The sequence below is a fragment of the Panthera tigris genome, chromosome F3 (assembly GCF_018350195.1).
Source record: "Panthera tigris isolate Pti1 chromosome F3, P.tigris_Pti1_mat1.1, whole genome shotgun sequence".
Lineage (NCBI taxonomy): Eukaryota > Metazoa > Chordata > Mammalia > Carnivora > Felidae > Panthera > Panthera tigris.
Window position 1 is genome coordinate 55,155,294 of NC_056678.1, and position 576,716 is coordinate 55,732,009.

A 576,716-nucleotide genomic window follows, 5' to 3' on the forward strand; every position below is an offset into this window, starting at 1 on the left:
GTAAAGAGTGGAAAGGGAAAATCACCCAAAATTTCACCGTCCTGTGGTAAGCATCAATATAAAAGTGATCAGCAGAATAAAGTAAACATGAAGACCCAGGAAAATGTGCCTCAATCATCATATCCCTCTCTCAGGAACAGCATTTGGCATTTGTTCATGGACAAAGGTGACTTTTGGGGAGCTGTAGGATCCAGGACCACACCTAAGGGACTCAGGGGGAGTCTCCCAAAACTGTTGGGCAACAGACCTACACACCAGCTGTAGGTCCTGAGATGGCCTCTGATCCAGCCCCAGTCCCTCTCATCTGTGGTCCAGGAGGCCCTGGAGAACAGTCTTAGACAATCACCCATGACGAGAGAGCCTTTGGAGAAGTCCAGATTTCCAGAGAAGAACCGGCACACTGTTAGAACAAAAACATATCAGTTTGGGTGCACTGGACAGAGTAAGAGGAACAGTTTGACTTTGCCTTTTACCTCCTCCAAAGCACACAGCTCCGTGCCAAGAGGGACCTTCATGGCCCATGATTTCTCCTACAGGGTAAAGTGAGAGCACGTGAGTGGGCACCTGGCTTCCTCGGCTATGCAGGATGCTGCCAGAAAGGCCCAGCCAGAGTACTGGGTCATGAGCTGCACTACTAAAGGGCAGGAAGCTGCTGGGAGAACCGCAGACACGACTCTTGGAAGGCATTAAAGCACATGAATCTTACTAATTAGATAGGCTCCAGTAAGACTTCTCACAAGCTGCTGGGGGATGCCTCACCCCTGGATTCCCCCAACTGGCCCATGAGCACCCCAAATGTCCTACACACCCCCCACACACACCATGTGGTGGTCAGCTTCGTGTGTGCTCCCAGTGGCAATAAGAACATACTTTGACAGATGGCCAGTGAGCACTTGCAGAAAGCTGGCCCAAATCTGCGGGCCAGGGAGAAACCAGAAACTTCAGCTTTGGTACTACCATTGGGAAAGCAAGAGACACCGTCAGCACCTGGACTAGTGCACTGCAAGGTCAAGAGAGAGCATACCAATGTAAGAATTCTGCCACAAGAGGGACAGAAAAGGGTGGAGCAGGTGTATTCATAGATCCGGGGAAGGAAGAAGCTCTAGCAGGCTGCTGGAAGGCACTTTTCTTCTGAAGTCAGTCCACCAGAAGAGATTTGCTATTTCACGTGTAAGACAAGAACATGAGACTTTCAGGAGCACTAAAAACCAAGGAAGCATGACACCACAAACGGTTCACAACAATTGGTGACCAATCCCAAACATATGGAGATCTGTGATTTACTGGATAAAGAATTCAAAATAGTTGTTTTAAGGAAGCTCAGCAAATTACAAGAAAACACAGAAAGATGATTCAATGAAATAAAAAAAATGACACACAAAGTGAGAAGTTAATGAAGAGAAATCACAAAAAAGAACTAAACAAATTCTGGAGCTCAAAAATACAATGAATGAAATGGAAAACAAACAAACAAACAAAACCCCCCAAAACCCCAGCAAGACTGAACATCAGCTGAATAAAACGATTGCAAGAAAGAATCTGTGAATTGGAAAACAGGACCCTTGAAATTATCCAGTCAGAGGAAAACAAACGGAAAAAACAAAGAAAAGCATACCTGATCTATGAGATGCCATCACAACAAACAATCTGCAAATTATTGGAATCCCAGAAGGAGAAGAGAGGGAGAAATGAGCAGAAAGATTATTTAAGGAAGTAATGGCTGAGGACTTGTACACCTTAAGTTTGTACAATGTTACATGTCAATTATAGCTCAATAAAGCTGGAAAATAAAATAAATTCCAAATTGTTTTAAATTAAAAATATCTAGTAATCATCCCTTTATGTACACATTTCTCTGTGTGTATGTGTGTGTGTGTGTTTTACTTTATAACCAGCACAGTGTTCTTCATTAGAAGAATGTAACTCATTCACCTTTTTATTTTTATTTATTTTTATTTTTTTAGAGAGAAAGGGAGAGAGAGCAGAGCCAGGGCAGAGACAGAAGGAGAGAGAATCCCAAGCAGGCTCCGTGCTATGAGCACAGAGCCCGATAAGGGGCTTGGTCTCATGAACCGTGAAATCATGACCAGAGCTGAAATCAAGAGCCTAACCGACTGAACCACCCAGGCATCCCTTGCCCATTCATCTTAGTGTTGACAACTATCTTTGATATTACTGATACCATCATATTTCTCTTTGATAGTTATTTACTTCATTTTCTTTTTTTCTTTATCTTTTTTTCTGGTTTGATCAAATTGCTGTTCATTGCTCTTTCCACCATTTTTAATTTACAAGTTCTATTTTCACTTTTATAATTCTACTAGTGGTCACTTTTCCATTGCTAATAGTGATAATGAACCACATATTTCTGTACTCCTTTATGAGAACAACATGCCTATTACTTTACCTTCTATTTTTCCTTCCATTGCTCCTGCCCATCCCAATAAGATGAAACTTTCAGAAGGGTTTCTTCCTACCCAGTCCACAACACACGTACACATATACAGCACCCTCCATAAATATAATATTTATATTTATATTATAAATATAAATATAAATATAATTTATTTATATTACACCTCCTACACCTACAGTTCCTGTTTTGCTTCAATAGTTTAATTTTTTTTTCGTTTTAGATAATTCTTGGGTTTTCCTTTATAGACTGTCATTTCTATTTTAGAAATCATAATTTAGCATTTATTTCACACATTACTGCTCACTCTATCATTAATCATTTAGATATAACTGTTAGGTATTGCAGTGTTAACTGTTCATCACTTGATTTGTCTTTTCTTTATCTTCTACCTGAAAATCTCTTCTCCGATTCATTTGCTATTTGACTATAGCCTTTTTGTGAGTACTCTCTTCAGGAAGAGTGCATGGAGGGAAAATTCTCTGAGCCCTCGCATAATCTACAAATTTCCTTCTTTCATGCTGATAGGTAAATATTATCTCAGCCGGGAATAATTTTACTGAGTCACAGTCTTTACACATCGTAGTCCTGAGCTATAATTCAGAAAATCTTCTAGTTTCCAATGCTGCAGCTGAGAAGTCTTTTGCTCGCCTGATTCCTCTTCTTCTCATTATCTTCCTCCTCCCCCTTCTTCTTTGTAAGTGACTTGTTTTATTCACTCTGAAATATTTAGAAGTTTCCCTTGGAGTTTTAAGAATTTTACCATACACTAAATAGGTGTTTTATCATCAAGCCTGTCTAGAATTTCATGAACACTCTTGATATGTAGACTGGTCTTCTCTTCCTTCCATTTTGTGCTTGGTTTTTGCCTCTTGTCCATCTATTCCTGTTTCCCCTCCTGAAACTCCTTTTATTTCTATATTAGGGTTCCTGAACTACTGAATTTTAAAAATTTGTTAAATACTCTTTCCAGAAAGCATTTTATGCTATAATTAAGTTTTTATGTGTTTTTATATACATATACTATATATACAAATGTGTGTATGTATATTTATGTACATATGTATGCGTGTATACATTTATGTGTATTATATCTTTTGTGGCTATTCAAGTTGTTATCTGTCTCCCCCAAAAGTTCTAGTTTATATTCTGGGTATTCTGCTTATTTTTCCTCTCTTGGACTACCAAACCCCATAAATGAGTTATATTTCTCTTTGTGTGGTCATTGTTGAATTTATCCTTGAAGCTCAGCTCTTGATGCTCAGGTAGCTTAAGCATTAGCAATTCCATATAGGTTGGAAAAACAGCAGCAACTGCCCTTTGAGTCAATGATATACCAGCTGACAAATGGCCAGTTCGCTATTGAGATATGGTTTCCTATTCTTCCAGCTTCAAAAGCTTGTGCTCTCCCCTCTTTGGGGGTGTAGGACTCAGGGTACTTGTTCAATAACCCCTCCGTGTGTCTTGCAAGAACACTAATTCAGCCCAGAATTTCCTTTCTCTCTGGTCCATCAATGTCTATAGGCCAAGCGTTACCCAGCTTTCAGCACCCTCCAGGCCCTGTCTGTCTGTGAATATCAGGAGTGATGTTTGATTCCAGAGGGTGGGGGAGAGTGGATATATTGAAGATACTCTCCATTCCCAGAATTACCTACATAAAATCTTGCTTAAATCAGATGAGATTCTCCTGCTACCATTTATCCTGTAGCCATTGATAATAAAAATTGTTGTAATGTTTTATATAGGGGTTTAAAAGTTAGAAGCCTTGATCTGAACCATGTCTACTTGGGAACTCACTTTCCTCTACTTTTTTACTATTGACTTTTGTGTATCTTTTACTATCTATAATTTTCAACTCAGTCTGTCTTATTTTGAGTATATATTAACTTTATAAATTATTGAATTGAATATTGTCATTTTTTCTTGTTCTTTCACAAATAGGCTGGTATCTGTAAGTCTTTGAGGATATTTCTTTAGAATGTTTACTGATCTAGCTTCTTCATTCATTGCAAAAATATAGACTTAGATAATGATCATTTACTAAGGCATCAAGCATTCACATGGTCGGACATCAAGCCTCCTTTTCCCATCTTCATTGGCCATTTCTAGGGAAGGATGTTTAATTATTTTTTCAAATGTGACGACACCTTTGTTAAGAGTCTGATGAACTATGGATGAAGAGTTACCCTCCTTTGGCTTTTGCTGGTACAGATCCATTCACTTGGACTGTGTCTGAGAGTTGATTTAAAGCACTGCCCTCCGGACTGGAGAGAGGAAAATCAGTTTGTGTGCTCATTTGGTTTGGGGACAAAATTCTGACAGCTCTGTCAAAGGTGTGAATATTTTGTAAGCAAGTAACAAATCCTGACAAGTTGGACTTCATCATCCTCTGCAGCCTTGGGTGAGAGTGAAGCCTGTGGTGAGAACAAAGATGAGTCAGAATTAGACATGGAACTTTCTGGAAGACGGGGGAGTCTGGGCATAACTACAGCATTTATATAAATACATACATACAGAGAGCTTTTTGAGGCTGTGTATAATTCAGAACGTTGGATTTTCCACTCTCCTCATGTCGAAATTATCAAAGAAATCCCAACGTCAGATGCTTTTTCAACATCACCCAACTGATGCACTTAATCTTACATGAAATCAACAAGCATGCATTTTCTGAGGAAATATGCTGTGTGCAAACCAGGTCAAAACACTGGAAAATACCAACATTTGTAACACCTCCTGTGTTCAGAAATGAATACTGTTAGACAACATTTCAAGAGAAACATGGGTTAAGCCACAAATGGTGGGAATAGAATATAAACATTACAGGAGTCCAGAATCAGGAGAAATTAGCAAATTCTGGAGTTACACAGAAAAACTCCATGACATAAGTGTAGCTTGAGTCAAATCTGTTTTTTTTTTTTAATTTTATTTATTTTGAGAGAGAGGGAGAGCACAAGTGGGATAGAGGCAGAGAGAGAGAGGGAGAGAGAATCCCAAGCAGGCTTTGCACTGTTGGCACAGAACCCAATGTGGGGCTCAGTCTCACAAACCACGGGATCATGACCTGAGCTGAAATCAAGAGTCAACCGACTGAGTCACCCAGGTGCCCCTTGAGTTGAACCTTAATGGATGTGATTTGGGTTTGAGGAAAGGAGAAAGAACACTTACAAAACCACAGAAGCAGAAATAAACATGGTGGGTATAGTGGATGACGAGGAAATCTTTCTACTTCTGAGATGACAGAAAAGTATACTAAAGAGTGTTGTGATTTGGGGGCACCTGGGTGGTCCAGTCGGTTGAGTGTCTGACTTCAGCTCAGGTCATGATCTTGTGGTTCATGAGTTCTAGCCCCACATCGGGCTGCTCTGTGCTGACAGCTCGGAGCCTGGAGCCTGCTTCAGATCCTGTGTCTCCTTCTCTTTTTCTGCCCACCCCCCCCCCACCTCATGCTCTGTCTCTGTCTCTGTCTATTTCAAAAATAAAATAAACATTACAAAAAATTTGAAGAAAAGAGTGTTGTAATTTCTTCCCGCTACACTCAAATAATCTTTAAAAAAAATTTTTTTTTTAATGTTTATTTATTTTTGAGACAGAGAGAGACAGAGCATGAACAGGGGAGGGGCAGAGAGAGAGGGAGACACAGAATCTGAAGCAGGCTCCAGGCTCTGAGCCGTCAGCACAGAGCCCGACGCGGGGCTCGAACTCACAGACTGTGAGATCATGACCTGAGCCGAAGTCGGACGCTTAACTGACTGAGCCACCCAGGCGCCCCTACACTCAAATAATCTTGAAGTTCAAAAAAATGTATTAGCCTACACGGTTATTGTTATTATTTTTCAAGAGAACAGATACTAGAGACCCTGGTGACTTGAAAGAGCAGGCAAATGGAGAAACTAAAGCAGATGCTTGGGGGCAGAGTGGTGGCAAAGATGAGGTTGTCTGTGAGGCCTGGGGTATAGGGACGTGACCAACATTGGTGTTTTATTTCCTATCTTGAAAAGCCACTTTTATGTTCGATGTTGCCATTTATATTATGTTTTAGCTAATTTTGACATTCTGCCACTTTGGATACGAGTTGGAACTTTCTGTTGCGCCAGTGTGGGGGGAAAGGGAAGAACATACTACAGAGAGAGTATATGTTTGGCTGTGAAGCAGCGTGGGCCTAGGGATGAGTGCTAAGATCCCTGCTACCTGCTAGCTGAAGGGGACTTGCATTCATTCATTCCATAGTTAGCAGGTGTTTGAACACATGCAATGTCCCAAATGCTGAGGGAAATGCAACCAGATAACTGCTTCTATCATCATAAAGCTTACAGGTCCTTAAAGTGCCTAGTGGCCTCTGGAGTCCCTGAACACACCCTTGTCTCAAAGGGTAAATCTTCCTTTAATGTTTAGCCACTGCTCAGACATTTCCAATAAGGAAAGGCTTACTTCCCCCACAGGGCAGACTAATTTCAGGTTCTGCTTTGAAACAGTAGAAACTGTTAGAGAATTAGTTTTCACGTCACAGTGAAATTTACCTCCTTAGAGTGGTTCTCAAACCAAGGTGAACACCATTCCCCCTAAAATATTTTCAAAACCACGGGTTACCAAGCCCCACCCAATAGCCACTGAATCAGAATCAATAGGAATGAGGCTCAGGAACCCTGATCATAAAAACTTTACAGATGATTCTGGGGGGCAGCCAGGGTTAAGGGCTGCTGTCATGTATCTCTTTAGTATTGTTTCTTGTTCTGTTCCCTACAATTACATTAAACCATTTCACGGAGGCTGATCCATCCTTTACTCCTAGTTCATCAACTACTTGAAGCCAACTGTCTTCTCCAACTTCCTCAAACCCCTCTCACTCCTCTAGTTACCTTGTCCACAGGCTGAAGACATCCTCTTGGTTCATCAGTTTCTTACATGATGTGATTATCTGCACTCTTCACCACCACCACCATCTTTCATTAAATGGATTCTATTTGGGGGTGTCTGGGTGGCTCAGTAGGTTAAGTGACTCCTGATTCCGGCTCAGGTCGTAATCTCACGGTTCATGAGTTTGAGCCCCGCAGCAGGCTCCATGCTGACAGTGGGAGCCTGCTTGGGATTCTGTCTTCCTCCCTCTCTCCCTGCCCCTACCCCACTTTCTCTTTCTCTCTCAAAATAAATAAATAAACTTAAAAAAAATGGATTCCATTTTGTCAATATTTTATGCTGTCAGGATGCATCTAAAATCCAGGTGTGGTCTGGCCAAATGAACACTTGACTCCCCTTGGTCCAGACACTGTGCTTCCATGAATGAAACTTGTTTCTTGGCGGCATCTAATTGCTTCCCAATGCTATTAGCCCATTTAGAGTTTAGGCCAATTAATCTCCCCCACCAAATATTTTTCGTATAAACAGTACCAAGCCAAGACTGCATTGCTGCATTTATGCCCCCTGATCTTTGAATTTCAATGTAAGACTTTGCCTTTATCCCCATACATTTTAATTTCGGTTTGGATTATTTTTAATCTTTTTTCTGTTAGCAACATATTTGCTTCCCATCAGTGTTTGGGTCAAACATTAAAATAGTCCAGAAGTAAATTGGAATTGTGCATACTCGCCAGTTTCTGTTTCTTGAGCTCCCTTTTTAGCGATAGTATAGACTAACTTAAACAACAAAATGGAAAAATGAAGGTCCAGATTAGAATGCTAAATTGATTAGTTCTTTATTACTAATGGTGTTGTACATACTGTGAAGATACACAGCACAGAGATCTGGTATATGCTGTGAGGGGCTAATTGCAGTGATTAAACAGTACGAACCGAATAATGTGTTTCACATCTCATAGAAAGCCTAGTTGTTTGGGGTTAATAAATAAATCCTTCCCACTCAGAAACAACTGTTACAGATATGTAAATTTTAGACAATAAAACAGTGCTCCTTGAAAAACAAACATAGATGAACTTAATATCCCTAATGCAGAGAGAGAGAAAGAGAGAGAGAGAGGGAGAGAGATGAAGAAGAAGAAAGGAGGCTGAAGTAATGAAGCAGAGCTGGTCTTTGAACATTTTAAGAAGCAGGTAAATTTCCACCTGCAGGCCTCACATTAAACAAGTGAATGCCAAATGTCTATTTCTCATCAGGCTATTCACACATATGCACTCAAATGTAGAAGATGTAAGAGAGCAAATCTAATGAGAGTTTCATGGGCAGGCAGTTACATGAATGATAAAAAACTTCTTAAAGTATCTCGACACAAATTAGAGTGGTGCACACTTTATAATAAGGGCAATGATAATCAGGATGATTTAGAGCCACTTTAATCAAAGGCTATATTAGAACGTGGATCCCAGAGGTGAGAAGGCAGTTAGTTCACTGAACCACCCCAATCCCTAGGCATTCATAGCTCAACTCACACTGAAGGATTTCAGTGTCTTTGTAAAAGAAAATCCCCTTCTGAAATTATCTGGCCTGTGAGGAGTAGGGATGGTCTAGTAAAAATAAGAGGAGTAAGGAAAAGAATTTGATGTTTAAATGGAAAAAGAATGGGTTGGAAGTTGAATGGGAAATAAACATATTTACTTCAAAGTCGGGATGGGAGAGTCTAGGTGCCTGCGAATGTTTCATAATGTTTTTGGCCACATTTAAGTTTGATTTAAGCACCTAGAAATATACATTAGCAAAATAGTCAAGCAGTAAATATTTTTTAAACTATGATTTAGGAAACTTATAAAGCATTCAAAAATCACTTATTTGTATTCTGATACATTCCAGATTCATATCTCCATGCTTGACTTCTTTCATGAGCTCCAGACTGACAGTCCCACTTGGATGTCTAAAAGGAAAATCACACTATGTCTTAAACAGAATCTTTGATTCATGTTCCCACCCCAAAATCATCCTACTTTCCAGTCTTCTTTTTTTAAACCTCTGTAAATACTAGTATTTCATTTTTTCAGACCAAAAAAAAAAAAAAAAACCCTCCAAAAACCAAAAAACTAGTCATCCTTGATTCCCTCATTTCCCTCTTACCCCTGTCCAGTGTATCACCAAGTACTATATTTCTTCTCCTTTCTCCATGGTCCTCCCATAGCCTGACTCAACAGCCTCTGTCTCATGGGTGACTACACACTTCCCCCAGCTAGTCCCCATCTTCTAAACTTGCTCCTTCCAGTTCATTTTCCACGTATGGCCAAGAGAGATCCTTTTAAAATATAAATAAGATCACACCACTCTCCTGCTTGGTAACTCCAAGAGCTTTTTGGTACACTTGAAATAAAATCCAGGCTCCTCACCATGATCCGTAAGGCCCCACGCCATCTGGAGCCTGGCCATCTCTTCAACCTCATCTGCTACCAGTCTCTGCTTCACTCAACTGCCCTTGCACCTCCCCGAGCTCCTTGCTATTCTTCATAGTAAGCACGCTTCATCTCGTCTCAAGACCTCCGTACTTGTGGTACCTTCTAGACACTCCCAGACATGGGCAAGGCTTGCTTTCTCGCTTCAGTCAAGTGACACACTATTCAAACAACACCCTCTCTCCAGCAAACCCTGTTCTTGTTCCTGTCTTTAGTCTTCTTCATTACATTATCATTGTCTGACATTATGTCATGAGGGAGCAAGCGAAAGAGAGAGAGAGAGAGAGAGAGAGAGAGAGAGAGAGAGAGAGACACTGGGCATCAGGATTCTTTAAAGCTCCCCAGGTGACTGCAGTGTGCAGCCAAGGTTGAGAATCGCAGGACTGGAGGGCAAGAGCTAAATACATAAGACATCCAGACGCTAGAATGAGACTAGAATGTATGTTTACTGCCGACCAATTTGGTTTTGTGATACTGAAAAAATATCTCAGAACTCCCTTTATCTCCACTGTAGTTTGGATAAATGTTCAAAACCAAAGGAGGCTGAGTTCAAAAGTTGTTTTCTCTTTCATGAAGCCAATTTCCTAAGGCAGAAGAACATGGTTTATTAAAGCAAGACCTCTGTGGCCGGACAGCCTAGCTTTGCATCATGGCTCCACCACCTGGGCAAGTGACTCTTCTCTGTGGCTCAGTTTTCTCATCTGTAAACTCAGAATAACAACAATAATTTCACTCATGGAGTTGCTGAGGGATTAAATTAATTCGATGTAGAGGGCTGGAGCAGTATCTGACACAAAGAAAGTGCTCTGGAAGTGTTATTATCTTTGAGAGAATGGCTCTCAAGCAGAGAGTGTACGTGGAAAATTCCTTTGGCCAATGGTTTTGAAAGTAGCTACAGGGATTGAGACAGACTGTTTTCTCTGACACTCTAACTCTACTCAAGAACAGAGTTGGTTAATGATTAGACCCTATAAAATTTTCCATGTCATGTGCCTTTTCCCCACTAGGCAATAGAAAGTAATTAAGAATTATGGGAAGCGGGTTCAGTGAGAGGGAAGGCATGCCTTTCTAGGGACAAGCTCCAAACCCTAACGAGGTTATTGGCACAGGTGTCTCCTGCAAATAAATTAATGGGGAGGCAGATCCAATCATTAATCTGTCATCCAAACTTGGTGTTTAGAGTCATTTGGGGAGATGGGGTTTCCTTTGCCCAACCTTGGTGGTGTCTGGAGCAAAGATTAGGAAGCAGAGTGATTTCATTAGGATAACAAGGCTGTTAAAGAACAATCTGGCTCTTTAGATGGTATTTATAAAGCATTTCAAAGAAACTGTGTTCTGACAGCTGCTGTCAGTCTCTCACATCAGAACTGTGGTGATTTATTGATACAGCAGGGGAGCTGTTATTATCCTTATTTGTAAAAGTTTTACACATACTAGGAATCCATCTTGACTAGTTGCGATCTTCCCAAAGACAAATGCACATAATTGAATGTGTAAGTACCCTAGTGCGAGGATGTGATTGAACGGAATATGATGGCTTCTCAATTACATGGCGTCGTGTGTAGTTTTGTAAGCTGCTCCACGTTCTTTTCGATGAAAGACGGTTGATAAAATTACATTCTCAATTATCTATCTGTGGATGACCTATTGCCATTTCTTGGCTAGTGTCCTCCAGCTTGAGTTCTTTTTTTTTTTTTTTTGATGCAATGTGTATCAATGGAATATAGAAATGCATAATTTTTTTCAAAAGAAGAAGATATAATTATACAGAAATCAGCTCTCCACCAAAAGTGCAACAGCACCAAAACTAAATATGAATGCTTTTTAATTAATTGTAATATGAACTTACCCATGCCATTTTATCCCCCGGAGGAGCTAATTGAGAATTGACTGTACATATGTCAACTAATGAAGTTCGTTCTTTTCACTCTTGAGTAGTGTAGAGAATGTAGAATTAGTTTAGGCCAGTGAGGTGATTTGGTTAGTTGGGCTGTCATTAGTAGTTAGCAGAGGGCAGGTGGAGTCTTTGTGTCATTGTTAGGAATAGGCTTATCTATTCACTACCTGTGCTTAGAAGAATGAGATTTCCTGAAACATTTTCATCAGCTCTGATGCTGGTAGAGTCACAGGATCGTTGACTTTGCCTCAGCTGGAAGGGATCTTAGAAACTGTCTAGCCCTCGCTCATTCATTTTACAACTGAGTTAACTGAAGCCCAGGGAGATGAAATGTCACATAGTTACTGTTGAGCCAAGACAAGAAAATGAATAAGTGTTAAGTCTTAAATGTTTGTACTCAATTGGTTATGCTGTTACCACTCGTTTCTGTAGTCAAGTAGTCAGGGCATTGTCAGAAAAGAAACGTGGGCAAGGGCAGGAAAGAAACACTGATGAAGAAGGCAAGCAGGATTGATGTTTTGGTGTGGGGGCATTTTTTAAAAATAATAGAGACTTAAACTCTTTTTCCTTTCGGGATGGGAATGCCAGAATCACTAGGAATAGGCAGAATATCAGAGTGGGGCAGAGCCACTACATGCCTTTTCCTCACAAACTAACTAGAATGAGCCAAAGTTTATTCACTTTGGCCTAGAACACCATGTAACTGAAAGGAGAGGCTCTTGAAACTTGACAGAGATAAATTTTGGACAACTACAGCAAGTATTAATTTATATAGTAAGTAATAAATTTTCATCGCACCAAGAGATAGTTTGAAGATTGAGTAGCTTCAAAACCTAGCTTCAATAAATTAATATATACATAGGCCATATAGGTTAGTACCAACAGCTAAGATGTTTTGGGATAGACTTTTCAGGTTTTCATTAGGGAAACGATCCACGTCTTTGGTAAATATCTCTTGCCATAGTCAAAGTCTATTGGATCATAATCCTGGCCATACATTGCTGTTATTCTGGGCAAAATTTTGCCTCCACAATTTCCAATATGAAAGGTATTAAGTATGGAGAGTTTACTTTCTACTTTTGGTTATTCAGGAACTGACACACACACAGTCTTTGCTTCTTCCTCTTCTGATGGCCGGCTTTTTGATCACTTCATCAGATATTATTTTTTTTATGCACCCCTAAAAATGAAAAGTAGCTCAATTTCTGAGGTAGTAGGCATTGTTGCCACCAACAATATATCCTCAACTTCTCTATCAAACTAATAGAACCTTTATTTTCAGTCGGACATATTGGCACCTTCACTTAAAACTACATTTCCCTGCTTCTCATGGCATCGTGTTGCTCACTTTATTTAAAGGGGACTGTCATGTGAGATTTCTGGGAAGTCTCTAAAAACGGGGGTAAAGTTCTATTCCTCCTGTCTTCCGTCCTGGCATTTGATGGGCGCATAGCCATCTCAGACACGAGCACACTGGCCACACCCTAGGGATACTGCGATACTGCTTCTCAATGAAGGCTGGGTCCTGATGACTGGAGCTGCCATGTCACTCCTAGACTGGAAATCTGCAGATTGTATGTGACAGAGAAATTAATTATTTCACTCACAATTTGGGGAGTATCCTTTAACACGGCTGAACATAATTATCACTAACACAATATTTAATTTTCCTTCTTCTTAGTAGAGCTCGGAAAAAAAATTTTTTTCTGACAAAAAAAATGAAACTACTAGTTGAAATTAAAAATTTAGTATTCATTACAGGCTTCAGTTATGCACCCAATTCCTGTCCCCTATTATCTTAGTTAGTCAAGAGTTGACTATGTTTTCTTTTTCCTAGCCATGACTGGTTTCAATCCTAAAGAACACCTCATCCTTGAATGCTAATCTTGTGGTTCTAATGGCAGGCAATTTGGGTAAGGAAATTGGCAGAGTATTTGAAATTTAAAATAGAAGTTCCCATTGCTCTCCTGCAAAACAATAAGGCCCTTGAAAACACTTCCTTGGAATATGAATGAAGAATCAATGTCATCAGAAACATATTTATCCCATGTAATTAATAGGAAACTTTTTAAAAAATATGGCCACACTTTATATCCATGTTTGACATAGAACAGAGAGAGCTTTTTATTTGGAGTCAAAAGATATAAGTTCTAATCTTGGCTCTGTGAATTATTATCTATATAACCTTGGGAAAATCATTTAATCTTCTTAAGCTTACCCATTGAACTTAAAAAATGATAATGGTAATAATAATTCATATGGTTGATATGAGTATGAAATAATAGAAATGAAAATATTTAGCCCAGTGCTTTACACTTGGTAGTTGTTTGATAAATGTCAGTCTAATTTAATTAATGTTGTGTTCATGACAGTTTGATGAAGACATGAGTTAGTACTCAAGTTCCACTTAAAAATTCACAGGGTGTCTTTTGTCCATAACTTTGTGGGAGCAGTGGGGCCGACAACCACTGCTCCTGAAAAACCAGCTTAAGAAAAAAAATCAATGATCATAAGCTCTCCAAGGATACATTGCAGCTAATCTGTTCACCCTTTGGGGTATAAAACCATCCAACACCAGCAACATTTTCATTTTTGATAAGCTGCAGAGCAAAATACATTTATCAAAAGTTTGGTTGAGATTTTTCTGTAACAAAAATATCCTTAAGAAACGTTTGTGTATTTGTCTTACAAAAAGTAAATACAAAGGAGACATAATTTGCCCTCAGTATCAATTCACTTTCACACCTTTTGGTGTTTTGTGAGTCTGGACTTTCAAATGGTTTATGCCATTGGGGCTAGCAAAATTGCACCACAAAGAACTGGACTTTATGGGTTCAATAAGGCTCAGAAGAATTGAATTCAGGATAAGAGTAGTCTGGGGTAGTTATGGGAAAAGTATGGAGTAGGGTAGGAATTGTGTTTCTGTCTTAACCACAGTCATATTCAATCCACAGTATTCAACACAGAAATATACATTGAGGGGGGGAGACAAAAACAAAACTAAAATTAAGATTAATCTCCCATCCAAAGCACCTTGTCCCCTATAGGCACCAACTTTTTTTATATGACACAGCTGGTCTGAGCAGTCTCCAACTGTCTCTTGGCCTGGCCCCAGATGTCTCTGATGTTCAGTATAACCTTTTGTTAAAGAAGTTTAAAGTTCTCACCAATGAAGAATGGAATATACTTAAATATTTGGCGATGAGCATAGGCAATCTGTCTCAGTGATTTGTGGAGCTTAAGAAAAGCTTCTTTGCTTAAAGAAAATATGTTTCTGTTCAATTTCCACAAGGGGGTGGGGTATGATGAGAAAGGAAACTAATTGAGTATGAATTATAAATTTTATATGTGTGTGTGTGTGTATGTGTAAAGATACTTAACCTATACTATATATATAATTTTTATTTATATTTTATGTATATTATACTTTATATATGTAAAAATATAGAGTAAAATATAAATATAAATATTGTATATAAAGTATAATATATATAAAAATATAAATATAATAAAATATAAGTATAAAGTATATATACAAATAGTATAGGTTAGGTATCTTTACACATTTCTTTTTGGATCCTAAAAGAGTTCTATGAAATAAGTGATTTTATTCCAGTTTGACAAATAAGAAAAAAATGAAAATCAGAGATATTAAGTGTCATGAATAAAATCACAATAATGCCGGTAGTTGAACAAAGCCAGTTATGTCAGACCCTAAATGTTTAAAAAAAAAAAGTTTTAGTGTTTTGGTCCTGGGAGTAAGTTTTAACAGCCCAAGTGTGTTTATTTCAAATTTCCTGAGACGGTAGAACTTGTTTTCTGGCACACCTGGGCGGTAATGTGCCCCTAATCTGGAGAGGCAGTACTACATAGTGATTAAAGGTATGGAAAAACAGCAGAATGATCTGATTCAAATCTCTGTTCTAGAACATTATGTGTTCTTACACAGTAACTCTGTAAATCTTAGTTTTCTTGTCTCTTAAACACATAAGGAATGTGATGCCTACTTTATCCATTTACCCTAGTGTAGTCAGCAGCCATCATTCAAGATGGCCCTGGATGGTTTTTACCTCATGGTATTCAACTTTTGTGTTATCCCCTCTCCATGAACGTGGGCTAGACCTAGTGATTCACTTTTGACAAAAGCTATGGGATGTCACATCCGAGACTAAGTTAAAAAGACCATGACATCCATCCCAAGTTCTTGCTGGCTCACTTATTCCCAGGAAAGCCAGTTGTCATATTGTGAGCTGACATATGGAGAAACCCATGTAAAGAACTGAGGTCTCCACCAACAGCCAGTAAGGATCTGAGGTCAGCCAACCACCACGTGAATGAACTTGGAAGTAGAGCTTCCCCCAGTTGTCGCCTTGAGCACGTCCACATGAGACACCCTGACTGACATCTTGATTGCAAATCTCTAAGAAATCCTGAGCAAAGGTATCCACTAAACTTCATCAGGATTACTGACCACAGAAATTGATTTATAATGCGTGTTTATTTAAATCTGCCAAATTGGGAATAGTTCGTAACACAGCAATAGATAATGAAGATTTTGGGGGCATTAACACCAAGAGCAAAGGCAACAAAAGCAAAAATAGCCAAGTGGGAGTACATCAAACTGAAAACCTCTTCACAGAAAGGAAAATCATCAATAAAATGAAAAGACAACCTATCAAATAGAAGAAAATATTTGTGAGTCATATATCTCATAAGGCGTTAATACCCACAGTATATAGGAATTCACACAACTCAGCAGCAAAGAAGCCAAACAATCTGTTTAAAAACTGGGCAGAGGATCTGAATAGACATTTTTTTCAAAGAAATACAAATGGACAACAGGTACATAAAAAGATGCTCAACATCACTAACAATTAAGGAAATGTAAGTTAAAACTACAGTGAAATATCACCTTAAACTCAGAATGGCTATTATCAAAAAGACAGGATATAACAAATTTTGGGGAGGATGTGGAATAAAGGAAACCCTTGTGAACTGTTGGTGCAGATGTAAATTGGTGCAGCTGTTATGGAAAACAGTATGGAAGTTCCTCAAAAAAATAAAAATAGAACTACCATATGATCCAGCAACTCCACCTCTGGGAACATGCCCAAAGAAAATGGAAACACTAATTTGAAAAAATATATTCACCCCCATGTTCATTGCACCAGTATTTACAATAGCCAAGACTTGAAAACAACCAAAATGTCCACTGATGGATGAATGGAAAAGAACATATGCTACACACACACACACACACACACACACACACACACACCGGAATACTACTCAGCCATAAAAAAGAATGAAATCGTTCCATTTTCAGCAACATAGATGGATCTAGAGGATGTTATGCTAAGTGAAACAACAGACAGAAAAAGATAAATACTGCATTATCTGGCTTACATGTGGAATAAAAACAAAACAGAACAGAACCCAACCCCTCAAAACAAACAACTGAGCTCATGGACATGGAGAACAGATTGGTGGTTACCAAAGGCAAGGAGCGGAGGTGGGCAAAATGGGTAAAGGGAGACAAAAGTTACAAATTTCCAGTCATAAAATGAAAAAGTTCTAAGGATGTAATGCACAGCATGGTAACTACAATTAATCATACTATATTGCATATTTGAAAGTAGCTAGGAGAGTGAATCTTAAAGTTTCTCATTATAAGAAAAAAAATGGGGGGCGCCTGGGTGGCTCAGTCGGTTAAGGGTCCGACTTCAGCTCAGGTCGCGATCTCGCGGTCCGTGAGTTTGAGCCCCGCGACAGGCTCTGGGCTGATGGCTCAGAGCCTGGAGCCTGTCTCCGATTCTGTGTCTCCCTCTCTCTCTGCCCCTCCCCCGTTCATGCTCTGTCTCTCTCTGTCTCAAAAATAAATAAACGTTAAAAAAAAAAAAAGAAAAGAAAAAAAATGGGGGGCACCTGGGTGGCTCAGTAGGTTAAGTGTCCAACTTCAGTTCAGGTCATGATCTCGCGGTTTGTAGTTTCCAGCTCCGCCCTGGGCTCTGTGTTGACAGCTCGGAGCCTGGAGCCTGCTTCGGATTCTGTGTCTCTCTCCCTGCTCCTCCCCTGCTTGTGCTCTGTCTCTCAAAAATGAATAAATGTTTAAAAGGAATTAAAAAATAATAAAATAAGTTAAAAAAAGAAACAAATGTAATTATATAAGGTGGTGAATGTTAACTGGACGAGTGTGATGATTTTGCAATAATACAACTATTGAATCATTATGTTGTACACCTGAAACTAATATAATGTTGTATGTCAGTCATACCTCAGTAAAAAATTGATAATGAGTACGCTTGAGAATAAAAAGAAATAAACGACGCAAAGAATCTGGTAGAATGTGACCGACCCCCCCCCCAAAGAAAATAAATCGTAAATTGAATCATTTAAAAAGTTATTAATGGAGGAAATAGTGCAGAAAGAAGCAGATATGGGTGCTGAAAGACAACCTTTTCTACATCAAAATATTTCCGATAGCTTGCAATGACATTAGGAAGCCATGGCTTTCCTTTTGACAGCTCACTTCCCTACGCCCCCATAATTGGAGAAAGAAAATTGACTCAACAATAATTATAATAATAAATGGCAAAATTCACTTGAGCTTTTGCCTATCAGTCATATGTCACATTTGTCAGTGGGCTTCTAGACATTGATGTGACCAGTGTCTTAGATCAATGGACAGATGACGAGAATATGAATGATCGTAACCACAAATGTCAACTTTATCCCTTTAAATGCACTCAGTGTCCTGTAGATAACCTGAAAGGTCACATCGATAGTTGCCACCTGCTATGTCTCCCGTTCCAAACACTATCAGAAGACATGGCGTTTCTGGAGCAGGGAAAGCAGTTGAACGCAACAGCAGCCTGACATTTGATAATGGATCAGGACACATCATTGTCCTGTTAAGCAGTGGCATTTTTTCTCTGTCTTTGAAAGACAGACGAGGGCAGTCTTCCTGTTTCTCCCAGTCCGTGGGGCAATCAGGCTCCTCCCATCCACGTGAGTCGTTCAGTTACCAGGTATGAGCTGAACAACTACATTTTTTTTCCCCTGAAGTCAAAGAACTCGTGATGCTTTGTGTTAGTGGTTCTCAGCAATGCAATCTCCCCCCAGCTACCAAAGGCAAGAGTCTAAGCTCATTCTTTCACACTATGTAATGGGGAAAGTCTGAATTAGTGAGAAGTCTAAATTTATAGTACACTTTAAGAGAAATGCAGTTTAGTGCTTGTTAATACATAGAGTAACTTCATCTAATTGCCAAAATAAAGTTTGCTCCCTCTGGCTTTAATGAACAGATTAGCAGGACTAGCATTAGCAGCACCATTTGCATAAAATTAATTTGCTAGGGCCCTTAAAAATAGTGTTCAAAGTGGCTTAAACATGCTCGCTGCCTATTTACACTATTAATTTGCTAAGTAAACCTTTCTTTTTAAGTAGGGCAAAAGTGAATCACCAGTCCAGCTGAAGTTGAATTACCACAAAATCCTAAAGTAAGTGAAGTCTAGATTAATATGTTTTTCCCATACAATGATGGTAGAAAAGAAAGAAAAGAAAAGAAAAGAAAAGAAAAGAAAAGAAAAGAAAAGAAAAGAAAAAGCATGCCTATGAGGTTAACATTCAGTAAACTGATATTGCAAATATTTTTTTAAGCACTGGGGCAACAAGAAAAAGATAGTTTTGAAGCTGATTTGGCCCTCCCTTTGCTAAAAATGCCTGTTTTCTAAGACTGATTTCTAATTGAAAATAAAGTTTCATTATTACTGAATCCTACTCAGTGGATATCAGGGGTAAGAAGCTGTAAAACTGAGCTGGAAAGTTTATTGAAAGATGGAGTGCCAAATGCAAGAAAGCAAATAAAAGCCTAGTTACACATTTTCTTCAACCAGTATGGAAGTTCTTCACCCATACTCTTAAGAATTATGATTATATGGAATAGTTTATTGCTTAAATGCTAACAATACTCTCCGAATTATGCCTTAAATTCTAAGCAAACCCAATTAATATATAAACAGAGTTTGTAAAATATTTGATAAGTTCACTCTATAACCCATATGAAAAAAATGAAAACGCAAAAGAAAAACCGGGAATTTTTTTTAAGCAAACTACTTCAGAAGTAAGGACCGTAGCTTCTCCTACCAGATTTCAGAAAATGTTTTAAAAACTCAGTAATGAAAACACCATAGTATTGGTGGAGTATAAAGTAGATCAACCAAACAGCAGGGCAAACTTAGAAACAGAGTCAAGTAAGCATGGGGATTTCTTACATGATATGGTAGAATTTTAGGTCAATGTGGAAAGACTGTATCAATAAATTATGTTGGAAGGTTAATTGTCCACTTAAAAAATAAAAAGATCACTATCTCAGGGCGCCTGGGTGGCTCAGTTGGTTGAGCATCTGACTCCTGATTTCGGCTCAGGTCATGATCTCACGGTTCATGAGATCGAGCCCCACGTTGGGCTTAGTGCTGACAGTGCAGGCCTGCTTGGGATTCTCTCTCTTTCTCCCTCTCTCTGTGCCCCTCCTCCACTCATGTGTATATTCTCTCTGTCCCTCTCTCAGAATAAATAAATAAACATTAAAACAAGAATTAAAAGACCACTATCTCACACAATTCACAAAAATAAATTACAAATGGATTGAAGGGTTAAAGGTTAAAAATAAAAGTTAGAAGTAAGAAGTAACTATGGGAGAGGAAACTACAGAAGATATTCTTAAACAAGACAAAATACAAGAGCTGTAAAGGAGGAAAAAATGGATAAACTTAACTAAATAAAAGTTTAAAACTTCTATGCCACAAAAAGCCTAAAGCTGGGCAAACATATTTAAAATGTATATAGAATAAAGAGTAATAATAGCCAGAATATGTAAAGAATTTCTATGAAGCAATAAAAAAAATAACTCAATAAAACTAAATCTAACCCTAACCCTAACAAATTTTTCTAAAGCAATATTCATACATTTATACTGACAACTATGTGGAAAGATATCTTTAGAGCACTTATATAATAATAAGATATTACAATTTACTAAATATCAGTAGAAGAATGGATGCATTAAAAATCCTGGCGCCTCTAAGAATTTTTATTCACATCTGCAACATTGTAATTTCAAGAAAATTCAATGAAATGTTACTGGTTATAGAAGAAGACCAGAAACACCACACATGTTCATTCATTGGGAGAGAGTAGAATACATTTGTATATGTCCATATGAAAATATCATGCAGTTGCAGAAAAGAATGAGATGTATCCATGTGTGCTAAAATGGAATAAGTTACAAGATACACTGTTAATGAAAGAAGCAAAACTCTGAGAGTGTAATGTATACTTCCAGTTTTAAAAACTATTATATATAATTTTTACATAATAATCTATACTGTATATTATATCATATACCCACACACTACACAAACAAAAGGAAGTCAACCACAAATATAATACTATATAAAAAGCATCTGATATCCATTTATGTGTATATATGTACTTATATGTATGCATGTGTATTTTTTATTATATATTCATGGAAAACCTTTGAAAGTCTGCACAGGGAACTGATATGAAAGACTATAAAACAATAAGGAATTGCAGTCAGAGGAAGACTTAATTCCCACCATATATTCTTATACTGTCTGAATTTTCTATCATATTCATATACTAGTTTCTCAAATAAAACCAGTCACAAACAAAAAGTGTGATACTATCTACACTATAATAAACTATACGTTGTTAAAAAAGAATGAGAGAAATCTGTGTAGGGACAGAAATATGTACACAATACATTGTTCACAGTAAAAGCGTGTTGAGTAACAATGCACCAGTTCAATACTATTGATGTTAAAAGAAATAAACAACAGGCTTACGTGCGTACTTGTACAAATGTGTATATCTATGTACAAAGAAGTTTAAAAGTACATATATGTTAAACAATAATGCACACATACAAACATTCAAAAATGCGGTGAGTGATCTAGGATGTTAGTCACCTCTTACTGGTGGTAGCTTCTTGAATATATTCAAGATTATTCTAATAATTACATTCTGATTTTAAAAAAAGTTAAAATACTATTATTGATTACTTGTCTAGTACTAAGATGTATACCTAAAGCTCCCCAAGGCAAAACTAAATTTCTTGATAACCATGGGTTTTAAAACAGCCTATTAGCAACTCTGTAGCTTTTTGCCTTTATGTACTCAGTATTTAACTGACTTAAATACCCAACCTTGCAGAGCCCAGAAATTCAAAAACTTCTGAGTTATTTACTCTCTAAAAAGCTAGGCCTATCAATTTCTTCCTTACGAAGGAGATTAATGCTATATCATATGTAGCTTCCTAAATGAAAGGTAACGGCCTCCCAGGATATAAAACTAGACTGCTTTCCATATTGCCTTAACGTTGGCTTACTTAGGATTCTTCAAAAAGAATGCAGAGTTTAGTCCTAAGTATTATTTTAGTGATAGATAAAGCAGAAGCAAATTGATGTGATTAATGAGATAGCAATTTAGATTCCCCTCTCTCTCCATTCCCCACACCTGCCGTCTGTTTCTTTCTCTCTTTCCCATCTCCCGTAAAAAACCCTAGGAACTCAGCTCTCTATTAGGGTCCACCTCTTGCAGAATGTCATAAAAATAAACTCTGCCTGTATTTGCTTTGAGTCTGGCTTCCTTCACTTAGTATAATTCATTTGAAATTCTTGTACAGCAATTCTTTCCTTTTTATAATAGAGTAGTATTCTATCGTATGGATATACCACAGTTTATCTGCTTACCAGACGATGAACAATAGTGTTGATTTTTGTCTGCTACGAATAGAGCCGCTACAAACATTCAAATACATGTTTTCACAGAGACTTGTGTTTCTAATTCTCTTGGTAAAATACGTAGTTGTGGACTTGATAAGTCATACAGTAAGAATGTTTACTTTTATATAATGTTATATAATGTTTAATTTTACATAAAACTTTTTACATAAAACTATTGATACTGTTAGGTCTTTTACAAACTGTAGTCATCTTAATAGGGGGGTAGTGATATCTTATGGGGTTTTAATCTCCATTTCCCTAGTGACTAATGAGCTTAAGCATCTTCATGTGTTTCCAATTTTATTCTAAAATTTAAAATATTCTCAGAGCAGGGCTCCTGGGTGGCTCAATCGGTTAAGCTCAGGTCATGATCTCACAGTTCGTGAGTTCGAATCCCGCGTCAGGCTCTGTGCTGATGGCTCAGAGCCTGGAGCCTACTTCGGATTCTGTGTCTCCCTCTCTCTGTGCCCCTCCCCTGTTCACACTCTGTCTTTCTCTCTCTAAAAAATAAATAAACATAAAAAAAATTTAAAATATTCTCAGAGGAATCTCAAATATACGTTGCTCAATCACAGGAGTGAGGGAAGTCTCAATGTCAACCGATAATGCTAACCAAACAGCATATAAATCTTATCCACCTTCATACCTCTAGCATCCAGCACTGGGGCTAAACATTCAAGAAGCCTGCTGTTTCAGTAGCCAAATTAACTCGCGTCCCCTACTTCCCTATAAATATGCTGATTGTTGCCCACCGCACACCATCATCTTGAAGGTGTGGGTCTCCCAGGAGAGAAGGGTTAAGGGTCTTTGATATGGCTGAGCATCTGTGACGCTCCCAGTTGAGTAGAATGTTTAAAGAGAGTCAGTTGTGTCTGTTCCCAAAGCTGTGTTATGCAAGTTGTACTTGATATTGTAAATATAAATTAAAGTATTATGAAAGCTGTTTAAATGTTAGTGAGAAAAATAGTTCTAAGAAAAATAAATTAATTCTTTGGGAAACTTAATAAGTGCAAATCACAGGGCACCTGGGTGGCTCAGTTAACTGTCCAACTTTGGCTCAGGTCATGATCTTATGGTTTGTGAGTTCAAGCCTGCATCGGGCTCTGTGCTGTCAGTGCAGAGCCTTCTTCTGATCCTCTGTCGTCCCTCTCTCTCTGCCCCTCCCTCGCTCACACACTCTCTCTCTCTCAAAAATAAATAAAAACATTTAAAAATTTTTTAGAAATAAAGGCAAATCACTAAAAATGTTGTAGAATGAAAAGGAGGAAAGATAACATTGAGTTTTCTACACTCAGACTGCATGACAAGTGTCTTTAAGTTTTTGTAGCAATTTTAATGAAACCTAAGTCTTGATGAGCAATTTGTGCAGGAAAGACAATGCCAAACAGTGGATTACTACCCAAAGGAAGGTTTTAAAATGATAATATAAAGTTCACTTATTAGTATTCAATTATGAATGTTAAACATGTTTGCAATAGAGTATTTGAAAAATAAAGTAACAAAGATAAGTGTACATCAATAGTCTTATCATCCAAACAGTACACATTATCATCCAAACATTATACAAACATTAAACCACAGTCAGCATTTTGACACATTTGTTATTATAGTTATGAATATTTATATCATATATACAATATTATACAGCAATATTTACTAACATTAATATATATTGCTCATCTTGTTAAAAGCTCACAAAATTATAATTTTATTATCTTCCTAATATTTTATGATGTAACTATTGCAATTTTCTTATTTAACCTACTATCAGACACTTAAGAAATTTCCATATTTTGACATTAGCAATCATCGTAAATAATGATTTATAAAAATATTTTGGAGTATATCTTTAAGATAGAGTCTCGGGTGTGGAATTAAGAGATCAATAGCGAAGAACTTAACTAATTTCTAATTATAGAAATAATTCAGGGGCTCCTGGGTGGCTCCGTTGGTTAAGTGTCTGACTTCGGCCCAGGTCGTGATCTCACGGTTGGTGAGTTCAAGCCCCACGTCGGGCTCTGTGCTGACAGCTCAGAACCTGGAGCCTGCTTTGGATTCTGTCTGTCTGTCTCTCTCTCTGTGCCCCTCCCCCACTTGTGCTCTGTCTCTCTCTGTCTCTCAAAAATAAACAAATGTTAAAAAAAAAAAAGAATTCAGACCCTTACAGAAAACTTGGAAAAATATAGAACAATACGAAGAGAGACAACACAGGGACAATATTTTAAGTGATGTAATAATTTTTCACCATTTTAAAACAAAAATGATAATATTATATATATAAATATAGTCTTCTAGCCTATTTTTAAATCTAACTTCAAATCATAAGCATTTTTTCTTATTATTAAATTTACCTAACAGTATCTTTTTACAATATGCATTTAATATTTTTATGAATATATCATTGTTAATTTAAGCACTCTCCCATCAATGGACATTTAAGAGCATATTTCTATTTTTAAAATCATAAATAACAACAAAACGAACATCTTTATCCACATCACATGACATTTTTAGGTTGGCTTCCTAGAGGTAAAGTAAGTGAAATGCTGTCAGTATTTTTACATACATTGCCACATTATACTGCAGAAAGACGGAATTAATATACTCTCTCACCAGTAGCCAGTGCATGAGTGCACATCTGTAAAATGCAAATGTTCACCAGACTAATTATGTAGAAAAGTAGTCACACCTGAAACTGCTTATGCAAATGACCTAATTCCTTGGCGATGTACCCCAGGTGGATGGATTTACAACTGGAACCTCTTAGGAAACTGTTCTTTAGTATTCACAAAGTCAGTTTGTGTTGCCATTGTGTAAAGGTGCTTTGGAGAACAGTGCAAACGACGCAAGGTTCCTCCACAGAGGTGTTTATCATTTCAGTCCATCTATCATTATAGACTACCTTGGCTAAACTTTCTGGCTGAGGCTTGAAGACCCCAATGGGTCATTGTCATATACCTGTAGGATTCTCTGACTGCTTCAGTATTGATTTACCCATTTCAGAATTCCTTTCCGTTGATTTATTAGGCCTATACATCTTCTTGGTGGCCAGCTTCTGTCTATAAAAGGTGGCTGAAAGAACTATTTCACTATCGTGTATTTTACAGCTCACTGACATTCATTTACTGACTCTCTTATTTATCCAATGTTAGTATTCACGCTAATGGATGTTGCAAGACTGGCCTCGGTCTTGGTGCATTTTTGGCCCTGCTAAGTACAATAGATAAATGATAATAGGATATAATTATCAAACTTGCACCAGAGGCGAGAACATTGTAAGCAATACAGGTTCCATGTCACTTAAAACAAAGGAAGAACAGGAATAGGAATAGATTCATACAAAAGAGAAACGCAATACATTTCTCAAAACTGCTCGCCATACAAAACATCCCAAACTGTCTTTGCTAAGACAATAGGAAATCTGGAGTAGGGAATGGGGGCCAGAGGAGGAGGATACTACAGAGTGTCCACAGACTGTGTCTCATTTTTATTGCCTCCAGTTAAATGCTTGGCACTATCACTCATTGCATCAGGAATGGAGGAGCAGCACCACCCTTAGGTTTAGGTAAAAGGATCCTGCCCTGTCCACACCTCACCCTGGGTGAGGAGTCCATGAGACCACCGTGAGTTCATGCTCCTCCCTCTAGACCATGCTCCAGGTACTGATGACCCTCAAATTGTGCACCCAAACGGTCTTGAGTCAACTTTCGGGCCCTGCATAGGCTTCTTCCTAGGGTCCAACCCCCTGAGTGTGAATTGTAGCACTAATGTACTCAATCAGGCACTGAAGAAATGCTGTTTGTGGATGAGTTGTCATGGAGTCTGGATATAGGGCTGTCCTTGCGGGTGCTCCTGAGGTCATACATAGTGAGGGTCTAAGCCATGATAGGAGAGAGGGGGGGACAGGCCATAGGCTGGGCCCAGGGGCTAGGGCCAGCCCTTTCCATATTTCCAAGATCTGACTGGGATTTTAAGAAGCCTGAGAATGCTACCTTTGAAATTTCCCTTTCTATTTGTTATGAAGAGATACTTGTGAAAAAGAAGAAAATGCATTATTTTTCAATAATCTTAGGTTGATTTATAACGTTTTTATTAATTGATTTTTAAATGTTTTAGACATATGGTACATGAGCTTCCTTTTTATTAAAACTATTTTTAAATTTATTTATTGATTTTGAAAGAGACAGAGACCACACAAGCTGAGGAGGGGCAGAGAAAAAGGGAGAGAGAGAGAATTCCAAGCAGGCTCTGTGCTGCCAGCACAGAGCCCGATGTGGGGCTCAAAGCTGTGAAGCCGTGATACCATGATGTGAACCGAAACCAAGAGTCGGATACTTAGCCAACTAAGACACCCAGGTGCCCAAGCTTCCGCTTGTATTCTTGCTTCTGGACCAACAAAAGTAAGAGAGGGTTGCTACAAATCACATAACAAGTCAAAGCAGTGGTTCTCAGACTTTACTGTGCATAAAGGTCACCTGGGATGCCTGTTAAAAATCTAATTCCAGACTCCAACCCCCCAGACATTCAGGTTCAACTGGCCTGAGTTGAGGCTCAGGAAAGTGCATTTTTACCAATTTTCCAAATGGTTTTAGTAGAGATGGTCCAATGACCACTCCCAGAGAGTCAGACAGAGCTTTCCCGTGGAGTTAATGATTTCACTGACAAAACACACCCAAGAGAAACTGCCAAAGAGCAATTTTGAGGCATGATCTGAGAAAGGTAAAACATCAACTTTTATACAAAACCAGAATTAAACTATCTAAAGTAGTGTCCCCTACACAGTAGTCCCCTCGGAGGTTAGGCACTTAGCCTAAGCAGACAGCTATTGCTCAAAACATTTTGACACTGATTTTTTTAAATTGCCTTTGGAGGTGGGTTATGAGCCACATCAGAAAGCCAATCTCATTATTTCACATCACAGTTTGCATTTGACAAAAAACAGCATTACCCAGAAGGATGATGCATATTACTTAGAAGATTTAGTTCCTATGTTTTCCAAGTCAAATATGTAATAAAAGAAGATCTATTATATAAGCACACCTGTTTATTTCAGCCTCCTTCTAAAACTATACTAAAGTGACAATGAAGAAAGAAAAGGGGCATAAATCTCTAAAGACAAAGAAACTGAGAGAGAAGTTTCAGGAGGAAATAGGAATCAGTGCTTTGGAAAATGGAAAATGGGTCGGGAAGTGGCCATTGACTTAGCAAACCCCAGAAAACTGAAACTTGAGCCCCGTCATTATGATGGTTAAAAGACAGGCTGATTTTACTTGAGAATCTTGCCTCAGGAATTAGAGTGAAATGTAACTCACAGAGGGGGGCCTGGGTGGCTCAGTCAGTTAAGCATCTGACTCTTGGTTTCAGCTCAGGTTATGATCTCACGGTTTGTGAGTTCTAGCCCTGCATTGGACTCTTGTGCTGACAGTGCAGAGCTTGCTTTGGATCCTCTGACTTCCTCTCTCTCTGCCCCTCCCCTGCCCTTACACACACACACACACACACTCTCTCTCTCAAAAATAAACATTAAAAAAAAAAGTAACTCACAGAGTGAGGAGTAACAGGTGGGGATGATAAAAAGGATTTGCTGAAAATTCCCTTACGGAGCAATTAGACCCCAGATCCCTTTCCCCTACTCAGATAGCAACTCCAGAAAAGGACATGAGGACTATTCTCTGGAATACCTACCCAAGAGACTGCATTCTGGAACAGCAGTCTTCCAGGCAAGGATGGGAGTCCTTACTAAAATTAGGCCATTAAGTTAAAGTGAGGTAAACACTTAGATCCCAGCTCCCTTCTTCCTAATAACCAAAAGGCAGACTTAGAGCCACCAGGCAGGAGATTTAGAAATATGAAAAATCCGAGAGACAAGAAAAAAATAAAATATCAAAATATCTGTGATTGAGGATCTCCTAGTGAAATGACTTAGTCTCCACTAGGTCACCCTGTGGTAAGACTTACCAGCAAACAAGCCCCATGAGGCTTCCAGTGAGCTTCCTAGTGACTCATTCTGAAACATAAACAGACAGCTAAGGGGTCACCAGACACGTGGGGAAAGTCTCTACCAGGAAAGGCAGAGAATAATAACAAGGAAAGTGGAGAGAAAAAAGGCAAAGCAGGAAATGAATAAAACCTGTAAAACAGATGAAAACACTTTTTTAAATCCTAGTTAATGTCTTCAGAAAGATTAGAGAAGATATTGAAGCCACACACACACACACACACACACCACACACACACACACACACACTCACACACACATGCGCACACACACGAGTAGGATGCTATCGAAAGAAAAGAAAAACAACTTCTGAAAATATCAGAGAAATTAAAAAATCTGACAGAATAACTATAAGATAAAGTAAAGCATATCTTCCAGGTAGCTTACTTAGTATGTTCTAAGACAGGAGCATACTTGTTTTTTAAGGTATCTCTTAGCCATGCAAGAGGAGATGTCAAGAAAGCTGTTCAATATGTTGATCTGAAGTTTATAGGTGGCATACAAAGATAGGTGGCATGGAGATAGTCACCAAGAGAGTTAGTGAACATAGGAAAGAGAAAAGGTCTAAGGATTGAGTTCTGGGATATACCAATTTTAACAGGTCTGGGAAAAAAAAGCACTAGTAAACAAGTTTGCAAAGAAGTGACCAGCGAGGTTGGAGAGAAAGAATATCCTGGACACCAAGTAAAGAAAGGATAGTGATCAAGTATGTCAGATTCAGCTGATAGATCAAGTCAGATGACTTTAGGAGTTGTGCACTGACATTTCCAATTTGAGCTCTGATGGTCCTGCTGATTCATAGCACAATGAATTTTTAAAATAATCCACACTAATGCATGCCACTATACACTTCAGTACTCTTGGGTAAAGAAATCTTAAAACCTTCTAAAAGACAAATACAAAAGCTAAAATAAAACACAGGTGAAATACAGAGAATGAGGAGTTAGGATATCACAAGTTTTCTCAATAGCAACACTGGAAACCATAAAACAGAGGAAGAATGTCTTCAAAAGTCTAAAAGGCAATGATTTCCAAACTGGATTTTTGTTCCTAGCTAAACTATCAATCAAAGTGAGGGTAAATAAAGACATATTAGACAAGCAGGGCTTGAAAAAAAAATTACCTCCCATGTACCATTTCTTAGGAAACTATTGAAACATGTGCTCTGTAAAACCTAAAACTAAACTGGGTGCCTGGATGACTCAGTTAAGCATCCAACTCTTGATCTCAGCTGAAGTCTTGATTTCAGGGTCATGAGTTCAAGCCTCATGCTGGCCTCCATGTTGGGTATGAAGCCTACCTAACTAAAAACAAACAAATAAAAACAAAACAAAACAAAAACAAACAAACAAACAAAAAACTAAAAATAAACCATGAAAAAAGAAGGCATGGAATACAGAAGGCAAAGGATAAGAGCCAAAAGAGACATAAGAAGGATTTCTAGGATGATGGTCAAGGACAGTCTGCAGTACCATCTAAGCAGTAGCCTAGAGAGCTAATAGTACAAATTATTGTGGAAAAAAAAGAAGTTAATATAGACCCAATAATGTAAATACTATAAAATTCCTTAGCCAAAAACAATAGTATAACTATTTTGGAAAGATATAAGGAAAGCTGGTATGTGGATGTATTGAGCTGGTGGGGAGGTAGAGTTAAGGGGCAAAATGGAGTATAAGGTCAATGTATTTTTCCCATAGTAGGACATAAATACCTAAAACTGAAAAATCAAGAAAACCACATTATTTAGAAATACCTAAAAAGAATATGGAGGAGGATAAAGAAACATTTAGGAGGATTAAAAGTGGTTGCCTCAGAGAGGCAGGCATTGGGAGTGGAGATAAATGTGATAGCAATCACTTATTGAATGTTTTCTGTCTGCCAGATCCTGTCATATACTTAGCCTTTCAACAGGAAATAGGACATAATTCCTGCCCCTCTCAGTTTACTGTCTAATTAATGTCACATAGCTCACTGTTCTACTTCATACATAAATATGAAAGGATATTGGATATGAGGAGGTCACACAAAGATGGTGGGATATGGTAGGAGACAATCTTGGAGGCAGTTTTGAATGGATTGATTGGTTGATTGGTCGGTTGGTTAATTGAGGAATACTTTTGCATGGGCTTAAGAGAAAAAAGAGGTGCAGGAACAAAAAAAGACGTAAGCAAAATAAGTTGAGAGTAAATAATACATGGCTTGGATTGGATTGGATTGGATTGGATTGTAAGTCTCCATAGATAACAAGGAAATTTGGAGAAATTACGGGTCACTGCAGATAAAATAAGAAAAAGGATGTAAGAAGTGGTTATGAGCTGCTCGGGTTTAGAAAGAGAGGTCCTTGAGAAGGACAAATCTCCAAGCTGAGGCCGTATTTTAGGCCACTAATTCTAGAAGCTAAAAATGGTTAAAGTGGGCATGGAGAGTGAACAGTTGTATTAGGCAGAAAGACCAAATATGTCACTTATTCTGTAACAAAGACAAAGTGGCAGGGATCTGGATTAGAGCTGTGTTGGGTAAATTAAGAGAAAGATAGAATTTATGGTTAATGGACATTAGTAAATTTTTGGCTTTTGAGGAACCAGCCCTTTATATTCACTCCTTTCTATGAGGATTTGATCTCCCTTTTTAGGGGATCTCCTATTGTAGATGGTTTGGGTGGGTGGGTATCCATCCATCACTCTATCACCCACTACAAAGGCAAAGTTCCCCCTCTGGATACCACTGGATAGTAGGAGTAGGAGGACAGGGCCAGGGCATGAGACTTCAGTCTGACAAACGGACATTGAATCTTGAGTAGGTGGTAAAAGAATGTAGAGTGAGTCAAAGGTGAGTTATAGCAGGTGAAAAGACCTGACTCTTCGTCTGCTTGGGCTTCCAGCTCCCTTGCCTCTTGCTTGTTCTATAAGGCATCCATCAGTTCTTAGAGCCATCTATATGCTTTCAGTTGATTCTCATTGTGAAAGATTGCCAGATTCCTCTTCTGGTGACCGATGCATCAGAAGACAGAATAAAGGAAGAAACATTTGGTCAGATTAGCTAACTGGATGGGAGAGAGCAAGGGCAACTTTTAGGGGAACCATGAAATGCATGAGCATTACTCTTAGCGGAGATGGAAAAAATAAAGAAGCAGAATTTGTTTGGAGAAAGATAATACTTTGGCATCTTTCAGGCCTAAATTAAGCATCCTTTGAGCAGCTGGGGAAAGAGGACTACAGCAGCAAGATTCAGAATTGAACAGGTACACTTGGAAGCAATCTCATATGTGACAACATTCAAGAACAGATGTAATCCTGTGGAAGGGATTACAGGGGAGGAAAAGTTGAATCCTAAGATATAAGCCTTCCCAAAGAGATGCAACACATAGAAGGCTATATTTATTTTAGGGAGGAAGGAGTAAGGACTCACAGAGAACTGAATATATAGATGCTTATCTTATTTTAATGCTCTGTTTTTAATATAAATGCCTAGCTTCTTGTAAGGTCTCAGTGTCCTAGGTAATACCATATATCCTGATGTAAAGAAAGATAACTTCAGATGCCAGTACAAGAAGATGTTGACTCTACTTAAACCATAAAGGACCTTATTACCCTAGGACAAGAAATCCATAGGGCAGTGTCCACAGTGGTATGTCAGGGTTTTAGCTTTGCATCTCTGGGATTCCATGGGATGTGTCCTCCTCTGTGTGATGGATTGGACCTCTGGTCAATCCATTCATAGTGGCAAGAAGGCCTCCCTTCATAGTGGCAAGAAGGCCATATTAGTTCTAGATGTGACAAGGAGCAAAAAAGGACCACTCCTGATCATGTCTGTTAAAAGTAAGGAAGCATTCCTCAGAAGCTCCCTATTCTACTTTCCCTCATGTCGCATTGGCCAGAATTGTGTCACATTCTCATGCCTTCACCATGATTAACTTGGACCACTCAAAAGTCACCCTGTGGGGCTGGGGCCAGCCTGCCTGCAGCACATGGCTAGGCAAAGGAATAATAGTTTAGACCCTTTGCCAAAACAAGGGTGAACACAATGAGGCTAATATAATAAGAGCTGCGAACAGAAGGCAGAAATGAAGAATGAAGTCATGGAATCAACATTGTCTGCTTCATGGTGTTAGGCTGCTGTTGTACATGAAAATCCAACAATTAATTTAGCTTAATGTTTGATTTAAAGGCAATTTTTAGGATATGTTGTGCATTTTCGTGGGATTTAAAAAGACCCATCATTACACAATTCTAATTTGCACGATTCCTAAGCCATTGTTTTTCAGCCACTGCTCATTTGTAATTTTCTTTTTCTTCTGTCTCTATTCTTTCCTACCAAGGGTTTTCAAAATTCACATGTAGTACAGAGGCTAAACCTTTCTGAACTCCTATTTTGTCCACCACAATTCCACCAAAGCCAGTGATTTGTAGGCATAGGGACGGAATTGACAACGGATACTGGGGTCAGGAGTAATTAAAAAATGTCAATGGTCAAGGAGGTGGAAATCAGTTCAAGCCCAACTGAAGCATTTAGCTATTTTACTGCTGCATCCTTTTAGGCCTTTTCAGCTTATAAATATTAATTTAAAGACTACCAACAAGGACAGTAAACGGATTTAGGCATAAAACTTGCTGTCAGAGGTGATTTATATCCAATAAAAGGAGAGCAGGATAGAGAAAGCCTGCTTCGCTAAGTTTATGATAGACAGTGAAATAGTACCATCAAAATAAAAAAGGCTTTCAGTCTGTCGTCGGCTGTGTGGGTGTCTCCCTTCTTAATAAGCAGCATGCTAGAATTGTATTGTTTGCTTTTATCAGTGCCTTGCACTGTTGAGGAAAAGTTCTACCGCATTGCTAATTGAACTTGTACAGATTTATAGGCTCAAGGCCTGTGCATGAGAGAGATTATTAGGACTTAAAAGATAATAGCGCCAGCAAGAAAATTAAAACTGCTTTCACCACTTATATTTCAATAGTGCATAACTTCTACCCTTTATACATCCGGCAATGGACTAAGAATTTGTCTGAAAGGAGATCTGTCTCAGAGCCCATGCAGGAGTGATTAAATACCAGACAACTAGGTCGCCATCTTACCTTGCATGCAGCCCAGCGCCACAGGGGCCCTTCCTGTGTGAATCTGAAAGTGACATTCAGTAAAACTGCTTTCTAGGTAAAAGGTTAATGACTTGACGCATCTAGATGATCACTGTGAGGAGTCTTTCATACGTCTGTCTATCTGCAGGCAGAGGCACTCTGCCTTTGCTCCACACTGCATTTCATGGTGTGTGTATGAAAAACAGCTTTGGGATAGAGAAATGGGGTCCCCATCAGGAGCAAAGAGCAGGTTTGAAGCTCAGAATTCTTCTCTCATAACATAATCCACTATGTGTACAGATGGCACATGTCTGTCTTCATACTGCCTTGTAGAAATGGGGGGCTTGGGGCATGGGAGCACATGCTGATACTCTGGCTGCTGCTTTTGCCGTAGTAATACATCCCTTGTCTCTGACCCACAAGTTTTATGTCTTCTGTCAGCATCCATGAGCAGGCTACCTTAGCTTACAAATAGGTAAAACCTCAAACCCTTTAGAGTTTGTAAAAGGCACCAGGAATGTGGACTCAGAAAAGCAATTTGTCTAATTTTTCAAATAAAAAGGAACCTAGTACCAACCTTAAACCATAATGTCACTATTTCCTCAGATTTCCTCATCTAAGAGAATACAATTTTCCATTTGCCATAAGCAATGGAGAACTAGGACAGTGATGGTAGTTGGGGAAGGCTGTTGAGGAACTCTTCTTGAATCTCTGGGAGAAAGTTCTCAGCCTTCTGACAAAAGACAAGATAAACTAAATGATCAAGTGACCAATTAATGTCCCTTCCAGCTCTTAAATTCACAAGTTTACTTAAATATAAGAAATATTTATGAAAGGGTACCTGGGTGGCTCAATCATTAAGTATCTGACTTCATCTCAGGTCATGATCTCATGGTTCATGAGTTCAAGTCCCACATCAGGGGATCTGGAGCCCCTCTTCAGGTGAGCACGACCTTGAGTGAGCACGAGCCCTGCTCTGAGTGAACACAAGCCCCTCTTTGGGTGAACCCCGCTTCTCTTTCTCCCTCTTTCTCCCTCACTATTTCCCTCTGCCTTTCCTGAGATTCTCTCTCTCTCTTTCCCTCTGCCCCTCTCTCACTTGCACCCTCTCTCTCTCTAAAAAAAAAATATTCGTGATAAATAGAAATACCAACAGACTACTATATATAAAAATTTAGAAAAACACTTGTACATAGTAACTTTTAGGTCAAGAATACTTTTAATACAACATCCTGACATTTATGTACTTTCTAGCTAGCTAGAGAGAAGATCTCTGGTGATATCTTCTTTCTCTCTAATATTTCTTTGATTACTGTTACAAGGCACTGTTAAAGTGCTAGTGGATGGAGGAACAACAAGAAATAAAATACAATAATCTGTGCTCTCAACCTAGCTGACTATCTAGTCACAGGAAAGACCCACACACATGAACCAAATGAGTGAAGAAAGACAAGGGTAGAAGTGCCATGTGAGGGCTCAGTATAGGCATGGCTAGCCTCAGGATTTTTTTTTTACTTTACTTTTTATTTTATTATTTTATTTTGTTTTTTAAATGTTTATGTATTTTTGAGAGACTCAGTGACAGAGCGCAAGCGGGGAAGAGACAGAGAGAGAGAAACAGAAACACAGAATCTGAAGCAGGGTCCAAGCTCCAAGCTGTCAGCACAGAGCCTGATGCGGCGTTGGAACTCACCTCCCCCATGTGCAGTGAGATCATCACCTAAGAGGAAGTTGGATGCTTAACGAACTGAGCCACCCAGGCGCCCCCTGGCCTCGGGATTTTAAATGGAGATATCCATATTTCAAGTAATGGGACAATTACTCCAAAATTCTACTCCAGTGTCTGGTCAGGGCAGTGGCGTGAGGTCCAATATCTATGAAGCCATTTCTTTGTGTCTAGATGACCAGAAAAAAATGGATTTGTATGGAGCTCAGTTTTTTGTCTGTTAGAAATCACCAAACACCATTAGTTTCACTTTTATAACTTCCAACATTAACACAACTGAAAGTTTTTTAAAAACTATCATTGACTTGGTTTGTTATAAAAGTATAACGTTACTCTTGCTTCTCGTAATCTCATAATCTAACTTTGGCTTTGTCCTGAAATCCAGTGGGGCTATTAGGATCTAAGATGTTCAGCCCATCAAGAACTTTTTATTGTCTATTGATTGATTGATTACCTGGCCCCATCAAAGAAGCTGGAGGTCTATCAAAGGAATATACGAAGCATTATGTCCATTTTCCATTTGTCTCCAGGTAAATAGAGTGGACCTTTCCCCAGTCTTTTACTGCCCTCACCTCCAGATTATGCTTAAGGAAAGGTAAAGCCTTCACGCAAGTTTTCTCCCATTCACATCTTTAGAGATGACGATACTGTTCCTTTTAGATCATTAAGGGAAGAAATAAGCTGAACATTGTCTCTTTTAAATGGACAAGGATGGGATTTATATAAGGAGTGGGAGACTGAGAGAGCCCATGATAAAAAATGTTGAGGTGGCCTGAAGTTTCACATGGAGATTGCTCCAAGATTTAAAAATAATGGGGATATATGTGTGGAAGCAAGTCCTGAATGAAGATATACATTTCCTAAAGAGAACAGTATGGTTGAACAAAGCTTTGATGATGGAATTAACATGAAACAAAGGCCCTCTGAGGAAGATCAGTCTGAAAAGAAATGAAGAATACATAAAACTTTGTTTAATTTATGGAATTTATATGCTGCTGACCAGTAAGTATAAAGTTCCATTCCCTTGGCCCTCACTATCACTCATGTATTACTTGTCAGTAAATGCGATGCACTCAGAACATAACAGCTACGGTAATATTTCTGTTCCCACTGCAGCTTTACTACACCCATGAAACTCTGTAATCTTTAAATTCCCTCACTGTTAACATCTGCTGAAACATTATTGGTCCCAGCATAGCCAAGCTGCTCTGAAATTACATTTAGCAGAGTAGTTAATGCTAACAGTATAATTCTCGACGCAACCGTGTTTGAAAAGAGCTTTATAACTGGCACGATGATTGTGCTTCCTTTAGGTTTTATTTCTTTCTTTCATATCTGGTTTGTATCACAATCTCATTGGCTTGGAGCGTGCCTTTTGAAAAAGGGTGCATTTCATAGGTAGTGCTCAGTAAACACCACACTACATTCTTGTTTTGTTAAATTCCATAGCCGAAATTCACTTTTCTAGCACGTTTTCGACAAAATGAAATTCCATTGCAAGATACGATGATAAGCAGTTAGCAGTTTCAGGTAGGAAATTAATCAAGTTTCTGTAAAATGAAAATACTTTCTCAGCCCGTTAAGATGCTTTGAATGGTTTAAATGCAAATGATCCTATACAAAAGCAAAATAAACAGGTTGCTTATGGCTTTTGTTAATGGAGATACCATCATTGTACAATCATAAAGTAGTTAAGATATTTTTTAATAACACCTTTGCCCTGAAAAACTCCTTGTTAAAACCCAATAATATCAACATTCCATGGACACCACTTTAAAATTAATATTAAAATTTAAATAGTATTACTTTAAAGTTAATAAACATTAAACTTAATATATTTCATAGCAACATATTTTATTAGATATAATTATTAATACTTAGTATTATAGAACATGATATTTAAACATTCTTAAATGTTAGCAATTATCTGATCTAGTAAATGCTATACTAAATATTACAGGTTACGGTAAATATCACAGGCTTGGTAAGTATTACAGATTTCTCTTTGCCAGAGAATGTTCTTCCCCAAGATTAAAATACTAAAGTTTTATTGAATTTCACCATCAGATAAATATATATATTAATAATTTGATATTAAGAAAAGTCAGATGGATTTATCAAGTTCTAATCTTTTTTGAGGGCAGGAAACACGTATTACTAGCAAAGTGTAGACAGCAGTATTTTTAACAAGTTAGTCAAACATTGAACATACAAAGGAAGAAAGGCTGTACTCTAGAATGTTCAAGCCATTAACTTTAATAAGTTTTACAGTACTTTTCTCATATGAACAAGATATTTGCTAAAGTCAATGCCATAAGTACATTTTAACCAAAGGTCATAATTATATAAAATTTACTGCTAATGTTATTGTTTCTTGAACATTTCTATATTTGTGTCATATGTAATAATCTGTTGAGATCAGAGGGTACAGCATGTTCTTAGCTATCTCTATAAGACCTATGCCAGGCTATCAGTGAGATTAAGTCTTCCCTAATAAAAAGGTGTTGGATTTATATCTTCCTCCCTTTCCCACCCCCCAGGAATCCCCATCCTCTCTGGGTTTCTTTATTCCCCACGCCAACAGCAGTTACAAGCCATTATTCAGAAACCTTCGGGCCAGAAATTCTTTGCTTTGCACTAGTGCCCTCTACTTGCTGGCCAGACTCTTTGCTTGGGTTCCCTAATCCCTCTTTATTCAGTCTCTGGCCAGATTTCTGGGTGTCTGCTCCATGTCTGCCTGTGGTCCAGACCTATGGCTTGCATGTGATCTAAGAAGGTGTTCCATCTTGCCAGGCTCCTGCTTGCCAAGTACTGACCCTTAGAATCGCTATTTGCCCAACTGTGCTCTGTGTCCAGATTCTACATCTGGATCCCGATTCTGCTGTGATCATTGGCTTCCCACTCTGAGCCTAAAACACTCCCATGACAGCTTTTCTTCTCTCATTCTATTTCTTACGTTTAGCTTTCCAAATTCAAACCTCTTTCCTTGCATTGACTTTCCATGAGATCAAAATATTATTTCTTTTAGGGTATTTGGTTGCCTTCCAATGGTACACAAAAATTTATAATAAAGCCTCTATACAAAGGGAAGCAAAACAAACAAAAAAAAAATCCTAAGTTTTAAAACATGTTCACAAAGTAATTTACCAGACAATGCAAAACGTTATATTATCATTGAATGTTTGCCTTTATTATACTCATCTCCTAACCTTGTATAAGAATATGCATGTAGGAAATCTTATATTTGAGATCTAAGCGGTATCTGATTAATGAACAGCAGTAAATTATAACTTGCCAGCTGGTTTTCCAACATTCAACTATAGTAATAATCTGACTTCATATCTCCTTTTTCTCCTTTCCTTTCCTCATCATTACCATAAAACTAGAAGCATATGGAATAATATTTATTAAGGCAAGGTGAGATCTGTGGAAAACAGTTAGAAAAAGGAGACAGAAGGTTACTTAAAACCATTATCTTAGGGTGCGCATGTGTGCGAGTGTTTGGAAGAGAAAAGAGAAAGAGAGAAATTTCACCCTGTTTCCTTTTTGTCTTCTTTGAGACTTGTCATCCACAATGCATGAAGAAGGGGCTCTATCAAGTGACCTAAAGAGACACAGTAGAAACGATTATCACTGCCTTCAGCTGCTGCTTCCTTCTTTAAAATTCTTTCCCAGCCCCTAGACCCCACGGGTGGACTTAGGCAGCCCTGTTTTTGTGTCCCTCTGGTTTCCGCTCATTGGACTAGAGGTAAATACATGACCCTGAGGGTAACAGCTTAGCTTAGACTGGGAGCCAATAGGATTTTACCGTTTGTTTTCTTTTTCATTTCCTTCTCTTTCCCTTTCTCCAAGTAAGATACGTGGACACTGAAAGTAAAATGTCATTTTGGGTTGAGGTAACAACTAGAACAAATGAGAACATGGTAGGTTAAGTAAGCAGAAACCAGAGTCCTGTGGAAGAAATTAGTCACTAGAGAAATAATAACACAGATAAACAGAAAGAAGCAGAGATAATAAACCATGTGACTCTAGAGAAAAAGATGGATATAGTAGCTCTGGAGCAATTTTCCAGTCTCATGAAGTGTGGCTATGTCTCCTCCTGGGTAATATGTGCTTCTAGAGGGTTCTCTTCCACCTCTGAAATTAACTCCTCCCATGCCTTGCCCTTGAGTTTCTTTAGGTGAATTTCTGTTCCTTATAGCTAAATAAGCATTGACAAAGATGATGGAGGGTTACATTCTTCCTTCAAGGAGCACACAACCCAAGGCAGACACCAAAGAGCTGAAAGGGCAGATCAACAGTGTCAGCTCTGAACAAGCACCAATGACCAGTGATTCTGTGAGTCGTAGGCTTTTTTTTTTTTTTTTTTAATGTTCCTATTTTTGAGAGAGAAAGCGAAACAGAGCATGAGCAGGAGAGGGTCAGAGAGAGATGGAGACACATAACGTGAGGCAGGCTCCAGGCTCTGAGCTGTCAGCACGTGGGGCTCGAACCCGCAGACCTCAAGATCATGGCCTGAGCCGAAATCGGATGATTAACCAACTGAGCCACTCAGGTGCCCCATTCATAGGCTTTTTCATTGCTTTCATGAGCACTGTACCCCTTGGGCTACTTATTAAACTTTTTGTAATTTCTTTAGAGTTACAGAAAAACTGTATTTGAAAAAGATATCAGTTGCCTATATACAAATGGTAGAGAGAATAACAAATTATTAATATTTAATACATCATGTACATTACGGTTCATAATATTATACTAAATGAGTGTGACATCACCAAATGTTGACATGGAGTAAACAATATGGCCTGTAGAAAGACAGGCAATCCCCAGCAACAAAATTAACCTGAAATCTCGTTTCACATGGTCTTGAAGGCTATTTTCTCGTTAAATTCAGCAGACTTCAGGGAGAAGACTTGATTACCTTTGAGGGCACTGTTTTCTGACAAATAATATTTTACTATTATTTATATGAGTATTTTTCACCTTTATCTCTCCATATTTACTGGGGGGGGGGAAGTGCTTAGCTAATCCCCTGGGACATCTAACGTAAGTTTTAATTTACATACGTGAAAAAATAATTTGAAATTGTTAACTAACATAAAACATTTTAGTAATACTAATAGACACAACATATACATTTGTAACATTGAGAGATAAGCATTGTACTAGGAATCACAGGCCTTGGTTCTAGTCTCAGTTCAATCTACTTAATTACATGTGTCCTCCTGGGTATATCTCTATCTTTCTGAGCTTTTATTGTCAGCTGTATTAAGGCACAAGAACACCTACTCGATGAGCATCTTATCAAAATCAGAAATTTGAATGCCGAAGAGCTTTATAAATCACATGCCTTGGATTATTGTAATGTTAGTGGTGACAACAACTTCTGGCCAGATTTGAAGTTTCCTTCATGCTAAATGTTTTGCCTACTAGTGAGTCCCCATTGCCATTTTCCTCAATGATTAGCCAAAGTGTCTGTTTAATGAAAGAGAGTATTTATAAGTGGGGGTGGTGAGAGAAGGCTAGATTCTTGATATAAGGTAAAGTTAACACAATCCATGAAAGAACAAATGTGAGATGTGGAAAAAGAAAGGAATCGAGACTTCTCAAAATTAGTTGATAGTCATTCCTTCAATGACCATCTCAACTCAGTCTTTAGTAAATAAAATGCTGCCACAAGTTCCATTTGCTAACTTAATAAATATTTTTGGAACACCAAATTTGTACCCAGTACTCTACTAACCCTTGGGTACAAATCAGAAAATAAGCCAGAGTCCCAACAGTGGAGGATTTAAGTCTTACTGGAAGAGACAAACAACCCAGTGCAATCCAGTGAAAGATAACTCTATCAAACACAGGAGAAGGCACCTACCACAACTGTTCCTCACGAGAAAGTGATAGCAAAAGGAGAGAGGTGTGGTAGCCAGAGAAAGCGACTCAGAAGAGCTCTTCAGGGGAAAAGAATCGTGTATTCCCTTAAGACATGCAATATGTTCTGCTTTTTAGTGAAATTTGTATGCAATACATGGAAAATAATATAAGCAGCTAAAATGTAGTACAGTGTTGATTTTCTCTTGTGTATATATATATATATATACACACACATATATACACACACATATATATGTGTATATATATATAATGTGTATAAATGTGTATATATACACATATTTTTTTCCTGTTCTCAAATGTATTGAAGGGTTTTTGTAAGCCAAAGTCATATGCTTTTCTTATACATCCTTCATAATTTTTAATACTTTGCTGGGCACAGAATATTATAAAATTTTTTTTCTGTGTTTGTGTTTTTGTGTGCATTTTGAGTCTGAAAGTTTAGAACTTAGAAATGCTTGAACTCATTTTCTATATGGCAAAAGTCTAAAAAGTCAGAAAATTCCCAAGGTACAGCATCTGATGCTTACTCACTTGCTCCAAAGCAAGTATCTGTGATAACTTTGAGCAGCGTGTTCATAGATTAACTGTATTTGAATATTTTTTACTTACTCACTAGATTCATTGATAAATTTTTTGGATGCATGTCTTTAGCAGACCCTACGAATGAGTCTACTTACTCATGATGCAGTGGAAGTCAAATATTGAGTTGTACTGTGACCGTCTCAAAGTGTTTTTACATGTAATTCATTCATAGTTTATCACGGCTTAAAATAGGTAGCAGTGATAGAATTGGTGACCAAAGTATGAAACAAAATATGTGTTCCTGATAATATATCAAGAGTTAGAACTAATTGGGGCGCCTGGGTGGCTCAGTTGGTTAAGCGCCGACTTCAGCTCAGGTCACGATCTCGCGGTCCGTGATTTCGAGCCCTGCATCGGGCTCTGGGCTGATGGCTCAGAGCCTGGAGCCTGTTTCCATTCTGTGTCTCCCTCTCTCTCTGCCCCTCCCCCGTTCATACTCTGTCTCTCTCTGTCTCAAAAATAAATAAACGTTAAAAAAAATTAATAAAAAAAAGTTAGAACTAATAGAACAATTTAAATAAGACAAAGGAGAAGTGAATTCATCCAAGAACTTGATATAGGAGTATCTTCAATATACACAGAACATCTGAATATACTGTGAATATGTCTTATCAAGAAATTTCAGACTAAGCTACAAATACAATAGGAGTTTGATTCATTTGTTTCCATCAATACAATATAGTAACTTAGAATTTACCTGACAAAATGTCTACAAAGGATTACTTCACTTTTAAATTATTATGAATATGAAGGTAAGCGTATTATTAAACTTTGAGCTAATACCTACATTTTATCAGTAGTTGTTGGTTTAAAATGACACTGTATTGAATTCCATATAGTAGTGATAGTGAATACTCATTTTTAATGTTTATTTTTGAGAGAGAGACAGAGAGAGAGAATGCAAGAGAGAGTGAGTGTGAGTGGGGGAGGAACAGAGAAAGAGGAAGACAGAGAATCCGAAGCAGGCTCCGTACTGTCAGTGCAAAGTCCGATAGGGGACTTGATCCCACGAACTGTGAGATCATAACCTGAGCCAAAGTCTAACTCTCAACCAACTGAGTCATCCACATGCCCTGTGAATACTCTTTTAATATATAGGCCTCTTAAACTGAAAGCAGGATATATAAAATATTCTGGAATAGCCAACACAATATCTCAAATGACTCTGTAATTCAAAATCCAAACCATTTTTAACGCAACAATTTTAATACAGTAAAGTTATCTGGAAGGCATTAGAATTTAAATTCTGAACCTCATTTTGTCACCTATAAAATGAGAATAATAATCCCTACATTGTAAATCTGTGATTGGGATTAAATAAAATAATTTACACAAGACGCTATGACTAGGATTAAATAACTTACATAAAATGCCTGCTTCCTGTGAGGGCGCAGTATTGATTTGTTCTTTTTTTTAAGTTTATTTATTTATCTTGAGAGAGCGAGAGAGAGAGCAAGCATGCGATTGCGAGCAAGGGAGGGCCAGAGAGAGGGAGAGAGAGAATCCCAAGCTGTCTCCATACCATCAGTGCAGAGCCCAGCACAGGGCTGGATCTCATGAACCGTGAGATCATGACCTGGGTTGAAATCACAGGTTTGACACTGATCCACCCAGGTGCCCCGATTTGTTATTATTTTTAATAAAAGCTAATATGTTGGCAAACTGTGGGAATAGTGAAAAGAACAGTGGATACCAGGGGTTTGGGCAAAAGGAGGAATGACTACGTAGAGAATAGGATATTTCTAGGGCAGGGAAACTATTCTGTATGATACCATAGTGGTGGATACATGTCACTGTACATTTGTCGAAATCGATAGAATGTACCACACTAAGAGTGAACCCTAACATAGGTTATGGACTTTGGTTGATGCTAGTATGTTGATGTTGGTCCATTCACTGTTATAGAAATGCCACCCTGATAAGTACTGTATGTTCATGGCAGGGAAGGCTTGGGGAAGGAGGGTGTTTGTGGGAACTCTGTGTTTTCCACTCAGTTTTGCTGTGAACCTAAAACTGTTCTAAAAACATAGAGTCTATTAATTTTCTTGAATGGATTGCCCTGCCCTCCCACAAAGCTAATGTAAACAGGACATTTACCACCTCAAAAAAATTTTCTCCATGTTTATTTATTTTTTGAGAGAGAGAGGGAGACAGTGTGAGCAGGGGAGGGGCAGAGAGAGAGAGGGAGACACAGAATCCGAAGCAGGCTCCAGGCTCTGAGCTGTCAGCACAGAGCCCGACGCGGTGCTTAAACTCATGAACTGTGAGATCATGACCTGAGCCAAAGTTGACGCTTAACCCACTGGGCCACTCAAGTGCCCCAGAACATTTACTACTTTAAAGAGTGTATTCTAAGTGCTATATAGATAGGATTTATTTAATCCTCATATCAACCTTATGAGGAAACTAAAGCACAGGGTTCATGAATAACCTCACACAGCTAATAAGTGGTAAATAAGGGAAACTGGATTCAAACTACTACACTATACTGCTCATGAATTGAAACCTCTTTCAGTGAATAATGCATCAAAACATTAAATCATAAAAGCAATAGTGATATTAGGAATAACTGACTTACATCTATAGAATAATATCCAAAGATCCCCAAAATTGATACTTCTCCATTGTCCAGTCTAATTCAAAATGGATTATTGGCATTCTTATGAATACTATACCCCAGATTGGTGGATTCAGATAAAGAGGATCAATATGTAAAGGGTAAGGAAATCTGAAAACCACCTCTCAAAGCAGTACTTTTGTTGGGAGTTATTACTGCCATTTTACCAATGAGGAAATTGAGGCTTTCAGAGAGTCAGTAATTCTTGGCTAAAATCTTCTATGGATCGAGATAGAGTGTAAATAAAATAGGTAAGTAATTCCTGGAAGGATCCCCAGTTAGTAACTGCAGGGGCTGTGCTCCAGATCCAGAATTTCCTTGGGAAATTCTCTTTCTTAGACTGATCACCATGGGCTCCAAGCACAGTTTCATGTATTGAATTATCCTACATGGACTGTCCCTCTCCCAGGTAACATCAACTCCAATGCAAAATTGAAAGAATTAAAGAAATTATTCTCACTTCAACACAGCAGTCACATGAGGCATTTGTACGCATATCAGATTTTATAGAAGTTTGAAGGTATGGAGGGATTTTTGTTGTAGCAAAGCAGCAGTTGGAACTTGAATATTGACAAATCCCTCCTACTCACATTCCCTCAGTCATATCACCTCCACGGCTTGGCCTGCACTCGTAGCTTCTCATTCTCTCTATACCTTCTCAGACTCTTCTGCTATTTTTTAATCACCATCATTTGCCACTTTTTATGCAAAGTGATTTAGCTCTTTTCAGCCCCCACCCCCAGTTCTACACAGCTTCTCACAGACAAGGCATTGGCTGATGCTTTGAAATATGTTTTTATGAGTCCTCTCCTCTAACACAGGTCTAGGCAACAGTTTCCTCTGGTTTCTATTCTTGTAGTGCTTGTTATTTCTCCAGTTACCTATTCATCGAGATGTTTTACAAACAGTAGAGGAAAAACAGTCTAGTAAGTTTGTTTTCATTGTCTTTTACACTCCAGTTGTGGATTTTTTAAAGACTATGTCTTAGGCTGACAAAAGCACTTTCTGGAAAATATTTGGGGAACACAGATGAAAATTAAGTGGAAAGTTAAAGAACTATTCTGTGTGTGTACTAAAACGTGTCACTGTGAGGCATGTTTTAGGGGCCCATCAATATATGCAGCAAGTGGCTGAATGCATCAAGTTTTAATTCCACGACAAATATTAACGGAGTGCCCAGACATGCCCTGTTGCCTCCCAATGCTGAATTTCAGTGGGATGACATGTGCAATGTCACTTCAATTAAGTGAGGAGCTGAAGTTTGCAAAACATTGCAATTTGTTGATCGCAGATATCACATTCCATGGTCAAAATCTATTTTTTCATAAGGAGTAATAAAAATGGGCCCCAGCTCAAAATAATCCGATGGCACCCATCCTATACTGCCTCCATATTCAATACTAAATTAACAGAATTGAACATGAAGCCTATGAAGGGAAACACCCCACTGCAGTTTTGAAGAAATTATTTGGAATTATTTGACTCCCTTACCCAAGTGAGCATTTTATTTTATTTTTATTTATTTATTTATTTATTTATTTATTTATTTATTTATTGTGAGCATTTTATAAATAAGCAGAAAGCGACCATATTAAGCCAACCATGAAAAGAAATAATTTTAAAAGATGATGTTTGACTGGTTTCCTTAAAAATCAACATACTTATTTTAAAAAATTGTTCCCTGTAACGAATTTAATGGTTATCTTTGCTTTAATAATAAACAAACTGATGAATTACCAAATTCTACTCCTGAAACCAATATTACACTACATGTTGACTAACTAGAATTTAAATAAAAATTTGAAAAAAATAAATAAAACTAAAATGTGAATATAAAATACAAATGTAAAATAAGAAAATATCTAAGGCATTAGTTACACTTTAAGCTGCATCCACAAGACTGTAGCAGTACATAGTAGATAGTCAAATATTTGTTAAATGAAAAAATGATCAGATAAAAGAATATAGAGGTTAAGTGCTGACAGAATTACTTTTTTTCTTATCAATAGACATTTATTTTGCAGTCCCTGTATATAAACACTGTGTCCAGATGAAAACAGAAAGAATTATGGGATGTGGTTTCTCTCTTCAAGGAACGTAGAATCTTATTTGTGAGAAAAATGCAAAGATTTGATATTTTTAGAATTTTTTGAGTATGGCAGAGAGTTTGTAGAAAATGATACCCAAAAGAGTATGAATAATGACTACCCTGTGATGGTGATAACTTCAGTCAATCTGGAAAAATAATGACCACAGGCATCTGGGTTTCTACCACTAGCAAGTTCCGTGTATATGTCAGTGGCAGAGGAATTTTGTATTTGTGGAAAGACCCAGTTAGAAAGACACTAGTCACACTGCTATTGGTCTGCTCACACCTTGGATATTAACACTCTCCAAGGCCCATTTTGGAGATCTTCTTTCCTCTTTATGAGAAATCTCTTTCACTTCCATGATTTCCACCAGCACTTGTTGGCTGGAGATTCCCAGATTTCATTTTTGATACAGACTTCTCCCCAAGCTCCAGATCTAAACATCTTCTCAATGCTCCACAGATATCTCTATCTGTGCCCTACAGATATCTCTAATTAATATTCCCAAAGCAAGTTCGGTTTAAGGTATTGGATTCCCCAGGATGGGGGAATGGGGAGTGACTGCCAATGGGTACAGCATTTCCTTTCGGGGTGATTAAAATTTTCTGGAATTAGTGGTGATGGTTGTATCAGATGGCTCAACTTAGTGAATATGCTGAAAAATAGCCACTGTATTGCACATTTTGAAGATGTGGATTTTATGGCATGTGAAATATATCTCATTATAAAAAAGAAACAGTATCATCCAACCTGCCTCTAGGTCAAAATTCCCAGTTATAAGGAGAGGTGTCATCATTAACTATCCAGGCTGGAATCTTAGAGCAGGTACCAAGTCTGATGCTTCATTATATTCCCAGGGCCAGCTCTGTGCCTAACCAATGTCATCGGTAATAATAATAATAATAATGTACTAATAATAAACAGTATTAATGGGTAATCAGAACTCTTTGCTGAATAAATAAATCTTACAATTCAAGCCAAACTTACTCTCTTTTCTTCATCCTCCACGTTTAGTCAGTCACCACGTCCTACAGACATCATATCTGCAGAAAAATCCCACTTTTTTTCCCCGTCATCATCACTACTGTTGCCTTAGTTTCACATCCTGTCTTTGCTTCTTGGATTACTATTCCAGTACTCTATGAAACTTTCTCCAAGTTTGTAATATTACTAAAGTGAAAATAATTTTACTCTGGGATGCCAGTGTGGTTCAGTCGGTTAAGCATCTGACTCTTGATTTTGGCTCAGGTCATGATCTCACGACCATGAGTTTGAGCCCTGCAGTGGGCTCAGTGCTGGGCGTAGAGCCTGCTTCGGATTCTGTCTTTCCCTCTGCCCCTCCCTCTGTCTCTCTCTTCCAAAAATAATAATAGTTTTATCCAAAATAGACTTCTAGTTGGTTTCCTGTTGCTTAAGCCTTCTATTGTTCTAATCCCATCTCCACTGCTGCCCATGGGGTCTAAGATTCAAATATGGGTCATGTTTGTTTCTTACTTAAAGTTTTCAGTCATTTCCCATTGTCTACAGAAGGTGAAAGTATAATTCCTCAGGACACTTTGCCTTGACCCTCACAGTTCTTTGTACATCCACCTCCACCCAACTTCACGTCCTACATATGTTCCTGGTGCCCCTTTCTCCCAGGCAGTCTTGATAAGAATCTCCTGATGTTGCCCTCCATTGAGGGAAACTAGAAGACTCCTAGAAGACTCCATTGTACTTGTTAATTTCACTTCAGTCTCCATGGCCACACTTAAAACCATTTGAGGGCTGGGATCAGGTTTAACAGAGAATCTAAAGACCTATAGTATGTCCTGTGGAAATAGTGAATCTCAAAACTCTTAGAGATGGCATTCTGGTTCCATTGGCTCAACAGTTTAGTTCTTGAATCATTGCAAGGTTTATAGATATTACATATATGGTTTATGGATTATATAGGAATAACATTTGGAAAATGATCCAATGCCAATTACTTTCATTCTCCTCTTCCTGTGTTGCTTCCTTTTCCATATTTTACCCTAATTTTTCCCTTAGAGAATGAACTGTATCATAGAGGAAAATAGCAATCAGATGAGAGGGTTTTACCAACCTAACTGTATTGATGGAGTATAGAAAGGAAGTTATTTTAAGCTGATCATAATTCGGGGGTCACTTGTTGATTTGGGTTATTTATGTTATCTCCGAGTATAAATTATTTTTAGTTATTTGAAGTTAAACACATTTTTTACATCTTTATTTGACTCTTTAAAATTTGTCATTTAGGGCCACCTGGGTGGCTCAGTTGGCTAAGCGTCTGACTTTGGCTCAGGTCATGATCTCGTGGTTAGTGACTTTGAGCCCCACATTGGGCTTTCTGCTGAGCCTGCTTCTAATCCTATGTCCCCCACTTCTCTCTCTTCCCTTCCCCCACTCATGCGCTCTCTCAAAATAAATAAATAAACTTAAAAAATTATTTTAATAAACCCCTTTGTCATTTAGTGAAGTCGGCTTGGGACAAAATACAGAATCCAAACATCAATTAATAATCAAATACAAATACAATCAAGACAAAAATAGCACAGTGATAAAATACTGTGCTTAATGATAAGTTCTGTTGGTGAAGGTGACATTTAATAAAGAGAGTTAATGACACTCAGAGTTATAATAAAATTGGTTAGAAGTCAGTAGAGCTTCTGTGTGCACTATACAATCCCATTCAACAGGCACTTGATGTGAGTATTTCAGTGTACTTTCCAAATCAATATTTTGAATGGTATGAACAAGAGCATTTAATTTTAAGGCTGTTGCCTCAGTCGGTTGAGCGTCGGACTTCGGCTCAGTTCATGATCTCACAGTCTGTGGGTTCGAGCCCCGCATCGGGCTCCGTGCTGACAGCTCAGAGCCTGGAGCCTGTTTCGAATTCTGTGTGTCCCTCTCTCTCTGACCCTCCCCCGTTCATGCTCTGTCTCTGTCTCAAAAATAAATAAACGTTAATAAAAAAATATTTTTTTTAAATAAAAAAAAATTTTAAGGTTGTTGATTCTTTCTTAATTCACCGATTAAATAAATGCTTCCCAGGAGAAGAAACATTGTCAATTATCACTATCACTTTTATTTCGTTTTTTCACTTTTCTGTCTTTTCAGTTATTGACAGAATCCTCGATGGTATATTCTTTCATTCAAGAGATATTTATTTTGAGTACCTACTCAGGAAGAAAGAAAAGAGAGAGAGAGAAAGAGGAAGGAAGGAAGGAAGGAAGGAAGGAAGGAAGGAAGGAAGGAAAGGAAAGGAAGGAAGGAAGAAGAAGGGGAAAGGGAGGAAGGGAAAGAGGGAAAGGAAAGGAAAGGAAAGGAAAGGAAAGGAAAGGAAAGGAAAGGAAAAAGAAAAGGAAAGGGAGAGATGGAAGAAGGGAGGGAGGAAAGAAGGAAGGAACAAAGAAAGAAGGAAAGAAAGAGAGAGAAAGGAAGGAAGGAAGGAAGGAAAGAAGGAAGGAAGGAAGACGCAGACAGCTAAATAGAATATTTTCCTTGCATTCAAGAATCCCAGTCTGGTTGGTAAATGATCTTCCTTCAGTGGTTAAGATCAGCTTGACCCCTTGTCCCTGTATTGCCATAAACTTCACAGCTAGGAAAAGTAACTGCTCTTTTTGAGAATTTTGGAATAGTTGGGATGACTGCTGGTTTTGCTTAGACCTTATACCTCGTTGGACCCAAGAATGGAATCCTTGTCTTATTCCCCACATAAAAATTTCTGCTTTGACTTTATGTTCACTGATTCCCACTTTTTCCAGGGTTGTGGTTCTGACTCACTCTGAGGTCCCTTCAAACGGTGGAGCATGGGCCACCCCAGCCCCGACTTCAGGATCAGCAGCTCCCACGGCCAGTCCTCCTACAGGCTCGCCTCTCTTGACTGCTGCTCTTGTTTTCTGGGTCTTGGCATCGGCAAAGCCAGGCCACCTTCCTAAAGAACCTCCTCTGTCCTGCTTGCCTCTCCCTGGAACTTACCAGACTGGCACCCTCTTCCGGGTCCCTCTAGTCTGAGGGGTTGCAAAGCCAGGCCTTCCTTTGGTTGGGGAGAAAGCAAATAGTCCTACAAAGCACTTAAGGGAAACATCCAATCAAACTGGTCGGGGACAGCTGGAACTCTGTGCATGGTGTTTTACAGAGACACGGCTGGCTCCCTAGAAGAACAGGAATGCGAAATACCCATTTTCGTTCTTCAGGTTCCAGGGCTCTCTGCCTGCCTTGGGTTCCAAGGTCCCGGTCCCGGTATCCTGCGGCCACTGTAAGTGCGTGCGAGGGCGACCGAGAGAAAAATGGGTGACAAACAGAAAGAAACCATCTGACAAAGCTGGAGACCACTTGCTCCTCCAGAGCAGCTTCAATCTCCCTGCCTGGGCTGCCAAGGGAGGGTTGTGATTAATGAAGAGATGTCAGAGAGAGAATTCTTCTAGCTGGCAAGAGTGGGAGAGGATTTTTTTTAAAAAGAATTCTCAGACGTTGAGTGGAAGGAAAGCAAGAAAAAAGAGCTCGTCATGGATGTCAAGGTGCCAAAAAGAAATAGTTGTGGCACCACCGACCAACGTAGCAGCCCCACCCCACCCGCGCCTTTGGGCACCTACCCCTTGCTGCTCTTCCGGTGATGCTCTGAGCTCCCTCCCCTGTTATAAATAGCAGCACAGATGTTGACAGAAAAATGCTCCCTTAATTACCATACAAACTGCTTTACTTGAGTGAACCGTTTAAAGCAGCCTCCAAAGGAAGTTCACTCAAGCAATTCCGCAGATTACAGCTAATGAACAATATTTCCTCGCACCTATTTAGTGCTCATTAAAATGTAAAAGCCTTTCATTTTAAACAGACGCACAATAAATAATTCCTCTCTCCCTTCTCTGTCTCTGAGCAGCTTGGCTAAAAGCAGGGAGGTGAGGGAGCTGAAGGGGCAGGGCTGGACTGGGGGTGGGGGCAGGAGAGCAGAGAAGGAGGGGGGGAGGGGAAGGGGGGAGGGGAAAAGGGAGACCCAGTAAATAGCTGGGGGCTCATTAGTATCCCGGGAAGCCACAGCTTGTCTGGTAGGAGGGATGTCTGTGTTTGGAGTTCAGCAGACAGATCCCGGGGACCCACTCATCCAGCACAGGCAGCCAGCCATGAACGAGAACAGCAGACAAAAGCTACCACAGGCAACACCGGGAGGCAGAGAGAGGCCAAGGCGGGATAGAGCTGGGGGTGGGGAGAGCCCTTCCAAAGTGATACATGACGAGCGAGCGTTGGGTTTCTTTGGACTCTCCCGTGTTGATTTTTCGGTCCTTATTTCTTTTTAGGCCTGAGGTGAAAAGATGAATTATCAGATAAGCCATGAGAGTTACTTGTTGCAAGTGGGAACAGAGAGCATCTACAAAATGTTTTCTTGGTCCCACAGGGTCATACACCGCCACCTTTAGGACTTTGATCGCATAATGCATGTAGCACCAAAGACGGAGGCCTTCTTTGTGTGTTCGAGTGACTTGGAAGGGGAGACGGTGGCAAATAAGGTAGATTTCTGGAGGACTGTGTCTGTTCCTTTTGAGATAAACAGCAAAGGAAAAGTGGCCGGGGGACTTGGTGAGATATATGTCTTGAATGGATTGAAGACACCTCTGCCTTATACTAAAAAAAAATTCTTTTCCCCTTTAACAGAGCTGTTAATCCCAGAGATTGGTGGGACCAGAGTAATGGAAATGTTAGTGGTGATGCGTAAATAGCGAGGGGGAAAGCCCAAGAGGATCCAGTGTCACCAGATCAGCAGATGCGCATGAAATTGCACTAGAATGTCTCAGTCGTCCAGGATCAGGTGGGTAACACGGAGTTGGCTTAGTGGTCAGGACTCACCGAGATTCTTCCTTTTCTTTCTTTTTCTTTCTTTTTCTCTTCTTTAAAACGAACAGACGGGGGCGCCTGGGTGGCTCAGTCTGTGACTTCGGCTCAGGTCATGATCTTGTGGTTCGCGGGTTCGAGCCCCAGTCGGGCTCTGTGCTGACAGCTCGGAGCCTGGAGCCTGCTTCATGGATTCTGTGTCTCCCTCTCTCTCTCTGCCTCTCCTCCGCTTGTACTCTGTCTCTCTCTCTCTGTCTCTCAAAAATAAATAATATATTACAATTTTTTTAATAAAACAAAAAAACAATGAACAAGGGATCTTGATTCTATTAAGGACCATTGTCTTTCTGGCCAAAATAGACAATACTCCTTTTGACTTTATTGCATAGGCGTGAAAATGCAGAGAAATCGTCATTTCAAGTAGAAAAGATAACTGAAAACCACCATCTTTTGTTCTAGACAGCATGCATTTATTACACAAGTATCAAGTGCCAGATATTACGCCACGTGCAGAGGATACAGAGATGAATAAAAGATGTTCCTGTGAGGAGCCCACAGACGTATAAAAAGTCATTATGCTGTTATAGTAATACGGACAGAGTGCCGTAGACGCTGAGACAGAACGGGGGGAGGGGGGATCTGGGATATTACGTGAAAACTTGATATTTTATCCCTGTAACTGGCGTCACTGTATTCTTATCCCAGAGCTCAGCAAATACTTGTTGATTCCTGCAATGGTTTCATTCACAGAAACTGAATGTTTGTTGGGAGTGCCTGGCAGCCATAGGGAGGGAAGGTGAAAGTGTACATTTGAACCAGTTCCCCTGTGAACATGCAGAAGATAGTAGCAACGAAAAATTAGATCTGTGCTTAGCTTTTCACTAAGGTCATTTGAAAATGGTCCTCAACACCCATCTCATTTGCTTTTTTATGCCTGCCAATTTAGTGTTGTATTCAAAGTGATTAATTAGTTTGTAGTGGAGGTTTATTAGGTCGTCTTTCTGTCAATCAAAAATCACTAGAGTCTCAGGACAGAATAAAGAGCACCCAGAAATCTTATAAGGATGAGGAATACATCATTATTGTATTCAAAAATAGGCACGATCTTAAAACTTGAGAATATATAGAGGAGTTAAGGTGGATATTATTAAAGTTGACATGAGTTATTTGGCCGTCTTGAATATTTATGGCTTATTTTCTATTAGGATAAATTCATTTCCAAAGTATGAATCAATCCTTCATATTTTTCTGCACTACTGATTTAAACAGAGCATATTTTCACTTTTCTTCTCATTCAGACCCATAAAAATGTGGGGAACATATTGGAACAGAGTAAAATACTTGCTTAAAGTATGTTACACTTCAAACCAAGGTAAATCGAGAATAATAATATTTCTAGGAGTCGAAGATTTTTTCCCTAGTTAAGAGTACATTCTCATCGTGCTACTCTGGAAACAGACTCGGAAACCGCATATCCTAAATAGCAGGTCATTACTCGATATTAATTTTTCCTCACCTGTATATATAATTAATTCAAATTTATTCCCTTTAAATAAAATTTTAACTACCATATTTTGCTTCCTTTGTAATCCTTGAAAGTTCATGTCCTTTAAAGAATTGTAGGAAAATCAGTCGTAAATATCACTCCTTAATTTCTGTGTTTATACAAGAATAATTTTGTAGTCATAATAGGCACCGTAGGTAGTAAACAAAAGATGAAAACTTCTTTCTGCTTTTTCATTTGCACTGTTAGCCGTTTTCCTCTATCTAACACTCTGCCATTTACAAATTACTGTAAAGCAAAGGAACAGCAAAGGAAAATTCACTATTCACCAAATAGTGAGAACTCCATAAATATTAAATATTATTATTGTCTTAACTATTTCTTCTTGACAAGGCACAGGCGTCTTTAACCTGAAAGGATTTTTTAAATTAAATATCTGGGACACGTGGGTGGTCAGTTGGTTGGGTGTCTGACTCTTGATTTCAGTTCAGTGCGTGAACGCAGGGTCCCGGGATCAAATCTCGAGTCGGACTCCACATTGAGTGTGGAGACTGCTTAGGATTCTCTGTCTCTCCCTCTGCCCTCCCCCCTACTCACGTGCCCTCTTTCTGTCTCTGTCTCTCTTTCACACTCTCTCTCTCAAATAAAAAAAAAAAAACATATAAAAATTAAAAATTAAAATTAAATTGCAAACTGCAGTGGTGTATTGCTGATAACATTAGGAATGTGAAATTCTTTGATGCCAAGATGTTAATATTGCATTTTAGCATCATGTGTGCCTTTAACGTAATGTGTTGTTTTGCCTCTTTGAGTTATGAACATTTTTGTGGATGTTATGCATCAGATTATCTGAAATGTTGCACAAAATATTTCCTCAGAAGAAAGAGCTCGTAGGCTGACCATAGGAACAGAAAAAAAAAATGGTAAATGAGAAACGTATTTACATAAATATATAGACACATACACACACAAGTTGTTTACCTGATACAAATCAATAATCCATAGCCAGAATTTTGCTTTTAAATTTTCCAGGTAAGGACCTGGAACGGTAAGTGGCATTGTATCAGAAACTCTGGGATATAGCTTCAATCACTTTTAAATTCCTCCAAATGCTCATATTTTAAAAAGAAAATATATTTCATTGATTTACACAGGCCCATATAAATATAGATATGGTTTGGCCAGGGAATTGTAAATTTAGTCTCAGGTGGGCTTCATACTCAGCCTGAAATGAATCTGCAGAGAGAGTGAGAGTCTGAGTGTTACCAATTCGGTGGCTCTGGGGGAAATTTGTTAGAGATCATTCTGAAAATCAGCACTGCCTGAAAAATAAAACACAAAAAAGAACGGAGAAAGAAAGAGAGAAAGCAAGAAAGAAAGAAAGAAAGAAAGAAATAGAGAAAGAAAGAAAGAAAAAGAAAGAAACCCCAAAACAAAAGAACTCACCCCACATTGTGTTCACATGATTTTCCCCCCTCAAACAGCAACCCTTTAATTTAATATTTCTCTTATTTGCCCTTCCTTCTGTTACGTGGATTTTCAGAAGAGCAGCGTAGAGCCATTTAGAGTTACGATTTTATGTATGTGACGTGAAATGGCAATCCAGGCTGTCTTGGTGCTTTGAACGAAGAACGAGAAGCAAAAATTGAGCAGGCTGTCTCGCTTGTCTCATTTGCCAGGCCCCATCATAAAACAGCAAACGAGTTGTTTAGTTGAGATCCTTCCGAAAGATGTAATAACAGCTTTTGGTCCGTGGGCACGCGGGGGAGAGGCCACCCCTGGCGCCCCGCGCCAAATGGATGATACTGATGGCCGGCAAGCACACGTCCTGCCTGAATATGAACAACAGATTTGTCAGCGTGTGACAGGCTGACAGCCCAGCTCCCAGCTGCTTGTCCACTGTCGTTATATCAGTACCTTGTCTAAGTATTCAGCAAAGAGGCAATCTGCTTCCTCCGTTCGTGGGAGGCTGGTTGCCGGTCAAAAAACTGGTACTGGCTGCGGGCTGCGGTGCCAGAACGCATTGAAAAGATGCAATTTAAACCCTCGTGTGCTCCTGCGGCAACATATCACGGGCCTTGGAAGTTCGGTCCTCCAGATTAGATTTGTGAAACAAAGAAGATAACTCAAAATGAGATCTGTGCTGGCGACACATTGTAATTTGGCCTCCGTGAGTGTCTCCGCAGAACTGGGTTACGAAAGAAAAACATGCTCGACCTGAGCATCCTGTGGGGCCCAAGTGAAAGGCCGCTCAGCAGTTCACCGCTGCAACGCCACTGGGGGCAGTAGTTGAAAATGTGCCATCGAGGGTGTCCCATGGCTCATAAAGCCTCCAGAATTGATGAGGATCCAAAGTTTTGATTTTTTACTAGTTGGACTCTGTTGATATGGTTGACAACCAATCAGGAAGTTTTTAACAATGTCAATATTGTAGAAATACATTTTTCAGACTTCATTCCGGTCATTGTAAAGACTATGTAATAAGTATCCAAGACTTTCCACTGTACCCGAAAATCTATAGAAATGGATCAGAAAAATGAGAGATAAAGTTCCTAAGGGAATGTACACGCTCTCTTTAAATGTCTGAGAGAATGAATTACATACATTTATGTTAAACAGAGCAAAGTGGAGGAAGCAATGGATTTCAGAGGGAATTGCCAATTTGTTGTGGATACTGTGGATGTACCATTCGGGAGTTAGAGTATCAGAGCCTTCTGTGAGCAGCCTGATTCGGTGCACGCGTGGCAGTCTCCCACAGGTGGGGTCTAAGAAGTAAGAACTCAAAAGGATTTACACCATGGTCTTTAATGGCTCCTTCAGAGCTGTTAGGCCTGTCAAGTCATTAATAAGCAATATTTAAGAGTCCCTAAGCACACATTTGCACAACAGTCCCCAAGGACCTGGAGAAAGCTATTATAGTTTGTCGGATCAATAATTATCATCATTTCATTCCAGTCCACTGCGAAATGAAGAACTAACTATGGGGTCTTGTGACATCCTTGCCCCAGGTCACAGTGAGGTGGTGTAGGTCTTGGTAAAGTTCCAGTGACTTTGCTCTCTGGTATCCTCAGGGACCCAGGCCCCACATACCATCTGTATCCATTTGTTTTGCCTCGTGTAAGACTCAGGAGTCGCCAATATCCTCTGAAGTTTGAGACACCCTTACCAAATACAATCTTTTTTTTTTTTAATTTTTTTTTTTTAACGTTTATTTATTTTTTGAGACAGAGAGAGACAGAGCATGAACGGGGGAGGGGCAGAGAGAGAGGGAGACACAGAATCGGAAGCAGGCTCCAGGCTCTGAGCCATCAGCCCAGAGCCCGACGCGGGGCTCGAACTCGCGGACCGCGAGATCGTGACCTGAGCTGAAGTCGGACGCTTAACCGACTGAGCCACCCAGGCGCCCCCCAAATACAATCTTAAATCCCACTAAGTAAATTTATGTTTACCTTAAAAAAATGAAAAAGTAATAACACAAACTGTATTAAAAAGCATCAATGAAAATTTCGGTGGAAGCGTTGTGCATATTTTGTTTCTACTAAAACTTACCAAGCCGAATATTTAGTCGTAGAAAAGTAGCTGAATAAGTCATCATATATCTACTCAAAGGAATGTTCTGTGGCCAATAAAAATAGTATTGTAGGAAACACAAGAAAGTGTTCCTGATACACTCAAGTGAAATAGAAAAACATCTTATAAAGCTATATGTGAGTTTTTTATTTAAAAAATGATGTACAGTTGGGGCGCCTGGGTGGCTCAGTTGGTTAAATGTTCTGACTCTTGATTTTGGCTCAGGTCATGATCTCATGGTTCGTGTTGGGTTTTGCCCTGGCAACGCAGAGCCTGCCTAGAGTTCTCTCTCTTTTTCTCTGTGTGTCTCTCTCTCTCTCAAAATAAATAAACTTAAAAAACTGTGTACAAGTAACTAGATGATAGATAAATGGACCACTGGATGGATTCTTGGAAGGATTTTTACTACACTGTCAAAAAAAATGGATGTAGATAGATAATAGGATGCAGGACATTTTTGTGTTCTTCTTTGTGCTTTTCTGTGTTTCTGAGATTTTTCTCCACGATGATATGGTGCCTTTTCTACTAGGGGAAACACGCTGTTTAAATAAAAAGCTGTCAACAGTGGAGGTGCATATTTAAATGATGACATTTTCCCACCTAGTTCATGGTTACTCTTTTAAAATTTTTTGTGCTGACAGCACAGAGCCTGCTTGGGGTTCTCTTTCTCCCTCTCTCTGCCCTTCCCCTGCTCACTGTCTCTCTCTCTCTCTCTCTAAATAAATAAATAAATAAATAAATAAATAAATAAACATGAATAAAGTATGATGGATATTCTTTTATTTCTTTTTTAAAAATGTATCTTAGGTTACAAAAGTTAGCAAGTCATTGATGAAAAACCAAACAAGTCAATAGCGTCTCACCTTCTGTCTAGTTGTACCCACTTGAGATAATGGAGATAATGGGGGAACCATCGTCCCTTCATATTTTTCCCCATGTTCATTCAAATGTATATACAAATATAAAGTCTTTCTTCATAAAGCCCAAATAAGCTTCTAATAGGAATATTATGCTGCATAAGTGCTTTATTCACTCAATATATCATGCATGACTTTCTAAACCCAAACACATACATCCTTATATTACTTTCAAGAGATACTTAGTATTAAATGACCTATCTGAATGACAATTTATTCAACTGATGGGTATTCAAGTTGAAACCAGTTTATGCTTTTACAAAAAATTTTACAATACATCTTTGTACTTACATTAATATGTACCATTGCTTTTGTATCCCAGATGAGAAATTTGCCCATTTTGAATCTTAGAAGGTATTGCCATACTGCCTTCCCAAAATGTGATAGCTGTTCACCTACAGTGTGTGAGAAAGCCTGTTTCCCCTGATATTTGCCAGCAAGTGGGCTTTACAAGTTCTTTCCTTTTCCATTTATCTGTTGGATAAATAATGGTACTTAATTGTTTTGATTTGCATTCCCATAACTACCAGTAAGGCTGTCTTGGTCTTAAGAGTCTGTTTAACTTAAAAAGCTCTTATCTTCTATACAACTTAAGATGCACGTACTTAGTCTTGAGCTGGAAGCCAGGGGCCATGTCTACTCTGTGCGCCATTGGCTCTTCAGGGCCTGGCCCTGTTCTTGACCTTAGAAAACACGTAATAAGCATGTGTTCAGTTCCTAATGGAACACTAATCTGTGCATCATATATAACCTTAGAACTCCTTATATTGGCAAGAGAGGGTATAAAATGGTGTGAAAATATTTTTAATTATTCACTAAAAAAATATTTGAAAAGGCTCCTTGGGCCTATGTTCCCATTTAGATGTTCCAAGGATACTTTCATTTCAACATGTCTGAAATTTTCTGTCTTTTCAAACTGATCTAGTGATGCTACCTAACTAAGGGTCCAGTTTACACTCACATTCTTCTTGTATTTCCAACTCTCTGTCTCTACTTACTTTTCATATGTTACCAAGGACTGTCCATTCATGGTCCTAAATACCTCCTGATTTGGTTCCTTATTCTCGATCTAACGTGGTCTCTAACTTAATTTAGACATTTTCCATTTTTTAGACTATTCTATAATAATAACTCCAGGAGAAGAAGGATATTATTTTGTACATTATTTTGCTATTATCTCCAGCACTTAAATTAGAGACCCGTAGACTGTAGGTGCTTTATAGATTTATTGAATGAATGCATAGTCTCTTAAATGTGTTCATTCTCTTTTGTATTAAATCTATCCTCCAAACTACCGCCAGGTTTTTTTTAAAACAAAAGTGTGATGATGCATTATGGTCTAGTGGTTAGGAGTGTGGGCACTAGACGGCTGGGGTTAAATAGTAGCTCTACTATCCATAGTAACTTTCGGCAGTTTATTTCCATTTTCTGTGCCCCGGTTTTCCTATCTTTAAAATAGAAATATTGCGGTACTAACCATACGACATTGTTGTGGGGAGTCATCATAGGGATGAATCCTATTATAATGCATAGAGCATGTAGAATAATGCCTTGAGTACGTGCTTTGTGAGTGGTAGTCATTCCCACAGTCCTGATCGTCATCGTGATTAGCCTTCACCTTCTGCTGGAGAAGCTTTATTGACTCCCACTTCCCACTATCTACAGCTGAGAGGATGATATCTAGTCTTCCTACAATGGAAGACATAGTTTTTCTCTGGTTGGTCTCACTTGACCTCCATCATCATCTTATGCCACTGCTTCCCAGAATACTACATTCCAGTGTTACCAAACAATTTGTTCTTCCTAAAAATGCACCATGCTCTAACAGCTCTTTGCTATTGAAACAAGGAAACCCCAAGGACTCCATAAAAATCTGCTTTTTACTCTTTCCTGCTTCTGTTTTTGCTGGGACCTGCACCCCCTACTTTACACATGCCTCATAATGCAAATAGTGTATGTCTCTTTGTAAGGGACAAGGAGTTAATGATTTCTTCAGAATAGATAACAAGAAAAGAAGGACCGTGTAAGGATGGCGGGAGGAAGCCATCATATGCGTATTCCAGATCACCAGTGCTGCCCCTGTACCTCTGCCCCAAGTAATGAATATTCTTTCCCCTAGTTAACTGCTGTCAATAAAAGATAGAAACCAGCCCCCAGGGTGTGCACCTTTCTCTCTCTTTCTCTCCTGCCTACTTTCATTGCACAAAAGTGTACTTTTTGCTTTAATACACTTTCCTGCTTCTGTTACTTATCCGCTGTGCTGCCTGTCTGTCCTTGGATTTCTTCTCATGACAAGACCATGAATCTTTGGCAACTCCTTCAAGTCTGGCTGGATCAGATCACCCAAAAACAATGTCAGCATCAAATAAACTAGCAGATACTGTCACGAAGGTGACGAAAACCACTGAACATACATAACATTTTGAACTGTTTGCTGGCCATGATAAGGTCCCTTCTAAAGACCAAATAAAATAAATTCTTGTTTATACTGTGTTTTCTCTTGAGATGTCATTTTTAATTTAGAATTATCCTGTTTGCCTTAGCCTCAATGTTAGGAAGCCCCAGCCAACTGTTAGGAATTAACTCTATAATATACACATTAAAAATACAGTTGGAGCTGTCACATAGTATTTCTAACATGAGTATTTCCATTTGGAGGAGGGCTTAAAGAACTTGAAAGTTTATTTTAAAAGAGCCACTTCATACTTTCCTGCTTTTATTTTCATGACTCAATGGTCAAGAAGAAATAAATATTCTCTAGAATTAAAAAAAAAACAGTGGATAAATTGCAAAGCCTTCTATAAATATAAGAATACTATGAAAAGGAAGAGAAACATTTTCATTGTATAGCATTAACTTGGATTTTAGGGTAAGGTTGTATGTATCACACTTCAAGGCTACCTTGGTACACAGGTGCATATTTTACTTTAACCAAGAAAACTAAGCATTAGAAACATTACTGTTTTTAACATCCTAGATTTTAAGAAGATGTTCTGTAAGCAGATATGAAGCCTTTTGAAGCATATTTAAGATCTCTCGTTCAGAGTTAAATGGAAGAAGAAAAGGCAAAATTGTCTTTGCAGATGTTGGGAAGGAATTCATTGTAGGCACTCATCATTTAATATCCAGTGCTGACTTTCGGAACAAGTGCTTTCTTTAAATGATAAATCAAATGAGTTGGCACTAACAATAATCTCTTAGAATATGAATGAGAAAAACAAGAATATTAAAACAATAGAAACATTAACATAAAATATCAGCCATTATAGCAAAGAACAGCAAAGGAAATTGGGAAACGGCTTTGAATTTTTTATGGTTGGAGTTCTACTATGGGAAGTATTGTGTAAAAGAAGCTAAAATACAGATTGAGATGTAAATATTTACCCACTTATTTATTTTTTAATGTTTATTTATTTATTTTGATAGAGAGCTAGAGAGAGAGCTTGTGCACACGCAGGAGCAGGGAAGGGGCAGAAAGAGGGAGAGAATCACAAGCAGGCTCCACGCTGTCAGTGCAGGACCCGACTTGGGGCTCAATCCCACAAGCTGCGAGAAAATCAAAAGTCTGATGCTTAACTGACTGAGCCACCCAGGTGCCCCAATATTTACCCATTTAGATGTGACATCCGGGATATGAGTTGTTAGTATGGCTGTAACTAACATTTGGAATGAAAAGATAGGAAATTTTGCTATTTAAAATACAGACAGCAAAAGCAATTTTCTTAATACTATCTGTCCCATGTACTCCACAAATAAGATGACCTAAATTTTTAATAAGCCATGTATTCATTCTCCCACCCCATTTACACTCTGTTCCCTCCACCTACAACGTCCGCCTCCATCTCTGTGTTTGGAAGGCTTAATTTTCTTTAAAGTTCAATGGAAGAACTAATCTACTTTAATCGCCTCTATAGGCAGGTATCTTTAATTTTTGAACTTCTATGGCTTTATATAAAAATTTCAGTAGTTGTCATAAACTCTTCTGCACAGGGTTACATAACATTTCAACTTTCAAAATGTTTTCACTTGATGCTATTTCATTTGATTTTCACTAGAACTTTTTTAGAAAGTGTGGGGCACCCCGACAGCGTGGGGGCTGGTGGTTCAGGTGGTGAAAGAATTAACCTGAGGCAGAACGAAGGAGATAGAAGTTTATTGAATACACCGCAAGGGAGTAGGGGGCAGGAGAGCAAAGGAAAGATTATCTGCCAGGAGGCATTGGTGGGGGGCTGTGGTTAATGGGGGAAGGTGAAGAGGTATGGGAACATGGAATTTTCCTTTTTTGGTACTTGCGCCTGGGCATAATTGGTCTGCTCGGGGTTATGGATATTTTGAGGTGGGTTGCCTGATGAGCTGGTTTGTATTCAGCCCAGTGGCCACCCTGGGCCCTTTTACCTCACCTGGGTTTCCATTGCTTAAGTTGGTTGCCTAAACACAGCTTTTACAGAAAGCAGGAGCAGAAAAAGGAGAAAATAGAGCCTTCCAAAGATTCAGGCTGCCCAGGAAGATGCAGTGTACTGAGGCCAAGACCCTGACCGTGAACTGATGCTTTTTCTAGAATACACGTGGCATCTCAAAATCTTACTCTCATCTTTTCTGATTGGACAAAACATCGTGTGAGGGCAAAAACAAAAACAAAAACACAACAAAGTTAGCTGACTTCTCTCAAAATACTTAAATACTGTCAGGTTTTATGGTGATAGATGGCCCTAAATGTTGCCCACAGGTTTATAAATACACCAAATTTTACCAATTCTTGCTTGCATTGCACATGTATTCAAACCTTGTCATGGGTACTCAATGTTCCATACAAGTGGCCTCACTAAACAGACAGCTTGCTAAATTATAAAAGACTTAGGAAGGCAGTTAATAACAAAGCATTTTCATAACAAAATTCAATGAGGACTCAGCTTCCAGGCAGGGTCAGCATGGCTGTGCCTCCATAAAGAATGTGGTTCCATCAACATTTTTGTTATATGCTGATTCCTATACTGAAGGAAGAAATAGAAATAACTCTAAACCTACGCTGGCAGAGTATGTTAACATGAGGATTTAAAAAATACAGTGTTTTCTATTATCTAGGGGGTGTCAGAATGGTTTCTGATTTGGATGTTTCTTTCTTTTTTTCTCTTCTGCTACGGGGATGCATGAAACAGAAGTGGCTTTGATCCCTTTCTTTACATTAATTCTTTTTTTCTTCCAGAGATAAGCCTTTTTGTGCCCAGCTTTGGCTTTGTTTTTATTCCTATTATTAAAGTGGTCTTTTGCTACCAGCTGCTTCTTTTCAGCATTTATGAGGATTTGGCTGTTATTTATTTATTTTTCTTTCAGTGGTGGGGAGTCCAAAGTTCAACTGTAGCAAGGGGTCCATCAGACTGTATTTTGTGGGTTGATTATGCATGAGACAGACCCACACCTTGGCTCTGATTTCAGCTTTATGGGCTTCCTCTTGTCTCAGAGCCTGTGTCCCCAGTACCTCCCAGAGTGGGTGTAGATAGCAGGAGACGCTAAGGCTTTAGGCTAAATTGCCAAATCCTATATTTGTACACCAGCAGGCAATAAGTGAAGAAGCTTAAGCATTGCATTCCTACTGTCTGAAGCCTGCAGACCCTGCAATCAAACACAGAGACCCTATTCCAAAACAATTGTATCCGATGACAGCTTATTATGGAAAGAGTCAGTTTCACTAAGGATGCTTGCCAATGAAGCAAAGTGAAAAACAGGATCTCTTCATAATTTCGACTCAATGAGCCACAATTTCGGAGATGATAGTTGAGCTCTTATTCAGATTTCAAAAACCACTTTGGGGCCTTCTGGACCATTCATTCGCACAGGGCCCGAGATGGGGCCATCCTCTGCCGGCGGCCAGCAGCGCCAAGCAGAGAGCAAGCAGGGTGCTGTGTTTGCTAAGCCCATCCTGGAGCCTGCCCAGTGACCTCCACCCCAGCCACACCGGCGACCTGGTTAACACGAGGTCCAAACAGCGGCCAGCGCTAATGGTTTACCTCTTATTTTGGTGTTAAAGTTGGGATTTATCATTCTGCAGAATGATTTTACAGACGCCTCTGAGTCCATCCTTTATTTCGAAATCAGAACAACGTAGTTACCAGCAGGTTTGACAACAGGTAAACTTGTGTAAAATGCCAGCTGGCCTCACTAAGAAATGACACTTACTGGAGGGAATGTGAGTTCATGTTTTCTTGTCACCTCTGGCGGACATTTTGTTTACAGATTTCTGTGAACTTGTCCTCTTAGTGAAGGGATTCAGCCAGAGGTGGCCCTGTGTGAAATATTTACGCTCATTCCTACTGCATTTGCTTGGAAAGGTATCTTGCCTTAAATAGAATTGTGCAAACATCTATCCTGATTTTGGCATTCTCAAGAATTTGAGGCAATTTTAAACATCTGTAATTTCTGCATTTGGCTTTTGACCTGTATAATTTTTTTTTTTTCTTCATTGGTTCATCTATTTAGTCACTTAAATTTCAGTTACACTGTGTACAGTGTAACTAAAAGTGAATATAGACTTTCTGGGCCAAGGAGCTTGATGTGAAAATAAGGATACATGATAGGTACAAAGCAAATGATGAGAGAGCTATTAAAAAATAATCCCCGCTTTGGGGTGCCTGGGTGGCTCAGTCGGTTAAACGTCCAACTTTGGCTCAGGTCATGATCTCATAGTTTGTGAGTTTGAGCCTCATGTTGGGCTCTGTGCTGACAGCTCGGAGCCTGGAGCTTGCTTCGGATTCTACGTCTCCCTCTCTCTCTGTTCCTCCCCCACTCACACTGTCTCTCTCTCTCTCTCTTTCAAAAATAAATAAAGATTAAAAAAATAAATAAAGTAATAATCCCTGCTTCAAAGAAAGTTAAAAGTATTATTTTAACTGTGCTAATCAGTGCTCTAAGAAGGTGTATAAAAAGTTATAAGGGTACCCATCCAGGTAGAAAGAGATGAGGTTTAACCTGATTCTAAATGTGCAGAGAACACTGGGAAATCTTTTTAGCCAGACAAGAGGCTGAAGGAAAGGAAAGGAGATGGAGAAAAGCAGGATGTGCACATTTTTTTTTTTAATTTTTTTTAACGTTTATTTATTTTTGAGACGGAGAGAGACACAGCATGAACGGGGGAGGGGCAGAGAGAGAGGGAGACACAGAATCGGAAGCAAGCTCCAGGCTCTGAGCCATCAGCCCATAGCCCGACGCGGGGCTCGAACTCGCGGACCGCAAGATCGTGACCTGAGCTGAAGTCGGACGCTTAACCGACTGAGCCACCCAGGCGCCCCAGGATGTGCACATTTGAAGGAAGGGGAGATTCACTTGATGAAGCATAAGCAAGAAGTTTCTAAAAGGTATCAAGAAAGTATCATTGAAGGTTTGTATGGTTAAGTGTCTTGACATTATCCCCCTTCTGCGGCCAAAGTTTATGGCATCTATAAGGGACTGGAAATGGATTTTGTCTTAAGGGTTAACTCTGATCACCTTTGACTGCCGAGGACTGAACCTGGGTTCATCACGAAAGAGCACAATTGTTCATCAATACTGTCTGCCGTGGACAGGGAAGGGCCACATAGACACCGCTGGTGTTCCATCATGTACACTGGCATTTGGTTGTATCAATGATACATTTTAGGCATATTATTTTCCTCCAACTTAAAAAAAAAAATCAGATGTAAGCAGGGCTGGTATTCACCAAAACACACCTTATACCGTATCAATTATTTATAACGGGCATCTCTTCGGATAAGATGGGTATCCACTCTCACTGGCCAGTGACTGTGCTAGTCTCATTATAAATATTTAACTATCGTTCCTGAATACATGTTAGGTGTCTCTAAAAAGATTCTCAGTCTCTCGTGGGCAGTGAGACCACTATGAAATTCTTATGAATCCTCACAGTGATAAGCATATGGTAGACGCTCCATAAATAGTTAGCAAGTGTCATTTAATTAGATGGTAGGAAGTGGACACTGTCTACATTGGCCGAATATGACTATCATTGGTCTCATTTCACTCTGTAATGAGCAGTTTACCTAGCCTAATGACCTGTGAGGTACTTTGGTTATTTTCACAGCTGCAAAAGTCAGATTAAAGACAAGACCCAGAAAGGGTCCCAGCAAAACCCTATGCCACTCTTCAGCAACACAATGGACAGAATGCCTGGGCCCAGTGTGAAGATGCACCAAAAACCTTTCCTGGCTTAATCGAACTGCCACGGTGGTTTTGTAGTGGAGACGGGAGATTAGATTCTCAGATATATTAGAATATTTCTGCCTATCATCCGTGAGCTGGGTTGAACTGTTGCCTCCAATGGATTCACAAAGGGCTTCAATTAATTAAAAATAAGACTTCATAAGTTCTTTCTTTGATTACTGTAATGTTTTCCATTAAAATAGATGTCTTTCTGTTTTCCTTTTACTCAAACATCTTTTTTTTTTTTTTAATTTAAATCAGCCAATCTATATTTTTCTCATTCTAGGACTGAAGGCTGACTCTTGAAAGAACTCTATTCCTTCTGGATGTTGGTGTCTTTAAAATATTCTTGGAATTATTAAACCCTCTCTGTGGTCATTATTTAGCAAACTCTACATTATTCATTGCCTATATTTTTCTTAAAGTTAATCCCCTTAGCCTTTAATCATTTGTCTTGTTTTTTTCTGAACCTGTTCCAATTCTTCAAATTCTATATGGAGTTAAGGTCATTACCCTGGACCCTACTTCTTTAAAAAAAAAAAAAAAGCATTACTTTCTTCTTCATCCTTCTGGGAAATCATGGGCTTTTGACCAAGGTCATATTGTCAAGTTAGTGTTATCCTGTGTGAACAGAAACCTGACACATCATGAGATATATATCGAAGGATATTGTCAAATCTTAGTTATATGGACTTCACAAGTTTTGAATTTGTGGTCATTGAGACTTGGGCTGGGGTAGTATGCCTGTTCACCGCAATGACAGTTTTATCCAGTCAATTAACAGTCAATACGCACCACAGGAGAAATAAAGTCTTTAGGGAAAATAATTTCAAAACTCTTGATACATACAAATGCTGTTTGCATACAAACACTGATTTGAATATTAATTGTTTAAATACAATTTTATTCAATGTAATTTAAATGGTTGGTAATTTACCTGTAAACAGTAACATCACATGTCCTTAAATATTAAGTATTTGGACTTTCTGCTACTTTAGGAATAATTTTTTTTCCAGTTAGCCTGCATTATGAAAGTTAAGTGTTGTCTAATCTTCATGACTGAGAAAGACCCGTGAGAGGTAGTGATACCTTTCTGTGAAGTTCACAGGGAAATTATGTATGGTATCTCCAGCACAGAGTAGGCACTCAGAAGCATCAATTCCTTTTGCTGTGCAACCTCTTCATTTTATAAATGTGGATACAGAACCAGAACAGTCAGGTGAGTGCCCTAATGTTAACCCAACTTTACCAACTCCTGGCCTAGTGCTCCTTCTGCTGTAACATTGCCCCTGGGCCCCAGATATAAAAGAAGGGAAACCATGGGAGCTAACAGGGTGCTCTCTGTTCTCTGCCCCCCCTTTCTTGCTTGCTTGCTTGTTTGCTTGCTTCTTCTCCATAGAGGGGGTCCCGGAACTCCTGTCCGCAAGGCTAGAGGCAGGTGGTGAGCTGGATGGGGAAACGGGGCCAGCTGCTGATTTCAGGGGAAACATCTTACCAGTGACAGCCATTTTCCCTCAACAACCGGCAGCCGAACACAGTAGCCTAGGAGTGTGCTGTAAGGGGATGGTAGACTGCGGGAAGTGGCTTCTAATCACATTTCACAGATTTCCATGCCCTCCTTACTCTGCGACACATAAAAATTGTAAAACAGCTCAGGGAAAAATGTTCCATGTTATATATCCATTAACATATTTAAAAAGTAAAGTAACTAATATTCAGAATTCTTCAATCTTATGAGAGTCCTTTGCAATAATGGGCCTCTTCCACAGACAGGAACCACTGGGTTGGAATTTGATAGAGTTGGGCTCCCTTTAAAAGAGAAAAGGAAAATGAGGCCAAGTCATTTAAAATACTCCATTGGTACAAGGTGGAACTTTATTAAATCATTATAAGGCATAATAGCTCTTTTAAAACTATAAATTCGTAGGTGATTGCACAATCAGAAAAAATTCAGTTGGTCAAGTTATGGTATTACTTTTTGGTGTTTTATAGTACATTTATATATTAGCCAACATCCAGCAGAAAATGAGTACTATATGGAAATAACAGAAAGCTTAACTTGTACAAAAAAGGGACATTTATTATAAGATAAAGGGGTGTCTGAAGGGACTGAGGATAAGCCCTCAGAAAAGAATTATAACCACGGTAGAGTGCTCAAGAGTCTTGTATTAACCTGGACAGGCTGTTATTTTAGCTTCCTGTCTGCTAACATAAAAATCTAAAACCTAGACAATTAACTGTCATTATGATTTTAGATTTGCTTTATCTGAATCTACGGTGGATATTTAATAAATACTGGCTTAAGCACTTCAGCTTTTACTTTTTCCCTCTGTTAAGTATTTAATGATCTGTAAATAAGCACTTGAGAAAATGCTACCTAAAGGGACCCTGTGCTCTTTACAACATGAAAAATCTTTGTATAATGTGAATGATCCAGCCTCTGATTTATCTGTTTGCTAATAAGATATTTGCACCCACGTGGTAAGTATTCTGCCCAATGATGTGAAAGGCCAGTCCCGTGGAAAGAGATGTCATATTCTCATACAGAAAAGTGTTGCTTCCTCCACCTTCCCTGTCACGGACCTCTGGTCTTTTTTTGAAGAGGGCCTCTAGCAACCGTATGCCAGGCTCGAGGGGTGTGGGAGACCCGCCATTTTTCTTTCGTCTCCATGCTCTGCTCCGCTGCTCCATCCTTTAACTCATCGACCTACTGCCTTTCTCTGTTTCCCTGTTCATTGCTTCTCCATTCAAGAGATCCTTCACATCAAGGGCAGAGTAAAATATCCTAACTTTAAATTCCTGGGAATTGTCTCTGGGAAAGGGTGGAAAGGTGGTAGTGTTGAGAAGCGTTCCCAGGTTGAGAGTGGGGGCAGATGACCCAGTGGAATCCATCACAGGAGACTGGGCTTTGGGGATCATGTAATCTGGTTTTTCCAGGATAGTCTTTCTCTACTGCATACTCATGCTCAGATGCCTTTTTGGGGGTGCAGTTTGACAATCTCCATGTTTAAGTGTTTCCTTGGTGATTCTTATGCACTCTGAAGTTTGATGAGCCCTATTCTAGAATATATTCTCAAAAAGATTCTGTGAAAAGACAGTAGCCTATTCCAACTAAGCATCTTAAGCAAGCAACCTATCTGAGGAAGTTGTCAAAGCATTAGCTCTTCTTAGAGTCTTGGGCTTACCACTTCCTCAGTGGGTTCTGTGTCTCCCAGTTCTGGGAGACCAGTGGCATAATGAAAGCCATGGTGGTTACCAAAGGCCTTGATGGGCATGGCCAGAGGTTCCTGAATGATCTTCAATCAGGTAGTAAGAAATTATTGAGTGCCGGTGATTGAATTTTGTATTTTTATCATTTATAGGTTTTAGCTGGATGGATTTTTAAAAACTAATACTTGGAGTCATAGCCGAAGTTTATTATTAAGGGTATGTTCATCAATGGTTATGGAATTAGGAGGATTGTTGAGTATCACTGTCTTTACTGGGAACTGCCAGCAAAGTAAAAATGTGTCAATACTTCTCTCCAACCAGAAGAGTAAACAACAACAACAATAATTTATCGCTTCATCAGAGACAGAAAAACACACCAAGACACCATACTGGAGTATTTTATATGTATTATTACATTTAGGCTTCATAATTACATGAGGTTATTATTATTTCAAACTTGGGCATAGAACCCCCTTACTCATGAATTAGCCGCAAATCGTACGGAAGGCGTTCGGGCTGGGCATTGAATCCAGCTTGCAGTAACCCCTATGCCATTTCCATCATACACAGTGGCAGCTCGTCAGTAAAAACGAACCTTCCTTGTTTCTAAGCGAATCCTATCTTTCTTCAAGGAGCCTGTCTAATCCCACCTATCCATGTGACCTTCCCTGACACTCCTTAGGGTTTTTTCTTTGCACCATTCACTTGATACTTATGAACATGTTGTCCTATTTTCATAGTTTAGTGTTTCTTAAATTGGTATGCATCCTGCCACGGGTGGAGGGTTGTAGTTGGCCAGTGTTTTGTTTTCTTTCTTAGTGGTATGTAAAATTAAGGGGCGTCTTCAAATTGATGGCATCTTAGATCCAATAAAATATCGGAGATGCGGCTGCGACATTTAACAGTCTGGGCAAGTCACATTAAGACTAGGTGACAGAAATAGTGCCTACAAATATCTGGTCTCGGCAGCCTCCCTGATATCCAGCTGGGTCCATGTGACAAGTTCTGGCTGATGGATTCTGAACAGGAGTGACACGTGTTACCCCAGGGCGAAGGCAGTGAAGAGCTGGTGTGCCTCCTCTTTCCTGGTCACAGCAAACTTGGGAGCTGATAGATATTAGATACTCAGTTGATGGGTTTACAGGAAGATCTACTCATCTGACAGGTGGACCATGAACACTCCTTCTGCCGGGTTCCCACTAAGCAAAGACTCGTTACTTGACACACCAACACTTTCAGTAGGAATCCTGGGATGACGGCTCCCTTGTTCCTTTATATTTCCTTGCTTTTCATGATCTGTGTGTTCAGCTAGACTTGCACTGGCAACATTTATTGACAATAATGGGTCCTGGGGATGGGGAAAAAGTACTCTTAGGAAACAGACATGAGAAAAGCGTCGGATTTCTAGTCAAATGTTTGGTGAGACGGCAGAAGTGAGCAGGAGCCTGAGCATCAAAATGGAGGGCTCTTGCTCCAAGCTGGAAATGTTTCGGCACAGGCCCGACGTGCTTCTCCGGCAGCCTTTGTGACTGACTGACTGCCTGATGATGCTCACAACGAGATAAGTCTCTAGCTTCACTGAAAATTCTCATTCTTTTCAGAAGGCAATTCTGAATTCACTTTTTGTGTTGTCTCAGGAAAGTTGTGCCTGTGACAACGCTTTACGGTCGCTCCTTGAATTTCCTGGACCCGAAGAAGTGAAAAGACTATTTGCTTTTAGGTAATCAGATTCTCTGGAATTTAATCCTATATCCCATTTATGGCTGAGCTAGCCACTCAAAATTAAAATGAACCTTTCATCCGTGTGTATCATAAATGGGCATTTATCAGGATTATATGATTTTGCAATCCATCTGAATACGTAACCAGAATTTGTTTTCTTTCCGTTTCACCATGTAATTACCATGCAACAATAACAAAAGTGACATGTTTGAAGAACAGATAAAATGCTGCAAATTGGCCAGTAATGGTGATATTTCCTCATCTTCTGAAAAACCCATTTATTCTCTCTCTCAACAAATCAAGGCATTGTCAGCCCACACTCATCTTGTGGCCAGAGGGGCTCCACCGATTTCTGGATGCAAGTGAGTCTTGGAATGCAGATGAGGGCGTCTAACGAAGGCTTTCAGCACAGGCAGCTGGTCTTCGCCTGCCTCAATTTCTAAATCATCCATAATGGGGCCAAGACCTCCCAAGCACTAAAAAGAGCGAGCTGACATGCTGGACAAACTGTTAATTTTTTCCCGAAGAAGCTGCTATATTGCACATCTGTCACTGGAGCGCGGACAATTACTCACCGAGTGGGGGAAAAAAATCTGCTGCCTGTTTCTAGCTGAGTTGTTAAGGGACCTAATGGAGAAATACAATGGCACAGGAGTCAAAACATGCTGGTTCTCTGGGCGCTTAGCGACTGTTTCCTCATTTTGGAAGGCTGTCCGGTGAGATTAAAATATGTGAAGTGGGCGAAGGTGTGCGGAAAGGAGTCTGAAGTGGTACAATGAAAGGGTAACGCATATCAAGATGCGGAGGGGTCAAGAACCAAGCCTTAGAAATTACGGACCACCGTGCAGACTGCTGAGAACCGAGACACTACAGCCACTGTGTGAGAAATACTGTGGTCTTGCACTTCAAATTTCACACCCTTAATGTGTGCTCCCAGGTGCTGTGCACAACCACGTAAAAATTTGTGAGTTTCATACTTGGCGCATGCACCGTGGATGACCTACGGCTTCCATAATGAATCCGAGCCATCAGCAAAGAACTTTAGAATTACTGATTCGCCACACAGCCATCGGACAGACCCTAGTTCCCACCCTCATCCCAAGTTCATTTGCTCATCACAATTAGGAAATTCTAGCATTTGAAGAAATTTGCTTCAATAAGGGATATAAGAATTTGCTCTTTTAGGAAGCATATTTTAAGGATATGCTGAGTATAAGAACACTAATTCTTACTGTCTCTGCTTTTATTAAAGAATGCTGCCTTCGGGAAGAAATGCACATGTCTTGAGAAATTTAATAGGAAGATGAAAATAGGTAGAAAATAGTTGTGGGGGGGCTTTCTTGTCATCTGGGATACTATCACAATGCAGTCTTGTCTCCACCGTCTTATACCCGAGTAATCAAGGATCACGTACACACTTAGAATTCTTGTGATTTATTTTGAAAATAAAAACTCCAAAAAAAAAACCCCATGACTAAACAAACACAAAAACTGCCTTCAACTATATTCCCCAACTTCATCCTCGAGAGATCAAGGGGTAAACACAGGACATCCTGATAACGAAACAGGAGTGAGGCCTGTGAATCTGAGAATGATTTAAACTGTCTGACAATTCAAAGACAGAAGACAACTCTAATGTACAGATAAAACTAAAAGTGGCAATAGTAGATCATACTCTTGGCAGTTAATGGCACTGGCTCACTAGAGACAAATCTGGATCTACTTAAAATGTCAGGTGTGTAAAGTAATGAGTCTTTGCTTAGTAGGAACCCAGCAGAAGGAGCCTTCATGGTCCACTTGTCAGTTGAGTGTATATTACCGCAAGCCTGTTAAATAAATGAGTATTTAATACCTATTGGCTAAAAAAAAAAAAAAAAAAAAAAAAAAAAAATCTACTTACTGTAACAACTCTACGTAGTTTTTCAGGAGAAAAAGTTTAAAATTTTTATCAACACAGTGGGTGTTTCTTACAGCAAACAAAATGCAACACGTTAATGAGTATTATAGCATATTTCAAATATCCAGGCATGTTTATGAAAGGTACAATTTTCCAGGAGGAAATGGAGGGACTGTAACACATAGGATTCTTTTTTTTAATGTTTGATTAAAAAAAAGTATATTTATTTATTGAAAGAGAGAGAGAGAGAGCGCCCATGAGCAGGGGAGGACAGAGAGAGAGAGGGAAAGTGAGATTGAGAGCGAGAGAAAGAAAGAATCCCAAGCAGGCTCTGTACTGTCAGCACAGAGCCCAAAATAGGGCTTGAACAAACCGTGAGATCATGACCTGAGTGAAAACCAGGAGTCGGCCACTTAACTGAGCCACCCAGGCGTTCCAACACATCTGATTGTCATTGATATTCCAGGTGGCCAGAGAAAGAACTTGTACTAGCTACTTTAGAATCATAGAATGTTTGAGGGGAAAGAGACCTTGAGTCAGTTAGTCTGGCCCAACTTCAGAGAAAATAAACACATGCAGGAAAATAAGGTAGAACAGGTCACAATCAGCCGTGAATAAATGTGTGAGTCAAATATGTTTACCAATTTTTTCTCCAATTTTTTTTCAAAACATTGAAGTTTTCCAGGGCTTAAAAATTAACAATGAATTGAGCAGCTTGATCTTAATTGTCAAAGGGTAGTAATTAAAAAAAATTTTTTTAAAGCACTTTCAACTTTACTTTCAGGTTAAGAGGTGAATGTTTAAAGCACGAAGACAATGACTGCTTATAATCTTTTTAAATATTGTTTTATTCTTTCATTCTTTGTTGTCCTATTAATATAGATTTCTACCAAGAGGAAAAAAAAAAAAACCTAAAAAAAAAATCCAAAATAGTCTTTGTTAACCTACTTCATTTTACAATACTGATTTAGATCACTTTTTGTTTTTAGAAAGACAACATACAGGAAGAAATGATTTTCACTTCAAGGAAATCTGCTCAAAATGAAAATGTGTTGATGTAATCGTTAGTTCAATTACAAGAATATCAATTCACAATGTTAAAATAAACATATTAATAAAATGCAATATTTTGCAATCATGTCTGTTTATTGCACACATTATGTGCCCTGTAAACACACCTGTATGTATACACTATGAATATCTTTACCTCTACTGTCTTAACTCGTGTTTGGTAAGCACAGTAGGAGTCATAAAATCTATGTATCCAAATGTTGAGACCAATTAATTGGTAAATTTTAATCAGTTATGAATTTTCTTTTAAAGGGGTACCATGTAACTGAAAAATGAAAGCAAACAAATTTGAGGGGAACATAGCCTTAAAAATTATGTTTGGGGAGAAGGAAGGAAAGAAGGAAATGACTCGAGGACACAGTCTCACCAATATCAAGTATAACAAGTATACAAAGAAAAAAGTTCAATTGCTAAGGTAGGTCATGTTCAGCTTCTCTTGGCTACAGCTTAGGGATGGGTAATTTAGACAATAAAGGAAGAGACCTATGTATTCTCTAAATTTTTTAGCACAACCAATTAACTTGACATGGGGCTTTAGATACTGTAGAATAGAAAATGGCTTCCCAAATGAGCAGAGAAAAATGTTACCACCTTTTTTAAGGAGACATGAAGGATGCCTTCTAAATCATGAATTTCTTTGGATGGTTTGGGTTCTATGGGCACAGTAATGGGTAAAAATTAACTATATGTGAAACATAAATTAATGGGCTTCATATCTTAAATATTTGATTTATATTAAGAATTCAATATTTTGATTGTTTATTTCTCCAATTACATTCTGGTACAAATAGAACATCAGGTCTGCACTGATTTTTCTTGAAGACTGAATGGGGAAGGGATGTATGTACTTCCGATGTATGTTTGTGAGATAGCAGCGAAAGCTTAGGATATTGCCACTTCCCTACTTTGAGTATTGATTCATGTTTTGTCTAGTGAAATACACGGATACTTTGGATTGCAAGTAACTGGTTTTGCGAGTGTCCTGCAAGACGAGCAAACATTCCTAATAAATTTTAACTTGATAAACGAGAGATATCTTTCAATACTAGTAGTGTGGGAAGGCATATATCACATGATCACAACTGAGCCAATGGTTCTTCTCTCTCTCTTTCTCTCTGTCACTGTGGGATTGTGGGTGATTGCCTCCCATGCTCAGATGCTCAGTCTCAGGCCACGTTGTTTGACAGATCAGTTATTTTTGAGAACATGGGAAGGTGCCCACAACTGGCACTCATGTATTTTTTTATCACTTCAAAGCACCTATGGACAGTCCTTTGCTTTTCCATACAAGAGTAAGTTTAGGAATGCTTTGCTTCATTTTAGGTCATTGGATAGGTTCCTTGTTAAACTTTCACGAAAAGAAAAAGAATCCATTGAGCCAACAGATAGCAGTGATTCTGTCAGTGAGTGAGTGATAGTGAAATTTGTCCTACACAGTAACCCTTCTCCCTCTGGTCTCCCTCATACCAGCCACAAAGGTTTTCAAAGGTAATTTATTTTTCTTTATATTTTGTATTTTATCATTTTGTATCATATTACAGTATTATAATCATTTTTATATGAATATTTTTGGGTTGTGGAATAAATCATCCAGGTTTCCCTGGTTTCTTATGGGGAAATTTGCTTTGATCTACAAGTGCTTTGGATGACAAGCATGCTTCCAGAATGAATTATGCTCGCAAACCAAGGTTTTACGGTATTTCCATAACATAAAAAATATTTTAAGTCCTCTGAGAGACACATAAAGGGCTCTAGAGGTCAAGATTAAGACCTTTCTTCTGCTTGCTGAAAATGTAAACATGACCTTTTTAAGAGGGAGTGTTAGAGGAAAATACCCAAGGTAAGTGAGCATCTCAGAGGGGCTGCTTCAGATGACTAGGATCTCTCCAGATGGGAAACAACACAAAACGTTCATAAAGACTGCAATACTTAATTAAGGAGTTTCCCCATGTTGGTATGTTCTGCTTTTCCTCACTATGAGGGTTCGAACATTAGGAGTTTGGGACCAGTCTCACAAGAACCTTACTGTGTGTTATCAGTGGCTCCAAATTTGGCTTTTCAAAATTCTAGGCTTTTAGAAAATTCAGGCAATGGGTTTTTAAAGAAATCTTTTGAGTAGATCCTAGAGCACTAACTATACACAATCTAAGAAGTTTTAACCTGGTATATAGATGATCTCCTCCAGATTTCTCCCCTTACATAGCTAGAATGAGTATTTAAAACAAAGCACTTTTTTAAAAAAAGGCAAATTTCTATGAAACAAACTTATAGAAAATAATCATACAATAGGGTTACTCTATCCAATAAGAATTCCTCAAATGAACAATTCACCTGGTAGTCTATAATCCCTAAACCAAACTGTCCTCTTACCACAATACCCCTAGGAAAGAAGAGAATTCTTAAACATGTATGTTGGGCAAACCATAGAGACTCTCAAATAGCAGGCTGACTTTCTTTTCCCTAACTGGCAGTTAGGGCACCACCTGGGAAAGGTCTACGATAGGCATAAAGCTCTACTTCCTACTTTAAAAAACTCGGGGACTTACAAATTTTCTAAAACCTACTAAATGTAGTGAGGATTTTCAGGGCAGTGAAACTGCTGTGTGATACTATAATGCTAGAGTCATGTCATTATACATTGATCCAAACCTACAGAATGTACCAGACCAGAGTGAACTGTAATGTAAACTGTAGACTTTAGGTGATTATGACGTATCATGGAGGCTTACCACTTGTAACAAACGTCCCGCCCACGTGGTGGATGGTGATAATGGGGGAGGTTGTGCATGTTTGGGGGCAGAGGGCCTATGAGAAGTCTCAGTACCTTCTCTTTAATTTTTCTGTGAACCTAAAACTGCTCTTAAAAAAACTTAAAAAACTCCATTAGAAAGGTGATTCACACGTGTTACCCTGGCCTTTACTCAACCAATAAAAGCCATTATAAATATAATATCAGTCCTTAATAATGAAGGTCATCATCCTCTAAGCTAAGAGCAATTTAGAAGCCTTGGCATTATAAAGCAGATGATTCAAAAATAACAATAGAGGCATATAATAAAAATGACTTGTTTTTGCTTGGTTTTAAAGTAACTACTCAGATGTTAGAAAGGGCAAATCATTACCATTCATTCTCTTGTTCACCTTGTAAATGGGTTGGATCACTGCCAGAGATCTGAATTCTTGGGAGAGCCATTTAAATTTTCAAATAAATCGATTCAATAATTCAAACAGGTTACTCCAATGGTTAAAACTGAAAATTAGTTTACTACAGTTGCATTGATCTAAAAAAATATCAACCTTTGGGAAGACAGAGGTAGAAGTAAATCTAGATGAATAGAATTTACAGTTCGGTCATGGTGAATTGAAAAAATACATTTTTCTTTCAATAATTATTTGATGTTCTAAATGAGGTAAAATTGGTAAAATCCGCAAGTCATGTTGAGGGCACTCCGGTGATAACAATGATGAGGTTTGTTTTGGTCAACAATGTCAGAGGGAAACATTAATCACTGTTTGTCAACTGTGAACCTGATACTACCCTGTCCAAGGATAGATGAATGGGTACCACCCCATTACAGAATCCTCATGAAAAAGCCAGATTCAAGGAATGTGAAATTGGCAAGCCTTTCAAACAAAGATTTGCTTAGGACTTCATTGACATGATGATCGGTCTTTGAGTTCTGGGTGTGATAGGAAACAACATCCTTTCTGGCCTATCCCATTTGAGAAACACGTGGGTGTCTCATGTTTGCCTGGGCATTGCACACACAATGACTGAATCCAGCTAGAAATGACTGACCTATGAGATCAAAATAAATAGGGGCAACAAGCTGTTATTTATACCTAGAAATAACTGGAAGTTGCTGAAAAAATTTTTAAAGGTAAAGGTTTTCACTTTAGCACCAGTAACTGTGAGGGAACCCCATTTCTATCACTGTGGCAGGACCACTCGCAGGACGCTAGAGTGAGGAGTTTGAGGCAAGGTCAATTTCTGCTTCGAAAACGGAAGCTATGTTGTAATTTTAGGGCAATGGAATATATATATATATATATATATATATATACATACACACACACATATATACATACATACAATGGAATATATATATATACGTATGTATATATATACACATACACATATATAAATATGTACATACATATACACACACACACATATATGTGTACGTACATATGTATATATGTACGTACACATATATATGTGTACATATGTATGTACATATATATATATATTAAATAAAAATTGTAAAACATTTCTTCTTTGTTTTTCTTCTCAGGCGGATTTTCCTGAATTGGGAGTGGCAGGTGCAGGGGTGCTTTTTGGTAGAGGAAATCCAAGACCTAATCCTTTTGGCCTCTGCATGGCTTGGATGGGCTCCGCGATCCCCTTGCCGTCTCGTCCAAGGCCTGACCCAGGTGTCCAGCCCATATTCTGGAGCATTCGATTTCCAATGTTGCTTTCTAGGATTGGCTGGGCGTTTTCTCCTACAAATCCTGAAATTATAAAATGACAAAAAAAAAAAAACCAAAACCCCCCCCCGCCCCAAAACACATTAGTACAGACACAGGTGAAGATCTCCTCTCAAGCTAAGAAAATCATATTTTCATAAGTTTTTCTTTCAACAAGGTACTGGGGGTGGGGGTGGGGAAGGGGTGAGAGGGTCATTGTTTATTCATCTTGGGAGAAGGAGCTTGTAGTGGTAGAGGGATCCATGGAAGAAAGATCTTGTTTAGAGTTTTAGCTATACTACTTAGTAGTTGATTAAGTTATTTAACTTCTTGGGGCTTTTGTTTTCTCTTCTGTAAAGTAGGTATAACAACGTCCACTGCCTACCTCACAGCAAGTTGCCAGGGTCAGATGAGATCGTGCAGGCAAAGTATTCTCAGTAAATGATAAAATACAAAGAGATTTGATTTCATTGCTGTGTTAGTGTCAACGATAATTCTGAAGATCACCAACTTACGATCTAATACCTTATACTTCCTCGGGGCCTTGACATTCCATAAAACCAAAACTAAAACCAAACCAAATGAAAAGCACAACTGATGACATCCCTAATTCATAGAAATTGTTGACACTGTTCTAATCATCTTGTTATTTATTATTTGGACTATAACATATGCACCTTTTAATTCCTTTCTTCCCCTTTCTTCCATTTCTATGTTTTGATCACTATAGAAGGAGGCAAGAAGGGAAGAATAGAGAAAAAAGAATATTACTGTTATGTATAGCACTGTATATAAAGTAATCCTTCCCTTTTCCCTCCATCCCTGATCTCCTACCTACCCTCATTCCTTATTTTGGAAAAGGAGGTTGGGCAGTGCTTACCATGAGATTTAGAAATAGCTGTTATTTCCCCAATGTTCTTAGCAAAGACAATTGAGAGATGCACCCATCTTAAGCATTATCTATTTGATGACATTTTCCAAGATTGACTTTTTTTTTAAACAAAGTTTTTATTTATTTATTTATTTTGATAGCACAGAGACTGAGATCATGACCTGACTCGAAATCGAGTTGGATCCTCAACAGACAGAGCTACCCAGACTCCCCCCAAAGATTGACCTTTAACTTAAATTTTCTTGTAGGCTCTTATGGAAATAGTTGAGCATACGAACCGTACATCTGATTCTAGGGGAAAGCGCAGAAGTACCAAATCTCTAAATTCGAGGGATTGTGAAATGAACAAGTGTAAAAGTCAAGGAAGCACAAGAACCTGGGCTCCCTCCTTTGACGAAAGACTTGGCCTTGCTCTGTGTGCCCCAGCTGTAAAGTGCAGGCTGGCACCCTGAGAGTGGCCCATTTCTGCTTATCCTGTATCAGCAGCTGTGAGATTGTGGCGTATGAAAGGGGGCTATAGCAAATCTAGAGATAACCTGTTAAAAGTAATCAGGACTCTCAAATACAGAGCATTTCTTATGATACGCCCCTTGCAGAAGAAGGAAGTGGCGAGCAAATACTGGCGATTGTGTGGGAAAGGGGTTGAGGGCATCTTAAAACAGTCTTTATTTTAGTGAGAACATGTTTAGCCCAATCTCCTCTGTCAGAGCTTTCCGAGAAGTCTGTGGTAGAACTCTGGGCCACAAACTTGCAGGGATGCAGTGCTAGCTCGCCCTTCCCTCCTTAGTCCTCCATGGATAAAGTCTCACTTTTCAAAGATCTGAGTATGTCTCTGGTGTATATACCAGCTAAGCCCTGGGTCCGGCATATTTCTGGTCGGAAATGTGAGCTCTCTTCCTGGACAGTTTGAGGGTTGAAATGGGCAGCTGTTGACAAGATCACTCACTACTCTCGAAGGCTTGTGAATCAGATGTCTTTGGCATCGACCCACATCCCCCTCCGCACCTTTTCCACCATCATCAATTTTTCCTCCCTGACTTGGGGGTTATGAGGGTACCTTCTACTCCATCCCGCTCCCCAAGAAGGTTGGGACTCTCTGTCCTTTTCCTTCTCTAAGACTACATTTAAGATGGTAATACAAGGCACAGAAGGATCCTCCAGCACCAGTAATAACAACAAAAGTTATCTATGGGACTGGAAAGTGTAGTGCTCTATTTCTTCGCCTGGATGTCGGTAACAGAAATGGCCAGTGCATTATTGTTCTTTAGACTGTACCTATGCATTTCTGTGTATTCTTTGGTATATATATTTCACAGTAAAAAAAAAAATCATAATGAAAGAAATGCCAGAGTTGAACCAACAGTTTGTTTCACGTGGTACTTCATATCTGGCCTTCTCGGGGAAGAGCAAGTGGGTTGTTCCTCATGATTCTGACTTCTACAAGAATGGAAGTGCAAAGAGCTAGAAATAAGTTTTAATAACCGACACTCATTTACTATAATCAATTGATTTTCAAAGCCCTTTATTGGACATTGTGGTAGTCTCAATCTTCAGTACATTTTAGGACTGAGAATAGAATACATTATTGCCATTTGCTAAATTAATTACAGGGAGTAAGGAAAAACTAGGTTACTCCAATAATGAGTCAGTTTTGGATTTGTCAAATTGGGTCTCAGCTCACTGAAACAAGTACCTTAATGTGTAATGAAAAACCAAGCAGCTTGAATGGCAATGACTGTTGTCAAAGAAAAATTCATAATTAACATTATTTACTGCTAGAACAGGGCAATTATATATACATATATATATATATACACATATATATATATAAACTCTCTGTGCACATATGCGCACACACATACACACACACACGCATACATAAAACGTAAAAAATGGACCTCTTAGTTAACACACGCACATACACACACACCAAACAAAAGCCGTTTGTCAAAACTTTTCCCTAATATGACAACAAAAAAAGCAATTAGGTTTTTATTTTGAAATTATGATTATGGTGGCAACAAAGACAGACATCCGAGATATCTAATATTTTCTGAACAGCCGCTGAACAGGTATGTCAGGTTGAACAGTGAACTAGCGTTCTGTCCCACACCCCTGATTTTTCAGTGATTGCCACAAATTAGTTTAACTCCATCTCTAAGCTCCAATCAGGTCAGAGGTCTCCTGGTGCTCTGGCTGCACTTCTGTTTAATCATACCTTGGATGCAAGAGCTTGCAAAAGTTCAGGTTTAAAATCTGTTTCATATTTAAGAAAAAATATGAGGCCAATTTAATACACCTCTTCAAAAATTGCTAAATTGTGGTCAATTCTCAGATCTAAAGTGAACATCAAATGGTAATTGATTATCCTAATTTCAAATGTTGGTATTTGGTATTTCCCGGGAGTGACCACGCTAATTCTCCCCATGCTTGTTTTTTATACACATGGAAAAGAACCCACTCCTTCTCTGTATTTTAGGTGATTTCATTTCTCTTCTTCATGAAAATAAAACAAAGCATTATATTATACTTTGAAGTAAAACAATAAAAAGAAAGAATATTTAATTTCTCAAATGCTAAATCTTTCCACATAGAAACAGATTCCTGAAAAACAAACAAAAAAGCTTTTCTATACAACCTTAAAGAAAAGGTAACAGTTACTTCATTTTTCATGGACGATGATTCTGGAGTGAGATCTACTGTTGGTCTCTCATCCTTTTTATGAGATTAAGACTTGGGAGTGGAACAACTCTGTCTCTGAACAGCATCCTACAACCTTAATTTCCTTTCCTTTTGCTCCTGGCAGTGCTAAATCTTTTAAGTCCTTTCCTGGAAGGCTCTCCTCCTGTTTGGGCAATTTTAGCAACACGAAGCCTGCTAACTCTCCCGCATGCTCCCGTTCCCAGCCCCCTTTACTCGGGATTTCTTATGACAGCCTAGTCGCTCCTTTCCCCTCGAATCTTCCAGAGAGTATTGTGGATGGTAATTCACTTGCGTAATTGGCTCAAGAGATGAAAATCTTGTATCGGCCTCTCTTAGCTGCTAATCTGTCCAGCTGACTGCAAGCCTAATTGGCAGCTTGTTTAGTAATTTGGCTTCTCAAGTGTTGTATTGATGTTGGATAAACAGCCAATGGAAGGGGAGGTCATACATACTGCAGGTTCCTACATTAACAGCCCATGCACCCCACTTCAGACCCTCCCCTGTATTCAGAAGGCATTTGTGGTACGCATTCACTCTTTCTTACCATCCTCTTTTCCCTATTACTTTTCTAGCCAGCTTGGGGCCAAGACTATTATTATCATCATCATCATTATTATTTGTGGTTATTAAAATCATGAGTTATAATGCAGTCCTCTGTTCTCAATAACTAATTTTTAAGGACATGGGTTGTTTGATTACTATTAAGAAAAGAAACAGCATTTAGCACAGTTTGAGTTGTGAGAAAACGGTAGGTGTTCCTACTCATTGTCGGGTGTTTTAATTATTTCATTCTGAATATAGAAAAGCTTGATTCAGACCATTCTGCATTTTATCTGCAAAACTGTAGACATTTCTCATGTGAATTTTGTTAAATCAAATCAGTTTGAATCTTTAATGCCTAAAATACAAGGCACATGCTTTTAAAATAATAAATAATAAAAATTTAATGTAGAACTAATTTCCCTTTTTTTCTTAAGTGATGAAAACTTTGTAAAAAATGAAAGACGTAATCTATATTGACATGTTTGGAGAAGTGTTTTTATTAATAAATATTTTTATTATACGGAAATATATTTCTTATGGAATCATTATGTATCAAAGAATAGTCTTTTCAAAAAACTAAAAAAAAAAAATCTTAAAATTGTATTGGTTGTGAAGGCATACAGGGATGTTAATATTCAATAATATAATCCGGACCATGGTCTGCCTATTATGTACCATGCACATGGTTTACTTGTTAGGCATATGATATTCATCTCCGTTCCTCATAATAACTGTGCTAAGAAGGAATGATAAATGTCCTTGGAGACACGATGTCACTTAACCATGACTATGCAGTGAGTAAGCTCCGATTCAAACTTTGGTTAAGTTTACTCCAAAAGCCTACAACCTTTCCATGAAAATTAATGGCAAGTAAATAGTTTTAGTGATGATGATGCTTCAAATAACTAAAAAAAAAATGGGTTATAGGTGAATTGCAATAATATCTTCTCTCAATTTGCTTATGGGCAATATACAGCAAAAATATACTGGCATAGGTGGATAACAATATATAATGAAGTCTGTAGCTCTGCAGTTACAAATACTTCCATATACACTATTTCTTTTGACCTTCCTGGCCAATCTAAGGTATTATTGGTTTCATTTTGCAGATGACACTGAGGTTTGAAGAGGTAACACACCTGCCCAAAGTCAACTAGCTAGAAAGTCCCAGTTAAAATGTGAACTCTCATTTGAGTCCAAATGTTACTGACTCACTGACTGAACATTTAATTTAAAATACTCTACCACTAATATTTTCTATTATGTCATTTCTTCTGCCACATTCTCTCAAATGACTAAGATTTTACTCTATTCACAAATTTCAAACTCCTGAAAAATTTCTAGTCTAACCTAGCATAGCAAGTCTGTCTGAAAAGAGTGCTTCAACTCTCTTGAAATACTTAAAGAATTATTCATTTTGCTTGCTATAAATACAGCTTATCTGGCTTTCTTTTACAGATATTTAAGTTATAACTTAAGTTTTAGTTGTACTTACCATAAACAGCATTTACAGGGTTTTGTTTTTTGATCTATGATAATAATCCCTGAATTTAACTGATGCATATACTCCATTTACATTTATTGTGATTACTGGTATATCTGGATCTATTTTTCCTGTATTATTTAATGCTATTTGCCTCACGTTTCTCTATATTTTTGTGGACTTCTCTATATTTTTGTTTCTTCCTTTCTGGCATCTCTACATTTTTGTTTCCTCCTTTATGGTATCTATTGCTTGTTTACACTAGCTTGAAAATTATATTTTTATTCTTTTGGTTATTACCTTTAAGTGTCAACATGCATACTTATTATTTTTTCACACTTCCATATGGTTGTCCAGAGTTTTACTTCCATCTTACTTTTATACATCCAAATTAACCATCTTCATGGGCACTTCAACATCATTATTAACTTTTATATATTCAATATTTTAGCTTTATGGACACGTTTAACAATCTCTTTGCTCACAGTTCCTTCTTGATTTTGATTCTCTTTTTATGCATCCTATTTTCTTCTACATGAAGTGCTAAGTTTAGTAATAATTGGTCTTTACCTGGAATCGTCTTTATTTCATCCTCACTCTTGGGAAATAGTTTAACTGGATATAAAACTCTATGTTGACAATTATTTTGTCTCTATACTTTGAAAATCTTATCTCTTATGTTCTAGACTGTACTCATGTTTTTTTTTTTATTTTTTTATTTTATTTATTTATTTAAAAAAAATTTTTTTTTCAACGTTTTTTATTTATTTTTGGGACACAGAGAGACAGAGCATGAACGGGGGAGGGGCAGAGAGAGAGGGAGACACAGAATCGGAAACAGGCTCCAGGCTCCGAGCCATCAGCCCAGAGCCTGACGCGGGGCTCGAACTCACGGACCGTGAGATCGTGACCTGGCTGAAGTCGGACGCTTAACCGACTGCGCCACCCAGGCGCCCCTGTACTCATGTTTTTAAGTTTGCTACCAATGTGATGTCATTCCTACGTACGTTACATCTTTTATCCCTGGCTACTAAGTTCTTTTCTTTCTCTTTGGTGTTCTTAAGTTTTATTACAATGCGTCTAGGTATGACTAAATTTACATTTACTATTTTCTGATAAAGATTTGTGTACAGTTTGAATATGAAGATTCACATTTTCCTTCAGTTGTTTCATTGAATTCAGTCAATATGCCCCTGGAATAATGCACCTCTCTATTCTTTCTATCTCTTCTGGAAGTTCTATTAGATGTATGTGTGTTGAACTTGATTCTCCTCCAAGTCTTCCAGCCATTCTACCTTCCGTATTTTTACCTCAGTTCTTTTAGGTAGTCTCTTCAAATTGCTCTTTAAATCTGTTTACAACTTTTTTTTTTTTTAATTTTTGGCTCATAAGACCACTTTCAGTAGGTTTTCATTTGTAAAATAAAAAAGAATCATTTAGAGTTTAAGGCATGTACCACGAGAGTGGCTTTGCATTTGCTTCAAAGACCAGTTTTTTGTTAGGTTTTTGGCTTGGTGTAATTTTACAACAGAAATTCATGTGAGGATAAATTCTTGGTTACAAATCTTCAGAATCCTCTACTTGAAGCCCAGGTGGAAACGAGATTCTTTATTTTCCTGTGCCTATAGGCAGAGTTTTGTTTCCAGTCTGCCCTTTTCTGAGGATAGAGCTTTCCAGAGGTTCTGGCTTGATAGGATCTTTACTTACACCCAACTCCCCATCTTAGCTCCCTTCCCACAGGGGCACTCACCAATATACCTCAGTGGTCCTAGATTGGGACAGTCTAAACTGGGCGTGGGCATGGGAGGTGCTTAGGGTCATTTCTGGTCTTGACCATTTACTTTCCTTCAGTCTCAACTATACATCTAAAAAGATGGCTTTACATTTTGTTCAGCATGTCCAGATATTCTGTAGTTTGAGTCTTTTCTCATTATTTAGTCTTTTATATTGTCAGGAACACAACGGTTTTCTATCTAATTTGGATGCTTACCCTTTCCTTAAGTGTTCCTGATATGAAATGGAGAGCCATTTAAGGCTCTCCTAAAACAGGAAACTGAAAGGTAGTTTGGTGATGCGTGTATCAAGAGGATGACAGTGATATGTTTCCTAGGCTTTTGCTATTGTTCAGATATAGTCCGTTTTCAAATTCAATACCATTGATCTTCCCCCAAAGTCTGCCTGTTTTAAAATCCTGGAAGAGGTAAGATAAACTACAGTGGTCATATAGATCCAGCGGTAAAAGAAAATAAAAATGGAATTATTGATAAAGTAAATTTGGACAATTGAAGAGATATAGCACTTTAGAAGTGGGCTTGGTTATACCAACCATTTCTTGATTATGATCAGTGTGACTTTTAATTAAAAGCACACTTTCTAAAAATCTTTACCCATTATTAGGATTTACAACTCGCCTTTATTGCCTTAAATATTCACGGAGATTATTTTATTATTGAAGTATCAGTAGGATGCTGAGGAAAAAATCGACAAGTCACAACAAGCTGTAATGCAACCTCTTGCCAAGAAGTTGCATGTCCCAGAAGACAGTTACCCTGGAGTAATATCTATACCAAGATATTAAACTTCAATATGTGGGGCACCCGGGGGGCTCAGTTGGTTGGGCGTCCGACATCAGCTCAGGTCATGATCTCACGGTTCGTGAGTTCGAGCCCCATGTCGGGTTCTGTGCTGACAGCTCAGAGCCTGGAGCCTGCTTCAGATTCTGTTTCCCTTTCTCTCTGCCCCTTCCCCATTCACACTCTGTCTCTCTCTGTCTCAAAAATGAATAAACATTAAAAAAAAAAAAACTTCAATAGGCATCTCATTGCATAATTTAAAATGTATAGAAAAAAGGTTGACTCCTTATGATGACTATTTTCCTTATGATATTTGTTCAATAGAAAGCAAAATAATAACAACAAAAAAAGCAAAACAGTAATAGCAAATACTAATTGTGGATAGCAATGAATTTAGTAATGTATAGAGAACAAAGCATTTAAAAAAATGCGGTAGCCACAATATTTCAGAAAGCACACTTAAATCTTCTTACTCTCAAATCCTCAATAAGCTATGACTTCTACCAAAAACACAGACCATAACCAACATTGCTGACTGCCTTTTAAAAAATGCGTTAATAATATTCTTTCTATTTTGTTCACTGCTTTTCTTCACCTTTACAGATGACATTTTTCAAACTATAAAATGCATTCTGCTGGCAAACCTTCTTGCTTCAACAGTTCTCAATTTTATAATAGTAAATCTACATCCTTTGCTACTGAGACATCAACTATCTTTTGGTATGTGACTTTGAATGAGGCAGAGAACAAGCCATACATTTAAAAATCAATATCTAACCTTATCAATATTCATTTTACTTTGTCGATACAAAATACAAAGGTGAAAGAGCAGTAAATAAGCTAAAGCACTGAAATAAATTTGGTGTTCCTGTCACAATTAATAAATGTTCACCCGATAACACTGCTGGCTAGTCTATAGCCTTATAAAGTGAATGAAATTATGCTTCAGTGCCATCGCTAAAACAGGGTGAATAAAATTTTCAACACAATAGCAGGTAAAGATGATCAGATTTGGGGTTATTAATTTCATAGGGGACTTTTAAAAGTATATTATTTATTATGTATAAAACATATAACTGTTTATTTTTAGACTCTTAAATTGTCATATGAACCCTGTTCAGGATTATAAAGTTAAAGTGCCAAATTATAGTTTTCTGACAATGTTTTGGTACATGTTTTCTGAAGCTGCTGTTTGACCGCATAATATTTCACATACAAATCAGAGGGGATCATTAAACAATATTTGAGCTGTCTGCCTTTTAACTCTTATCCCCTATTTCGAAAGAGAGGCAGTTATCTTTACTTGCATTTTTCCAGCTTGGGCTGAACACTGACTAAAGGCAGAAGAAAACTGTGAGAATATACTTCCGTTCAATGCATTATTTGGTATGTCTGCAAGGGCCTATAAAATGGCAACAATATTCACTTTAAAATAGTTCTATGTGCTAACTCAACTTTGAAAACTTACAAATATAACTGACTATTAGGAGACTGAATATACTCCAGAATTTGAAAATTATAATTTTCAGAGACAAGATGATCTAGGATTCATAACCTCATTATCAAAGTGTATTTATGCAAAAGCATTTCTTACTTGAATTTGGATAATAATCTTCACCTTCGAGTTGATTCATTAGTATTAGAAGATATTCTTTTTAGAACTGAGGACTTTTAAATAACCTCATTCTCTTCCTCTTTGAGAGGAACAGTTATGCATGGATTTAAAAAATGCATTGGAAATGAATAACATAATTCTCTTACTCAACTACTGTGAGTAATTACAAAAATGCATTAAATTTCTATGAATTTTATTCTTTAAGCAAAAAAAAAAATCTAGTAATATAATCAAAATCCTGAATCTTAAGAGAATCACAACAGTTTTTAAATATAACATCTGGAATATGCTGGTATAAGCTTATGAATGTTTTAGGCTAAAGTTTAATGTTTATACCCATACTCCATATAAATGATTTCCTCTGATGCTATTGAGATGTAACATCAAAATCACCTTGTAGGAATAATTATATTATCCTCTCCTCAACCATTATGCCTTTTCCTTCTCACTTCACATATGTTCAGAGTGTTAGAACCTGACCCTCGTATTCTCTCTTCCTTATTGCTGGCACAAAGCTGCCTTAGTCATACTCCTAAGATTGCTCTTGTACTATTTCTGCCACTAATGTCTGAATCATTGAAAGATAAGAGAATTCAGGGACCATTCAACTGGAATGGGGCTATTAAAGAATCCTACACCTGCCTTATGAAAGATTTGAATTGAAGAACTTAAGACATGTATTTGATCTAAAAGTGGCTATATGTTCCTGCATAAAGAGAGATATTAGACGTATTCTCACGAAGGTTCTGTAACTCTACATTGCGATACTGAGATAAGTCTTCCATGAAACTTAAGACACAATAGCAGCCTCAAATAAACGTATGCAATGGAACAGTCTTTACAAATGCATTCTTACACAAAGGCTATAGTATGTTGTCATGGAAAGAGTAGGGATTTAGAAGTCCTGAAGGTGGATGTAGGCTTGAAACCTCGCTTGGCCATTCAGGAATTACGTCTTCTCCAGTAACAAAGAAAAAACCGAACACTGCTGTGTATCTTAAAGTTTATGGTGTAAAGTGATAATGCCACCAAGCTCACAGAATTGTTACAAAGATAAAAGAAAATAATCAAGTTTCTGTTACATACTAGGTACCCAACAAGTGGTAAACATTATTCTACATAAATATGAACACATTCCACACATAGGTGCTTCTTACTTCCAAATTCTGAAAACTCAATACAACTACAAGATGAAGATCAATATTATATCCACTCATAACCACATGCCTAATTCCATAATGTCACCCTTCATATAGAGGGGACAACTACATCATGAGTGCTTCAATCGTAAGGCATTCAATTTTTTTAGCCCTCAACTATAGGACAGGTGCCCTAAATAAAAAATTAAAGCTTCCCATCCTTTATTTCTTTGACATCACCACGTCAAGATTTTTCTCCCCCTTCTCACAGTTTCTTCTCCTGGTTGACGTGACTCTTGTTTTCGTATTGTACAATTCAGAATGGGAAAAAGAACTTTTCCTATACAAGGTTTCCCAAATGAAGAGAAAGTTTATGAATCTGAATGGGTTAAAGATCCCAGGCAACAGGCCAAAGCTATTATTCTTTGTAACTGACCAGGTAACTACACTGAAAACATTTCTTAGATTCAGTTTGCCGCGTCACAAATCCATGATGGTTAATTGTAGTTTATTCCGATGTGGGGGGGGGGGGGTCCAACACTTTAATGTCCCGTTGGCTTCCTCCTCTCATTGGTTTTTTATCTCTACCTTCCTTACCATTGTTCTTGCATGAGATTTTGTTATACATACTAGTGTTATTCCTATCCTTCACCACCAAGCTTGAGTCTTTTAGGAAGGCTTCTCGGGCCTAGTGACTTCCCTCTGCTCAGCACTTGTGTTTTTCCCTATTCCACACTCTTTAGAATGGCATGCTATTCGAAGGATGTGTCCTTTGAGGTGGAAATGATGAGAGACATTTTATTCTAATGCAGATTTTTTTTTTTTTTTTGGAGTAAACTCAATGCCCAATGTGGGGCTTGAACTCACGACCCTGAGATCAAGCGTCTCATGCCCTACCGATGGAATCAGACAGGTATGTCTGTTTAAATAAGGAAAGACAAACCAAGGATTGCTGCAGAGCTGGGGCTAGAAACCAGACGGACGCAATCATAGCTATAGCTTTCCGTCTTCCATAATATGGGGCCTTGTGTTTTGAGGCTACTCCTTACACTTTTGAATTGCTTCCTATTAATCTCTTCTGGGGTTATTTGTCTTTTCATCTATTTATCCCTTGTCTTCCCAACCAGTCTATAAATTTCTGGACACAGCCTTTGAAGATTTTGTATCCTTTAACACCTCACACAAAGTCTTGCGTTTGGGCAGGTGTGTGGCAAATATTTTGTTGACTGGCTGCCTGAAAAACCTGGGCAAGGAACACACAGTACCTCCTGACACCAAAGGCAAACGATTTAATAGTTGCTTGTAACTGTGCTTTTTTCTCCGTGCAAGTGATTTAGAATTATCTGTATTTTCCTCTTGATGGCTTACGAACTTTACATTTGTGTTCTGCCCCAACCCCTTCTTGCTTTACCTGCTGTGGTAGGTCCAGGCAAGGGTGCAGCTTTTCTTCTCCGCTTGATATCTCCAGTGCATAAGGATCCCAAATGCATGCTTGTTTGCCTACAAGTAATTATCAGAAAAAAACTATTAACAAAGGAGGAAAAAAATGACACATAAATACACAGCTTGGGTAATCTGAACCTAAATCAAAACATTCTCCACAAAGATGGAACAGCATAGTAAAACCACCAATCTTGTTTATATCGAAACATAATTACATTTGTTGACAAGCATTCAGCAGCTAAATGCGCCATCATAAATTGTTACTGGAATGAATAATATAAAAGGAATGCTTTTTAATTTTCAAAACTGGCAATCTTTCTAGCTCAACATAAAATCAAGCACTGTTGCTTCTGACAGGAAAAGAGCTAAGATTAATTATCTAAAGAGATCACAGTATTGTTGCTAGGTTATCAATTGGTTACTAATGCTTTACTGTCAGAGCAACGTTTATTACAGGAAAAGTATGATCAATTTCTTTTAGGATATTATGTGGCAGTGACTTCTCTTAAAACATTTTAAACAGATAGAAGGAAATAGTGATGTTTTCTCTTATAATTCATATGATCAGAATTCTTGGCTAATTGTTTATTAGCTAGGTGAGGAAATATAATTTGAATGCATTAATGCTGGTCTACTGCTACTGAACAGGCTAACAGGGTATTGGATTATATTTGTAAACACATGATACGTAACGACTGAGAAGTAGAACGATACGTAACGACTGAGAAGTAGAACTTCTGTTATTCTTGAAACTAGTTAGAACTGGATTATTCTGCCTAATCATGGACTCCTAAATTAGTAAGTTTTGGAAAAATTAGAAATGGCCCAATTAGAAGTCAAGAGAAAATAATACAAAGTTGAAAAAGACTGAAAAGTCTTTGGACATTTGAAGCTAGAGAGGGATGCTGTTCATTTCCCGGATCATAATCCCTGATGTGGGGTTGGGATCATGTCTGGGGATCATGAAGCAAAAATAAATGATGTATGTTTATTGTAGTACGTGTTTTTCTAGGAATTCATAGAGATATCTGGTAGTATCCTGAAGTTTTACAGCACCTGTAGGGAGGGGCCAAGGGCAGGCAGCCCCCAAATGGGGCACTTTGGCATGCAGATTGTATCAGGCTGAAAACAATCAAGGCCCAAAAGACTGAGGAAGAAACTTTATTACCCTCTCCCCCACCATAACTGACTAAAAGAATTTAGATAGAGGAGTTGCTTCAGGAAGAGACCCATCACCATTGATAACTACACTATAATATGAACTAAGTAGGACAGAAAAGGAGGAACCTAACAAGGCCTGTTGTATCAAAGTCCTCTCTATGTCCCATTGTTTCTGAATGGCCCAGCAAACATTTGTTCTTCCAACATTTGTTCTTTTTCATCTTCTTGTGCATTATATTCCTTCTCATTTAAGTCCCAGATTCCTATCCCCCTTCTCCTTAGTTTAGGATGACATATATACTCCTCTCGCTGGACCGTTTTTGGAATCTCACGTCTGTGTGGGTTCCCTGAACGTACAAAATTTAAGTTGATTTTCTCCTGTTAACTTGTCTCATGTCAATTTGATTCTTAGTCCAGGTAGAAGAATCTTGAATGACAAAGGAAAATTATTTTCTCCCCTACGCACCCAATTTGAAAACACCCAGATTACTAGAGAACATTTTAAAAGGGGAAAATTAATTCAGGTAAAAACCAAGATATATATTTATAGACATACACTCCGGCATTTAAATATAGTGAAAAATTGGAACTGGGGAGTTTAATTACTTTACATATAGGTTCTAGCCATATTGCACAAAGTAAAGTATAATAATGATCTGGTTGATCCACAGTCAAATAAATACACTGTGAAAATCTATCAGTATAGGTAATAGCAAATAGGCATTTGTCTTGTTTTCTCTTCCTTTTGTATTAAGTGCATACTGTTTCTCCATTAAATATTTACAATTATTTTTTAAAATGCTGATTTACTTATTTTGAGGGGGGGTGGGAGCAGAGGGGGTAGAGAGAGAGAGGGAGAGAGAGAGAGAAAATCCCAAGCAGGCTCTGCGCTGTCAGCACAGAGCCCAACGCCAGACCCGATCTCATGAACCGTGAGATCATCACCTGACCTGAGCTGAAATCAAGAGTCAGATGTTTAACTGACTAAGCCACCGAGGCACCCGTAAATATTTACAACTATTAAAATATTTAAAAGAAATTAGTTCAGGTAGTGACTAACTTTGCAGAAATACACACACACACACACACACACACACACACATATGTCAAAATGTTTATCGACATGCAAAATGGTAACATTTTTGTTGGATTTTGAGGTGTGGTCTTGGGCCCAATGCCAAGAAAAGCAAATTGTTTTGATCCTATGTATTTAAAAATTTTTTAAAATATCTATTTTTTTGATAGAGAAAGGCAGCGTGAGCAGGGGAGGGGCAGAGAGAGAGGGAGACACGGAATCCAAAGCAGGCTCCACGCTCTGAGTTGTCGGCACGGAGCCTGGCACAGGGCTTGAACTCATGAGAGCCGTGAGATGGTGACCTGAGCTGAAGTTGGACACTTAACCGACTGAGTCACCCAGGTGCCCCTGATCATATCTATTTTTTAAAACTATTAGAAATTTTTAAAGGCTACAATAATATCAGAGAAGACACATCCTTTCGATACAAAATTAATGAATTCACTTATTCAGCAGGCATTTATTAGTATCTACTACCGACTTAGCCTAAGCACCCAGAGGTGGTGACAATAAGGAGAGTAGGAAAGAAGAGGTGGCAGATGCAAAGGCCATGGAATGTTCCCGTCCTATTATTGGAGGAGTTTACAGTCTGAATGGGGAGACTACGTCATGATCACATGAAATAATTAAGAACACTGGCGGCAATGGCAGGGTCTGCAACTTTATTAAATATTACTAGAGATTGTATTATTTAGTCCTAATGACAATTCTTTCTTTTTTTAAGTTTATTTATTTATTTTGAGGGTGGGGAGGGGCACCCCCCTCCCATGGGGGGGGTGGGCGATGCAGGACTGTCTCACAAACCGTGCCTGATCCGAAATCTAGAGTCAGACACTTAACCAACCGAGCCACACAGGTGCCCTGGTCCTTATAACAATTCTAAACATGTTGTGTTGCATATGCCTTTCTTCCTTTGTAGGTAAATATTTGTACTTCAATGGAAAACTATACTTTTGGAGCATAGTCTTCTTGGCATCAGGTTCTGATTCTACAGGAGCTAGTTTACAATTCTATGTCCTAGGTACCGAAGCAATGGGAAATAATGCTTGTCTATAGAAATGCAAATGAATTGTCCCGAGGAAGGACAATCCTCCTTCCTGTGGAAAAGCCAGTTCTGCATCCATTTGCACATTTATGTCCCCATTCCTTACTCTTTATAAATTTGTGCTTCTCTGACTTCTCCCTTGAAGCCCTGATAAGATCTGCCTGGTTCCCTCGTTCACTCATGAGTTAAATAATATCTCAAACACACACTCTTTTTAATTTGTGAAAGAGTCACGATTTTATCTTTTTGTCCAAAATTATGCTTTAACATCTTTGATCCCTCCTGAGCACCGCCCCCAGCCCCTCCCCCCCTCCCCCCCCCCCCCCCCCACACACTCCAGCGAAAGACTGCAGTAAAACTGACCTTCTGCAGAGCATATACCAGACAGGCTCAGATATCAGGAATAGCTGAGAAGGAGGGGGAGGTACCATTCGGAAAATGGGAATAAAGTGGGAATCTGCATTCTGAGGCACAGCCCTTTTGTTGTCGAGTTGTGAAAACCAGCCCACGGACCATCTACTTCTGATCCTCTTGCTAAAACAGAATTATGCTAAGTGAAATAAGTCAGTCAGAGAAAGACAAATGCCACGTGATTTCACTCATACTTGTAATTTAAGAAACAAAACAAATGAACATATGGGAAGGGGCGGGGCAAGAGAGGAGGGAAGCAAACCACCAGAGGCTCTTAATGATAGAGAATAAACTGAGGGTTTATGGGAGGGAGGTGGGTGGGAGAGGGGCTAGATGGGTGATGGGTGCTAAAGAGGGCACTTGTGATGAGCGCTGGGTGTTGTATGTAAATGAGGAGTCAGTGAATTCGACTCCTGAAACCAATATTGCACTGTATGTTAACTAAAATTTAAATTAAAAAAAAAAAAGTAACCAAAAAGCACCCCCCCTCCCCACACCAAAAAAAACAAAAACAAACAATAACAACAACAACAAAACCCCCCAAAACATAAATAACCTTAGTTTAAGTAATTGCTGGTTAGGTTTCCTACACCTGTTGCTGAAAGTATTTTAAATGATAGTTTGTTCGGGTCAGAGATTTAGGAGTAGCTCAGGACGTCTGGGGAGCAGTGTTTCAAGAAGGGACTACATAATATGAAGGAAAAAGAACACTGGGGTTGGATCATGGGCCATATATATGGCACATATCCCCCATGGAGGCATCTGAATTTTATAGCTGATGTGGAGTCATCAAAGGTCATTTAGTAAGAGATTAGAATCCTGGGATGCTGGTAGGCAGCGGGGTTGGCCAGAGTTGAGACTGACGAGAGGGTTTGCAAAATCTAGACACACATTGCCTGCCAGGTCTCCCTTCTGTTACGACTGAGAATAACACCACGGAACTTCTTTGTGTTAGTCTATCTCAGAGAGGAGGTGGGCAGGGATGGGCAGGTGGTCCATGAGAAGTCCTGATTCTGGCATTAAAAAAACAAGCAAACAAAAACAAAAACAAAACAAATGAACAAAAAACAACTATGCCAGATTTCATTACTTTCAGATACATTTAAAGCTCAAACTGAGCTAAAGAAAATTAGCCAGGAGTGTCTCTCTTAAGAAATACATTTTTAGAAACAATTAGAAGAAATACTGGAGGGTCTAGACACATAGTAGCTGCTCACTGTGACTATTACCATTGCTGGCCTCCATTTACATTGTTCTCGCACTAATGCATGTAACAGGAGTCTTCCAATTGCTTGAAAATCATTCTCCGATGTCAGTATTGCCTTTAAACCTTTATCATTTTTTTTTTTTACACTATTAAAACTTATTAGGAAGGCCTGTTTACAAACGTGGTGGAAAACAAACCTCAGGAACAACTCCTTCTTTTAAACATTTCTCCTCATTGCTGGGCCCAAATTCCCTTTTGGGTATCTTTGCAGAAGAAATGGGAATTTTCCTTTAACTCCTCTTCCCCACCCTCAGCAGAGCTACATACAGGAGAAGAGACAGACAAACATTCAAGGAGAATAAAGTTAAAGTTAATAAAGTCAGTACATTGAACCTGAAGACCCGAACCATAAGAAAACAAGCTGGTTGCATTTCAGTAATTCTATCAGGAATTGACTATCTGTTACAACACATTCAGAGATCTGGATTATTGATCAGTAAGATTACCCCATTTAGGCTTGTCCGCCCCCCTTTTCCCTCAGACAGGTGCAATGAAGTTGCTACAAATAACACTAAGTAAGGTCTACTCTGTTATTTGGTTGTCACTCTTAATGTAAAACATAGCGGTTACCTTTTAATTTGAAATCAATGAATGTCTCAAAGGCAACCTTGTTGCTTTGGTCTAAATGAGTCATTTGGTTTTGCAAAGCAGAACACTTGGCTTACTACTCAAGGTGATAGTTGGCAATTTTTGTTTTTTGTGGTGGTGTTTTGAAGAATGATAATACACTTTTCCATGAAAAGACCCTAAGTTCTTAAGAATAATGTTAAGATTTTTTTGGTAAGGCGCTGCAAGGAAATTACCAATCAGCTATGTCTGTATATTTGTTTCCATTAACAGTATTTGGTTGCAGTGAAGAGAGGGGACAAATCAAAACCTGATAACTTTCTAACTACTGACACCTTCAACATTAGAGATAGACAAATATGTCTTTAAGTGGAAGGGACGAAGGAATAATGTTGTTTTGTTTTGGATTACTAAGTATCGTCACCTAGTTATGATCTGAAACATGGTTTCCCATGTACTAATTCTGGAAGTTTTCCTATTAAATATTAGAAAAGCAGAGCTCAGAAAGAGAGTCTTTGTTTTGTTTTGCTTTTGAAATGGACTTTATCTGGTTTATCCCAACATCCCTTTAAATGGTGTGGTGGTAGGAAACTGGACATTTTATCTGAAGGAAAAAAAAAAAAAACAAAACGTAAAAAACCAGGAAAAAAAAAAAAAGCAAAACCAAAAAAATCCCAGTGAAAACCACCTTGCCTGAAAGCTTGACTTTCGACCTGGGCTGACAGGGACGGAAGCAGGCAGTGTGAAACACAATAATATTAAAGAGAAAAGAGTAAGAACTTGTCTCTTCGTTGTATGCATTTACAAATAGAGGCTTTTCAGAGAATTAGGCCTAGTTAAAGCTGCCCTCTGGATAAGATGTGTTCCCAAGCAGCCTCAGACAAGCTGCGGAGGAGAGACAAACAGATGTGACTATGGGCCCTGGCATTTGGCAAGAACACTCACTGTCAGTTAGAAAAATATAAGCCTGGACAGGGCATCAGCTGCACACAAATGAAGCAGGTCTGCAGTGTCACCGGAGGAGTAATCTGGTGGCAGAGAGAAGTACGGGGCTGGAAAATCCCGCTCTCTGTGAGCTTCCTCTTCCAGATCCAAATTACCCTCTCCTCCCCTTTATTTGATGTCAAGATGTCTCAACAGATTAAACTGAAGGAGTTAACGTCAATATCTCTGTCTTCTGTACCAAAATGCACATTCAGTATCAACTACCATGAAGCATAAGTACTTCTTATCTACGAAGACTGCATTATATCCTTGTGTTTAATGGTGTTTTCTTTCCAAGCCCCTTCCTGCACAGGAAGCTCCCTTTTTATTTGGTATTGTCCATCACGCTCGACCACTTCTTGATTCTGCTGCCTTCTCTCTCTAAGGCTTTGGTCATTTGACTTCACCTTGTGCCTCAAGCCCCTTTCCCAATCCTGACTTTAGCAAAGGATGGTTGATGTTTTAAAACAGTGCGCTGAACTTGGTACTTGTGTCCCAGTAACTGGGCCCTCGCTTTCTTCTGGACTTAACCTACTCATCATAAAACGTCCGGTATCTTAGTTCTTATGGATTTAGGTCATGCCTGGATCTCCCCAGATGCTCCAAGTCTGGCCCTGAAATGCAACCTGGTGACTGAGGCCATCTCTAAGGCTGCTGGCAGACCCTTGCCCAAACCTCAGCTGCGCCTGGCCCCCGTCTCTGCTCACCTATTACCTGCTGGGACGGTTCTTGACCCTGTGTCCGATAACCTCCGATCACCTGTTGTCTGAGACGCTGCCCCTTGGACAGTGATCTGGCCTGCCAGTGTCTCTTCCCCCACGTCAGAGGTCAAGTCCAGACCCACTTCTTCCCTGTCTGCTTTACCCTGCTACAATAACTAGTGGCTGGTGGCTGCCACGGAGCTAAGGTTACTCTGAGCTTCTGATGGGCCTGGGTGCGGTGCTGGTGAGAAGCACTTCCCTCCCGTAGCTCCCAGCAGTGGCGGCAAGTGTGAGGGAGGGACGGCGGCGTCAGGAGGCTTCTGGGGGGCACAGGGACCGGCTGCAATGCCCAGCCAGTCGAGGGCTGTTCTGACTCCCACAGCAGTGCTCCAGTGGCTCAGCTGCCATGAGGGAGGAGGTGGTGGGAACCTGCAGGTGGTCCAGAAACCCTCTGAGGCCGCCATTTTCCCTCTCGCCTCTAGGTCTCTCAAAGAGCCTACTTGTCGCCCTATTTGTGAATGTTGGAGGAGCATTTTACCAATCTTTGGCGTGTTACTTAATCCCTCTTTGCCTCATTTTCTTTACCTTCAAGAATTGTGATTAAACTAGTACTTACCTCAAAGGTGTATCTGAAGATTTTACTTACAAATTATTTGTGCAAAACATGAGGCACAGTGCCTGCACAGACTAAGCCATCAATAAGTGTTAGCTGCTACATTTATTATTATTATTTTCATCCCCGCTTTACAGATAAGAAGCCCAGGGCACAGAAAAGTTAAATAATTTACCCAGGATCACACAGTAAAGGGAGACTGATGAGAGGACTTCATGGTGTAATATAGCCAGATGTTCCTCAACAGATACCAAATAAAGACATTATAAACTCATGACATTCAAACACTATCAATATGCTACAATGAGGATATAATTATTCATTTCTAATACACAAATAGGTTGTCTTGGTAGTTAATAGAAAAGTTAAATTTTTCTTTAGTGTTTGATTCTGTTTGCTTTAAATGTGCCATAGCATGTAAGACTATGTACTCATGTTTCATTTCAAAACTCAATAAAAACCCAGGAGAGTCTTGCAAATCTGAAGCCCAGTGTCTCAGATTTTCTCTTGGCTTGTACTTGGTATTTCCTACTTCATAGAAATCTTACTTCCTCCTTGTGGTATGTTCTGTGCTTTATCTAAAGCCCCGAGGGTCTGCTATTCTAATGAGATGGGTCCTGTGTGTATTAATAAATGCAACTTCCATATCCCTAAACAGCTCCTTGAAAAGCTTCTTCTTGTACCTCTTGTATCATTCTAAACAAAGGGTACCTTTGTTTAAAAGATGTTGGTGACTGTCTTACACAACTCAGGTAGCTATGAGGACATTCTGAGGGTACGTACGTGAGGATATTCTCACACCTACAGGAAAGCTAAAACTTTTCATAGAGCAAACCATTCAGTACGGTTTCTAAAAATCTTGTTGGGATAACTGCTGTTACATCTGGGCTTTCATGGTGCTGGCATTACGCTTCCCATATCTGTCAAAGTCCTACAGATATTTTTAAGGAACTGCGAGTCAACCAAGGCCAGGTATATGTGCTAACACTAAGGCAATGGATTCTACCCACTTGGAAAAATCTTCCTTTCCATGTTTCCTAATTCCACCCATTTTTAAGGGTATGATCTTTTTCCCTTCAGAGTTCTCCCAGGGCCCTTAAACCTAGACGTGCTTTCTTATTTCTAAACTTTCCCTACCTCAGTATCCTTCCAAGAGCTTTTCCTCTATATCTCATACAAATCTCTGCTTGTCTCTGCTGTTACACTTATCATAGGATGGCCTCAAATTGTTTTCGGATATTTAGGTTGTCCCTGCAGCTAAATATGCAGGGACAACCTGAGGCCAAGAAACAGGGGTAATTCACAGAACCTAACTTTGCTTCTGTCATATAGGAAAAGCACAATATTTACTGAACTAAAACAAATCCAACTACTGTAAAAACTTTTTCCTTAACACTTCACTTGGCAGTCAATCATGCATTTTTTTTTTTGTGATAACACTTCCACTTTCTTGAAGTGTTACTTAAATTTACTTAAAAACATTCATTTGACAATGAACGAAACTTGACTATGAATCAGGTATTCCACTAGATGCTAAAAAAAAACCCAGAGTAAGGTGTCTTCTACCCTCAAGGGGCTCACATCCTAATGCAGGAAACGCATGAACAAGAAATGACTATACAACGTATTAAGTCCACAGGGTTATGGGTAGCAGACTACCTCTTTGGGGAAACTGAGGAAAATTCATTTCTCCTGAGTTCAAATTTGGATATTGTCTCTCCAAGCAGAATCTAAGATATTTGAGGCATCTTGGAGTATTCTTTTATTCTTCACACCATAGTACCTAGGAAATAGTAGGCACTTAGTAAATGGATATTGATTTAATTTACTCATTTCCTAGCTACAAGTATACATTTTTGGAATCTGTTTATCTTTGACATTTAGTACAGAGTTTCAGCAATAAACTTATTCTAATTTCCTTAAAAAATGATACAACAAAGCTAGGGTTGACTCTTAGGAGAGATTAAAAGTTACTCAAAATACACATGATTCTTCCCTCTTTCTCTTTTTTAATTAAGTAGACTCCATGCCCAATGTGGAACTTGAACTCACAACCCTGAGATCGAGTCACATGATCTACTGACTGAGCCAGCCACGTGTCCCCCCCACATGATTCTTTTGAAAATCTCCATTAAATGCAAGAAGATATGTGTCTATATGTAAAAAATTGGCGTGTTGATCCTGATAACATCTTGCATCTTATATAAAAGAACTGGGAATTCAGACTATAGATTCAGATACAATCCCACATTCTTTCTCTGATTATGATACTATACAATGTTTCTTAAGATGTTATGGTTGTCATTTTTATATTAATAAAACTATAGCATATTCCTAATATTCTTAAGTTTTTTGAGTGAAGCCCATGCATTACTCATTTTTGTATTGACTTCATCAAGTGCAGTATGTAACACATGAATACGTTTGTTGAGTTGACTTCTTACTATATTCTCTTATTTGCTATTTCTGACTGTAAACCAGGCTTCAAATTCAGTTCTGAGGGAATATTCTGGACCAGACATCCTGAATTTCTTTCTTTCACCAGCTTCAGGGAATGATAGAGTTAAAAGGGCAGGCCAGAATATATTTTGTTATTTTTTTTTTTTTTTTTATTACTTTGAATACATGTTGGTTTCCTAAGTCTTAGAATTTATTACTGAATTACCAGGAACATCCAAACTTATTGAGTGCCAACTACATACGAGGTGTTATGCTAAATATTTTCACATACTTTATCTTCTTTAATCCTCACAAAAACCCATCATGGTCTGAGGCACCTGAGGTCCAGAGACACCGTTAGTTGTCAAAGATCACATAAACAGAAAATGAAGTCATTGTATTTGAACCAAGGCACGCATGCCTCAAAAGAATCATTTTCCCCCCTACACCATACTACCTCAGTCAACTTAGTTTATTATACTGTATTTAATAAAGGTCTACTGAAAATGTAATGCATGCCATGCCCTATGCCATAAAACAGGATTGAGAAATAAAAAAGATACGGCTTTCATTTTCTAGGGGTTAAAGTCTACCGATCATGTGGGAAAATGATTTCAACTCAATATTCAAAGAGAATTCCAAAGCTAGGCCTAGGCCCCTAGGTGAGAGAAGGCATCTAAAGAATACAGGGGCCCTGAAGTGCACACACCTTAGGCCATCTTCGGGGCTCTGTGAGCAATTCAACAAGATGGGGAGCTATGGAGGTGTGGGAGGTGATGACACATCCTTGCACACAACAAATTTGAATAAATTCAGTGAATCTGTCCATTCACAGTGATTTTAAATTCTCTAGGAAAAAAAAAAGAATGAAGCGGCCTGCTTGACCAAATTAATCACTTTATTATCTAACGTGATAGGTGAATTCAGTGGAAAAACACCTGTCTGTAATTCTCTGTACCCCTAGCTTTGGACTGTTTTGCAGCCACAGTCAGAAAGTTACTGCTCTGATGCAGAGTTGGAGTCAAATGTAGATCCATTTCCAAGGTAGTTTTTGAAGTTGAGGGGCTCTGCTCATTCAATAGAGCTTACAATTTACTTGTGTGGTTGAGTTGGCAGATACGGGCTCAAGACCGAGCTGTGCTTTGATGTTCTGGAAAGTGTGCCATGACTACTTGTTGAGAGGGGGCTTACAGGAATATCATGGTTCCAGGTGCTGTAAATGACATTTGAGGAGTAGGACCACTAAAGAGCAAAGGAAGATGTGGTTCCCACTTTTACCTCCATATTGAGGAGGTAATAAAGACTGGATATTTTAAGAACAGGCCAGAATGTTTGAAGCTTCTGAGATATATGGAGCTATTACTACTTTGGAAGATGGCAGAGAGCGTCACCATTTAATACAAACTTACTTGAATTTAGGTTACATTGTTGTTTATTTGTGGAATTCAACTGGGAATCTGTGACTCAGCTGAAATGGCACCTCCTTTATGCAGCCTTATCTGACTGCATTGCCAGAATGATCTCTCACGCCTTGGAGAAAATAATGTTTTCTATTTTAAGCTACAGCTATATATCTATATGAACCAATACTCAACTTAGACGGTATGTTCCTTGAATGCAGTGGGGCCCACATCTGATTTATATTTTTAAGTAAATTTCCCTTAGCACTTACAAGCCTTGCCAACATCAGGCATTTATTTAAATAATTATTGAATAAACTTTAACAAGGCATGCCAGAGTTTTGATAGTAACTTGTTTTTATGATACTCAATATTTTTATTGAAGTTCCAATTTCTCTAATAAATAAATGCTTACTTATGGGAATAGAAAAACCACAAAACTACACAGTCCCTATCTTGGACTTTGGGATATAAATATGTGAAAAATCAAGCCCATACGTGTAAGTCAGCTTTTTAAAGCACAGGCAGGTACCGTGATATAAAAGTGTTTCTGTTTTTACATAATTTTACATTTTGCTTAATTTGCTAAGTGTAACTTTATGAAAAGAATGCTTTGGGTTCCTTCTCTTCCATGATAGTTTTTGACAGATGAATGAACAATGTGGACATAAAAGTTTTACACACTTGTTAGCAAATGTTTACTGGACGGTGAAATATACTGTAATAGCTAGGTAAGGTACCAGGAGGCTTGTGCTGCTGTATGTATGTGAATATTCAATAATCAAGAGAAAGAGTACTTCAGGATTCACCTAATTCAATTCAATTCAATTCAATTCAATTCAATTCAATTCATTTCAGTTCAATTCAATTCAATTCAATGCAATTGAAATACTGTACTTGAAAAGTTGGGAGTGCATTAGCTTATATTCAGGATGAGTTATGCCATCAAGATCTTAGACCTTTCTCATTTTGGTAATTCAGATCTACTATCTTTAAATGCCAATGGGAACATACCCTAACAAAGATTAACTTTAAAAGAGAGCACTTTGTCAGTCCCCTGGCATTTGGCCTATGAAAAGTTATTTGACCCATTTCCTCACGTGTAAAATGCGAATACCAACAATATCTACTTAACAGGGTAATTTTGGAAATTAAATGAGATAAAATAAACGCTTTGTTAACACTCAGGAAATCTTAGCTATTACGGTAGTTAACTGTAAAAATGATGGGCAATTTGTTTTCTCCAATTTTAGGTAGTATGCTTTAAATTCTCTGTCTTTGGTCCTTATTACCCATATTATCCACTTATCATGAGAGGCAATACAGCACAGTGGTTAAGAGTGTGGGATTCGGGAGTCAAAAGAGATGAAGTTCAGTTGCTGTTTCCCCATTTAACAACCTGGGTGAACCTGGGTGGGTTACTTAATTTTTATGCCTTGCCTTTCCCATCTGAAAAAAAGGAGGTAACAATAGAACCAACCTCAAAGAGTTGATATGAGGGCCAAATGAGTGTGTGGCTCACAGTATGTTCTCAGTAAGTCTTAACTACAATTTCCCACAGACAAAGGGAATTTGCATATGGCGAACTGAACACTGTATTAATTCTGCACCTTTCCTCCCCCAATCATAAGCCTAAAGAAGTAGAGAAACTCCGTGGACCAGAACGTATTTAAATAAAGAAATATAATAGATTTATCATTAGCTAATAAGGTCTAAATATATTCTATAAACAAACATACAAATGTGTCATTTATGCTAATACAACAGAACACAGAATATCAAATCATAGGTTGTCAAGCTGATTTCCCACAGTACTTTGTATCCTTTGCATGGGTCTTAAATTCTACTGCAGACAGGGCATAGTTTATTTGAGGAACTAAAACAAGTCCACTGCAGCTGCTAAATAGTGTTCAAGGTGGGGAGTATTTGGAGATGAGGCTGGAATAGTGAGGGTGGTAGAACAAGAAAAGCCTTGCAAGTCACGTTTAGGACTTGATCCTAAAGGCAGTGGGAAGCCATCAGGGATCTGCGTGTGTGTGTTTCCATCTGTTTATTTGTGTGTGCATGTTTTTTTTTTTTTTTTTACGCTTTTATTGAGAAATAATTGACATACATAATTATATTAGTTTAAGGTATACAGCATGATAGTAGCTTCAGCTAACATCCAACTTTTCATGGTTACAATAAAAAGAAAACAAAAAAAAGAAAAAAGGAAAAAAAACTTTTCTCTTTGTGATGAGAATTCTTAGGATTTACTCTCTTAACAGCTTTCCTATATATCATACAGCTGTGTTAGCTGTGGTCATCATGTTGTACATTCTATCCCTAGAACTTAATTATCTTATAATTGGAAGTTTGTTATCTTTTGACCACCTTCCCCACCCTCTGCCTTTGGTAACTATAAGTCTGATCTCTTTCTCTATGAGTTCTCTTTTCTTTCTTTCTTTCTTTCTTTCTTTCTTTCTTTCTTTCTTTCTTTCTTTCTTTCTTTCTTTTAGTTTCACATTTAAGTGAGACCATACAGTATTTTTTGTCTGACTTATTTCAATTAGCATAATGGCTTTAAGGTCCATCCATCTTGGCAGGACTTGCTCTTTCCTTTCCCCCATGACTACATAATCCATTGTGCATACAGATGGACAATTATTTATCCATTCACTCATTGATGGGCATTTAGTTTGTTTCCATGTCTTTGCTATTATAAATAATGCTTCTACAAACAGGGCAGAGGATGCAGGTATCTTTTTGAGTCAGTGTTTTTGTTTCTTTTGGATATATTCCCAGAGGTGAAGTTGTGAGATTATATGGTAATTCTATTTTTAATTTTTTGAAGATCTTCCACACTCTTTTCCATAGTTGCTGCACCAATTAAAAACCTATGAACACTGTACAAGGAGTCATTAATAATTTTTAAGTACACACAAACAGATTTGGGTTTTCCAAATGTCATTCTGGCTACGTTATGAGAATGAATGAAGGGGACAAGAGTGAAAGAATACAAGGAATAATGGATGGTGTCCAGGGTTTCCTGACTAAGATGTAAGATCCTGGAATGCAGAGATTGTATCCAGTATGTGGGTTCCAAACACATTATCTAGACCAGTGCCTTTTATACATTTGGTAAAAAAACTCCTTAAATATGTGTGGAAGTAGTGCATGAAACCACATTTTTTTAAAGAAACATGGACAATACTATTCTAAAAGACTAGAAAAGCATGACCTGCTCAATGGATCTGCTAGAGAAATGCAGCCCCGACCACTTATCACTTCAATCACTTATTTGCCACTTAAAAATATGTATGTTATGAAGAAGTCCTGGAATCCTGTAATTCTAAGAAAAAAGTCATAATCAGGATATTCTAGAAATATGGTGGCAGGAACCCTATTTTTTTGAATTTACATAATAACATGCAGTATAACCATAACCCCTGACAACAAGACAGCTTCAAGAAAACAATTAGAAATCATTTCAGAAATGAAACTAGAACACAGGAGTGAATAAATAGGATGGGGGAGAATAGGAGAAAGTAATGAGAAATAGAAAATGCAAAGCATAAAAACACTGGCAATAAGAGAAGAGATAAAACGTTTCAGGTAAGTGATAACTACAGAAGATAGGCAAAGAAGATCCAATATATATGTAAGAGAAACTTTTGAAGCAAAGCCCAAGCAATGAAACAAAATAAATATGAAAAATTATAATTGGAGGAAATCTTAAAATTTATCTCAAGAATAACAACAACTACCTATGGGAAGAGCACACTTCATCCTTGGGAAAAACAGAACAAAACAAAAAAACACCTAGAATGACCAATATCAGAATACGGTCTAGTCAAACTCTTGGGCATTAAAGAAAAGGAAAGTATCATTGAGCACTGTACCTGTGGAAAAAAAAAAAAAAACAAAAACAGACTCTATCAAGCATTGAAAACTATGTTTTATATAGACAATGGGGCAACATGTTTATTAAGGAAAGAGGATCTGAACCATGGATTATAAATCTGGCCAAAGTGACCTTTACATATACAGGTCATGGACAACCCCTTAATAACTTGCAGGAGCTCAAGGAATATTGTTCCCATGAGCTCTTCCAGAGTAAAACAAAAAGAATAGAGAAACACTGACTTCCCATCTGATGAGGATCATTAACATTATATTTATTTGTAGAATTAATGCTAAATGAACTGAACTAGAACTAAAACTAAAATTGAAACTAAGGAGACAGCACAGGATCGAATGGTTGTATGTTTCAGGCAATGTACACGGAGCACACCCACTGAAAAACGGAAAGAAATGAAGAGTATATAGGAAAAATAGAAGGAATTTACTGACTGACTATAGGTATTAGCAGAGTATCATTTACTTCAAATCCAATGCTTGGGAGAGGAATGAGAAGGGCAGAAGAGGTTACTAGTCAACTTCAATAAAGGTCACAGTAGAGAACCAACAGCAAATAGCCTCCTCTGCCCAACGTATTAACGTAAATGTAAATACTAGGAAAAAAAAAACCTTCTGAGTTTCAAATGGTTTACCAGGGTGCGAGTAACAGCAAGGAAAAGGAAAAACAGAGAGAAGGAGCGAAGTATACTTGCTTATCCTAAAAGTGGAAAAAAACAAAGAGCCAATGGAAAGATAAACCATAAATAGAGAACAAAACAGAACAATAGCTACCCACCCCTGTTGAGGCCACAGGGTACAGGCTAGACTTCTTTGAAAATAATTTTGTGTGTGTGGAGATTTGATTACAGAACCTGTAACCATTTTTTGTCATGATAAAACAAAATTAAATATATTTAAAAAAGCAGTCTCAATATTAAAATGGAACAAAAGAAGCTAATTATACATTGGTGTATCTATACTTACAAACTATTTCAAGTGACTTTAAAAAACAGGAATTGACTATATATTCCTAGTGAAATATATACTAAGTACAAAACAAACAAACAAAAAAAAAGAATAAATTTAAACTCTCCTTACAGAGTATTTTATTTGGTGGTCATGATGATATGGTGATTTTGAGACTGCTATATGTGTATGAGGAGATAGATAAAATGAAGACAGCCGACCCTTGAATAACATGGGTTTGAACTGCATGGGTCCACTTATACGGGATTTTTTCCCAATAAACACAGTACAGTATTATAAATGTATTTTTCTCTGCCTTATGATTTTCTTAACATTTTTTCTTTAGCTTACATTATTATAGGAATATGGTATATATGATACATGGAGCATACCAAGTATGTGTTAAGCGACTGTTTCTGTCATCAGTAAGGCTTCTGGTCAACAGTAGACTGTAAGTAGTTAAGTTTTGGGGAGTCAAAACTTACTAAAGAATTTTTGGCTGCACAGGGTGTTGGTGCCCCTAACCTCCTCACATGGTTCAGGGCTCAAATGTAATTATTATGGTGTTATTGAGAGGTAGTATTTTCAATGTTGAAAAACAAGATTAAAATCAGTGATGGAAAGTACAAAAATACTGAAGTCTTGAATTTTACCCGGGACTATCAGAATGAGGCAATATGTTTTTTTTAAATTTTTATTTATTTGTTTATTTATTCATTTATTTATTTATTTTACTCCTAACTTATTTCACTGAAAAGGGCTAGAAATAATAATACCTCTAACATCCAGACTGTAGTTTCTGAATCTATTTCTGTTCTTAAAGAATTGGCTGATTCTTGGTGTAGGCCAGAAAAGGTCCAAGGTAGCCTTGAAAATGTAAACGTAGCAGATGGCAAAAAAGCAAAGACTAGTAGACAGGAAACAGACTCAGGAACTAGGATAAAGAATCTTCCATTGCTCAAAGATGGGCCAATTTTAACATCAATTAGGATAATAACTAATGAATTGAAACATATCAAATGTGCTTAAATAAATGAGTTAAAAACAAAACAGAACAAAGTTTCACTGGTCACTTTTAGAAAATGTAAGGAACCAATTAATTTTGAAAACTAATAACTAAAGGGAAGAGATCAAGTATTTATCTTGCATTTCCTGCATGATCTGTGCCTCAAAGTAATCAAGTAGTTGAAGGGGGGGTGGGGAGGCGGTTTTTAACAGAAGTAATCGAACCAATAAGCAAAAGTAAAATGACAGAATTAACATCTCACCATTCTGTAACCCTTAATGAATGGATCTGGGATCACTGTGGCTAATCAATCACAGAAAGAGACATGGAGTGAGAGAAGTTCTGAAACAGTCTTGTCCCAAACAAAACAAAACACACAAACAAAATAACCTGAATATAATCAATTCTCTAGATTTAAATGTCAATTACAGGAAACACAAGGGACAAGAATATGTGCAATGACACAACGTGGATGAAATCAACAACAGTCCTCAGAGGAGACGAACTTTGCAGAACAAACTGATTTCTGCAATGAAGAACTCTCAAGGAAAAAACAAATGCTGAGGGAGGGGATATTTACAAATCAAAGGGAACTTCAGAGATGTGTACCAACCAGTTACAAGAGATAGACCTCATTTTGATCCAAGTTTACACAATGTATAAGATAAAAGATTATAAAATAATTGGGGAAATGTGAATATCAACTGTGTATCTTCATATACATTAAGAAATTAGTGCTTTTACAATAGATGTGATATTGGTACTGTGGTTTCTTTTTGTTTAAAAGAGGTTGTTCTTTTTAGAGAAACATACTGATATATTTTGGTTGGAATAATATGATAGATGGGCTATGGGGTTGGAGGAAGGAGTGGGCAGGGATATAGACGAAACAAGATAAGCCACACAGAGAATTATCTAAGCCAGTTGAGAGAGACACACATTGAGTTTCTGTTTTTCTCTGTATTTCTGCATATGATAGATTTTCCACAATAAAATATTGTTAAAAACTGTTTTTACCATCCTCGCGTTGTAAGTGAAAGGCATTCTTTCAATTCTTAAAACTGCCAGTATGAAGTCATTCTAGTTTTTTTCAAATCTTAGTGACACTCTCCATAATTTTTAAGTGATCAAACTTGAAATTAAATTAAGTTACCCATGAAGTCTATGTCGTCTAGTCTGAGTACACCTCTGGACTGTAACTTGATGTAAAAAGATTACAGAAATCCCTATCTGAGGTTTATTGTCCTTAGAAAGGATAATGCATAGTTTTTATTCCATCTTTCTAATTAGTAATTTAAGCATATGTTCAGCATTTAACTCTAAATGTTTGCCTTTTCCCCAAGCTCAAAGACAGCTGTCCAAGATTTGAATGCCAGAAAACATTTAAATATCAACATCTGTTGAATTATGTTAATTTAGTGTAATATAATTGGGCATGAGTTGGAATTGATCAGAAGTATATGAAGTAAACAAAGGTAAATTCACAACAATATCTTGGCATACAAACAAATCACTACAGAGTGATGAAAAAATATTTCTGAAGAGAAAGGGCAAGGAAAAAATACTGATTATAAAGAAGGGGATTCTTTTGAAAACATAGATCTAACTCTATGAGACATTGTTTTGTGATTTTTGTATTTATTTTTAAGTTGCCTCATAATTGAAAGGTAGTTAAAATCAGCCAAAACAAGTGATAGTTAAATGTTTCATATTTGAATATTTTTATAGAACATTAAATAAAACATTCCAATTACTTATATATGCACTGACTTTTTTAGATTTCAGGATGATCCCTGTTATGTTATAAGCAGTTACATATATCACAATTCAAGAGTTGATATAATTTCTTTTCTATAGACATAAAGTATCATTAAAATTTTTTTTTTAAATGTTGACTCATTTTTTGAGAGAGAGATGGAGACGGAGTGTGAGTGGAGGAGGGGCAGAGAGAGAAGGAGACACAGAATCTGAAACAGGCTCCAGGCTCTGAGCTGTCAGCACACAGCCAAACGAGGGGCTTGAACCCATGAACTGAGAGATCATGACCTGAGCTGAAGTTGGACACTTAACCCACTGCGCCACCCAGGTGCTCCTGAAATAGCATTTTTAAATTCGCTGTGTTTTCAGTGTGGCAGATGAATCTACTAGGCTCATTCTGGAGGCTTGTAAGGTACGGATTATGAAGCAGTAGCTGTTGTTCATGGTATTGCTGATTTAAAATATTAACCTTCACAGTAATTCTTTTACTAATCAACTAGGAATACTTGTTGTTTTGGGTTGTATTCTGGCACATAGACACATCGGATGAGCAGATCCTCAAATGTACTCGTAATGAAGTTATAACCCATGCGGCAATAGAGATACAAATGGTTGTATCTTCATGATTTCCTAGGGGAACCATCTTTGGGAGTTAAAGGTTAGTTTTGTGTCCATGCCCATTTAATCACAGGACCAATTTGCAGAGTGCCAACTGTGAAACAGACACCTGTCTGAAGGAAACGGGACTCCACAAGACAAATTTATTTGTCCAGGTCATTGGAATGGTTTCACATGCTATTTTCCGTTATTAGTGACCATGGCCAAATTCAACTGTTGTTCTAGAGATGAGAGGCTGCATATACTTTTAGTCATTTGAAATTATCCAATTGATCTACCAGATTTCAAGAAAGAGGGGCCATTGTCATGCATGTTTTACCGGGAAGTACTTGATTGCTTTTTTATTTACCATACAGTGGACATATTACATATTTCCAAATGGCAAATCCCTTTTTTACCAGTGTGGATTACTCATATTACACTGAAAAGCAATCTCTCAAAATTCTAATTGGTTGATAAGTAACTTTATTTAGTATAATCACAATTTAAAATAATTATCCATAATCATTAGTGTAAAATTTTGGCAAGGAAGGTCAGAACTTCTAGATGCCAAAAGGACAGGAGGCATGAGAACTGGCAATTTAAGAATAGTGCCTTTTTTAATACAATATAATAATTTGACCATATAGCATAAAACGGATTAAATTCCTTAAAAATCATTTTATGTTGTATATGTGGTATATTTCCAATTATTCTACTATAAATATCTATACCTAAAAGCTATTAAAGATTTAAATTAGAACACATATGCAATTAAATATATTCCAATTGAACAACTTTGGAATGTATACATTCTTATTAAAGAGAATATGTAAAAATATTCTACCTGTTCATTCATGCATACATATGAATGAATTAACAATTCCAAAATACACTTCTAGGTGTAGGACTGGGTATACTTTTTTAAAACAATGAAATGTAATGTTAATTTTAGTTTGTAAAGAAAAAAATGATAACATAATAGACATTTTACTTTTAAAATTAGTATTTAAAAGCAGTTTCAAACCATTATTTTGGACATATAAACGTAAGGTACATCAAACCTGAAATGCTGAGTGATATAACTTGCTTCAAAATATGGTGTTGAATCATTGATTTAATATGACAAAGAAGGATTTGTTTTAAAATCCTAGATTTGTTAACATAGGATAGGCAACTTCTCATCTTAAAAATTAAAATGAAGCATCATTTACTTTTGTTAACGTATTTAATTTTGTCGATACATTTCTGTGAAGAGCACACTGAATAAATATAGTCCACGTCATTAACAAGCACTCTAATGAACAGTTATCCTGTCCCAATTTATTAACAGCTGCTCAAAAATGCAGGGATTAATAGTTTCATTTATTTTTGGCAAACCTGCAAAATGACAAATAGTTTTATATCTGTTGCAAATTAGATCTCCTTCTCCAATACCAGATGACATGATGGGGAAGACTGAGCAAACCCAATCCTTGAACATCTCTGGATCTTTAGAAGATCAAATAAAGAACAGCTATAATTCTATTTGTTACAGCTAGAACACAATACAGTGATCTGTATCATCATGGAAACATGAATATGCTCTGTATTAAAGTAAATAAGAATGTTCTTCTAACTTAATGGAAGACAGTTGACATGAATGTGTGTGTGTGTGTGTGTGTGTGTGTGTGTGTGTGACAGAGAGAGAGAGAGAGAGAGAGAGAGAGAGAGAGAGAGAGAGAGAATGTGATGGGATTTGTTGTTTTTCTGATAAAATCTATTGTCATTATTTTCATGTTAGGAGACTCTTTACTACTAATCAGGGGAGAGGACAGCAAAGAAAAAAAGGTTGATTTCTTTCTTCTCACTATTAGTTGCTAACATAAGAAATAGAACAACAGCATCCAGGGATTATCAAATTATTTGACACTAAGTAAATAAATAATGTAATGCTACTAAGAACTAAGTAAAAGTGAATTAACACATGTTTTTAAAAGGCATTTAAAGATATTAAGTAGAATTTAATAATAACAATAAGAATGCTTTTACTTAATTTCAAATTATACATCAGACAGTTGGATGATTTAGCCCTTTGTGCCTCAGAAGAATAAATGACAAAAATCATGTAAGTAAAGAATCAGAATAGATTAAAGAAAAAAAGATACCAGATCTAAAAGGAAAGGCCCTGATATGATCAAAATAATTCAATAAAATTGCTGATAATTTTTGTCTATCAATCCTTTTGTATGGAGTCTTAGAATTACAGGGGCACCTGGGTGGCTCAGTCGGTTGGGCAGACGACTTTGGCTCAGTTTATGATCTCACAGGTCGAAGGCTCATGAGTTCGAGACCTGCATCGAGCTCTGTGCTGACATCTCAGAGCCTGGAGCCTGCTTCCGATTCTGTGACTCCCTCTCTCTCTCTGCCCCTCCCCTGCTTGCGCTCTGTCTCTCCGTCTCTCTCTCAAAAATAAATAAACATTAATTTTTTTTAAAAGAATAATAAAGACTAATCATAAGCATAAAGAAGTATTTAAAAAAAGCAAGATATTTTCAAGAATGGTACATCATTTAGTATCAGGCATCACTTAATGTATGTTTTACTAACTTTTGTTTTGGGAAGCTTTAGAAACAATATGAAAATATGAAATTACTTAATTGGAGTTTTAAATGAGGTGAAAGCAGAGGAAAAGAACTTTCTAACTTTGAGAAGTATAAAATTATATTTGACTAATGAACTAAAAAAATGGAAGGCTTGGATACCAAGTCTGGAATTAAAGAGAAAGATATGGGTTGAAGCAATAAATCTAGATGTCACTAGTGTTTCTATAAAACACTTAGATGCACTGCCCCCAAGGTTGAGCTGAGTGTGTGAATGAGTGTGAATTTGTGTGAGTGTGTGTCTCATTTTGGCTAACAATCTACTGCAGGCAATGACCACTCAAAAACTATGCCTGTTAATTATTAAATATTGACAGTGATACGTAGTAAGTAGTGGTTTTAAAAAATTAAAATTGTGTCTGCTTTCATGTATTTATTTTTTAAAAAAAATTTGTGTTTCCCTAAGTTTTTATTTGTGTTTTCAAAGGTTTTAGGGTATGTAAAAATGACAACACAAAGAAGAGACTCAGACACTCATTCAACGTTAGATGAGGGATAATATACAATAAACTTAAGACTAAATGCCACAGTAAGAAAATGGATAGAGAACTTTTTTAAAGTTTATTTATTTATTTTGAGAGAGAGTATGAGTGGAGGAGGGGCAGAGAGAGCGAGAGAGAGAGAGGGAGAACGAGTATTCCAAACATACTCCTTGCTGTCAGCGCGGAGCCCAATGAGGGGCTCGACCTCACGCACCGTGACATCATGAAATGGGCCAAAACCAAGAGTCAGATGCTTAACTGATGGAGCCACCCAGGTGCCCCGTGAAAATGGACAGAGAACTCTTCAGAAATAGAAGCACGGCTAGAACTAATGAAACGGAAATGTCAGATGGGAATAATCAAAAATATATAAGAAACACAGATGAATGCAAGACAGGAAACCATTAACCTCAAGCACTGCGAGGCAAAATCTTGGTGGATCACAGCAAATGAATATAAGAGGAGAATGTTATGGTGAAAAATTTTCACACCACTCAGTGTCTGACACACCTGCTCCAGGATAAGGGCTTCCCCCCAGGGAATAAAAAATGGAAGCAGCAAACTAAAAGGAAGATGAGTGGCACTAATATTGCTTGAATCAATGAGATTATATCATACCTCTGTTTATAATTTGAGTTTAAGTTAGTTTACATTATATCTATGTTAAGAATGAGTCCAAAGTTTGATGCCAGGACCCATTAAGTATCATGACTGAGAAGATGGAGAATGTTAACGATGTTTACAACAAACATTTGTATTTCATTAATAACTGTGGATATGATTAATGGCATGTTATGCCGAGCACTGCTGATGGCGGCTGAAGCTCGGGAGCGATGGGTGAAGAGTGTGAAGCCAGTTGGGGAACCCAGAGGAACACTGCCCTTTCGGGAGGAAGAAGAGCAGGATACCGTGACAGAGTCCACTGCCGATGAGGTAGGGCTTCCTGAGAGAACTGACTGGAATTATTGAAGTACGTTGGTTGTTTAAAGGAGACTTTAATAGGTTGTCACCTCTGGGGTACTGTTAGCCATAAAAGAAGTCTCAGAGTTGGAAGAGACACAACTGCCCTGTGCCCATCACCGACTGAAAGAGCCTAGATGAACAGTAAAGTGGATGTGGCCAAAAAAAAAAAAAAAAGAGACATAGGGTAAACTGGATACCTGGAACACTACCGAATCGCATTATACCCCGCTATGGAGGTCTTGAAGATTCTCCTGCGGAGCTGAGGTTGAGAGGTAGTACACCCCACAGGCGACAGCCATCACTGCACGGCCCTGGATTCATTCAGAGCGTCCGCGAGGACTGCCCACCCCAGGAGCCTGCCTCAGAATCTCAGCTTTGAGTCATTAACGGCAGACCACTTGTGCATTTATCTTTTCGTACCTGCCTGCTATGTTTTGCAAGGAAATGATCCTAAAATTTATTGATTTAATGCCTTGCAGTTCTCTCTTCTAACCTTTATATTTTCCACAAGTTGAGAAAGGGAAGTGCAGTCAGTCATCCAAAAGGGGTAAGAAAAGTCAAGACGATATTAAAAATACTAGAAAGAAAATGGCTTTCAAGAAAGAAACGGAGAAAAACACATATAAATAAGGAAGGTGAAGAATTTTGTGCCTTGCGCTTAATAAAACTGGTAACAAAAATTAAACTTGAGTGAGTCTTTCTCTCCTTGGGCTGATTTCACCTTTACAAACTGCCCCGTGCCGAGCACAAATGTTACTCTTAGAGACACAAGAAAATATACCGCATCCACAAAACAAGACACGGAGGATATATGAAATGAATGTTCAAGGAAACAAGGTGAGCTCTTGGAAATGAAAAGCGTAAGGGAATTTTTTTTTTTTAATCAATAAAAGGTTTGGGATATAACATTGATAAAATTGCCCAGAAATCTTTGAAGACAACAATATATAAAAGAGAAGTTAAGAAAAATTGGAGGATCATTGGAGGGCACTCCAACATCCAAATCGCAAGAGAGCAGAGGAAATGGAAACCATCGAGAACTACAGGCACTAGAGTAATGCCTTCAAAATCCTGGGGCAAAAATGGTTCTCAAATCAGAATTCAATTACCAGCTGAATCAATCAGTGTAAGACTAGAATAAACAGATTTTTAGACACACAAAGTCCCACAGATTTAACCACGACTGTTCTCTTTTTCAGAAAGCTCAGGAGAAATCATGGCATGGGACCCAGGGAACAGGGAAATCCCATGTCGGAGAGTCGAGGGAAATCCCCAGGGCGGTAACGAAGAGAGATCACAGGATATCAGCTGTGCAGCAGGTCCAGACGGCAAACAGTTCAGAATCGATTGAGAAATGAACAGCTCCAAGAGGGATGCCACCACGAAAAAGAACTGAGAGGAGCCACACTGCTTTGTGGTGGTTGATGAACTGGGGTGAGGCACACAGAAAACAAAGCAATGAAAAACAAGACAGCTATCTCCGTGACAACAGGAAAATTATACATCTATGAATAATATTTACATACATAATCACATGAATGCAAACAGTGAATATTGATTTGCTCGGACGATTATGATATAGCTGCTAGAGAGAGAGAGAGAAATGAAGACACTGTGTGTGTGTGCGTGTGTGTGCGTGTGTAAGGCATACAGCAGGAAGTCAGTAGGTAGTATCAAACTAAGAACTTCAAGAAATAGTAATATAAGCATGTAATTTAGGTTGATACTAGAAGAAATGGCTAAAAGGGTTGGACGTGTTTTCTTCTGCAGGGTAAACTCGGACAACGGGGAGGGACAGGTCTCGGGCCTGCTGTCCGTTGTTATAGGTCTTATAGAAATGATTTGACATTCTAAACTAGGTACAAGAAAAATATAATAAAAACATAAAATTTAACAAGTGCTTAGGAAACACGCATGTGGAAGTAACAATACCACACTCGGAAAGAAAATGGCTTTCAAGAAAGAAACATGGAGGGGCGCCTGGGTGGCGCAGTCGGTTGAGCGTCCGACTTCAGCCAGGTCACGATCTCGCGGTCCGTGAGTTCGAGCCCCGCGTCAGGCTCTGGGCTGATGGCTCAGAGCCTGGAGCCTGCTTCCGATTCTGTGTCTCCCTCTCTCTCTGCCCCTCCCCCGTTCATGCTCTGCCTCTCTCTGTCCCAAAAATAAATAAAAAACGTTGAAAAAAAAAAAAAAAAAAAAAAAGAAAGAAACATGGAAAAATACATATAAATAAGCTAACATCTGAGCTCTTCCATTTTCAATGCCTTACAGGCATTGACTCAACTATTTCTCACAACAATGTTATGGGGCAGGTACTACCATCTTCTCTGTTTCACAGATAAGTAAACTGAGGGACAGAGAGGCTAAGGATTTTGCTCAGGATCACCCAGCTGGTGAGTGGAGAAGTGGGAACAAGAAGGCAGGCCCTCTAACTGTAGAGGCCCCTCCGTGGACTCCATCAGAGCACTTTACTGCTGCGGATTCAATTTTAAATTCATTCTACAAGTATTTTATGTAACGAATAATTTTTTTACATCATCTTCTTAGCTTGCTTCCATATATATTTTTTTAAGTTTATTTATTTATTTTTGAGACAGAGGGAGAGAGAGAGAGAGCACAAGTGGGGGAGGGACAGAGAGAGGGAGACAGAGAATCCGAAGCAGACTCCAGGCTCTGAGCTGTCAGCACACAGCCCAACGAGGGGCTCGAACCCATGAACCAGGGGATCATGACCTGAGCCGAAGTCGGACGCTTAACCGACTGAGCCACCTAGGCGCCCCTGTAACGAATATTTATTGTCCATGCATCAGGCATTGTTTTTGGTATTGGGGATACACCAGTATGAAAAGCAAAGGCCTGCCGTCATGAAGCTTAAAGAGAAGGGGAACAGGGACAATCAGGAGACAGATTAAGCAGAGTCTAATGGTCCCCGTGGACAGAGCTTTTTTCACACTGAGGAGACAGACTTGACGGAGATGGGAAGCTATAAAGATAGCTTCAGGGAGAGGGAACAAACAGCACGTGCTAGGGCCCTGAGGCTTGAGTGGGGTCCATGTGCTAGGGGAACAGGAAGCTGGGGGAACAGGATGAAGACCACCGTGCAGGAGTAGAAGAGTAAGACTAAGTAAAGTGGGAGAAGATGACAGGGAGGAAGCAACGAAGGGCTGGGCCTGATCACAGATGGCCTTGATGGCCAACATAAAGACTTTGAAATGATATGGAAAGCCAAGGGGGGATTTTATTTAAAATTTCTTAGAGAAGATCTTTGTTGAGGTGTAGTTGACATAAGCAAAATGCACAGTTAAATGTACAATTGGATAAGCTCTGACATAGGTATATACATGTGAAACCATCGTCACAGTCAAGACAACAAAGATACTCATCACCCCAACAGTTTCTTTATGCCCTCTGGTAACCTTCTCTCCAGTGCCTCCCTGGCCCTCGTCCCAGGCCCATGCAACGACTCATCTGCTTCCTGCCAGTTTAACATGCTCTTGATGCCCACTATTTTAGATCGTCTTTTGAAAAGCCTCATGAATCACACATCATTGTTATTATCACTTTATATAGACAAGGGTTGTTTACATTTACCTAAATCTTTACCAGTTTATTGGCTCTGCATTCATTCCTGCATCTCAGACTTTCCTGGGGAGATCCTTTTTTGGAAACACATCTTTTAAAAATTCTTCTAGCCAAGGTCTGTTGGTAGTAAATGTCCTTCGTTTTTGAACATCTGAAAATGTGTTTACTTCAAGTTCACACAGGAAAGGTGTTCTTCTAGGCTGCCAATCTATGTTCACTTAGTCCATTGTGTTCTAGTTTCATTGTTGCTGCCAAGACTCTGATTAAACATATCTTAGACTTTTTTTCTGGGTCTCTTAACCACTCTTTCATTTTTCCAACTCCTTGTGTTTTTATGCTATATTCTGGTCTATTTCGTGGACATATCTCCATTTCGCTGATCACCTCTTTAATAATCATATTTCTCATTTCTGATGATTATCTGGCTTTTATTAAACTTTGCCTATTAATGCCAATAGTGATCTGCTGCCTGCTCATTTTATTTCCATAAATATTTCATCCATAGTTATTTGTAATTGATACATGTACCTTTTATCCTGATTATGGTTACAATTTTAGGATCTCACATTCTTAGGGGTAAGTGTATTGGTTTTCCTTTGACTATCACTGATGGTCAACTTACATGTTTGACAGTTCTTGACTGCCTAACTTAGGCAAGCTAGTGGGTTCTCAGGTGAGTTTGATTTGTAGAACGTTGTACTTTAAAGCTGTATTGCTTGCTTGGGAATGTTAAACACAGCAGCTAGTGCACTAGCAATGGGAAGTCATGGAGGCAATGGTCTGCGGTCAGTTATCCTGTTAAAATTTGAGCAAGTGTAAATCTAAGGGCGGTAGTTCTGATCAATATTCCGATTGCCATTTTCATCTAAATAAAAATTAAGTCTTCAGAGACACCACATGCAAAATTTGAAAATGTACGTCTGAAACAATCAACTGAGAATAATAATAATTCTGTTAAAGGGGAAAAAAATAACACTGACTCAGCAATATAAAATGAACAAGAATCTAGAAGCACATCTTAAAAACAACATATTTTCTATATATTCATCTATATATTATTAGTATAAAAACACATGTTGCTTCTCAGAAGGTCTAAGTACCATTCAAGTTTGGGGAAAAAGACTAATTCTTCTTTTTTAAATTAAAAAATAAAATGATTGTTGTAAATCCTGACCTAATATTCATTAGTTATGAGAAACAGAAACTTTCTTTTCTTTTTAAAATTCATTCTTTATTTTTTACCAGCTTTAAAAAATATAGAAATAAAATGGTGTCTCTCTATTCATCACTAGTAATCTTGAAATATATTCTAATAAACGATGCATAAAATATTTCAAACTCTTTGGAACCAGAGTCAACCCAACTGTAATTCAGCCCATTCCTATTGGTATGCAAAACAAAACAAAACAAAACAAAAGAAAACAAAACAAGAGAGAGAGAGAGAGAGAGAGACATATAATCAGAAATAGAAGTGATTTTGAATTGCTTACCTGCTGGCTGTTTTCACAGAACAGTTTTTCTTGTGTCCTCTTTCAGCTCGGTTATCTCTCAGAAGCTGATGCTACATAAAGTGTCAAGACAAAGTTGTAGAAACAAAAATATTTTCATTATATTATTTTTAAGTAGAAAAAGTTCTCATTCAAAGGGACACTATTTGTTCACTTGCAGTGCTTTTCTCCTCCCCCCCCCCCCCCCCCCGGTTTCTCTCAAAACAAAGACCGTGATTTTTGCTAGGGACGCCATGGCCACTCTTGTAAAACTGTTAGTAAGAGTTGGCAGTCCAGTGCTTTCCTGGCAAAAAAATCGCTCTTACAGCCACTTCATTTACAGTCCACAAACAGAGGTTCTAGAAGTCAGCTCTAATCCTGGTTCTCTGGAGTTGTCTTGGTTAAAGGAACATAACCTCTCTTGCCAATGGCCTCTGTCATTGCGTTCAAGTGTGAATTTTTTGAGACTTTGTCATTTATGCTGACATAAAAGATCTAATACTATTTTCTCTGTATCTACTGGCCTAACATGGTAAAGAAACACACTTAAAACATTCTTTTTCAAAGAAATTATTGGCTTGGAAATATATAATTAGAAAGTATGTATATGTATTTGATCGCCTCCTCAAAATGCTTCACCATCCACTTCCTTTCACACTCGCTTTACCCTAACTAATTGGAAAGAAAAAAAAAAAAACAGAATAGTCAATACTCTTTACTATGTGTTCACTCAAACTGTAGCTTATCTTATTTATGCAGAAATATAATTATACACAAGGCTGGGCCAAAAAGAAGTTGCATAGCATATTAGAAATGAACCCTAACACACAACAGAAATCTTGGAAGTAATAATGCAGGAAAGGTCTACGTTCTAATCCCAGCTGTGCCAGTAACTAACAAGTTACCAGGTTTTAACAACAGATTTACCACCTACAAACTGTGTAATCTCAGGCAAAGTACTTAACCTCCACGTCCATCCATAAAATGGGAGATAATAATAGTATCTACCTGTAGGGCCACTGTGAATGTCAAACAAGATAAACCATGCGAAATGCTTCGCACCATGACCAAAACATAAGTGCTGAGAAAATGGTTCAAATGCTACCATTATGATTATGATTAATGAACCTGGGTGTCAGTGGGTATTGTCTGACCAGGATCAATACCTTTGGATAAAAAAATGCTGTGAACTATTTAATGGCATTATTTAGAATCAGTTATAAAGACATATAGCCATCTTCGAGAAGGAATATAACTTAATTAGATCACCAAGAACAGGAATGTCTTAACTAAGTGTATCTTAAAACTCTCTTAAATACCTACTTCTTTCCTTCCCCACTACCACCTTCCGAGTCCAGACTATCATTGTCTCTTGCTTGCAGCGGCCTCCCTGACTCCAGACTCGCTCCTATCCAATTCATTCTCCACACTGCAGCCAGTAATTCTAAAATTAGATCTGGCTACATTACTCTCTGCAGATAAACCCCCAAGTCTTGTACAAGGCTTCCATGGCCATTCATAATTTGATTACATTTCTAAACTCCTAATTTATCACGCTTCCTCCTACTTCCAACCTAACCCTCTTACTTCTTCTTTTTAAAAACTTTAATTCCAGCTAACACGCAGGTTAATTATTAGTATCGGGTGTGCAATATAGTGATTTGACAATTCTACGTGCTCATTGTGCTAAGTGTATTTACTCTTAATCCCCTGGTCTATTTCACCCAACCTTCCACCCACCTCTCCTCTGGTGATGGTCACTAACCCCCTTCTTTCGAAATTACATATCCTGGTCACCCTGAGCCTGTTAGACTGGGGTGTGTCCCACATTCTTGCTCACCTGTGGCCCTTGGCTTCCGTTATGCATTGTGCTTGCGCCTCCAAGGTCCAGCACAATGTCTGGAACATTTTTAGTGCTCAATAAATATTTGTTGAATGAATGAATGATTGAATAAGTGAGATAAAGATATAGGGAGTGAGATCTAGTATCTGATAGGTAGTGAAGCTAGAGCTCATTATTACTACTTACAGAAAATGGCAACCATTTATCTTAAGTCCATTAATCTGAAAGTGTTTCAATTTAGAAACACTTCGTACCATGAAAACTAAATTGCTTCTGAAAATAAAAATAATTAATTACTTTGGCATTTCTAAGTCTAGTGCCTTTAAAAATATATATATACAAACCAACATTTGTGACACAGATAGCTAGAGGTGAGATGATAAAATCTCTACCTCCACCTGGAATGAATAGTAGTTAACTAACTTTTCTAATTTTAAGATAGAAGACAGATATGCGCACACTGTTCCTGAAGTTTGTGTGAAAGCAGTGAAAACAAAGAACTCAAAATCCCCAGCACAACAGTCTGGAATAAGAAAAGAATGCTACGGTTTAGTTTTGAAAATGCAACAGTAATGGCCCAAATAAATATTAGACTGTCCCTAGTAGGTCTGGATAGTTCTCAGAGAGGCTGCCATCTGGATCAGCTTAAACAAGCTAGCACCTTCTGTGAACTCTGATGTTAGAGCTCTTTCTATGAGATTTCTGAGAATTTCTTTTCTTCCTCAAATGTATAGTTTTGAGGGGCTTTGTGTATAAAAAGAGACACATACTGGAATTATTTAGTACAATACTCCTATGTTAAAAAGCCATCACAAATTTTCTCACTGTATCAGCACAACTCTAATTCTGGGTATATCTTTTGCAACTTTAAAATCAATCTCAGATAGGGGTGCCTGGGTGGCTCAGTGGGGTTAAGCTTTGGCTTAGGCCATGATCTCGTGGTTTGTGGATTTGAGCCCCGCATTGGGTTCTGTGCTGACAGCTCGGAGCCTGGAGCCTGTTTTGGATTCTGTGTCTCCCTCTCTCTCTGCCCCTCCCCTGCTTGTGCTCTGTCTCTCTTCTCTCTCAAAAATAAACATTAAAAACATTTTTAAATCAAACTCAGATAAAAAAAATATAAACTCAGATCTATGGGTCACGAATCTCATAAGTGAATATGGGAGTCTAGATCTTTTAAGGGGCAAAGATGAAAAAATCCAGAATGTTATTAGAATAGAAAGCATATATTTGTATTTGAGAGCTTCTCAACACATTTCTGCTATGCCCCAAAGAACAAGAGAAAGGATGGAAGAGTGGGGTGGGCTAGGGGGCGGAATCAGGTCATGAATTCAAGATAAAAGACACAGGGTCCTTGAGCTCTAATAAGTAAGAGTAGATCCTCAGGGTTTTTTGAGAAATTCCTCCCTCTCCTTACTGATAATTCTTCTGTTTCCTTGGACTACTATCAGTGTCACAAGCGAGGTCAATTTTCAGGATTCTGACTCGACAACGTCAACTCTGATTAATAACAGAACTTCTGAATATGGTGCGAAGTGCTTCTTACCTTCCAACTTTCAGATTGCTGGACTTAGGCCAGACGGAGACACAATTCCCTGATTAGTGACCTGCAGATGTATATTAAAGAATGACTCGCATAAGAATTATGTTAAAATTCATTAACACAAAACCTAGTACAACGTGAGGTTTCCGAAAGGTGCACGATTTTTAAAACTGCTGAACTAAACCAGGAAGGCAAGTGTTCCTCGTGGATGATGGTTCTTATTGTGAGAAAGGGAGCTGGGAACTGCCGTGGCTATTCATGATATTTTTACGGGCTTCACTACAAATTTCAAATCTCTAGCACAAGAGAAGAAGCCAAGAGAAGAAGTCTTCTTCCACAGCAATACTCTTTACCACCTGATATTCAGAGGCACTCAAGAGCATGTGTGTTCCTTGTTAGCAGCCGCTTCTCAGTAATTTCTCAAATGTCTATAGAACGTCAAGTCTCGTCACACATGGGCTCTCAGTGTCCTCACCTTAAAAGGAGAACTAGTACCCAAACTGTGATCTGTGATTCTTTAAGATACTTGTAAATTCAGTCAAAATGTCAAATCATTATGTTCAAAGAGGAAAAATCAGGATTAAGTCAGATGAAGCAAAACAAACAAACAAAAAAATGATGCTTCATATAGCTGTCTCTCTCTCTCTTTCCTTCCATTTCTGAACCGACTTTCATATTTCTCTTGAGCCCTTTATAACTGCCCTCTCTGTGGTTTTCTCAAATATTTCACAACATACTGCCATTATTGCTTTCCTGCCCCAGATTAGAACCACCACAAGGGAAAAGCTATGTTGTTTTTCTAAACACCTTCTTTTGTAAGGAGAGAGAGTACCTGACAGATAATGGTTGACAGGTAATAGTCTTTTAGTGAATGTGTAATCAAAGAGTGAGAAGTACGCAAGGTGTTAATGATTATGGGATTTAGCCTTAAAGAACAGAAAGACGAATACTAAGACAGGGGAAGTAGAAAGGGGTGGGATTTAAAAAAAAAAAAGCGGGGTTAATGTTATCATTTCTGTAGGTTGAGAAGTTGATGTGGGAAAAATAAAAGGTGACCATGCCCGCTAACAGTAATTCATTCAACAGGGTGAAGGATTTTACCCTCTTTACGGTGTTGCATTTCATCACTCGCATCTAGGGTTAGCAAAGTTTCCTGCGCTAGAGTTAGATTTGAGTTGAATTAAGAGATTCTTACCCTCAAAATGTAAGTGGTCTGTATGTATATTTGTATATGTACACACAGGTACAGTCATTCCTCATTATTCATGGATTCCATATTTCTGAATTTGCCTATTTGCTAAAATTTATGTGTAATGCTAAGATCAATACTTCCGGCACTTTTGCAGTCCTTCACAAACATGTGCACGGTGGTAAAAATTTGGGTCCCCTGTCACACGTTCTCCACTGAGGTCTGACAAGCTGATGCACTGTCTTCTTGTTTCAGCTTTTAGAGTGTAAATGAGTGTCTTTGTTGCAGTCTATTTAGTGCCACGTTTTTTTTTTGCATTTTTCTGCTCTGGTTTTTGATTTTATCATAAAATGGTCCTCAGGCAGGGGGCACCTGGGTGGCTCAGTTGGTTAAGTGTCCAACTTCGCTCAGGTCATGATCTCACAGTTGGTGAGTTCGTGTCCTGGATCGGGCTCTAGGCCGACAGCTCAGAGCCTAGAGCCTGCTTCACATTCTGTGTCTCCCTCTCCCTCTGCCCCTCACCCACTCACACTCTGTCTCTCTCTCTCAATAATAAATAAACATTAAAAATAAATAAATAAAGAAATGGTCTTCAGGTATAGTACGGAAGTGTAGTCAAGTGCTCCCAAGTGCAAGGCTGCGAGGGAGCTTACAGAGGAAACACGGGCATTAAAGAAGCTTTCATCAGGTATTAAGAATCAATGATGGGGCGCCTGGGTGGCTCAGTCGGTTAAGCGTCCGACTTCAGCTCAGGTCATGATCTCACAGTTCGTGAGTTCGAGCCCCGCGTCAGACTCTGGGCTGATGGCTCAGAGCCTGGAGACTGCTTCCAATTCTGTGTCTCCCTCTCTCTCTGCCCCCCCCCCCCCCCCGTTCATGCTCTGTCTCTTTCTGTCTCAAAAATAAATAAATGTTAAAAAAAAATTAAAAAAAAATCAATGATACATATTAAATAAGGTATTGTTAAACACAGAACACACATGAAACAAGAAAAGGTCTTGATCAGTAACTGAAAATGTCCTGGCCTCTCATGAACCCAACCTTGTATTTTCCCTCCAGAGCAGTGTTTCGATATTTGCTACTTCTGTGTTCACATTGACTTTATAGAACATAGCTACTGCAGGTAATAAGAATCTACTGTGTTCATTAATTAATAACCTACATTCAATAATTAATAACCTGAAATTAATAACCTACATTAATTAACAACCTACATCAAAATGTGAAATGATGTATCAAAGTTTAAGCAAAAGGCTGATGCAAAAATTGGTAAAAAAAAACAAACCCAAAAACAAAAAACGTCAGGGAACTTTCTTCTCTATAGAGAAGGCAAGTTTCCTCTCTATTAGCTATTAGTTGATTCTTTAACTGCAGGAAAAAAAAAAGCTTGACTGGAAACAACCAGTTATACTGTGAAATAAAATACAACTTTATAACATCACTTTAGTATTTCTAAAGGGTAGAAAAGAAGCTTTAAAAATTGTATTTGGAGATAATCTATATCCTGATGCGACTTACTACCAGAAGCAGAATCTTCTTGTAAGCTTTGTACACAGAGGGACATGAACCATGCAGGAAAGCAGGAAGTCTAATTTTTACATTATGAATAATAAGATGAAAACGTCAAAGATATAACTTAGTTTGGTTAATTTCCAAATCTTTAGAAATACTGGTCCTTACTATACTATTAATGTGAGAAATATCTTTTAAAGGGGATAATTGCTCTCATGGAAAAGAGCAAGTTTACAAGCTACCTTTAAACTGAATTCACATGATATTTTTCTTTAATTAGGTTTCTGTGTATTAGGAAATAAGTATAGTTTATAATGAAGTATTTAGCAACCCCCTTTAAAAAAATTTTTTTTAATGTTTATTTATTTTTGAGACAGAGAGAGACAGAGCACGAGCAGGGAAGGGGCAGAGAGAGAGGGAGACACAGAATGTGAAGCAGGCTCCAGGCTCTGAGCTGTCAGCACAGAGCCTGATGTGGGGCTTGAACTCACGAACTGTGAGGTCATGACCCGAGCTGAAGTTGGATGCTTAACCGACTGAGCCACCCAGGCGCCCCTAAAATTTTTGTTAAAGGTGCTTAAAAAAATCTTTTTTGAGTTTATTTATTTTGAAAGAGACAGTGGGGGAGGGGCAAAGGGAGAGAGGAAGAGAGAGAGAATCCCAAACAGGTTCCTCACTGACAGCACAGAACCTAATGTAGGGCTTGAACTCACAAACCATGAGATCATGACCTGAGCTGAAGTCAGACGCATAATTGACTGAACCACCCAGGTGTCCTTATCATCCTCCTTTTATGAGCAAAAGGTTGTGTATATACAACCAACTGTGGACCTACTGCCCAGCTTAAGAAATAAAATATCACAAATACATTAATGTTGTCAATTATCATTACCAACTACAACCCCCTCTTTGTCTACCTACCACCTGTCACAGAAGATGATCCCTGTGGATGTGAGGTTTTTCATTCTCATGTATTTAAAGGTATTTTTTACATATCATGTTTTTGACCCACTTAAAAACAACTTTTATAATTCAGAATGAAAAAAAAAAAAAACTCAACAAGGATGCAAAGTCTAAAATGCATAAGCTTTAAAACTCATCAAAGCCTTAAGCCCTAAATTGCCTTAGCACACTGCAGAGAGAAGATGAATACATTCAAGGGAAAAAGAAAGTTAAGTACTTATTTTATATGTAAAGTTAACTGAAATGAATGCCAAGTTTTTTGTTATGGTGACCAATCGCTGTGCTGCCATGTTTTATTAAGCAATAAAAAAAGAAATCTCACTTAAAAATATGACATAAACTTGTAAGAAACTATCACGACTTTCTGAACTTCAAAAGTAAAAATATTCTCGTTTGCTGATCTTATGTTGGCTGCAAATCAACTTTTTAAGCATGTCTCTTGATACCTTAACTTCGTGAAAAACAAATATAAATGGTAGAGTCCTATAAACAAGCGAACCCCAGAGCCTTTCCATGGGGGGGGACATATGTGACTGAGGAACGTGGTGGTAAGCACTCTGATGGTTACCGAGCATCATTCATTTGGTCAGTGTCTTAAGCACTGGCACAATTAACTCCTTTTTAAATCAGCTGGGATTTATATCTTTTATTATAGAGCTGATCCACGACCTTGAAGGGAGATCTATAAATATTTGAAAGAGACTAAGTAACTTCTCTTTGGATTACAATGCTCCTTACCTGGCCATGCTCTGTCTTAGTGCCAGGGCTAAACCAATGGCTGTAGAGGAAAGAGAAAAGGAGTTAGCATGAACCTAACTACAAGCACATGCTCTCACATGATCAATCTGCATGTGCTTTAAGAAACGTATTCACCACCAACAACGGAGCCTTAAATATGCTTTATTTTAATGGATATTTCATGTAATTCTAGACTTACACCAATTTTGACAGAATTGTAAGAGTGCTCATAATCCAGTAATTTTCAATTTAATAAGCAAACTCAGTTAGAATTACATTTCCATTTAATTATGTTAACATAAACTGCTGGGACTGTATCCATTTTATGAATCAATTCTGGTTATAAAATCTTCAAATGCTATCATTTACCACAACTTAATTATAGCATCGTTACAACAAATTATGACTTCTGGATTGCTGGAGTTCTAAAAAACATTAAAAATACAAGAATATTATATCCTCTGGCTATGCCCCCAGGAACAATCACGCAAAGCCCTTGAATCATGTGAATTCTGGAGCATCAGCTGAAGGTACCTTGAACCTATTCCTTCCATTGTGATAACAACTTGGGCTCTGGCTGTTGTCAATGACAACATTCAAAATATAGGAGTCCCTGCACAGTTGAGCCTTCCCTTCTCCCGCTGTCCTTGCCCTGCATGGTCCACCTATATGATTTCGGCTGCTCCTTGGATCCTTAATACTTGACCCATCTGCTGACACCTTTTCAATGGGAGTGGTTATTAGCTATGTGCCCAGTCCTTTGGCAGTATTCAGCATCAAAACTACTTGTAAACACCAAGGAACAGGAAATCGAGAGAAATTTTAGTGGCAAATAAGCCACTAAAAGCCCACAGGGAACGACACCAATATTAATGCTATTTGTTTTTTTTCGAGAACAATAATATTGGGTGTTTTTATGTACCAAGTACTCTTTAGAAACATGACATGTATTATTTCTTACCCTCGTCAAAACCTTACAAGGTCATTCTCATGTTCCAGATGCAGAAATGAGACATTAGGCTATTTGCCCACAGTGTGCGTTCAGAGGACAAGACACTTCTATTACAAAGTCTATTTCCTTAGACTTCTATGTAATCTCTAGCCTCTGTGGTACTAACACCTGGGAATAAACAGCCTCTACATTCGTAGGAGTTGTCTATGCTCTTCCTGGAACACTTCTTAAGCTCTAAGACAGTGATGCTCTTTGGCAGGTCATTCTATTTTGACGAGGAAATGGACGCTCATTGGTATCTGTAAATGACATCTGGATTAATTACCAACTAGAAGCAAATTATTTATTGCAGTTATCTGGACAACTTGACTAATGCATTTCCCCTCTGTTATGGACTGTGCCTTTACATGACCAATGTATGATTTACTAAATCATGATGTGTAAGTGAATCCATTCAGAGTTCAAGACAGACCAACAGATTTAGCATAACAGAGCAAAACTATCCATCGATATGTTTTTCGATTACACACTATAATTAACTTTTGAGAAACAACCACTGTTTATGTTTTAGTATAGTATCAGAGAATATCCACAATGATCTGAAATGAAAAGGCTATTAAAATACTCCTTCCTTTTCCAACTAGTTATTATCCGTGAGGCTGGATTTGCTTCATGTGCTTCCACCGAAACAACAGATTACCACAAGCTGAAAGTGGAAGCAGCAACGAATCTAAACCGTCATCTATGAAGCCAGACATTAAAGTGATTTGTGCAAACAATGGCACATTCTCACTAATTTTTTTTTGTGGGGGAAGATCGTTAATTTTCATAAAAACATACTATTTGTATTATCATGTAATGGGCTTCCTGTATATATTTTTAAGTGTTTATTCATTTTTGTGAAAGAGAATGTCAGCAGGAGACGGGGAGAGAGAGAGGGGGACAGAGGATCCAAAGTGGGCTCTGAGCTGACAGCAGCGAGCCCTATGTGCGACTCAAACTCACGACCGCGAGATCGTGACCTGAGCCAAAGTCAGATGCTAATCCCCTTGAGCCACCCAGGCGCCCCTTTTAGTAAATACGTAAATACCTCAAATATTCCTTTTGTTACAAAGCAAGTCTTCATCTAGCTGGTTCACTAGCTCAGTGAACAGCAGTCCCATCCTTCCAGTGGACAACTCAATTCAGCTTGGATACCTTTCTCTTTCATATTCAGACCTTGCAGCAAGTTGCGAGTTTTCTTGTACCTACTAACTCTAATCCATTTATCATACTGAACAGCTAGAGTGATGCTGGAGCTAATTCTTGAATATTTAGTTATTCACACCCTTACCTCAAGCAAACAAATAAATAAACACAAGTGAACCAAAGTCTGAAGTGGCTTTGCACTGCTCCTAGGAGAAAGAATCCCTAAATGGCCCCCGATGCTTAGCATCGTGTCTTTGCCCAACGTTTCACTCAGTAATTCCTCCTTCTCTCACATTCTGTGCTCACTCGCTAGCCTTCCCTTACACTGCCTGAACAGACAGTAATTCTCTCTGCTTGAAATGCTCTTCTCATCCCCATTCACTTGGATCTTCGAGGTCTCATCTGAAGCTTGTGGCATGTAAGGAAGCCTTCCCTAGCTAGATGTCTAGTTGCAATTCGTTTTTATTTATTTAATAAAAAGCTTTAATGTTTATTTATTTTTGAGACAGAGAGAGACACAGAGCGTGAGCAGGGGAGGGGAAAAAAGAGAGGGAGACACAGAATCTCAAGCAGACTCCAGGCTCTGAGCTGTCAGCACAGAGCCCGATGTGGGGCTCAAACTCATGAACTGCAAGATCATGACCTGAGCTGAGTCGGATGTTTAACGGACTGAGCTGAGTCAGATGTTTACCTGACTGAGGCACTGACAGGTGCCCCTAAAATTATTTTTTAAAGTTATCTTTTAGAGTACTTAGCTCACTAACAATGTGTTTGTGTGTTAGTGTCTAGATACACATTTATGCATGTGCTTCCTGATTAATGTCTATTACCTCTATTAGGCTGTGCCAGGAGAACGGTGATGAGCACATAGTAGGCCCTCACAGATATTTTCTGAATGAATAAGTAAATGAATGACTTGAGATACAGGGCAGAGCTTTAACAACTAGAGGTACCATGTCACTCTATGAAACGGGAAGAATAACAGCACTGGCCTACATGGTCTTTAGGATTCTTTTGGGTTCTCATGTTTTGTGGACCAGATGACCAGGAAGTAAAAATATCCCTCATTCATATATTTTTCTCTGGAACTAAACGTCAATTGTAAAACAATGCCCAAGAGAGCCTTCTAGAACTTCATCTCTTTTATTAAACTACAAATGTAAATCCAGCCTGGTGTGGTTGCTAAATCATGGGTTTTAGAATCAGAAAGATCGAAGTTTGAATACTCTGGCACTTACCAGCTGGGTGAACTCTGACAAATTACTTTTATTTTTTGAGTCTTGGAGCAATAAATGATTTATAAGAGAACTATGCATTTGGTTATTCAGGTGATCTAAATGTATTTCTCATATATATTTGGTCTTCTTCCATGATTCCTGGCTCACAGCTCCCCAAACCCTTGGATTTTCCAAAGCATTGAGAGTGAAAAATTGTTATATTAATGAGGTGGCTTTTGGACCCTACCTAAGGATGGGAGCTAATTGTCAAGGGAACCAACCTTGGATTGGATCTTTCCAATCCAAGAAGTTGGATCTTTCAGTCCCAATTCCTGACCTCTGGGGCAGGGAGAAGGCTGGAGGTTGAATCCTTCCCCAAGGCCAATGATTCAATCAATCACGCCTACGTAATAAAGCCTCCATAAAAATCCCTAAAGGCAAGGTTTGGAGAGCTTCCAGATAGGGGAGCAGGTGAAGATGTGGGGAGAATGGCTTTCCTGGAGAGGGCATGGGAGCTCCACACCCCTACTCCGTACTTTGCCCTATGTATCTCTTCCATCTGGCTGTTCCTGAGTTAAGTTCTTTTATAATAAACTGGTAACCTAGTAAGTAAAACATTTCTCTGAATTCTGTGAGCAAATTAAATAAACCCAAGGAGGGTGCTGTGGGGACCTCTGATTTACAGCCAGTCGGAAGTACAGGTAACCACCTGGACTTGAAATTGGTGTCCTCAGTTGGAGGCGGTTGTTGGAACCTCCAATTTGCATCTGGTAGGTCAGAAGCATAGGTAACAGCCTAGGTTTGTGAGTGGAATCTGGAGATGTGGGAGGTTAGGGGGCAAGGCAGTCTCGCGGGACTGGACCCTTAACTTGTGGAATCTGATGCTATCTCCAAGTACCTAGTGTCAAAACCGAGTTGAAGCAGGACAGCCAGCTGATTTCCTGGAGATTGCTTGTTGTCGTGAGGAAAAGCCTCCCAACATTTGGTGACCAGAAGTGTCAGAGATGAAGTGTTCTGTATGAGTGTCAAAGAAGACGTAAGAGAAGAAAAGGTAGGAAGGAAAAATCTGAGTTTTTCCATTACATTTGTCTTCCTCATCTATGCAATAAAATGAAGCCCACCTCTCTTTACAGTATTGGAAGCTTAAACAAGGCTAGGAACCTGGCATAGAGGAGGTGTTTAAAACAAATATTAATTTTCTTCTCCTGTAGTACACAGTGGAATAGAGTAATATGTGAACTTTTATTCTCTGAATTTTTGTGAGAACTACCTATTTATTCCTAAATGTCAGTAGAGACAGCAGTGTTCATACGTAATATTTACAGGTTCCCCCAACAGGTTTAGCATGTTATCAAATACATAATAGATGCTGAACACATTGGTTTTTTTTAATTGACTTTTGGTTGAGCAGAGTATAGTGTGTGACTTTCCAAAGTCAAATTATCTATAAAATGGGGGTGTCATCACTGCTTCAGAGAGGCACTAAAAACACTGGAGAGACTGATGCATATGAAAATACTCAGAAAAATAAAATACACTATCCAGATAAAGCATTACCATCATCATCATCATCATCATCCTAAATGTTTTATACCCGGTTTAATAATTTGTCTGTAGTTTACATAAGTAGCTTGAATAATACCTTATATAAGAAGGACTGTTCTTATCCTTATTCCATAACTAAAAATTATGACACATGTAAGCTAAAATGACTTTCCAAGGGAAACACAGTAAATCAGAGGAGGAATTGATCGGGTATATTTTATTTATCTCAATCTGAAGTTAAAGCCATTTTTACTATGAAGCAATAGATGCTAAATTTCAAAGTATAAAAGTATTCCCAATGAACTAACCTTTAATCCAGGCAATCTTGCTTCAAGCAAACTTGATATTTATACAAAAGATAAGATAAAGTGTAAATATTTGCTTTATAAAGGAATTCATCATAGGATTATAGGTAGTTACCCACTTGCATTTAAAGTAAGTTTTGATTTACATATAATGCCTCAGGTAAATGTCCTATACTTTAAAATAAAATAAAAGCAAATATGGATATCATTTAAAAGTCAACTAATATTTCATATTCACTCTATTTATTAATTTTTTTAATGTTTGTTTATTTTTGAGAGAGAGAGACAGAGACAGAGAGCTAGCAGGGGAGCAGCAGAGAGAGAGGGACACACAAAATCCGAAGCAGGCTCCAGGCTCTGAGCTGTCAGCACAGAGCCTGATGCAGGGCTTGAACTCAAAACTGTGAGATCATGACCTGAACTGAAGTTGGATGGTTAACTTACTGAGTCACCCAGGCACCCCTTCATATTTACTCAACTTAAAAACAGGTATCTCATAAGTGAATGGAAAAAAGGAAAAAATTCTGGAACCATTTAGAGTTAGTCCAGAAAGGAAGGTAGAGTGAATAAAAAGTAACCCCACAAGAAGCCTTAAATATTTTTAAAGAATATGTAGTCATATATTTTTTCTGCATATTAATATTTGTATTTTCAGAAAGTCAACAGAATAATTAAATGTGAATTTCAAAACTTAACATGTTATTTTTTCTTAGAACCTAGATACAGATTTCTCTGCTTTATCTGGATTCAGGTTCTTTTTTTAAAAAAAAATTTTTTTTTTCTTTTTTAGTGTTCATTTACTTTTTGAGAGACAGAGAGAGGCAGAGTGTGAGCAGGGGAGGGGCAGAGACAGAGGGAGACACAGAATCCAAAGCAGGTTCCAGGCTCCGAGCTGTCAGTACAGAGCCTGATGTGGGGCTCAAACTCATGAACACTGAGATCATGACCTGTGCCAAAGTCAGAAGCTTAACTGACTGAGCCACCCAGGCATTCCTGGATTCAGGTTCTTGTTGCTTTTTGTGTACCTTTCTACGGTTATTTTAATGGCTGTTTCATTTATCTGGGCTAAATATTTTCTATTAAAAGAGACCTAAAGTATATTACCAACTGGACTATAAATACACAATGCATACACAATTATAAAGAGTTATGCAAAATATAAATATGTGACTAGTACAATGTTAAGCATTACTTTATTAAAACAATCAGACTTTCATAATGCTGCAAGGCTTCTCAAAAACCACACAGATACTTGTGTCAGTTTACCTTTAAGACTGAGATTTCCACATTCTGAGGGGTGCAGCAAAGTTGGCTGTTCACCAAATTTCTATAAGTAATTCTTTTTTACAATTGAAATTATTGCCAAATATAATTTTTATAGAAACTACCCAAACTTTTATTGGCCAACCTCCACTACTCTCATAAACTGAGCTGAAAACTTTGAGTGAGGTGCACTCTTGCATATTGAGCACCACGCTGGGCATTCCTTCTATTAAGGAAAAAACATCCTTTTTCACTTCCCAGCTCAGCAGCCCTTTTTCTTTTGAATGGTCATTTCTAGGCTGCTCTCCACTACCCTTTGTTGATCATGCGAGCCTATAACCACATAGTTTCAAAACTGAAGTTCCTAAACATTATTATGTTAGAGCCTGTAAAATAGTTTTTCCTTTACTCATTAGAATCTGTTAAGTCTGAAATTCTATGAAGTAAAATTAATTTAAGTACTCCTATTTCAGACTGTTTAGACGGTGATCTTCTAAAGCAAAACAAATATTGACTTAGACGAATCACAGTTAACTGAACGAAAGTAGTTTACTTCCAATTAAGAGTTCCTGAATATTTAGTAATTTAATGACCATTTCTAGCCATTCGTCCAGGTCAGTTATTACAGCTTGGAGGTAAACTGTAGAAGCGATCACACAAAACCACGGTTAATCTGTGCTTTCCCTATACTTTTGTGCCAGTGGCAGGAAGGGGTGAGTCTTCCCATCACTAGCCAGTAGTGGAACTGGGTAAACTTGACCCCAGAGCCTATGCTTTGATGTGTAAGGCATTCTGCTGTGTACTATAAGAATCTTAAAGAAGAATGAGACGAAGTCTCTAACTCATGGTCCACTAAGGTGAATGAAACATGTGTATAGCAACTATGTTCTAGAGAATAATGTGATAAATACTATAACCAAGTAGAGATAAAAAACTAAAGGGAGAATATAGAAGGTATAGAGAATTGCTGGTGGGAATTTTGTGGAAAATTCCAGGGATTCCTTAGAGGACATTGTGGCTGATGTTGCCTCCTCGATAGCCCTGGGACTGCCTACTTCTCCAGACTTCTGGTAATGTCGGTAAATTAAACTGCGATTTGTTTAAACCATTATTCGTAGAACATTCCATTACTTTTTTCTGAAAGTCTATACACACCGGTCTTCAACCATTTCTCAGTGCATGTTGTCTGATGCAGTTATGAAAATATCTTCACATATTTTCAGTAGATATCTAAAATTTTTCACCATAAATTTAAATATTTGCAAATATTAGTTTCTATCAATTACATATGTTAACATTCTAAAATAAAACCATCATGCCATTCTTAAATATACCCATTGGAGTCCAAATATCACTGTGGTTTGATATCCACCATCAATGCATTTAAAAACAAAACAAAACAAAACACCATGACAATCACTTCTTTAAAAGTTGAAAATTTTACACGGCTTATTTTTCTCCTTGAACTCCTTGAATTTCCAATACCATTGTTGCACAGAAGTTTATCCTAATGTAATATATTTTTATGTTGGAAAGCCATATATTAGTAACCCTGCCATATTCCTCTGCAACAATCATATGTGTCTTATCTATCTATCATCTATCTATCTATCTATCTATCTATCTAATTTTCTTAAATTTCTGTGACTATAACACTAGAGTTTTAAAATTATTTTGATGAAGTGATCAGCAATACTGATTAAGGTTAGTTGATAACAGTTATTTAAGATCTGAAAAAGTTGTCACTGGTATTTAATTAATGAAACTAACATAAGTGTGTTTTGATAGTTCCAAACAAAAATGAATACAATTTTATTAGGAATAGCATAATAAACTTTTCCCCAAACTAGTTCGTGTAGTCATTGATGAATATTACCTTTAACATCAATTCTATTCATATTTTTTATTTTTATCAATTTGAGTGCTCAGAAACCTTGTTCACATAACTTGGTAAATGGAAATAAAAAGAATCTGGTTAGAGCAGTTATTTGATTACTGAACTCCTTTAGAGATTTATACCAAAAATCACACAATGATTTTTAGATAAAGGAGTATTTTTAACAATCTACCAGCTGCTGAAAACAAAGAATTAGAAACAATCTACCTAATTTGCAAAAGGCTTTGTAATTTGGTCATTAGATTCAATCTGTCCACATCAATATCAGCTCAGTATTTGGAATGTCCCTCTGTTTGAAACCCAAAAGGATTTTATGCTGTGAAGCAAGGTGCCAAAGGGTAGGACTTGGGGGTGAGGGGTGTCTTTTTCTTCCAAAGTTGAAGAAAGGCAGTTGTGAAAAATAGGAATCAGCAAAATTGCAGGGGCTAATGATTTCAGAAAAGAAGGTGTGTGTGTGTGTGTGTGTGTGTGTGTGTACACATGCAAAGGAATCCGGAAATTGACTCCCTTAAAATTCTTGACCAGGATTCCCTAGGAAATTATTTGCATATCTTGAGGGTATAAATACCTTGTTTTTTCTACTATGAGACTGAATCAGTTTTATGTATCTGATTTTATCATAGGGAGTAGGTTGAATGAAAGTATGGACTTAATTTTCTGGGCAAGAAAGTATCTAAAACTACGTCTGGCCAACTTTGAACACTGACCATATACGTTCTCTTGTTAAAGGAAATGGTAGAAAATTTCACCTGTTGCGTTTCCTTCCCAGGACAATGAAACAGACAAACTGAAGCAAAGTGTGGTCGGTTTTGAAACTGACTAGAGAAAGAGACTAGTCCCCAGAAGGGTACCAATAGGTAATTCAGCTGGGGCTGTGTGTATCTATGTGTAGTACAAAGTGTGCCTGTGTACTTACTTATTTGTGTAAAATAAAATACTCATAATGCTGTATTCTGTGGTGTCACCCAAAACGAAACTTGTAGAACAAAGCCTACAAGGCACCTTGTTCATTTGCCCTACATAGTAAGGGGCAGGCCTGAAGAAACGGATGAAAATATAGATTCGTTGAAAGAGGTACTTTCAGCGTATAGATTACAATTCAATTTTAATGAGAGACTCATAATTAGGGAGCTGCAGGTGGGATGATCTGGTTTGGAATTCCTATGTGGAGGCAGGCAGTGGCATGGAGGTTAGACTTCACGGGGCCTTGACTACCATGACTAGGGCTCTGGTCTAGACCTTCCTCAGAGTGCCTCTCTGACAAAGAGGGTGAGCACGCTGACTAGAGGTTTCTTCAAGACTGGTACCTATCCTCTGGAGGTCACTGTTTCACATGGCGTCAGGGCAGAAGTCTTTAAGCTAAAAGCAAAGTAAGGATATAGGAAGAACATCAAGGCCAGTAGCATTTCCAGGCAAGGAATTGCAACCACAAACACAAGAGAACCTACTCCATTTTTGAAGGAACCCTAATGCCTAAACAAACAACTTGGCCACCTTTGACTTTAGTCTGTGACTTTAAATTCCTGCTGATGTCCACTAACCAGAAAGGGGCTGCTAGGAACTAAGATGGTGACAGAGGAGGCTACTGAACTCCTTTCTTCTATGAACACACCATTTTCTAGCTATACATGGAATAACTTCCTTGTGAGAAATCCAGAAACTAGTTGAGTGACTCCTATACATCGGGAAGATGAGAAAACACCCATGTCAAAGTGGGTAGGAAAGGCTGAACACACTCTCACCATAAATCCCACACTGGCACTAAGCCATACACTCAGGAGGGACCCTCCAACTCCCAACTTCTCCCTGAGGAGCAAATGTTTTGGAAGACACATTTAGTGTCCCAACTTTGAAGACTCCCATCCTTGGATGGGGCCCCAAAACACCTCACTCTGAAAGCCAACGGGGCTTGTGTTCATGACACTTACAGGACTATAGTAAACAAAGAAGCAGTTCTTAATGGGCACGTAAGCACTTACCACAGCAAAAGCAGTTCTAAGAGGGAAGTTTATAGTGACAAATGCCTATATTAGGGGGAAAAAAAAACCTCAGATAAACACCTTAACTTTACACCTCAAGGAACTATAAATAGAAGAAGAAACAAAGCTGAAAGCTAGCAGAAAGAGGAAAATACCAAAGGTTAGAATGGAAATAAATCAAATAGAAAAGACAATAGAAAAGATGTATGAGACTAAAAGCTAGATTTTGTAAAGATAAAACTGACAAAGTTTTATCTAGACTAAGAAAAAAAGAGAAAAGACCCAAATAAATAAAATATGAAATGAAGAGGAGACATTACAACTGATAACACAGAAATATTAAGAATCCTGAGAAACTACTATAAACAATTACACGCCAACATCTTAGAGACTATAGACACGGATAAATTCCTAGAAATATACAGTCTACCAATTTCAAATAATAATTAGAAAATCTGAACAGATCACGTACTAGTAAGGTGATTGAAGCAGTAATCAAAAAAACCCCAACAAAGAAAAGTCTAGGGTCATATGACTTCACTGGTGAATTCTACCAAACATTTAAAGAATTACTAGGCAGTCACTGCAGTTCATTGAGCTCCACAAAGTCAGTGCTGGGCAAGTGAGAGCCAGACAGTGACTGGGTGATTGTGTGCCTCACTGAAGAAAAATAAGTCAACACAAGCAAAGATGATCGCAAGAAGCTGTGTGGCAAAATTTCATCCTATCTTTCCTCGTGCGAATTTGCCAGGAGAAGCACGAGAAGCACCCAGATGCTTCAGTTAACTTCTCAGAGTTTTCTTGCTTTCTTTCCTTTTTTTTTTTTTTAATGCTTGTTTATTTTTGAGAGAGAGCACAAGCAGGGGAGAGACAAAGAGAGAAGGGGACAGAGGATCCAAAGTGGGCTAGCTCCGCACTGACAGCAGTGAGCCCGATGCGGGGCTTGAACTCACGAACTGTAAGATCACGACCTGAGTCGAAGTCAGATGCTCAACCAACTGAACCACCCAGGTGCCCCAACTTTTCAGAGTTTTCTAAGAAACATCAGAGAGGTGGAAGACCATGTCTGTTTAAAAGAAAAGAAAAGTGTTTGAAGACATGGCAAAGGGGGACAAGGGCCATTAAGAAAGAAAAATGACAGCTTCTATCCTTCCTACGGGGGAAACCAAAAAGAAGTTCAAGGATCCCAGTCAATGCACCCAAGAGTACTCTCTTGACATTTTTCTTATTTTGTTCTGAGTATCATCCCCAAATCAAAGGAAAGCATCCCAGCCTATCCACTGGTGATGTTGCAAAGAAATGGAGAGAGAAATATTATAATTCTGCTGCAGATGACAAGCAGCTTTATGAAGAAAGGCTACTGAGCTGAAGAAAAATACAAAAAGGAGGTTGCTGCATAGCGGGCTACGGGAGAGCCTGATGAGGCAAAAAAGGGAGTCATCAAAGGTGAAAAAAAGAAAAAAAAAGGCAAAAGAGGAAGAAGACGAGGAAGAGAAAGAGGATGAAGAAGAAGATGATGAATAGGTTGGTTATAGCCCAAGTTTGTTTTTTCTGGTCTGTAAAACGCTGAACTCCCCTATACACAACTCCTTTCCTTTTAAAGAAAAAATATTGAACTGTAATGGTGTGCAAGTTATGGTTGCAAAGTGTAGTGTCTTTTTTTGTATAGTTAACATACTACCAAATGTGTCTTTAGATAGCCTTGTCCTGGCAGTATTTTTAGTAGCCAGTAACTTTGCCTGGTACAGTAAGAGGGTTGTAGACCGGCATGGAAATTTACAGCAGGTTCTTACTGGTGCACACCACAAATTAGTTACAAATGGGCACTGTACTGAACTCATCTTCTCTTGTCTCTGAGGCAACTAATACAAGATAATTGTTCTGTTAACTAAATACCACTCTGTAACTGCAACAACAACAACAAAAAACACAAAACACAAAAAACAAAAAAAAATCCTGCAGCTGTTCTGTTGACATTCTAATGCTTCCAAGCAAATACAATTTTTATGTTGAAAATAAGTAAGAAAGAGCATGAATCCTTCTCAAGCTCTTCCAAAAAATAAAAGTGGAGGGATCACTCCCATACTATAGCACTGTGAGACCAGCATTATATTCTATATCAAAGCCAGATAAGGCCACTATAAGAAGATTATCGGCCAATATCTCCGATGAATATAGATGCAAAATTTTTCAACAAAATATTAGCAAACCAAATTCAACATTGCATTAAAAGGATCACAAATAATGACCAAGTGGAATTTATTCCAGGGATGCAAGGATGGTTTAACATCTGCAAATCAATAAATGTGACATACCACATTAACAACATGAAGGACAAAAATCATGTGATCATCTTAATGGCTGCAGAAAAAGAATCTGACAAAATTCAACATCCTTTCATGATAAAAACTCTCAACAAACTGGGCATAAAAGGAATGTACCTCAGCATAGCAAAGGCCTACAACTAGCACCATCCTAAATGGTGAAAAACTGAAAGCTTTTCGTCTAAGATCAGGAACAAGACAAGGATGCCCATTCTCGCTACTTCAGTTATTAAGTATTAGTATTAGTATTAGTATTAGTATTAGTATTAGTATTAGTATTAGTATTTCGCAACTTAGTATTGGAAATTCTATCCTGACCAGTTAGGCCTGGGGAAAAAAGGCATCCAAATCTGAAAGGAAAAGGTAAAATTGTATTTGCTTGCAAATAACTTGATGTTATAAACAGAAAACCTAAAGACTCTACCAAAAATCTGTTAGAATAAAGAAAATCAGCAAAGTTGCAGGATACAAAATCAAGAGACATCAATCAGTTGTTTCTAAAACAAACTATTAGAAAGAGGGATTATGAAAACAATGCCATATATAATGGCATCAAAAAGAATAAAATACTTAGAAATAAATTTAATGAAGGAGGTAAAACACCTGTACGCTGAAAAGTATAAAATATTAGTGAAGGAAATGGAAGAAGACACGAATAAATGGAGAGATAGTTTATGTTCATGGACTGGAAAAATCAATATTGTTAAAATGTCCATACTATCCAAATCAATCCACAGGTTCAATGCAATCGTTATAAAAATTGCAATGGCAGTTTTCACATAAATAGGGGAAAAAAAAATCCTAAAATTTGTATGGAGCCACAAAACACCCCAAATAACCAAAGCAGTTTTGATAAGGAATAAAGCTAGAGACATCACACTTCCTAATTTCGAGCTATATTACAAAGCCATAGTCATCGACACAGTATGTAACTGGCTAAAAACAGACACAAAAATCAGTGTCACAAAACAGCCCAGAAATAAACCCAAGCATTTATGAGCAATTAATTTTGACAAAAGAGTCAAGAATATACACTGGGGAAGGATCATCTGTCCAATAAATGGTCTTGGGAAAATTGAACAGCCACTTCCAAAAGAATGAAACTGGAGCTCTATAGTATATTATACACAAGTATCAATTTAAAATGGGTTAAGGACTTGCACACAAGATCTGAAATCTTAAGACTCCTAGAAGAAAACATAGGAAGTAATAAGCTCCTTGACACCAATCCTCACAATGAGTTTTTGGATTGACACCAAAGCAAAGGTAACAAAGCAAAAATAAACAAGTGGTACTACATCTAACTGAAAAGTTTCTGCATAGCAAAGGAAACCGTCAACAAGATGAAAAACAACCTATGGAATGGAAGAAAATATTTGCAAACCACATATCTGATACGGCGTTAATAGCCAAAATATACAGGGTACACGTACAACTCAATAGCAAAAATCCAATAGTCCAATTAGAAAATGGGCAAAGAACCCGGATGGATATTTTCCCAAAAAAGGCAAACAAACAGCCAACAGGTACATAAAATGGTGCACAACATAATTCATCATAAAGGAAAGGCAAATAAAAATCACAATAAGATTATCAATTCATACTTTTTAGAATGATTATTATCAAAAAGACAAGAAAGAAAAACTGCTGGTGGGAATGTAAACTGGTGCAGCCACCACGGAAAACAGTACGGAGCTTCCTCAAAAATTTAAGTCGAACAGCCATATATTGTCCAGTAATTCTGCTTCTGGATATATATCCAAAGGAAACAAAATCACTCTCTTGAAGAGATATCTGTACTTCACATTCATTGTGGCTTTATTCACAGTGGGAAAGATATGGAAACAACCTAAGTATCCCTCAATGAATGAATGGATAAAGAAGTTGTGATACACACACACACACACACACACACACACACACACACATTGGAATATTATTTAGCCTTAAAAAGAAGAGAATCCTGCCAGTTGCAACAACATGGACGGGCCTCCATGCTAAGGAGGGCATCATGCTAAGTGAAATAAGCCAGGCAAAGGTATGTACTGCATGGTATCATAGAAACAGAGTAGAATAGTGGTATTGTGGGGCTGGGCGTGGAGGTTCGAGGGGGAGGTGAATAAAAGGGCACAAAATTTCAGTTGTAAAATGAGTAAGATCTGAGGATCTCATGTATAGTATGGCAACTGTAATTGACAATACTGAATTGTATGCTTGAGACTTGTTAAGAGAGTAACACCTTCAGTGTTTTCTAAAAAAAGAAAAAAAAAAGGTAAATATGTGAGGTGAGGGATGTGTGAATTCAATGGTGGGAATCCTTTTACGATGTATATGTGTATCGAATCATCATGTAGTACACTTTAAGTATATTACAATTTGGGATGTTTGGGTGGCTCAGTTGGTTAAGCATCTGACTTCAGCTCAGGTCATGATCTCGAGGTTCGTGGGTTTGAGGCCCACGTTGGGCTCTGTGCTGACAGCTCAGAGCCTGGAGCCTGCTTCAGATTCTCTGTCTCCCTCTCTCTCTGCCCTTCCTGTGTTTGTGCTCTCTCAATCTCTCTCTCTCTCTCTCTCTCTCTGTCTCTCAAAAACAAACAAACAAACATTTAAATAAATAAATATATTACAATTTTATTTGTCAATTATATCTCAACTAAGCTGAGGAAGGAAAAACAAAACAAGCAAGCAATGGGCTGCTAGAACCGTGCACTAGCCTGGAAGTGCTCCTGGTGCAATGAACATGTCAGTCGTGATCTTAGAGTATAAATAATAAGCAAGGGCTTCCAAGAAAGTAGAAAAAGGAGAATCGCCTGCCACATTGGATACATGGGTTTTAGCAGGCTGAGTCCTGAGTGCCTCACTTCCCGAATGGGAGCTTCTGCTGAAATAGCCCGCCTTCTCCACAATTCTGTATTGTATCTACGGGTGCTTTAAATTTATGAGTCACTGTACTGCAAAGAGCCATAGCCAGGTCTGATTAAAACTCCATGCCACTCGGAGGTCTTGGAGGAGATTTTGAGATAACTGAAGTAAGTGGATGAGATTCTGAAGCGGGGTCCTTCGGGAAAGACAGGGAAGGTATTCCAAACACATGTATGTATGGAGAGAAGGGTTGTGTGTGCATGTTGAGGAGTCAATGATTTGCATGTGACAAGTCCTGTTAGGGAGCACTATGTGCCAGACCCAAGTAATCAATCATGACTGATCTAAAACTTTGCCAGATACTGGTTCCCTAAACTCCCTTGCAACTCTGGGTGACCAAATAACCCAGTTCTGGCCAATGAGAGCTAAGGAAAGGTGGGTGAGTGGTTTTGAAAGGAATTTTGCTTCTGGCGGAGAGCTCCTAGCACTGGTCCTTTCCTCTTCTTCTTGCCTTGAAAGCAGACATGACATGTGAAGTTATAGGCATGAGGCCATAACTATGAGGGCATAAGAAAGAAAGGCAAATATGGTATTATGTGTTGAATTGGTCCCCCAGAAAGATATGCTGGAGTCCTAACCCCTAGTAGCTCGGAATACGACCTTATTTTTGAGATAGATCTTGACAGAGGTAACCAAGTTCAAATGAGGTCATCTAGGGTAGGTTCTACTCTGACCTTATAAAGTGTCCTCATATTTCTGTCCCTGCGTCCTTATAAAAAGGAGAACTGTGGACACAGAGACAGATACACACACATGGAAAAGGCCCTAGGAAGATGGAGGCAGAGATTAGCGTGACACAGTAGGAGCCAATGAGCGGCAGAGGCTGGCAGAAACCACAGGTGTGGACAAAGGCCTGGAACAGCTTCTCCCTCCAGCCTCAGAACGAACCAGCCCTGCTGACACCTGACCTTCCAACCTTCAGAACTGCCAGACAGCACATTTCTGTTGTTTAAACCACCGAGTTTGTGGTGCTTTGTTACAGGAGCTCTAGGAACAGATGACGAAACAGAAAATCGGAAACAGTCTGGCCCGTGATAGTAATTTTACGCCACTGAGAAGCCTTAGGGCCACCTCCCTCCTGACTTCTTATGTGAGAAACAAAATAAAACCTTTCGGCTCAGGCTATTGTTCGTTTCGTATTGTATTCTGTTACTAGTATCTAGTACGTTCTGATAAAATGGTGGTTTTCAACCAGTCAAGACTGATTAAAGACAAATTGGATTTTTGAAAGATCCGGGTAGGAGAGAATCCAAGAGAAAAATCCTAGGGCAGTGATGCAGAGGTCATATTTAGGGAAGACAGGCAGACCAGGGAAGACAGTTGGGCCATTACCTAAGAAGGAGAAATAATGGGTCAGGCAGAAAGGTACTGGAGTCAGATCCTGAAGAGCTTTTAATAATATGCTAACGAGGTTTTTCCACTGTCAAGAGGCAATACTGGGGGTTTACAAGTAGGGGAATTAAAGAATCAGAATGGACTTTAGCAAAAGTAAGCACTATGTACTCAAAGAGTGAGAACACAGAGACAGAAAGATTCACTAGGATCCTGTACTAATATAAAAGATAGCAGTGCTTATTTAAAGGAATAGAGCAGGAAGTGGAAAAGATGGAGTCAGCATGAGATACTGAAGAGACTGGACCGGACTGGTAGCATGGAGGGTGCAAGGTGGTGAAATGACTCCATGTTAGTCCTGAGTATTGACAGAATGGTAATCAAGCACATTGGGTAACCTCGGAAACTCTAAAAATAGTGACATCTGAGTTCCACTCCTAGAGAATCTTATTTAATTGATTAAGAACCACTGGGGAGATTCGTGTGGAATGGATGTCAGGGGCACACAGTGAGGGTCATACCTGCTAACTGGAGAAGCAGTACTCAGTTGACATTATCCAATTTGCCCCATTTTACATTCACACTTTCATATCTGCATTCACTCAATCACTATTTTCTGTCTACTAGGCACTGTTAGCACCGGACTCCAATAGTGACAAAGAGATTTGTCTGCCCTCAGAGCATTTACAATCATTAACAAATGCAAGTTTTGGTTTAAAGATGGCTCCATATCTACTTGCTAGTGGTTTTGATTCATGTCGGAACAAAAAGTTAAGTTAATATGTATAAATAAATAGAGACGGCCGCCTGGGTGGCTCAGTCGGTTGAGCGTCTGACTTCAGCTCAGGTCACGATCTCGCGGTCTGCGAGTTCGAGCCCCGCGTCGGGCTCTGGGCTGACGGCTCAGAGCCTGGAGCTTGCTTCCGATTCTGTGTCTCCCTCTCTCTCTGCCCCTCCCCCGTTCATGCTGTGTCTCTGTCTCAAAAATAAATAAACGTTAAAAAAAAAAATAAATAGAGAAAAGGTCTTATAGGATAATAAAAATGAATGAAATAAACTATTTAAAGGAAATAAACTATTTAAAGGAAAGATTATGATATTGTAACCTGTAAAATAAATACTCCAGAAAATAATAATCTGTATAAATAATATTTTATATCATATAGATTACATTTTGTATTAATAATCTATATAAAATAAACTACAGATGAACAATAATTTGTTTTACATTGGTTAAGGAAGGGATTTAAAAGCTAGGATCTAATGGATCCTAATATGATTGCTTGCCAGAAAAAATTCATTCAATCATGAATCCATGTCTTTCCATATCTTATGGCCTTTTTCTTCAAGTTCAACCAATTTCCCAGGAGACACGGTACTGACCCAAAATATATATGTATTGAAGCTCTTCTGATAAAGATGTACTTAGGAACAGAACTAGCACCTAGAAATTCACCCAATAATTTACCAACGTTGAAGCTCAATTTTTAATTTTTGGAATTACTTAGTAAATTAGACTCTCCCTTTTGCTGCCAAATGAAAATACGTTCTGGTTCCTTCACGTCTCTTGCTGGGCCGGAGCAGAAAGCAGAGAAGTAATGAGTTAAGTAGTCACTTTGTGTTTTAGTGCTTTGGAAAGAGTAGGGAGGAAGACAGGAAGAGTAGGAGGAGAGCTTGATGCTACTTAATGTAATGAAAACTTAGAATTTCAAATTCTGTCCCAAAGAAAAGAATGATCGTATTCAAAAACCTTTATTTACATTTCTGCCACAGGTTGAAATTGTTCCTGCACAACTGTCAATGTCAGTGGTATAAAAAGTGCAAATTAAACCACCTTTACTAGCAACAGCTACCAGTTTTCCAAAAGAAAGATGGAGAATACCCCAAGATTATACAAATCAGTGCGTACTCACTCATGGTGATGTGAATCTGGGGAAAAGTGAACCATTCTCTTGTTACTGACAGGGCCCGGGGTGCCCACCTGAAAGGAGAGTGGAAACAAAAAATAAATCACGGATGAGTTTCTTAAAAAAAAAAAAAAGTCCCATGAATAATAAAGGGACGTTTCCGTTTGAGGACTTCCACTCTAAAATGGAGAATAAAATATTAATTCTCAAAAGCTAAACCACATTGCATGGACCAAAAGTGTAATTTCATTCTGGGTAAGAAGGGCCTCTTGTTTTGGTTTACTGTATAGTTCCTCTGCTAGAATTTTAAGACTAGTTAAAAAGTACTTTTATAATAAAAAAAACGTTAAGAACTAGACCACTGACTCTTGTTTCCAAATACTGCTCAATTATGCGTATATTTCATCATACACACAAAAAAAGAGGTTCGCTTAATTAGTGTTGAGCAAGTGATATTACCCAAAACCAACGGATTTGTGGTTAATTCCTAAACATAATGCACACATTTAAATGCATGCAAGAACTTGAGTCAAGGAAGTAGTCGCTAGTCCTTTTCATAGTTTTCCCATAAAGTTGGGGATAATCTACATATTTGCGCAGAACAACATATAATTTCACCTAAAAGAACAACATTTTATTCCTTTCTCAACAAAATTAAAAGTCTGACAGTCAAAGTTTCAAAACAATTTTTCATAATCTAAGCTACTCTCATTAAAAAAATTCACACCTTGTATTTTATAGAGGGTTTTCAAAGGCAAACGCAAGCAGCGCCATGCAAGCAAGAATGAATCTACAATCACAATCAACGAGACATATCTTACAACGAAAGGTCATAACTTAGGCTCTATCATCATCATAATAAAAAACCCCGCATAATTATAAACGTGCCACTTAAAGTATACCACCAAAGAAAGCACGATGAGGCAGGAAAATGCCTATGAAAAAAGCCTAACATTTCCAAAAATGTGTTTGTTCTTTTCTCACTTGGGTAACGAGGAGGCCCGCATACCCTCTGAAATTCCAAGAAATGCAAATACTGCACATGTGCGCAGATGATGACATTAATAACCCTATGGTTTGGGCACCACAGGTAAACATGTGGCTCAACTCCAGGACTACATCCTGCATTCATCTCAAAATGAGGTTTTCATGCTATTCCAGTGGGTATCCCAGGAATACAGTAATCCATTTTCTACACTGTGGCTATGAGAAAAGCCGACTGTGCCTATGTCATGCTTTGTTAGAGGTTCATGATCACATTATCTCATGGTGGACCTGACACTTTTATTCAGTTTACAGTATGTTCTATGTACAGGCAACTTATTTCCTTTGCCAGGGCTGCTGACAACCTTTTCCACACTATATTAATCTTGTTTACTGACTTTATCTTGGTACAAATATCAGAAAACTGAACTTTTTATCTCAGAGAAAGAATAAACAACGTGTTGACAGAAGCAGAAGCTATTTTCAGGGCTAAAATTGCTTGTTTACCTGAAGCTATACTTATGGAAAAATGTTTAAGTCTTGCTCTGGCTTGAAATACATAATCTGAAATTTAATAAATGAAGAAATTTCACATACCCCCATGTGATAAATTGCCTGATGAAAACAATGCAACTGAATACAATAAAACCGAATTTGTAACTAATTTATCCCACAATACAAATGTAAGCTTTCAATCTAGTCAGAAATAATCACACTGTGTATTTCTCAGAAATCATAGATGTATAAACTATAAGCTCAATTCAATTGTTGCAAATAACTCTCAAAAGATTTACAGTACCAAATGTAGATATTTAAATGACTTTCCATCTTTCCATAGGACATGGTCCTTTTTTAAAAAATAAAAGAGGTGAATACCCTTTCCTGTTCTTTCAAGTCCATTTTTGTTTTACTTTTGAAGATATGACAACAGCCATAATTTAGAATTTTTTCTTAATGAAATTATACGACACTGAGGTCGACACATGGTGATCTTCTCAGGGTTAATATCACTAGTCTGTGTCAGGAGTGAAATGTCTTTACTATGGAGACCTTTGCGACTTTGGGACTAGACACCCATTTTGAAAATCTGAGAGTAAGATCCTCATACAGAATTCACCCCATGGAAAACAGTGCTATACTAAAGTTTCCGTGTATTTTAAATTTGGAAGCGTGTATTTAATATGATTGATTATTAGTAGATACTTCAATGTTATAAAATATCAAGCAATATTCTTGCAAAATTCTTTCTAAAACTACAATTTAGGGTTAGATAGGAATCTTCATAAAAATAAATGAAGCAGTTTTAAACATCACGGCAAAGTAATAATTTCTACTAAACAAGTATGGCAATTACATTGTTATATTTTCCAAAAAATATGGCTTCCAGTTATTACAGAAATGTCTTAGAAAGAAATAACAAATTAAAAAAAAAAGCAAAAACATCTCTTTAAATATCAATAAAATATTCATATAGTAAAGTTTTTCTCTTAGGAAAAGTAGATTTTATTCCACAAGATCGGAGCAGGAGCAGGTATTCTGTTCTTCATGAGAAACAGTATTTCCACATTGTTAGACTCTTTGTTAAGACTCTGGAGATATTTATGTAATTGGGCAAAAGCTACTGATGACAATCGTAGACATCACACTGTATGTCCAGAATTCTTAAGATTCACGTTTAAGTGTTGTTATATCAATAGTGACTACAGTCCTAAGTAAGGTAGGTATATTTCTTCTCATTGACTATGTTTATTACGGAAGTTATTAAACAAACAAAAAAGACAACTCAAAGCTAGAAAGCAATGGATGGTCTCTAGATAACAAAGCAGTTGTCAACTTCTGGCCATTTTGGACTGTGAAATAAACTATAATGCTAAAAGACCACATGGGTTTGGTTTTTGCTATTGTTATTTACTATTACCAACCTCAGAAAATAGGAATGTAATAATGGCAGATGAAAACTGAGTAACGGTTGTACAAGGAAGTACCACTGTCAGTAAGGTCAGTAAGTAAGACTATGTGGGAAATTTAGCTGTATGACATCAGTGACAAAACATCCTCTCACTTTCATTAGCCACATTAAAATGGGTTCTTATTCTGGGGCGCCTGGGTGGCTCAGTCAGCTAAGCGTCCGACTTCGGCTCAGGTCACGATCTCCCGGTCCGTGGGTTCGAGCCCTGCGTCGGGCCCTGTGCTGACTGCTCAGAGCCTGGAGCCTGTTTCAGATTCTGTGTCTCCCTCTCTCTCTGACCCTCCCCCGTTCATGCTCTGTCTCTCTCTGTCTCAAAAATAAATAAACGTTAAAAAAATAAAATAAAATAAAATGGTTTCTTATTCTTTCTATCACTGATTTATTAATGCCAATTTCATAACTGTCCTCAAAAGGTAAAACACCACGCTTGTTTTTACATCTCATTTTCGTTTTGTTGTGAACAAATCTGCCACATTCCATCCTGTTCTTCTACAATTAGATAACTGAATCAATTACTTCCCAAATCAGGTAAACATATCTGAGACACAACGGTCTTACAGGATTCATGAAAAGCCTGTCCAACGTGGGATGACACCCCTACTCATACTTTCAAGGATCAAGATTCCTTCTGTAAATGAAGTGTTATGTCCCCAGGAAGTACAAGAGGCCATCATGCTTTCTTCTCTCCCTCCAATACAGTCCTTCTCCTTCCAACTTTGCTCTTATTTGCAATTACATTTTGTTTGCTTTCCAAATGCGATTCTGCTTCAGCGCCCACATTGACAAATACTTAGGGCAGGATGCCATCCGAAAGAAGGCCTTTCGATTTTGTGAGGACCGGTCAATCAAATCTGCCGGGCCTCCAGACTCCAGGGCGATGTTGCCTGAGCCTTCCTGCCCGCGTGTCAAGACTCGGAAGTTTTCTGCTTCTCTAAGGACCAGTGTTCATTTGACTCAACTTCTCTGAAGAGAGAAAGAAGCCCCTAAACTTTACCAGGCTCGGCATGAAGGCCCCATGCTACGTTCAACACGTGTGTCAGTCAAATATATGTGACAGATAATAAGGAACACAACTCAGCAAACCAAGGCTTAACAATAGGGCTTTAAGCCCTGAGGGTAGGAAGTAAGGGGAGCAGAGCAGAGATGGAAGGAAATGTATTAGGCTTGCTAGTGTACACATTTACACATTTATCTTCATTCAAAAACAATCACAAGAAATAATACCCTATATGCTTTGCAGTAACTGATTTCGATTAATTAGCTGTTAAAATGAAGGTACAGACTGCACATCTTTTGACCCCATACGGCAAAATAAACAAAACGGCTCTCCAAAAGTATTTCAAGTGAGTTTTATATCAAGTGTTCTAAAAAGTCCTGATACAAGATAGGTGGAGAATGAATAAAATATTTCATTGTGTCCTCTATTCTCATATATAATATTACAGAATGGTCACAATTCACAAAGGCACAATCTACTTGGGGATGGAAAACATTCAAGGAAATAACACTAGAATTACTTCGACAGCACCGTACAAAAAAATAAAAATTACTTTAGAATTACTTGTAAAGCAATACAAAGAAGGACAATTCAGGTAGTATAAATGGATATCATTTATAAGATTAAAGGGAAACAAAGTAGTTATCTGATTTATCAGGAAGAAGGGGAAAAAAAATCACCTGTGAGAAGGGAGTTGTATGCAATTATCTCTCCCTGCTCCAATCCATCTTACCAACTTGCCAAATTCAACTTTCTAACTCGCTGCTTTTCACATGTCACTTTTCTCATTCCAGAGCTATCCATAGCTCTGTGCTGAAAGTAAAATTAAAACTAATGAAAAATGCATTCAAAGCCCTCTCTAATCCGATCCTTATTTTCCAGCGTGATCCTTCCTTATGAGTAACTGACTTCTTCCCTTGTCAGCACCCAAAACTGCTCTACTTGATATAATTTAACAAATGTTTACTAGTTAACTACTCTGTATGTAAAATTATGCTTATATTTGCTATATGATAAGTGCTATATGGTTCCCATTCCATTGGGTGATTTTAGTTCTCTGTCACACTGAATATAATCTTTTTGATGTCATGATAAAGTCCTGAGTTTAAGGAACCCTTTTGATTCCAGGGTGTTTTTTTTTTTTTGTTTGTTTGTTTGTTTGTTTGTTTTGTGTGTTTTAAAGGATAAAAAATCAGCAAGTAATTCATGTGCTAATTCACATTTTACCTTCATTTGCCTCGATTTCTATTAAAGTAAAATGTGGATTTATACAGTAGACTAGCAAAAATCCTCTTTATGGCTATAAGACACTAAAAAATAGTAGGTGCGTGTGGAATACCTCATGTGTGCTTGGTGACGTGTTGGATATGAGGTAGAGGTCACTATAAGTCTTCACCTGTCAGAAGATTTAGCTTTAGACAATGTCCTCCTAGAAGGAACACTCAGTAGGGAAGATGGTCCATTTCTGAGGACAACTGAATTAGCTGAGATTTCAAAAAGTGTTGTACTAAATTACTAAATGCATACACTAGAACTTGATTTTCCAACTAAGAAAATGCCTTTGGAATTTTATAAAGTGTAGTAACATTACAGAAATGTGTGCCAGGTTTTCACTTTAAAATTTACCAATATTCACAATCAAAGCTTCCTCTTATCAGTGGATCTCACACTGGATCAATGTGTCATCTACCCCTCATAGCCTTCACGTCACCTGAATTATATTGTAGTGTATATAACAGTGATTTTGCCTCGTCGTCAAGGTATTGTTCCATTATATTTTCAGCAATTTTTAATCCTTCTTGGAAGGATGTAAACGTGAATAAATGAACAAAGAAAGTGTGATAATGACCACCATGGCACATCAAGAATTACTATCATTGTTAGTAATGATAACGACACGCCTAAGCTTTATAGCTCTTGCCTGCTTATAAGGTGTTTTCACGGGCAAGGTGGATGAGTAAATAAGCATCATTATTCTCAAATGTCAGATGAGGGCACATGCCCCAGATCACCAAGATTAAACAGAGCTAGATCTGAACCTAAATTGTCCTATTCCCAACCTATTACTTTTTCTCTTCCGGGACTACACAAAGGAGACAATACACCAAAACAAGTGTTTTCTGTATTTGGGGATTTGCTGTAGGAGATGCTTGCCTGAATCTAGAATACACTCTCAGAAAATCTTCGGCCAAGAATCATACCTCCAAGAATGATACTCTGGTCCTTACTTGTAAGTTCAGAGTAATCTATGTGGCTATTGTAAGTATAGGCAAGAAGAAGCATGGTAGTCCAAACAGGGAGGTTAGCATATGGTATGGATTTGCTAACGGGAATAAGAAACAGTTCTATGACCAGTCATTACAGCCAAAGTAGTAAAAAATTGTTTTTATTTATTTATTTATTTTTTAATTTTTTAAACATTTATTCACTTTTGAGAGATAGAGACAGAGCATGAGTGGGGAAGGAGCAGAGAGAGGGAGACACAGAATCTGAAGCACGCTTCGGCTCCGAGCTGTCAGCAGAGAGCCCGATGCGGGGCTTGAACTCAGGATCTGTGAGATCGTGACCAGAGCTGAAGCCGGACGCTCAACCGACTGAGCCACCCAGGAGCCCCAAGTAGTAAGAAATTTAAAAACTATACTAAAGAGGGGTAAGAACTCCATGATGAGAATATGCTTAGGAACTTGGAAAATTAGGGAACGTGGACCATTTTTTTTCCCCTTCAAAAGTAGGTATCAATGTAAATGTGAGATTACACCTTCAAACCAAAAAGGTTTTATAAAGAATCAAAAAATCACAGGAAATAAAGCACAGAGAAGCACAAGGCTTTCCTTTCAATTGCGGATTAGCCTTCCTAGCGGGAATCCTATGTGTCAAAGGGAAGATGCTAACCTTTCAGCTGCCAGCATCACGTGAAGTAGTGAATGAAGACAGGCTTCAGATAATCTGGAAGTAATCTTAGCATATGTTCAAGTAATAGTAGCACATAGATTTCTCTAAAAGAACTGTCAAAATGTGAATTATACTAAACTGGTGAAGGTTTAGAAATATACATACATATGTATACGTACATATACGACATTAGCAATTGTTACGTTTTTAATCTAAAACTAAACATCACAATTATTTGAAATCCTTAAAGTTTTTTTCCCTCGTTAAAATAAGTCAGCATTAATAATTAAGAATTTAGAAGGATTGGCCTATCAGAATAATAATACTTCTAATTATTAAGTGCATAAATTCTCATTCTGGTAAGCACTAATAATGAACGATCTAAATACTTTAATACAAAAGATTAATCACTACGTAATTAAAAAACAAATAGAGCAACAACTTTTGTTCATACTGCTCCACAGTAATTTTTTTTTTTTTTGAGTAAGAAACTAAAAATTAACCAGCTCAGAATGATGGCAAATAGTGATTAAAGAGGGAGTTCTGCTTTGCCGTCCAGTTTAGTAGCAAGCTGTGAGTGGCCTCTGCTGGCTGACCAAAGGCTTCCTAAATCATTCATTTACGATGCCTGCACTGGCTTCAGAAAATAAGGATGTGCCCACATATGTTTATACAAAATCCTCCGTGTGTAAAGACCTGCCTTTTGTAAAAGTGAATGCCAAATAATAAACAAAATGTGCATAAGATGATGTAAGAAAACTTTATAATTTCATCCAAATTCAACATAACTTAGATTATACTTAAAATCTATTACGTCTTCTAAAATTTTAGCTTATATACCATGACAGCATATGGATTATCTTATTCAATTTATATCACACAATCATATCCACATTTAAAAGTACATATTTTCTTGAGGTTCATTTGCATACACCCACATATACACCCAAACTTTTTCTCAAAATTAAGTGTCTATTTACGGACTTTTCAGGGAAATATAATGAAAGACTGAATGAAAAATCCTTTAAAGAATTACATTTTAAAAAGGGCATTAACACATTTTATATAATGGTTTATGCAGATACTGTCCTGGAAATTCAGTAAAGCAAAGCAATTTTAAAGATTTCTATATTATTGCACCTATGTTTGGGTAGAAGTAATTTTATATTCAAAACTTAAAATTGCAGTCAAGAAGTTGAAACATTACTACTATCAGGTAATATTAATTTAGTAATCATAAGAGAAGAAAAAAATGTTACCAGTTCTGCTCAGTACCTTTCTATCAATGAAAATCTTCTGTGCACGACAGAATTTATGATTTTTTATTTATCTATTTAAACATACAATTATATAGGATTCACTTCATCCTCTACCCAATCTATCCACTTAAAATATACCCCATTAAGCATTATTATCAAATATGCCTAATGATGTCAAAAGGTGACTACATTTATTTTTAAAAAGTTACTGTTCTCACATGTGACACTATTTCAGTATATTTCAACTCTCATTTCAGAATTCAGTCCCATTATCTTGCCTGCTCAAAATTGTTCACAGGGTTAGCCAGCTGACATATAAGATAACCTCCATCTCACTAGACACCGCTGGGATACGACACACTGACCTACAGTGAGCCCTTATTATTAGCCTGAAATATATAGCACGTAATGTAGCTCCTGCCAGGGAATTTGTTTATAAAAATCCTTTTATTTCTCTGGACATTCAAAATGCTTTTAAAAGTAATGTTCAACTGTTTAAAGGAATTTCAGACAATGAATAAAAATTCTAATGGGTGCTTTGAGGTCTTCTCTCCTGTCTCCCACTATTCTGCAGAAGTGAAAAAAAAAAAAAAAAGGAGTCACATATACAGAAAATAGAAGCTAGGAAATGTTTTCTCTTTGGAGTTTAGCATACACAGAGTCTATTATATGAAGGCTAGAACCTACAAAAGAAAAGGATATTCAATAGTTCTCATTCCTGATGAGAATTACAACATACTGAAAAGCTGGGTACATGTGAATTTTTTTTTTTTTTGTAGTTAGAGGAGGTCAGGAGGTAACAGCAGTAAAGATAATTATGACATTCAGCCAACCAGCATGATTGATAACATAAAAAAAATATTAAGATGGCTTTTTGTATGAAAAATTCTATCATGTGCATTAAAAAATGTACTTGAAGAATATAGGCAGACTAGGAGAAATCTTGAGTGCTTAGTTTTAAGTTACTTAAACTATACTTAAAACACTTGATTGACATTTTAGTTAAAACTAATATTATTCTTTCTACATTAATTATCTGATAATTTATCACAACATTATTAGTTGCGCATATACCTTTTTGAATTACATATTATTCTTCTTGTTTTTCAAAATGTTTTTATGAACTAGTCAATTTCTTTCCACCTTAAATTGATAGTGATATATGAAATCTTAATTTGCATTGAGAAAAAAAATTACGGGGTGGTTTTGATGTCTAAAAGATTGTTTCTAGGAATCTCAAGGATACATTGACAGTAATTTACTAAAAAAAATCCTGATAGTCTCCACATTTTAAAACTGATGAACTTAACATGGCTTATATTTAGCAAACAAAACACTTAAGATAACATTCTCTAAGCTGTTCTCCGGAAGCAAGCATGCTGGCAAACATTCAATCTTCTGTAATGTATTTCAAAACCTGATTATTATACTTTAAGGTGCACTAAAATGTTTGTGTAACTTAAAAAGAAAAAGAACAGAACAGTGACTTGAGAGGGGAAAGAAAGAGAGAGCAAGTTGGAACTTAGGCAAACTATTCCTTAAGGGACACATGAGTGAATGGGTTAATAAAAAGAAATCAAATATTAGTTAATAGATAACTATATAATCTTAGTATATTAAATACTAACCTTCTTCAATGATTGGTAACACAAATCCCAAATAATAACGTGTAACTTTTAATATCCTTTGGCCCAGGTATATTTCAAGTAAAAAAATAAAATCACACAGTAAAAAAATCTCCACATTTTGGGGATTCTTATCAGTAGAATTTGCTTGAAATACAAAGAAGTTACTATCTAGCTTAACTTAGGTTGCATGAATACATCAATCAAGAAAGTCAGTGGTGACTAGGCGAAGCAATTTATGGCCAATAAGAAGTATGCACTATCACTGGTGGAGCTTCTAAGGAAAGTTCTTTCAATGGGGTTTACTTCTCTGGCATGAGCCTCGTGTCCTTCTTTGTACTTAGGTTGCCTGAGATGTAGGCAACAGCATCCATTTTTTTTTGAGTAGGAACGAACGAGAATCAAAGGTTTCCACCCTTGATAATGAAGCCATCAAATGTCTTCTCACAACATGAGGGAAAAAACAATGGAACCCTTCTTGATCAAGCTACCATTATCTGGGTATCTTGTTACATGTGCCAAGCTCTGGCCCTAATTAATAATAATGATGACGATGATGCTATTATAGCAAGTGGAAGCATACACAAACTATTCCTTAAGGTATAAATGAGTGAATGAGTTAAAAAATTCTACCTTTATTCTTAAAAAGAGAAACCAAAAACATGCTATTAAGTGGGTCAAGAATCGAGTGAAAGAGAAGAAATACTAAACATCTAATTTATATGCCCAGCAGTCTGTTAGTTACTATAGGAAATTCTAAAGAACAGCATAATATGAATCCCTGCGAGCTAATACGCTGCAAACTTAAAAAATATGAAACTAATACCGATTAAACCACTGTTAAACTGTGTGCATTGAGTTCATAACTGCAACACTTAGCAAAACTTAGCAAAAGCCATTTTTTGGAGGCGACGGGGCTGATGCTGAGTGGGAGAGACCGGTAGGGTTTAAGGTGATGGAAGGAGGGGAATTGTATGCTAAACACAGACACAAGGTATGGATCAAAAGGGCGTATAGATTGGAAATGAAGAAATAAGCTTGACCAGACTAGAAGTCTGTCAGAAAAAAAAAAAAGTTGAATGGGTAATGCGGTTTCAGAAATCTAGGAATATGGTTCATTCTGTAAAATAATCTAGCAACATTTTGCTAGATAATCCACCTAGTTGATACTGTCTGACTCCAGAAGGAAAAGGGAGCCAGAAACCCAAATGAATAAAAACAAACAAAAACGGAGACAATATTTTCATTATTTTAAATCTCTGTATTTTCACCTTCACTAAATCTCTATCCTTCGGTGCTTTCGGGTTTCTGTATCAAGAGCCTGGGAGATGCACATACAGTTGCCTCTAACGACATACAGCGTGAAGAGGCAACCCCTTCTGTCTGGGGAGGCCAGGCCGAGGTGCTTCCTGACCCTCTCATTCCTGTGGAGCATGAAACAAGAGGTGAGGCTGAAGTAGGGGAAGGAAGTTAGAAACCAAAGTTCTAACTGCCCCCACTGGTCTGGGGCAAAGCAAGGTGCAAGATCAGAGAAGTGAGGAAATCTGAGGAATGTCTGCTTCCTGAGCATAGCTGATGAAGAGGCAAGCCTCTAGGAGAGGCCACATTTGAGTTGGCATCCTGCCCAAACTGTCACAGGAGGAAAAAACTGTCACATCTGTGGAAGGAGAGGGTTGGAGAGATAGCTTGAGAATGTTACTGGTCCCCGCCCCAGCATGGGTGTGACAGACAGGTGACCCAGGAGCTTCTGTAACCCTGGGGCGGGGGGTGGGGTGGGGGGAGACTCAAAGAAGCACAAGGACTTGGAGATTAGGGGCAAATGACTGGAATCCATGGGATTCAGTAATGGGTACCAGCATGATACCTCAAAAGACCAAAGAGAACCAAATTCATGTGTGTGAACGAGGCACCAGGGTTCATTCTAGACCAGACAGTCAGAGATCAGCAAGGACCAAAATATAGTGAACAGACCTAAGATGGTGCATGACTCTAAGGTAATCTCCACCATAACCTCCAGGGCACCTAAGCTCCCCACTGCCATCTTGGAGAGAAGTGGATGGGAGGTGGAGAAGAACTGCAAGACCGAGCATTTGTTAGAAAAAGGGTAAGCTACAGGGGTGCCTGGGTGGTTCAGTCAGTTAGGCAGCCGACTTCAGCTCAGGTCACGATCTCACAGTCTGTGAGTTCGAGCCCGGCGTCGGGCTCTGTGCTGACAGCTCAGGGCCTGGAGCCTGCTTCTGATTCTGTGTTTCCCCCTCTCTCTGCCCCTTCCCTGCTTGCTCTCTGTCTCTCTCTCTCTCTCTCTCTCTCTGTCTCTCTTTCTCTCTCTCTCAAATAATAAACATTAAAAGAAGAAGAAGAAGAAGAAGAAGAAGAAGAAGAAAAATGGTAAGCTGCCCAAGGAAATACGTTATACCAAGATGCAGTAATTGGCAAATCTGGGTCACTTCCCTGACCCCTGCTCCCCTACCCATGCACTCCGTCACCTCACTGTCCCTTCACCTACTAGTAATAAATGGAACTTCATGAGAAATATCAAATGTAGTAAATAAAAAAGCTACATTTTCTTTTGTCCAGGTATTAAATTCTTGCCCCACTACACTTACAAATGGACATCGACCCTTTAAATATTCATGAATAGAAGAAGTATCCTTACATTAGAATGATGAAAATCTTTCTGTGTGATCCACGCATAAGCAGCAAACCGTAAGTACTTGACTAGTTTAAGCTTTTTCACTGTTTTACAGCAAAATTCCACATAATGTATATCATATTTTTCAATCTGCAGGTTACAAAATCAACTGTGACAAAAACATACTTTGTATTTATTTTTAAAATTTTTTAAAAATGTTTATTTATTTATTTTGAGAGAGAGAGAGAGAGAGAGAGAGAGAGAGAACGAGCAGGGGAGGGGCAGAGAGACAGACAGACAAAGAATCCCAAGCAGGCTCTGCTCTGTCAGTGCAGAGACCCATGTGGGGCTTGAACGCATGAATCGTGAGCTCATGACCTGAGCTGAAATTGAGTTGAATGCTTACTCGACTGAGCCACTCAGGTGTCCCAACAAAATCATACTTTTATGATAAGATTAGAAAGCAAAGCAATAAGAAGTCTTAGCAGTCATTCTTGCTGCCCAAGGCATGATCACAATGGAATACACAATCCACCTGGTTTAACAAAATAAACTAGAATTTATGTATTTCATTCGCTGTGTCCTTTTCTCCAATATAAAGTGGTTCTTAGGAGGAAAACAGTACAGTGATTAAAAGTGTGGGCTCTGCGTCCAAATCTTGATTCTTCCACATTTCAGCTCTAGGACTGTCTCAATTCCCACAGCTACAAAATGGGGACGGAAATAGTATCTATTTTATAGAGTTACAATGTGAATGAAATGAGATAATCTGAACAGCACGTAGATCACTGTCTATTACTATTGGTTTTAATTGTCTCCACGTCTAACGCAAGATACAACTGCGATAATAAGATGACACAAGTAAGTATTACAGTAGATGTAAGCATTGACTAAGGAGTTTTTATAGGGTTGGAGGGAGTCGGGAATGAGGAGGGTGTGCACGCAGAGCAACGGTGCAATTGGAGATGTTTAGTATTGGGGCTGGCATCACTCTTTGCAGTGAGTTACTTGAAATAGTCTTAGTTCCGGTTGATAAAAATCAGATGAGCAACTGTTTCTCATGAACATGTTAGAAATGCAGATACAAGTTTAATATCTGAGAGGCACCACATTCTCAAGAAGAGTTACTTTACAAATTAATTTACAGCTACGTGGTGGCCAGTCTAAATCACAAAACTTAATTCAGTAGTTTCCACAAAGACATTGTTAGTGACTACATAGGCTGGTGCTTTTCTGATGCTTTTCAATTAGTGTAAAGGTCATGAGTTTAAATAAAATAGAGTTAAGTATCTTATCTATAATAATGGTCTCTAAATTGAATGTTTTACAGCTGGTTTGCTGTTCTTGGCCAATTCTAAGAGCCTGAAAGAAACCTGAACTGGCAGACCATTGGAATATATGCTACTGAAGTAATATAGCCAGTGCATCTCCTCCCATATTCAACTTCAAATGCACACACACACACACACACACACACACACACACACACACAATGAAAAAACCTTGAAGACTTCTCTGACCACACCCAACAGAATTTCGCTCCCCACTTTGAATTTGTATATTTCCTTGTATTTTATGTCACATAACAGCTGCCTCATGTTAAAACTGCAAATGCACATTTGTCTCCTCTATAAGCATATACATTTCTCAAAAGCAGTGGCTTTTGTCTAATTTACTGTTGTATTGCCAACAGAACGTGGTATACTGGCCTACACTGAGCCATGTGATAAAGTCATCCAAAGTACAAATATTATTCACTGCAGCTGATTAGCATTTTGTGATACCCATAAAACAACTCGGTATAGATTCTGAATATCTCACAATCAGGTTAAATACTTTAGTCTTTCAAAAATCTAGACATGCTGTCTCAGAGCCATGCTGCTCTGTGTATAAATAAACCCATTCTAACACCAGTTCCATAAAATTAAATAATACAAAAGATAAAACCTAGTAGGAAGTATATAGAGAATAAATGGAGTAAATGAATATAATTTACGAAGTGCTTTGCATAAGGAACAGTTCATAATTTTTAAAATACTCCTCGAACAATTTCATATAAGTTGGTCAAGTGTAATGAGGAAAAAAAGACTATAAGAGAGAAGAAAAAAAAAAAAACTGTTGAATTACCTTTCCAGAGTAGCACACTATTAAGAGAATCCACTGACAGAAAGAAGGCTGTCAAATACTAGCATATGCTGAGAAAATGGCAGAATACCACACGCTCTTAAAATCAATTCTAGAAGAAGCTATCCATAAAGCAGTGGTAGCATCTTAGGCATCGCTCTAACTAAGAGACTAGATAATCACCAATTATTCTAGAACTGTCCCATAGGTATTCACTATGAGCTCCATGGACATTAAGGCACACCATGGAATCAGAAACAATGAGATCTTCTAGCATGGTCAGTTTGTGAAACACTGACATGATGTCACGACAACCCAATTCTGTGAGACTGGGTATACAAACAGAATGCCAAGTAGCACAGTCCACTGGACCATGAACAACTCCAAGTGCAGAGATAACTGTTTTATTCCTTCCTTTTGTCCCCTGTGATGAACCCAGTATGTACTAAGTAAATAGTATCCATTATTATTGATTTTAACAAACATTGATCGAGCACTTCGTAGGTGGCACGGACTCTCAGAAGCAACATGCATTTGAAGTTATTACTACTGCTCACAACTCTGCAAGATTTTAATTCTTCTCTCTGTCTCACAAATGAGGCTCCAAGAGATTAAAACAACCCCCCTGAGGCCACCTACTTAACAAGGAGTAGAGCCCGTATTTTAGTCCAGAAATGTCTGGTTCATTTACTCAACAAGAAAATATTGAGCCTTTACTATGTGTCCTGGGAAAGGAAGAAGACACACGCTGACCAGGACCCTGCGTTTATGGGACCTGCATGTTAGCCTAGGGAAACACAATGAATTAAAAACAAACAAACATACAAGAATACTATAGACTGTGGTAAATTCTGGGAAGGAAATGAGTCGGGAGACGGTGGAGAAGTGGAAGCCAGCCGGGCTGAGTCGCGAGGGAGGAAATGGAGCAGCCAAGCCAAGGGTGGGAGGGGTGCAGACGTTCCTAGTTGAAGGAAGGAGCATAAGAAGGCATGGAAGCAGAAGGGTTTATGCCTCACAAGTGGCACGGAGGTCGGGGTGGGCAAGGGAAGACTGGTGCGCTGCAAGGTCAGAGAGCACCACGGAACCTCAACACGCAGGGTGACCTTAGTTCTAAAGAAGTTGTGCTCTTTTCTTTGTACCAGCACTTCTCAGACTTTATACTCTTGAAAATAATTGAGGACTCCAGAGAGCTTTTGTTTACATGGTTTATATGTACTGGCATTTGCCGTATTGCAAATTAAAACAGTGCTAATTTTAAACCCAAGAATGTCCAGGAGCGCTCAGTCGGGGGGGGGGGGAGTGGGGTGGGGGGGCTCAGTCAGTTAAGTGTCCGACTTCGGCTCAGGTCATGATCTCACAGTTTGTGAGTTCGAGCCCCGCATCGGGCTCTGTGCTGACAGCTCAAAGCCCGGAGCCTGCTTCGGATTCTGTGTCTCATTCTCTCCCTGCCACTCCCCTACTTGTGCTCTGTCTCTCTCTGTGTCTCAAAACTAAATTAAAAAAATTAAAATAAAATAATAAAAAAAAAGAATATCCAATACTTTCCCTGGAAACTCTGGAAAATACCAGCATATTCTCATGAAAAGTTGAGGTAAAAAAAAGGCAAATATCTTAGTACTATTATGAAAAGTTTTGCCCTTATGGACCCCCTGAAAGAGTCCTGGGGATTCTCTGCCGTCCCCAGACTACACTTTGAGAGCCACTGCTGTTTACCATGGTTGTCCAAGTGTGGTCCCCAGGCCAGCAGTACCAACATCACCTGGGATCATGTTAGAAACACAAATGCTCCGGCCTCATCCCAAACCTGCTGAATTAGAACCTCTGGGAGTGAAGAAGCCTCTCCATCTGTGTTTTAATAAGCCCTCCATGTGATTCTTTCTGATCCTCTCAAAAGTTTGAGGACCACTGTTCTAGACTTTACTGAAGAAGATACGACAAAGTGGGAAAACACCAGCAGGGAGGTCATAAGAAATGCTTTTAAAATATGCAAAAACTGGCTGTCACAGCACAAATACAAAGCTTGAAACCAAATGCAGGGTAAAAAAAAAAAAAAAAAATTAAAAACCCTGCAGCGAGGGGGAGAATCAATAGAAGGGTGACTTCTTTTTGAACAAAGGTTTCAGACTGAATGGAAATTGAAGAGGCAAAACTGGAAACACTGACAGATTCTGCAAATATGTATGGCAGCAAATCCAAATGTCAATCTTCATGGGTGAATAAAACCAAAAGGGCTGGTGTTAAAGTGTCAGTCTTAGGCATATGGAGACCCGGAGATGATAAATGATATCAAAGGTGCTAACCAAGATAATATATTTATGAAGGAAAAAAGAAAAGCTAATTTTGATTGAATCATATCTCGGTTCTCACAAATAATTCTTCTTAAATGGAAGAAGTCCACATAACTTGTCAAGCCTTGTTTAGCAACACAAAGGAACAAACAAATGAGTTTGTTTGGTGATGCATGTTAATAACTTAATCAACTCAATTTAAAAACTGTCACTGTATACACCAAATAATATTTTGTTTCCTTTCGCTGAATCTTACATAAGTCCTATAATATTGCTATGTTCTTGTATCCATAATGATATAATAATTATCCTTTGGGCTCCTAGAAACCTCTCTCTATCCTAATCATTGTACTTAAATATGATTTAGTACCCTGTATTTTAATTTGCATTGACTAATCTAACCCTCTCATAGACCATAAGCATCTAGAGACAAGGTACCATGTGTTACTTACTCAACTTCTGTTTCTCTCGACATTGCAGCGTCTGGCACATGGTAGATAGGAAATGGAAACAACGCTTAGTTATTGATTTAAGTATTTATACATTTTTTTTTAAGTAGGCTCCATGCCCAGCACGGAGACCAATGTGTGGCTTGAACTCATAACCCTGAGATCAAGACCTGAGCTGAGATCAAGAGCTGGATGCTTAACAGACTGAGACACTTAGGTGCCCCTACGTATTCGTGTTATCTTATCTTTTTTTTTTTTTTTTTTTTTTTTTTTTTTTTATTTATTTTTGGGACAGAGAGAGACAGAGCATGAACGGGGGAGGGGCAGAGAGAGAGGGAGACACAGAATCGGAAACAGGCTCCAGGCTCCGAGCCATCAGCCCAGAGCCTGACGCGGGGCTCGAACTCACGGACCGCGAGATCGTGACCTGGCTGAAGTCGGACGCTTAACCGACTGCGCCACCCAGGCGCCCCTCGTGTTATCTTATCTTGATAAGACATCTTATCTTGACATCTACATTGAAATCTCAACAAAGTCCAAGGCTGATATTTTGATTGCTTTGAAACACAAATAACAGAATCCTAGGTACATCTGTTTTCAGGAAGCCCTTGGTTATTGACGATAGATACAGATATATATCTCTTGTAAATGACAATGGGAAGAACAAATATAAAGTAGCAGGAAAACTCAATATGCTCCTTTAATTATGTGGAGAAATATTTCAATGAATACAAAATATGATCTATCAAAGAGATTCTTATAGATCTTACAGTTAATTGCCTTCACCCCACATTTAAAAAAAAATTCCATACCACTCACATTTTGAAGATATAGGAGCAACCATAAACTAGCCCGGCAATTATTATTTAATTCTCAATCAGAAGCCTTAGACTGCATTTTAAAATTATTATTAACTGGGTAAAATATTAGCTTTATAGCCAAAAAGTACCCATCTTCTTACTAGTCTTGATGGTTCAATACGAAACAAGGCCATACTTCACATTCAAAATGGAATTCTGCTTTCAACTGTTTCTTTTGTTTATTAAACTACTAATGGTCTGTGCAAAAATATTCAGGATGTCTAAAGATAGTAAGAGCTTATGAGTGGTACTCTATGGACCCACGACCACCTGGACTAAGCAGCCATCAATTGTCCTCTTTATATCTGGGCCCATTCAGGTCTCTCCCAATTCTCTAGGGTGACCAGATGTCATCCGATCACACAGCTCGCTAGGGTGCAGTATTTACTGTAACAGGAGCTGTAAAGTACTATCTGCATTCAACTTAGGATATTACAGACACCCGGCTCAGCTACTTACTTCAAGCTAGCATTAAGTAATTGGAGCTTAGTGTGGATTTTAAAATTATATTGTCTTGTTCATATTTATTCTCTCCCAATTTCTACCTGTACAAGTTATTTTGCTTCTTTTTACTTCTGTTGCCTTATGTGTAAAAGGGCAATGGGCAATAGTAGTAATGTCTACCTCATAGGTCTCTTACGAGAATTATAATATTTAGGACACATCCAATCCTTGGAAAAATGCCTAGCGCAGAGGAGGGCCTCAATAAATGCTAGCTATTATTACTAGTAGTACATCTGGACTTCATAGCCCCAATCTGCTTTACCAACGGGCTTGACATTTCACCTCAGACTTCGTTGGTAGAGCTATTCATTCCTTTGTTGCTGGTTTTTGGTTCCAATCATTTGACTTAATCAACCCAAACGATCATGGTTGGTTCCAATCATTTGACTTAATCAACCTACTTCCTCTGCATTAGATTGTTACCTCAATGTCACACATCTACCCATTCAATTTGAGTGGGTGAGTTCTTGACATTGAGGTAACAGTCTAGTAAGAAGGAAGTAATTATTTTCTTTTTTAAGTTAATGTATAAAATTAACTCAAGGCCAAAAAAAAAAAAACGTACCTTATTGAATCTAAATAGGACCTACAATATTTGTTGAATGAATGAAAGGACAGCCGACTCAGGTTTTAGGGAGGTGGTCAGTACATTTGGAATCGGAACTAAAAACCCACAAGGAAGGAATGAGCAAGTCCAGCAGCAGATTCATCACATCGCCTCTACTGAAATTAGATTTCATAGATGTTTTAAAATTTTTTATTCCTTATCAATTTACCCTCCCCTTTTTCTTCCCTAAATCACTTACATATCACTTTTGTATTCTCTCTTTGCCTGGTTTAATGAGAGTCCCCCAGAACTTTCTATTTATATGGTAAATCACTATGAATCCTTACACAATTAGCAAAAGTTCAAACTCACATGTGTATCATCATGCATGAAAAACTTTCTGGACTACCGAGGAAGGTAAACATAATTAAAGTATACATAAAATTTAGTAGTTCATCACCATGATGCATTAGTATAAAACAAAAGACAAAAAACAAAGAAAATCCTTCCAAACTGATGACAAAGCCATCGTATCCATCACACTTATTGATCTCTTCTAATTGAAACTATCTTTTCCAGTTTTCCAGAGTGATATCCTTTGCCTTTTGTTCGTTTCTCTACATATTGGCTTTTTGGGGAAGTATATTAACTCTCCTACCTTCAACCATCACCTTCTTTAAACAAAAATTTTTTTTAACGTTTTGTTTTTGAGAGAGAGAGACAGAGCATGAGTGTGGGAGGCGCGCAGAGAGAGACAGAGAGAGAGAGAGAGAGAGAGAAGGAGAGAGAGAAACACACAGAATTCAAAGCAGGCTCCAGGCTGTCAACACAGAGCCTGACGCGGGGCTCGAATTCACAAACCCCGAGATCATGACCTGAATCAAAGTTGGACGCTTAACCGACTGAGCCACCAAGGTGTCCCTCAACCATCACCTTTTTATTGACTGATCACATGTATACAGTCTTCTCATCTGAAGTTCCACACTTCCAACAACTAGTCCCATACTTCCAGGAACCCTTTTGGATGTCTTTCTGGAAATGTTAAGAATCATCTCAAACTCATTATATCCACAAAAATTCATTAAATTCCCTCTAAAATTAACTTCCCATCATGAAGTTCAATTCTTAATTTTTTAAAAAGTTTACTTATTTTGAGAGAGACAAATCTTTGACAAAGTAGGAAAGAACATCCAATGGAAAAAAGGCAGTTTCTTTAACAAATGGTGCTGGGAGAACTGAACAGCAACATGAAGAAGGTTGAAACTAGACCACTTTCTCACACCATTCACAAAAATAAACTCAAAATGGATAAAGGACCTGAATGTGAGACAGGAAACATCAAAACCCTAGAGGAGAAAGCAGGAAAAGACCTCTCTGACCTCAGCCGTAGCAATCTCTTACTCGACACATCCTCAAAGGCAAGGGAATTAAAAGCAAAAATGAATTACTGGGACCTTATGAAGATAAAAAGCTTCTGCACAGCAAAGGAAACAACCAACAAAACTAAAAGGCAACCAACGGAATGGGAAAAGATATTTGCAAATGACATATCGGACAAAGGGCTAGTATCCAAAATCTATAAAGAGCTCACCAAACTCCACAGCCGAAAAACAAATAACCCAGTGAAGAAATGGGCAGAAAACATGAATAGACACTTCTCTAAAGAAGACATCCGGATGGACAACAGGCACATGAAAAGATGCTCAACGTCGCTCCTCATCAGGGAAATACAAATCAAAACCACACTCAGATATCACCTCACGACAGTCAGAGTGGCTAAAATGAGCAAATCAGGAGACTATAGATGCTGGAGAGGATGTGGAGAAACGGGAACCCTCTTGCACTGTTGGTGGGAATGCAAATTGGTGCAGCCACTCTGGAAAACAGTGTGGAGGTTCCTCAGAAAATTAAAAATAGACCTACCCTACGACCCAGCAATAGCACTGCTAGGCATTTACCCAAGGGATACAGGAGTACTGATGCATAGGGGCACTTGTACCCCAATGTTTATAGCAGCACTCTCAACAATAGCCAAATTATGGAAAGAGCCTAAATGTCCATCAGCTGATGAATGGATAAAGAAATTGTGGTTTATATACACAATGGAGTACTACATGGCAATGAGAAAGAACGAAATATGGCCCTTTGTAGTAATGTGGATGGAACTGGAGAGTGTGATGTTAAGTGAAATAAGCCATACAGAGAAAGACAGATACCATATGGTTTCACTCTTATGTGGATCCTGAGAAGCTTAACAGAAACCCATGGGGGAGGGGAAGGAAAAAAAAAAAAAAGAGGTTAGAGTGGGAGAGAGCCAAAGCATAAGAGACTCTTAAAAACTGAGAACAAACTGAGGGTTGATGGGGGGTGGGAGGGAGGGGGGGGTGGGTGATGGGTATTGAGGAGGGCACCTTTTGGGATGAGCACTGGGTGTTGTATGGAAACCAATTTGACAATAAATTTCATATATTGAAAAAATAAAAAAAAAAAAAGAAAAAAAAGAAAAAAAGTTTATTTATTTTGAGAGAGAGAGTGGGGGAGGGGCGGAGACAGACGGGGAGAGAGCCCAACCTGGGGCCTGAACTCACAAACTGAGATCATGACCTGAGCTGAAACCAAGAGCTGGGCACTCAACCGACTGAGCTACACAGGCGCCCCTCAATTCTTAATTTTTTTATAAAAAATTATGAATATATGTACAGATGTATGCATTTATGGCTGTTGGTCAATGGCAGCATTTTTCTAGCCTCACAAATGAGAAAATTTGGGAGTCACCTAACTTGGAAAAATTTGGTTGTTATCCTCCATCACGAAATGGAAGAACAAGTGAGTACTTCGCAGTCAGAAGAAGTAATGTTGGCTTTGCCACATATTAATTACATAACCCAGCCATGTGAGCCAATTTCTCTCTGCCTCGATTAGTCTCATCTGTAGTTGGGCTTATTGGTGAGGTCACAGGCTTTCTGTAAGGGTTAAAAACAGAGAACATATAGGAAAAAAGGCAGCACATCTCTCTGACGCACAGCAGGCAAACACACACTGAATCTTTTATTAAGGCTTCTGTGTTGGGAATTCAAATTCAAATTCAAATTATATATACATATATATATACATATATATATGTATGTATAATTCAAATTCATTCCAGCTCCTTACTTCACTTTTATTTACACTGTGTCTCTAATACTCTCCACCTGTCCAGACCTCACCTACACAGAAGACCTAATTTGCTGACATTGTCTACCATGCATTTTGGGCTTAACTGCTCGCTCTCTAGTCATTAGGGACATTTTGCCTAATGGTAACCTCAATGAGAATACTAAATCCTTAATCAATGACGATGTGAAAGAAAAAACAAAAAACAAAAAACACCCAGATGTAGGAGCTTTGATAAGTCACTTCGTGTCGCTGGACCTCAAGTTTCTAGTCCGTTAAAGAAAATTCAATATTTTCTCTAAAGTCCTTTACATCAAAAGCATTCTGTGGCTCAAAGTTGAGTGCTTAGATCATTTTCATAAGGATTAGAAATCAAAGAAAAGGAGTCCTTTTTGGCTTTTTCCTTCTCTCTGAATTTCCTTAGCCCTTTGTTCATTCTACTAATAAAGCCCTTACCCTCCCACATTAGATTAAGTTCATGTCTATGCTGCTAGACAGTAGAGCCTTTTTCTATTAATCTTTGTACCTGGGGTTACTTAAGATAGCATCTGGCACATAGTAGGCATTTAATATATTATTCATTAAATTGAAATTAATTAGCTTAAGAGGCTTGAGATGGGCAAAGAACATATAAACATTTTGCTTTGTACTCAATACAAGTCGTCTCTACAAAACCTTATTCATCATCCCCTATCTTCTACTTCTATATCTTGACACTATTCAAAACATTAAAATATGACAAATGAAAGACTCAGTAAGTAAAACCACTTCAAACTTTATCTACTAAGGATGGTAAGACAGAAGAGTCAAACTCATCAAAGTACAATCCAACCATTTAGGACTTCAGTGCACATGTAAATTAAATAACAAAAAAAGAGAGAAATGCTTAGATTAATTTGGCAAATACAACTTTCCACCTAATTCGATAATTTGGATAATTCCAAGAATTTAAAACTGACCATGATATTCATCATTTTATCCTTCAAGATTTTGATACTGCAATTTAAAAATATTTTTAGATTTCAAAAAATAAAAAAAAAATCAAGGAATTTAAAGAAACATTAGTAATCAGCTTATAGTATCTAAATGCTTTATAATTTTTTTTTCAGACATAAAGCACTTAGTTTTAATTACATAAACTTTCTGTCTCTCTTACCAGGACCCTTTATTTTCAGGCTGTATAAAGAAATAAGTATAAAACTATTATCATAGACCTACCTTTTTATCACAAAACATGGATTTTTTTTTTTTTTTAACAGATGAATTCTGCCTTAGGTAGATTCATGTAGGTAGCAATAACTGGCAAGTCTACGTTCTTAAAAAAAAAAAAAAAGACCTAAAGAAATTTCATAATTTTATTTTATTTTTTTAAGTTTGTTTGTTTGTTTATTTATTTATTTTAGTAATCTCTACACCCGAAGTGGGGCTCAAACTCCTGACCCTGAGGTCAAGAATTGCATGCATCCCCTCACGAAAGAATTTATTCAAGAGCCCCAAAAGACATCTGAGACAGTCGCTTATGATTTCGTGGCAGTCCCAATGTGAACGGAGCAAGTTCATGACAAGAAAGCTGAGCATTCATATACTCACTGTTATCTCTAATGTCTTTACACCAGTATTGCTCACGATTTTCAGATGCTGTAAATTTGGGGTTAATGTTACTAAAATAATGTTGTTACGTGGTATGGAGTTTATTTTGGTGGCAGAATTTACTTTAATAGCTTTATAAATACTTTGGTCTTGTGTTGATAGAATCATTAATGGCCTGAAGGGTCACTTAATTTTCTTAGTTTTACTTTACTGGATTTTATGGGGAAAATAACATGCTATGTTACATTTTCCTATTTGCAGTACATGAATGTCTCAGGACAAATCTCTTGAAAATGTCAAAGGTCTCCTGTAATTGTTTCTAGTCTGCCCACTGAAACTTAGCAAATGGGTAATACCCTGGCCTCTCCATTCTGACAGTGACTTGGGTTGGAGGGTTAATCACCATGAAGAGCAGAGGAGCTGAACCTTCAGCGTTAAGATGGGCATAAATCCTAACCCACAATGTATGCTTTTTTACCAGTCGGCTCTGCAGGGTACTGTGGGCCAAGTTATGTCCATCACCACTATACTTAACATTGTTGCACCCTAATTTTTCACATTGTTATGAATGGCACGCTATCAAAAAGCACGGGTATCTAGGGAAAGATGCAAGCTGATGCCTTCTGCTGACTGCCATCACCTCTTTATCACATCACTTTCTAGAACTCTCTGCCCATCTAAAGGCGGATGAGGTTTGTCAACGTGGACAAGATACGTGATTTGGGAGGGGGGTGGATATCGGTACAGTGCATGGGGGTTCATTTTTAGAATTCTTTTTGTGGTGAAAACGGAACAGTTCAATAGCTGAAAGTTAATTAAATCTGTACTTTCACACAGGAAGACATTACAACCAATATGTTTTTCTTAGGAATTCAGAAAACAAAACAAAATGACAAATGTGAGTTCAAGTATACTATAAAGGCTAAGTGCAGAATGAGAAGCATCACAATATTCCTCCAAAATAGAACTTCCATGTTGAAGAAATGGTTATTTTCTCAGTAAAAGAAGGATCATTAATTTTAAATCAAAGCATGATTTATATTTTGAAACCAGTATATATTTGCTCACTTTAATATCTGGCGGTTCCATCAACAAGATTGAAACAGACTGACTACTTGAAATCTGAAAAGGGCAATGTCCACATTGTTCCCCTGGTACTATACAATGGCAGGTCAAACTTTTGTTCCTCTTGTCCTACAAACAATTTTCAAGCCCACGCTCAATAAATAAATTTGGTCTCAGCACTCCCAATCAGGGCTGCACAATCCCCTCAGTAGCAGACCTATGATAAATGGACTTATTTTCCCAAATCAAACACCTGAATTTAAATTCAGATGAGTTAATGCAAAGGTCAACATTGTAATCAGTTCTTTTGATCTTTATAGAATTTCTGGAGTAATACATAATAAATCTGAAACAAGGCAATTTGAAGCTCTGTATGTGTGGCTGGCAATAAAAATCTTAACGATCAGAGCCTTTATGTACTTAGGGAACGTTTTATAGTAATGGCTATGGTGAGGGCTTCAATGCATAGGAAACAATGGCAATAGATAACCCTGAAAGACCAGGTTTCTTGATTGTTTCTACAATTTATTTATATATGTATTTATATAGAAACTTACTGCATTCCCATCTAGGCCGACTGCATTTTTGAAACAGTCGCTACTTCTGCACCATCACCTAGTTTCAAGGTAATATGTTAAACATAAAATTGCTTAGGATAAAAATTCACATATCAGATTCAAACTCAAATTTTTCAATAACTGAATTACGATCACATGTCTTGGGAGTGTTTCTTTTTTTTTCTTTCATTAAAAAGTATCGGGAGGTTAAGCTATTTAATTAAATTGTATACTTCAATTTCACAACTGATAAGGAAGAACAATTGATTATGGTACAATCACAAAGGGGCTGCATGCTCTTTAAATTGAGATTTAAGGAAGGAAAGAACGAAGGAAAGAAGGGAGGAAGGGAGGAGGGAAAGAGGAAGAGAAGGACAGAAAGAAGAGCAGAAGGAAAAACAGACAGATGAACAGACAGTAAGCAGACTGACGTGCCCCTAAGGGCCACTCTGCAGCCAGCTGCCGGATGCTACTGGGTACACGGCTTCGGGCTGTTCCCTTCCTTTACGTGTCTTAGCATTCGTGCTCCGATAACAATTTATCCCAAAGCACCAGGCCCTCAGTTTTCAGCAACATACTACATGATTATGGGTGGGATAACATGAATTTTTATATTGGCAGCAGTTCATTTTTTTTAAAAAAAGCACAGAATCCTTTTTTTTTTTTTTCCCAGCAATACAGCCGTGATTACTTCTCTCTAAACAGCAAAAACATTTTGTCAACTTTATTACACCAAAAGGCACGGTGATGGCACAATGGTGTTTCTCTGATCAAGTCTGATTCTAGTTCATGAGAACACTCTGAGCCGTTCTGGTGGCAAATGGGTTTCAACAAGCACTTTACTTGACTTAACATTCAAGATAAGCCTTGGATGAAGTCAGTAATATGAAAAAACAAGAAAACATTCGGATTTATAGCAGGGAGGGATCCAGTGTCTACACATTCTGTAGTTGTTGTGCTGGGACTAAAAGTCCCCGTATCATCTGTAATCTGTGCTTCCACATCTCTTCCCAGACTTACCCCAGGGGTCATCACCCCCCCGTCTACCCTGGGTACTGGTTCTACCAATGAGGCTGAAATTGGTCTCCCGTCAAGATGTATCATAATTCGGTTTTCTGGAGACTCGATGAGAAAACCGGTATTTAGGAGACAGAAATATCCTGTACGCTTGGGGCATGACAGCGACGACTCTAACTGGATCCAAACACGGTGCAGGGTTTGGCCACAGAGCCAGACATTTTAGGACAAATCGGGAACAGATATATTATCTGTAACGTGTACACGAAGTTCTTTCCTTGAGAGGCAAATCTGACTCCGGTTCACATGAACTCCTTTCGCAACGTCGCTATGTTGATGGAGTTTTAATCATTCTAAGGTTTGATCTTTGAAGACAAAGAAAAGTGTGACTCATGGTGAAATGCCTGTCAATTTCTTCTAAACTGTGACTTAAATTCCCCAATAAGCCTGTGTTGCTTCGCAAATCTCTGACTCCACTGGACTCAAGACAATTCAGCAATCAGAAATAACTGGGTTCCTATACTTTCTAAAACAAATCAGCAACGCTCTTGTTTTTTTCCCCTGCAGTTTCAAATTTACGGTGTGCAGATGTCCTGTCATAGCAGTTGAAAAGTACAATCTTGTGAGTCACTAGGGGTCTGACAAGTCACTAGGGGTCTCAAAGCCTGACAATACAAAAAGTCCTTGATCTGAGGAAAGAGATCATCCCACTTTTTTCCAGCAAATTTCTACAACGTAGCCTACATGAAGAAAAGCAGCAAACAAAATCATAAAATTTAAGCTTCCATACTTCGTCCAGCCTCATCTGTGCCCTAGAAATTGGCAACAGTTAGACGTACACAGATAGAAAAAACTCCATTCTTTTTCTTAACCCATGCAAACATCACTACAACGTGCAGGGAAATGGGCTGAGTAACTTATTCCATCACACAATAATCCAATCTGCAAGTTCACAGCACAAATCTTCCAGGTAAGGAAGCTTAGAGCCCTCAAGTCTAGCTTGAATGAAGTGTTAAAACTTCTTTCATGAGTTGTATATTTTAGCTCTTCCTTCTGGGTAGAGTGAAGTGGCATTTCCCACATGACGACCAAACCTCTTGTTTTCTTAATAGCATGTCTTGTGGTCCAACTATATCACACATGCTCGAAGATGACAGTAAGAACTTTCTTTTTTGGTAAAAAAACATTCCAAAGTGCGCTAAAGACCCAGAGGTCAAGAAGTTCTTAGGCTGACTGTGCTGCACATCTGTTGGGTGGGTGAAATCCTCCTCCTCCTCCTCCTCCTCCTCCTTCTTCTTCTTTTAATGTTTATTTATGATTGAGAGACAAAGAGAGACAGGGCACGAGCATGGGAGGGGCAGAGAGAGGGGGAGAAACAGAATATGGAGCAGGCTCCAGGCTCTGAGCGGTCAGCACAGAGCCCGACGTGGGGCTTGAACACAAACCGTGAGATCATGACCTGAGCTGAAGTCGGACGCTCAACTCACTGAGCCACCCAGGCGCCCCTTCTATTCCTTCTTCTGATAATAGCACCCTGATTTGTGTCTCGAGTCCCTCCTTGGAGTCTGAGGTGCAGTCAAGCTGTCTCCATTCCCCTGGCCTATGTCTGAACGTTCCCAGCATGCCATCCCATGTTTACTGTAGCTGGTTCAGGGATGTGGATGTGGCCTAGCTAAAGTCATCAAAACCAATTCCAGGATATTTCTGGAACTATCGGGAAGGGAAAATTCTTTATTGGGGGGGTAGAAGGGACAGGAGGATTATAGAGATACGATAGAAGCTTCAAGTGCTCGCAGGCATTTTGCTTCCATAAGCTAGAAAGGCTGCCTGAGAACAAAGTTAACCTGGGGTGAGGAGAGCCAAGAGATAAAAGGAGAAAGATTAGCCCCGATGCCAGTGTTTGAGCCTGTGGTTCAGGGCTATGGTTCTTCAAGCCAGTAAGTATCTTTCCTTAAATTGCATAAGGAGCTGCACTGGCTTTCTACTTGCAACTGGAGAAGTCCCAAGGATTAACACGAATTCCGACACTGGAAATTCTGATGGTGCCTAGAGTCTAGGATTCTTCCCCAGATTTGCCAACGTGTTCTTTTCTTCTGGACGCTTTTCCACTTTCCCTTAACCTGCAAGTTTTTCTTCTACTTTCTCACTGGCAGCGCAGGGCAGAGGAGTGTAGCGAAGAGAAGCAGTCACCTACAGCTCACTGACAGTGTGACACCATTCCTGAGCTTAAAAATCTGGTGCAGGTGGCATGTGGGATTGGGAAAGAAAACCAAGATTGCAGAGCACCTGCCACCACGACCCAGAGACTGTTTTGCCTGCTTTACATACATCAGATCACTTCACCTTATTGCGTATCTGCACAGTATCTTGAAGGAGAGGGAGACACCTTACGAACTAAGAAACAGCTGGTCAGAGAAAACAACCGATCAAAATTCAGTACAGAACTTTGGAGTCAGTTTTAAATTGGTCTCCGGGTTTACATCATTGAAAAGCGTAATCATGTGAAAGTTGTTAAGCCCTTCTATGCCTCAGTTTTCCCACTTGTGATGGGAAATTTTCCTTTAACCTGAGTTACAGGGATAGTGTGAGGATGACTGAGATGTTACTCATCAAATGTTCTCTTCAGTACCTGGCATACTGTGAGTTGTAATAGCAAAGCCTAAAACAGAGCCATGGTAAATAGACATCTTAACATCTATATAAAAGCGTATTAAATGAAATGAGGAAGTTTCATGAGAGAAGAACAGGACAAAGAAGTCAAGAAGAGCTGCAGTTATAACTAAAGAAAAGAAACCAGATCAAGGACAATTCTCTTAGCTCATGTGGCTAAGATTGTATTGGTTCTGTAATGTAAATGGGCTGGAAGTTCATACTTAGGATGTTACTGTATCTTATTTACAATGTATAGTTACACCTGAGTTGCTATCTTTACTAAGTTCTGAAAACGTGAACTCCAAGGATTCTTATATTAGACATCTGGACTGAGATAACAAATTGCAATCAAAACTCTCTGGTCTAAACAGACACATGAAAAGATGCTCGGTGTCACTCATCATCACAGAAATATAAATCAAAACCACACTGAGATACCTCCTCACACCGGTCAGAGTGGCTAAAATTAACAACTCAGGAAACAACAGATGCTGGCGAGGATGTGGAGAAACGGGAACCCTCTTGCACTGTTGGTGGGAATGCAAACTGGTGCAGCCGCTCTGGAAAACAGTGTGGAGGTTCCTCAAAAAATTAAAAACCGAACTACTCTATGACCCAGCAATAGCACTGCTAGGAATTTACCCAACGGTTACAGGAGTGCTGATGCATAGGGGCGCTTGTACCCCAATGTTTACAACAGCGCTTTCAACAATAGCTAAATCATGGAAAGAGCCTAAATGTCCATCAACTGATGAATAGATAAAGAAGATGTGGTTTATATACACAACGGAATACTACTTGGCAATGAGAAAGAATGAAATCTGGCCATTTGCAGCAATGTGGATGGAACTAGAGGCTATTATGCTAAGTGAAAGAAGTCAGAAAAATACAGGTATCGTATGTTTTCACTCATATGTGGAACTTGAGAAACTTAACAGAAGACCATGGGGGAAGAGAAGGGGGAAAAATAGCTAAAAACAGAGAGGGAGGGAAGGAAACCATAAGAGACTCTTAAATACAGAGAACAAACTGAGGATTGGTGGGGGGCGGGGTAGAGGGGAAAGTGGGTGATGGGCATTGAGGAGGGCTCTTGTTGGGATGAGCACTGGGTGTTGTATGTAAGTGAAGAATCACAGGAATCTACCCCCAAACAAGGAACACACTGTACGTTAGCCAATTTGACCATAAATTATATTAAAAGCAAAACAAAACTCTTTGGCCTAGAAAAAACAGAAAGGCTAAGCGCACCCTGAATGCTTCCATGACTAGGCTTTCATGGGCTCCAGGTGAAGATGAAAATGAAACAAAATGCACATGAAAGTGCAATTGTATTTGAAGTTACATACATCTCACTCTGAGAAAAATTCTATCCTTTCCCATTCTTTTGAAAAAAAAAAAAAAAAAAAAAAAAGCTTAATTCCCTTTGTCAACTCCTCTTTTTCCAAATACCAGTTTAAATAAGTCCTGGTCATGGGCAAAGCTTTGCCACAACCCTGTACATCATCTGCGTCCCGTACCCAGGCAGGTAACTGCTCTTGGACAAAAAACACACTACAGTGATGAGTGGAACTTTATAAAGGTACGCTCAGGTGGGCAATCCCAATTCTCTCGAATTTGCTCTCTTCCATTCTTCACATAAGGCATATAAAACACTCTCAAGTTTCTTCAAACTTTTGGACCATTTCCCTTACCCCACACCCCATCTTAGCAAACAAATTTGGCTAGTATTTTACAAATAAAACAGAAATCCAAACACGTTCTCACTTCCTGCCCTGTAAACGCAACTTTAATCTACCCACCCCTTCTGTTCATCCTAATAAAATGGAAGAAATGTCTTCTCCCTGCTTAAGACTAATCTGTTGACTCATGCTGTCTCTGCCTTCTCACAGGTGACTAAAAATGTTCACTCTGGCTGGGGTGGCCCTCTACCCAGAAATGTGCATGGAAAGCAGCAGTAAAGCCACGTAGATTCCATTCGCAGTAGATTCCACCAGGGACCTAGGGGAGGCTTTGGGAAGAGGCTGGTAAGAACTTAGGGGGAGGTCATGGCCTCTGCAGTCCTGGTCACAGAGGGCACTCTGGGGCACACATAGTCTGGGGGGCGTAACGATGGATCCTTACTACGCTCTTCCTGCAGAAAGGGAAAGCCAAGGACAAGAGTCCTCCTACGAAAGCCAGATTTTCCCAATCAGAAATGATCTGTCCTTCACTGAATGTCTAAACACTTAACAAACAGTAATTTGATTTAATAGCTAACTGTCTAAAAACCTCACTCTCGATTATAGGCTTCTCGGTAGCAGAGTGCGCCCTAGTTTTCTCTGTGTTGTCCACGGCCCCAAGCACAGTTACAAAAACCAGCCAGAGAATCACAAGGCCAACTGGGATTTTGAGGGATTCTGACCTATCGATAAAGTGCGTAAAGTACATAAAAGGTATTATAAACTGTGAAGCACCGCAGACAAATATAAAATTATTTTACACCTAGCTGGACTGCAGTATGTATTTGCTGAGTACCTGGATAAGTGTTAATAGACTTCGGTTATCTTATAGAGCCAACAATGCCATTGCAATAATTTTCTCTGGTTGAAGAGCTGGACAAATGGGTGGAGTGAATGGTGGGTATGAATTTATGAGAACTCGTATGTTTTTAGTTGTGAAATAAGATTCTCCTGCCAGTGAGTTTTTACATCACAAAGAACAGTGAGTGATCACATGTGCGGCAAATACTAAGAGACACCTGCTTCTCTATCTATGCAAAATAAAAAAAAATCATCAATTGTAAAAAGAATACTTTGAATATTTACAGGCTTCATAAAACAGATTCAAGAACTTATTCATTTAATACATTTGTTATGGCACTTTTTTTTTGGCCTAGACCGGAGGAGTTCACAGTGTGGTGATAATGTTCCATTTTCTTTAAACGACAGTGAAAAAATCACTCCAAGAATGATTAACATGTGAGGAGGTTTAACTGCTAGATTCAAATAGGTATTTGTCTTTGTATACAATTGCTTGATCTTTTGTCTCCCTCTATACAAGTGTTGTCTAATAGTATCTAAACACCTTCTTTTCAAAATATTAGAATTTTGGCTTAGTTTCTCCAGATCTATTTATACAGCTCTGATTGAAAGCCAGTCTCTCTGTCCAATCACAGCCCCACTTACTGAGCACCTACTATGAACTAGGCACCACGTGCGCTATGTTTTAATTAATCTCAATTCGTGACCAAATGATACCTGACAGATAACTCAGATAAATAAAATTTTTTTGCAATTTAATTTTAAATTTATATTTCCCTCCAGGGTGTAGGTTTTTCCTTCCGTAGATCTTGCCTCAATATTAGCATATGTATCTCAGGACTGTCAGTCATATCTAACATTTGGGAAATAAAGATGGTAAATGTTGCTTGGGGCTGAAAATGCTCCAGAAGCATTTAAGATATTCCTGCGACTGTGTATAGAAAGATTAGCATCCCATGAGAAAAGCTGATTTGATTTGATATCTTCCTTTTCCATCTTTGACCTTATGATATAAGTGTATGTTTCTATTCCATATGAATTACAGCTCATAGAAGACCGCTGGAGAGAAATAATGGAAGTGCTTATGGCCTCTTGTCATTCATTCACTAAGTTGTTTATTCACTCTTTATTCACAAGCATTTACTGGTCACTCATATTCCCTGGCAAGATAAATCTACTCAGTGCTATGTATGAGATAAACCAAGAGTCAATTGAGATTAATCATTAAAGTAAGGCGTATATACAGAGCACAGGAGAACTTCTTCATCAGCAAGTGCACCTAAGAACAAACGTGCCCTACGCATATGCATGGGAGTTAGAAAAAAGGAAAAGTTTAATGACTGAAACCTTTCACGTTACCTAGGTTCACAGCTTAGTTGGGTGTAAAAATCATGCTTTAGTTGGATGCCAACTGCTTTAAGGTATGTGCAAACAAAATCAAACCTCATTGCCTTCTGATTACTTATTTAATGGGAGGGCCCTGAAGGAGTAAACTGTCTATTGCCCAGTTTGTTTCCTATCTCCCTATAAATGCCAATCTCGTGAATAGTCCATGTTTCTCTCCCTGAATACATGTTTCTATTCTACCCCCAGGATATGAGACTCTGAGCCAGCATGGCATGGTGGCAAGAGCCTAGGTTCTATAGCAGAAAGACAAGGGTGCATCATTTGTTATCTGTGACATGGGATAGGTAGGTTTCTCATTTCTCTAAGCCTCAGGCTCCTCGGTGGTTAATCAGATCTATCTTTGCAGGTTGTGATGGGAATTGAAGACGTGTAAATACCTAGCAAAAGACCTACCATATGGTACATGCTCAATAAAAGGCAGCAACACCAACACGAACACCAGTAACGATTCCTATTATTCATTTATTCACCAAATATTTATGGATACCTGCTCAGTGCTGGGTAGTGATTTGACCCTAGGGACATAGCAGTCATCAAAGTAGACAGCTGTTGCCCTCAAAGTTGTCATTCCCAAGAAGGAAAACCAACTATAATCATGTGAAAAGATATTTAGGATAGCGTTAAATACAAGCTGATTATGTCATCCTCAGTTGCTGTAATTCTTTTCAGTGAAGGATACCTGTCCTCAATGAAAAGTCACATTTTCTTGAAGTTATTTATTTTCCTGGTTTAAAAAATGACTTAAAAAAATCGACTGAGGGGTGCCTGGCAGGCTCAGGTGACAGAGCATATGACTTTTGATCTTGGGGTTGTGAGTTCAAGCCTCATGCTGGGTGTAGAGCTTACCTTACCTTACATACATACATACATACATACATACATACAGTATGAAAAGAATCTGCTGATAAATAAACTTGCTTCAGAAACGGAAACTCAGAGAGTAAAATTTACTTCCAAAAATAAAATAGCTTACTTTGTCCTCAAAATAAAGTTATTTTTAAAATGTGGTTTTAAAATCATTTTTTAAATTCTATTAGCCAGTGGAAAATGTCTGTCTGTTTCATATAACCTTAATGAACCAATATTTCAGTATGAGCAATAAAATGTCTGGAATACTGAACTGTATTTTTGTCATGATATATTATATTAAGAGAATTATTTAAATACACGTAGAAAGGCAAGTAAGACATGTGATCATTAAGATGAGCAGTTACATGATTAGTCAGTGTAATTACATAGCACACAATCAGAGGTGTTATGGAGAACTTTTCCTTACCTGGACAGATAAATGCTCACATACCTGTTACCAATCTGAAAAGATTCATAATTTGAAATAATCTTTTATTTTAATCAAAGTCATTCCAGAACCCCCAACTTCTTAACAAAATAAAACACGGAGTTTTGCATTAAGTCATTAACAAAGCAGAGACAAGCATACAAGGCTGGTAGGTCAGTAAACCAAGCCCGCTCTCTGCAGCCTGCACGTGCTCTCCACTTGGTGCCACGGTCGCCACGCAGCAAATGCAGAGCTCATAAGTTAGTTCATTTCACTGTCATTATCAGTCAAGGAAGGGGCTCTCTAGATCAGTGTTCCCAGAAGCATCAGCAGCACTTGGGCCCTTGCTAGCAATGCAAATTCTCAGGCCCTAACCCAGATCCACAGAATGAGAGACTCGGCGTGGAGCCCAGCAACCTGTAATTTCACGAGCCCTCTCGGTGATTCTGAGGCACAGAGAAGTTTGAGAATCAAGACTGCTATTCCTTTCTATTTTAACCTTGAAATAGTGCCCAAAAGGTCTCTTTGCCAACCAGTTTAGCTCTTTGAGCCATAAACTGAGAAACAGAAACAGAAATGCAATTCTATGTTGTATCTGAACAATAATTTATGACATCATTTGAAAGTACTGTGCCAGAAATCATGTTAAAGAGTTTATATTCATTAACATAGCAAAATGCTATGAGAGAAATAGTATCGACGCACTTTACAAGGAAAATCCAAAATTTAGTTAGAGGAGTTATTTAACTTACATACGATCAGTTGGCTAGTAGGTAAAATACCACACTTGACGAGTACAGAAGAACTACGATCATTTAATATCATCCATTTTTTTTAACTTAAATTATTTAGTTTTCAGTTATCATAGTCTTAGATACCCTTGGCAATCTTTCTCAACACCAGATGCCAAGGGTAATATTAAGATATTAAGATAAATTCTTAAGTAATATCTTATTCTAACATAACTACCAATTGCAGGTCTCGACATGAAATACCTGGAGAAAATACCGACTGACATATCAATAGCCCAACCTGGTGTGCATGAATAAAACTACATGTTCTCTCTCTCTCTTTTTAAACTTTATTTATTTCTTGAGAGAGAGATACAGAGCACAAGCGGGGGTGGGGGGGGGAGGGGAGGAAAGAGAACAGGACAGAGAATCCAAAGCAGGCTCCGTGCTGACAGCACAGAGCCCAATGCAGGGCTCAAACTCAAAAAACAATGAGATCGTGACCTGAGATGAAGTTGGTCGCTTAACCTACTGACCCACCCAGGTGACCCTCTCTCTCTCTCTCTCTGTTTTTTTGTTTTTGTTTTTTGTTTTTTTTTTAGTTACAGAAGTAACCTGAACTCAGGTTCAACCTTTACATATTTAGGAGACACTTCGATAAATTGCCATACATTAGATTCTTAAGCAGGGTCATATCCATATGTATACTCTCCTAAGTGTATTCATATTATTTACTTTAGTAACTCTTCTAGTTGAAGCTGTACATCGTCATATACAAATTCCATACTGGTTTACGTGTTCCAGAGGCAGTAAAGATACTGCAAGGAGCCAAAGGAAGGCAAGGGAGAAGCGTCTATGCACAACAGAGAATTTCAGCTGGACAGTGATGGAAAGTCCATATGTTACAGTGCCACCATAAATTATGTGAGAACGAATGGCCGGGCCACAAAGGGGTTCCAAAAATAGGTTGAAACTGCCCACAGTCGGAAAACAAATTGCCTAAATTCCAATATGAGAAAACAGTGTTCTTGACATATATTTTCATGTGGCCACTACTGGGTGAAGCCAGGTCTGCAGAGATGAAATACAATATGCTTTACCTTTGAAATTGGAAGTTGGTATTCCATCAAGAAACTAAAATGCAAAGAAATCTGCATGAGTCTGGTGCCTCAAGGCTTAAAGATTTATTATGAAGGAAAGACAAAAAATGAATGATGGTATGTCAGTTGGTCTCAACCCTGAGAGTGAACCTGCATTTTGGAGAAATGGAAACCTCAGAAGTCTTACTTTTTAATCATCTCAGGAGTTAAAGTGAATTTGAATGATATAATCATTGGTTTATCTAGAAATATATATTTAAATGATAATAGGAATATAGTAAGCCAAAAGCAAAAATGCTCAAAGGGTTGCACTATTATTGAATTCATTTTTCTTAAAGACCAAATCAAATCTAAAATGTTAATAATGATATGATCTTCTCCCTTAAAAAGTGGAAAATAAACGGCAAAAAAGGTGATAAAAACACACTAAAAGGATGCTTATAATCTTTATCAAAGATGGCTGTGGTTAATAGGAAAATCAATCACTTATCAGTTACTAAATTTTCAAATTTTCTTTTTAAGAACATCATACTCGTAACAAAGACAACATGCAAAATACGCAATTACATAGTCTTCATGAACGAATGTTCAAAATCTATATTTTTAAAAGCTTTATTTTCTTCCAAGGGGGAGAACAATCAATCCAAGAATAATATTATATTGATTAACCTTATCACAGAGTTAAAACATTCAAGGATCAAGTGAATATGGTTTTATTTTAAATCAAATAGTATTCAGTTGTCAGAGTACTCGATCTTGACAGAAATGCCACAGGCACATTATTATTAGTAAGAATATGTATACTATATATCAATAACAGCAAAGTGGTTAGGAATATTAAGTAATACTTTAAAATGCTTTTAAGGTTCTGAATTTTGTACTGCCCACATTACTGTTTTGAAAATTAAAAGCAATAAGTTACATGCTGCTGAAGAAAATGTACATTATTATTTAACATAACAACTTCATATGATTCAGGACACAGATTTTCACCGGCGATTTGGGTTGTATTAAAATTATGTTCTCATTTGAGAAGTCAGTTGTCAATGATGGAAAATATCATTAGCTCAGTTTTGTGAAATAGAACGGCATTTTTATGTAACTGAAAAGTAACCAAAAGCCTTCAAACAGGGTAAAAATGTTATATTGCACTACCAAGAGAGAGCCAAGCAGTGTAAAGCCATATTGTCCCACAGCATGAAGTGATCAGATACCTGCCTAAAATGATGGACAGCTCTGGCCTAGTGAACAGGCAAAAAAAATCCCATTTACTCTCGTCCAGATGGGACCAACTGGACGCTTCAGCGCAAACAACTCATCCTTCTTCGGACCTTCTTGTCCGGCTCTGAAGCTAGCTCCAGCTGATAATGATGAATATCAAGGCTACAGTAAAGTGGGTGACAACAGAAGCCTTGTTATAGCTGCCAGTCTTCCAGTCTTGTCATTATTACACATTGAAGATTTATTTGAGTTTATTGTTGTGCACAGGGTCTAGCCATTTGCAATTCATCACCTACTACAGAAAGTTCAAGATAGTGGCCGAAGCTATAATTGCCACCTCCACCTGCTTCTGGAAATTATGAGGTCACTAGCTAGGGCAGCCCAGTCTTCAATGAGCCCCAAAAGTCACAGCAGCCTCGAGTATAAAATACTCAGGCCCCGTCTCCACTTGAGCATCTCTTGAGATCACATTAATAATGCTACATTGCCCGGCGATTGATTAAATTGTATCTATAGTACAGTGTGCTCTATGGCAAACGCTAAAAGGTTACAGCTACAGAAAGAAATAATGAAACTATTACAGCCACCACAATCTGAGCATTATTGTTATTATTGTAAATGCTATAGTTACTATGTGTTTGATTCAGGAATATATAAACCCATTAACAAGGCAAACTTCTTTTATTTAATCTGATATAATCTTCTAATCTTCAGATGTCAAGCTAGTCAACTGTAAATCTGTTTTCGAAGCAGGTGGAATATAAATCCTACACACACACACACACACACACGGTACTTTTTAGAACCGTTCAGATAGCTAAAATCAAATGTAAAGACATCATTTTGTTTCTACTCAAGACATAAAAACCAAAATCCTCCTACATTTGAAATTTGAATGTTACTACGTGAGTATGTTATGTGAGATGACTCGGGGGAAAAAAGTCAATGATGAAAACTAGTATTAAAAATTTTTTAAAAATTAAAAAAATCTTTTTTTTTTAATGTTTATTCATTTTGGAGAGACAGAGAGACAGAGTGTGAGTCGGGGAGGGGCAGAGACAGAGGGAGACACAGAGCCCGAAACTGGGTCCAGGCTCCGAGCTGTCAGCCCAGAGCCCAACATGGGGTTTGAACTCACAAACCATGAGATCATGACCTGAGCCGAAGTCGGATGTTTAACCAACTGAGCCACCCAGGTACCCCTAAATTTTTTTTAAATTAAGTCTTTTCTCTTCCATTTATTCATTTTATATTTTATTTTTTTTAATGTTTATGTATTTATTATTGATTTTTGAGAGACAGAGAGAGAGAGAGAGAGAGAAAGAGAGAGAGAGAGAGCATGAGCAGGGAGGGACAGAGAGAGAGGAGACACAGAATCCAAAGCAGGCTCCAGGCTGTCAGTACAGAGCCTGACACAGGGCTTGAAGCCACAACTGTGAGATCGTGACCTGAGCCGAAGTCGGATGCTTAACCGACTGGGCCACCCAGGTGCCCCTATACATTTTGTATTTTAAATAGGTCTGTTTTTATCTTCCCTCCAAAGTTGTGGAAAAATTTCAGAGAGCTTTCACTTGTACTACCGAACAGCCAGCTACAAAGAGTAGGAGCTTATATGATTTCCATTCATCTAAGATGTATGATTCACTCATCAGTGTCCTTAGTGTACAGATGGCTTGAAAATTTATGATACCCGAATCTTTTCCTGCTTGGTATTATGCCATTGCTTGGTTTCTACATCCTTACTGTTAATGGATTTCTAAAACCGAGATTTACTGAGATAGGTATTTTTTTGGTGCCAGGTTCTCTTCTTAAAAATCAACGTGGTAAGCAATGTGGAAAAAAGGTAAGCTAGCATTACAATTGAATGTAAAACCCCAACTATTTATAAAGATCGTCTATATCTTCTTTTATTCCCCAGAGCCTAATGATATTCAATGATTTCATTTTATAAGGTTATGGAGGAAGCAAAGTTCTAAATAGAAAGTCTCTGCAAATTCCTTTACAAGTGGCCTCCTATATATGCTATTGTAGCTTTTCACTACACTGACGAGACAGTCAGCTAAGCAGGACATATTTCCTACTTTGTTCCTGCTTGTATGTTGGGGTATGGAGGTTTGGATATTATGATGTGTTTTTACTACCAGAGGTTTGGTCCCATTTTGAACCTTACCTTCACTTAGCTCAGAAGCACTATGGGGTAAGAAACAGAAATGCCTGGGCAACTGGGTGGCTTAGTCATTTAAGGGGTCTGACACTTGCTCTTGGATCAGGTCATGATCTTATAGTTTTGAGTTCGAGCCCCATGTCTACAACTGTCTGTGCACAGCCTGCCTGAGATTCTCTTTGTCCCTCCCACCCCCCCCCATCTCTTTCAAAATAAATAAATAAATAAACATTAAAAAAAAACAAATGGAAATGCCCAAGAAGATACTTCTTAATTGAACTGTTAATTCAAATTAACAATAAGATGACTAACATAAATTAACACCTCAGTGGGTTATCATTTTCCAGCAGGCTGCAGAGAATTGGATGCTGAGAGCCCTTCTCCTCAGCTCCCCCTCTGCTGACCAGTGCGGTGCTTTGTAAAGGAACATAGGAGCAGCTAAGCACCTGCAGTGGTGGCTGAATCAGGGAGAGAGCCTGTGGACTTGGCAGGAAAAGTTCACAAAGGTAGTCCATTCCGGTCCCCATTTAGAGAATCTTTATGGTTCAAAAAAGAGCCACACACAATTTCCAAATCAGCTCCTGCAAACAGAACTCCTATTTGGGTTATGTGTTAGGTATGGCACTCAGCAACACAGAAGTGGGACTGGAGTTCTGATCTCATATGCACATTTTTAACTGTACTTTATCTTGAAGTTTATCAACTTCCTTCACAACTACTATCCTACAGCAATCTTGGAAGGGCGGGATTAATATACCCATTTGCAGAAGGAGAGACTGAGGCTCAGACAGGGAAAGGATTTTTCCAAAGTCACAAGACTGGCTTTGTGGTAGAGCTGGGTCTTGATCACAACTTCTTTACTTGGTGCTAAGCCACAGACAGAACAAAAGTAGTTCAATTTAAAAATCACTGGGATGGCTCCTTCTTTCATAATACGGAAGAGATATTTTGAGATCATGCAATGATGGATTTATGTCTTTATATTTTCTCTAGGAAAGCCTATCTTTTTTCTAGAACATGAATCTAAACAACTAATGTTACAGAAACAAAAATATAGAAAAACAGGTAACATGCATTGTCTTTTTTTACAATACAAACTGAAATACAACTTACATAGTTAAGACTGTACAAAAACACATGAACATTTCAGAAACAACATGTCAGGCCAAGAATTGGAATGCCAACCAATTCTAGATGGCCCATCCACACTATCCCATTTACATCTCCCTCCTTCTCCTCCTGAGTTCTCTACCCTGAATTCTGACGTATTCATTTTTATTTATTTATTACTCTTACCACCAGTTTAGTATCCCTAAACAATATAGTGTAGTTTTTTCAATCTGAAAATGGAATCATATTGTATGTATTACTTTTCACCTTTCTTCTGATATAATGTGAGATTTGTTAATATTGATGCATGTAGCTGGAGCTCACGTATTTTTTTACTATTGGCACAGTATTCCATGCAATGAGTATACCACAATTTATCCATTCTCTTGCTAACCCCTATTTGTGGGTTTTTTTTTTTTTTGAGTGTGTGTCTAGTTTTTCAATCTTACAAAGATTACTACTATGAATATTTTTATACATGACTCGCTGCACAAAAGTGGAAAAGTTTCTGTAGGATATATAACTTCTGGGCAATTGTAAATTTATGAGGTATGCACTCTTTATTGGTTTCTGCCCTTTTCCAACACAGTTATACCAGTGTGCATTCAGAAGCAAAGTTTTAGGGATCCCATTAACCCTTACCTTGCTAACAATTCGATTGTCTGCTTTTAAGTTTTGCAAATCTGATGAGAAAGAAATTATACCTCACTGTGATTTTAGTTACAGTTCCCTAATTTCTAATAAAGTTGAACACATTTCACGTCTATAGGCCATTTGTGTTTCCTCTTTTGTGAAACACCTGTTGTGTTCACTTGCCCATCTCTCTACGGTGTTTATTTTTCTAATAACTAATTACTAATTTATGTTCTATATATTTTAGATTCTAAACTTTGACAGCTATCTGTGTCCCTAAAAGCTTCTCCCACTCTGTGGAATAGGATGTTCATGTGGATGCACGTGTGTGTGTTTTCACTCTCCTTTGCAAGTGTCAAGTTGTTAATTTAATGTAAGTTTATCAATCGTTTCCTTTATGGTTTACACTTTTTTATCTTGCTTAAGAAATTCTTCTGCTTTGAGGTCTTGTAATTGTTCTCCAATATTTTTTTTTAAAAGTGGTATAGCTCTGACTTTCCATTTATGTGCTTAATCTACTTGGAATTGAGTTTTACATATGCTGTGAGGTAGGGATTCCAATAACATTTCCCTCCATATCAACAACTCATTCTCCCTGATTAAAAAATGAAATCACCGGTTAAAAAGTCCATCCTCTTCCCATTGATCTGTAATATCCTTTGTCGTATATCAAAGGATACTATTTGTATGTGGTTTTGTTTTGGACTCCTTGTTCTGTTTTATTGTTTATCTATTCCTGCATCAATGTTCAATTGTCCATTAATGCACCTTTCATAAGATATCATTTTGAATTCTTAAAAGTTTTCAGTACATGATATCCCTTTGGGAAGATAAGCAGGAGTCAAACTTCACTACTGTTTAACAAGTTGATAAATTGAAGATACAAGTTAATCTGTAAAATGCTTCGGAATCACGATCTGCATCTTACGATTCTTAGGCTAATGATTTTCTAACCCACTGGCTTTTTCAAGGCATTTTTGTGTTATCTCATCAATCTCAAACATAAAATGTTACTAATTATATATATTAGCTTTATATTGTTGTGGAAAGCACAGGCTTTGGAGCCACACACACAGATGATTAGAAACGGGGTTCTATCTAGACTGTGTGCATAACCTTGAGCAACCCATTCACCTCCTGAGGCTATAGCCACCTCATCTGTCAGGGTCGATAACCACTGTCTTTAAAGGGTTTCTGTGAGCAGAACGTTATTTATTTATTTATTTATTTATTTATTTATTTGTTTGTTTGTTTATTTATTTATTTATTTATTTGGAGAGGTGAAAGTGAGTGAGGGGCAGAGAGGGAGAGAGAGAGGGAGAGAGAAAGAACCTCACTAGGGGCAGAGAGCGGCGGTGGGGACAGACAGGGAGAGAAAGAGATAAGCGGGGCTCACCAAAAGTGGGGCTTGAGTTCACCCAAAGTGGGACTTGAACTCATGAACCATGAGATTATGACCTGGGCCAAATTCAGATGCTTAACCAACTGAGTTACCTGGGGGCCCCAGAAGGTAATATATATAAACACTTAGCACTGTGCTTGACATATAGTAAGCACTAAATAAATTTAAGTACTAAATTTAAATCTATTTTAACACTGAATACGTATGAAGTCATGTATCTTTTACTAATAGGGTTTACTCCATGATAACATTAAACAATGGAATCAGACATAAAATGTACAAATTTAATTACCCTATGTGTTTAAATGCACTATGGAGCCCTTATGCTGACTAATGCATCCAACTCACTTAAAAAAAAGTCAAGGACCAACCTAAAAAGCTCACCAGCCATACAACTACCCAATTCCAAGTCAGCATTTAGTTTTTAAAATTAAACTCTGAGATCTTCTCTGTTTAGCCTTTCCATATCCACCTCATCAAAACGCAAAGAAGTTGTGGGTTATCATTAAAAGAAAACAAAACAAAAGACCACAAACAAGCAGCACCCAGGCAAAAGTCTAGAAGTTACTGCTGACGCCTCCTTCCTTTCACTTCATCCAACTATACTCTGAGGAAATCACATCCTGTTCACCAAAGCCACTAAATCGCTCTCAAGCAAATGTCTCCCTTCATACTGCCACCTGGCCATACTGGTCTACACTGTCACAATAATGTGTGCAATCATATTAATTTACACATGTAATTAAACAGTTAATTAAAAGCTGGACCAAATCTTCCTGAAAGGTACAACAAAATCCTATGAAAACAATGCAATTATTTCAGAGCTGAGAAAACTGAGGCATGAAGAGGTGACATGACATGTGTAGATCATGCAGCCTTGGGTACTATGCCTGGAATTCAAACCAAATCAGCTAATGCCAAAATATACCTCTCGCCTACTACACTGTGCTCTGGGCCATGAGTTACCATTCTAAATTGGAAACCTATCATCTCCCTGCTATAAATCCTTTGCAAGGTGTTGAGAAATAATATGATTCTGGATATATTCTGAATATAGGTCCTTCAATGGATTCTTTCTACCTATGCCATGAAGAATCAAACTCCTTTTTCTAACAGTCCATTGAGAGCTGGCTAGTGCCTCCTTGAGTCCTGTTTCTCATATCAGCCACTTTATGCTTTGTCTCTATCCTTAACAAAGGGCTATCCTTACCTTTATCTATCACATTACAGACATATAAACCGGCTTAAAGGAATGGAAAAAAGGAAGGGTGAAAAAACTGACAACCAGGCTGAAGGCAAGGGGGAAAGTGGCTGCGGGAGAGCCCAAGCCTGGGTGTGAGTGAAGGCAAGAGAGGAGCCCGACAGAGAGTGAGCGAGCACCATCAGCATTTTAGGGAGACACCACGACTGAGCTTGGACTTCGGAAGAGAGGACCCAGACAGTCAGCAAGAGCCCAAATGTGAGTGAATGTCAGAGTCATAACAGCCCTGTTAGCACACGTGAGAGACACTCAGAGATCAGGAGACACAAAATCCATAGATGAGGAAAGATCTCCACTCCTCCCTGTCCCTCATCTGGCTATTCGGTGATTGGTACACTTTTTCCTCTTCTTCTCTACCTCATGCTCATGGCTACTCTTGCTTGTCTTTCAAGACTCAGCTCAGAGATGTTCTACTGCAAAGTCTTTCCCACACCCACGCTATGAGCGCACATCACGTGTCCTTGCTCGGCGCCCCGCGGGGCCCTGTCTTTACCACTACCATATGAACACACATCACGTGTCCACTACCATGGCACTCAGCAGATAGTTCTGAGAGTCTCTCCATGACCTGCTTCATCATTTAACAGCAAATTCCTTAGAAGTATCTCCACCCCGTCTTTAATCATCAGTGTCTTACGTATAGCGGAGTTTAGTAAATGCCAAATGAATGAAAACACCCAATTTTTCAATTTCTCAACAAACTTTCCAAATATAATAAAGGAACATGCTGTCTTATTCTAACCTAGAATGCACATACAAACACACACATACGTTCTTAAACAGATTTTCTTTCATCAAGATTGAATGTTGGGGCAACTGGATGGCTTTCAGTTGAGCGTATGACTCTCGGTTTCGGCGCAGGTCATGATCTCAGGGTTCATGGGTTCAAGCCCTGCGTGGAGCCTGCTTGGGATGTGCCCTCTCTCTCTCTCTCTCTCTCTCTGCCCCTCCCCTGTGCATGCTCTCTCTCTCTCTCTCTCAAATAAATAAACTTCAAAAAAAGACTAAATGTTATCAAATAAAACATTAAAGGAATAAATGAAACTCAAATATTCTGAATATAATCACCCAGCAATTATGAACCGGGTTTTATTTACCCTTCAGTTGGAGCAGAGTTTCTCAACCCTTGTAGTATTGTCGTTTGAGGACAGATGATTCTTTGCTGGGAGAGACTATCTTGTGTGTTACAGGACGGTTAGCTTTATCTCTGGCGTCTTCCCACAAATGCCAGGAGCGCCCCACCCTGCTGTGACAGCCCAAACTGTCTGGTTTCCCACGGGGGGGGGGGGGGGCAAACTGCTTGTGCTTAAGAACCACCGACTTACAGTAATTTTCTTTTTCTTCAGACACTAATCAGTTAAAGCTTCATTTTACACTTTCTTTCCTAATAGGATAGCTCCTTTTGAAGATCTTAAACTTGACATGGAGTGCGGTATGGGTTATTTGGCGGGACAGGAAAACAAACAAAAAAGCTCACTTAGTTGAAACTTCATTTCAAAAGGCAAGGGAATACCAGAAGTTTGAAAAGAAAGCTTTAAAAGTGCACTTCCGTGCGGGGCTGGATGTTAACTATCGTGGTAATCAGTTTGCAACGTATACATACACTGAACCATTGTGCTGCACACCTCAGACTAATGCAATGCTCTATGCCAATTATATCTCAATACAAAAATGGAAAAAGAAAAGAAAGTTTTGATAATATAATTCCATTCACTTTTTGGGAAAAAAAAAAAGAGACCATTTGTGCATCATTTACACCTTTTTGAAATGCTGCAGTTTTCAAAGTCATTTCTGCAATACACTTGAGTTTTTTCCTTGTAGGCAGAATCAAAGCAGACATTTAAAATTACAACTCAACATGGGGGTAAATAACTGCATCTGCTACGAAACTTAATAAAATAATCACAAACACCAATGCTTTGCTGACAGGGGCTCTGATGTCATTAGAACTCAAGAAAAGGTTCATCTAAAAACATATGCACAGCAGTCACTGCGATAAAATTAAATTTGGAGAGTAAAAAACTGAAAAATATGTGGCACTTCAAGCAGTGAGAAGATTTATGATGACATTTATCAATGGTATGTGTACATGTATTCAATGCATTTCACGCAAGCCTACCTACCATATTTGGCAAAAGCGCCTTTTTTTGTTGTCGTTGTTTAACTTCGTAAAAAAATCCCGTTACTCTTTTCACATTTTGACCTGTAGCAGGTTCGTTTTCCAAATTCAATCTTTACACATGGGTGTTTATTTCCTCTTATGCCAATGGGCTTTTCTCCACTTTCTTCTGAGATAACTGGTTATCCAGAAGGCTCACTGAAAGTTTGAGTAGCCCAACTATATATATAGGACTACGTACCCATCGGCTGGATCACCCTCTTTATTCTTATCCCCACAGCATGGGAGATAAAACAACGACAAATAGGGTACACAGGTCACAGGCACCTCTCCTCTGTAGGGGATGGCGAGGGACTTGCTTTGCTTCTGAATGGACCCAAGGGGATCTTTTTGGGTAATATCAAGACTTTAGGGACAGAAAACTCCTTTCTCTGAGGATTGGTTCTCAGAGCAGGTACCTGGGAATTTCTGAGAATATACCTCCTCAATCAGGCATGCTGAGTTTTGACCCACCCTGATCATATACCTATTCTCCTGTTTACCACCAGGTGCCATGGGGACAGGAGAACAGACATACCAGTGCCCCAGGCGTCAGGCTCAATTCTAGCAATCCAAAATGACCTGAGAAGTGTTCCAGTGTTTAAGGGGGAGACAAACAGTTTGGAAATACCACCAAACAGTGGTGCTCAATGATGCCTCTCTTTTTTTAAAAAACAATTTTTTTTAAGTTTATTTATTTTGAGAGAGAGAGAGAGTACAAGTGGGGGAGGAGAGAAAGAGGGAGGGAGAGAGAATCCCAAGCAGGCTGTACACTGTTAGCACAGAGCCTGACGTGGGGCTCGAACTCATGAACCATGAGATCATGACCTGTGCCAAAATCGAGAGTCGGGTGCTTAACCGACTGAGCCACCCAGGCGCCCCAAGATGCCTCTCTTTTTTTATTATTACATGGAGTAGAACACAGTATTTTATGACATTGTAGGCAGTGGAAATTTTCCTAATAAACTCTTGCTCAGAACTCTAAGGGCAAAGAACTATGACTGATAGCAGGTTGAATTCCAATCCTATTAACCACTTCCTGGAACCTTCACAAGGAAATCAAGGGCTCCAGGGAACACAGTTGGAAAACCACTAGGACAGAAAACACTGATCGAGAAAACGTTAAGGCCTGAGTAACAAAGAGCAACAACAGCAAACTTCGAGTGAAAGAAAAGACCCCTCTGTGACCCACAGTTCTGCATTAACTACCTCCTCTGAAACGAGTTGTTCAACTCACTGAGCTTCCATTTACTCACTAATGAACTAGAGATAGATAGGTATGCCCAAACCACAGAGTCTGATTAGTGTCACATAAGTCACTCATCAGCAATGTGATTCTGAATAAGCTACTTAACTTCTCTCTATATCACTTTCTTCATCTGTTAAAAGTGGATGATATTATCCATCTCATATGGTTATTGTAAAGATTAACTGAGATGCCTAGGACATAAGGAAACAGCAAAGGTCAAGCTACTCCTGCTACTATTTTCTAGTACTGAACTTTGAACACTGAAAGTACTATAAAATATTTGGTAACACACTATTTTTGTTACATTATCAGCCTTTTGTTGTTATTGCTGTTGTTGACAATGACAATCGTCAATAAGGTTGTCATGAGGTTTCTGTTGAGTTCCAACCTACTCTGGGATTCCAAAAAGTTTCCACTTGTCCGATCTTTATTTTCAAGCTTAAGCTGTCACGCCAGTAAGGGACACCTTCCTTCCTACTGCCCTTGTTTGATAATCTCAGTTAGAATTCCTATATAAATTCTAGAGTTTTATATTAAACCAGGAGATTCCCCAACTGAGCAATAGTTTGTCCATTTATTTGAACTACAGTTATACAGCCTCTATTCGCTTTTTTCTTGAGATAATGAATTCCATCCAGCATATATTCAGGAACATCACCAACCACCAAAACTAGTTACACTGTTCAACCCTTCAGATTTTTCATAAAGAGCAAATTTTACTGGGGCGCCTGGGTGGCTCAGTCGGTTGAGTGACCGACTTCAGCTCAGGTCACGATCTCACGGTTAGGTGAGTTTGTGTCAGGTTCTGTGCCGACAGCTCAGAGCCTGGAGCCTGCTTCCGATTCTGTATCTCCCTCTCTCTCTGCCCCTCCCACGTTCATGCTCTGTCTCTCTCTGTCTCAGAAATAAATAAACATTAAAAAAAAAGAGCAAATTTTACTGTATAAAATACCGCCTCCTCGTGGACTGTCACAATTAATGAGACTGGTTCTAATAAACATCTTTCTTTCTGCTAAGACCTACCAAGATAGTGAGACAGAAAAGATTTACAGGCTAATGAGTACAGTGCCTGATATCCAAAGCAAGACATGTGATATTTTAATTCGGTTGACTCTGACAAACAAAGCACTTTTTCCCTATTATTTGAACTTCTGCCATTCTATTTCCAGTACCCAAACAATTCTACATTTGGAGAAACGAAAGAAATAGAAGATAGATAAATTTTGACTAAACCATAAGGTGCTACAAAATAAAAGTTCACTACTGTTGCTATTTCCTTCGACTACAGTGGATAATAAGCACGCCAAAAGCATGAAGAGAAAGTTTGAGAGAAGTGTCCGCAAAAAGGATAATTTATTCCAGAATAATTTAGAGGTAGAAAAGAATGCTGCCAATTACTCAAGCAGTTCAAAAAGTTTCTTTAACACCTTACTTGAAGTCTGATAAAAATCCTCACTTAAAAAAAGGGTACCATTGTTTGCAAATTGAGCAAGAGGACCCGATGATAGCCATATATAATCAGTTGTCACCTTGCAGCTCAATTAGCCCTCATGTAAAAACGAGGCATGTAAGGAGAAATGAGGTTCTGACATTATCTCTGCCAGCAAGATAATTACACAGCCTTCATTTAACAGTAGGGCAACACTACTGTAGCAACAAATTAACTCAGCTCCATTTGCAATTCATGGTGTGTTTTCTCATTTAATACCATTTGTCTTACCCCAAGTGAATGTTTCCATTAGTTTTCTCTAGCACAGCAAATACTCAGTTTGACTCCACATATTACATCATTGAGTCAATGCTCACCTTCCAGCAACTCTTTGAAAGCATATTCAAAATGTGATAGAATGTCCTGCTTTTCCATTTCAGCTACAACTTTCTCTGGTTTATGGCCAAATAATACAGTCGGTGTATCTGTGTTGAACAGTCAAGGGCATGAAATTCCCCAAGTCTACAATTGATTTCAGAGCAGGTTTTCTCTTTTCAAAAAGAAAAATCAAGAAAGAAAAAAACATTAGTGAAGTCCTAACCTGGGTACATTCACATATTAAGTTATGAATATATTTTCAAAAGACATTTTAGAAGAGAATTATTTTTAAAAATGTGCTGGGTATATATATGCTAAGCTTTTAAATACATACTAGTCTGGCCAGATGACACTGTGACCTCATTTCTTTTCCTTCCCACATTTTACATGAAAAGTTTTCCTTGGTTTGAATTTAAAAGCCACTCTGTCTTCTTGAAAGTAAGCATGACTGAGGAGAGTTTAAAAAGCAGCAGCAGAGTGTTTAGAGGGCCACGGGCACAGAAAACAGACACTGGTGTCCCCTGTGTTATCAGGAATAGGCCGATCATTACATTTCGTGCTCGACTCGAAAAGGTAATGTTAATTTGACTCCTGATTTATCATTTGAGATTTTATACACGGAATTATTTGCTCCTCTCAACACAAGAGGCCCTACATAAACGTCTTAAGAACCCCAAGTCCCTAGAATTGCTTTAGGCCAATTAGACTTAAACCCACACATACAGTGTTGAGCTGCAAAGATTTCAACTGTAAAGGCAAACACATTTATAAGAAATGTACATTAGAAGGGGGGAAAAGGGGAAAATCTAACTCTATAAGGGAATACAAATATTCCAAAGTAGGGAATTTCGATTTTCAAAAACAAATAGTCATTATTCTGCATGAATTGAAAAATCCTGAGAAGAAAAACCATGCTTGCCAGGAGTTTTATTTTGTTTTTCACAACAATAGCGATTAGCAGAAAGATACTCTCCAAGAATTAAGAACAAAAAGATACAGGTGCATACACTTCACACCAAGTGTCACAGCAAAACGGTCACTTTACCACTGTAAGCTAGCAAATAAGTAAGTACCCGTGATGTATTACTTTTCTGTTTTTTTTCTTTAACCACTAAGATAATGCATCAATACCTCCACACTCTGAGGTAACTAACTGTTCTAGAGTTAAGCCTTGAAAATTAACTTATTAACAAGATGTATCAAAAAGAAATTTCTGTGCTGTTGTCTATGGTCCAACCAGCTCTGAATTCTCTAGTCAAAGTGATGCTAAGTGGAAGAAGATGAAAGAACCGATGTTTTGCTTGTTCTTACAAGAGCATTTTGTAAATGAAATTTACTTTCAACACAGAAACTTATCTATTTGACTAACAGTCATCCAGCGTTGGCTCAAGCAATTCAAATACACAGAAAAGGTACACAATATAGACAATAACCAGTCTGAATTTCTTTTGTGTTCGCTTGCCCTTACCAAGTACACATTTATCCAGTTGCTACCAGGAGGGTAATCTGCTTAATCTTTAGATGTTCTTCTATCATGAGATCTGAAACTGGATGGACGTTACCACTACAAGCCTCTGTTTTGTGTACTGAAATAGTAAATTACACACAAAGATAACAGACAAGGGATTATCATATTTATTATGTACGATGAACACAAATTAACATTTGGACAAAGGATATGAATGGATATCACATCCAGTGTATGGAAAATTAATTCTGCAATCCAATTACTAATGAAACATATGGGAAAATACTCCATTCTTTTGTTTGAATTCTTTCATTGCTCATGTAACCTGTTTGATCACTTTGGAAAAGATCAAGAAAGACATGTATCCAAAAATGATATTTAAATTAGTACTTAAAGGCTGAGTATGAATTATTTTTTTTAAATATGCAATTAAAATACTGATATGCCTTTTTTTTCATTTAACACAAAGCACACAGTGAAAATAGGAAACAGGCTGTTTTACTATTGCAGGAGTTTTACTCCTAAAAACTTAACAATTTTTAATCTAATTAAAACAACTGCTTCAATGGGAGATGTGATTGGAGGATTGCTTTTAGACTCACAAGAACATGGTTATTTTTAGGCGAATAATTAAATGCTACAATTTTTTTTTTTTTTGGTGACTATGACTGTAGAGCAATAAAATCTAAACATCATTCAGTCAATACAGCTCTTAACTATATCTAGCTTTTGTGTAAGAGTATTGGCCTTTCTTTTCCAAGTCACGATCAGCATTATCATTAATGCAGGGCTTTATATGTTCATTTTTTTTTATCATCTATGATAAAGCATAAGCTACTAAAAAAATGTAACTATGATGTACGGGGTCCAAGTACCTTACCTTAGTTGGTTCAGCTCAAATAATATTCTCTTCTCTTCAATTCACTTTATAAACATGCATAGATAATGCAGGAGAAATGTCCATGTGTAATGTTGAGTAATTGATGAAACATTTATTTAGACAGTATTGATAAATCAGTGTAAGCTTTTTGGCTTTGAATATTTAAGAATATCTGTAGTTTTCAACAAAGCAATTTTACTGATAACTTCTAAGGAAATAATCGTGTGTGTGTGTGTGTGTGTGTGTATGCGCGCACACACACACAAACGTGCGTTCTTGGACGGGAGAACCTTTCATGTACAAAGATGTTCACCAGAGCATGATTTACAACAGTTTAAAATGAAAACCCAGCAAAAAGTACCTTACAACGACATGACAGAATATTATGCAACCATTAAAACCTCTCGTTCTTGACACAGACATACGTTACGTTAAAGTTTAGCATGATTTAAGACGGCACGTACCGTGTGCCTGCTTTCATTCGTTCATTCAAACCTTGACTGAGCAGCTGATGTAGGTCAGGCACACGTATGTGCCTCGGGCACATAGCTGTGAACAGAACAAACGAGAGCCTTCGCTCTCATGAAGCCTATATTCCAGGCAGAGGAGACACACAATCAACAAAGATTGATGATGGTTCAGATAAGTACTATGGGAGAAGTAGAGCGGGGAAGTCAGATAGAGGTGCCGCCAACAGGTGAGCAAGTGAGCCGGGTGTGGACCCCATGGTAGAACATCAGGGGCAGAGGAACAGCTCTAGGTTGGGAACACACACACACGCCAGGAAGCTAGTGTTGCTGGCAAGGAGTGAGCAGAGAGACAAGCAGTAAGAGGTCGGAGATTGGGGTGGGGGGAAGGGGATGTAGAGTCCTGTCCTGTGAGCGACCGTAGGATGTCTGCTTTTGCTCGAGTGAGAGAGGAAGCAGGTATTGAGTACAGGAACGAACTGATGGAGCCAAGACTAAATGGGTCACTAGCTGCTGTTTGAGAACAGACTCTAGGAGAGCAAAGGCAAAGGACAGCGGCTTCTCTACCAGAGCAGAGATGAAGCGATGTTACAACAAGGAGGTGAAACCGAAGGTGATCCGAGGGGGCCTGATGCGGAAGGTATCTGAAGACAGAGCCAAGTTAGATTGGCTGATGGACTAAGAGTAGGGGCGGAAGACGTGAACCAAGGGTAACACCAAGACTTACAGTACGCATAATTAAAAAGACACCATGGCTCTTTTCCCGTTTTAAGGAAAAAAATTACAGGAAGAGCACTAGTCAAAATTTTATTCGTGACTAGTCAGAGGTTTTGGAGCACACATTTCCAATTAGTTTAAGTAACTGGTTTGATTCAGATAAAAATACTTGAAGAAACCATATCTGAAAATAGGACACATTACTGTAATCAGGGTTCCAAATAAAAAACGATGAATCATTTCAGAGCGGGGGGGGGGGCACAAGTTTTATGAAGTCAATATTGAAGATATGAGATCACATGAGCCTAGACTTTAAAAGATTTATGTACACTATCTGGGGTGAAACCAAGGATGAGCATAAAACACCAGCATGAACTCTTCACGATGCCAAGAAGACCAAAAGGGCCCAAGTACTATGAAAAATAAAAAGGCCTCATTCTCATCAGTAAATGAACGGGTAACAATATTTATATTATGAACAATAAATGAGATAACAAATACAACTCAGAACAGGTACTTGAAAGGGATGTTATTGTTCCTTGCTGCCACCTTCCCTGGCTCAAATGCTGCTTCTACTCTGAATCCTACAGATATTCTAGCCCAAGACAGAGAAGAGAGAACATTTATTGTTTTTAAAGGAATTCAAATCTCAGGTTCACGCAAACGCTCTACTGTATTTCCAATATAATCCTGGAGTTGCATTTTCTTTATGTCAGTAAAATGTGAGAGGATCTGCAAACGAATAACCAACACAGTGATGATAAGTGAAGGCCAAATTCTGTATCACAGTATTAAACAGGCATTTATGAACACTTCGAAGAGGAGACAATAATCACTAGGAGCTAGCACAGGTTCATGAAGAATGCATTCTGCCAAGGGAATGGCGTTTGATTTATAGGCAAGGATACTATCATGAAAGGAAGGTGGCAGGAATACAGTGTATTAGAACTTCAACAGGGTATCTAAAAAGTCTTTATTTTTTTCTTTTCTTAATGTTTGTTTGTTTATTTATTTACTTATTTTCAGATAGAGAGCACGGGTGCCTGTGCATGTGAGTGGGACAAGAGAAGAGAGAGATAGAGGGGGAGAGAGAGCATCCCAAGCAGGCTCCATGCTACCAGCACAGAGCCTCACATGGGGCTCGAACTCATGAACCACAAGATTGTGACCTGAGCTGAAATCAAGAGTCAGATGTTCAACCAACTAAGGCACCCAGGTCTTTAAGACCCCAAAAAAGTCTTTAATAGTGTTATTTGCAACACTGAGAGTCAACTATGGCTGGCCAAGAGTTCAGTTAGGTGGACTCATAGAGAGGTAAGCAGATTTACAAAAAGAAAATGGATTAACAGATTAGAATAATCTGCAAAGAAGTTTCCAGTGACAGGCATTCTTGGCTTCTTAAGTTTAATCAACATTATTACCAAAGTATTGGAATGAAAAAAAAAAGAAAGTATACTTCTCAAACTTAATGAAATTCAGCCTTTAACTAAAAAGAAGAAAATAGAGACATTAAGTTATGCATTTATCTAACACACACACACACACACACACACACACACACACACACACACACACTGCTTTAAAGAAAATGGAAGTCTTGTACTTTGACAGAAGTTTGTATAAATTAGGGGTTTTAGTTGCAAAATCAGAGATGTGCTCAATGAAATGTTAGCCTAAATGTGATGTGACAAACCTCTTCTCCACCTCTACCCCCAAATGAAACATTCTTACACTGTTTTAAAGTAATTTCTGTTCTCAGAGCAAAAGAAGAAAAATATCCAATGAATCCAGTGGTATTTTATTTCTGGGTACCATATTTGAAAGACGTTAGCAAACAAGCACATTCATAAGTGAACAATCCAAAGGGTTGGGTGGGTTTGGAAAAATGTGAAAAATAACTGGAAAGAAATGAGATGAGCTAGTAGGAAAAGGATAAGATATAAAACTGTCCAAATATTTGTGGGACCATCACACAGCAACTCTTAATTCCTTTCACTTGCTTAATATATTTAAAAAAAAAATTTTTTTTAATGTTTATTTATTTTCGAGAGACAGAGCACAAGAGGGGCAGGGGCAGAGACAGAGGGAGGCACAGGTTCCAGGCTCTGAGCAGTCAGCACAGAGCCTGATGCAGGGCTTGAACCCATGAACCATGAGATCATGACCTGAGCCGAAGTCCGATGCTCAACCGACTGAACCACCCAGGTGCCCCTTGCTTAATATCTTTATACCTATCTTACAGGTGAAAGAAACAGAGGCCTGGAGCACGGTTTCTACAAAGTCTGGCAAATAAATACATACAATGTTATCAAGAACAACTTCAATCTTCAAAAATACATTATTTGTGTTTCCAGACTTCATGGGCACCTAGAATATACACCACGTGTTCTACAATCCCAGCACCTGCACCACTACTCCAGGGGAAAAAAAAAGCAAAAAACAATCTTAATATTTGCCCACAGTTTCAAAGCAAATAAATCAAGGACCAGCATTCAATCATAGGTCTTTCTGATTCTCTCTTCTACAGTTTTCTCGTTCTGGCTACATGTTAAAATCGTCCAATGCTTTTTTAAAGTATTAATGTCTCTGTTCCACCCCAAGAAATTCTGATTTCATTGGTGTGAGACAAGACCAGTGCTGAGACCTGTACATGGCTTCCTGAACTAGTGGGTACAGACATGGCCATCCAGATAGGAGAGGAAAGCTACTTTTCTTGGGGATTGAAAGGGTAACAGTGAAAAGTAAAAAAAAAATCTTGGCCAATGGAATGTTACAGCATCTTCATAAAAATAAGTTTCAAAGGTGATTTTGTACCTGCTTAAAATATATTAAAACAAAATCCAGATATCCTGAGATTCCAAACATTAGAAGTTCAAGAAGAAAGGCAGTTTGACACGTTCATAACCCACTCAACTAAAATATGCTTTTTAAACAAATAAAATGACACTTTTTAAAGTCAAATACTGTAAAAGATTACTTGTCTTTTGCACAAGTGGCAGATCTGTTATCATTCCAATCATATTGAAAGCTTATCCAACAGATGCCCTCTCTGTACCCTCCAATAGCTCTTTGTGCACTCAAAATTAACCCCACTATCACAGTGTTTCTTGGATTAACCAATGTAAGATATTTGAAGAGGGTCTTTGTTGTTGTAAAATGAGAAAAGTTGCATTAGAAGCATTAAAATAATTGTGGTCACTAGGAAAAAAAAAATCAGCAAAATACAGTGCCAGCATCTTATGTAAGCCATTCCTTGCAAACAACTAATACAGTTTTCAGGTCTTTAATTAAAGAGATATTCTTTAAAATTGGGAAGAGATGTTAAGTTGAATGTCATCCCCTTCTTCCTAGAATGAATGACCTCTGATAAGTATCTGAACCATTTAAACACAAACACACATGAAATGTGATTTTTTTTTTAAATTCAACAAACATGAACTTTGGAGTGGTCGAAGAAAATCAAGTACTATTTTCTAAATTTAATTACACAGGAAAAGACAGAGCTGACAGGCAGATGAGTTGTCTAAACAAACTTTACAAGCTAGGTATTATGAAAAGGAGTGTCATTTTTTGTTATAAGAGCCCAAGGTGACTGCTTATGTTTTGAACTGCTAGTTAATTCTGGCCAGAGCACAAATCTGTCTTCTCTCTTATAATTAATTCTCAGTGTCAAAACTGTAGATGTCCGTTTCAGAATCAACCTATCTTGCCTGTTAATTATATTACAGAAATACATTCAAATAATGTTAACGGCCTGATTCTAAAACGCTCACAGAACAAGTTATAGGTAAAGCTCAATTAACGACTTAGCTAAATATGTTTACTTAATTATTTTGCAGAGAACATGAGAATAATTTGCTTTTTGCAAAAATGATACCTGAAGAGATGACTTTTAAAAAGAAATGTGCAGTCTTGACATAGATATAGGATAAGAACCACTGCTTGGATATGAAGACAAATACTGATTATTTTTAGAAGTATGTAACATTTAAATATTATTTTTTAGATTACAGGGTTTCTCACATGCTGAGAAAATGGACAAATATGAGAAATACAGTGGCCAAGAAAAAGTCTTCTGAAGGGTAGTTGATACAAGGTGTGCATTTTTATATATCCGAGTTACAATGGTCTTATTTTCTCAGTGGTTCCCATTTGTTCAAGCCCCATCCCAGACAGCGCCCTAGCAGCTGTTGTGGGAGCTGAGATAGGTGCCAGGAAATCCACATGTGCCTCAGGGAGAGCCTCGAGCCCACAGATTTGACCGGGAATCCCCCAGAGCTCCAAGACAGGCCTAGGTCCTGGAAATGCCTTTCTACTGATGCCTGCGATGTAGAATGACATTCAGTGCCTGCAATTAGGTTCTGGATGGTTTATCTGCTTGTGGATAGCTGCCTTGTAATTTATCAAAGTGAGACAAAATGATAATGTTGTAATCATAGACCTAAAACAAGAGAAGAGGAAAACCGGACATTTCTGAGCACCTAGGAGGGGCCACTCTTGGGGCCGGTTACTTTGCAAAGGTTACAGTCATTCAACCTCTCTACTCCCATAAACCTTTACAGGTAACCATTACTATTCCCATTTGCAAAAGCAGAAACTGAGCTGCAGAAAGAGTAAGTAAACTATCCAAAATCACTCAGTGAATGAGTGACAAGTCCAACCAGGATTTGAGTCTGGGTCTTTTTGGCTCAAAGAGCCTGCTTATCTAGAAAACTACAAAGAAAAGTCAAATTTAAGATCAAATTCAGTGACAAGGAGGGTATAAAATTCACTCGTATATACTCCCACCTGAAATATAAAAGAACATATTTCCCCCTTTAATTCTTGATAAATCCACATATAGGTTTGGGAGTTGGATACTTTCCCCCCCCCCACCCCCCCCCCCCACCCCTAGTTCTGAGGACTGATTTGGGCCTAGGTTTACTTTTGCATTTAGTGTCATAACATTTGCAGGTTAAAATAAATAAAAATTAAAAAGCCTCTGGCTTCCTTATTCTTACAAATGAAGAAACAAAGATATTAAAGGGTTAAATGCACTGTCCAAAGCCATAGTATTAGATTTTTGCAAAACTGGGATTAGACCTCAGATCTGACCAGGGTCTATTGTTCTTTCCATTACAAATTGCTGGGGTTTTATGTTTGTTTGTTTGATCCCAGCTCTGGAAAAGGTTTTAACTGTTTGTTATCTTAATTACATGATATAACCATGAGTCTATCTTTAAAGTCCTATCAAAAATGAGCATATTCAATCATTGCCTTAAAAGAAAACCAATCACCTGGGTTTATATCAACTTTGTTTTAAAAAATAATCAAATGGCAGCAAGAATAACGAGGTAAGCTACTTAGCCAAAATAAAATTTGGATTTATTGGTCAAAATTCCGGGTGGTTCAGATTTAAATTACAACTGATATAAAAGATCAATGCGTCATGACATGAGAAAACTGTTACTGATTCTTTATGTGCTTCCAATTTGATTGCTTTGGCCTTCCAAACAAATAAATGGAAGTACCAGAAACCTATTAGTATGATTGATAATAAAGCCTTGCTCCTGAATGTGTACAATCTCTATGCTGGAAGGAAAACAAACAAACAAACAAACAAACAAACAAACATCAGTATACAGATCTGCTCCAGACTGCAATGAAATACTACTTGAACTAATTATAAAATGGAATATTTTAAAGAATTTTTGAACAGTCAGACCGTCTTCACTTTAAGTCCCTAAAGAAATCCATTTCTGTCTTAAAAGCTGATAGCTTCTATCTTTTAACGCAACGTTCCTATTTTAGTTTATGCTTTTTTTTAAATTCCAATTTTTAAAAATCCAAACCTAATAAGCTTCAGATTATTGTCATTTATTACTATTCAAAACACAGTACAGTGGGTCTTTTTATATACAGAAAATAGCACAATTATAGGAATGCTTATTAATCAATGCTATGAGTAAAGAAAATGGAAATATATATAAGGCTTTTTATACACAGATGACTATATACATGCATAGGTACACAGATACATATTTTACATAATACATCATATTTGGAATGCTTTAGCTTGGATTGCAAACCTCCCATCCCCCCAAATTAAAGTAGCTTAGTAATTTAAAAATGCATTTTCTTATTATGAATACTGTCATGCCAGTCACATGTAACGAAATAAAATTGGAACAGTGATGACAAACCGGCTGGTAATAATTCAATAATCTATTTAAAGTGAAAATATGCTTTTCTAGAACTTAAATCATTCATGCTTCATTACCACTATTTATATAATACAAAATGCTGCTTTACAAAAAAAAAAAAAAAAAAGGGTAAGAGTTTTCCTATTTTTGTTCAACCTATGTAACTTGAAAAAAGAAACACATGTATATGCCCAGGCAAATGAGGTTCCCAGATGTTTATATATTCTATTTACTCAATTGTAGCCAGCCACATAATTCACATGCAGGGCTAGCCCCCTTTGAACTAAATGAATTCTGTTATAATGGAGAGTGGAGACTTGAAAAAAATTGCTTACAATTGCACATACAAGTGAAAAAGATAGCTAAGTCTAAATTAAGATGTTGGCTATGAGGTTTCCAATAGGACCTTGACATGACTGTTGACCTACTCATGACATGATCACACCAGTACGGATTTGGAATTCTATTAGTATTACCAGAGGAAAAAAAGTCAAGGAGTCATCAAGAAAACAAATCTATATCTTCTACTCCATCAGCCAATTACTGTTGTTAAAGTGGAATTAGATGGGTATTGACAATGCGAAGGGGATGAGGATTAAGCAGATGACTGAATATATCGCAAGGAGTGGTGATCAGAGTTTTGGTCCTTTGCACTCTTTTGTTTTTGCTGCACAAAGTATTTTACAATTCTAAAATAGAAACATGGAAAATATTTGCTATCTGGATAATACAAAATATTTTCACATAAGGTCCTATTTTAGACAAGTATATATTCAACTGAAAAGATTTCATAACAATCTGCACCTATAGATAAATAAAGGACCCCTGCAAAGATGAAATAAAAGGTTTTCCAAAAAAATGTGTTAATATTTCAAAGCCGAAAATTTCCTAACTGCATTCTGGAAACTGCATCGTTTCTTAAGAAGTAGGGATGATACAACTCTAGTGAGTGTAACACCACAATGTTCTATTGCACTGAGGAGGCAGTGTAGTGTGATATTTAAGAGCATGATCTATGATCCCTTGACTTTAGAAAGGCCTAGTTTCAAGTCCAGGCTCTGCCATGTGCTATAGCTCTGGGACCTTGAGGAAATTACTTAACCTATGTCTTAATTTCCCAGTCGGTAAGAATGAGCTAGAATACCTGTAGGGTTATCGTGAGAAGTAAATGAATGTGCTTAGCATAGTTCGCCATTATTGGTAGCTTTTCTTCTCCTAACACATTACTGCTGCATTTCTATTGAAATCAGCCAGTTACTTGGTCTACAGATAAAATCTGGTTTTGTTACATGGGCATTTGGAATTCCTGACGTGCTAAGTGGTCAAAGTCAAGGAACGCATAAAAGTATCAGTTTTCAATGCCAAGGTATTGTATAAAATCTGGTTTTACTTCATACTCCAACCCCCACTCTGTCTAAGGAAACAACAAAAAAAAAAATTACAAAGCATTCAGTAGATTTGATTTAATGCTGGGAGGGTCACCAGTCTGAACTGCAAATAATACCATCATGACACACAAAAACAGTTCTGGTGTTTTAAACCTTTCCTCCACAGCTTGACTGGTTCACTAAATTCTGGTACCATTTTTCACCAGTTTCTTCCTCTATCAACGTGTTTACCCACTATGATTTTACACACCACGTTTTGCTGACTAAATAATGCTGTCACCTTCCCCTTCTCATACAATTCACATATTTTGATATTAAGTATATTCATTAGAGCCTTTGTTTTTTAGAGTGAACTTTAGATGGAATATAATAGATATGAGAATATTTACGCCAGCCTAAAATACTTAAGTAAATTATAATCTAATGAAGACATCTGTCTTTTTAATGTGTCAGTGAGTGATCCATGCATTCGAAGTATATGATAACTGACATTTTGGATTAGTTAAAATATGTAAACAAAGTTTTTGCTTATAATATCAAAAAGTAAATGCTTTATTCACATGCACACTTAGAAATTATGGTGGATTATGCCCTTAAATTTTTAAATTCTCATGAAACGTTTCTTGTTTCCAATGAACTGAGGTAACTCTGCTGATTCATAGTCTGAGTTTTTAAAAGGTATAACTTTTCCTAAACTTAAATTTTACAAAATAGTATATAAAGGAATAGGACTTAGTTTAGTGATTCAGCTAAATTCAAACAATATATTTTTCAATAATCTAAGAAAACTAGAAATACGCTGTTTTAAAAAACATTAGCAAAGAATGCCAAGATTGCAGTTAAGGGATGTCAGTGGCTTCCCGTGGCAATTATTCATGAGAAAAAAAAGAATTACAAAAAGGACGAACAGGCACGAGAGTGTTATGAAAATTTGAGTACTATTTTAAAAACAAAATTACAATCAAGAATAAAAAAAGCAGAGAAATGCCTAAACACAGACAAGAAAAAACCTCTAGCAAATCTAATAAATTTAACTTGCCCTGCCAGATCTTTTCAACTTATTGGAAAATTCGCTTGACTTAATATTGACACAGAGATGTGTAAATCAATACATTCAGAATGGAAGATATATTTTAATTTAAAAATGTTCAGACTGCAGCAGTAAATCTATGCACTTAGCACATAAAAATCATCAAGAGTTTGAATGTTGAGACATGGAATTGGGGCTAACCAACATCCAAAGGTGAATGCCGAACCCTAAATTTTTACCATTAAAATTTCTAGTTTTTGTGACATATATAAGGCAGTCTTTACAAAATTTACTGAAATATATTTATAAGAACCCAGATAAGCTGAATTTCATTGAGTATCCATCAAAGTCTGCAACCAGGGCACCACCTATCTGCTGTTTATAAAATGTCCTATTTTTATGCCCAACTAGCAAGCTATTGCAATCTTTCCAAATGAAATGAGAAAAATCAAAGAAATGAAGGAACCTCCTAATCTCAATGGTTTTCTATGCAGTCAAAAGCTTTAACTGTGCTATCCAATATGGTAGCCGTCAGCTAGATGTGTCGGTTAAGTTAAGATGTGCTAAAAGTATGATACACAATAGATTTTAAATACGACATATATCATTATTCTTGCTCAAGTAATTTTACTACTACATATACGTGCATTTTTCAGGGTACAAAACCAGAAATTACCATGTTTCACTTAGGAATGTATTACATAAGAAAGCAAGACTTCCACAGACAAGCACAAGAATATAGTTTAACTTTCTCTATCTCCTTAAATAAACTTTTGTGCACAAGTTTAATTTGGTAAATCACAACATCAATTTAAACGATCTTGCATTTAAATAAACCGGGAATATCCTCAGTCCCCTATCTTCCACATACTGCCTATTAGGTATTATAAGAAGATGGAAAACTAATAATCATAACTCCGATCACTACTAGTAAATTAACCTTTCAACTTACAAATTTGAAAGTTAATAGGGAAATGTTATACTTCTAAAAAAAGTCTGTATCAAATAAAAAAGGGGTAGGAAGCGCATATATTTACTAAGCGTATGTGATCATAGCCAACTTTTCCCAATTATACAAAATCACAGCAGAAATCTCCCATTCTGCCTATAATTTCTCTTTATCATTAGTGTATAACTTTGGCTTCAACAATCTGTCCTTGAACTCTCACCATTCTTCCTCTTTGAAGTCTTTTTCTGCCTCTACTCTCAAGCTTTGCTATTTAAGAGTGGTCCTCAGGCCAGCAGCATTATCCAGGAGTTTGTTAGAAATGCAAAATCGCCAGCCCCACCCAAGAACCAGAATTTACATTTTTAACAAGAACCACCCCCACCATCTTCCAAGATTTGTCTGGAGGCTAAATTTAAGAAGCCCTGCTTCAGGCTTGCTGGAAAGGATTTGTACCCTCATGGTTTATTTCTCTCGTCCTTGCCTTTACTTGTCTTTGTTGGTCTTCAGGTTAAAAAGTTTAAAGAGCATCTTAGAAACCCCTAATTTCAAAACTTTCGTTCTACAGATAAGCAAACTAGAAAGAAATATTAACATCTAAAAGACCCTCAACAATGAGTGACTTGTGTAAAACACAGGCGGGAGTAGAAACTAAAGCTGAAGAAGCTGAACAAGTTCTTGTAGTTAACTAGCTGCAGGGTTAAAACAGGAAATCTGTCTCAGGCTGACTTCTTCCCATATCTGATGCCATTAGTGAGAGGAGGGCAGAGCCTCTGAGAGCTTCCGGCTCTGCTCACCTCTCTCAGGGCTGTGGGGGAGAGTGTGCCTCTTGTGGCTGGTTGTATGCGCCCACACTCGCGTCTCACTCTGGAATGCCTCGCAGAGGAACAGTTTTCACTGTTAAAAGCATAATAGTTTTTCAGTGTAAGGTCAAAGTTCCTTTGCTACATGCTTTGGTTATCTTCATTTCCGTCAAAAGATGGCTGCGGGAATCAGGAAGCAATGAGTCGAGGGCACGTGAGGTAAATATAAAACAGAAACGCAAAAGGGCATAATTACTTGCGTTGGCCACTGTTCATTTTCCCCTACTTTCCTTCTCCATTCCTCTTCCTCTTTGTCACCCATTTCCTGTCCCACTTACCCGCTGCTTTTTTTTTCTTTGACGGCCACAGAAAAGACAAAGTTGAGAGTTACTGGTACAATGCTCGATACTACACAGATGATTACAAATATCAGCTTACAATTCTATAGTATTTTACCTTCTGTACAAAGTATTTTTATAAAACGTTTTCAGAAAAAGTTTCTTAAAGCCACTGTAACACCAACATGTCAAACTGCATGACAGTAAATGTAAAGACTGACTTCCCCTAAGAGCATTCTCTGGACGTAACTCTGTTTACATTTTCTCAATGAGTAACATCTATGAGAAGCTATAACAGGAGATAAGTATCCAGGCAATAAACTCCCAAAAATGAAGAGCAGTAAAGGCACAGCACAGTTTTGCTTTTAAAAAGGCAAGGTACTTAGTATTAAAGTTGGTTTAAAAAAATGTTGTCAAGCTCAAAAATAAATGCTTCCTATCAAGATATTGTGAAGCTAAAGACAATGGATTCTTGAAGATCAGAAGAAGGTGGCAGGTCTGGAAGCAAATCACAGCATAACTAGTCAGCAGGTCAGCAAACACATAACTTATTTAAGTAACTGACCCGGGTACTTATCAGTGCCTTACTCTCAACTACCACTTGAGTATAAAATATACTTCACTGCAATTAATAGGAGCACCTGACATTGCAGAGTTTATACTACAACAGAAATAAAACTATGCCATTCCTTCTTAGGGATATCAAATATGGCTGAGCATGTTATAAAGGCTTTAAAAATTAGAATTTCTTGAATCTATAAACTTCTTTTGGGTAAAATGCAGTAAAACATGGGTAAACTAAAGACTACTAGCATCTCATAATTACTGCAAGTATTAGATTACTCCCCTTTAACAGATGAATTAAACAGCAGATTAGGGACACATAAAAAGAGAGCGACTTAACTGAAGGACAAGGCTGAAGAGATTACCTACAATGAGCCACAGAAAGACAATGGAATGGAAACCAGGAGAAAAGGGTTAAGAGACACCGCGAATAAAATGACAAAGTGCAATATCCATCTATCTGGAATTCTAGAAAGATAGAAGACTGATAATGAACAAGAGACAATATTTACATAAGGGCTGAATTTTTTTTAGGAGCTGCTAAAGACATCAATTACCAAACTAAAGGCAACAACAACAACAACAAAAAAACAGGTTAAAAAGATTCACATCTATACATCATGTTGTGAAACTAAAGAGTACCAAAAACAAAAACAAATCAGCCAGAAGCAGGGGGAAAACTACATTATCTGTCACTAATCTGAAAACAGATTTCTCAAAAGCAACAATGAATGCTGGAAGACAAGTAACTGAATATCCTCCAAGGGTTGAGAAAACCTTTTAACCCAGAATTACATATGCAGAAAAACTATCCTTTTACAAACAAGGGTGAAATGGATCTGGTTTCAGATTAAAAAGAACAAGTTTATCAGTTTTAGAACTTCACTAAAATACCTTCTAAGAACATATTCAAAGAAAAGTGAGTATCCTATAAGGATAATATGAAATGTTAGATGAAATAGTAAGAAAAAAATCTGGTAAATCTTGTAAATCTAAATAAACACTGTGTATTAATACTAATGTCTAATTCATAGGTAATAAAACTAAAAGATTGGAAAGTAAGAGGTTTAAGTTTGAAGGATGATCAAAATTAGTGTTCTAAGGTCTCTGTATTGTATTGTCTGAAGTTTGACATTATCCATGTACCTTAAATTTAACACACCAGAGTACTCAATAGTTGTTAAACTAGCCATGCATTTTTACAACTCTTTATCTTCAGTTACGCTGAATTCAAGAACTAAAGTTAGAAGTGGATGACCTCTGTTTGTTCACAAAAGTAATAACTACAAACAAATCTATGTTGATCTTCACAAGAATCCACGTTTATTCATTCCATATTCCCACTAATGTACTGAATTCCTACAATATGTCAAGCACTCTTCTCTTGTTTCTAGAACAAAGGAAACAAGAGTCCTTGACCCCTGGAAGCTTACATTCTAGTTATTGGAGACACCAGATAAGAAAAAAAAAAAAAAGACAATTTCAGATTACGGTGAGTGCTATAAAGAAAAGTGAGGGCATATGAGAGAAAGTAATTAAAAGATGGGGGGAGATAAGAGATCAAAGTAATTTTGCCCAAGACTGTGTAAACATTGGCAACTCAAATGGAGTCCCTTCTAATTCCAAATTGCCTGGTCTTTCTACTATAAAATACTACCCTTCCTAGTGTTTGTGGAAAGACCTAGTTAGTCAAAGGTACAGCTCAAAAACTCTTTTTCATACCCCTTAGTAGGAGTGATCATTCTCATTATTCTATTCTCAATAATGCAACTGGTTTATAGTTCTGTTGTGGCACTTACAACTTTTCTTAGCTGGGCATTAGTTTATACATCCTAATAACTGTATATTCCTTAAGATTTGAGATATGTGGTATTCGTTATTCTATCTTAGCAAAGTACCCAGTACGTAGTAAATCTTAGTATCTTTTTGTTCTTCAACTCAATGATGATTTTTATTTAAAATATCATCAAAATAAGTATTACTTATAAACTAAATCTTCAATTAAAGGTTCAAACATGCCTTAGAAGAGACAAGAATAAATAATGGAGTATCAAATCAAATTACCATAGTAATAACCTGATGGAGATGACTGTAAAGGTAAAAGAGTAATTGTTGCTAGTTATCTATTTTTTAATGTTTATTTTTGAGGGCGGGGAGAGGCAGACGGGGACAGAAGACATGAAGCAGGCTCTGTACTGACAGCAGAGAGGTTGATGCAGGGCTCGAACTCACAAACTGTGACATCATGACCCGAGCTGAAGTCAGATGCTCAACCGACCGAGCCACCCAGGTGCCCCAAGGATGATAGGAGTTGTAAAGGAATTTGAAGAAGATGGAAAATGTAAGTCAATGAAGAAAAGAGTTACAGTCTCTGCTTAACTTAAGAGTCTTTTCAGCAGCACAGCTAAAGACTCCATTGCAAAGGACAATTGAGAGCAGTTACTTAGTTCTGATATATATATCAGAATTCGGGTATAAATACCCGAACAGTACTCAGTCCAATGACTGCCTAAGAAAATAACCAAACGTACTGATCTACCTACTGGGAAGCTACTTCAATGGGAGGGATTTTTTTTTTTTTTTTTAAATATGGTTGTGTTTTCAAACATTATTATTATGACCATTAGGATGACCTAAAAGCCTAAAGGTTTTTTTTTCTTTTTAATGACGCAGTTAACCTATTAAAACTTAACCGAACCATATGACATCACCCAATACGTGACATTCTCAGAAAAATCCCAATTTTTAACCCCTTAAAACAAACTAAGAAGAAAAAATAAAATGAAATAGCTAGTAAATCTTTAACTCAGTAATACCTTCTGTATAGTTCTTTATTCTTAGTATCACCATTCATAGAAAGCACTGTACATAACAACTGAAATAAGATTACAACCTCTTGCAATAATGGATTTTAAGGCAGGTGACAGTCATAAACTAATGTCAGCTGACATCCAAAAAGAAAGCCTACCCCCCAGGGGAGATGATTTAATGAAGACCACAAGTTAAACAAATATTCCACTATCAACAAAACCAATGGTATATATTTTTAAAACCACATAAACATATATAATCAAGTATGTGGCTAGTAACAGTTATGCAGGGCCATGTATTTACAGGAGTCAGGCCGAAAACAAGTTAAAAGGATATTTTTAAGACACTTTTGATGAAGGAGGAAAACTTAAGTGATTGTGAACAGGGCATTGTATCACAAAGAAGTAAGAAGTAAGCCTTCCAGGTTGGACGGATTGTTTCAAAATCTGAGAAGCAAAAATTGTGTGATCCTGTTTGGTGGTGTAAGTGATTTTTCTGATATGTGAAAGAATGTGAGCCACATGTCACGTCAACCCATTAAAAATCTTCCAGAGGGCCTGACTGCCTTTGCTGAATTGTACAATCTCCAGGTGGCCAAGGGCCTGCCCTCCTGCCAGTTCGGTTTATCCTGTGTGGCTCCCTTTCTAGAGGTCCCATTCTAGAAGGCCTGACTGCCTGTGGCTGCCCACAGACGCCACGCTGCTTCGTGCCATAAGCCCTTGCTCATGCTTTTCCTTTTGTCTAGAGCGCCCGCCCCACTCTCTCCACGTAGATAATGCCTACCACTGTTGGAACATGGCTCTCGGGTTCTAGTCCTCCAGGGGTCATTCCCAGAGTTCAGTGAGATCCATTCACTGCAGCCAGTTCATCTGGACAACTCTGATCTTTTAGTCCTAGGTTAGCACCACGTCTTTGCTGGCCTCCTAAACTGGGTGAGGTGCCCCTTACCTTGGGGTTCATTTGGCACCTCTTTCATACAACTCAGCCCATTATGTTGTAATTCTCTATATTTATTTCTGTAATTCCAGTTTAAGCTCTTCTAAGGGCAGGAGCAAAACTTACTCAGCTTTGTATACCGTATACTTAGCAATGTGTGGACATGTAGGTGCTACCTACTCAACTGCAAGTTCACAAAGACAGGGATTTTTGTCTGTTTTAGCCTGCTGGTGACCAAACGCATAGAATGGTGCCTGGCACACAGTAATTGCCCAGTAAATATCTGGTAATTAATGTTCAAACAAATATTTCCTAAACGGAAATGAACTGACTGGATGACTGAAAGACAGCCAGTTGTTCTACATTCTCTAAATGTCCCTAAACTTAAAAAATTAACATATGCATAACATTGTAAGCCAGACCGTTATAAATATGTATACAGCTGGAGAGTTCTATATTTTTAAATAGGAAAATTTAGACAAGTGAAAACGTAGGGCAGAATCAATTCGTTACTTGATAAAAATGAACAAACACTCTAAAAGAGAGTCTAAGAAAATATGGAAATAACTTGAAGGGAAATTTTTTTAAATGAATTTGTGCCCGAAAACTTGCTAGGCAATGTTTTTTTTAGTTCTCAATTATTCCTCATAGAAGCAGCATCCTTTCCTTATTAGGCATTCTAAGGAAGTTAAATAAGGTCAAAAGATTTTACTTCTCTTTCTTGATGTAAGGATTGTACCGCTTAGATCATAAATGTCAAATTAACAAAGCTTTCGTTTACTTGTATTCAATTAATGTAATGCAGTTGAGTTTCTATTAATGAGTAAATACTACAGGTAAGCTTATGTCTGCCTTAGCTTTTGCAAAACAGCACATTGGTTTTTTTGCAAAACAGCACATTGGAATATAAGTTTCCTTTTTATCAAGGCTATTTGGCACCAGCTTTTCATACTGTAACTGCAGAGATGGTCATTTCATTGGTATATATGAGAAAAATACAAAGAGTACAGGCACATTAGTGTCCTTGGGACTTTGGGTTTTATTTTAGCATTGAACTAAGCCTGTAATGCTTCTTTGAAAGACACAAGAAGTAATTGTTCCTAAATCTAAGTTTTAAAAGTGGCTTCTAACACATTGGATCAGATACATTTAACTGTCTAAAGATGAGAAAATAAACAGCACATATTTCTCAGATCCCAGGGAAAAGAATCATTACATCTCAAGCACTAGACTTTTCTTGAGCCAACTGTCAAGGATCAGAGGGAAAGGCAATTGAATGGAAAAGGCACTAGACTCACACAGCTCTATTCAGTCTGTCAGAGTTTGCCAATACAGGGGAGAGAGAGAAAATAACACCCTTATAGTAAAGTACCCGAATTCTCAATTAACTATAATAGTGCTTCTGTGGTCAACACTACTTGAAAAAGAGGTAAGGCAAAACCGTGCGTTGCATATACACAGAAAAGTTTTCACTAGAGGACCAAAAGGAAACTATGGTCCATATATAATGACTTCATACTTCTTGCTTGATCAGGAAAACAGATTAAAATGCAAACATCCCATTTCCTACATTATGCATTTGAACTCCACTTACCCACCTAAGTCATCTACTCACTCACTGACCCTCTCAAAGTTCATTAAGTACCCGCAACATACGAGGTTTTGTGGGAATGCAATACGGCTTTACTCAGCTTAGGCTTGGGCAGGGAAGGTGATGTGATGTACACAAGGGGGCAGCAGTCTTTGGCCAGTAAACAGGTTAATTAATTAATTAATTAATTTTTATTTTTTGGCTATCAGAGTATCTTAAAATGTTTTGAACTTGAATACCTTTAGCTAGGAATGCGTTTTCTGGTTGCAGCTAAATCCCTAACACAAAATTGCTTCATATATATACGTGTGTGTGTGTGTGTGTGTATGTATGTATGAATGTATGTATGTATGTATGTATGTATGTATGTTTGTATGTATGTATTATCTGCCTGGCCCTGAATGCATTTGATCTTTGGATTCCTGAAATAAATGAATAATAGTTCCTTCACAGTTCACAAAGTCCTATTGCATACCTTACTTCATCTTATCTTTTATTATCCCTATTTTAGGAGCTCAAAAAGTGCTTTCTCCAAGGTTATGCAGCCAGTAAATATGGATCTCAGAGAAGTTATTCTGATTTTTAATTCCATGTTTTTTGCTTGCACTAGACCAGAAGTGGCTAAAACACAGTTGTGTGAATAATGAGGTGATGGGAGTGAGGCCTTTGAATTAACAGGAGAGATGCCTTCTGGCAGGGAACTTTTCAGATAAGGTTGTAACTAAAATGTATTTTGACGAATGGGCAAGATTTCCACAGACTGGCATGAGGTGTGATGTTCCAAATAGTAAAAATTCTTGGAGCAAACTGACAGAAGCTGGAAAGGTGAGTGGAAGACCTAATGGCAAAGACCTAGACAGGAAGAAAAGGAGCTTACGTTCTATTTGGTAAACCATGGGGTGGCACTGAAAGATTTTAAGTTAGAAGTCAAGTGGGCAGAAGGGTCACATGAGAATTTGAGGAGAGTTAATGACGGTGTGAAAGAAAGTAGAGAAGGAAAGGCTAAAGAAGAGACTATGTCAGTGGGCAAAAGACTGAACCAGAGAATTGGGGAAAATATGCAGATTTCTCACTGACCTCCTTCAAAACTTTTATTTTGCATGAAAGCAGTAAAAGTTTACCTGGAAATTCCTAAAACTGTAGCTTAAAAACATTCACAAAATTTCGGCCTCTGGCTGGATTCACATTCAACTAGAAAGATTACGGAAAGGCAGGTGGGGCCGTGGAAAAGTCTACGGACCAGGAAACAGCAGGTTGGCCTGGGCTCTGCCTCTTCCTAGTTATGTCAGTTACTAGTCTTCTTAGAACCTTAACCTCCTCTTTGGAAAGGTGGGTAGAACAAATCTGTTGTCCTTGACAAAACTGAACACTACCATGCAAAAGTCACAACTGTGATATTATAGCTGCGGTTAAGTCTTCATAACTGACAGTAATACACAACAATCTTAACAAGCAGCATGTCCACTCTGTATCTATCATTAATTAGCCAATGTTTATAAAACCACCAGAAGAAGAACACTCAAATCTGTTACTGGTGTTTAAAAGAAAGGCATAGCATTTCAGTTTAATCTTTTTTTCTTTAAAGATCATGACTTGATTTACTTTCACATTTACTGTGGTGGGAAAATCAAATTAGGAAGCACACATAAGTCAGAGATTACTTTTAAAGCTTTTATAGCTAGCTAAATTTATGAAAATTTGCCATTTGTTAATACAGAAATTAATTTGGTAAGTACAAATGAATAATCTATTTTGTATTAAAGAATCCATGTATCAAAATAATTACTAAAGTCACAGCTTTAAAAAAAAAGGAGCACTATTTTTAGTTGGATAAGTCAGACTTGTAATTCATGTCTGATCTTTGCCTTAGAAAACATCTGTTTTTCTTCACTGTGTAGAAAGCCCAAGTAATGAATTCTATTTCGCCTACTCTGGCTATAAAAATCACCTTTTTAAACCACTAAATTAATCATATGGCATCTTACCTATTAGCAATGACACAAATTTGCCAATGAGTTACAGGATTAATTCAAATTAATGTTGCTTTCATTTCTAATAGTATCCATTCCAAAAATCTATTTCAGAATTTTAGTAGACATACTATAAAAAGTCCAGGCTTAACACCAAACCTCATAATATATTAATTAAAAACACATTATTACTAAATTTGTGGGCAAGTAAACAGATTCTTAGCTTCATTTAAAATTTTTATATAATTATAGTGGAAGTGGAGATGGGAAAAAAAAAAAAAAGGATACCACTCTGACTTCACTGTGAAATAAGTGGAGAAAGGTATAAAATTAAAATGGCAGGAGTCAGTGTTCACCATACAATATACGAAGAATTGAAATCTAACGGTAATATTAAGAGTATAAAGAATAAGAGATGATCATGTATTAGGTATTAAATTAAAAACCTAACAATGATTACATTCTAAAACACATTGTATGTGAAAAATCCATGTGATTTCACAGCCAAAATATATTAAAAAAGAATAATCTGAAATGTATATAAAGGTTAAAAAGAGTATCTGGAAATTAATAAGGGGAAGACCTCCATGTAAGAAACAGACTGCATATAGCTGATTATCTGTGCTTCATTTCAACGACACTTTTGAGTTATTGCTATCAAAAGAAAATAAAAGTTGACTCCTAATATTATCAATATCCAATTCTCATTCAAATGGGTAATTCCTCTTTTTTAAACTAAATACTTACATGAAATGATGGCACAACCCCATGTATTTCTCTGTTCTCTTTCTGATTCCAAAATGAGTCTATGGCGATGATCATCTAACAACCTCCTAAATGCTTGTTTTATGAATCTGGTCCTTACTCAAGAAGTTACATTGAAAAGTCTTTTAATCTCCTTCTGAAAAGAATTTACTGGATTGCATTTAAGTTCAAGTTCAAGGGTATTAAAATGTACAAAGGAGAGTGAAAAAGGTGCTAGGTTATAGATTTTAACTTCTTAACTAGAAAACTGACTCAAAATAGATTTTCTAATTTACAATGAATCAAAAGAGAAAACATTAGACCATAGCAAAAGTGGCACAAATGTATCAAAAACCAAATGAATAAACATTTGAGGAGATTTATTATTAGAAATTGCAATAAATTTTGGAAAGATGAATTGATTTTAGTTAAAAGGTATAACTGACAATTTATTGGGCGGGAAGATGCATTATTTTCCAATTGTTATCCATCTACAGTAAAACTGATTTGTGTCCTATTGTATTTTATGGAAAAGGAGAGTGCAACTTTCAGTGATTTAGATTAAATGTATTAATCATAACCAGGCACTGTGAACTATATATCTACTATTAAAGAAGATTTTTGACATTTAATTCTGTAGCAATATTTTGGCTCTGTACCACTCTTCCTAAATCCAATTCCTGCTACAGTTGGCAGATTTCTCCCTTTTAATTTTATGAGGCTTAAAGTAGCATTTAACCACCCATGCGGTAAATAATGCGGGATTAGAAATATTTAGTGTTTTGTTTCCCTTTCAAGAGTGGTAATCCATCAAATCCAAAAATGTTCTCTAAAATTTTTCTATATTTTTGGCAATCTCTAATATATGATATCATAAAAACTATAAAATTAAATAAAATGCATTACACAGCCAGAATAGATCTGCTTCTCTAAAGAACTGCTTTAACCTAAAGGAGCAGGTAGAAACCTCTTTGAACCAGAAACATGGAATCCTTCTTGAAACACAAAACAAAACAAAATAAAAAATATGGTTTAAAGCATGATAGCAAGATTAGAATCCTTTAATTTTATTCCCTCAGGAAACAAATCTTGAAGAGGGTGTGCAAATAATTTTGAAACAGCTTAACCATTTAATATCTAAAACAATACAGGAAAGCAATTAGCAAACACTTAGATGTGCTAGGTATTTGACTAAGTGTTCATAAAAGTGAAAACAAACTTTAAGTTTAGTACATCTATCATGTGATACATATTTACTCCCAACAAATGCATTTAATTATTTTTTAAGACCAACAAGTGAGGCACAAGACAAAATGAACTGATTAACCTATGGAAGTTAATATTCTAAATATAATTTTGAATAGTCCCACAACATTTTTATATTTAACACATGAGCTTCAAAATAATTAAAAACTTCAATTAAAAAGTATATTCTGTTACTGAATCAAAATAATCAAATAGCCACCAGAAGTAAAACTGGCTTTAAAGAAAATCAAATCCCAATTCTTAAATTTTAATTTGTATGAAATGTTAATTTGGGTTATTAGCGAATCCAAATTATTACAACAATCACACTCTAAGTGCATGTGGTGCTTTGAGATATATCAAAGTCATAAAGTAACCTGTCAAATGAGTAATTATCTATATTTAATCTATATATAAAACAAATGGCCCAGAAATGAGTAAAGTCTCTAATTCACTCAAGACACATTGATGCCGTATATTCATGGTAAGAACATCTAATTTCTTCATACATATTCATATCTTAATTCACTTTTAACAAAGTTTATGAATATGACTCTCGTGTAAACAGTGTATGTCCTTATAGTGTCTAAATGAAACCAAAGATTACCTATTAACAAGAAGATAATCTAGAAAGGAAATGTGTGTGTGTGTGTGTGTGTGTGTGTGTGTGTGTGTGTGTGTTTGTGGAAAAGCCCCTTCTCACATATAAAGTGTCTGCTTTGCCCTTCTTGCCCTTCACAGTGCTACACCGTGGAGCTGGGAGTTACATATTGGGAAGAACAGGAGGAGAGAACTCATCCAGTCAGCTAGACAGGCAGTACCCTGAGGAGCATTCCAGTGGAAATAAAGGCATTGCAATTATAAACCTAAGACACAACATATCCAATAATATGTTAATGATGTGTTAGTAATACATACAACACATGCAATAATTTGTTGAGGAAACAGGAGGACTCTTAAGATTTTGTTTGATCAAAGAAGAGTTAGATTACTTGGTAGTTCCTATAAACAGGCCATTCCAAGGGTTGGGCATGTACTAGTGTTTTACGAAGCTATATAAAGAAGTAGGTTAGGGAAAAGTTGTGACATTAATAAATATGAAAAAGGCTAATGCCAAATTTGTAGCATAATTACAATTATTCATTTCAATACAGTCAAAAACCATTTAAAAGGGTAAATTAAGAATTCAATGATAAAAATGATCGGATCTTTCCTCCAAATGAGGACTCAATCAAATTTAGAAGTTTACATTTACAAGTTGGTAAGAAAATTAAGTTTCAAGGCTCATGGTATCTGCTCATGGAGAACAGAATCACTGTAGCTCCAGTTAAAAATACAGAAAAGAGTATAACTTCTGAAAATTTTTGTTTGTAAAAGGATTGGAATTCAGACCCGGCTCTGATCATTCTTAATGAATCTAATGCTTTGAACATCTCTGTGAATCCATGAAAAGGGAATTACAGTAACACTTATATCAAAGGATGGGTGGAGACTGTAAAGGTCTTTACAAAATATCAAATGCTATGTATTTTTTAATGTGTTTTAAAAATAATTATTTTATTTTATTTTATTTTATTTTATTTTATTTTATTTTATTTTATTTTATTTTATTTTATTTTTATTTTAGAGAGAAATGGAAAGTGGGGAGGGAGGCAGAGAGAATTTCAAGCAGGCTCCATGCTCAGTGCGGAGTCCAACGTGAGGCTCAATCCCATGACCCTGGGATCATGACCCGAGCAAAAATCAAGAGTCCAATGCTCAACTGACTGAGCCACCCAGGTGCCCCTCAAGTGGTATTTAAATATTTACTGCTGTCACTAACCTTTCCAGGTATGGAGAAAACCTAATTGCTAGGTAAGAGAAAATCTACCATCTAGTAAATTAGAGAAAGAAAAGATTTAAATGTCAGCAAAGACCTAGTTAAGTTAAATCAACAGGTTAAATCAGAGAACAGGAGAGAAAACATGTGAGTTAGAAGTAGAAGAGTTGATGGGAGAAATGGACAGCATATTTACATGATGAAAACTATGACACTGAAAAAGAAAACATATATTTAACAAATTTAACTTAACCAACCAAACTCAGAATGATCTGCCCAATATATTCATTAAATTGACCAAACTACCTGAGTGTATTATTTCTAGGCCACTAGGCCTAGACATTTTTTTAGAAATTAAAAATTAAGTATAAATATATTTTTTACCTTTAAAGGGGAAGCTGTATATAGCCTGATGGTTAAGTCCTTGGGGAGCTGGTCACGGGGCCACTTTACATCCTGGTACTACCATTTACTAGCCATGACCTTAAACAACTCATTTAAGCTATTTGACCCTGTTTCCTGGTTTCTAAGATAGAAAGGAAAATAATATTTACCTCAGGAGGCTTTTTTTAAACATTAAATGAATTAACATTCATAAAGAGATTGAAACACCACCTGGCAAATAATAACTCAATAAGTGTTAGGCAATATAATAAGTAGTAATAAAATATTTCTGCCCTTTAATATTAGCTACATGAAAGCCATTATGAGAAATAAATTATTTAGTAATATACTATAATGAAATATACAAACAAATGAATGAAAACATAAGTATAATTTACAGTCTCTCTGACATGTTTTTAAAGTGTAAACACCGAGGTGCAGAATAACATAAGCTATATTTCTCAGATGGGTATGGGAGGAACTGGGTGTAGGGCAAAGACTTTCCCCTGGATATTTTTTGTCCTATTTAACTTTTATTACTTTTTTTTATAAAAATTAAAATTATAAGAAAAGGACACTAGGTGAGATTTCCCAGTAAACATTACCCACTGATCACATATTTATTTCGGCTCCCTCCCAGAGCCCCCCTAAAATGACATGAAAATAAAAAGGTAAAACTCCATAAGATTCAGAAATTGGAGGTGCCTAAACAGGGAGTCTATTTAAAAAAAAAAAAGTTGATCTCTGATCCCAATCCTCATTCACAGTCCTATCATTTTACTATTCCTACCCTATAGCACAGCAGAAGCTCAAAACTGATTATATGAAAATGCTAAAGTAGACAAGGGCCCTATCTCTGGGCCACATGATCTACCTTTACTAGGTTAGGGAAATTCAGTGAAAGGCAGCACACTGAATACTCCCTGTCCTCTGTTTTGCAATCAGAATGTTGGCTAGTGGACCCAATAATATCCCATGCATCTCCCCCACATGCCTTGAGGCAGGAGATTACTCCTTAGGAGAGTATTTCAAAGGCAAATCCCTACTGAACAGCAACATCCGATTCCCCAACCAACGGGTGCACAAGTCCTGCGTCTGCACACTAGGTACCCAATCAGCTTTTTAGTGCTTTGTCAAATGAAATCCTTGCTGCCATCACATCATGAACTACGTAAGAGGACAAATTAAAAACCATGAAGAATCCAGACACTAAACTGAAAGGAAAGCATGTTATTTAAGGTTGCACTGGCTACATAACTAGTGGTGGAAAATTCCCCCAAAAAACAAAGGAGTGATAACCAGTAATCTCCATCAACATTCTCAAAATTATTAAGCACATACTATAGCCTGGGTTGGATTCCTGTCTTGGGTGCTACATGTACTTGGGGATATAATACAAACATAAGCAGAAGAATAACAGAGTAAAATAGAAAGGTTACCCATTAATGAATAAAAGCATGGCAGAGACAGAAGGGACGATGCCATTTCAGAAGATGGAATGATCTCTCAAATGTGAGAAGTTGGAGAAGGTTTTGAAGAAAAGGTGTAGAATTAGAACTGTTCCTTGAAGGATATGACTCTAACAGTAAGGAGACTGGTGAGCTGCTGTGAACAAAGATATAGAATGAATGAACATAGCTGAAGAGGAGAAACCTGAAGGAGGTGTGGGGGGCATTTGAGAATGTCAGACCATCTGGAAAGGAGTGAAGTGTTGTATATAGGTCATAGGTGAGCACTGAAGGTAGAAAGGAATAAGCCTGGGTTTTATGATGAAGGCAGTGAAAACTTTTTTTGGCTGGGGCATAGCCATGTTTTAAAAATGTTTCCTTGGAGTTACTTGTGATATGGATGAGAGGGAGGAAAACTGGGAGAGAGAGAGACTGAGGACAAGACTAATGTGTTATCAAAATGTAAGATTATAAGTAACTACCCTAGGGCACTGACAGATGAAATTGGAAAGAAGGGACTAACGGGACAGGTAAAGAAATACGATGCAAACATGTCTAGATGTGGAAAGAGTGAAGGACTACACAGAGAACACATAAACTAATATTTAAATTGAAGAATGAAAAACCACTTAGGATCAGTGCTTCCCTTAACAATGTTAGGGCTCCCTTCTCTCTGTTTCTTTCCCAGTTAATTTTTATCAACCAAACTGTAAGGTACTTGAGGACAAAGATGTATCTTACTCATTTTGTATTCCTGGCCCTTCCCACAACAAAGACATCATAAGACTTCATTACATGTGTGTACAACTGAACCAAGAAATCTGTGGCTGAAAAAATATAGGCAAGACATCAAGTTTCTGAGTCAAATGTAACACATAATTATTTATTCATCCAACAAATGATATAAAATACTCCTATAAAATATTTTTGCGGATCAAAAAATTAGAAAAGCCTAACGAAAACACATGTAAATGAAATGGAATGGGATAAAACCGAAGTAGTAACTTTTTACTTTTTAAAGATGGAGATTTTAAAGAAGTATTTCTAGACTACGTACTTCAAAATCTATACAGATCTGACAGACCTCAAAAAAATCAAGTGTATGCTATTCAATATGACCACAATTATATTGCAACCTAAAGATACACACAGCTGTAGTGCAGACCTACATCCACCTGGAATGCTATATGGTGAACTGTCTATAATCAATGATCATATTTAAATATGAAGTTCTAAGAGAAGGATGCTATATTGCTAATGGCTCAAGTTATCACCGTTTCTGTATCCAAAGAGATCTTTAAACTTCTACTTTATTCTCCCAGGAAGCACTGGTCAATTTTAGACAATTGCTATTTAACAACAAAAATTTTACAGGTGTTATTGGCTTAAAATATTCACAAATACCTGTTGACATGTGTCTCTGGTTTGCCAGAATCCCCTTACCTGGATGACAGGCAACAAATATCTGGTTGGCATTTGCTAACTATAGTACAGGGAACCCCTTTTATTTATATGACTTCTTTGTGAATTCTCAGTTGTTCAAATTGACCTTCAGTTAGAGGATTTGCAGGCGACTTCAGTACAGAAAGCGCTTGTTAAATATTATTTGGAAGTGTTCTACCCATCACTGATTTTGAACTTTTCTGATATTAGATATCTGACATATATCTGAAGGCAAATTAGAAAACTGAGTTTTATAGACCATCAGAATAATTCTATCAGCAACATAAAAGGCAGAAAACCAAAGTTAAACCTTTGAAGAAAGTGAAATGTTTGCAACATTTCTGTTTCTCCGATTTTGATTAAAAAAGAAAGAAAGAAAGAAAGAAAGGAAGGAAGGAAACGAATGGGGACTCTGGCAATGTCATCACCATTTTAAACAACAAGGAGAAGGGGTATTGAGTCTCCATCTGTGGAATCAAATGGTTACCAATCAGCAGTCTTAATTTCTAAAGAAAACATTTTAGAACATATTTCAAAGGTTTCTCGGGATATAAAAGAGTTAATTTTTAAATGATAAACATAATCCTTATAAGAAGTTATTTTCTGAAAACCTCAAATGTTTGCTTTTAAGGAGATTAAAAAAACAAAAACAAAAACAAAATCCAATCTTTAAACAGCCATTTCTTATGAACAACGTGATAACCTAAGAACTTATACACGAATACCAAAATGAAAAAATTCTAAAGAAGAAAGCATGGCAGTTCATGCATTTTTGAAAGTGGAATAGAAAGACTGGCCACACTGCCCAATATTTAAGTAGCCACGAAAGCAGAACTACTATATTATGATTTTAAATTTCAAAACAGACATTATGATTAAGTCCAAAGAAGAAAATGGAACACCATATAAATATATGACACCTGCAACCTTTCTTTTAATTAAAAAAATTCTCAAAAACATCAATAGTAACATCGTTCTTTGTCAGCAAAAATGACATTCTTTTGCCACCTGTAGGTCTGTCTCCCTACAGTGAGATTTAAGAGCTGTGATCCACGTGGTCAGGAACTGGAAGAATGTCTAGGGTCTACCCCAACGGTTTGAGCAGTGCACACCCTTGTATCTTTCCCCAGGTTGTTCTAAGAGTGAAGAGAAGAAAGCACTATATTAGCTGAGGCTGAAAATTATCCAGCCTGCAAGTATTATCTCCAATCACCTTCATGTCCTGCAACTGTGTCACATCACCCTGTTTAATCTTCTCCATGGCCATTTTTATTTACTTACTCACCCTCCTCCCCCAACCAAGTTTATTTTTACTCATTAAAATATAAGCTCCTGGAACCCTGTCTGCCTTGCTCACTACATTAACCCTCAAGACCTAGAACAGAATCTAGCACAGGGTACAGACTCAATAAATAGTTTTTGAATGAATGGATACTACTCAAGTCAATCAGATTGAGTCCAATAAAATATCAGGATTCAGTCTACTGTGGATCCCACCTATTGAGGGAACAGGGACAGAACTCACATCTCTGATATAGTCTTATAACTACCCAATGTACCCTCTCTTTTGCTGTCCATGTGATCTCTCAAAACAAATCTGATTACCTTAACTGCCCACCCCCCAGAGATTACATCAGTTCACATACATTCCCATGGACCACAGAGTCTAAAAACGATCTAACTCCTGCCTACCTTGCCAACCAAACCCTGTCTATCTTATACTCCTCCACACAACCATCCTTAACATATATTTCAGCAACACTGGATTCAGTTTCCTGAATATTCCATGATTGTTTTAAACTTAAGCCTTGCCCATCCATGTCTTTGTCTGCCAATTCCATCCTCAGTAAGTTAGTAAGCTAACTCAACACCTGAAGTCCCAGCTGACAAGTCTACCCCAGAACTTTGCCAAGTTCCAATAAAAAGGGGGAGGAAAGGAGCGAGAGAAATACAGAGGATATCATCATGCTTGAGGTAGAAATGGGACAGCTCCTAGGCACATTGTACAGGCTTAGAGAGATAATGAGGAACCAAGGAGGGCAAGCACGGAAAACAGAAGAAACAGCAAGAAAGGAGACCAGAAATGGATGATGTTAAACATCAAGAAGAAGGTACTATATACTACCTGAGAAACAAAGAGGATTGGAATGGGGGATTTGGTTCCAGTGATTAAGCCGATGGAAGCAGTAAAAACATTTTAATTCTCATTTTTATTATGGCACACAACTTGATTATGCTTGTTCTTCAAGATAGCAAAGAATGCTGCAGATATTTCAAAACAACTCACACTTCCAATAGCACTTGGTAACCAGGAATAAAGCTTATTTTCTGAAGAGAATTTATTTATATTTATTAGCAACATGACAACAGAGTGAAGAAACTTCCCGATTTCATTAACTTTTGGTTAGCAAAGGAAAAACAGATTTTAAAAGGCTTAAGTTGTAAGTGTTAACAGGATTAAATGAGTTGAGCTATATAAATGTAACTTAGGAAAGTCTCTGGCATACAGTAAGCATCACTGTAAGTGTTAGCTATCATCACTACTATTCTCGCTGCTAGGTTCCAGATTTCTGAAGCATCACCAACACAAAGGACAATACACGAAACCAGGCCAGTTCCAGTAGTACGTAATAAGCAAAGCAAGGACAAATATTTTAAATATGTAGATAAAAAGTATAGGTGGCCAAATTTAGCAGCATCAAAATGCCAAGACTGAACACGTTCATGCATTTTTTCCTAAAGGATTTTAAAGGCTAAATATGGAGAACAGAATAAGCACTTACATACTTGTTGAATGAATATATGAATACATTACTATATATCTGTACTATTAAAAATGTATGTATCTATTCCACTTTTAATAAAATATAAGGCAATAAGACTAAATATCAATATTAATATTGATATTACTTTTAGTGGAACAGAAAATGATTAGATTCAAATTTTCAAATATCAATTATAGGTACTAAATTTATACATAAAGTGTAAAGTGAATAATGACATCAAAATAGAGAGTTTTACATCAAACAAGAGACACTATTAAAATGTCTTTTGTTGAAGAAATATTACAGTTCTAGTAAGCAGTACTTTTGTATGATATAAAATCCACTTTATCTCAAAATAAGTTCTAAGAAAAAAGTATCAATTTCCAGCATAAAATCTGGAACTCAAGCTGACTTTGAGATGAGATAAAAACTAAATTATTAACATACACAGTAATAGATTAGAATATATATATTATATATTTAGAATATTAAAAAAATCTAAATATATATTCTTTATGGATTCTGCAAAGTATCCCAAAATGCTTTAAGAACACAAACAAATATCAATTCACTGAGACTACAATTAAGCACTTAGTCACTGAATTCCACTAAAAAATATTGGATAACTAGTTAGCACGTAGTCAAATTACAGTTGGGGGCACACACCACATGTATTTTTAAACATCATTTTAGATATGTTTTCTATTACAAAATTTCTTAGACTAGTCTAAGAGAAAACTTTATGTAGTTCCCTTATTTAAAGCAAATCCATTTAAAATGGCCCTTCTGTTGTAAAAGGCTATAAATCAGACTACATATTTCTACTCCAGTATCGTAAGAAACAATAAAAGGTTGAGCAAGTCATACAGAGTAAATCATTATAGCATCATCATCATTATCAATAAGCCACTCATGAAATCTGGTCTGGTCTTCTATGATATACTTCACAGAAAGAGAAATATATACAATCCTTTCTCTTATACAACGGACTGACTTAAGATTCTAAACAGATATAAATTATTTTCAGGGCTATTTCATTGTTGGAAATAAACAGTATGCTTACTTGTACCGCATGACAATTGAGATGAAAGGTTGGTGTTCACATTTTGTTCAGATATTTAACTTGAGAAACATGTATGAATAAAAAGTCCATTAAATCAGCTTCATTTTCTTTGACAGAATAACCACCCCCACCATCACCACTATACTTGTTCTCATTCCAACTATACCAAAAAACAAAACAAAACAAAACAAAACAAAACAAACCTGGACTAAAATGATGATTAAACTTTTAAGTAGAACCCTATAACCTTTAGGTAGAATTCCTTATGTAATATTTATGCTGGACTTCAGGTACCACAATTAAACGGAGCCATTTATTTCTTGATCTTTCAAGATCACTCAATTTGAATGCTAACTCAGATAAATGTAACAACTGGTCTAAGACCATCAGTTTAAAAACTTTTTTTTCAAAAATCTCTCAGCTACAGAAAACAGTGATTAATTAGGATGCTTAAGGGTAGAATATCTTGGCTATCAGAAATGTTACGCTTAAGTCAGGTTAATTGGATTCACTTTGTAAGTACTATATCCCCAAACAGACTCTCTGATGGATCATTACTCTGAGGATGATTTACTCTGAATTGTACTTGATGCAAAAATTCTGGAAATATGGGAGATTCACACTGAATCTCCTGGATAACGGTCCCAGAATATTCTTCAGAATTAATTATCATTTGCTTAATTCTCCAAAAAGAGGTAAATATTAGAGGCTGGTTAGCTAGGCTCCAAAAAAAACCCCAGTGCTTTATTCTAACCGGAGAGCAATAGTTAATTCCTTTCCACATTAAATTCTCAGAACCGTGACTGCATTCACACATCACGTATATGGGCAAAATTATTTTTTTAAACCAGGTAACCAAAACCTCCTAAATAGGAGAGGTTTTTTGCAAATGAATGGCTTAATGATCAGAGGTTAGGGGGAAGTGTTTAGAACAGTTTTTTAGTCCACAATCAGGCTTTGAGATTTAATGCAATAGCTGCCAATCTAAAACTCATTCGAAATTATTCTTCGCAGTCATATTAAAGACAAAGCCTGGCTCAAATATAAATGAAGTATAAAAGAAACATAAAAGGCTGCCATATAAAGCACTTTAAATATTAGCTGTAAAGGCATATCATATATAAAATGTTTAAAGTTTCAAAGTCTAAAATTCTGCATTTGACCCATAATACAAATGTTCTCTAAATCATGAGATTCTATATTTAATATGTCTAACATAACAGTAACTATCATTTATTTAGTATATACTATGTGACAAAAATGGCGCTGGCCCAATTATGTACACATAATCTCATTTAATCCTGACAACACTTCTGCAAAGTAAATATTATCATCTGTTTAACAGGAAGAGGAAATGACATTCAATTTGTAATTACAAGTAAAAAGAAGAACCAGAGTGGGGATTCACAAAGTTCAGACTTCTAAACCTATGAATTTTCCGTGATTACCACATCACCCAGCTCAATAAAACTAGGTAGAGTCGATCCTCATTACTATTTGCAGGTTCCACATTTTCAAGTTTGCCTACTCACTAACATTTATCTGTAACCCCCAATTATTTTTTTAAGATTTTATTTTTAATCTCTACACCTAACGTGGGGCTCAAACTTACAACCCTGAGATGGAGAGTCGCATGCCCCTCGGAATGATCCCACTCCCAAATCAGTTCTTGTACCATTCACACGGACATTCAGGAGCAGTGAAAAATCTGTCACCTGGCACACATGTGCTTTCCCCACCGAGGTCACGTAAGACGACAGTGTGCATTCCTATTTCAGCTCTAATACTGTAAACAAGTGTCCTTTCTGTGGCTTATTTGGTGCCACGTGTTTCACAGTTTTGTGCTTTTTGTTGGAAATTCACGGTTTGCAATGAACCCCACACATGGTGAAGTGCTGACTAGGGTTTCTAAGCACAAGAAGGCCATGATGGGCCTTAAGGGGAAATACGTGTGGTAGATAGGCTTTGTGCAGGTATAGGTTAGAGTGCTGCTGGTCGGAGTTCAATATTAATGAGTCAACAATATATATTAAGTAAGGTGTTTTTAGACAGAAAGATACATAAAACAAGGTTATGTACTGATCAACTGATAAAAATGTCATGACTGGAGGCTCAAAGGAACTTAACCTGGTATTTCCCTTAGGAGCAATGGTTCAGTATTTGCTAATCAGCATTCAGGGCAACTTTAGAACATAATTATGGTGAATAATTAAAAGTCCAACTGAAAACTTTCCATTAATATTTCAGTAAAAGATTCTTCTGTCATGTCCTTCAAAGATCATCATTATAGCTGTGCAATCATTACTCATCTGCGTAAGAGAAAGAAACCTTTTGTTGCCATTCTGTTTAATGGGTTGCAGCTACGTGTTTGACTTTGCTCAGAAAACTGACCTCTTACAACCACTCTGGCTTTGCAGTGTGAAAGTCTAAGGAATTAAATTTCAGTGTGAAAGTCTAAGGAATTAAATTTCATTTCTTATTAGTGGATGTCATTGGTACTGTTTAAATATGACTGCTTTGTGAGATTATGATTTTTAAAATGTGATGGTTACATACAATACGGACAGTATGAGCAGCAACAACAACACTTAGCAGAGGGATTTAAAAATATCAGCACAAATTGGAACTCTTACCTTTCTTGCCCAAGTCAGATATTTTATTGAAAAAAAAAAATTACAGTACTTAAAAATCCAAACAAGGACAATTCAGGATTGAAAGAAAGAAAACCTGAAGGAGCCCATTGTCTTCAGTAAAATTTGAATACAAAAAAATGTAGACCAGGAAAACAGTTTATGGCCTAATGCACTAGGTTCCATGATAAACACACATATATAGTATATCTCCATCAAGTGAAACTTAATCACCTTTTTACAATTTAGAGAGGGAAGGCAGCTTTTACTATGGTTAAGCCATGTATCATCAATACCATGAAGCTAACCTATCAGATGTAATAGCTTCTATAAAATACCACAGTGAGATTGCAATAAGCCTAGAAAATGGGCTACAAATCCCAGCTATGCTCAAGCAAGCAGTGAACCAAAAATAAAAATAGGTAAAACTGAACCAAGAACTAGATAGCATTCATCTAGATTCATGATTGGTAAGGCAAAGTTCATAGGCCAAGGTTTTAAAGTGACTTATTCAGATCTAAAAGACAGTCATTATACAAAATAAAATAAAAGCATTTATGTAATTCAGAAAAGAAATCATGAATTTTTACTCCAAAGGACACAGCACAAGGAAGCTTACTTACAATGACCAAATACCACATTATTGTACCTCTAAAATATCACTTTAAATATGCAAAGGTAAAGATACTCAAAGTTGCACTTTATCATATTTAATCTCCCCAGTTTAGACAAGCAATCTAAAAGATGTCACACATTCCTGCTTAATACATTTTCCGGAATCTTTCAGATTATAATACTTTCAGGTAAAGAAATGTCAACTTTAAGTTTCTTTTCCAATCATCATATTTAAGTCCATGAAATGCTGAATTAACAATTAATCCATACAATAATATAAAAATACATGTATTAAATCACAGTTTTAATCAATTGGAACTTAATAAAAATATTAAACATTTTAATGTATCATTTTGAAGAATTCAAATGGCCTGAACGTTGTATAGTGTCTAAATTATACCATCAATAGAAATGTTACATTTTTCCCTCTGCTTGCGAAAACGAGCTCATGCGAGTATTTGACACTCACGCTGACACGCAAGATCTGTCCTTCTAAAGGTGCGCACGCAGCTCTCACTTTAAACGTGACAACATGATTCGGAGGCATACAGTATTAGCTGAAACACCAGCTTTCACATGATTTCCATAAGCTCTGAGCCAAAACGATAATTTTGAGTGGTTTCAGGTATTAGACAAAGCAGATATTTTAAAAAAGTAATAGTCAATGAATGAACTAGCACAGGCTAGTTATCACTGTAGTTAGCTTAAAACTGGGATGATTTTTTTTTTGTGGTACAATGAACACTATACTGTAAGATACAATGGGTTTGCAATACAGAGCAGATTATCCAAGTAGAAAGCAAACTGAACAAAACAGAAATTCTAGTAAAGGTGATCAACCTTACCTACTACTCATCTTAGCCCTTGTTAAAATACCCTGAGTAAAATGCAAATATTTTAAATAATGCTGGTTATATAAGACTTCTCTAAAAATGAACCATAAATGTCAATGCATCATGTTTATTTACAACAGTCAGAGATGTAAGAATTCGTTTTTAACCAGTCACAATAGAAACATTAAGGAATACTTATGTGAGATCTGGAAGTTTTCAGTTTTCTAGCTTTTGTTAGCATTTTGGCAAAGCAAGTAATACATAAATGGATTCAATGTAAAAAAAATCATAAAAGAGAAAAATATATAAAATTTACAGTAGTTTCAACCCACCCTGGGCCAACCTACATCCCTAGAAAGCCTCCCCAAGCAGGTTCACTTCTGACTAAAGGAAGAATACCAGTCCTCCAGCAAAAACAGCCCCATCTTTTCATCAAAGAGGCTCTCACTTCAATGATACTCCTCCAGGGGAAGAGGACAGGAGCCAGGTTCCCTCGAATGTCATTCCCCAGATGTTCAAAACGTAACTAATTTATTAGCATTAGAAGATTTGGTTTATAGGGGAATCTCACTGGTCCAGTTTGTAGCCTACAAAAAAATGGATTATTTTTAAGTATAACATTAGAAAATGCATAAAGGATGAGGATGTGGCTTTTTATTCCATAGAAATGGATACATTTCCAAACATGACAACTAAACAGAAAAGCATGCCTACCATTGAAGTTGTGGTCCCTCCTGATTTTTTAATGTTCTTGGAAGGCAGTCCATGAAGGCGACTGAGTCTAGCTTGGAAACCTGGAAAATCAAAGCACTCAATTTAGAAGATCCTACGATCATTATTCCCATCAATACAGACTTCAGAATAAGTTGGAAGCGGGAAACGTCTTCAACAGTAGTGGGGGAAATGCAAAACACACTTAAAAGATCTGAAGCAATGCCTAGTAGAGTTCTAATGAGGTTAGCACACAACTACTGATTATTTGAGAACTAGGGCATTATTCAGGGCTTTTCTTTCCTCCTAATTCACCTTTCTAGTATTTCAACATTTTCACAATGGTCCTAGCAAGAGAGCAAGTCAACCTTTCTAATAATTCAAATGCATGATAAATGTAGTAGCTGAACTACTATTCAACATGTTCCTTTACAGCATCTTGTGCTAGACTCTTTCATCTCCCTTTTAGCCTAATTTCTTTTAATGAGTGTGTGTGTGTGTGTGTGTGTGTGTGTGTGTGTGTGTGTATGTATACATATATGTGTATATACACACACATATATATATGTAAAAGCCCACAATATCTAGCAGTCAGGAAGCACCACTGACCTCTTCTTCCCGGATGTGACATAAGAGGGAAAGAACCAGTTAAGATACTTTCAAAGACAGGATCTGGTAAATTTTTGTCTAGCTCGGTAGGATCTTCCTTTTCCCACCAGGGCACGACCCCAGTGATGCCACATGCTCCACCTGATTCCTTCTCATAAAACCAGTCACTCTGCTCATCGTCACCTGTGCAAAAACAAGAAATCCCCCCAAAGCTTCAGTTTTATTATCCAAATACACAGGGTTACCAGATTTAGGTTTCTAAAAAATACAAGACAGAAATTATATCTGAATTTCAGAGAAATGATTCTTAATATAAAGTACTTGCATAAAATTTTAGTATGTCTAAATACTGCATGGAACATACTTATACTAAAAAATTATTTGTGATCTATCTAAAAATCAAATATAACTGGGGATCCTGTATTTTATCTGGCAATCGTATACACGATCTATACACAAAACTTTTGATTCTACACCACAGCTATAGTGTTTTTTAACACTATAACAAGAACTTCCATCAACAAAAACATAAGCTGCTATGTTTTAGAACCAATTTAAATATGTGAAAAACAATAATACTGGTTAATTCTATGGCAAAAACTGTACAGAAATCCATTTAAGTTACTACCCTTTCCAAATTAAAGAAAAACAAGCCTTAATCTCCTGCCGGGAATTAAAAGTATAAAACTGTAGAAGCCGTTCTCTGCAGCTGATAATGGTATATAATTAGCTTAATTTCATGATTTGTATGGAGTGTAAAAGGGGAAACAATCGTGAACAGATGTGACTAAATGAAATTAATCTGATTAAGTTCATTAAGAAATAGTTGTGAAAAAGTTGATTTTAAATGAAAAGTGACAGTACCACAGCGTTTAGGAAGAAAGTGTGCTGGATTACTATAAGCAAGGTATTGTTAAAACAGAACACTATCCATACTAAGTTTAACTTTTGGGAACATCCATGAGTGTAAGTAACCATGGAGAAATGATCCATTTAAAATTCAGTTCAAAATGTACCCTTGATGTGAATCAACAGTATTTTGTTTTTAAAACAGGAATAATAGACATGTAAGTAGACAAAACTACAGAAGGCAGATGGCTTTTAAACGTATGTGACAAGCAGCATTTTGAATATGATCTCAGATTCATTCAAGTCTTCGTGTTTCTTAGAAAAACTGCTAATTCTGGTTTTTAAGAGGGTCATCACAAATGCCATAAAGTTTTTTCCTTTACAGAAAGAGATTTCTGATTTCCAAAATCTCTTACTACAAATATTTTTAAAAGCAAACTAGAAAAAACGCAAAGCTTCAACTGTAAATGACTCTATGGAAAAACAGCCATACTTCAAATTATGAGGGAGTGAAAATTTTAAAGCATTTGGAAAGCCAAAGCCACCAGTTTATTTCAACAGAAAATTTAATAAAAATTAATTTAAAAAAAGCCACATTTCAAAGCACATAAATATTAGTACTTTTACTGAGAACTATAAATTAAAATTTCCCAGAGCAGGTATAAATACAAGAAAAAAAAGGGAGTCACTTGAAACTGATTACCCAAGATCTTAATTCCAATTGAGACAACATTATAATAGAAAAATGAGGTTATTTTATTTTGATGTGATGTACAACTTTGTTCTATTTAATAGGGAAATCCAGTAGCTAAAGATGAAGAGCTTGAGTGCTGAAGTCAGACAGACAAATCAGAATTGGAATGTTTTGTAACTGGGAAGTTACCTCAACTTTATTAGACTGGGTTTCATCATCCGCCCAAAAAAGGAATCTCACAGGGTTTTCTTAAGAATAATGGAAGAGCAGAAGAGCCTGCGTGGTTCAGCTGGTTATGTGCCGACTTTGGCTCATGTCATGATCTCATGGCTCTCGTGAGTTCAAGCCCTGCATTGAGCTCTGTGCTGATAGCTCAGAGTCTGGAGCCTGCTTTGGATTCTGTCCCCCTCTCCCTTTGCCCCTCGGCCACTCACTTTCTGTCTCTGTCACTCAAAAATGAATGTTAATTTTTTTTTTTTTTAAAGAATAAGAGTCTAAAGTAAATTGAATGAAAAACAGCACTTAGAAATGTAAAATATAAAAAGCTCGTAATAAATGCTAGCACATTATTTTAAAGCATTCAAAGCTTTTCCAAGATTGATGGACTTGTCCAAAGTTATTTTTTAAAGAAGTTTTTGATTTCATTTCATTACCAAATTCAACATTTGTAACTCTGGGTAGGCACATGTATTGAAATGAGAGTTTAGGTATATTATCAAGGCAGTTAAGCTCACTCTGAGTCCCGAAGTTCTAACATATTTCAGCAAAGTCTCTTAACTTTAAAAAGTCTATGGTCTCTAAAACAGTATGTGCCTATTTATCTGGAATATATATGATTTATAAGTAAGAAAAAAATTAATGATCATTTATTTTATTCCTATTGTCAAGAGGAAGAAAAGACTAAGAAACGAATGTGTAGGCAGCTATTATTTTGTTCTTTTTTTTTGTATCATTAGACTATTTATAATTTAAAACAATAAATTTTGGTTTGGTCCCTTAGAACTTATTACTGCTTTGCTCTAAAGAGTCTCAAGAAAGGAAGTATTTGTGGTAAGTATTCGTAGATATTCCTTTTGCCCCCTTATTGTCCTATTTTCTTCCCAAATGGGTAGTTTCAAAATAATGCCATGTTGAAGTGTGAAAAGCTTCAGGAAACTTTGAAGATGTAAAAGATCCAAGTTGTAAGACATTACTGTTTAACAGTTTACAATCCTGAATTCATGAAAGCTGTCTAATTACTTACAAACTGGATAGGATGAATAAATGTCACGGCTGAATAAAAATGACAAATGACTTGCAAATCCATCTTTATTAATGCTTCCACAGTATTAAATGCATTTGGAATCAGGTGGAGAATGAGAACCAGTGTCTTGTGAACTTGCTAAGAGACAAAATTGAAAAGACTGAGGTATGTAAAGCTTTCTTAAGGAAGATAATCCTTCCTTAATATTATTAGCCCCACATACTAGCTTTTGGAGGTAATCAATTACGTTAGGTCATGAAGACAGGATACCCTTCATAGTATAAAAAAGAACTCAAGCCCAGTCCACTAAGCAGGTGTGTGTAAGGTAAAGGGATTGCAGTCATCAACCTAGGACATAACTAGCAATAAGCACAAACTTTCAAATGAAGACGTTTTTCCAAAGGAATAAAAAAAATAGATTTCAGTACCTTGCCTTCCCTCATCATTGGTAAATAAACCAGCATCGGTGCTGCTGAGACTGCTGGAATCACTGTAATAAGGGAGAAGAAAAAAAAAAAAAAAAAAACAGATCAAAAGAACAATTGATCTCTCAGTCGTAAAATTTTAAAGAGACACGGCAGCTCAGAGATGAAACTTAAGCCTGACAAAGATCTGAAAGAAAATAAGATGATTTTTTTTTAATCAAACTGCAAATATTCTGGTTCCATTAACTACAGAGCATATTATTTTTGGCACATAAAACCACAGGAATCTAATGGGACCCTGACAGTAAGCCAGATGTGACTGCAACGAGGTGCTGACACAATTGATGCATTTTATTATCTGCTTTCATCAAATGCTCACTGCTCCTTTCTTATGCCGTGTGCAATTCAGCCTGAGCCCGGAACACCGCTGCTCAATAAAATGGGGGAAGTCTCAATCAAAAGCAGCCTAAGCCTTTCTTCAGCACATGAAATACAAGGGCCTGGGATGAAATTACTTTTCATAACCACATTTGCAAATATTCTGGAAAAGACATTACTTAAGAATTCACAACAACTCTATTACTTAGCATGGAAGAAAAAAGTTTACAACGGTAACAATCCATTAAGTCAAAGTTAAAATCCCTCTGAGCAAAACACTCAATATTGCCAATATTAAGGAGGGGGTATGTAAAAATAATATGTACTCCATACTTCCACAGAAGTTCAAGTATGATACAAAGGCAAATTTCACAAACAAATTAAAACAAATAGTAGATATTTGACTGACATGAATAAACTGTCACTATTAGTTCTAACAGAAGCAATGCTTATATGAAAATCTAGTTAGTTGAAAAACACAAAAACAAGATCATGTAATAACAGCCTTCTCCTCTAAAGAAAATTGATGATCTTCTTTAAAAATTCTCATATACTTCTTCTTCCTGTAATTTTTAATTTTAACCAATTAGGAAACTACCTCAGGTGAATTTTATACTTTTCCTGTTTACATGTATAACTCTATAACCTGACTTATTAAACAAAATTAATCTGTTTTAAAGTATTTAAATTGAGAGTTCTGGATTGAAACCACAAATGAGATCTAAACCCAAATGTTTCCTGAATATAGAATATCATTTCAGTTGTTTTATTTATTAAAAATAAATAAAAACAAAAAGCATAAAATTTGTTAAGTGGCACATTTTACCAAGGAACTCTAAGTTGGTACCTTTTTCTTTAACTTTCTTCATTAGTGCTTTCCTGTCTGCCTATATCAACACAACCCTAATATATGGCCTTATCATATATACCTTGAATCACAATTCTTTTTCTGAAATCCTTGAGGCAAAATGTATTTAAAATTCACAACTTTTCAAATTTTGGGAAGATATGTTCTAAAATGACTAGATGACTAATAAGGGTCTGGGGTAGCACTCCAGAATCAAACCTATTACTATATATTTTTTTCAATTGAGTGAATATCCACATTAAATAGAGTTCAAGTTAGGTCTGGCCTCAAATGAATGAATTAGTTTTTCACAGCTTTCAGAATTCAGATTTAAAGATAAAGGATTGTGAAACTATGTGCTTTCTTTTCTTTCTTTCTCTCTCTCTCTCTTTTTTTTTTTTTTTTTAAACAATAGTCTTCTCATTTCTGAGTTCAGATTTACCTCTTTTAATATAGTCTACATCTAACCAGGCTCATCTTTTCCAAATAGAACTTGCTGACTAAAAATATTACGATATCTTGGATGGGATCCTGGAACCGAAAAAGAATATTAAAGAAAAACAAGGGAATTCTAATAAAGTATTGACTTTCATTAATAATGTGTCAACATTGGTTTATTGATTCTCACAAGTGTACCACAACAGGGGAAACTGGGTGCAGGATATATGGGAATAGGATATCCAGAAACTCTCTGTACTATCTTTGCAACTTGTCTATAAAACTAAAAGTATCCTAAAAGAAAATGTTGATAAAACACATGTGCATATCTATACATATACACATAAACTAAATAAATAAAATAATAAAATGTTTTCTATTAAAAACCTAAAATTACTGCCCCATACTTTTTGGATTAAATATAGATTTCAAGGCTCTATATGGATGATCCCAACCTAAATTCTCCCTATCTCTTTTGTTTATGTTCTTTCTCCAAGTGGCATCCCAATCTTCTCTCTTCTCTCTCTGCCTGCTTACTCTTCTGAAAGATATAAGGAAATCAGACTTCCCCCTCTGAGAGCAGCTCTTAGTCCCTAATGACCCTGGTCTTCATTTGGGATCTTTTTACGTGTGTTTTAAACAACATGTTTCTTTATTTGTATTTCACCTCATTGACATCTAGCTAGTTGCTCTAAGTGTACCATGTAGGTGTCAGCATGTCCGATAAACCAGCACAAGAACTTATATGGAAGCAGGGCTTTTCATTTTCAGCATCTGACAGCCATTATGGCTCATCTCCAAGGACACCTCTTCCCACTTTTTTTTTTTTTTCTTTTTCTTTTTTAAAGCATGACTTTTACAGCATGGTGTTCAGAGAGACTATATCCCATGAATGCTGGTCAAATTTGCATTTGTACACTAATCCCAATCCCCTGTGCCCCAATCTGTTCATTTCCCATATTTTTGATTCTTGAAACAAGACAACATCTGAGAGTCCTCTTTCTCTTTTGTCCTCCCCAGTACAGTCAACCTTCCACTGATTCCAACTCTTAAAAGTGTTCTATTTTTTTTTTTCCCTTTACTATCACTGCCATAATCCACCTCTCACTTAAGGATGGATTAGAGGTCAGTCAAAGCTAAAAAAACACTGTTACTGAGATCATGTTACCTTGAGAAAGTGTAAATCTAATTGAGTTTTTTCGTTGTTAAAATTCCTCCCATTACTTCCCAGGCCTTTAAAACATGCTTACTGCTGTAGCCTCAGCCCCCACTTCATGTTCTAGTCATAATGAACTACATGTACTTTACCAAATACATCCCACTTTGCTCCACAATCCATGCCTTAGCACTTGCTTAAATCATAGCTCCTTTTGGAAATCTTCCCTGACCAATACTTTCCGCTCAGCACACTTCATTTTCATTGTTTGCTTGTCTGCTATTCTAAACTATGGGGCTGCAGGGAACAGGCACTGCCTTACTTAGCAATCTTCCCACAGAGAGAATATGCATCTGAGTGACAATAAAAATAGTTACACGGCTAAGTTTAAAATCAAAGAAAGAAATACTTAAAAAAATGATTCAGGAGTGAAAACATCCTCTTTGAAAATTGGTACCTGGGCTGTTGACTGCTGGGTAGACTGATTATATCTAATAGATACTCAAATATTTTTTACAGTGAAGAGAAATCAAGAGAGTTGCATCTCATTTTTCTTCCAGGGTTGATGTCTGTCAATAAAAGGCAGACATCAATAAAAGGAGGGGCTTGAACAATCAATCCAAAAAGCTGTAATCTGTAAATAATCCAGAAATGAATACTTAGTCTCCACTACACATACGCTCTCTCCCAGCAACTGAGCAAGATAATCACTTTCAAGTCAAGCTTAGTAGTCCTCAGTCACAATGGCTCAATACTACCATACAAATAATTTTCACTATGGTATTAAAATGCTGTCTTTTTTTTTTTTTTTTTGGAAGAAAAGCAGATACCATAAACTTCTCAAAGCCTTCCTGAAACATTTTTTTTGTTTTGAATAATTTTTACTTCCTTAGAAAAATAACATAAATAGCAAACCATCTCTAATAAAAGCCCCATCCTATAAATTTTACCAGATCCTATTCATGTTTGTAATCATATTTATAAGCAAATATATATGTATATACAAAATAGTATGTATTATTAAATACATATATATGAAGTCCATGGTCTTCAGTCTACATGATTAAGATGAGGTTAGTCTTACAAATTAAAATCAAATACTCTTTCCCAGTAAGCAATGTTTTCTTTCTTTTCTGGATCATAGTTCTGAGTCTGGTTGTAAGAACATGCCTAAAAAGATGAACAATGTCAATACTTTCTCATTTCCTACAGTAGCATTAGTTCTGTGTAAAAGAAAAATGATCACTTACCTCTTGATGTTGTCAAAATAGTACTTAACAATTATCATGGTGGTATATCTGCTTTCTAGAATAGGTACATTAGACTGGCTGCCAAAGGATCATTGTTTTTCTCATTTGTCTAATGACAAGATCAAGTTTTTCTAGACTGTAAATTAGGTTTTACAATTCCTAAGTGATCAGAATTCCCAGTATTCCACAGACTTCTGAAAAGATCAAGCCATATCTGTTGAAGTGCTACCAATTTTTGATTCTTAAGAATCAAAATAAACTGATGAATTGTGACACTAAAAAGCACCAAAGCTAAAGCTCTATAATTAAACAAATAAATAATTATAAATCCAATTCTATGAGTTCTAAATGTGCTGTTATTCAAAAGTGCATTCTTTCCCATTGAAAATCCATTTCCTTTTCTCTTTATAGCTGAAAATTAAGTCTTTAAAACACAATGGAAAGACTTTGTTTAAATCAAATAAGCAATTTTGCTTTGTGTTAAACACCATAAAGTATAAAGAAATGTAACGATGGTTAAACAGGAATATCACTATGATTATATTTTATATTATTATAATTTATAATTATTTTAAAATAGAATTAATTAAAATACAAAATACGTTCAAGCACAAACAATGGAGACACATATTTTTATATTTAGAGAATATAAAAGTCACCTTTCACTCATGAGTTCGTCTGAGACTTTTTGCTCTTCGTAGTCCATTTTGTCCTTACTGGTCTGGCTTATTTCCTCACTTTCTAAAACTACTCCTTCATCTTGGATTTTTGGTCCTTGTCTAATTATTTTCAATTTCCTTTTTTTGACTTTGTTCTTGGTAAACTCTTGATATTGGTAAGCTCTATCACTGTCCATGTCCTGATCTCTACAACCTTCAAGGGGCTGGGTCATTGTCCGTTTGTTAGAGATGTCCTGTGGCAGGTCCACGGCCATGCGTTTCACCTTTCTCCTTCTGCGCAGAGTTCTGTTCCCAAGGTTGTCCACGGCAAAGTCAGATTCGTGCCACAGAGGTCTTTTTCCTCGTACGTTATTATTTAAGTTTGATGATGGCCTGCGCTTAGCCACTAACATTTGGTCATCAGAGTCACTGTGATCTTTTTTATTATTATTGTGATTCTCTCTATAGTCCTTGCTTGGTTCCTCTAAACTAGAATCAGAGCCTTCACTTAAGCAGTGACCAGTCTCCCATGGGTGGTGAACATTATATGATCTCCGCTTTCTCCCTCTCCTTTTCCTTGCCTGGCGTTTCAGAGGGCAAGAAATACTTCGAGAATGATCTCCTGTTTCAGCAAATCCACCTCGAGCTTGCTCTGAGCTCTCCTCCAATGCTGAGACAAGATCATGAACCAGTTCTTCCATGGTTCGACTGAAATGCCTACATTTTCAAAAAAAGAAGAAAAAAAATTAAAGAAAATAGTATTAACTGCATTAACCTAGTTTATTACAGCAGACAATTCACTCTAAATCTAAAATTAATAGTTATTATAAAGAAATGTTTAAAAGCTATTTAATTTTTCTATCCCAGATAGTTTCAAATATTCTGACTCATTTTAAGCTCCTTTTTCATATGTAAGTTCTTTTATTAAACATACGAATTACTTCAAGATAGAGTAAGCATAATATCAGCAATGAAAGATCCCAGTAATTTCCTATTTTTACTGTGTAATTATAGAAAAGTTATTTCTGCTTAAATCCCTGCTCATTAGTCTACTCCTGCCCTTTCCCTAGAGCCAGTTTTGCTAGAACAGATATGGAGAGAGCTTTCTCAAGCCTTCCTCCAACCACCCCTCCCCCACAGCAATTTCTAAGTGAAGAAGGAAACTGTACAATCCTCTACTCACCACACGCTCTACCCAGTCACCACCATGATATGCGAGGGAGATGGAAAGACTGACAGGTACTTTCAAGATTTGTAATATATGTGAAAGGAGAGTTTAACCAGACACTAGGCATATATTTAGGCCACACTAATCTCATAACTCAGTCAAGCAGAAACTGTTCATACTCAAACTGGAGGCTCACTGGTCTAAAATGGCCCATCATTTTTCTTACAATTCATTCTGAGACAGTCTCTTGGTATTTTTTAAATAAAAAGAAACAAACAAAAACCATTAAACTATGTTACCAGTGAGACAATGATCTGCTTGTCAGCTAGGATAAGCATTCTTTACGGACTTGTATAAATTATATCGACCCTTTCCAAACCCAACTCCGAAAGATTCTAGATCGGTTGGTGATGGAAAGCCCAAAATTCCAATTTTATTTTTTAAACAGTATAGTTAATTCAAACATGTAGCTTTCTTATACAGATCATGAACAATCATTTCTGAGTCTTAGAAGGACCTAGGGATCAAAATATCCTCAACTACAGAGGTCTATATAACTTCTAAATCTATAGTAGGGGTAGGCACACTTTTCTCTAAAGGGCCAAACAGTAAACTGTTAGGCTTTGCACTCTATTAGGTCTCTGTCATAGCCACTCAACTTTAGCCACCGTAAGGTGAAAATAGCCCTAGGCAATACATAAATGAATGGCTGTGTTCTAATACAATTTTATTTACAAAACCAAGTGATGGCTGGCTATAGTTTGCTGACCCTGGTTTATATAGTCTCTACAGTCTATAATTTGAGGCATTTGCAGGTTCCTTATAATAATTTTTCATTTTGTGTTTGCATTTGAATCTGAAAACACACATTTTAATTCAACTGGATTTACTACTTATAAGATAAGATGATTCACACATACAGCTTCTAACACAAGAACTTACTATGTGCTTGGCCCATTTTTAAATGTTTTATATGCATTACCTCATTTCATTCTCACATAATAACCTTATAAGGTGGTATATGAGACGCAAAGAGACACAGACATTAAGGGCAATTTGCCCAAAGTGACACACCTAGAAAATGGTAGAAACAGGTTTCAAACTCCAGCAATCTGGTTCTAGAGCCTGAATGCTCAACCAACTGCAGCCAAGAAAGGGATTCTAGTACCACACAATTCCAGTATCCAGTTTGCATTTGTTTATGAGTGATGTAGCAGCAGGTGGTACTATTTTAATTTCTGAGACAGATTTAATATATATCTGCGTAAAGCCAAATGACTCACACTTAGCATTATATTCTTTTGAACAGAAAAGACGAATGGGAGACCTGAATCAAGGGCAGTATAGGTGGTGGAAGTTAGTTGAATCCAAAGCCCCCGATGCTGTAGTCATCAGTGAAATGTACATTGTGAGCAATTAACTAAATGGGACACAGTTTTTCATTAAAAAAAAAAAAAAATTATGTTTATTCATTTTTGAAAGACAGGGAGAGACAGAGCACAAGCAGGGGTGGGGCAGAGAGAGGGGGACACAGAATCTGAAGCAGGCTCCAGGCTCTGAGCTGTCAGCACAGAGCCTGACACAGGGCTTGAACTCACCAACGGTGAGATCATGACCTGAGCCGAAGCCGGATGCTCAACCGACTGAGCCACCCAGGCACCCCGACATAGTCTTTCATTTAATGTGGGCATTGTATTTTCCTGATCTATCTCCTTTAGCATTCTGAATTAACATGGTGACTGAAGTATATATTTTAAATAAACTCTGGAAAGCCACTAAAAGGGTCCTATATATTACTCAGGTTTTAGAACCCTGCATTTGGTTATGAGAAATAGGTGTCACGTAGGAATTAGCATTAAGCCAAAAGAAGAGCTACAATTCTGACTATACTGATAAGCCAAATGGGTCTTTTCTCCATCAACTCTATGTTAATAATCACATTTTTGTTTTCCCTTTATTGCAATAAATATTTTGTTCATTTCCTTGAATACTATTTCTTTGGAAGAAATGTAGTCTGAAAGACCTATGATCTCTGAATATAATATTGCACCTTTAATAAAATTCACTGGACGCCAGCTTAACATGTACTAGAATAAGGACCTTTGTCTAAAAGAAGACTCGGTATCACCTGGTTCTTAAGTAACTTACTCTTTGGAGATGCAGTTTTCTCATCAATGGGTGAATGACTAGGTCTAATTATTAATATGAAATTAACTCAATGCATGAATGTCATCTACAACTAAAGTTGCAGGTTATTTTGGAAGTTATAATCTAGTGCTTTACTACAAAAAGGAAATGTGGTTGACCTACCACCATTAGATAAAGGTTAGCAATCAGATTCAATCCATTGAAACTTAAGTCTTCAATCAATTTCATTTAAAAAGTATTATTGTAACAAACAGCTTAAGAAAATAGAACTGGTATTACTAAGAATGAAAGCAAAATTTCTTGATAACATCATTAAAATTGTCACCTTACTTGACTTTGTATTGTTTAAAAAAAAAAGACATTAAGAAAATTTTAGGGGCGCCGGAATGGCTCAGTTGATTAAGTGTCCGACTTCGGCTTGGGTCATGATCTCACGGTTCATGGGTTCGAGCCCCATGTCGGGCTCTGTGCTGACAGCTTAGAGCCTGGAACCTGCTTTGGATTCTGTGTCTCCCTCTCTCTCTGCCCCTCCCCCACTCACTCACATATATAACAAACATTAAAAAAAATTAAAAAAAAATTTATCCAGAGAACCCAATTTATTCCATGATGTCACTCAAATAGGGATCAGATACGAATGCCAATGAAGACATTTACTTTAAAAAGACTTTTTAAAAGCCTCACAAAAACACAGAAGAAAATATGCAACATTCAGAGTTAAAATCACTTTCCCCCCCCTTCAGTTTCAACTCACCAGACTCCCGCAAGTCAAAACCCTTGTTAATGAGCTAGTGATATTATAGTCAGTCACGCTGCTTCATTTCTATCTCTCAGGGAAAACTGGCATCATCTGGCCTCACAGAAATAAAGTCATTATAAGAGACCACATAATCAATAGCTCATTTATTTCCTTTGCCTCGGCAGTTACATTGAAGACCATGGTATGGAAACACTTTATCTTCAAGATATTTTCTTAAATGAGACTTTTCCTATTGAAGAAAGAACCTGAAAATACAGAACTTTTCTGTACAAAAACGTGTTTATTAAGCATTCATAGCTGTAAAGTTTAATTACAGTAAAATTTAGTGAATTACCACTTAGCTAATTTGAATAACATTCATATTTATAAAACAATTTCTCTCCATTTGAAATTCAATGGAAAAGATATCTTTTGAGAATAGTTTGCATTAGGTAGAATGTCTAAGATGACAGTTCACTAAGAGTTTTCTTCAAATACACCAAATAAATAGAATAAGATTATAGTCCCACTATCTATCTAAAGTGGGATTTTGAAAACGACATGACCTGAGCAGATAAGCATTTTGGTTTTTCGCAGGAGGTATTTATTGCATTATGCTGAGCAATATAAAACATATGATCAACCCAAAATTTAATATGCCAGTTTTAGGTAAGAATTTTGCGCCAAGGGTTAAGTTTTTGTCAGTCTTCTTCTAGGCACTATTAAAACATCCAATAAAATGAGTAAATTGTTCTCCCTGGCTTTCTTAACACCAAATTCTAACTCAGACAAAGGCTTTCCTTAAAAACGTATGTTTGAGAGTAAGGACGGTCAATGAATGTAGAAAACCTGGTGCTGAGTTTAGAGTTTTCTTTCAAATGTTTCTTGCTCAAGAAAGAAGACTCAGGACGTGGCCTTAGTCCAAACTCGATGCTCACATGTTCCCACAGGACTAGCAGTTGACTGATGAATCAAATCAAGGGCTCTCAAAGAGCAGTCAACAATGTACAGGGAGGCACGGCAAAGAAGCCCAAGAAAGCCCAGAAAAACTGATCCCCCCAAAAACTGACAGCCAATTACTCCATCAGTGACTTTTCCTTTTTGGAGACTCTATTAGCAATAACTACTATTCCTAAGAGGATAAAATATAGCATGTACAGAAAAATTAGAGAATAATTTCCTTGCCTGGACACTGATAAAAATAACTACATAATACAATGATAGACATGTGTGTCCTCATAAACCCAACAATTTCATTAAAAACAAACAAAAATCGGGGCGCCTGGGTGGCTCAGTCGGTTGAGTGTCCGACTTCAGCTCAGGTCACGATCTCACGGCCCGTTAGTTCGAGCCCCGCGTCGGGCTCTGGGCTGATGGCTCAGAGCCTGGAGCCTGCTTCTGATTCTGTGTCTCCCTTTCTCTCTGCCCCTCCCCCATTCATGCTCTGTCTCTCTCTGTCCCAAAAATAAATAAACGTTAAAAAACAAACAAACAAAAATCTTCCATGTGTAACAAAAAAGTGACTGACCACAGCTATCAAATATCTAGGTAAGGAAAAAGAAATCAAATGCTCCTTATCATCTAATACATGGTAAAATTCTCCTCTTCATCTCTGTAAAACACAGGATTATCTCTTCTACAAACTGAAGTAACTCTAGCAGTGGAGTGCTAAAACGAATTCGCCCACTGCTAAATACAACTACTTACTTGGCTTCTAGCAAGTTAAGGAAATAGCCATTTATTGTTAGTTTCTGCACGAATAAAAATTCAATGTGTACAAAAACAATGTAGGAGGAATACCTAGTCAAGAGCTATGCTGATGAATGTATGCTATGACTGATCACAAACTTAATAGTCTTGGAATTACATGTTTTGATATTCATGTTAGCTTTGGCTTAAGATAGGAAGGGTTGTTTGGTCATAAAAGTAAATAGCTAAAGAATACACATTCAAATTAACACATAATAGTGTAGATCATGACAATCGGTGCCTAAACATGCAAACAGGAGCCTTAGAGATGCTACATCAGGGCTGGCTGGGTGGCTCAGTCAGTTAGGCGTCCAGCTCAGAGTTCCTGAGTTTGAGCCCCACCACGATGGACTCTGCTGACAGTGCAGAGCCTGCCTGGGATTCTCTGTTTCTTTCTCTTTCTGCCTGTCTCCTGCTCATGCTTGCTTTCTCTCTCAAAAATAAATAAATTAAACATAAAAAAAAAAAAAAAAGATGCCACATCAAGGGCTAAATTTCATGCCTAATTCAATAAAATATGATTTGTTTGATTAAAATTTCTACTGCTCATAGGAATTTATGCATTTCCTTCTTTAATGGTAACATTATTTGACAAAATAAGTCTTTATCTCAGTCTAGTAACCTTTAAAATGATTAAAAGAAGTATCTCCTTTTATATACCTTGGGGAAATATTTCTTAGGAAATATAGAATAACCCTAACATTAAATGTTAACATTTAAGCTAGTTTAGAAATTCCTTGACCTACCTAACTTAAACCATTAATCAGAAGTAACCTTTTCTCTCTTCTTGAAAGAGGTAGCGTGGAGTTAGGGGAACTTATTATGAAACGTGTAAGTAATTAATTATAACTTTACATTAATATTAGGCAATGCACATGGACCAGAATTCTCTAGGTAGGGGAAAAGGCTGGGAGGAAACTAGAGAACACAAGCTTTAAAGTCAAATCTATGAATGTGGAAGCTAAATTTGACTCTATTCCTTAGCTATAGGACCCTAAACAAATTACTTATTTTCAGACTGTTTATTCATCATAAAAATGGTATATTTTCTACCTTGAAGGGATTCTGTGGGATGAGAGTGAATACTTATGTGAGAGTAGTTATTTCATCTTTTAACAACCTCTGTACATGAATGAGGTGGTCACTGAAATATCAAATCATTCTGCTTTTAAGGTGTAACCACCTTATGAATCCTGAGGATATCATAATGAAAGCACAGACCTTACCCTTTCTGAGTTCTTGAACCACTCTGATTCATGGGAAGAGGGGGGAATAACAGACATTAGCAAAAATCTTCCATATCATTTCAAGACATTCATGCACTCTTTAAAGATTTTCATGAATATTAAAAAAAAAAAAAAACTAAAAATTAATGCCGCATTTCTGACTGACTCCTAACTTAATAATATATAGATACAAGAAAAAATAAATTAAAGAAAGTCATTCCACCAAATTAGGAGCCACAGGTTCTCCACCAAGCAGAAAAGTTCATTGCCAATGGAAGCAAAGGTTCCACGGACTTGAACTTGACTGGAGGTGCTGCTGGAACCTGCTATTTGGTCACTTTTGTTACCACAGGAACAGGCAGAAAGCTTTCTTTCCTCCAAACCCTAGCAGTTAGGCCAAAAATTAAAAATTAACTTAAATTTAAAAAAATCATTCATGGCTTTAGAAAAAAGTCTTTTTCTACTTTCCAAATAGTGAGTTAATAAGGCAAGCTCATTTGCTATTTAAATTTGAAGGTTCTTCTGTTTTTAACTTCATTTAACTTCAAGAGTCATTCAAAACTTTACGCTCTAATCACTTTTGAAACACAAATTGTTGAATAAGAAGTCGTGTAAATGACATAAAGTCAAAGTCTAAAACAAACAAAAATAATTTAGAGTCTAAAAAATAATTCATTCCAATTCTTGTCAACATGCATATATTAGAGCACATCTAGGCAAGTTTCTAATATGGATGAGAGGAGTCTCATTCATTGCTCAAACATGGTAACTAACTATTCAATATTTATTGAATATATAATATATTCTGAATTCTTAGAATAAGAATGAAGACAACTGAATATTAATTACAAGTACCTAGCACAATGCTTGACATGCAACAGATGTTTAAAAAAGATCTGTTGGGGGGCACCTGGATGGTTCAGTTAGTTAACCAGCTGACTTCGGCTCAGGTCATGATCTCACACTGTGTGGGTTCAAGCCCTGCGTCAGGCTCTGTACTGACAGCTTGGAGCCTGGAGCCTGCTTAGGATTCTGGGTCTCCTTCTCTCTCTGCCCCTCCCTCACTCACACTCTGTCTCTCTCGGTCTCTCTAAATAAATAAATAAATAAATAAACAATTTTTAAAAAGAGATCTGTTGGGTGAACAAACCAATGAATGACTGAACAAAAAAAACAGGAAAAATATGGCTTCACTAAAAATTTAGACAACCCTGATTTCAAAGTTTCTGCCACATTAACAAGCCAGATACTCTTAACTTTCTGGCTACCTTTCTAGCAGACAAATGTGGTGGTAAAGGACAAATTATCAAAGATGTTTTAAAGGTTTCCAGCTTGCCATAAATAAAAATGCTAAAGAGCTAAACTAATATTAATGGGTTACTTGGCCAAAATCACACTGGCCATCGCTTTGATCCCTCATTGCCGAAATAGAAACCTGACTCAAACAAACCTGACAGTATAGAATTGACCTCAAGATAAAAGACAAAAAAAAAAAAAAAAAAAAGTCAGTTATTTAAAAAATGCACATTTTCCACTCTGCCATTTCTTGGACCCAAAGAAAATCCAAATAATAAGAAAGAAACTACAGAAAAAAGGAAATGATCTAGAATAAACATAGTTTATATTTTTAAGGTCTTTAAAAAAAAAAAAAAAAGCAAACCACACACATTGAAACAAACAGTATGGCTCAATATATCAGTAATTCAATATTCGCATGATCAAGGACTTAATTGTAAAACGTGTTAGTTCAACCTTTAAAATTTTAAAAACCAGAAATTCACTTTAAATATAAATCACTAATAAGGTAAAATGTAATAAAAGTGTATCTAAATTATAAATGTGGTTTATCCATTAAATGAATCAAATTTTAAAAGGTAGGTTAACATTATAAGTGACACAATACTTATGCTTTTTGGCCCCTAATTTCAAAATTGTGTGTGGATGAGGAGTCAGGAAAAGGAGATAGAAACTCTCAGGTATAACGATTTTATAAAAATATAATATAAACCACTTACAAGAATAATTTGCACAAAAGATATATTCATTTCCTGAGGATTTTTATTATTTAATTGTATACAACTTGTCTTCTGTAGCAGTAAATTACAAAATATAATCTCAGTTCTATTTTTCAAACAAATTGTTAAAGGGGTCGATAAATCATCTACTATTTACCCCTTTGGGGCCTAAAACTTGAAAAATCTAATCTCGACATTGGAGAAAAAGTTGAAGTCAAGATGGGAGGTATATACAACAGGAATTCAGGCTGGCTAACCTATCCGGGCATAGTCTTTCCCGTTTAGATATTCCCGTGATATTGTATCTTATTCAGACAAATAGGACGTATACGAGGATGGTGAAGAATTGTTCTAGGTATACCAGCATCACACTGCAAACATGGTACGTGGGCAAGTTACTTAAGCTGTATTTGCTCCTGTTTTGCCATTTCTAAAATGCAAAAAAACACGACAGCACCCACCTCAAAAGATTTACATGAGATATATGTACATAAAACTCCGCACCAAGGAATCAACCAGTAGTAGCAACCCCTGTGGCACTGGGGCTTCGTTACTGAGAGCAAACTTACGTGCATAGTATGGTAAATGTCTGATCAATGAATGAAAAAGAAAATTCCATTGAGAACTTTCCAATAAGGGAATGGTTGTGCAGATAAACTAGAAAATCAAGGTTCCAGTTTGCTGGAAAGTGTTCATTCTGGCCAATCAGGCGTGATTTTTCCGAGTTTCATTAAGAAACAATGATTAAGCGCTAAGCACTATGTTATCCTCTGGGCCATAAGAAAAAAATGAATTCTACACTGATAATTGAAAAGAAGATAAGCATTTTAAGAGAACTGAAGGAGGGTTTCTCTGTATTATACGGAGGTACCCAACTATGAGTTGGTGAGAAGGTGAAAGGGAGAGGAAGGAGTTGGAAGAGTCATACTTTTTTTTATTAAATAGTCCTCAGTATCGCTGCAACAAGGGCAGACCAACCTATAAAGCACATTTTGTTTAGTTCCCTTAACTAGGTACTGAATGGTGAAACATTAAGACAGGTACCTATTAGATGCCTGGGGAGGGAATTCTGGGGTAATGGAAATGTCCTATATCTTGTTTTGTGTGGTGATTACACAGTACATACAACTGTCAGAACTAAAAATACTAAACATGTAACAAGTGTTTTATGTTATGCTAATGACACACACCATTAAAAAAAAAATATGGCTCATTTAAGAAAGTACTCCCAGCTTTCTCACTGGAAAATGTCAGAATTTAAAAGTATAACCATTATAAAACGAACTACAGAACGATCTAATCTCATTCAAAACATTTCAAGCAAGATATTCTTTTAACTTTTCACCGACAAGGGACGCAGAGGAATTCTTTGAGATCACAGACTACTAGCGTGCCTCATTCATTGCAGAATGTAAGAATGGACGTTTTTCGGCCACAGGTCACCCATTTTTCAATACTTTATGCTTGAAATTGTCAGTGGGAAACTTGTTTCACTGCTTGTCCGACGTATGCCTGGGGAAAAATAGGCCTGGCATTGCAGAGCTTTCAGTTAGAAACCCAAAACCCAGCTTCTAGGTCTAGGACTAAAATGTCCATGGCAATTTTGGACAACTCACTTAGGAATTCTGTGCCCGTGATAATCTCCTATCAGAGCTGTCATAAAGATAAAGTGCATGAATTTGTGAAAGCACTTTGAAAAATCAAAGCAATATATTATTTCAAAGTGGCACTGGTGATGGGGGTACTGTAGCCCTGGTCAAACCCCAAACCTAAAATCCTGGCATTTATATGTTCTTAGGGAACACTCATACACATCTCATTTGAACTAAAAGGGACCGTTCAAGGGGCAGAAACAGGTAGGCCACTCCCACTCCAGAAAAGAGAGGGGTGAGTGGGGTGTCTTCTAGTACTAAACTTCCAGAACTCTAGATTTCTGGGATTTGATCCCCCAAGACACCTGCTGTAATCTAGTACATTTAAAAAGGAACGTGAGGGGATAAGATCTATATTAAGTTAGTTTCTTCTGTCCCTAGCCTTGTCAACAATCAGGGACGAAACGAATTGCTCTTGGAGTATAGACAGCTTTACTCCCCAAATATCGTAGAGGGTTGGGCAATCAGCAAGCATATACCGTACTCCTGCGCACATCTTAAGCACACACCTCAACGCCTTCCTCAAATCGCTTCCAGCCCAGGCACGAGTGAGAGCAAGGCCTAAGTGTCTTCAGATCATCCATCCCCAACTCCCTCCCCCTTCCATTCCAGGTCCGGCGGCCTCAGGCCATCACACCCTCTCCGGATCTCCCATCCCCAGGGCCGCCAGCCTCACCAGCTGTTCCCGGCGGCTGGAGCTCCGATCGGTTGGCGCCCGGCGGCCCCGAACATTAACGACACCCAGGAGCCTGGCCTCGAGGCTCAGGCCCGAGAACAGACTCCAACTACCGCAGCACCAGCGACTTCCAGAAGCAGTTCAGCATTTTGAGCTGAGCTTCCGGAAGCAGACGGGAGGCGGAAACCGGATGCCCGGAGCAACCATTACCTCTCCTCCTCGCACCGCCTTCGTCGCCTGTAATCTCCTCCTTTTTAACTCACAGAAAAGATAGAGGCAAATCACTGGAACCTTTTCCTACGAAAAATTTCTTAAATGTCTTTCTGGTATTCTGCAAACTGAAGCAGGGTGGCAAATAGAAGTGGAGTGGTCGAAAAGTTGTGCCCTCGGGACTAGCTTTATGGTTTAGCCCGGTTGCCATGGAGACCAATAGTAACACCGGTGCTCCCGCAGAAGCCGGGAGGCTATGGCCACGTTAGCTCGGCTCCAAGCTCGGTCGACGTTCCTGGCACACCAGTACTACTTCAGGAACAGGTAAGGCGTCGACTGGGGTGCAGCTCAGAGGGCTGGCTTCGCCCTCGCCAGGCGTTCCTCGGCAAGAGTTTCCTATTAACAAACTCCCTGAATCAGTAAATACCAAGCACTTCTCCCCGCTTCGTTTGCTGGCCGCAAACTTAACCACAAGTTTAAAAGTAGTGTTACCATACAGAGGAATTATAGATGGGGGTAAAGAGAGGACATAGTTATTAGCTTGAGATGGCTTAGGAAACTGCCCACTGTAGATAAAATTGCAGAATAAAGTATTCTTCCGGGACATCATCACTCCACAGTTTGATGAAACCCATGCCCTCCCTGTTGAAGTTTTAGTACCCTGACTGGGGTCACCCAGGCACTCTAGCTGGGTGATCTCCGTTGTGTCTCCCGTTTGCCTGGGGATTTGGGCCTCCATGGTTTCACAGATGTCATTGAACTCAACTGTTCCATGGCTCATTTGTCTTCCCGAAGTGACAGTATCTAAACCAATCTGGCCGTGATGAGAATAGGCTGGCATTCCTTCCATTTCATTTATTATTACTATTAATATTTTCAGTATAAAGAGAAATCTCTAAAGATCATGAAAGAATCAAAATTCCAATGTTCGCCTAGTAAAAACAACAACAGAGTGTTTGTAGCTTTGGGCACAAAGGCCGTATAAAATATCAATTTGTGAAAAAAGGTAACTGGCAGTTTCCTTAAGCAATTATTGCCATTTCCCATGTGTTATTGGTTAGATCAGCCCTTTGTAAACTGTAGTGTACATTAGAATCACTTGAGGATGATGTTAGAATATAGATTCTGATTCACTGGGTCTCCGTTATGGCCAGAGAATCTGCATTCTCAGAGGAGTTCCTGTGAGGCCCCATTGTGCAAAAAAAAAAAAAAAAAAAAAAAAAAAAAAAAAAAAAAAAAAATGTGTGTGTGGGGACTTTGTAGAAAAGGAACTAGGTATGGGTCTATTTCTTAAACATCCTTAACAAATTATGTATCTATTCCCACTTTGCATGAGGGAAGGAAAATGAGATTCATATAGAAAAAATTCACAAGCTATTCAAAGTAATGTTGGTTTGATGGGAGGAGATGAAGCCAAGAGACCAAAACAGGTGGCTACTGTAGAGTTAGAATTAATGGTCTGCATAGGTGTAAACTTTAATACAGGTATAATGAGAACTTTTACAGAAATAAAATTAGAGGGAAAAAAGTTACTGGAACGAATTTTTAAAAAATAAACGTTTCTAGTTACAAATATAGTAAATGAATTTAAAAATAGAGAAGTGACTGGTGAGAGGTAAATGTTTTAGGACAGCAACATGGAAGGCATATCCAGGGGATTTAGTATGTGAATGATAGTCACTGCAGAATTTGGGAGTGGGAGTGGGAAGAAGATAAATGACTAATAAAGAAGTAGTAGAAGAAAACTTTCCTAAACTGGAGAAAGAATATGGCTTTGAATGGAGAGGGCTCTGAGTATGAGACAGGATTTTTTTTTTTTTTTAAAGACACACTTCTTAGATGTTATCTGGCAAAATTTCAAGGATACAGAAACAATTTTACAAGCTCCTAATCTAGACAGACAAGAAAAAGCTATTTGCCAACGAAGAAAGAAGCACTGATTGGTTCATGAGCAACACAGGGACTTCTAAGAGAAAAAAAGGACAATAATTATTGATTATTCAAGGCAATATCTAAAAAAACCTAAACCCATCAAAGCTCTTATTCATTTTTTTTTTTTTTTGATGAAAGAAAGACGTTTTCAGATATATAAAGACTCAGGGTTATGTCATCCATATAGCCTATTGGAGGAAATGTCCTCAAGAAAGTACTCTCTGAAATCAAGTGAAGATTAAATTAGAGCAAAGATCTCAAGATAGGGGAAGAGGAGCAAAAGAAGTAATAGAAACAATAAGGAATAACTGTACTTGTATTTATAGTTAAATCTAGACGAACGCTGTTCCTGAGATTTATGGGATACCCCTAATTCCATGCAGTTAAAAGAATCCAATAGGCACTTTGAGTTTGCTTCCTACACATCTCCTTGTGCATTTCAAAAATTCATTAGTACATTTTCCACCTTGTAAGTGATCACAGACAATAGTGTTGTGAATAATCTCATTAATACGGTAATGCAGGTCATTCTGTATCCAGCTTCTAATATCAGTTTTTCCCCACTCTGCCAGCCTATGTGATAATTACTCCAGAGGCCAGTCTTTTTAGTGACCTCGGAACTCCCCACAGTCTCTCCCATCACCCAGTCTCAAAGACAGTGGCATATGTTTAATGTTCACAGTGCTGCCTACCAGGCTATCTTTCAGTTTTTTAAGTTTTATGTAGCCAAAGTTGTCAATCTATTATTTTGGCTCTGGATTTTGCCTTCATTGGAATGGTCTTTCTCAACCCGTGGTTATAAGAAAATTCTCTGTGTTTACTGACAATATTTTAAAAGTTTTATTACGTTTTTCTTCACTCTACAATTGTGTTTGTGTGTATGTATCAGGTGAGATAGGGACTTAACTTTTAGTATAGAAATTGTCTCAAAGCCTTTACTGAACATTCCACACTTTCCTTACCAGTTTTATGTATTGCAAGATAAATTAAAGTTGTAAAAATTGCAAAGGAAGAAGCAAAATTCGCTTTGTTCACTGACAACATGATCCTGTGCATAGAAAACTAAGTTACCTACAAAACATCCAGAAATAAGTGAATTTAGCAAGGTTGTAGGACACAATACACAAAAATCAATGGCCTTTTTATGTAATAGCAATGAGCAATTGTAATTTGAAACTATAAAAACAATTCGATCTATAAGAGCATCAAAATACATGTTACTTTATCTATTGACCTTGTAGAAATACCTTGTGTACACAATTTGTACACAAAAGTGTTTTAAGTACAGGGTTATCTGTAAAGCATTCATTAAAGCATTACTTCTTTTTAAAAAGTTTTTTTTTTTTTTTTTTTTTGAGAGAGAGAGAGAATGAACGGGAGAGGGGCAGAGGGAGAAGGAGAGAGAGAATCTCAAGCAGGCTCCATGCCCAGTGTGGAGCCTGATGCAGGGCTTGATCTCACGACTTTGTAGAGATCATCATAACCTGAGCCAAAATCAAGAGTGGGACACTTAACAGACTGAGCCACCCAGGTGCCCCTAAAGCATTATTTCTAACAGGGGGGAAAAAAAAAACCAAACCCTGAAAGTAACTTGTATATATTTGTAACTAATCTGGCTAAATAAATTAAGGCATATACACATGATGGAATATTAAGTAGCAGTTTGTTTATTTATTTATTTATTTATTTATTTATTTATTTTAATGTTTATTTATTTTTGAGACAGAGAGAGACAGAGCATGAATGGGGGAGGGGCAGAGAGAGAGGGAGACACAGAATCCGAGGCAGGCTCTAGGCTCTGAGCTGTCAGCACAGAGCCCGACGTGGGGCTTGAACTCACGGACCGTGAGATCATGACCTGAGCCGAAGTCGGACGCTCAACCGACTGAGCGATCCAGGCACCCCACGTAGCAGTTTAAAAGTGAAAAATTTTAGGGTTTCCTGGGTGGCTCAGTCTGTTAAGTGGTGGACTCTTGGTTTCAGCTCAGGTCATGATCTCATAGCTTCGTGGTGGGTTCAAGCCCCACATGGGGCTCTGCACTGACAGTGTGGAGCCTGCTTGGGATTCTCTCTCTCCCCCTCCCCTGCTTGTGCTTTCTCCATCTCTCTTAAAATAAATAAGTACAATTTTTAAAACAATAAATGAAAGTGAAAAATTTTATGCCTAATGACATAAAAAATTCAGAGACAAATTAAGTTTAAAAAAACAGCTCACAGAAAACATATAATACATTTGGTATGAAATGTTTATGCATACAGAGAGACATAGGAGCTGAAATCATAGATAAGAAACTGTTAACAGTAATTAGATTTTGAGAATTGGAAGATAGGGAAGGTTGAAATGGTATAATTTTTTCTCTGTATTTTTCCATGTAGTTTACAATTTTATATTAAATATTGGGTATTCATTATAATTTATAAAGTAAACAGTAAATAAATAGGAAAAAAAATATCCTAAGGCAAAAGTTTTCTTCTGAAAACACAAAATTAAACATATAAAATAAGTGACCATGAAGATGTAACTGATACAAAATTTGCCTTGCCACCGTGAAAAATTAGAAAACTGAACAAAATATGTGGAAAATTACTTTTAGACATTTTGATACAACAGACAGTGTAGGATTGTAATCTCTTAGTGAAAGGAAACAAATGAGGTTATCTAGACAGTTACTCCCACTTTACGCGTGGCAGTGGTTTCTGAACAAAATTCAAACTCAACAGCATAGTGTTCATATTGTCTAGCATCTGTTCCTAAATTAGTAGTAGGACAAAAATACAGCAAACTGTGACCTACACCCAGGAGGAAAAACAGCCAATTAGTAGAAACAGACCCAGAAATACAAAGATGATACAATTAGCATATAAGGTGTTTTAAGTAGCTTTCAAAACATGCATAAAGACTTAAAGGAAACTATATGCATAATGAGTTAAATGGAAATAAGAAGATGAAACTTTAGAGATACAAAGCAGATTATCTGAAACAAAAAAATTCAGATGGATTTAACATCAGATTAAAATCCTGCAAATAAAACATTAGTGAACTTGAAGACTTTACAAATACATATTGTTGAGTAGAGCAGTATATAGAAGTTAATTAGATCAAATTGGTTAATAAGTGTTGTTAGGGTCTTTTATATTGCTGTTGATTTCCTATACAGTTGTCTTATTAATTATTCAGGGAGGCATGTTGAAATATCTAACTCTTACTGTGAATTTGTCTCTTTCTCCCTTTAGTTTTGTCAGGTTTTGCTTCACATATTTTGAAGCTCTATTATTAGGTGCATACTCATTTAGGATTATTACATTTTCCTAATAAATTAACCTTTTTATCATTATAAATATTTTATGCGTGATAGTTTTTTATCTTAAGTCTACTTTAAATGTCAAAATTATTTTAAACTGTAAAACTATTTGAATAAAATGAAACAATTTTTTTTTTTTTTTTTTAAATTTTTTTTTTTCAACGTTTTTTATTTATTTTTGGGACAGAAAGAGACAGAGCATGAACGGGGGAGGGTCAGAGAGAGAGGGAGACACAGAATCGGAAACAGGCTCCAGGCTCCGAGCAATCAGCCCAGAGCCTGACGCGGGGCTCGAACTCACGGACCGCGAGATCGTGACCTGGCTGAAGTCGGACGCTTAACCGACTGCGCCACCCAGGCGCCCCTAAAATGAAACAATTTTGAGATGCCATTCTTTCCTGTATGTGTGTGTATATATACACACATATACGTGTGTGTATATATATATATATATATATATATACATATATATACATATATACATGTATACACATATATACATGCATGTAGGTATTTAAAACTACTGAAATAATCTGAAACTTATAAAAAGTTCTAATGCAATACAGGTTTTTTTTCTCATAAATCATATGATGGTAAGTTGCAACCTGATGGCCCATTGTCCCCCAAATTTTTTCCACTTAAAGACATTGTATAACTATAATTCCACTTTGAAAATCAAGAAATTAACATTGATACATTTCTATCATCTAATCTTCAGACTCCATTCAAGCTTTGAAGTTGTTGGAATAATGTTATTTATAGCAAAAGAATCCTAAGTGTCTTATCTCCTTAGTTATCTTTAATATGGAACATTGTCACGGTCTTTCTTTGATTTTCATAACCTTACTACTTTTGAAGATCAATTATTTTGTAAAATTTCACTCAATTTGGATCATTCTGATTTTTTTTTCCTCTTGATTAGACTCAGGTGATGTATCTTTGGCAGAAATATCACAGAAATGATGCCATAATCTTTTTTATATATTCTACCCGGTACTACATAATTTTTATTTGTTTCATTAGTGATAGTCTTTATTTGGATCATTGACCAAGATAATTTCTGCTAGGCCCCTCTACTATAATGTTCTCTTCCCCCACCCCACTTTGTGTTTAGTAGGTATATTGTTTTTAATGTTTATTTATTTTTAGAGAGAGATTGTGACCTGGGGAGGGGCAGAAAGAGAGGGAGAGAGAGAATCACGAACCATGAGATCATGACCTGAGCCAAAATCAAGAGTTGGGTGCTTAAATGACTTAGCCACTCAGGTGCCCCCAGTAGGTATTTTTTAAAAGCAAGTAATTTGAAGCTGTGCATGTACTCCGTTCCTCATCAAACTTTCAATGTATTTATTTACTTATGCACATCATTATGGACTCATTGGTTCCTATTCAGTGGGTTAACATCACTTTTACTACTTATGTTTATGCTACCATTGTCCCATTCTTTCACAATGGGAGCCACTAGAAGCTTATCACTGTACCCTGATCATCGCAATGCTTTCTTGCTTTCTGACACAGAAAAAATGGGTTCCAGGCTCATCTTTTTCTTTTCCTGCCCTGGATCTGGAGTCATCTATTTCTTCAAGGAGCCCTTGCTTCTTTTAATGAGTGCCCTGCTGTTGGGTTGCTGCTCTCAGATTTTCTTAAGTGGACAGAGTTAGAAAATATGTGCATGTATGCATTTGCATGCAGTTTACGTCCGTACTGTATTCATCCATCCGTCTGTCCACCTACCCATGTGTGTGTTGAAATCCATAAGTTTGCGTTGACAATTTCATTTCAAATCCAGCACCATGTGATTCACTCTAGTTTATCTCCCTTTCCTTTCCTTTCCTTTCCTTTCCTTTCCTTTCCTTTCCTTTTTTTTTTTTTTTTTTAAACACTGAGAAACTGGGCTCTCATTATCCTTAATATATTGCTTAAGTTGATCAATTTTCTGTAATCAAACTCCTGTCACCATAACTGCCCTCTCTTTTATGGACACCCTTTTCATGTACTGTGGGCTCTACCTCTCCATGCTGGACCTGTTCATCAAACTGGATACTCTTTTCATCATTCTTGGGTTTTGATTCTCTGTTCTGGCTGCCCTTCCTTGCAGAAACTTTCTTCACCTTTCCTTGACACCTAAACACTTAGACATTCTCTCCATAGGAACACTGTCCTTAGTTTGTGACATCCTACCCCAGGCTGCCCTTTCATGTGGATGTCCATCTTAGCCTACAAAGGCTTAGCCAGGACAATGTGACTCCCCATCCCCCAACACTCCTGTCCCCTCTACCACAGATTCCTGGTTTCTTTGCCCACTGCCAATTTCTTTTGGACTTAATTGTTCAGGAAATGAAGAGAAAGTAGAGGGAAAGGGTAGAAAAGTAAATAATAAAACATTTTGCAAATACATTATAAATCTGCATGTTAACTCCTACTTTATGATCTAATACATATGTATTTATGACTCATTATTCATTGAGCTGTGAAATAATAATGAGGACCATTAATGAAATCAAAACATGGCTTCTAGATTCTAAAATGTAGTTCTGTTTTTCAACAAGTAATTATTGACCTCTTATTAGGCACATGAGTGATAATTAAAGCATAAAGTGTAGATCAAACATAGTTTCTGCCTTTAAGGAGCTTGACATCCTTAACACCTAACAGTGAAATGATATGCAAAAATTATTTTACATAATCAATATATTTTATAATACAGGTCAGCTAATACTGGAATTTTATTCCTAGTATTTAAAATAGCTAAAATTCATATGATAATGAGAAGCAAAGATGATTGGGTTTTTAATCTAGTTTTTATTCAATAGCTAGTACACATAGGTCAGACTATCACAGTAAGGTGATATATAAAATGCGTATTTTTTGCACATTACGAGAAATATATTTAACTACACATTTTTTCATTTTCTGTTTATTGTCAATTAATTTCTAGCCACTAATGATACACATGAATATAGTGTTATCCAGGGTTATAGTACTTATTTCTAGTTGATGATGAAGTGACTGGAAACTTCCAGCTTTTTCTCAATGTTTTATTACATTCCTGGTAATACTTTTGGTCTTTCATCATTATTAATTCATTTAGTATTCATTGTGATAATACTGATCATAATAAATTTATTTCAAATTCATGTAGATGTCATATTTTATTCACTGCTATAGGATTTTCATTGTAATTTGGAACTAATTAATATACCATTAAAATAAAGTGTTACCCACATTTTTCATTTTAAACATAAAAAGTCTAGCAGTTCATGACATATTGTATGAGTATTCAGCATCCCAGTGGTAACCCAAGTATCTGTAAATTTCATTTTTAAGCAGTTAAAAGAAAAGCAACAGAAAAATGTGTATAGAAGTCGAATTACAGCATATAAGTTAAAACGTAGCAGTACATTAACTACTATTTTTTAAAATATTTCCCTTTAAGATGTATAGTTCTTATTAGTATGATATAATATCTGTGCTTATATTTATATGTGTTAGTGTTTGTAACTCCAAAAGAGAGAATTTAATCTTCTTCTTGACTATGTATTACATGTTAGCATTAATACCAGGCGAGATTAGAAAGCAAAATGGATCATTTGATTGCTTATTTTCTACATTCTAATGACAATTATATAAGTAAAGGGTAGGATCAAACTATACATTAGTTAAAAGGAAGTATTAGGTGTATCTGTAAATCTTGCTCAATTTTTTTCTACCTGTTTTGCAAAAGTAGTCACTTGTTGATTGTTGGTGAGGGAGGAAAAACAAGTGCTTTCGGTAATTTAAATAGAGTATATTAAAAAGAAGGAAAACAGAAAACATCTATAATCATATTAAATGTTAATGGTTAAACAGGGTTAAGAAACCATGAGAAATAACCATTATCATGAATTCTCCTTCACATCAGCCTTATCGAGTACAATTATTCTTTCCTTTTTCCCACTCTGTCATCTTTGAATTGCCTGCTCTACTGGACACTGTGTTGCTGGATCATCTCTGTTGTTGCCATGAATGATATTTCATATCCTGCACTACCACATCCTCTCTTTCAGGCTAGGATAAGATTTGAGAAAACAGAAGATTCTCTCCGACCCTGCAACTCCTTGAAACATTGACCTTATTTTCATGACTTCTTCACAGTATTTGACACTAGTCAGTCATGGTCCTTCTTCCTGATACCCTTCCATTAACTTCTACGACAATGCAAAGTACTTGTCTCTTGTAATTGCGCCTTATTTTTCCCTTCCTTATTTAACATCCTTAAGTTTTCCGAGTTTCTAATTTATATAAACAAAAATCTTCTGTTTGTGTTCAAAGGCTGAATTACTTCCTACCAGCAATTTAATGAGTTCTTCTTCCACTAATTCTTACCAACACTTGGTATATCAGAAATTTTTGGTGTTTAGCCCTAGATCGTGATGTCTTTTCCATCTTAGTCTCAGCTTATTTTGTTTTAAGGAGATTGGTGCTCTTTTATGCCACAGAATTTTAATATTATATTTGAAAATGGCTTACCCGCATTCTTCCTTTTACCTTTTTTTCCCTTCTTTTTTTTCCTTTTTATTTACTTTCTATCTCCTGTTTTTATCCTTCCTCCCTCTCTTCTCCTTCAGGCACAATGATGGTTAAGAACCCAGCCTCTGGAGCCAGACTACCTAGGATCAGATTTCAGCTCTGATGCATATTAAGACCTTGGACATATCCTTATACCTCTGTCTGCCTTAGTATCTTCTTCTGTGAAATGGGGATACTCTTTCAGTGTCGTGAGTAAGTGTAGTGAGGGAAGCTTGTGAATGGCAGTCTTCACAGGGATTGAATATGTCTGTAATAGGTATGCCATTCCCTGAGAGAAAGCAGCTTTGGGAAGACAAAGGTTGACTGTTAGGAGAAACATCAATTAACTCAGGGGCCACCGGGAACGCATGTGGGACAAAATGGATTCGATTGCTGACTTTGAGATTTTAAAGTTTAGTGGAAAGCCCATCATTAAACAGCACAATATATGGTTGTGTTAAATATTATAAAGAGCTATGAAGATGTTTAATAAAAAGGCTTAATGTGGTCTGAGGAGTCAGGGAAGGCTCCGTGGAGGAAAGGACGTCCGGCCATTCTATTTACCATGTGGAGCACAATCCAAGAATATAGTTTATATGTGTCTCTGCTATAATGTTGTACATGTGGTGTAAACATAAAACCATAATCAAACTTTTTCTTCTAATTGTCTAGTGTGTCCTCTTCACCTTACTCATTGGTGTGAATTTTCTCCACTACTCTTTTTCACATCTGGGTCACTGACTGTTGCATAATCTTTGTTTTCTTTCTTTTTTTTTTTTTTTTTTGTGAGTCCTATACAGTCTGCTTTTTAGGTAACTCTCCTGCTTCTCTAGAACTATAATCCATCCGCTCCAACTGTTTGCCACCGACAGCTTAATTGCTCATCCGATTTTCTTTCTGTTAGCCAACATCATAGTATTGTCTAAGAATTTTATTGTTTGAGGTTTCTTCCCCCCTTCTATTTTTTGTTTATGAAATACACAAATTTAATGAAAACTATATATTTAAGCTAGCATATCATGACCAAAAAAAAAAAAAAAAAAAAAACCCGAAAACCAAAAAACCTGTGCAAAGAAACATTATTTTGAGAGAATTAAAAAAAAAAAAAAAAAAGTCAGAAATAAACAATTAGCCATTCTTTATTCATTCAGCAAACATAAAGTGCTAATTAGGTGCCAGCCAGCATTCTGGGAAAGAAATTCCTCTGTGGTGCACAGTACTTGCCTTCAGCAATATCACTTTATGCAGTAGGGGTGGGCAGGGAGAACTGGAATGACTGGCAAGATTAAGATGGAAATCTGTCTTGACGAAACCTTATTTTGCTGTAAGTCAGTGCAGTCTAACAACTGAATTTCTTGTCTCTTTCTAAACCCTATGGCCCTGCCCCCTGCTTGAACTTACATGGAGTTTCTGAGAATTCTATCTAGACTAGGCATTCTGTGATGGATTCATTTTACTTAGAGGCAATTCATTTAACTGATGCATTGAGTGCAATATGCAAGCATTTTAATCTTGCCTGATATGTATAGTGGCATTCAAATAGTAAATTCAAGTAATTATGTTTTTAAAATAATGAAAACATGCACGTTGCCATTTTTATTTCCTTATAAAAATCACTGGTAAATTAATAAGTTGCAAAGTAGTGATTATAAAATTAAAAAAAAAAAAGTAAACTTGTTGATAGCATATGACCTCTCAGAGAAAGGTTAACTCTAAAAATATAGCTCATTATTTCTGAAATGCTTTATTTAGTATTTTAATTTTATTTAAAATGACATTTGAATTGTAATTATCATTTTGGAAGAAATTAAAGATTAAGTTTAACAGGTTGATTTGCTTTGGAATTATATTAGTCACTAATGAAATGCTTTAACAATTTCCTTTTAGTGCTGTAGATGTATTTAGAAAAAAGGAGTATGATGCAGCAGTTAAAATCCAGAGCTGGTTTCGAGGATGTCGAATTCGGGCATACCTCAGGTATGTGATTTTTGTCATAGAAACGTCAGATATATCATAAAAATATATTCCTCAGAAAATCTAATTTATTCATGTAAGTGCTCATTGCAAATAAGCTTTCATTTTACTTGTAATGAAGTTAATAAATTATATGATGCCCTTTTGGTTTTTTCTTACACATCAGAGCACTAAATTATATTGACCATATCTCTACTTTAAAAAATTCTCAATATCCTAAATATACTAGATTAGATTTTTTCTTCACATTCCATAGGATGTGACAAATGACTGGACTTGTATTTATAGGAATGAATTCACTGCTGAGAAAGCAAAAACAAAACAAAACAAAAAGGAAGCTATTCCAGTCTTCTCCAACATGTTGATATGTAAAGGCAAATGATGCCGGAATGCTGCCATGCTGCTTTTAAAGAGACAGAAATTGATCCCTGCTTATCTTCAGTGCTCAAACTTTCCTTCAGTCTCTTACAATTCCAAAAAATACTGCCCGGGATAAGGTGGAGGAAGAACATGCCTCGTATGTAAAAACTCACTCAGATGGCGAGCTGGGGATTATGATGTATAGTTCCTTCTATTAGCTAGTAGGAGCCAGACTTGAAGTTTGGGCACTATACAAACTAGGAACATGGCGGCAAAGAGACTATTTTCTTTAATTGAGAAGATTAATAAGACATTAGCTTGGATAGACTGGGTAATATAAGGTGAAAGAGGAAGTGTTTCTCGACCTCGAGAACTATTTCTAAGTACTTGAAGTGACTCACATCGATAGTGCCCGACTTATTTCTCAACATGTTCCTTTGACCAGTTTTATAGTCTTACATTCAGAAATATTTCCAAGAATTAGTACTGAAGAATAATTGAAATTTAAAAATGTCTAATCGTAAGCTCAAAAGGAATACTGAATATTTATCTCTGCCTTTTTTTCTACCTCAAGAAATGAAGAATTCTACTGCAGAATGATAGTTCTACTTTTTAAAAGTACACCATAAACTTGGCTTTGAATTTTATTTCTTGAATTATAGAAAGGTATAGTCTAAGAAAAAAATTAAGGGTGAATCTGGTTCCAGGAAAGCATACTAATAAGTGTATGTTTTTCACAGGTATTTACACAGAGTAGCAACTGTTATTCAAAAATGTTGGAGAGGTTACTTAGGCAGACAACATTATCAACTAATTGTGAAGGTAAATATTATAAAGTTTCTATATATTAGCATTTGAATCATACAGTATGCTGTTAACTTACTCGCTTCAGTCATTTACACGCAGTTTGAAGTTATTGGTAATGAATAATTATGTAAGAACAAAATGGTTTTAAATTTTGGAATGAGACCTCTTCTGAGAAGCCTTTTCTGATTTTCCATGGGAAATTAATGACTCATGGGGCACTTGGGTGGCTCAGTCAGTTGAGTGCTCAACTCTTGATTTCGGCTCAGGTCAGGATATTGCGAGTTTGTGGGATCGAGCCCTACTTTGGGCTCTGGGATTCCTGCTTGGGATTCTCTCTCCCTCTCTGCCTCTCCCCTGCTTGCTCGCTCTTTCTCTCTCTCTCTCTCTCAAAGTAAATAAACATTAAAAAAAGAGTTAATGGGGGCGCCTGGGTGGCTCAGTCGGTTAAGCATCCGACCTCAGCTTAGGTCATGATCTCACAGTTTGTGAGTTCGAGCCCTGCCTCGGGCTCTTTGCTGACAGCTCAGAGTCTGGAGCCTGATTCCGATTCTATGTCTCCCTGTCTCTCTCTGCCTCTCTCTCTCTCTCTCAAAATTAAATAAACATTAAAAAAAAAAAAAAAACAAAAAAAGAGTTAATGACTCATTTATTTGTACCCGAACTACAAGAGATACTTGATTTTTGGTAAAGTACCTTTCACAGCGTATGCATTTATTTGCATTTATTTGTTGATGATTTCCTCTAGTTTCTGGATCGTGAGCTCTTTCTAAGTAGGCACAGTAGCCTGTTCATGTTTGGACTGTCGACCTCTGGACAAATTCCTGTTCCATAACATAGTGAATAAACATTTGTTGAATTGAAGTGCCCAAAATCAGTTCCACCAAATATAAAAATAAGGCACTTTCTCCTTGTGCTGCTTACCTTTGACTATTATTGGCTGTTGGGATATTTTAAAGATTTGCCTTAAGAAATGCACTATACCACAACCATCTGTATCCATGATAGCCTTGCAGAAGTATATGATAGCATGCCAACATCTACTTCGTTCAGCTAAGACTTTTAGGAAATGAAGAAAAAAAAAAATTTAATCTTTTTTAAATGTTTATTTGTGATAGAGAGACAGAGACAGAGTATGAGCAGGGGAGGGGCAGAGAGAGAGGGAGACACAGAATTCAAAGCAGGCTCCAGGCTCTGAGCTGTCAGCACGGAGCCCAATGCAGTTTGAACTCACTCACTGTGAGATCCTGACCTGAGCTGAAGTCGGAGGCTTAACCAACTGAGCCACCCAGGCGCCCCAGAGAAAAATATTTTTTTGATAAAAATGAGAAAGTTTTTAACCAGTACCCTACTTCATTTACTTTTTGGTTTGTTACTGTTTTCAATTGTGATTGTTTGTTTTTCATTTATTCTTGATTAGTTGCCTCTAAGTGAAATTAAAAGATGTAAATAGGAAAAGATAAGAATAAGGTGAAAATGTTTATTCAACACATTTATGAGCTAAACCTAGAAGATAGTCACTTCAGTCCCTACACCTGCACATATTTCATAATAAGCTTCTCTAAATAACATGATTTTCTCAAGTTAAGTCCCTATACTTCTACTAATACTGTATGTTCCTAGTTAATTAATATATGTCACTTAAGTTCTTAAAATCCACCAAAAGACAAGTTTATTCTTTTAGCTCAACTGATTAAATAAACCCACTCTCCTGTCTATAACAAATGTAAAAGGCTTCTCATTAATCTCATCAGTTGTTAGCATGGGTTTCCTGTCTGGAACGCTAATCTCTTACATCATTGACATTTCAGACTGCTTAAAAAGTAATTTTTAAAAAATATTTATTTATTTTTGGGAGAATGAAAGCAAGGGAGGGGCAGAGAGAGGGGGGCAGAGGATTTGAATTGGGCTCTGTGCTGACAGGCTGACAGCAGTGAGCCCGATGTGGGGCTCTAGCCCATGAACTGTGAGATCACGACCTGAGCCAAAGTCGGATACTCAACTGAGCCACTCAAGTGCCCCAAAAAAGTAATTTTTAAATTTTGAAATAATTTCAGATTTACAGAAAAGTTGCAAAAATAGTCCAAAGAGTTCCCATATATTCTTTGCTTTATCGTTTTCTCTCTTGTTTCTCTCCCTACATGTTGTTTTTTTTTTTTTGTCTTTTTTCTTTATGAATACATGTCATTAGTTATTTTGAATCATTTGAGACAAAGTTGCAGAAGTGATGCCCTTTACCTCTATGTTTTTGAGTGGTGTTTTCTACCATAACCATACTAAAATGATCAGAATCAGGAGACCATTATCTGTATAATGCTGTTAGCTAATCTATACACTGTATTCATATTTCATTGATTGTGCCAGTAATGTCATTTTTGGACATATTTTCCAAGATGTTACATTGTGCTTAATTGTTGTGTTTCTTTAGTCACCCGTGCTTAGCCTGTGGTTGCCTTTGATGACTTTGATGTTTCTGAAGAGTATAAACTATTTTTTAAGTTACTTCTCAATTTTGGTTTAATTATGTGTCTTTATTTTTAAGATTGAGGTTATGCATTTTTATCAGGAATACATCTCAATACATAATATTAGGAGCATGATGTCAGTTTATCCCATGATAGCTGATGCTAACTTTGATAATTTAAAGTGGAGTCACTCACACTGTAGACTTATTGTATCTTATGAGGGGATATTTCAAGACTGTGTATGTATATCTTCTTTCTCATCAAGCTTTTTTTTTTAAAGTTTATTTATTTTTGAGACAGAGGGAGACAGAGCATGAACGGGGGAGGGGCAGAGAGAGAGAGGGAGACACAGAATCGGAAGCAGGCTCCGGGCTCTGAGCCATCAGCCCAGAGCCCGACGCGGGGCCCGAACTCACGGACCGCGAGATGGTGACCTGAGCTGAAGTCGGACGCTTAACCGACTGAGCCAGCCAGGCGCCCCTCATCAAGCTTTTTCATACTAGGTTTAGCATTCAATGATGGCTTTGGTCAGAATCAATTTTTATATTTGTTAAATAGCAATTTTCTAACTCTGTCATTCCTTTTACATTTACTTGTTAGCATATTAGTATAAGAAAGAGCTTTTTTTGGTCCTATTTTTTTAAATTGTTTACATCAATGTGATGTTCATGCTCAAATTGTTCAGCATGAACAGAAGCTCCGTCAAACCAACTTTTAATAGATTCAGATTGCTTAGAGGGGATGATCAAAAAATTATTTTTTCATGGAGTGCTGAGTGATTAAAGTATTTTTTCATGGAGTGCTGGGATCTTGATCCCATTATTCTTTAGTGGTTGGGGATCTATATCAATGTATAGACAAAGCAATGAAGTAGACCTATATGCATATGACGTTCCATGAACATTACTGACTTAACTTCCATTGTTGTAATTACTCACAAGCCACTAGTCAGAAGGTTATGAATTACTGAGACCTCTTTTTAATCAAATACACAAATACAAACATTTCAGTGACTATTGTTAAAGTATTCATCTTGGGAATCTATATTTATTCTAATGATGCTGGAGTTGCTAAAAAAAAAAATCTTAAAAAATTCATATAATGAGCCATTCTAGAAAATGTGTCTTGTTACTTTAATGTCTTAACTGAGTTTGGTCAAAAAAAGTATTACTCATGGAGCGCCTGGGTGTGTTAGTCGGTTAAGCATCTGACTTCGGCTCAGGTCATGATTTCACAGTCTGTGAGTTCGAGCCCTGCAATGAGCTCTGTGCTGACAGTTCAGAGCCTGGAGCCTGCTTTGGATTCTGTGTCTCCCTCTCTCCCTGCCCCTCCCCAACTCGTGATCTGTCTCTGTCTCTCTCTCTCTCAGTCTCTCTCTCTCTCTCTCTCAAAAATAAATAAACTTAAAAAGAATAATTAAAAAAAGAGTATCACTCAGTATGATCACTAAGTTATTCTCTGGTTTAGGATCCAATTGTCTGAGCTCTTGGGGGATGGGGGGAAAGGTGGAGATTTTCCTCATTTAGATTGGTTTTTGATGGTTTTTAAGTTTATTAAGTTGTAAGCTATTTTAGAATAAGTCTGTTTTATTTATTTATCTATTTTTGCCATTATGTACACAGTACCTAACATAAGGATCTCAAATAACATAATCAAATCTCAATAAGTAATTATTGAATGATATTAAAATAGCTGCCATTTACTGATTGACGAGTATGACTAAAATATTATAGTAAGCATTTTACATATTTATTGTGTATACCAACTAAAGTCTTATACCAGTCCTATGAATATCATCACCGTTTTATCAATGAAGAACTTTAATCTTAGAGGTGGTTATTTCCCCAAGGACATATTGTTACTGATAAGTGGAGGAAAGTTCAAACCCAGTTTGATGTGATTCTCAAACTGTTCGTAGTATTGAGTTGGTAGGCAACTGAAGTTAAGTTCATTATTGGAGATTTCCCCCCTTTGGCTTATACAGAAGTCCGTGAGGCTTAAGTAGTGCTAACATACCAGAGATCCCGCCTTTGTGGAGCCTTCATTCAGGGGAGGCCCCTTGTCCTCGCCCATGGATTTGATCTCTCAGTGTTCATCCTTTAACAACTCTATTGTTAGTGGGCCACATAAAGGGAATGGGAATTTTTGTTAGAGCCCTATCCCGATATCCCTAGTACTTTGAGTCCTGTCTCTTCCACAGCTGCCACCAAGTTTATTCCTAGAGTTTCAGCCACTTCCCAGAAGCAATAGGGATGCCAAATGTTGTATTTCCTTATTTCAGAAAGCTAATGCCCAGCTCCTTCCCAGGCACGTGGAATCTTTGCTCCTTTATTTCTCTTTCTCTGCCCACACCTCCCCTCTTACTATCTCTCTACCATTCTAGCATACTTTCTCAGAGCTCAGGTTTTAGGAAAGCAAAGCTAGGTAGATATAGACAGTCACTCATAAGCCATCTGAAGCAAGAATGCATGAAAGGACCTGCTACTTTCTTGGGTTGGGGAGTGGGGTGTGAGTATTGTCTAAGTCTACATTAATTATCTTATCACACACATTAGTACACACTGTCACACGCATAGTCTGTAGTATCTATGTTTAAACCATTTCCCATATTTATTCTGCATAATTCTTTTGGCCTAATAGCTATATACAATAATAATAATGCCATATAGTACCCGATTAAGTTATAAAATAAGTGACAGAGGTTAGTGATTTTGAAACTTTAGTAACAGAACTCCCCCTTCACTAAAATTTTAGCAAAATTTTTAGCTCCATATGGTAAACAGTACAAGCAGTGCAGCTGTTTTGGAAGTTGAAGAAATTCAACTGCTTGGACCTTTTCCCTATGGCCTCTATTGTCACCCAAGCCACCTCTGCATGATTCGAAGGCCATTGGTTTAATTTGCTAGTCTGGGAAAGGATCACAAAAAGCTAATGATATTAATTGCCTAAGGGAGAAGAAAACTGGGTACTCGAGGAATAAACATAAGGAAGATATTTTTTTAGTATTATAAACTCTCCTGTAGTCTTTGAATTTTAAGCAATGTGAATGCATTATCTATTAAATAAATTAATTAAAAAGGAAAGCCAATTTAAAAGGAACTCTCCCTACCAAACACAGGAACAGATAATAAGGACTTCCATAGGGAGTTGATGTAATCTCCAAAGATCAAAGAAATGAGACTTGAACTGACCCTCAGGGGATTAGTGGATTGTAGACCAGGAAGGACATTTCAGTTAGGATCAGCATAAAGGAGGTTGTGAAATTGGGAATGAGCACGTTGTAATGGGAGACAGGAGGGGTGGAGCTCAGAGAGTTTGGGGAGTTGAAGAAGGTTGGTCAGGAGTTGAATGTGACTTTTATAATTTCCTACATTTGAAAAGGAATTTCTCATTTAAAAATTCTTTATATCCAATATTTCATATTTTCCAGCAATAATCTGTCAAGTAGAAAGTACACGTGTTATCTTCATTTTATTGATCACAAAATGGAGACTCAGGAAGATTAAATGATTCACCTAAAGTTCTTAGTTCCTGATATGTATAGATCCACATGCTAACCCCTTAAGGATTTTCTCTGCATGTCCCTCAGATACCCCAAACCTGCCCCTCCTTACGTATTCCTTTATTCAGATAAACGGTACAACCATTCAACCAAAAATCCAGTAATCCCAGACTCCCCACTACCTCCTTCTCCCTACCCTTTATCTCCTATCAGCCATCAAACACCCTCCATTTCCCCTCATAAAAGTCTCTTGATTTCAGCCTAAATGTCATCATTTTGCTCCCATGTGGACATTCCTTCTTGCCATAGCCTACAGTATGGAGTTCTCACTCTTTCATTTGACATGTCAGGTGTTTCATGGTGTCCCGGTTTCTTCTTCTCTGATCTCACCTGTATAAAACATATGCACCTGTGTAAAATATACCGGGACACATTAAATCATTGCCAAATGATTGCCAAATCAATTGCCATTAAATCATTGCCAAATCACATGGCCAAAACATGCAGTGTCCTACAGATTTTTTTGTAAATGCCTTTTATCCTGCCGGAATGCCCTTTTGCACTTTGACTTCGCTCCCATTGCTACAAATCCCTACTTCCTGTTCTAGACTTTACTTAAAGATTAACCTCCCTACTCTCCTGAAGCTGCGTGTACAATGGTGGGAGACAGGAGATATCAGGTGTGTCTTCCTAGCTTTGTTCCTGTAGGCATTTGTCCCACTGTGATACATTTGCTTATTTACATCTCTTATTTGACTGAGAACTGAATAGTGGTGACTTTTCAGTTTACTGCATCTTAAACTTATCACAGTCAATGTCACATAGAAAGCCTATAGAAATGTTTGCTAACTAAATGATTCACAGGGAATTTATGTTGGATGAGTCTTGCTTATGGTCAACGTAACTGATGATTAGTATCAATATGGGCCAAAACTATTCACTACCCTCTTCTTCATAAAAGAATGATTCTTTCCCATCTCATTGATTTTGGACTAGGCCAGGTGCTTTAAGCAGATGGGACATGCCACACTCAAGGTGACATTTTAAGAGGCTTTCTCCCTCTTTCCTTCTGACACAAGATAGGCCCATGTCCATCTTGGGCTGCTCCTTCATCCTTGGGGTTAAGATGAAGAAATGTAGAGCCCACGTAACTACAGGGAACCCTAGTCGACAGTTAATGTAAGTGAGAAATGTTTTGTTTTGTAAGCTACCGAGATAGCTGCATTTTTATCTCAGCAAAGCTGATTAATGGTTATAATGATAACAAAAGCATGCATGTTTATAAGAAACATTCTGAATGGGGCACTCAGTGAAGCTTACAAAAAGATGTTTTGAGCTTTTTGAGTTTGTGATGATGTTAGGACACCTCCATGTGGTGATATCTTGTAAGGCGATTTTGCCGTCTCTGCAGAGTGTCTGGCATATAATAATTAACACTCAACAAATGCTTATTAAAGTGAACTATTGCATGGGAGTTTAGATTAAGAGTCAGAGCTGGAGATAAAGATTTTAGAGCCATCATTGCAAGATGACAGGATTCTCTACCTGAAGGAGAAAAATATCTTAAGAGTAGAGCAGAGGACCAAGAATTGAGGCTTGTGGAATGCATTAGGGAGGATTTAGGCAGAGGAAAGGGTATAGACAGATAATAACTAGAAAAGCAGAGACACAAGGTCACAGAAAGCAGAGGAGAGAACTGATGAAAATTTGGCATTGTCAACAGTCTCAGATGTGGCAGAAGTCAAACAGAAAGTGAACTGAGAAAAGAGAGAGGTCCTAGGATCTCCTTAGATAGGTTCAGTAGTTCTAGACAGCTTCCCTCAAAATTCTATGAACTAAAAGATTTCTATCCAGCTTTTAAATAATTTTCATAGTGACACCAGCTAGCTTATCTAGTCCTAAAGTATCATGGGTTCTCTACCACAGTGCCCTCATTAAGTCAGGATAATAGATCATTTCCAATTATCTTTTGTGATTTGGCTCTTGCTTCGTTGATGAGTATTGTTTTTGTTTCTTTTTTTCTCAACCTCCATTTCTGGCCTTCCTGCTGACTTCCAGGCTTCTGTGTCTGGCAACATAAACCAAATTTGTCCATCCTAGGGGTCCCGGATTGTTGATTTACAACCTTAAACATCTTTTCCTGTTAGTGAGGATATGCTCTGATTCTTCTTTTTTAATAACAACAATTTGATGGTTATCTAGTGTAGTGTGTGTGCTCTGTGCATAATGCATTTCCACACCTGCTGAGCAGCCTGCTCTTCCTGTTGGAAACTCAAGAGAGTCCTACTGTTACGGGACCTTTCTTGTTTTCAACCACTCTGCTTTATTTCCTAAGTGGTGAGGTGAAAACAGTCGTTCTTTGGTGATAAGTACCTGAGAAATGTTGAAATATTTTTTCATCCATGTCATTTCAAGCACTAGCATTTTGAGTGTTACCTGAGTGAATTCATCACTATAACCTCTATAGGATAGTTGTATGCATCTTGATATCCTTTTAAATTTTCTTTTCTTTCTTTTTTTTTTACATTTTATCATTACATAGTTTACTTTATGTTTAATATCAAATGCACTATTTTTTCTCACCACTCGGAGAGCAGTAAGTAGAAACACTACCCTAATGTACATGATTAATTCTATATGCATTATAAATAAATAAATAAATAACTATAGTCCTAAACAGCTCAGTTGAGATCATTCAGTGAATAACATGTATGGCAACCACATTAACAGAATTTAATTAAAACTTTGTGCTGAAGTGTGAATAGCCTATGGTAGGACCATTTAATTTACTAAACACTATTAAAAAATAGATTATTCCTCAAATTATAAAAGTCATTTTCTATATTGCTGAAAATCACAGCTCACAATATTTATATAATGCTTACCATTTTACTGCTTCTTACAAAGTTTTCGTATTAGGTTAATAGTTGAAGGAGTAACAATGGAAAGAAATTTTATTAACTTTAAGTGGGACAAAAGATGCCATCTACTATAAAATTCCATTATATGTTGTCATGATAAATACCAGCAGGGTTTTTTTTTTAATGGATAGTAAAAATATATAAAATATTGGTCACTGTTTTAAAAACTAATGAGATTGACACAGTTACTTCTACAGACATTTTTATTTCTCTTAATTAGATGAATAAATGTTTCTTTGATAGTTACCAACTCTTTTTATGAATTTCTGTAGAGGACTTCCAAATAAGTGGTAAGTTAATAAGGCAACATTTATCACCCATTAGTGTCAGAGCAAAAAACTGAAACATATTTTTTCCCTTCAAGGTCTTGCATTTTAGATAAATATCAAAGGCTAGATAACTTAAGTTTCTGACCTCCAGATATTAACTTAAAACTTTCTTAATATGTTTTCATAATTATGAAATTAATTTAGATTTGGTTCCCCTGCTTTTAAAGATTATATTAATAATAACTGTGAGAAATAGTATAATTGGCTTTTAATGTGTGTGTGTGTGTGTGTGTGTGTGTGTGTAAAAAGAAAGGGTATTTTAAAAATCAGCTGTTGATAATGAACAGATTGGTATCAGTTGCCAACAAACAAGGCAAAGCATATGCACAAAATACTCATGATTATTTGGTAATAAATCATTTTAATGATTATACTCAAAATTATGAAATGAGGATGGCACTGATGTGGAAAATAACAAAGGCTCAGGCTCATCAGATCTGTTATCCATATGTGCATAGCTTCTAAAAGTTCCATTGTCATCACTTTAAGGCAAATTTTTCCTTTGTACTGCCTAGTCGAACAAATAAAGCCAGTTGATCTGGTCAAGTTTATATAGATGTATTACTCAAAATTATTACAAACATGTATTGTTTTAGGTATTCTGCTTTTGATGAGAAAAGGGGAAAAAAAGAGAGAGAGAAACAAACCAAGAAACAGACTTAAGTATAGAGAACAAACTGATAGTTACCAGAGGGGAGGTGGGTAGGGGGATGATTGAAATAGGCGAAGGGGATTGAGGAGTGCACTTGTCTTGGTGAGCACTGAGTTATGTATAGAATTGTTTAATCAATATAGTGTACACACGAAACTAATATAAGTACGTGTCATCTATACTGGAATTGAAATAAAAAACTTAAGAAAAAAAATTTTTAAAGTGTTCTGCTTTTGAAAATGATTAACCATTTCTCCCTTGAAACTCATCTTTTTTTTTTTTTTTTTTGGTTTTCAACCTAAATACTCAACAATAAAGGAAATATGAAATAATTTGTGGTATATTCCATATAGCAAAATACCACATAGCCATTGTATATAAAAATATGTGAATGAGGAACTTAAAAATGGGGAACAAGAAATATCTGTTCTAGATCTATACAGATCAAGGTGGAAGAACCTTTAAGAGAAATTAAGCCACTGGAGTTGAAGGAGAGGAATTGGCATTAAGAGTTTAAGACTTAAGAGGGGAACACTTCTAGTTCACAAGGTCTGGAACAAGGTTAGAGGAATGTAAGGTACACTGAAGTGTTGGTCATTGGGACTGAAAAAACAGGCAGTTGTGGGATTTTGTAATTCAGTGTGCTGTCCACATGAATTTGAAAAGTCTTGAGATAATGGCAGGAGTTGTGATGAAGGGTGAGACCATTACTTGGTGTCAGAATCTTTAGAGCAGATGATTGGAGTAAGTCAGGGAGAGGTGAGGAGGAGGAAGGATGGAGGATAAGTAATCTGAGACCTGAGGGATGACAACACTAGAAAGGAATAGAGGGTATAAACGTGGAAAGCTTGAGATTAAGATGTAAGGTTTCTTGTTCTTTTGGTTTTTGTTGTTGTTGTTGCCCATTTAAAAAGAAATTATTTCTGAGAGAGAGAGAGAAAGCATGAGCAGGGGAAAGGAGCAGAAGGAGAGAGACAGAGAATCCTAAGTATGGAGTCCTACACAGGGCTCAATCCCATGATCCTGACACCATGACCTGAGCTGAAATCAAGAGTCAGATGCTCAACCAACTGAGCCAATCAGGCACCCCTGTTGCTGTCCTTTTTAAAGGAGTCCTTTTTACTGGTTTGTGAAAGTATGCTTTGGAACTAGGAGAACGCCAGCTTCCTCCAGTTGATGGCACTTGGAGTGGGCGAGAAAAGATAGTTTGTCCTATAAATGCTTGCAAGAAAAACAGGTGAGAGAGGATTTGGACAGCTAGCAAAGAATGATAAGACATTTTGGGCAAGGGGACTACTATGGGCATGGAGGTGAAGAAATGAAAATAGTAATTGGATCAGAATGAGCTTTAAAGGAATGGAGTGGTGAGAGATAATTGGGGGAAAAAATTGGGACCTGATTGTGGTGAGGTTTGAATATCACTTGACCTCTAAGAGAGTGGTTCTCATTTGTCCCCAATCACCCTCCCATTGTAATTCACCTGATAGAAAAAAGAAATAAAGAGAGAAACCCAAAATATGAAACATGCTCCATCGGTAATTATGATCCAATCCCACTGAATAGCAGCCCTGTCCAAAAGATTCACATGGATATTAACCGCTCAGAAAATTGTGTTTTTAAAAAGGATACATCCTCCAAAAAATTTTTTTTTTCTTTCAGAAGCCTTCTAAAAACTGAGCTGGATCACATGGCAAAGGCCATACAGCTAACAAATAGTTGATTTAGTGTTGAAATGCTGTTTTTATCCCAGAAATTCTTCTTGCTCTGTTATAAATGCAACATATCAATTCTGTTTAGCCTTCTTTCTCTCTTTCTTTCCCCCCTCCCACTTTCCCTTCCTTTGTTTCTTCAACAAACATTTGGGGAAACCTCTAAAATTGAACATCATATTTTCATTACAAGGAACTAACACCATTTATGCCTGATTTTCAGCCCAGTCTTAGTAGACTTGTACCTTAATGATAAAATGGGAAATTAATAAATAGTAAGAAAAATTTTAAGACTTTTGTCTGCTGAGAAATTACAGTAGCTTGTCATTCTTGGATATGTTATTAATATTTAGTGGCTAGGATACTCTTTGCTTATGCAATTTCATGGAATGGAAAAAAACAAATTTCTAGAACAATTCTAAAAAATAATATTAGGAACAAGGCCTTTGGTATGTTTATATTTTAACTACTTCATGTAATCCAAAGAACAAACACTAGTATAACAAACAGTCATCATTGCTCAGAATGGAAATAAAAAGACTTAGATGAAATAAATTTTACAAAGTTTTAAAGTGTCTGTGTCTCATAGATAGCTCATGGAAATGAACAATTCACCTCCACCAATGTATTTTGTTAGTGTTTTTTATTTTATTTTTTTAACCTTTTTTTTAATGCTTATTTATTTTTTTTTTTAAAGATTTTTTTTTAACGTTTATTTATTTTTGAGACAGAGAGAGACAGAGCATGAACGGGGGAGGGGCAGAGAGAGAGGGAGACACAGAATCCGAAGCAGCCTCCAGGCTCTGAGCCATCAGCCCAGGGCCTGACGCGGGGCTCGAATTCATGGACCGTGAGATCGTGACCTGAGCTGAAGTCGGACGCTTAACCGACTGAGCCACCCAGGCGCCCCTTAATGTTTATTTTTGAGAGAGACAGAGCACGAACGGCGGAGGGGCAGAGAGAGAGAGGGAGACAGAATCAGAAGCAGGCTTCAGACTCCTAGCGGCCAGCACAGAGCCCGACGCGGGGCTCAAACCTGCCAGCCGCGAGATCATGACCTGAGCTGAAGTCGGGTACCCAACCGACTGAGCCATCCAGGCGCCCCTTGTTAGTGTTTTTTTTTTTTAATTGTGGTAAAATGCACATAGCATGACATTTACTATTTTTACCATTTTTAACTGTACTATTATTTATTATTTAGTGGTATTAGGTATATTTACATGTTTTATGCAACTATCATCACCACCCATCTCCAAAATCGTTCCTTCATTTCAACTGGAAACTCTGTACCCATTTAGCAATAGCTCCCTGCTCTCTTTAACCGCTGGTAACTGCTATTCTCCTGTCTCCGTGGGTTTGACTATCCTTGGTACCTCTTATAATCGAGATCATGCTCTACTTTTCGCACATGTATTATTTTTGTTACTTTCCAAAGCAAATACATTTAATATCAGTTAGTGGTTCAAATGAGAATGGTGCATGGGAATCAAAGTGGTGTTCCACCTTTTAACTATCAAATTCAGAATGCTTACACTAAAAAGCTAGCTCTGTTTTTTTCTCTTTGTTCAGAATAAAATTTAACTTCTTACTTTAGGAATTTTACTTATTGTTAAATTACGTACTTTTTGCTACAAAATGTGTAGTAGCACCAGTGAAAATCCCTTCTCTAATTATCATCAACTGTGTCCTAAGCACCGTAAATATTTTATCTCATTTTAATCTTCACCGAACTCTGTGGAGTATGTACTGTTCCATTTTGTGAGCCTGGGAGCCACGACCGGCAGACTTGAAGGAACTCGTTCAGAGCCACACAGCTGGTAAAAGCAACATCCGGGACTGAACTCGCTTCTGTAGCTGGAGAGCTCACACACACTCCGTGTCGCTAACTGAACAGCCGAGTAATAAAGCTGAGAAACACTACCTTTTTCTGAACCCACACTTTCTCAAAAATGTAAATTTTAATGTTTCTTCTGTAATAAAACATTTAGTGGTTTCATCTGCCTCGATGTGACTTGAGGAAATATGGTATTAAAGTAAATCTTTTAAATTCACCTCCAACACCAAGAATTATGCCTTGCTTGCTCTGATGAAGAAAGAGAATTTAAAGTAAAGCAACATCATTGTGTTCATTTGTAAATAACATATTGCAGCCAACTGGTTCTTAATTGCTCAGACTGTTGATAAATAATCCAGGCCTGCTGCTCTCCACAGACAATTTGCTTTGGATCAGACCAGGCAATTCAAACAATACTAATTACAGTGAAAACCTTTGTATGAATTTTTGTGTGTTGCAGGGACGAAAACCCCTATATAAGTGGTTAAGGCACTTATCTCTGATTTTTACCTAAACATAACACCTATTACCTGAGCTCAAGTTCTATCAGTCAATGCATTTTGATTGAATAAGAATGGATCTAGTAATATTTTGTGTTAAAAATATATATTTCATTGCCCTTACTGTTTATTGTACTGTCATGAATTATGTTAATTCTATATTTTTGACTGAAAGATATAACAGACACAGAAACTTCATTTAAAGCAATGTTTTCATTGAAATAAGCCATATTGCTACACGATTATGGAGTGTAACAGAGATTTGTTTATTAATAGACAAATGTGTCTATACTAGAAAGAAACCAAGACCTCAGGAAGTCTTTGCTATATCAGGGGATTTGCTGTAACATGATATCATTGTATTTATGATTTTATGGTGTTAAAATGAATATTAAATGAAACAAAATTCCCAAGGATTACTCAGGAGGCAGCTAAGTACATAACATTTTGTACAGATGGTTGGAAGGCACAATTTTGCTCCATCACTGCATCCATATCCTTGAACGATTTCGACTGAAGACAGCATTTCTTTGAATTTTTCATTAAACCAGACGTCTTGAAATATGAATTCCTTTTATGTTTCTGTGAGTTTTGGCTAAAAGAACCCCAGTGAATAAATCATACAATACTACGTGTCACCAGCACTTGTGAATATTTCTGCTTTGTTATTCTATTCTCAGTAGAGCACCATTGATTATCAAACTCAGCGGAGAGCATTTTATGATCATATATCTCCATTAGCTCCTAGTTTGACTACCATAGATTTTTCTGGTTAAGCCTGCATTATGTATTAGGAAGCCTATCTCTTCAATACAAAGTTTGATTTCATTTTTCTAAGCCTAGAACTCTTATTATGTATTATGTATAAAGATTCTTATCTTTTATATGTAAAAATAGGCTGCACTGTCTTTGTGTAACTGGAATATATGCCATCTTTTTTTTTTCTTGATTCACAGTTAGAATTTTGTACTATGAAGATGAATCTCTACAACGCAATGGCTGTCAGGGTAAATATTTCTTCACTTGTTAAACAAATGAAAAGTCAATTGTGCCCTGAGTTCGCTTTTAATAAAACGAGCAAACCAGAATAATGCAAATTTGATTGATATGCTAATGGTTAGAGAGAAAAGAGTACATAGTTAAAAAGTTAGTTATACTAAATAATCTTGGCAGTGTTAAAAATTAGAGTAAAATGTAAAACATGTAATTATCAGTGCTTATGTTTTAGAATGTTAAATATCTCTGAGCCATAACTAGAGAAAGACCGTAAATATTAATGAAGCAATGTATTAGTTTCCATATGTCGTATAGAATATTGTGATAAATAGTTGAACATGGTTCTGGAATATAAGATGCCGGCCCAATACAAATCAATTAGAAATTATTTATATGATTTAACAGTAATAAAGTCAGTTTCCACCTTCGAAGTTTTATTTCTATCATCTCCGTGTTCATTTTTACGTGTTATTTTCCTAATGGGAAGCTGAACTTAGTGATTATGAGGCTGGCTTGGTTTCTGCCCAGATTTTGGGAGTGAGCCCAACAAATGTATTATCTCTCTTGTCTCAGACAGTATGGTAATAGCTTAATTGTGGCGCTATTATAAATGGAGGAATTACTTTGGTGAATTTCATTAATGTTCTTAAAACTTATGTTGCCTTACTATATTCTCTTTCATTGACCTATGAGTTCTTCTGCTAATAATGTCCTTTATTTTGGATGAGGCAAGGTAGTAAAATACCTTCTGACTGTCCTGTGCTGAACTATGGCAGGTGAATTAACATTACTTTGATGATTTATACTGTTTTGGGAAGGGGTCTTTCCTCTACAGGTATGGGTGTGCACAGAGCCTGGCCCAGGGACAGTCTGCACGTTCAGTCTGTTCACCTTTCTGTTCTTTGCGGTCTAGGGGAAAAAGGAAAAGGAAGAAATAGGTCTTTTTGCTTCTTTTCCTGAACCAGAGGTAGAGACTATAGCTGCAGTGGGCTATTTTTACCTTTGTTAATGTATTACTATAGGAAAAGAATTTGGTTCTCCTCTTTTAATGGGAATGCTTGAATCTGGGAATTTAGGAGATTTTGATTCTCTGCATAGCTCTGCCAAAGACCTAACATCTGTGCCTTCAACACTGTTAGGTTCTTCCTTTGCTGCTTACTTTGTGTCGGACGTGTCTGCAAAGTAAAAACCAACAGATGACCGTTACGGTAAAGCAGTTGATGACCTAAGACTTAGATGCCTCCCTAGGTCACCAGGGGAGAGAGAAAGAGCACCAGAAGACAGAGTTAGAAAAATGCATTCTGTTGTTATTTAGCCCCCAGTCTTCTTATTGAATTCTTATCTGGCTTGAATCATGATTCTGTTTACCTAGATTAGAAGTATCTAGGTAACACTTGGAACACAGAGTTTTTGACTTACTCCAACATCATACTAAAACCTTCATTTCCTAGTAGCATCGCCCAATGTCAACTTGTCTTTGATTAATGTCAATCGACAATGTTGAACTTTACCTGAGTCCTGGGATCATGGAAAACAACAAAGTTTTAAAAACCCCCCACCCTTTGGGTTCTGGAAACAGCTTACTGCAAAAAGAAAAAACAAAAAATTTACCCTTCACCACATGACTTATATAAGAGGCACAGATATGCCCTTTGTTTATCTATGACACGGCCAGTGCCCACCTTCCCAAGTTTCCATTCTTTACCTCACAAATGATTAGCAGAACTGCTTGTCCCCATTGATCAATTGGAAAAACATGTTTATTAACCAAACTGTGATTAAGGTTCTCTCCTTCCCCCTGAACTTTAGCCAGCATAGAATACCTCCTCCTGAGAATAGGCTGGCTTCCCAGTAAAACATTCTCTGATCTACTGTACAATTATGCCACCCTTTCATCCCACTTCTGCATATCAGGTTCTTTCTAGCCTCGTTTATATCTTCCTGTAAAAGAAAAACTATTTGTGCCGAATTCTTGACATACTTGCAGATCTTATGGTCAAAGTGCTCTCCCTCTGGCAGTAGTCCAATCCATCTATGGTGGTGATCACAATACTCCCTCTTCCTTGCAATGATTCTTTCAAATAAAGTCTCTCTTGCTATGTCTGGGTTTATTTTTTATTTGATACATTTCAGGAGAGAAGAGTAGAGGTGTGATGCAGTGGCCATTAAAGTGAGGCAGAGGAAAACTTGAGCTGATCGACTAAAGATGCATAGGAGTGTTTGTGAGCCATGTGGAGGATGTAAACACTACTGTGGGAATTTATAATAAAGACACTTCTCTTAGGAAGATGTTCAAAGACTGCCTTCAGAGGTTTGGATGAGTTGACTTAGTAACAGACTGGGTACTTACTTCATGTTCCTAAGATGAGGAGTCAGGAGAGGGGCTTACTTGCATGGAGGCCAAAATGATTGCCTAACAAAGATGAAATTTTAGCACTGGTTGATCACAGTGACCAGAACTGAATTTATTTGTAAGGAGTGAATTTTTGCAAGATGGGGCTCAGAAGACTTTACTTTCTGCAAGAGTGAATGGCTGAAGAGATCAGCGTGTGGTCCACATCCCTTCATGCTGTGCACATCAGAAGGCTGGATACCTCTAGCTGAAGTTTTCCTTCTAATACTCACACCTCTACCTTTTCAGTTCATCGGCTACCAAGTAACCTTGTTCAAAATAACTGTCCCTTAAGTGATTTAAATATGGATGGCTGTTCATGTCCAGGAGGAAGAATTTCTAAGAGTGATAGATAACTACCAAAATGTATACGGGAATAATATTCAGACAGATACATGTGCACTCAAATCGTGAATAGGATTTTCACATACAATAGAAAATAAAACTTTTGTCTTAATTTGCCTTATATACTGAGCCAATTACAAATTATATGTTTGACTGTTGACTCCTAGCATGACAAATAAATTATCATCAATTGCCAAAGAGGCTAGTGGAGCATTCCTGAAAAGAGAGGGATTGTAAAAGTATGCTTTTAGCCTATCCATTCCTATGTAGAGGTCACTTTTTTTATAATGAAGAATAAATTATATGTATGTGATTTTTTAAATATAATAGGTATTCACCTCCTGATTTGCTGCATTTATTTTTTAAAGGGTCACCTTCTCTCTAAAGACTTTATGATCCCCCTACCCATGTAGAATTGATCACTCTCTCTTTTTATGTCCTCTTTTACCATCGACATACTTCTGTTATAGAACCTGTAACATTTTATTATCCTTACTAATTTACATGCCTGTATCCACCCCCCACACACTGTAAGTCCCTTGGGGCCCAGATCCTATCTTCTTAGTCTTTGTATCTACAGTACCTGGCTTATAGTAGGTGGTTAAATAAATGTCCCTGAATAAATCATGAATGTTGGCCCATTCTTTTCTAAACAAGGAGTTAAAAAGTCATTTGTTTTAAATACTTTTTGTTTAAGCCCCTCAGTGTCTTTGTTGGAAATTACTTAAGCCTTTGCTGGGGGATCTAAGCCTTTGCTGGGGGATCAGACCTTTTTGAGAATCTGATGGGGTTATGTGGTAGAGATAGATTGGATGTGGTAAGGTGATATTTGGTTAGTGCAATTCTCACATGAATGGAATATCTCATGAACTTTAGGACCTTTCGAAAGTATCATAACATGTACAGGTTTGAAGGAGGTTTGCTATGATATAAGCTACTGTCAAAACCCACAGTATGCCTTTTCAAAATCCGTTACGATATGCTGCTAGGCCAGTGACAGACAATTAATACAGCAATAAATTGCTCAATAAATTTTTATATTAGCTCTTGGGGCCTTATTCCTCCCATTTCTCTATGGGACATTTTATTGCCTTTTGGTCTTTAATTCGACTTTACTCCAGATTAGGGTTCTGCTTTTCCTCCAGCATTTTGGCTGTTTCATTGTAGATCTCCTCTAAATTTGGCCTCCACTTTTTTTTTTTTTTTTTTTTAGTTCTCTCTTTTTGAACAGCTTTTAGTATCTTACACAAATGTCATGAACTGATTCAGTTGCTAAACTCATTTCTCCCCGTATCCCATTTAGATATACAATTGTGTATCTTTTTACAGCCTGGCGTAGAACTGACCCTCCATTTCTGATGCCAGTAAGCTTCTAACTGGGTGTCACCTCAGGTTCACCCAACACTGGGCTTAGCGACTCAGCTGAATATAGTCGGCCTCAACCTTGTCTTTGAGGCTCCTATTGCCCCAATAGAATGACTCCAGATTCTCGTGCTTACTACCTGAGTGTGTGTGTGGACACAAATAGCTGGCAGGTGTCTGAGTATACCTTAGTCAAACTGATTGCAGGTGGGAGCTATATGTCTCTGAGGCCAGGCAAGAAAAGGATTACAATACCACGTTTTCTCTTGGTGAGTCAGAACCGTTAGTAAATAATAACAATGAGTTAGCAGTTACATAGCCATTACTGCCTTCCAGGCACCAGTCTAAGTATTTTAAATATTTTAACCCTTCTCTGTAATACTCCCAACCAACTCTTACAGGTGGGTATCATGATTCCAATATGAAAGCTGAGGAAATAGAATCACAGAAAGTTATCTTGCCCAAGGTCCCACAGCTCATAAGTGATAGTGTTAGGAATTGAACCCAAGAGATCTGCTACTCACATTTGTGTTACTTGTGATCTTTTGTACTCTTGCCTTCACTGCTAGTCTTCTCCTTTGCTCAGTCCGGATGAGAACAACTATGTGTACCCCAGACTGAGCTCTTGTGGAAACTTTATTACTCACACTCTGATTTTCTTGATAAACTGATCCCCTGGTCCTCACAATTCATGAGCATCTTACCGGTAGTACATTTTACTCAGGGAATTCTAAACTCGGTGGCAATAAGTAGGAGACCAGGTTGAGTGTCATATGCTTCCCCTTGCAGGCAGAATTGGATGGCTGAGGATGACAGACCTCTCCTTGTAAAAGGATATTCCGGCTGTGGCCTTTACACACTGGTCTTCTAGCGTCAGAATTCGTCCTCCATCGTAACTCAGGACTGCTGTTTTCAACTGCTAATCTCTCTATACATGAACTCTTAGAATATATTGGTGTTTGGTAAACTAAACATAATGAGGATGTATAATCTGTCACAGATTTTGGAAGTTAACAAAGGTGAACTCTCTGAAAATTATGCTTTCCTTATAATGTCTTGTGGAAAGCCTCCATTGGGTTATCTTCTACATCTTGAGTCCACTTTGTCTGTCCTAGGACACCTGGCACCGTATCAGATGAATGTAAATTTCAGGAAGTGCTAATGTTTAGTATCTTAGAGATCTCTTAAAAAATATGGTCCATCAGACTTTCTTCTCACTTCCAAAATCTGTGAGGAATGAGAAATGGAAATAATTTAGATCTTACAGAATTTTAAAAAAACTACAGATATAATTATTTCAAGTAGAATTCCTTTTATCTTAGAAACCTTATACATGTTACTGATCAATCGTATGTACTTACGTGATGATATTCTTCTGGAACCCAGAGAGTCTCGCCCGATCCTTTATTATTTCAGTTATTTTAAATGATTTCTCTTGAAATTAGTGCCCCAAAACATTTTAGTTCAGATAGAAATCCTCACTTTAGGAAAATTAAAAGACTACAATAACAGGAGGATCACTAGATTAAAGATCACTTAAAACAAACAATTTGCAAAGTAACCATAATGTTATTGGTTCTTCTTACAGGTCTGGATCTGTATAATACAAATTTTAATTTATAAACCTTAATCTAGCTTGAAACATCAAATAACCGTTTTCTTTCGTTTCCCACTTGTGTCTAAAACGTAAGAATGTGAGAAACAATGATATGGTAGCTTTACTTAAAAAATAGTTACATATGTGCCAGCTATATAAAGATCCATTTCAATCTCCTAAACCGTTTATAATCTTATTTTCATATTTATAATACTATAAAGTACATATGTTTAGAATATTGACTCCATGATTAGATGGATAGAGATAAATAGGTAAAATAATTCAGGGAAAAAATACTGAAGTTCTCTTATACACTAGACATTACGTTAGGCTCTAGGGATACAAAATAAGTAACACACAGTCTTATTCACACAGAGAAAGATATCCCAAAATGTCAGTCTAAGGAATAAGAGGAAAAGGATTATACAGACCACCTCAAGCTTTTGCCTGATGATGGACAGATATTTAAATGATGGATCACCATGCAAAAGAATATCTCTTCTCCCCTCCTGCTACTCCTAGTACCAATATCATTGTGAAATGATTAAATAAATTTGTAGAGCAAGGAGTATAAAGTCAGAGTTGGGAAACAATATTAAGGAGAAGAAACTACAGATGGAATGATTATCCAGAATCTTCTATTGGTTAAAAATATCCAGTTAAGATTTCCATTCATATATGTATATTTTTGACATGATAATGCATCAACACGGAGTATGAAATTTGGATATTGTTGTTCTTTAAACACCTTTGAAAATTTAGTAAACCTACTTTTTCTGTTCTCATGGTATAATCTAGAATGTTGATATTCTAATAAATGAGAGTATCATTATGAGTAAGAGTTCCACTTGTATGCTCTCATATACATTTAGAGCATTAATACTAGGTAGGTTATTATCAGTAACAGAAATTTTGTTTTCCATGTCTTCATTTTAATTTTAGGTGAGAAGACATTGTGATTTTTCTCTTTTGGTAACATTAAAGTTACTATGAATTTTGAGGAATAAAAGTAAACCAATGGAGGGAAAATCTTTTCTATGAGCAGATGGCTTTTGGTGTACCAAGGTTTTGCCATTTGTTTTAGTGCTTAAAATAAACATTATTTATAAAACCACTTACATTTTGATGTTACTTAATGAGGAATATGCATCATTGATTTGACTAGCTTAAGAGGTCATTTAGAACTTGCCCGTTAACAAGCTGTAATCTGCTGAGCACACAATGACTTTGTTTAAAATTATCTATTCAGAGCTGATCAATGACAATAATTGTTTTATACCAATCACTTCTGAAAGTTACTAATTACTTTGAAGGACATGAATACTAGCTTTTCATCTTATTCTTTTTTTTTTTTTTTTTAAGTCATAACCCATTCACCTTGAAACTAAGGAATGTTATGGAAAAACATCTTGCCTACTCAAAGAACTTTTTTTTTTTTTAATTAGAAGTTTATTCGCTAGTACTAGGATATCAACAGGAAATTTAGGTAAAATTGAAGATGTCATTTGTTCCTGGAATAGAAAGGGTAGTAGAATCTCCACAGTATTCTATCTTATGTCAGTTAGTGATTGTTAAACTGGGCTCTTTACGATATAGGAAATTGGTATCTTCTAAATGAAAGAACATGTACGCATACTTTTCCTTTTTATATAGTACATCCATAAGATATTTCAGTGAAAAGAGCCTGGGCTTTTGTGTAGGACAGAGCTGGGTTTACGTCCTGGCTTTGCCATTTATTCTTTTCACTGGTTAGGTGAACTTGATCAAGTTACTTAACCTGAGTTTCTTCAGTTTTAACATGAAGATTATGCCTCATGCACCAGGTTATCATGAGAATTAGAGCAGTTAACATAATACCTGGTGCATTCATGAGGTCAATACATTTTAGATCCTTCGCTTCACGGATGGCAGTGTCTTCGCCAAACACCCAGTTTCAACTTTTACCTACTACCTCTAACAAAGCCATTTAAAGATTGATTGACTATACTTTAATGTGGATGACTTAACCATCTCTTGCTCAGTATTTACTTTAATATCCAATTGTGAGTAAAAGGATTTGTCTTGAAAGAGAATTTTAGTCTGCCTTGGAATAGAGGTCTAAGGAGTTTGGATATTAGAAAATCCCCTGAGAACACAGCAGCTGTGGACGCTCTGGAAGTATTCGGTACTGTTTCTAGTGTTTGCCTGTTTTGAAGTGGGAGGAAGCTCATGGCATTGGCCTCTTTAGGTGTCCTTCCTATTGGCGTGGCTTTTTGCTTCGATTTTACTTTCGTCCTTTCAGACTTCTTTTCTCAGAATGGGTACCCACCACTCTAGTGTGATCTAATCAGAAATCAGCAGCTTTCCTTTTTCCTTCTCAGTGCTCCAGCATGCATCTTTTATGTTTTCTGGCACATTTAATCTTATTTTATTTAGAATTTAATGATGTTTTCATGTTATAAGTAGTTCCTCCCTTAACACTATTTGATATCCTAATATTTTCCCATTCTTCCTGAGTCACTTCTATTGCTGATGATGGATTTTGTGTCAGTACTTATGTTTGAAATGGTTCTCTTCTTTAATACAAGTATTACTGTACATGCAATAAAAGTATGGTGAAATATTTGAAGCTATCCAACTAGCTATATGACTGTAGGCAATTATTTAACGTAAGAACCAATGTCCTCTTCTATCAAATGAGGCTAATAATAATCTCCACCTCAAAATGATACTGTAATGATTAAATTAGATGAGCCAGGAAAATATTCACTTATTTGCATGTATGATTTATATACTTGTACATATTCCAATTGATTATTCTTTTTAATTAGGAAAGTGGTTTGTATCAATTCCTCATCTTTTGTTGTCAGCTGTGATATAATTTTGGTCAAATTAGAGGGAGATAGTTTCTAAAATTAGTATATAACTTTGGAAAATTGATTTTTCTTATTTCATGAACATCTAAACTAAGATCATTTGAAAAATATTTGGAAGGACACATTTTATAACATTGTTACACTAGCTTGCTATTCTACTTGGTTCTATTTCCTAGAATTATTATCTCTGGTTTCATTGTTCTTAATAAGCTGTTTTGCATGTTTTCGATTATTTTAGTCATTCTCATACTGGGAGGTTAACTAAAGTAGTTCTTCAGAATTTTCAGTTTTCTGTATTTCAGGTTGTAAAATACCCTTTAAATGGCCATGTTTTAAAACACAGAAAAATACAGAATTCAAGTAAAACATTTTTCCCGTTTATTTGTATAGATCCTGCATTCAAATTATATAAAAAAAATTAAGCTCAACATATTTAGTTTAAAAAACATAGGCCTGGGGGATAAAGCCCAATGGGCAAATGTAGAATGTCTAAATTAAGCACCCTTTCCTATTAAAAAAAAAAAAATGTTTAGAGAAGGTGTGTGTTCCTAGTTTAGCTAACTGTGCAAAACATTGGAAGGACTTCATATCCAAAAAGAGAATCACTCATAATATCTGAATAATTCAAAAGTACATGTAAACTGCCATAAAATTTTCGGGAATGAAGTTAAGTAATTATTTTTCCTTTTTTTTTTTTTTTTTTTTTTTTTTTTGCTATTTCTTCTTCCTCTCTCCTCTGATGAAGTTGAGGTGTTTTGTGTGTGTGTGTGTGTGTTCCACAAAAATAAGATTATGCACTATTTTTTTTTCCTTTGAGTTTTTCTAATAGAGATTATATTAGCAAAGAATAAATGTAAGGAGGCTGATTTTCATGATTACTAGAGCATAATAAGACATTGAGTAGCCCACTTAAGTGTGTTCTCTCAGAGCCCCCATATACTCCTCTCATGTGAAAAAACCTAGGTACTTTCAACAGAAATATTCATTTATTGAAAATTGCATTTCACTTTGTTCCCAGTTCTATACGGTAATGGTTTAGAGAATGGGCTCTGAAGTCCTAATGTAATTCCTGGATCCATCACCAATGGCTATGTTATTATGGGGAAGTTATATAACTTCTCTTTTTTAGCAGTTTCCTCATCTGTAAATAAGGTATTTCTCATAGGAGTGTTCTAAAGATTAAATAGCTAACTACAAGTAAAACTCTTAGAATAATGCCTCACATATAATAAAAACTCCATAAGTGTTAGTTGTTGTCATTGTTTAAAAAGTATTAAAATGTCATGGTGAAGATATAAGAAAAAATTTTGTTTAAAGATTTTGGAAATTTTAAAATACCATGTGAAAATTTATTTCAGTGAGACCAAATATGATCTTCAAGCCAGTGGATTATGAAAAATTAAACAATCCATTTGGTCAGGAAATAGAAGTGGTAGAGATTGATAAAGCAAATGTTTAATTGTTCGTAGTTAATTTTACATATAGTGTTTGTGAAAAATTATAAATGTTTTAAAATATAATAACCTATAAGTGTGTTCTGTTTCTCAATATTTTATGAATATGAATTCTCGATCTATGAATACAATTTACATTTGCAACTATATATACTGTTATGCTACTGGAAAAGCCTAAGACTTTATTTGATGTGAGGTATCATCCATCATTACCTTGATTTTGAAGACCGGTTAATGTTTTCACTAAAAATGTTCACAGGTGTATTTTTGTTTACTTTAATAGATTCAGAAGCGATGGCGAGGCTATCGAATTCGGAAATACTGCTTTAATTATTTTTATTTGAAGGAGTACCTGAAGGCTGTTTCAGAGACCAATGATGCAATTAGGTGAGTGGTCTACTAGTGAAAATTTTAGAAAGGTTACTTAACAGATATTGATCATTACCATACTTAGAAATACTTACTAGAACTCAGTGATATTTTAGGTACAAATTTATTAATAAGGGAGAGATATATGATTCTATTTATCTTAAAAATTTGTTTTGATATTTTAAAATATATTGTACTCTTGACTATAAATTAGATTATTTATGTGTACAGTAGGCCTTTCTTGGTTCTATGAAAAATAGTTTCAGTAAAGTTATCTCATTTTGAGATGGATTTGTCTATAAAATGATTCCATAGATGAACATTTAAGTATGATAAGCCTCACATGGATTTTGAGGAATATGTTCAATAGCAAGAAATTAACCTCTCAAAGGAGAAATACCATGGAACATAATTAAAATGGACTGCTTTACTGTCAGCTTTTACTTCTTTGAACACATAGAAAGCACCTGGATTTAGGTCATAGGATGATGTTTTTTGTAGATTTATGCAAAGTAAAGCTATTGTAACACACTATTCAGTCAACTTTACCAAAACTCTAAGTTTTCATATAACTTCAAATATAGTTTTTTCCTCTTATAATATGCTCCATTCTAATAACATATAGGTGACCATAAGCTTATAATATGTTTAGATAAAGAAGGAAAGAGTAACTAATAACAGTTGCCATTTACGTATTTAATTTTTTTCACCTATGTTATCTTACTGCACTCTTAAAATCCTTTGAACTGGAGAGAACAGTGGCACAATAAATTGTTAAAATAAGATTTTGCCTGAGACCCTAAAGCTATATATATTCTAAGAAATATCTGAAAACTGATTTTTCCAACTTTTAAACTGGGATAAGTTGTATATATAAGAGGATCTGGTTTTGGAGATTAAGTGTTGGCTCTTCGTGAAGTTGATTTCTTTGGAAAAGAAGAAGATTTGAGAGGGCTGCAATAGGATTTGGTCAGTTGGAGAAGTTGGAAAACTCAGAAACATGTGGACCACAGCAGACTGCTATTTAATTTCTTGCTTAAGAAATCCAAAGTCCTGGAGATGGGCTGGTTCTCTGCAAATGGATGGCATGAGCCTGTCAGGGGGGCAAAGAGCTGGCAGAATATGCAAGAGAGGGAATTCGAGCAGGGCTAGGACTAAGATAAGACAAGGAAGGCTCGTAAGGCACAAAAACTGAAGAGGCGCTTACTGGCAGGGTCATGCAAATGCCAGCACTGCACTTGTACAACCAAGAGGGCATCCTTAAATTTTACACTGGAAAGGCCTCTCTTACTTCACCTTAGTCCCATCACTGAGTAGGAGAAGGTCCTCAAAGAGACAAATAAGCGAAAGGCGGGTTTTGAAAAGCCCTGTGTTTCCTATTGGACAAGTATTTCCATTAATCCTTATTTTCTTCCTGGTTTTACTGTGTATATCTTTAGTTACCAAGGAATCTGGTGTATCAGTGCTGACAATTAGCTTTAGTCTGATATTCTTTACCATATTACAGACTTACTCTTTTTTCTACCTCTCTGAGTTTTTAAGTGAGAATAGAAAGCTGGATATAGCAAATGCTTTTGCATTATCTGCTAATATAATTATATATGAAGTTTTTCCTTTCTGACCTTTTGACATGTTATAAAGTGTATTTTTCTTAATAAATAAAACTGTTGGCCGGTTACAGTGTAACTAATTGATGTAATTTACATGATATGGCAGGACTCTCAAAGCCCTTCCTCTTCCTCAGGGGGTCTGGGATGAAAACAGCACAGAGGGTGAGAGATTGTCACGTACTGGGGAATGAGCTGGGGCAAAGACTCCTCGGCACTTGAAGGTCTCTCTCTTCCTCTTATGCTCTCACTGGGGCTTCTGGTCCAGAGGACTCTTGTTCCTTGGAGGCCCTATGGACCATAATGTTCACCATCGGGTCGCTATAGCCAAATTCATCATTGTACCTGAAAATGAGTTTAACAGAGTTTCCACTGAGGGCAATGCCAGCCCCTGCGTCAAAGGTGGAAGAGTGAGTGTGACAGTTAAAGTTGCAGGAGACAGCCTGGTCCTCATTGTAGCCCAGGAAGCCCTTGAGGGGGCCCTCGGATGCCTTCTTGGTGTCATTGTATTTGCATTCTCCAGGCGACAGGTTAGATACATGACTGACACTTACGGGGTGAGGACACAGAAGGCCATGCCAGTGGGCTTCCCATTCAGCTCCGGGATGACCTTACCCACAATCTTGGCGGACCCAATAGAAGCAAGGATAATGTTCTGGAGGGCTCCTTGGCCATTACACCACAGCTTCCCAGAGGGGCCGAGGGGCCACCTACAGTCTCCTGGGTGGCAGTGATGGCTCAGACTGTGGTCATGAATTACTCCACAGTGCCACGGATGACCTTGGCCAGAGGGTCACACGGTTGGTGGTGCAGGAGGCGTTGCTGACATATTTATCGTAGTTCATGCCAATCACAAACATGGGGACATCAGCAGAGAAAATGGCCCTCTTGGCTCCACCCTTCAAGCCCCCGCCTTCTTCTCCATAGTAATGAAGACACTACTATGTAGTAATAGACACTACGATGTATTTAGCACCAGCATCACCCCATTTGATGTTGGCAGGATCTTGTTCCTGGAAGATAGAGATTGGCTTTTTTCCGTTGATAACAAGTTTCTCATTCTCAGCCTTGGCTGTGCCACTGAATTTGCTATGGGTGGACTCATACTGGAACAGGTAGATCATGTAGGTTGAGGTCAGTGAAGGTGTCGCTGATGGCAACTGTATCCACTTTGCCAGAGTTAAAAGCAGCCGTACGGCCAGGCACCAAATACGGCCAAATCTGTTTACTGGGACCTTCACTACTGTGTGTCAGGAATGTGACTGGCACTGCACAAGAATACGGAGCTGTCTGTTGAACTGGGAGGAACAGAGGAGATATACTCATATTAAACCATCATTGTGTGCTAGGAATATCTTTAACTAAGCCATTGTTATTCTTTTGATTTATTAGTAATTATATCAGTATTTTATATAGGATACTTATATTCACTTTTGTATGTATGATTAGTTATAATTTTCTTTCTCGTGTTATAATTTACAGGTATTGTTATCAGGGTTTTGCTATATTAGATGAACTGTGTGACCATATGGCATGGCGTTTGAAAAGGAAAAATACTACCCTGTTTCCTGTCTACTCAATGCTCAATACTTCTAGTCACCAATGTGTGGGTTATCCATGCCAGGCAATCTCAGACACCAGTTAAGTGTCCTGCAGTTTAACTCCATTATCTGGGGGGGGAGGGGGGGGGCTGGGTGGCTCAGTTTGTTAAGCAGCTAACTTTGGCTCAGGTCATGATCTCGCTGTTTGTGAGTTGGAGCCCCACGTTGGGCTTTGTGCTGACAGCTCAGAGCCTGGAGCCTGCTTCGGATTCTGTGCCTCCCTCTCTCTCTGACCCTCCCCTGCTCACACTCTGTGTCTTTCTCTCTCTCTCTCAAAAATAAACATTAAAAACAAAAAGTAAAATGACTTCTCTGGTGATAGCATCGGATCCCCAGGTTAAGGGCTCAGTCCCACAAGACTCTCATTCCCCATCCCACCCAAACTGCAGATGTCAATTGCAAGTGGTATGTCCCCAGGTTACCCACAACTCCTGTCCAACTTGGCTACAAATCAGAGATCCATAGGACCTCCTCCTGAAGATCAGTCATTTGCTAGAACTGCTCAAGAACTCAGGAAAACAGTTTATTTACTAGGTTACTGGCTTATTATAAAAGGATACAACTCGGAAACGGTGGAAGAGATGCATAGTGCAAAGATGGGGCGGACCGGCCATCCCTCTGGTACCTCCATGTGTTCAGCCACCCAGAAAATCTCTGAATTCTATACATTGAGGAATTTTTATGGAAGCTTTCTTAAAAGGAAGCTTGATTAAATCTTTGACCATTAACGATCAACTCAAACTTCTAACCCCTCTCCCCTCCACAGAGGCAGAGGGGTGGAGCTAAAAGTCCCAATCTTCTAATCACATGATTGGTTCCCCTGGTAGCTAGCCCCCATCCTCATTAGCATTCATTAGTCATCTCACTAACATGCAAAAAGACACTTAACCCTTTGAGGAAATTTCTAGGGTTGTGGAATGGGGTGTTGGGGAAGGGCCAAAGAGTGCTCTGGGGGTGTTAGGAGGTCTCCTTGGGCCAAAGGAGCGCTCTGGGGTGTTAGGAGGCCTCCTTGGCTCAGAGTATAGCCCTGCAGATAGCATGCATGTGTCTCTATTTATGTGAACTGGTTTAGTTTTTGTTGTTTGTTTTGACAGTGTTGGTCAGTTGCAGGACCCCTTACTGCTTTCATACTCTACTCTTTCTTAGAGGTCTGCAGCAAAGATAGCATGCCTGTGCATTTCCTCATTTAGTCCTACTTCCTCAGCCACTCCCGTGGGTGGTTTAGGAAATCTGCCACAGTCAAGTTTTGCTCTACAATCTTATTATGAGCAAGGAGGGCATTACTGTTTTTCCTCCTCAGAGTATGCCACCTATTTTTGCAAATTTTGCATCTGGCAGTCTCAGTCTGAAATCTGCATCTTGAGGTATCTTGTCTCCAAGACATCTGGTTGATGTCTCTAATCCTGGTTGAATTTTCACTCCTCTTGGTGGCCCTTCTTCATATATATTACCCTTAAGTGTTTCTGATTTTACCGATGATAGGGTTTCCTTTTATTTTCTTATTGCCTTTCTTTTCTTAAGGAAGTTTAAGAGAGGAATGGGTAGAAATAAATTTGCTCCTATCTCAAAATTGGAAATATACAGTTAACTTTCTAAAATAAATCACAATTTATTTCCTTTCTGTTACATACGCAGTTTTATACATACAACGAAAGTAAGCTATAGGGTACCATAGAGGAAGCACAGAAGAGGAACATCTAAGGCAAAAGTGACTAGTGTGGGTCAGAGTAGGAGGGGGAGCCTAGGGGTTAGGGACATCTCTCAGAGGCTGTGAAGCTGAACCCTGAAGGTTGTGTAGAAATTAGGACATTAGCACAGGAAATGTCACTGAGGTTGATGCGTAGAAGATGAGAGAAGGATCAGCTAAAGATAAATCCAGACAGTTGAGCAGGAACCACACCATAACACGGCGTTTTGGGCCATATTAAAGAGTTTGACTGCTTTTCTGAGAACATTGGAGTAGATGTCCCTTTTAAGAACAGCGGCAGAATGATTATATGTGTGTGTTGGCACTCATGTTTGATTGTATTTTTCACAATAGTTATATTTAAGTAGCCTGGTGAGTATTAAAAGCATCATCAGGGTCATTAATTTTATAGAGATAGTATTCTTTTCCTTCTCATAGAAGAACATATGATACATTTGTTTGGATTATTTCTTCACAGTTTTTTGTTCTTTTTTTCATTGAAAATAATTAGAATCAGGACTCTAGTACCTTTTTCTGCATAACAAATTACATGTAAAGTAGCTTAAACTAATGCACACTTATTAGCTCATCATTTTGTCAGCCAGGAGTCTGGGAAGGGCTCCTGGCCAGGGCTCAAGTCTCTTGTGACTCTGCAGTCAAGCTGTCAGTCATACAAGAGCTCAGCTGGGGACGATCCTCAGTCACACGGGCCTCAACTATTCCGGCTGTTGCACTGGCGTCCCTTGGTTTCTTGCCAAATGGGCTTCCCTGTAGGGCAGCTGATAACATGGGAATTGGCAGGTGAACAAGAAGACACAAAAAAACATGAAGACGGAAGCCACATTCTTTTGATAACCTAATATCAGATGTGACGTCTCATCAGCTGTATTCTCTTCATGGGAAGCAAGAGACTGGGTCCTTCCTACACTTACAGGGTGGGATTACACAAAGGGATGAACACACGAGTAGGGATTGTTAGAGACCCTCTTACAGCATGCTTTCCACACTGTGCCTTGCATATAGAATTTGTTCAATAAACATGTTAATTTTCAGCATTTTGCCTTGGACAAAAGTTACCCTACCATTTACTTATGGCAGTATTTTTAAGTGATGTCTTTTCAAGATTATATTTCAACTTTAATATTGTATCAAAGCAATTATGATGTATCCTGATTTCTCATACCAGCAAGGATTAAAATGTATAGTTTCTGGGTTTTCTAAAAGAAAATAAAAGATCTAGTGCATTCCTCTATCTATGGGTGGGGTAAAATTTATAGGACAAAAGTTAATAAAATGTATTTTACATCAGAATATTTTTAATGTTTGTTTATTTTTGAAAGAGACGGAGACAGAGAGAGAGAGAGAGAGAGAGAGAGAGAGACACAAAGTGTGAGTGGGGGAGGGGCAGAGAGCGAGGGAGACACAGAATCCAAAGCAGGCTCCAGGCTCTGAGCTGTCAGCACAGAGCCCAACATGGGGCTTGAACCCACAAACTGTGATATCACGACCTGAGCTGAAGTCGGATCTTTAACCAACTGAGCCACCTAGGTGCCCCTACATCCGCATATGCTTGATTTGAATTATGTAGAATATCAGACAGCATTAGGCTTACCTCTAGTTTATCTGCTCTTTTATTACTAGAAATTGTTTATTTATTATATAGTTAATAGTAAAAAAATTTATGTTAAAGTATACAAAAATGTATTTTTGTAACTAAGAGCAGACATCACAAAGATAAATGAAATTGATTAATTTGAAATTGGCAGACATGTTCCTTTGTAATATCTAGCCTGATATACAAAAACTTGCCCCAGATTATGAGTAAGAAAATTATAGAATGAAATTAAAAATTAGCTACAGAGTTACAGATTGGTAGCATTAATAAAACATTATTAGCTTGAGGTACAGAATACTGACTTTTTTTAAGCTAGAAGTAATATATTCCCCCAATTTTAATCCTTCAAGGTAGATTTTGGTGGTTAACACTGCAACAATAGCACTGTTTTGAACGTTAATTTGTCATTCATCAAAGTGAATCAAAATCTTTCAGCATGTTGATTTTGTACAGCATGGTTTGGCTACAAAGATTTTCATGGCTGTTATTCTTTCCTATCTTTTAAAGTATCATGGGAGTTTTTTTAAGGTATATATTTATTTTGATTTTTTTTGTAATAGCTTTATTGAGATCCAATTAATATACCATTCCGTTTATCCATTTAAAGTGCAATGTTCCTTAGTGCTTAGTTTATTCACAAAATTGTGCAACTATCACCACAATCAATTTAAAACATTTTTATTATCTTAGAAAGAAATCCTGTGCCCTTTAGCAGTCACCTCCCCATTTTTCCCAACCCCGCTTAGCCCTAATCTATGTGTTACCTCTAGAGACTTGTGTTTGTGCTCATTTCATATAAATTGAATCTTACAGTGTGGTGGTTTTTTTTTTTTTTTTTTTTTTTTTTTTTGACTGGTTTCTTTCACTTAGCCTGATGTTTTCAAGGTTCATCTCTTTTGTTGCATATAACAATACTACATTTCTTTTCCTTGCTAATTAATATATCATTCTATGGATAAACCACATATTACATATCCATTTATCACTTGATGGACATTTGAGTTGTTTCCACTTTTTGACTATCATAAATAATGATGCTATGAACCTTTATACACAAGTTTTTGTTTAGACATAGGTTTCCATTGCTCTTGGGTACCTCATGAAAGCTGTAGGGAAACAAGTTTAAGAACTGAGTAGTTAGGAACATTGACTTTGGAATCAGATTGATGTGGATTAGTCATGCCACTTTCTAGTAGTGCGAACTTGAGCTAGTGACTTAATCTTACAGAAATTAGGTTTCTTCATCTGCACATTGGAGCAGCAGTCTTTACTTTGCAGCATTTCTGTGAGGCACACAGTACATGAAACACTGATCATATATTTGACACTCAACAAATAACAGCTATTATCATGAAGGACAAAGTAGAAAGAAAAAGCAAATGTTTGTAAACATGTAATTCCCTATAATGTTATAAAAAGCATTCAATTTTATATTAGGCTATTTTTAAGTCAAAGTAAATAAACATTTTTTTTAAACTAGCTTGTGTATTTTAAGGAATTATAGAGGGGCGCCTGGGTGGCTCAGTTGGTTGACCTTCCCACTCTTGATTTTGACTCAGGTCATAATCCCAGGGTCGTGGGATAAAGTCTTGCGTCAGGCTCTGCACTGAGCCTGCTTAAGATTCTCTCTCTTTCCCTCTTCCCTCGCATTCTTTCTCTCTCTAAAATCAAATCAAATCAAATCAATAAATTTATAGAGACACTAATTGCTGAGTACAATCTAAATCATCAGTGCCTTAAATCATGGCTAAAAATTATCTTTCAGAGAGCTGGAAGGAAAAGCAAAGAATGGAACATAGTACAAAGTCGGGAAAGATGCAATAAATGAATTCATAACGTCTCTTTGTTAATGTTTTATTTATTTATTTTGAGAGAGAGAGAGAAAGACAGAGAGCACAAGCAGGAGAGGGGAAGAGAGAGAGGGAGAGAGAATCCCAAGCAGGCTCCATGCTGCCAGCATAGAACCCAGGGCAGGGCTCAGTCCCACAAACTGTGAGATCATGACCTGAGCTGAGATCAAGAGTCAGACGCTTAACTGACCGAGCCACCCAGGCACCCCACAACTTACCTTTTTTTAAAAAAAAACTTATTTTACCTTTTTAAAGGAAAAAGGAAAATATATCAACATAATACATGCATATTATTAGATATATTGCCTTCACCAAATGTTTGTAATAGATAAAAGAATTGCTTTGCCATATCCTTACTAGATTCCTAGTTTTAACCACATTTTTCTTTCAGTTATTTCTTTTTGCACGAACTGTTCCTAAACTATATACTTATTTGATCTTTTAAATCACTTTCACATAATATGGTAAATGAGGATTTAACTCCTGTATTCTTTTCACCTCCATTTCCATCTATTTTTAGATAAATCAGTATCAGTGTTTACATGATCATGATTACAGAAGTAGAGTTCCTTGCAAAGGCAATTAATGTAGGATGAATATATTTACTTTATTCCATTTTTTTAATTAATTTCTATTTTTCTCATTTTTTTCTTCTTTCCCATATGCAAATTATATCTGCCATTGATTGTTTTCCAGGTATTCTATCCTATTAGGAAATTCATTAAGTCCCCTTTCCTCTGGGGCCTGCCCTCTTTGTCCTCTCCATCATCCTGTTCCAAACAGACCACATTTTCTTTAGACATGATGCAGATTTATTGAGAAGACATCTCTTAACTTTCTTTTACGTGGGCTGTGATATCTTTTGTGGATCTGTGATATCTTTTTATGATTTATTTTCTTTTTTTGTCCTCTCCATCATCCTGTTCCAAACAGACCACATTTTCTTTAGACATGATGCAGATTTATTGAGAAGACATCTCTTAACTTTCTTTTACGTGGGCTGTGATATCTTTTGTGGATCTGTGATATCTTTTTATGATTTATTTTCTTTTTTTGGAATAACTGCTATACTAATGTGCATGTAAGACAATTTTGGGAGTCCTTGCTTGTTTTAAATATGTCTTATACTTTTTTTTTTTAAGTTTATTTCTCTTGAGAGAGTATGTAAAGGAGGAGCAAAGAGAGAAGGAGACACAGAGAGAGTTCCAATCAGGCTTTGCACTGCCAGAGTGGAGCCCAATGTGGGGCTTGAACTCACAAACAATGAGATCATGGCCTGAGCTGAAACCAAGAGTTGGACGCTCAACTGACGGAGCCTCCCAGGCTCCCCTAAATATGTCTTGTTCTATCCTGAGACTTCATTAGTAGTTTGACTGGATAAAACATCCTAGATTGTAGATCATTTGCCCTCAGTTTTGAAGACAAATGTTCCATTGTTTTACAATATTCAAATATTCAAAATTGCTAACTACTTATTCATCTGTTTCTCCTTCCTTTGAAAGTGATCTATTTTTTTTCAATGCGTGTTAGTTCAAGTCCACAAAGAAGCAACTACTAAGATGTAACCAGATGTATAGGATGTACTGGAGGTTTATTGGAGGGAAGAAGCAGGAGAAGGTGGAGAAAACCTTTAGTCCACAATATCAGTGTGACACCTATGAAAAGAAAGAAAGAAAAAACATTGGGAAGAGATTGGGACTGCAGTACATTTTCAAGAAGGGCTAATGGGCTGTTCACAAGACACAGTTACCCTTTGGAGGAGTCTGCTGTCTTGCCAGAATAATCCTACCTCAGTCACTGGCTGAGAGAGGTGTGACCTTGCTATGATCATGTTGGTGGATTCAGTAGTACATTTTTTATGGCCATTGTAGGTTATTTTGAATTTTTTCCCCTAAAGCTTTTGCAATTTTTCAGAATTAGGACTTGTATGGGTATTTTGCACCCATTGTTCTGAGCAATCAATGGATCCTGTAGTTCTAAGATCTTTTCTTACATTATTTCTGAGATAATTTCTTCACTTCTGTTTTCTTCTATTCTTTCTCCATGTGGTTCTTACTGGTTGGATGTTGGACCTCCAGAAGTAATGTGCTAATAAGCTCTTAAACCTTTCTGCCCCTACTCCCTTCAACTTGGGCCTTTGTTTTTCCATTCTATATTTGTGAGAGGCTTCCTTCCTACCCTACTGAAATTTTTATTTTAGCAGTAATGTTTAACTTTCAGTAAATATTGCTACTGTTTGGATCATTTCTTCTTTCATAACAGTCTGTTCTTACTAATGAAATATCTCATATTTCTCTAAAAGTGCCAGCACAGTTAAGGTGTTGGCAGGAAGGAGAATCCACCTCAGGATTTATTTCTCAAATAAGGGGAGTTAAATGAAAGGATGGTTTCAGAAATACAGGCAGGGTTAAGGGCACAGTGAAGGGTGATTTGGCATTCAGAGACTGGCAACACTGGGCTGTTGCTACTGCCGGGGCCAAAGGGTTAAGGTGAAGCAATAGCATTAATGGTAATGGGAAGAGCCAAGGAGAAGTTTACGAGCTCCACCCCTGCCACGACCCACACTAGTTAAGGAACGCAGTTCTTACCAGAAGAGTGTGACACCCACGGGGAGAAGCAAATGAGGTAAAAATACCCCCAGTTTCCTCCTGCTGAACTTTAGTCTTCTGTTAGACTAAATCCAGCTGAAAACTAGCCAAAATAATACAGTTGGTAGAGCTTAGCCTTTTGGGTAGGAGTGCAAGGCACAGAAGTGGGTAGAATGAATCGGGGGTGTAGCAAATGAAAGGTAATCAGCATAGGTAATAACATGAGTTTAGAGTTTTATTCAGTTTCTGTGTTCTCAGTTTCCTCCAGGGTACTTTTAGTTTTTCTTCTTTTTTTTTCTTCACTTTTATACTAGAATTGATCCTCACACAAATGTGGGGGGGGGGTGTGGGGGAGTGTGTGTGTGTGTTTATACTTGAGGGTGATCAGCGTATCAATACAGGAGCGGATTTTGTTGACCCGTAGGTTTCATTTGCTTTTCAAGTGATTAGTCAGGGAGCCGGTTCCTTTTACTAGGGGATGACCAAATGCCAGTATGTGGAGGTCTTTCTTTTAGGCTATGTAGTTTCTCCAAAGAAACTTCTGTTGCTTTATTGAGGGAGTAGATGTTATAGCTGCAATTGCATGAGGGTGAGAGAAGGTTTCTTGTGCCTCGCACCCACCAGGTACTATATTCTAAGCCCTATGCTTTTTCTCTAGTTTCTTCAGAGAGCACAACTTTGATCTTTCACCTAAAGTGATTGAAACCTGGATGCTGGCATGCCCAGTGTATATGTGCTGAAGAAACAAAAGCGTGTGGCCATTGTAGATAAGTAGCTCATGGATAAATGCTACATCGTAGTAGAACTGAGATGGGATTCTAGATCTTATGATGTCAAGGATAGTGCACTTTCTGCTATCTTACACTATTTTTTGTGTATGCAAAACTAATGAAACGATAGAAATACCTTAGGAAGTAAAAGTTCCTCATTTGGGGGCGCCTGGGTGGCTCAGTCGATTGAGCCACCGACTTCAGCTGAGGTCATGATCTCACGGTCTGTGGTTTTGAGCCCCGCATCAGGCTCTGTGCTGACAGCTCAGAGCCTGGAGCCCGTTTCAGATTCTGTGTCTCCCTCTCTCTCTGCCCCTCCCCAACTTGTGCTCTGTGTGTCTCTCTCAAAAATAAATAAACATTAATTTTTTTTTTTTTAATTTCCTCATTTGGACTACATTTGGTGCATAAATTCTGCATGCCACTATTTGTGGTGAACAGTAACCAAAAACTCTGTGTCCGGAATAAAACAACTTGGAATATTAGGTGTTAGAAAAAAGGGAAAAAAATTAAGGCAAACAGGTAGATTATAGTGCAACATGAAAAACATATTTCCAATAATTAAAGCTATTCGGGAAAGGCTGACTTGTGAGGTATAAAATGTCTGATAGAAAGATTCAACTAAAATGACTTGTGGAGAAAGGATTTCTGAATTTGATGACAAACTAGAAGATTTCGAGTTTCCCTTTAAATCTGATATCATTTGTTTAACCTGGTGATACATTTAAATTTTTTTTTAATATTTACTTATTTTTTAGAAAGAGAGAGAGAGAGAGAGCACGTGCGTGCACATGAGTGGGGGAGGGGCAGAGAGAGGGAGACAGAATCTGAAACAGGCTCCAGGCTCTGAGCTGTCAGCACAGAGCCTGACGCGGGGCTCAAACTCACGGACCGCAGGATCATGACCTGAGCCGAAGTCAGACGCTTAACTGACTGAGCCACCCAGGCACCCCTAACCTGGTAATACATTTAAAAGGCACAAATCTATATATTTATTTACCTCAAAACCCAGAGTACTTTGAATTTTATAAATTTATAAACTGCTAGAAGAATTTAAATGAAACTCATCTATGGCATAAGGGATTCACGATAAAGTATATGGTATAAAATTATCACTTACCGTGACCCTGTGACCAAGATGAATATGATAATACATGTAAATCAAGATATATATGTAGATATATATATGCACATATTATTATTATGTATTTAAAACCCTCCATCTAAAGTCTATCATAAAAATTTAAAAATATATATAGTACTAAATATGTTATTGAAATATATACTCCTGAAACATAAAGGCTGCCTTGCATTCCCATTGGTAGAAAAAGTTTTCCCAGAGGTGACAGCACCGTCTCAAATCACTAAATTGAGTCCTTCATAGTTTTGGAGAAGAATGACTAATGGATTTATCATTAATAGGACCATCATTCTAATTTTAATATTATATTTAAGAGTTCTTGGATTCATTGACATGCTTGCCAAAATACTAAATCGGAGAAGGAATGGCTATGAAAATGCTTTTTTGACTTTTATGAAATGACACGTGTAAAAACAGCCTCCAGTTCTTTCAGGATCCCTGCGCAGCTCTTCTGTATTGATATGAGCTGGGCCGTGTGCTTGGTTTCCTTGGTTATTCCGAAATCCATACGTCCATACTCTTAACTTGGCGTATTAAAAACTGACTTTCTGCTCTTTGCCTATTGCTATTATTTACATGTGAACAACTTCCAGTTGAACAATGAGAAATTCTTGGTTTCTAAACTTCGGAGTTCCTCTCTCTATGTTGTATTTCCTGTTAAACTATCAGTGTTTGTTCCCAATGAAGATGGTCACCATCCAGAACTCACAGCTAACAGCTTGTCGTTTCAAAATATTTATATCAATATTTGTGTTAAATGCTGTCTTTGTAGTCTGCCAATTTGCATTTGTTTTCAAGGATAAAGCAAAAAATGTGGAGTGATTTTTATGAATATTCATCTAGTTTCTAGGAAACTCAATTCGAAAGATTTGAGCATAATGTCTCATCTTTATAGTGGTTATCTGGGACCCTCAATGTGACCACCATTATACTGTTTAAGTAATCTTTCTCTGGCATAAAAACATACAGAGGCAACAAATGTATTAGGCTAATGACAAAACTGAAGAACATTGAGATCACTTAACGTTGTGTATCAGGGAAACACAATACTAAAGAGATTTCTAGTTCTCTGGAGTTGAAGACTTAATACATTAAACTATCTAGGCAGCGCATTTCCAATTGAGCTTTAATTGACAAAGAAATAGAAACATGAGGGCAATAAGCATGTCTTCTCAGACTGGTAACATCACAACCCCCCGAAATCAACATAGGAGCTATTAGAGTAAAAACCTACAAAGTAGTGTTGGTATTGGCCTTCTGTATGCTGTCACATATGGATTCTTCAGAACTTGTACCAACTTCATTTTAAAGTTAGAATTAGGGGCGCCTGGGTGGCTCAGTCGGGTGAGCGTCCGACTTCGGCTCAGTTCATGATCTCGCGGTCTGTGAGTTCGAGCCCCGCGTCGGGCTCTGTGCTGACAGCTCCGAGTCTGGAGCCTGCTTCGGATTCTGTGCCTCCCTCTCTCTCTGCCCCTCCCCCACTCAGCCTCTGTCTCTCTCTCTCTGTCAAAAATAAATAAACGTTAAAAAAATGAAAAAATATAAAGTTAAAATTAACATGGGAAAATACTAATGTAAGAAATAAGATCTGGAATATACGTAGTCTATCCATGTTGGGTACATACTTGGTAATAACTTCCTTTTTACACACATGCACAATGTAGACAAAAAGCATTATAACTGAGTGGTTAAGTGGTACAAAACATAAAAGAAATATTTAATTACAGACTCATCAAGAATTTCTGGCTGTTAGTATATCACATCTATGTGTTTTTGGTAAATAACAATCACAGATCAATCTGGTATGTAGTAATCAGAAATGTCATGAGTATCAAGCTAAAAATTTATATGGACAAATTCAGACATTGTAAGCAATGACAAACTCAGTAAATAGACTAATGACAGTAAATTATATTTACTAAGCACCTATTGTGTGCATGCTGTTTTGTATGTTACCTATCTATACAAACTTTTTTGGGGATGTATATTATTATATTTTGAAGATGAAAAACTAAAACTCAGAGTTTAAGTAATTTGGGTAAGCTCATACAATTAGGTAGTGGTAGATTTGGAGATTAAACTCCGTATTTTTAAAAAATCAAAACAGATAGCCTCTTTGTACTTTTGAATTATTGCCAGTTGTATCAGTCATGTTTCAGTTGTGACATATAGCATCCCATTACAAACCTCTTATGAATGAATTGCCTTCTCTGCTGCTGGAGGTAGAAAATGAGAAACTCACTTTCTTAGACTTTCTTGCAGCTCAAGTACCATATGACTTGGTCATGCCCAATGAAATTAAGTATTAAAAGTAATAGAACTAAATGGGAATTTGACTATTGGAGGCGATTTTGTGTCAGATTAAAAACCATTATTATGTAGAGTTAAATATATTTTCAAATCCCTTCTGTTCTACCATGTGATATAGATAATTAACAATAGAGGCCGTGGCATTAATTGAAATAGTAGGTGCATTTCACAATATTGGTGTATGCTGCCTCCTTTCCTCTTTCAGCAAATTTCTATGAGAAATAGATGAACTTGGACTAGACGTAGCTAGTCTGCAAGCAGAGATGGAAGGTATTTACTGCTTTGCTAAGGGAAGTGCTCTCTGTATGCAGTTTGTATTTAATGAGAATCTTACCATTTGGAACCTTGTGGTATTGTAAAACCCAACTAGCCCTGTACTTCAAACTGATGTGGTTACTAGCACTGGCTAGGTAGAGTAGGACCTTAGCTGGAGATAACCACCAGGCCTTGATAGGCATGTGAGCCCAAGAAAAATATCAGAATAAAGATATTATCTTGTCTGATAATGGCTAAGAATTCAGACCAACCATCCTCATAACGACACCTGAACATCAAAGAGCTGTCAACATGGTAATTTACTGGTCAAAATGTGAAAGATGGGAACTCAGAGATATAAGTCTACAATCAAAAGCTGCTTTTGCCTTGAAGGCATTTGCCTATCTGAAAGAACATTTGCCTAACTTTAAAAATAAATGGAAAGGAAGGAAAGAAGGAAGCAAGGAGAGAAGGAAGGAAGGAGGTAAAGAAGGAGAGAAGAAAGAAAGAAGGAAAAGGAAGGAAGGAAGGAAGCGGGGAAGGAAGGAAGGAAAGAAGGAAGGAGGAAAGGAGGGAAGGAAGGAAGGAAGGAAGGAAGGAAGGAAGGAAGGAAGGAAGGAAGGAAGGAAGGAAGGAAGGACTGTGCTTTTGGTAGCCTTGCAGGATAAAGAGTAAAACAAATTCTAAGTCAGGGCAACCAAAGGTAGGAATTCTGATTAACCTCCCCTTGTTCTTTCACCCAAAATCCACAGAAGTCTTAACCTTTGAGTAAGTGGAAACAAACTAGCCTAATGAGAGATTTGCAGTCAGACTGCTACTTACCTGAGCAATTCAGGGAATCTCAAGTCTTGAATTTGAACACAGAAGCTCCTAAAGTAATACTGACCAAGGAAGCTGGCAAAATCTTATGAAAAGCCTAAGAGAGGATGCCATATCTCTAGGCCTAAAATTATTCTTACAAATCAGTTTTCAAATGCATTGACCTGCATAGTAAAAGTACCGGGGACTTAGGAAAAGAGGAAATCATGAATGAGAAGTAGTAAGTAAGTAAGTGAGTAAGTAAATAAATAAATAAATAAATAAAACAGGATCACAAAGCTTTAGTATTGGAATTATCAGAATCAGACTATATGCCAGCCAAGTTTATTATATTTAAAGAATAAAATCCAAGCTAGAAAAATTTGTCAGATTGGTGAATTGCAGTCTTGCAACCCAGTCTATTGTTTTGGATGAATAGAAGCACTGGAGGGTAAAGACTGAGTAAGTAGCCGAGCATAGAAGCCAGTATCTAAGGCCATAAATCTGTAGGCCTGAAAACTATGTCTAGGCAAGATCCTTGGTTGTGGTTACTTGCTCATGGAAACTGACCAGAAGCAACGAAACCAGAAGCCTCTGTATTGTCAAGGGTGCTTGCTGCTAAAGGAATTCTAACCTGGCCAGCTGCAGCCTACCCTCAAGCTTACATGAGGTTCCTAAATTTGTACCAACAGGCTGTTAGTGGGCCACCAGAGTGGTGCAGTCCCCCGGAAGTTTATCGTCTCCAATGCCTACTTCATGTGTGGTCATGGAGTATAGTAGACCAGGAATATTCTGTTTGTCTGCTCAAGGAACTACACCTCCAGCAGAGACTCTTCACTATACCTATGTAAAAGGATTTAACACTTGCTAGGGATCAGTAACTGCTGTTTCTTGCCCATTTTCCATTTATCCTAATGAAAAGTTGTTACTGTGTTTAATTCAATCCTTCTCTACCATTGAGTGCTGGATGTGTTGAAGGAAGATAATTTGTAAGTTAGTTGAGTTGACAGAGATACCCAGACCTGATGGACAGGTCTGCCCATGACTTTAAGGTGAAACATGCTGAGCTTTTATTTTTTTCTGTGATTATATTTATCGATAATTTCTTTTTTGATTTCTTCTTTGTATGACTTTAAAAAGAGTCACCCATATTGTAGGGTGTCTTCTGTAACTTTCAATATTGAATCCAATGGAATCTACTTAATATAAGGAGTAAATCTGAAATTTGGCTTTAGATTTTTTAAATGGGTAACAGTTTATTGCAATAGTATTTATTAAGTAATTCAATTATCTTTCACTAGTAAGTGTCATCTAGTCACATACTAGTCCTCACATGTACCCAGGTATATCTTTTGAGTGTTGATGCCATTTGATTTATCTGTCTCTTATAATGCTGTATAGTATTACATGGCTTAAATACCTATTTTGGTATTTCAGAAGATGCTGAGCTATTTTCGTTCTTCAGAAGGTGCTGTGGCTCTTTTTTCTTAATTTTCATCCAACTAAATTATAAATCATTTTAGTATGTCTCAAAAATATCAAATTGGAATTCTAAATGGATTTAAATTAAATTTGTAGAATACAACAGGGGAAAATAATACTTTCATAATTTGAGTTATCCTATTAAGGAATGAAGTACATCTCTTCATTTATGTGGACATTTAAAAAATGTTCATCAGTAAAATTTTATTATTTTCTTAATACAAGGCCTACATATTTTTTACTAACTCTTTTTCCTTGGAATTTCATACGTTTATGTTATATTTGCTAATGGTGTGTTCTCTTCCATTTTCTAAGTTACTGTGTTGTTGTTTTTTTTTTAATTTTAATTCCAGTGTGGTTAACATACAGTGTTAGAGTAGTTTCAAGTGTACAATGTAGTGCATCAGCAATTCCATATATCACTCCGTGCTCCTCAAGAAAGGTGTACTCTTAATCCCCTTCACCTATGTCACCCATCCCGTCCACCCACCTCCCTTCTTGTAACCATCTGTTTGTTCTCTATACTTAAGCGTCTGTTTTTTGGTTTGTCTCTTTTTTTCCCCCACTTTGTTCTTTTGTTTTGTTTCTTAAATCCCACATATGAGTGAGATCATATGGTATTTGTCTTTCTCTGACTTATTTCGCTTAGCATAATACTCTTTAAGCAGAAGGCACAGTCCTTTTTTTTTTAATGTTTATTTTTGAGAAAGAGAGAGAGAGAGAGAGCACGTGGGTGTGAGCAGGGGAGGGGCAGAGAGAGAGGGAGACACAGAATCTGAAGCAGGCTCCAGGCTCGACATGGGGCTCGAACTCACCTCGTCACCTGAGATGAGGTCAGACACTTAACCCACTGAACCACCCAGGTGTCCCTCACTTAGCATAATACTCTAATACTTTCTGGATCCATCCCTGTTGCTCAAAATGGCACGATTTCATTCCTTTTTTTGGCTGAATAATACTACATTGTGTGGGTGTGGGTGTGTGGGTGTCACATCATTTTTATTCACTCATCTACCAGTGGACCCTTGGCTGCTTCCATAATTTGGCCATTGTAAATAATGCTGCTATAAACATAGGGTGCATATATCCCTTCGAATTAGTGTTTTCATATTCTTTGGGTAGACACACAGTGATGCAATTACTGATGATGCAATTATAGGGTGCTTCTATTTTTAATTTTTTGAGGAACCTCCATACTGTCTCCACAGTGGTTCTACCAGTTTTCATTCCCACTAACAGTACAGGAGGATTCTTTTTCTCCACATCCTTGCCAACACTTGTTATTTCTTGAGTTTTTGATTTTAGCTATTCTGACAGGTGTGAAGGGTTTTGATTTGTGGTTTTGATTTGTATTTCCCTGATGATGAGTGATGTTGAGCATCTTTTCATATGTCTGTTGACCATCTGGATGTCTTCATTGGAGAGATGTCTGTTCCTGTCTTTGGCCCATTTTTTAATTGGACTCTTTGTTGTTTTGCTTTGTTTTTTTGGTGTTGAGTTGTATAAATTTTGTATGTTTCGAATACTGGCCCTTTATAAGATATACCATTTGCCAATATATTTTCCCCTTACATAGGTTGCCTTTTAGTTTTTTTTTTTTTCTTTATTGTTTCTTTAATTGTGCAGAAGCTTTTTATCCTAACTTAGTCTCAATAGTTTGTTTTTATTTCTCTTGCCTCAGGAGACATATCTAGAAAGATGTTGCTATGGCCAACGTCAGAGAAATTTCTGCCTGTGCTGTCTTCTAGGACTTTTACAGTCTCAGGTCTCACATTTAAGCCCTTAATCCATTTTGAGTTTATTTTTGTGTGTGCTGGAAGAAAGTGTCCTAGTTTCATTTTTTTGCATGTAGCTGTCTGGTTTTCCCAACACTGTTACTTGAAATATTGTCTTTTTTCCTTTGCATGTTCTTGCCTCCTTTGTTGAAGATTTACCATACATTTGTGGGTTGGTTTCTTGGCTTTATATTCTTTTCCATTTATCTATGTGTCTATTTTTGTACCAATATCATACCGTTTTGATTACTATAGCTCTATAATATAAATTGAAGTATCGAATTGTGATACCTCTAGTTTTGTTTTTCATTTTCAAGATTTCTTTGGGTATTTGGGGTCTTTTGTGGTTCCGTACAAATTTTAGGATCGTTTGTTCTAGTTTGTGAAAATGCTATTAGTATTTTGATAGGAATTGCATTAAGTCTGTAGGTTACTTTGAGTACTATAGACAGTTTAACAATATTTGTCCTAATCCACGAGCATGGAATAACTATTCATTTCTTTGTGTTGTTTTCAATTTCTGTCATCACTGTGTTTTTTTTAATGTTTATTTTTGAGAGAGAGAGAGAGAGAGAGAGAGAGAGAGAGAGAGAGAGAGAATGCATGAGCAGGGGAGGGGTAGAGAGAGAGGGAGACAGAGGATCCAAAGCAGGCTATGCACTGGCAGCAGAGAGCCTGATGCGGGGCTGGAACCCATGAACTGTGAGATTATGTCCTGAGCTGAAGTCGGATGCTTAACCAACTGAGCCACCCAGGTGCCCCTCTTTCATCAGTGTTTTATAGTTTCCAGAGTACATGTCTTTCGCCTCTTTGGTTAGATTTACTCCTAGGTGTTTTATTATTTTTGATGCAACTGTGAATGCAATTTTTAAATTTCTCTTTCTGCTACTTTATTATTAGTGTACAGAAATGCAATGGATTTCTGTACATTGATTTTGTATCCTGTGACTTTAATGAATTTGTTTATCAGTTCTAATATTTTTTTGGTTGAGTCTTTCAGGTTTTCATGTCATCTGCAAATAGTAAAAGTTTTACTTCGTCCTTACCAATTCATATGACTTTTACCTATTTTTTGTTATTGTCAGATTGCTGTGGCTAGGATTTTCAGTACTATGTTGAATAAAAGTGGTGTGAGTGGAGATCCCTGTCTTGTTCCTGACCTCAGGGGAAAAGCTCTGTTTTTCTTCATTGGGTATGATGTTAGCTGTGGGTTTTTCATATATGACCTTTATTATGTTAAGGTGTGTTCCCTCTAAACTGACTTTGTGGAGGGTTTTTATGAATGAATGTTTTACTTTGTCAAATGCCTTTTCTATATTTATTGAAATGATCATATGGTTTTCATCCTTGTTGATGTGATGTATCATGTTGATAGATTCGCAAATATTGAACCACCCTTGCATCCTAAGAATAAATCCCGCTTGATCGTGGTGAATGACTTTTTTAATGTGTTGTTGGATTTGATTTGCTAATATTTTGAGGAATTTTGCATCTGTGTTCATCAGAGATATTGCCCTGTAGTTCTCTATTTTTTGTGGTGTCTTTCTTTATCTCATTTTGTTACCAAGGTAATACTGGCCTCATAGAATGCATTTGGAAATTTTCCTTCCTCATATTTTTTGGAAAAGTTTGAGAAAAATAGGTATTAACTCTTTTTTATTTTTTATTTTTATTTTTATTTTTTTTTCAATATATGAAGTTTATTGTCAAATTGGTTTCCGTACAACACCCAGTGCTCATCCTAAAAGGTGCCCTCCTCAATACCCATCACCCACCCACCCCTCCCTCCCACCCCCCATCAACCCTCAGTTTGTTCTCAGTTTTTAAGAGTCTCTTATGCTTTGGCTCTCTTCCACTCTAACCTCTTTTTTTTTTTTTTCCTTCCCCTCCCCCATGGGTTTCTGTTAAGTTTCTCAGGATCCACATAAGAGTGAAACCATATGGTATCTGTCTTTCTCTGTATGGCTTATTTCACTTAGCATAACACTCTCCAGTTCCATCCATGTTGCTATAAAGGGCCATATTTCATTCTTTAAACCACAATTTCTTTATCCATTCATCAGTTGATGGACATTTAGGCTCTTTGCATAATTTGGCTATTGTTGAGAGTGCTGCTATAAACATTGGGGTACAAGTGCCCCTATGCATCAGTACTCCTGTATCCCTTGGGTAAATTTATTAACTCTTTTTTTAAATGTTTGGTAGAATTACTCTCTGAAGCATCTGATCCTGGACTTTGGTTTATTCGGAGTTTTTTTATTACTAACTCAATTTCATTGCTAGTAATTGGTCTATTCAAATTTTCCATGCCTTCCTGCTTCAGTTTGGTAGGTTATGTGTTTCTAGGAATGTATCCTTTTCTTCTATGTTGTACAATTTGTTGGAATATAATTTTTCATAATATTCCTTTAGGTCATTTATATTTCTGTGGTGTTATTTCTCCTCTTTCATTTGTGATTTTATGTGAGTCCTCTCTCTCTCTCTCTCTCTCTCTCTCTCTCTCTCTCTCTGTGTGTGTGTGTGTGTGTGTGTGTGTGTGTGTGTGTGTGTATTTTATGAGTCTGGTTAGAAGCTTCCTAATTTTGCTGATCTTTTCAAAGAACCAGCTCCTGATTTCATTGATCAGTTCTCTCTCTCTCTATTTTTTAGTTTCTATGTCATTTATTTCTGCTGTAATCTTTCTTATTTCCTTCCTTCTGCTAGGTTTGGGTTATGTTTATTTTTCTTTGTCTAACTACTTTAGGTGTAAAGTTAGGTTGTTTATTTGAGATTTTCCTTGCTTCTTGTGATAGGCCTATATTGCTTTAAACTTCCCTCTTAACTGCTTTTGCTGCATCCCATAGATTATGGACCATTGTGTTTTCATTTTTCTCCATGTAATTTTTTATTCTTTGATTTCTTGGTTGACCCATTCATTTATAGTAGCATGTTATTTAACCTCCAAATATCTGTGCTCTTTCCAGATTTTTTCCTGTGGTTGGTTTCTAGTTTCATAGTGTTATGATCAGAAAAGACACATGGTATGACTGTTCTTTTTGAATTTGTTGAAACTTGTTTTGTGGCCTAAAATTTGATCTATTTTGGAGAATGTCCCATGTGCAATTGTAAAGAATGTGTATTCTGCTGTATAGGGATGGAATGTTTGGAATATATCTGCTAAATCCATCTGGCCCAGTGTGTCATTCAAAGCCACTGCTTCCTTGTTGATTTTCTGTTTGGATGATCTGTCCATCAGTGTAGGTGGAGTGTTAAAGTCCCCTACTATTATTGGATTACTATTGAATAGCTCCTTTATGTTTGTTATTAACTGTTTTATGTATTTGGGTGCTTGCATGTTAGGTGCATAAATATTTACAATTATTATATCTTCCTGTCAGACTGTCTACTTTGTTATCATGTAGTATCCTTTTTTGTCTCTTATTACACTCTTTGTTTTAAAGTCTATTTTGTCCAATGTAAGTATTGCTACCCAGGCTTTCCTTTGACATCCATTGTGCATGCCAAGTGTTTCTCTGTCCCCTCTCTTTCAATCTGCATGTGTCTTTAGGTCTGAAATGAGTCTCTTGTAGGCAGCATATAGATGGGTCTTGTTTTTTTATCCATTCTGTCACCCTGTGTCTTATGATTGGAGTATATTCAAAGTAATTATCAATTGGTATGTATTTATTTCCATTTCATTACTTGTTTTGTGGTTGTTTTTGTAGTTCTTCTCTGATCTTTTCTTGCCTCTTCTCTTTCATGGTTTTCTGGCTTTCTTTAGTGATATACTTGGTTTCCTTTCTCTTTATTTTTTGCATATTTATTACTGGTTTTTGATTTATGGTTACCATTAGGTTTGTATATAACATTTTCTGCATGTAGCAATCTATGTTAAGTTGATGGTCGCTTAAGTTTGAACCCATCCTTTGCTCCTTTCCCCACCATATTGAAGGTATATGGTGTCATACTTTATATCCTTTTATTCTATTATTCCCTTGGCTGATTTTTACAGATACACTTATTTTTACTGCTTTTATGCTTCCATTTTTTTTTTTTTTTACTCTTATTTATGGTCTTTCCTTTCCACTCAAAGAGTCTCTTTTAACATTCTTGTAGGACTGGTTTAGTGGTCATGAACTCCTTTAGCTTTTGTTTGTCTGGGAAACTCTTTATCTCTCCTTTTATTCTGAATGATAGCCTTGATGGGTAGAGTATTCTTGGCTGCAGATTTTTTTTTTTTTTTTCTTTTCAGCACTTTGAATATATCATGCCACTCCCTCCTGGCCTGCAAAGTTTCTGCTGAAAAATCCTCTGATAGCCTTATGGGGTTTCACTAGTATATAACTGCCTTTTTTCCTCTTGGTGCTTTTCAATTTATTTCTTTATCACTACTTTTCACTATTTTAATAACTATGTGTGGACCTGCTTGGGTTGATTTTGTTGGGGGATCTCTGGACCTCTTGGATTTGGATATCTGTTTCCTTCCCTAAATTAGGGAAGTTTTCAGATATTATTTTTTCAAATAAATTTTCTGCCCTCTTTTTTCTCTCTTCTTCTTCTGGGATCCCTATTATGCAAATGTTATTACACTTGATGGACTCAATGAGTTCCCTAAGTCTATTCTCATTTTACATATACTTTTTTTTCCCTTTCACCTCTCAGCTTGATTATTTTCCATTACTCTGTCCTCCAGGTCACTAATTTGTTCTTCTGCTTCCTCTAGCCTGCTGTTTATTCCGTCTAGTGCATTTTAATTTCATTTATTGTGTTCTTCATCTCTGATTGGTTCTTTTTTATCTTTTGTTAAGGGTCTCACTGATGTCTGCTACTCTTTTCTCAAGTCCATTGAGTATTTTTATGGCAATTACTTTAAATTCTCTATCAGGGAAATTACTTATATCTGTTTTGCTTGGGTCTCCTGCTGTGGTTTTTCCCTGCTCTTTCATTTGGGACATATTCGTCTGTCTCTTCATTTTATCTAACTCTCTGTTTCTCTGTGTTAGTAAAATCAGCTACATCTCCTGCTCTTGAAAGTAATGGCCTCATGAAGAAGAGGTCCTGTAATTCTGCAGTGCAATGTCCTATGTTCACCAAAACCTGGCACTTTTGGGGTGTCTCCTAAATATGCTGTGTGTGTCCTGTTGTGTCCTGGCTGCTTTTTTCTTTAGTCCAGTAGTCTATGTTGAATCTCTTTGCCTGTTGTGGGCAGTGTTTGGTCCCCAACTTGGATAGAGTGTGCAGTCTTAACAAGGTACCCAGGGATCCGCTTGCCAAGTGAGACCTGCCACTGTAGCTGCCACCTGACTGTGCCACTGGGGTGGCTGCACAAAGTGCACACGGGTGGGGTGCACATTTTAATGAGGTATGTAGGTATTCCGTGGAGCCTGCCAGCAAAGTCACCAGGATTCCGCAAAATGTGTGGGTCAGGAGATGTGGTGTTGGTAAGATTTGCTGTAGTCTTCGGAGGGAGGGGACCTGTAGAGCTGGGACTGAGGAGGGACGGTTTGGAAGGGGCAGATCCCTGAAGCCCAGGGGGCTGGGACCTGATGTAAGTAAGTTAGATAGTAAATGTCTATGCTGTGCTGGTTACAGCAGGTGGCCCTATGTTAATGCTGGAGGGTGGGAGAGGGAAATGGCACCTGCCTGCTCCTTTGTCCATGGAGGATTTTCCCTGAGAACCCTGCCCCTCCCAGACAAGCTGTGAGTAAATAACTCTCCCTCCTGTTTGCCTCAGGTGTTTTTCAAAATGCTGCTTCTAAACTGTATCTCTGGAGGCTGTTTGTTGTGCTATCTTCTTAAGGGTGGGTCTCAGCTTCCTACCGGCCTCCAGGACCTCCCAGAACCCAGCCCACTGACTTTTAATAGTCCAGGCCTTAAATTCTGCTGTTTTTAAGAACTCACAGAATTTGGCTCCAAAAGCTGGTTTGTTATGGGGACTGTCTTCTCCATGCAGGCCCAGGCATGGTAGTCTGTTTCTCTCCCCTCTCCTCGCTTGGCTTCCTCTCTCCCATGGTGGGTTGGTTCAGCTCCCCACTGCATCTCTGCTCTTTGTACCCTTTCACAAGGCCTCTTCTCTACTTGTAGTTGTGGAGCTCGTTGTGCCAGTCTTCAGGTCATCTTCTGGGTTATTTACACCCATGTGTGTGTTGCCTAGTTGTACCTGTGGGCCAAGGTGAGCTTGGGGTCCTCTTACTCCCTTCTCTAGTATTATTTTTACATATAGGAAAGCAGCATATTTTGAGAGTAATTTTATACTTTATTGAAATCTCTAATTGGGTTTCAGAATTTTTGTAGTTTTTCAATGATGGCTGGTTTCCTCATTCAGTCATTCAACAGTCTTACGCAGGGTGGAAGGTAAGCTGGAGGAATGGGAAGTTGTGCCCTCGACACTGTCCTCTCAAGTCCTGATTGACCTCCTGTCACTGTGGATATTGATTTCATGAAGCAAGATCAATGTGAAGTTCCATTGCTCATAGACTCTTTTCTTTTCTGAGTTTATTTTATTTAGCAGCTCTCAGGCTACTTTTCCTCATTCTCCAGCTCAGATTCCCATCTGGTCTCAATTCGATCAGAAGCTGTGATCAACAACAAAAAGAAATTACTTGGTTACAAATTATCTCCTTTAGTCCTGTATCTGGTTATCCCTGTCTTTATCCCTCTTGGTTGGAGCTCTTACTAGGTTCTTGAGACTTGTTCAGTTATTTCTCACATGCTACACTCACTCTGTGACTAAGGAAAATATCCCATATTTGTGGTTCAAATTGAATATGAATTTGATTGAATATTCTTCATTCATTCAATTCCTACTTATTTTCTTCAGTTTATGATGTTCCTTTTTTTTTTGTTTTTTTTTTGTTTTTTTTTGCCAATACTTTTGTTTCTTTTTATTCATTTAGCTGATTTTAGAAACAGACTGTAGGCAAAAGAACACATTCACTGTCTTCCTAGAAATCCACACATAATTATTTTAATAATTATGTGTTAGCTATCTAACACTATCAGTATTAGCTATTATATTATGCTTTCCTTAAATGAAGTGTCATTTCCTAATTTTTAAAAATCTTACCCTCTCTTCAGGTTGTGGAGCCTAAGTTGTTTTACACTTATAAAGCCTTTATTTTTTGGAGAATATATATATATATATATATATATATATATATATATATACACACACACACACACACACACACACATATATATGTGACTTATTTCTTATTTAAAGCAGTTTTATTTTGACCCTTGATTATAGTATTTTCTTGTTAAGATATGGAAGGTTTAGGGGTGCCTGGGTGACTCAGTTGGTTAAGCGACTGCCTTTGGCTCAGGTCATGATCTTGCGGTTTGTGGGTTTGAACCTCACCTCCGGCTCTCTGCTGTCAGCGCAGAGCCTGCTTCAGATCCTCTGTCCCCCTTTCTCTCCACCCTTTCCTCGCTTGTTCTCTCTCTCTCTCTCTCAAAACTAAGCAAATATTTAAAAAATGATGAAAGTTTGATCTTTATATTGCTATTGACAATTTTCCCATTTCCTGTTGTTCTTGACAGAGAGTATTCATTTAAAAATTATTTGCATAAAAAATAAATAAATAAAAATTATTTGCATAGAAGTAAATGTATGGATGCATACATTGTTTGAATATGGGGTCATATATTCTTTTTAGTACATAAATATTTGTTAATTAAGTTAAATGTTATAAATTTGGAGGAACCAAATTCGATTTTTAATAGTAGCAAAATCTGATTCTCTTAAAATATATAACGTATCTTTTGTATATCGTTTCATGTTTTATATAGTAAGTATAATTAAACAAACATTTACAGTAATATTCTGATAGTATTCGAAAGGCCAGTTCATACATTTTAAGATTGCAAAGCCTGTGTGATGTAGGTGAAAGAGCAACTGTAGAGTCTTAGCAGATCTCAGCATGAACCTCCCACCGAAGACACTAGGAATTGATGTTTTAATCAAATAGAGCTATTGTCACTCAAGCACATTATAAATTGCCAACATGTATTGAGAGCTTATCGCATACCAAGTATTGTACTAAGCCCTTTATTCTCATTATCTCCTTCAATTTTCACAACAAACCTGTGAGGTCAATAGTATTACCTACTCTACAATTCAAATGGAAAGATTTTGTTTTGTTTTGTTTCATTATGTCCAGGACCTCCCTCTAAGTGATATTTTTCATAGGATCCTTAGTTGGGATGGAAATATTCGCATAGATGTTTGATAAAGAATGAATAGTTACCTGAAAATAAGGCTAAGCGTAGACTATATAGACAGTGAACCATTTCGCAATTAGTTATTTGGTAAAATTAAATGAAACTCGTTCAGGGTCCATATTAAGAGTAGTTTCTGCACTGTATTCATTTTCTTGAATAAAGCCCATCCATTTCCTTTTTGAGAGATATTTTAAGCCTAGTCAATAAAACTGTGTGTTTTTATTAAACATATTTTCTTAAAGTTAATGAAAAGAGTGGCAGATTTTTCTGTTTGTGTTGTATGAAAGACGTTTGAATCATAAAAAGTGGCTGTTTCATAGATTCATTTGGTAGGTAAACTGTCAGGTTGTGTCCATAAGTGGGTCGTCATGTTATTTCCTTTATTTTTATTATTTGAACTCAATTTAACTTCAGTTTCACAATTTATCTATTGTGGATCTGAACTAAGGAGGACAGAAGAAAAGGTGCAGTTCCATTAAGCTCTGACATATCATTGGCTGTCAGGTAAGCCTTGTTATGCTGTCCATCCTCATTTAACTATCCCACAAGATCTCTTAATGAAGTTAAGCCCCAAGTTCACTCCAATAATTCTGTGGCAAGAGTTTGTGCAATGTAACAATTCATCACTTGTCAGGAAGGCACTTTTAGTTTATACATTTAATAAGGGCATCCTCTAGCTTGGTTAATTAGAAGTGAACAGTTTGCATATTTACTAAATGCAGAGTGTCATTGCCACCACGGCCTATTGCCTACATGAATTATTTCTCTATCTGCAATAAACAGCTGGGTAATTATTACTGCCATAATCAGATAAATTCCCTCTGTAAGGCTTTTCTTACATGGCAATCCTTTGAACTCATCCAAAGCTGAACAAAATTTATGAACTCCAGCAGCTAGGCCACTTTTTCATACTATGGTGTCCCTGTTCACTATTTCAAGGACATAAGTAGAGAACCATTTATATTGTGTAAATAAGGAGAATAAATATGATTACCTAAAGATAACATTTCAGTAAACCTCATTTTAAAAGTATAATAATCTGATCTCATCCAACTAAGTGATAGTGGTTTAGCTGTCTCTAATTGTATCTAGATGACAGGCTCTTTTAATAAGGAATAAGCTGAGATGTAAAGAAAATAACATTTTAGTTTTCAAGAACCAAATTAGTCTGTAATGTCAACTATACATGTGACTTTTTCTCTGTAGACTCATTTTATATGTAAAGATACAACATTTACAGCAATTAATTTGGTAGAATTTAGATAATAACACACTAGAGTGTCTAAAATACAGCACATATTCTGTGCTCTAGAAACACTCTGTTACCTCTCCATAACTAGTAATTAATGACATAATCCATAGATAACTTTATAATATGGAATGATTTCTACCATTTGATTACCGTCTTTTTCACATACTAAATTTTTAACAAGATTGTACTACCTTTAACATAATGCTATTTCAAAAAATTTTAAAAGCCAAGTATATAAAAAAGGGTAAAAAGCTTCATTCCTGAAATAGAATTAACAAAAGGAACAAGCTTATTTAATTGGATATAATCTTTTTATATGTATGTATTTAATTGTTTCTTTTTTTCAAATTTAGCTCTTTATACAGTGAATTTTAGGTAGTTTACAAAGAGTTATATTAAAAAAGAGGAAAAGAAATAAGGACCATAGTAAAGGAAAATGCAGAATGATTACTGTATTATTGTGACTTATCAGGAAATGTGGTTAGTTAAGTATATACCATTGTGAAAATGTAGAAAAAAAATACTGCATATGCCAAGAAAGAGCTTTTTCTAGCCCTGACCTAAAAGAAATGTCACACAGGAATCTTCAGTAGGATGTGCTGGTAATGTAATGAACTGTGACTTCATTAACTTTTTTTTTTTTAACAGAAAAAAACCTGAATTTCAAGACTCTCTTTTTTGTGGTGATAAAAAAAAAAAAAAAAAAAGCTAGAGTATAGCATCAAGTTTTTATTCATTTGAAAGCAAGGAACTAAAATACATTTGTTTATGGACTTAGTCTTGTGGTCGTCTACCTTTGAGGAAGGGAAGAATTGAAAGTTCTTATCTCACTTATCCTAGCTGATCTCTTGCTAAGAGATAGAGAGAGGAGATTTCCTTTTTTTTTTTTTTCTTTTGAATTCTGTGAGAAAGACTAGGAAATCTATTTTTAATATTATTGATTGAGAATGAATTTATACGGTGGAAATAAGATTTAGGTACGTGATATATCTGTGTACAAACTTTTCCAATCAATACTTACGTATGTTTAAATTATTGTGAAAATGTATTGAGAAAATGTAACCATTTTATGTAACCATAAAAAGTTACTTATAATTCTATCCATTGAGCTATTGAACCTTCATCTTATTAGGTTCTTTAAAGCATAAGACACTGTTGATAATTTTTTTCCTCTAATCTCTTTTACAGCTTGGATTCTGTGACACTACTCTGTCCTGCTTTCCTTTCTACTTTTCTAATGTTTTTTCTTTGTACTTGCACTTATTTGCCTGATCTTAAATATTAATGTTCTCTCTTTGATGCATTTGCCTTTTCACCGTCTGTGTCCAGACAATCTCTTCCACTTCTGTGACTTCAGCTAGCATTTGTATTGTGAGGACTCATAAATCTGCGTATTCTCCAGCCCAGAATTGTCTCCTGATTTCTTAGACTGATTATAAAACAATTGGCCAATAAATAGTTTTCTAAAACTTATTAGATAATTTTCTGAAGTTACATGTGATGTGCTCCTACATGTAATACTACTTTAAAATATGTTGACATCATACTATCATATGTTGTTGCTTTATCATAGCGTCCTGATTAATTTAGAGATGGACCTGGTCTGTGTTGAGTCGATTGCATGCAAAAGCAGCAGCAATTAGTTTTGCCTTAAAATTAAGTTAACACAGTTTACATGAGAGACAATGTGTGATTTTCGAGTGAACACAAAGTAAATAAGATCTTGCCGTTCTTTTTATATGAAATAGACATTTGGCTACCTCACCTCTAAATTCTACCCCAAACAAAACTTCAGTAGCTAGATCCTCACCCTGCACAGCTGAATCACTGTGAAGATATGCAAAGGGGGGAAAATACGATGTGCCTTGATCTACCTTTATGCGGAAGGCCCCCATGCTGTGTCTCAAAGTCACCATCTGTAAAGTCGTTTCATTTCACAGAGAACAGGAACCTTGTTAATAACACCTGCCCCTTACCAACCTCGGTGGAATGTTGTGAGGGTGAATTAATGTCTGTGAAGCCCTTGGAGCTCCTGAAAATAATGCACTATGTAAATACCTTTCATTATTATAGCTATTATTGTACTTAACACAATGTCACTCTCAATTATTTGACATCATATATATTGTATAAAATTTTACTTCCTTTTACAGAAACTATCCAGAATGGTAAAAAGAAAATAATTTTTTCAGTGAAATATGTGCATATTTTTAGAAAGAATACTATACAAAAAAATTCTTTTCAACTAAATTTATTCAAAGGAGCCAGAAGAAGAAAAAAATTGATTTTCATGAATGATCTTTGAATGGAGTCTTATTGCTTTTTAAAATCATGCAAAGTAGGCAAATGAAATAATGGAGCAATTGGATGATCCCTTTTTATGATCCCAGTGAAGTCATGGTGTTGTAATTTTATAACATCAACCATTATCTTCTTTTTTTTTTAACTCTTTTCATTTTCCACGCGTCTAGTCTATAGAGTACAAATTTGCTAGCATTACCCTTGGAGAGCCCATTCACCCTAGGTCAAGAAACCTTTCTTCTAATCTAACATGCATTCCCTCTACCCTTTTGCTGTTGATGGCCCAAGTCTACCAAAGAGAGCTAGAGTTCCCTGTGAACAGTTCAACCTCATCTCCTACTGCTCTCTTCTATCCCATCTCTTTGGTTCAGTACTCAGTGCTTCCACCTACATGAAGCTTTTTCTGATTTCTCTGGATTTTAAGCACGGCATCCGTATTGCTTCATACTGTGTCTATAGTCTAGTTGGTTATCTGCTATTTTATTTATAAGCTACTTGAAGGCAGGGATTGGGCTTTACACATCTTTATTGCTTTTAATATCTTAAACATACTTGTGACTGCCTAACTGAATATACAAATGAGTGCTAGTGTTCTAGTGTTCTTTATGATTTTAACTCTTAAGTAGCTTAGGCGTTTTGGGGAGAAATTAATCTGTACAGCAACAAAAGATTTTCAAGAGTAGCTAAAAATACTTTTTGAGAGGACTTGTCGACATGTTTCCAGAACGTTAGTCTCCACTTTGGGTCTCAGAGTAAGGTGTGAAGCCCAGGAGCACCCTGAGCGCTTGAATGTTAATGACCCTGTGCCACAGGGTGCTTAATTGTAAACTGGGTTTTCCCTTTGTAAAGTGCTGCCGGAAAGGAATCCGCAACACCTGTCCAACACTTCCCAGGCCTCGGTACCCAGGGGACAAAATAAGTGGTTTAAATGGTGAAGCTTTTGTTTCTCAAGCAAATGTTTTGGGTATTTCTCTGACTTCCACATAATCTTTCTAAGGTTTGATCAATCCCCAAATCGTTTCGGATGTCACACACCAAGTCCAAGCATATGATTGGCTTTATTTGTGCTTAATATTTTTGCTTATGTTTTAGACCTAGCCTTTTGTTTTCTTTTATTGTCTACTCATTTGGTTAAATTAATATGGACAATCATGAGAGACAAAACAAAGTACATTCAACAAATTTAACTAAAATACCTTTATGTCATAATGTACCACAGCAGAAAGTAATGCTTTCAACCAGTTTTGGTTGGAAGGCTTCTTACATTTTCTTTGACTTCGTTTCCCATCAAAACAGAGCGAAGATGCTGGAGAACTGTTTGAATCCATTTCCTTAGAAGTATTTTTTCTTCAAGATGATTCAGATGATGACATTTTGTTTTTATTTGGTAGATTATGTAATATTATTACCAGTTACCTCTGAGATTTGGGGCACTTATTTTTTTCTTTTAATTTTTTTTTAACATTTATTTATTGCTGACAGAGAGAGACAGAGCATGAGCAGGGGAGGGGCAGAGAGAGAGGGAGACACAGATTCCGAAGCAGGCTCCAGACTCTGAGCTGTCAGCACAGAGCCCGAGGCAGGGCTCGAACTCACAAACTGTGAGATCGTGACCTAAGCTGAGGTCAGATGCTTAACCGACTGAGCCACCCAGGCGCCCCATGGGGCACTTATGCTTTAAAAAAATTTTTTTTTAATGTTTATTTATTTTTGAGAGAGACAGAGACAGAATGCGAGTGGGTTAGGGACAGAGAGAGAGGGAGACATAGAAGCAGAAGCAGGCTCCAGGCTCTGAGCTGTCAGTACAGAGCCTGATGTGGGGCTCAAACTCCGAGCTGTGAGATCATGACCTGAGCCAAAGTCGGAAGCTCAACTGACTGAGCCACCCAGGCACCCTGGGGCACTTATGCTTTTAAAACAAACTCCATTTATTTTTTTTTTCTCTGTCAAAATTATGATTCCTATGAAAATATTGTGATGTACATATCATGTCTCCTTTGTAGTACTTCTTAGTCCCTTAGCTTATATGGTGATATTCATATTAAAATTAACTGAATATAATTGCGTCTCTTTATGATGTCATACTAGTGAGTAGAGTTGAATCATCTTAGTTCCTCAGCAGACTTGATAATTTTCATTACTGCAGACTAGTGCTTCTCAAACTTTAGCAGGGTCCTACTCCCCAGGATTTCTGAGTTGGTCTGGTGTGGAACCTGAGAATGCACATTTCCAGCATTTCCCAAGTGACCCTGATACTGTTCTTCCAGGGACCACATTCTGAGAACCACTTTGTAGGCAAAGAGCCAAAATCCTGGTTCTTCCCCACTTCCCAAGAGAGGCTTTCACAATATGGCTTCGTCCTTCTTCTAATTAAACCATAAGAAGTTATGGAATGTACTACTGGTCAGCTGAGAAATAGTTAAAAAGGATGGTAGCACTTAATTTATACCAGATAGTAGACCAAATACTTTGGGAGGGACACATCAATGAATAAACCTTAAGCCCGACCTTCGGCACCTCCACTGGTGGGGGGAGTATAGGAAACATGGCCGCAACTATAACGTACGATAGAATGTAGTAGACATATGACAGGGAGGATTGTGAGGGTGGAGACAGCTAGAGATTAATATTATTGAAGTGATCTATGAAGACTTTTTAGAGGACAGGGTAGAGATTTTTGGTTTTGGGTTCTGGGCTTGTAAAGACAAGAAGATGAGAATTATAAAGAGATTTTTTTTTTAGTACCATATTTTTAAATGAATAAGAAAATCAAACAGAATGGAAAAATATAGTTGACTCTTGAACATGGGGTTCTATACAGTTGTCAACTGTCTATACAGTTGAAAATACATGTATAAGTTTTGACTCCCCCAAACCTTAACTGCCAATACCCTGCTGTTGACTGGGAGCCTTTTCAATAACATGAACAGTTGACTGTTAACTGCCAATACCCTTGCTGTTTTCAATAACATGAACAGTTGATTAACACATATTTGTATGTTATGTGTATTATGTTCTGTATTCTTACAATAAGGTAAGCTAGGGAAATAGAAAATATTATTCAGAAAATCATAAGGAGGAGAAAATGCATTTACAGTATTGCCCTGTGTTTATTGAAAAGAAAACTGCATGTAAGTGTGGTTCAAACCCATGTTGTTCAAGAGTCAACTGAATTGGATTGGATTTAGGCAAAATGTGTAATATGAGTATAGTATTGTACATAAAGGCATAAATTTTGGTGCCAGGACTGTATTCAAATTCTAACTTTCACCTTCTAGTTTGGGAGTTTGGGAGAAGATTTAGCCTCTGTGCATCTCATGTCCTCATCTAAAAAAATGGGAGTGATAATATCTGCCTCACTGGATTGTGAAAGGATTAAAAGCAGTAATGTGTATGTCTTATCCAGGAAACTCTTGGAAATAAAATATAAGTGTAGGATTAAACTGATAATTCTTTATTTGGATGTTTTAAGCCCAGGGCAGAGAGGGTGAGGAAAAGTGGAAAGTGAAATGTCATAGCTTGAAACAGACTCTGGATGCCATGATTTGGTATAAGATTATATTGGGGAGTATTCAGGGAACAACATCCGTAGGGTGGTGAAGTTGAACTGCATCAGAAGTCTCAGCCAATCTCAGGAAACTCGGGATTTGGTTGGGTGTTTAGAGCGGACCCAAAATTGAGAAAAAGGCTCTGGGCCTCTGTACTCCTTCAGTCACCAGTCATTGGATGCCAGCTGGAGGGAGAGGGAGACAAAATCTGAGGCGGAGCACCTGATTTTCTCCAGTGGCATGCAGCTGTAAGCTGTCAGCTACCAGTGCTCCTGCACTGGTTCTGTAGGGAGCAGTGTGATGCGATGAGCCCCTGCAGCCCTGGCCGCCACTTCACATCGAGTCCCGCAGTGACTCAACCAGGTCCAGCAGGTAGGCAGGCGTTGCTTTATCCATCAGCCACGCAGCTTTGCCAGGAAAACCCTCAGCGGTGCATGGAGGACACAAAAAAGGGAAATTTATTTGCATGGCTCTCTTCTGTCCCCAATTTCCCACCAGTCAAGGTTCACCCCATGCCTCCATGCCTTTTAGAAAACCAGATTCCTTGCTTTGCATCATGGAATTTCTTCCATTAATTACACACTGATCAGGAGAGGAAAAAGATGAAATCACCGAAGGAATTTGAGAAAATATAAAAGATCGGTATCCAGTTGAGTAGATAAAGTCAGTAGCCTAGAACATGGCCTGGAGTAAACATTCAATATATAGCCAACATTTACGTAGTGGCTTCCTATGTGCCAGCCCCACTCGGAGTATTTTACATAGATTGATGTATTTGTTCTTCACAACAGCTTGTTGAAGAAGAAACTAATACTAATATATTTACATTTTATAGGTGAGGATATTGAGACTCAGATATTAAACAGCTAGTAAATAGCATAACAGAGTTTATAACCAGGTGTCATTTCAGAGTCTGTGCTGACTACTGGATTGCTTCCAAATGGCTATTTTATTTTTATTATTACTATAATAATTAGAATATGTAAATTTTTATCATTATAAATATCACTAGCATTAGCAAAATGTACTCAAATAGGTAAAGCTTTACAAAAGTTTTGGAAATTTTTACCTTCATTTTTAAACTGATATCATAAAACATTTTATATATATGAAAAGTGATGGAGGAAGTCCTAGGACTTACCTAAGTTTCTTTAACTATATAGTAGAAAATAGGATCATAAAAGAAAAGAAAATATATGTAATTCATTCAATAAAAAAAATATCTTCTGCATAGTATTTCTTGCATCAGGATGACTATAGCTTTTAGATCTGCAATTATAGAATCTGTCAATCTAACGATTCTAACTCCATTTCTGCCATTAACTGATTTGTTATTCAGAGTACATCATTTTATCCCTTTATGTGTTTCCATATTTGTAAAATAAGGTAATTAGTAACACCTACCCCATATATATCACAGGACTGTTTTTTAAGGATAGAAATAAGACCATATATATACCTGAAATGAGAAAAAATATTGAAAACAACCCGGAATTATTTGGGAAAAAAATTAAGTGTTTTAAAAGTTCTGCATTAAAAAAAAATCACTGGGTGAAAAAAATCATAATTTTTATAATTTTATAAAGAAACCTAGTTAGAATGGTTTCCATCATTTAATCTTTAATGGGATCATAATTTTTTATTACATTCTTTACACTGAGACACATCTTCATCACTACTGATGTAACAAAAACTTGTATATCAGGGATAGAAATTTATTCAGCTCTTCCTACTTGGTCATTAAACAAAGAGGACTTGACATGAATATAACTGTGATGTTCAATATATCTGTACACTCTCAAGTATGGCAATAAATCAGGGACATAAGATTGATTTTTTTCAAAAATTGTACAAATGTATGAAATTAATTACTTTTGTGTTTTGAGATTACCCAAGGTTAGCTTTTCTAGTGTTTTGTCAGATTTCTTGGATTTATTTTTAGGGCTTCCCAGTTCCTTCTGGGTTTACTGTGTGTTATCGTTAACATATTGGAAACTGACATTCTTTTATAGGACTTTCAGTTTTAGCTTTCCTTATCAAGCTCCCTGAGTACATGGCTGTTTTTATTTTACATTTTCATATCCAGAAGATGGACTGTTTTTACTATAGCAAATAATCTACACTTTTGATTTTGTATCCAAATCCTATTACTTCTTTGCACTTTACCTGTTCATGTGTGTGTTCAATTATATTGGGCCTTTTTTCCTTCTGATGTAAGATCTCTTCTTATTCATTAAATCATTTATAGAGCACAAACTTCTTTGTAGATTTTTTTTTTGTATTTTTGTGATTGCTCGGAAAATTACTGTGCTTATCTTTGGAATGACATAAAATTGGATACACGCATATCTGAGTAATTATCCTTGTAGTGGCAGTTCATTGGTTATTTTAAATTATCTTAAAGACTTATAAGAGGAATTATAGAAGAAATGATTTTTACGTAATATTAAAAGTAAAGATGAAAATTAATAATGTATTTCGTTTTTTTATGTAACATGTGATTGTTATTTTTCCTGGCCAAAAAAAAAAAAATAATAATTCTCATTTATTCATATGTAACTGCCTTGAAATTTGTACCTTAAGGACAAAGAAAGGTCACCAATCCTTCTAACTCCTGGTTCTTTGTCAAAAATGGACACAGTTAATGAGGTTTGTTTGGTACAGAACAAATTCTCAGACACAGATAGAGATCCTTTCAATGGAAACAAATTTGTTTGGCTTTACCAGGTTACTTAGCGATTAATAATAGCCTTGAGATGCAGGTCAGAAAGGTCATTGTACCAGCTTGCCAACACAATCTAAATGTGCAGCCAGCCCAGCTCTGTGGGCGCAGAAGCCCCCAAAATACTATGCATAAAGTAAAACAGGCTATTTTCTGACTCCTTTTTTCATATTAATAAGCAATTTTCAAGAGAAGGGTGGCAAAATGAGGGCCATGCCACTCCAAGTAATTCATTTATTTTGCAATTTAATCTTATGTTGAAAAAAATTGCTCTGCTGCAATAGCATAGCATGGTGATTTTTAAACGTCAGTGTGTTTCATAAGTAACCTTGTATGAAGTATTGTATTAGTAGCCTTTAACAGAAAATTGCAACAAAAATATTTCTAGACATTGAAGTAGAAATGAAAATCTTTTTTTTTAATTATTATTTTTGGAATCTTTCCCTGTACTCTCCCTTGACATCTTTGAGGTAGATGCTCAGACAATTTACTTAAAATTTTACTTCAAGAACTGGATGCTAAGTTATATGTCTACTTTTTAAAAAGAATAAAGTATAATTTCAAGATAGCATTTTAACACGAATAGTTAAATATGTTCTATGAAAAGAAAGGATTTACTCTTTCCATATTTGATAATATCTTAATCTATTTATCAGGTGTTTTTCTTCACATAGTGTGTTTGAAAAGTTTATTTTTTGTTTAAATGTCTTAGGTATACATACACAGAAATGATGCAGTTTTCATTACTTTAATGGAGTTTATTGTACCTAGAAAACCATGAACTTATTCACCTAATTTAACTTTTATTTTAAGTATCCGTATGATTGAACAAAATAGCCTTTCAAGTGCAGGATAATATATGTAATCATGTTGGTATTATTTGAACTGTTACCTGCAGTAAACTTACAGAAAATTAAGTATATGTATAAAAACCCATCATGCTCTCAAAATTAGCCCATTAGCATACAAATTCAATGATCAGAGATTTCCTAATACAGAATCAAAATTTAAAGGAAATCAGTAGCTCAGACGTTTTCTTGGGATATTTAGCTATGTCCAAAATAGTCAATCTTCAACCGAGAAAGTGATAACATAGTAGCTCACTTGCTTTGCATTTGATCTATTTCCTCAGCCACTGAATTAATTATAACATGGAGATATTTGATTTAAAGAATTTAACCACTGAAAAATCACTTAAATGCTTTGTAAAGATGGCAAAGATTCAGTGGAATGTGCAGGTAAGATAGATTACGCCGCTGATTTTGATGGATGTGGATGATGGTAGCCCCTCACAAACTTCCTTGATAATCATCAGTGGAAGAATGAAAATGTTAGCAGATTTTTTAGTATCATAAATAACTACGGATTGTTTTGATGCAGGGAGGCGTTAGAGGAGTTTGCAGAGATGAAAGAAAGGGAAGAGAAGAAGGCCAACCTCGAAAGGGAAGAGAAGAAAAGAGATTACCAAGCCCGAAAGATGCATTACCTCCTCAGCACAAAGCAGGTTGGTGGACCTGTCCCTGACAGCTCCCGTAAACCACTTGGGCCCTTAGCCTGACAGAGATAAAGTAGCAGGCTGAATGGGACATGACTTGTTGAAAAGATATCACAAAGACACTACTTCGAGTTCAATTTCGTGCTTCTGTGTAGGTGTGCGCAGGCACCATGACTCGTCCGTGACAGCAGCTTCATAGAGGCAGCCGCTGTGACGCTGGCAGAAAGGTCCCAGTCAGCAGGGTGATGTGCCGCTGTGATAACACAACACCAAGGGCATAACCTCGCTTTTAAAACCCATTCTGAGTGGCTGATTGTTGTTTTGCGAATTGATCAAGAACTGAGAAGTTACGAAACTGAGGCAGCTTTCATGTTTTCTCTTTTCCTTGAGCTAATGTTGAGATTAAAACCCTTCTTGCACCCTTTCCAAATGTTGATGCAAGTTTCCAAGTAAAGCTTTGAAACAAAACTGCTTCAGAAATTACATCATCATATTGAGATATACAAATGTGGAATTTAGAATACTTAGAAGTATTTTCTTATAAATGGTAAAATTTTCTTGCCTTCGATCTCATCATAGTCGCTAAGAAAAAATACATTGCATGTAGAATATTCTGCTCACAAAGAAATACGGTGAAAAAAAAACAAAGGAGTTTGGGGGTTGGGATGTTCTGTTACTTGAGCTTTAGGCAGGAAACTAGCAATTTGTGGGTTTTTATTTCTTCTTATAGACGGTCAAGTACAGTGTCATGTTCCAGCCAGAGTCACACATTCAGATGTCTCAGACATGGGCAAGTCAAGTCCATGGTGGAGGCCGGTAGAGGGTACAATCTGGGACTGAATGTCATGCTTTGAGGCATCCAAATTCAAAAACATTAAGTCCTGGGGTGCCTGGGTGGCTCAGTGGGTTGAGTTTCCGACTTCGGCTCAGGTCATGATCTCACCGTTCCCTTGTTGGAGCCCCGCGTGGGGCTCTGTGCTGACAGCTCAGAGCCTGGAACCTGCTTCGGATTCTGTGTCTCCCTCTCTGTCTCGGCCCCTCTCCCACTCATGCTCTGTTTCTCTCTCTCTCTCTCAAAAATAAAATATTTAAACAACACCAACAACAACATTAAGTCCTGGACTGGTCATGTACATTCAGAACAGAGAACTGCACTTCTAGCCTCTATCTGGTGGTCTCTAATTAGCAGTACTTTTCAGTAATGATGACTGTCTTTATATTTACTTGGATTTGTATAGCTGAGTTATCTTCATTTAACAGATAAGAAAACTGAAACTCAGAGACAATGATGTGACTGGTTCAGAGACACAAAAAGACACCTCAAACTGAGGTCTTCAGACTCTAAATACCTAGGCAATAAAGATAATTAAAAAAAAAATAAAAAGTCAAGGTATTTTCAGTTTTGATTATAAATCCGTAACAATGAAAAAAAATTTTTTTTTTTTAATTTTTTTTTTTTCAACGTTTATTTATTTTTGGGACAGAGAGAGACAGAGCATGAACGGGGGAGGGACAGAGAGAGAGGGAGACACAGAATCGGAAACAGGCTCCAGGCTCTGAGCCATCAGCCCAGAGCCCGACGCGGGGCTCGAACTCACAGACCGTGAGATCGTGACCTGGCTGAAGTCGGACGCTCAACCGACTGCGCCACCCAGGCACCCCAACAATGAAAAATTTTATCTGTTTGATTAGTGGGCTACATGTTTTTAAAATGTAGACTCACAAATCACAAATTCTTTTTTTTTACCTTTAGTTATTAGTAATTTCAATTTTGATGAAACTAAGGGAGTTATAAATATATACTTTAATTCTTGAAACCTGATAATAATTATTGGGTACAGTTGTTTATTTTGATAACTCTGAACCCCTTTTATGCTTTGAATCTTTCTTAATCTGAGGTCTAATTGTGTTGTTTATACTTACAACAGGTAGTGTAATAGCAGAAATAATTTTTTAAATGGTAAAATCAGATTTAATGGAAACATTTGTTAATTCTCTTTTATCTAGGGTTACTTAGATATCGAGTACATAGTGGAATATTTTACGAAGTCCATAAAGACTTAGTTGTTTTACTAACAAAAATAATAAAGCAAATATCCATGGAGTACTTACCATGTACCAGAGAGTATGGTTGATACTTTATATGCATTATTTCTTTAACGATTTTGATTTCATTTCACTTTTAAAATTAAGCACCTGGTTTAACAAATTATTTCAGAAACTTGACCATGTGACTTGCCTCCTGGACCTTAATGAATTTTTAATATTACGATTGTGTTTTAAGTATATTTATGTTGTTAAATGCAAACTGTCAGTGCTCTAGCTAATTTTTCTTCTTGTTTATATCTTGCGGAGTGCTGGTAATAGCTACGTATATAAACTTTAGTTTAATGATCCCTTGTCTCCCGAACTCTTAGCATCCAATAGAATGATTTTTTTTTTTTTTCAGGCACTGTGGTACAGTAGAAAGAGTATGGGTATTGACATTAGTCTCCAAACTCTCCTACTTAGGGTAAGATATTAGGAGATTACCTGGAATTGTCTGTTTCACTCTGCACTTTGAAAGAACATTATGAGGATTGAATGTAACATATTTAAACTACTACCTGGTCCTTAAAGATCATTCAGTAAATGGTAATGATCATATTATTGGAATTTAACCTATGGAGGATAAACAAAGTGTCTACACTTTGATTTTCGTCTGTCTTTGCTAGCTGTCCGAAGCATTCATGTTGTCATTTCTTTGCTTTCCTTTCCTTTAGTTATTCATAAAAATTATTAGAAATATTTATAATGCTCTTCCCCCAATATCCCCTTCCTGCATTTTACATCTTAACCTAAATAAAGATATGCAACACTAACATTAATAAATATATTGAATATAAACCTTAACTTTAAAGTCCATCAATTATTTCAAATGACATATTTTTGAGTATCTATAATCTATCTGACTAGGACATATAAATGTATACTGTATGATCCTTAACCACAAAGGGCATTCACTCTGATTTCAGTCCAATGCCAAATAAACTTTTTTACTAGAAAGAAATAGACACCTTTCAATTACAGCTTATATAGGTATTCACATTGAATTTAACAACCATTTATATTTATCATTTTGCTGATTCCATTTAACAAAAATCTTTATTTTCCCTAAACCAAGGAAGGATTAGAGAATGAAAGACACATGTTTCAATGTAAGTATTATTATTGATTTTCTCAGCATGACTTGGCTATTGGGGAGAAATTAAGCTGCAAATTTTAAAACATCTCTGAGATGTTTACAGCTTAATTGCATTGCTTACTTTAAGAGTTTTGATTTCAAATTGTATTAAATTCACATTTAAGTCCAAAATAAAAGCCAAATACGAATTGGGTATTTTTAAAGGCTTGTGTTAGTATTAACTCTTAACTTGCGTAGTTATTTGAAAATTTGCTGAATAAATATTCAAGTGTAAATAATTTTTTAAACAAAGTATCTCAGAACAGGAAAAGTTTTGCAGATGTATTTAAAAGGAATAATGCTAGTCTTTTTGGAACTATTTTATTAGTGATTTCAATAATTAAGGAGTGATTTATAATGATATATAATGATAGTTTGTAGAATACTAATTTTTGAATTAAATTTTCATAGGCCTGATGTAGCTTCACTTAGATGAGTAGAAATAAAACATTAATTCAGACAAAGAATGTTTTAGAAAAGGAAAGGAATTTTCTAAGCCAAAATTGTATTTGTGAATTCATATGTAGATAATAAATGAAGTCATGTGTTATTTAATATATTAATAGTTTGGGGGACTATTATGCTGATACATTCATACTGATAACCTAGTTTCAAAGTCAATGTTAGTGTAAATCTAATGCATATGTTAAAATAGTTCTAAAATCTATCTTGATTTTAACTGATATTAAGTATCTCATCTTTATGCAAGCAAATATGTTAGCACTAATAGGAATTACACAAGTAAATAACTAATATTGCAATGAGTGAATTAATAGACCCCTCAGGGTTTTATTAATTAAAAAGTTCAAGTCATATTAAAGCACCTTTTGTATATGTTTATTTCAATCAGAAAGCTGAACATGGTAACTTATTTGCATAAATAATCAATCACCATTTACTAGTAGTAATAAGGTTAATTTGTTGCTACAGACATAATAGGATTAGTCAATTATATTTTCCAGAAAGTACTGTTTGTTATGCACCCCATCACCTGTAAAACAGGATTGGGTTTAGCGCCCTTATTAAATGAACACATCAAAAAAATCTTTGTCCCTGTAAAAGTTTTATAAAAAGAAAGCTAATTTCAGTTGATTTGAATAAGTAAAATGCAAACATTGCTTCCATTTGTAAATTTAATTTATCTTTCTGCAAAGATTGATTATTTAATAAAGTTATTTATTTTGATTCAGTAACCAGTCAAGCTGAATCTAACACATACAGGACATATTTCCTTTGAAGAAAATCTCATTTGCAGATTTGTTTTATTCCAAATAAACTGACTTTCATTCCCTGTCCTTGTTCTTGGGTAATAAATTATGTTGTCTGCTCCACCTACTGGTGGATACATGCAAAGGCCTATTGTTGGATTCATTAGAAGATACTGCCTCTAAAATGTTGCCGGAATTTTTATGGATCCTGCCCGGGAGAACAGCAGAGTTACAGATACAAATAGAAAACTCAAGATCCACATCATAAACAGTTAATATTTCAAAATATAGGATATTGTATACAGTTATATACATTGTTTCCTGATCAGTGAAAAATATAACCCTGTTTTTTATTTCAATATGCTCATGGAAAAGGATAGGTACAAAATATATTCGTGATTAAGTATGTTATAACTATATGTGTTTTATTTTATAACAATGGTTTTTAATAGTTTATACATATTCAAGTTAAAACTAAAATGAAAGTTTATTAATTAAATAGAGTTTGCACACATTTTACAGAAGTAATTTTCATGTCATCATTTATATAGTAGGTTTTCAATGTTTTTTCTTTAATGGGTAGTGAAAATTTTTAAATGGACACTGAGGTAATGATTTTCAGTTATTTAGGATTCTTTAAAAAGACCCCATGCCCCAATGAATATTAATAGACCATTCTCTTTAATTACTTTATTTTTTGAGAGAAAGAAATGATTTCAGCAACTTATTTTACAAAATGTTGTCAAATCATATGTGTACACAAAAGAAAAATAGCTTAATTTTACAAACTTAATGTAACAAAAATTAATTGATACCCTGTTGATATGGATAACATACTGGTATGGATAGCATGTTTATAAGACAAATCTTATAAGGTGAAAAAACTGTTAAGAAATATAGTAAATCTTTGAAGTTATTTATTACTTTCAACTCTAGCCCCCCAGCGTCATAAATGGGGAGCTTCTGTGCCCTACATGTATTAAATACTTAATATGGGGCGCCTGGGTGGCTCAGCTGGTTAAGCGGCCGACTTCGGCTCAGGTCATGATCTCGCGGTCCGTGAGTTCGAGCCCCGCATCGGGCTCTGTGCTGACAGCTCAGGGCCTGGAGCCTGTTTCAGATTCTGTGTCTCACTCTCTCTCTGCCCCTCCCGTGTTCATGCTCTGTCTCTCTCTGTCTCAAAAATAAATAAACGTTAAAAAAAATTTTTTTTTTAAATAAAAAAAATAAATAATATGTAATTGCTCACATAAAAAAAAATCTTTATTTGTCAGAGAGAGCATGAGTAGGGTGAGGGGCAGAGAGAGGTGGAGAGGGAGGGAGCATCCCAAGCAGGCTCTGCACTGTCACCCCTCCCCGCCCCCGCCACCCTGTGCTGCCCCTGCCCACGGGCTCGCTCTCAACCATGAGATCATGACCTGAGCCAAAATCAAGAGTCGGACGCTTACCAGACTGAGCCACCCAGGAATCCAGTAATTGCTCACTTTTAATTTGAAGTGATGAAGTAACAGAAGAATGGCAGCCTGCCAGCGTGTACCTGTGCACATGCACGTGTGTGTGTGAGTGTGTGTGTGTGAGTGTGTGAGTGTGTGTGTGTGTGTGTGTGTGTGTCTGTGAGAGAGAGAGAGAGAGAGAGAGAGAGAGAGATGTCTTTGTGTATATGGTGTATTCGGAAAGCATCTTTGGAGAGCCTTCCCAGAAGACATTTTCCGTAGTCAGTGGTATACCACAGCCGTGGTGGGGAAACTCCAGTGTGGTGTTGACTGCATTGCTGTAATGACTCTCTGGAGTACACTTTTACAGCTTTTGATCTTTGTCTGAAAACTACTGCTTTGACTTCAAAATAGTAATTTTGTTCCTGTCTCGCTTCTAAGCTGGACCTCCCCTCTCTCTTTTTCCCTTCCACCATCCTATCCCTCACCTCTGCATTTCCATGATGTACATACAAAAGGATGCACGCCTTGATATGTGTGGCTTTAATAGTACCCGCTAGAGTGAGTCTTACATGTACGATCTTCATGGTTTGATGCAACTTGATTTGCGGCATTCGCATGATTCCTTGGTTCTTCTTTTTAGCTTTTTTTTTCTTTATGCGTTTTTTTTTTCTTTATTTGTCCAAATCAGTCTTTATTTTGATCGATGATCTAAACTATTCCTAGTCACCCCAATTTTTTAAATCTTTGTCTCTTTTTCATTTATTTTGTACAATCACCAACTTCTTTCCATTTATTCTTCCTGGTATGTTTTAAATAAATTCCATCGTGTCCATTTCCTGAACCCTGGACAATGGTAATAATCTCTGAAATGATTTTCTTTTTGTTCATTCTTTTCCTCTCTGTCCCAGTATACTACCATCAGATAAATTCTGCTAAAATGGTATTTTTTTTATGTCATGTCTCTTTGCAGTTTGAAAACCTCCAAAGATTCTGTTGTCTGTAGGATAAAATCCAAAGTTTTCAGCATAAGCCTTTAAAACTCTGAAGAATCTGACTCTACCCTGCCTATTTAGCCTTATCTTCCTTTCCTTCTCAGGATGAGCGTCCTGATACAGTCTGACTTTATACCCTAGAAACATTCATCATAAGGATCTCTTTATGAGATAGGTGATTTCTTGCGGCTTGTCATATTCCGGAAATTCAGAAGCTTCCCTATTACCACCCCCAACTCCCCAAAAAGAATCAACATCTCACATACTTTCCGCTAACACTTGGATTTTGCCATTATTTTATCATTAAAAATACATTTCTTTTCCCTTATTAAATTAAAATACTTCCAAGAAGGAGACAGCTGTTGAGGTGTCTTATTAGTATAGCTTGGTGACAATAACCGGGACTAGATTATCATAAGAGGAGGGAAGAAAAGTATGTCCAGTGCCTGGAATATGAAGACCAAAATGGGCATAAGGTTGGTAACGAAGAGACCTAGAGATGCTAAGGTATATGATGACTCCATGGACTTTCTGGGGAGAAAAATCTGTATTTAAGGCACTGAAAAGAAAATTAGCACACATAAAAGAAACTTAACAATTTTGCCATTTTGTTTAGCATCACTGCTCTTTAGTGTCCCTAGTTAACTATTTCATTCTAGATACCTCTTCTTTCTTTCTTACATCACACAGCATTCTCAACAATGAATTCTTAATTCTTAAATTATTCATCCCTAGTTTTGACACATTTCTATTGGAGTTGAAAAGGTCTGGCAGTAAAAGTGAGAATGAGGGAAGTATGGAGTAGTACACTCATAAGTCTTACATGAAGGATCTGATTTTGATTTTTTTGTTTTGCAAACTTCCCAGTAGTTTGTATGTTTCCATGGAGAAAAATATAAAAATAGGAACTCACACTGACAGAGGACAGGACCTTTCACTGCAATATACTAGAGCAGCATGGAGTCTTTATAGATTAGTTTTCTAGCTCTTTCTGTTAACAGATTAAAGAAAGTTGGTCTAGAAGATGAAGCAACTTGCTCAAGGTTATGTAGTATTTTATTTAAACTCTGATGTTGGGGCATCCTCAGTACAGTACAGCCACAGTGAAAATTGAGTTCGTGGTTCTACGTCTGTGTCTATATGTGATTCACGTAAGTAAACTCTACTTGGAATTCTACCCTAGGTTTATGACTGTCTCTTTATCCCTCAAAACACTAGCATTCTGAGTGTACATTTTCCTTGAGTTACCCTCAATTCATTGAACTCTCTTTTTACCCTTTCTCTGAAATGTTTTAGTACTTAGAAGAAAATTGATTTGAATGAGTTTACGGACAAAGAGAAAAGCTAGGGCCTGCATATCAAAGATTGAAAGAAGCAAGCGAGAACATAATATAGATTTCTCTGGCGCCTTTCTGTGAACAGCTCAAAGCACTTTTATTATATTTATCCCCACAATATTGTATGAAAGTAGCAATTATCATTCTGGTGACTAAAAGACTATTGTTTGGTAGTCATTTTTCCTCTAGACACTTGGCAGATTTATTCTTTCAAGAAGACTATGTAGTGAATAAAGATCTGACCCGACGGTCTTTGGATCCATAGTTTAAGAGGCAGGTCCTCAAGTTTGGTCATTTGCTCTTGGTCCCAAGTGAACCGTCCACATCACAAAACCATCACATAATTTGTTGCTATTGGCAGTTCTCTCTTCAGAAAAGGCCAAGGACTGAACTAGCATGGCGAATGAATTAGCTATTAACTTTTACATTTTATTTCCTCCCTCTTTAACATTATCGTTTTTATTATCCTGTAATGTATGAAAGAGATAAGATTATTGTCCATTGTCAGTACTCTTTGAAGAGACAAAGCAAGTGGTTAAAAAAAAAAACTGTGTCCCCAAATAAGTGTGTGCCCCTACTCTTCTCCCTGCCACCGTTCAGCCACTGTGCATCTAAGAAATGGAGACAAAAATAAAAATAAAAATTAATGTAAAGTGAGACCACTCAGTTAGAAAAGTGCCTCTGCTACTCTTCTTATATGTATTTTCCTCTTTCCAGCATGCTACATTCTAAAACTTATTTTCAAAAATATTCTTTAGCAAAAGACACTGTATACCCCTCCTGTGCATGTGACCAGGGGCAGATTCATGTGCTGTGGGGCCTGAAGCTTATAAGATGTTGGGATCTACCTTGAAACAAGAAGTGTACAAAGTTACAAAATACAGGAGGATGAATATTTTTTATGATGAGTGAATATTTCAAGCACATTTCAAAGTTTAACATCTGAGAATACCTCACAACTCAAAATCTAAATATTGTAGTCGTTGTATTAACCACTTGATAGCTCTCTAATATTTGCTCACCATATTTTGGTTTCATACTCTTTGATTGCTTCTTTACTTGACAGTGACTTTGTTATATTCTGTAGTGAGTAAAGGAAATTTACTCATTCCCTTTTGTAGGAACACTGATCTAAAGTTTTTATTACTATAAGAAGGTAAATGATGTGTTTCCATTTGCATATGCTGCATTATTGAGTGTATATTTTTAAATGTTTATTTATTTATTTTTGAGAGAGAGAGAGCAAGTTGGGGGGGGGGGGACATTGCAGAGAGAGAGAGAAAATCTCAGCCAGGCTCCACACTGTCAGCACAGAGCCCAATGCGGGGCTCGAACCCACAAACCGTGAAATTATGACCTGAGCTAAAATCAAGAGTAGGATGCTTAACCATCTGAGCCACCCATGTGCCTCTATTGAGTATATTTTTGAAAGGAGAGATCTTCTGTTTTGTATAGGAAATGATGAGAATCAAATTCTCCATTTGAGAAAAACCCACTTCTCTTCCATTAACCACATACTTCGGCTCCAGACCCTGCCTCTATTTCTCCCTTCCTTCCTCCCCCTTCCTCTCCTTCCTCTCTTCCTTCCTTCCTTCTTTCCTTCCTTTTTTCCTCCTTCCTTCCTTCTTTCCTTCCTTCTCTCCTTCCTTCCTTACTTTCTTCCTTCCTTCCCTTCTGTTGTTATTATTGTTGTTTTGTTTTTCTGGGTTTTTTTTCAAGCTTTTATTTAAATTCTAGTTAGCTACCATATAGTGTAATACTGTTTCAGGAATAGAATTTAGTAATTCATCGCTTACGTATAACACCCAGTGCTCCTCCCAACAAGGGCCCTCCTTAATGTCTGTCACCCATTTAGCCCATCTCTCACCCCCCTCCTCCATCAACCCTCAGTTTTTTCTATATAGTTAAGTGTCTTATGGTTTGCCTCCTTTCTCTTTTTCCCCCTTCCTCTATGTTCATCTGTTTTGTTTCTTAAATTCCACATATGAGTGAAATCATATGGTATTTGTCTTTGACTAACTTAATGCACTGTAGGTCAACCCATGTTGTTGCAAATGGGAGGATTTCATTCTTTTTGATGGCTGAGTAATATTCCATTGTATATGTATGTCATGTCTTCTTTATCCATTAATAAGTTGGTGGGGATTTGGGCTCTTTCCATAATTTGGCTGTTGTTGATACCGCTGCTGTAAACATCAGGGTGCATGTCAGGCCAGACACGTTAGGGTGTTCATACTGCTGTGTAGTCTCTGGTCCTGTACCTTTTTTCATGATGCAGGTGAGTCTGCCCAGTGGTTTCAGGAATATTCCTGAAAGTTATTCTTACATTGGGATTCCTAAAAAAAAAAAATAAAAAAAATAAAAATAATATACTTGGAAGTAACAGGAAAAAAACCATAAATATATCCAGCAAAACCTAAATTAAATATATACCCACCTTAGTTTTTTTCTTGCTCAGTCTCCAGCATGCCCATAGCCACTCTTGTGCCACCCAACCCAGGTGTGATAGAGGGTAAGTCAGAGTATAAGAAACAGTGGAATGAACTTATACTTTACTTTCACAGACTTTACAACAAAACATAACCAGGTGAGCACATTGCCAGGCTCCCTCCTTCTGTCTTGTAAAGAGCCTGTGAAAATGAGGGCCCCAGAAATTAAGCTGAATCAACTTAACTGTTACTTCACCTCTAGTTGGACTATATTTTTGTACTGTGTTAAACTTGCTCAAATAAGTTTTAACTTTTAATTTAATTTTATTTTATATAAATAATCATCTGCATATCAGATTTCTAATTTAGCATTCAGACATTTCAAAGAACACTATTATTTTAATCCTGCCCATAAATTTGAGGCACCTGATTTTCTTTCGTTCTCTATTTATTATGTGTTTTTTGGACATCAAACTCAGGGTCTGTTTATTTCCATCCAGTGACTGGGCAAATTTTTAACATATTAGCTATGGAGTAGAGAGAGTTCTACTCCCAATCCTAGGTATTAAAAAATAATCTATATATACACACCTATGTATATATGTGTGTTATATAGACATCTGTGTATATACATACACAAATACAGGTTTGTATATAATTTCAAATCTTTAATAGGAAATTCAAAAGTCAGAAAAGAATTAGAAAACATTTGTAACAAAAGTATTTCCCATTTCCTATTTTAATGTAAAATGTTCCTTTACTTACCTTTTATACTCTGGCACACCATATTTTAAATTGTATGCAAACATTTTGCACAGTTAACTGGTGTATGCTTATTTCTATTGCTTTCATATTAAATTAATGTTGTTGGTAAGTTAATTACAATCACTTTTTTCAACTTCTTCACTGATTAAAAAAGACTGAGTTTTTCTGGTTCCTTTTGCTATCGCTACTATAATACCATGAAATCTAAAACTTAGAAATACAAGGAAGGTATACCATGGCTTTAACTAGATCTAATAAGGTTATAATAGTTTGATAGATTTGAGGATTTACTCCTATTATTAGTATGACTATTTTTCTTAAGTTTCTTAAGAAACTTCAGAAATATTTTAGAATGAGACCAATTGGAAGTTAGATTCTGTTATAATGGATAAATAATGAAGAGGTAGATTTTGTCGCTGTTCGTCAGCTCATGATTTATCTTAGCTCTCCTGCAAGTCCAAAAGAATAGCTTCGTATCGATAAGCCCTGCTCTCCCTACACTCTTGACATTGAATTCACTCTTCTGGATTGGAAAACTTTAGAAATATTTCAGCTGAATATCTAGTAACCAAATTTTAAATTCTCAGGCTTTGGATTACTCCATCTTCTTTCTTCCCTTCTTCTTCCTTTAATCTTTATATCTCCTTCCCCAGCCCTGTACCCTACAGTCGAAAACATTCCTTTGTATTAAAACTAGGGACGTAAGGAGAGAGTTTATATTGTCAAATGTTTTCTTAAAATGAACTCTTAACTAAGTCAGTGGTCAAAATTCTCAAACATTGACTAATGTAGCTTATTTGATCATTAATGTCACTATTAAAAACATGAGTATTTCTTAACATTGGAGTGTAAATTAAGATATAATCCAACACAAGAAATCATCTATGACCTTGAGATTTTATACAGTATAAAGTAGAGAAATATATATATATATATATATATATATATATATATATATATTTAAATTAAAAAAATTTTTTTTGAGAGACAGAGTAAGTGAGCACAAGTGTGGGAGGGGCAGAGAGGGAAGGAGACACAGAATCCGGAGCAGGCTCCAGGCTCTGAGCTGTCAGCACAGAGCCCGATGCAGGGCTCGAACTCAGAAACCGTGAGATCATGACCTGAGCTGAAGTCAGACACTTAACCGACTGAGTCATCCAGGCGCCCCTAGTAGGTAAATATTTTAAAAGACATAGGAAGTTTGTACCATATTTTATATATTTATTATAATCACAAAAGGAACATAACCAAAGAGGAAGTACAATTGTTTGTTCAAAAATATATATTAAAATTTAGGGGCGCCTGGGTGGCTCAGTCAGTTAAGCAGCTGACTTCGGCCCAGGTCATGATCTCGCAGTCTGTGAGTTCAAGCCCCACGTCAGGCTCTGTGCTGACAGCTCGGAGCCTGGAGCCTGTTTCAGATTCTGTGTCTCCCTCTCTCTGACCCTCCCCTGTTCATGCTCTGTCTCTCCCTCTCTCAAAAATAAATAAAACGTTAAAAAAAAAACCTTTAAAAATATATTAAAATTTAGCTTCATTTTGCTGTGACAAATGTGACTTTAAGCATGTTAGTATAAAGTAGCATATTTTCTATTAAATAGTCTTGTCAATTGGTTTTTCTATGTATTTTTTGACAGTTGAAAGTATTTCACTCAAAAAGGAGTCATGTTATCTATACAATATGGCAGCAGACAGTAAAATAAAAGGTGAGAAAATGGAAGGAAGGTGTGAAGAAAGGAGAAAAGAGAAAGAATTTGTTTTTAAGTCTTAATCTGTTAATATCTCTTGGGCCTAAAATAAATAAACTGCAGGTCTCCATTGCTGTTGTCATACGGAAAGGAAAGTCTTGCCGAAAGGATATGACCTCTCTCAGTTTAGAGAAAAGTTACATTTTCAAGGTGTTCATATAATGTAAAGCATTCCTGTAGTTTTAGTCCCTTTAATGAGTTGAAAAATATTTTTCTCTTAAATTTATTCAGCTTTGTTTTCCATCTACTTTTAAATTAATACATGTATATATACGTATGCATATAATTTCAGTTTTAGTATCTCTTTGAAATAAATTGTGAATCATTAAGATAATATAATTTTGTTGTGCTCATACTTATTATTTATGCTTATGCTCTACATGCATAAGTTAATTTATGATCATCTGAATTAGTCTTAAATTAACATCATTAAAATGATTCAATTTTTTTTACCTGGTTTATTTCTTTCTATATCCACACAAAAATCAGCTGCTCTGTCAACAATTATCCGAATGCTAAAATTGTTGTAGGGCCTTCCCTGACCTCACAAGGCACAGCTGTTGCTTTTTATCTCCATGTCTAAATATAACACTTACCATCGGCATTATGGTTACATCTACTTCCCTCTAAAGTAAGCAAATTCATAAAGGAGAGCAACTGTGTCACTGTAATGTCCCGGATTTCTAATGTCAGTGTCATGCTATGCTATTTCTAATAAGAGTCCTAATTCAGATTTACAATATTTTTCACATTCAAAACAAGAAAGGAAGCTTTTATTTCAGTCTCAATTATTTACTATTTCTTCTCTGAATTAAATAAAAACTATAAATAAAACAATCATCTTGACACATGTAATGATTTTTAGTAACTGATGCCTATATTTGGTAGAATATTTCATGTGTTTTTAAATTTTTTTAGATGCTTATTTATTTTGAGAGAGAGAGAGACAGGCAGAGCAAGCATGAGCAGGGGAGGGGCAGAGAGAGGGAAAGAGAGAGTCCCAAGCAGGCTCCACACTGTTAGCACAGAGCCCAATGCGAGGCTTGATCCCATGAACTGTGAGATCATGACCTGAGATCATCGGATTCTCAACCCACTGAGCCACCTAGGTGCCCCCTAGGTGGTGTTTAAAATGGCAAATCCTATATTCAAAGAAAAGGCAAAGGGGAAGCTAACTCTTTAAAAAACCTTTTATGTCCCCAAATAAGCCAAGTTACATAACTAGACAGGGTGAAAGTGAAATTCAAACTAAGATGTGGCTGTTTTCAAAACCATACTCTCTCTTTATGGTATGGTTTAAAAAGGACTGAAAAAGGTCCTAGTTCAACATTATTTTCCTGGATGATGGCTAAAATCATATCTTTAAATTTCTATTTATTTGAAGATAACTACTAGACAATATATTCAGTATTATTACCTTTTTATGCTTTGTGTGAATTAGCCTATCAGTTTCTTTAAGCATCAGGAGGTGAGAGGCATGAGTCTAAGATGCAGGGCTCCCTCACAGGAAGACAGGCAAGCCTTCATGGGTACATCTGGATAGCTGCTGGGCACTGTGTTTGTCTTGTTGGGAAAAGAGCCATGAGGAAAGGAATAAGGGTGAGTACTTATATCATCTTTTAAGTATTTTTGCCTTTGAGGCATCAGCTGAAATTCTGAAACAATAGATGTCGTATTCAACACCACTACACATTGTCTTATGATCCTCTGATTTGAGATGAGGAGATATCTGTAAGAATACAAATGGTTTTGACATCTCACTCTTGATCTCAGTACTAGTGTGTAAAGGTGAAGGTCAGTGAAGTTGAAGGAGTAGAAGAACCATGAATCTATGCTGTTGGGATGGGTCCCCCACCTATGCATGACATACCTAAAATTATCCCCCATCACATAGTAGAAAGGAAGACTGAACTAAGTGCCAGTGGCTATCATGAATATGGGCAAATGATAACTGCAAGGAAGGACAAAAGATTGCATATGTATATTTCAAGAAGGTCAATGAGTACTGGTTTGAAAGTGACATTGTGAACTAAGAAAATGCAAATCTCTCCCTGGTCACTATGATACAGGGGAGTTCTAAAATGCTTTGTTCAGTGGGCCTGCAAAGGAAGTTCCAGTTGTAATAAAAAAGAAAAAAAAAAAGAAGGTAGAGAATATATTTATTGAAAAGTTTTGGGTGCAAAGAGAAGTTGCTTAGCATAGATGGGAGAGGGATTTCACAGGGCAAGGTTGAAAGGATTACAGTCAAGGGATCAGAATTGTTGGGAAAAGAAATAACGGTAGTTGAAGATGAGTATAAAAGAGAACATAAAGGAGAGCTGGGATTAATTTGGCAGATAATTATTTGAGCATGAGCATTTTGACCAAAAACCAAATAGATAAATAGGTGTTTGATCCAATTATCTCTTATTGTAGAGAAATTCAAGTTGCTGCACCTGTTCTTTATTTTCATTAGCACAGTAATGATATAATAGACTGAAATGAAGTAATGTGTTAAAAAGTACAAGGGAGGTATTCTTCATGTTTTTGAAGTGAGGAATGAAATGACAAAAAGCCCACATAACAACTTGTGAAACAACTCAGTAGTACACCCCAACGCCAGAGACTAGACTTTATTCATTTTACACGAGATCAGTTTTTTTGATCAAAATATTGTGTTGGCCAACTTCCTCTGATTAAATCACTTTCCCTTTAATTGTGTTTGTGGCCAAATTGTGTTACCGCGAGAGGGTCTTACAGTTTGAGTTGAGATAAAAGATAGCACAATTGTGAAGCATTGTGTAATTTTCTGGGCTCCCTACCACCAAGGAGGTCAGAACAAAACAGGAAAGCAAAAGATAACCCAAAAAAGATAAAGTTTTTATTTAAGGGTAACACAGAAAAGTGAAAAAATCCTAATCATTCAGCTCAATTATCACAAAGTGGCAGGTATAATCTGTACCTAATAGGCACTAATTAATAATTTCCATACAGGAAGCCACAGGTCTACAGAAAAAGACTGTGTGAGAGCACAGTAGTCTGAAAATGAGGTGGTCTTTGAGATCTGGTCACAAGATTGTAGCCAACCAGATTAAGGCAACATAGCATTTCCCCATGAGGCAGTCAATCCTATACTTTTGATAAAACTTAAAATGGCTTCCTCCTGTTTGCTTAAGAAATCTTTCTTCAAAGACTCTTGGGAAATCAGTTTCTTACAGAGCCCCAGATAACACTGGGAATATAGTTTGACAAATGCTCCTTTCTATTAGTACATTTTCTTTAACAAAAGAAAGTTTTCAATCCTGTTGACGGTTTCTGTATTTTTCTGTTAGCAACTAATTGTCTTGAAAGTCATCTTTTAAACCCAAACTATGAAATCATTTTTATTTTTATTTATTTTTCAGTTTTTAATGTTTATTTTTGAGAGAGCCAGTGCATGAGTGGAGGAGGCAGAGAGAGAGAGAGAAACACAGAATCCAAAGCAGGCTCCAGGCTCTAAACTGTCAGCACAGAGCCCAGATGTGGGGCTCAAACCCACGAACCTTGAGATCATGACCTGAGCTGAAGTCGGACACTCAACTGACTGAGCCACTCAGACGCCCCTGCAATCATTTTTAAATTAAATCGTGTGTAGAACTGAGCAAAGGGTGGGGAGGGGCACTTGGGTGGCTCAGTCCATTAAGCGTCTGACTGCGGCTCAGGTCGTGATCTCAAGGTTCATGGGTTCAAGCCCCACATCGGACTCTGTGCTGACAGCTCAGAGCCTGGAGCCTGCTTTGGATTCTGTGTCTCCCTCTCTCTCCCTTTCCCCTACTTGTATTCTGTCTCTCAAAAATAAATAAACAAGCATTTAAAAAAAAAAAAAAAACGAAGAACTGGGCAAGAGAAAATAATAGGTTTCTGAGGGGGGTGGAAATGGTATACCATGGAAGGTTTGGGGTGGGTGGTGGAACATCCTTTACTATTTTTTCTTAAGTCATTCATACTTTACTGGTATGTATAATAAGCCAGCGCAGAACATGTAGAAATTGGGTGTTTGAGACATTGCAATAGGGAATTTTCCAATCGTTGTGGAATTCGGTGTCCACTTGCACTGCACTATTCAGAATAATTTTTGGTGAGGTCACCCAGGAATCTCCTAATTTTAAATCCACCAACCTTTGGGAGTCTTGCACCTGGCTCATCACACCTGAGATATTCCAAGTTGCGTTGGCCTTGATGACCTTACGATCAGCTTTTTCTTCTACTCTTTCATCATTTCTTCTCAGTCTTCTTCAGTAATTCTTGTGTATCTGTTTACTCTGACATTATATAGGGCTATTTATAGTTCTTTAATATCAAAGTCACTTAAAGTTTCTATTCCTTTGCAAATCTTTGTGTTCTAGGAATGCCTTCCTTTATCTTACACACCAGGCACGTTCCTTGTCTTCCTTCACGCGTCTTAAACACCAGCCATCCTGACCCCACAGAATAGTCTATTCTCAGTATGGTTATATATCCGTATCAATACTAATTCCAGTATTTTATAATTATTTATAAACTGTCAATGCTGTGACTCACATAGAAAAGCAGGAATCAAAGCCAAATCTGGAGAGAGTGCCAAGGTAGCAGATCAAGGAGGGGAGGAAGTAAATGAAGCTGTTTTTTTTTGTTTGTTTGTTTGTTTGGTTTTTTTGGAGGTGGGGAAGGGAGTTTCTATGTGTTAGGAAAAGGAGAAGGCCTAGAAAATTTTCCTAAGCAAGAAAATAAGCAACTTTCATCCACTCCTTACAGGGATTAGTAGAATAGTGACCTGACATTTACAGAGAAAAAGACAAAAGGATTGTTTAGTGGGAAAGATTTCCCAGAAAGTCTTTTACGTGGAATCTTCTCTCAGAAATTCTTTCAAAATGCAATATAAAGGGAAATCCTGACTGGGGGAAAAATGTTCTTTTAGTCCCACGATTTTCTGAGTCATGATAATATTCCTATATTTAAAAGACTCAAATCAGTCTCTACTTCTTTTTCTCTCCTGACATTCAATGAATTACGATGTGATTGGTGCCACAAGAACACAGTTTGCTTCTGTGGAGGTCACCTGTCACCTTCTAATTACCATGCCAGTGGTGCATTCTTTGTCCCCATGCTGTTCCACCTCTCCCGAGCCTCTGACACTGCTGACCTCCTTCACGGAACCGTCTTCTCCCTTGCGTCCTGCCTCTCCTCCCTCGCCGTTTGCTCTTTTGAGTGTCCTTCATGGGCTTCTCCTCGCCTACTCATCTCTTACATGTGCACACTCCTAAGACCGTCCCCCTGAATTCCCCACATGCTCTCCCTCAGCGACCCCATTCATTTTCATACATTCAGCTATTTCAATTCAGAAAACAACTCCATTTGCCACCTATGACCTTTTTCCCAAGTTCCGGACCTACTCTTCCAGCTCTACACTGGACCTTTCAACCTGGATTTGGGGGAAGCTCAATTCGAATAAATCCAAAACAGGTAGTAATATCCCTGCCTGACTGTCCCCTCTTTCCACCTTCTCTGCCTGGGATCTAAGCCCAAGTTTTTCTGTAAGTCCACATTCTCTTACGTTCTTCTTAATAAACGTATTATCAATGTCCTCTGGTTCTGGTTCTGTAGAATGCTCCCTGTCCATGTCATTCTTCTATTTCCACTGCTCTTTCTTCTTACCTTTCAATAAACGGTCTTCGCATTTTCCCAGACTGCTGGTCTATATTCCTTATTCAGATAAATATGGATTGATGGTCTACTCTGAGCCAGATATTAAGATAGGCTATAAGTCAGGGTTCTCAATTCTGGCTGCACATCAGCTTTAAAACACAGAATTAAACTCAACTAATGCCCAGACTGCTTCAAAGATTCTGGTTGAGTTGGTCTAGGTTGGGCCTTGGACATAGTATTTATCAGGTTCCCCAAATAACTGTCCTATGTTGCCAGATTTGAGAACCACAAACTTAAGTACACAGAGGCCGATAAAATGGACATAGTTCTTGCCCTGATGGAGCTTAAATTCTAGATAATTGGGGAGATAAACATCAAAAAGCAAAGTCATATATGTGTACAATTAGAAGTTGTAAGTTCCAGGAAGAAAATGAACAAGATTTTGAGAGGGAGAAAAAATATAACAGGACAAAGTATATGGGGGGGGAGGTGACAAGAGGTCTTTCCAAACAAGTGAGATTTAATATGAATTCTTAGGGATGAGTATACTTTGGCCAGGCAAATAAGCAGATAGGAAAAACATTTTGTGAATTTGAGTCATGGAGTAGCCTGGCATGTTGTGAGGAAATGAAAACCAATGTGGATGGGAGATAGTGAGGGATAGAAAGCGTGACTTAAAAGAGGTTGGAACAGAAAAAAGGGACTTTGTTCAGAATTTGTTAGAATTTTTAAGTGCATTAAAAATACACATAGTTTTTTAGGGGCTAAAATAATCGTTTTAATTATTGCTTTGGCTTCCCCTGAAGGTAAGTGGGGTTCAAAGCTGAACAGATGGAGAAGAGCTAAATTTCAGTTTGAAGCACTTTGGTAAATAAGGTTGCTTGAATAAAGGTATTGGCTGTGGGCCTAAATAGATACCTATGGATTCAAGATGGAATTTGGAGGTAGCATGAATAGAACTTGTTGCTGGGTTGGCTATAAGGGACAGGGGAAGACCATGCATCATCAAAGGTGATTCTCAGGTTTTTGGCTTAAGACACAGAGCTGATGGCACCATTTGCTTTTTTTGTAATAGATTGTTTTAGAGCAATTTTAGGTTCACAGCAGAATGGAGCAAATGGTACAGAGATTTCCTATATACCTGTGTCTATACCCATGTCTTAATCTACATTTGCTTTTCTGGACCATTTTATACGAATGAAATTACATAATATGTGGTATTGTGTCTAACTCCTTTTATTTAGAATAATGTTCTTGAGATTCTTCCATGCTATAGCACACATCAGTATTTCCTTTCTCTTTATTGTTGATAGTGTTCTGTTCTCCAGATAACTATATTCAGTTAATAATCTGTGGATGAACATTTGTATTGTTTCATTTCAATTTTGGCATCAATGAATAATCCTGCTGTAAACATTTGCATGCAGGTCTTTGTGTGGGCATATTTTTTTCATCTGTCTTGTACAGATTCCCAAGGATGGAATTGTTGTGTTATAGGCTAAGCATAGGCTTAACTATTCTTAATAGGCTTTTTAAAATTTGAGCAGTTTGGGGTTCACAACACATTTGGTCAGGAAGTTGCCATATACTGTCTACACCCACACATCGTTATTACCCGAAGTCCATCTTTTACATTAGGGTTCACTCTGGGTGGTGTATTCTATTCTACTGTCCTCTCACTTGCAGGGTTTCTGAAGAGAAGTTGAATGTAATTCTTATATTTGTTCCTCTGAAGGTAAGGTGCTTATCACCTCTGCTTCTTATAAGATTTTAAGTATGATGGGCCCAGGTATATGTTTGTTTATGTGTTTGTTTGCCATTTATTTCACTTGGTGTTTTCTGAGCTTCTTGGATCTGTGATTGGATGTATGATATTAATTTGGGAAAAGCTTCAGTCACCATTACTTCACATATGTCTTCTGCTCCTTTCTCTCTTCCTTCTTCTGGATGTTCCCATGATGTGATGTTATACCTTTTGTTATCCTACCTTTCTTGGATATTCTTGTTATATTTGTATCAGACATTTTTTTCTTTGCCTTTCCATTTTGGAAGTTTCTGTTGACATATCCTCAAGTTCAGAGATTCCTTCCTCAGCCATGTCCTGTCTACAAATAAATCCACCAAAAGCAGTCTTCATTTCTGTTACCATATTTTTGATCCCCGGCATTTCTTTTTTATTCTTTCTTAGAATTTCCATGTCTGTGTTTTCATTGCCTACCTGTTCGTGTCTGCTAACTACTTTATCCACTAGCTCCCTTAACATATTAATCATAGTTGTTTTAAATTTCTGTTCTGATAATTCCAATGTCCCTGCCATATCTGATGCTAGCTCTGTCTCTTTATAATATTGTGGTTTTTCACCAGTGTTTCCATGAAGTGTGTTTCTGTAGACTTCATGTACTAGTAGGGCGTGCTTAAGACTTCCTCCCGAGTTTACCTTCTAAAGGAGAATGTGAAAATCAATAGACTCCCATTTATGTAAAAAGTAAGTGTAACTTGCAGCCTTCTAGAGTTTGGCCCGGTTTATCTTTACAACCTCATCTCTGACTATAGCTTCATGCTTAAACTGGCCAATATGATGTTCACTGAACAACCACTCTGTGTTTTCCCACAAATACATTTGTCTTTATTTTTACCCTTCGCTTAGCCTGGAATGCCTTACTTCCCTTTTTTTCATTACCAAAATTCTACCTGTCTTTAGAACAAAGCCAGATACTTTTTCCACAGAATTTTCTAAAAGATAAATACCTTTCCCATAATCTCCGGTGTGTACCTCTTCTACAACAGTAATTAGAGGATACTTACTATAGGCTGGGTATGTCATCGTCAGCCACAAAATCACTCTCCTAACCCTCCCTCCCCCACCACTGAGAATGGCTTGATGGGAGTGATCTCTTTTTGTTCATCTGTACCCACCTTAGATCCAGTAAAGTGTTTCTAAGTTAGTAGCTGCTAAATATTTATTGAATTGAATTAGTATATAGAGGACGGGATTTTATTTAAATTTCTTTGTCTTATTCAATATTTAATGAAAGCATTTTAATATATGATAATAACAATTACAGAATCCACATGATTTATAAATATCATTTGTTAAACTAATGAAGCCAGCTACATCTGGGGTCTCCATTTTACATGACCCCACTCTGTACTTTGACTCAAAACTTAAAAATTCTCCTTAACTGAAGTAACAGAAAGGGATGTGTCATTAGTCATTTTTTTTTTCATATTGCTTTATATAGACAAGTTTTCTACCAAATCTATTCTTTGCAAATACCAAATGTTTCCATGAAATTCTTATTCCTTCTGGGCTACCGTGTCTGACGGGTAACATGACTATTGTCTGAAATGCATGTGGAAGCATAACTGTAGTAGCTGAGAAATGACCATGTTTCCTTTTAGTTCTCAGCAAGAGTAATTGAATGTAGAATATCTTACTAAACACTGGACTGTGACAGTGTGTTAACACTCTGACTATCTCCTAACAGCAGGGCAATTATTTGCTGAGTGGGATTTTTATAAATCTCCTGGCACGAGTATGTCTCAATAATGATGATGAAGTGCACTGGTCAGTGTTGATTCAGCAGTCCTTAGCCTCGCAAATACTTCATTCACAGTTCTCAGGCCCACTTTTACTTTCCTACTTATTAGAGATCTTTACTACTCTTCTGGGCTGGCTTAGAGTCTAATTTGTAAAATCATTTTTATTAAATCTTAGAACCTGAACATATTTTAGTCAGCCCCCCTTTCTAGAACCGTGTATCTTCCGCAGCCCCCCCCCCCCGTACTCACAAATTCTGAATCCTTGTCCAAGAAAATACCTTTTAATTTTGTTCCTTTATGTGGCAATCCGCAATTCCCTTCACTGTGTAATTGGCACTCACAGAAGTAAAACTTGAATCCTCCCACCTCTCCTGTGTACGTAGTAGCTGTTCATTCCTGAGTAAGCAGCTACTTGGAAATTATGAGAAATTATTATTTCTCAGATGGCAGAATCCGAAATTGAAACGCTGGTCATTCTGCTTTGGAAGCCGTAAGGGTACACAGTCATGTTTCAAATTCTTTGTATTTTACAGAAACGTGTTTTAAAAAAGTAAACCTCAATAACAGAGAGAAGAAGCAAAAATTAGAATAGAGCTTCCCCCAGGCAAAATGAAGGCCTGTGGATGAGTGGGAAATGACCGTAAAAACATTCTCCATGAAATAAAACAGTAGATGCTCCATATCTACCACCCATTTGTTTTTAAACCAACTGCATTTTTTAAAGTACTTTCCCACACAATACTTAATAAAGAATAAAAACCGGGAAGAAAAGAGAAACTGATAGGTTGTTAGAAATATGGAATGGTTCAAAATATTAATGTAATGCTAAGGGTGACTGGGTAACAAATGGTACATTTGCTCGTTGCTCAACCTGACATAATTAATATTCCAGGTCATGCTTAAGTTCCCATGATGGAGGGTCTGAAGGGGGGAATTCAAGAAAAATATATATCTATTATATAACTCATTGCCTTTTTTTTTTTTTTCCTTTTGACGAGTCAGAATCATAGCCTTTAAAAAAAATCAGTGCTTTCACACCTCATTTGCCGTATTCACCACTGGGCCACCAGTCAGCAGCCCAGCCTGATGCAAGGAGGTCAGTAAGAAGCTATTAGCAGAGTCCTCTCCTGAGATTTCTTGGGTCTTATTGAGTTGAATGTTAGCATGACAGTGCTGCAAATAACTCAGTTGTAGGCTTTTTTTTTTTTTAAACAGTTAGCACAGATTTCCCCATAGTGTTGGTCACTCTAGAAAATTATTGCTGAAAATGAAGTCCCAAAAGCTAGCTTGGCAGTAGCCCTTCTAAGTTGCGAAAAATGTGAAAACTGAAAAATATGTCATGGTCCCTTAGGATTAACCTTGTCTTTTGTGACTCATAGTAATATTTTTTTAAAAATCCACAACAAACCATTGTTCACAAGTGGCTTGCAAAATTATGGCGTGTCCAATTGAGACAATAGTAAGTTAGGGTTGTTTTATTTACTTAAAGAAGTAATAGTTAAATGAATACTGTATCAGTATAAATAAATAGAGTATTTGCTTGCTGTAGGGACCGAGGGAGGGCTGGACTGTTTTCATTGACGTAAGTTAGCAAATGTATTAAATTAATTTCTAAACTAACCGACACCTTGAAGATTTTCAATGATACATTTTAAATTCAATTAAAATATATTTTCTACCGATATTTGATTTAAATTGCAAAGAGAATACACATGAGGAGGTCTCCATATAGGTTGCAAAATATAATTTAGGAAAGTTATCATGTCTACTGATCTATTTGCATTTCCCATCTAGCCTATGTATACATGTGCATGCAAATGTGGAAGGAGACCAAAAAAGATTTCTAATGGGGTAAAGTTAATAGCAGTTATTCAAGTAGATAGATATTTTTAACTGATAAATGATAGCCTGGTTAAATTGTACCTATTTCACAATTTTAATCTGCAAGGTTGTGAAAATGATAAACTAACAGACTTAAATTAGCTAGATCATCACGAAATAGAGTGGCATTCTCCTTTCTCATAGGCTATAGAGATTTAGTTATATTTTATGTCAGAATATTCTTTTAATATAATATTGTGTTTATTCTCATTATAGTTGGTACATTCTCATCATAGAAAATCACCCTGAAAATCATCTTAAAAATTATCACCCACTTAAAAATTACGCTAAAAACTATTTTAAGTATATGTGCACATATTGTCTTTAATTAACATCATTTAAACTGTTTATGAGTCTGCCTTATTTGATATTTAGTATTATAATGAGAGAATGTTAGTATGACATTAACTATGGTTTATACGATTACCCGTAATATTTTCGATACCTTTTTTTTGTATAAATTATATAGGGGAAAAATCCCAAAGAAGACCCAGTTCAAAAATATTTTTAAGATATTTAAATATATTTGCATTGGTTTCATGTTACCTAATAAAATTCAACTATAACAGGAAAAGTTGAGTTGGAGGTGACTCAATGGGTCTATGATAATTTAGTTCTAGCTCACAGCGTGTTTGAAAGCACATGGAAACTGATATGTTAAGAAAGATAAGAAGAGTATAATCTGTATTTGTTTGTAAGAAGTTGATAAGATAAACATTTTGCTGAGACATTGATGTGGTTTTGGAAAACAAGCGTAAAAGAGAGGCTTCATGGGCCTTTCTGAATAGTGCATCATTGTTCTCGATAACCACATTTAGCATTCGTTTTTTTGAATGTCTACTATGTGCCAAGTACCCTACTAGGCCATGGGGATACAAAAATACCTAACAGAGCTCTGTGCTCCAGCTACTGGTTTGGGGAAGACCTTTACAGACAAAGGTAATTATGAAACAATGTGGTAGGTGGGTAGGAACTGTGAGGGAATTGTCCCAGGTTATTAATGAGGCATTAGGGATAGGACACTGACTGTAGCCTCAACCGGTTTTGGACAAAGGTTAACACTAAACTGAAGTATTAGCCTGGAAATACAAAATTTGGGGGGGCGCCTGGGTGGCTCAGTCGGTTCAGCATCCGACTTCGGCTCAGGTCATGATCTTGAAGTTCACGAGCATCATGTCCCACACCGGAGCCTGCTTCAGATGCTGTGTCCCCCTCTCTTTCTCTGCCCCTCCCCCTCTCATACTCTGTCTCTGTCTCTGTCTCTCTCTCTCTCTCTCTCTCAAAGATAAATAAAACATTAAAAATTTAAAAAAATATATAAAATTTTCTTAAGATGTTTTTTCAAAGACAGCAATCTAAGGTAATGATACTACTTTGGAGCTGCTGATCCCGTCAGGTAAATATAGTGACCAGAAAAGTGTATGCACATAATGGTGACATGAGAGAAAAGCACATTATAGCAAAAACTATATGGGTTTAGTGGATACATTCTTTACATTAGTCTAGAGTATCTACACAGAAACCAAACAAGTCATGTTAAGTTAAGTCAAGTCAAGTTAAAATGTAACTTGTCCTTATGGTTATGCATTTGTATATACGAAAAAAGTGTCAAACTGCTATGCAGTTTGTATACTCAAACGCCACTGAATTTTCAGAGAATGAACATCTGCTATACTTGAATTTAACATTTGTTGCACACACCTCCCTTGAACCTCTATTGCATAGCAGGCGCTGTGCTAATAAGTAAGTGGACTGGTTTGATACAGTGTGTGACCAAGTCAATGAAAGAACATTAAGGGTATATGACACTACACAAGTACAACACCTAATAGAAAAACCAGTTTATTATTTTAAAGTGAAGAACTTAAAAGAGCTGCCATTAAATAGGTTGTATAATACATAATCATTAAAACATGTATTTATTGAGTACATACTTTGTGCCTGAAACTGGTTCAACCATTGCATATTTGAGTTGTGTAAGTGAATGGTATGATTAAATCTATGTATACATAGTTAATACTCAGAAGACAGAAACAATGACTTAATGTCCTTCTCTTATGTTTTCTTAAATACTTTTGTATAAAATACGCCATATGTGCCAGATAGAAGCTATAGCTGAGTGTGGTGTCGTTGCTGTTTTTTTGTTGTTTTAATGTTTATTCCTTTTTGAGAGAGAGAGAGAGAGAGCACGGGAGAGGGGCAGAGAAAAAGGGAGACAGAGGATCTGAAATTGGCTCTGAGCCGACAGCAGCAAGCCCGATGGGGGGCTTGAACTCACGAACCATGAGATCATGATCTGAGCTAAAGTCAGTGCTCAACCGACTTTAGAGCTCAGTGGTTTTTAACATGTGTAGTCTTTAACTATGAATGATTCTGAAATTGTTAGTCTGGAGTAGAGATAAAATGAGTACCTTGCAATCTCCTTGGGTGAATCTGAAGTCAGCCTCTAGTTAAGAACTAGAGTTCTACTGTAAAATAGCCCTTAAACATATGACAATTTTTATGATACAATTTTATCTTACTTTTATGTCGTGTGAAAATTGAAGATAAACATCAACATTATGTTCTTTTTTTCAGATTCCAGGTATATACAATTCACCATTCAGAAAAGATCCCGATCCATGGGAATTGCGGTTACAGAAGGCAAAACCCTTAATAAGCCAAAGGCCTAAAGTTAAGCAGAAGCGTGACACCAGCATTAGCAACTGGCTGGCTTGTACGAGTGCCCGCTCCCTTCCTCAATCTGAAATTCTGCCACCCATTGATAGGAAGCAGTGTCAGGTACTTATCACTTCCGTCTAAGAATTCTGTCGATGATTGTATTCTTGCCGTTTTTTTAAGGGTTATTGTTGTGTTCTTTTGTCTTTGTGACAAGAAAGAAAAATGGTTTTTTATGGAATTTAACTATAGCTAATAAATACAGAGTGTGTTTCAAATACATACCAAGGAAGGAATCAAATATTTCTATAGTACTGAATTTTATGGTTTCAGATACAGACTTAACACATAGGATTTTTGGCTAGGATCTACTCTTTTTCTGTAAGAATATTGTTGCAACAGTACTTGTTGTAACATGTTGCTAAAAAAATAAGATGTATTATCACCTTTAACTTCTCATGTGATGATTCGTATCTTTATATACAATGTTAAACGTAATTTAGGTTTGAGTAATTTAAAAAGTGCAAGCTGGAGAATTACAGAGGATCGAAAACAATGCAGGACTCAAGCAGAGACAGATCTTCCCTGTGGATGGGTATAGAGCTGGATTGGCAAATGACTTCCTAGGGGTAAAGGGTGGAGTAGGATGTGTTGGGTGATGATCGCCACCGTCCCGAAAGGCCCAGAAAGCAACAATTCTATGATCCCCATCAATATTTAATCTGGAGTAGACGACCGCCACCAGGTAGCATCAACCTAGAATTGGGTTGATTTCGATTTGCACAGCCAGACTTGCGGGACTCGTACCTGGTAGTTCCCTGCATAGGCTTGCCTCTGCATATCTTTTGCTATATAATAAATGGGTTCAAAACCTGGTGGCTTAAACCAACAAACATGTCTTCTCTCACAGTTTCTCTGAGAAACTGTGGTGTGTGGCAGGTACAGCTCAGGTGAGTACCTCTGACTCAAGATCTCTCATGTAGTGGCAGTCAATGTGCCAGCCAAGGCTGTGATTTCATGTGAAAACTCAACTGTAGGGAAGAAGGGAAGGATGAGGACATCCTCTTCCAAGGTCACTCATATCGTTGGTCGTGTTCATATCTCAGTCCCGTCTCACGTTGGCCTGTCTACACTACTGCCTCACTGGCAGCTGGCTTCCCTCAGGGGAATCTAAGAATCATTCAGAGAATGATTCAGGGAATGTAAGAGGTCATTCAGAGAATTCTCAAAATGGAAGCCTCACCCTTTTTATGACCTCATGCCAGAAGTGACAGCCCATTACTTCTGCCATATTCTGTTTTTAGGAGTGAGTAAGTCTAGTCCATGCAAGGGCTTGAATCCCAAAGTGGGATCATTGGAGGACATCTTTGAGACTGCTTTTCACACCCACACCCATTTCCTCAGCTTGCAATAAGCCAACCTCATCCAAGCCTTATTTCTGATATCTTATGTATTCATTTTCTGAAACTGGTTTTTTTTATTCCCTTTATTTTGTGCATTTTTTGCTCTCTTAAAGCTACTAACTGATCATTAAAACTATCTAAGGAAATACTATTAACTGATGGTATACACTATATTATAGAAAGAGCTGTAAAAAAATTTATCTAAGAAAACATAGAAACTGAAAATTCTCCCTCTTTCTGAAATCGAGTGACACAAAGAGTGGAATTGAACAAGAGGACAAGGGAGAGATAATTGCAAAAATTTCAGTTTATTTTGAACATACCTTCAGAGTATGGTTTCATGATTCTTTTCAAAATATAGGTTATACCAGTATTCTAATAAAGGCATTTAAAATAGTTTTGAAAACAAATATAAATTGCATTTTATACGTAACTGAATTTTTACCATTTGAATTATGCCTATTACTATTTCAGTTGATACAAGTAACAATTTTGCATGATACCATCTGAACGAGCAATTCAGTGTATTAGTTATTCTATAAAGAAAATAGTTCTAGTATCATCATTGCTTGTGTATTAAGTGTTCAATGGTTGCTAAGGTGTCAGATATATAAAATATAATCTATATTTTATGCTATCTTCAATGAAATTGCTATTGGGAGTACACAGAATTCATAGGGTAATTCTGAATACAACTTCTTAGGAAATGTGAAAATTATATGGTATTAATAAGATATAGGTATATAAATGTTTCTGAGTTGGAAATACTCTAGAGGTTACCATACCAAATTGCCATGCTGTATAATATTTACAATGTTAACCATGCACATTTAATATCATTTTATATGAGTTTTATAATACTGGTATTTTATATTAACTTCACTACTTTGCTTTTCTATGCTTCTTAATACGGCTTATTTTATACAAGTTTGTATTCACTCTGCATCTCTATTAATATGCTTTTCTCAATACAACCACTTATTACTTTACATAGCTTCTCCCATAGCGTTCTATTTATACATATATGTATTTAGTATTTATGGAATGCACATGGAAGATATATATATATATATATATGTATATATATATATATATACATATATATATACATATATATACACCTATATATATGATATATGTGAACCATTTTTACATGTATATTTTTATATAAATAAAATATATATTTTCTATATAAAATATACATGTAAAAACTGTCATATATATTTGTATGGAAGATGTATGTATATATATTTATATAATAAATATGGAAATAAATATAATAAATGTGTAAATATATATGGGAAATATATATGTGTGTGATTGAGGTATTTTCCAACACCAACAACTAATTCTCTGGTTCTCTGAATACCATTTGGCATCCAATCCATTCAAGCCAGTTCTGACACTAATTACCAGGAGTTCATGCAAACTCCGCAGCTTACGGGCTTTTGACCCCACAAAAATGTTCTTCACTTCACATACCAGTCGCAATTTCTGGGTCTCCCGTACTTTTTACTGAACTGGCTATAATTGAGCAGTCCTCTGACCCCAACCTAAGGTTTGATAATTTGCTAGAATGGTTCAAGAACTCAGGAAGACCTTTTATTTACATTTACTTCTTTATTATAAAGGGTACAAGTAAACAGCCAGAGGAAGAGGAACATAGAGTGAGCTCTGAAAGCATCCAGAGCGCACAGGCTTCTGTTCCCACAGAGTTGGGTGCACCACTTTCCCAGCACGTAGATAGTGTGTGCAAGCTAAGAAGCTCATCAAATCTCCGTGTAAGAGTTTTTATAAAGCTCAATCTTGAACTCCATTAGATTTCACTGGAGATCCGAAATGGGGCTGGAAATTTCAACCTTCTTTCTGGTGACCAGTCTCATCTTGAGGCTGCTAGGGATCTAAATCATCTCAGTAGCATAATCTCAGGTGTAATCTTGTTTTGAATAACAAAGGCACCCCATCACTCAGGAAATCCCAAGCATTTTAGGAAGTCTATGCCAGGAATCAGTGACAAGGACCATACAATATATATTTCTTTCTATATCACAATAGTATATATATATGAAGACACATAGAAAAATATATATACATTCATATAAAATATACATGTGTATATATACTTATGGAATATACATATATATGGAAGATTTTATATGTGTGTATATATATGGATACATATGCAGATGTATATCATACACATGTGTATACTTATATACACATACTCAGAAATTACCTTTATCTAGCATACCACAAAATAATGATCATTGTTAATTTTCTTTTCTGCTCCCTTCTTTCTTCCGTTTTTTGCTTTTGCTCTCTACCCTTGTTCTTTTTCTCTTTCCTTCTTTTCCTATCTCCTTATTCCTATCCCTGGTCTTCTTTCCTCCCCTCCACACCATTATATCTCGTCTTTCTTCCTTTCTTTCCTTCTTTTGTATTTCCTTCCTTCCCATTCTTCCTCAACCCATCTTTTCATCCCACCTGCTTCTCTCTCAGCTTCCTTTGGCTTCCCCTTTCCTCAATTCCTTGTCTTCTTTTTTTCCTTCTTTCCATTCTTGTTTTCACAGAATGGGATATTTACTGTTGTGGTTTTATTAGACTTAACCACATTTCCTTTATGTTATCTAATAATATAAAGCTACATACATCATTAGGGAAATTTAAGATTATATATGCTCTACTCCAAATTATAATATTTGTACTCCGATGATCTGTCTGTACTTGTAAGCTAAATTTCTTAAACGTATGAGAAAATGTTAGGAGTTTGAAATATAACTTCATTATTATTTAAGCTTTGAGAATAGTTTAAAAATACAAGATGACTATAAAGTAACATGGGCTATTAAAAACACAGAAGAACATAAATATATTTGACCTTTATAATCAGGATTTGGTTGGAGACAAATAAAATCAAACTTTGGAAAACTATAGCTAAGAGCCAAAGGAGACTAACATTTCAGGTTGAGTCTAGGCATTATAGGGATTAATATTTGGAAAGGGGTACAATGAGCAGATCTGAAGTTTGAAGCTATGTCCAAAATCTGCGACCCCATGTCACTCCAGGTATGATCAATGTTAAGTAATCACTTGAGATCTAAAAGGCACAAATTGAAAGAGCGTTGGCATAGGAGAAGCTTGACAGCACATATCATTTGCTTACCAGGGAGGAGTTCTATTGAGCTCAGAGGCAAGACATGGATTGTTTAGGATAGAAATCTGTGGACCAGGCACTGAGGGACATAGAGAGATGGACATGCTAACAGGAGGACTAGGGCCACAAAGGTTATAGTAAGCCCCAAAGAGAGACTGGGTCTATTTTTGTCTTAAATTTTGCTGCTTGAGTAGGGCTCCTCCTTTTTCATTTCCTAGTCTTTCTGGAAACAGTAAGCTCCAGAACAAGTAAGTCTACAAATGGATATGTCTCCAGAACAAGTAAGCTCCAGAACAAGTAAGTCTACAAATGGATAGAAGACCATTCCTCCTTGTGAATGCCGGTTCCTTCAAAGAACTAGCCTTGCCCATTTCCTCATATATATATATGACACTGCTATTGTTCAAAACCTTTTTCAAACTTCTCTTGAAACTAATAATGAAAATGAAGCCAGGAGTATCATTTTTGAGTGTTTAGTATGTTCTGAGTACAATGTTAAGAGTGTTACTTACATTATCTCATATATTGTAAGATTGATTTTGTGAGTTATTATTCCATTTTACATATGAGGGAAAAAGGTCTAGAGAAATAATTTTCCCTGATAACACAACCAAGTATTAATTTTTAAACCATAGAATTTCTCAAAGGAAAACATTAAGAATCTGTAAAGAGAAAAAAAAAATCCCCATTTGATTTCTTAATGGTGAACTTGGAATCATGTTACTGTATCTTTAAAAAGTCAAGTTCCAATAAAAATCCATTAACTACTTTCAAATATAGCAATCCTCCTGTCCAGCTGTGAAAAGTACTAGATGATACTTATTTGCCATTTGTGTTATTTACGGTCCATGACTTTTATGGTAACTGGTTCCTATTATTGGTTTCTATTAATGTAAAACATAAGTGAACATAAATGAGGCGTGAATCATTTCTTTTTATTAGCCCCACAGTCTTCACTCAGTGCTTGCAGTAACTCCAGCTGTGTCTTGTTAGTGATAACCTATTTAAAGAAGCGATCTTTAAGGATAAGGAATATGATTAGGAATCTTTGTCCATTTTACATCACTTCTCTCCAGTACGATAGTGATGAAAAAAGAAAGCAGTATATAATTAATGGCATAGCAGAATCTGGAGCCACTTCTGATTTGTATTGTACTTAATATGATACTAATCAGACAATCAGTGGATTCTAATAATTAGTGTAAGTAACTACTAATTTAAAGGTAGGATATGTTGTAAAACAGTTTTCGCTATTGCAGCTTATGGACTTTCCTCTCCTATGTATTTGTACCATTAAATAGTTGCCATTGTATCAGAGCTATTATGCAATAGAATTTAGAATTTTAAATAAAGAACACTTAAATTAATTACAATTATGGCCCCTCTGTGTTTTGGAGGATCACCAATTAAGCATAAGTTGTGGCATTAACTTCAAAGTTTTATCTTAATAAAAAAACACTTGCTATGCTATTTCTGTTTATAAGAGAGCTTTTTAAAAGCAATGCTCAGAATTTTTCCTAATACTTTTACTTGCTCAAAAAAGGAGAGAATTTTTTTTAAAAATTATACCAGAAGAAACATTTTTTTAATTAGAAAACAAAGTAACTTATAACTACAAATTTAAGAGTTTTAGCATGAAAAGTCTTTTGATGTACATAGGGAAATTCTGGCTAATATCAAATATTTTACTACTTGTACTTATCAAATCAAAATATTTATCAAAATATTTATCAAATTTAAAATTTAAAAATTTATCAAAATATTTACTACTTGTGTGAACATTTCTTGAAGATGTGATATTATCATGTACTTTTTTAAGCTTATTTATTTATTTTGAGAGAGAGAGAGAGAGAGAGAGATTGAGAATCCCAAGTGCTAACAGCGTGGTGCCCCATGTGGGGCTCACAAACTGTGAGATCATGACCTGAGCTGAGCCACCCAGGTGCCCCTCTTATGTATTTTCTAATTCAGAGAAGAATAGCTTGTTATTTAAAAATAATTTGGTAAACTTACTATACTTTGTAAATATTCAGCACCTTTAGTCATCAAAAATATAACAACGAATCTTCCATAGTAGAGTATTTCCTCATTCTTTCTTGTCAGGGACCTTTCCGTGATATCACCGAAGTACTTGAACAGCGCTACAAGCCTTTGGAGCCAACATTGTGGATGGCAGAACCAATCAATGAGTTAAAGATGGCCAGAGAAGAACTCAGAAAACAGGAGTGGATGCGAAATATAAATGACAATAGGTGAGTTCTTAGTTTAAAAACATACCTGTACCATGTTGGGTGCCTTAAGGGATCCAACATTTTTTATTTCCTGATTGTAGAGAATCTTTTTTTGGTGAAAAAAGGTAAAGCCACCCTTGACCCATTCAGAAGCAACATGCAAATGTTTTATATATTTATATATGTAAATATATATAAATGTGTATATATATGAAGACATATTTATTCACACACACACACACACACACACACGTGTGTGTGTGTGTGTGTGTGTGTGTGAATTAATGGCATTCCAAGGGGATAAGTGACTACTGTACATACATCTGTGAAAATAATTACCTTAATTATCTAGTGAAAGCCTATGTATTTATGATGCTTCCAAAATAAGATCCAACAGAACAAAAACATTTTTCTTAATGTGGACTAAATTTAATTTGGAAACGCTGATATACATTGTAGTTTTCATAAATCAGGTGCAGTGTACAACAGACTCCAAAAACACCTCCTGAAGAGCCAGGCCTTGGACAATGTTTGACCCCTTTTTAATATAGTAGTGCTCGCAGTTGCAGGACACATAACAAGATATTAAAACATGTTAAGTACAGAAAACTAGCCAAAATGACAAAATGGAAGACTTCTCAAATTCCAGGAAGAAATGAAAGCTAGAAAATTACTCAAAACAGATATATCTGATCAAGAATTTAGAATAACAGTCATAAGATTGGTAGCTGGGCTTGAAAAAAGCATAGAAGACAGCAGAGATTCTATTGCTGCAGCGATCAAGGAACTGAGAAATAGTCATGATGAATTAAGAAATACTATAAATGAGGTGAAAAATAAACTAGATGCAGTGACAGCAAGATGGAGGAAGCAGAGGGGAGAACAAGTGAAACAGAAGATTAAATTATGGAAAATGATGAAGCTGAGAAAAAGAGAGGTAAGAAAATACTAGACCACAAGGGGAGAATTAGAGAACTAAGTGATTCAATGAAATGTAATAATATCCATATCATAGGACTTCCACAGAAGAAGAAGAAGAGAGAGAAAGAGGGAGAAGGTGTATTTGAACAAAATATACCTGAGAACTTTCCTGATCTGGGGAAGGAAGCAGACATCCAAATCCAGGAGGCACAGAACTCCCTTCAGGTTCAACAAGAATAGGTCTTCACCATGTCATGTCATGGTGAAACTGGCAAAATACAAAGATAAGGAGAGAATTCTGAAAGCAGCTAGGGACAAATGGGCCTTAACCTACAAGGGTAGACACGTAAGGGTAGAGGCAGACCTGTCCACTGAAACTTGGCAGGCCAGAAGGGATTGGCAGGAAATATTCAATGTGCTGAATAGGAAAAATATGCAGCCATGAATCCTTTATCCATCAAGGCTGTCGTTCAGTATAGAAGGAGAGGTAAAGACTTTCCCAGGCAAACAAAAACTGAAGGAGTTCATGGCCACTAAACCAGCCCTGCAAGAGATCCTAAGGCGGGGGGGGGGGGGGGGTAGAGGGGGGTGTCTGTGAGTGGAATGCTGCAAAGACTACAAAGGACCAGAGACACTCCACAAGCATGAAACCTACAGATAACTCAATGACACTAAACCCATATCTTTCAATAATAACTCTGAATGTAAATGGACTAAATGTCCTAATCCAAAGACATAGGGTATCAGAATGGATAAAAAACCAAGATCCATCTATATGCTGTCTACAAGAGACCCATTTTAGTCCTGAGGACACTTTCATTTTGAAAGTGAGGGGATAGAGATCCATCTATCATGCTACCAGAAGTCAAAAGAAAGCTGGAGTAGCCATACCTATATCAGACAAACTAGATTTTAAACTAAAGACTATAACAAGAGATACAGAAGGGCATTATTATCATAGTTATAGGGTCTATCTATCAAGAAGAGCTAACAATTATAAATGTTTATGCCCCCAACTTGAAAGCACCCAACTGTATAAATCAATTAATCACAAACATAAACAATCTTACTGATAAGAATACAGAAATTACAAGGGGCTTTAATACTCCACTTACAACAATGAACAGATCATCTAGGTAGAAAATGAATAAAGAAATAATGGCCTTGAATGATACACTGGACCAGATGGACTTGAGAGATATATTCAGAACTTTTCATCCAAAATCAGCAGAATACACATTCTTCTCAAGTGCACATGGAACATTCTCCAAGATAGATCACGTACTGGGTTACAAAACAGCCCTCCATAAATATAAAAGAACTGAGATGATACCATGCATATTTTCAGATCACAATGCTTTGAAACTTGAAATCAACTACAACAAAAAATTTGGAAAGCCTCCAGAAGCATGGGGGTTAAAGAACATCCTACTAAACAATGAATGGATCAACCAGGCAATTAAAGAAGAAATTTAAAAAATATGTGGAAGCAAATGAAAGTGAAAATATTGAAAATACATTGCAATCCAGGCCTATCTCAAGAAACAAGAAAAATCCAAAATACAAAACCTAACCTCACACCTGAAGAAACTGGAAGCAGAGCAGCAAAGAAACCCCAAAGCCAGCAGAAGAAGAGAAACAATAAAGTAGAGCAGAAATAAACAATATAGAATTAAAAAAAAAAAGCAGTAGAACAGATCAATGAATCTAAGACCTGGTTTTTTGAAAGCATAAACAAAATTGATAACCCCCATCCAGACTTCTCAAAAAGAAAAGAGAGAGAACCTAAATAAATAAAATCACGAATGAAAGAGGAGAGATCACAACCAACACCACAGAAATACAAACAATTATTAGAGAATACTATGAACAATTATATGCCAACAAACTGGACAACCTGGAAGAATTGGACAATTCTCTAGACACCCACATACTACCAAAACTCAAACGGGAAGAAATAGAAAATTTGAACAGACCCATAACCAGTGAAGAAATTGAATCAGTTATCAAAAATCTCTAAACAAATAAGAGTCCTGGGCCAGATGGCTTCCCAGGGGAATTCTACCAGACATTCAAAGCAGAGTTAGTACCTATTCTTCTCAAGCTGTTCCAAAAATTAGAAATGGAAGGAAAGCTTCTGGATGCATTCTATGAAGCCAGCATTACCTTGATTCCCAAACCAGAAAAAGACCCCACTAAAAAGGAGAATTACAGGCCAATATCCATGATGAATATGGATGCAAAAATTCTCAACAAGATACTAGCAAATTGAATTCAACAGTATACTAAAAGAATTATTCACCGTGATCAAGTAGGATTCATTCCTGGGCTGTAGGGCTGGTTCAGTATTCACAAATCAAGCAATGTGATACATCACATTAATAGAAGAAAGGATAAAAACCATATAATCCTGTCAATAGATGCAGAAAAAAAAAACATTTGACAAAATATAACATCCTTTCTTAATAAAAACCCTCAAGAAAGTCAGGATAGGAGGAAAATACCTTAACATCACAAAAGCCACATATGAAAAGCCCACAGCTAATATCCTCCTCAATGAGGAAAAACTGAGAGCTTTCCCCAAGATCAGGAACATGACAGGGATGTCCGCCTTCACCACTGTTGTTTAACGTCGTGTTAACATTGTAGGAAATCCTAGCCTCAGCCATCAGACAACAAAATGAAATAAAAGGCATCCAAAGTGGCAAATAAGTCAAAATGTCTCTTTTCACAGATGACATGATACTCTACATGGAAAACCCAAAGACTCCACCAAAAAGCTGCTAGAACTGATACATGAATTCAGCAAAGTTGCACGATACAAAATCAATGTACAGAAATCGTTTGTATTTCTATACACCAACAATGAAGCAACAGAAAGAGAAATCAAGAAATCATTCCCATTTGCAATTGCACCAAGAACCATAAAATACCTAGGAATAAACCTAAGCAAACATGTAAAAGATCTGTGTGCTGAAAACTATAGAAAATTTATGAAAGAAATTGAAGAAGTCACAAAGACATGGAAAAACATTCTATGCTCATGGATTGGAAGAACAAATATTCTTACAATATCAAAGCAATCTATACATTCAATGCAATCCCAATCAAAATTGCACCAGCATTCTTCTCAGAGCTAGAACAAACAATCCTAAAATTTGTATGGAACCATAAAAGGCCCTGAATAGCCAAAGTAATGTTGAAAAAGAAAACCAAAGTGGGGGACCATCACAATCCTGGGCTTTAACCTCTACTACAAAGCTATAATCATCAAGATAGTGTGGTATTGGCACAAAAACAGACACATAGACCAATGGAATAGAATAGAGAACCCAAAATTGGACCCACAAATGTATGGCCAACTAATTTTTGACAAAGCAGAAAAGAGTATCCGATGGAAAAAAGATAGGCTCTTTAGCAAATGTTGCTGGGTGACCTGGACAGTAACATGCAGAAGAATGAAAGTGGACCACTTTCTTACACCATACACAAAAATAAACTCAGAATGGATGAAAGACTTAAATGTGAGACAGGAAACCATCAAAACCCTAGAGGAGAAAGCAGGCAACAACCTCTTTGACCTCAGCTGCATCAACTTCTTACTCAACACATCTCTGAGGGCAAGGGAAATAAAAAACAAAACTGAGCTATTAGGATCTCATCAAGATAAAAAGCTTCTGCATAGATGAAACAATCAACAAAACTAAAAGGCAACCGATGGAATGGGAAAAGATGTTTGCAAATGACATATCGGATAATGTGTTAGTTAGTATCCAAAATCTATGAAGAATTTACCAAACTCAACACTCGAAAAACAAATAATCCAGGGAAGAAATGGCCAGAAGACATGAAAAGACACTTTTCCAAAGAAGACATCCAGATGGCCAACAGACACATGAAAAAAGATGCTCAACATCACTCATCATCAGGGAAACACAAATCAAAACCACATTGAGATACCACCTCACACCAGTCATAGTAGCCAAAATTAACAAGTCAGGAAACAACAGATGTTGGTGAGGATGTGGAGAAACATCTTACACTGTTGGTGAGAATGCAAACTGGTGCAACCACTCTGGAAAACAGTGTGGAGATTCCTTAAAAAATTAAAAATAGAATTACCCTATGACTGAACAATAGCACTACTAAGGATTTATCCTAAGAATACAGGACTGCTGATTCATAGAGGCACATGTACCCCAATGATTATAGCAGTGCTATCAACAATAGCCAAATTATAGAAAGTGCCCAAATTTCCATCAACTGATGAATGGATAAAGAAGATGTGGCTTATATATACAATGGAATACTATTTGGCAATGAGAAAGAATGTAATCTTGCCATTTACAACAATGTAGATGGAACTGGAGGGTATTATGCTAAGTCAGGCAAAGAAATAAGTCAGGCAGAGAAAGACAGATATATGTTTTCACTCATATGTGGAATTTGAGAAACTTAATATGGGGGAAGGGAAGAAGAAAAAAAATAGTTTCAGGGAGGGAGGCAAACCATAAGAGACTCTTAAAATACACAGAACAAACTGAGGGTTGATGGGGGGGAGGGGCGAGGGAGAGGGGAAAGTGGGTGATGGGCATTGAGGAGGGCACTTGTTGGGATGAGCAGTGGGTGTTGTATGTAAGTCATGAATCATGGGAATCTACTTCCAAAGCCAAGAGCACACTGTATACACTGCATGTTAGCTAACTTGACAATTACATTAAAAAATAATAATAAATAAATAAATACCTAAATCAGATGCAGTGAAGGAGGTTAGAGTCTTTACTACTGAGGAAGATAACTGAAGAAGATAAGGAAAATCTAATAGCATATGCAATTTAAAATTATTTTACTAGTCTCACTGATTTGGGTCTCAATTCATACATCTTTCTCCAAAGCACTTCCTCTCTCTTAAGGCATTTTTGTCATCAAAATAGTTGTATATAATTTGTAAACAGACTATTTAAAATCTAGAATGGCTTTTTAAAAATTATTATTATCCTATAATATATCCTGTAATTATCTTTGTATTGTATCTTATAATAATTCTTTAGTAATCTACATATTCTAATAATAAGATTATATTCTAACATAAACTATAATTATATAATAATTATAATATAAAATATTACTATAAATCATTGTATAATAGTCAACAACATATAAACTATTGTTTTTACATGATATATAGTATGAGCTAATCATATTATAAATGTTACATAATAATAATTTATCTAATAATAGTTCCAAAATACATTACAAAGCATGCTTTGTTAAGTAAAGAAACTAGAATTACCTCTCATCCAACACAGTGGATTTTGGATCATTTTATCAGTCAGGTGGGATATATAACGTGTTTTATTTTAATCATACATGTCTGAAGAATCTCTTTAAAAATGAAAATTTCGGGGCGCCTGGGTGGCGCAGTCGGTTGAGCGTCCGACTTCAGCCAGGTCACGATCTCCCGGTCCGTGAGTTCGAGCCCCACGTCAGGCTCTGGGCTGATGGCTCGGAGCCTGGAGCCTGTTTCCGATTCTGTGTCTCCCTCTCTCTCTGCCCCTCCCCCGTTCATGCTCTGTCTCTCTCTGTCCCAAAAATAAATAAAAAACATTGAAAAAAAAAATTTTTAAAAAAATGAAAATTTCCCACAAATTCAGATGAAAGATAAAATTGGCAGGCATCTCAAGTTATTTTTATATATATATTTTTATTTTATAGCAATTACTTGATGTGAAATAATTAGCTATAGAGTATTCCACAGCTTCTTTCAAGAATTGACAGACACCCAACATATGACGAATAAGAAAACAATAAAAAAATTATTTCCATTTGGTTTGGAGAAGGTATATTTGTTTTACCAAAGAAATTATAGAAGATTAATGCTACTCAGACTTAGTCAAGGAAAATCTGCGATTTAGTGGTGTATATCGGAAGAGTTCTATTATGCAGAATTATTTTTGTTTTCAATGATGCATAGGTTTATGAAATAACAAGATTAGCTGTTCAAATAATTGGCCACCTTGGTATTTATATGCAAATCACCGTCTATCAAAAGATACCGAAGTATCCTTCCATAGAATTTCCCTTGATAAGCCTGGAAGAACAGATGTCAACATCATCCCCAAAGAAAGGTGGTCCACTTACACTCTCCATGGATACTTGTCAATACCTTCAACATCTGTGCTATATATCATGCTGGTAACCCCTTATCCTGAAGCTTTCAGATTGAAAGGTACTTCCAGGATTATCAACCAATCAGAAACACACCCGATTGGGAATGCTAAAGAAATTACTTAGAGATTTAAAGCTATCATGTTTTTAGCCATGGGGCTAAGCAACTGGTTGTAGTAACTAGCCAATGGGTAATTCCTTTTTTTTTTTTTTTTTTTTTTTGAGAATTAAAGTAGTGATATTTTGTAGCTTCTTCTGAAACCATTTTGGTTTTTATATACTGCATAACATAATTGTATATTGTGTATTGTGAGGCAAAAGAAATGTTAGAAATTTAGGTTTTATATATTTATAGATAATAATTCTGTGAGTGAAATTAGGAAAAAAGTATTCTTTACCACAGAGATGCATAATTGTGTAATGCAGAGGGTCCTATCTATCTTAGGGGCCTATCTTATTCCATTAGGATCTCATCTTATTATATCTGCAACAGTCCTGTTTTCCAAATAATGTCACATTCTTTTTTGTTGTTTAAAATAAGCATAGAAAGTGGGACAATCGTATTGTACGCACTGAGTACAGACTACAAAGGGGGTTTTGTAAACATTTGAGAACTTTATCTGTTTCTTCTTTTCCCCAAAGAAACTCATTCCAGTTTCTCACTTTTTCTTGAGGAAAATTATCTTCCTTGTTCATATTCCCATTTACCACAATACTAGAGACATTTAAGCAAGCTGTCATTCAGCCAAAATACTTTTTAATGGCTTTTTATCAACTCCATGATAAATCTTAATTCTTCATCACAAGACACAAGGCCCTTCAGGATGGGATCTAGGCTTGCTTCTCTAGCCAATCTGCCACACTTCATGAGAAACTCTGTGCCTCAGGGCTTCTGAGCAGCTTCCATTCCTCTGTATATCCCATGTTCTCTTCCGCTTCCGTTAAGGAATTTTCTAACTCCCATGATTTACTCAATCTGATATTCACTTAAAAACATTTAAAAGAGTTGTTATTTTTACTTTTTGAAAAAGGGAGACAGCAACACATATTTGTTTTAGATTTTTTCAGAGAGCATTTCAAAGAACATTTTTAGATGTAAAACAGGACCATGCCAGCTGCCCCGATGAAGTGGAGAAAGGAGTCATTGTTATTAAGAGGTGGAAGAAGTAGAAGTCCCTGCCATCAAAGAGCTATCCAAGTAAATGCTTAACCTACGCACCAACATGGCGGAGATGGGATGGAATGGGCGATCATGTCAGGTGGTACAGGCTGACAGGGGCTTCACTTAAAGTCTTATGAGAGGTGCTAAGGTCCTATATGTTAATACCTTCTGTTAATTCTAAGCATTCTGGTTTAATACAGAGAGTATAATTATGCAGACTGTAACTGGATCCAATGGGAGTGGATTTAAGACATGTAATAGAAGTCAGTGCCAGTCTGTGTTCTGGGAGGCAAAATGATGGCTCCCGACAGAGTCTGTGGGAGTCCCAACCTAATCTCAGGAAGCTGTGAATATGTTACCTTCTATGATGTAGAGGACTTTACCGACATGATTAAGGTTTTAAGGATGGGGGGTTATCCCAAATTATCCGAGGGGGCCCAATATAATCACAAGGGTCCTTAAAAGTGGAAGAGGGAGGCAGAAAGATTTTACTACATAGGTCAGAGTTGTGTGATATGAGAAGGACAACTTATCTTTGCTGCCTTTGCATCTCATGGACGCGGCCATAACCAAGGAATACTGGCAGCCTCCAGAAGCCGGGAAAGGGAGAGAAGTGACTTTCCCCCTAGAATCTCCAGAAGGAATGCAGCTCTGCCGGCACCTTGATCTTAGCCCAGTGAGACCCGTTTCAGGCTGCCGACATTTTGTACTCTTTAAGCCAGTAAGTTTGTGGTGACTTATAGAAGCAATAGAAAACTAATGTACCTTGTTCTTCAGATGAAAGCGCTACCTTGGGGGCGTCCGGGTGCCTCAGTCATTGCAGCATCAGGATTTTGATGGTGGCTCAGGTCATGATCATCTGGCTCCGCACTGAGCGTGGAGTCGGCTTTAAGATTGTCTCTCTGCCTTCCTCTGCCCTTCTCCCCCACTCGCATTCTCTCTCTCTCTCTCTCTCTCTCTCTCTCTCTCTCTCTCTCTCTGTCTCTCTTAAATTAAATTAAAAAAATAAATAAAGCTAAGAGCTATCTTGTTAGATCAGCCTTTGGTGTTTATAAACCTGAGCTAAACTTGAGGGAAATCCTTGGATTTCTAAGGACTGGAGATTCTTCTGCAGGTTTAAGGCATGGTCATTTAAAAGATTGAAAAAAATATGATTGTGGCTTGAGCCTCCCTATGAGGAGAAGTTAATAATTGAATCACAGTATAAATTATATTTTATTTTAAAGCTGTATAGGCTTTCATAAGAACCTAAATACAGACAGCTTAATAGCTGTCTACATCTTTTTGAAAAATAAAAGGTGTTAATTTTCTGATAGTTATTGTAGGGGAGGAAAAACTTTCACTCTAACCCCTTAGGGTCCTCAGCTGGGCCTAAAAATTAAGTTGACCTACAACACATTAACAGGAGAAAAGCACACACACTTGTTTAATGTAAGGATTACATGACACAGGAGCCACATAAGGAAATGAATACCCCAAAAAAGTGGCAAACCCTAAGTGCTTATATATGAGATTGAACAATGAGAAGCAATTGTGGAAAAATAAAACGTGTGGGGAGAGCAAAGGAAGAGAAAAGTTAAATAACAAAATTTGTACAAAATTCCATTGGCCTCAACTCCTCATCTCTGGTGATAAGAACGTCTCTTTCCTCCTGGTGTAGGAAAGCCAGCTGTCATAGGGGTGTGTTAGTTCCCGATTTTAGGGAATAAAAGGAGAGTTCAAAAAAAATGGAGAGTTCAGATCACTTTTCTTGTGCCTATCTTTTCAAGTGCCTTTAGCTCAAAATAATCCTTTGGCAAAGTGGCATGTTCTGGGATGGCACGTTCTGTCACCCTTTGTTATCAGATTAGGTGAAATGAGAGGCATCCTACATACATTTAGTAGCAAAACATAGCAGCTCCATTTCTTGAGCTCGGCCATTTGCTGGCACTGGTAACAAGTGTTCAGCAACTATGAATCTTGTGTGTCTGCTGTCATTTTCTCAAATGTGCACCCTGGCTTAGACAGAAGCCTTGGTGAATAGATTTACTCATTATTAAACCTTTTAAATATGCTTTTCTAATTAAGTATCAGTATCATTTCGTAGACCGTTACCACTGGAAAAATGTTATAGGAAAGGTTAAGAAACTAGATCTAAACAGTTTTTTTTTTTAAAGGACATTTACAAAAATGTACATCTAGATGAGATCTGGTTATGTTTATCACTAAAGAATAGTGATAAGAAAATTTAACACATCTCAAAAGTTTTTTGACCCTTGGGATTTTCAAACACTTTAGGCCTTTACAATTTCCATATTTTCTGAACTGTTATTGTATTATGATAAATAGGGATTATCATATATTTTCAGACAATGTTTTCTTAACAATTCAACTTTTATTTGTAACTCTTCCATTTATTTTAATTACTAGCACAGTGTGCAACATTTATTAATCAGCAGAGCCTTTTTAAGTTAAAATACTAAATTAGCTAACCCCATTAACACAGAATACTCCAAACAAGCAGTAATAGGAGAGGTAGTTACTGTGCAAATCGTATTAAACATGCGGGTGCTCTAGGGCACAGTTAAGCATGATTACCCTCTTTTGATCCAGTATTCCTCTGCCTCTCCCAGCTCATTTCCAGTGGAAATTTACAAAGTGCTGCCTTCATTTTTCCAGCTTAATTTTTCTAATGAAGTTCTGGTACTTTTTAATACTGGAGATATAGATAATAAGCCTATGTATAATTAAGAAGTTCTAGAATTTGTCTACAAAAGGGCCCTTTATTACTTTGACTGTACAGTGAGAACTGTGCTTTTGTTTTGTTCACTCTTTCCATGGAAAAAAAAATGATTTTTTAAGTAAGTTACTTTCCATGGAAAAAAATGATTTTTTAAATAAATTACTTTCCATGGGAAAAAAAATGATTTTTTTAATAAATAACCACAGAACACTTGGATTGTGTTCTTAACAGACATTTAACATCAAAGAAGTTTAAGATTTACAACATCAACATAATGGGATAATTTGGAATACTTTTACTGATATCCTGAGAATATTACATACGCCTTGGTGTATGTAATTGAGCAAGTCATAAAAAGACACTTGCGGTCTTTTTAGTTAGGTATTGTCATACTCTATGTACTCTTCCTAAGACAATGCCTGACATATGCTAGATAAAGGTTTGCCAATTGACTTTAGGTACTTTATGAGGTATATGGAATTTCTTTTTTGAGAGAAGAATAATCATTTTGTGCCATAGTCAGCATTCTTATATTGGTGTGGTGTGTATACATCCAAAATTTTCCTGTTTCAGTTTAGGGTTCAAAAGTGTGTTGGGAGCACCTGAGTGGCTCAGTCGGTTGAGCCCCCCACTCTTGGTTTCAGCTCAGGTCATGATCTCACAGTTTGTGGGTTCGAGCCCCACATCTGGCTCCACGCTGGCCGTATGGAGTCTGTTTGGGATTCTCTTTCTCCTCTCTCTCTGCCCTTCTCTCTTTCTCTCTCTTTTTCTCTCTTTCTCTCTTTCCCTCAAAAATAAATTAATTAATTAAGAAAAAAATGTGTGTTGGGGTCAGAAGGAACTTGAAGCCTGAACAGAATTTTGCCAGACAGAACAAGGAGGGTGACAAAAGGAGGCGGCCTGGATAAAGCCATCTCTGTGCTAAACAGTGCATAGTTCATGGGGTTTCAGCGTGCCTTCTGAGGTGTCTTGTGGAGCTCAGCTCGTGGCTTGGGTACCTCGTGCAATGTGGCAGAGATGAGATGGAAAGTGTAGTTGGAGCCCAAGTGTGAAGGGCCATGTGAACCAATGTAAACTATTTGGACTTCACCATATAAAAGACAGTATGAAACCATCACAGTTTTAGTCACTGGAGTGAAGGGGTCAGATAGATTAAAAACGTCACCCTCCTAGCTCTGTCCATGGTTAAGAAATGAGAGTCACTGGTGACAAAGACCAGTTAGAGGACTGTTACCACAGTCCAATTCCGAGATGAAGAGGACATTGGCAGTGGAGGGGCAGAGAGAGGTTGACAGATAGCTGTAGGTAGAATCCTACAAACCCTAAACCAGTTTTAGGGGCCAGCCTGATAGGGTGTAGATGGCATGGTCAGGGGAACAGATATGTTTAGAGCCACTGTCTTAGAGCTTTCTTAGCTGCAAAGGACAGAAATCCACTCAAGGTAACTCAAAGAGTTAAGTTAAAAGTTATGTTTGAAAAGATCCAGCAGGGAATCTTGTAGAAATATGAGGAACCAAAGAAAAACTGGACTAAGGTGACCTTGAGGCTGCAGGGGCATGATTGCTCACTCTGGGGGCATCTCTGCTTTTCTCTGCATTTCTGCCTCTCATCTGCTGTCTGCTGACTACCTTTATCTGCTAGGAGTTTCTTTCCCATAAATCTTCAGCTTGCATTTATTTATCATGGCCATTCCAGGCCTGATTCAATATAACCTTCCAGCTCTAGAACCTACAGTTAATTCCTTTTTTTCAGTTCAAATTGCTGAAAGAGAATCTGTTTTGCTCAATATATATAAACAAACTAGCCCACATAAGTCATAACATTGAACACAATAAATAATAAATATGTGTTAAAGTAATAGATATGTTAAGTTAACATATAAATAAACCACAGTCGTGATCTTGGGGAAGGTATGTTACATTATATCAACTACAGTGTTTTATGGGAGTAAGGCCATAAGCAAAGATTTCTTCAGATTGAGGAGTGCCAAGCAAGGAGTCCTTCAGTGCCTTGACGTGATGACTTCTGGCTGAATGGACTGGCTAGTCGGTGATGTCCTTACGTGACTAAGAAAAAAATACAGGCATACCTCAGAAATATTGCAGGTTTGGTTCCAGACCAAGGAACAAAGTGAATATCACAATAATGCAAGTCAAATTGATTTTTTGGCTTCCCATTGCATATGAAAGTTATGTTTACACTATAAGTATGCTATTAAGTATATGCAACAGCATTATGTCTGAAAATGTGCATACTTTAATTTAAAAATACTTTATTGCTATATGTAAGTGATGAATCACTAAACTCTACTCCTGAAACCAATATTATACTAAATGTTAACTAGAATTTAAACAAAAATTTGAAACAAAACAAAACAAAACAAAATTTTACGGACTCTAGAAATGGAAACATATAAGGATAATTGATAAAACATTCTTTTCCAAAAAATAAATGGGTTAATTAATTAATTAATTAATAATTACTAAAACAGACTAACCATCATCTGAGCTTTCAGCAAGGTGTAATCTTTTTGCTGATAGAGGGTCCTGCCTCAGGGTTGATGGCTGCTGACTGATCAGGGCGGTTGCTGAAGGTTGGGATGACTGTGGCAGTTTCTTAATACAAAAGTGAAATTTGCCATATCGATTACCTCTGCCTTTCACTAATGATTTCTCTGGAGCGTGCATTGCTCTTTGATAGCATTTTACCTACAGTATAACTTCTTGTGGAATTGGAGTTAATCCTCTCAAACCTCTGCTTTATCCACTAAATATGTGATATTCTCACTCCTTTGTTGCCATTTCCACAATCTTCACAGCCTCTTCCCCAGGAGTAGATCCCACCTCAAGAAACCACTTTCTTTGCTCACCCGGAAGAAGCAGCCCCTCCTCCGTCCAAGTGTGATTCAATCAAATCTTCAGGGTCCTCTTGTATTTCTAGTTGTCTTGCCATTTCTGCCACATCTGCACATACTTCCTTTGTTGAAATCTTGAATCCTGCAGACTCATCCGTGAAGATTGGAACTGACTTCTCCTAAACTCCTACTAATGTTGATATTTTGACCTCTTCGCTTGAATCATGCATGTTCCTAATGGCATCTAGAATGTGAATCCTTTCCAGAAGATTTTCAGTTTACTTTTCCCACATCCACCAAAGGAATCACTATCTATTGCAACTATGGCTTATGAAATGTATTTCTTAAATCGTAAGATTTGAGGGTCAAAATTACTCCTCAATCCATGGGCTACAGAACGATGCTGTGCTAGCAAGCGTGAAAACAACCTCCATCTTGTACATCTCCATCAGAACTCTTGGCTGACCAGGTACATTGTCAGTGAGTGTTCATATTTTGAAAGGAATCTTTTTTTTTTTTTTTTTTGAGCAGTAGTTCTTAACATTGGGCTTAAATATTCAGTGGGCTTAAATGTTGTGAACAGATGTGCTATGCAGGCTTTGTTGTTTCATTTACAGAACACAGGTAGAGTAGACGTGGCATAATTCTTACGGGCCCTACGATTTTTGGAATGGTAAATAAACATTGGTTTCAACTTAAAGTCCCCAGCTGTATTAGACCCTACCAATAAAGTAAGCCTGTCCTCTGAAGTTTTGAAACCAAGCATTGGCTCTTCTCCAGCTACGAAATTCTTAGAGATGCCATCTTTTTCCAATCGAAGGCTATTTCGTTTACATTGAAAATCTGTTGTTTAGTATGGCCACCTTAATTAATTATCTTAGCTAGATCTTTGGATAACTTGCTGCAGCTTCTATATCAGAACTTAGCTGCTTCACCTTACACATCTATGTCATTGGCTTCTTTCCATAACCTCACGAGCCAACCTCTGCTAGATTCAGACTTTTTTTTCCTCAGCTTCCTTACCTCTCTCTGCCCTCATAGGATTGAATAGAGTCAGGGCCTTGCTCTGGATTGGGCTTTGGCCTAAGAGAATGCTGCGCCTGGCTCGATCTTCTATCCAGACCACTCAAGCTCTCCGTGTCAGCAATAAAGCTGTTTCATTTCTTTCTCGTTTGTGTATTCATTGGAGTAGCACTTTTAATTTCCTCCAAGGACTTTTCCTTTGCTTTCACGACTTAGGTAACTGTCTTGTCTGAAGCAAGAGGCCTACCTTTTGACCTATCTTGGTCTTTGACATGCCTTCCTCATTAAACTTTATCATTTCTAGCTTTTGATTTAAAGTGAGAGACATATGACTGTTCTTTTTACTTCAACACCTTAGAGGTCACCATAGGGTTGTTAACTGGCCTAACTGCAGTGGTTTTGTGTCTTAGGGAAGGGGAGTTCTGAGGAAAGGGTGAGATGGGGGAATGCCAATTTGGTGGGGCAGTCAGAACACACAGAATATTTATCCACTAAGTTCCCTGTCTTATATGGGTGTAGTTCATGGTGCCCCCAAATAATTATAATAGTAATATCCTAGATCACTGATCACAGGTAATCATAATGAATATAATAGTTAAAAAGTGTGATGTATTGTGGTAATTGCCCAAGTGTTACAGAGACACAAAATGAGTAAATGCTGTTAGAAAAATGGCGCTGATAGACTTGCTCTAAACAGGGTGCCACAAAGCTTCAGTGTGCAAAGAGCACGATATCTGAATAGATCACTAAAGCAAAGTGTAATAAAATGAAGCATGTCTATATAAGAATTATAGGTTTGATTGGATGGAGGTTTTGGATATAAGCTTAATTTGGGGGCAGCTCTTTAAGATTCCTATTGTGCATCTAGGTAGATAGATATTCCTAGTGAGCATTTGGAAACACTGGTCTTGAGTTAAAGAAAAACATTGTATATAGAGATAAGGATTTAGAAATCATCACTGTAGAGGAATTAATTAAAACCTTGGTGGTGGAAGAATCTGCTAGAGGGAAGCTATCGAGAGAGAAATGTACAAATTTCTGGGGGTTGCTTTCATGTTAGGACTACGGTCAGGATGCTCATCTACATCACCTTGAGGTTTAAAATTATATACATGTGCCTTCCCCAGTCACAGATATTTTGACTCAGTAGGCAGATGTGTTTGTGATTATGCCTGGGTGATTCAGTGCACAGTTAGGGCTAAGATAAGAGTCATTAATTCAAGGTATTGGCAGAAAATGGTAAGTCTGTCAAGAAATTAGGAAAGCAAAGAGGAGAAAGAGATATTGTACAGATGTAAAGAAAATTCACTACAAGGACTGGATGAACAGCCTGACATAGAAGTCAAGTCAAGTGAGAACTAAAAGTATGTTTTGGATTTGGCCATTGGGAAGTCATTCATTGGTAGCTTTACTTTCTTCTTTAACTATCAGCTGATTCTTATTTCTCCCATATTCTTCAGGATATCATAAAAGAGCTTGGCCAAAGCTCAGACATATCAGACAAATTCTTGGCCAAAGATCAGACATATCACGTCTAAAATTTTACTCTTAACTATGGTGATATATGTCTATATGTATATACACCTGTTTCTAAATTTATATATATGTGTGTGTGTGTGTGTAATAATATATATATATACACATTAAAATATTCAAATATTTAAATTTCTATTAAAATATATTTATTTTTAATTTCAAATATGGCAACACAAACACATATTAAATTATTAAGATAAAATGGTGCCAGTGTCATATGTGTCTATGCCATATATATATGTCACCACTTTTCTAGGATTTTATTTTAATATTACACTTTAGAATTGTGCTGAAAATTAACACCAAATTAAGCCACCTATGGATTGTAGAATCTGTATTCTTCTGCTTTTAAATTCATTTTGTAACATCTTTGGTACAGTCACAATTTCTTAAGAATAACTGATAATGATTTGGTGATTTAATCCAAAGGTTGGCTCAGTGACTTGAGATATAATTTGGTTAGAGACCTTGAAATCATTGAAAATGCTTAGATGCACACATGTAAAATTTAAACCAGAGGTTGCAAAATTTAATGGCTTCTGAGCTGCATAGTCTCCAGGTATGTTATATTTGGATGCTACAATTTTCTAAAAATTATATTAATGGAAAAGTAATTAAAAATGGTAATTATTTTTTTTAAATCCAGATTTTCCAGTTTTTATTAAAACCTAGATGATCTTGGGGCGCCTGGGTGGCTCAGTTGGTTAAGCGTCCGACTTCGGCTCAGGTCATGATCTCACGGGTCATGGGTTTGAGCCCCGCATCAGGCTCTGTGCTGACAGCGCAGAGCCTGGAGCCTGCTTCGGATTCTGTGTCTCCCTCTCTCTCTGCCCCTCCCCTGCTCATGCTGTCTCTATCTCTCAAAAAAATAAATAAATGTAAAAAAAAAAGATAAATAAATAAATAAATAAATAAATAAATAAATAAATAAAACCTAGATGATCTAGAAACAGTGGGCCCACAGTCTCACATGGCAATAATTGAAGCTTACCTTCTTATTTTTTTTTGTCTGACTCACTGGTGTTACCCGCCTAGCCCTTCTGGATATAAATATTGGAGACCCTTGTTCTAGGTGATAAGCTCCTCAAGAATACAGCCCATGATTTACACAGTACACTGAGCACAATGCTTGAAAAATGGTAGGTGTTAAGTTTTTCTTTCTTTTTTTTTTTTTTTTAATATTGACTTGAGCTTGAATTGAGTCTTGTTTGTTTTGTCTTGATCTGATCACCAAGATTATTCTCACTGAAAGAAAAGTCAAACAAAAGAAAGTGAGTTCAATTGTGATTTCTCTTTGATCTTTATTAACATTTTCCTATTACTCCCAGTAATAGGCAAACCTATACTTCTGTTTTTCTTTCTCTTACTTTCAATAGCATTTTCCAAACTGTGTCTCTTAAAGCACTAATCTGCAAGATGTTAGTGAATTTTCTATCAGATAAATTTGGGGAAAAGTTATAGTTAAAACAGTTAAACTTTTTTTTTGGCATTTATAGGGCATCTCAGTCTTAAATATACTTTTATTTAGTGTAAACCGCAAAGAAGTAGAATAAAATATATAGCCTTTTGCAAACTTATTCACTAATTCATTCAACAAATATTATCGCATGCCTAATATGTGCCAGGCACACTATATTAGGCATTGGGGACAGAGCGATAAACAAGATAGAGATCTCCTGGCTTCCTAGATCTGATAGTATAGTTGGCCACGGAATCCCCTCTTCCAGAGACCACAGTCTAGAGTATGCCACTCTGCAATGTTACTCAACAAAGAATATTTGAGTTTCCTTAGCAATTTTTTAAAAATTTTCAGCTTATTTTTTTCCTTAGACCTTCTCAACAATAATTTGTACAAGTGTTTCCTATAGCCTTATTTCCCCCTTAGCTTTTATTTAGTTTTTTACTTAGTTTAATAAAACTGTTTTTTGTAAGTTTTTAATTTTAATTTCACTATGGTTAACATGCATACTTCTATGTTCTTTTATATCAATTATACAAGTCCTTAAAATATCTGAGCTTATCCTTTTTAGCTATATTGGTGCCTTTGTTAGTTTAAAACATCTGATATAAATGGCCCAAAAGAAGAGCCTGTGTGAAATGTTACTTAGCTAGAACATTTAAATTTAGTATCTTTTAACAAGGTTATTTTTTTCTTTTTTTTAAGATTTTTCACAATTAACTACAGAAAAGTCAACTCTGCAAAACATATGTCCGAAAGTTATTACATAGCTCTAATAAAGGTAGTGAATCAGCATGCCTTGCGATTGTTAATAATAATAATATATCCAAGAATTCGATTCCTCTTAAGCCAAGCAAAATGTAAGGAGAAGAGCAAAATATGTCTTCCCACTTAAATTTAGAAGCTTGCAATATAAGCTCACTGTCGAGTTGAACAGATAATCTTGCCATTTGAGTCCTTTAAATATTACATTTCTGTCTCCACCCTAGGGAAGAGACCTGTGCTATTGATATTGCTGCTTAAATAGTTTATGAGTTTTAAATTTCCACTATGAATTCCACTCTTATTTTAAAATACTTTAGGTATTAAACACTTAGAGCTATGGTTACATTAAAATCTCAGTGAAAGCTGTCTTCATCCAGAAACGAAGTCTGTTTAATTCCTATTCCAGTTTGTTGCTCATTTTATTAACATCTCTTCGACCAAAATTCGACTCAACTAAAACATCTTAATAGAGTAGTAGACTATGTTTTGAGGTCTTTCTGTTGGTATTAATGAGTTACATGTTAAGTTTATTTGGAAATTTGGATTCTTAATATATACAGTGAAAATCCTTTGTTTCTCGTATTGAACGTAATGAAAAAGAGACTTACTTGCTAAGTTTATCCTAAAATTTAGATTATTCTGTATCTAAAGGAAAAATATTCAGCTTTTTATGGACCTTTTTTATGAATCATACCTGAGTCAGTTAACCTGGTTAGTGTTTTAAAAGGGCTAAAATTATTCAGTATGGAGTCATAATTGACATAGCACTGTATAAGTTTAAAAGGTACAGCATAATTTCACTTACATATATTGCAAAATGATATACATTCATTATTCATTATATTAATTCAATATTCACTATTAATTATACATACTACAAATCTAAAACATACCTCATCCTATTTCAAATATAATTGACAAAAATAATTTGCATATTTCCAATTATGTGTGTTTTTTCAAAATACTTTATCTTTTTTTTTAAAAAAAAAAAAAAAGCTATGATTAGTTAATGAGAACTGAGTCATCTGATAATGAGACCAGAAATGAACTGGTTATAACTCAGCCCTCAAAACATTAAATTTAGTATTTTCTATGTTATAATAATGATGATAATATTAAAGTCTAATAGAATCATTTTTGAACAGGTGTACTTTTAAGATAACATGAAAACTATTTGTTTGTTGATTGGTTTATTAGATTAAATCAATTTGCTTGATTCATGTTTAATCTTTTAGTTCTTTCATCACCTCCCTCCAAACTTTTACACCCAGGTGTCTTTGCTTGTCAAATTAACTTCTGTAGACTACAGAGGATTCCCTCTGGAATTAAAGGAAATGCCTTCCTTTAATTAGCCCATAGTGGTTTTTTTTTTCCTCCTATTTTATTTTCTTCACCACCAACTAAATAACTACTCTATTTTGAACATGTCAAAGCTCTGAATCCTTGCTCCTTTTTTTTTTTTTTTTTTGAAAGTATTTTAGATATGCCTTTTAAGCCAAGATCCTGGGATGAATTCCAGCACTCACTCCTGCATCCCCATTAGGGAGTGTCTGTCCTACCAGTGTTGTTAATGATTGGGATGGGCTGCTCATAAACTAAGATTTCATTAACACAACTTGTGATCTTTTGAGCATATTCTACAATTCTGCTACGAGAAAACTTTTATGGCAACCATTATTGCTATGAGAAAACATAATTGGCATGACTCCCTCTCTGTGTAGTATATAAGGCCAAACCGATAACTGATTTTCTGAGTCTTTGGTCATTTTTTACCTCAGTAGTACATGGTTAAGAAACAATATTATCGTAAAGTCACTCTTAATAGAGTTAGAAGTAAACTACTGCTTGCACGTATGAAGTTCAATTACTCAAATATTAAGTCAATAAAATTCATAAGACCTTATTTGCTATATGCTATCATCTCATTACGTTACATTTTCTTGTCTATGAAGTGTAGGAGATTTTAAAAACTTGAAGACTAAATCATTTTATAACTGATCTGAGATGATGGAAAAGTATTTTTATTTCCTTTTTCCACATGAAAAAGTGGATGTATTGATAGTCACTTATGTAAGAATCCTGTATTTATCTTATAATTCATTTATAAAAAAAATATTTTTTTCAGTAAAAGGTGAAAAATGTCAGGCATGTCTTGGAATGAAAGGATCTCAAGGCATCTGATTTAGCAACAGAGAGAGAGCTATGAGACTTGGTCACAGGCTACCTTTCCTTGATCCCCAGTATTGATTAGCCTTTGTAATGCTGTGGTCAAGTCTGCGTTTCAAAGAGAGGATTGGCCAAGAGCCCAATGATGAGCCCAAGTTTGGCAATAGTATCTGTGAGGAAAGAATAAAGTAACTGAGACAGTATTTCCTATAGACCTTAAGTAAGATAAAACTGTTGAAGCTTAGTCTGTTCTCATAGGAGCTGGTATACACCCCATGAAAAGTGTTGTTTCTATTTTCCGGGAAGATTAGCTACATAATTTATAAGACCCTACATGTGTGTTCCAGGCTTTTACCTCTGAGCATCTACTCATACAAGTCCCTGAAATGCATGCTCTTCTCAATTTCTGTGTCTGTCTAATGAAGTCTGACCCATTTATTAAAACTCAGGTTAGATATTGCCTTGCTGGGCTTTGCTATTTCTCTTACCTCTGGCCTAGGCGCGCGCGCGCGCGCACACACACACACACACACACACACACACACACAATCTTATTTGCATCTTTTGCATAGCTCTTGGAGAATTCATTGTGGTCTGGAACCAAATTCCTAACTTGCAATAAAGTGTCCCTTTATCCTGAATAAAGTATCCCTTTATCTTGCTTTGTGTTAATACATGTATTTTACTAGGAGGGCTGATCTAGGGCATGTTCAGTGTTTGAGACCTGTTCCATAAGCATGTACCTTGGTATCTATAAATTGTTATCACCATGTTCATCTTGGGGTGATTTACCCAGCTAAAATCCATTGCAGCTTGCATAACTCCCCTATCAAGTGTCAAAATTTATATACATGTAAACATAAAACAAATGCTTTGCAAGTTATAAAGATCTGTAATATATAACTGTACATATTCTTCTTATTTACTGTACAGTCATCTTTACCAAAAGGCTCTCCATGATCTACTTCGTGTCCTTTATAAAGAACCCAATTTCCAGCTGTGTTGAACCCTCTCAGTTCGGAATTCCTTTTTCTGTTCTAACTCACCTCTGTATCTTTGTATATATTGTTTCTTCTGTCTAAATTGGCTTTTACCAACTTCTTAACTTGACTACTTGTCTTTCAGCTCTGGCAAACACAGCCTGGAAAGATAACTTTTCCATGTCCCATCTCCCAACTGCTTGCCAGTAACCCCAAAACATAAGCATGCACATTGGCATATTACAAACACATATGCACATGCAGACGTAAACCTTCCTCTGTACCTTAGTAACCTCTTGTGCATACATCCATCACACAACTTAACACATTCTGTGTTGTCTTATTCTCTACCCCCTGCCATTAGGCAAGAATTCCTTTTAGGTATAGTCCATCTTCCATCATTCTATCTCAATGTTTTCCAAAGTGCTTAGTATATAAAAGCTTCATTGAATGTTAGTTTAATGAGTGGATATTAGGACAGTAGAGGAATCAGTGTGGGCCTGGATTGGGACAATTAGGTTGCCTAGGATGGAAAGACAGAAAGAAAGAAAGGAGAATGGCGTCAGTGGAATGGCAGATAAGGAATGATGGAAAATGGACAGATCAAGTGCATTCTAGGAAGCTTGACAGATGGACTGAAGAATATAGGCTTCAATCAATAGGCAAGAGGGGTTCATAATTTGTAGATTTCAGTTATTTGGCAGTGAAATAAATGAGTTGGAGGAAAACCTACCATTGTGAGTGGCAATAGTAGGAATATAAAAAAGGGGTAATAAAAGGGAGTTATCAGAGAGAAAAAATATATAATTCATTAGTCTTCTTTTTTTGGAAAATATAGTAAGTATACTCAGGGACTCATTTTCCCTGAAGCTAATTGACTGTTTTTAATTTTTGCTTCCCTAGATTCCTTACAGATTCTTCCCTAACTGCCCACACGTTCAGGTAGTGATGTGTCTTTAAAGCCACTGTTTGTCCACAATGTATTTTAGAATTTATTCCAGATCTGAATCTTTGATGAAATTATAAAAATAATAGGCTAACCTGTATCTTCTTTACTATGCTATTCATCCAATTGAAAAGAAATAACTGCAAGCAAGAAGTGCATCTGAATATCTATTTAAAATTGGTAAAAGATAACATTTCAAAAAGTAATTGATATTTTCTAAAAGTTTGATTATAAGCTAAATTGATGTTTTTAGGGTTTTCATAGCCACTTATACTTTTACAGAGCAAATCCTATTTAAGAATTAAATAATTTATTCCTAATTTGAAGCTAAATATTTGAAAAATGTTTATAAACATCTAAATATTTTGAATACGTTACCTACATATGCACATACATACATACATACACTTAAGAATATGCATACACGTTCCTTCAGTGAAACATTATGGCTGAATGAAAGTAAAATTAAGTCATGGACAGGAAAGTACTTAGTCTTTCAGCCTCGTCTTCTCAGCCATCCATTCCCTTGAGAAAGCAAATTTTGTTCAGACACAAAAGAAAAATGTACTATTAAAATGCAATTCAGAAGTGATAAAAAGTGTAAGTGTAGCAGCCGGCTCACAGCACCCCTTTTGTATACTCAGGGACATTGGGGCCACATTAATTTTTGTGCATGTGATGTCCATCCCATGTGCAAATTAGTACTGGAAGGACCATAATCTGTCTTATATGAGAGCTCTTTTCCCAGGAGCGTATGTAATACATGCTTGTGTAATCTTGTGTGATTCCAAGCTCTGTGTTCTGTTTATTTTTATTTCAAACAAATTTTTCCTAAGAATTTTTCATTAGGAAAAATATTAAAGAGCAGTTTATTAATAAACATTAAAAATACATTATAGAGAAGTGTGAAAAATGATGAAATAATGCTTGTTTCCCCTTACTTTTTAAAGCAAATTTATGAATGTAATGGCAAGGAACCAAATTTTCCATTGAATTTAGATTTTATTTAAAAGCCTCTCTTGTGTTAATTAAATGAGGTAATATATATGAAAATATTGACAAATGGTTAGGGTCAATAAATCTGTTGAACTTCAACTTTGTTTTTCCAAAGTCTGAATTTTAGAATTTTCTTCTCAGCAGAATATTCCACTTCACTGTATAATATATATTTTTTATTGCCCAGATCTTTTTCTCTAAATGTTTCTTTTATTTAAAAAAGCATCAAACTCCAACTTCATTAGTATCATATCTTCTTTGATTACATTAATGAAAAGTGTTTGAAGTATATTCCTGTTTCCTTCATTAGATTTCTTTCCTTCAGATTATCTTTTATAAAAGCATTTTATGCTTGGAGATGTGTTTCATGTTGGTATTTCCCCCAACTGGTAATCCATTCTTACATTCATATTAAAGGAGACTCTAAAAATCAGACTAGAAACTGTAGTTGTGTGTGAGTGTGGCTTTTTGACTGATAGGCTTTTCATTAAGAAATCTTCAAATGTCGAAATTTGAAGTTATTTCTCTGGGCATTTCCAGGATCTTTTGAGAGGATGCATTAGTCAGATGAAGCGTTTAAGTCCCACTGCCAGTTCATATAGACATGAGCAAGGGAAGAGTTCACTGAGTAGACACTGATTTAAAACCCATATATCCCATTTGGTGCTTCCCCCTTGGCCTGCCGCCTGCTCCCACTGAGACCAGAGCTCTCCAGTGTAAAGTTTCTGACAATAAACTCTTCTCATGGATGCATGGACTGGGAGAGGAACCTGGGGATTTAATCACTCCTTGCGTAGACTTTTAATCTGTTTCCAGTTTTATCCCTCACTCTCACCTTCTGCAACAACTGTAGCTTTTTTCCCTGAGCCTCGCCAAGGTTGTGCAACATGGACCTTTCCCTTTAGCCTCTCCCTTTTCTGGAACTGCGATTTCAGTTGTTTTGAATTATCTATCTGCTTTTCACCTGCCCAAAATTTGTTGGTATTTTAATCTGCTGTTTCTCCTCTCCTGTCCTCTTTCTTCTTGTAGATTTATAATGTTTTTTCTTTACTCTTATTTCAGAGGGTTCTGGTGAGGTTTTTTAACAATTCACCACATTACATCAAAATCTTAGATGTGGATTTTAAAACTTTGATCTTTTATGTTGATCATGGTAACACATTAAAATAAGAATGATCATGATAATGATAATGGTGGCTGTGACAACAAGCTACTTCTACTTGTTCATTCCTTACAACAACCCTGGATGAAAGTAAAATCTCATATAGAGGTCAAGTAACATCCATAAGGGAACACAGCTGGCAAGGGCAAAGCTAAGATGTGGATACTGGTCTGGGTGACTGAAAAGCCCCATTATTCATAACCCCTGCCAAAGATGCCTTCGTTATTTGGGTGAGTTAAAGAATGAAAATGAACTACTGTCTTACAACATACACAAAAAGTTTACTTAAAATGGATTAAAGACTCGAATATGAGACCTGAAACCTTAATTAATACTCTTAGAAAAAAATCATAGTGAGTTCCTTGACCTCGGACTTAGGGATGATTTTATTGGATTTGACACCAAAAGCCAAGGCAGCAAGAGCAAAAATAAACAAGTGGAACCACATCAAAATAAAAAGCTACACAGCAAGAGAACCCATCAACAAAATGAAAAATCAACCTACTTAATGGGAGACAACATTTACAAATCATGAATCTGATAAGAGGTTAAGGTTTAAAACATATAAAGAACTCATACAACTTAATAGCAAAAAGAGAAACAGTTTAATTTTAAAACGGACAGAGGACTTATATAGACATTTTTCCAATGAAGGCATACAGATGGGCAACAGGTATATGCAAAAATATTCAACATCACTAATCATCAGGGACATGCAAATCAAAACCACAAGGAGGTATCACCTTACACCCGTCAGAAAGATATAAGTGTTGGCAAAGATGTGGACAAAAGGAGACTCTTGTGTACTGTTGATGGGAATGCAAATTGGTAAATTGGTGCAGCCACTGTGGAAAACAGTGTAGAAGTTCCTCAAAAAATTAAAACTAGAACTCCCTACCATATGATCCAGCAGATTCACTTATGGATTTATTTGAAGAAAACAAAAACACTAACTCGGAAAAACCTATTCACCCCCATGTTCACTGCAACACTATTTACAATAGCCAAGATATGGAAATGTCTTGTCCATCAGTGGATGAATGGAAAAAGAATATGTGGTATATACAATGGAATATAATTCAGCCATAAACAAGAATGAAATCTCGCCATTTGCAACAACATGCATGGACCTTGAAGGCATTATGCTAATTGAGATAAGTCAGACAGAGACAAATACCATATGATCTGACTTATATGTGAAATCTTAAAAAAAAAAGTTCTGATAGATAACCGAGAACAGATTGGTGGTTGCCAGAGACAGGGGGCAGACGGCAGGTGGATGAAATGAGTGGAGAGAGTCAAAAGGGTGCAAAATTCCAGTTATAAAATAAGTAAGTTATTGGGATGTAATGTACAGCATGATGCTATCATTTATAATACTGTATGGCATATTTGAAAGTTGCTAAGAGAATGAATCTTAAAAAATTCTCATCACAAGAAAAAAAATTCTGTAACTGTGTATGGTGACAGATATTAACTAGACCTGTGATGATCATTTCACAATATATACAAATATTGAATTATACTATACATCTGAAACTGATATAACCTTGCTTGTCAATTATACCTCAATAAAAAAAGGAAAGTATATTTGAAGACAACCCATTTCAATGAGAATTTTTTATACTGGGCATCCTTTTCATTTTTGGATACCACTTTTAAATTAAGAAAGTTTTTGTTCACACAATAAATTTTAAGTAAGTTACTTGGCATCATTAATAAGTTTATTAAAATTTTTCTATATTTCCAAAATATTTGAAACTTATAAAAAATTCTGTGAGAAAAGTTTTGGTATCTCCATTTGCTGAATGAGACATGAAGATTCATAAAAGTTAGTAACAGAGATAGTGGCAGAGGTTGAAGTGGAATCCAGGTATTCTGATTCCAAGCCATGTTTTACTTTCACTATGCGTTAGTACTTCTCTAAATTCTAATTTTTTAGGGGCGCCTGGGTGGCTCAGTCGGTTAAGCGGCCGACTTCAGCTCAGGTCACGATCTCGCCCTCCATGAGTTCGAGCCCCGCGTCGGGCTCTGGGCTGATGGCTCAGAGCCTGGAGCCTGCTTCCAATTCTGTGTCTCCCTCTCTCTCTGCCCCTCCCCCGTTCATGCTCTGTCTCTCTCTGTCTCAAAAATAAATAAACGTTAAAAAAAAAATTAAATTCTAATTTTTTAAATCAAATATCTGTAGATATAAAATTAACAATATCACTTAAATATTCTTTCAGGTTTTTGCCATTTTCTTCCTACCATAAAAATAAAAAGTACATCCCATTAATGCATTCATCAAGCAAGTATGGTCCCAATTCTTACGGAAGTCAACATTTTAGAGATGAAAATCCTAAGAAATGGATCTGTGACAAGGTAAGTTGGTGAACATTTAAAAATGATGTTCCTTTGGAAAGGCCAAAAATATGCACCAATTGCAACAAATATAAATATTCTCATTGCAGCTAACACTTTCCTGGTTATAAAATTATTTATAGCTATTTTATGTATACATGACACTGCCGACTTGTGGCAGTGAAAGGTTTGTATTTTTGTTTTTTAGTGTTATATGTCAGCCACCTTATGATCTCTGACATGCATCATGGGTTTGCCAAAGCCAGTCAGGGTCAAAGTTTGAATCTGCGATTACAGAGTAGAGTCCACTTCTCAGGCACGGAGATCAGCGCTTGGTTGTTTTCTCTCAACCTCTGTGTGTATGTGGATAGATGGAGAAGTAGATGATAGATAGATGGATACATAGATAGATGGATGGATGGATAGATAGATAGATAGATAGATGATAGATAGATGGATAGATAGATAGATAGGAATATATAATATGATATAGAAAAGAAGAGGCAAATAAATATTAAATGACTCCAGAGTTATATTTGTTAGCATTTACATAAAAATTTCTAAATAGGAAAAACACCAAGATTTCTTGTATAATATGAGGCCAATGAAAGTTGTTACTGTGTGTTTGTCATATTATCTAACAGAAACTGTAACTTAATTACAAAAATAATTACACAGGTAAAGTGAAGTTGTAAGTGACTTTTTGGAAAAGGGTTAAAGCCACTGAGGTCTATATAGTATATTAGACATACTGGTTCTATTAATAGTCTGTCAATGAGGATTTATTCATTTACACACGGCCTCCTTCCAAAAGGATTTAAGGCACCATACTAAAAGGCAAATACAGCAAAGGTTGTATTTTAGAAATAAAAATAAGAGAAAGTGATCTTAAATGAGAACAGTTGTCTATGCTCACAAAATAAAGGGAACATCACTGCAGTGGCAGCAGGAATTTCAGCTTATAGATGGCGAAGATGAAGAGGAACACACAAGTTATAGACATATCCTCATTACTCAAGAGGAAGAAACATGTTAGACCCTTAAGAAAAATGAGATCTTTCTTTATTTTACTAAACTCTAAGAAAAAGTCTTTTTTTAGGATATTGTAACCATGGGATTACCAAGGGTAAGTTACTGGGGAATGCTGTGGATTCTTTAGAAAGTGCCTTTTTCTTTTCACCTACTAAGTCATCTTTCTTAAAAAATGATCTCTAAAATACTAAATAATAATTCCACAGCATAAGGAATGTGTACAGTGAGTAGTTCTTCCTAACTCCTTGATTGGCAAACCTAAATATTTGGTGATGATGTATTCTAGGCATTTGCTTTTACCTAATATGCAACCATTTAGAATATAAGCTAAATATAATTTTCAAACTATTTAATTTCATATTTTGAATGTGCATAATATGATCTACATCGTATTTCTATTTGACATAAACATCTTTTGCTTTTATGCCCTCTCACCATTTTATTTAATTCAAGGAAGTGTTCATTTCTTTAAAACATAAATGACTTACCTTAGGACATTAAGCTACTTTACAGTAAGAAAGATTCTTGTGCAAATGTTTCTTTCCTAAAATAATACGGTTCTTTTTGGTTTTATATGAGATTCACCTCATACATTCTGACATTCCAAGAATATGCATTTATCTGGGGTGCCTGGGTGGCTCAGTGGGTTAAATGTCTGACTCTTGATATCGACTTAGGTTGTGATCTCACAATGGTGGGATTGAGCCCCTGGTCAGGCTCAAGGCTAAGCATGGAGCCTGCTTAAGATTCTCTCTTTCCCTCTGTCTCTCTCTGCCCCTCCCCCGCGCTGGCTTTCTCTCACGCGCAGACACACGCTTTCTCTCAAAATAAATAAATAAATAAAACGTTAAAAAAAAGAATATGCATTTGTCGTACTGAAGTAAGCAACTTCATGGACATACAGAGACTTTTGGTTCCTCGCTAAAGTGAAAATAGTTTATTTTGTTCTTTTGAGGAATCATTGTGTGCCTCTGCATACTTTTAGAAAGTATACATACTTTAAAAGTTAATGACAAATAATTGTTCTTGTAGGCCCCCAAAATTAAGATGGAAACGTGTAGGGATTTTTAAAATCTTATTAAATCATGAATCCACTTAATCCTACATAAAACCATGTAAAAAAATACTAAAAACAAATTGAAATTCCTTCTTCTCTCCATTCCTTCCTTATTTCTTACTACTTTCTAACCTCTTCAAATAACCATATTAAATAAACAAATCATTCTTCTGTGTGGCTGATGTAATCCGCACAATATAGGGGGAGACATTTTGTTGTTTATATGTTAAATCTTACAACTATTAGACATAATTTATATTTTGACTTGATATTAAGTGATTTGGGTGAGAATTGGGTCCAGTAAACTACTAAAGGTAGGCTTCTTTTTCTTTATTTTTATAAAACTTTGTTTCTTGATTACTGAGGTTGTAGTTAACAATTTATTCATTATTAGTGGAGTAAGGATAGTTTTAGGGAAGCTAGAGTTATTAAGCTCCAAATATTGAAGAAGGAAAGCTGACCTGGTTTGTGCTTCTTCTGCGGGAAGACAGACTGTTTACAAACATTTAAATGTACATGACATTTAGTTGAAAGCAGTAAATTGATTTCAGCCAAGAAACAGCTCAATTAAATATAGGTGGTTCCTGTTTCTCCACATTTTCCATCATGTTTTAAGATCATCCCTTTCTCTTGTATCTTCTGTAGGCATGGAGGTTATAATTTTCAAATGATTTGTTACACGATGTTGAAAGGTATCAGTTGAGAGAAAATCAAATGTTAATTAGATACTGTTTCTCTAATCACATTCACATTAACTCAATTAAATATAAAATATTGTTTAGTATTTTTGTTTTACGTTTAATGCTGTTGGTACAAATAACACTATACAAGGACATCACAGAGTCAACACATGGAGAGCAAATAGTACAGTTTTTTCTTCATAGTATGAAAATCAATAATGAAAACTAACATATATATTATTTTTCTTAAAAGCATGGAAATCTATAAGAAAAAAATATAATAAAACATATCATATCACTTACGCATATTTCTTTAATCTATTCATAAAATGCTCCAACTTAAGTTGTTAGATTGGTAGGCCTGTGTCTTAAATGGTCAAACTTTTGAAGTTCAGGTAAATAATTTGTATTTATAAATCCTTTGTCATGCTGATATCAGTCTTTAAAATAAAAGTGAAGTTCAATAAGGAGTATATTCCAGTCAGTCACTATTAATTTAATCTATTTGGTTAGATCTAAAAGAGTTGGACAATACAAAAATACAGTATACTAGAAACATTCTTTTGGTTGTCCAAACATTCACATATGTTCATATTTACTGAAGCAGAAGTAATAGTCTAAGGCCTTTATCTAAATTGGAATGAGTTCTCATATGCATTTTAGGCAATTGATTTTAATGGAACGATTTCATGTTTTCCCATGTTTGCAGAGTTCAGGAAGAGACTTTTAAGACGGCTCATGTTCATAGAGCCTTTCTTCCTATGCCTTATTGTAGGTGAATTACAACAGCAGGGCAGCCCTTTTTTGTTATTTTCACATACATTTTCGTCCTAAACAGGATTTCATAAGCTACAAAGCATAAAAATATCTAGTACTCCGAAGAATTAATTTAGAGAACCTAAGCATATTGCACAGAACATAAAGTTGACCTTTACCGTCTACAGCTTTTGGAATGGAGTGGGATGTGGAACACATCATAGATTTAATGTGGCACATCGCTGTCTGCAGAAACTTGGGTGGGACTGTGACTGCTTGCCCATTGCACCCGGTGATTGAATCTGCTGTCACCAGCATCCTGATAATAATGAACATTCAGCTTAACGACCGTGATTATGATTATCATAATTGATGTGCAAGTGCAGTGTGTGGGAATCATTACAGCTGAACTGTACAGCAGAGAAACATGCCTCAGTTATGGATAATTTTACTTTTATGCATTGATTGGGATAAAATATGCCATTCTATTTCAACAGACCAGCTTCATATAATTTTAAGAATCTTTCTGTACATGTTGATTGATGATTACTTACTTGCTGAAAAACAGCCCCTTACAGTTGTTTGTTTTGTTTCGTTTCATTAGTAAATGTAAACAGTTAAATAATTAGGTGTAATTGAGGGAAAACATTTTGCTTATGAGGTTGGCCTTCAATAATCAAGTATTCAGTTTAAGTGTTTTCTCTCTCTCTCTCTCTCTCTCTCTCTTTCTCTCTCACAATGCACCAGGGACCAAAATTCTTCAATTTTTTTTTTTCCTGTGGTTACGCTCATATTAGTCTTCTTGAGGTCAGTAGGCTTCAGGAAAAATAGGAGTTTAAATAATTTTTATTATAGATCTATAGATGTATTTGCATATGTATATATTTATTATACTCATTTTTATGTATTTTAGAAAACAGGACAGAGGCAAATATTATTTATTAAAATAATATTTAACCTATAGAATAATCTTAAAATATGTGTATTTACACTATCTATGCTTTTTAATCACTGCCTTGTTTCTGATAGATTTATTGTATTGTGTAGTAATTTTCAGTTATGCTTTTACAAAGGATTTCTGATTTGAATTTTAACTTGTGAATGAAAGTAATGGGTGCAGTGATATATCCAAGATTTTCAGTAGCTAAGATCTGACCGTATTAGTCTATGATTATTAACCTAAGGGCTTAATTTGCATTTAAGTCCAAAATGTTACATTTGAGTGACGAACAATCATAATAGAACACATTTTCATAAAGCATAGTAAGCTATTAAAAAAAACTTTTATTTTGTAACTGCAGTAGAGTCTGGGATTGAGAGATCTTTCCGTCAGATTATTAATAACTGTACAGCTCTAAAGAGACTCTGGCAAACATTTCCTTCTGCGATCTGTAAGATTTACGTTACCCCAGGTAAGCTGTTTGCCCTACATGTGCAGCTGTACTGCATGGTATAGGACAGAATCTTTGTTTGACAGTGAGAGGTTTTATAGCTCGCCTGTAAAATTTTTCTTTTGACAATTTTTGGTCCCAATGTGATTCTTGAACTTTATTAGAAGTTCTTCTTTAAGTTTGTCTCCAAAAAGCCAACATATGCTAGTCTTCTTTGCGTACTTACTAATTGAGGAATTCTTCAATGACAAAGATCTTGGAATATGTTATCTGCACTTCTCTGCAGTTAATCTCTTAACCTTAATTTAAACAAATAAAACCTCAAATGCCTCTATTTATCTTGTTGTTGTTGGAAATTAGGTTAATGTATCAGCGAAAATTTTAGGCTTCTAGACTTTTGCCCTAATCCCTAGGTATAGGATCACAGCTTTAATTTCTTTCTGTGCTCCTGATGATGTCTTTATCTGACTTGGCAAGAAAGGAGGTTTACCAGAATTTGGAGCACCAAAATGACTGCAAATGTAACGAGTGAATATTGTTGATGTCTTAGAAAGAGGCTGATTTTGATCTTAGGCATTATGGAAGTGTTGGCACTATTATATGAACATGAGAATTAGCATGAACGATACTTACTCAAGTGTCATTCTGGCTATGTCTGCAGGTTTGGCATGGAGAAGTCAAAGGGATATTTGTGTGTGGTGAGAACATCTAAGACATACTCTCTTAGCAACATTAGTTCTCTAGAACTTATTCATCTTAACACTGAAACTTGCTCCCTTTAACCAATATTGCTTCATTTTCTCCATCCCCAGTCCCTGGTAGTCACCAATCTACTCTGTTTCTAGGAGTTAAACTAGTGTAGATTTCACATGTAAGTGAAATTATATAGTATTTGTCTTTCTCTGACTTATTTCACTTAGTATAATGCCCTCAGGGTTCATCCATGTTGTCTCCAATAGCAGAATTTCCTTTTTTATTGCTGAATGATATGCTTGTGTGTGTGTGTGTGTGTGTGTGTGTGTGTGTGTGTGTGTGTGTATCATGTCACATTTTCTTTAACCATTCATTCATCAGTGCACACATAGGTTGTTTCCATGTCTTGACTATTGTGAGTTGCCTGTAGTGAACATGAAAGTGCATTTACCTCTTTGAGAAGTGATTTCATTTCCTTTGGTTATATATCCAGAAGTGGGATTGCTGAGTGATACAGTAGTTCTATTTTTGATTTTTTGAGGAACTTCATAATGTTTTCCATAATGTTTTCCATAAGGGCTGTACCAATTCATGTTGCCATGAACAGTACATAAGGGTCCCCTTTTCTCTATGTCCTCACCAACACTTATTATTATCCCTTGTCTTTTTGATAAGAGTCTAGCACATTATTAAGGCTTTTGTTATATATTGTCAAACTGCCCTGAAGAAAATGTATAGTTTATTCTACAAGAGTGACAGTAAATTTGTAGAGATGTGAATTAATTTTAGAAGTGTCAGGAATACACATAATGTTAAAATTGAAAATGAATTGGATATGATAAAGGAAGAAAAAACAAAGTTTTCTGATTACTCCTAAGTTTCTGCAAGGGACAAACTGAATTTTTAGTGATACTACTCACTGAGATTGGGAAAAGAAAAGGATCAGAGTTTGCGGGGCAACTGTAGGGAAGGAATCTTGAGTTCAATGTTGCACACGTTTGGGTTTGAGATGACTTTGACTCATCCAAGTAGAAATGTTAAATAAATACCTGAATATACATGTCCGTTGCTTCAAACAACAGCTTTGACCAGAGTCACAAAATTGAGTAGATCTGGTTCATAAATAAAATTTAGTAAATTCGGTTCATAAATAATCCTTGAAATCATGAAAATGAGCGAAATAGCCTAAAGTAAAACCACAGAGTAATGAGAGGGCGGCTAGAAGTTTTGAGGAATGCTGACGTTTAATGGCCATTTGGAGTGAGACGAGCAGTAAAGGAGGTAAACGTGAAGAAAACCAAAAGAATATGCTTATCAAAGAAGTCAAGGAAAGATAATGCAGTAAGAGTGATGAACCATGGCCAGTGATGCTATGAAGTTGAAGAAAGTGAAGCTTAAAAAAAGCTCCGTAGATTTAGAGAAATGAAAGTCATTGGTTACTTAGCAAGAGCTGATTCAATGACCATATGAGGAACTAAGCCGGACTGTAGAAGCTTGAGAAGGACTAAAAAAATGGGGTTGGCGGGTGGGGTAAGGGAGAGATCAAACGTAGATAATTATTTGAATAAGTTTGGCTGTGAAAGGGAGAAGAGAGGTTTATAGGGCAATGGCTATAGGGAAATACATAGTGAAGTATCCTTTTTAAAAGGTGGAAGAAGTTAGCATGAATAAATTTTACTGTGCTGTGTCTATATTATGATTTAACCAATTCCTGTGATTTCATATTAATTTGTCTCTTAAATTAATCTTTTTGAATGTTCATATTCGGAAGCAGTGCTGAGGGCAGCACTCCTGCAGCTCAGCCTTTGCCTACAAATGTGTTTAAAGCCGCCATTCTCTCCCACAGGCGATTTTGCAGTTTGGGCAACGTATACACACATTTGTGGCTGTGACACTGGGCGCAAGGGGGTGCGAGGGGGTGCTACGGGCTTCTAGTGCCACCCACCTTGAGGCTCTGCACTCCTAAATTTACTATAATGCACAAGACAGCCCCCCACAACAAAGAACTATTTCCCTAAAATGTCAGTCATGCCGCTGTTTAGAAACCTTGGGTTAAAAAAGAGTATGCATGTTTTTAAGGCTTTTGATTCATCTTCCCAAATGTCTGACAGAAAGAGTAATCTCATTTGCATGTCCACCTAGAAATTTATGTGAGCTTCCATTTCCCTGCATCTCATCAATTCTGAATATCGTTTATCATCATTAATTTTACAAATGAAAATGGCATCTTTAAAATTTTACATTACTTTGATAAAAATTTATCCTAAAAATCTTTTCAGATTATTAGTCACTTGCTCTATAAGTTACATGTCTACATCTTTTGCCCATGTTTCTTTTCATTAGCTTGTTTTTTCTCTATTATTTTTTTTTTAATTATATACATGAACACTTACTTTCGAGGTAGGTTTTTTTCTTATTTATCCTGCTTGGAATTCTTTGGATTCCTTAATTTATAATATCTTTTACCAAATTGGAAAAATCTCAGCCACTATATCATCTTCAAAGTTTAGTATTTCTTCCTCCTCTTTAAATTTTCTGGAATTCTGATTTGATATGTTTTCTATATATGTGATGTATTGTAACCTTTATTTCATGATTTTCTTTGCCTTGTCTCTTCATGTTGATTGTTGTATACTTTTATTAAAACTATTTTGTATGTCTGTCTTCAGTTGTGTGTACTCCGGTGTTAAATCCATGGGATTTCTAGTCTCAATTTTTTTTTTTTTATTTATATACACTCTACTTTTTTTTTTCTTTTTCAAGTGAGTCTGGTCAATTTTGATATTGCCCTGTTCATTTTTTATTCTTTTAATTCTCTTAAAAAATTATTTTTGGTGGGGTGCTTAGGTGGCTCAGATGGTTAAGCTCATGACTTTGGCTCAGGTCATGATATCACAGCTCGTGGGTTCGAGCCCCGCGTTGGGCTCTGTGCTAGACAGCTTGTTCAAAGCCTGGAGGCTGCTTCAGATTCTGTGTCTCCTTCTCTCTCTGCTCCCCCCCCCCCACTCATGCTCTATCTCTCTCTGTCTCTCAAAGATAAATAAATGTAAAAAAATAAAAAAAATAATAATAATTGGAGCGCATGGGTGGCTCCATTGGTTAAGCTCCCTAATCTTGATTTTGGCTCAGATCATGATCTCACCATTCATAAGATCAAGCCCCACATTTGGCTATGTGCTGACAATGCAGAACCTGCTTAAGATTCTCTCTCTCTCTCTCTCTCTCTCTCTGCTCCTCCTCTAAATAAATAAATAAATAACTTTTGTGGCTGCCAGCAATTAGCCCAAAGGTTGTTTTCATTATATAATTCCAAAGTTTGATGTTCAGTCAACTCTGAGTCATGATGGATTTTTTCATCAACAGCCTTCTTTTTGTTATTTAAAATGGTTTTCATTTAACGTTTTCTATTGTCTTAATTTTTGGATTATGAGTTTTTGTTCCTTGGAACATTATGTATGGGAATTTTTTGATGCCTGGTTTAAGGTACATTTCTTCAGAAATGGTTTCTGTTTGTTTCTACCAAGAGCTTCGTGGTACTGCCCACCTGGGACCTCTGTGAACTGAACTTTGGTTTGACATCCAAACCTATATGAGGACAAGTTCATTGTTAGGAACTCGCAGGAAAGACTTCTTTTTTTCCCTCTGTCTCTCCACTCAACCGACAGCCAAGAATGAGACAGGGACATCTGGCAAGGTCTCCCTCCTAGGGTCATTTTCCTTTTCTCGTTCATCTTCAGAGAATGTCATTTTTCAGGAGTGCTGCATTTATACAGAGTTCTCCAGTGTAACTCTCACACTCTGCTGTCGCCCAGTTGTCAGTTGCTTGATCGTGTACCATGTTACACCCAAACTCTAAGAGTCTGTAAATAAATACATACCTCGAGACAAATACTGACTGTGGCCCTCACGAGATGTGCACTTTCTTGTCAATTCTTTCTTACAGAGAATCCCTTATGTTTTTTTCCAGGTCATCTGTATATTAAAAAGATCTTAAAATCTTGGGGCATCTTGGTGGCTCAGTCGGTTAAGCATCCAACTTTGACTCAGGTCATGATCTCATGGTTTGTGAGTTGGAGCCCCATGTCGGGCTCTGTGCTGACAGCTCAGAGCCGGGGGCCTGCTTGGGATTCTGTGTCTCTCCCTCTCTCTCTGCCCCTCTCCTGCTGACACTCTCTCTCTTTCTCAAAAATAAATAAACGTTAAAAAAATTTTTTTAAAGATCTTAAAATCTTTTATCCAGAAATTTTAAGTGAAACAAACCTCCCGAACTTCTAGTTTGCTGTATTGCCAGAAATTAAAGTACTGACATTTCTCTATCTCAAATGTTGGGATAATTTTTGCTAGGTAACAAATTGTCTATTAATTTAAATTGTCTATTAATTCTATGAGGTTATTTTAGAGGGGAATGGCTCTTACCTAAGATACCCTTGTAAAGTTTTTCTAAATATTAAATAATTTGTTACCTTAATATAGTATCAATTGATTTGAAATTTATTCTTATGTGATGATGATTCAGTTTTACATTTTTACAAATAGCTACGAAGTTCCCTTAATACTATTTATTATATTGTTTCTTATGGTTAGCAATGCTATTATTTTTATTATTCTCTTCATTTAGTTACTATTTTATTTACTTTGGGATTTTTGTAGATTTTTTTTTTCTTTTTTAGAGACTGAAAGAGCAGGGGAGGGGCGGAGGGGGAGAGGTTTAGAAAGTCTGAAGCAGGCTCCAGGCCCAGCTGGGAGCCCAGCTCTGGGTTGGGACTCAGGATGGTAAGATCATGACTTGAGCTGAAATCAAGAGTCAGACGCTTAAGCAACTGAGCCACCCAGGTGCTCCTAGACTTTCTATCATTTTATATTAGCGTTTCTATTGTATGCACCACACTTACAGTTTTATATATTGTATGTTCTTAAAATGTTACCTCAATTACGTGTCAAGCAGATACAGACACCAGAATATTATTTATAATAATAATGGCACTCTCCACCTGACTTACAGAAAAAAATACTCCTATTATTTGGAGTCTTACGTGTCCCTCTTCGTGATTCTGTGCTTTCGGTTCCTAACTAGAGGTATCTGCTATCCTAAATTTTTAATAATTTCTTCGCTTTGATCTATCTTTTATTACATATATTTATATGCCTAAACAGCTAGTTTTGCATGATTAGGCACTTTACATATACGTCTTTTTATAGGTGTGTAAATTATACCACGTGTTTTTTTTAACAACTTGCTATATAGCTACATTTCATTCTTTTTCACTGATGTAAAGTATTTCATACATCAGTTTGCCACAATTTATCCATTTTACTGGCGATGAATATGGGCTTGTTACAGCTTTTTTGCTCTAGGAATCCATGCCGCTATGAGTATTACAGCTGCTCTCTTACATATCTCCTGGCTCCTGTATGAAAGGTATTACTGTTTGTAGGATATGTACATCTTTAAATTTGTTCATAAGAACTTATGTTTCAAAAGGTTCTACAGATTTAGGGTAATAAAGGGATATCTAGTATTCCTGACAACATGTATTATTGTTAACTTGAAAATGTTTTGCCAATCAGGGGCACCCTCGTGGCTCACTCAGTTGAGCGGCCGACTTCAGCTCAAGTCATGATCTTGCGGTCCGTGAGTTCAAGCCCCGCTTTGGGCTCTGTGCTGTCAGTTCAGAGCCTGGAGGCTGCTTCAGATTCTGTGTCTCCCTCTCTCTTTGCCCCTCCCCCACTCAGACTCTGTCTGTCTCTATCAAAAAATGAATAAACGTTAAAAAAAATTGAAATGTTTTGCCAATCAGCTAAGTGTAACGTTACAGTTTTAATGAACATTATCTTGATTTTAATGCAGTTTTGCTTTCTTCTCGAAGAGCGCACTCTGTCAATAAAAATTATAGCTTTTTTTCCACATAGAGTCTTCACATTGTTACTAGGTTTATTCCTAAGTATTTGTTTGTTATTTGATTGTTATTGTGCATGAGTTCTTCTCTCATTTATTTTCCAACTTTCTCTTGTTATATAGTCATTTGTTTGTTGTTCACATGTGTTTTTGTTATTGAATTAGTTTATTCAGGTTACCATAAAACACCACAGACTGGGTGGCTTAAACATCAGACATTTACTTTCTCACAGGCTGGAAGAACCAAGATCAAGGTGCTGGCAGGGGTGGCTTCTGGCGAGGAATCTGGCTTATAGACAGCTGCCTTCTCACTGCTGTGTTCCCACAGGGCCTCTTCTCTGGGCATGCATAGAGGAGGAGGGGGAGGAAGAAGGGGAGAAGCACAGAGGGGGAGGGAAGGGGAGGGGGAGAGGGAGAAGAAGGTGGAGAGGGAGAGGGAGGAGGAGGGGGAGAGGGGGAGGGGGAGAAGCATAGAGGCGTAAGGAAGGGGAGGGGGAGAGGGAGAGGCTGAGAGAGAGGGAAGGGGGAGGGGGAGGGGGAGAAGCAGAAAGAGGGAAGGAAGGAGAGGGGGAGAGGGAGAAGAAGGAGGAGGGGGGAGGAGAAGGGGGAGAGGGGGAGGGGGAGCATAAAGGGGAAGGGGAGGGAGAGGGGGAGGAGGATCATAGAGGGGGAGGGTAGGGGAGGGGGAGAAGGAGGGGGAGAGGGGGAGGCTGAGAGGGAGGGGGAGGGGAGAAGGAGGAGTGGTGGGAGGGGAGGGGGGGAAGGGGACAGGGAGAGGGATTGAGAAAGAGAGAAAGAAATGCAGTTTATTCTCTTCCTCTTCTTGTACTTCTTATGATACCAGTCCTATTGGATTATGTTTTGGAGTCAGAGTCTCTCATTTCAAATTGCTACTTTGGTGTATAATTTTGAGCAAATTTAAAAAATTCTCTGTATCTCAGTTTTTTCATCTGTGGAAAGGGAAAATATTTTCCCTTACTCACAGTGTTGTCATGATGACAGAATTAGGAACCGTATAAGTGACTTAGAATACCCAACATGGTAAACACCATACAGTTTAGTTATTATTATATTTATGACCCTTTTGGTTTCTTTTCCCATTCTATTATTCTATTAGTATATTTTGATCACTAATGTTGAAATGATATCCTAAATCTCTAATGCTCTCTGTATCTATCATTTAAAATTTCTCCATCATTAGCCCCATTTTCATGTGTTAACATTAAAAAAGCTATTTAGACAGTAACAATAAAATAACATTAATAAATTGACTGAGTCCTAGATCATTAAAAGATTAATTTGCCCTGTATTACTATTAAATTTATTTTCCATACCATATATATTTCATGTTTTAATATTACAAAAGTTAAATATTGAATTTTAAATATATCAGACATCTAACATGTTACTTATAACAATATGTGAAAGCTTTCTATCAAGCTGAATTTTAACTCATAGATAACATTTCCTATCCTTTTGTATCTCTCAGTTGATTTTTATATCAGAATATAAAAAGCAGTGCTTTAAAAATCGTTTTTGGTAAATTTCCAAGTTGGTGCTTAATACTGTTTTTAACTCTTACAAAAAAGAACAGGAAACCAGCAGTGACACAGACCATAAAAATAAAGGACAAGTCAAACACTTCTTTTGTTACCTTATTGTTTCATATCACTTTATATAACCTGCAGACAAGTTCAGCACTTCACTCATCTGTCTGGAGATGGGCGTCCTGCTTGAGAATTCATTTAAGGAAACTGTTCCATTGTGAAAATTATTGTGAATGCAATTTCTTTTAATATGCTTAACTGAATATTTTCCAAACCATGCCTAAGTGCAATATATTTTCTCCCAAAGATGTTGGGCACAGAGTTATTTATCTGAATATTCATATCCATCCTAAAAAAAATACTGGACACCATACTACCCAACTGATAGTGAGAATTCTACAGTTAGTAACTTTGATTATACTAGTGGCATTTTGAAATAATGTCATTAACTCCGGATTAAACTACAAGCGCTTTTTTAGGTGGCTATTATAAGGTTATCAGCTCTTAGCAAAAAATTTAAATCTGCTAGCATGCTCAGAGTTTAACCAATATGAAATATCAGATGACTAAAAAGTGAGACTTGCTGGTCTGGGCAGCAACGAACTCTAAGGGTATCGATTAAATACTATTAAGATACAACAAAAGTAGTGAAAATACTTCACACTGTTGACTGGCAAGATACAAATGTTGACCTTACTTTCTTATTAAATCTATTCCAAGAGCTATTCGCAAAGGTTTTGCTCACAATTGGAATATTTAAAAAAACCTAAATTTCTTCCTCTATAATTCCTCAGTTGGAAAATGTGGTCCCTTGATGATGATCTAAGGCTTTGAAGAATAAGTGGATTTCAAAGAGAAAATTAGATCGTACTTACTATGCTGTCTAACTAGCAATGCATTGTCGTTTGTTGGACTATAAATGTCTTGCCTTCCCTACCTTCTTCATGTAGTCATGGAACTTGCCTGTAAGAAACATGAGAGGAAAAAGTTGCTATTTTACTCCTTCAACTGTTGTCTTTGCTTATCCCAGAGACAGCTCACACCTACGCCCAGTACAGAACATTTCATGTACTCCCTGACCCCCGGTTTCTTCTGAATCCAGTCTACCCACACAGTCACTTACGCCAAATCTCTACTTCCTTAGGAAAGTTTTTCCTAACTATACCCCCTCTGCCAAGTGAAGTTATGCATGACTGGCAAGTATAGTATTTTAAAAATTAAACCTTAATGTAAAAACTACATCCTAGTCCAAAATTACATTTTTTCATGATAAATAAAATATCATTTCTGTGCATTTATTCAGAATTATTATTATGTATTTTTTCAAAGTATGCTTTTGTTAACCCATCTAATTATTTGTCATTAGAAGACTGAGCTAGAAACATCGAGTCCAGATTTTTTGATGCCATGTATCAGGATGACGTTTCTTATAGCAATAATGAAGAGCAAATAGCATTTACCATATGCTTTTTTCCTTCACTTTTATGTCATGCTTGTATTATTTTAAGAAACTTCCATTTTATTTGTGAACATATTCAGTAGAAGTTCATTTATATTGCTAAAGCCTATACGCCATTAAAAAAAGACTGAAGCATTTTCTTCAAAATAATATTTTGAAGAGAAATAAATGGAATTTGAAACCATACTGTTTGAATCTAAAGGTTGCTTACATTATTTTGATGTGATTTTTGAGACATGCATATTTTTTTTCTAATTGAAGTCAGAAATCATCTGTCATTTTAGATTTGACATTTAATATACATAAATAATGTCCAGAGGGTGGAAACAATCTAATTTGCAAGTATTAATATACTTTCTAATCCTAATAGCATTAATTGAGGAGCTAAAGTACTATATGTAAAATGTATATTTTGTTTTTAAAGTAGCTTTCATATTTGTGGGTAGCATTACCTAAATATCAAGGTACAGTGAAAATCCTAAAAATATACCAGAAAAAAGATAATAGAATATATTAGATATATTGTTCACAGGTAACATATATACTTTTTCTTTTTTACCCCAAAACATTATTGATAAAACTTCCCTGCTTTAACTTTCTAACCCTCATCTTACTGATCTATAATAGACATAAATGCTTACAATAAAAAAGGATCTCAGGTTGCATGAATTTGTCAGAATTGGGGATTTTCAGTTATCACATGTTAAGTGTTTGGTATTCTATGAAGTAACTTATCTCAGAATATAGCTACTATGTTAGTATAATGTTATGGCTTAGTAGTATTAAAACAATCAATAGTAGCTTGAAGGATGATTTTTCATAATATGGTAACATAAAAATAAAGTCCACATTTAGGAAAGCTTCTTTCTGCTATAGAGTACAATATGATTTATAGTACAGTCTCAGTAAAGTCTACTATTCCAAAGCAAAGAAAGGTAGTTTTTCAAATGTTATTAGGTTTTTTTTAAAAAAAGAAAAATATATGTATACATATCATGACCTCATAGGGGATAACAATGTACTTAGTTCTGTTTTTTTTAGTTGATTTTTTTATTGAAGCATTACCAATATACAGTGCTTTATTAGTTTCAGTTGTACAATATAATAATTCAACAATTCTATACATTACTCAGTGCTCATCAGGATAACTTTACTATTGATTCCCCTTTATCTATTTCACTCACCTTCCCTCTGGCAACCAGCAGTTTCTTCTCTGTATTTAAGAGTCTCTTTTTGGTTTGTCTCCTTTTTTTCCTTTGTTCATTTGTTTTGTTTCTTAAATTCCACGTATGAAATCATATGGTATTTGCCTTTCTCTGTCTGACTTACTTCACTTAGCATTATACTCTCTAGGTCCATCCATGTTGTTGAAAATGGCAAGATCTCTTTTTCTTTTTTATGGCGGAGGAATATTCCAGTGTGTATGTATCTGAATAGACACTGGGTTGCTTCCATATCTTGACTACTGTAAATAATGCTGCAATAAACATAGGAGTCTGTGCCTTTTCAAAGGAGTGTTTTGTTTTCTTTGGGTAAATACCCAATAGTGGAGTCACTGGATCATATGGTAATTCTATTTTTGATTTTTTGAGGAATCTCCATTCTGTTTTCCACAGTAGCTGCACCAATTTGCATTCCCACCAACAGTTCATGAGGGTTCCTTTTTCTCCACATCCTCACCGAGACTTGCTATTTCATATCTTTTTGACTGTAGCTATTCTGACAGGTGTAAGGTGATATCTCATTGTGATTTTGACTTGCATTTCCCTGATGATGAGTGACATTGAGCATCTTTTCGTGTGTATGTTGGCCCTTTGTACGTCTTCTTGGTTTTGTTTATAAATGTTATGGTCAAAAAGTTTGTTACCTCTAGAACATGTTGCCTGAGATATGTCTTCAACATATACTCGGAGTTTGTCTTTGCCCCATGAAGCTCACAAATCCCTTTCTGCACAACTACGAACACACACCCATATATAAGGAAAGGCATCACCGGGTGGGGTGGAAAGGGGAAGTGACTAAAGAACCAGGTTTTTCATATTGAAACTTACATATAAATGTGAAATTCCATACTATGATTATTTTCTCTATGGAAGTATAATTGTTCATTATACTTTATATTAATGTATAACAATTATACATTACAATTGTCAATTATACCTCCATGACAAGTGTGTGTTGCCTGGTTGTGGATTTGGACTTTAGTACACAAGAGCTGTCCGCTTATGTAGACTCCCTAGATCACTAATATAAGTCAAGTCACTAGCTTTCTTCGGCTTAACCATATTTCCCTTTGTAGGAAATAGTTTTACCTATCTTGTTTCTTCTACTTATTTTATGTGGGAAGTTTGACTTAAAGACAGGCAAAGTGGATTTTCAGTTTAAATCAGGAGACTGCTATTTTCTTCAGAAATAATGTTAAGACTTAATAGTTTGATACCTTTTTTGACATCTTGCTCTTTAGATATATAATTGGAGCTTTGGACCTCTGTCCAAAATTAAAGTGCAAATGACAAAAGCACAAAAAATTTGTATGCCATCAATTTAATTTTATCGGATACTAATTTCCTTCACGAAACAAATAAAACAATATATATTTTTTAATATTTGCTTACAATTTTTACTCTCAAATGTCTATTTTATAAAAATGTAGACATGAATCCAAATTTTACGAATCCAAATTTTACAAGTAAAGAAATGAAATTGTGTAAAAATAAATTTCAATGAAAACACTACCATGTTTTCACTCTGAATAAAACCTGAAATGTTGGGGTAGACTTCTAATGTGGCAGTACCCTTCTCTTTCACATTATTTTGATTTCATTTTTTTGTTCTAATGACAACACAGGCTAAACGAATAACTTACCTAGGTATGCAGTGGCAAGCAGAATCAGAACTCCGATAACTTGCTTTGCCGGAGAGCAAAGGTTGGAGTAAAGGAATATAAAAGTTTTCCAAGAAATCTCTAGATTGAATTCATGTCATTTCATTTCTTTAGTCCTTAAGCCTTTGAGGTTATGTGTTTTGGAGTCTGCATTACTATCGAGTCTGTGACAGCTGAAAGTTGTGAATCCATGTATCCGTTTTAGGGACACCGCAGCAGAAGTGAATTGGAACAGAGATTTGTGATGTTCCTGGTGTTCAGAGATTTCTGTCTACACAGAAATAAACAAATTGTCATTTTCCATTTCAGCTTCCAAAAGCGTTTCCTCCAGAATATTAGAGAGTTGGCATAATTATCTTCCTCTAATCTCATTTTCCAGAGTAAAAGCTTTCTCAAAAGGATTCGTGACTTTACAGCACCATGTATAATATGGCTATAGTGCATTAAAGTGCATTTATAGTGCATAAAATTACCTAAGTAATCCAATCCATGAATGAACTCCGTATCATATTGTTCTGACCATGACTTCCTATTTCTTCCAGGTATTTTTAAACTTACACTTAAAGTTGAATCCTTATCTTCAAGACTTCTCATTTCATATTCTGCCCTCTTCTTCTCCTAAAAATTCTCTGGACATAAAAAGGCTCTGACTTAAAGTTGACTACAGGAGTATGCATGCCTGTATTCAGGATTTGGGGTAGCCTGTTTGACAGTAATTCGTGCTGATGCAGAAAGAGATGATCAGGATGGCGTGTGGAACTTTTTTTTTTCATCAAACAACAAAACCAGATGTTTTTCCAAAGATTGCAGATAATACACCTGGTCATGAAGTTTGAAGAATTTCCTTCCAGTTGAAGTTATACTCAACAATATAACTATTAATCATTTTGAAGACAGAAAGATAGTCTGTAGTTTCCAAAAGGGGCTCACAAAATAGGATTTTTTTTTCTGTCATTATGTTATTAGGAACATACCAGACCAAATTAGTAAGTTGGTTGCTCTCAAATACTGGAGGAAAATGTTGGCTCTGTCATTTACCCTATTATTTGTTAGAAATTATCAACTATTTGGGAGAAAATGGAGTATTTCTTCTATATTATTCTTTTGTTCTAAGTCACAACTCAACTTCAACATTTATTTCTTATGAGTTGTGATTTCTCCCCTATGGTATGTGCCTTTTTCCATTTGCAATATGAGATGTTTCCAGACAAGGGTCTTTAGATGGGGCAAATCATAGTTTGGTTAATTTCCAGCCTTTTCAGGTCAGCCCACTTTTTTAAGCTTTCTTAAAAACAAAACAAAACAAAACAAAACAAAACAAAACATTTTAGAGAGTGAGAGCATGAGCATGGAAGAGGGCAGAGGGGAGGAGAAGGGAGGGGAGGGGAGAAAATCTCAAGGAGAGTGGAGCCTGACGCGGGGCTCAATCCCACATCCCTGGAATCATGACCTGAGCTGAAATCAAGAGTCAGATGCTCAACTGACTGAACCACCCTGGTGCCTTTCGAATCAATCTACCTTTTATGACAAAAAGCCACATTCTATGAAGTACTTTCTCAAAAGACAGAAGTACTCCAGCTGCATTTACTTCGTTTTTTTAATTGTGAAATCGTCACTCCTGAAGAAGTTGTTTAAAATCTGTGCTGTTTTATAATCTATATCTCAAGATTCTCTCTGTGTATAACAATATTAAGATGAATGATTCAACACAACTTTGAATATTATGTATGAACTATAAGAGTTACTTTGGGTATATCCTCCACTGTTCATAAATTAAATCACGGATAAATAGTAGAGATGTAAATTTGTGGAAGTAAAACCTTCCTCAGACTTCAATACCCAAACAGCAATAATCTCTATAATATCTTTTGAATAGCAAATGGCTTGGTAGACTCAACTGAGATCAGTTTCAATATGCTTTTCGCATGACTGTTTAGAGCAGCTAAATCTAGATATCTTGGTTTTGAACGTGTTTCCTGAGATTTTAGGAAGAAGCAACTTGATGAAAAGATCAAAAAACATCATTGTGGCTAAATTAATCACAGATTTACCGATAACTCACTGTGGTACTGTGGCCAGCTAATTATCTATATATTAGAGGCGTGAGTAATATTATTTTCTAACTGTCCTTCACAGGTACGAAACAATCAGAATGCACAACAGTCCCAGGGCTCCTTGCTGGGATATATAGTAACTGCTTAACTGCTAGATTGTGAAGGATGGTGGAAATGATGCTTGGGTTAGCAGCTGTTTACCAACAATAATCATAAAAGTATTTCCACGTGTTAATGACAGATAAGACCATACTGATGCATGCTGGCCAAATCTCAGCTCTGAATACAATGTGGATTTTTGTTTTAACCATTCATTCCTGCCCGAGGAATGGGCACTACCTTTCTGGCCCAACGTGTAGCTATATTCAGTCTCAGGGTGTGTATGGCCCATTGATTTCTTGTCTTATATTATCTTAACTGATTGTTGTGGTTCTTACAATCTATTTCATCAGTGTTCATTTATTAGCATAGGACTATATTATAGTGTTATAATGATTTCATCAGTGTTCATTTATTAATATAGGACTTTTACTCTTCATTGTAAAAAGTTGATTCAACTGCTATTGTATGTGTTCATTATGATCATGTGGGTGTAACTACACAGAACTCCAGAACTGCTGTGTTCACGAAGTAGCAGGAAAACTTCTCTTTGGGAAAGAAAGTTCTATAGTCTCTAAATCTGTGTTCCTTGGTATGATTCCTATATAGCTCTTGAGCTCTTGAAATGTGGCTGGTCTGAACTGAAATGTTCTAGAAGTATAAAGTACACACTGGATTTCAAAATGTAGTATAAAAAACAGTTAACATATTCATACTTTCATATTTAATGACATACGTTACATTGCCTATGTTTTAGGTTAAAATATTTCATTACCATACAGTTAATTTCACCTATTCCTTGTCACCATTTCTAATATGGCACCTAAAAAATTAGAATTACTTATTGGCCCCACGTTATATATCTGTTAGTACTGCTCCATATTATATATTTTCCCAACTATTTGGGATGACAAAAACTTGATTTTAATGGAACCTATGAAAAATTTCCCTTGGAAATTCAGACAAGCATTTTTCTCTGATGTTGTTATATTTTTTTTTCATTTTAAAACTTTTCCACTACAATGTTGCGGATTTGAAAATATCACCAGTTTCTTTGATTATGTTTGCTTCCTTCATACCTCTCTAAACTACTTTTAGTTTATTCATTATAGGTCAAAGAAATCACTTTTTAAAAAAAAAGATATATAAAGTGGAAATTTTTGGTTTAAAAATAACTAGTGAAACACAAATAATTGAATAATAGCAACTCCAAGGGAATGAAAAATTAAGCCTTTAGTAAAATGCTTAGTAACACTGTCATCAGGGTATACCATCAATTTAGGGTCCGCGTTCCTGCTGGCCAAAAGACTAAAAGAAATCCCTTTGTTTTAAGGAAACTACATAGGATTTTCCTTCCTACCATCCCTTCTTACCTAGATTTCATGAATTTACATTGCGGGAAATCAAAGTATGCTCCCTTAATCTAGGGACAAGATTATAGTGCTATCTTTATAGATACACCTAAAATTAGTGTAGCTTTATAGGTTGGCTAAAACATTTGTAGTCTTAGAAGATTTATAAACATATTTGAAAGATGCCACTATATGATCATAGAAATATGTGAAATCACTCTTCTGCTGATCTTTAAAGAGGGAAGCTCTAACTTGAGGCAAAGTACTTTAACCAAACTTCTCAATATGTTACAGACTGTTTTAAAATTCTGATATAAATAAATAGGTGTGAGTCTTGGTCCCAGAAAACAGGAAGAAAAATCAATCAAAAATAGCCTCGATATTAAAACCGACTTTGTGCAGTAATGTGAAGCTGCTTGATTGAGTAGTGGAGTGTCAACCCTATCTTTCTTCTAATGCTAAAAGTAATGCACATAGACAGAGTGACAATCACAGCGCAGGCTCCCATCAGCAATAATTAATCTTTTAGTTAACAGAGACTAGAAAAGCCTCTCATCAGCCTCTTCTGAAGTCTGAGGGACCCTGTTTTTTGATGTTTGCATTCTGAGGAAAATTGTCCCCACCAGTTCTAACAAATTGAAACACCAGGCTAATTATGGCAGCTAATGAAGTGTGTGGAATGGTCACAGCTTGTCGTGAAACTGTTCCTTCAGCTTGGATTAGAGTTTCATCAATCACTTTTTTAAACTGATCCAGAATTGCTTCTGCCCGGTGCTTGGCATTTTTAATGCTGTTTCTGTAATTGGTTTTTTCCCTAAAGCTTAGACTGTTTTTTGAAATATTACAGTCTCGGGACAGGACTTGCAAACTCTAGTTTATATTAAAAAAATTTATTATTAGTGATATCAGCTGATCAAGTGGTAGAAAGCTAATAAAAGACCACCAAAATAAAATTTGATATACTGTTTCAATCCTGCTAAAGGTAGCAATAAAGCATATCCATGTATATCATTTTTCTCCCAAATGTATGTATAATACAACATAGGAGAATCATAGCTGGTGACATAGTTAGGTGACTAAAATTTGGCCAAGAGTTTCTATGAAACTAATACATAGATGGTAGTTTATTGTTAGGGAAGGATAGCTCTCCCTTTTTCATACAACATCATTTTATAAGATGCCTACATTTTGCCTTGAGCCAAACATTTTGAAGCATTAAGACCAAAGATCTATAGATTCCCACTTAGATCACTCTGTATAAACCATGCAAAACTTGGAGTTCAACCATTTAAAGGTTTTTATCTCCTCTAAAAAAGGTAGTCAGTCATTTTTCAGGCACAACTGTAATTTCTAAACAATTAAATGCCTCTTTTTTTTTTTAATTTTAGAGGGAGAGTGTGTGGGTGCAGGAGGGAGGGGCAGTTGGAGAGAATGGAGAGAGAATCCTTTTTTTTTTTTTTTGAGAGACAAAGAGAGAGCAAGAGTGGGTGAGGGACAGAGGAAGAGAGAGAGAGAGAGAGAGAGAGAGAGAGAGGGAGAGAGAGAACGTTAAGCAGGCCTCACACTCTGTGAAGCCAATGGTGGGCTCAATCCCATGACCCTGGGATCATGACCTGAGCCAAAATCAAGAGTCAGATGCTCAACTGACTGAGCCACCCAGTCCCCCTTTAAATCTCATTTTTAATATTGATTCATCCCTAGCAACTATTGAGAACCACTATGTGCAGGGTACTGCCTCAATTTGTAGTACAATTCAATAAAAGATGTATGAAATTCTACTTGCATAGGTTATGTTCTGTAAAATGGTAAGAAAAGAGAAGAGAAGGGAAGGGAAGGGAAAAGGAAAAGGAAAGGAAAGGAAAAAAAAGAAAAGGAAAGAAGAGAAGAGAAAAGAAAAGAAAGAAAAGAAAAGAAAAGAAAAGAAAAGAAATGAAAAAATTAAAGAAAGAAAAGAGAAAATAAAGGGAAAAAAAAGAAAAGAAAAGGAAAGAAAGAAAGAAAAACCAGGGAAGGGAAGGGAAGGGAAGGGAAGGGAAGGGAAGGGAAGGGAAGGGAGAAAGAAAAGGAAAGAAAGAAAAACCACTTTTGTGTGTTGTCTCTTATTGCTGTTTCCTTTGGAGGCAGCCTGTCTGAGCAACAGTTCTTCCATGTTTCACTCCTTCCCTTTTTATTGGTAAAATTGTTCTTGGCCAACTGACATACATTAAGAAAGCTCTCTAGGTGTAGTATCCCTTTTAATCCCCAGAACTAACCTAGATGTTGTCATTTCTATCACTGTAATTTCCTCTCATTTTGTAGATTACAAATTAAGAACAAATAATGCTAATCATTGCCAAAGACTGGGCTAATTAACCAGGACACTATACTAGCCCTTTAAACTTACTTTCTCATATCATATGCCAGTTTCCAAGATTTTATAAATTCTTTGCAGATATTTAGAAGACTTACCAGTAATCATGTTATTATAGAATATCATAGCTAGAAGTAATGTTAAAGGTAATTTAGGTCTGCTTTATGAATTAAAGGGAAAAATAATATAAATGTAGAGAATGAGACATGTATATAATACACATATATAGTCACATGTATTCATACAATATTAAAATGTGTTTCTGTCCATTTTTGAAGTAAATTTTCTTTGGATTTTCATGATTCTCTTACAATAGAATACTTATTTTATGTTTAAGTGATAGAATTTTGAAGGTAACCATAAAGTTTTTATCACGAAGCATCTACTGAATAATATGCAGAAGTGAAATAATGTGCAGTATAAAGTTTCTAAATATATTTGGTTATTTAACTTTATTTCTTAGTCAAACATTAAGTTATTTTCTGGGATAAAGAAAGGAAAACTTTGGAGATATCAAAAGGAAATAGTGAAAACCTGTATGGTAATAAATCTGCCTCTGAGAAAAGTTTTGACTACATTTGATAAATTTATTTTCTCACTAAGGATCATATAAAATTCTTAATTATGAAAAATTTTACATATGTCTACAAATATACATACAGTATATAGGTACGTGAAGTGCAGCAAAATATATTCGTTAAAACTCAATGGTAGATACATGATATATATTATTTATAGTTAAAATATACATAAATGATATCATACTTTATGTATTCTTATGAGAGTTCATTTTTCCCCAATTTTGACTTTGTACTGATGATTTTGCCAAATTCATTAATAATAATAGCTTATCTGTATGATTTCTATATGGTAATTCATATTTTCTGTAAAATAAAATTTTATTTCTTCTCATTTTTTGTCAAGTGAACACTTGTACTATTTTTAATCATGATGCTTTATCATACTTTATAATATTAAAGACATTTTGATTCTATTTTAAAAAATGACTTTTTTTAATCATAATAGATATTAAATGATCATAGGTATCTTCTACATCTATAAGATGACCATATGATTTCTCTATCCAATTATTGTAGTCAATTATCTCGTTTGATTTTTTTTTAAATGTTAACCAGTCGTCTGTTCCTGGCATAAACTCAACTTGATCTTGAGATGTTCTCATTTTTATGTGTCACTGCATTCAATTTGCTAATACTTTGTTCAATATATTTTACCCTTATGTTTGTAAAATAAATTTGTCTCTCCTTTTTCTCTCTTATAAAGTCTTTGTCATGTTTTAGTGTCAAGGTTATGCTGGCCTTGTAGAAATATTTGGGTAGTGTACCCTTTCTATCTCTTTTGGGAAAAATGTATATAAAATTCTGTTATTTCTTCCTTAAATATTTGCAAGAATTTACTAGTGAGCCCATTGGGCTTGGGGATGTTCATTCTGGGAAGGTTTTTATTTATTCAATGCTTGTAATTCATATAGAGCAATTCATATTTCTATTTCTTATTGTGTGTTTTGGATTAAGTTGTGTTTTTTCAGTTTGGCCTATTAATCTAAATTTTCATATTTCCTGGCAAAGAGTGTTCATAATCTTCTTTTTTATATACTTCATACCTGTGGTATATGTAGTGATGTCACCTGTTTCATTCATGATATTAGTAAATGTTTTCTTATCTTGCTAAGGTCTTATCCATTTCATCAGTCTATTCATAAAACTAACTTTTGACTGTTGCTTTTCTCAGTTGAACGGCCATCTTCTGTTTATTAATATAAGTTCTTTACTTTTTTTTCCTTCACCCTTTTTGGTTTAATTTGCTGTTATTTTTTGTTACTTGTTGAGATAGATAATTAATTCATTTTCGATCTTTGTTTCTAATATGTGTTTATAAGGTTGTAAGTTTCAAAACATGGATTTAGTGATATTCCACAACTTTTTATCACAAATCTTAAAGTGTTTTCTATTATAAATCATGTTTTGCTTAGAAGTACATCACTGAATTTTCTAAAATTTAGAGATTTTTATATTTTTTTAATTTACTAGTTTAAGTCATCTGTGGTCAAAGAATATACTCTGTAATTTTAATCTCCTGAAATTTGTTGATTTATGGCCCAGGATCTGGTTACTTTTGGTAAATGTATTTTCTGCAGTTTGGGGGTACAATATTTACCAATCTTTTTGAAGTTTATTAATAGTCTTTGTATCTTCTACATCTTATTTTTTAGCTTGAAATCATATTAATATTACTGGTTCTTCTTCATGAGATACTAAAATGAGTTATTTCTTTGATGCATAGGACATACATGAAGACTTTATTAAAAGGAGAGCATGGAAAGTAACTTTTCTGAGGCATAGAGTATCTGTAGCAAAAAATTCATTGTCCTTCCATATCAGTTTTCCTCTTCTGTACCAGAAGTCAGCAAACTCTCAAAGGGCCAGATAGCAAATATTTTAGTCTCTGAAGGCCAATGGTCTACATTATCCTACTCAAGTCCATCATTGTAACACCAAAACAACCTTAAACAACACAAAAGAATGGGCATGACTGAGTTCCAGTGAAACTTTATTTAAAAATTAGGCTGCAGGCTGGCTTGGGCCTATGGGTCATAGTTTACAGACCCTCCTTCTATACTAATAGAACCTCTGATTTATACCTGGGTACACGACTGCCTGAAATAAAAACTGCATTTATCAGCCACCTTTTAAAGCTAGTTGTAGACCTGTGACTATATGCTATAAAACGGAACGTAAGCAAAACTGTGAGTTCAACCCCCAAGAATTATTTATCAGAATTTTTCCCTACATAAATAAGTCCTCTGGTGTGAAGGACAGTTAAAAGCAGAACTCTCGCTAGAAGAACTGTACAAGCTCATAAATTAGCCTGACAGTGCCATAGGTGCTGGTAAGACATGAGCCTCGTAAGTCCAAGACTATTCCTCAGAGCAAAAGCAGTAGGAGTTCAGTTGTACCAGTTCTCTGAGCCTCAGATCTCACAAGGGGATACAGAGAGCCAGGTGGGGCCTGCATGTGTGCATAGGAGAAACACCTTCAGTATATGAAATCCACCATGTTTGTAGGAAGCAGTAAGCAAGCCTTCTCTGTCCGGAGGGAGACCAGGTGCTTTGCAGGACTGTTGTGCTAAATACAGTGAAGTGTTACATCACTTCTCAGGGTTGCCAGTTGCCTAAACAATACTGAAAAGTGGCCCTTATTCCAGGGAAAAGAATGATCAAGACTTTGTGATTTTAACACATTCAGCAAGGTATGTAGGAACTCAAGAGCCCCACAGTGGACAGCCTCCCATAGTGTTTTGTTTTGTTTTGTTTTGTTTTGTTTTTTAAAGAAAAATAAGTGTCATTCTTTTTATTTCTTCCTGCTTGATGTCTAGAATGGTGGATTTGATAGCTAGAGATTGATTGACATCTTCAATCATATTGTAATCCTTGGATCAATGCAGGCCACAAAAGGTAGAGCAATAATATAAAAGAATCCTGGGTCCCTTACCTTGTAGAGTATCACACCAACCATGGAATCTTGTGTAAAATAGAAATGAACTTCTCTGTTAAATCACTGTTAACTTGGGCTTTCTGTCAGTTGCAATCCCAATTAAGACCATACCCAAGAGTGCCTTTCTGCTGCTTTCATGTTTCAGTGACCACTGAGTAAGTGTGTATTAAGTACTGGGCTCACAACCTTTTTTCTCTTAACTTTATAGATACTGCTTTGTGACTGTCTATCAACTACTGTTATAAAAGAAATATTTCAGCTGACTCTGTGCGTGTGTGTGTGTGTGTGTATTGGGGGGGTGCTGTTTTTTAAAATTGTTTTCTTTATTCTAAAACATAACTTCACCATCAGTTCAACTTTGAATAGCCAATTGTTGCCTCTAGAGTGAATTTTAAGTCTGCTGCTGTAATCTTATTTACTTGTGTCACCGAATATTTCTGACCTTGTTTTTATGGGTATCTAGTGCTGTTATTTAGCCTCCCTTAGTCTTCTGGTCTTTGGCTCTGTTTTATAGAATCCATATTTTCAGGAGTTGATTGAAGTTGGCAAATATTCTCTAACACTTAAATTTGGGGGGGGGGGTAGTTCCTGGAAATGATGACTTTCACAAGTCTGCTTTCATCCAAGTCTTTAACTTATGAATTGATCTTTCTTCCATGGGCCTTTATAATTGTTTCCCCCTCATCCTTCTCCTATTTGAAGAGCACTAGACAGTCACTGTTTACCAACACAGAGAGCCTATGGACTTGGGTCTTCTATCTCTTTAGATCAAGGCCTCTTTTCAGGCTCCAATTCAAAGGCAACCCAGTTCACCTGCCCTTATTTTGTAGTTCTCCAATACTAATAATTGGTGGAAGAGGTGCAGATGCATACTTCTAACCTACCTCCTACTTACAACTCTTCTGTGCATCATAGGGGCCCTGCATGCGGTGCGTCTCTGCAAAACCTGTGTAAAGCCCACCCCACAGCTTGGTTTCCGTAGCTGAACAAGTTGGTGGTTTCCATTCATTATCCTGAAATCTCTTGGACAGATAGAAATGCAGTTTGAAGAAAAAAACAACAATGACCCCCAAAGAAATCCAACTTAAAATCTGTGATAAAGTCAAAAGTAAGGAGGAAGTCAAGGGCAATTTACTTAGATTGAGAATTATCTGTTATTTGAAAGCTTCCAAAAACTTGCTGGTGTAACTGCCTGAACATGAGATTGTTTTTTGGAGATAATTCTTTGATCCTTCTTTTTCAATTCCACTTAGGAAGATAGACAGTACTAGTCCTTAGATATTTCCCCCCAGCATCCTTAGCCAATTCTTTTATGTGTTACTGATAATATAGATGGGAACGAGTTTTCTTAGGGCTCTAAATGCAAGATTTCTTGGAGACGAAATTCCTCCTGTAGGCTAATTAACTAACCCCCATGATGGTTAAGAGCTTTATGGAACATTGTAAGGTTAATATCCATTAAATCACTTTAACAGTTTTGAAAATTTGGATAGGCCCTAACCATAGTTGTAGACCAGACAAAACTAATTGAAATACTCTACCATTAATTTCCAGAGTTTATAGAAATATCATTAATGATGACTAACACATATATCATAATCTATATTAGCTAAACATCTGTCCACATAAGAAATATATACAAGTGTTATGCATTAATATCCTACACTACATTGCTAAATAAAGAATATTTGCATAAAATAAATCTACGACTCATAATTATTTCAGCCTAGCATATTGATACTATGTTCATAATAAAATAGAATTTTAATGTGGCTCTTCAATATGAAACAATTCTTATATTTTTCCTTTTTTTTCTTTTTAAAACAATTTTTTAATGTTTATTTATTTTTGAGAGAGAGAGACAGAGCACAAGCAGGGAAGGGGAAGGCAGAGAGGGAAACAGAGAATCCGAAGCAGGCTCCAGGCTCTGAGCTGTCAGCACAGAGCCCAACGTGGCACTCAAACTCATGACCTGTGAGATCGTGACCTGAGCCTAAGTCGGATGCTTAACCAACTGAGCCACCCAGGCACCCCTACTTTTCCTTTCTTTTCTTAAGTAAAGTGAATATATACTTGTCAAAACTTTACTTAGTAACACTGAATAAAGTGACGAACATTCTGGCTCTGATTTGTTAAAAAATACGCTATGATTTACTTCTAGAAGATTTTAATTTTTTTGAAATGCTTTTAACCTATCAAGCTTAATTCAGAGATGTTTTCTACTAATAATTCATATTAACCTTCAGGTGGCTGATGGCCACAAGATTTTTTTTATACCCCAGTAAACTATTTAGCTGTTCATATCAAAGCCAAATCTGAACTACTTAGAACGTAATGTTGTATATGCTTGCTACTTGTTTCATACTTGTTTTTCATACTTATTTTTTCTTATATTGAATATATTTTATATTTCTTATAAAAAGGGTTTTATTAAATAGAACAATAATTTAAGCAACATTATATGAGTAGTTAACCTACTTAGCGGTCCAAAATTTGTTGTTTGTAAATATCAACTTCATATAATATATTTACAAGACTATAAATTATATTAATGGTTTAGTGTCAAAAGTAAAATTAAAAAAGATATCAATGGAGCGCTTTAGTGGCTCAGTCAGTTAAGCATCCGACTCTTGGTTTCAGCTCAGGTTAAGTGTCAGACTCTTGGTTTCAGCTCAGGTCATGATCTCACAGTTCATGGGCTCCAGTCCGTCAGGCTCTATACTGACTACGGAGCCTGCTGGGGATTCTCTTTCTCTGCCCTTCCCTTGCTCACTCTCACTCCCTCTCTCCCTCAAAATAAACAAACATTAGAAAATATCAACTAATTAGCAGTTATTATATTTTGGCCACAGTGAGACACACTTCCTCTTTATTTTGTTTATGATAAGTTCCTTTTGTAGAACAAAAGTGGTATAACTCCATATGATACATACACAGTTGAATTTAACTTTATTCAAAAGTATTTGTTCTCCTATATTGTGTGACTATGCCAACCATAGTTTCAAGAGGCCATAATTATTTAAATTGTTCCATTTTTACACCCTCTCAATCTTTAAGTAATTTTGTATTGCTCAAAAATAATAATGAAATGATGTATTGAATATTGAGATTAAATTTTTATATGTATCAGAAGTTCTTGAATTTGACAGTCTTTTATTTATAAAGTTTAAATAAATTACGAGTTATATATAAATGTTCTGCAATAAATTGTGCTTTGAATGGCAACAGCAAATAAACATTCCTTAATATTTTGAATATTTTACCTACACATGTTCCAGTTCAGATTCAGTAAAGTTCAAGGGCATCCAAGTATGAAATAGCTTGTGAGGAAATTCACATTGCTTTCTTAATTTGATTTAGTTGGGGGAAAGGACACTAGTTCAGAAAATAGAACATCATCTTTAATAATTTTGGTTTAAATTTAGACATTAAGTATTGTACATAGACTAGTGTGTATATAATTTTCCAATAGTTTATAAAAGGAGTTGGCATTATAAAATACATTAATTTCCATTGGCTATCTTATCTGCATCTTAATGTTTTATTGTAAAAACTTGCTTATGGGAAGCATTGTTAAAAATGGTCAGAAAGAGGGGCACCTGGGTGGCTCAGTCGGTTGGGCGGCCGACTTCGGCTCAGGTCATGATCTCGCGGTCTGTGAGTTCGAGCCCCGCGTCGGGCTCTGTGCTGACAGCTCAGAGCCTGGAGCCTGTTTCAGATTCTGTGTCTCCCTCTCTCTGACCCTCCCCTGTTCATGCTCTGTCTCTCTCTGTCTCAAAAATAAATAAACGTTAAAAAAAAAAAATTTTTTTTTAAAAAATGGTCAGAAAGAGAAATATGCCCTTAGAAACAGCATATGGAAAACCGTGCATTTAGATATTTAGGATAAATGTAACTAGGTATTTTATATAAATGATAAAAAAAATAGTGCATCAATTACTGAGAGGAATGTAGTTGACGAATAATTATCCAAATAGGAAGGAAATTTAATTCTAAGAACAGTAAACTGTTTGCTACAGTAATTATTTGTTTACTTTGTTTATATCAAAGTAAAACATGTACATAGCTAAGTAAATATGTTCAAAGACTTAGAATGTAATTTGGCATACTCCTGACCCACTCCTCCCCATCCTTCTTATCTAGTCCTCCTTTCCAGAGACCACCACTTTCAATTCTTTTATCCTCTGCCTAAATAAGATGCCATCTGTTAATTTATCAGTTTTAGATGTTAGCTATTGACTTTCAACTACAGAAGATATGAATTTAGCTCTTTTATACTACTCTCTCCCATGTTTTCTTGAAGTAATTTTAAGTCTTGAGTCAGCAAATATTCACTTTCTGTATTGGGTTTTGGGGTGTTTTCAAAGTGTGGAAAGATTATTTCCTACTAAGCCAAGAAGTGTTCTATGATGATGTTTGTTTTTTGTATAACTTTCTATATTTCCTGGAGTTAATAATTGCCTTTATCCCCACTTACTTGATTTTCTTTACACCTCTTGTCAAGTTTCCCTGTACTCTATTACTGACTTTCAGTATAATTTTTATTTCTGAAAATGGCATCTCATATGTAATTGATAGTGATTAGATATAGAATTTTAAGTTGAAATTATCTCTACTCCGTTTTCAAAAACTGGTATCTGTCATTTTGTTTGGGGGAAATTTCCTTGCATTCTTTACAAATTCTTTTCTATTTGTTTTCTGAGATACTTTTTACTGAAACATTATAGTAAGAGAGTTCTCTGTATTGATCCTCAACTTTTTTTAAAATCTTTTTCTCCTATTTCCCTTTCATTGTCCCTTTATTTTACTTTTGGGGAGCATTCCTTGGTGTTAAATTCCAATTTTTCTATCTAGTTGTTTTTTCTGTTTCTGCATTAATTTACTAAAGCTCTTTCTTATTTTTTATTTTTTTTTAAATAGCAGCCTATACTTGCTTAATGGAAGCAACTTATTTTTTAATGTCTCTTAGTATATTTGGGGTGTTAATGATAGTTTGTTCTGCTTCTTGAATTGTTTCGAAGTCCTCTAATTTTTTTTTATTTTTTTTAAAGTTTATATATTTTGAGAGAGAAAGAGAAAAAAAATAACATGAGCAGGGGAGTGGCAGAGAGAGAGGGAGAGAGAGAGAGAATCCCAAGCAGGCTCCACACCGCCAGTGCAGAGCCTGATGTGGGGCTTGATCTCATGATCTGTGAGACCATGACCTGAACCGAAACCAGGAGTCAGACACTTAACTGACTGAGCCACCCAGGTGGCTTACTTATTTGTATCTGTCTTTTTTTTACTTATTTGTATCTGTATCTTATTTATTTTACTTATTTGTATCTGTCTTTGTCTTTTAGTTTGGAGGTTTTTCTCAAACATCTGCTAATCTTTGCCTGTTCATTATATTTAAACATGATTCTCTGAAATGCTAGTTGAACTCATTATGTGCATGGGTAAGGCTTGTTTGATAGCTTTCACCTCAGAGATGGCTTTCTCTGGAGGAGACACTACTCATAGCCATTCAGTTTCCCCAACAAAATTCCCTAGTCTGCCAAGTGTGTTGGTGTTCTGGGAGTTAGGAATGGGGCTGGGGTATAGCGTGGTGTTCTCACCATTCAGTGTGAAAACTTTCACTTAATTGGTACCTTAACCCTCACCTTCTACTATGCCTAATGTCTCCAGTTTTTGCTTTTGTTTTATTTCTCCTCAGAAAACAAACCCTTGAACATGGGGAGAGAAAAAGCAGCAGGTTCCTGGGGGACACTTGGAGCTTAGAAGTGTTCCTTTTATTTTTTTTTTAATGTTTATTTATTTTTGAGAGAGAGAAAGACAGAGTGTGAACAGAGGAGGAGCAAAGAGAGAGGGAGACACAGAATCCGAAGCAGGCTCCAGGCTCTGAGCTGTCAACACAGAGCCCAACTCAGGTCTCAAACTCATGAACTGCGAGATCATGACCTGAGCTGAAGTAGGATGCTTAACTGACTGAGCCACCCAGGAGCCCAGAAGTGTTGCTTTAGGGACTTTTAGCCAAGTCCTGTGCCTCACTTTTGCTTTCTGAGATATCTGAAGATTCCAGTGCCTGTATGTTCTGGGTTTAGCAAGGAAGAATAGGATAGAATTTTATTGGTATCCCTATTTCCAGACACAAAGTTGCCTCTGTTCTCTGTTCCTTTTGAGGCTGGTACCACTTCTCATCTGTTTCTCAACATGAATTATAATTTGGGTCACTGCCATCTCCCAGTTTCATTGAAGATGTGGTTTTATAGATGTTTATAGTTCTCCCTGTTTCAGAACAAATTTCTAAGAGGATAAGATAGGGCAAGAAAAATATTGCTCTGCCCTTTTAAAACTGGAAGTCTCCTAAATGAGTAATTTTGAACTACAGGTCTATACAAAGTTTTATACAAAGGTTTTGAAATAATAGTGTATTTCCCAAAACAGAACACCCAAAACATTTTATTCCTACCAGTAGGTTTTCATTTTAAAGTGTATTTGAATGTGGGGCGCCTCGGTGTCTTAGTCGTTTGGGCATCTGACTTCGGCTCCGGTCATGATCTCGCAGTTCACGAGTTCGAGCCCCACGTCTGACTCTGTGCTGACAGCTCAGAGCCTGGAGCCTGCTTCGGATTCTTTGTCTGCCTCTCTCTCTCCCCCTCCTCGGCTCGCGCTCTGTCTCTCTCTCTCTCAGAAATAAATAAACATTAAAAAAATTAAAGTATATTTTAATGTAATAGATGGAGGATGACACAGAAGGCGTGGATCCTACCCCCAGGAACCTTATCATCTATTGGGGAACATGAAATATGTGTGGGAATTACTATGACACCATCCAGAAGACATAACAAGGACAGTGAGAGTGACAGGGGTATAATTATGCACCATATGCATTCAGTGCAGGGAGATTTAGCTTACATCTGGAGAGAGAAGGATTTCCAGGAGGAGGTAGCATTTTTGCATGGGAATTAATGTTTGGGTAAGATTTGCACCTAGCGAGAGCTTAATAAATATTTTCTGAACATAATACTGTTCAACTTTGGTGGTTTGACATTTTTCTTCCTGCTTCTGTGAATGGTAAACATTCTTTTCTTCAGTGCAGTATATCAGCTGCAGTCAGTTTTACTTATTCTTGTCTTAGTTTTCCTGAGAGGAATTAACAAAAACATTTTTATAAAGAAAACATACCATTCAATGACAGTTATTGATATAGACTATAATTACAAAAAAAAAAAAAAAACCTTCCTGTGAGAATTCCATTATATTAATGATGCGTGTATATTATTAAGAATTATAAACATTGAGTAATAAACCTTCAAGTTCACATGTTCCCAGATGTTATTTTGGGACTACTAGATTAGCAATTTTTCAAAAACATAAGCAGTAATTAGAAATCTTTCATAATTTCTTTCAGAAATGGCACTTGGTTTTAATTCTTTCATTTAAAAAAACTTGTAAAAAAATGGTGTCAGAACCATTGACATTTTTATAGCTTGACAAAAATCAAGGATAATTAAAATGAAATATTTGTTGCACAAATTAAACTGCAATTAATATGTTTTCTGCCACTGCTTGAAGGATAAGATTAAAATGGTGTTGTTAGCAGACTCCCTGCCGTGAGACTAATTTCTTGATTTTTATGCCACACATTATCACACACATTCTCAGAGCAAAAGAGTAAACCAACAAGTAAGAAACATTGTTTGATAAAAATGGTATACAGAAGGAGATAAACTGACTTTTCTGAAGGCAAGGTCATATTACTTTTATTTTAAGATGTGATGACTAGTTGATTCCAAGGGTAAGATTTACACTTTTAAAGCCATTAAAATAAGTAGAAAATTGCCCTTCATTTTAGTTAGCTACACCTTTTAAATTTGCCAGTTTATTGTTTCAGGGGTGTTTGCATTTTCAAGAGGTAATTAGAAAATGAACAAGATATGTTAGGCAGAGGCCTCCCCTCCAGCTAACCAAGAAATAATAATAAATCCCATCACAAAAACTTAGATGTGAACAGTTTCAAGGAAAGTGGAGGGAAAGTGCATCTGTTACTTCTTTGGGAGGAGGATCACTTTTTCTCACTGGAGCCCATAATCAAAAAAGAAAAGAAAACAAAAACAAAAACCCAAAACCTAACCCTGACAAAAGTTAGTTACTGTTATAAAAAAAAAAAAAAAAAATTCTCCAGCTGCCACTTATCCAGCTAATGCATCAAGTATTATTTCTATGTGAATATTTTTTCTGGCTAATTACTTTTTGACATTAGACACCATTTGTGGGCGAATGAAAGAAAGAAGTAACCATTATTAATAGTCCTCTTTATTTCTCCAAATGTCTCTCTTGGGCAGTGCTACTTAAGGGATGTAAATGCACCAGTGGGAATTAGAAATTATGGGCTAGGCCCCATTCACTGAACACCTCTTCCTGGGGAGCTGGGAAGGTGTCAATGCATGTTGTGTGATGATAGCATTAAGCCATGGCAGTGCCTGTTGAAGAAGTGATGAATGGAGCTCTGTTCATATACAACAAGGCCACGATGCCCCTTTCACACTGCCTCCAGAGAAAAGGCAACGAAGATAAGTTATTCAGAGGCCTCCCCTCCAGCTAACCAAGAAATAATAATAAGTCCCATCACAAAACTTGCTTGATGCTCACCTACATTCTGCACTGCTAATGCCAAATGCACTAATAGGTTTCAGACATCAGAAAATGTTGCCCTCCAAAAATCTTAGAGCAGATAAATCGATCTTTTTTAGGATAGCTTAGTGGGTTTTGGTTACTCGAAATGACACTAATGTTGTAGTGACAAATTTGGTGGTTGTAGTAATGCTCTTAGTTTACACTCTCATTTCATTCAAGTTAGTTCTCAAATGTCATATGAGAATAGTCTTTCCTGACCACTTGATTTGAAATTCTAAGCCCTTCTCCCTACTCTGCCTCATTTTCCTTCACAGCATGTATTATTATCCAACTGATTTATTTGCTTATTGTCTGTCTCTGGTTACTAGAAATTTAAGTTTCATGAGGATAGGAATGTTTGCCTGACGTATTCATTGCTATATCCTCACTGCCTAGAGCAGCACTTGGCCTAAGAAAGAAAGAAAGAAAGAAAGAAAGAAAGAAAGAAAGAAAGAAAGAAAGAAAGAAAGAGTGATAGAGAAAGAGAGAAAAGAAAAAAGAGAGAAAGAAAGAAAGAAGAAAGAGTGAGTGAATAAATGAAACAAATTACTTAAAAAGAGCAGAAAGAAATTAAATAAATACAATAACTCCTGTTGATAATATGAAGATCTAGGTTTAGTACAGGGTTATGAGAATTATTCATTAAAGCTTCATTTATACTTTATTTTTAATCTCAGTGAAATTATACTGAAATGAAAACCTTTTCATAAAACCAAAATGTCAAGTTATAATTGATATATGGTTAGTGTTCATGAAAAGTCATTTACAACTTACCCTGTGAAGAATAGTAAACAATACTGTGAATCCCTTAGTTCATATTTTTATTTGTGTTCTCATTCGTTCATTTGTTCATTCGGTGTAACTTGTGTCCTAGGAGGCATGTATCTGTAATATTTTGTAGAGTATACAAGTCTGTTCGACAGTGAGTGCACCATGATATAGCTTTACTGTGCAATAGGCATATACGGGGGATTCTTGTATTTGAAGTGGGTATGTTCCATAAAGTCAGTGTGAATACTGAATCAGCGAATACTGAACCACTGCTCCTAAGGAGAATACAGGGTTAGGTTCCTGAGAACCTGCAGTCAACATTTTTGTCAACTGACCAATATATAGAACACTGATTTGTGTGTGTTTCTGTTTAAACTTATTTAATATATATTGTTGATTCATTAGCACCTAACTCCAGGCTAACAGCACTAGAACTCATACCTGAATGCAAGTTATCTAACATCTTTTCTCCCTAAGGGACATAGTAGCCTTCTTCCACTTAGGAACACTAGACCGCAACGCCTTCCTGTCCTTGGGGTCCATTTTAAATGGTGAAATCACCAACAAAAAGGTGAAAAAGGGGTCACTAAAATTAGAACACAAAAGGACGCTTGTTTAAAGCCTAAGATCTGAAATGAGAAAGCAGGCCTCAGCTGGGATGTGTGCATCAGGTCACTGCTTTTTTTGCCACTCTGCTTATATCTGTGGGTGAGTGAAAGCACTGTGAGCATTGATTAGGAGGTTACAAATAAATTTTAGTAAATTTGCAAATAAGGACTCTGAATAGTGATGATCAATGATTAGCATTCTTATAAAGAAGTCACCATTGAATACATTGCTATAGCCTCTTGGGCCACAATGAGAAGTCCTGTATTTCCATTCAACCAGGATTTATTGAGTCCTGACGGGACAGGCGATGTACTGGTGATGTAATGTACAAGACAAACACACCCCCTTCATTTTCCATAGAGCCCATAGATGAATATCTGTTACTCACTTTCTCCCTACTTTATTCTCTCTCCTTTTCCTCCTCCTCTTCTTCTTTCTTTCTTTCTTTCTTTCTTTCTTTCTTTCTTCTTCTTCTTCTTCTTCTTCTTCTTCTTCTTCTTCTTCTTCTTCTTCTTTTCTCTCTCTCTCTCTCTCTCTCTCTCTCTCTCTCTCTCATACACACACTCTCCTACCTCTCCTGATTTCTCTGTCTCTCCCCCAAATACTTTTAGACTCAGGTTACTGATGGTACAGAGGAACCTGGATATAGCATCTGCTAGTTGGAAAAGGAAAGGTTCCCGAGTGTGGAGTGGACTTTAGGAGGGCTCTCTTGGTGATGGAGAAAGGGCATGCAGTTTCCATCTTCTTCTCTTGGCTTCTAGAGTGACAGGGTTGAATGAGAGGATAAGGAGGTGCTATACCAGAAGGCCCAAACTTTGAGCAGATTTGTGGTTTCCCGAAGGCCACATCTGGTTTTTCATCAGTCATTCCTTCAGCCACATAATATTGACCAAGCCCCTGCGTCGTATGATACAGTGTGCTAAACCTTGGGGAAGAGTGAGAAGAGTGTGAGCAGTCTATTTAGTTCTTTCCCCTCTCGAGAAGTGTCTTGAAGTACCAAATCACCTAGAGGCATACAGTTTCTTTCCTACTAAGAAACACATAGTATTTAGGAAGGTCACAATCCTCGTTTCAGTTGCTCTTCCCACTCTGTGTGGTCTTGCCTTTAGCCACTCCGATGTTATCTCTGAGCATTTTTGCAGCACATTTTCCAGTACACTAACCGTATACAAGCCCAAACTTCCCTGTTAGTGCCAGTTTCATATAGCATTCTGTCTATTTAAGATGGGCTGTCATTGGATATGAAAGTAATGCTCCTGGAACCTCTTACCCTAGTATCGTTAGCTTTGTCACAAAACCAACTGAAAGGCTACAGATCATTCTAACTATAGCATTGTATCCACTTGGATGTTCCATTTCAATGACTCTTATTTAGATGACGTTTTTACTGTTTATAGTTGAAAGTAAACAGATAAGGCTGTACAAATATATTTCTATATCTAGATCTATTCCTTCTGATATATCTTTATACCCTATATCTCTTTTATTATGGCCATAATACATATCCACCATAACACAATGAACTGGTCAAACAAGAAACTTCATTGTTTATCCTTCACTTTGCATGTCTGGCCACCCATTTCCTGCTTGTGCATTTATTTATTTATTTATTTATTTTTCATTTTTTTAATGTGTATTTATTTTTGAGAGAGACAAAGGCAGAGACAGTGGGCAGGGCAGGGCAGGGGCAGAGAGAGAGGGAGACACAGAATCCGAAGCAGCCTCCAGGCTCTGAGCTGTCAGCACAGAGACTGATGTGGGGCTCGAACTTGTGAACAGCGAGATCATGACCTGAGCTTAAGTTGGACACTTAACCGACTGAGCCACCCGGGCGACCCTCCCGCCTGTGCATTTATAACCAAGACTATAAAGATGGAGGAGGAGTATGAACTAAATAAAAGAAAACAGATAAGAAGCACCTGGGTGGCCCAGTCGGTTGAGTGTCCAACTTCGGCTCAGGTCATGATCTCGCAGTTCATGCGTTCCGTTCGAGTCCCACACTGGGCTCGGTGCTGACAGCCTGTCAGCACCCAGCCCACTTCCTATCCTCTGTCCCCCTCTCTCCATCCCTCCCCTGTCTTGCACTCTCCCAAAAAGAAATAAATATTTTATAAAACAGATAAAACTATAGCAGATAAATCTAGTAAGAAGAAAGATATATAAAAATGGAAAGAGAATCAATAGAAACTCAAATATGCAATGTTAGAATTCAGATGTACTCACATTGAAATAAAAGTAGGAACGTGTATACCAAAGTCAAATATAAATGACCTTTGAATAAGCAACTATTTAGGAATATTCATTCAAAACTCTTGCCCTCATCCCTCAAATTAAAGGCACCTGAGAGTTTCTTAGTTTGAAAATAGCAAACATTTATGAAGTATCTGCTATATGCCAGGCATGGTTTTAAATGCTTTATATGTATGAACTCTTGTAATCATTGCAACAGCACTATGAGTAAAGTATTATTGTCATGTTATTTCATCTCTTTCAAATGAGGAAACAGGAACTGCAGAGGTCACGCTAGTTTTCCAGGGTCACGGAGCTCTTAAGAATGAAGCTGGATTTCAAACCCAAGAAAGAAGTTTGGCTCCAAAGCAATACTGCCTCACAATACAAGTCCCAAGAAAGTTTCCAAACAACGCTTACAAACACCATCAGTGACACTCAAAGCATAATGTAATATACAAACGAACCTGATGTCCTTTTCACGTTCAGACTGACAGTGCATCCTGAACTCAGTGTCCGCTAAAAAGGGGTCCCTTGAGAGCATACACAAATGGTTTAATTGGAAGAGTTCATGATAAATCCTAAAGCTTTGGGATTCAGAAGAACACAAATAACAGAGAACCCTTTAGGATGCTTTCCTGAAAATGCAGAGTGAACAGGGAGAAGACAAGAACTCCTGCAACTTGTAACCATATTTTCAAAACCGTAGAAATGCTCATGCCATCACAGAATTCTTCCACATGTAATAAGGGCAAAGTTTGATTGTGCAGGAACAATGCCAGGATATCTTTTCAACCTGCCTATGAACTCTTGTTTGCAGACTATGGAAGAGCCCAAGGGCGAGCTAGACTTAACTGTGGTCTCATTTGGGAGGTAATTTCAGTTAAAATAGTATTTAGTATTCTGGTAAAAGTTCTTGCCACTGTCTCTCTCTCTCTCTCTCTCTCTTTTTAAGATCTAAGAGAAAAATCTTTGCAATGCTTTAGAGCTGAATATTTTAAAAAGTATTTTAAGCTGAAGAGTATGCGCTTAGCCTTTGATTTCCATCCGATCCCAGAGGTGTTTGCTGTGGTGTATCGGCCCTGTCCTGTTTCCCAGCATTCAAGCTGGGTGTTTAAGGACTCAGTTGTGAGTACCTGGTGAAAAGCCTTAAATAACTAGATAAACAGCCCAGCTGCCAACCTAAAGCAATCTTACACTTAGGGGGTGAGTGGCCCAGGAAATTTGCTCTTTGTCATTTTGACTTGGGTTTGAAAATGGACCTGGGCTGCATTCCAGCTCAAAGAGCCATTCACTTCCAAAGACTCCTAAATTGTCCCAAGGAGCTCATTTTAGCAGTGGATTATTTGTGTTTGGCCGGGCATCCTAATAGCAAAAGCTGTCTGCTTTGGCAAGCAAAGGCTATGGCAGGATTTAGAATTACTATCCCCAGTGTTTTTCTTGATGAGGTTATTTTTCAGGAAAGCAGTCCCCCACCCTCCATTTAAACAGTGACACTGCCTGAATGTTGTGCAGGCACTCTTCTTGAACTCATCAAGGGCCTCCCACAGCAGGGTGGCCTGTTCTATGTATCAGAGGCGAAGTTGAAACAAACGAGAAGCAGCACCAGGTATTTACCAAAACCAAAGCTGTCTGAATGACACATTCATCTTTTCCTGTACCCGAGGTGGCAGGTATTGGTTGACTAGGGATGAGGAAGAATTTGGAGGTTTAAATTTAAAAATAAGAATGATAAAGAATTTGTGAAAAATTTTCCTTAGGGGATATAGAGCGTAGGTACTTGAAGAGCCGATGCTTATTTATCTACACAGTTGTAAATTGGGCCTATTGTCCGCCTCTCCCCCTGGCCTGTGAGGCCTCCAGGTTGTGGTTACCATCAGCTGGAAGCTAACTAGCATAGCACCTACACACTGCAGGGGCTCAAATGTTACCGGAAGGCAGAGGTGAGATTAGAACACAGGATCAGGTAATGCTTCACTCATCGTATTAGAGGAGTCCAAAATTAAGTACACAAGAAGATCCCCAGGACTGAAGGAAGAAAATGTTAGAATTTCTACTTATATTTAGTTTTACCTCATTTATATACCTGTTTAACATTACACTTTAATATCACAGTATGATACATGTAGAATTTAAAACAGATAATTAGGTGTGTATTAAAGAGTGCTTGCTCAAAAATATTTTTACTGATGGTGGATAATGATAAAAATTTTTGAGTCCCACTTTGCTGCTTTATTGCCCCATAATTAGTCTCTCATAGGTGTCACTGGAGTTTATTTAATTTGATTTTTAAAATAACCTGGTGGGCAGAATATGAATAGCATTTTACCATTGAAGGAAAAGGGGAAGAAAATACTAATGCTAAGTGCTGGGGGTTTTATCTTGGTTAATCCTCACAGCAGCTCCCTTTTATAGCTGATGAAGCAGAATGTGCTATTATTTTCTGGAATAATTTAAAGAGAATTGGTATCACATCTTCCTTGTTGGGTAGAATTCACCAGTGAAATCATCTGGGCCTGTTTTGGAAGATGATCAATTATTGATTGAATTTTTAAAATAGATATAGGCCTTGGGGCACCACTGGGTGGCTCAGTCAGCTGGGCATCCGACTTGGCTCAGGTCATGATCTCACAGCTCATGGGTTCAAGCCCCGTGTTGGGCTCTGTGCTGACAGCTCAGAGCCTGGATCCTGCTTCGGATTCCGTCTCCCTCTCTCTCTGCCCCCACACCCTGCTCGCACTCTGTCTCTCTCAAAAATAAATAAACATTTAAAAAATTACTAAAAATAGACATAGGTTGATTCAGATAGGCTATTTCTCCTTGTGTGAGTTGTAGTAAATTGTGTCTTTCAAGAAGTTGGTCCATTTCACCTAAGTCATTAAATTTTTGATCATAGAGTTGTTCATAATATTCCTTTATCCTTTTGATGTCTGTGGGGTCAGTTGGGATGATCCCTCTTTCATTTCTGATATTAGTAATCTGTGTCTTCTCTTTTTTTTATTCTTAGCCTGCTAGGTGTTTATCCATTTTATTGATCTTTTCAGAGAACTGGCTTTTGGTTTTGTTGATTTTCTCTATTGATTTCTTGTTTTCAATTTCATTGATACCTGCTCTGATTTTATTTTCTTCAGCTTACTTTCAATTTAATTTCTACTTTTCCAGTTTTCTAAAGTGGAGTCTCAAATTAGTGGTTTTAGATCTCTCTTCATTTCTGCTATATGCATCCAATGCTATAAATTTCCCTCTAGGGACTCTTTTTGCTGCATCCTACAAATTTTGATAAATTGTAATTTAATTGTCATTTAATTTGAAATATTTTTTTTTATTTCTCTTGATGTTTCTTCTTGGACCTACATGTATTTAGAAGTATTTTGTTCAATCCCCAAATATTTGGGGATTTTTCAGTTCTCTTTCTGTTATTGATTTCCAGTTTAATTCCGTTGCGATATTACAGTATACTTTGTATGACACTTACTCTTTTAAATTTGTTGAGATACATTTTATAGCCTTGAATGTGGTCTGTCTTGGTGAATGTTCCATGTGAGCTTAAGAATATGTTGACTGGGGATGCCGGGGTGGCTCAGTCAGTTAAGTGTCTGACTTCAGCTCAGGTCATGGTCTCATGGTTTGGTGAGTTTGGGCCTCACGATGGGCTCTGTGTTGACAGCTCTGACCTCGGAGCCTGCTTCAGATTTTGTGTCTCCCTCTGTCTGCCCCTCCCCTGCTCATGCTCTCTCTCTCTCTCTCTCTCTCTCAAAAATAATAATAATAATAATAATAATAATAATAATTTTTTAAATAGCGTATGTTGGCTGTTGGATACAGTAGTCTTATAAATGTCAGTTAGACAGAGCTGATTGATAGCTGTTCTTTTCAAATATAGACTTACTGATTTTCTGCCTGCTGGCTCTGTCAGTTACTTAGAAAGGGGTGACTACTACAGTGACTAATTCTCCTTGCACTTCTGTCTCTTTTGCTTCATGTATTTTGATGCTCTGTTGCTAGACACATACACATTGAAGATTGTTATGTCTTCTTTGAGAATTGACCCCTTTATCATGAAATACCGGTCTTTATCCCTGATAATTTCCTTACTCTCAAGTCTATTTTGTCTGAAATTAGTATCATTACTCCAGCTTTCTTTTGATTAATGTTAGCATGGTATATCTTTTCTATACCTTTACTTTTAGTCTGTTTGTATTTGTTGTTTAAAATGGGTCTAGGGGCGCCTGGGTGGCTCAGTTGGTTGAGTGTCTGACTACCGATTTCGACTCAGGTCATGATACCAGCATCGTGAGATCAAGCCCTGCCTCAGGCTCTGTGCTGAGCATGGAGACTGCTTAATATTCTCTCTCTCTCTCTCTCTCTCTCTCTCTCTCTCTCTCTCTCTCTTTCCCCCTCTCCCCCTCAGCTCCTCTCCCCTGCTTGTGTGTGCTCTCACTCTCTCTAATAATAAATAAATAAATAAATAAATAAATAAATAAATAAATAAAGTTGTTTTTTTTCACAGTCTTTGCCTTTCATTGATGCATTTAGACTCTTCACATAAAGTGACTGTTAATATAGTTAGATTAATATCTACTGTATCTGTAACTGTTTTCCATCAATTACATTGTTCTCATCAATTACATTCTTCATTTTTTGTTTCTGTTTTTGCTTTCCACCCTTTCAGGCTTCTCTGGTTTTATTCAGCATTTTATATGATTCCATTTTCTCTCTTCTCTTAGCTTGTCAATTATACTTCTTTTCAAAAATTTTTTTAGTGTTTGCTCTGGAGTTTGGAATATACATTTATGACCAATCAAAGTCCACTTTCAAATAACACTATACTGCTTCCTACATAGTTTGTCTACCTTATAGCAGATTATTTCCAATCCCTTCCTCCCTGCCTTCCCTTACAACATTGTGGTCATTCATTTACCTCATCTATAACCTATAATCACGGATTATATTTTTGTTATTATTTTGAACAAGATGGTACCTGAAAGGTAATTAAGAAAAATGAAAACAAAAGGTTTCATTTTACCTTCGTTTATTTCATATCTAATGCTCCCCATTTGTAACCTGTATCATTTTCCTTCTCTCTGAAAACTTCAAAGTTTTCTTTTTTTAGAAAAGAAATTGCTTTTCTTGCAAAGTAGCTGTGCCTGTGACAGTGTTCTTCATTTGTCATCAAAATATGTGTCTGTCTGCAAGTCTTTGTTTCTCCTTTACATGAAGGCTAATTCTGGGTACAGAATTGTAGGTGTTGGTTATTTTCTTTCAACACCTTTTACTCCACTGTCTTCTTGTTTGTGTGGTTTCTGAAGAGAAGTTCAATGTCATTCTTAAACTTGATCTTCTGTATATAAGGTGGTTTTTTACCATTTGGATTCTTTCAAGATTTTTCTCTCTCTTTTTTTTTTAATGTTTATTTATTTCTGAGACAGAGAGACACAGAGCATGAACAGGGGAGGGTCAGAGAGAGGGAGACACAGAATCCGAAGCAGGCTCCAGGCTCCGAGCTGTCAGCACAGAGCCCGATGCGGGGCTCAAACTTATGGACTGCGAGATCATAACCTGAGACAAAGTCAGATGCTCAACTGACTGAGCCACCCAGGCACCCCAAGATTTTTCTCTTTGTATTTGGTTTTCTGCGGTTTGAGTATGACATGATTAAGTGTAAATTTTCCATGATCTCTCAGCTTTCTGAATCTAGTTTCATGTCTGTCATCAATTTAGGAAAGTTTTTAACCATTATTACTTGAAATGTTCTTTTCTGTTCCTTTTTCTATGTCTTCTGAAATTCCCAGTATGCATACATTAAACCTAATGTGATGAGTTCTTGTGAACATCTTCCATATCTTGCACATTCTATTTCACTTTTTCATTCTCTTTTCTTTTTGAATTTCAATTTTGTAAGTTTCTACTGACCTGTCTTCAAGCTCACTGATTCTTTCCTCATCTGTGTCCAGTTTACTGATGAATCCATCAGAGCCATTCTTTATTTCTATTACAGTGTTTTTGAATTTTAGTCTTTCTTTGGGTTCTTTTTTTATAGTTTTTGTCTCTCTGCTTACATTACCTATGTGTCCTTGCATGTGGCCCACTTTTTACATCAGCACCTTTAGCTTATTATTAATCATAGTGAAATCCCTAGCCTTATAATTACAAAATTCCTGCATATCTGAGTCTGTTTCTGATGTTTGGCTTGTGTCTTCAGATTTGGGTTTTTTGGGTGTTTTTGTTATTGCTTGGCTTTTAGCATGAGCTTTAAATTTTTGTTAGACACTAGTCATGGTATATTAAGTAAAAAGAACTAAAGTGCACAGGCCTTTAGTATGAGCTTTTATGTTTTCTGCCAAGGAATTAGGCTATTTACTGTTTGCTATAGCTGTGGTATCAGAGTTAAAATTTTCTTCAGTGTCCTTTTTCTTTTCTTCCTTGTTTTATTTGAGTATGCTTAGAGACTCTTTAAATAGGGTCTCAGGCTTGTAATGATTTTGGCTGTGATCCCTTGTTTTCATACAGGAGCCTAATGAGGTGGTGGTAAGTTGTAGGGAGGGAAAATTTTGTATAGTCCTATGATTAGGTCTCAGTCTTTTAGTGACCCTTAGTTGGGTATTTCTCTTCCCTCAGATTGGTCAGGCTTTGATGATCCCCCAGGCCGGTAAAATAGTTTCACTTAGGATAGGACTTGTTAAAGAGACCAGAGCGCTCTGGGAATATTCATAAATGGCTACTTTAACCCTTCCCCTCTGCTGGAAGCAAGAGTGAGTTTACAGTGAGAACCCAGTGGACCTCCTAGGGGTAAATCTCAGGACAGCACAGGAGCCCTCCTATTACAGGACCCTTCAGAGTTCTTAACTATCAACTAGTCTACACTGAGCCACCAACAATTTGTCAATTACAGTTGAAGGTGTTCGTGGGGTATTGTCTTCAGTGTGCTTCTCTTCGTGAACTTCTCCTCCCAATAAGTTTTGATCCTCTGTATCTGCCTGTCCCTCCCATTTTCAAGGAGGAAGTTTGTCCTGTGAACTCAGTTTGTTTATGGATCTAAGAACAATTGATTTAAAATCTGTTCAACTTTCTCCTGCCGTGATGTGATGGGAGTGATGACTTCCAAACTCTTTTTTACATATTGGACTCAGAAACCAGAGTCCAGATGAGTAAACAAATTCAAGTAGAGTGAAGACCTCATCCAAGCTGAGAACACTAGTAAATGGTAATGCAGCGATTCCCACATGGTTCTGGGTAGGCTAGAGCTTGGTGTGGGGCCCAGCGCATGTTTGACAAATGAATCAGTGGCCCCAAAACCAGGCCAGAGCCCTTTGTACTATGTCACACCACCATTGTCAAAAGTCAAAAGTCAGTGATTAGACGGGGTCCAGGGTAACAGGGTTTAAAGAAAATAACCAAACAAAAACTCCCCTCTGTAAAAAAATAAAATAAAATAATGGAACATTCTTAGGGATATTACTGACGGAAACAAAAAATTACCTACGTAATAAGGGAAAGCGTTAGTACGAAGGAAGCCTAATCAGCACTAGAATACTTTGGTCAAATGTGGAGAACTACCTGAGATGTAAGAGATAAAGAAACCTCAGACTACACCATTTCCATTTTTTATCAGTTTGGGAAACTGCTACTTCTAGACAGGTGTTCAGACTATGAAAGTGGTTCATAAGACAGATGCAAAGATGATTTTGAAAGGTTGGAAAGTAAGGCCTTTGGAGGAAGAGCATTCTGTGTCTGGAGAAGAAGAGGGTGGAGGTCAGCTGAATAGGTCTGCAAGCATGTGAAGAGTATGCTCACCTCTAACTTTTATAGAGCACAAGGCCAGAGCACCAAGAGCTCCATGTAAAATTAAGACCAAAAGTTGGCAAAATATCAAAGACGAGGATTTAATAATTGTTACCATGACTCAGTTATCTATTGGTGGGTCTGTAATGTTTGGGTGAGTGATGAAAGACATAAGTTATACATAATTATGTAGTGTATATAATTTATTTTCTTATATTTATTTCAGCAGAGTCATTGATTATATTTTTATTTTTTTATCTAATTTTATTTTTATTTTGTTTTTGCTTTTAATTTTTTTAATGTTTGTTTATTTTTGAGAGAGAGAGAGACAGAGACATAGAATATGAGTGGGGGAAGGGCAGAGAGAGAGAGAGAGACATAGAATCCAAAACAGGCTCCAGGCTCTGAGTTGTCAGCACATCGTCTGATGTGGAGCTTAAACCCACAAACCATGAGATCATGACCTGAGCCGAAGTTGGATGTTTAACCCAGTGAGCCACCTGGGCACCCCTTTTTTATTTAATTACATTTTTAGAACGAAGATTTTGATCTAATTATTATTACATTATTAATGATGATATAAACTGGATTTTAAAAGAAAATGTGAATCTATTTAAGACTTTGTAAAGTTTATTTATTTATTTTGAGAGAGACAGAGACAGCGCACATGAGGGAGGGGCAGAGAGACAGGGAGACAGAGGGCTCCAAGCAGGCTCCACAGTGTCAGCACAGAGCCCGACATGGGGCTCGAACTCATGAAACCGTGAGATCATGACCTGAACCAAAACCAAGGGTCAGACGCTTAACCAACTGAGCCACCCAGATGCCCCAGAAAATATAAATCTATTTAAAACATACACAGTTTGAATACATTTTTATCAAGTATAAATTAAAGTAAGTGTAAAAAACAAAAATTTTAACTTATTTCCATGTTTTAATGTAGCAGGATTCTTACACAGAGAGTCCTGACACCGAGGCTTTTCTTTCCAGGAAGCAACTTTATTCCTGCCGGCAGCACTCAGTTGGGTTCTTAACAAAGAACTGAGCCCCAATCACCACGTGGTGTAGTTTTTTAAATACATTTTTTACTTCTTTGTCTCCCATATATGGTAACACACAAACATGTAGTCTGATTAAGTGGTCTCATGGTACAAGGTTGTGAGGGAAGTTGTCATATATGTGTATAGTCAGGTTGCCTTGAGGTATTTTTTTTTCTTTCCTTAGGGAAGGGACCTTACCCCGTTAAAAATGAGTTATTTTAATTCAGAATTATCTATTATATCAAATGAGTTCATTTAATTCAGAATTATCTATTATATCAAAATGAGGGATAAATATAATTAATAAATATCAAAAGTTTAAACTAAAATAATAAAATTAACTTTTTCATTTAGTTTATTTTTATTTTTATTTTATTATTTTTTAAATGAAATTTATTGTCAGATTGGTTTCCATACAACACCCAGTGCTCATCCCAACAGGTGCCCTCCTTAATACCCATCACCCATTTTCCCCTCCCTCCCACCCCCATTTTATTCTCAGTTTTTTAGAGTCTTTTATGGTTTGCTTCCCTCCCTAAGTTTTTTTTTCCCTTCCCCTCCCCCACGGTTTTCTGTTAAATTTCTCAGGATCCACGTAAGAGTGAAAACATATGGTATCTGTCTTTCTCTGTATGACTTATTTCGCTTAGCATAACAGTCTCCAGTTCCATCCACATTGCAAAAAAGGCCATATTTCATTCATTCTCATGGCCAAGTAGTATTCCATTGTATATATAAACCACAATTTCTTTATCCATTCATCAGTTGATGGACATTTAGGCTCCTTCCATAATTTGGCTATTGTTGAAAGTTCTGCTATAAACATTGGGGTACAAGTGCCCCTATGCATCAGCACTCCTGTAACCGTTGGGTAAATTCCTAGCAGTGCTATTGCTGGATCATTAGGGTAAATCTATTTTTAATTTTTTGAGGAACCCCCACACTGTTTTCCAGAGTGGCTGCACCCACCCAGTTTGCATTCCCACCAACAGTGCAAGAGGTTTCCCATTTCTCCACATCCTCTCCAGCATCTATAGTCTCCTGACTTGTTCATTTTAGCCACTCTGACTGGTGTGAGGTGATATCTCATTGTGGTTTTGATTTGTATTTGCCTGATGAGGAGTGACGTTGAGCATCTTTTCATGTGTCTGTTGGCCATCTGGATGTCTTCTTTAGAGAAATGTCAATTCATGTTTTCTGCCCATTTCTTCACTGGATTATTTGTTTTTTGGGTGTGGAGTTTGGTGAGTTCTTTATAGATTTTGGATACTAGCCCTGTGTCCAATAAGTCGTTTGCAAATATCTTTTCCCATTCTGTCAGTTGCCTTTTAGTTTTGTTGATTGTTTCCTTTGCAGTGCAGAAGCTTTTTATCTTCATGAGGTCCCAATAGTTCATTTTTGCTTTTAATTCCTTCACCTTTGGAGATGTGTCAAGTAAGAAATTGCTGTGGCTCAGGTTAGAGAGGTTTTTTTCTGCTTTCTCCTCTAGGATTTTGATGGTTTCCTGTCTCACATTCAGGTCCTTCATCCATTTTGTGTTTATTTTTGTGAATGGTGTAAGAAAGTGATCTAGTTTCATTCTTCTACATGTTGCTGTCCAGTTCTCCCAGCACCATTTGTTTAAGACCCTGTCTTTTTTCCATTGGATATTCTTTCTTGCTTTGTCAAAGATTAGTTGGCCATACTTTTGTGGGTCCAATTCTGGAGTCTCTATTCTATTCCATTGGTCTATGTGTCTGTTTTTGTGCCAATACCATGCTGTCTTGATGATTACAACTTTGTAGTAGAGGCTAAAGTCTGGGATTGTGATGCCTCCCACTTTGGTCTTCTTCTTCAAAATTACTTTGGCTATTCGGGGCCTTTTGTGGTTCCATACAAATTTTAGGATTGCTTGCTCTAGCTTTGAGAAGAATGCTGGTGCAATTTTGATTGGGATTGCATTGAATGTGTAGATAGCTTCGGGTAGTATTGACATTTTAACACTATTTATTCTTCCAATCCGTAAGCATGGAATGTTTTTCCATTTCTTTGTATCTTCTTCAATTTCCTTCATAACCTTTCTATAGTTTTCAGCATACAGATCTTTTACATCTTTGGTTAGGTTTATTCATAAGTATTTTATGATTCTTGGTGCAATTGTGAATGAGATCAATTTATTTGTCTTTCTGTTGCTTCATTATTAGTGTATAAGAATGCAACTGATTTCTGTACATTAATTTTGTATCCTGTGACTTTGCTGAGTTCATGTATCAGTTCTAGCATACTTTTGGTGGAGTCTATTCCATGTATAATATCACGTCATCTGCAGAAAGTGAAAGCTTGACTTCATCTTTGCCAATTTTGATGCCTTTGATTTCCTTTTGTTGTCTGCTGATGCTAGAACTTCCAACACTATGTTAAATAACAGCAGTGAGAGTGGACATCCCTGTCATGTTCCTGATCTCAGGGGGAAAGCTCTCAGTTTTTCCCCACTGAGGACAAGATTAGCTGCAGGCTTTTCATAAATGGCTTTCATGATGTTTAAGTATGTTCTTTCTATCCTGACTTTCTCGAGGGTTTTTATTAAGAAAGGATGCTGAATTTTGTCAAATGCTTTTTCTGCATCGATTGACAGGATCATATGGTTCTTATCTTTTCTTTTGTTAATGTGGTGTATCATGTTGATTGATTGGTGAATGTCGAACCAGCCCTGCAGCCCAGGAATGAATCCCACTTGATCATGGTGAATAATACTTTTTATATGCTGTTGAATTCGATTTTCATGCATATTCATCAGGGATATTGGCCTGTAGTTCTCTTTTTTTCCTGGGTCTCTGTCTTGTTTCGGAATCAAAGAAATGCTGGCTTCATAGAATGAGTCTGGAAGTTTTCCTTGCCTTTCTATTTTTTGGAACAGCTTGAGAAGGATAGGTATTATCTCTGCTTTAAATGTTTGGTAGAATTCCCCAGGGAAGCCATCTGGTCCTGGACTCTTATGCGTTGGGAGATTTTTGATAACTGATTCAATTTCTTCGCTGGTTATGGGTCTGTTCAAGTTTTCTATTTCTTCCTGTTTGAGTTTTGGAAGTGTGTGTGTGCTTAGGAATTTGTCCATTTCTTCTAGGTTGTCCAGTGTGTTGGCATATAATTTTTCATAGTATTCTGTGATAATTGCTTGTATTTCTGAGGAATTGGTTGTAATAATTCCATTTTCATTCATGATTTTATCTATTTGGGTCATCTCCCTTTTCTTTTTGAGAAGCCTGGCTAGAGGTTTATCAATTTTGTTTATTTTTTCAAAAAAAAAACAACTCTTGGTTTCATCGATCTGCTCTACAAGTTTTTTAGATTCTATATAGTTTATTTCTGCTCTGATCTTTATTACTTATTTTTCTTCTGCTGGGTTTGGGATGTCTTTGCTCTTCTGCTTCTAGTTCCTTTAGGTGTGCTGTTAGATTTTGTATTTGGGATTTTTCTTGTTTCTTGAGATAGGCCTGGACTGCAGTGTATTTTCCTCTCAGGACTGCCTTCGCTGCATCCCAAAGTGTTTGGATTGTTGTATTTTCATTTTCATCTGTTTCCATATATTCTTTAATTTCTTCTCTAGTTGCCTGGTTGACCCATTCATTCTTTAATAGGGTGTTCTTTAACCTCCATGGTTTTGGAGGTTTTCCAGACTTTTTCCTGTGGTTGATTACAAGTTTCATAGCATTGTGGTCTGAAAGTGTGCATGATATGATCTCAATTCTTTTATACTTATGAAGGGCTGTTTGTGACCCAGTATGTGATCTATCTTGAAGAATGTTCCATGTGCACTCGAGAAGAAAGTATATTCTGTTGCTTTGGGATGCAGAGTTCTAAATATAACTGTCATGTCCAACTGATCCAATGTATCATTCAGGGCCCTTGTTTCTTTATTGATCCTGTGTCTAGATGATCTATCCATTGTTGTAGGTGGGGTATTAAAGTCCCCTGCAATTACCACATTCTTATCAATAAGGTTGCTTATGTTTGTGATTAATTGTTTTATATGTTTGGGGGCTTTCATATTTGGGGCATAGACATTTATAATTGTTAGCTGTTCCTGATGGATAGACCCTGTAATTATTATATAATGCCCTTCTTCATCTCTTGTTACAGCCTTTAATTTAAAGTCTAGTTTGTCTGATATAAGTATGGCTACTCCAGCTTTCTTTTGACTTCCAGTAGCATGATAGATAGTTCTCCATCCCCTCACTTTCAATCTGAAGGTGTCCTCAGGCCTAAAATGAGTCTCTTGTAGACAACAAACAGATGGGTCTTGTTTTTTTAATCCATTCTGATACCCTATGTCTTTTGGTTGGAGCATTTAGTCCATTTATATTCAGTGTTATTATTGAAAGATATGGGTTTAGAGTCACTGTGATGTCTGTAGGTTTCATGCTTGTAGGGATGTCTCTGGTACTTTGTGGTCCTTGCAACATTTCACTCACAGAATGCTTTCAGCATTTTCTCTATATCCTTGTATTTTGCCAGTTTCGCTATGATATGTTGTGCAAAAGATCGATTCGAGTTATATCTGAAGGGAGTTCTCTGTGCCTCTTGGATTTCAATGCCTGTTTCCTTCCCCAGAGCAGGGAAGTTCTCAGCTATGATTTATTCAAGTACACCTTCAGCCCCTTTCTCTCTCTCTTCCTCTTCTGGAATTCCTATTATACGGATATTGTTCCATTTGATTGCATCACTTAGTTCTCTACCTCTCCCCTCATACTCCTGAATTTTTTTATCTCTCTTTTTCTCGGACTCCTCTTTTTCCATAATTTTATCTTCTAATTCATCTATTCTCTCCTCTGCCTCTTCAGTCTGAGCTGTGGTCACCTCCGTTTATTTTGCAGCTCATTTATAGCATTTTTTAGTTCCTCATGACTATTTCTTAGTCCCTTGATCTCTGTAGCAATAGATTCTCTGCTGTTCTCTATCCTTTTTTCAAGCCCAGAGATTAATTTTATGCTATTATTCTAAATTCTTGTTCCGTTGTATTGCTTAAATCATTTTTGATCAATTCGTTAGCTGTCCCTACTTCGCGGAGTTTCTTTTGAGGAGAATTCTTCCATTTCATCATTTTGGGTAGTCCCTGCTATAGCCCCAAACTGCAGGGCATGTCCCCTGTGCTGTCCAGAATAACTTGTGTTGGTGGGCGGGGCTGCGGTCAGACCTGATGTCTGCCCCCAGCCCACTGCTGGGGCCACAGTCAGACTGGTGTGTACCTTACCTTCCCCTCTCCTAGGGGCAGGACTCACTGTGGAGTGGTGTGGCCCCTGTCTGGGCTGCTTGCACACTGCCAGGCTTGTGGTGCTGCTTCGATGAGATCTGGCCAAGGGCGTATTAGCTAGGGTGGATCTGCAAGGTAAGCATAGGGGCGGGAGGGGCAGGCTTAACTCCCTTTGCTGTCCGTGGTCCCCTGCCGGAGGGGCCCTGAAGCACAGGGAGGGAGGCAGGCCCATCAGAGGGATGGATCCACAGAATCCACGGGCATTTGCACCGTGCAAGCAAGTTCGGTGACAGGAACTGGTTCCCTTTGGATTGGGGCTGGGGGATGGGAGAGGGAGATGGCGCTGGCCAGCGCCTTTGTTCCCCCACTGAGCTGAGCTCTGTCTTCAGGGGCTCAACAACTCTCCCTCCCCACGTCCCCTTGCCCTCCGTGCTCTCCGAGAGCAGAGCTGTTGACTTTTAACATTCCAGATGTTAAGTCCCACTGGCTGTCAGAACTCATGGAGTCCGGCCCCTCCGCTTTTGCAAACCAGACTCGGGGGCTCTGCCTTGCCAGGTGGGCTGCCCCTCCACCGCCCCGGCTCCTTCCCGCAGGACTGTGTAGCACACACCACTTCTCCACCCTTCCTACCCTCTTCCGTGAGCCTCTTGTCTACCTTGGCTCTGGAGAGTCCATTCTGCTAGCCTTCTGGTGGTTTGGGGGTTATTTAGGCAGATGTGGGTGGAATCTAAGCGATCGGCAGGACGAGGTGAGCCCAGAGTCCTCCTACGCCTCCATCTTCCTTTAATCTCTCATTTAGATTTTGAAAAATAAATTGTCATGTGTATCTATAAAAAGAAAACACTTGGGACGTCAGGGTGGCTCAGATGGTTAAGCATTCAACTCGATTTCGGCTCAGATCGTGATCTCATGGTACATGAGATCAAGCCCTGTGTAGGGCTCTGTGTCAACAGTACCGAGCCTGCTTGGGATTCTCTGTCTTTCTCTTCCTCTGCCCCTCCCCGACTCTCTCTCTCTCAACATAAATAAAATAAAGTAGATAAATAAAGTAAATAAAATTTAAAAAATAAAAGAAACTTTAAAAAGAAAACTCTTCACAGTTGTAGATTTCTGTGTGCCTACATAAAAAATCACTACCATGCTTCACACATATGCCTAACTTCCATACATTCAAATTTAAGAGTAATATGAATTATTTACTACTGCAAAATGTTCCTACTATGTCATTGACAACCCTTGTAAATACCGTGTCGATTCCTGAGTACCTCTAGAATCACAATTTGAACTAAAAAGAAAGCAAGAATATGGATATTGGGCACCACAGGAAAATAGTACTTGATTATATAAAGTTCTGTTGCATTTTTCATATTTTTTTCAAATTAATTAGTTTTTTATCTAAGTGTTTCTGTCGCTTAAATTCTCTTCATACTCAAAAGCAGTGTGTGTTAAAGCATAACTGCCTTCATGTCCCTTGGGCTCTGTCACTTTTGTTTCACTAACACAGAGCAACAGGTGTGGGGCTTCTCCCTGGGGCCTGGATAACGTTGGTCCTAAAAGCAGAGAATTAGGGTTAAGAGCTCTAGCCGGAAGAGAGAGCCAGGTCCCTAGTGGCAAAGATACTCGCATGGTCTTCAGTACATGTATGTTTTGTGTGTTTGTAATGGATGAACTCTGTAAGAGGTGGGCTCAGGGCAAAGGTCCTTGTTTCCAAGTTTTTCTTAAAAAAAAAAACAAAAAAAACAAAAAAAAAAGAAAAAGAAAACTATCCCAAATCATCTCCATTAAGTATAGGTCTCCTTTACAAGGAGACACATATATTTTTTTGTAGTCTGACCATTTATCGATAGCATTCACTGGTGATTTAGTACTTTACCTCTTATTGTGCCTTTTTAACATGCATGAAGAGCATCCATTTGTATCACTCAAATGCTGCTTCTCTGGGTACTGAGTAAAAAAAAAAAAAAAAAGATTTTTCCCCTCTAAACTCCTTTAGCATTCATTTGAATCAATGCTATGGTACTTACCACAGTCTGCCCTCTGTTATGAGTATTTGGGTATATCACCTTTCCCATGTCATTCATTCAGTCAACAACTATTTCTTACAAAACAAAGCACCGATTCCTATGAAGCTTATAATCTCAGGTGGGACACAAAATAAATAAATATTCAATATCCTGGAGCGGCAATTAAGACAATAGAGCCAGTTAAGACAATAGAGCGTTTTAGGAGTGCTATTTTATATATACAGGTAGTCTGGGAAGGCCTCTGTGAACAGAGATGTGATAAAAGGAGGGAATGAGCCACAGAAATAAGTGGAGATAAAGCTGTCTAGGTGGAGGCGTCTGTAACTATAAAGACTGGGAAGAAATGTGTTCCGTAAGCAAGTGTTGCTAAAGAGGGTCAAAAGAGGGGGAATGTAGAGGAAAAGAAGTCATGTCCTAAAAGGACCCAAAAGTACAACTATGTGGGGGGACTTATAGGTCAAGGTAAAAAAATTTAGATTGTAAGCTCCTTTAAGATAGGTGACTAGGTGTGGTCTTTGTGTCACTCAGAGGTTCTTAATAGTGCCACCCATGACTATGACAAGCTATGTGTTTAAGGAAACTTCTGTACCTCTGGCTTTCAACTGATAACAATTATCTGTTAATTTTGTCTGATTTGAGGATATGACAGGAAATGTGAAGTGCAGTTAAATAGCTATCTAAAAGTGTAATATAAATTACAATGAAATAATAATAATAATAATAATAATAATACAAAGTAAGGTCTCTGTGGTAATCTTTGATCTTTTTCCTCCCAGGATTTCCAAACCGTATTACCATCATTTGATCTCTTCTCAAAGTATGGAAAATTATATTCAAAAGCTGGACAAATTATATAAAGGTATGCTATTTTGCTAAGAAGTATTTCAAAAAGTATATTAAAAACATTTTAAAAATCAAACAAGATTGACTTTAACTCTCAAGCATTTTTAAAACTGTGCTATAATATTTATCTATAATAAAACTTTATCTTTTGTTCTGATTTAATGGCTTTAACATTCAAAAATCATGGATTTTCTTTTTCAAATCTCCAAAATAGACTCAAAACACATGAAGAGAACTGACAAAAATCTGAGGTAACCTTTTAAGTTAATTAATACAGTAAATAGGTTTACACAATGCAATTAAAAAAATACTGATAGTGTCCAAAAGTTAAAATAGTATACAATATTATATTCAGTATGTGTGCTATTTGAAATATGAGTTGTCTTTAGGGGATTCCAAATAAGTAGTGTCTAAGGTCTCTGATTATCAAAGTTTACGGTACAGAAAAGAACAGAGATACCCATATAAACTGCAAGATCACAAAATAAGCTCTCAGTGAAAACTGTTTAATTGCTGAGAAGTTTTAGAATAGCAAGTGATTATAATAAAGTAAGACTAATAGGGATTGTGGCACTTTCAACCAAATTAAAGGGGGTATGGTAAGAAGACAGCAAAGATGACTACAGTTGAGGGAAAAGCGCAGCAGTGAGAAATCATGCTGGGTGACATTCCCTAGGTAGCCTCCCCCACCAAGAAGCAAGGGAAAAACAGGACTGGTTCATTGGAAAGAGCACAGAGTAGATCCAAGCAACTTGGGTCCTGTAGATTTCACGTTAGTTTAACTTCTCTCCCCACTTACAACTTTGGATGCCTCAAAGTTGTTCTATATGTTAAATGTAGACACTAATATCTACCTCTTAACTACTCCAAAGGAATATATGAAGGGGAATATATGAAGGAAAATATGAAATATCCTGAGCTAATACAAAAGCATACATATAATGCCAAGTGGAATTGTGGTTTCAAAGGTTTATAAAGTATCGGTATAGATTGGAGCATCTATCTAGTATCTGTGACTCACAGGACGAAGTAGTTTTCAAAAGAATTTTAACATTTATTTATTACTGAGAGACAAAGAGAGACAGAGCGTGAGCAGGGGAGGGGCAGAGAGAGAGGGAGACACAGAATCCAAAGCAGGCTTCAGGCTCTGAGCTGTCAGCACAGAACCCGACGCAGGGCTCGAACTCACAAACTGCGAGATCATGACCTGAGCTGAAGTAGGTGCTTAACCGACTGAGCCTTGCTGGTGCCCCCAGGATGAAATGGTTTACATAAAATTTTCCATATTTGTGTATGACTTCAGGTATTAGTTCAAAGATAGAGCCCATTATAATGGTGAAAGGTTGAAAACAGCATGAACCCTCAGTAAATGCGGAGTTAAATAAATGAGGACCTGAAATGCAACATTCTGAAGACATCAAAAATACTAACATAGATCTTTACCTATTAGTTCAAAAAAAAATGCTTATAATATATTTCTAAGAAAAGAAGGCTGAATTCAACAGAAGCTGTGTAGTCGATTTCATTAAAAATGTGTGTGTGTACATGTATATATATAATGTGTATGTATATATAAAAGCACGCATGCACTTATTTACATATTACATGCATATGTATACATCCTTAAAAGGCAAAATGTTAGCAATAGTTATCCCTAGATAGTGAGATTATGATTTCCTTTTTGGATGATGCCTCTTTGTAGTCTCATTTTATGAAATTTGCCTCTAATCAGACAAAAGCAAAGTGTTGAAACAAAATACTCCAATAGGGGCTACTTGCCCTTCTTTACCAATTATAGAAACATCTTGACTTTCTTCTATTCAATCATCATAATTTAGAGACAATTATCTTTTTTTCTGAAGACAAAATAATTACTTGCTAAGTTATTTATAAGGAAGACAGGGATGAGTCACAAATGTTTCACATTCCTTTTAATTAAAAAGAGTGCCCAATGCACAGATATGTGACGGAAATATGAGATAGAAATTAAAAAAAAAAAAATGTTTGCTAACGCTTCTCTTGGATCTGGAACTATTTTGTGAATTGAAAATATTATCAAAATGTCATCTCCTCTTCTTGGAAAGGAAATTAATGCCTAGTGTTTAATTTTGGTAAGTGGAGGGTAGCAGCCTTAGCTGAGGCTCTCCTATTAAGATTTAATTTCAGCAAATACAACAGAGTGCTTCTGTTCTTTGTGAAGAAGGCCAAGACGGGGACACTTACCCCAAAGTGTTGAATAAAGATGCCATAGTAATTTTTTGAGCTATCTATTTGATTGCTTCAGCTTCAAGGTAGTTCATCACTTCACTATAATTCACCCTACATTGCCTCTTACACCCATACTACATTTTCCCATCAGTCCGATTAGAATAGTGATGCCTTTACCAGATTAATCTTTCTTTCCTTAGCACGTCTGCGTTTAGGATAAACAGAGCCAACGCTACCCATTTTGATTAATACACTAAGATTTCAGCCTGGAAATGGCTGAGAGTGAATTAGATTTTAAACGCGCACATATTTTAAAATCTGCTCTCTGAAAAGAATATGACTCCTTATAATTTCTTTAACTTTTCTTTATAACTGCTTACTTCTGTAACCTGTGGTTACAGTTTCCTAAAGGCAGCTTTGTTAAAAATTGGATTATACTAGAGCCTTTGGAGGATATAGACTGCTTTGCCATAAAGACTGCTACATCCGTCTTTCCAGGCAGAAGAGTTTCTTTAAGGACTCAAGTGAAATAAAAATTAGCAAAATAAGGTGAAATCATTGGTTAGTCTGGCATCAGTGTGAGTTGTCTTGCATTATGTGCTCTCCAAGGTTTTCAGATTCTTCTTTGTTTGGTCCAAGCTATCTTTCTGCTAAAATGTGGTTAAATTTTGAGGCCAGATGAGTTGTTTTAATTAAATTATGATGCATGAAAACCAATGTACTCCCCCCACCCATCCCATACCCCTTTTCATAGGAATTTGGCACATAAATCACTCAAACGCTGAGAAAAAAAAATTAAAATAAAAAGTACATTTAGTCAGCACCTGAGTTAGGAAAGGGGTGAAATTCTATTGTCTTTTCCCAGAAGAAATAAGGTCTTAGCAACTGTGTAAGGAAAAAGAAGGTATCTGAAGAGAAAGGAATAATCAGGCATATAAGCTATATATGTGCCTTTTGGGGGTTACTTTTTTAATTCAATAAGAAATGATGAAACTTTGTCATTCAGTTTGACACTATGTGAATTTATAACCCTTTCCAATTTAGTAATGATGAACCGGCAAAAAATAAAATGAAACAAAAACCAAGGTATCTTGAGCATCTTTTTCTTGGCTCTGTGGTCCTTTGAATAAGGATAATACAACAACCCACTTGCCTGTAGGAAGACAGTCTGCTGCTTCTCCTTGACTGAGGCAGGTGGGCTGGGCATTCTACGTGTCTGGTGGCACATATGATCGGCATGTCTACCAGCAGCTGCAGCGGTGTAGACAGAGATCAAAGAATAGGGTAATTCCAGCAGGGCTGGGCATGAATCATATCATGGTGTAGCCTCCCAGACTTCTAACTGAGCTAACTCTATGTGAGCAAGATTTAAATAGAGAATTTGAGACCTCTTGTTACTGGGTTCTTTTTCTTCGTTCATTGTACCGTTTTGTTTTTAGAAAGTAAAAGAAGACAAAAGGTAAAAAGGAGGTTAAAGTGTGACGTGAGTGTGGAATAGAAGGACCCCCACTGCCTGGATTCCTGGATTCTACTTCTGTGACTGCTGAGTGACCTTGACACAAGTCTTTTAGCCTCTGAAGTTTCTCTCTCTCTCTCTCTCTCTCTCTCTTATTTGTCCAAAGAAAAAATTGGAAACACCTTTGGTTCATTCAAAAATTCTGCAGTTATAATAGTAAAATAAAAATGAGTATCCTACAGAAAATACACTTAAACCATACTTCTTACAGTGATTCAACGAACTATAACGTTTTATAGCCAACTGCTCATAATTATAGTGTGGATCTATGTACACATAGTGTGTGAATAGTGGGTCTCTTGCCTCTGAGAATGTCTGTCACAACCACAGCCCCTGGTGACCAAAAGTGCCATAAATGGCTCCCCTGAAGTGGCCATATTCTGACCCCATTGCCCTAGTCACAATGGATGAAGCCAGTTTGGGGTACCCAAGGTAAAGGCAGCCAACACGTAAGTATGAATGATGAATGGTTTAAAGTATGAGTGGAATGAAGTGGTATGGTGTGACAGCTCCGCTCTGAGGGAAATAGGGACTCATCAGACCCATTAGAACCCCCTCAGGACATTGAACTTGTGAACACAAAGACCAGTGGGTATGGGACCAGAAACATGTAGCCTCCCTCAAGTCGAGAAGGCATTTGCGGGTCTCTACTGCAAAGAGAGTGAAACAGTAATCTGGCCATTAAAGGTTGTGCTTAGCACATTGAATTCACTTAATAAGTGGTTTCTGAATGAAAAACAAGTGTCTCACTGATTAGATTCTGAAATTTTAGGGTACACCTTCTAACCCTTTGAATCTGTAATAGCAATTGGCAGTCTATTAGGTATTTTGTAGATGGTAGGTGAATATTTGTTGATTCTGACTTCAGTACAAACTCAGAAGACAATTAGCTGGTATTAGAAAGAGTCTGAACATTGTCCACTTCAAAGCTACGTGGCAAATCTTGTGATTAAATCCATAACCTTGCCCTTGTCATTCTGAGTGTCTAAGCTGGAATTTTAAAGCTGATTGGTATAATGAGGCATTATGCAAGGAATTGTGGTTTGTGAAGTTTTATAGGAAACAGATTTACTTTAAAAAATTAAGTTAATTTATTTACTTTGAGAGAGAGAGAGTGGGGTAGGAGCAGAGAGAGAGGAAGAGAGAACTCCAAGCCAGGCTTGAACTCACGAACTATGAGATCATATTCTGAGCTGAGATCAAGAGTCAGATGCTTAACCGACTAAACCACCCAGGCACCCCCAGATTCACTTTTAAAACATCTTCAGTGTTACTTTTTTAAAAACAGTTAACATTCATTTAGAGTCAAATTTGGTGAATAATGGTGGGAGTTATGGTAAGTATGGGTTTGCAGAAAATTCAAGGACACCATAAAAGTGAAAGCTTTTCTTAATAAGACAATATTTATGGCAAGGAGGAATTCACAGTCATCTGGGAGTGGGAAATAGAAATAGAATCGAAAAATATATTATGATGTGTTACACAAAATAATGGAAGATGGTAAATAATTACTCTGTGTTATAAAGTGTAAGAAGCTGAGTAGAAGTAGCCAGATTCAGAACAGAGCAGACTTCTTTGAAACATTATGCATTCAGACTGGATGCATAGCAGACTGGATGATTCAACTATCAAGCTTCATTTTCTCTAGAAACAATTAATGAAAATAAAAATCAAAATTACATTATCAGGGACATGGAGTGGGGAGTATATAACTGGCCACTGGTTTTAAAGTTTCCTAACTCTACCAAGCCTCATTTCTCTCTTCCTTGATTATTATTCTGTTTTTTTAATTTTTAACAGGATATATTATATTACTTTATATATAAATGAATACATATAAATATATAAATGAATACATATATGTATATTACTTTACAGTAATGGAATAAATGATTCCTGTTCTTTTGTCATAATCTTAGGATACTAGAATCTTATTCTAATGCTGCTGCCAGTACTCACAATATTTTGGGAACACATTCTTTTAAAATAACTTTCAGCATTTTATGAGGTATTACATAACCTCAGTACTTCAAAGTTACCTGTTGTTGGAATAAACAAAAGTAATTGTGAGGGCATCTTACTTCTCTTTCTTTCTTTCCTCTTCCCCTTCCTGTTCCTCCTCATTGCCCTCCTCCCCCTCCTTTCTCTTCCTCTTCTTCCTCTTTCTTCCTCTCCTTCAAAGTTTTATCACTGTGTCCATATATGTATAGACACCCAAGAAAAATAATTCTAGCTCTTGATATCTTCTTGGGAACTGCTACGTATTTCATTGTTCAGAACACCAGTTTTATCTTGATCTCTGAGACCCAAGCTCTTGAATGCTTCAGGTGCTCTATAGCCAGTCTTTGTCATGTTTTGTTCTTCACCACCACTACCTCCCCCAAAGACACCTACATAAGCTCCTGATAACTAGAGAGGTGCCCAGACAAGTCCAAAAATGCCCTTGTATTCAGTAGAGAGAAGACTGAGATGTGGAATCTTACTAGAGAACACAATTGAGGAAAGCAATCTGTTTCTTCCGGAAAACTACTTAGCTACATCAACTTCTATACAATTTTCTTGCTACATTCCCAGAATCAGCCATTCAAGAAAGTTAGTGAGACATAGTGTCTGACCAAAACTAAGCGATAATTCACCAATTAATTCTGAATGAATATTGGCCCCATTAAAAACATTAATAACACCGTGGATGTTTAAAGGTATATACCCTGAGAACATTCAGACTTAGATCTCCAGTTCTTCTGAAATCAACATACTCGTCAACTTTCTTATGGTTAAGCAGATAATATCTTTCTTCCCCGTAGCCCGTCTCTAATTTCTTTGAGGGCAAATAACTGTCTCTCATGATAAATACCCTTTATCCAACCTCTAGCAGAGCACCTGGCGCAGAGCAGAATATCTGTTGGATAAATGTTGTTAAGGAAGTTCCAAAAATCTTTCAAGGAATGGGAGCTGTAAAATAGCATCTAGCTTCCTGAAATAGTGCCTACAAAGACACCATTGCTCATTTGAATGCATACTTTGTGGAATGTTATTTTTAATTAGTCTCATTTATAGTTATGTTGCATACTATTTTGGATACAGATTTGGATGTACACTAAGTTGGTCGACCCTGAGGTCAAGTTATGATTGCTGCTTGGGTAAAGTGTTCCTTCTGGAAACTAAACTTTTATACCTGTAAATTAGTAATTTTCCTTAATTATCTTTATCTATACAATATAGTATTGTGGCTTAGGGAAACGCTGAATCTTTTTTATTGATTGTATCCCCTTTTTACTCTGTTCCCCCACTTTTATGGCCTACCTCTCCTATCCATGTGGTGTCCATCATGTGCTAATTTTACCTTCAATCACATTTTTTTTTCTCCAGCTTTTTAACTTTGCCCTGATGTTCTCTTCCATTTTATTCTTTTTCCATCATAAAATGGCTCAAACCCTTTTGGGAACAAAGGTGGATATTAATAAAATCACAAAATTGTATGTGGAACTTGTCTAAGGTCATAGTGATGCCTAAACGCAGCAGAATTGCTGAACCAGTAGAGCTTAGTTGGTCCAAGTTCCAGTTCACGAGAAACCATTACATAAAGCATCAGAATAAAATTTTGTTGAAAAATGAGTGAGTGGGTGAATGAGTGAGTGAGTGAACCACTGGAGAATATAGTTTGGGTTGGTCTGTATGCCATGAATTAAATTCTAGTTAGCATCTGTCTTTAAGCATATCTAAAACCGTCTTTGAGCATATCTAAAACCATACTCATTACATCTTTTGTGTTACATCTCTAATGATGAGCTTTCTAACTCTTCTACAGTAAATGACTCTTCTCTCATAAACCACTGCCAATGAAAGACTCTAAATGAGAGAAATGGCATTCATTTGGACTGAGAATATAAGTGATTATTTGTTGTGTCCTACAAAAAGCACACAATGCCAGAACTCTTATCTGTTCTCCCAGTTGATAATTCGAAACTTTTTCCTGTGAGTATGGAGTGAAATCCCTGCTTGGCCTGAGGCTTATGCTTGCCTTGCTCCTGTTGGAGCTCAATGTCCCCAGCAGGTTCCCTCGCATAGGTATTGCTAAGGGTATTGCTAAGTAGGTATATTCTTCCATGTCTGAACACTTAAACTCATTGATGAGGAAGTCACCGTGCTGCTGGTAATAGCAGATGTAGTCACTTATCAGTACAATGAGTTTAGTTTATAATTCTCAGCCTCATAGTTATGACTACAGAATACAGTTCGTTAGGACGCCATTGCATTTAGCAGTCCTTGCCACAAAGTGAGGCGTCTGTACGCTGAGGAATCCTCATATTAAGAAATGACAAAACTGTGCATACTGGTTGGAATAAATCACTGAAGCAAACAGAAGGGAAACACAGAGTGTGTGTTTAATGTTAAACTGAGAAGTTAATGTGCCCACCTTATAAGGGAGACTGTAAGACCATACAAATTGCAAGTGAAGCCCAAGCTCTTGTTATAAAATCTAATAATGATTATTTGCTAGGCTTGCATTGTTCCACAGTTAACCTATTTTCCAGCTTGAAAGTAGTCTTTTCTACTTAATATATTTTAAGGCATTTATATTTAATTCTAAACTACAACTACCTAACAAAAATTAATTTTCACATCTCTCTTATGTGAAAATAATCCAGTTGAATGAAAGAAAGATAAAAAAATTGTGTTTAAAAAATGTAGTCCTTCATTCATACTTAACTATTATAAGCCAGGCACATCACTGACTGAGAGAAGGGAACACAAGCAAGATCATTTTGTTTTTTAGGTTTAACAATTTTTTTTTTTGTTAATGTTTATTTATTTTTTTTAATTTTTTTTTTAACGTTTTATTTATTTTTGGGACAGAGAGAGACAGAGCGCGAACTGGGGAGGGGCAGAGAGAGAGGGAGACACAGAATCGGAAGCAGGCTCCAGGCTCCGAGCCATCAGCCCAGAGCCCGACGCGGGGCTCGAACTCACCGACCGTGAGATCGTGACCTGAGCTGAAGTCGGACGCCTAACCGACTGAGCCACCCAGGCGCCCCAATGTTTATTTATTTTTGAGAGAGAGAGAGAGAGAGAGAGCGAGAGAGCGCACACAAGGGACAGAGAGAAAGAGGGAGACACAGAATCTGAAGCAGGCTCCAGGCTCTAAGTCATCAGCGCAGAGCCTGATGCGGGGCTCCAACTCACAAACTGCGAGATCATGACCTGAGCAGAACTCGGACACTTAACCCACCGAACCACCCAGGTGCCCCACAAGATCATTTTGTGATTTTTAGAGTCTAAGTAGTTTACTCATTTTTCCAAAACCTTGGTATTTACTCATTCTCTGTTCAACAAGGATTCAATAAGAACCTTTCTTATTTTTAAGTGTTATTGTATTATAAGTAATATGAGTACAAAAATTTTTTAGTATATTTTAGTAAAATTTTAGTAAATTGCTACCCTCAAAGAGTTCAGTTCAGTTGACATGAAGAATCTGGAGTGTAATTAAAAATGAAAAAAAGGTTATTTAATATAAGAATTTTTTTTTATTTGCTGTATGCCTAAAATGAGAAATAATAGGATTAAAATGGAATGGGGATAGTTGGGAAAAATTTCTTGGAGGAGACAAGAGTTAAGACATATAGTAGCGAGGACTTTGGGTGATTATGATGTGACAATGTGGGTTCATCAATTGTAACAAATGTGCCACACTGTTGGGGGATGTTGTTAATAATGGGGGGGTGGGGAGGCTGTGCATGTGTGCCAGCAAGGGTTATATGGGAAATTTACGTACCTTCCTCTTAATTTGCTGTGAACCCAAAACTACTCTTTAAAACAAGGATTTTATTTTTTTTTAATGGCAATACCAAAATGGTGAGTAATTGTAACTTTCATCTGGTAAACTGGTAGGTATATAATTTTATGTAATATCTTTGTTAAACTGTTCGTATATAGCCATTAGAACTTCACATATGCATATTCTGTGACCTAGCAGTTCCTCTCCTAGATATATATCTAAAAGAAATCCAAACAAATATGTACAAAATATTCACAACAGCAGTCTTTCTAATAGCCCTAAAGCAGAAACAACCCAAATGCCCATCTGCTGATGAGTGGATAAACAAATGTGGTATATCCATACAATGGAATACTATTAGGCAACGAAGAGGAATAGCGTATTGATACATGCTACAACATGGATGAACCCCCAAAACACTGTGCTTAGTGAAATAAGCCAGTCACAGAAGACCACATGTTGTGTAGTTCTATTTATATGAAAGGTCCAGATTGGGCAAGGTAGATTAGTTGTTACCTTCTGGTGGGAAGGGGGGTAGAGAGCAGCTGCTAATGTCTGTGAATTTCTTTGTGGAGTGATGGACTGTTCTAAAGTTAGATTATGGTGATGGATGATCTGTAAATATACCTAAACCATTAACTTGTACGTTTTAAATGGTTGAATTTTATGATATGTTAATGATTGCCCAAAGAAACTTTTAAAAATCACAATGAGATACTAGTACGTACTCATTGTAATAGCTAAAATTTTAAAAGAATGGCAATCACAAGATATAGCACTACTGTAACTTTCACCCAATAAGCTGGTAGAAACATAAATTGTTACAATATGTTGGAAGAAACTTTTTGACTGTAGACACAAAAACTTAACACATAAATCAAAGTGTGGTGGGGCTCCTGGGTGGCTCAGTCGGTTGAGCGTCCGACTTTGGCTCAGGTCACGATCTCACGGTCCACGAGTTTGAGCCCCGCGTCGGGCTCTGTGCTGACAGCGCGGAGCCTGGAGCCTGCTTCGGATTCTGTGTCTCCCTCTCTCTCTGCCCCTCCCCCATTCATGCTCTGTCTCTCTCTGTCTCAAAAATAAATAAATGTTAAAAAAAAATTTTAAATCAAAGTGTGGTTTATAGAATACAACAATGAAAATTATCTCCTCCTCCTCCTTCTCCTCTCAATAACAGAGAGCCTCATAAATATAATCCATTATAAAGCCATCCGATACACAACATACATTCAAATACATTAGTCTGTTCATTTAAAATGAAAAAATAGACATAATCTCTGATGTCTGGGATTGAGGCCATAGCAGCTGAAGGGAACGCAAGGGACCTTCTGTGAGTGTAGGTGCTGGTAATGTCCTACTTCTTGTTTTAGGTTATAGATACACTTATGTTGTATTTGTGAGAATTCAGTGAGCTGTATTTGTTATGAATTGTGCACCTTCCTGCATATACTTCAATTTTAGTAAGGGTGTAGGGGACGGAGGGCAAACAGAACCCAAACCCGGCAAAGCACCCATTCTCTCTGCAGAGGCAGCCACTCCTCAGCTCCACCTGGTTTTGCCTACGAGAAGGCAGGCTTAGTGACTTCAAACTATCTACTCTGAGAGAAGCTGGAAATATTTACATGAAATCCTCCATTTTTAGGTGTTGGCAAAGATTTCAATTATAAAAATATCGTGAGAACCACGCAAAGCACCACGAGAGCTGGACTTTTCCGTCCCTTGGTAGTTTTGGCAGCTGGAATGGCTCATTCGGGTGGTTCTGTCACTTCTACCTACGTGATCCTGGAGACATCTCTTAACCTCCCCAAGCCTCAGCTATCTCATCTGTAACACTTAGGATAACAATGCTTCCCTCTCAGGATTAGTAAGAGGATTGACTCAAGTGAAACCTCACTGAAGACTATGCCTCTGATTCAGCAGGCTCTCAGTAAGTGACCATTGTTATTATTTTTATTGCCAGACTGCTCTCGGGATAACTGAAGAGAAAAAAGGGTGACAGTTTGAACAAAGACATACAGCCACAGCTTTCCACACGGATAGTTTCTTGTCATCCCTATCTTCCTTCTCTCCCACTAACTGCCTTCCTATCTTAAATCTCCTCTTGCTATAATAGCCCTCCTAAAGCCCATCGTAGCCACGCCCCCTGTTTAGAATGAAAATGGAAATAAGGTAGCTGGAAGATCAATTTCTATTTACCCATGTTGAGTCTCCGAACTCATTTTTTCCCCATAGAAGTACGATGATCTGTGGTAGTTTATTTCTAAAATGTTATGCTTATTCTAGGAAAAGTAGGCTATGATTCAGATAGGCTTTTCTGGACTGTCTGGACACTTAACCACGGTAAATAATATAACATTATTTTCAGAGATAAATGCATTTACAATTTCAATCTGCCTAAAAAAAGAAAATTTGATGCATACCTGTCTCTTGACACAAAACTTCTCGTACTACAATGTTAAGACTCTTAAATTTCATACGTAAACAAAATGGTAAGGGTAATTTTTATGACGTAAAATCCCATAGATCATTAAATTCTTATTTTAGCTTTTATAGGTCACATTTTACAAACATGAGTAACAAATAAGAACATTTTACATTTTAAAATCCCTCATTCTATATTTTTTATAACATTCTACTGCAGAAATAAGGAAAATAAAAGACAAGCCTTGGCAGAAAGATACAAACCTTAAGGGTAAATCAGAAAGTGAGTGACAACCACCTGTATAATCAAGAATTTGCTCTACTAAATTTTGCTCGTCTACAATTGATTTTAGGCATTCAGAAAGCATTTGGATGTACTTCTCCATCTGGCCCTTTTCCCCAATATTTACATTGAAAATCATTAAATTCAATAATTAAACATTATTTGCATGGTGTGGTTCATAATTATTCTAATTAATATTTCCAAAGTCATGTGAGGTCAGGATTTATTACAACCCACATTCAGATGAAAAAAGTAAGACAAGGGGCAAAATTGGGATTGGGCTCCAGTCTAGTATGACTTTCAGCTCAGGCGATTAGTTGTTGCCTTAGAATGATGCCCCGGGAGTGGTTGTTAACAGGCCTCCAAAGTCCATACCTTTGTCTCCTCAGCAGGAAATAATAGCATTCTGGAAACCCATAGTATATCAATTTACTCCTTCCTTTTAGTGAATATTTCCATTCTTTGGCTCAGATCAAGGTGGTGAGGCTGATCTCTCCTGCTGCACCTTATAAAGGTCTGGGAAACTCAGCCCATTTCCTTGTGCCCTTGTTAATAAGAAAGAAACTTTTATTATTATTATTATTATTATTATTATTATTATAGTGAATTATTTCATCCTTGTAAGGAAAAGCCAAAGAAATATAGGAAGAAAGGGAACATGAAATCTCACTTTGCGACACAGAAAACAATTATTTCAAAGAGTGTGTCGTGTGTATAAGTAAATGTGTGCATAATAAAAATGTAGAGTGTAATTCAAAATTTTGAAGTATCTCAGCAAAAATAGAAATTCTGTGCTCCCACATCTTTACTACCCTCCCCTCTCAAGCCGCTGGCTTATTATACCAAAATAACCCGCCCCCCTTTAAAGAAAAATAAGTGGAAATAAAGAGCAACCCTGCATCAAGAAGAGAAAAAAGTGAGAATAACATATTGGGAACAGAAACTGCAGTCTAACTAGTGCCTCCCCACCTTCATTACCATCCTTCCAAATAAATCTCCCTGCTCCTCTTGAGCTGGCAAATAAAAAAATCAAGCCACAAGATATATGTGTGTGCTTCTTCTGATGAGCATCACCATCCATCTATAGTACGTCCCACATGCCAGTTTGAAGATGGGCTAGCGGGAGAATTAAAGACTTCAGAAAGTCCACAGCATAATCAAGAAGGCTTTTTTCTTCTGACTACACAGCTTTCATCTCTGTCTTGTGTGATTTTCTCCCCATCTCCTTCACTCTGTGGCAAAGATGCTGAGGGCTGATGGGACAATAACGGATCATATACCTAACCTTCTAGGGCAACCAATTGGTTTCCAATATGGGCACAAATGCCTTTGATAAGTTTCATTTTGGCAAGGACTGTTCGTTCAGGTGTATCTACACTCACACATTAGAATCCTGAATTCTGAAGTTTTAAAAGACGATGTCCAATTTCAAATGATTTTTTTTTTTTTTACTTCAAGTACAAAATCGCTTTTAAAGTACGTGGCGAGATACAAACATTGCTTCAGATTTCAGTGAAAGCACTAAACATTTTATCTGAAATAGTTGGACGTTTACCTTTGTTTTTATATCACTGCAAGTAACCCTCCTCTAAAACATAATGTTTTTCATTGTTTGAGGCTTGATGGCATATGGTTAGATGCCTAGGAAGTCATTTATTCTAATTTCCCACCCTGGCTGGGATCCTTTCTACGATATCCACACCCCTGCTTAAGCACTTCTCGGTCTTGGGTATGGCTCTCCCTCTCAAGAGTACAGGTTCCATTTTGGACTTTTCTAATTATTTAAAAATTCTTCGGCTCGGAGCCTGGAGCCTGTTTCCGATTCTGTGTCTCCCTCTCTCTCTGCCCCTCCCCCGTTCATGCTCTGTCTCTCTCTGTCCCAAAAATAAATAAAAAATGTTGAAAAAAAAAAATTAAAAAAAAAAAAAAAAAAAAAAGGGGCGCCTGGGTGGCGCAGTCGGTTAAGCGTCCGACTTCAGCCAGGTCACGATCTCGCGGTCCGTGAGTTCGAGCCCCGTGTCAGGCTCTGGGCTGACGGCTCGGAGCCTGGAGCCTGTTTCCGATTCTGTGTCTCCCTCTCTCTCTGCCCCTCCCCCGTTCATGCTCTGTCTCTCTCTGTCCCAAAAATAAATAAAAAATGTTGAAAAAAAAAATTTTTTTTTAAAAAATTCTTTGTTACATGGAGTTTGTGATTTCACTGACTCGTACTAATTTGGTGCATTAGAAAAAGTTGATCCTGTTTTTCATATAGCTGTCCTTCAAGCATTTGAGGAAAATCCTACATCTCACCTGAGATTCCTTTTCTCTGTGTTATAGACCCTTAAGTTCCAGAACTTTGTCCCCTAGTTGTTTCTACTACAACCTCTCCATGGTAGATGATGCTATTCACAATCCTCATTTCCGCTGACCTGAGCCCAAGATCCTTTTCCATGTAGCTCTCCAGGCAGCCACTATTCCATTTGAATTGGAATGCAAGTTGAAACCAATTTACTATCCTTGGTATTTTGGTTTCAATATGATAAATTTCAGTGAAGATGGAAATTGGAGATGGATTAAAGCTCTTTAATAATTTGAACATGCTGTAGTTTGGGTACTGGTCCAAGGTTGATGTCAGTATTTCCTCTACTTCAAATTGAATTAAGGAATTATATAGGATGTCAACGGTGCCCTTGATAATGCAGCTTCCATTAAAACGAACTGGTTCTTAGCAGATCATTGGGGTCAAAATACCCATATTTGGCAAGATCCTCAGTGCTAAATTATTAAAAGACCAAGGCAATAAAAGTGAACGACTGAGTGATATCTGTAAACATTATGTCAGAACTTTGGTTTGGCTTAGTTTAAGAAATGATTAATTACCTTTTATCCATTGTTATTCAAGTTCATAAATTTCAAAGCTGTGTCAGACACCTAGAATCTAGAATATCCTTGTTTGATAGCAATGTATACCTTAAGTCCATGGCAGGTTCCATTTAGGAGTGCTATTTAATACCTTATAAAATACTTATAGAAGATTTTTAGAGGAAAATATTGCTCAGAAACTTAATCTCCTTTTATGTTACTCATCATCTTCTGCCAAGAGAACTGGAGAATGTTCTATCTTTGTTGCATGAGATCATGCGTATCTACTGCCAAACTTCAGAGAGGCCACCCAGAGTCCATATTTCTCCATCTGTCAGCACCAGGAAACCACTGAAATTTGTGGATGAATAATCATTAATACAATTCTGTGGCTCTTTCCCTGGGTTCAGGTTTTTTTGAAGAAGTTAGGTGTACAAATATAGTGACTATCTGAGATAAGTATTATATTCATTTGGTTTTATTACTTCTTTAACAGTGAAATTGCCTTCAAACAGTAACAGAACACTTAGTACCTCCCCACTTGACCTACAAATCCTATATATACTGGTGGCACAGACTAAATACATATCAAATATCTCTGCTTGTGGCTGGAGTTCAGTGTTTACCCAAATGCCTTTACTTAAAAAAATGGAAAAACTGGGGTGCCTGGGTGGCTCAGTCGGTTGAGCGTCCAACTTCGGCTCAGGTCACGATCTCATGGTTCATGGCTTTAAGCCCCGCGTCGGGCTCTGTGCTGACAGCTCGGAGCCTGGAGCCTGCTTCGGATTCTGTGTCTCCTTCTCTCTGCCCTCCCCCACTCATGCTCTGTCTTTCTCTGTCTCAAAAATAAATAAACGTTATTTTTTTTTTAAATGGAAACACTATTACTTAACTGTATCCTTTGGTGAAAATATCTTTAAAATGAACTCCAGGGAGATGCTTGGATGGTGGTGACATAGGTAAGAGCCTCGATGAAGAATCCTGTTGACTCGGAGAATGTTGATACCGTGTAAATCTTAGAAAAGGGCCTGGTTTAGGAGGGAGGATGATTCAGTCTGAGATATATTTACTTTGAAGTGACTGTATGATATTTAAGTGAAAATGTCGTAAGCATGTGAAATGATGAGGTTGTGCTTCTCAGAGAAGTCAGAACTGAAAATATAAATCGAGGCATCAATCAGGATATAGGTTATTTCTGAATCAATGACAGGCTATTAGTTCACTAACGTGGTTAAAAGTGAACAGAAAGTATAGGAGAAGAGAATGAAAAGGAAAAAGAAGTGGGGTAATAGTAGAAATTGTTTTAACTGTCACAGAAGCCTGTGGGCAAGAGAGCTCAGAGAGGCAATGGTCCCGAGTTTCTAATGCTGCCTACAAAGATGATATCGAATGGTTAGAGAGAAAACGCTCATTGGAACTGATTTTCCTTATCACTGATTCTTTCCATTGCTCCGTTTCATGCAAAACCCAAACCATTCTCACTGACTTTTGTAATGTGCTGCTTGCTCTTCATGGTCACAATTCGACCAGGTCACCATCACCAGGACGTGAACTTAGAACTGCTTTTATTGAATGAATGTGGTGGATTTCATCATCTCTATCTCTTCGTGGCATCTTTCAGCTACTTAATAAAGATGAATTTCTGGTTACCGAATGAAGTCTGTTCCCGTGTAACCCTCACTTGACTATATATAAGTAAAGTTTAGGATTTGAGGGTCATTGATACACTACCATGGTCAACTGAGCTAACCTAGCGTAGACATTTGACTCAAGTTGCATTGTAAGTTGCCTGATTGATTCAACACTAATAGGTAAACAGGTCATTTCATTTGGAGAAATATGGAGGCAGAAAACTATAGTTCCTTTTAACAATTGATCACTACCAAAGAGGGAGGAAAAAAGACCAGTGTGTGGAGGTGATTTCTTCCAAGTAACTAGCTGAATAATGTAAACCTTGTGCTCACTGGTTTTAATGTTGATCCATCTTATTAAAATTATGTTCAGGAATGAAACAAAGGCCCAATAAACTCCTCACTTTTCTCTTCTCCATTTTGGCTCTTCAGTCTTGCAATTGACTTCCTGCTCATCATGCAGAGATCAACTAAATTCTCAGAAACAGATGGTGTTCCCTTTACCACTAACTTATCCTTCTGTAGTTCGGCAGTTGGCAAGGCCAGATGGATTAACATCCTGGAATTAAACTTTTCACCAAATTCTTATAAGTAAGCAGACGTTTTATTAATATGGACTTCTGGACATGGAACAATACCCAGAGATGATTGATTAGAAAATCTAATTAAAGGCAACAATGTGGAAGAACTGAAGCAGTGAGTTCATTCCGAAAATAAGCAACATATTTATATCCCATACTCTTTGAATAATAAAATTGAAACAAGAATATATTTTACAGTGGCTGGCCAAAAAAACCATTGCCTGCCCATGACTTCCCTTTATCCTCAGACATCTAAAACTGGCTACAGATAAATCCAACAAAAATAACATATAACATATAGGTCTCAGGAGTATTTTTGGCGGGGGGAGAGAGAGTTGGGATACCACTCAAATTCTTCACTTCCCTCAACTTCACTGATATTCCATCATCCAAAACTCGTTAAAAAAAAAAAAAACCCCACTAATAATGTGCCTAGTATTATAAGAACCTGCCTAGTTTAGTAAAGTGCTTCCCTTATATGAATTCGAAAGGAAATACATTGTCCCTATACATAAAACCGTAAAACCAACACAGAGCAGAATAGAAATCTCTAAAGCTACAGGCTAGCTCCATCTTGGTCACTCGAGTCACACTTTAAATACTGTTTTATCAGCGAGAGCTTCCCTGATCACTAACATAACATCACTAACGTAACATAACATCTCTAGTCACTATTACTTCAGCCCTGCTTTATTTTCTTCATAGCCCTCGTTGCTACCCGATATGCATTTGTTCACTGAATGTCTCCCTTCCCTCCCCTTTTCTCTCCCCTGGAAGGTGTGCCTTCTAAGAACCGGGATTTGTCTATATTGTCACTAATGGAATCTCAGCACCTCAAACAATACCTGACACGTAGTAGGCACTCGTAAATATTTGTTGCATAAATAAATGAATGAGTAAATGAATACAGAAGAGGTGGGTGATTTCTAGTCCAGGAAGTCTGCCCTGTAATTAAGTTTAGGTATTGATGTATCTGAAGGAAGATCAGTCATAGAATAGGTTAGTTAGAACATTGAGGCACAGAGGCAAAACTTGTGGTGCCCATCTAGGAATTATCAGGAGGAGAGGACACCTGGTCATCACATCACTAGCACTCTTGCTATGAATGAAGGAAACAGGCTTTGCTCTTGCCCTTAGACCTCTCTTCTTCAACGTTCTCCTCCCTCTCTGCTTCCCTCATTCCCTTCCTCAGAGGAAACATCAGAATATCCTAGGTACTAGAGCCTAATCCCCTGGGTTCAGTCTAGACTCTGACACTGAGAAGGTGATGTGGGGCAAGTTAATCTCTCTCCACTTCACTTTCCACAAATACAAAATAAAGATGATAATAGTCCCTAAGTATGCTTTGAATGGTGGATGAAGAAATCCATGTAAATCGCTCAGAATAGTGTCCATGACTGTGTGCTGTAGCACATATCAAGTACTCGGTGAATGTTAACTATTATTGTTACTTTGTCTTTTGTTGATTCCTCTTCTGAGATATAGTAGGAACTCAAATATTTGATTTACTTTAATTGAACCTCTTGTTTCCAAGGTCTGCCACCTTTTGCTTTCATGAATTTTCGATTTTTCTTGCCCTTGTATAAATGTATTCTATACTGATGTTTCTTCTTTTCTGTTCCAGGATGTGCCCTCTGATATTATTAGTCAGCATTTTGTTAACAATCCTAACCTACTACATCCAGGCCCTTAATTATTTTTAATTCAATTGTATCTCTCCACCATTTTGTTTTTTGAACTTCAGTTCATGCAGGAGGCAACTCTAAATCATTAACTTTGTCTAATTCTTTCCTGTCTGAGATGTGTGTGACAGGCAGAATGTTAGGATAGCCACCCAAATTTACTACTCCCCTGGCGTCCACACCTTACATAACTCCCAGGAGTGTGAACTGGGCAGTTTTAGTAATGCTATATGGTACAGTATGGACATTCTGCTGGTCGGCCTGACCTAATCACATGCACCTTTTGAAACAGCTTTCTCTGGCTGAGAAAGAGCTAAATCAGATTAGGGGCATGAGAAGAATTTGATGCACTGCCACTGGCTTGAAGATGGAGGCAATCATGTGGCAAGGAATGTGGGTGGCCTCTAGGAACTGAGAAAGACCCAAGAGTTAGAGCCAGCGAGGCCAGTGGGGCCCCAGTCCTACAACTGCAAGGAACTAAGTCCTGCCAACAATAAGAATGAGCTGGGAAGCAGATTCTTCCCCAGAGACTCAGGAAGAAAAAGCCCAGGCAACACCTGATTTCAGCCTTGTGATTCCCTAAGAGAACCCAGAAATACTGGACCAGACTTCTACCTACAGAACCTCAAGCTAATAAGTAGGTGTTGTTTTAAGCCCGTAGATTTGTGGTCATTTGTTACACAGCAATAGGAGGCGAATACCCTGTGTTTCCCTTGAGGTATGCTAAATCTTGTATGGATTATTACAGATGCAACCAAATCATGGTTGTATACCAACAATACTCTCAGCCTAAGCTAGCATCGATCCAGATTATTGAGAGAGAGGAGACGAGCTATTCCACTGAACTCTCCAACAGTAAAGAAATTGACTTCAAATTCATTCTCACGCCTTTACATGCAATATACCTAAATTTCAACTTATTTATGGGATTTTAAATGTTTAAATATGTAATAATCTATAATTTCTTAAATAGCATGATTATAACATAACCATGTGAAAGGAATACTTTATTTAGAGTAGTAAATTATGGACTATGTCCAAAAGCTGACACTATTTCTCCTCATAAATCACTAAAAAGAGCTTTAGATAGTTAAAAGAATATCTGATCGAACAAGCTATTCACATAACAGTTTGTAAAGTATTAATATATAAACCCATTTAAGATTTCAAATTAACCCGAGGCCTAGAAGAGGTCATCTATTTCTCCCTTTTTGGGCTGTAAGTACATTTCAACCTGTTTTGTAAGTGTCTAAGGCATGAGGTCTTATAAACCCATGAATGGGATGCTTTGGGAGATGCGACCATATTTACTCCTGCTTCTCCATATCTTTATTACTGATGTCAAGGAAAGGTGACAATTTTTCAGATGTCGGATCTCTCTGTCATATTTAGCCTTGGAGAGGTTGAATTTAGACACCTTTATTTTATCCTGTATTTGCTCAGAAAAGCCCAGGACAGTATCCCCACAGAGACAGAAGATGGAAAAGGACAATGGAAAGTTCTAGTGAGATGAGAATGATTAAAAGGAGAAAGGGGGGAAGGAAATGAGATCACTTTCTCTGAGCTCTATATGCTCTCTGATATGATGCTCTCCAAAGAGGCTTGTACAGTGAAGTCATTCTGGCTTTGCTGTTATGTTTAGTGAAAGCCATGAATCTGAAGGAGCTCTCTGAATAGAGCTCTGTAGTAATACGTCAATAAACCGGACCTATTATTGAGAGTAGCATTTTTGACAGTAGGTTTGGAAAGGGAAAATAAATTACAGATTACATGCTGCTTTGTTTTACAGGAAAGAAAGAAGCAATTATACAAGCCCTAATCCCACTGATATAAATTACTCCGTGATGACTCATAGAAACCAGAATACCCAGCTCATATCAGCCAGGGTCCAATCAAGGTACAAAACCACACAGTAATTTGAACAGGAGAAGTTTAATATAAAGAATCAGTAATTCTAACATAAGGTCGGAGTGCCAAGGGATTGTCTAGTAAGAAGTGTACAGAACTCTAAAGAACCTAGGAGTAGCAGAGAGAAGGAGCAGCCACCAGCTCTGGTGCTGATATAGAGCGTCCGAGGAAGAGCTTCTGTGTGTGAGGCCTGGCGGAGGGCATGGCTCTAGCTCACCGAGCGGCAGAGAGATGGTTGTGGTGCTGCCCCGGCAGAATTTGCTATGAATCTACGCTTTCTGGTTCCGGGAAAAGCTCTTCGCGGGAGGCGTCTCTCTGGAGCCACCCTGCTGCACAGCTGCCCAGGGGGTGCCCCTGGGGGAAGCGGCTGGCCGAGGGTGCCACTGCCGGCCGCGGTGCGCTGCAAGAGTCGTGCCCCCGAGAAGCTGCCTTGCAGAAGCTGGGCCCTCGGAAAGCGGCCCGCCCTGCGGAAGATGGGCCCCCGAGAAGCCGCCCGTCCTGCAGGAGAAGCTGCCCGTCCTGCGATGACCAGATGCTGGAGACGCAGCCTACGCTATGGGAGCCAGGCCCTGAAGGAGTCGCATGTGCGGAGGAAGCCTGGAGCCTCGTGCAGGAGAAGCTGCACAACTGCCTGCAGAAGCCTGCCAGTGGAGCCTCTAGAACGAGGAAGGAAGGCTGTTCATCCTGATGTCTCTCTAGTGCCCTCTACCGACAGCTCCTGCCATCATGTCCGCCGACAAAGGGAAAAATGTTTGAAGGACCCAGATCCATAGTCCCAGATCAGGCAATGAAGGTGGGATTGGAGCTGAGGGGCAATGAATTGATAACATCCTTCAATGTAACCCCTGTGCTCGGCATAGTGGGGTTTTATTTGTTTACTTGTTTTTCAATATGTATTTTTGAGAGAGAGAGCAGGTGAGAGGCAAAGAGAGGTGGGGGGTTGGGGGGGAGAGGATCAGAAGCAGGCTCTACACTGACAGCTGAAAACCCGACGCAGGGCTGGAACCCAGGAACCGCAAGATCATAACCTGAGCGGAAGTCAGACGCTCAACCGACTGAGCCACCCAGGCTCCCTGGCATAATGTTTTTTATCCGTGAAGGAATTCTCCCTGATACTTGTACTAGACTGCTTGGGAATTTCTGTCTCTACCATCAGCTCTGATCATTTGAGAATGTTTACATTTTTTTATGGTCAATAGATAACACTGTTGTATTTATAACATGCCGGTAAACCCACCCAACTTTTCACATTCCTGTCTCCTAACACAGATCTACTTCTCCTCCATGCCCTCGTTGAAATTGTCCCTGAGTGAGCCTGTGTCTTTACCATTCTGAGCTTTCTTCTCTTCGCTAAATATAGCCAGCCCTTCTGGTGCTACACAAAGTAGGACAGACAGTATGATATTGTTCTTGTCCTGATTGATTTGCTGGAGGGATCGTGAGCCTTAGAAATGAGGCTCTGCTGTCTTTAACTTTCTTTGCCTACAAGGATGACTATGGACTGAGATAGTTTTACGCAGAGTTTCAGTGGAGCTGAGGACTTTTCAGATATTTTTACTTTGGAAGATACAAATCATGGTTTTTAAAAACGATCACATTTATTGCATTCTGGAAAATACAGTGTGTGAAAATATATTTCATTAATGAAAATGTTTTGCACACATAGGTGTTTGTTATCTTCCTTGTTAAATCCCTGGAGACCTTTATTTCATTCATTTAATAGTTTATCCCCTGTGTTTAGTCCACAGAGACTTTGGAGGACATTTGATTATAACTTGAACTTGATGGCACTTTTCTATGCCACCAGACATTCATCCATTCATCAGTTACTCATTCACACATAGTTTAATTTATTATACAAATGGATATTGAGCATACAGTTTTCCTTGAGTAGTTGTGGGGAGAAAGGTGGTTGTGGACATGCATGACAGGTTATCCCATCTGTACAGCACTTAAAATCAGCCAGTACAACTGTTACAATACAGAGGAAACTATGACAGATTTTTTAAGAGAGTCACAACGGCAAACCAAAGAAGAGACTTGCAAATTATTAATTAAAACTGGTATTTCAGGATCAAAGTCATGTGAGAATATGAAGATCACAGTAGACTCGGAAACTCCTTAAACAGGAAAGCTCCTTATGGTTGCCGTTGCTTTCCAAGCTCCTGGTCATGGTAGACTCCCTTTATTTATTTCATGGTTGCCTCCAGGGACAAATGCATTAATGAGTAACTAGTTAGCTCTGTGCGATTGTAAAAATGAGTGAGAAGAGTTGGTTCTAATTCTGCCACTAAATAACTGTGAACTTAGGAAAGTCACTTGTGTTCAGGGATCCCCAGGACCACGCCTGGGTTCAGTGATTTACAAGAAGGACAGAATTCAGCAAATCTGTTATACTCGTGGTTGCCATTATTACAGCAAAAAGATGCAGATTGAAGTTAGCCACAGTAAGGGAGCATAGGTCAGGGTCCAGGAGACAGCAGGGGCAATCTTCCTGATATTGCCTCCCAGGGCACTCAGCACCTCTTTTCCCCAGAAACAATATGTGACAACACTCATGGAGTATTCTCAACCAGGAAAGCTCAACTATGTTTTGGTGTCCAAGGTCTTTACAGGGGGTAAATCTCACGGACATGGCTGACCGCTTTTGTGGCTGAAGTTAGTCTCCAGCCCCTTCAGTGGTCAACGTGATAACACATGGGCCAAATGCCCCATCATAAATCACACTGTTAGCATAGATTCTCTCATGACTCAAAGTCCCCAGATACACAAGGACAGCATCAGGGAAGATATTCCGAGGACTTACAGGTTACTTCTCAGGAGTTTGGCGAGGCCCCAAACTTTCCTTGAGATGTGCAGAGTGTGGACAAAAGCTGAGTTAATCCTTTGCTGTTCATCATTTGATCTCTGTGCCTAATTATCTTCACCTATAAACTAAGGTGAAGGCGAGATGAGCAAAGATAATTCCTAGCTCTAAAATGCCACACTAATTTAAATTTCTAGTTAAGCAACACAGAAGTAGAGTAAGCTTTAAAGACCACTCTAATTCAACAAACAGTATAAAAAGCACGAGCATACAAAACAATGGCAATTTTTGTGTATTTCTTACAACTAAGCAATAGTTCTCTTTATCTTTGCATTCAGCTTGTAAAGACAAGTGGTGTTCTCCAAGCCTCTCTCCCTTCTGGCCTTTCCACCCTGCCTAGAACCCCCACCCAAATCTCTGGAAAAGAAGTGCCTCTCTAGAAACTTTGAAGATTAGTTCAGGCTAATTGCTGTTGGATAAGTAGCGTTTAGCAGCTGTTTAATTTTTTTTTTCAAGGGAGATGGGCTTATTGTGCAGCAAGAAGAATTTAAGTTCAATTTAAGGACAATTTGCTAACAGAGAACATGAAAAACTAAAATAGTTATCAAGTTTTATGGAGTCTCCTTGCCTAGGAAAAAGAAAAAAAAACCAGAAAGTGTGTTCCTTTATTTTTCTGGATAGTTTTAGTTTGGATCTGAACTCACAAAGATGCTCTTTTTTTGTGGTAATACTCCTAAATTTCTGAGTTTAGGAGAATTACAGAACCAAAACATTACACAACCAAAATAAACTCAGCAGATTAGGCTGTGAAAGCAGACGAGAATGTTTTAGTAGACAGAACTTATTTATGGCACATTTCAGTTAAGTTTCAAGTTGAAGGTGGATTAATTTTGGAGTGCTGTACTGAGGTTATTTGGGATGGGAAATGCTAGGACATAGTTATGTTCTGAGCTGACATTCTAGCTTTCTGAAGCAGTAGGCTTCTGCTCCCAGGGAGCCAAACTGAATTTGAAATCCATGACTGCCATGTCTTTAGAGAAAGATTTTCTACTCAAAGAGCAAGGCAGTGAGTACATAGTTGAGCAGCTAAATTTGACTCAGCATTGGCCGATTCACATCTACTACGTGCCATCTGCTTCCAGCCAATGGGTACTTCCTTCGTTGGTTTTTTAGAGTGGCATCTTTACAAATGGTATAGGAGGCCATCATAGGAAATCATTACTCCTGGAGTAGACTAGGACAGTGTATCATTAAACATCACCATGGAAAGTGAGATGCGATGGCCAGCTCATGTAATTCTAGAACAATCCCATTAAGTTAAGAGCTCATTTATTACACAAATGAAAGAAAATGACACAGAATCTAACCAGGGAAGAATTGCCCTTAGTCTAAGTAAAAGTAGCATTAAACTCACTAAAACTAAAGTTCAGGACACAATCAAATCAGTACAGATCATCAAAGGTGCATGGAGTAAGAAACGGTAAAAGTATCTCAATATGAGCTAGTTGAAGATTTTGAGAAGTCGACAACTGCTACAGACTGAATGTGTCGTCCCCCCCCCAATTCATATGTTGACATGAATTCCCCAATGTGGTGGTATTTGGAGGTGGGGACCTTTGGGAGATTGATACCTTTATAAAAGGGATCTCGGAGCGCCCCTTCCTTCTTTCAGCCAAGTGAGAACGCTGCAAGGAGACGGCTGCCTGTGAACCAGGAAGAGGGCCTTCGCCAGACATTGAATTTACCAGTGCCTTGATCTTCCACTACCCAGCCTCCTGAACAAAGAGAAAGAAACATTCGTTGTTTCAACTGCCCAGCTTATGGTATTTTTGCCATAGCAGCCCAAAGGACTAAGAGAGCACCCCTCCTAAGTAGTTGAATGAAATAAATACAGTGGTTTGACGATCAGAAAAGTTTCCCAGGTTGCCTTTAACTCTGTGCATCTGTATTGTACCTGGAAGGCTTTTGGAGATGCAAAATCAGGCCCTGGTGTACACCTACAGGACAGAATCTGCATTTTCACGAGGTCCCTGGGTGGCTCAGGTCCATTCACATTTGAGAAGCACTGCTTGCAAATCTGTCCAGCTGCCTATTTTTGCACATGAAGTTTTATGAGTGAAGCTTTTACAGTTATGTATTATCTATAGCTGCTTTTGCAGGACAATGGCAGAGATGAGTACTTGTGATGGAGACTGTATCTTCCACAAAGCCTAAACTATTTACTCTCTGGCCCTTTACAGAAAAGACTGATTTGTTTCCTAGATTTGTTGAGATAAGGGAACTGCCCTTTATTATCTATAATCACATAGGCTTTGCATACCTTTTTGCTTTCAATTTTCATAATCATTTTTTGCAGATAAAGGTAAACGATTTTTTTCAAGGTGCCATACCTAATTAGTGGTGGAGGCAGACCTCAGACCCAGGTCTATCTGACTCCAAGGACCACGATCTTTTCACTATGCACTATGACTTGCCTGCTAGGAATTTGGGACTCTCAATGCTTTGCTTATCTAGGGGTTAATTTGCCTCAGAAAAGAGAACTAATGTTGCCCAGACTCGTACATGATAGAATTGTTGCAAAAAGCCAGTTTCCTAAAAGTTATACTGAGAAATACCCCTGCCATGCAGGTGAGTAGATGGTGAGTATACTTGAGAAACCACATCAAGGACAGAAGCACACTTGGAGAGTTTCTGGAATCTGAGCTCAGTTGGTCTCTGCAGAGACAGATTTCTCTGGGCCTCTGCAGGGTTCAGGACTCCACTTTTCCAGTTTCTACTGGAGATTAGAGCCTGTTTCATCCCTAAAAGTTCCCCATTTTCAAATTACAGTGACTTATCTTAATGTCAACTTTGTGTTTAAGGGAAGGTCCCCAATTGTGAGAAGAGTCATACTTATTCATCATACTAACAATAGGTTAGTCTATCATAGTCTCTGCCTTCCAGAAACTAACAATGCAATCAGTTGGAAATAAGAAAGAGGGTTGAAACTAAGAGCTAGTTCTTTTAGGGCACCTGGGTTGCTCAGTCGGTTAAGCATTCGACTTCAGCTCAGGTCATGATCTCGCAGTCAGTGGGTTCAAGCCCCACGTTGGGCTCTGTGCTGACAGCTCAGAGCCTGGAGCCTACTTCACATTCTGTGTCTCCCTTTCTCTCTCTGCCCCTCCCTCCTCATGCTCTGTCTTTATCTCAAAAATAAATAAACATTTTTTCTAAAAAAATTAAGAGCTAGCTCTTTTAAAAACTAAACAAAAATTTGAAGAGAAGGATTTAACCAGTAATCAAAAAACTCCCAAAGAAACAAAAATCCAGGACCAGATGGCTCCACTGATGAATTCTACCAAACATTCAAAGAAGACTTAATACCTGTCCTCAAACTCTTCCAAAAAATTGGAGAAGAGGGAACACTACCAAGCTTACTTTACAAGACCAGGATTACCTTAATACTAAAACCAGATGAGGACACCACCAGATAAAGAAGGAGAAGGAGAAAAAGGAGAAGGAAGGAGGGAAGGAAAAAAGAAAGAGAAAGGGAGAGAGGAAATTATAAGTCAATATCTCTGATAAACATAGCTTCAAAAATCCTCAAAAAAAGATTAGTAAGCCAAATTCAACAATATATTAAAAGAATCATACATACACCATGATCAAGTAGGATTTACTCCCAGGATGCAAGGATCATTCCCATGCGCAAATCAATCAATATAATATACCACATGGACAAAATGAAAGATAAAAACTATGTGATCATATGGATAAATGCATCTTAAATGCAGAACAAGCATTTGACAAAATGCAGCAATGTTGACATAAACTTGGGCTCATAACTTCTTCCAGACATCAACCGTTTTGAGCAGCCAGATGGTACCCTGATCTTAAGGTTGGGGAAAAAAAATGATGGGCTTTGATGTCTAGGTACCTTGTTACCTGAGAGTCTGTAGAGGACTTTGCGGAAGATTTCACTGTGAAGAAAGGATCTGGATAGGAAAAAAAACAAACAAAAAAGTCTGTTCTTCCTGACATGAGCAGTACCAGAAGGTCTCTTGCTCTAAATCTTGAGCAACTGATACAAAGGAAAGTCAAATTCTCATGTTTATCATTGGAGACATTTACTAAAGAGTCATTTAGTACAATAGTTTGTAGAGTGTGAACTAAATAGATATATACTCTGTCTTTGAAAAGTTGTTCCAGGAAAGATCATTTATTTATTACGTTCAAGGAGTATTTATTGAGTGTCTCCTATGCCGGGCACTGTTCTACCAGCTGGGGATATAGTACAGATGAAGGTAAACCCAGATTTCTGATCTCACAGAGCTTACATTTTGGTGGGAGAGAGAACGTAAAGAATGAGTAAACTGTACAGGGTGTGAGAGGGTGCTAAAGAGTAAGAGGTACAGGGGAAAGGCTGGACTTTGACATAGTGTGGACAGGAAAGATCTGCCTGAGAACTTGGATGACGAGAGCCTACCATCTAAGGCCTCCCTGTAGAGATGACTGGTTCAAGAACGGCACTGAGCTTATCTGGCCCACAAATGTGACAACAGAGAAAGTAAGAACAGCCAGGAATGGAGGGCGGCACATCAGACATTAGCAGTGTGTGTTAGCGTCGGCAAGGGTGTTAGCCAAAGGAGCAAGTGTCGGGCAGGCACTTCATTTCGATGGTGTCATAGAGGAAGTGAGGTTGGAGGAGATCCTCGAAGAAGAGAAGGCTAATGTAATCTGACCACACTGACGAGTTTCTCTGGAATAACAATTGTCTCAGGACAAACAAAATGCTCTTTCCATGGAATATATTAGTTGAAAACTTTCAAAAGGCAGCAACTTGGGTGCAGACTCACCAGATCACCCTTTCCCAGTGCCCATTCTCGCCGCCACTCTTCCCTCCATGCAGTCCACTCGAGAGCCTTGGGGAGACCAAGCAGAACCTCTCCTAGGCCAGTCCCAGGCTCCCCGGTGACGGAGGTCAGAAGTAAGGGCCAAACACCGGAGCAGCTAAGCCAGAACATAATCAAAAATGCAAACAACTCGTTATGTCAGTTTCCTCTCAATTTTCATCCTGCCAAGCCGAAAGGGGCCACGAAGATTTCCCCTCTTTTACAACAAAATATGATCTCCATTATAAGCTGGTGCTAGCTAGATGCCACTCCTGTTTCCTACTGCTGTGAGGCACATATGGCTGTGTGGCCAGGACCCCACAAATCATCCAGTAAGTTCATTTTTATTAGTAGCTTCTGCTTAATTAAGGGATGCACCATGCTCCATCAATCAGCTTCTGTGCATTCGAATCATCCCCAGTCACTCCACTACTAATAGACGTAGTTCTGCTCTAGGAAAAAGAAAAGATCTGGGGCATACTGGCTCCAAAAGCCAGGGGGGTAGCATCTGACAGCTGGACCACTGCTGTAGCAATTCCTTGAAACGTGAGTCTGTGACTATAGAGGCAGGCAGAGGGTGATGCTTTGAGTGTCTTTGCCCTTCAAAGATCTGAATTTTAACTCATTGGACCAGATGCCTGTTAGATATACAGCGCGTTAGCATATTTGTATTAGTTCCTCAATTGTGTAGAGTAGAGCAAACTATAGTTTTCATTATTTAGAAAATGTTTTTTAATGCAAGATAGTTGGAATCCCCTGAGGCAAAGAAGATGGACAAGAATGAGCATGATCTACAGTTTTAACACTCTTGCCCCTATGTAGATGCCTTATTCTAGGTAAGGCTCTAAGTCAAAACTATTTTATAGCACCCTTTGTCTGGGTTGGTTTCCAGAAACTTGCCAAGTACATCCATCCTCATTACTCATGGATTCTATATTTGTGAACTCACCTACCTGCTAAAGTGTATTTGCAACCCCCAAATCAATACTCTGGGTCCTCTCACTCTTATGTGTAGACATGCTCGGAGTGGGGGGAAATGGGGGTTGCTCAACACTCCCCTTCCCAGCCGAGGTAGAGCGAGGTGAAGCTCTTGCTCGGTTCAGCTCCCATGCAGAGTTGACAGGTGGACAGAGCTGACTGAAGGGGGTGGTTCAGTGCAAGGAGGTCTGGCTCTGGGGCCAGGTGGCCCAAGGGGGGGGCGTTGAATTGCATCTCTGGTACTTATCAGCGGGGCACCTCCATCAAATCACTTAACACTTCAAGACTCGCTTTCCTCTTTTGAAAAATAAAATAGAATCTATCAGAATGAGTTGTTTTTAGGATTTAAGGTTATAAGTTAGGTGCGGTATGTATGTATATGTACATATATCCCCTAGGAGCTTCAGTATTCGCTCATTCAGTGTTCGTGATGATGTTATGGAACACAACTACCATATACGGTGAAAATTGGCTGGAATATCTTCCCCACTGGCGAAAGAGCTATGCAAAAGTTTTGTTTTTAATTTACACAAAAAGAATTGCTTCTCGGTCTTTTGACTAAGATCTTGTGTAACTTACATAAAAAGAAGCCATCTTAGTAGGGAAATACTTACTAATTTTGTAAGAAAACAATACAATTTAAAAATTGGCCAAAAAATATACGAACAGACACTGCCCCAAAGAAGATACAATGATGGCAAGTGAAAATAATAAACCTGACAAGTGAAAAGATGCTTAACCTCATTTGCCATTAGATAAATGCAAATTAAAACCACAATGAGATACTACTGTGTACCTCTTAGAAGTTTTAGAACCGTGAAAAGTGACAATACCAAATGCTGACAAGAGTGGAGATCAACAGGATCTCTGGTCCATTACTACTGGGAATGCAAAATGGTACAGTCAGGCTGGAGGTCTGTTGGGCAGTTTCTTATATAAACATATACTTAACATATGACCCAATGACCCATTCCCAAGTGAATTGAATTTATTTCTGAGTAAGTATATTTTGTCAAGTCAGTGGAAAACATGTTTACACAAAAACTTGCACGTGAATGCTTACTGTACTTTTAGTTATAGTCACCAAAATCTGAAAATAACCAAGATATCTTTCAACAAGTGAATGGATGGCATGTCCGTGTATTGGAATACTACTCAGCAATAAAAAAGATGAGTTGACTGATCCATGCAACAACATGGAAGAATCTTAGATATATTTTGCTAAGTAAAAGAAGACAGGGAAAAAAAAAAAGAATGAAAGAAGGCAAAACCCAAATGCTACAAAGTGTGTAATTATTTATATTTTTATGACATTATGGAAAAGGGAAAATCGTAGGGATGGGAACAGATCAGTGGTTGGTTGTTGGAGAGTAGGGGAAGAAGAGAGATTATATATAAAGCAGCCACACAGGGGAATATTAGGGTGATAGAACTCTTATTTAGTCTTTTATACTGTGTTGGTGGATACGTGAGTCTTATGAGTTTGTTAAAACCCACGGAACTGTATGTAACAAAGAGCAAGTTAAAATAAAATGAATCAAAATGTTGGAGATCTTAAGATGGGATGAAGATTGTACCTAATTTTATTATAAGTGTATAATAAAAGGGTTGGGGGGAAAAGGTGTCAATATGATTAACTTTAGAAAAATAGTATTTAACTGGACATTGTAAGGCTAAAGAAAAGAAAACTATGAATAAACAAGGTACTCTGGTTGGTAATTTTTTTTGTTCTCATAGGGGTATGCATTATCAATTCTGGAATGAATCTACATGTATACTCGAGCTGAAAAAATAAGCAAACAAATCAGAGATCATGGGAGCCAGCTTTCTTCATGTTGGAGAAACGAGTTACAAATAAGCAGGCATAAGTGGACCAAGGTTAGAATTATGCCTGTTCACTGGCTTGGAGTTGGAAATACAAGTATGATTTACATTAACATATATGCAAATAGATAAATACAGAAATAGAGAGGTGTGTTTATACATGGATCGTTCTAGCCCTGTATCTTGAAAGAGCCTAGAAGCAGCAAAAGTTTGTGAGCCATGAGCACTCCCAGTATCCAGATCTTGTTTTTAAACATCATTTTCAAACAATAGGAACCAGGTATCCTTGGAGAAATAGCTGATTCTAGGCTTTAGCCGAAGAAACACAGGATAGTTCTAGAGCATCTTGTAGAATTGTAGTGTTGTAGTGACACAAGTAAGGGAGTGCTGGGAAAAAAAGGGGCAAGGGGGAGACTATGCCAAAAAGAATATAGGAACCAACCTGAAACAATCCCTAAGGTGCCAAAGCTAGTATGATTGGAGGAACAAAGTAATAATGATAGTATTGGACTGTAACCCAAAGAATAATACATATATATGAGTGTATGCTGATATAAATATGTAAATGGGAAAGAACAAACCGATCTTTGTTATAGAAGAATCTGGAATAATATAGGTTGATATTGCTGCTCCAGGAAACGAAGCTTAACTCCCCACACCTGTGTTGGCTGGACTTAGTGACTCACTTCCTTTTTTTTTTTAATTATTTTTTTTAATGTTTATTTATTTTGAAGGAGAGAGAGACAGCATGAGCAGGTAGGGGCAGAGAGAGAGGGAAACAGAGAATCCAAAGTGAGCTCCAGGCTCTGAGCTGTCAGCACAGAGCCGACACGGGGCTCGAATTCACAAGCCATAAGATCACGACCTGAGCCAAAGTCTGACACTTAACCAACTGAGCCACCCAGGTGCCCGCTTCCCTTTTTTTAAAATTTACTTATTCATTTTGAGAGAGACAGAGATAGCACGAGTGGCAGAGGGGCAGAGAGAGAGAGGGGGAGAGAGAGTCCCAAGCAGGATCTGCACTGTCAGCATGGAGCCCAATGCAGGACTCGAACCCACGAAGCTGTGAGATGTTGATCTGAGCTGAAACCAAGAGTCAGATTCTTAACCTACTGAGTCACCCAGGCAGCCCAGTGACTCACTTCTAGAGAACAGAATATGGAAAGAAAAAAATAGTAACTGGAACCTGGCAGATACAACCGTAACCAAATAACCACTATTAACATCACTTGTAATAAATTAGAACTAATGTCATGTACTCCTGGAGACGATGTGTACTTTACCGCTCTGTTATTTTTTTCCCAAAAAACTTGTAAGCCCATTTTGAAGTAACATCGAAGGGCACTGTGTAAAGCTTCTGAGCCTCCTGACGTGTGAAGGGTGTGAGAAAGAAAAAAAGACTAAAAAACTATCACAGATGACAGGAGACAACAGAGACACGACACGTTAATGCAGTGTGGCTTCTTGAGTTGGATCTTCGCATACAAAAAGGACATTAGTGGAAAAACTGGTGAAATCCAAATGGTCTGTACCTTAGTGGTGTTATATCAGTGTTAATTCCTTCGTTTTGGCAAGTGATGTGCAATCATGTAAAGATGTTACATTAGAGAAAGCTGTGTGATGCGGGAACTTTCTGCACTATCTTGGTGACTATTGGCTAAATCTAAAATGTGTTCCAAAATGAAGAGTTAAAACTAATAAGTACATGGGGCGCCTGGGTGGCTCAGTCAGTTGGGCGACTGACTTCAGCTCAGGTCATGATCTCACGGTCTGTGGGTTTAAGCCCCGTGTCAGGCTCTGTGCTGACATCTCAGAGTCTGGAGCCTGCGTCGGATTCTGGGTCTCCTTCTCTCTCTTCTCCTCCCCACCTTATGTTCTCTGTGTCTATCAGAAATAGATAAACATTAAAAAAAATTTTTTAAAGAAAATTATTCCTTTTAAAAAACTAATAAATACATATGTAATTGCATAAATAAACAAATTATATAAAATGTTATTACAAATAACTCATTTTTTCTAGGGCACCTGGTTGACTCAGTAGGTTAGGCATCTGACTTCAGCTCAGGTCATGATCTCATGTTCGGTGAGTTCAAGCCCTGCATCGGGCACTGTGCTGACAGCTTGGAGCTTGGATCCTGCTTCGGATTCTGCCTCCCTCTGTTTCTGCCCCTCCCCTGCTCACGCTCTGTCTCTCTGGCTCTTAAAAATAAATAAACATAAACAATTTTTTAAATAAATAAACAAATAAATAATTCATTTTTTCAAACACAACAGAGAAATGGTATTGTAATGCCGGGGTGGGGGGGGTTAGGAGAGAGAGGAAATCATCAACAGTGTTCCCCCAAATCTACAAATTCTGTTGAGTGTCCACTTACTTTTTTTCCACTTTAGAGTTTATAGAGGAAGGAGAGGAGGAAATATAAAGGAAGATGAGGGATAGAGGAGAACAGGAAGAAATGACAAACGAGAACGTAAATGTAATTAAAAACTTTCAGAACTGTACAAGCCACAGGTAATTCTTTGCAATCGCTCAAGTGTCACTATGGCTCAGAAAAATAGAAATAATGAAGGCCAGCAAAACCAAGCGTGGTTCAGAAGCTGTCTGGAAACTCACACTGGAACTCCAAATTCAGCAATCCTGCTTTGACTCTTTCTGACCTGCCTCCCGTGTTCTGCTTATTCACAGAGTGATTACTGTGCTCATCTCCTGGAGTAGGAGATCCTTTAGGTCCAAATGGCTGTTTTTCATTGCTTTTGTTTTGCTACTATTTAATTACAAACCATAATGTTTAGATCTCTTCAGGGCAGAACAATTCAGTGAGAATACCATTTGTAGAAACAGCAAAAAAGTGTGATGGAAAACCTGCAAAACATGACAAAGTTACGTCTGGGGTTAAATTTTGGCTTGGATACATTTGGCACAGGCTCCAATGACAACATGGCCACTCAAGTCTGATCTTCATCCATCCTGAGTGGCGCTAAGCCCTCTTCAAGGAGTAGCTGCACTGAAAGGCTGTTAGGAAAACTGTTCTGTGGGGTCCAACACGCAGTTCACTTGAGAGGAAAATCACGTTCTCTTTCGGTCCTGGAGCAGTGACAAGGGGCACATTAACCCCTGTATTCTTTCAATAATGAGAAAAGTAAACCTAAGTAATACTTTCCAATGAATGAGGCAATATCGTCAAAACTACACAGGTCAACATTTCTCCCTGATGCTTTTTCACATTTTTTTTACCCCCTCCACACTTTATTACTATGATAGTTATTAAAGGTCTCGTGCACTATGTGGGAAGTGTGAAAAATGGCATTCAAACACCGAGCATGTATTTTTACAATGTAAATAAAAGCGCGCTATGTTATTTTATGTACATTGTTATATACATTCATTATTACAATAAATATACAAAGGCAGTTTAATGCCAGCAGGGCGTAATCTCAGGCCATTTGCCCTCATTTATCCTTTGAGAGATTTTCTCCCTCAGGGACTGTGTTAAGGAGTTTTGTGACTTTTGGGGGAGATTATATAGGTGGCATGATGTAGCCTGAAGCTTCTCCACTTGCCATTCTGCGAATTGAGTTGGATTATGTCATTTCCTCTGATGCCCTGTAATGCAGCCTTAAGAAGAATGACCCTGCGATGTGGCTCTGCTGAAAATAGCTTTTGCAGTGCCAGAAAAAGATGATTCATACTTGGCATAGGAGCCATTTCTGGAAACTGCCAGAACAAAGGACAGAGGTAATTCACTAAGGGGCTCTATCATCATCTAACTCAATTTGGATGGTACATTTAATGATGGTACATCACTAAATACAGACATTTCAATGGATATATTTACACATATACATATGTACATATATCATGTAGCCATCTGTTTTGTGTGTGTATATTTATACTCAGATGTGATTATACATATACAAATGTATGTATTTACTTAAGGGTGGAGGTATGCCAAGCTGTAGGCTACTGTTCTTGATCATTTCTTAATTTTCATCATGTGGTCTGAGATCATTTGAACAACCACCACCTGAAAATGAGAGCTTGGTTCCAATTGTAACCCTTCCACTGTTTACATTCTTGTTCTCAGAAATTATTAAAATCACACGGGGGGGCGGGGGGAAGAGACATAGATGGTCATCTTTTCCACTTCTACAGTCTGCCACCAAATCTCAATAAGCTTCTGGCCACGTGACTTACCAATACTTCTGCTGGCAGGGCTTTTCCAGCACTTCTCGGAGAAGACTGTAACCCTGGAGCCTGTAGGGAACTTCTCTCCATGTTCCTAGAGAATGTCTTCTTTGCAGTGTCTTGTGTACCTCACTGACTACCCAGTTATCATATTCCTCCTTGGCGATGTGTCGAACTGCACATTTATTTTTCTGAATCTTTTCTCAAAAATCAATTCTCTGAGTCCCTTAATCATTTATATTGATCTCCGTTGAATTTTCTCTAATATGATGGCACCTATCTGCTCCGGAACTGCTTTCCTCATCTTTACCATTCACCATGCAACTCTGACTGGGTACCACATAGTACAGAGCAAGGAGGGTACCAGCTGGTGTTTATCTCACCCAACATCCACTTCCCACCATTTTGTGAACCTCAAAAATATATACAAATGTAACCTAACAACTTGCTGTTGGACCATATATGGTGCCTCTTGGTGGTTTTTTTTCTAAATCAGATTCTTCTACGAACATGGTTTCCCATTACTAAGTAGTTGGTGAATTTCCAAGCTCACAACTCTCTGAATGTCTAAAGCCCATGTACTATTCCATCCATAATTCTACTTCCCATCCCTTTACTGAACGGCACTGCACATCAGCTGAAATTTTTTAAACCGCATTAGAAGGGGAATAAAATACAGATTTATTTTCAATGAAAACTTTCCTGTTTTGCAAAGATGAGAGGCTAAGCTGTACATGCAGAGAATTCATCTGGCGAGTAGCAAAGAATACCTGGGAAGTAACACAAGAATCCCAGATTCATTGTTAGGTCACTGTGTTCAGGATCTGGGGAAGGGGCAGCTTAAATTATCAGCAACACCAAGGGGGTGGGATTGACGATAGTCCGTACACGATGATAAGTGCTACCATTTTGTGTTTACACGTGCCAGCTGCTCTTCTAAGATTTTTTTCACACATCTCATTTAAGCTTAAGGCAAACATTTGTGGGAGACACAATTATTATGGCCATTTATATAGATAAAGAAACGAAGGCAGAGAAACACTAAAAACGTGCGGAAGGTCAGTGTGGTTAGCTACTAAATGGGCAGAGAGTGGAATTCAAACCCAGGCAGTCTGCGGAAGGGTCTGCAGATCAGCCACTTTGTGGCGTCACGAATAAGCCCCCTGCTGAAAAGTGTAAGTAGATCCAGGTTGGCGATGTAAATGTGAGCTATCCTGCCTTGGTTATCAAAAACTCTTGTGAGAAACTTTCTTTGAGAGTCAAGTTGCCAACAGTGTCATGTTCACGAAGGATTGTTCAGGGAAGTAGACAGTTGTGACTATAAAAGTCTGCCATTTGGGGCGCCTGGGTGTCTCAGTCTGTTACGTGTCTGACTTTGGCTCAGGTCATGATTGTATGGTTCGTGAGTTCGAGCCCCTCATGGGGCCCTCTGCCGTCAGCACAGAGCCTGTGTCAGATCCTGTCCCCTCTCTCTCTCTGCCCCTCCCCTGCTGTCTCTCTCAAAAATAAACATTAAAAAAAAACAAAACTCTGCCAATTACATGTGGTGTGTGCTTTTAAAGGTTTTCTTTGATTCACATTTTTATTAGAAAACAAGAGCAGTCAAAATTTAGTACTTTATTGAGGCCTCTTTAAAAATTCTTTGCGTGGATATTGACAAATGGACTCTCATTCAAAGGGATATTCTTGAAATGACCCTCGGTTGTGAAATCATTCTCTGTGACTTTGCTTCGCATGTGTGCATCCCGGTTCTTCACCCATTGTTTGTAGAAATCGGCCAAGAAGGAAGGTCAGAAGTTTATCTGGAAAGGATTAATTCAGAAGGAAAGGCACTTGATCACTGGTTCTTCTCAACCTACAGTGGCCCTTTGGCCTTCGTTGGGAACCCGAGAGCAGAGAGCCTCTATCCCCAGATTCAACTGAGCTAAAATCAAATCCATATTCATCAAATCTCTCCATTTGGATCACTTATTATGTTAAAATGAAAAGCAGTATTTCAAGGAGATTCAATTTATGTTCCAAGGGACGTAAGAACCATTCTTAAAATATGAACGATTCTTGCAATGAATTATTAGTGGCAACCTCTGGTCAAGTCTCTTAGAACTGTTCCAAGGAACTAAAGATGAATTTCCCATTTCTCATTCCCAGAGTTTAGAGGCCTACAAGAATTTTTTTTTTTTTTTTAATCTATGACTTACTGCCTGTTACTAAGTGATTCTGGCTGTGTCAATAAATTTGTTCACAGCTCTAATTGTGTTAATGAATTGAACATAATTAAACTTACAACATGTCATGAGTTTCTTCTGGCAGAACTCAGTAGATTTTCCAAAAAAAAAAAAAAATCTCTGTGGGAAAACAAATAAATGAACCGCACCACTCTGCCATCAGCATACCGTAACCTTGGAGAAAAGATTTAAATAAGGGATTCCAAAGTGGACTTTTTAAAGAATTTTTCCTCTTCGAAGTTTTATTCAATTTGCAAAGAGCGTGACCTCTCCTTTGATTAAATTCACCAGGTTGCAAGCTCCTTTAGGACAGAAAGTATATATTATTTTATCTTTCTCCCCAGTACGTCATAGAAGACATATTACATAAAAACGTATGGGGAGTTGGGGCGCCTGGGTGGCTCCGTCGGTTGAGTGTCCGACTTTGGCTCAGGTCATGATCTCTCGGTCTGTGGGTTCGAGCCCCGCGTCAGGCTCTGTGCTGACGGCTCGGAGCCTGGAGCCTGATTCGGATTCTGTGTCTCCCTCTCTCTCTCTCTCTCTCTCTCTCTCTGCTCCTCCCCCACTCATGCTCTGTCTCTCTCTCTCTGTCAAAAATAAATAAGCATTAAAATTTTTTTTTAAAAAATGTATGGGGAGTGAATATGGCCAGGTGAACACAGTCACTCTGGATAGTTCTGTTTGGGGGCTCACGGAGGGGAAGGGAACCTACCATTTATTTGGTCATCTATAGGCTGGTGACCAGGCTCGGAGGTCTCACATACAAAATTATATTTAATCCTCACAAAACCCACCGGGGGGATACAATTATTCTCACTTTGTATGTGAGGAAGTTGAAGATCCAAGAGGTCGAGTAATCTGAGCTCAGACTTAAGAAAAGTGTGAAGTTTGGGACCGAATCCTTATGTGTCTGACCCCAGTACTTCTGCTCCTTCATGGCCCCACGCTGTCCTTAGGCAGTATGTGTGGGGCAGGCAAGCTTGTTGGGTGACGGGTTGACCAAAATGCACTACGGAGGTTGTCAAGTTCCTTGCTTACCTTTGTGTGAGTGATTTGCTCTTTCCTAAATCATTCTTTAAGAAATACGGTTAGTTGGCAGTTACGAAGTATTTGCGATGTTTCTCAAGACATTCAGTTTGCACGTTGCCTTCAAGGTCAAGGGTCAGGATTTAATACTTTCTGTCTGCTGCGGTTCAAGGCCTGGGTCTCCACACTGAGTGTTTCATACATGCTTATTGGGGACAAATGTTTCATTTGAATTATTCTTTATGAGATGCCCCTCCCAAAAGTGCACCGTTTTTAACTTACAAGACCTTAGAACTTCTTCAACAAATAAGGGAAAAGAAGTCAAATCCTAGGGAATATTTATGACTTATGGATAAGATAAAGGAGAAAATTCCCCAAACCTCTGGTTTAGTCGTGACATTTATATTCACTTTAATTTTCCAAAAACCATTCACAAAAAATTCATGATGTTATGAGAGTTTTAGCTATTTTCCTAAGGGTGAAAAGTTTCAGAGACAGGGAGAAGAGAAGAAGAAGAAAAGAAGCAAAGGACCCAGAGAAATTATAATAATCTTGATGTTTATATGCAATTTATAAATTTCCACCAAGGCACTATCTTATTCCAGACTAGTAAGAGAAGCCCCATGAGGAGGGCAGGGCGGTTACCATTATCCCCATTTCACAGATGCAGAAATAGAACAATTTAATGTTATACTTAAAAAGCATGAGGAGCACCTGGGTGGCTCAGTTGGTTAAGCATTCAACTCTTGATTTCAGCTCAGGTCATGATCTCCAGGTTCGTGAGTTTGAGCCCCACCTCTCCCTCTGTGCTGACAGCGTGGAGCCTGCTTGCGATTCTCTCTCTCTCTCTTTCCTCTCTCTATGCCCCTCCCTCCCACCCTCCCTCTGTCTCAGAATAAATAAGTAAACATTAAAAAAAAAAAAAGCACAATCCAAGATAGGCTGGGTTTATTCACTCCTCTCGATGGCTGTCATGCTCTAGAAAGTGAGTTTGCCGTGGCTCATCTGCTGAGAAAGTGTTTTGAGTTCCAGGTGGGCCAGGACCACAAAGAGTGAAAGTGTGAGGCAGAAAATGGGTCCGAGTTCCTCCAGCAGACCCACCTGCAGAAAGGTTGGGCAGGTTGGAAAGAGCTTGGGGATGCCTGTGCATCGGGAGAAGCTAAAAGAACAAAATTGTAAAACGCATAATCGAGGGTAGATCAGATGGCAAAACAGCTTAATTTGTCAAAGGAGCCAAGAGAAATGATACAAATTAGACAAGTAATCAATAGCTTTCAGATATGCCAGTGAATACTGCTGAACCCAAATCTCTAGCATTTTTAATTGTCTCAGAAGGTTTCCTTTTACATAAATGCAAGCCATACTTTTCACCACTGTTTCAAAACAAAGTATTGCATTTGGAAGGTCTGTAACACCATTGCCTCTTCATTGATTTTTCAGGCATACCTTTTTATATAAAGTACAGTCAATTCTCATTATCTGTGGATTCTGTATTTGAGAATTTACTTGTTAAAATTTATCTGTAACCCCCACATCAACTCTTGCGGTGCTTCTGTGATCATCTGAGGACATGTGCAGAATGGTAAAGAAATTTGAGACATCTGAGTTTGGACAAAGTGACACTCTGCTTTCCTGCTTCAGCTTTGATACACTAGAAACAAGCATTCTTTTCATGGTCTATTTAATGACCCCTTCCACAATTTTGTGCTTTTGTGGGTGATTTTGCTAAGTGGATCCCAAGTATAATGCTATACTGCTGTCTAGTTTTCCTGAGTACGAGAAGGCTGTGATGTGCCTTATAGGAAAAGTACATGTGTTAGATCAGCTCCATTGAGAAATGAATTATATAGTGCTATTGGCCATGAGTTCAATGTTAATGAATCAACAATATTAAATAAGGTGTCTTTAAACAGAACACACATAAAACAAGGCTAGTGTTGAGAAGCTGATGAAAATGTTGTGACCAGGGTCCTGCAGGAAGCTCACTCTCTATTTCCCCTCAAAGGGAAGGCTCTAATTTGCTACTTCAGCATTCTCAGCCACTTTATAGAATCCAACTTCTGCAAATAATGAGAATCAACTGTGTGTTTTAAGGGTTAGTCCAATGAGGGTCTAGCTGGTGACTGTTGACCATGATGAACGGCAGTGACATACCGAGAGACATAGGCTCTCAATAAATGTTCTAGTGAGCAATAAAGGAAGCCAAAGGGTTTGCACCATGTAGCTCGGTAAAGACGTTAATAGAACCTATGCCAGCTGGTTACTTACACAAGCTACATGGCTAGCATAGCAAAAAAGGGTCTGAAACTGACTCCCCGAGAAAAAGACTGCAGGAGAAGTACCCATGTGGCACTGCCTCAGCAGCTTAGGACAGACGTGGAGGTTCAGAAACTGCAGGATCCTCAAAAACAAAACAATGAGACATAAAACAAACAAACCAGACCTGTGACTCTCAGAGCAGAAGATTAGCAAGGCACCTCTCACTTCGGCCCGCCCATGAGAGAGGGGGGTTGGAATGCAGCCACCAAATAGGACCTAGCAGTAGCTTCTCGCATCTTGTAGAAGCAGTCCCAGCCCCAACACCAGGCAGATGGCACACCAGTCTTACAGGAAGTGAGTCGTGGTTGGCTGTCACAGACAGAATAATGGCCTCTGAAAGCTGTCCAGCTCCTAACCCTCAGAACCCATGACTATGTTACATAACTCGGCAAAGGGGAATTAAAGTCGCCAGGGGAGGTTGCTGATCAACTAACCTTAAAAGTCAGATAATCCTGGATTATCTGAGTGGGCCCAACGTTATCACAGGGGTCCTTACAAGTGGCAGCCGGGGGCAGAAGAGGCAGTGTCAGAACAGTGTGATGTGAGCGATGAGACCCTACCTTCCACTGCCACTTGGAGAAAGGAAGGGAGTGGTGGCTGAGGGATGAGGGCACCTTAGAAGGTGGAAAAGGGGAAACCGATTCTCCCCTGGAGCCTCCAGAAAGGAATGCAGCCTTATCAACAGCTTGGTTGTAGCCCAGTGAGACCTATTTTGGGCTTCCGACGTGGAGAACCATGAAATAATGAGTATGGGTTGTATGAAGCCACCAAGTCTGTAGGAATGTGTTACAGCAGTAGTAAGAAATGATTCCTCTCTTTGTGTGATGCTTCTAGCTTTTTCGGATACCTTCATCTGTGTGACCACGCATGATCTTTATAATCGCTGGATAAGACAGACTGTGGGGGGCCCCAAACTCAGAAGCTTGTGGCTACTTAGAAATCTAACTGGATCCAAGGGTAGACCTTATTTGTCTTTGTGAAAGCATTCCTTTAGTTCATACTTAGGAAATACTAGAATCTTCTGGGATCACACTCAGATCTTTGGGGACCTTTGAGGTCTCTTGCCTAATCTGAGCCATCCTTCCCAGGACAGCCAAATAAGCAGGGGATCGAAGCTTTGCCACAGCAGCTCACTGTTAACTTTGAGCTAGCACCATACCGGTGGAGTTTGATCAGTGTGATAGGCAGAATTTTGGTCCCTATGACCTTCACCCTCTGGTGTTACGTCCGTGAATATGTTGTGTTGTGCAGGAAAAAGAACTTTGAGGTGTAACTGATGTTACTTATCAGGGACCTTAAGATGGGGAGAGTATCCTGGATTATCCTGGTCAGTCCCATGTAGTCACATGGGCCCTTAAAAGCAGGGTTTTGTTGTTTTGCTTTTTTCTATTCTGAGAGCAGAAGATGGAGGGGAACGCATAGCGACTGAGAAGGACATGAATTCCACCAATACCCAATGAGCTTGGAAGAGCAACCGAGCCCCAGATTTTAACTGCAGCCCTGGCAGACATCTTAACTTTTACCCAATGAGACCAGAAGCAAAGAATCCAAATGAGCCAGACTGTGTGCAGATTTCTGATTTATAGACCTGTGACATCATAATGAATATGTGTTGTTTGAAGCCATTAAATTTGTGATCATTTGTTATGACAGAAATAGCAAACTAATACAATAGGAAATGTACCATAAAAGAGACAGAAATAAAGGGACATTATTCAAAAAAGGGATAAAGTTACAATTTGTAACTAAGGGACCAGGAAGGATTCTGTATATGAGATAGGATGAAAGGGGGGTCTCCAAGAGTAGATTTCAAATATAAAATTGGGCAAATGGGGGTGGGGCGCAGAGAAATTTGCAGAGAACAGAGCAGCTGGGGTAAAGGCAGGGAAAGGGGAAGTTCATGATCTGTTTGGGGGCCAGAAAATGCTCTAAACAGACACAGAGCCATTTTCTCCTCATCTGCATTCTGGAGGATAATTCTGGTACAGGCTGACCCAAGGATGAGGATCCAGAATGAGAATTCGAGCCTGGATTTCAATCCAGTCTCAAGGCCCCCAGCTCAGACTAAAGATCAATTCCAGTTGGGGCTGAATCCCAGATTAACTTCTGTGTGTGTGTGAAGGTCCCAGGACTGGTGAGTTAACCCATACCCTGGGACTATCTCACACATAGCCCACAGTCAGGGGACTCACCGGACCGGATGAGAAGCTAGGGCTGGTGGGCGGTGGGGAGGGGGTTGGGGACAGCAGCGGGGGATGCCAGGACTCTGACTGCCAACCTTTCATCTTAGTAAATAATATTCAGCCCACCCACTCATATCTAACTGTTCTGTTGTCCTGCAAAGGACACTGGGGAATAAAGTTAATAAAATGAGCATGTTCCACTTGTGCAGAATTAGGAGCCTTGGACCTGTTGAGCGAATGGCAATTTGTAAGCCTAAATGAAATGGACAGTTTAGATGATGCAGGTCAATGCTAAGCGGTGGAAATGGTGACTCAGTGGGTGTTTCTGATGCCCAATCATCTGCATTACTGCAGTAGCCATGTCCTGGTCGAGGTGACTAACGACTAACTGATCTTAGTCGACTGATGACGAACTTCCCACACAAGCTTATTTCATCACATGGGAAGACAGTGAGCTCCTAGGGGCAGAGAATGTGCCCCTGAGACTTCTCTGCCACCTCCTTCTTCTAACAGCCACGTAGGTGCTTGATGAATGTTTTCTGATGGTGCCGAGGATATAAATAAGACAATAACGGTTTCGGCTTGGAAGTCACATCCAGCAAATTGTCGGAGGTCCTTCAGTGAGTTCAGTCTTCTAAACCACGTATTTGCCCACCATTCACCTGCCTGCACTCGGGTAACTGACACGTCTCTATAGAACACAAGAACAGATTTTTAAGCATCTTCTCATTTGTACAAAAGGTAGAATGAAGCGGGAGTCTCAAACAGAAGGTTTTCAAAGTAAAGATCTGGCCAGAGGGGTAGGGATGGAGAGAAGTTTCCAGCAGAAGCAGCTATAGGGTCCATCGGGAACCAGCAAACGTCCTCAGGGAATGACACCTGCCCCACTAGAAAGGCATTCACTGTTTTCGAGATAAACATTATGTGTTGATATTCTTCTGAGTTTCTCTGGCTTAAACTCCAGAAGGCAGAGTGTATCCAGCACTGGCGTCAGGAAGACATGAGTTTGAATCCTGGCTCTGCTGTTAACTAACCTGCCTCAACAAGGATACCGTGAGGGTTCAGGGGGAGTGTGTGTGCTACAGGCGTGTTCTTCTAACACGCCTGGTGATTGTGCCTCTACGTTCTGTAATTCCTTCTCTGCTGTCTTTGCAAGCCTGGGGGACAACTGGGACAGTTGTCCTATCATGGTAAACAGTGTAGGCTTTTTTTTTTTCTTTTTTTTTTTTTTGCTCCTTAGGGGAGGAGGTTACAGCAGGGAAAATTCTGCCAAGTGGCCAGCAGCCTGAAAATGTGCCCAATTTGTGGACATTATTTCACTTGTGTCTACTCCAAGGGAAGTTTCTTTCTCTGCAAATGAGAGCCGGTCTGTCACCTTCGCTCAGGCATCCTGTGCTCACCGTCATGTCCGTCACACATATGGCGCCTGGCAGGGTGCACCTTCACTCCAAGGCCCTTTCTGGAGAGCATCTGCTGACCCTGCCAGCCTGATGCCTTCCGACCTCAGCATCACCTTTTCCCAGGTTTCTTGCTGAATCAACCAATTAGCTCAAATCATCTCTGACTGTTTTGAACTATGTCTTGTTAAAACATGGGTGGATGGGGACCTGGTGAAGTCCAAAAGTCACTCCAAGAGAACCAAGCCTCCTAACACAGCCCTGATGTGAGACTCTCTCTCTTCCACTTAATGTACTTAGAGGTCTTGGCGCTCAGTCGTCAGTTTGACCTCTGGCAGAATCTTGGTAGGGATTTTGAGCAACGTCTTCATGAAGCGTTTCTCATGACGTTTCCTCGAGGATCTTTCCACAGCCTAAAACCTCAATTGCGTCGTGTTTTGAAAAAAATAAATTAATAACTGACTCTGAGCTCAAGCAATCAATGATACATCACAGATGGTCTTTTCTTTAACAGCCGCACCTCAGCTCCTAGTATTCCTGTGATAGCCCCCATATCCATGCCTCAACAGTCCAATAATCACACTAAAGTTTCAATAGCTCTGTGCCCGGTTGCCAATAGGACTGAACTCTCTCTGAGACAATAGAGTTCTTTGCACTTTCCCAGGGAAGGTTGCCCTCGGGGTACCCTGCACTTTTGCAAGCCAAGTGGAGGCGAGAGCAGAGATGTCCTGTCGTTCTTGGAAAATCCATCCCGTGGCCTGGAATTTTGCCTTCTTTGGAGTTGCTGATTCCAAATACTCATCTTAGTTCCTAAGCTTCTATTGAGGGAGGTGCAAAGGCTAAATGGAAACTTCACATTCAGGAAGCCAATAAATTCATGCTTCGTATCATACGCGAAAGACCTTCATAAACTCCAAAACGGCCCGTTGGAGGTTATTTATTTTTTATAAGGGAAATATTTCCATTAATAGATTACCTTTCGCTACCCCCCGATGTTCATTCTTCCATTTGAGAGCTATTTGGGTTTGTTACACACGGGAAGTATACACAGGATGTGCCAAGCCAACCTATCGGTCATTCCTCAGGCAAACTCACGAAACTTCGACCAGTGGAACTTCCACGAACACCACACAAACAAAACCTCCATTTTTTAAGGTGACGTCTGCCTTAACGGTTCGCAAATTGCCTTGATACCACAGTGGACATCAGGAAGGGGGTGAAGTAAATACATATATGAGATTTCTGTGTATCTATATGTTTAGATGATTTCTTCGGACCGAATGGATTATTTTAGGTTTCCACACTCAGTGTAATTAGTGCATATGGTCCAGCTGTGAAGAAATAGCTGAGGACTCCTAACTTATTATTAATTAGGCTCATTAAAATGCAAGTAAGAGAACGTTGCCTAGGTAAACAATACCTTATGTCAAAAAGTCATTACTTGACAAGAGCTGGTCTCCCTAACTGAAGTCATTACTGATATTTTGTGGAGGGTTTTTTTTAAGGCACTGTGGGTGCCAGTTAACTACTTTTGACTGACATCAAGGACAGACGTGCAGAGCTGGAAGGAGCCAGTGGTACAGCGCAGAGATTCTTTTCACATCATTTCAAAATACGTCTGGGGGAGGTTAAAGGTTGACAGCCCAATGACAGGCCTTCTTCAACTGCCGTGGTGTCACAGCAGGAGCGTGTCAGGAAAATTTTCTCGGCCCCTCTGAATTTCTTACATGTTCACATTTCTTTTCCTGTCTCATAAGTGGGGAGGGATTGGCAGCTTTGTGACAAACACCTGGGAAAGTGAAATGTGCATTATCCCTGTTAGGAACCAGGGGGGTAGCGAGGGGAAAAGACACCTGAGCTCAAGCCGGAAGGCTGTCCTGATCCTTTGCCAAATCACAGGGGAGATCAGGTTAGACTAGTCCAGAGGGACATTGAGCAGTGGCCCTATGTCCTATATCTGTGGGCACTTTTCCAAGCGGCGTATATAGGTCAGCTGTGGCCTCTGCTCCCAGGAAACGCGGCTCCATGGCGCGGTGGCTCAGGAATTAGCTCCGCTAACTTGGTGGAAGCCTTCCCAGTACGATGAGTGAGAGACCGCAGGCTACGCGAGATCTGAAAAATGAAGACCGGCTTCCATTCTCAGGTTCTGGGGAGCGTGCAGCTTCAGGGTCAGACGCTACAGTTAGGATCTTTGAAGGTCCCAGGTTATTATTATTCCCCAGGGATAATCTTCTCTCCAGGGTCCTTTGTTTGGAAGCAACAGAAGCAGCAGTCCACACGCCAGCTGACTTCTAGAGTTCTAGAAATGTTTCCCAGTCTTTAAAAGTCCACGCACGTGTCAGTATAAATCACTACAGGGATGCAGGCTCTGGTCTAAATGGATCAAAAGAGGCTATTGACAGATGCTGAAATGAGTGTCTACCTTTAACACCGGGTCAATTGATAAGTGTCTGACCTAGACTTTTGACTGACATGAAGAGCTGTCAAGAAGAAATCGTCTTTTCCAGTGATGACAATGAGGCAGGAGGAGTGGAGAGGGAGGAAAGGAAACCCGGGGAAGGGCCCGACTCCCCAGTGGACACATTTGTGCACCCCCGGCTTGAGGGTTACATTCAGCACCTGTGCTGGATAAAGGATTGGAGGAATCCAGTTAAATCGAAGAGTTCTATGAATGAAACTTGGACGAAATTCGTTTGTCTCGCTCAAATGGGGCATTATCAGTGATATTATTTTTAATTCCTATTTCAAAATGATTGAAAGGAAAACATTAAATTCAAAGCAAAATTTTCCCATGCTGTCATACAGAAAAATTTGCAACTTTGAACATAAATAGGCACTGAATGTTAGAGAGGTCCAGAAGCACCCTAGTCTGTGCTATTCCTATTTTAGCATTTAGGCGTATGACTTCTCCAAGGAGGATGTTGTTAAGCGTATCGTATTTTTGCAATATCGTTCAGTCTGTATCTTAATCCAAATAATATCTGTGAAGTTATTTCCTTTAGGTGACTTCATATGTCCAGAAGCTGTAATTTTATAGTTCAGCTTTTCACTTTTGAGTTGTGATGTCGTGTCCTACAGACAGGAGGAGCCGATCGTTAAATCACGATGCTACCCCAACCCAGACTGTCCTTTGCTTGGTGGCAGTTGCCACTGCTCCAAGGGGATGTCTCTTCCCAGGCAGGCAGGGATCCTCGCCCCTGCTTTACGGATGGCGGAGGAGACTGTGGCTCAGAGGGGTTAAGGAACTGAGCCAAAGGCACACGCATACTTACTTTTTCATGTAAATAGAATTAAAGAAACTATGAAAAAGAGGAGTGATCTGGGAAAAAAAAGTTACCATTTGAAGCTAGTTTTTAAGACTCTACTCATGAAGATTTAAAAAAAAATTTTTTTTGATGTTTATTTACTTTTGAGAGAGAGAGAGAGAGAGGGAGACACTGAGCACGAGGAGGGGAAGAGCAGAGAGAGAGAGGGAGACATAGAATCTGAAGCAGGCTCCAGGCACTGAGCTGTCAGCGCAGAGCCCAACGCGGGGCTCGAACTCACCGACCGTGAGATCATGACCTGAGATGAAGTCAGACACTTAACCAACTGAGCCACCCAGGCGCCCCTCAGGAAGAGTTTGAAAGGCTCCGTCATACTGTGTTTTTCACCTAAAAGACAGGATCAAACAGGGCCGGATGTTTACATGCAATTACAGATGCTTAATTTTGGTGATAATATTGACAAAAAGTAGCGACTTGTAGTGAGGGCGGCTACTCTCAGAATTGTCTCTAGCGATGGACCACATCAGTGGGGTATTTACTTTCCTAATATGACACTACCAGATGATTGACAGTTCCTCACAGATGTTCTGTACATCTTCAGCATGTGGACAGAATGAAAGCATTATATGGAAAAATTATTTTTTTATAATGAAATATTTCCATTAGTAGGTTACCTGCCACTATCCCTCATGTTTCTACTCCAACCGGAAAGCTTGGACATCTTCCCAGGTATCCCATCCTTCAACCTGCTTATTCGCTATCAACGAATAACCGCTGAAATCTTGGGTTTTCAGGAAATGATTAGGTGCTAGAAATACAAAGATGAGTAGGGTTTTATTCCCACACTCAAAACCCCTGGAGTCTAGATTGAATTCGAAGACCTGTATAAAACTAACACAATGAAGCTGTGTTGCTGTTAATGATAGACTTCTGTGCAAAACTGGACCTGGGCTGTAGGTTACTCAAAAGAGAAAGTCCTATCTGGGACGGCGAGTTGGGAAACACAGTCGAGATGGGTTTTATTTATTTATTTATTTATTTATTTTTTAAAATTTTTTTAATGTTTATTTATTTTTGAGACAGAGAGAGACAGAGCATGAACAGTGGAGGGTCAGAGAGAGAGGGAGACACAGAATCCGAAACAGGCTCCGGGCTCCGAGCTGTCAGCACAGAGCCTGATGCGGGGCACGAACCCACGGACCGCGAGATCATGACCTGGGCCGAAGTCGGATGCTCAATCGACTGAGCCACCCAGGCGCCCCGAGATGGGTTTTCAAAGTGAATCTGAAAAGATGAAAGATGTTTACCAATTGGACAGAGATGAAGTTGAGGGGGGGCGGAAGGGCATACCTAAAGGGGCGGAAGGGCATACCTAAAGGTACCTTTAGGTGCCTAAAGAGGAAGGGAGGGCCAAGTCCCGTGAGTGAGAAATGGCCTGGTTTGTCTGGACCACTGTAGGCACTGTAGCCTGGCTGTAATGCTAGAGCCTGTGAGGAAGGCTCAAGCAAGTGTTGAAGACGGAGAGGTGGGAGAGCGGACGTTTGTGTCTTTTTGGCCGCCTTGCATTTGTTCACCGTTTTGGTAACCATAGCCCTTGATCTGCATCGGGGGATCCACGTGTGCCCTGTTCTCTCAATCAGTGCGGTTCCAAAGAAACTGCCTTCACCACCAGCTCCGAAGATTACAGGTGCCTCAAGTCTAGAAAAATCAGAGCATTTTCGATAGCCATGTGATTGGCTCAGGGATGGGCACATGCCCCAGCAGAACCAATAAGGTGTCGCAGGACACCAAGAGGCAGGGGTCTGGAGGCTGCGACAGTATGAGGCAGGTGCTGCGGCAGCCTTCTTGCTGCCATGGCAGGAGAACCCAGCTGGCCATCCAGCTGGCCGGAGGAATGGGAGCTGAATGTGGATGGAGAGAAACTAATTCCTGGCGCTATGATTTGAGCCCCAGATCGCATTTCACTTCAGAGAGATTGTTCTAGTGGCAGTATGGAGCCTGCCAGAAGACAGTCCCAGAAAGAGGAAGACTCGTTAGGATGTCAGTGAGGCCTGGGGCTAGACACGAGGGTTCCAGAGCCTGGTGTCGGCAAGGGATAGTCTATTTGCCCCACCAAGTTTTATCCCCTGAGTGCCTTCTGATCCGGATCCATATCATGCTCTTCACCTGCTCCCCATTTGAAAAGACCAACAGATCAAAGTAAATATAACTAGCGAGACACTCAGATTCTGAGAACCCACGGGGGCAGCTTATGATAAAAATCAAGTCAGAAATGACAGAAGCATAGTTCACCAAGGATTCAGTGTGTGTGTGTGTGTGTGTGTGTGTGTGTGTGAGCACGGGGGTTGGTCACGGGGCAGAGGCATGGAGGAGGGATTCTTTCCAGTTTTCAGTCTATTCCCTCCTTATTTTTAAGCCTTTGGTGGTACGTGCACATTTGGGAACACACAGTGAAATTGTTTGTAAAATTCATCAAAAGGAAAACTTTCAAGACGAGTAATAGAAAAGAATAAAGCTGGCACTGCCCCCAGAGGGCTTTCACACTGTGAGTGGCAGCACAGACCAATCTGGAGACAGACGGGGCTGGGCGGGGGCAGCCTGCTTCTACACAAACAAATGCTCAGCCCTTTGCTCTCTTTTCTAAAATGAATATTCCAGGAAAGAAACGCCCAAGTCACACTATACAGAAGCACAAAGAATAGGCTAGACAAGTGCTGGGCTTGAAGGGGAGAGGGGGTCTTGGGAGCCCTGGGACACCAGCCTAAGGGCAATGAGAAGAACCTGTGTTGGATAGCTCCCATGGCCCCCGCCTTCTGTCCCCCAATATTGACCTCTAGGGACTGCAGCAGTGGCCCCAGGGCCCTTTCACGTTTAGTTGGTTTCTCTTAATATAGCGTCTTAGCACAAAGTGTGAGGGAAGGAGCAGAATGAGGCCATCGTGTGAATTTTCCTGGCCCCCCACGAGTGGCTTCTACAAAAGTCACTCCTCTCAAGGAGGCCAAGTCTATACAACTCTTCCGATAATCCCTTCCTCCTCTCATCCTTTTGTGCCTAGGGATGCTGACAGTTCTTCTACAAGTGACCCCTGATTCTCGAAGTGTCTCTAGGGCTCCCCACAACCCACCACACTTTTATGATTATTCTCTTTATAAATATTCTTACCGGGACATGCCACCTGTCAGGACTTTGCCTGTACAGGGCTCCAGTGAATACATCTCCTCCCTGTATTCCAAAGAAATCTTTTCTATTTCCACTTGGAAATCAGGTCCATAGTACAGAGTGAGTTCTGGGAGGTAAAAATGTCCAGACACTTCCTTTAATAGTGCAGAAGTCAGCAAAAGCCCACATTTCCCTAACTGCCCCAAAGTGTAATCCCAGACATTTTATTTAGCGCCCACTGGGACGTTACATATTTTATCTAATATAATTCTTACAACACTATTCTCAGGTAGGTATTATTTTCATCCCATTTTATGGATGCAGATACTGAGTCTAAGGTGAGTAACTTGCATGAAGTTGCAAGTTAATGGCAGAAATTGAAAAGTGGCCAGGGACCATGGACCTGAGGTTCCAGGGTAAACTTGGCAGTCTGTGAGAATCGCAGAGTCTGGCTTGACTTACAGGGCACTCTCGAGACATCTCTCACTTTTGGTTTTCCAAAATATAAAGAGCTTTAACGTGTTCTCTTCCACGTGAAATGGCACGTCCATGTGGAAATCAAGACTTGCACCTCCACCTGGTTGTCTTGGGGTGTCTCCAGCTCCACGTGACCCGGATGACGCTCTGTCCGTCACCTCCACTGCTCTTCCTGCAACCATTTCCTCCCAGGAAACGACAGCTCTGCTCTTCCAGTCCTTTCCGGACTGGAATATGTGACCTTATTTGGAAACAGGGTCTTTGAAGGTGTATAGTGAAGGGGCAGAGATGAGTCATAGAGCATCAGGCGTGTCCCTAAATCCAATGACCGGTGACCTCATGACGAGAGGAGAGCAACACGCAGCCAGAGAAGACGATGTGAAGATGGAAGCTGAGACTGGAGTGATGTCGCCGACGTCCGCCCAATGCCCCCCAACACGCCGGGCGCTCTACAAAACTGGCTGCCGTGGCCTCTTTGATTTCATCGCCTCCTACGTTCCCCTTTCTCTCTCTGGTCTAGCCTCACTGGCCTCTGCGCCTCCTCTAACATGTCGGGCCTGGTCCTGCTTCCCGCCTCTCGTACTGGCTGCTTCCTTTGCCTGGGCCACGCTACCTTCTGATGTCCCCATAGCTCACTCACTCCCTCTACGCTTTGCTCGAAGTTGACTTCTCAAATATTTTAGAAAACACCCCCCTCCAACACACACACACACATACACATCACACTTCCTTTCTCTCTTTCTCCGCTCACTTCCTGGTAGCAGTCATCGTTTTCCAACATACTATGAAATTAATCACTTGTTGTGCATGATGACTCTTGTCTGGCCCCTCCCCTGTGCCCTGGAACGGGAGCACTGTTAGTGTGGAAACCCTTCTCTTGTCCATTGATATATTTCAGGCACCTGGGAGGGTGCCCAGAACATAGAAGGCACTCAAAAGTATCTGTTGAAAGAATGAACGAACGAATGAATGAATGAAAGAGAAATGGTGGAGGAGGACATTAGAAAGGTATCAGGGGCCAGATTATGTAGAGGCCACTAGATTCTGGGAAGGATTTAAATTTCATCCCAAGTGAGAGGAGGAATAATAGCATCTAACCTAGGCGAAGCATTTCATCCTTTCTCAATCTGCCTGAGGGGTTAACATGGTCCAGTTTTCTCTACCTCTGAACAGGGTCATTAGAAGAACTCTGGAAACTTATTGATAGTATTTCGAAAGATCCGCACACACGAACTTGCTTCAGATTGTATGTACAAATATAACCAAGAGTTAGTGTATTTGCCTCAAGTAGGATAACTCATTAATTAGCTTAAAATAAGGAAATGAGAGGACAAACAGGATACATTCGGAGAACTGGTAACCAAGCCTTCATGACAAAGGAGGAGACCCCTGTTCTCATGGTCATCGGAAGGGTTCAAATGATGGCAGAGAACAAAAAGCAGCTGGATTCCGCACCCCCAGGATTTGGCAGCCCTGCGTGGCTTCCCGGCCTGTGCACATCAGCAAACACTATCATCTTAAGACAATTCTGTGTGTGGCCATAGAAATGGCCAGTAATTGAGAATTGCCTCACCCTTGGCTGACATCTTTTTCTGTTTGTGCATAAAAGCCTTGTAACTTTATCCCAGAGGGCGGAAATTTACCTTTTAGAGGCCTCATCTGACTTTCTTCTGAGCTTAAAAAAAAACAAAAAGGTACATTTTCCTCTGAGCTGAAAGATCCCCTCTCTAGTAAAATTTGTTATCGTTTTCCCTTCCGTTTCAGTGCTGCGAATTTGTTACCAAAATGCTTCCCTGACCTTCTCCTTCCCTCTCCATCACACGCTGACACATCTAGCCTAAATTTGTGTCTTGCATCACCTCAGGAAACTCATGGCTAATTTCATTATTTGGGAGAGAAAATGCAAATGAAGCCAGACAGCTGGTGCTTTCCTCGCGGCTGAGAGTGATGGAGGGGCGGAGGCCCACCTCATCAGAGGCCCGCACACCCTCCTGTTCAGACAGGCCCTGGCGGGGGCAGAGCACAGAGGCTACAACGCAGCAGGAACAGATGGCTGGGAGGGGAGGAGACGGAGAAGCCCGACTTGCCGGAGAGGCTGGGAAGGTGGCGTGTCAGCTGCCTGGGCACTTGGATGGAGCACACGGGACAGGGACGGGGCGCTCAGGATCCTTCAACACCGCCCCTTCCTTAAGGGCAGAGGGAGCCTGGACGCCGCGTCTAAGCGGTTCGCCCGCCGACAGCAGGCGCTGCTCCTCGGCTCTGGTCTCCGTGGTCCAGCCAACATTCCATCTCCTGTGTCTGCACATCCAGCATCTGCTTTTTCCCCGGAAGAGGACACGGACAGAGAGAAACAGAAAGGAAACGAGTGGGAACTTGTTTCTTTCCCCGGAAGGAATCTCAGTCCGCAAACCCAAGCGTGCGAGACGTCTAACTTGGCTTTTCTATAACTGAACATAATTTTGCTTTCTGATCCTATGAAACTATTGCATTCAGCATCCTGCCTTCCTCCAGAGTCCAGCGAAATACAAGGAGACTTAGAAAGTTCCAAGGGAGGGCATAAGCCTGCGTGTCAGCTGAGTTGCTCTCTGCTGAGATACGCATTGTCCCCTTCAGCCCTTGGGCATCGGTCTACACAGACTGCTACTGAGGGGGGCCTCTGCTGGCTGCTCCGTTGCTTCTTCTTACTTCCGGGTCCTTCCAGGACACACAGCTGTCTGTTTGGAGGGCCAGGGCTGGGCCAGGCTGGGGCAACTCTGCGGGCTGTCTCAGTTCCGTCTCGCCTTTTGACACTCAGGTTCAATAGGGCTCATTCTATTCCTGCCTCTTTTCCCCGAAGACACAAAGCAGAAGGCACGTTCCACTGATACCTACACACTCTTCACTTTTCTGCTAAGTCTTCTTAGAGAATCTTCATCTATTTTGGGCCAGAAATCCCGTTCTTACTCATTCTGTATTCTAAGATTTCAGCCAAGACCTGGGCTCAAGGAAAAAGAAAAAAAAAAAAAAAAAGAATAAGCCCAAAACTGTGGTTAAGAATTCAAAGATGTTTCCTCCATCATACAAAATGGAAGCCCCCCAGCCAAATCTAACTGGGATGGATCTGGGATTCAGGTCTCCTGGAGCTGTTTGCTTAGCTGATGGGATATTTCAAGTTGGGTGAGGCTACCTTCGTTCACCCCACAAGTCTCTGGTATTATTAACACTTTCAGAGGCCCCTCAGGCTTCCTGGGAAATGTAAATGACATTTTGGTCTGAGGAGGAGAATGGGATTCCTGTGGCCCAATTTACACCAGGCACCTAAAATCCCGGAAATATTGAATGCTTCTAAGCTGCAGGGACAACACGTTTGGGAAAGGAGGCAGAGGGGAAGGGAGGAAAAGCTTGATGCATAGATTTAATCATGGCCTTCAAATCATCCCACTGATTACAGAAGCCTGGAGAGGGCTTGCTGGGGATCCATAATCATTCCTTTGGATTGCACTGGGCCTTTCACATTTTAGAACATTTTTGCTTTGATTATCTCGGTTCGTACTCACCATACCTCCATAAAATAGGGTTTTTTTTTAAAGGCTGGGAACAATGCTAACGTGTTCTGAAATATAAAAGGCCCAGTGCCGGTCCTTAGTGGCTCAGCTGGGTTTCCTGAGTCTCCTCATCCTGGGCTGGGTTCTCCGGTCTCCTGCCTCCAGCCACACCAGGAGCCCAGCAAACTTCTTCCTCTTCCCATTAGATGAGTTTGTTTGTACCTCATTGCACCGGCATGATCTTACCTCACCCAATAAATAGCCACGTGGGAAAGTCCTTCCTGGTTCCTGGTCCCCGATCCACAGGACACAAATGGGGCTGTCTCTGTGTTAAAGCCTAAAATGACCTTGGTTCTTCCCATCTACTAAATATGCTCTCAGTGAGTCTGTCCTGACACTGACCTGGCCTGACCAACACCACTCTGTCTTTAATAGAAACGATGTACAAATTAGGTACAAATTTTGTAGAAACGATTACAAATCATCCCACTTTTTAAATCCTCTTTGAGCACACATAAAGTATAAACCTTGCTGACGTCTCTGTATGTATAGTGCCGTGTCTCCGAAATTATCCCCATCAAAAAAAAATAAAATGAGAGGTTTTTGATCTCTATTACTTCTGATAATATTCGGGTGGAAGGAAAGACTGAGGCCCATCGGATGTTTTGGCTTGAAGTCACGAGGCACAGACAAAAAGCTAAAGCTTTCATAGTCCATTATCCTAGTTTATACACCTTTTCTTTTGCCTTTAAATACCTTTCCCTTTTCTACACGTCTTTTTGCCCTGCAGGCCACCTGGGCCCTCGCGTCATCGTTGCCCCCTCTTTGCAGGGGAGGCCGGTGAGGCTCTGAAAGGTGGGGTCGCTGGGCCCCGCGCTGCTGGGCCTCCTCGGGGCCCCCCTTGTGAGCCCCGCTCAGTGTCTGCGCGCCTCCCTGGCAGGAAAACAGCTGCGGTGAGGCTCTGCACATGCTGTAATAGCATTTGTTAACCACTGCCACATGATTTTTAAAGTAAATGTCACCCTGCATTGTAACTGCGAGCTAACAACGCGTTAGCGGGTCCTCGTCGCTCTCCTGTCGCTTGTTCTGCCAGCGCTGAAGTTGCAGAGATGTCGCCCCACCAACCGCTGGGCAGCTGGGCCATTTACTCTTCGGGTGCCCCTGCCGCCTCCCTGGGTGCTTTCTGAAGCTTAGTTACTGCCGTGCTTTCTCTCCTGCTGCTGTCCCGGGGAGAAGGCGGCAGCTGGTTGAAGGACTGGTCCAATCTGCACGCTCAAGCCACGGTCGTGAAAAGGTGACCCCGCTCAGGAGTCCCCCTGCCCGCTTTGTCTGCTGCTGTCCCCACGGGCAGGGCCCCAAACGGAGGCTGAACGCGCTCTGCACTGGCCTGGTCTGAGGCCGTCAGGAACTGTGTCCCCAGTTCCTAAGTGGCACTCCCAACCCCCAGGACCTCAGGACGTGGCCTTGGTTGGAAATAGGGTCATTACAGACGTAAATGGCAAAGATGATTTCCTACTGGAGTAGAGGGGACCCTTCATCCAAGAGGACCGTTGTGCTCAGAATTGTCCTTAGAAAATGAGGAACTGCGGACACAGAAACAGTAGCACAGGGCAAATGCCACATAAACAATGACATTATGCTGCCACCAGCTGAGGGTCCACCAGAGCTGGGAGAGGGGCCTGGAACGGATCCTTCCCTGGAGGCTTCAGAAGGAGCATAGCCCTGCTGACACAGGGCTCTCTCACACACCTCGCGTCCAGAACTGTGAGACAAGTGTCTGCTGTTTGAGCATCCCACTTTGTGGCATTCTGTTATGGCAGCTCTAAACAAGACAGATGCGGGGCGCCTGGGGGGGCTCAGCTGGTTTAAGCATCCGGCCTCAGCTCGGGTCATGACCTCAGGGTTCTGAGTTCGAGCCCCGGGCCGGGCTCTGTGCTGACACCTCAGAGCCTGGAGCCTGCTTCAGGATTCTATGTCTCCCTCTCTCTGGGACCCTCCCCATCTCGCACTCTGTCTCTCTCTCTCAAACATAAATAAAAATGAAAACATAAAATAAAACGACAGAGGCTAGGGTCTGATCCACTTTCTTCGTTCCATCCACCCAAAGGAGCTTCTGAAAGTGCCCCAAGAAGCCAGAGAACTCGTGGTGCACTGGGATCCAGCGATGACTTCACAGGCGAGCTCTCTGCTGTCTTAGCCAGTGCCCAGTGCTGGAGACTCCTGCACGACAGAAAGTCCCCAAGTGGGGCTCTGCGGAGAAGGTCGCACAGCTGGAGGAGCACAGTTGTAGGCAAATTACATCTACCCTGGCCTGTGAAGGATACCATGACCACGTCTTCTGAATCCTGGAGCCCCCTGCACACTTAAATGCGTTATGCATCATTATATATGACAATATTGTTACATATACTATATAGTATATGTAATATACTATAGTTATATAGTAAAATAGTAATATAACACACACACACATACGCACACAAATAAAGCTGCACCCTGTGTCCAGCCCAAAGTAACATAGACTTCCAGTTAGAAGCGTGCAGGAGTGATATTATTGGTGCATTATTGTACAAGGTCCATTCATAATAATAACAACGATCACAAAGACATCAGTAACCAGCACCACCAGCACCACTGACTCAGCACTGAGCGTTCATTGAGCATTAACTACATGCCAAGCCCATGCTTTATCTTGCTTCCTTGCTAAATGACCTTGACCAACTCATTTAACTTCTTTGTGCTTTAGTTTTCTAATCTGTAAAATGGAATAACAATACAAAACCTTTAAAAGTGTTACCTATTATTATTACTCTTATAATTAATATGATAGATGAGGTAAGTATGATGTTCCCATTTCAAGATTTTTTTTTTTTTTAATTTTGAGAAACAGCGCAAGTGGGGAAGGGGCAGAGAGAGCGGGAAAGAGAGGGAGAATCCCAAGCAGGCTCTGTGCTGTCAGCACAGAGCCCGATGTGGGGCTCGAACTCACAAACTGTGGGTTCATGACCTGAGCTGAAACAAGAGTCAGATGCTTAACCGACTGAGCCACCCAAGCACCCCGTGATGTTCCCATTTTAAAGACGAACAAACTGAGGATAGGGAAGGGGCACACAACTTACCAAAGGTCCTTGTCAAGTGACACCTGTTATCCTATCCAGTGGAGGGACAGTCCCACTGCATGGAAAATAGCAAAGAGTGTAATAATGCCTGTCACCAGGAGCAGTAGGTCCGGGACGTCACCCCACTGCATGATTTACAGAATTCACGGTCACAACTCACACAGGCGCTAGATGGAACAACAATTTAGTCACATAGAGAAGAGACGGGGCAAGGTCAGCTCCAATAGTAAGGATTGGTCCCCCATGGCCCTGGGGTCTCACCCTGTAGCTGACACAGGACAATGGTCTGTACGCACCTGTCTGGTGCTGCAGGCAAAGGACCCGGTTCCCTCCCCACAGTAGAGGTGACCAGATGCTATGCGACATACACAAACATATATGTGACCATGTATGTCCTGTCCTGAGCAGGACAAAGAAGCAGGTTTAGGTTCAGAACGGGGAAAGATACTCCCAAAGAGATATGCCCAGCATAGGCTGTGAGGGCTCTTTATCTCTTTGTGAGGAAATATTCTGGGTCCTGGGCACATTTTTATGGAACTCTACACGGGTCAGAAGACGCACATGACTTCCCTTCCCAGCAGTCATACAACTAGAAGCCAGCAGAGCCAGGATTTGAACTCAGGTCATTTTTCTACTCATTGTATGTTGACGACCTACTGTGTGTGTGACACTGTACTAGGCAGTGTCATGTCTTCAGGACTTTTCAGACGCAGAAATCGAACTCTTCTTCAAAAGCTTACAGCAACGGAGAAAATAAAGGTACCCTCATAAATATAACAAATTCTTTCATTTTAAAATCCATCCTTTAATAACATATTCAACATGCTTCTATTGAGAATCTACTCTTCGCAGGGACCATGCAAGGCATCAGGATACAGTGATGAATAAAACGGCATTCTTACCCACAGAGCTCACCATGGATTACACAGCACTCGGTTGTGTGAGAGGCACCAGCCTGGCCCCAAGGCATACAAACAGAAGAGTTGAAGATCTGAACCTATAACTGTGGTCCTCAGTGGGCACGCAGTGTAAGGAAAGACAGAGAAGGACCGAGCACTTCCAGAACCACATACACCACGGGGAGGACACGCAGGTTACTGCTGGGCTGTAGGGAAAGGGCATCTCGAAATGGGGAGCCAGGAACGGCTTCCCAGTGGAATGATGCCTGAGTCAAATTTGAAGGAAAATAGGTCTTAATCAGATTTTCCCCTTTGGAAAACATTCTTTCTCAGGAGCAGGAGGGGCCCGTTCCAAGTAGATGGGCAGAGCACTGCGCAGTTTCTTGAGGCTGTGTTGACAGCCACGAGGAGTGAGCAGGAGGTGAGGACATAGGCGGACCCCCGAAAGCACGGGGGATGGAGATCGGGGCCGGTCCTGAAAGATCTACGCAGAAGCTATCAGGGCATAGCTCAGATAAAGTGCTGGGCTCAGCTTGGGAACAATCGGCTATGATTCAAGGACAGACTGAATTTGAAAGACACAGGAATAATCTGGATCCATGGAGTGCAGAACGGGCATTCTAAGCGAAGAAGATACTTTGGCAGGGTGGGTGTGGGAAATCACAGGACCCGGGTGGGGGTCATGTTCTGTGAAGCTTTGGAGCCAGACCGTGTACTAACTACACATCGTTACCTGCTGGGCACTATCCAAACTGAGCTAGACATGAGCCTCACAGAGATGCACACGCACATCGGATACAGGGACACGCTATGAGCAGATAACTGGGGTGACTATATGGTTTGTTGTCCTGAGACACTATTGAGAGGAGAAGGATGTGGAATAGAGAAGCATAGCAGGACAGGAGGCATAAGCCAGGACAGCCTGGGCAACGGAATGCAGGGTCAATATTCAAATAACCAAATCGATTGGATTGAATATTTATAGGAGTGAAAGGCAGTGAGTAGGAGTGTTTGAACAGCACATATTGATATAAAATTGACAAGGGTTTTCTGCGGAAACATAGCAGGGAAGATTTAGAGAATCATCGGCTCAATTCTAAACACACACACACACACACACCCAATCACATATATAGGTAGACGGACAGAGAGGTGTACCCATGCATCACGGCTGCCACAAAACAAAATGCTTGCTTTGTCATATGAGATTTAAGCTCAGGTTTTTTTCTTTCACTTAATGGGAGGCAGCAATGGACAATAGTTAAAGGGTTTAGAAACATGTATACCTTAACTTGCATATGAGTGTCACTATTTAGGACCTTGGCTGGATTGTTTAACTTCTCTGAGTCTCAGTTTCCTTATCTATAAAATGGGGATAATAATATTCACTTTGAAGGATTATTGTGAGGGTTAGTTATATGCATAGACTGGCATATAGTAAAACCTTCAGTAAATAATATTTTATACAGCCTTTTGAATAGCTTAGATATATATCTATATATTACTGGCTTTCAACATAGCACGTATTACCAAAAACTTAGAAATACAAGAGGTATATTACATGAAACAAATCATCCACTGAACTCAAATCAGTTTGGCTTATGTAAAAAGGAAGTATTTTAATTTGTGTAATTGAGACAGTTGGGGGTTAAGATTTAACTGTCCTGCTTTACGCAGGACTGTACCCAGAGACTAACTCCTCCTCATCAGCGTTCTGCTCTCTGTCCTTGACCAGCTGTGTCCCTGATGGGGCCACAGTGGCTGTCAGGGGCCTCAGATGTCTACATCACTAAGGAAGCAATCCCAGGGGGGATAGAGCTTGTTCTCAACTAGTTCTCCCTGAAATACTGAAAAGTCTGCGAACAGCCCATCTTTTGCCTTTTGTATTATCCTTGAAGTTGTCTGAAAACTCTGACTGAAATGCCAAGGTCATGCGTCCACCTCCCTGACTGAGGTGAGGATGAAAGTCAGCCTGACCTGAATCTAAGAGAAGAGACTCCTGTAACCAGCAGACGGGACGATTAATGCTGTCTGGCACAAAGCAACCCAGTTTCACTCCATCCTACCACCCAGAGAGATCACTGCTATCGTTTTGGTGCATTTCTTTCCAGATTTCTTTGCCTACGCACATATAAATATATAGGACCTTCTAAAACTGTGTTTGCTACAAAAACAAATCATACTGTGCACTGGTTGGTATTTTTTTCATCACTTACCTGTATATCATGTTTTTTTTTTCATGCGAATAAATGTCAGCCTAATAAATCTTTTTAAATGGTTGTATAGTATTCCACTGTGTGACTGCATCACAATTTATTTCTTTCATTCTATTAAGTTCCCTGAATGGGATGGATCGTCTTGGAAAGGACAATAGTGTGACTGATTAGAAATAAGTGGGCTCCCATTTCCTCCTATTTGCAGCCTTGGATGGTGTGTGTGTGTGTGTGTGTGTGTGTGCGCGCGCGCACGCACAAGTGTGGGCATGTAAGTGTGCAAGGGGAAATGCACGGCATGTTTACATGATCCAGAGTCATCCACAAATGCCTAGAGGCTTGAGACAGAAAGGAGGTCAGAATTTGCAGCCCCTCAGCAGGCTTACAATCCCTTTTAGCAGCCGAGGTTAGGAGCCCTGGTGAGCATTTAAAGCACACGACTTACTCCCAGTCCTCTTCAGAAAGGGATGGGGATCCAGGTCAGATGCTGACTCTCCTGTAAGACAGACATGAGAGCTCACTCTAAGAGCCTACTTTTTTTTTTTTAATGTTTATTTTTGAGAGAGACAGAGCGTGAGCGGGGGAGGGGCAGAGAGAGGGAGGGAGACATAGAATCTGAAACAGGCTCCAGGCTCTGGGCTGTCAGCACAGAGCCCTAAGGCGCGGCTTGAACTCAGAAACTGTGAGCTCATGACCTGAGCCAAAGTTGGATGCTGAACCCACTGAGCCACCCAGGTGCCTGCCCCTAAGAGCCTACATTGGATGTGACCCAGGATATAGAGGCCAAGTGAGCAACGGACATGACTATGGCACTGGAAAGGTACATGGTATGCAACAAGCTGGTAAAGAAAGGGCCTGTGTAGGGTTCCCAGAGAACGAGGGTATCCAGAAGGCACGTCCTTTAAAAGAAACGGCAAAAAGCAAAATCTTTACGAAAATACGTAGGTGACGCGGATTTCTTTTTGCGAGGTTCCCTCGCCACGTTTCCCAAAGAGTCGTCGCTGTGGTTTTAAAAATAGAAGGCTGCCGGCTACCGCCCGGGCCAGCCCCGCGGAGGGCCCCCCCCGAGGGCCCCCCCCCCCCCGCCGCCGCCGCCGCCGCCGCCGCCGCCGCCGCCGCCTTCTCGAGGCTTCCTGCGCACGAGCCCGGAGCGAGCTGAGTCAGCCGCGGGCCGCCGCGCTCCCCCGCCGCTCGGCGCCCGCCGCCCGCCCCGCAGGCCCGGGCGCTCGCTGCCCGCCGCCCCGACGCCGTGCCAATCTGCGGCCTCCCCGCCGCGAGAGCCGGCGAGAGGACCAATTAGTGCAAGCTGTGATGTGGCGACGGGTCCGCCGAGGACGCAAACCCCTCCCCGTTCTCTTGGCAGAGGCCACCGCGAGGGCCGTCAGATGTCAGCAGCTCTCCGTCACTCCCTCCCGGCTCCGGGGGTGGGGGTGGGGGGCGCTGTCCCGGCCCCGCGGCCGCCAAGCTCGCTGGGCTCCCCCCAGCCCCGCGGCCCACGCTCCTACGGATCCCCTGTCGGATTCGGAACCAGCCGGCTACCGGCACGTTTGGCTCTTCCTTTAACCCGAGGCGGGACTCTGGAAGTGAAGGGGAGCCTTTTAAACGTACGGCGTTCTGGCCTCTTTGCAGAGCCAGGAAATACCCTTGACACGCTCAGGAGCTTCCGTTTTCGGAGCCTCGGAGTGAGAGAACGCACAGATGTCTTGGGCTTGCCCAGGCACCAGTTCACCACGTATGTGCAAAAGAAATTGCTTTAGAACTCTCAAACTACGGGTGGAAAGTGATCAGGTCCTGCGGAAAATTTTGTGTGTGTGTGTGAATTACAGGGTACCATAGAAGACCGGTATCTCCAACGCGTAGCAAGAGTTTTAAGGGGAACTCGCTTTGTACAAAAGAGTCTCGCCATGGTATCTGCTGACAAGGACATAAGCAGATGACTAATGGTGTTTTTTTCTCTTTAATAAACTCAGGGTTGTTTTTTTTTTTTTCCATTTCATTTGATTTGAAAAATGGACATATAATCCAACAAACCCATTAATTCAAAAATCCTTCTCTCAAGTTCAAAAATATAGTATATGATTTGGCAAGCAGCAAGCTCCCTTCCCAGTTATGATTTGATTGAACCAAAATAAGCCTGTGGGTACATTAGAGCTGTATTGGGGGGTGAGGCAGTCGAGAAACTCAAGGAAGCAAAACCAGAATAGTGGTATAGAGGGAACCATCCGAATTTGTTAGAAAGGAGATAGGGGCGCCTGGGTGGCTTGGTCGGTTAAGCGTCCGACTTCGGCTCAGGTCATGATGTCACGACTTCGGCTCAGGTCATGATGTCACGGTCTGCGAGTTCGAGCCCCGAGTCGGGCTCTGTGCTGACCGCTCAGAGCCTGGAGCTTGTTTCAGATTCTGTGTCTCCCTCTCTCTCTGACCCTCCCCTGTTCATGCTCTGTCTCTCTCTGTCTCAAAAATAAATAAATGTAAAAAAAAAAAAAAGGAGATAGATATTTCGGAGCAGTGGATTATCCAAATGCAATGTTGCAGGTTGCAACTTGGAATGCACTATTTATGCCTTTTTTTCTGCCCTGAAAAAATTACATATATGAATTGTATATACATGTAAGTGTAATATATACTAATTATATATTATATGTTTATTATTAGATATTAATATTATATCAATTGATATATTAATTCTATATTAACATTATATTAATTAATATATCAATAATTATATATTAATTATTATATGTTAATGTTATATATATATTATGTTGGCCTGTGGAGGACGTGAGAAGGCTCAGTTCCTGATGCCAAAGAGCAAGACTCTAACTCCCTAGCTCACAGAAAGTGATACTACACCAAAAATGACAAGTTTTAAGTTACGTGTGATGAGAGACTCTACAACAGAGAACACACTGAGGGTTGATGGAGGTGGGTGGGGGGTGGGCTAAATGGGTGTGGATATTAAGGGGGGCACTTGTCACTTGTCATGTGTGGAGCCCTGGGTGTTGTATGTAAGTGATGAATCACTAAATTCTACTCCTGAAAACAATATAACACTATATGTTAACTAACTAGAATTTAAATAAAAAATTGAAGCAAAAAAAAAGAACATACTTCTAAAAAGTTATGTGTGAATATAATTGGTGCCATAGGAGTTCGGTGATAAATCAGATACACTCAAAAGCCAGGGGATTACCAACTTTCCGACCTCATATTTATTGGCCCCTTCAATTCCCTGACCTTTGTCTCTCCTCATATTCAGGAACCTATGTTGCCTGAAGTACTCAGAATGATTCCATCTTGGAAGTATTAGGTAAAATTTACCACGGTCTTGACAAAACTTTCAATCCTCTAGCTGTCTTCCTCTCTACTTGGTCTACAGTGCTCTTCAGGAGAGCTCCATATCTTGATAACTCTGTCTTCTTCCATTCTGTCTTCATTCCCTTCTCTCTCCAACCAACCACCTTCATTCAACCACCATCTCACCTACAGCCTTGCTCCCTTGTCTCGCGCGTGCACAGAAACTTCAGTCCATATGTAAAATATTTAATTGATGTGCTCACCTGTAACTTTCCCCAATGTAAACAGCTAGACACGTAGTCAACCATGGCATTAGAAAGCTGTCATGGATGAAAACGTCACATTCCAATCTTTTGGGCTCAAAAGAGCCAGGTATCAGATAAGAAACACTAGGAAAGATAGGTGATGAAGATAGGTCCATGTTTTCTTGCTGACCCCCAAGAGGGAAAAGAAATTCCAGCTAGGAGAGAAGGGAGAAGGAGGATGCAGAAGGAGAGAAATTAAATGTGAATGTGTCCTCAGAGAGGTAGGGGTAATCATTCTTTTGCTTCAGGTATCTGGGGATCTGAAAGCCCAGGGTAAGTCCCCAGTTTCCATCTACAGCCCTGGGAGGGAGTGAGCCTTTCGTAGGTGCTCTGCAACCAGAATAGTCTAGGGGCCACATTGTGATGGCTGAAGGGTTACTGGGGAGGAGGGGAGTGAGAGGGAGTCTCCCATAGCTCCCAATTAGCAAAAAGAACATTTAAATTCCCTGTGTCTCTAGCAGCCCTCGAGGGAGTTGTGGAAGCTAGTTGAGCTGGTAGACGCGTGGGAATGTTGGCAACCAGTGTGAGGAGAAGCTTAGCAGGAGGAAACCACCTCAGCCAGCCAGTGGCAATCAGCCATTATCTCTCCGTAGAAGCCACGTGGAGATAACACAGCAGAAAACCAGAGGGTCAAGGGAGATGACCAGGTGGAGTGCAGAGGATTTTCAGGGCAGTGAACACACTCGTTATGATACCACAGTGACAGGTAAACGTCATCATAGATTTGTCCAAATCCACGGAAGGCACAACACCAAGACTGAACCGTAATATCAGCTGGGGACTTGGGATGCTTATGACGTACAGGGAAGGTTCGTCGGCTGTGACCAGTGTGCCACGTTGGTGGGGGATGTTGTTATAGTTGTGCAGTGTGGGTGCAGGGGGTGTATGAGAAATCTCTGTGCCTTCCCCTTAATATTGCCGGGACTTAAAACTTCTCTAAGAAATAAAGTCTTTTAAAAAAGCGAAACAATCGCGAAGAGTTCTATCTCAGTGTAGTACAACATTGGACTGAAGGCCCCCAACTGTTGGCCAGATACCCCACCTCCACTGGAGGACTGCCGTGACATTCCGAAAGCCCCCAGAGCAGGAGAAAGGAGGACAAACAAACAAACAAAAAGTACTGAACTTGCCTGAATTTGCAGAAAGAAATGATTGATAAATGAGCACATTTGACCGAGTTTACCTGGAATTATCAGATAAGTTTCTAGCCATGGAAAAGCAACAGGGAGCTCAAGATACCAACTAAACTTGGTTATAGAAAACATGCATACCTTGTCACATAGCCGTTTTGGGGACTCAGATTTGTACTTACCACATTTCGTTGTCTTTCTGATGTGTTGACCCTTTAAAACCTCCATCTTCTTAAATCTCTATTTCTATCCCCAGGCTGCTGAGCCCCACCAAAGAAAAGCACAGAGAACGAAGGAGGGTAGGGAACTGGGAGGTAAGAAAGGTGGGCTTTAAGGTCTACCCTCATTTGATGGGCAGGTTTGGACAGGTGGAGGAAGGAGGGCCAACACAGTAAGAAGTCATAGCCGTATAGAAGGTTACAATTCACAAAGAAGGCATTTTGTATGCGTCGTTTTACTCAGTGCTCACAATCATCTAGGAGGGAAACAGACATGCCTTTTTGTTATTGACACGGCCTATCAGCAACAGAGCCTAGACTTGACACTATTCTTCTGACTCAAAATCTTACATTCTATCCACTGTCTCACGCTCCGCGTCCTTCTTTGGTGTCTCGAAGGCCGGCTTTGCTTGACGCAAGTTTCCTTTTAGCTCACTTGGCGAAAGGTTAGCTTTCACACTCAGAATCCCATTTGATCTTTGTACCATCAGGTCCCATCTTACAAATGAGCAAACTGAGACACACTCACTTGTTCAAGGTCACTGGACTGGAAGCAGTTTCTCTGCTTCACGGTTCAACGACCTATGCATTATATCCTGCTAACGTTAAGCTGTGATAGTACATTATTACTGTTGTATTTTTAGAGAAGCAAAATAGAATTTAGAATTTAGTAGCGAAGTACTGCCTTATTCATGGAAAAAATGGATCACTGACTGAACTTTTTTCTCAGGCTCTTATGAATGTCACATGCACCTCACAATACAAAACAGTTCTATTTGATTATATTGCCTTTCCTGTTCAATGAACTTCATGAAAATTGCATATTTCCATCTGAAAAAATTGAGAGATACAGAGCTAGTTTCTGTGACAACACTTCGAGCAAGCGAAGCATTGCTGTCTAAGTAGAAATGGTTCCAGCCAAATGCTTATTATTTTTAACAAAACACTTCCTCAGTATTAACTTTGAAATCAGCGGCAGATTTGTCCGTTTGTTTTGTAAATCATTTCGCACTGGTTTTCTTCTCCTCTTTAGATCGTTTTGCTGCGCTTGCAATTTGATATCTCATTCATGGCTCTCCTGTCTGCAAACTCTGTTTAGTGCAAAGCTTTGCAGAAAAAAAAAAAAAAAAAAATCTCTCATTTGACCATGAACTTTCGATGATCTAGTTAGCTTTACTGTCAAGCTTCCCGCGGTCTTTTTGAAAAGCAGGACTTGTCCGTGCTGCCCTCTGGCCAACTTCAGTGGGACTAAAGCGCTAGCAAGAGCCATCAAACTGCCTGACGGCTTGTCACCAGCGAGGCTCCATTAATTTACACACATTTTCCACTGTTTGGCATCTACCATGATAACTCTTTTCTCTTCCAAGCAGCTCCTGGTTGCATTTAACACTTGGGTTAATTTTCATCAGAGTTTAAATTTACCCATCAGTTATTTCAGGGGAGCTGTCAGCCAACATATGGAGAGAAGAAGAAAAAAATCCTTCTGAATTTATAATAAAGTGGAATCTGTTGAATGTGAAACAAAACCAGCTGCAATATCGAGAGGCCCCGGTGGGGAGAGCGGGGTCAGCAAAGAATTGCAGAGTGGATTAGCTGTTCTATTCACCAGAGCCGCATCTGGGCACCTCGGAGCTTCCTGATATATCAAAAAATGATGGAAAGACACAGTTCAATTTGTCCCCCTTTTATAAAGGATAATTAACCTGTCAGTCTTGCTACTTTAACAACTTCATTAAATTGGAGGCGAAATGGGTGCTGAGAAGTGTTGTCTTTCTCCAGAAGGAACACGGGGCACTTGTATAAATGGTGGGAGAGGAAGGAAAACACACGCACGCGCACCCCGATAATGCTCTCTGGTTCCTGAAAAATGGAACATGCTTCTTCCAATTATATAATAATCCTGCCTTCACTATGACCTGCTAAAAGTAATTTTCTTAACTCGGGAGGCAGACGAAATAATGTCACAGCCCAACTAGGCCAGAGAAGCATTTAAAAATTGAGGTTGGAGGGTTTCAGATGCTGTTGGGCCAAACTATTTAAGATCCGGAGTGACGGCCCAGCATTTCACAAGTAATAAAAAGAAATAAAAACAGAGCCCCCTCAGGTCTCCACAGCTCCCTCCGCCGTGCCCTCATTGCCTTGTGGCATTCATATCTTGGCAATAAATCTTTTTTTTTTTTTCACTACTGCAAAGATTGTAGACTTTAAAACACATTTATTCAGGAGTCAAAGAACACCAAAATCATTTTAGTGTTTGAAACCTTAAGTAATCTTAGCCTTTTCTTTCTTAAAGCTAATAATATACTGAGTATTTTAAGTAATTGAAATAGTTTAATTAAGATTTCAGTCATTCTCTCATTAGAAATTCCACTCTGTATACATGAGTACAAAGGCACAGTAGGGATAATTCCAAAATATTTTTCAAATTTTATTGAAATCAACATAATGTCATTACCAGTTAAAAAGGACATGGTTTTGTGAGGTTGTTAATTCAGTCCTGTAGTGTTGCATTTAATTAGCACAAAATAATAATGCATCGTAAAACAATAATAAAAAATTTCAACTAGCTATAGTAAATATAAAATCAGGAATTCTAGGTCTGATCATATAATTTTCCAAGAAAACAATTTTATTTTTAATTTACAATTTTTAAGAACACAACACAATTTATATCTTCCCAATTTCTTTTTTGCTAATATTTTTATGAGATTATTAAAAAGTAAATATAAAGTTAATAACACCTTTAAAATTTATTCTAAAGTTATGATCCTTACGAACGATAGTATTTTTATTTTAAATTCACTTAAAAGTATTTCACTTTTGGTAATTCATGAACATACTAGGAAGGCAAAAATAGAGCAGCTGATACTTCCTTTAATACAATAGATGCCATGGAGATGAAAATCTTTCAGTTTTATTACAAGTGATTTTTAGAAAGAGAGTAACAGTGTTATTCACTAAAATATTTACATGCTTTATTTGATGGAGACATCAGAATTCATCCATTCTTTTGTTACATTTGCAATAAGATTTGGTAGAGCTTCTGGAATAATCACAACTACTGCACGAGTTACTCAATATTTAAGAACATAGCTATTCCTTTTCATGCTTTTTGTAATGAAAATTGCCTAATTTCACGGAAATAGTCATAAAAAAATGAGAGATGATACTTACGAAGGTGAGTGGCATTGAGAGATTTTTCAGAGCACATTTGGCTTTATCACGTCAATTACAGGATTTCTCTTTACCTCACCTAACTAAGGATTGTATTTACCATAAAGAAGACAGTTCATCTTTGTTACCGTTTTTGGAAAAAGCTGGTCCTCAGTCCTCTCCAAAGTGAACTTTTCCCTCTTCCTGAACTTGCCTGTCTCTACAGTTAGACAATAATTAAGATGATACACCTTGTATTGTTCCAACTTAGACCTCTGTCTACATGCATTTGCAGAGAAGAATTAAAATCTTTATTAGCCCTTCCCCCATAGCTTTGTAAAAAGGGGAACCATGATTCACAGTGGCAAATGTTCTTGCCACCGGAGCTTTTCCACGTTGTACGTGATTCAAAATCGTGGTGGCGGACACACGACACCACGAGTGCTTTTCCGCAGCAATGACATCCCACCTTTTTATATATAGCACTTGGCATGTTTGCTTGCTGTGTCTTTTAGAGGAAAGACCCAAGGGCCATTGAGATTAGCAGGCTCCTCAGCCGTGTCACCCTCTCCAGCTGGTCCGGCACCGGGGGCACTGCAGACTGAAAAGTAAATGACTCTGATTCCATCTGAACTAATGTCGGGAGACTGGGGATGTTAAGAAGGAAAGCGGCACCAGTCAGAGCTCATTGGACACTCACTATATATAAATGAAATCGAACAGGGACAAGGGAGAAGTTTTTGTGAGATTAAATCCTACTTCAGGGTCCAGAGGTAGGTTCATTTTGCTGTGCCTGTGACAGACTTATGGAGTGACCCAAACCTTAACTGTAGAAACCAAGTGTCTCTGCTTGCCCAGAGAAAATATCCGAAACCAGAAACATGACCACCTCTGTCCCAGTGAGTCTGCGAGACAGTCAGCCTTCACAATGTGGAACGCATACTTCTGACCGATTCCAACTTTGTTTTGAGAGAAGAGAGTGTTGTCGCAATTCAGCCGCGCATCTCCTTCTTGTTTCTTATTCTAAGCCAACAAAACACTGCTAATTTTAGAGAGTAAAGACAGCCAGAGGCTCAAATGAGCAGCTAGTACCACTAAATAAACATGGGAAGAAATGCCACTTGCTATTGTAACGAAATATTGAAATTGCCTCAGATTTAATCACTGTAATTTAGCAATTTTGTGAATGTAGGTCAGCCATTTATTGGCAGCGATGTTTTTTATTGAAAGGGCGTATTTCTTTTTCACTAACAACCTTCGAATTTGCAGTCAATTTATTGCAAAGAATTACAAATTATCAATGAAGCATAAATGTAATTAGGTCTCCTTATATACAGCACGAGTGAAACTATCTACAAAGAGTTCTCTGAGCCCGATTTTAAGATCAAGTCCTCACAGTTTGGGACTGCATTAGTAATTGAGAATGAAGTGGTGTTTTTAACAGAAATGGCTTAGGTGTTTGCAACAACTGTGGAAACCTGTTATCTTCATTCCCTGATTTTCCTTTTCTTGTGCTATCACCAGACTACGTCATAAAAACCACCTCCAGTTCTGCCACCACCATCACAATAAAAGAGATACGATAATCATCTGAGAAACTGAAACAAGCATATGTTGGGTTAATTGTCTGACTAGTGTTTGAAACTTACCAGTTTGGCTTTGTGTCTATATGGGGATCCACAGAAAGCCACAAGGCACACAGGGACACGTAATGTGGACTAATCAGGGTCTCCTAATACAATTATGATGGAAAGGCCAATACTATTTCACCTTTCCTTTATTCACATTTTGGAAACAGAAATATCTGGAATCAGATCACCGGCTATCCGCATGTAGTCCTCAAATTTACAAAGATAATAAACGACTCATTTCCTGTTAGGCCGCTGGAGGTTTTGTGCTGTGTTTCAATGAGGATATCCCACCCAGGAGTAAGAGAGGAGCTGAAACTCTTCACTACTGGTAGCAAAATTGCAAGCTAGGAACTCGATCCTGGCTTTGAATCACATAAAACAGGGATGTAGTCATTTGCATAGGACATGTTCTAGAACGTTTCAAAATAAGGATTTGTATTATTATTTGAGACATCGGTTGGAGGAAGCCTTACATTTAGCAAGACTAAAGCTAGGTCTAGCTTTAGTGATTGGTGGGTTTCGGGTGTAGGTTTAGTGAGCTTGTGATTCATTCATCCACGCTCATATTTTGGGTTGGCTAAAAGGTAGATTTTTCAGGGCACCCAGTTCAACTTGGTTCTTTGCTTCCTTTTCATAACAAATAACTAAAATTCTCTATGGCAATAGACAGCCTAGCTTTTTGGTAAGAATTTTCAATCCTCATATTTCAGGACTCATTTCTATCAGTGTTTCCTAAGTCGCCGTTAGCCAACCTGGTAAGCATTGCGGGGCACCACTATAAATTGAATGTTTTACATAAATGAAACTGCCGTCCTCATATTCTCTCTCACCAGCCACTACCTAGACCCTCTGACTGGCCGCCGCAAATCAGTGAAGTCCCAGTGATGATCTCCCTCCCCTGAGTCCTATGGCAAGTAAAGATCACCCACTGTGTACTTAGATACAGGCTTCCTCCTGCTAGTCATTCTCTCTCAATCTGGACATGTCTCATCTTCACCCCCCACCCCCACCCCGGTCAAGCATTCTAGAACATTCTCCAGTCCCTGCAGTAGAGCAGGCTCCTGGGTAGGCACTGAGGTAAGCTATGATTCCATAGCGTCCTCACAATCATGCAAGGAAAGCAAGGCCATATCCATTCCACAAATGAACAATGACCTGAGTCTCAGAGACATTAAATAACTTGCTCACAGTGACCTAATTATTCAATGATGACATCAAGATGTGAAGTCGGGGCTTTTGGATTTTATACCCCCCGGTATTTCTGCCCCACAACTCCATATGTGTGTCTCAAATCGAGCACAATAAATTATTCCTCTACCTATTACCTCAGAGTACCTGGCACAGTATCACGCTCAACTATGAGTGCCCAAGAAATTATGCCATGATTGCATAATTTCTTGGTATTCCTCAGGTAGAATGCGTATCTATATAGAACTCAGCCGCCTCATTTTAATCATCTACTTGCCTGTCTGTCCCTTGCATGAGGCTTTCTTTTACGTTATGCATCATCGTACCCCCAGTGTGTGACACGTGGCTGTCTCTCAGCATTCAAGAGATTCAAGACAGGGAAGCGTCCAGAGAGGAGAGCAAATGTTGCCAACAGGAGAGAGAATCAGCCCCCTCAGTGGCATCGGGAAGATAAAGCTTCAACACTAGAAACCCCCTAACATGACCAATTAAGTTTTCCACTTAAGAGATAAGGGCCTTGAATAAATGACCTTTGTACTGTACCACATTTGTAGATCTAAATGGCCCATGAGATCAGGTAGAATCTATGCAGACGTTAAAAAAGTCCCTGAGCGGGGCGCCTGAATGGCTCAGTCGACTGAGTGTCCGACTCTTGATTTCGGCTCAGGTCATGATCTATCAGTCGTGAGATCAAGCCCCAAGTTCTGCTCTGTGCTGACAGTACGGAGCCTGCTTGGGATTTTCTCTCCCTCTCTCTCTCTGCCTCTCTCCCTCCCTACCTCCTCCTCCTTCTTCTTCTTCTCTCTCTCTCTCTCTCTCTCTCTCTCTTTCAAAGTAAGTAAATAAACTTTAAAAAAAAAAAAAAGTCCCAGAAGATAATCTTGTCTGTTTTTACTGGATCACTAATATTAGCTTGCTTTCTTTCTGGTCAATTGTATCTCTGTTAAATATTTCCTAAAAGGCGGCTTCACTGTTTAACAACATAGGTATATCTTTATTTGTCATTGAATCAGGAACTTAGAAGTCACACCAGATGTGACTCTCTGTACCTGCCCTTGCCCTTGCACAGGCAGATCAACATACACATTGGGGATCCATACACAGGACAGCAGCAAAATAGGGTTTGTTCTTATGGGCCGAACCACGTCCTCCCAAAAGATGCTGAAGTCTTAACCCTCAGTACCTGTGAATGTGACCTTATTCGGAAATAGGGTCATTGCACATGTTGTCAAGTTATGATGAAGTCATTAGGGTGAGCCCTAATCCCATATGACCGGCAGCCTTATATGTAAGGGAAATCTGAACACAGGGATAAATATACCACGCGAGGATGAAGGCAGAGATCAGGATGATGCTTCAGCGAGCCAAGGAGCTCCAAAGACTTCCAGCAAAACACCGGAAGCTAAGAGAGGTGCAAGGAACAGATTCTCCTTTCCAGCCCTCAGAAGGGACCAAGCCTGCTGACACCTTGACCTCGACCTTCTGGCTCCCAGAACAATGTGACAATAAATGTCTGTTGTTGCAACCACTCGGTTTGTGGGTACTTTCCTATAGCAGCCATTGGGAACGAATATACTTGTCTTACGCTAAGATTTATAGACAGTGGCCTTTAGTTAAATGGCTTCTGTCTGTACTTAAAATTAAAAGGAAAATCATTTTTGTTATGTTTGCTTTTTCTTTAGCCCGCAGATACAAAAGTCTGAGTCATTATACGTGAATTTTATAAAGGAAATATAGTAATTTTAAAGGAGTTAAGATGAAGTCATTTTTGACATATCTTTTTTTTTAAGTTTATTTTTGAGCGAGACAGAGACAGCATGAGTGGAGGAGGTGCAGAGAGAGAGAGAGAGAGAGAGAGAGAGAGAGAGAAAGAGAGAGAGAATCCCAAGAAGGCTCTATGCTGTTGGCATGGAATCCACTGGGGCTTGAACTCATGAAACCGTGAGATTATGACCTGAGCCGAAACCAAGAGTCAGACGCTTAAGCAGCTAAGCCACCCAGGCCCCCCTGACACACCTTTTGAGTACCATGGAAATAGACTGTATGTGATAGTATATGACAGAAGATGTTATTAAAGATGCTACCAAGTTATAATCATTTATTACGGAGGTGAATAGAGAGAAAATACAAATAAGATTACGTGGGAAGAAAGGAGTTGGTCAGGGCCTAGATATGACCATGATCTACCCCGTGTTGTTCTGGATATCAAAGACATTGATTGAAGGTGAGAAATGGATGCATTCGGCTCGGACACTGTGTAGACAGCTTCCTGGGTGGCACTAGGACTTCTGGGAAGATGCGGGGGGCAGGGAGCTTGGGGGCTCTACCCTCCACTCTGCGTCAGCAACATGGCTCCTATTTTATTGTTTTCATATATTGGGGTCCTGCTTAAGGGTTCATTTGAAAGCAGGGCTAGGCTGCTTTCTCAAAAATTGCAGTTACTGCTTTAGCATTGTTTCCTGTTATGACATTTCAAACCCTACCCTACAGAGACGTCGGTAATAGGTAGGTAAGTAGATAGATAAACCCCAAGTTAATTAAAATATAGTTTTCTGAGATCACACAATTTCGCTGTATCCCTTAAAATCACTGGATAAAACTCTGAATGTCTCTGAATCCACACTTAGGAATTAATGCTTCTTCTAATCATAACTTGTTTTACTAAGTTCAAACGTTTTGAAAGAATTAAGGTAGTTTGCTGGCATATTAATTTTCTGATTTGAAAAATTCAAGGACCTCCTGGCTTTGAGAACCCTCTGTTCAGTTTGCTGATTCTTTTCTTAAAAATGCCTTCTCATAAGTAATTGTCCTCCTTTCAAGTTTGAAATAATATTTATATCTTCTAAAACCAAGCCAGTTTTCTGACGTATGATGTCAGATGCTTCCTGGCTGGTACTCTTCACTTAAGCTCTAGGACTACAAAATAAACACTCATTAAAACCAGGACCTCTCGCGCTCTGATTGCTACCGGAATAGATCTAGGTCTCGGCCACTTTTGGTTGTAGCGGACCGCTGTGCTCTGTCCACCCGCACTCTGTCAAGTTGTGTAGATGCAGCTAGATACCGTTCAACTTCGCTATGCATCCGACCCTGCTTCAGACCCACCACTCTCAGGAACCTACCCTCCTTTCTCACTACTTCAAACCGTGGCCATTTAGCCTCAGCGAGGTAACCCTCAACTATTCCTTCTTCCCACTCTTTGCAACTCCCAGCTGTGTGTATCCACTCAGGCTGTGCCTTTGTCCAAACACAAAGACCTACAACTATCACATTTTAAAACATCAGCGCAAAACTCCTTAAAGTGAAACCAAGCTTTTCTGTCTCTCCTTCTCTTCTCTAAAGAAGTCACATGCTGGACGGGGTCCTTGATGGCACAAGAAGATGCCTGCGTGTCTGACTTACCCCTCTCTGCGCCCCCCTTTCCCCTGGTTAGAACGCCCTCGGTCCTCAACCGTGCACCTGAAATGTTTCCTGTGGTTGTTTCTTGCAGTTCCACGTAGATCTATCTTCTTTCCCCAATGAGATTATAAACTATCTGAGGGCGTGCAACAAGTCCTTTCCTTAATTTGGGTTCCTCATAGAGCTAATAGTGCTCAGCATGCTTGATTAATACCTAATAGGAAACACTGGATTAAATTAACGGAATTCTAAAGCTTTCACAGACACAGAATACTTGCCTGTCGTTTTTCTGCTTTCAAAAGTGGGAGTGAGGGTGAAGTCAATTTCAGGGGCTATTCTTGACAGGATAATCAAGATGACATTGATAACAATATCAGGAATGTGTGCTCTCTGATTTCTAAGGCAGGCCACTCCTTCAGAGTTGTGGCTAGTAATAAATCATTCACCTCTGACACAAGCCATTTAGCAGCAGAGTTTTAGCTTACAAACGAGGAAGATCCTGAAGGTTGGAAATAGGGTCTCTACGGTAAACCTTGTCTGATCCTGCGCACCTAGTAGGTACTTAATAAATGCCTGTTAAAAATGAAAGGACGAATATAAGCCTAGAGCCATCACCGGTGACAATTGCATTCAGCAAGTGCCATTTATTTCAGTAAGTCAAAGATTTTTATTTTTTTCAATATTTTTGTTCTCTTAAATAAAGAGGTTAATAGGTAATTAAATTGCCTTCCAACAGCTCTCTGAAATATGACTCTGAAATCTTCAGTGATTTTCTTTCATATCCTGATCTGAATATATTTGTTCCTTTTAGAGAGAGAAATTAAAATACAACCACTGGAACACAAAACACAGAGCAGTCTCTTTTCGGAATGTTCCTCCGTGGCTGCCGAGAGGAGCTCTGACTGCCATTTACACGGTTCTCTGAAATAGCCGGGACTTCACTGTTCCCTTTGCCGACAAATTGGTGATAAAGCGACATCTCTCTACTCAACACCCGAAAGATATCTCTATGGTGCACAGTGTTGAATTCATGCGTTCGGTGTATTTGGGTCCGGGGTGTCCATTGCCTCAATCCAAACAAATGGACCGTCAGTTTCTCGCAGTCTCTTGAAAGTCCTCTACCTAATGCCCTGTGCTTCCTCGTCGCCAACTTTGTCTTTCCTTGTTATCTTCCAATTTGGAAAAGAGAATTCTCCATATTTGGAGAGCAGCTGCTGCCCATGTCTTATTCATCGCATGCCACCTTTCCGTTTCTCTAGCAGCCTGACTGCAAATTTCAGTGATCACATAGGTAATGGGGCATTTGGGATTTCTGGAATAAGACTAGCTGTGTCCCCATAACACTTACCCCTGGATCTTCTCAGCATTCAGATATTATATTCAGTTTGCTCGTATCCATATGGTTTCAGCTGGAGATCCTTCCCGTATTTCATGTGTTCACCCTGACCTTGCCTGGGAGATTTCCCCCTGGCCTCAAAGGCAGAGAGAATGCATTCTTTTTCCCAGCGAACCCCTAAAGAAGCTGACACTGCTTCTGCGCACATTAGGGCAGGAGTAAAAAAAAACCAGTTGAGTGTCTAATATCTCATGTTTGCCATAGTCAGCCCAGGAAAGCAGCCGCTTCTCTCTCTCTCTCCCCCCGCCCCTCTCTCTCTCTCTGACACACGCACACACACACGCACACACACACGCACAGTAACTTAAGTAACTTTACAAGTTCTTTGAATCAGACACTCTTTCACTTATTTCCCTGATACTCACAGCAAGGTTTTCTATACTTACGCAGGCCAGTATTTTCTTCTGGAGAAAAAAAAAAAAGACAGCGGTCCCGCTCCTTAATACGGGGGAGCCAAGAAAACACACCTGTAGTGGAGAATGAATATTCTAATGTTTCCGAACCTTTTGGTGAAGGTGAAGGGGGCTTGTTGAAAACATTGCTGTGAGCAGATGGACCCCTGAAACCATCTGCTATGAAGCAACTAAATGTTCAATGATGCATTACGGAATTATTCAGCTCTCAAAGAGCCTGAAAGTAGTTAGTAATGATGGCATCTGTACCGAGAGCGAACAACCTACTTATATATGATCTATTACTTCATAAACTGTTTGGAGACCCTCACTTCTTAAAGAAGCAGCGGCCTTCCGATTGCAGGTGTAAATTGTTACTTAAAAATTCCTAAATTACAGTATCAAAATTAGCATTTATTTTCCTCCTTTGCGTTAAATACACTTGGTGTGGAACCCCATTGTTTTCTCATTCCTCAACAAAAGTGTAGGTGACTGAGTCTATTTGATATCACTGAAACCAAAAGGAAAGAAAGTGTATTTTCATTTCTCCGAACGATATCCCCTGGATATTTTAACATCTACATCAGTGTGTCTTCATTTTCAAAATAAAGTGTTTTTGTTATAAAAACGGCATGTGCCCCTCATAAAAATGAGATAAATAAAAATTTAAAAAAAGAAAAGAAATTACTCCCAAAGACAGTAGCACCATTGATGGTTTTTAGTGTATTTTCTTCAGGTCTTTTCCCCTACTAAGTTTAAAAACAAACAACCAAATTTAGTTCTATAATTCCTACAAAGTATGTTGTATTTCAGAAACTTGGTTTTAAGATGTACAACTTGATGACATATCCCCTTTATTCATGGTCTTCCAGAAATACATATTCAAACTGATATGTCCATATGATGGAAAACCATTCAGCAATGAGACAGAACTAACAATTAATATAAACAACAGCATGGGCCAAACTCAAATGCATTATGCTAAGAAAAAGAAGCCAGATCTGAAACGCTATGTGCAGTATGGTTGCACTTGTACAACATTCTGGAATAGAGATGGGATCAGTGGTTGCCAAGCATTAAAGATGGGACAATATTTGACTAGAAGGAGATAGCATGAGGGTTTTTTAAAATATTTTTTAATGTTTTTATTTATTTTTTTGAGAGAAAGAGAGACAGAGCATGAGCAGGGAGGGGCAGAGAGAGAGGGAGACACAGAATCTGAAGCAGGCTGCAGGCTCTGAGCTGTTAGCACAGAGCCCGATGTGGGGCTGGAACCCATGAACCAGGGGATCATAGCCTGAGCAGAAGTCAGATGCTTAACTCGCCGAGCTGCCCAGGCACCCCTCTTTTCTTTTTTGAAGGATAACGTAATTGTTTGAGGTGGGGGATACATCAATGTATGCATTTACCGAGTGCATAAAACTGCACATCAGAAAGACTAAAGTTTACTTTACGTACATTGAAATGTAAACTAAATATAGTCCAAAGGGTATAGACCATAGAAATTATCAGGTGTCGGCTTTACCCCTTGCTTAAGGAATTTTATTTATTCATTTAATAATTATTTATTGAGTGCTCCTCTATTCCAGGCACTGGTAAGTCCTAGGGATAGAGCAGCGAAGAGACAAAACACCTGTATTCAGGGAGCTTACATTCTAGTGGTGGAAGACAGCAAAATAAACAGTTAAGTTCTATTAGATCACGGTAAGTGCTATAGAGAGAACTAAAGCAGAGAAGAGGAGTGGGGAGGAGGGCATATTTAAGAAGGTAACATTTAAGCACCATCTTGAAGAAGATGAGGGGGTGAGTCCTGTGCTCTCTGGGGGGAGACTAATAAAAGTTCCTGAACTCTGGAGGGAGAAATGAGCTCGGTGCAATCCAAGAACAAGAGTAGATATGGCCAGCGTGGGGACTGGAAGGGAAAACAGAGGGAAATGAGGTCAGGGGCATAACGGAGGTGGGTCTGTGAGCATCTTACACAGACGTGGGCACTTGGCTTGACTCTGTGTGAGAAGGAGTGCTGTTGGAGGCTTTCAAGCAGAGGGGCAGCGTGAACTTACTGCACTTAACAGGAGTCAGTCTGACTGCTGTGTGAAAAGAGAGGGTATGGTTTGGGTCGTGGAGAATCAAAGAGGGAAACCAATCAAGAGCAAGTGCAATCCACAAAGAGGCAAGGGTGGTTTGGACCAGAGTGGTGTGGGCAGAGCTGGTGAAGGGTGGCTGGATCCTAGAGACACTGGGATGAAAGCTAACAGGATTTCATCACAGAACAGCCGTAAAGTGTGAGAGAAAGAGAAGTCGAGGATGACTCGAGGGTTTGGGGGCTGATTCATTGGGAAGATGGGTTTCTGTCAACTGTAATGGAAAAGACCAAAGAAAGAACAGGTTTGGAAGAGAAAATCACGGGTTCAAAATATGAGCTGGTTTTTAAATGTGTTACCTTTGAAATGTGGATTTCCGAGCGGAGACATCTGGTAGCTGGCTTGGTATATGAGTTTGGAGTTCAAAGAGGCATCCAAGGAGGAGATATAAATTTGGGTGTCGGCAGTATATAGAGGGTATTTAAAGTCATGGGATCCATTCAGATAATTTCCCCATAGGCGTATCCAAATGCTTGCACTCCTACAAAACAGAAAACAATTCCAAGCTTCTATGTACTACACCCTTCCCACCCCCTAGGAATCTCAACAAGAAGTGTGAAGAGAGCTTTTTGAAACATTTAGACAAAATGAGAAATCAGCCTTGAAATAATAGCAGTGGAAGCTTCTCCGTCTCCTTTCATATCCTGCTCCCTGAGAATTTCTCTGTGTGATAATCCTTGCTATACATATACCATGGATCAAGGTATTCACACAGCAATGGCTTTTTGTGACGTCACTTAGAAATCTGCTGTGTCTATGTGCCACGTATATATTTGGAAGGGATTTTTTATTTCAGACAATTTTTTTAATGTTTATTTATTTTTGAGACAGAGAGACAGAGAGAGAGACAGAGAGTGAGCCGGGGAGGGGCAGACAGAGAGGGAGACACAGAATCCAAAACAGACTCCAGGCTCAGCACAGAGCCCGATGCGGGGCTTGAACTCATGGACCGCGAGATCATGACCTGAGCCAAAGTCGGACGCGCAACTGACGGAGCCACCCAAGTGCCCCTATTTCAGATAATTTTTAATTAAAATAATTTGGGGGGTGGTGCCTGGGTGGCTCTGTCAGTTAAGCATCTGACTTTTGATGTTGGCTCAGGTCATGATCTCACAGTTCATGCGATCGAGCCCCGTGTTGGTCTGTCAGCATGGAGTCTGCTGGGGATTCTTTCCCTCTCTCTCTGCCCCTCCTCCACTTGTGTGCATGTGTGTGCATGCTCTCTCTCTCTCGAAATAAATAAATAAACTTAAAAAATCATATTCATTATATTCATTTGATTATATATAGAATTATTTAGAAGTAAAACTACACAGAGAGCTTGAAACATGCACAGAAACAAAATTCACAGTGTGCAACTCTGTATTAAGATACATTTACACAGGGACACCTGGGTGGCTCATTAAGTTAAGTGGCTGACTCTTGATTTCGGCTCAGGCCGTGATCTCACAGTTTCCCGAGTCTGAGCCCCGTGTTGGGCTCTTCATGCTGGTGTGTGGACCCTGCTTGAGATTCTCTGTCTCCCTCTCTCTCTGCTCCTCCCCCGCTCACACCCTGTCTCTCTCTCTCCCCCCCAAAAAAATAATAATAATAATAAAAATTAAAAAATACACTTACACAAATAATATATGTAAAAGAGAAAAATTACCTTTTACTTCTCAATCAGTAGTTAACAAGACCCTTTCCTATTTCATTCATTATTATAAATTAGATGTTTATAAAAGCTAGTTCTAAAAACTCATTAGTTTTATTTATATTATTGCAAACTAATGTTCTGAATAAAATGTTAATTTCTATCATCAAAAAACATGGGAAGAGGCAATCCAAGATGGTGGCAATGGAGACGCTGAACTTACCTCCTCCCACAGACACACCAAATCCACAGCTATGTATAGAATAATTCCCGGTGGGGGGGAAAAATTAAAAAGAACAACTCTCTCCACAACAAGGGATAAACATGTCATGGCTAGATGGTAGCAGAAGCAGAGTCTCACCAAACCCCGCCACCCTATCCGCATATAATAGGGAGAGATCTCACAAATCCAGAACCTCTCCCAAAGAAGCGAGTTGTGCCATTGAGCGACTCAACCCTTAGGACCTGCACCAGAGAGATGAGGCCCCCAAAATGCCAAGCTTTGGAAACCAATGGGGCTTGTGTCCAGGGGACCTGGGGGCTGTGAGGACCTGAGATACTCATTTTGAGGGGATGGCATGTGGATTCACTTGCCCCAGGAACCAGTACAAAGGCAGCAGCTTAAGAAGTGATTATATGTGAAGGAAATTCATTTGCTAATTTTAAAGCATCTGTTGGGGGGGCTGGTGTTGACCAGTTGGGACTTTCTCGGGAGATAGAGGCTCTGGCGAGAGCCATTTTTGCACTCTCCCTCTACCTTGCTAGCAGAGACAGCCACGATGGGGACACAGCCTCGCCAAAGCTGGTGGGTGAGTAGCGTCCATCCGGGGGCTCCCTTGATTGCCTGGCCTTGGTTATCAGAGGGGCTTGTGGCTGTAGACCTCAAGAGACCATACCAATCAGAAAGTTGGTCTGGCAGAGAAAGACAAATAGCATATGATTTCACCTGTGTATGGAATCTAAAAAGCGAAACAAACGAACAAACAAACAAAAGCCAGACTCTCAGTACAGAGAACAAACCGGTGGTCGCCAGAGGGGAGGCGGGAAGGGATGGGTGAAATAGGTGAAGGGGATTAAGAGGTACAAACTTCCACTTAAAAAATAAGTAAGTTGCAGAGATGAAAAGTATAGCATAGGGAGTATAGTCAATAATATTGCAATAACGTTGTATGGTGACAGATGGTGACTACATATATTGTGATGAGCATTGAGTAATGTACAGAATTGTCAAATCACCTTTATATACCTAAGACTAGTATGACATTGTATGTCACTTATACTTTAACATTTTTTTAAAGTCCAAGGCAGACCAGTGGATTTTAATATAACAAACTACAAAAAGTTCATGTTTCAATTAACCTTTAAGAAACGTCTATTTATTGGGGCACCTCGGTGGCTCAGTTGGTTAAGCATCTGACTCTTTAAAAAAAATTTTTTTTTTGCTTTTTCCTATCGGGGTGCGTGGAGTGAACTCGCGGGTCTGTGAGACCCGAAAATTGAGAGCTTCTTTGCACCCTGGCACCTGCACCCGGCGGCTCTGTGGCTGTCACCATGCCACAAAACGAATATATTGAGTTACACCGGAAACGCTATGGCTATCGTTTGGATTACCATGAGAAAAAGAGAAAGAAGGAAGGTCGAGAGGCTCATGAACGTTCAAAGAAGGCAAAAAAGATGATTGGTCTGAAAGCTAAGCTCTACCATAAACGGCGCCATGCTGAGAAAATACAAATGAAAAAGACTATCAAGATGCATGAAAAGAGAAACACCAAGCAAAAGAATGATGAAAAGACTCCACAAGGAGCAGTACCTGTGTATCTGCTGGACAGGGAGGGACAGTCCCGAGCTAAAGTACTTTCCAATATGATAAAACAAAAACGAAAAGAGAAGGCAGGAAAATGGGAAGTCCCTTTGCCCAAAGTTCGTGCCCAGGGAGAAACAGAAGTATTAAAAGTTATTCGAACAGGAAAGAGAAAGAAGAAAGCACGAAAGAGGATGGTTACAAAAGTCTGCTTTGTTGGAGACGGCTTTACTCGAAAACCACCTAAATATGAAAGATTCATTAGGCCAATGGGCTTACGTTTCAAAAAGGCCCATGTAACGCATCCTGAATTGAAAGCCACCTTTTGCCTGCCAATACTTGGTGTAAAAAAGAATCCCTCATCCCCACTATATACGTCTTTGGGTGTTATTACCAAAGGTACTGTCATTGAAGTGAACGTGAGTGAGTTGGGCCTTGTGACACAAGGAGGCAAGGTTATTTGGGGAAATATGCCCAGGTTACCAACAATCCTGAAAACGATGGATGCATAAATACAGTCTTGCTGGTTTGACAGCACTTTCAGACAAGTAACTCTTGACAATTCCTGAAGACTACTCACCAGTTGAGAAGACACCATTTCTGTGGTGGTTCTCCAAATACTGCCCAACAGCCTTACATATCTGCAGCCATCAAGAGAACTATTTATTCTATTGTAAGAAACATTAAAATAGGCTTATTTACATAAGAGACTGTTAAAAACTGAGAACAAACTGAGGGTTGATGGGGGGTGGGAGGGAGGGGAGGGTGGAGGATGGGTATTGAGGAGGGCACCTTTTGGGATGAGCACTGGGTGTTGTATGGAAACCAATTTGACAATAAATTTCATATATTGGAAAAAAAATTAAAAAAAATAGGCTTATTTACAAAAAAATTTTTTTAAATGTTTATTTATTATTGGGAGACAGAGAGAGACAGAGCATGAGCATGGGAGGGGCAGAGAGAGGAGGAGACACGGAATCCAAGTGGTCAGCACAGAGCCCTACGCGGGGCTCAAATTCACAAACCGTGAGATCATGAAGTTGGACGCTCAACCGACTGAGCCACCCAGGCGCCCCTTCAGCATCTGACTCTTTTTCTTTTTTTTTAAATGTTTATTTCTTTTTGACAGAGAGAGAGAGAGAGAGAGAGAGAGAGACAGAGCATGAGTGGGGGAGGGGCAGAGAGAGAGGGAGACACAGAATCCGAAGCAGGCTCTAGGCTCTGAGCCACCCAGGCGCCCCAAGCATCTGACTCTTGATCTTAGCTCAGGTCGTGATCTCAGGGTTCCTGAATTCAAGTCCAATGGTGGGCTCTATGCTGACAGTACGGAGCCCGCTTCGGATTCTTTCTCTCTCCCTCTCTCTCTGCCTCTCCCTGCTTGCACTCTCACTCTCTTTCTCTCTCTCTCAAAATAAATAAACTTAAAAAAATAAACTTCTAATTATTGAGTTTCAGCGTACCATCCAAGAAAGAAAGAAGGAAAGAAAGAAAAAGGAAAGGAAAGGAAAGGAGGAAGAAAGAATGAAAGAAGGAAGGAAGGAAGGAAGGGAGGAAGGAAGTTTAAGCCGCCTACACACCCAGCACACTGCACAGGTAATAGACAGAAGGACACCCCCGTCTGCCTATGAAAAAGGCCCGTCTGCCTGTCCTGGAGCTTCTGCCTGAAGCTGAGCTTCCCCACACATGCAGGGGCTACAGGGCTGCATTCAGGGAACATAGGCAAGGAGACACCTTTGAACCCCACTTGGCCTCACCACAGCTTGCTGATAACCTCCCAAAAGGAGCTTACACACTGGTCTGGGGCCCTTGGTTTTTGCCACTGGACACCTCCACGTCTCCTGGGAATGAACAGGGTCTACAATTGTGGTCCCACGGGAAGATACATATTTGCATACCTTGAACGTCGCTGCCTGATGATCTTGCTTCCGATCAGCCTGCCAGCAGGTGCTATCAAGATCACTGCCTTTGGAACACTGGCCAGCACACCGTCAACAACTTGGGCCTTTCAAGAATACGTCAGAAACTCATAGACGCGAACAACAGACTGGTGGTTCTCAGAGGGGTGGGGGGGTTGACCTTGTGGGTGAAATGGGTGAAGGAGGTCGATACCCACTAGACTGTGGTGATCCCCTGTAGCATATACAAATATTGAATTATCATACAGTATACCTGAAGCTAATAACATGTTACACACAAATTTTACCTCAATTAAAAAAGTAAAGAAAAAAAAACATGGGAAGTCTTTTTATTGAATTAATGATTTTTATTTCTGCTTCTCCTGAGCTTACCAAGTTAAAATGACACTTTTTTTTTACATAATTTGAAAATACTATCTTTTACTGAGATATATCTGAGAAAACTTTCTCTGATACAAGATCATCTGAATTTTTTTTTAATTTTTTTAATGTTTATTTATTTTTGAGAGAGAGAGAGAGAGAGCCGGAGTAGAGCTCTGACAGAGCCGAAATCAGACACTTAACCCACTGAGCCATCCAGGCGCCCCAGATCATCTGAATTTAAACACTAAAGATTTTTAGGGTACCTGGGTGGGTCAGCTGGTTGAGTGCTGATTCTTGATTTCCACTCAGGTCATGATCTCACGGTTCGTGGGTTCAAGCCCCACATCAGGCTTTGTGCTGTCAGCCTGGAGCCTGCTTGTGATTCTCTCTCTCCCTCTTGCTGCCCGTCCCCAACTTGTGCTCTGTCTCTTTCTCAAAAATAAATAAGCATTAAAAAAAAACACACTAAAGATTTGTCCCAGTTGGGGCAAATAGTTCTCTATCAATTAACCAGTCAAATATTTATCAGGCAACCTTTGACAATTTTGACACTCAGTTGCCCTGCATTATGCTTCTTGCTTTTAGAAATTGTTGTGACCAAACACAATACCTTACCGAACACAGTACCAAATACAGTATATTTCTCAGACAGTGCAGAACTGATCCTTAATTTTGATTTTATTAGTTTGATTGACACATTTGATAAAAGTGTTTTAATAGAACAAAACATTCTTCTGTGTACGAATATCTCAGAACTTTTATGTATTAATCCCTCCTCATTTTACTAGAAATAGCTTATAAAACTCAATTCTTTAATTCAAACTACAAATTTGAATATAATGAAATTGTAACATAATGAAACTGTAAGGCAACAGAAGAGTTAAAAAGTACTAAAAATTAGAGGCACCTGGGTCACTCAGTCAGTGAAGAGTCCAACTTGGCTCAGATCATGATCTCACAGTTCATGGGTTCAAGCCCCCCCCCCCCCCCCACCTTGGTCTCTGGGCTGACAGCTCAGAGCCTGGAGCCTGCTTTGGATTCTGTGTCTCCTTCTCTCTCTGCCCCTCCCCCACTTGTGCTCTGTCTCTATCTCTCAAAAATAAATAAAAATGTTTAAAATTTAAAAAAAAGTACTAAAAAACACCACTAGCCTTCTCTTGCTGCCCTCTTAATAAAGCCAAGAAAATATTTTTTAAATGGTATAAGCATCCTCCCTCACCCCCCCCCCCCCCCCCAATTCATGTGGCTGGTCTCTGTTTTATGTTATGCTTTTGTTTTGTGTTGCATTGTTTCGAAAACAGAGCTCCTGAAATACAGAGGATAAACCTGAGGGGAAATCCATGCACAAAGCCTCGAATGGGTTCCCCAAAGCCACAGAGGGGAACCACACCTCTGCCCACCTACCCACCGGAGGCTCCACCAGCCTCAGCTTTACCTGTCAATCCATCACTAGTCAATCCGAGAGAAAGTCACAGTCAGCAGCTTAATGACAGCCAGATGGCACCTGCCTTTCATGAACCGTGTTCCGAAGGCAGAGGCGGCCTGGGAGTAGGCTCCAGGTTCTCTCCCCAGGTAATAATGAGACGCTTTTGTATTCAGACTAAGCTGCAATGGCTCACACCTCTGACGGGACCCCCCTTGCCCACGCCCTCCGTGAAGAGAGTGAGATTCTTGGCTTCCTTGGATTTGACACAAACAAAGTGGCCTCTGATCATTAAAACAAGTGACCTCACTTCCTTCTTTCCAATCTGATTTCAGAAATGTTAGTGTGTTCATTGACCCTGCAAAAGAGGTAGGCAAGCGAAGGGTGAATAGCCAGCCTGCATTTCCAACAGCTAAGCAGCAGTGCCGACATTCAAGTACGGAGCGATGTGCTCTTTTGCACGCAGGTTTACCGGAGCCTTCAACCTTGACCTGAAGAGAACACCTTTTCTGGAAGTGACAGGTAATTTAGCCTTCTTGCTAAGTTCTGGGGCTCTCTGGTGGTGAATTATGTATGGTGCTTCTATGATACAGACACCTGTCCACTGAGAACCAAACCAAAGCTGATAGATTCCTCTTAAAGACCTTAGATTAGATATAAACTACCTTTTTCCCCCTAGAAAAGTCGTCATGATGCCAATCACTCTCCTTTCCTGTCCTCCTATGATTTCAGGGATCTGCACGAGGCCTAAAACAAACCGAGCAACGTTTGCTTTTATGAAATGATTCTTTGTGTAGTGCTTGGCTTTCGTTCTTTCTTTCTTTTTTTTTTTTTTCACTTTTTTCCGAAACAGTCCAAAACCCTTTTATGTTTGAGCCATAAACGTGTGGATTATGAGTTACCAATGTGTGTCTTCCCACCTTCAGGCCGGGTCTTAAAGTAATTCATTAAACCATATAAACTAAGTGCATGTTACTATTTAAATCAGAGTTCCCAGCCAGGCTGCCAGTGAGTTCAAAGACAGCTTTTGGACTAAAAGCAGGGAAAATCACATCACACTATACTGCCGGTATATGTTATAATTCGAGACAGGTAAATCGAGTGTTTTGGATCTGGAAAATAGGAAACAGCTAATGTCAGTAGCACAGCCAAAATCCTGGAGGGTGTAAACAGGGGCTAGTTAAATAGACATTGACGAAGTGGTTTAAATCTTTCATTTATGAAATGGTTTAAAGCTCGTTGTGGGTGGTAGGGGGGAGTGAAGGGAGTGAATGAGCATCGTTTTGGAAGAGACAGCTTCATATTCTCCAGATATGGCTCTCCAAAATAAACTTCGTGTTTACTTCTTGCTACAATGGTCCCTGGCCAAACAGATTCTGGCCAGGACTTCATCTGGAATCCATGGAACCATCTCAAGGACAACTGGAGTGGGTCAGGAAATTTGGTGCCCTGGGGAATGTTATTTTTGTTGCTCATATTTTAAAAAAATGTTTTTAATGGTTTTATTTATTTTTGAGAGAAAGAGACAGAGAGACAGAGAGACAGAGACAGAGTACCAGCAGGGGAAGGGCAGAGAGAGAGGGAGACACAGGATCCGAAGCAGGCTCCAGGCTCTGAGCTGTCAGCACAGAGCCTGACGCAGGGCTCGAACTTTTGAACCGCGAGATCATGACCTGAGCCGAAGTCGGACGCTTAACTGACTGAGCCATGCAGGCGCCCCGATTTGTTGTTCATGTTAATAGTGCTGGTGGCAAAATACCCAAGAGAGCACCTCCACACCGGAGCAAATCTCTCTCTGAAACATGATTTGAGGCTGGAAATTTGCTTGGAGCTCTTTCCATGAAATGGTCAGCCCAGCACTAACCTTCACTCTTGTTTGTTTTGTTTGTTTTTTCTTCCCCCTGGAACTGTAGAGAAGCCCTCACTTCTCTGTAGCAATGGTGGCTTTCCCACTTTTGGCCCCGGATAGTCCGGGAAGGAAAAGATAGTCACCTTATGACTCAAGGGCAGGCAGGTCCATATCCATTAAAGATGGGATGTAAATGGGGGGAAATCTCCTGAGATGAACCCCTCCCACTGCCACTGTTCTCCAGAGAGCAGACAGAGAATCTCATTAGGAATCTAATACAATAAAGACATGTAGATCTGAAGGGTGGGGGTGGAGTGCAAATCAAATTAGCTTCATTACTTTATTCTGCACCTCACAGCGCTTCTGCCACTGGACAATTGCATTAGATCAGTGAGGAGATCAAAAGGCAAAAAACTCCCTGGAAATTCATTGTCTGAAGCAAGACTAAGGGAGGAGGCAAACTGGGGGAAGGAGGCAGGAGTAAATTGTGTTGACCCAAGACATGAATTTAGTACATCTCCCCACATTCATGCTGGACCCTTTTCTTTGCTTTTCCAATGCCCAGGTCAATGTCTTGTTTTACGTTGGCTGTGGGAGATTGAGCACAGAAGCCTGACTTGAGAAGCTGGGAAAGAAATTCACTTCGAACTGGGCTATGGAGCCATTTGAGCTTTGAGGGTTTTGCCTTCCCACTATTTAAATGTCAGAAGGTCCTTAGAATTATTTAAGTAAATACACAAAACTGCTGCTGAGATGTCTCTAGACTTCTTGCCACTAACTGAAAAACAGAGGGAGAAATGTTCGAGAAGGAAATGTAAACATATTGGGTCAAAAAATAGGCGGCGTGTGTACCTTTACAAGAGAGAAACTACAGCCAGATGCATCGCTGTTATCGAGAACGTAACACTGGATAAGTATGATCGCCAAATAAGCTTCACCATAATTCAATCAGGGTGCATTTCAAGTCAACATTTACTCAGCGAATGGTTAGCTGAGGTACTAAGAGCTGGAGGTGGCCAGAAGTGAATGATGTGTACCAGAAAGTAAGGAAATGCTCAGAACAACAACAAAATGGTGGCTGTATCAAGGGGGTACAGGAGCCAACTGAGAGAGATCCCAATAGTCAAAGCTGGAACAAGATGAGTAACAAAACAAAGGTGGCATTGAAACCCAAAGTATAAAAGAAATATCTCGGGGCACCTGGGCGGCTCAGTCGGTTGGGCATCTGACACAATCAGATCATGATCTCATGGTTCCTGGGCTCGAGCCCCGCGTCGGGCTCTGTGCCGACAGCTCGGAGCCCGGAGCCTGCTTCGGATTCTGTGTCTCCCTCTCTCTCCGCCCCTCCCCTGCTCATGCTCTGTCTCGCTCTCTGAAAAGTAAACATTAAAATTAATTAATCAATTAATTAATTAAATAAATATCTAGATTTCCATAAGTCCATACTGATATTAATTAATAAATGGGAGGGAAGAGACAAATACCCTGTGTGGCAGAATTCCACATAATTTACGCATATACTCCACCCTCAAGGAAGTGGAACAGAAACTCCCCACCCCTTTAGGTAGAGGCTCCATAAAGTGACTTCCAAAGAGGACAGTAAAGGGAAGTGGGATAAAAGACTAATTTCACGATCGAGAAACCTGACAAACACTCCCTGAGCTCGTTGATCTAGGTCAACATTACTAGTGATGTTGACAGTATGTACCCTTGACATGCTGTGATGAAAATGGCACTTTGCCTCTGTGACCACCCTCCAGAAAGCCATAGCCCCAGTCAAATCACGAGAGAAACATCAGACAATTCCAATGGGTGGGCAGCCTATGACACACCCGACCAGTACTCTCCGAGACTGTCAACAAAGGTCAACAAAAACAACGACCGTCTGAGAAACTGTCACAGCCAAGAGGAACCTAAGGGCACGTGGTGATTAAATGAAATGTGGTGTCTGAGGAAGGAATCTAGAAGAGGAAAAAAAAAACACATTAGGTAAAGCTGAGGGAATCTGGGTAAAGTCTGGATTTTAGTTAATAATAATGTATAAACATTGAACCATTATTTGTGACAAACGAGCCATCTAACTGTAAGATATTAATAAGAGGGGGAACTGTGTGGTTGGGCAGATGGGAACTTTCTGCACTATCTTCTCCATTTTTCTATAAATCTAAAACCTCTTCTATAAAATAAGGTCTATTTTAAAAAGTGAAGAACATGGCTCTGCTCTGAGAGAACTTGCAGTCAAGTGGGAAATATGCCAGAGACCTCTATCATATATCAACACCCTACCCCTGCACCCAACTCTGTGAAGATAATTGTAGTTGATCTGATAACCTCTTGGGTCAAAGGCCTTTCTGGAACTCCATACAATGCATTCATCTACAAATCAATAGATGTATATTGACAATCAACTTTGTCCAGCTGTGGAGAGCAAAACAAAAGAGAATAGAACATAACATAACAAAGTTAAAGAAAAATGTAAGACAAAATAGAAATCGCAACATTTGTGTAGTTAATCTCCAAATAACTGGTATAAGCAGAAAATCTAACTAGTTCTTTTTTTTTTTTTTAACATTTATTTATTTTTGAGACAGAGAGAGACACAGCATGAACGGGGGAGGGGCAGAGAGAGAGGGAGACACAGAATCAGAAGCAAGCTCCAGGCTCTGAGCCATCAGCCCAGAGCCCGACGCGGGGCTCGAACTCGCGGACGGTGAGATCGTGACCTGGCTGAAGTCGGACGCTTAACCGACTGCGCCACCCAGGTGCCCCAAATCTAACTAGTTCTAAAGACTGTTCAGGGGTACTGCACCTTGTTAAACCAAGTTTTCACAGAAAAAAATGAACCTGAGCCAGGTCTTGGAAAAGTATAGGATATGAATAGGGTAGGAAATTGGGAACTCAGGAAAAGTACGTCATAGAAGTATGGGAAAGGGATGACTTAAGAAACTATGAATATTATGACTTGAAAAGCGAGGAGGTTCTGTGTGTTAGAATGGGCAGTTCGAGCTGGTGTTCAGGAAAGACTATGGAGGCCACCAAATAGTTTTGATGATTTTATAGGTAATGGGGATTATAAATTGTAGATCCATCAATAAACAGCACAATACCACTAAGAATTCTTTGGTTGGGCCATGCATAAGCCCTATGCTACATAATTTAGGTGATCAAACTTCAGAAATTCTATGTAGTATATATGCCTTGACTTCTAACTAGGAACTCCAGAGTTAGCAAGTTGATATGCAGGGTATCCCTAGAATGTGTAGGACCTGGGACGAATGTTTTTTTGAGACTCCAGTCTATATAAACAAATAGATTAAAAGATTCATGGACTCACGTGAGATATAGTGAAGATTTAGAATAACCAGTAGGATTTAGAATAGTGGGTAGTTGTGGTGACCAGAAAAGAAGAGCTGGTTTCTGGATCACACTGAGCCAGAGGTTTTGAATTAGGTAAACTCCTACTGGATCCTTTTTTTATTCTTAAGCCAGTTTGAGATGGATTTTTTTTAAATTACCTAAAACCACAAAGACCCGAATTGACAAAACCAGACTTAGCTGGAGTTCTCATGCTGAGAAGAAAATAGCAGTAACCAGAAAGTGGATGGGCAGCCTGAAAACTTAGGAGAGGCCCCTGAGGGTCTTTCCATAGCTATTCTGGCATACCTAGAAGGAAACGTGTCGCATTATTCTTGTCCCTGTCCGTTCATCATAGTGCCATCAACCTCCATTGATTAAATTCTTCCTGTGTCATTTCTATCTTTCCTGACCATCCCTAGGTCTCATTGACTGTATCATACTTGGGGATATCATGAAATGTTACCTTTTCCTTCTTTTTTTTAAAAATGTTTTAATGTTTATTTATTTTTGAGAGAGAGAGAGAGAGAGAGAGAGAGAGCATGAGTGAGGGAGGGGCACAGAGAGAGAGAGAGAGAGAGAGAGAACCGGAAGGAGGCTCCAGGGCTCGAGCTGTCTGCACCGAGCTCGATGTGAGCCTCGAACCTACAAACCGTGAGATGGTGACCTGAGCCAAAGTGGGACATTTAACCAACTGAGCCAGCCAGGTGCCCCAAAATGGTACCTTTTCTTTTTCTCGTATTTCCCCAATTTGTTTGTATTCTTTCTCCAAAGAGATTATAATCCTCTTGGTATAAAGGTCTGTGTAGTCAACTTGCAAGGAGGGTCCTCAGTGACCCCTCTCCTATTTACAGCCTCGTAGAATCTCCTCCTCTTGAGTGTGGGTTGGCCTGGTGGCTTGCTTCTAACAAATAGAAAACAGCCGAAGTTTTAGCAGAATGTCACTTGTGTCGCTGGGTTATACAACACTGTGAGTTCTGTCTGGCCGGACTCTTGCTCTACAAAGGGAGAATATCCAAAGTTGTAAAATATAACATAAAAAGAATCACTTAAAAAGTACCAGGTCAAATACGACTGACAAGAATATCTGTTTGACTTTCCTTTCATTATCTTTTAGTCTGCAAGTGAAAAGACCATCCCTATAGCATAAGCCAGTGTCTACCTTTTATCATTCCTTAAGATTGTCTCCTAGGGACGGGCTGAATGAAAAGCCTCTGTCTCTCTCTATCTTCTTTGTTAGTTTGCACCCCCCCCCCATCTCATCCCATCCCTTCCCCCTACCTCCCTCTCCTCCCAAAGCATTTTGTCACTCTCTTCCTGCATTTGCCTGGTTCTTAACTTCTGAACTGAACTTTTGAGAGAGTTTAAAGGGGAGATGAACTGACAAGGAGATTTGCTTGTCTCAAAGCTCGGCTGTGCCTGCCTTTAATTAAAAATGGTATTGATTTTTCTCCGCTCTAATGATAGGCACTAGTCTGCCCTCCCAATGTTAGTCACTGACAGTTTAAGTATGAAACAAAGGGCATTTATTCAGCACTTAATGCAAAATTATGACTGATTAAAAAGTGATTTATCATAAGAACTACATCTGTATAGGCTTTGGGTTTTCTTTCTTTCTTTTTTAAATAATTCTCACTTTCACCAGAGTTTGGAAGGTATAGCTGGATTATTGGAATAACTCTCTCCTTCTCTCCTTCAGTTCTCCTTCCTTCGCTTCAGCATAAAATAAAAAACAAAATTTCCACTGAATTCAGGAGCAAAAAAACATGGGAAAGAAAAAAATTCTAGAAGTCAGACCTATAACGTATCCCAGATGTCAACTGGTAAGTTGCCAAGTTGCTAAGTTGCCTTCAGGCAACAAAACGCTCAGAACTTTTCGAGGACTGCATCCTGACACCTGCCCCTCTCTTGACCTATTGCACAGGGTGTTCAACACTGTAAAATTGACCCAACATCTTAGATGAAAAAACAGTGCTAGAAACTTGAAAGGAAGACATGAAAGCAAGGGAAGGAGGTTATGCCCGCATACTGCAGTCAACCTTCACTAAACCCTTATGAATTCACCTCTTTTCCAGCCATGGGTAGGCCAATATACCCTCCTTCCCAGGAGCAGTGGGTGGTGGTGAATCATTTTTGGTCACAAACACAAGTTCCGGAGCCAAATCCTCAAGGTCCAAATCTCATTTCTCCCACGTATCAGATGTGTGGCTCTGAGCATGTTGTTCAATCTTTCTATGCCTCAGCTGCTCCACCTGCAAAGAGTGAATAGTATCACCAACATGTCAGGTTAACTGGAGTATTCAAAAGTGGGAGTGTTTTTTTAAGGTTTATTTATTTTGAGAAAGAGAGAGAGAGAGAGAAAGAGCACGAGTTGGGTAGGGGCAGAGAGAGAGAGAGGACCCCAAGGCAGGGCTCAACCTCATGAACCATGAGATCATGACCTGAGCCAAAATCAAGAGTTGGATGCTTAACCAACTGAGCCACCCGGGTGTCCCCAAATGCGGGAGTAGTAAACAAAATAATCAGAATGGTGTCTGATGCATAATGAATACCCACCAAAGTATTATTGAATTTCATTAACTATAACACGCCATCTACTACAAGATACGTCTTGATTTCAGAGATGTTAATATATGGAAAAAATCTTAGAATACATGAAATACTATAGGTAGTTACTGCTGATGATACCTGCTTATTTCCAGCTATGCACTCTAACCAAAGAGTGCAGAGATAAATCAAAGAGTGAAAAAGTCAATGTTGCTGACGTTCATAAATATCCATACTAAGATAGAGCTGGTACATTTGTGTTTGCTACCTCATGTCATGTTGTGTCAGGTGGTGAAGAGTAGTACAAACTCACAAATTTTGGTATTAGGAAGGCCTGAGTCCCCACCCCAGCTCTGATCAAGTCACTTCCTGCTACAAGTCTCAGCTGGATGTAAAGATGCCCACAACACAGTGTCTAAATACCAACCCCCTACCAAGCAAACAAGCTTGACACAGGACTAAAACTTAAGGCACATACAAAAATTTTTGGAAAAATTTAAATACATATATATATGTAATTAAGCATCCATATACAGTGCAGGGGAAATAACTTTACTCCACTCTATTATACTTACTTTACTGTTTGGAATTTGTAAACCCTCCTACACAGTGGCACAATGAAAGATGAGAAAGGAAGCACCCACTCTTCCTAGGGTATGGGGCTTCCACAGGTCTTCGCTCAGTCCTGTGTCAGTAGGTGGTGGTCAAGAGTAATAAACAGAAAGAAATAAAGAAAAATATATATATATATATATATTACAGATCTGGTTAGTGCAACAAGCATTAACTATGATGTGCTTTTTAAGGTGACATCTGAACATATACTTGAAAGAGGTAAGGGCAGAAGTTAAGCATACACCTGAGCAAAGGGCATTTCAGGAGAGGATATACATTCAGGGTAGGAGCGTACCTGGCATGTTGGAGAAACAGGAGGAACACCAGTGTAGCTAGAACAGAGTGAGCAAGGAGGACAGAGTAGGGGTTGAAGTCAGAGGGATCATGGAGACCCGGATCATATAAGGCCTTCTAGACCATTGAGGAAGCACTATGGCTTTTACTCTATTTTGAAGAATATGATCAGACATAAATTTTGAAAGAATCACTCTGGCTGATGTGTAGGGGGAGCAATGGTGGAAGTAGGATGACCAGTTAGGAGGCCACTGTAGTGACGGACAGAAGCAACGAGTTAACTTGATTAACTAGATTTTAGTGACGAAGCAGGTGAGAAGTGGTCCGATTCTAAACACATTTTGAGGGTAGAGCCAACAGTATTTTCCCAAAGATTGGGCAGAATGAAGAGAGAGAAAAAAATCGATGACGGTCTCAAGCATTTGACCTGAGTAATAATATTATGAAACTGACATAAATTGAAATGGGAAATTTGTCAATGGGCAAGAAAAACGGTCTAAGGTTTAGTTTGGAGCATAAGTTTGAGATTCAAAAGATTCAAGTTAGCCCTTGAAAAGAAGATGGTTGAGTAGGCCACCAGATGCTCACGCCTTGAATTTGGAGGTATATCTGGAGTAGATACAGATTTAAAAGCATCGGCATTGAGATGATACTTAAGGCCATGAGACTGCATGAGAGCATCAAATGAATCCATGTAAAACAGAGGAAAGGACCATGAAGTCCGTATTCATCTTCTTGGGCCGTGTAACAAAGTCTCACCCCACACACATTTATTTCTCACAGTTCTGGAGACCTGAGAATGCCAAATCTAGGTGCTGGCTCATATGGTTTCTAATAAAAATTTAGATCAGAAAAGAAGATGACAACTCAGAAAATATTTAGAAATAAAAGAAATGATCATTTCAATATAAAGATTAGAAGGAATACGAGAGTAAACAAATACGAGAGTAAAACAGCCAATGCCTTAAGACAAACAGAAAAGGAAAAGAAGTAAATTCTAAAATAATTTTTTTTTCAAGCAAAAAGGTCTTTGAAAGGAGGGTGATAGCTATGGAAAGTAAGCAATGATGTTCCAGAATGTTGGAATCCCAGAAGAAAAACCATATCAAAGGAACAGGATAAATGTTAGAAATTTTATCTTACGGAAACTTTCTTTATGTTGTTGCTGTTCAGTTGTTTACTTTTAAAAGCTTATTTATGTTTGAAAGAGAGAGAGCATGTGTGTGACTGGGGGAGGGACAGAGAGAGAGGAGACAGAGGATCTACAGCGGGCTCTGAGCTGACAGCAGAGAGCCCAATACAGGAGGGCTCGAACTCAGGAACCATGAGATCATGACCTGAGCTGAAGCTGGACACTTAATTGACTGAGTCACCCAGACGCCCCAAGGAAACTTTCTTGAAAGACAAGATGACTTCAAATAAATATTGAAAGGAGACACTGAACATAGGAAAACTGACCCAGAAAGGTCAATACTGAGAAATATTATAATAAAATTATTGGATATTAAATTAATTGAAAAAAATCTTTTGTCCATGCAAGCAAAAAGACCACTAGGAAATGGATATAGTTTTGTTATTAAGCTTCTCAGCGTCAAGGATTTATTCTAGAGGACAATGGTATAATATTTAAGTTACTCAAAACAAAATATGTAAGCCAAAGATTTTATATCCAGCTAAATTTACTTTCAAGAATGAACCCTACAAACTATAATGTGTATGGAAGATTTCAGGGTATTTCCTGAAAAATCTAATGTTAAATAAGCCTCAAACAATCAAATAGATAAGGACATCAACATGAAGATAAATATATAGTTATCATGGAAACCAGCTTAAATAATAGTTTTAAAGGAAATATTATAAAATATAAAGGCTTTTACCCTAATAATATCAGCACTGCATACTTACAAAAATATGAGAAGAGTTAGGGGCGCCTGGGTGGCTCATCTGATCGAGTGTCCAACTTGATTTTGGCTTGGGTCATAATCCCAGGGTGGGGGGATTGAGCACCATGTAGGGCTGTGTGCTGAGCATGAAGCCTGCTTAAGATGCTCTCTCTCTCTCCCTCTGCCCTTCTCCTCTGCTTGTGCTCTCTCTCTCTCTCTCTCTGTGTCTATAATAAAATTGTAATAATAATAAAGATTTTAAAACATTTTTTATTTATTTTTGAGAGAGAGAGAGAGAGAGAGAGAGACAGAGCATGAGTGGGGGAGGGGCAGAGAGAGAGGGAGACAGAGAATCTTAAGCAGGCTCCAGGCTCTGAGCTGTCAGCACAGAGCCCAATGCAGAGCTAGAACCCACAAATTGTGAGATCATGACCTGAGCCGAAGTCGGATGCTTAACCGACTGAGCCACCCACATGCCCCACAATAAAGTTTTTTTTTTTATAAAGAACTAAAGTCCTCATATATAGAATATTCGTTATATCATGTCCCCAATTTAGGACTATTTATGGTAAATAAACCAATATATAACCTAATGAAGCATGACTCCTTGGAGAATGTCACCCGGGCTATACAAATCTGAGTTATAAAATGAGCCTGGGTGACTCAGTAGGTTAAGCGCCCAACTCTTGATTTCGGCTCAGGTCATGATCTCATGGTTCATGAGTTTGAGCCCCACACCGGGCTCTGCGCTGATAGAGTGGAGTCTTTTTGGGATTCTCTCTCTCCCCACTCTCTCTGCCCCCACCCTGCTTGCACATGCTCTCTCTCAAAATAAATAAACTTAAAAAAAAATGAGATATTCCATAGCCTAGGGATTCTGCACCGTGCAAGATGATTCAGTGAGTTTGCTTAGGGACCTCAGCTGCCATATTGGTCCATGTGTTCAGTGTGGGAAGGAAGGACCTGGAGACTCATGAGTTTCCACAGACCTGTCCCTGCTTTGCCTGTGCCTCTTGATTGCTTGTATCCTTGAAAGTATTAGTAAAGCTTGCCTGCGCGAGTTGGTTAGCTCAATGTGTTAGTTCAGTTGCCAAGTGGGGTCTGTGCCAGGCATGCAAGTCTGTGTTACATTAAACAAATCGATCAATGTGATTTGTCACATAAGTAGAATAAGAGTGACAGATATAAACACAAAATACTACCATCTCATAACTCAATAATCATTTATTCTGTAAATATTTATTCAGTGCCTCCCGTGCCAGGCACTGCTCGATCCTCTGAGTACAGCACTGGGACAAACACTAAACACAGCACCACTGTGACCACCCCCCCCCCACCACCACCACCAACAACAACAAAGCCCCTGCTCTCGGAAACTGGTATCGTATTCATCTGCATCTGGAATCTATGCAAAAAAGTTCAAATAAAGACATTTCTCAGGCATTTCAGTGCATAAAATGGTAACCGCATATATCTTGATGTATAAAATGACTAACATCTCATCAATATGTGTCTAATTTCCTGAGGACACGAGGAATTCTGACTTATTAAGATTTCCTGTGCAACAAACTTAGTTCAGCTAACAGGAAGAACAGATAGACTCAAGGAAGGTGTCCGTGTGGGATATTGATTATTGCGTTAGTCAGCTACGTTGTTAGATCTTTTCAGGACTCTAACAAAGCCGTCTTCAATTCAAATGTAGCAGCCAAACAGCCAAGATAATGGCCCAAACTTTTTGCATTTTTGAAAAAAATTTTAACATCTTTTCTTTACTTTTGAGGGACGGAGGGAGACAGAGCAGGAGCCAACGAAGGGCAGAGAGAGAGGGAGATACAAAACCCGAATCAGGCTCCAGGCTCTAAGCTGTCAGCATGGAGCCCAATGCAGGGTTAGAACTCACGAGCCATGAATGACATCATGACCTGAGCCAAAGTTGGACGCTTAACCTACAGAGCCACCCGGGCACCCCCCAAACTTTTTGCATTCTGTTGAAACCTAAAAGGACTGACAGGTGAATAACTACAGTATGGTGAATCCTCTCTTAGTGACCCGTAATTATGTGTATTTTTTACGTGGTGAAGAAACCTTCGTGGTAAATGGTGACAGCTACTTCTGTACGGGCCTCCTGCGTGTGTCATCGGGCTGTGGTAAGAAAGCTGTCTTGAAGACTGTATGCGTGTGGTAACTCCCTTTCTCCCACCTACTAGAAATCGACAATGTGGCTTTCTTAGCATTGTAGGAATGAAAACCTTAGCCATGAGCAAGGGAGCCCTGTTCGTCATCACACGGACTTCTCATTTCCTGATGGATGAGGTGGACGTCATTATGGTGTAGCCTAGAATGCTTACCAGGCACGCCAGGACTACGAAGCAAATATATGTTCCAGATCTTGTGCTAAGCATTAAGAATATTAGAGACGGGGTCTTTGCCCTGCTGGACAGCTTAGAGTCTCCCAAGGAAGAACGACTTTGGTGTGGAAAGCATTGTAAAGGAAAAGAGTTTTTAACAGTTGGAATCAGCAAGGTCTGATGGATGAGCAAGGGCTTCCTTGAGGAGATTATATTTATGTCGAGATCGAAAAATGAGCTGAAAAGAGGGGAGAGGACATTTGGCAAATACCATCAGTGGGCCGACCCGACTGCAATCTCCCGCCATTTCTTCTTGCCTGCCTCTACCACATAAATAAGCCTGATAAAAACGTGTCCTCTCAGAGCTCCTTCCAGCTGGAGATGCCACGTAACATGGCCCTGGCTAATCAGACAGGGACTGAAATCCCTGAGAAGAACATCCTTCATTGCAAGCCTGGCAATGAAAAAGTTTTTTTCTGTCCTTTTCCCTTTTTCCCTTTGCTTTTATTATTATTTTTTTGAATTAACCTCTCTTTTCTGCCGGTTGGGGACAATGACTTGATGCCCCGAAGTACAATTGTCATTTGGCCACCATGAGGTGGCAAACGTGAGGCAAAAGATGGCCAAGGGGAAAGTACTGCTGGGGCCCTCGAGGCATTGTTGTGTAGTTTCCCCAGACTTGGACTTCTTTTACAACTGGTGAAGATTTCTGGCTTCTGAGAAAAATACACCCTATCTTCAGGCTAACGTTATTTGGATTTTCCATTGTTTGCAGCTAATACAGGACAGGAGAGATAAGTTGAAGCAGTGGGTCGGGGCTTAATAGTGCCAGGTCTTAGGGGCACCTGGGTGGCTCAGTCAGTTAAGCGTCTGATTCTTGATTTCCACACGGGTTATAATCTCACAATTTGTGATTTAAGCCCTGGGTCAGGTTCTCTGCTGACAGCAGGGAGCCTGCTTGGGATTATTTCTCTCCCTCTCTATCTGTCCCCCTACCCCCAGCTCATGCTCTCTCTCTCTTTCTCTCTCAGAATAAATAAATAAACTTAAAAAAAAAAAACAGTGCTAGGTCTTACAAGAAACTTTAAGGGCTGTATCAGTCAGGGCTCAATCAGAGAAGCAGAACTGTGTGTGTGTGTGTGTGTGTGTGTGTGTGCATGTGTATGTACATACATGCAAACATGCCCACACGTGCATATACATATATGTGCACATATATATACGCATACATATATGCACACATTGGTTGATTGCTTACACGATTGTGAGGAGTGGCTGAACGTGTCTAAAGTGTGTAAAGCAAGCAGTCAGGAAGAGAAGATGATGAACAGCTGGAACCCCACAGGCATGAGCTGTTTGAATCTCTAAGTTTGGGAAAGGCCCAAGGCCTCTTTTAAGAGAATCACCTGATTAGGTCAGGCCCATCCAGGGTAATTTTTGATCAATTTAAATCAGCTTATTAGGAGCTTTAATTGTATCTGAAAAATTCTTTCACAATAGCACACAGATTAGTATTCGATTAAATGACTGGGGACTGAGTTTAGCCTCCCAATTTGAAATTAAAAAAAAAAGCTGTCACAGGGATTTTATCACAAGATCAATGGGAAGCCTTTGGATTTTAAGCACGATAACATTCGCAATCACTGTGGCTACAACGTAGAAGGTGGATTGGAAGTGGAATGAATTGGGAGAGTAGGAAAATTATGTTGGAAGTTACTGTAGGAAGCTAGGAGACCCGAACAAATAGGGTAAAAGGATGAGGACAGAAATAGGAGGAGAAACTTGAGAGTCAGTTAGGACTGGATGTGGTGAGCGACTGAACGTGAGAGAGAGAGTTGGAATGATCGAAATAGCCTTTGGCTTTCTGATGTGCAACGGCGATCGTTCACCACTTACTGGGACCTACGGGGACAGAGAGAAAAGTAGGCCATTTACTAAGATATTGATGATAAAGAGGGGTGAACTTGGAGGGAAAGATTACAAATTCCATTTGGGACATGATGCCTATGAGGAGCCAACAAGATTCATTCTGTAGATTCGTGAGGAGGTGCCAAAATGGCGAGGGTGTGTTGGTCTAGGTCTGGTGTGCACTGAAGGCTGGTGTGCACTGGGGACATAAACACGGCAATTTGGGGCCACAGGTACTGGATGTCGTGAAAATGGATTGGTGGGTCTGGAGAGAAGACTAGAGTCAGAAGAGGAGGGATCCACGGACAGAGCCCCACGTACGTCCAGCATTTCACAGGTGGGTGGCAAAGCATCTGGCAGGAGACAGTGAGCATGATCTCGACACAGAGGCGAGGATGTGACTCTTGCCTAAACACTGAGATGGCCCTTGTAACATGGAAGCATCTGTGACAGTCCCCGGCAAGTGAGATGTTTCTGGAGAGGGTAAACTGTGTCTGTGGGTGTGGAGGAGGAGAAAGGGGGTCCAAGGATTATCACGAGGCTCAGCTTTAGGGTCCAATAAGTTTAGGAACCCTTCCTTATCCCAACTCCAACTGTGTAACCTCAGCTAAGTTACTTAATATCTCTGGGCCTTGGTTTCCTCATCCACTAAATGGGGCTACTTTACTACCAATTGAGGTGAAGATTAGATAATGCGTTTCACATAGAACCCAAACAATACGCACAGGAGAATTTTTATTTTTTTAAATGTATTTATTTTGAGAGAGAGAGCAAGTGGGGAAGGAGCAGAGAGACAGAGAAGGAGAGAGAGAATCCCAAGCAGCCTTTGCACCACCAGTGCAGAGCCCGGCACAGGGCTCAAACTCATGAACCGCAAGATCATGACCTGAGCCAAAGTCAGATACTTAACCCACCGTGCCACGCAGGTGCCCACACAAAATTGAGAGAGAGGGACAGAGAGAGCACAAGTGGGGTAGGGGCAGAGAGAGAGGGAGAGAGAATTCCAAGCAGTCTCTACACTGACACACCACGAAGCCTGAGGCTGGGCTCAACCTCACAAACCGTGAGATCATGACCTGAGCCGAAATCAAGAGGCGGACGCTTAATCAACTGAGCCACCCCGGAACCTCAGCACAAAATAATTTTTAAAAGACTGATTCTGGGGGTGCCTGGATGGCTCAGTCAGTTAAACATCTGACTCTTGATTTCAGCCCAGGTCACAATCTCACTGTTCATGAGATTGAGCCCCACATCAGGCTGGGTACTCTCAGCACAGAGAACACAGAGCCTGCTTGGGATTCTTTCTCTTCCTCTCTTTCTGCTCCTCCCCTGCTCATTCTTTCTCTCTCTCTCTCTCCCTCAAAATAAATAAAGAAACATTTAAAAAATAATAAAAAATAAAAGACTGCTTCTATCATGTACCCAAACATAGGTAGTAACTACAATATTTTGTAATAACTACAAACATTTACAATGCCCCAGCTAAATTCCAAGTACGTTACATGTACTAACTCAGGCAATTCTCACACAACCTTCTGAAATAGTTACTTCTTCCCATGTCTAAGTGATATGGGAAGAAGTCGGGCGCAGGATAAAGGGAACTGGTAATGCCAGGTTTGGGCCTAGAGATTGTGCATTATATGAAACAGGGCAGTCAGAGTAGGCTTGCTAAAACGTCTACACATGGACAGAACTTGGTCGAAGGAGCCAAAAGCACAGTGAGGAGGTCACTTCAGCCAGAGTGAGGTGAGCAAGACAGAGAACCATAGAGACGTGCCTAGAGAAAGCAGCAGGGGTGCAGCAGGGAACAGGTCTTGGAGGCTATTGAAGGACCCCAGCTTTATGCTGAGTGAGATGGGGTCCACTGGAGGGTTTTCACAGAGGACATCTTTGATTCACACAGTAGAAGGATAACTCTGTCTGCTGGTGTGAGAAAAGATTGTATGGAGGTGCACTGGCGGCTGGAAGATCAGTTGGAAGGCTATTGCAGACAAACCTTGGATCGGAATAACTCGTTCCGTGAGTGTTCCCCAAGGCGAGCAAATATTTCCAATAAATTTTAACTTGATAAGCAAGCAATGTCTCGCAATACATGACGTCGAACATCACATATTCACAACTGAGACAATGGTTCCCGAAATTCACGTTGATATATGAGTGCTTTGGATTCCAAGCATGTTTCCAGAAGGAATTAGGCTTGCAAACCAAGGTTTTACTGTGTTTTGAAAATAGAGCTGGTAGGAGTTCCAAATGGATGGATGATATGAGAAAAACAGAAGAGTTCAGGATGAGCAGTTCGAAGAAAAGCATCACCGTGAATTAGAATGGGCAAGACCGGGGCTCTAGGTGACTCACTCAGTTCAGCATCAGACTTCAGCTCAGGTCACAATCTCACGGTTCATGGGTTTGAGCCCCATGTCGGGCTCTGTGCTGACAGCTTGGAGGCCGGAACCTGCTTCAGATTCTGTGTCTCCCTCTCTGTCTCTGCCCCTCCCCTGCTTGTGCTCTCTTTCTCTCTCAAAAATAAATAAATAAAGATTAAAAAAGAAGAAGAAGAATGGGAAAGACGATTGGTGAAGCAGATTTTGTATAAAAGGTAAGAAAATTAGGTTGGGACATGACAGGTTCACCATGAACCGTGATAGTCTGCAGACTATCTTTTTGTTTTCTTTTTTTCGGCAGGCATATCTGCAATATTTATTCATCAAAAAATAATAGCTATCAACTACTTATGGATCATTTCTACAAGGGAAGCCATCATCCTATGTTTTGGTGAATTTGAAAACAAAAAGTGTGCTTTAATAAAAATTGTATTCTTTTACTCTAAAACATCTACTGAATAGAGGCCTCCTCTGAAGTTTCTTGATGGAAGATGGCTGGGTCAGGTCTCTGTCCGGACGAAGCAATGGTGGGACTCCCTACTGAACTCAGCTGGCTCTGGTAATCAAGAGTTCGAAAGCGGAGGTTTTCCAGGAGATGTTTCCAGCCTCGTCTTCCCAATCCCTCCATCTGCCCCTCTCCCATCCCTCACAGTCAGGCATCCTTGAACTTCATGTCTGCACATCAGACGAGGCTCTGCCCTAATCCTAAAAACGGATGTTCCTCAAGCTTTGTGGTTCAGAGACCGACACTTGGTCCTGGCAGGATATGGAAGAGGATATGCAGGATATGCTCCCCCCACCCCCCCCCCCCACACACTGATGAATAAGCATTAGCTAAACACCCACTTTTCTCATTTTTTATTAAAGACAGAATATTCTTTCTATTAGGAAACCTTTGCCCTCACCCTGTTGGACACAACGCATTCGCCATTACTGTTTGTCTCACTCCAGAGTTCAGCTTGCATTACAAAAGTCACCACATTTGTTGAAAATAGTTTCCTCTTCGTTAGCCCTGTGGTGTTTGTGTTTTTGTTTAGTTCAGGCTTAATCATGATAGGAGAGGATTTTCCACTTAATCCTGCCCCTCATAATTATAAGAATAAAATGGACTGAAAGACTAAATTAAAACAGTTCCCATACATCCATCAAGACATTTGGATATTCATTATAGACATTAGCATGAAAAAAGCACCAGAGGATGGCTGGATTATAAAAAGTAGGAATCCCTTTAATCTTAAATTCTAGATGTATTTTGAGGAGAGTCAAGATGCTAGCCTCAGTGAATAAATCGACAATGCATCTTATCCTCATATTCTGGTCAAGGAAACACGTTCTTGCTTTGGAAATGTTTATCACAAACTGGTTCTTCCCCCTCCTGGATCATCTCCCTTCAGGTAGACCCTTTCTTGCCTCCTGTGCAATCATTCTTTTCTACTGGAGCCTTCCGCTCAGCCTTTAAGTGTTGCTTATGTCTCTCAGGCAGAAAGCCCTCCCCCTGAAAGCAGTAAAGTCTGAACAGCAGCCATATTCCGGTACATCTCCTTCCCTTCAGCCCTGGGGTTCCCCAAATTTCTTACAGGTGTTGCCCCTATTTCCTCAACATCCATTCACTTCTTCCCCTCCACAATTTACCCTCCACGTCTACTGATCCACTGAAATGATTTGAAATAGACATAATCGTCTCAAAATAGTCTTGGTACTGCTTTCCACACTTGCGTTCTTGAAATTCCTCCTTATCTGGCTTTCATGATGTATCCATTCTTGTCCCATCTTCTAAAGCTTTCTTTCTTAGCTCCGTTTCCTGTTTTTCTAACTGTAAGTGCTGCTGCGCTGTCATCTCACCCTCTTACACAGACTTTCAAGGGCATTTCATACTTCATTAATTTAAATTTAAATTCCTCAGTCCGTCATTCGAAGATTCTTTGCACACTGACCCTGGAGTTTGAAATCCAAGTAGATGATCGAGTCTGGGTGGTAGAGAGCAGAAAGATTTAAGCTTTGGCCGTTGTATGTTCTCTTAAGTGAAAGGACAGAGGAAGAAGAGGTCCCTGTGTGAAGGGAAGAGTGTGGACCCCCGGCCAGGCTGCTATAAATCATGGAGGGAGGGGAGTCAGTCACAAAGGGCTCCCCAAGCGTGGATGACCCCCACATTCTCAATCAGAAATGTTAGGAAAAAAAGTAAAAGCTACCGGCAAATATACCCGTGAGGCCAAGAACAAATGGAAATGTCAGCAGAGGTGACCGAGCGGCTTGTGAGTGTCAGTTTTGCACAACTGATACAGAAGTGACAGCTGCCTCACCGGGGGAGCCACCTGGAGTGCACCTGTAAGGACACTCGATCAGCAGTGTGTGAGAGTATAACAAGATCACACAGGAACGAAAACCCCAACGCAGAACAACTTTCCTAGCTGTACCATCGCTAATGTCCAGAAAAGGACTAACCGATAGAAAGAGGTACACCCCGCTCACACGGAACTATTCATCCTTTCTTGCACACACCATAGTTTTTCACTCTTTAGCTCACTTTGGCATTTCCCCCTCCGTATTTGTTTGACACTGTTACGGCACCACAGTGTGCCGGGTATTGTACTAATGCTAACTTTTTCCAGTCTCATAGCAACGCTATAAGGCAGGTGCTATGAATACCTCTATTGCACAGGTGAGGAATCGAAGGGAGATGGAAATTAATCAACTTGTTCAAAGTCTCATAGCTAAGAGGGGAAGAGCCAGAATTCGAACCCAGGCCACTCCAAAGTTCATATTCCCAACCATGATGCCACCTGGTGAACTCATTCATCCTTCAAGACTCAATTTAAATGTCCTTTCTTTGCTGGAATATCTTAGTGCCATCAGCCAGAGTTAGAGCTACACATTCCCTCCTCAGTGATCCAATGGCGCTCCGAACATACCCATCTTAAATTGTTTGATTGAGTTATTCAACCTAAGGGGTGCCCGGGTGACTCAGTCAGTTAAGTGTCCAACTTTTGGTTTCGGCTCAAGTCATGATCTCATGGTTTGTGGGTTCAAGACCCACATCAGGCTCTGTGCTGATGGGTGCAGAGCCTACTTGGGATTCTGTTTCCCTCTCCCTCTGTCCCTCCCCTTTGTACTCCCTATCTCTCTCAAAAATAAACATTAAAAATTTTAAAAATAAATTATTCAGCTCAAAATAAATTAAAATTTTAGGGTGCCTGGCTGGCTCAGTTGGTTGAGCATCTGACTTCGGCTCAGGTCATGATCTCGTGGTTCATGGGTTCAAGCCTCACATCGGGCCCTGTGTCGACAGCTCAGAGCCTGGAGCCTGCTCGGGATTCTGTGTCTCCCTCTCTCTCTGCCCCTTCCCCGAGCATCCTGTCTCTCTCTTTCTCTCTCAAAAATAAATAAACATTAAAAAAAATAATAAAATAAAATTTTATTTTAATTTTGTGTATATTTGTGGTAAACTTCCCCAAAGCAGGGATTGTGTTATGAATCTTTGTATCTCCTCTCCTAAGCATAATGCCTAGAACATAGTGGGTGCTCAACAAGCATTTATTCCACTGAGTTAAATTCAAACAAATCGAAATGATTTATCAGATTGTTCGGACTCAGAAACAGTGTTAAGAAGAAACACTAAATAAACACCAATAAAATAATTAACAGACACATCTGCAGTCTCCAAAATAACTACTCATTAAATAAACAAACTACTAAGTGGAGGGATCATAGGTACTTTTACAAATAAAAGTTTTCTGACCATGATATAGACTACAAGAGCTCAGCCTATCCGTCACCTATCCGTCTAAAGGTGAAGGGGTCTACAGGAGTGCAAAAAGACCAAGAGTCCTTTCAACCCTATGAGATGCCTCTACATTAGCTATTAAGTAAGTTCCTCAACGTTTTCCATTTTTGTGTTGGAAACATGTCCTTGAAGCTCTCACTCACTTTTCCAAAATCTCTACTTATATTCCCTTAACTAATAGAACTGCTTCTATGCATCCCCAGCATCGTCTAAATGTAATACTTACGTGTACACATATATCGTACTGACTTTCATAACCCATTTGTCTTATCCTCCTTATCCAAGAGTCACTATGCAGGTACGGAAGGACAGCCGTGGAATTTAGGTGGACTTTGCCCATCAAAAGTGAGATAAAACTCCCCAGATGAGTGGAGGGCCCCATTGCTTTCCGTATTTCCAAAGCTCATTTCTTCTGCTGTGCAAAATTTCTCCTGTCAACTCTCTATGCAAGTAGGCTAAAATTATCGCAAAAACTTCATATTCTGTTCCTGCTCAAAAAGCATCCATTTGGAAACAAAAAAGTTAGCATGAAAGCTGGCTGGGAAAAAAAAATTGGCTCAGGTACTAGGCAGATCTTTTATAGTCTTCTCTCTAAGAAACTATTTGAGGAGACAATTAGATGATCCAGTTAAAGAATTCACGGTAGTAGGGCGCCTGGGTGGCTCAGTGGGTTAAGTATCTCAGTTGGCTAAGTGTCCGACTTTGGCTCAGGTCATGATCTTACAGTTTGTGAGTTTAAGCCACCATATCCGGTGAGTGCAAGCCCCACTTTGGGCTACGCGTTGACAGTGGGAGTCTGTCTCTCTGCCCCTCGCTCACTTGCGTACTCTTTCTCTCTCAAAAATAAATGAATAAACGTAAAAAACATTAAAAAAGAAAAAAAGAACTCTCTGAGTATTTACTTATTTCAGATTCACTCAATAGCCTAATAAGAATTTTCATAATTCAGCCACACCCCAGGTGCACTAGGGTGTATAAAATAGCCACTTGCCATTATGGAGTGCATTATCTAAAAAAGAAAGCAGGTATGAAACACTTAGAAATAACTGTTTGCGTAATTATAAAGGTACTAAGTGCAATTTGAGTAACTAGAAGGGGCTATTAGTTAAGAACAAGAACCAGAATCATGTACAGGTGACAAATGGCCAGTTGTGTAAAGATGTGTGTTTAGTGTCATTTTAAAAAGCAACACAGGAAGCAATGGGTTTTTCTTTTGCACCATTAATTGAGCAATTGCCTTAAGTGTTTTCCGTACCTTGTTTATATGAACTTCACAGCAATCCTAGCAAGAAGAAACTATTAGTATCCTCATTTTACAAGATGAGGAAGCTAGCTGAACGAGGTCAAGTACTTGCACAGGACCAGGAACGAAACCTAGGAGTGACTCTAAGATCTGTGCTCTTCACCACTATAAATGCTCAGTAGGTGCCTTTTCAAAAAGTTAAGTTTAACTGAATATTGAACTGGACGTTGCAAATCTTTCTCGCTTCTGGGAGAACGTCACCGAACGTTACCAGGACTCAGAGCTGCGTCTGTGGACAACACTGTCGTTGGGAAAAGCGTGGAAACAGTAGACACGGCTGATGGGAAACACTGGCTCAACTTGGACTCTCTGAGCCTCAATTTCCTCATTAGAAGAAAGATAACAATGTCGATTTTGTAGGATCTCAGTGAGGAGTAACGAGAACATCCGCCCATTCGTTCATCGCCCATTTTTGAGCATCTTGCCCGCAATAGGCAACCTAGTGAGATGCTGGAAATACTAAAATGATCCGGGCGAAATGGCAGTATTTAACAAGATTCCTGTGCTAGCCGGGCAACAGACCAGCAGAAAACAAGAAAGTGTGCTAAGGGTTGTGTTAGGACACTGCGAAGGCATATAATGTGTGCAGACTTCATAACCCTTGGTCGCTGGTCAACAGAGTCCCTTATCCTATCACTCCAAAATGTCCTATATATCTGTGATTTTCCATCTCTGGTTTTCCAGGCCACTTGGTGGCCCCTACCGCTGCCAGGAGGAGAGCTGGCCTTTTATCAGCAGCTCAGGGAGAGGGGCAAATGTTCTCCGTTTTCCACAAATCTCCCCTCCCCTCTGCTTTGAATTGCCCGAATGCCAAGCAATGAATGGCATTTCATCCTATCTGCCAAAGCCCCTTCCCAGAGTTGGTTTGCTGTCTTCGGTTTCTGTTAAGACAAGGTCTCTTGGCAATGCTACCCTAGAAATCTGCGGCCAATCTCTCACCGACTGTACTGGGAAGTCACAGGTCAGAAACATCCAGATTTCCGTTGGATCCCATTCAGCTCTGCTCGAAGACTTTCCCCTGGTGGAGCCAGTCAGCCAGGAGGGCGGAAGGCCAAAGGCTTCCTCCAGAGCCTGACCTGCCAGCTTATTCCCTGCCCCCCACCACACACCCAGGTAGCTGCTTTCCTCTTGCCTTGGCCTGGTGGGGGGAGAACAGGAGGTGGCCAGAAATGCCCACTGGTGACAGAGGGAGAAGCGGAGGAGGACCTCTCACTCCGAGGAACTTACATGTAGAACCTCCCAGTTAAAGAGAAAGTTGCCGGGGCTGAGGGCAGGGGGAAGGAGCTTCCTTTCAGAGCGCCGCTAATGACCTGCGGGGAAACGGCACAGCAGCCATTTCGCAGATCCGATGGCAGGTCACGGCGACAGATGTTCCCAACATATGTGGAGAATTAATTACCCACTAGTAAACAAAATCTGTGATGCGGAGAGTCATTTTGTCCAAATTTCTTACAATTTTGCTGTTATTAGGAGCTTAATTTTTCTTGATCATCTAGATTCTCTTGGATTAAAGCACTTCTTAATGGGCTCTGAGGAACATTCCAAAGAGAGATAAGGGCCTAGTCAGCTGCAGAGGGAGGAGGAGGAGGAGGAGGAAGGGGAGGAGGAGGAGGAGGAAGGGGAGGAGGAGGAGGAGACCAGGTCTCAGGCAGCAGGGAGGACAGAGTTAAGGGAGGGACTAATCGAAGACTACACCATACTGAGTGATTAGCAAATTATTGGATTAAAACATTGGATGCTGGTCATATTTTTTAAAATATTCTAATGGTTACCTCCTATTTAACAGCGCTTACACTTAATTTAACTGCGTGCTGTGGAACAGCTGGAGTTTCTAAAGGAAATTACAACATTCTGACAGAAACAGGCTTCTAGAAAGGTTTTCTTTCAAGTTGGCTTTTGAGATTCAGAATATGTTTCTGTCTCGGGTCATGAAAGCAAATCCTGATATTCATCATTTAAGAAAATAGATTTTCTTGTACAAGATTCAGGAGTCTTTTGTTTCTTGAAAAGCAATTATTTCCTTGGCCATTTCATCAGTTACCAAAACTGTCAAAATGCAATGATTCTCCAAGTAAATAAATCTGAAAGTCTTTAGAAAAAACAGGTTCCTTATCCATTCAAAAGTTTGTGATTCCTCTAAATCTTAAATTCATAATTTTCTCCTAAATCTTTTATTTCACAAAGGAAATGTAAAACAATCATTGGTTTCATCAAACACTGTCTATAATTAAACCGACAGTCCTTGTTTTTCTCATTTAGTCACTTTCTCAATTCGTTCAACAAACACTAATTGAGCTAAGGTTGGAGGAGCAAAGATTAATAACATAAGGTCAATAATTTCAAGGACTAATGCGGAAAACAAATATGTAAATAGACAGCTACTTTACAACTAACCTCCTCGAGCTGACTGAATGCCAATAGCACCCCCATCATAAGACATACAAAACGCCCCGTAGGGGTGGGGATTGACCCCCTATCCTATTGGCAATACTTGTGAGAATAGAAAGAAATAGGCCAGATTCCTCCGGAACGCTGGTGAGCAACTTCAGGGTGGAACATTTCTGAGGTACACGGGCAATGAGAGGAAGGTCTATTGTTCCAGTGATGAAATAGAAAGAAACAAAGTCTATTGATCACAGATAAAATGGAAGGAAACAACACGCTTAAGACAAAGCCCACTTTTATTGCATTTCGTACTTTAGGCATTGATTTCCTGTCCTTTCTTTCTACAAATTTGACCCATCACAGGAAACGAAATTCTTTGTAAAAAAAGCCTATGATATATAACATCAGGTTGGTATTCATTTTTGCTGGAAGTCACCAGGATCTGACAGTTGAAATTTATTTGGGTGGAACTTCCCTTCAAAAATAAAAATTACGTATCCCACTTGCTCAGGTATTCTGAATTTCTTCCTAAATTCCTAGAAATTTGAGAGGCACGTCAGGAACTGTGGTGACTTTTACATGGCAGCTTCATTAGTTGGAACAAATGAATCCTGCTTTATGAATATTTTATGAGGTAACACTTCAGTTCTGCTACTTGTTTGGTGCTACATGACATTTACATCTCTACGCTTCTTTATAGAGGTTGGCGTTAGACTACCTTTAACACCCAACAACCTATCGCGTTAGAAAGAACATGGCAGGCATGAAAGAATGGCCTCTGTCTTGCATAGTGGTTATTTACGAGTGAAAGAACTCAGGGCATGAAGAGTCTTGGGCCAGTGATTTATGAACTTGCTACAACTCACTTTTGAACTTTATGAGATCTTAGTTTCATAATCTAGATGGAGTTTTACCCACCCATGAACCAGTTCTCTGGCATTTTGCCACCATTTTGTATTTCCTTCTTCTTTCATTAGGTACAACAATAACCACCTAATGTAATTCATGTTTTCCTGCTTCTCATCTCCACACCACTGTTTTATTTCTCATTTCTGAGCTTATACATAATTCAGTCCTATTTGAACATGATAACATGGTACAATATGTCAAATATTTAGAAGCCGGCCAAAATAGACCTAGTTCAAGAGACAGACTAGAGTCCTCAGCTGCAGTAATTTATAATTCCTTGCAACAAATGATTAAACCAATTCTCTGATTAATCAAAACTGTACTTTGGAACTAGCCACATGAGACCAGAATTTTAAATCATGTTATGCAGACGGTAGCAATATAAAGAACAAGATTGAAAAATTAATTCTATAAGAAATATTTAGTAAATAAGCGTTAATCTTCCCTCAGACTTCTTGAAAGATCAAAGCCACACTCAGGCAAACTTTAAAATATATGCCTTGCCAACCACCAAGGAAAATGTCACATTCTTTTAATGGGTGCACAGTGTTACCGTGAATCATTTCTCCTTGAAGGGCCTCAGCACTGTTTACGGCTTTCCCTCATGACACCTCTTCCCTCGCCACGTTTTCTAGTTACTGTTTGTGCCCCCACCTCAGCACTAACGGGAAGGAGCTGAATCCTCTCATTTCCCACTGCTCCCTTCACAAATCTGATTTAACAACACTCCCTCATGGGAAGTTAACGTCATTGAGTTAGACCACCTTTCCCCATCCTCATGGGGCTGATGCTGTCTTCATTTCTTCACCTTCTCCAAACTTGACTCACAGTTTTCTGTTCTGTTCTATCCTTGTTCTCATTAGCTCATTCGTTCATTCATTCATTCATTCATTCTTTCATTCATTCCTGTATTCATCAAACAATTATCAGACATTTCCCAAGTGTCAGAGAGGCCCTGCTAAGTGTCAGGAATACAGAGATAAAGGTGACACAGAGGTTGCTCCCCAATGAGCTTAAAACAGTGCAATGATCCCAATGACTTTACTTGGCTAGGGTATGGTTAGTGTGTTAGTAGACTGGCACTTCCCCCACAACATAACATAACCTTCCAAATCCCAATATATTATCCTGATATAAGAGAAGAAAAAAAATTAGCTGCACAAAACATGGAACATGATAGTATGTGATTCAGTAGCATAAATGGTGAATGTAAGTGTAGTTCTATTCTATAGAAATATAATTTATGGGAGAGTGGGTGGCTCAGTCAATTAAGCATCTGACTCTTTCTTGTTTTTACATTTATTTATTTTTGAGAGACAGAGCACAAGTTGGGGTGGGGGGCGGTGCTGCAGAGAGAGAATGGGACACAGAATCCGAAGCAGGCTCCAGGTTCTGAGCTGTCAGCACAGAGCCTGACACGGGGCTCGAACTCACAAACCGTGAGATCATGACCTGGGCCGAAATCGGATGCTTAACCGACTGAGCCACCCATGTGCCCCTAAATGTCTGACTCTTGATCTCAGCTCAAGCCTTGATCTCACGGTCGTGAGTTCAAGCCCCGTGTTGGGCTCCATGCTGGGTGTGAAGCCGACTTAAAAAGAAAAGAAAAAAGAAAGAAAGCAAGGAAAAAAGTATAATTAATGGCAAGAAATAAACTAAAATAATCAGTGCCTAAAAGAGCTACCACCATCTCGTCCACCACCAACCCCTCACCCCCAGGCATCTTTTTTTCCAGTGAAGAGGGGGCATAGCAGTAAGCTCTTCTTCATTCCCACAATTAGATCAACCATATGTGAGCGGCCAACCTCCAAGATTACAAATTCTGAAATTCATCTCTTTTGCCAAAAACAGGTTTGTTTGTGTTTTTTTTTTTTTTTTTTTAACCGGGCATCTTGCCGTATTTCCACTGAACAAACTCCTTGTTCTCCAGTCATTTAACCTTCCCTATTCTCAGTTTTTTGGGGCCTATTCTGCTTTTATTTTCTTCCCTACTGTGGCTGTTAGACACCATTTCAAACTTTCATCACCAGCATCTTGGATAAGTCCACCCTTATGATGCTAGGACATATGTCCTATCCTCAAACATAAGTTTGTCCAACTCCGCAGTTTATTGTCTTTTCATTCTTGATCCAGTACAGAGACATGCAAAGTGAGTAGCTATGCAGGCTGTGTCCATGGGGAGCCAATTACACACACCTAAGCTGGAGTCACATGGTGATTTATCAACTCTTCAACTCATCCCTGAACACCCTGCACCATTGCCCACCCCTCACCCATGCTCCATAACAGCTACTATGAACTTTATGAACTCTACTGACATTTCTAAGGGAGGAGAATAAGGCAGCTTTATAACTATCTCAGTTTCCCTCCCTTCCATAACAAATATCTCCTTCCATTCTTTTTTCTGTATTAGAGGATAAAATGCCCTGATTATTGTTTGACATAATCTACTTAGCTGTGTTCTGAATACAGTGAAGACTCCTTCCCTCTCCTAGGAATCCCATCAATTATTCTATCTCCTTCCCACATTTCCCATATATCAGAATCCTTTTTGTTCTTGTTGTTGTTTAAGTAAGTTCTGTGCCTAACATGGGGCTTGAACTCACAACCCTAAGATCAAGAGTTGCATGCTCCACTGACTGAACCAGCCAGGCTCCCCTCTCAGTATTCTTTTTTGCGTTTCCTGACCCTGGCCATGAACAGACCATGAGAAAGTTGCCCTCTGATTTCATGATAGCTCAATAAGTAGTCATGACCACTAATGGAAGATGATAGATCATTTCTTTATTTTCTTTTATATACATTATAACATTGCAACTGAAACACTTATCTTTCTTTATCGATAGATGGATAGATACATTTAGCCTGAGGAATTCATTTATTTAGGTAGGAAGATCATGTCCTGGTTGATACAAAGAGTAACTTTTGTGACCACAGTGGTTTCTTTCTTTTTATTTTTTTTTTTAATTTTTTATTGGCCACAAATTTAAATGCTCCTTGTGTTGTTTTATACTTCAAAGTATGAGAAGCTTCGAATAACTAAATAAACATAGATCCATAATTAAGGCTAATTATAAAGTGGGCAAGAGGACACTTCCGTAATTGGCAGTTAAGAATCTTGGGCATTGAAATTAATTCAGTTCAATTCCCTAATCTGAATATACTAACTTCATAACAAAATTAACATATAAAACATTAAAAGGCATTTATAAAAATTATGGACAAAACTTGAAGGAAATTAACTTATCTCTGATTGCATTAACAATAATCACTTGATATCCCAAGCACAAGTAAATCCATACCTGTTATGAAATGTTGGCTTCTTTCCTGTTTCTTATTTGAAAGGTGAGATCCATGCATTTAGAGTGGCCTATATGTTATAAAGTATTATTGTTACTTTCTAACAAATACCAAAAGGTGCTGTTCTCAACTGAAGAGCGTAATGCAGGCATGGAAATATCCCAGTTTGGGTAACTTGTTCTGCCATTTAAACCTCACTCTATGCATTTTTTGATTCTCATAACAAATATTTGTTGAGCCTTTGCCAGGCACTGTTGTGTGCTGAGCATTCCAACATGAGTAACACAGACCAGGTCCTTGGTTTTATCTGTAAAGAACATTTATGTGCAATATCCCTCTAGATGAAAGCAGATCAGCATAAGGTAAACTCCTGGCAGCAAGTTCATAAGATCTGTTTGGATGCACATATAACATTGAACTTTTGCCCCATTGGTAGACAGAAGTGAGTAAGGTAAAGGCCAGAGCAATGGAGCACAGGTCATAATCTTTATTAACATAGCAGAGACGAAGGCTCCGGAACTCTGAACCCTCTTACAACTTAACGCCTTTCTTCATACCTGTCTACCTTCAGTTCACTATAATATATTGTGCAGCCTGTCATCGCCTTGAAGAGATTTTCATAGATAATCTCATTTATTCCTTTCAGTGTCCTTTCGAAGAAAGTTCCACCATTTCTAGTTTAGAAATGAGGAAATTGATAATCTAGGAAAGGTAAGGAGAATAACCAAATTCACACAAATAGAAAGGAGTAGAGTTGATGGGAAATCATGGTCTGTCTATCACACTGTCTTTTCCTGAAATAATATTCTCTTGTACTAAACAAACATTCAGTAAATGGAAAATGGGCAAGATGCATCTAAAATTGAGAGATGTAGATAAGCCCTCACCCCTCCAAAAGAAAACCCAACCCAGTAGCTTCTCCCTTTAGTTCTAAGGCCTTTTTTCTAATTTTTTATTATGTTTATATGTTTATTTTTTGAGAGAGAGCAAGCTGGGGAGAGATGGGGGGGGGGGGGGACAGAGAAATCCCAAGCAGGCTCCAAGCTGTCAGTGCAGAGCCTGATGGAAGGTGTGAACCCACGAACCGTGAGATCATGATCTGAGCCGAAACCAAGAGTTGGGCAGTCAACCAACTGAGCCACCCAGGCTCCCCTAAAAGGAGTTTCTTTAGAAAAAGTCTTTTTCTGGTGGGCGACAGCAAGAGACACAGTCTGTTTTTCCTTAGCAAGCTGTACTTCCTATGAGCTTGAACGTGTGTTTTGAAATTATGAGGTTTCAAAGAAAGCTCAGTCTGTGACTCAAAGTTCCCACCATCTTTTATAAGTTGTTAAACTTGTTCAGATGTTTGTTGAAATAAAAAGTTAAGGAAATTTGATTAACACTTTTTCTCTGGTCTTTGAGAAGGAGACAACAAATTTGATCATCATATTGAAAAAAAAAAAAAAAAGATAAATGGGGGAAACGGTGGTGTTTCCCCACGCTGACTCTTCAGTCATTTTATCTGGAAACCTATTGACTTCATTTGCCATGATTTTGTGCAGTAAGTGGGTTACTGTCAATGTGAACAGTTTGTACATGCAACTTTTGTTCCCACAGCAAAAATGTTGGCTGAGACGCCAGCACCATTAGCTGCCTGCATTTACAATCACCCAGGGAACTCCCATTGAACAACCACCAAATGAGGAGAGCTTAATGTAAATTGAATAGTGTTCCTAATAGTACATTGCCATTTAGCACTCAACTCCTAAGTAAGTGTCAGGGTGACATGAGCCAAGTTCTACTGTGGGACCTGAATAGTGATTCATGGACCTCTATTCATGTTACCGACCGTTACAACAAAAGCGTATAGTTGAAGAAAACATCTTGTTAGCGATGCCTTTTTTCTCCCCCACCGCAGCGTTGTTTTTTTTTTTTTTTTTTTTTTGCCTGCTCCTCACCGAATACACCCTCCTGTCCCATTCATTGCAGAAGAATATTTATGTGAAGATAGTTGCAGAAGGGGGATGGTAGGTCCCTCCACCTAAACCTTTTTGAGTGGGTACACTGGGTGTCATTCTCAGGCCAGGACAAAAGAAGAGTACAAACAATAATAAACCATGAAGCAAAGGACCCTGGGTCAGAAAAATGAAGGTCAAATATGAGGAGAAGAGAAAGCATGCAAACGCAAAGGGAAATCAAGAACACGACCAGCGGCAAATGGCAAAGTCATCATCAAAGACAAGAAAGTCAACATTGGCATCGGGCAGAGAAGGTATCCAGGACCACCCCTAAAATTTGTGGGGCCCGAAACAATAGTACAGATGGAGGCCCATATCCCATATGTCTTACGTGTAGAAGTTATAACTCAAGCTCTGCCCGAGGCCCAACTTACCTCTCCCCGCTGGAATCTCCCACTCTGGGAGCCTCAGTGCACTCCCAGGGGATGCTTCCGTGAGGCCACCCTGCTGGCTGTTAGCCTGAATGGGAACACAGATCTGCTGTGGCAAGACCCAGACCTAGGCACCGAGACAGGGACCCACCCCAACCCAGAGTGACCAAGTCAAGCTCCTCAGGGAGTCACGAGGGATAGGTTCCCTTCCCCATGATTTCCCCCAAGATCCTCAGGCAGTTCTAAAGGCCTCCCCAAACTAACCCCCTGAGCACAAAGCAGGGAAGGAGTGCAGTTTTGGAGAATCTCATCTGCTAGACACCCACCTCGGAGACTGGAACCCCCAACTTTAAGCAAATTCAGCTTCTCTTCCTGTGGTGAGCCAGGGCAAGAGCAGAATCTTCCCGCTCGTGCACACACGCATGCCCTTAGATCTGCTCTCCAGCCTGAGGAACATAGTCCCAGCTTCTTAGGAGGGTACCTCAGGTGGAATGTCTGTGTGCTCAATCAGTTACGGATCCTTCCTAAAACTTTCTTGGGAAAATAAAAGTGGTCTGGCCTTTCCATGTTCGGGATATGCAATTGCCTCTAACATGCGGACCCAGGACCCTCTTGCCCAAGTGTAAGGGCAGAACTGAAAGCACCTCAAAATTTAAGGTCTGGAAACGCCGACTGCAAGCCAGGAGGAATGCAACTGACTGCCTTAAGTACCTACTGTTCCCTGATGGCAACCACTGTTCTGTGTGTCCCAGGTTTACCCAGCCAACTTGAGTCTCGAGAGTCCTGGCGGAGCACCACTTCTGTCTGCCAAAGAAGAATACACGAACAAAGTTTAGAGAGCACTGAGCACATTTTCAAATAATGAGACAGAGTCATCGTTTTGTGGAAAAATCAAACGGAATGGATGAGCTTTCAAGACAGGAGTAACTACCACGAGGCACAAGCTTTAGGGTAAACTCTCAGGCTATGAGGCAGCTTTTTAGACAGTACTGGGCAGTAAAATTATAATACCCATCTTGGAAAGATTAGCGACAATCTAGAACAGGTGGAAAACCAAGTACTAAAGTTAGGATTTCGTCCAACACCAACTACAGAGGTCTGTGCACCATTAATCCTGAGTAAATGTAAATGATTAAAACTGCAACAAATAAAATCTTTTTTGACCTCAAAGTAGCAAACATCAAGGTTTCCTGAAATTAAACATCATTTTCAGCTATAAACAGACAGAACTCTTAGAATTGACCCCATCATACTCCTTTCCACTCAGCCAATGACTCTTAGGTAAATGAGTGCTGTGTTAGGCATTCGTGTGCTGTGACAGTTTTGATTCCACAACCTTTTTAGAAAGAGGGCAAACACAAAAAGTACTTTACAAAGCTGCCATATAAAGTTTCTTGGAATGGTTGTAAAAAATAAAAAGGAGTCTCATTATTGTCTTTACACTAGGCAACGGATTTTAGCACTGAGTCCTGAATAACGAATAAAAACTTGAGGGATTCAGAAGTCCGGGCTTCTGCACGGGACAGAGAAGCTGCAGTTCAAGGCCTCCTACAATCAGCGCCCAGAGTGATAGGTACTGAACTGGGCTCTGCATTGCCGGGTTGACAAATACTTGGCAGAATGAGCAACACAAACTTGTAGAGACCCAAAACACAGAGAGAAGAATTTTAGAAATGTGCTAACACCCGTCATTCAGATCAAAGAGAAGCGAAATATAAATTACTGCTTTTTTAAAAAGGGTATTTATTTATTTATTTTAATAGAGAGAGGGAGACCAAGTGTGCGTGAGTGGGGGAGGGGCAGAGAGAGAGGGAGAGAGAGAGAAGCCCAAGCAGGCTCTGCGCTGTCAGCGTTGAGACCAACGTGGAGTTTGACCTCATAAACCATGAGATGATGACTTGAGCCGAAGTCAAGAGTCTGATGCTTAACCGACTGAGCCACCCAGGTGCCCCGAATTACTTTTATTTATTTATTTTGAAAAAAAGAAAAGGCAACCCATCCATGGAAAAATATGCTTGAAAATTGGAGGATCATGCAAATGTTATCTCTGTGCCTTAGACAGTAAATCTTCCTCTTGACCTTCAGAATAGGACCCACGTATAATATGCTCTTTAGTCTACTGCGGAGTTTTATTTGTGTTAAACCAGATCGGCCCGGAAAGACAAAACTTACCAGTCGGTTCAGACTAGTAGATATAAACTCTCACCCACTGCGTGTCTGTCTGCTTCCACCGAGAAGGAGATACAATCTATCCATCTATAGAAACATCTATCTCCATTCTTTACTGAAGCTCTCACATGGTGATAACTGAAGCAATTTTCCAGTGCATCAAGAGAATAAATAAATAACAAGGCAACGCAATGCTTAAGTTTTTTTTTTCTTTCCTTCTCTTTTTCTTTCTTTTTCCCTTCTGGCTGCAGGGCAGCAAAAGGCTTAAGCACTGCAATGAGCAAAAAGCAGTTTTAAGAATATAGGTCAGGACATTAATATAAATTTGATCACCTCCTTTTTATTCTCTAACATTCCCCACAATAAATCAGCTGGCTTTCCTCCACCCCCTCCTCGCACACACTCCCCCCTCCCGTCCTGATTTCGGATCGCCGAATGTAAATCTGTGACAAGGGTATCTATATATAATATTAATGGGGCCGAGGAGGGCCGGTGTGAAGTGTGAGCCCTTGCCAAGAAAAGAGCGATCCGAGCCCGGCCGTTCATCCTCTGCAGTGTGCTCTACATCATCTGCGGGACAAATGTAACATCGTTAGGGGGGAAGGAAAGAGAAGGAGGGAGGTGGAGGTGGGGAAGCAGCCATTCTGCAAGCAAATGGCTAAGTCGGAGGGTCCAATCAATCTAACTAAGTCGGGTTCCCCGAGACCCTGTCAGTGGCTACAGACAAAACGGACAGCAGGAGAGAACACTGAGAGTCAAACAAACAAACAAAAAACTACAAAAATATGACAATTTTGTCATCAGAGATTTACTCAAGGACAGGTTAGGATGCTAAACCCACTTGCCAGTCTAGCCCTACTTTACGTGACCAGGAAAGAGAAAGAAGTTTGCTTTATCCTTAAATTTAAAAAATCTAAGCAGTCGGCTCTCTAGGGGGCTCTTTATTAAAGCCATTAAGCATTGGGGGGCACCCACGTGGCTCAGTTGGTTAAGCTGTCAGACTCTTGTTTTCGGCTCAGCTCATGATCTTATGGTTTGTGAGTTTGAGCCCTGAGTCAGGCTCTGCACTGGCAGTGCATCGCCTGCTTGGGATTCTCTCTCTCTCCCTCTCTCTCTGCCCCTCCGCCACTCACATTACCTCTCTCTCTCTCTCTCTCTCTCTCTCAAAATAAACAAACCTCATTTTACTTTTTAAAATAAGCTTTATTTTAAAAAGTCAATAAGCATTTGTTGTAGACATCAAAAGAAATTATTGCAGATATTTTGTGTATCAGAGTTACAAAATGCAAGAAGGGTAGAGGAGTTTAAGTTTCAATCTTAATGTCAGAGTCGAGCTTCTGGGTTGGTGTGTGCCTGAGTCTGTAAGGTGGAAAGGTTCCTTTGGTGCCTCAATCAGTTGCATATATAAGGACTTTGTGGAGCTAGAGATCTTAGACAATGTAACTACAGGCCATTTGCTGGCCAGGTCCCTGCTCGTCACGTAAGGATCATCTGTGCACAATATTAAACTGACCAGGCCACTGATAACTACAGACAACCACTGCCAAGGCAAAACCATGAACAGAGAGAATGGAATTAACTAATCTTTAATTATTTAAAAAGACTAAGTAAAATAAAACCCTAGTCCCATTGCCCCTCTGATTCCACTTGCTCACCTGTGGGTTAATTCAGAGCATGACAACTTATTCTGATTTGTCATCTGAACTGATACCAAATTTATACCACGGTACTCTTGCAACTTGGTGGATTTTCTCTTACAAATAGTTTTAGCATGTGCTGCGGACGATTCCCCAGTCCTTTTACCAAGGGTCAGAACTGATCTGAACCCAATTCAGGGTTTTCAGATCTGAAAACTCTTACCCCCAAATCAACAACATCAGTGACTACTGAACAACCAATTTTATTTCAAGTTTTAATGAGTGAATACCCAGGATAACTCAGAAATTAGTTCTGAGCACTTAAAATATCTGTTCCCTCTTCTGCATCCAATATATTTTTATAAATTTTGCTCCCTAGGAGTCTAAAGTAAAAGAAATTAGGTGCTTGCCTTTTACAGTAGCCATGTTTCCAAATTGTGATGAACAAAACTATTGCTCATACAGCCATTAAAATCAGAACTCCGGTGAATGGAGAAGATGTGTGGGTAGTTTTAGATTCAAGCTACTGCAGAAAAATAGTATTTAATGCACCCAGACTAAGAAAATACAAGATCATATTTAATGGCACCAAACTCTATTCTTTAAGCTCTAACAGGATTTGGTCACTAGTAACTCACGGAATGCTGAATTTGTCTAATGATGATTCTTTTTCCTTCCATAAATGAGCATAGTTTATACTTAAACTAAGATGCATAAAATTATAATGATGCTTATAGAAGAAAATCAGAATAATTTTTATTCTACTAACAATGTACTTAGTATAAATGGTACTATACACAATTATACCAATAACTGTGCAAATAAGTATAGCGAGTCTCTGAGTAGGCAATGCAAAAATGGGAAACTATTTAAATTAAAATTTGATTTTGACACACATGGCCCATTATCTAATTCTGACTCCAGAAAGAAATGTCCCCTAACCATAATTATCACTGCACTAACAATTCACCGATCCATTCCAGAAAAAAACAATTGGCAGAACTAAACAATTAAGGGGTTGTGGGCAAATGTTTTCACATTTTCCCTTCTAGTCTTCTTTGTAAAATAAAGACTGGATGGACTGAAACAGGAGTATCCAGGCATGATGGGAATTATTTTCATATTTCTTAAAACAAACAGGCAAGGGGCAAATGTTATTCACACTAATTTAAAATAAAGATACAATACATTTGCTTATTCCATTTGAGTTTGTATCGCTTTACTTATGTAACAGTGGAGAAATTTGCAAAGTGAAAATAATGTTGCAAATATAATTTGATTCAGATGATCTTGGTGGCTCGTTTTTATGGGTCATCTCCTTTAAATTTTAAACAGTAGGAAATTAACTTATTTCCTAACATTTAAAAAGTCTCTATTGTGACTCCAAATAGAATTAATCTATTGCATTTTGGAAGCTTTAGGAAATATACGGGGTACCATGATATTCAGATTTTTTTTTCAAAAAATAAACCTGTGACTCTGTAACTAAATATGTGTCACATCTTCACTGAATTATTAGCTCATTGTGGGATGGAACTGTCTGTCATTCAAGTTGTAACCAGAACACTGATGCAGGATTGGGTCTTCATGTGGAATTGAACTCTGCGACTTTGTACAAGTTACTACCTGTCTGAAAGCCTATTACTTCCTTTATACACTGGAAGTCTGGATGAGGTGGTCAATATAATTTCCTCTACAAAGAGAGGATTTGATGAATTATGAATGGAGGACACAGTGTCTGCTCTATTAAGTCTTAGTAGTTGTAGATCTTTGAAGGAAAAAGTCATGTAAGCAAATAGCACTTACATAAGACGAGGGAAAACAAGTAGTGTAATGAACAAATTGCATAGGAAGAGCTGGTATTTTTAAGCTAGGAATGAAGAAAGACTAAAAGGAAGAAAGCGTCGAGCTGGGTCTTGAACAATAAGTAGTATTTCTGGGAGGAAAAGAGGAGGGAAGGCATGAAAGGCTGCACGAACAGACTGAACAAAGATAAAGTATGTTTGGAGAAAGGTTGATTAGCTTAAGGCAGCTAGGGCATATTCTATTGCATAGAAGATGAAAATAATGTGGATACTAAGAACTAGGATTTGAGAGAAAGGAAAGAGATCAGGTCGTGGTGCACAAGAAAGCTTTAACAGAGGAGGTGGGATCTGAGCTGAATCTTGGAAAAGGAATAGGATTTAAAGGAGAGAATACGAGTGAGTTTAATGTAGAGAAAAGTGGATTTGGTAGATAGATCCAGGTCAGGAAAACGACTGGATTAGGATGAGCATTCATGTGAACATCGAGACTGTAGACAAAGATTAGGAAGAGTTTGGAGAGATCAGATCATTCCAGGCTAAAGAATTTGCCTATTTCTCACATGCTGAGTAATCATCGCTGTGCTAGATGCAGGGGAATTGAGTGACCATAGCGTTGTAAAGCCTTGGAGGGCAGGAACAGAGGCTGGAATAGGGAACAGGAAGGCTAGAATGGGAAAACACCCATCCAGGTCCAAGCATGTGGAGATGACTCAAGCAAAAGAAGAATGAACCTCAGGACTTAGTTGATAAAAAAAAAAAAAAAAAAAAAGAGGTTAGAGTGGGAGACAGCCAAAGCATAAGAGACTCTTAAAAACTGAGAACAAACTGAGGGTTGATGGGGGTGGGAGGGAGGGGAGGGTGGGGGATGGTTATTGAGGAGGGCACCTTTTGGGATGAGCACTGGGTGTTGTATGGAAACCAGTTTGACAGTAAATTTCATATTTAAAAAAAAAAGAAGAAGAAATTTGATGAGAACAAAAAAAAAAAAACAAAAAACTGATATGAGAAGGTAGAGAGGAGGTAGAGAAAACATCCAAGACTTTCTAAGAATGTGGTACCTTTACCATTCACGTGTGGGACATAGAGAAATATCTCACACACCCTGAGGGGTTCTATTCTTTACAGGCATACCTTGTTTTATCACTCGTCACAGATACTGTGTTTTTGGTTTGGTTTGATTTTTTCACATCTAGGGTTTGTGGAAAACCAGCCTCAAGCAAGTCCGTTAGTGACATTTTTCCAGTAGCATTCACTCACTTCGTGTCTCTGGGTCACATTGTGGTAATTTTGTAATGTTCCAAACCCTTCCACTATTATCACATTTGTTAGGGAGATCTGTGATCAGTGATTATAACTCAGTGAAAGCTCAGATGATGATTAGCATTTTTTTTAGCAATAAAGTATTTTTTAATTAAGGTTTGTCCATTGTTTTTTTAGACAATGCAAAATTGCACACTTGATAGACTACAGTAGAGTGCAAACAGAAAACTTACATGCATTGGAAAACCAAAAAATTCATTTGACTCACTTTATTGCAATATTTGCTTTATTGCGGTGGCCTGGAACTTAACCCAAGGTATTTCTGAGGGATCCCGGGACATGGAGGGTTATTGTGAAATGTAGCAGGCGAAACCGGGTCTCATAAAACAGAGGTGGCTCATTGGAAGGTAATGAAATTGGCAAAAAAAAAAAAAAAAAAAAAAATGCATCTGCTGAAAAGTTTTCAGCTACATGTAATTTATTTTTTTTTTATTTTTTTATTTTTTAATATATGAAATTTACTGTTAAATTGGTTTCCATACAACACCCAGTGCTCATCCCAAAAGGTGCCCTCCTCAATACCATCACCCACCCTCCCCTCCCTCCCACCCCCATCAACCCTCAGTTTGTTCTCAGTTTTTAACAGTCTCTTATGCTTTGGCTCTCTCCCACTCTAACCTCTTTTTTTTTTTTTTCCTTCCCCTCCCCCATGGGTTTCTGTTACGTTTCTCAGGATCCACATAAGAGTGAAACCATATGGTATCTGTCTTTCTCTGTATGGCTTATTTCACTTAGCATCACACTCTCCAGTTCCATCCACGTTGCTACAAAAGGCCATATTTCATTTTTTCTCATTGCCACGTAGTATTCCATTGTGTATATAAACCACAATTTCTTTATCCATTCATCAGTTGATGGACATTTAGGCTCTTTCCATAATTGGGCTATTGTTGAGAATGCTGCTATAAACATTGGGGTACAAGTGCCCCTATGCATCAGTACTCCTGTATCCCTTGGATAAATTCCTAGCAGTGCTATTGCTGGGTCATAGGGTAGGTCTATTTTTAATTTTCTGAGGAACCTCCACACTGCTTTCCAGAGCGGCTGCACCAATTTGCATTCCCACCAACAGTGCAAGAGGGTTCCCGTTTCTCCACATCCTCTCCAGCATCTATAGTCTCCTGATTTCTTCATTTTGGCCACTCTGACTGGCGTTAGGTGATATCTGAGTGTGGTTTTGATTTGTATTTCCCTGATGAGGAGCGACGTTGAACATCTTTTCATGTGCCTGTTGGCCATCCGGATGTCTTCTTTAGAGAAGTGTCTATTCATGTTTTCCAGCTACATGTAATTTAAATCCCCAACCATGGGTCGCAAAAATAGAAACTTAATTATCTCACATGACAGGAAGTCTGTTAGTATGTATTTGCTGTTTATTTCAGATGCTTGGCAATTTTTCTACTCTGACATTCTTAAGTCACAGCCATTCATCTCAGTGCTACTCCCTTCCTGGTGACAAGATGGCTGCTAAATCTCCAGACATTACGTTCATTTCCAAGGCAGGAAAAGGATGTAAAGGTTTTCCCTCTTATGTTGGGAAAGTAAAAGCTTTCCTAGATATACCCAGCAGACTTTCATTTACATCTCATTGGTCAGAGCTGCTTGACAAGGCCACTTCCATCAGCAAGGAAAAATGAGAACGTGTTTTCTGGGTATATTACTTACCAAAGTCAGGATTCTATTAGCTTAAAATAAAAGAAAATGGTATTGCGTGGGCAATTAGAAAGATACGCCGGAATATATTTTACAGCTTAGTAAATACAAGTTCTACAAGGTGATTTCTTTCAAGTGATAAAAATTTGCTGCCATTAATGCTTGATACAGGTGGTGACCCTTCTGAGCCTCTTTTAGAATTGCATCTCTCCCTGTCTCCCATCTCCACGAATGCTGAACGCTTCCTGTCTGGCTGGACTGTGGCAATGATCTCACCTGGTCAGTTTGCCTCCGTCCTCTTGGCCTATTGCTGTCTGTGTCTGCACAATAATGATGACCTTTTTTACAGGAGGAAGTTACAACTCAATTTATAGTTTACCTAAAAATTAATGAAAATAGGAACACTGTATATCGATGAGACAAAGGTATTTTAAAGAAAATCCTTACTCTTAAATATTTTTTAAAAAGTTTTTAATGTTTACTTATTTTTGTGAGGGGGGAAGGGCAGAGAGTGAAGGAGGAGACAGAGTCCGAAGCAGGGTCCAGGCTCTGAGCTGTCAGCACAGAGCCCGTCGCGGGGCTTGAGCCCACGAACCTTAATCTCACAACCTGAGCTGAAGTCAGACACTTAACTGAGCCCCCCAGCCACTCCCAGCCTTAAATATTTTAATACAAACATTAAAATGAGTTAAAAAGCATTCATTTGCCTGGAAAAAAAATCACATCAAATATACTAAAACTAAGTGGGAATAAGGAATTAATTAATAATGACAAAAAGATAAAATAGTTATTTGGAAAAAATCTGTAAAATTGATCAATAATAAAAAGAACTAATAATTTTGAAACAACTACTAAGCTAAAGTTCTAACAAGCCCCTGTAAGAAAAAAAAGAATATACATGCACACATATGTGTGTGCATACACTATATATATATATATATACACACATATACATATATATATAAATATATATATACACATATACATATATATATAACATAATTCATAGAGTAACAAATGACATTAAATATGAGGAATATGTAATAAATCTTTCAAAATATTTTTGTAATACGAGAGATTACTCTATACAGTTTCACATAATACATTTGAAATGAAATACCTGATTTTTTTTTTCAAACAATGTCTAATAAACAAAATTACTTGAGGTAAGGATAACTGTAGAAGAAAATGAAGAGTTACCTGGAGCTAACACCAAAAAAAAGAAAGCTCAGGTCATTTTACAGCTGAGTGTTAGCAAATCTTCAATAATACAGTGTTCCCTATGTTGCTTACCTCATTCCCAAGCACAGAAGAAAGCAATAGCTTTCGGTATAATTTTTTGTGTCCAACAAATTCTGATACCAAAACCTGACCAAGATTGTACCAAAAATGAAGCCCATGCGTGATCTAGTCTCGGTCATGACCATATCTTGCATATCTACAAAGTTTGTTTTTCCTAGTTCCTAACCACCCACCTGATCTTCCTCTATCATTCTCACATATGATCGTTCCAGAGAGAAAAGAAAAGCCAACGTCTTCAGTTTTTTAATTTTATTAACTTTGTTTTTTCTAGATTAATTGAAATACAACTGATAGGTAACATTGTATTAGTTTTAAGTGTATGATTTAGTGTGTGTATATACATTATTGCAAAATTACTACCATGCTAAGTTTAGTTATCATCCATGACCTCACATAGTTTCAATTTTTTTTCTTGTGAAAGACCTTTTAAGATTTACTCTCTTAACGACTTTCAAAAATACAACACAGAGTGGTTAACTAATGTCGCCATGCTGTCCCTTACATCCCCATGACTTAACAAACGGAAGTTTGTATCTTTTGGCTGCCTTCTCCCATTTCACACACCCCACCTTCTCACCTCTGCAACCACTAGTCTGTTCTCTGTATCTTTGAGTTTGCTCTTTTTAGATTTCACATGTGAGATTGTACAGTATTTGTCTTTCTCTCTCTGACTTACTTCACTTAGCATAATGCCCTCAAGTGTCATTCATGTTGCAAATGGCAAGATTTCCTTTATTATGCCTGAATAACACTCCATTGCACATATAAACTACATTTTCTTTACCCATTCATCTGCTGATGGACAGAGGTAGTTTCCATGTCTCGGCTATTGTAAATAATGCTGCAATAAACATGGGAGGGCAGATACTCTTTCAAGATAGTGATTTAATTTCCTTTAGATATATACCCAGAAGTGGAATTGGTGGATCATATGGTAGTTCTA

General features: G+C 38.2%; 3 protein-coding genes across 11 annotated transcripts; 2 read left to right on the forward strand and 1 right to left on the reverse strand.

Moving 5' to 3' along the window:
- Positions 1 to 78,608: 78,608 nt before the first annotated feature.
- GPATCH2 (G-patch domain containing 2) lies at positions 78,609 to 253,897 on the reverse strand. 5 transcript variants are annotated; one of them, XM_042976887.1, is made up of 10 exons: positions 253,745 to 253,897; positions 242,372 to 243,088; positions 237,647 to 237,708; positions 234,433 to 234,615; positions 233,827 to 233,906; positions 146,834 to 146,901; positions 127,997 to 128,036; positions 120,215 to 120,285; positions 91,155 to 91,243; positions 78,609 to 78,840 (listed from the first exon to the last, which is right to left on the reverse strand). In XM_042976887.1, exons 1-10 carry the CDS (start codon positions 253,798 to 253,800, stop codon positions 78,620 to 78,622), a joined length of 1,587 nt encoding a protein of 528 aa, XP_042832821.1. In that variant the 5' UTR covers positions 253,801 to 253,897; the 3' UTR covers positions 78,609 to 78,619. The 5 variants fall into 5 exon arrangements, with proteins under 5 accessions (XP_042832821.1, XP_042832822.1, XP_042832823.1 ...); XM_042976888.1 differs by lacking the exon at positions 253,745 to 253,897 and adding an exon at positions 253,578 to 253,738; XM_042976889.1 differs by lacking the exon at positions 78,609 to 78,840 and adding an exon at positions 100,670 to 100,793 and having other exon boundaries at positions 91,158 to 91,243; positions 253,745 to 253,896.
- A 63-nt stretch (positions 253,898 to 253,960) lies between these two features.
- On the forward strand, positions 253,961 to 451,867 carry SPATA17 (spermatogenesis associated 17). Of its 5 annotated transcripts, XM_042976891.1 has the most exons (13): positions 253,961 to 254,278; positions 265,624 to 265,713; positions 266,811 to 266,892; positions 281,743 to 281,793; positions 292,071 to 292,174; positions 331,041 to 331,164; positions 333,605 to 333,667; positions 357,938 to 358,141; positions 364,679 to 364,827; positions 391,892 to 392,027; positions 447,891 to 447,973; positions 448,172 to 448,208; positions 451,605 to 451,867. In XM_042976891.1, the coding sequence occupies exons 1-11, from the start codon at positions 254,211 to 254,213 to the stop codon at positions 447,969 to 447,971; spliced, it is 1,152 nt and encodes a 383-aa protein (XP_042832825.1). In that variant the 5' UTR covers positions 253,961 to 254,210; the 3' UTR covers positions 447,972 to 447,973; positions 448,172 to 448,208; positions 451,605 to 451,867. The 5 variants fall into 5 exon arrangements, 4 of the variants coding, with proteins under 4 accessions (XP_042832825.1, XP_042832824.1, XP_007072882.2 ...); XM_042976890.1 differs by lacking the exon at positions 448,172 to 448,208; XR_006214212.1 differs by lacking the exons at positions 447,891 to 447,973; positions 448,172 to 448,208; positions 451,605 to 451,867 and adding an exon at positions 382,228 to 382,331 and having other exon boundaries at positions 391,892 to 391,978.
- A 78,754-nt stretch (positions 451,868 to 530,621) lies between these two features.
- On the forward strand, positions 530,622 to 531,472 carry LOC102952472 (ribosome biogenesis protein NSA2 homolog). The gene has a single exon (XM_042976363.1). It carries the CDS (start codon positions 530,711 to 530,713, stop codon positions 531,470 to 531,472), a length of 762 nt encoding a protein of 253 aa, XP_042832297.1. The 5' UTR covers positions 530,622 to 530,710.
- The last annotated feature ends 45,244 nt before the right edge of the window (positions 531,473 to 576,716 follow it).

Excerpts from the sequence above, each read along its gene's own strand:
- GPATCH2 (XM_042976887.1), bottom strand. The coding sequence starts at position 253,800 with ATGTTCGGGGCCGCCGGGCGCCAACCGATCGGAGCTCCAGCCGCCGGG. Across the intron at positions 146,902-233,826 it reads GAGGGACCACAACTTCAATG|GTGGGCACCCCGGGCCCTGT; the intron begins GTAGGCATGCTT and ends CTCTCCTTTCAG. Across the intron at positions 91,244-120,214 it reads TCTGTGAAAACAGCCAGCAG|GCAAACAAGCATGCATTTGG; the intron begins GTAAGCAATTCA and ends AATTACTTGTAG.
- SPATA17 (XM_042976891.1), top strand. The coding sequence starts at position 254,211 with ATGGCCACGTTAGCTCGGCTCCAAGCTCGGTCGACGTTCCTGGCACAC. Across the intron at positions 254,279-265,623 it reads CAGTACTACTTCAGGAACAG|TGCTGTAGATGTATTTAGAA; the intron begins GTAAGGCGTCGA and ends ATTTCCTTTTAG. Across the intron at positions 392,028-447,890 it reads AGAAATGGATCTGTGACAAG|GATTTCCAAACCGTATTACC; the intron begins GTAAGTTGGTGA and ends TTTTCCTCCCAG.
- LOC102952472 (XM_042976363.1), top strand. The coding sequence starts at position 530,711 with ATGCCACAAAACGAATATATTGAGTTACACCGGAAACGCTATGGCTAT.